This window comes from Schistocerca americana, chromosome 8 (assembly GCF_021461395.2).
Source record: "Schistocerca americana isolate TAMUIC-IGC-003095 chromosome 8, iqSchAmer2.1, whole genome shotgun sequence".
Taxonomy (NCBI): domain Eukaryota; kingdom Metazoa; phylum Arthropoda; class Insecta; order Orthoptera; family Acrididae; genus Schistocerca; species Schistocerca americana.
Window position 1 is genome coordinate 206,631,345 of NC_060126.1, and position 576,716 is coordinate 207,208,060.

At 42.5% G+C, this 576,716-nt stretch overlaps 1 protein-coding gene and 1 non-coding gene across 2 annotated transcripts; one reads left to right on the top strand and one right to left on the bottom strand.

The window, feature by feature from the left end:
* Positions 1–10,671: 10,671 nt before the first annotated feature.
* On the bottom strand, positions 10,672–411,706 carry LOC124544672 (cadherin-23). The gene is made up of 30 exons (XM_047123296.1): positions 411,469–411,706; positions 259,810–259,922; positions 182,544–182,854; positions 171,584–171,858; positions 160,225–160,452; positions 153,177–153,395; positions 140,608–140,775; positions 130,898–131,122; positions 129,605–129,866; positions 128,190–128,383; positions 125,045–125,228; positions 114,022–114,274; positions 108,609–108,829; positions 105,138–105,316; positions 85,773–85,964; positions 81,185–81,379; positions 74,563–74,673; positions 73,461–73,745; positions 71,461–71,644; positions 62,648–62,874; positions 61,003–61,129; positions 59,011–59,186; positions 51,699–51,819; positions 50,995–51,164; positions 50,206–50,290; positions 42,946–43,247; positions 30,377–30,564; positions 29,732–29,855; positions 23,961–24,085; positions 10,672–12,346 (listed from the first exon to the last, which is right to left on the bottom strand). The coding sequence occupies exons 2-30, from the start codon at positions 259,842–259,844 to the stop codon at positions 12,166–12,168; spliced, it is 5,547 nt and encodes a 1,848-aa protein (XP_046979252.1). The 5' UTR covers positions 259,845–259,922; positions 411,469–411,706; the 3' UTR covers positions 10,672–12,165.
* Trnat-agu lies at positions 340,220–340,292 on the top strand. The gene has a single exon. It is a non-coding gene; the product is annotated as a tRNA-Thr (tRNA).
* Positions 411,707–576,716: the final 165,010 nt, after the last annotated feature.

A 576,716-nucleotide genomic window follows, 5' to 3' on the forward strand; every position in this document is an offset into this window, starting at 1 on the left:
ATTGGAACTTGCACTCCAACACATCCTTTCATCCCGTCATCGCCCTGGACTGAACCTACATTAACCAACCTCACTCCCATTTACTCCTCAGTCTTCTCCTCTTCCCCTGTCCTCTTTAGCCATTCACACATCTTTTCATCCTACATAGTTGTGTTTATCTTTATACTATATACCTCTTTACTTCTGTATGCGTCCTCTTTGGTTTGAAGCTGGCACAGTACTTAGAGTACAATATCTTTGGCTTCCCTCTGACACCCATGCCTCCATCTTTGCTACCCTCCCTATTTACCTTTCCCCTGTTGCTTCATAACTTGGGTTGTGAGTAACTGAATCCACTTTCCCTTCTTCCCATTTTTTCCCCTCTCTCCCTAACGAAGGAACAAAGTGCCTTCTAGGATACGTAAATTTTCTGTTCTGTTTTGTGTATCTATCGGCTGTACTGAGCTGAGGTAAGTACTGGCCAGCCCCTCTATCTCTTTGTTAGTATTTGTTTCATGTCCCAATAATGCTTATTAACATTTTGCCTATGAACAATGGATATAGAGCAACAGGCAGATTCCATATTCCTAGATTTCTGAAAATTGTTTGACACAGTGCCCAAAACTATTGAACAAATAGAAGCCAATATACTTTCCTAGATGGCCAGTGTTTGTCAGAGGTAAGGGTATAATCATGAGTGTCCCAGTGAATTGTGGTAGGACTACTCTTGTTCTTTATATACATAAATGATCTGACAGACAGGGTGAGCAGCAAATTGCAACTATTTGCTTATAAGCCTGTAATGTGCATAAAAGTGTCATTGTTGAGTGACTGCAGGAGGATACAGGAAGACTTACATAAAATTCTTATTAGGTGTGATGAATGGCAGCTTGTTCTATATGTATGAAAATGTAACCTCATGCAGATGAATGGGAAAAACAAACTTGTAGTTTTTGAATACAGTATTGGTTATGTGCTACCTGACACAGTGATGTTGATTAGATATCTAGGTGTAATGTGGCAAAGCAATATGAAATGGAATGAGCAAATTAAGCAGGCAGTATGGAAGGTAGTGTCTACTTTAGTTTACTGGGAGAATGCTAGGAAAGTGTTGCTCATCTATCAGAGAAACCGTGTATAGAACACCTGTGCTACCCATCTTTCAGTAATGCTCATATGTTTGCGATCCCCGCCAGGTCATATTAAATGAAGACATCAAAACAGTTCAGAAACATGCTGTTAGATTTCTTACTGGTAGCTTCGAGCAACATGCTAGTGGTACAGAAATGCTCTGTGTATTCAAATGACAATCTCTGAAGGGCATCTTTTTGCAAACCACTATTGAGAAAGTTTAGACAAACAGCATTTGTGACTGATTACAGAATGATTTTAATGCCATCAACATACATTTTGCATGCAGACCTTGAAGACACGATTAGAGAAATTAGGGGCCGTACGGAAGCATGCAGACAGTCATTTTCCCTCACCCAGTTTGCCAATGGAATAGTTCAGGCAGTGACTGGCATTGGTGCAGGCTATTCTCTATCATTTACAGGATATTCAAGAAGTCCCTGTACTGTTGTAACCCTGGTTTAGTAACAAATGTTACTGTGCACGTTGGTAGCTGTGTTACTTTGTATCACTTGTTGACATCAATTGTTGGAATTAATGTTTACATTTTTTGCTGTCACAATCAAGCTGTAATTTGAAACCATGGCAGATGTGAGCAGTCACAGTTATACTATTGAGGAGGGCTTAGTGACAGGTGCATGGGTGCATGAATGACAACACACAGGGCAGACGGTGAGACAGATTAAGGGACCATTCCAGGAAAGATTTAATAACGTTCCACCACGAAAGCCAATGCTTATGGATTGCAAAAGACATAATTTTGCTCTGAGTAGTGTTGAAGACAGGGTCTGTAAGAACAAGTACAGGAAGTATTCTACATGAAGTGTGTGGTGACCACCGAGAATTTGGAACAGGCTTTTATGTTAGTAGCACAGTGCTAAACTTGGTAAAAGAATTCAAATCCATAAATAACAGAATTTCATACATAACAATTGGTGGACAAAGCATAGTTGTGATCTTTCTTAATGCACATGCTCCTTGTGAAGACAAAGATGAACTCATGAAAGAAGAATTCTGTAGTCAACTGAATCTCACATATGACTCACTGCCAAACTATAGTATCAAAATAATACTTGGGGACTTCAATGCTAAGGTAGGAAGAGAGACAACTGACAGGCTTGTCATTGGAAATACCAGTATACATTAAAAAAGTAATGACAATGGTAGCCGTTTGCTTACATTCGCTACAGATCACAACTTATGCATATCTGGTACCATGTTCCCCCATAAAAATATTCATAAGGGGACATGGATATCACCTGATGGCCAAACTGTGAACCAGATAGATCATGTATGTATGCAAAAATGTTTTGCAAATTGCATCAAGGTTGGTTGGTTTTGAGGAAGGAGACCAGACAGCGAGGTCATCGGTCTCATTGGATTGGGGAAGGACGGGGAAGGAAGTCGGCCGTGCCCTTTTAAAGGAACCATCCCGGCATTTGCCTGGAGTGATTTAGGGAAATCACGGAAAACCTAAATCAGGATGGCCGGACGCGGGATTGAACCGTCGTCCTCCCGAATGCGAGTCCAGTGTCTAACCACTGCGCCACCTCGCTCGGTCTTGCATCAAGGACACCAGGTCATACAGAGGAGCAGACTGTGACACTGATAATTTCCTAGTAATAGCTAAAATGACAGCATTAAAAGTCGCAAAGACAACGACCAAAAGGGTAATCTATAATGTAAATATGTTAAAGGAGGCAGAAAGAAAGGAACAGTTTGTGACAGAACTAGCTGGGAAGATAACAAATGTGGAGCAAATCGAGTCTGGTCACAATAACACAAATGAAAACTGGACAAATATCAAAACCACCCTGAATGAAGCAGCCACAAAAGTTTTGGGAAAACAGAAAAACCTAACCGGGTATGGTTCAACAGATATGCAAAAGAAAAACTGAGGAAAGAAGGAGAGCTAGAAAGGAGTGGTTGGAAAACATGAACAATATAAAACTAAAAGAGAACTTTATTCGAACAAGGAAAGAAACATCAACAGTTCTTAGACAGGAAAAAAAGGAAATATTACAATGACATACAACGAGGCGGAAAAGGATCTCACTCACCACAGGACTAGACAAATGTATCAAAACGTGAAGAAATGTACCAAAAAGAATGTAAAGAAAGAACAGTTGATTAAAGATGAAAAGGGAAGAATATTAGTGAATGGGAAAGAGATAGGGCTAAGATGGACAGAATATTTATCCCAGATCCAAAATTGCGAAGATACCACAGAACTTCTTCCTTTTGAATCCCCAAAAATTGTGGACACAGAAGTGACTACTCCCACTAAATATGAAATTACACAAATACTGAAAAAATAAAAAAAATAACAAAGGAGCCGGGAAAGACCAAATTATTGCAGAGCTCATAAAAAATGGAGGACCTGACCCTGTAAGAACCATGACAAGCCTCATATGGAAGGTCTGGGAGCAAGGAAGTCTCCCAGAAGACCGGAAAATGGCCATCATCTGTCCATTACTGAAAACGAATGACCCCCTTGTAGGTGACAATTATAGGGGAATATCTCTGCTAGATGTCAGCCATAAAGTACCATCTCTACTCCTCCTATATAGTATACAACCACTCACTGAAGACTACCAATGTGGGTTTAGACGCAACAGATCAACAGTGGACCACCTATTTATCCTATGTCAAACAACTCAGAAATACTGGGAATATAATACAGATATGCACATGCTCTTCATTTACTTCAAAAATACCTATGACAGTGTGCACAGGGGTACTATAATCAGAGTACTAAAGGAATTTCAGTTTCCATCTAAAACAATACTCTTGGTGGCAATGTGCCGATAACAAACGCTGTAAAGTGCAAACAAGTACTGGTCTATCAGAACAGTTTGAAGTTCAAACCAGCCTCAGACAGAGAGATGGCCTCTCCCCTATATTATTCCACCTTGTGCTAGAAAAAATAGACCAGGAATTTATGAAAACTGACCCCATTGGAATACCCCTAGACAACATGTCAATGACTTGATAGGCATACGTGGCTGATATAATCCTAATCAGTGGTAGTAGAGAAGAGCTCAGAAGAATGGCAGGCTCATACTGTAAGATTGCCAGTAGGGCAGGCCTGCATGTCAGTGAAGATAAGACAGAATACATGGTCCTGAGGAAGTCAGCAAAAGATGGGGACCCACTCACGGCAGACAGTCTCCGATTCAAAAGGTCAAATACTTTCAAATACCTTGGTAGTCTCTGCAGTGATAAGAACCACTATTAAATTGAAATAAATGCCAGAGGCAACAGAGCATACTTTAGCCTTCAGGATGAGCAGAAGAAAAGATCCCTGCCAAGAAGTTTTAAGATCAGGCTGTACCAAAGTATGATTATGCCAGTGGTTATGTACAGTTGTGAACGCCTCACTGTTAGGAGAACAGATGAAGAGAAATGACTTGTTTTTGAACGAAACATCCTCTGAAAAATATATGGTCCTGTGATAGATTCATAACCAGGGGAACGGAGAATTTTAAAAGACCAAGAATTAAAAGAGCTTTATGCACAGCCTGACATCATAAAAAGAATAAGAAGAAGGTTGACCTGGGCTGGACATGTAGCAAGGATGAATGAAGGGAGGATACCCCATGATGTGTTTCTGGGAGCTGTAGCTGGAAGGAGGTACTGGGGACGACTGCAGACAAAATGAAAGGGCAATATTGACAAGGACAAGAACACTGAGGACACGGGATGAGGGGCAGGCGAGTGGTGGCAGGAACCTCAAAACCAGGAACGATGGAGGAGGAATGTGGAGCAGGCATATGGTCACTAAGGCCTAAACCAAGGATAAGTAAGTAAGTGTTAAATACAGGCCATCAAGTGAACAGAAGAAGACACAAGAAGAAACATGTGCAGGAGTCAGAACTCGGTATACCCAGGTAAGGTCAGACCTTTTTAACCAGTGCTCATAAGTGGGTCATTGGATACAGACCCGGAATGAGTGCATTTTAGCATGCTGTGCTTTGTTAACACAATTTCCAAATGCAGTGAATTGTGCCAAGGTAATGTTTTCAAATGAATGTGCCATTTATCACAGCTAATATGCTAAAAATATTGTTATTTGGGCCAAAGAGAATCCTCACTACATAGTCAAGTTAAAAAGGAACCAACCTCATGTAATGATATGGGCAGTGATGACACCACATTTCCGTAGATTATAATTTTTTGAGGGGACTGTAAATGGTGCAAGTTATTTACATGTATTACAAATACAGTTAATAACCAAGCTTGAGTAAAGGGGCCTCACAGAACACATATGGCTGCAGCATGATGGAACACTTGCTCACTACACTCTTGTAGTGCGTGAGTTCCTAAATGAACACTTTCCAGGGTGGTGAGTAGGTCATGGTTCATTAGCAACACTAGCTCCCTTGAAATGGCCACCAAGATGTCCCGACTTCTCCATACCTAACAATTTGTTATGGGGAGTCATTAACGCATACATACCTGCACATCATTATGCTACAAGAGAAGAACTGTACAATGCTGTTGAGGATGCATTTCTCATTGTAACACCTGACATACTCAAAAAATGTCAAGAAGAATATGGATGCATATGGAAACGTGCTGACAAGATGATGGGGAACATACCAATACATTGGAGACATGAGTAAGTACTTGTGCTGAAACAAATCAAATCAATTAATATTGGATACTACCAGGATAAGGCGACTTCTTGTCCACCCAATACTAAGTGGTGGCTTGTGGGGTATGTACATGGATGTAGATGTAGTGGTCACTCTCATCGGCCCTACAACACACAAGACATTTACCAAGCAACTGTAAACAGTATTTCTGATCCCACTGTGTTGGAAAATTATGTTATGGAAAATGAACTGCTATGTTTCGCAGCACTGACAGTTGATCAGCTTATGTTGATTAATACTCATTAAAGAAATTCTGATGAGATTTATTCACATTTTTTTTTTGAAGGATTTTTTTTCTGGAGGTGTGCTATAATAAATCCACTGGGAAAACGTTCAGACCTAAATTATCAGTTAACTCAGTAAAACAACAAAACTTAATGAAAATATTTGCTATTTTGGGACTATGTTTGATCAGTCCATTATCTGCCATTAACGAAAAGTCCCATTTTTTTGCATGTCTCAGTTGTCCACTCAGTCTTGTGACGCCAATTGAGGAGCTACTTGAATGAGAAGTAGCGACTCCAAGGCCTGTGAAGCCAACAGTGACCAGGAGTGCCGTGTGCTGGCACCATGTCTCTCCATACCACATCCAAATGATACCATGAGCTGAGGACAACATGGTGATTGGTTGCTCCCAATGAACCAGTATGAGGTCATAGCAGCAGAGCTTTTGCCTTTTGGTTTTCCTTTGAAAGGGCATGGAAAATTTTATTCCTTCTCCTCCACCAGTCTGAGCTTATACTTTCTCTAATGGCCTTGTAAATGAGGCATTAAACCTAATCTTCCTTCCTTCTTTAATAGTGTATCCATTTTCCTTTTCTGATGATTCTGCTTAAAATTTTACTGTTCAATTTGTTACGCAGTTTAACCCTGTAATCTTTATTGTCTCTTGATCTTTATTATGCAAGTATTCTGATGCTGTTTGTAGCCAAGGATTTAAGGGTGTTTAATATGCTTACACAGTTTAATTTGAAGACAGCCTACATCTATGTTATGGAACATATATTCTTTTTCATTAATGCCAAGTGTACTGTGCACATATTTCATATCTGTACTTTGCATACACATCTTGAAGTCCTCACTTTCCTTTCTATTAGTCCTGTGATTTAAATGAAAACATTTACACAACATTTATGCATTTTCGATGTGCATATAAAGATGTTATCAATAGAAGTGCATCTAGTTTGCAGAACTCTTGTAAATTAAACTGAGGAGGGATAGGTTATATCAAATCGAAAGGACATAAGTATAGCTCTAGAATAGTTATTCTCTAAAGAAAATTTAATTAAATCCTTATTAAATATTAACCTCATTCCATTTAGAAGTTAAAAAATTTAATCAGGCATTGAGTTGTTTCATGAATGACTCAAAATCACAAGCTAATTTCCAGTATATAGTGACTGTTATAGTTAGCTTCTCATGAATTTCTTCTTTCACAGCAAGGATCTCCAAAATTTTTCACTGTAAAATTTAAGAGCATCATCGTTTTCATATTTGTATTCGTTCTTAAAGTTAGAGGCAACTAATATTTCACCTTTACTTTTCACAGTGGTTTGTGCTCCTTGAATAATTACAAATTTTAATGCAAAGTCCACTTGGATATAGTGGACTGATATTTAACTGCTAATAAATGAAGCCTGTAAAATGTCATTCTAAGTCTAGTTATAGGGACTCTTACCGTCTTGTCCTTGCAAAGCTTGTCAAAGCACTTTCATACCATAAGGGGCAATCAAAAAGTTTCTGTTCAAAGGCCGTGCAGTCCAGAATCAATATAAAAAAATGAAGCAAAATTGCCATGGGCATTGAGGCAATCATCCTACCAATGCACCAGGTTGAAGATACGCATTTGGTAAAACACTATGTCCTACTGCACGAAGAAGTCCGTAGCAGCCTGCTGCATATCCTCATCTGACAGGAGTCATTGACCCTTCAGAGCCTTATTTAAGGGAACAAAAGCAAATGCAACTGTAAATCGATTTTTTAAATTTCATATTGTACTGCAATTTATTATTGCAGCTATGGCTGCAATTCATTTATGTTTTCTTCACCAAATGATAATTGTATGGAGAGAGATAAGGAGTACAGGACAGATGCTTGTGTCTCCCACTTGAGTTGTTATAACTTCTGCATCTTGGATCGAAGTGTGACCAGCATGTAAATTGGCACACCATTCCACAAAGATGGTTTTCAACAGACCTGCTGCACATACACATTTTTCATTCTCTGATGGAGGTCTACCAGTGTTTGTCCGTCAGCACCCAAGTAAACAACAACAGCGCACTGGTCCTGTTTGGATGCATTTTGTAATAATGTCACTACAAATGACACACTAGTCCCTTGCCCACATGTTTTTGCTTATATATAAACATTGTAGTCATGCTATGTTGCACAAATGCTGCAGGAACGCCCTCAAATAGGAACTTTTTCATCGCCCGTTATAGTTTTATTTATTTGTTGGAGAATTCACACTTTATGCCCCATCTTTCACAGGTGCAGAAAGTTTCATCAAGAAGTCTTTTTCTGACAACACAGTTTCTAAATTGCATTGTGCATGCTCTCATGTATCAAAACCTATTTACACTGAACAACAATACTGTAGTATTCAATTCCATTTTTAATACTTATTGCTACGTTTCATTTATTACATTCCCTATTCGAAAGAATTATGTCTGTCAGAGCCTTAAGAATGTTAATGAAACTCTCTTTAAGCACACAGATGGCACCATATGTGATAGTCCAATACATTTGGTTTAATGTCTTTAACATTACATTGTAAGTATTAAAGGAACAATGCACAGCACACTGGGGCTGCAACATTTGTAAATGTTCTCATCTGTTTCAAAACATGGGACTATTTCTTGATCGGCCTCTACAGTGCCTTAAAATTACTAAATCTAAACAGCTATTTCATTATTTTTTTCATACCATTGTATACGCCACTCATGATAGATGCTCCATTATAGCTTTGGACATAATTCTTGCTTACGTCTAATTGCTTTCTTTTTATAAATACTTATTAATTTATGTTAAGAGTTCTAAAGCAGCTTGATCTTAAACTTGGATATAGGAGGTAAATGAATCACATATCTTTACCTCTGAAGAATGTCTAGAACAGTGGTCGTCATACTTTCTTGCTCAAGAGCCAATACTGACACTGCTGAGTAGCACCTTGAGCTGCATATTTATTCATCTTTTCTAATTAGTAACCTACAAAAATTAATATTTTATGAGCCCCCAGTACACTCCCTATAGTAACAGTGTGATATGTTTGCCACCAGTCCCAAGTACTGATTGTTGAAAGTCAGCACCTTTCAGAATACTTTCTATTGACTGTTCTCTGTTTTCGACTGCTGTGACCATCAGCAATGACAAAGTTGTGACACTGTAATTGCCTCTTGTTGTGCTGTGTCTGTGAACATATGACTAAGACAAATAACAGTAACTGTACCTATGCCTAAACGCATTATGTAACATGAAATATGATCACAAATGTTTATTAAATGTTATGAATGTCATTTTTTGCTGTGTTAGAACAGGCTTAATTTAAATTCATGTTCCTTGCTGCAAACATGTATAGCATTTGAAGATGATCCATTTTACTTCTGTTCAAAATTGACACCACAGTAGGTGATTGGCATGAGTCACGCACACCCAGCACGCCCTCAAGTTGTCAGTACTGAATGACAAACATTCTGCCTCATATCCTCTAACCCAGAAGTTCTGTATTACTTACCTCTCTGCCCCTGAGGTAAGTAGCAGATTTACTTAGGTTACAGCCAAATTCACCAATGTCAATTAAAATTAAGCACATCTTAAAATTACACTGTCTCTGTAAGTATTTTTGTTTGTTACTGAGCACAAAAACTACATTCTTAAGAAGCTCTTAGCATTGGTTGAAGTTTTTGAATTCAACTGTTAGTTGCTAGGTGCACATTATTATAAAATACAGCTGAGAACTGCAGGCCACACAATCACTTGGTTTGGGCCTCGTGCGTCCCAAAGGCCACAGCTTGACAACCAATGGTATAGAACCATCTTTGATTATTTTGTCACAGAAAAAAGCTTCAGCTGACTAATTGATTTTTATTAATTTTCTGCTTTTCTTTTTCAATTTTATCTTTCCCTTTTTCATTTTTTTCCTTTTGGGTGCCAGGGCCCTAAACTGTACGATGGATGCTCCTGCAGTTTATCAGTGCCTCTGGGTGAGAAGTAACTGTACTTCAATCTCAATCGGGTAATTTTTGAAGAATTCACCAGGTGTAATTTTCAGACACCTGCTGTTCATTTTATAGCACAACTGGACAGGAAAAGTGTGACTATGTCTAGTCGTATAAACTAACTCTTCTTATTAATTTGTAAATAACACAGAATGCTTCCAGAATGAAAGTTTGGAAGCTAGAAGATGAGATACTGGTGGAAGTAAAGCTGTGAGGACGAGTTGTGAATTGTGCTTGGTTGGCTCAGTCGGTAAAGTACTTGCCCATGAAAGGCAAAAATCCCAAGTTCAAGTCTCAGTCCGACATACAGTTTTAATCTTCCAGGAAGTTTCAATACAGAATGTGATGTACAAGATAGGAATTCTAAGAACTGCTTTGTATTAAATATCCATCATTTAATTTCTAATAGTCATGTCTCTGTTCCCATTTGAATGATATACTGTAGTTATTAGTGTATGTTGAATAAAGCCTCAAATTTCTGTGAACTCAAGACTGCAGATTGAGAGAATTGAGACCTTTTAGTGCATACCTGCTTCTGCACTCACCAACAAATTCACTGAAGTACAACTGTCCCTTCTTGTTTAAGTCTCAATTTTTTATTTAGTGCATATAAATTGTCATAAATTTTATAAATATGTAGAATATCATATTTATTCCTAAATGCGCTCTCTTTTCATAACAATATGTTTCTCTTCTGGGAAATAATTTATTTACATAAGGTTTACAAGATGAAGTTAACGTATACATGCATTGAAACAAATATTTACAAAAACACAATTTACAAAACAGTGGTATTAATACATCACAAAAATAGTTTAACATACTAATTTTCATTTATTTTGTATTTCACAACAGTAAACTAGAAGAAAATGGAAGTAATTAGGTTGCTCCAAGCCCCATCTTGTGTTCCAACATAGCACTTTCACACAATGAGTGTACCATGAAATTTTTTTTTCTCTGAATGTTAATCAATTTAGACATATGTTTCTGGGCAGATGAGGGATAAAGACAGATCATGTTGTATTCCCTCACTTGGTCACATTTATATGGCAGAATAAACTTTCCTCAACTAGAAGAAACATTTATGCCATTTTTAACATTGATTATCATATGTATGATATCGGCATCTGAAGTTAGAAACTCAGAGAAATCACATCTGGATGTGCTGTAAAGTGGGATAAATATGATCTTCCAGTGTTTGTGAGAGACTTGTTTCAAAAATGTGAACAAATTTTATTGCTTCTGCTTATTTCATTGATGTGTCTACGTTTGTGATGGGTACCATGGTAGACTAATAAGGACTTACCTAAAATTAAAGTTGGAACTACAACAACTGTTTTACATTCATGAAACAAAAATAGATCATGATTCAAAGATTGAAAGTATTCATAAGGGACACCTCTGACAGTGAACTCATACTAAAAGCAATAAACAGTGACAGAATTTAAACTGATTGGTAACTTACTGACAGCTGCAATGGTCACATATTTCCCCTGCCTTTCTAAACACAGTGATTAATGAATGTCACAGAAAAGCTATATTGTATGCTCCGGCTAAGAATAGCAAAATTCACTGCAGCTTTGGTTGATAGTATGACTAGTAGCTGCAGCAAAATAAACCACAGCAAGAAACATAAATAGTTCTGAAAGATATTTATGAGACCGAACAAGTACTGTTTTGACTGCATCTGTCATTCACTTGATGTAAGATACTCATTTCTTATTTGTATTTATACATATACAGTAGTTTCAACAGCCTTAACTTGCTGAATCACAATATTTAAGTAACGTATATCACAGATAGAAAGTCGGCAGTTGCTGAAAGCTCTCACATATTAATTTCAGAGCAATAAAATGTTGAAGCATGATTTAATTTATTTTTATAATTGTTGTAAAAGTATCAAACAACTTTATATTATTCACTCTTTAGTATACTGCTGAATCCCTATATCATCAGAACAGCTATCACTTTTTCTCTGCTGAATGCACAAGATTCAGCTTGTAAGTAGATATCTGTTGGATATATCATCAGGAAGACATTTCTTATAATATTTGTCATTGCATAGCAATGAATACCATATTAATAAGCTATTTACACATATCAGAAATCTGACATGAGGTAGTATTTCTTGCAGTGTATCTTTCATATGCCATAAAACACGTGAAATATATGATCATAGTTCATCGTGCTGGGATGCTGTGGTACGAGAGGTTGTCATGAGCTCCCCATTCTGCTTGTGGTGGAGGTGGCCCCAGGACAACAGTCGGAGCTCCGCCACTTGCTCCCGATGTAACAAAGCTGCCAGCAGGTACTGACAGTGTGCGTGGAGGTGGCAAGCAGCGCCTCAGTTTCTGCTTGTACCTGATTAACAGACCAATATAAATTATATGTTGCAACCAGAAGAGATAAGCGGCTCAAAAAAATTCATATTCAAGGCTATTGTGAAGACAAGAAAGTAAATCCTGCTTAGTAAAATTGTCTAAACCATTTCTTTTACATTCTATTAAATTTTGAATGAACTGCAGATGCTGACAACTCCGTGGCACAATATTTTAGTGTAGAGTCTTCTGGCCTTTTTCAGCCAGCAGGCCAGAGATTTTCAATATTTCATGTTCCATTCTCTCCAATTTCAATTATCTTAAGTGTCCATGAAAGGCGATTCTGTCGTTTCACAGGATGGTAGTGATCTTTCTAACACCCTGTGAGATTGTGCTGTGTTAAGACACTGGACTTGTATTTCAGGAGTATGTAAAAGAAAGAAAAATTCACTCGTAACCACGTGCAACCAGAGTTGGAGAGTCTACAGTAGGATACAGCTACTGAAAGTATCAATCAGTATGTGGTGTGGCATGAATAGAGAAATCTACAAGTGAGGAAGCAAGTATGGTGAGCTTCAACACATTGCACAATAATTTCTTATAATTGTGGGTTGTACAAAATGATATCAATTTTATTTTATTTTCACACTTACAACATTTACAAGAGTTCCACTTACAAAATTTGAAATCAATACATTCAGTAGTTTTCCTGTAACTAAGCAAAACTTGTAACAAACTTTTAACAGTTTGTTGAGATAAAAGCTTGAAAACTGGCTCTGACATTTAATTCTGAAAACTAAAGTAAAGTAAAGCCTGTGGTGTAAGCTCTTGACTGGGCTATTGGCCTGCCTGTAGTTGTAGCAAGTCTCCACCCTGGCACTAGAAGGGGAGGATGATGGGTCCCTCACTGTGGCTGCCTTTTATCAGCAAGAAAGGTCTCTGGTACTAATTTGATAGCAGGTTTAGTGGGCCTGGAACTGTTCTGGAGGGAACAGAATGAGGAAAAATCTGTGTCCCTTTCCAGGATTGAAACTCCAGCTGGACTCTAGTGCTCTACCCACTAGGTGCATTTATAAATTGATTAATAGAGCTCATCCAAATCAGAAAGACACACATGACTGCAATTCTCTAGCTTAATGTGATAATCCTAATTGGTTACTTAGGCACGAGAAGGGCTGTTCTTCACACCTATCAGTAAAGTGTCCATGTGTGGTTTGATGTAAACAACTGATTGTGAATCTGAAGAGAAGTTATTGCTTCTGTCTGTAGTCAGTTAGGCTAAGTATGGTGAAAAGGATGTCTGTCTAGCTTTAAATGAGTGGCACTTCATCTGCCAATTATTTTAGTCTTTGTGAAAGTGTAAGCAGCCTGTTTGTGTGCAGAGTTCGTTACTAAGTTTCATATTCTGTGGATCATTTGTATGATTAATCATAATGATGTGGAACAACTCATTTTACTTTCATTTTAAACATCTGTATGTGCAAATGGCTACATGCTCATTATCTAATTTTTTTTAGAACTGTTGTGAATTAATGATTCCTACTCATCACTTTTTACATATTATAAAATTAGAAGCACACCTGCACTCTTCAGGCTATATGTTGGGGGTGTGCAGAATGGAAAGAACTGTGTCGTGTTTCACATTGCAACCTTAGACTTTGACATTCATTTACAGAGTTATTCTGTTTGCCAAGAGAATGTGCTGAAAGTTACCTTGTGTCATTCTGTGTCAATTCTGGTGTGGGGAAATTCATTTAGCTGAGTGTGAAAGCACAAATGAACAAAGCTGAACCAAACAGTAAAAACCCTCTGCATCACACATGAAGGTTCAAATCACTATCCGGAAATCCAGGTTTAGCTTTTCCATGGTACCTCTAAAGCACTTAAGGCAAATGCCAGTATTGTTCCTTTGAAAAGGACACAGCCAATTTCCTTCCTTATCCTTCTCCAATCAGAGTTTAGGCTCCATTTCTAATCACCTCATCATCAACAGAACATGATGCTCTAAACTTCCTTCTTTCTTTCCTTAATCTTTCATACTCTCATGCAGTTGCATGATAGACCTGATCTTTCACATTATGGCAATGATCTCCCTCTGGCAGACATAAACTTTATTGAGGCTCAAAATCATTCAGAGAGATTATCTTTGCATTGTCCCAGTTTGCCAACATATGTGCAATGCACTGTGATCTGGAATCACGTCTTAGTAAAATGACAGATAAATTTGATAAAATGGAAAACAGGCTATGTAAAACAGAAGCCAAGTGAGGTGGTGGTGTGGCAAGAGGCTGAACTCATATTTTGGAGAAGAATGATTCAAATTCATTCTAACCATCCATATTCAGGATTTTCACAGTGTCTCTGAATTGCTTACTGCAAGGGGCAGTATGCTTCCCACAGATCACTAGACTGAATCTGTCTTCCTTCTAAATCAGAAGATGAAATAGATCAATCTATGAGAAAAGTTAAGGAATGTGAACAAGAAATTAAGCCAAGGACTGGAAAACTAGAAAAGGGTCAAGTCATAATGATATCAATGTGAAATAATCCATAATTTGGATTACATCACATGATGCTTTTGACATATCTAAATAAAACAGCTGCGGAAACTTTGTCTGATATAAAATTATTCAATTTTCTTTACAGTGAGGAAGTAATGGAATGGTGAATCCAAAGTTGACTACTTTAAGACTGAGAAAACAGCAATAGAACCTGTCATGATTGTTGTGTGTCCTATTACAAAATTCATGCACTAACTGTCAAGAAGGAATTAAAGGCTAGTCTTATTAAGAGCACAAGCAATGAGAATAAAGAGATTTTTTTAAAAAAAGGAAGGGAGACAGACAGAGGTAGGAAAGAGAAAAAAAGACAGTTGGAGAAAGACCGGATAAGAATTAAAACTGAGAAGGGGAGAGTTAGAGCAGTTTTAAGTGTAGAGGTTGAAAATCTTAAACATTGTTGGTGATCACAATGGATTAAAAAGAATGTCAGATGCAGCTCAACCCTGGTATGGAGGTTATTTGTATTGACAAAGAGGCATAATTTAGAACTGGTTACACTTTACAACTTAAGGTGCTTCTGTCTTAGCAATTTTGAAGAACTGGTTTACTGTGAATCTTCAGATTTGTGTGTGTGTGTGTGTGTGTGTGTGTGTGTGTGTGTGCAGCTGAGTTACTATCCAAAGATCACATGGTTTGTTCATTTGAACCAAGGCACCCCACGATAAATATCTCATTGTCTAGAATATACACAGCTACAATAATATACAAGAGAGTTTAATTTATGAGGTAATGGGATTTCTCTCTTAAAATATACCATCACTCAGTGATTTCCACCCAAACTGGCATGCCCACCACAAAATCAATGTTAAATTATGTTGCCTTAAACAGTAATTTATTGCTGAAGTTACAATAGACATTAATAACCAAAGACAGAGAAGCCCTAGTTACTACTAGTACATTTTTTTTGTCACCAATGAAATCCTGTAGTCAGAGACTCTTTATGTAAGATTAGAAATGTTGAAGGTTGACCCATGGTCTAGGGGTAGCGTCTTTGATTCATAATCAAAACGACTTCAGTCCCAGGTTCGATCCCCGCCACTGCCTAAATTTTGATAAATAATCAGCATTGGCGGCCCAAGACTTCCGGCATAAGAAGTTAGCCTCATTCTGCCAACGGCCTTGTCAAAGAGGGCGGAGGAGCGGATAGAGCTCCAGGGCACTCTCTTGTCCTAGGGGTGGGAAATTGCCCCTAAAGGCAGAAGAATCAGCAATGATCAACGACATGAGGATGCAGAAGGCAATGGAAACCACTGCATTAAAGACATGTAACGTGTATCCACAGGACATGTGGCCTGTAATTGGAGAAGTGTTATGATCTCTCCATTGGCAAAAGATTCCGGAATAGTTCCGCATTCGGATCTCCGGGAGGGGACTGCCAAGGGGGAGGTTACCATGAGAAAAAGATTGAATAATCAACAAAAGGATAACGTTCTACGAGTCGGGGCGTGGAATGTCAGAAGCTTGAACGTGGTAGGGAAACTAGAAAATCTGAAAAGGGAAATGCAAAGGCTCAATCTAGATATAGTAGGGGTCAGTGAAGTGAAGTGGAAGGAAGACAAGGATTTCTGGTCAGATGAGTATCGGGTAATATCAACAGCAGCAGAAAATGGTATAACAGGTGTAGGATTCATCATGAATAGGAAGGTAGGGCAGAGGGTGTGTTACTGTGAACAGTTCAGTGACCGGGTTGTTTTAATCAGAATCAACAGCAAACCAACACCGACAACGATAGTTCAGGTATACATGCCGACGTCGCAAGCTGAAGATGAACAGATAGAGAAAGTGTATGAGGATATTGAAAGGGTAATGCAGTATGTAAAGGGGGACGAAAATCTAATAGTCATGGGCGACTGGAATGTAGTTGTAGGGGAAGGAGTAGAAGAAAAGGTTACAGGAGAATATGGGCTTGGGACAAGGAATGAAAGAGGAGAAAGACTAATTCAGTTCTGTAACAAGTTTCAGCTAGTAATAGCCAATACCCTGTTCAAGAATCGCAAGAGGAGGAGGTATACTTGGAAAAGGCCAGGAGATACGGGAAGATTTCAATTAGATTACATCATGGTCAGACAGAGATTCCGAAATCAGATACTGGATTGTAAGGCATACCCAGGAGCAGACATAGACTCAGCTCACAATATAGTAGTGATGAAGAGTAGGCTGAAGTTCAAGACATTGGTCAGGAAGAATCAATACGCAAAGAAGTGGGATACAGAAGTACTAAGGAATGACGAGATATGTTTGAAGTTCTCTAACGCTATAGATACAGCAACAAGGAATAGTGCAGTAGGCAGTACAGTTGAAGAGGAATTGACATCTCTAAAAAGGGCCATCACAGAAGTTGGGAAAGAAAACATAGGTACAAAGAAGGTAGCTGCGAAGAAACCATGGGTAACAGAAGAAATACTTCAGTTGATTGATGAAAGGAGGAAGTACAAACATGTTCCGGGAAAATCAGGAATACAGAAATACAAGTCACTGAGGAATGAAATAAATAGGAAGTGCAGGGAAGCTAAGACGAAATGGCTGCAGGAAAAATGTGAAGACATCAAAAAAGATATGATTGTCGGAAGGACAGACTCAGCATACAGGAAAGTCAAAACAACCTTTGGTGACATTAAAAGCAACAGTGGTAACATTAAGAGTGCAACGGGAATTCCACTGTTAAATGCAGAGGAGAGAGCAGATAGGTGGAAAGATTACATTGAAAGCCTCTATGAGGGTGAAGATTTGTCGATTGTGATAGAAGAAGAAACAGGAGTCGATTTAGAAGAGCTAGGGGATCCAGTATTAGAATCGGAATTTAAAAGAGCTTTGGAGGACTTACTGTCAAATAAGGCAGAAGGGATAGATAACATTCCATCAGAATTTCTAAAATCATTGGGGGAAGTGGCAACAAAACGACTATTCACGTTGGTGTGTAGAATATATGAGTCTGGCGATATACCATCTGACTTTCGGAAAAGCATCATCCACACAATTTCGAAGACGGCAAGAACTGACAAGTGCGAGAATTATCGCACAATCATCTTAACAGCTCATGCATCGAAGCTGCTTACAAGAATAATATACAGAAGAATGGAAAAGAAAATTGAGAATGCACTAGGTGATGATCAGTTTGGCTTTAGGAAAAGTAAAGGGACGAGAGAGGCAATTCTGACGTTCGGCTAATAATAGAAGCAAGGCTAAAGAAAAATCAAGACACTTTCGTAGGATTTGTCGACCTGGAAAAAGCGTTCGACAATATAAAATGGTGCAAGCTGTTCAAGAATCTGAAAAAAGCAGGGGTAAGCTATAGGGAGAGACGGGTCATATACAATATGTACAACAACCAAGAGGGAATAATAAGAGTTGACGATCAAGAACGAAGTGCTCGTATTAAGAAGGGTGTAAGACAAGGCTGTAGCCTTTCGCCCCTACTCTTCGATCTGTACGTCGAGGAAGCAATGATGGAAATAAAAGAAAGGTTCAGGAATGGAATTAAAATACAAGGTGAAAGGATACAATGATACGATTTGCTGATGACATTGCTATCCTGAGTGAAAGTGAAGAAGAATTAAATGATCTGCTGAACGGAATGAACAGTCTAATGAGTACACAGTATGGTTTGACAGTAAATCGGAGAAAGACGAAGGTAATGAGAAGTAGTAGAAATGAGAACAGCGAGAAGCTTAACATCAGGGTTGATGGTCACGAAGTCATTGAAGTTAAGGAATTCTGCTACCTAGACAGTAAAATAACCAATGACGGACGGAGCAAGGAGGACATCAAAAGCAGACTCGCTATGGCAAAAAAGGCATTTCTGGCCAAGAGAAGTCTACTAATATCAAATACCGGCCTTAATTTGAGGAAGAAATTTCTGAGGATGTACGTCTGGAGTACAGCATTGTATGGTAGTGAAACATGGACTGTGGGAAAACCGGAACAGAAGAGAATCGAAGCATTTGAGATGTGGTGCTACAGACGAATGTTGAATATTAGGTGGACTGATAAGGTAAGGAATGAGGAGGTTCTGCGCAGAATTGGAGAGGAAAGGAATATGTGGAAAACACTGATAAGGAGAAGGGACAGGATGATAGGACATCTGCTAAGACATGAGGGAATGACTTCCATGGTACTAGAGGGAGCTGTAGAGGGCAAAAACTGTAGAGGAAGACAGAGATTGTAATACGTCAACCAAATAATAATAATTGAGGACCTAGGTAGCAAGTGCTACTCTGAGATGAAGAGGTTAGCACAGGAAAGGAATTCGTGGCGGGGGGGAAAAAAAAAGAAGAAAAGAAGACTCAGTGGTTATAAAACAAATGTGATGTTTAGAACATGTCACCACTGTTAGACTGCTCTGGTGTTCTTAATGTAGAAGTGTGTAGAACAGATTGCAGGTTATGTGTTATTCGGTTCTTTTTAGTCTCATGGGTCTACAACTCTACTGCAATGAAGGCTAGTTTTAAATTATTAGTTGAGATTGTGGTACATAAACTATGAAAGTTGATGTCAAATATCTTCTAACAGGTCCTTCTTTGTCTTTTATCAATTCTTAGTCTTTTCAAAGTTGGACTATGGATGCATCACATTTTCACCTGCATGACTGTCCATTTTACGTAGCTCTAACATGATTCACCACTGCAGAACCCATTTGGCTACTGGTACATTCCCCAATAATTCATTTACAAGCCTCTATGCAGAAGCTGTTGTACTATCACTGTCATTCTGCCGTGTTGTACTCCTCTGCAAATATGCTTGTGAGTGTTCTCTATGTTGCCAGCCATCTTTTATCATTTCTTCAATAACGCTCTTGACTGGCAATGTGAGGCCACTACTGTTTCTTAGTTGTCTCCCAGAGTTTGTTTTTGTATGCTACTATGAAAGCCTGAGCTCACTTTACCCACTATATTCCTGAGGGGGGGGGGGGCGAGAGTCTTCCCTACCCCCACCCCTCCTCCTATGGCTCCAAGCTCATTTTGGTACCTCTTTGCTTCCAAAGAACATTACTCTGGGTTCAACCATTCGCTCTAAGGATAACTATGAAACCACTCAGTTTCCAATGGACACTACTCCGGCTTTGATTGTTTGCTCAACATTTCTGGATGTTCATATGCAGTTTGAGAATAACACCTTAATTTACACCAGTGGCTGTAAGGTTGACCATGGCACAGGATGCACCTTTCTTGTTGGCAAAGAGGTTTCTACATATCACCTTTTAAAGTAGTTCTAAGTATTTACATCTGAGCTGTTTCTTTTCATTAGGTCATCTTGTACATTGAGCTACACAGAATCTCCTAATCTGTTGTATGCTCTGATTTTTTTAGTGCTCTGCAGAGCCTCTGTGCAATGTACACATACCATCCTTGGAGGTTATTTTGCACTTCTTTGATAGGATCACTGTGGTAGAGATTGTAAGTGAAGGAGTCAGACAGCTGGCAGAAGCCTTCTGTCAGGTAGTCTTTGCAGTTCATCTTGACACTGGTGGAGCCTTTATCTGCAGGGAGGATGATTATGTCATGATTTGTTTTGAGATTCTGACTGGCTGTTATTTCTTCTGTTGAGTGGTTAGTGTTCTTGGGAAGGGTTCCAGTGAAATATAGTGAGGCCATGTAGGAAGTTAGGAATTTCCCGGAACGTGACCAGGGTTGGTCAGGTGGAAGGGGGAGAGAGTCATGGTTGGGTGGTGGTATGAATTGAGAGAAGCTAAGTCAACATTGGGATTAGATTGGCTTTGCTTGGACAGACTGGTAGCAAAAGAGTTTCCATTGTGGGGATGAAGAGAAGGAGAATATGCCTTTGACAAATCCAGCTAGATTAAACTTGGCTGTGGCACTGATGGTGGGGCCTCTAGACAGAAACAAAACTTACATAGGATTGAAATTTTTCTGGTAAGATTAACAACAGCATTCTGCATTTCTTTGGATTCTGGATACTATGGAGAGTCTCTCCCCCTCCTCTCCCCAATAACTCTCCACATACCCACCTTCTCCACGCTCCCCAAAATCCACAAACCCAACCATCATGGATACCACACTGTAGCTAATTATTGTGTTTCTACTGAAAGTTATCTGTTCTTGCTGACTATCTCGAACCAATTGCCCAAAGCTTAGCCTCTCACATCAAAGATCCTAACCACCTCCTTCACTGACTCCCTCATCCCTCCCCCTTTACCACCTGGATCTTTACTAGTCACTGTTGATGCCATCTCTCTATACTGCAACATCTCTCACCCCCATGGCCTTGATACTACTGAATTCTACCTTTCCCAATGTCTTTCAGACTACAAACCCACTACACCATACTAAATATATCCTCACATGCAAGTACTTCTTCTATGAGGGAAGCTATACGAACAAATCTGCAGCACAGCTATGATTACCTGCTTGGCACCCTCCTATATCAACCTTTCTACCGGCCATCTAGAGGAAACCTCCCAAAACCCCAATCACTTTGTCTAATTCACATTCACTGATGATATCTCCCTGACCTGGATTCTGGGCCAAAACAAATCCCCATTCATCCACAGCCGTGACACCTCATCTTCACTTCACCTGGTCCTCATTAACTCAATAGACCAACTTCCAGGACATTGATCTCCATCTTTCTGATGGTTCCATCCACACCATATTAAACTTAGTAGCCTGCATTTTGACAGCTGTCACCTCTTCAACCCCCAAAAAATCCCTACCATAGATCCTGGCTGTCCATGGACAATATACACGCAGTAATGAGAATTCCCTTGCCCAATACGCTGGATGACTTCACAGAAAGGCAGTACCCCAAAAACTAGCCTCAAACATATTTCCATGCCATACCTTCACACACCCCTAATCCTTCCACTATGCCCAATAATCAGCTACAAAGGAGCAGGTCCCTCATCACCTATTATCACCCTGGGCTGGAGCAACTGAACCAAATCCTTCGCCAGGCCTTTATTATGTATCATTGTGCTCATAAATAAGGACATCGTACTCAAGGTCTTTCCCACTCCTCCTAAATTGGTATTTCATCACCCACTCAACCCACACAACATTCTTGTCCATTCCCTATGCCACTCCCACACCCTACTATTAGCCACAGAGATCATATCCTTGTGAAAGACCCAGATGCAAGAGCTGCCCAATCCATCCACCCAGCATTTCCTACTCCAGTCCTGTCACCAGCTTATTCAATTCCATCAGAAGCAGAGCCACCTGTAAAAGCAACCATGTCATATCCCAACTCTGCAGCAATCACTGCCGAGCTTTTTATGTCAGCATGACAACCAATCAGCTGCTCACCACATTGTATGATCACCACCAAACTGTGGATGAGAACGAAGTTGATTGTCCAGTGACACAACATGCTCAGGTTCAATGGCTGGTTTATAACCCATGCCACCTCTATCCTTCCCTCCAGCATCAGTTTGTCTGAACTATGCAGATGGGACTTACCATTGCAACACATGCTTTTACCTGTAACCCTCCTGGTCTCTGTCTCTGCTAATCCAACATCCCCACACACTCTATCCAACAGTTCCCCCTTCCTCAGCCCTGTTACTCCCTCCCTATCTACACTTCCATGTCATCTGCATCATGCGCCACAACTCACTAGCTGTGGTACCCATGAGTCACATGCCTAGCCCATGCAACTGCCACCCCTCCTTCCAGCATTTCTTGCCAGCAAAACTGCTGTCTCCCTCTGGGCCACTAGCTTCATATCCCCAACACTTCATCCTGCTTTTGCACATCCAACTAAAATAATGTAAAGTGCCAGTGTATATATGCATGCATTTGTGTGTGTGTGTGTGTGTGTGTGTGTGTGTGTGTGTGTGTGTGTGTGTGTGTGTATTTGTACTTTAGCTCGTCACAGGATTTATTCCAAAAGCTATCAAGTTTTCTTTCTCTTTGTGCATGCTTGTCGATGGCTCAGTGATTCTTCTGTTATTTGGTGAGGGGTCTCCTTTACTCCTAAATTATTTACATTCTGCAAGAACTTTCCTTATTATATGCACAAATATTGCAACCTGAAACTGACACAAAAAACTTCCATGTTCTGTTGCATTCCTCAAGGTGCAGTTGTTGTTGTACCTGCCAGTGTATACAGCGTGGGACTACTAAGTATTTTAGAGTTTCATAAATTGTAGTTTTTTTGTGATGGACTTCATTTTAGGTCCTGCAGTAGATTTGATTTAAGGAAAGATCATATAGAAAAGACTCAATTGTACAATGTTAATCTGGAAGTGCCCCTATAATTCACTAAATAAGTCAGTTAATGATTTGGGTTCCCAGAGATTTGCTGTATTCATTGGTAGGATAATTAGAGAATGATATTGCACTGATATAAGTGGTGACATGGCTGTTAAGACGGTCTCCATCAGAACAAATCTGTCTTCCACACAGAATAGGGGTATTATATAATGAATCAGTTCAGATAATAAAGATATCAAAACTAATGTAAAAGAAATTTAAAGGCATCTGTAAAGCATGAGCTTACTCGAATTAGAATCTCAGTTTTACCTCTTATTTTACACTGGACTGGAAAACAGATGAGGATCTTGTATAATTAATGTAGTTTTTTAATTTAGATGTTTTTATTCTCCTCTCCAACATTTTTTGTGCATTTTTCCCCTCTTGCAACTTGCACATGCTTCATTATCAAGGAAGCTAATCCTATAGAAAACTGTGATCATCAGTAATTAACCGACATGATCAGTTCTCTCTCATCTTTATTCTTTCTGTGACTGATAGAGAAGCCTTTTTCACTTACCCACACATGCTTGTAATGAATTATTCTTATCTCTTCAGATTATTTATAAAACTCTTAAATTAATTATCTGTTGTTTGTCACACAGCATTGAAAGACACAAGATACACAGATAAAATAAAATGGTGCTCACTGCACTTCCATCACAACTCGAAAAAAAAGGCATACACAACAGATCCTGTAGTTCATTTTATACAGCAGTTGGAAACGCTATTATCATATCAGAGAATAACACATATTTCTGAGCTTTCATGGAAATGGTTTGGTAATCTAAGAGATAATTACATCATCATTTGGTGATGTTGAAACTTCTATTTCTTCATATATAATTAGGTTTGTATTAAATAAAAGAACTGGAATTGCACTTACCCACTATAAAGGCAGCATGTGACAATAACAGCAATTAGAGCTGCTGCACCAACAAAGCCAGCTATTGCCAGCACCCACAGCTGTATCCACGATGCTTCAGCCTTTGCAATAGGTGGAGCACATCTCTGCAATATAAAATAAATTGCTGCTGCAATTGCTCAATCAAATGCTGCCTTCTAGTTATTCAGTTATCTTTGTTATTTGCCACTGCATTTCCATACCAATGGTTCAAATGGCTCTGAGCACTATGGGACTTAACATCTGAGGTCATCAGTCACCTAGAACTTAGAACTACTTAAACCTAACTAACCTAAGGACATCTCACACATCCATGCCCGAGGCAGGATTCGAACCTGCGACAACAGCAGCAGCGCGGTTTCATACTGAAGCGCCTAGAACCATTCGGCCACAGCGGCCGGCTCCATATCAATGCGGCATTTAGTATATACAGGCCTAGGCTGAAGTTGAAGTGTGCACCCTACCAGGGTGAATTTTGTGAAAATAAACTTGCAAGAAAAGCACTCAAAAGCATTTTTTTAATGGAAAGGCTGAGCTGCAGCACTGGCAGCATCAGGGTGTCATTTCTCCTATTTCACTGAGTCAGAGGGTCACTCCTCTGGTTTGATTCAGATACCTGATGGCACCATGTGACTTTGCGGTCATGGATTTGTATCCAATTCCACAGCCGGCGCAGTTGTTGGCAAAGTTGCAGTAGGGAAGGGGGGCGAGGGAGGAGGGGTGGTCAGTATTTTTCCCACATCAACTTCTCAGACTTTACTAGTACTAAATACCCACTGTGGGCTTTACCAGTTTAATCATTTGCCTTTTGGAATCTCATTTGTGCTGGGAATTTATCAACAATGTTTGGAGCAGTTGATTCAGGACATTTCTTGTTCAATGAACTACCTTGGTGACATCTGGATTTCACGTTCTACACAAGAGGAGCATTTATTAAATACACAGACAGTTTTCCAGTGTCTTCTGAAGAATGGCCATTGTTGCAAGCTGATAAAAGTGCAGTTTTAGCTCCCCAGACTGCACACATCTGCCACCCTCTTAAGTGGCTTCATCCGGAGGACATTTAGTTTGTCTGGTCTGTGGATTTTCAACAGGATTTTCAGTCCCTCAAGATGTGTTTGTGCTCTGGTCACTGTTTGGCTTCTTTTATGCTGGCTAAACCTTTAGCCTGGGCCATTGACATGCCCCAATGTGGCACTAGTGTGGTTCTGTCCCACAGAATCCGGATGGGACCAAACAGCTCACTGCTTACATGTCAAAGACACTTTCCATAGTGCTGAGTAATTACTCACAGATGAGAATGAGGTGCTGGCTATTGTTTTTTGGAATTAAAAAGTTTCACATTTTCATGTATGGCGCAAGGTTCTTCCTCGTCACTAACCAAAAACAACTGGTTTCCTTACTTGGACCTCATTCCAAGCTCCTGCCCAATGACTGCAGAGCTGGGTCCTCTTTCTCAGTTTTACTGCTCCACAACTCAGCATAAAAATACTGATGTATTAAATTGGCTGCCAGTGGGGGCCGATGTAGAGTTCACATGTCAGGAGGTTCTTGTGCGCTCAAATCGGACAATACTTTGCAGCAAACCTTTTTGGATTTTCTATTGACAGCATGAGAGGTTGCAACAGCCATGGCCACCATCAATCACAACATCAAATGTCTGGGGTGACGTTGCAGAGCCTGTGCACAGAAGCAGACTGCACTGCCGTGCCAATTTTCTCCTTGGCCAGTCCCAGAGCACCCTTGGGGCAGGGTGCACATCAATTTTATGGGTGCATTTTTGGGTAGCATATAGCTGTTGGCAGTCGATGCCTTGTCTTGTTTCCTGTACATAGCCAAGCTATCATCCACTTCACTGGCTGTCACTGTTCACACATTGTTCATCACTTCTGCTATTGAGAGATTTCTCAGGAACCCTGTGTCTAATAAAGGTTGTTAATTTCTGTCACAGGAGTTTGAAGATTTTTGTGTTCCCAACTGTCATCCCAGCATCTGTTCATTGCCCCATTTCAGCCTGCCTCTAAGTATGTTGAAAACCCAAACAAAGAAATCCACGTCTGCCTCTTCCCATGACAATGCATTGTTCAATTTTCTGACTACATACAGGATGACACCTGTCAAATACGTGCATTCTGGCAGAATGCTTGCTTGAGCACCAGCTGTGAGGTCTCCTGGAGTTTTTGCACCCTGGTTCGCATGTCCTGGACCACCATGGCTTGCTGTGCTTTCCCCCCAGGGCTGCTGTTCATCCCCAGTCTTTAGGCCAGCAACAGTAAGATGTTCAAAAGTATTATTTTGTTCCTTCTTCATGCCTTTTTCACAAAACACAAACAGCATATAGATTCTCTATATGGCTTTCAAAAAAGGCCAAGTAAGAGCACTGCAGTTACACAGTTCTTTTATGAAGTATATTGCTGTTTGACCAGAGGATGCAAACTGAAGGTATATTTTTAGACCTGACCAAAGTATTTGACAAAGTAAGCTATAGCTTACACATCATAAAGGGGATCCACTTACGCATCTTATAGCAACATATTTATTGAATCATTAGCAGTGCACTAAACTGACATACAAATTAGATGAAAGAAGACATCAACATTCAATCCATCAGTGAAGCAGTAGTGCAAGGTATACCCCAGTGCTCAATTCTTGCTCTCTTTCCCTTCCTCATATTATATTAACGACACTGCACAACCTAATAACACACATATTATAAGCTATATAGGTGACACCCCAATCTTATTCTATGGTAGAGAACATAAGGAACTAGAATCTTTTGCTACTAGTGATGTAAAAGAATTAATGAAATACTTGAACACTGAGGCCCGAAGGTGAATATCACCAAATCTTAATTATTGGCATTTAAAACAGGCTGTTCTTACCACACCAGTGTAAATAATGTACATAATATCTTGGCAACAGAAACCGGCACTGTAAAACTCTAAGTGTGTATGCTGATGAAAATTAATTTTGCATGTGGAAAAGTCAACAGTGGCTTGCATCTGGTTAGCCAGCTCACCAATACAGCTCCTAGTCAAACATTAGAAATTCTTTATTGTTAAATAATTTACAGCATCCTTAGTTACAGGTTGAATTATTGTGCTGTGCAGCTGATGCCCACTTAATAAGGATATTGCTGTTACAGAAATGACCAACAAGACTTATACAGGGGACAGGCCATAGAGAAAGATGTCATGAAGTACTTGTGCATCACAAATAGTTAACTGTATGTGCTTTATACACATTTAAATTTCTTACATTTTTTGATTTATTCAACTGAAGTTATCACCTGCAGTATGTACATGAGCCCAACACCAGAACAAATTATTAATACTTTTGGAAAAGAACAAAATTAAAAATGATGGATAGAAACCCTTGCATCAATGGATTGATTTGGTTTACCAAACTACAAAATTATTTAAGAACATGTAAAGGACTGACTTTAACAATGAATTAAAATCTTTTCTAATAGTAAAATTTTTATATTCAATGAATGAATTCCAAGACACTGCTAGTGATATGAGCAGATCAGTCATAAAATAATAAATGTATAAAATAGATGTAAGATGCAACCATCTTTTGTAAATATAATTTGTCATATTTTTATGTCTGACATTCATAAAAAGCCATAATTGTGCTGGTTTCATGCAAAAAAATCTAAATAAATAAATAATAAATAAAAATCCGAGACAATCAGTGTGTAAACTTGGCTCTGACTCATATAACTGTCCATAATTTGAAAGGAGAATCTTCTAATGACTGAATTCCCTGTCAGGCACATTCTGGTGACTTACTCAGTAGCATAAAATGTCAACACATGGTAGTACCACTTTCAGAATGAAATAAAATTTTTATTCACTATAACTTCTCAATGACAGGAAGAAAAATAATTTAAAAACTGTAATGAAAAGTGTCTCCCTCTGGCAGTATTACAATGGAAGTGACTAAAATTGAGTCCTTAACTAAGAAAGATCAGCACTGAAAATCAAAAGTGTGCAAATCCATGTGTTCAGTCTGTCATATATTGTGGCATTATATGCAAAACAGCCTGAAGTTGTAGTTTTAATTTTTTAACTAGACACAACCTGCTTTGCTCTGGTGTGTGCTGTACATCATAAATTAAGGCACAAAAGATAAAGTTTCATAAATATGAGAATGTTTGGATGAAAGTATAATTACTGTGCATAATACAATAATGAAACAAGTAAACCATTGATTGTAAAATTTATACACTCAATGTCAGTACCCTGTCTCATAAATATAATTCGGGGACTATATAAATAGATATTTAGAGATATGTTTTGTATTCAGTGTAATTTATCTTTACTTACGGACTCAATTGTAGTCAAAGCATTAAGATTTTCTTGTAATCCTTTGTATGAAAACAAATACAAAGAACAGGACATTGTCAAGAACTGATGTAATAACCAAATCCCAAATTACATTAAAGGACTTGACAGGAAAACACAACAAACTGTTTTCTATATGGGAGTAATTACTGTTAACAGAAAAACTGGAGAATGGTTATAATGTAATGAATAAATAATATAAAAATATAGAAGTAAAAATAACAACTCACCAAATAGTAGAGGCATCAGGAGGTCAGGATTATGAGAATGAAGGATGTGTTGTGAGGACAACTCCCATCTATGTAGTTCAGAGAAGCCACTGTTGGGAATGAGGGTAGGCAGATCCAGTTGTCATGGGTTCTAAAGTAGCTATTTAGAACCTAGCATGTTGTGGTCAGTAACACATTCTGCCACTGAGTGGTCTGCTCTGTTCTTGGCCACAGTTGGGTAGTGTCCATTCAGTCAGGGGGCAGGTAGTTGGCGGTCATGCTCACATAAAATACTGTGCAAGAACTGCAGCATAACTGGTATATGACACAACTGCTTTCACAAGTGGCCCTGCCTCTGACAGAATAGTATAAGCCTCTGACTGGACAGAAGCAGGATGTGCTGGGTAGGTGTATTCGACAGATTTTGCACCTGGGTGTTCCACAAGGATCGAGCCCATGTGGCAAGAGTTTGGGACTGGGTGTGACATATGATGGACAAGGATATTGCATAGACGGTGGACAGCATAATACCATTTTAGGGAAGTGCTTGGGAAGGAGTGTGGATAGGATGTTCCTTATTTCCAGGCACAATGGTAAAAAGTAAGTGCTGTGTGCTGTGGTAGGTGTAATAAACAGATTTTGCAGATATGGCTCAGTTGTAGCCGCACAGGAGATAGGGAGGGAAGGTGAAAAGAAGGGTGGTATGGAGGGAGGGACCAGGAGTGGGGAAGGGAGGGAGGGGAAGAGGGAGGGGAAGGGGGAGGGAGGGAGGGAGGGGCAGAGAGAGAGAGAGAGAGAGAGAGAGAGAGAGAGAGAGAGAGAGAGAGAGAGAGAGAGAGAGAGGGGGGGGGGGGGGGGGGGGGGAGAGAGAGGCTCAACAAAGGATTTTTCCGAAAGGCAGCAAAATTTTCACTCCTGTTTATGTGCCAATCACAATGACTCAACACTTCCACTATTTGGTTTGTAGCTACCTCTACTTTTAAATTATTCAGTTCTGCCAGAACTTTCAATTGCCATATTACTCTCAAAAATTACAATGTCGAGGTGGTGCTTTGTCTGTCCTGCTATAAATATCTGCTAAACATCGTAATAACTGAAAATGAAAGTTAAGTTTACATTTTAAGTAACATCTATGACAGGTCATCATCTTTTCATGAAAGGAACAATATATCTACAGAGTAGTTGCTCATCTCACCTGTACTGCCTGAACTCCAAAGTCACTGTACACTTTATCAAGGTCAGAATTGCCAGAGTCTCGTAGTAATGACTCCATATCTTTTAGATCATAACTCTCTTTTCCCACTAATTGGAAGCAAGAACTGTAATCAGAAATATGAAATTTAGGAATAGCACTTAAAATATGACTTTTCTTATATCTGTTTCTTTAAGTCACAACAATGAAAAAACCTAGTTGAATAATACTTGATGATGACAATGATAGACTATTCAGCTAATATAACGTAAGATATAAGATTAACAATCACACATACATAAAATGTTAGGTTGCTGGAACCCTGGGTTGGGTAAGATCCCACACATACCATATGCTAATGATAAAAAGAAGTTGTTCATAACTGACTGACATGAAAGAAACGTCACTTACAGAGAACAGAAAAAGAAAGTGAGATAAATAAAACCTGTACCCAACAAAATAATAATGATTCTGGTGTAATCAACAGATGGTAAATTACAATTTATTATTCTGACTGCCAATATTCTACAGATTTCACGCACTATGGTGGATTGAAACTACATACAAGATAAAACCTGTACAGAAATATACAATTGTGAATAACTTTTCATTCTATTAGCAGGATGATTTACAGCCTATAAAATATACCTTGTACTGCCAAAATCCAGGCTTCCATCATCCTTGCTGTAGAACTGTGTATCATACACATTCAGACTGACTGGAAGCAAAAGAGCTTTTTCGACAGCTCGCTGGAACTCAGGTAGTAGTCGACGTATCACTGTAGGTGGCCGAGTGAAGACAAATCTCAGAAGATCGCGATCTCGAACTACAAATATCTGAAAAATAAAGTTTTCTCTTAAACTTTAAATGACAGTGTTGTTTGACTTCATTACTCATGTAATACATTCAGTTTTATACCTTCATTGAAACGCAGTACAACATACAGGAGATTCAAGATGATCATGTGCCTCTTATCTGACAGTGTGCGTGGCCAGTGAGAGTGTTTGTTTGTAAAGGCAATAGTAACTTTGAAATTAATTGAGATGCAGGATGATAAAATGGTATTTTTGTTTCTTGGTGTTTTGATTTCTTGTCAACTGTGGAGGGAGCAAGGGTTATGTTTTCTCTTCCATGCCTCATTTTCTTGGATATGCAAACACAATCTGTTTCCTTCCTAGTGTGCAATGCAATACAGTTGTATCACTATTACACGTCACACACTTTACTTGGTCAGGCTAAACTTAATTTTGTAAATATTATGAAAAATATCAATATTAGCAGTTTTCTGCCTGTTTTATGCCAGTTTTGCCTTGTTATGCTGTCAATTTTAATTTCTCATTGTGCTCAACTTAAAAGTAATCTCAAGAGAGGGTCATAAATAGTTATCTCAGTAGTTTGTGTCCACATACACTGTCAATGACATACAGCACTGAGTGTAGAGGAACTAAGATCAAAGACTAAGGCAATATTGAAAATATTCTTTCATGTCACTGCTTACTTCTATGTAACATAGACTGAAATTTACTGTTTGTAGATAGAAAAATAAGAAAGCTGTCTGCCCACCACAGTGTGGTTTTATGGCATTACTATTCCAAACTATAGTCAAAGTGTTGGTAGGAGACAAAATATAAAATCAAGTCAAGTGTTCATGAGACTAAAGAGCAAACAAATCCCTGTCTCTGGATTGCATTACAGTATGCATTTGTACTGTTTGTAACATAAGCTTAAAAAAGTTTTGAAAATGGAAAGTGGTCAAACTTTGTTATGAGCAAACTGTAGGTGATACTTTTTTTTTAAGATTCATAGACCAGCGTCAAAGGGCAATCTTATTTGGAGTCTGGAAGGACTGGAGCACTAACAGAAATCTGAAAATTTGATTCACCTTACTGAATCTGAAGGGCACTGATCTCGAGAAAATGCAATATACCTGCAAGATATGCTTTGTGCCAATTGTCTACAAACTGTGTTGAACTGTTAAAATATTTTGTGTACCTAAAATTGAAACTGACATATATAGGATCTATTAGATAAACTTTTATACATTTTGGGGGAGATTCTTCACACCAAACTGAGATGATAAGTCCCTAAAAAGACATGTAACAAATCCTTTTGTAATTAGTTCTCTACTCAGAAATCCATAACCAGTATTCAAAATAATTTCCACTGCCATCTGCTCATACATGTGCAGGCACTCTCTGAATTGCATACGATCACAGGAATTGCCAGTCCTTTCTGGTGTTGTAGGAGTCATACCCAAAACCTGTTATGAACTGGATTTATCTCTAATTTGAAAATAAGAAAAGAAGACAACTGTTGTACTCTTTCAAAAACTTTTGGATTGTGTAAAGTGGCTTTGCAGGATAACGTGACATACTTATAAAATACCTCTGTGTTATGAATGTCTACTGAATAAGCCAGTTGTTCTAGGTAGATTCTGAATAAAATCTTGTAATATGAGCTGGGAGAAGATACAGACCTACAAGACTGTCTCTTGCAACTCCTGCACACATATAATACTCATAACCCTCTGGTGGAGCGCATGTGTATAGAAGCAAACTGGTGTGTGTGTGTGTGTGTGTGTGTGTGTGTGTGTGCTACACCTGTGATCTGATCTGTGTTTCTGCAAAAGCAGAACTTACATATGGTCATAGCAATTGCCGATCCTTTCTGGTGTCATGGGAGTCTTGCCCAAACCCAAGTATGTTGTCTCTAATTTGAAAATAAGAAAAGAAAACAACAGGCAACACATGACACTAAGCAAAGACGAGTACACAAAGCATTTAGTGAGGGCTACCACATACTGTTTGCTGAGGTTGGTGTTCTTGTAAATGAGGTAGTTTAGGCCTGACATATATGTATGAATACTGCATTTGATTAGTTAAATTATGTGTGTCAGTCTCAGATCACATGAATGGTATCATTAGCAATTTTGACTCATTACCAAGTCATCATCAGATGATTTGAAAGAGCTACATATAACCTGTCAGGTGAAAAGTTCCCAAGAAGTGCTCACTCACTGAACTAAAGAAGAAATGTATAATTTAAAAAATTCAAAGTGGGGTCATTGTGTTTCCCTGATGCAGAATGCGTGCTCTGCATATGTATAATCTGTTTTTATTTGCAAGTCTAGTCTGTTTTAGTAGCATGTTGACAAATTTTGTATCAGTTGTTTGAAGTAGGAGATAAATGAAAGACAGGATCAGCAATATGGAATGTGTTGAGAGTGGGAAATATGTTTCACAAATATGTACTGACAAATGTTTGTTTGGATCTTTGTTTGTTACTTGTTCCACAGATCAAATTTCTAATAAAGTTATTGATGTTGAATGTTATCAACAAAACATATTTACATAAAGACAAAAAATTATATGGTGGCATGCTGGCTATTTATAGCTTTCATTTCTGTAAAAATGACTATTTCTACACAAGAATTCCTCTGTGGTATAGAAGGAGTTGGTAAGGAGAAACATATTTAATCTATATTTGAAAACACGCTATCTGTCAGACAATCAATTTCTATGACTTGATAGTCACACAGTTTTATAGCTGCATATTTCACCCCTTTATGTGCTAGAGATATATTCATTGTAGGGTAACACAGGTCACTTTTCCTCCTAGTGTTGCACTTGGGACTGCTTCTGTTAATCTCAAATTCAGGAGGGCTGTTGATAACAAATTTCATAACTGAATAATATACTGTGAGGCTGTGGTTAATATTCCCAACTACCTAAAAAGATGCCTGCAAGAGGTGAACTCCACAAACGATTCTAATTACTTCCTTTTGTTCTTTTTGCTTAAGCGAGGAGTTACCCTAGGATATTATCCCATAAAGCAACAATGAATGAAAATTTGTAAAATATTTTGATTTACTGACTTCTGTATCCCAAAAGCTGGCAGCTATTCTTATGGTAAAAGTAGCCAAACCTAAACAGTTTACCAGGTCTACTACATCATTTTTTCCTGTTTAAATGTTCATCTGTTCATCAGTATGCACAGCTAAGAACTTTCTACCTTGTTTATTATTTCTTGTTGGTACACTAGGTTAATAGGATATGGGAAACTTTTCTCCATTTATGCTTTATTGATCATTTTCAAAACAAAGCTTGTATCATCTACAAACAGGACTAATTCTGTTCCCTGATTAAAATAGAATGGCAGATCACTAACACACAGCAAGAACTGCAGTGGGCCAGTGATTGAACCCCACAGACTCCCAATCTAATTTCTTTCTGTGTGGATAATGTGGTATCTTTCTTTGTATTTCACGCCTCTCTTCTCCTCCCTGAAAAATAACCCAACAATCCTGGATTCTCTTTCTTAAATAAGAAAAAAATCAGGCATATGCTGAACTACATATTCCATAAAAACTTATCTCCCTTATTAGAATATTTTGCAGTCAAATGCTTTTCATAAGTCACAGAAGGTCTCAACAGCTGTTTCATAATGTTCTCAGTGAATGTATAAATAGCTGATTCAGCAGAGTGGTCCTTCTGAAACCTAGACTGTGATTAGCTAACCATCCAATTACAACACTTGTAGGTGACAAGCCTTGAAGACATTACCTTCTCAAAAAATTTAGAAAATCATGTAAGGGGTGAGAAATGGCACTAGTTATGGAGTCAATATTCTTGTAGGGAGGCCTAACAATGTCATATTTCAATATGTGAGGGAGAACACCTGAATTAATGATGCATTACATAAATGACGAAGAACATTACATATTACATTCAGCACCACAACTTTTTAGGTACTCATTGGGGATATTATCCACCCCACATGAACTATTGCGGACAGGCACAATTAAATTGCACACACCTTTTGTCAGAAAATGAAAGAGAAACACACATCATTCATTCACACAAGCAAATATACCCCATGCAAACATGATCAACAACTCCAGCAGCTCAGACCAGAATGCAACTTTCACGTGTAATGGAGGCAGCAATACGGAGGGGGCAGGAAAGGGGGATAGATAGCAGTGCACAGGTGGGGGGAGGAGGAACACTGTCTGGCACAGTGTGCAGGAACTAGACTGCCAACAGGCACAGTGTCAGGAGGTCATGGGACAGGGAGGTGGGGAAAATGAGTGAAAAGGAGAGGAGCAAAGGAAGACAGGTGGGTGCATTGGCAGAGGGGAGGAGATGATAGGACAGAAGGGATGGAAACTGTTGTGTAGAGGGTGTGGGAACACGGTAGTGTGATAGGTTGAGGCCAGAGTAACTATCCCCACACCATCCAGCAAACAGTTTCCTCTCCCTCTGTCCTATCGTCTCCTTCGCAATCTTGTCTCCCACCCTCTTTATTTGCAACCCTCTGTCTTTCTCCGCTCCTCTCCTTTTCATCCATTTTCCACCTCCTGCCCCACAACCTTCTGATGCTGTCCCTGTTGGCTGTCTAATCCCTACACACACTGCCAGACAGCACACCTCTCTCCCCCCACACGTACACTGCTATCCCTTTCCCTTCCCTACCCCCTCCAGATTGCTGCTTCCATTACACATGAAAGCTACATTCTGGTCAAAGCTGCCAGAACTGGCACTCATATGTGCTTGAGGTATGCTTGCTTGCGTTTGTTTCTCTTTCTTTTTTTGATGAAAGCTGTAGCTGAAGGCTTATTTGTGCCGTCTGCACCTCAATGTGTCATCACTAAGGTAAGTAGCACACTATCCTTTTGAACCTTGTTAATATTCCAACCTGGAGTTTCCACTGTTTAAATTAACAACTTTTTTGTTTTTAACCTCCTTTATATTCTGATGAAGCAAGTTGGTTTTGCCTCTCTCTATGCTTTTATAAGAGGAACTGGCAGTATCTATCCAGTCATTTTCTTTATACTGTCTGTCTGAGTTTGACCTAAAGTTGGTGGCTCATCTAACTCCAATAACAATGGGGAAAATGGTGCAAGTGTAGAAAGAAACAAATCTCTCCCTGCAATTTCTATACATGAAAGGCAATGTCCTGACTGACTGGTTGACTCACCATCACCCAGTCCAAACCATTCAGGATAGAAACTTGAAATCTGGAGAAGGAATGGATATTATTTTAAGAAGGGATTGTCATTTAAGACCAGACTTATTGAAACTGCAACACTAAGGGAATGAAATGGAGAATGAAAATTTCTTTAAAAAAAGTTTATATTAAGGCAATTTTGAAGCTAGACCTGCAAAAAGTTGGTATTTGCTTTCTCGGTCACAAATAAAGAAACACATGGTATAGCATTTTTGGATATTTAACTCTATTGGGGTGAAAGAGAGGTGAAAGCTTTTTTAGAAAACATATCATTATTAAAGAAAGAACTACTAGAGTAGTTTTAAAGCTACATATACGAACATTGGTATTTGACTTCTCAGTTACAAATAAAAAATATGTGTTTCAGTGTTTTAAGAAACTGAACTTCTAAGGGAGTGAAACAGGGGGATGAGATTTTTTATGAAAATATTTTATTATGAAAGCATTTTCAAAGCTAAATCTATGAACATTTAAATTTTGCTTCTCAGTTAGAAATAAGAAAACATATGTTTAACTGTTTTTGGAAATTCAACCCATATGAGGGTGAAATAGGGGATAAAAGTTTTTATGGAAATATCTCATTGCGCAAGCATTTTTCAAGCTAAATCTATGAAATTTGTATTCTATTAGAAATAAAACATACATGTAACCATTTTTGAAATTCAACTCCTAAGAGGAGGAGGTGAAATTTTTCATTGTGAAAGAATTTTTAAAGCTAAATCTATGAAGACTGGTGTTTGGCTTCTTGGTCAGAGATGAAAAAAATACTTCTATCACTGTTTTTCAAAAGTCAACCACAAAGGGGAAGAAATAGGGCAGACTGATTCACTGACTCTCACACAGCCCAAACCACTGAGGATAGAAACTCGAAGTTAGGCGAGGGGGTGGATCTTATATTGTAGGCATTGTTAAGAAGGAATTGTCCAAAATTCCACTCCTAAGAGGGTGAAATAGGAGATGCAAGGCTTTTTGAAAGTATGTTGCTGTTAAGGTATTTTGCAGCATGAGCTATGAAAGCTGGTATTTGGTTTCTCAGTCAGCAAATAAAAAATAGGTGTTTTAGCTTTTTTTGAAATTCAACCAGTAAGGGCAGTAAAATAATGGGTGAAAGTTTTTTTGAAAATAAGTAATTACTAAAAAACTACTAACGGATTTGTAAGGCTACATCTATGACAACTGGTATTTGACTTCTCAGTTAAAAATAAAAAAATACATGTTTCAGTGTTTCTGGAAATTCAACCTCTAAGAGAGTGCAACAGGGCATGAATATTTCATTACATTAAAAAAATTTTAAAGCTAAATTTATGAAACCTGGTATTTCACTTGTAGGTGGAATATGAAGCAATATTTGTTAGGTGATGAAAGTTGCTATGGAAAATTTCCACAAGAATTTAAAAGACATGATTAACAAAAACTTTGGACCCCAACTACGAGAACTGCTTTTTGGTCAAAAGTACATTCAGAAAAGACCATGCTTATATCTCCTTAATTGGCATGAAATGCTTAGAACGTGCTACAATTTGTGAACAACAGAAAAATTTGGTTAAATGAAACCAAAAAAATCTCTGCAGCCCATACAGTCTACATGAGCAAAGCAGTGGCACTAAGCTAACACCAGACTAAATAATGCATGAACAATTTTTTAGACTTGTTACAAAGGTAGCAGTTTATTTATTATGGTTATACTGTTACCATGAGATTAGAGTGTGAGCAAGTTGTTACACAAAAACATGGATCCATGGTCCACTGATCATTCTCTAGTCTGAACAAGAGCAAAATTTGTGATTTTTCTAAATTATTTGCACTTCTGTTGTGCCTAGTGTGCAGTTCAGTGTTTTCTCATGTAAATACAAAGCAGATACTAGATTACAAATAGCAGCTACTTAGTATAACGGGAGAAGCAGGATCTATTTCCAAGGCTGTACTGCTTCGCTAATTTTTCTGTATTTATTTTAGTATGAGTAAGCACAAACATTATCATCTTTTTCTTCCTGTGTCTCCACAGGGTCATCACTTATGTTGAATTTGGCAGTGTTAGTGGTAATGCATAGCTGGATGCCCTTCCTGACACCATCACATCTCCCCAGGAAGTAATTTGTGTGCCTCATCTGTCTGCATCTAGTGTTATCTTATGTGCAAGTGTAAGAACATTTTCTAATGTTTGCAACTTGTTTAGCTGAGGCAGACTGTGGAAACCACGCTGGTATTTACCCAGTTGGATATAGAAAATTGCCTAAAAACCACATCCAAACTAGCCAGCACAACAGTTTTCATCGTTAATCCACCTGGCAGATTCGATCCAGAACTGGAGCATCTTTCTGGTTCTGGAAGAGGGCACCTTAAATGCCAGGCTATCTGGGCAGGTCCACAAATAGTACGTAGTAAGTTAGTAACAGTTAACTATAACTCTATCTCGAGGAACGGAAGATACAGGAGATCAAAACATCTAAGCACATCCCCTATGGTGAGGCCAAGAAGCTCTTTAAGGCCATGCAGCCTCCTGTGTTTACAACATCTTTCGCTTCCACTCTGCAGAAACCGGTACAGTTGGCCACTGTTGCTACACAAACGGAGGTTGCTAGTGTCAACACTAATACCTGCATTTGCCAGTGCACTTGTGCTGCTGCGGTTGTTTTGCAACCTGCAGCTCTCCCCACAACATCGGACAAGGCCGTGGTTGCTGACATTGGGGTACTTCCTGCCCCTCCCCATATGGCACCTTCTGCCCAGGCGAGTAAAGCTCCAACTGTGGACAAGGTTCTGCATTCTAAGCCCCCCAAGACGAAGACGCCAAAGGTGAAGGTTTTGCCACCTGAGGAGACTAGTCAGGATCAGTCCGATGACGATGCCATCGTACTGTCTGACATCTCCCTTGGGTTGCCATCGGAGCTGATGGACATTGATGTCGACCGGGGGCGATATTCTCGCCCCAGGAATAAATCTCCGGCCAGTATGGGCTCTCCTCCAATGCACAGGGGCAGGGTGAAAATTCAGCCACCCTGATCACTGGCTCCCATATTACAGTGGAACCTGAATGGGTTCAGGAAGCATGTGGTCGAATTACAACTCCTTGTATGAGAGCGCCCCTTGTGCTTATGTCTCCAAGAGACACATTTCCGGGCCACTGATGCTCCTTCTTTACGGGGCTATACCGTGTATCGAAAAGATGATCTGATGGGGGAAAGGGCAAAGGGTGGTGTTGCGGTTTTTGTCCATGACATGCACCACTCATCTGACCTCCCTCTCGTTACGGACTTGCAAGCAGTTGCAGCTGACCTTCTTGTGGGGTGGAGGCTCACAATCTGTTCCGTTTACTTACCGCCTCAGGATGCAATAGACTCTGAGGCTCTCACAGAACTTATTACCCAACTCCCCCGCCCATTTCTCCTTCTGGGGGACTTCAATGCTCATAATGTCTTATCGGGCTCTACGACTACTTGCCCCAGGGGTCGCATTCTGGAAAGCCTCATGGCATCCGAAGAACTGTGCATCCTCAACTCTGGTGCTCCCACTCATTTCTGTACTGCTTCTGGGTCGTCGTCAGCTACTGACCTTTCCTTTTGCTCTCCAGCACTCGCGGATTCTGCTCTGTGGGAGGTTGCCACTGACCTCCATTCTAGTGACCACTTCCCCCTTTGGATTCGCCTCGTGGATGAGACTGTGGCATTACCAGTGCCGCCCAGGTGGCACCTCTGCAGAGCTGACTGGACACTTTTCAGCGATTTAGCTGTTTTGGGACACCGTGCCAGCATCCACGAATGGGTCGACCATGTTACAGCCGTGATCTCCCATGCTGCTGAATTGTCGATCCCACGGTCCTCAAGTCATCTCAAGAGGCGCCCTGTCCCTTGGTGGACCACTGAGTGCCACTCAGCCATTCGAGCACGCCGTGCAGCTCTGCGCCGCTTCAAGTTCCGTCCCTCAGCTGACAATCTTGCGGCCTTTCGGGTGGCAAGGGCCAAGGCGCGGCAAGTGATTAAAGAGAGCAAACGACGGTCATGACAATCGTTCCTGAACACCATCTCCCACTCCACTAGTTCTACGAAAGTATGGGAAGCCATCAGGAGGATTTCCGTGAAACGCAGCCAACTACCTGTCACGGCATTGCTGCATCAGGGTTGTCTACTCACGGCGGCGAGAGACACTGCCCAGACACTGGCCATGTATTTTGCCGAATCTACTGCCACTATTAACTGTGATCCAGATTTCTGCCGCTACCGCACTGCCATCGAGAGGGATCACTTGGACTTCCGGTCTCCAAATCCTGAACCCTATAACTGCCCCTTCACAATGTGGGAACTGGATTCGGCGCTGTCTGTGGCTCATGATACTGCGCCAGGTGATGATCAAATCCTGTACAGCATGCTGCAGCACTTGTTGCTGCCATCCAAGGAAGTTCTCCTGAATTGTTTTAATATGATATGGTCATCCGGCATGTTCCCTGACTCGTGGAGGGAGGCGATTTTGGTTCCCCTCTTCAAACCGGGAAAAGACCAAATGCATCCCAGTAATTATCGGAGTATTGCTTTGACGAGCTATGTCAGGAAGACATTGGAATGCATGGTCAACCGTCGCCTGGTTTGGCTGCTCGAGACCAGGCAGCTCCTTAGCCACTCTCAGTGTGGCTTTCGGAGATGTCGTTCAACTATAGACAACTTGACCCTGCTTGAGGCGGCCATCCAGCAGGCCTTCCTACGTAACCAGCATTGTCTAGGTGTATTCTTTGACATTAATAAGGTGTATGACACTACTTGGTGCCGCCTTATCCTCAGTCAACTCCATCACCGGGGCTTTCGTGGCCATCTCCCCATCTTCATTCGGTCCTTTCTTTCCTGCCGCCTCTTTCGATATCGGGTTGGTAATGTGCTATCTGATTTGTACGTGCAGGAGAATGGTGTTCCTCAGGGAAGCGTTTTAAGTGTCACCCTCTTTGCCGTCGCCATTAACAGTATCACGTCCACTATCCGGAGTCCTGCCCAGTGCTCCTTGTTTGTGGACGATTTTGCTGTTTTCTGTTCTTCCTCCAGTCTTGTCACTGCTAGTCGGCAGCTGCAGCTTATGATAAAGTGATTAGAGGCATGCACTGCAAAGACGGGTTTTTCCTTTTCTGCAGACAAATGTGTGTGTGTTCATTTTAATCGTTCTCGACATCCTTTTACCTCCCCTGAATTGCGTCTGAGGGACACCATTCTTCCTTTTAGAGACACTGTGAGGTTCCTGGGCCTCACTTTTGATTCCAAGTTGTCGTGGTTGCCGCACCTTAAAGACCTCAAGGTGCGGGCCCTGAAGGCGCTGAATATTTTGAAGTGCCTGAGCCATCGGTCCTGGGGAGCAGATCGGGCGCGTCTGCTGCAGTTTTATAGGGCTTTCGTCCGGTCGCGCCTTGACTATGGATGCACTGTGTATGGGTCAGCGAGGCCTTCATATCTGAAGATTCTTGACGCAGTACACCATGAGGGCATCAGGCTGGCTACTGTTGCCTTCCGTACCAGTCCCATCCCCAGCCTGTGTGCTGAGGCAGGGGAACCGCCGCTCGCCATCCAGCGGAAACTCCTCATGGTGTGACGGGTGTGTCAATTCCTTGCCTGTCCTACCTCCCCTGCATACCCTACTGTTGCCCGACCACCTATGGAACATCTCTTTTCCAGTCGTCCAAGGGCAACGAGACCATTTGGGATTCGTGCCAAGCATTTGCTTGAGTCCCTTGGTGTGGAGCGTGTGGCACCCCAACTCCAGGGTTTTACCCGCCTGCCTCCCTGGTTGCTCCAGAGGCCCAGTGTTCCTTTGATGCTGAATTGTTTGCGATCTTGCGGGCATTGGAGCAGATGAGATGTGTTCCCAGTCTTAAGTTTCTCATCTGTTCTGACTCCCTGAGTGCCCTTCAGACCATCCAACACTTGTACCCAGCGGATACGGTCGTCCAGAACATCCATGATGCCCTACTCCACCTGCAACAGCAGGGGAAGGAGGTTTCTTTCTGCTGGGTGCTGGGGCACATGGGTATTAGGGGAAACGAACTGGCAGATGTGGCTGCCAAAGATGCACGTTCCCTCCCTCACGTTGTTGAATGTGCCGTCCCCCTCCATGCTGTTACCTCCCTTTTGCGTTTTCGTGTTATGCGTCAATGGGAAGAGGAGTGGCTGGCAGTCGGTGAAAATAAGCTGCATCTGGTCAAGGCCACCACGCGGCCATGGCGTACGTCCTACCAGTCATGCAGGCGGGATGAGGTTCTTCTCACTCGCCTCCGCATTGGGCACAGTCCCTTAATGCACGGTTTTTTACTCCGGCGGGAGGACCCCCCAATCTGCAGTGCTTGTGGCATCCAGATAACTGTCCGCCACATTTTACTTGACTGTCCTTTATTCTCTGACCAGAGGGCGGTGGTTTCCTTGCCACGGGATTTGCCCTCTATTTTGCAAGACGACACAACGACTGTGGTTAAGGTCTTACGGTTTTGTGTCCTGTCCAATTTGTTGCCTCGGATTTTAGGGAGAGGATTTTAATGTGCTGCTGGGTGACTGGCTCACCCAGGCTTTAGGTAAGAGGTCCGCCAGTCATGATTACCTACTTGTTTTACTTCGACTGCTGTTTTCTTTTCCTTGTGTTTCCTTTCCTTTTTTACTGCATTTCTTCTCCTCTTGTTTTGCCTCTGTATGTGAGGATTTGTAACTGCGTCAGGTCTGTGTCTTTTAGCCGTTCTCCTTGTTCGCTGTCCGTCTTCGTCCCTTCACTGCATGTGTTCCTGTTTCTATGCGTTTGGGCGCTGATGACCATGCTGTTTAGCGCCCGAAAACCTCACACCACACACACACACAACTATAACTATAGCGTACACTATTACTCTCTAACTGTTGCTTTTCTTTTTTAATGATTTATTTCACTCATTCCATGCCTGTTAAATTTCTCCTTCATTATAGGACATATAGAATATGATGCATGAATAAGCAACTGAATGAGTGCCTCAAACTAGGTTGAAACTGTGGTATATTCTTTATTTAAAAGAAATAAAGTCAAATTACATGCCCTACCAACTAAATAGTTTTATTACTGAGAGAAGAAACTTAATTAGCACAATATGTCCCTTTTAAAGAAAGGAATGCACTGCACTAATTCATGAAATTTCTGTTACATGACTGAGCACATAGCTAGAGCTTACAGAATGCCACATCAACACAGAATTATATGGAAAACAGACAATAAGAAATTATTACCTTCACCCTTGCTTCAGCCAACCAGTCCTCTCGAAGGCTATTATTGGCAATAACATGAAGCTCAAAATAGCCATCCACAAAATCCAACATGCTTCCAAATGTTCGAAGTTCTCCTGTCTTCTCATCTAACCGAAATGTTGCATTTCCATCTGTTTGTGTGCTGACAACATCTAGTCTAGATGGTGCAAATGAGAAGAATGTTGTGTTAACCAGCATGTAGCTGAAAGGATCAGCTGTTGCATCAGCATCTGTTGCCTCTAGTGTCAATAAGGAAGTATCAATAGGCACATTCAGCCGTACACCTGAAATATATAGGAAATAATGTCACATTCTCTTCTTGCCATAATCCGGGACCAACAGTGAGAAAAAAATGCTCCGAATACTACACAAAATGGTTTGAATGACTAACAACTAGAGATTAAAGTATATTCAGCATTTTGACAAACATATCTAATTTCACTTCCTTGCAGATTAAAACTGTGTGCCGGACCGAGACTCGAACTCGGGACCTTTGCCTTTCGCAGGCAAGTGCTCTACCATCTGAGCTACCCAAGCACGACTCACGCCCCGTCCTCACAGCTTTACTTCTACCAGTATCTCGTCTCCTACATTCCAAACTTTACAGAAGCTCTCCTGCAAACCTTGTAGAACTAGCACTCCTGAAAGAAAGGATATTGTGGAGACATGGCTTAGCCACAGCCTGGGGGATGTTTCCAGAATGAGATTTTCACTCTGCAGCGGAGTGTGCGCTGATATGAAAACCAGTAAAGACAAGAGACAAGCAAGGCAGTACACATTTCTTTTTTTCTCTATAATCATGCAACAGCTTTACATGGCATGCCTTTCTACAAAAGAATCTATTACCTCATCAAAGTTCATCAAACATTTTGCTACATGAAAAACTGAAATGTCATTGTCTAACACTGAAGAAGCTGTTAATACAAATGTAACCAAGACTGGTATGGTTTCTCGATCTGATTACATCTAATATGTCACTGTTTGCTAGATACAACAAAATAGGCCTTTCTAATATTGCAGAAATTGTAACACAGACCAAATAAGCGAGACTGTTTTGGCACAAATTGTCATTTTTATAACACGACAGAATATAATTCACGAAGTACCAATATGAAATGCCTATTAGGCATACTATATGCAAAAATCTTTAAGTTAGGAAATAGTTTCACATTCCATTCATATGCTCCAGTTTTTCAAGTATGAAATTGAAAAGTAGTAGTACGAAATTTTTATATAAATTTGGAATCGTTATATTCTTCCATAATTTGTGTGATGTCCTCGTTTCATCTCCTCCCTCATTCTAACAAACAATCTTGTCATCACTAATTCAGTAAGCATTCCTGCCATTGTCAGAACTTATTCGCCAGTTAACTTCACTAACCTTGCCAGAATCACCGGTTTAGTAATCCGGCTATTATTCACTGGTTAGGTGTTGTGTCATATTTGTACAACACATTTTCTGTGCTACTTCCAGAATAGAACTTACGTGGCTGCTAGCTGGAGACTGTAAAACTGACACTTACTAGTGTAGTGATCTGGCCAAAAATTTCCTGTCAAAATCTCATTTTCTTGGATACACTGAGAAGATAATACGTAACCTTTCTTATATGTTATTCCTGTTAGTTGTTTATTCCCGCTCTGGTAGTCTGAAGCTATGGATTTTGCTAGTAATTATAACAACGCTGATCATTCACAAAACCCAGTCAACCACATAATCAGACAGCAATTGGCATTTACCCATTCGGCTTTACTTAGCTCAGCTCATATAGCCCCCGTCCCTTTTTGTCTACAGGAAAGTTTATTTCTAGATGCAATGAGGATTCCCCTTACAGAGACATCAAGTACACAATGCATAGATTCAAGCATCAACCTATGATTGATTCAGAAATCAACTTAGAATGTGTTCAAAAATCAACAAGGATGTGTTTAAAAATCATATGAATTAATCTATAGATCAATGTGCACTGAATGCTAGTTGCTTAGTGAAACAAGGTTTTATCCACAAGGATGAGAATTTGCTCCCCCGCCCCCCTCCCCAAAACTGCCACCCAGGTCTGGTACCTCAATTTGCCCCCCCCCCCCCTCTCCCCCCCCTCCTCCTCGATCCGGGCCTGCTGCGCTTGCGTGAATCTGGCAACTTGGGTGTCCCAGCAAAATTTTGCCAGGTAGCCTCTCGCTGCCTCCTGCGCTACTTACACAGTAAACAGCCATGTTTCTGTAGCCAGAAGTGGTAGAAGGTACTCCTCATACACAACTCACTTGTGCAAGTGCATGAGCCCGCTCGTAACTGCTAAAACGAATCTAATGTAAACCGAGGCCTACTAGAAAGACACACCACAGCTCGTACATCATGAAGATAGGCCAAGCTCACCCAACTTAGCAAACAATTTGCATTTCTACACCATTTAACTCGTAACTAGGTGTACATGTACAAATGAGAATTGCATCTTCAAATGGAATCCACTATTATGGAATTTTACCGTTATTAGCCCTACAATAATAGAAAGTCTGTAGGTCTACTAATAATTTGTTGCAGCTCTACTGGGGTACAATAAAATTAAAATTATGCCATTATGACTATCAGTTCCATAAGGTGCCATATCTTCTATGAAATGAGGACTGCTAAAACGCTATAAACAAGGCATTATACCATTTATGTGGAGAGTTGATTTTAAATTTTTCTGGACAGCTAGCAACCAGTAAGAGTTCATAATAGCAGATTACAGTAGAAGATGCAATTCTCATTAGTACATGCACACCCAGTTGTGAGGTAACAGTTTTAGAAACGCATTTTGCCTGCTGAGTAAAGCGAGCAAGTGAGCTCAGGCCTACCCTCATGACACATGCGCCATGGCCTGTCTTTCTTATAGACCTCAATGTAAACAGTTGTGACATCACATTCATTGGAGGAAATTTGTTGTTACGAAGCATTGCATAGTCTTCCTAAAGCCTTTGATACATTTTGCTGTTGACAGATGTTTGTATGAGCACTGTCTTTTGTTGTTGCATATGGCGCATTTCCTTTCCAATTTATGTTTCATTTTCATTTTTTCCTCTTGGACATGTTTTATTGCTGCAGTATTATTCTGCAATAGTGGGATACAGTAAAATCCTTTGTTAGAGTATTGGTTCTTACCAGCCAAAATTACAAAAATTTAATTGAAAACTAAAACAACAAAAAATTCCTGGAATTCTAAAAAATTCTCAGGTCTCTCCCGGATGAAAAAATTCTTTTCCCAGATCTCCCAATTATCCTGGGTTGTGTACACTCTGATAATTTAGTCACTGCTAACAATTGGTTTAAGAATCACAAGAGAAGGCTGTATAAATGGAAGAGACCTAGAGGCACCACAAGGTTTCAGATTGAGATTTCAGAACCAGATTTTAAATTGTACGATATTTTAAAAGGCAGATGTAGACTCTGGCTACAATTACTGGTTGGGAACAGCAGATTAAAACTGAGTAAACTGCAAAAAGGTGGGACATTGGATAACTTGAAAAGATCAGACATTGTTGAGTGTCTCAGATGGAGCAGTAGGCAATGGCTGACCACAACAGGGAAATGACTAACACGAATGAATAGCTTTAAGAGATGAAGTAGTGAAGCAGAGGATCAAATAGGTAAAAAGACAACGTCTAGTAGAAATCCTTGGATAACACAGGAGATAGTAAATTTAATTGATGAAAGAGGAAATATAAAAAAGCAGAAAATGAAGCAGTTGAAAGGGAATACAAATGTCTAAAATTTGAGAGTGACAGAAACTGAAAAATGGCATATTTCACTAGGGGAAAAATAGATACTGCCTACAGGAAATTTAAGGAGATCATTGGTGAAAGGAGGAGCAGCTGCATGAATATCAAGAGCTCAGATAGAAAACCAGTCCTAAGCAAAGAAAAGAAAGTTGAAAGGAGTATATGAAGGGTCTGTATGAGAGAGACAAACTTGACGGCAATATTTTAGAAGTGAAAGAGGATGTAAATGATGATGAGATGAGAGATATGATACAGTGAGAACAATTTGACAGAGCACTTAAAGCTCACAAGTGCTGCTAACTGCAGCAATGTAGCAGCTGCAGCACTGCAGTAGAGTGATGGCCCTTTTGCTTTGTCCTGAGTGTCAACTCAACTGAGAAAAAACATAATGAGTGAAAAAGCCACCCTTGATCTCTTCAACGCAGTTTCAATCTCGTTATTCCTATGTGCAGTTTATACTGTATCTGCTGCAGTTCATCAGCAAGTATACACACCTAAGGTAGCAGCATTGCATGACAGACCAGCAATTCCCCTCTTGCATTCCTATTCCTTATGGTGACCTTCCTCTTCTTCTTCCTCTTCCTACTTTCCCACTGCTTCTAAGATGCTGAAGCTCAGCGTAACATTGACGTATAAACATTGCGCCAATTTTTAAGAGAATTATTTTTTTACATACAAAAGTAATTTTTCAGATAACAAGGCATTGAAAAAAAGAAATTTTTTGACAATATTATGCAAAATTTTGGGCATATTGGCAAGTTATTTTAACACTACATTTTTTCATGTCATCAATCAAATCTTGCTAGAATACAATATCTGTGATAAGACAGTGGCAGTGGTTACAGACAATGCTGCAATTACAAAAAAGCTGCCTAAATCTAAAGGATTCAGCATTACCTTGTTTTGCCCACTGCACAGGGTGTACATAAAGTCTGGGAACACTTTTAATTATTCATTGCACAAGAACTAAACATTGCACAGATGTCATACATATTGTATTGGGAAGAGAAACTTTGAACGTTTTTTTTTTCTTTTTTTTTTCCCCCCTCCCAAACATTTGATATGCAAACTACGAGTGACCTGGCAGATGTCAATACAGTAATCGAATTCTTGCCACACCTGTCCCAGCATGGCATCATCAACTGTGGCAGTCGCCTCCCGTGTTCCCTCCTGGAGCTCTGCTACATTACGTGGTAGAGGCGGTACATAAATCAGATCTTTGATGTGTCCCCACAGAAAAAAGTCACATGGAGTGAGATATGGTGATCAGTGAGACCATTTCATGAAACAGCTGTCCCCTTCTGTAGCACAGCCGATCCACCGATGCTGCAGCTCCGTGTTCGGGTACCCATGATCTTCACGATGAAAATGTGGTGGAGATGCATCCCTCTGAAAGAAGAACGGAGAATCTGATTGCATTTGAGGCATCAGCCATTGCTGCAACATGTCCAAGTAGGAATATCCAGTGACAGTGCTCTCGGCAAAGAAGAATGGCCATTACAGTTTTTGACATGACGAGGCCCAATAACCTTTTACCTTTTGCAAATCACGCTCAAATTCAATGCATTCATGTGGATGCTTTGTACCCCAGATTCAACAATTATGCCTGTTCACTTCCCCATTAGTGTGAAAAGTGGCTTTGTCACTAAAAATTAAGCAATCAACAATGCCATCTCCATCCTCATTCAATTGTTGCAACTGTGAACAAAACTCATAACTCTTGTCTTTGTCGTCATCACTGAGCTTCTGCACTAGCTCCAAGTTGAATGGCTTCATACACAGCTTCTGTCGCAGGACTTTCCTCACTGTGATTGGAGCCATCTTGGGGCACAACACACTGATTTCTTTGGACTCCTTATGAATGTGTCTCGCATGCACTCCACATGCACTTCACTCACGCTGGGACATCCAGTTCCCTTTGCCGGGAACACACAACCCATTGTAATGAATTTGTTGCGCAGTGGTAAATGGCCTTCCTTGTTGGTGGCTTCTTACCGTACTTGGTTCTAAACATGTGTTGAACTCCAACACACAGAAAACTCACTGTTTGCGACTAGCCCTGACTATCAGCAAATTACCAAACTACGCTCTCGTGGTATACATGAAAACAAACTTTCAGGGCTTCTCTTTAAAATGTCATATGTATGATACAATGTTTGGTTCTTGTGCAATAAACAATTCAAAGTGTTCCCAGATTTTATGTACACTCTGTACAAGATTGTTTCAGAGCAAAAACAGTTTTCAAAATTTTACTGAAAACAAAAGTCTATTTTGACTTTCTTTCATAACTCTACACTAGCCAGTGACAAACAGCGCAATGTTCAAAAAAGAGCAAACAAAAAAGAACCGAGAAATACAAGAGATGCCAACTCAATGGAACAACTCATCAGCTCATGCGACATGATTAAAAAAAATTTGGAAGTATGAAGCAAGCTTGAGATTGCAGTCAATGAAAGTTCAAAACACTGCCCACTCTCGCAGCAGGACATTACTTAACTATACAAGAGATAATAGATCTTCTTGAACCTTCTGAAGTAGCAACAACAACAATCTCAGGGGAGTCATACATAACTGCTTACTTAATTATATCTCTTATATGAGGTATGGCTGCCAAGTTTTCAGACTTGTAAAGAACCTTAACAACTAATGAAGGCTGAAGTGTTCTGGATTCCTTGATTAAATCAGTCAATGAAAGAGTGAAATCATTTAAAACATTGGCTGTTAATACGCTTGTGACATTATTGGATCTTAGGATTAAAAAACTTGTTTCAGGACATTTCAAGAGGCAGAGAATGCTGCAAAGTACTTCAGAAAGAGTATTCTGCTATCACTGCATCAGCTACAAGAATAATACCTGAAACAGAAGCAGCCATGAGCAGTGCTAATACGTCTACTGATACGTCTAACAGTTTGAAATTATCTACATTTTTTGATAATTAGCAACAGTGCAATGTCAATGTCATTATACAAGATTCTATAATTGACCTAAATCAATATTTTGAAAAATGTGTAATAGACAAGCATGCTTGTGTATCAGAATATTGTGCAAAATCTAATAGTGTGTTGTGTGTAATGGCCATTAAATTTTTGTCGTGTCCAGTGACTTCAGTTCCTGCAAACAGGGTTTTCCCCAAGGATGGATAAATAATTACTTAAAAATGCAACAGAGTAAAGGAGAAGAATTTAAATACATTACATGTATCTTTTAATGTTGTATTTTAAACAACCGACTAAAGGACGAAAATTTAAATACCTTACTTTTTATTTTAAAAAATCTGTATATCTTGTATTGTTGTATTTTAAGCAATAAAAATTCTTAGAAAGCATTTTTCATTTTAAATATCTGCCCATAACAATCGATAGTTAATCGATACATCAATACTTTCAAAAAATACTATCGATGGGTGTCTCATCTATTTATGTTTAAGTAACACTATGTTCTACTCGTTATAAACATCACTTTTATTGTGAAGAAAGTATGATACATACCAATAGTAATATTGTCTTGGTAAAATACTGGTTTGTTGTCGTCTATGTCATCCACTTTCACTTTCACCTGCATCTCAGATGGATCCTAAATACAAAAGTAACAGAAAAGGATTAGGTGGGCTTATTTAATCTGAGGCTGGAAAACACATTTCTTTCGCATAAGATGGAATATTAATTTTGTACACAGAGTAAAATGCTGATATATGGCTAATCTGAAGAATAGTTAACAACAAGAAATTCTTTTTAGCATAATAAAACATTTATAGTTTGTTAATGAGTCACAAGATTTTTGTTACAAAAAAACACAATATACCAAGGATATGCTACATACTATGCTCCCACCAAAATGACACTGCTTCTGACCAATATTTCAAATGAAGCATATGTATTTCAAGCAAGTAAACAGCCTTTGGAATGGTTATTTTCTACAAAACTTGAAGAACTAAACATTGCACAAACAATTTCTTATTACTTTGTTGTTAGAGAGATATGATAGTGTTCAGAGTTACCTCATACACTGAAATGAAACCCTGGTAACGTGCATATGTAACAGAGGGCACTGTTGTGCACTAGAGTTCTCATACATCACAAAACCTATTACTTCTATGATACTTTGTTATCTCACCATGTGACAACCTAATGTATTTTGAATACACATTACCATGTGGAAAACATTTCCTATTAATTGTAAACATAACCACATTTTCCATTTAACGAAAGCATAAAACTTGTTGACTCATGAGATACAGTTCACAATCAAATATATTTACTATTAAATGGTGACTTTACCTGTCTGTTGTACTGTTTACGTAAGCTTTGAGGCCTCAGAGATCTTTTGAAGCATTTAACAGTAAGGACATGTTCTGCTGACTCTTCTCTGTCAAGCCTTTTAGCAACAGTAATCAAACCTCTGTTATCAGTAGTTCTACTAATATTGAACAGTCCATCTTCATTGCCATCTGTAACAATGTAGTGAATTTAATTTCATTAATGAGTACTATGCAAGCAAGTTACATGAAATAAAAAGACATTAATAACCAACTTTACTTCAATTATCTGGAACATTATAATGTACAGCAGCAAAAGCAATTCAAGTGACTTGTATTGGTAACTCTAGCCCTCCATCTGCCTTCCTTTTCATTTACAAATATTTTTGTTTCAATTTTCACAGATTACTGAATAAATATTTAAAAAATGAAGTCCTTGGCTGAATGGGTGCCATATGAAAAAAGTTTTAAATGTTCTTTAGTTAGAGAAACATTTTTTTTTCCTTTCTCTGCAAATAACTGGCAAAACTGGGGCTGAAGAAAGCCATGTTACCTACATTGCTCAGTGCTAAATTTGATAGAAAATATATTCTAACCATGACTGATTATTAATTCTCACAAAATGCTTATAGAATTGCATATTTTTCAAAAATAATATTTTTACAAACCAGAAAATATGTGCAAAAAGGCGTATCATGAATAAATTACTAAGAATTGCGAACTCACAAGTGATAAGATAATCAATTTCTGCATTTTCATTAATATCTCCATCAAATGCTTCCACATAGCCAACTTCAGTCCCACTTGGCACTTCTTCCTCAACATAAAAAATTTGTGGTTCATCATCCTGAAAGCAAAATACTGTCTTTTATTCAAAGAAAGCAACACCAATAGAAGTGTTTTGTCAGTTTATAAAATAAACAATGTCTAACAATTAAATAAGTGAACGAAATATCAGAACCCTTCCATAAAAAAACTTAACTGAAAGAATAATAGTACAAAATCTTCGAACTGCTTCACTGTTCATAATTCTGTAGTACATATGTCAAACAGAAAGTAAGATCCAGTGTGGTCTTTATATAGTGTTAAATTTAATAATTAAATAGATCACCCTTCAGTTTGCTCAAAATGAGAAAATTCTATCAAATATATAGTAGTAGTTTATTGTTAAAGCAATAAACTGAGTTGAGTTTCTTTGATTTGCATGTCTTTATTCAAGCAAGTGTACCATGGCTGGTTCCACATTCCTGTAAGCTCTCATTCTTGATGGAATCCACAAAACACAATGAATGAATGAAGAACAAACAGCTGAAGGTGATTTCTTACACTTCAACATCATTATGTAACTGATATGTTATCAATATGAAACAGCACTGTGTTCTATCACCACATGAATCCTTTCCATCAGTTCGTCAGACACTTTTGATTATTGTCCACTTGATCTTTCTTCAGGAAGAATCTCTTGTCCTCAACTTAAAATGCACGCCCAATTCTGGGACTCTGATTTATATTTTGGCTTTTCGTAGACTTTGTGGATTTGAAAGTAAATATCATCTGCCGTTATGTTTTACACAAAGAAAAGGGAGAATGGGACAGGGTTGGAGGGTGGGTAAACACTGCTGGCTACAACACCACAATTGTTGGTACTTTTTTCCAATCTTTGTGTGTACTCATCACTACTCAAACAGAGCTTTTCCTACAGTACAATACAGCAACTTTTGTACAGCAGTCACATCATGTTCTTCATTCATCCACACATTGTGTTTAGAAAATCCCATTATGGAAGAGACCTTTCTGAGATGTGTGATGATGCACTGCAAGTTACTTCAGTGAAGTATACTAATGATCAGTTATGAGTAATGTTAATCTGCTCATACTGTTGACTATGGAATTAGTCTTTGGATTACTTTATACATATTAGAATGAACTCAACTACTTTGAACAAAAAATGCCACTGCCACTCAAATTATTTCTGTCTAACTATGCACTGGCTTGACAGGTTTACTCCATGTTATCTTTATACAGAGTCAATGACTTGGGGCATATTTCCTGACACATTTAAATATAATGTAGTAACACCCAGCTACAAAATTTGAGATACGGAAACCACTTTTAATTATAACCCTATATCACTCCTTCCAGTCTTTTCAAAAGTGTTTGAGAATGTAGCCTATAATGGAATACCGGCTCATGTAACAGAACAGAACTTGTTAGCTGCCTCTCCAGTTGGCCTTCATAAAGGATTCTCCACACAAAAAGGAATACATGGTGTCACAAATGAAGTGCTAGCAAAGTAAACAAGGAAAATTATCCTGTTGGATTAATTTGTGACATTGCCAAAGCCTTTGATCACATGGATCATAAAATTATACTAGTGAATTGAAGTGTTATGGCATCAATGGCACCCTTCTTGAATGGATGGAATCTTACCTCCACAACAGAAATAGACTGTACCTCCAGCATGAAAATAGTCTTAGAACGGTGGAAAGTAGTGTGTGACAGGGATCTGTACCATGCCCACTTTTGTTTCTAACCAACATAAATGATCTTCCTATCAATTCAAAATGGCAGCTTAAAAACTGTAATGTTTGTTGATGACACAAGCACACTAGTCAAGGGTCTAAACTCAGTTCAGATGGTAGGTGAACTGGCCTGCGTATGGTTCATAGGTTCAAGTGTTAATCTCAGAAAGACTCATTATTCTTGCTTTCAGAGCAATCCTTTTTTGAACTAGAGTGACACACACACACACACACACACACACACACACACACACACACAGATACACACACAATTCACACAAACACATTCCTTTGCCCTACATATGCTGGCTATAAGAACAGTAAGTAGTGCTGCATTTCAGCAGGTGGACTAGGTTGTGGTTGGCATAGTGTCAGGTTGGGTGTATAGAGGGAGAGAGAGATGTGAGGTGAGGAGAGTGATTGGTGGAGGATGGCTAGCAGCTCAGAAGGTGTCAGCTGCTTTGCTAGCTAGGAATGGGGTGGCAGGTACATGGACTTGGCATGTGATGCACAGTTGTTGCAGCTGGTGGGGAGTGACACACATGATGTGCAGACATCAACTGGGAGGGATGACAGGACAGAGGAAGGGGAAACAGTTGGATGGATGGTGCAGGTACAGTGGTTTATCGGAGGCTGCGGTGAGGATGTTCATGGAAGCAGGAGGATGTGTTGTAACAACATATGTGCTGGTACTGTTTGTCCAGGAGCACAGGTGTGCTTGTGTAAGTGTGTGTGTGTGTGTGTGTGTGTGTGTGTGTGTGATGTTTTACTCTCGCTTGGAAAAAAAAAAAAAAGAGAGAGAGATTATTCTGAATGCACTCAAGTTTCTTTCTTTTGTGCTTGCCTATTGATGACTCAGTGCTTCTGGTTTTTGGTGAGTGGTCTCCTTTAATCCGAAACTATTTACATTGTATTAAAACTCTCCAAAACATAAACAATCATATTACAAAATTTCAAACAAGTAATAATAGCTTTTAGCAACAGAAGTAGGCATTAATGTCCATATACAAATGAAGCACAATGCATAAAGTGCCTTAGGGTCCAGCTAGGTAACAAGTCAAAATCAGCTTAACAGGTCAATTAACTAATTATGAATATCAGTTCAGTGTGTTATGCTTTAGAAGTGTCTCTCACTGTGTTGACCGGAATGCAAGATTGTTGGCTTATTTTGCATATTTACTTTCCCTTCTTTCTTATGGAGTTATCTCCTGGGGCAGTGCACCTAGTTGACAAAATGCTTGTTCAGCAGAAGTTTGCAGTAAGAATGCAGGATGAAGCAGGTAACTGTGCATCTTGCAGAAGCCTTTTTAATGACCTTACAATTCCTGCACTCATTTCACAATACATTTTGTCCTTAATGATTCTTGTTGCTTATAGTAAAAATCACTTCACAGAATCACAAGGCATGACACAAAAATAATTTTCCTTTAGGCTTAGACTCCTTGTCCAGGGTTTAGAGTGGAGTTATGCACTCTGGTGGTAAGAGATTCAGTAAGTTCTCTTCTGACATAAAGCAAGAAAGTGGGAATCCCTACCAATTCAAAAGAAAATTAAAAACGTACCACATTAAAAACTATTTCCAGAAATTATGTGAATATCTAGATTCCAGGACTGAGAAGTTCTGTTAAATGGCAAGTAGTGATGTTAGTTACACTCCTGGAAATGGAAAAAAGAACACATTGACACCGGTGTGTCAGACCCACCATAATTGCTCCGGACACTGCGAGAGGGCTGTACAAGCAATGATCACACGCACGGCACAGCGGACACACCAGGAACCGCGGTGTTGGCCGTCGAATGGCGCTAGCTGCGCAGCATTTGTGCACCGCCGCCGTCAGTGTCAGCCAGTTTGCCGTGTCATACGGAGCTCCATCGCAGTCTTTAACACTGGTAGCATGCCGCGACAGCGTGGACGTGAACCGTATGTGCAGTTGACGGACTTTGAGCGAGGGCGTATAGTGGGCATGCGGGAGGCCAGGTGGACGTACCGCCGAATTGCTCAACACGTGGGGCGTGAGGTCTCCACAGTACATCGATGTTGTCGCCAGTGGTCGGCGGAAGGTGCACGTGCCCGTCGACCTGGGACCGGACCGCAGCGACGCACGGATGCACGCCAAGACCGTAGGATCCTACACAGTGCCGTAGGGGACCGCACCGCCACTTCCCAGCAAATTAGGGACACTATTGCTCCTGGGGTATCGGCGAGGACCATTCCCAACCGTCTCCATGAAGCTGGGCTATGGTCCCGCACACCGTTAGGCCGTCTTCCGCTCACGCCCCAACATTATTTCTGACGAAAGCAGTCTGCAAGATGAACTTTCCCACCTACAAAGAGTGTTTGAAGACAATGGGTACTCTCCACAACAAATACAGAGGGCACTGAAAATGAAAACGAAAGGGGCCACAAAGAAAGCAGAAAAAGATGAATAAACCTTTAAATCGATGGCCTTCCTGCCATATGTGGGTAGCCTCTCATCAAAAATAGGACGGACGGATTCTCGGCAGACACAAAGTAAAAGTGATTTTTTGTCCTCCACCCAAGACAGCTGCACTCGTGGGGTCCGTCAAAGATGATTTGCTGCTCCAAAAATCTGGACTTTACAAAATTCCATGTGAATGTGGCCTTTCTTACCTCGGACAAACAACTCGTACTGTCCAAGAAAGATGTACAGAACACCGGAGGTACACACGACTTTTACAACCTAACAAGTCGGCAGTGGCAGAGCACTGTATTGATAATGGTCACAGTATGTTGTATGACAATGTCGATATTTTGCCAACTACATAATCCTTTTGGGACTCGATAGTGAAAGAGGCAATTGAAATTCGCTTGACGACGAATTTAATTAATAGAGATAGTGGTTTCAATCTTGATAAATCATGGAATCTGGCACTTGCAGTAATAAACTCGCAAAGACGTTGTCACAGTGCAGCTCACAATGATATATCGACATGCCAACACAGATTGACTGCAGAGTCACAGATACAACTCGCGCATTATGCACGTCTCTGCCGCCGACCAACGTCTCTGGTGCATTTGCATCTGTGGCCGCATGCACAGTCACGCGGTACACGAGTATAAAGGGACGAAGCGAGCACTGGAGCGGCAGTCTTGCAACTCACTCTGAAGATGGCTGGACGATATACAGCCGAAATATTAGAAGAAGAAGGAGATTTCTTGCAGCTGCACACCCGAAACTTAATGGAACATTTTGACCTTCATCTGGCAGGTAAATGGAGTGTCAATAAGATAATTCAGTCTAAAATGGGGACTCTTTATTGAGCAAGGATAAATATTTATTTTCTGCACTGAGCAAATTCCCAGTGGCAATTCAAGGGCATACTGCAATAACCATAGTTAATATGTTCTTAGACTCAAGTACCTTCAGTGAGTAAATGCATAAGTGACCATAAAGGTCCAATATTCACAGTAAATCTGTCAAGCACTTAGGTTCAAATCAGAAAAGAAAAATTGTGTACAATATAAACATAATCAATGGCTATCTCAACATATTTACAGAAAGTGTCTAGGTAAAATACTGTGATGATTTGCAGTGTAGATGAAGAAAGTCCTTCTTAAATACAGTACTTCAGCACTTTAAGTCCTGTTTCCCCCCCAATATAAATGAGGCTAAATTTAAAGAGAATAGAAGTAAGGGAGAAATACAATATGGGATTAAAATATCATGTGCCAATTAGATGAACTTCTACCTAACGCATAGTCTAAACACGCAATCAAGAATTAAAATTTCACTGTCATAGGTAGACCTATTGTTAAATTTTATACTTTATTATTAAAAAAGAATATCCACATAATTCAGATAAAAACTAAACAAATTCTAGAATAAATAAAAAACAATGTTCTATAGTGGCAGCAAAATTGTCCCACTAATAAATAACCAAACTGAGATGCATTACATTTACTGCAACAGACATGGTTTAAATTATAAAGCTCATTATATTGCTAAAAAGGCAAATTAGTCACTCAGCAATATCAAACACTTCATTGTAATTGTTCTCAAAGGCATTCTGCTACCCATACTGCCACAAGTAGTTCGATAATGAACAATTTCAAATATAAGAATATGGAGATAAGTCACTGCCAATTAAATAGAAAAGGCACTGAGCAGCACAGACAGACGTGTAGAAAAGATGGAAAGTAAAACAGTTTTCAGGCAAAGTCCTTAATTTTAATTAAGAGACACAAGCACAAAGCCACTGTCACTTCCCACCACCTCTGCCTGACTGGCCTCCTCTCTTTGGTGAGCAGTGACTTATCCTCTTACATATATTTTATTACAAGTTGTTCCACTCCACACAATAGCTACACCATGGAAATAAGTTCAACAATTACCCTCACTACACAGGTCTTCAGTAACAAGAAACAGTTCCTGAAAAGCAGGCATGTAAATATCAAAACTGGGAAATTGTTCATAAAAACATTTTCTGGGGTGTTTTGTTATATAGCTGTGAAACATGAATCCTAATGAAACAGGATACACAATTCCTGGAAGCAGAGGAGAAGGATGCTGAAAATAAGAGAAAAGACAAAAAGTTAAACAAGTGGGTCTTCATGGGAGTAGATGAAACAAAGGAACAGATCACTACCATAGAAAAGCTGTAAACAAAATTCATTGGTCAGATGATATGGCACAATGGATTCTTGACCACCATATTGGAAGAAAAACGTTTTAGAGAAGAAAGGAAGAAGAAGACCACAGAATAATCATCTGGATGCTATGATGAATGGACTTGAATTCAAGCAGTACACTGACTTCAAATGCTTAGCAGAGGAGACACAATTATGACTGCTGTGACAAGGACTAGCCTTTAAAAATAATGATGATGATGATGATGGATATGTTATCACTGTAACTCAGTAGGTGGAACAGCTCACCATCATTTATCTCAGAAAGTAAAACTCCAGTGCTGCTGATAGATACATCAAAAAGTGAAAAGAAGTATCCCTAGCTTTCACAACTCCTAGTTCCTTCTTCAGAAGGGAATGAAGAATAGGTTTGGGAAGGAGGTGCAGACCATACAGACCCCAGATTTGGAGGAATACCCACTTGATGTGAGGAGAAGGCAAGACAAACACAGGAGGGTTTCTCTCAGTCATGGCCTGAACAATTTTCCCCTCCTTCCCAAACATACAACTCAGTCCTTCCAGAAGAACAAAATAAGAGCTGTGAAAGCTAGAGCTTTTTTAATCTATTTTTTACCAGTAGTGGAATTTAACTACCTGAAAGTAAATACCATCATCCACTCCATCTACTTGCAAATTTACAGTCTTCTCAAGTGCAATGTCCTTTTGATACAGTCTTCATGGATAATGCAATATCAATTTCTTCAGATTTTAACTGTGTTCGTCAGGATGTCAAAGATGATATTAATTGTTGCTATAATTCTTACCACTGTGGAAGTTGGGAGAGTCATTGGCTCTGTTGGCATGACTAACATATTTCATTACCCAAGTGATCTCTACTTCACACTGTTTACTATTGTAATATACATACCAGCATTCTCTGAAACAGTGGTGGATGGTCATCAATGTCAGTAACCTTCACTCTCAGTAATCTTGTGGCCTGCTGTGGTGGATCTCCATTGTCTTGCACTACCAATTGTAGTTCATAACTATCTTGGGATTCACGATCAAGTAAAGTGCGTGTTGTGATCAGTCCTGTCAGCCGATCTGTATGCATATATAAGTAAAGTTTTGTAATGTCTCAGAATCATAGAAAACTGTAAATACTATTGTTATTATCAATTTGAATTGTCTAAAAAAATATTGTTTGAAGAAAAAATAATGTTTTAAAATTTCTGACAGCATGGATGAAGAATTGAAGAACCAATATTGAACCATACACAACAAATGACATAGTGGACTTTGCAGGAAATCAGATTACTGTTGCTTATTGGCATTAGCAAAAGGGATAGGCACATATCCCACAAGAAAATAGATATCTGTGCTCTTAACTGTCTTCTTCATCTTTTCTAATTTCTCTGTCTTACAATTTTGTCCCCTGCTGACATATATCATGGCTGATTTTCATCATGCATTGTTATTCTGTGCATTAACACCCATTCTCTACATCAACATTTAAATTTGTATTCAGTGGTCTACCTTATGATGTGTGGGACAGGGTAAACCAATTCAGCCTCCATCCCCCTCCACAATTCCATTTGTGGATGGTGTGAGAGAACACATACTTGTAGTCTCAGTATAGACTTGAATTTCTCTGATCATAAGGCACAAAATATTAATACTGGTGGAACCAAATTTTCAATTATTCTGTACCTCACTTTTTTGTAAGCTTGAACTAAGTTGAAAGTTGGACTGATTATTAAAGGTCAATATAATTTCATGATCTTAACAAGTGTGAACTATAGCTTTGATAACTGAGAAAATGAAAGCTGCTCATTAATGCCTTATATAGAATGCAGCATATTTTCAATTTCCTGTTTTACATTAGGTTACATTGAATAGCTTTTAAAACTGCTCCATTCCACGTCATTCAAATGTACAGCACAAATGAGCCATATTCACTGCAGTTGTATCACATTTGTTCAATCCTGTCCCTTTTTCCTATTTCCAAAATAGTAGAGAATCTCCCTCTACATATAATAATTTATGATTTGTAGTTATACATTGTTACTAGACAAATTTTTGAATGTACGGGATGGTTACAATTAAACTTTTACTGCTTAAGAGGGCCCCCATGATAAACAAGTAATCATAGGGCAATGAATCTCTTGGGGAAACAGCTGTAAACACAAGCCAAAGAGAAATAATGAATAAACTATTGAAAGAAGCACATTTTAATTTCACATGAAGAGGTAACATTTGTTGATTGTGTATAATGTTTTCATTCCAGGTTACAAATGTTGTTCAGTGCAATGACAGCAGGGAACTGCACTAGTGATTGCTCTACTGCAACCTGAAACAACAGTGGACCGTGGAATGTTCAGCTGCCATGACATAGCTCATGCACTGCTTCAGGATCAAATATTGCATCCATCATTCTTAGCCATGGCAACAGTAACTCTTCAACAATTTGTGGCACCATTGGCTATTGGCCTCTCCCACAAGCAATTCCCAAATCGCCAAACTTCTGAATCATGTTCTTTAACCCTAGTGCAGACAGAGGACTTCTCTGTATTCCTTTAATGCATTGATACTTACAAAGAGCAGTGCCACTGATGATGTTTCTATATAACAATTTTATGGATAAAGTCGTTCTCACTTTCTCCAGGCACATGTTCAACGCCTGCAACTGTAATGCACAATGACGCTTGTGTTTCAATCTTATGTCACCATACCAATACCAGCACCTAATGACACTAGCATAACTAACAATGCAAATCCTGCAGCAGACAATCTAACCATCATTCCAGTAACATTGGGTATCCATACGGCAAATAGTTTTCTGGCTACACGGCTCAGATAGTGAAAGTTTAATTACAACCTTCCTGTAAATATGCATACTATATATTAGAATTGTACATACCAATTTTAAAAGCTTGATATTCAGCCCCACTATGAAGGAATTTGTAGAATATCATTCCATTGGGAGAGTTGGGATCATCTGGATCAGTAGCTTGAACATGGAACACAGGAGAACCTATAGTGGAATTCTGCAACAGAGATTTTATTTCAAATTAATGTATGAAGCTTGAATTTCATAGGTTAAATGATAGCTACTGACATCAAATGAAGATAATGAAAGTTTGATAGTTTATCAATAGTCACATTACATCAATATTCAGATATATTTTCATCTTGTATTGTACCGTGAAAAAGACAAGAATAATCTATCACAAAAAATTCAGAAAGTCATAGTACATTAGAATGTAAGACTGGCAGCTACAGAACACACCTCACATGACTGAATTTGAAAGAAACCTATTAGCAATATCAGGCCTGCTCTTTGTTTTCACTTCATCCTACTGGCATAATTTCACAATATTACACACCCACACAAAGAACAAGTAGTGGCTTAAATGTAACACAGTTGGCTTCTGACAGAGAGAAGGTATAGGTAATGCTCTGGATTCATATTCAGCAGGACAGCAGTTCAATTCACATCCAGCCATCCAGATTTAAGTTTACTGCAGTTTCCATAAGTTGTTTACGGCAAATGCCAGGATGGCTCCTTTGAATAAGGCATGACCCATTTCCTTCCCCAGGCTTAGCTAGCAGGGCATTAAAATCTGATCTTTGTTCCCTTTCTATGTTAAAATGTCAATGGTTACTATCTTGACAGTGAGATAATCAATGGTTATCATGTGTCAACATAAAGTGAAAGCAGTGATAAGAAGAAAACAACATGCTTCTCTCTCAAAAAGTGTGCCTACCTGCTGTCAAATAATACTCACATGATAATGACCATGAAATGCAAGAGATGATTGAAAATTTAAGTTAAGATATGTCAGATCTAGCTTACAATCCCAGGCTCATGCCATTCAGTTTTCACCTTTTCAGCCAGTTCATAGAATTTCTATGGAGAATCAATTTCTACCACAAAAAAGCAACACCAAGGATACTTCAACACTGAAAGTTATGTTATTAATTACTAAAAGTTTCTGAAAAACTACGTGGAATAGTAGTGTACGTTTAATTCTTATCCATATTCAGCTATTTGTCTCATTAATTACTGAATATTCCTCAATAATTTTAAAATATTGATAATCCATTTTATTTTCCTCATTCATCCAATCCTGTCTCCCTCCATCCTCAGTGATTCTCTGATTCTCTCAGAGTTTCATGTCTTAACTCCTGTACATATCCTCTAATTACCTTCCACTTTCATTTTGCTTGTGTGTCCTTTCTTATGCATTCTGAGAACATTAATTTAATTTTCCTACTTTTAAGCTACATCTTCTCCTACAGCTTTTATTTTTGTCACTGTGTACTTTTTCCACCTCTTGAGAATACCTTACCTCAGTTTCCTCCACCACATCTTCTTTATGTTCTGCACCCCATAACATGCTAATCAATGTGTCACTAAAATAATTATTGAGTGATCAAGTACCAGGCACTATTCTTTTATCTTCTGATAGAAAAATTCATTATTTTTGTCCTTTTAAATATCAATTACCATTCTTATTTTAAATGATAGAGTGAAGACACAGCTTATTATTTCTATTTCATACCTCTGAGACATATGCAACTTCATCAAGAGTTGGTCGAACAAATATGGGAACACCATCATTGGTAAATACATCGCCTATGAAAATGCTTAATGGAACATCAGAACTCAGAGCAGGACTTCCTTCATCTTGTGCGCGTACTATCAGCTGATATGGGTCTGTGCGACCCTTGCCTGTCAGCTGTCTCTTTGTCCTGATTTCACCTGTTGTTTGGTTGATTTCAAATAGCCCTGCAAGAATTTTTAAAGTGTGTTACATCTCAACAGCAACTTGCCATAAAATGCTGAAATGTACACAAAAAAATTATAGATACCATACAGTGGCTAAATAAAACTATGCAAATGTGTGTGCATGCACACATTACATGTATGTAATGTAGGTACAAACATACATTCTACAGTAATGGTAGTAAATGTGGTTATTAAAGAAAGATTACAATAAATAAAAATGAAGGAAAGCCACCAATCACTAATAACTCACTGGCATGTGGCACATATAACAATACGAAGATTTAACTAACTTCTGAACTACTACTCTTTTTCAAGTGCAAGTACACAGTGTAACACACATTCATTCATGTCTAAATGAATACAACCAAATAGATATCTCAATGCAAACACTTAGTGTAACTGACAGTATCACATTTATTCTCAAGAATTTACAACAGATCTGTACTAGCATCTTAAGACACAGAGACTTGATATTGTGATGTTTATCATCAAAATACTTGTGTATTGAATGTTTTTAAAATTAATATATTTAAAATTCTGCACAGAATGTTATTACTTATATGAGAATAGATTTCTATTCACTGAAGAGAAATGGCAGGGAACTAACAGACACTAAGAACAGGACACTAGGTTGCAATGCAAAAGTGAAGAACGTGTTGCAGTGAGATTTCTCATCTGCAAAACTCAGAAAAGCTGGTGGTACAATATGAAAAACAACCACTGAAGTCAGCCATGCTGTGTTGTGCAGCATGTTCCACAACTATGTAATCTTGATGAAGCATTAGAATTTGTTTGGTAGTGGCAACTGATTGTGTAATAATTAGTTTGCTGAGTGTGTGATAACTGGATTTTTGTCACATATACACATAAAGTACCGTAGAGTGATAAGAACAAGGTTGTTAAGTAATGTTGATTTCATAAGTGACCTGTTTCTTGGATGCAGGAGGGGCAGTACATGAACAGGATGTGTTAAGCAGTTGTTGTGAATGGGCTCACCCAAAGTTCTTGCACAGGGATATGATCCAGATAAATGGGACTCAGAGTACCAGTGGCATATAGATAACGAAGAATGTTGTCATGAGGGGTAGTCACTATGTTTTAATTATCATCTCAAAAAATTAACCTGCATCCATGAAACTTGGTGATGGTATTAGTCCTTCCTTATACATCCATCCTTCATTAAAACCCTTTTTTCCAAAGATAGATAAATTGGAAAAGGTCATGGTCACAGAAATCTGCACTTTGGCACTTGTAGAAATGTTCTCCCTCTAAAATCACTTCACTGTCATTCTTAAAGCGGCTGCCACATCATGGTTTCTTCATCTGAGGAAAGAGGAAAGGCCACTGAGTGCCTTGTCATGTCTGGGAGAGGGCAAATCTTGATAGCTCAAAGAAGCAGCATATGTAACTGTGTCCTACGTATTGTGAGCTGGGAGGTTGCCATGGATCAAAAACGCTCGCTTGGACAGCTTCCTGTCTTGACAGCCTCACATAACCTCTTCAGGAGATTTTGGCAGAAGGTCCTCTCGACAGATTTACCCTTATGTGCGTAATCTGTTAGCATAAAACCATGGCAGTCGCTAAAACATACTGAGCAGCATCTTGCCCAATGATGGTCAGGTATTTGTTGTTTCTGATAATGGTCATAATAAATCAACATCTGATGGAACTTTTGCTCAGTTAACAAATTACGTTTTACCACATAAATTCTAGCCAGATTTGGGCTTGTTTTTATTTATAAAGTATATAATCCATTACTGTGTATGTTTATGAATGTGTCTAACTATTGAGCGTAAATTTTGTCGCAAACATAATGATATGCTCTTGTCCTTGCATCTCTTTCCTTGTCCATAAAAAATTAATTGGCAAGCAATTAATAGCAAAAGATCTAAAAACAAAACTAGATCATTTTTGCTATTTCTATCATTCAACTTTAAGTGGTGCCAAAAATATGTTTCTATTTATACTTCTATTTTTTATGTTATAAACATGCAAGCAACATTGCAACATAACAGGAATTTTCCAATTTTTCTATTCACAAATTTTTTAACCTTTGCTTTCAGCTATTATTACTAAAAATCTTCACATAAATACATATCTTCAGGAGAGTTTCAATAAACTAAATCTGATGTGTAATCTACAAAAAAAAGTTATTTTAGTATTATTTTGGTTTGCGAAATGTTCTGGGAGTTCCAGAATAACACATCTTATATTATGTCTGTTTGGCACCAATTGAATCAGTTCAGGTCAAACAAAGTTCAGATCAGTTTTGACTGCTTTTGATGTGTGTTATTTGCTGAGATGTTCATGTGGAAATATGAAAGCACACGTGAAATTTCATACAGAATGAAAAATATGGCTTGATGCAGGTGTCCATGATACTCTATCTTGTGCAAGCCTCTTGATCTCCAAATAACAACTGCCACATACATACTTATGAATCTGATCACTGCATTCATAGCTTGGTTTCCTCTATGATTTTAGCCCCAACACTTTCTTCCAATTATAAACTGGTGACCCCTTGTTGTCTAAAAATGTGTTGTATCAACCAGCCCATTCTACTAGTCAGGTTGCACCACAAACACTGTTCTCCCCAATTCTATTCAGCACCTGCTCTCTAGTTACATGGCATACCCATATAATCTTCAGCATTGTTCTGTAGCATCACATTTCAAAAGCTTCTATTGTCTTCTTGTCTAAACTGTTTATCATCCATGTTTCATTTCCATACATGGCTAGACCCCATACAAATATCTTCAGAAAACTCTTCCAAACACTTAAGTCTATACTCAAAAAAAAAATGGAAAATCCAGGATGGAATGTAACAACATTATGAGAAAGGTAATTACTCACCATAAAGGAGAGATGCTGAGGTACAGGTAGGCACAACGAAAAGACTGGCACATTATAATCTTTCGGCCATCGAGGCCTTTGTTGAAAATAAATGTCAAACACACACATGAGCACACACGTAAAATACAACTCACAACGCATCACTGCAGCCTCTGGCAGCTTCAGCCGTCATATCTTGCATGTGTGTTTGTTATCTATTTTCAACAAAGGCCTCAATGGTCAAAAGCTTCTATTGTGATAGTCTTTTTGTTGTGCCTATCTATGACTCAGCGTCTCTGCTACGTGGTGAGTAGCAACTCTCCACTTCATTCAACGTTAACAAATTTCTCTTCTTCAGAAATGATTTTCTTGCCCTTCCCAATCTACATTTTATATCCTCTGCACTTTGGCCAATAGTCAGTTATTTTGCTGTCCAAATAATAACAAAACTCATCTACTACATTAAGTGTCTCCTTTCTTAATCTGATTCCCTCAGTGTTGCCTGATTTACATTCACTTTTCCTAGCTTTTCTTTTGCTGATTTTCACCTTATATCCACCTTTAAAGACATTGTCCATTCCATTCAACTGCTTTCCCAAGTCCTTTGCTATTTCTGACAGAATTACAATTTCATATGCAAGTCTCAAAAGTTTTTATTTCTTCTCCATGAATTATGACTTCTGCTCCAAAATTTTCTTTTGTTTGCTTTACTGCTCTTTCAATGTACAGTTCGAATAACATCATGGATAAGCTACAACCCTGTCCCATTCACTTCTCAACCATTGCTTCTCCTTAATGTCCCTTGAATACCATATGGTTTCTGTACAAGTTGTAAACAGAAATTTCTTATTGTTAAAGTAAGAAAAGCATGTCTTATGGTAAACCCATGTTTCCACTTCTTATGTTGGTCCTTTTGTCTTGATGTCATAGCGGTACAACCAGCACTCACCCATTGTGATTAGGCAGCAAAAGAAGTCAACTGGATCAGTCTGAAGTCACAACATTTCTGCTGCTGCTGTTGCTGCAGTTTGGCGAACTTTTTGAAAGGGAGTGAGCAGTCAAGGAAAGCAGATGGTGCCAACATACGTCATGTTCAAAATGTCTTGCAAGAGGTTTAAAATTGATCAATGACTGATTTTCCCTTTCTGCGTTTATTGCCTCAATTCTGGCATGTCAGTCTTGGAGCAATAGTGTCTCCATTTCTCTTTCGATTTCTGACTCCTCACAAAGAGAGGGTCTGCCATTTTGTTCTTTGCCATTCAGACTTGTTTGACCACATTGGAAGTGTCTGCAACACTTATTTACTGTGTCATATGATGATTTGTTGTCACAGTATATTTTCATCAGATTAACATAAATTGTTGCAGCATTTTCCCCATTCAAATGCAGAAAAAGAATTAACACTGGATACTGCACTTTATCAATGGTATGCGATATTTTATTTTGACTTCTCTACTGGCATGCTGCAATGCTGTTGCATGGAGAGTTTGTGTTTGTTCGTTTGTTTGCTGTCCATGTAACAGTCAATTTTTGGACATTGTCATCGGTTTAAGCTCACATATACAAACAACACAGTTAACATACGTAAGTGCATACATTAATATAAATAGTTAAGGTCAGAAATTATCATATTTTTGTTGCAAAAACAAACTTATGCTACTTACACTGTTTTACAAAGACTTTACAACTTGAAATATAAATGCATACATTGATATAGTGTGTGAGGATCTGGAATTATCATTTTTGTGATGCAAAAACAAACTTATGCTCTATACACTCTGTTTTACAAATGGATATTATAACCTGAAATCTTCTAATGAATAATAGCTTTTCTCTTTAGTAATTGCTTAGGTTTATTCTTTAAAGTGTTTAAATAAGCTATCTTAAGATCAGATGGAAGTCTGTTACAAAAGATAGTTCCTACTGCATATGGACTATGGTCTGCACCCTTTGTTTTACTTGCAATTCTGTAAAAGTTTTCCCTTCCCCCTGTATTGTACCTATGTACATTACTGTTCATTATATTGTATTTTGGATTTTGCTTCACAAACATTATTGTCTGCAGGAAAAACCTAGAGTAGATGATCAGTATTTTATATTTTCTGAAGATTTCTGTAAAAGGCTCTCTCCTGCTTACCTCAGCTGCCACTCTTACTGCCTTTTTTTGTAGTCTGAAGAGCATGTCTGTATGGAAAGCCAATGCCCCTTCCCATATCTCAGTACCATACTGGAGATGTGGATGTATCACTCAGAAGTGTATTTGTCTCAAGCTAGCATGGTCCAGGAAGGCTGAGACTCTTTCAGTAGATACGCATTTATACTGATTTTCTTACAAATATGGCCTAGATGTTCTTTCCTTGACATGTGTTCATCAACAATTATACCCAAAAATTTGAGTTTGCTTGTGTAGCTAAGGGCCAATGGGGGTATAAATGTTTATCTTTTGACCATATCTACACATAAATTGCATTGTCACTGTCTTCTCTTTATCTATGTGTAGCTTATTTGCAGTAATATATCTTGACAGAAAACTATAATAGGGGGTGAGTAGTTGTAAAGCTACCCCTCTCATCCCATATGCTTCTAATTTATGCAATAGAATTGTAAGATTCACAATAACAGATAAAAAGCTACTGCTGTTACAGTAGGTCTTCCTTTTCAAAAACCATGTTGTAGATTGTTAAACAGATTATGTTTGATGAAATATGCCTCAAGTTGGCTTAATTTTACTTTCTCTAATAATTTATCAAGCTCTGAAGTTAATGATATTGGCCTAAAGTTTTTTGTGTCAGTTTTTATGCTCTTCTTACAGACCAACAGGATTTCAGTGATTTTCAGATCAGCAAATTCTTCATGGCAGAGGGAGATATTTATTAGATGTGGCAGAGGCTTCACTAATTCTGCTCTGTATTCCTATACCAGCTAAGGTGAAATGTCGCCCCAGCCACACGACATTTTATCTTTAACTTTGAAATGACTGCTAGGATGTCTGTCTCAGTAATGCCTTGGATGAAAAAAAGATTGGCTAATTTTTGTAACACTTAAATTGACCACCCAGTCATGTGTTTCATTTGTGCCAATTGTATTAAATACCTGTATGAATTTCTAGCACACTTCTTTTGGATCATTTGTTATATCATCATTTTATTTTAATGTTATGCTGGTGTGTTCATGAGATTGCTGTTTCCCACATTCTTTACACATTATTTTCCAGGCAGTTTTACTAACATAGGTTGAGTTCCTTATTTGATAAGCATATCTGTGAGCTTTAGATTTAGTCAAGGAACCTCTGTATTTTTTTCTGAGCAGTTTGTATTTTGTTAAACAGTGTTGTAATATAGTATCTCTAAAGTAGATAACAGTCTTTCATGACCTCTCTCAGTTCAATGATTTCTGGGGGGCAATTCTCAGGTTTGTGATTGATAGCTCTGTTTACTTGTTTTACTAAAGGACATGTTTCATTTAAAGTTTTAATGACCAGTTTATAGAAATTTTCCTATTTATCATTTGCATTTGTTGCATTGTAAATGGGTTCCCATTTTTCACTGCTTAATGCTCCCTTAAGTTTATTAGAATTAAATTTTCTTTTATACATACATACAGGTATCACTTTTAGTTACTACACAAATTTTCATACCAAGAGCTCTGTGGTCTGATATTTCATTTTCTATGGTGATTATGTTTATGTTTTCCTTTGTTGCATTTGTGAGAATGTGGTCAATGCTTATCCATCTTTCTACAGAAATTCTTGTAGGTTCTGAGTTTATGTGGTAATAGTTATAACATTGAAGTAAGTCAACATAATGCAAATAATTATTGCTATTATTTAAAGACTCTATGTTGATGTCTCCAACATACACCACGTGTCTCTTGTGCACTGATGTCTTTTCCAGTAGGTTCTCCATACAATTGAAAAGTTCTTCAGTACTGCTTCCAGGTGACCAATACAGAACTGTTACAATCACAATGTTGTTACTTAGTTTTAAATTTATTGCTGCAACCTCAAGTACCATTTCTTTATTAAGATCATCAATCCATTTGACTTTCTCACATGCTATATCATTTCTGCTGTAAATAACTACACATCAGCTTTTATGTTACCTTCTACAGCCCAAGTTTATGGTTTCATTATTTCTTAGCCAGTATCCATATGCCACCTCTTCCTTGCAACCTAATTCACTCACTATGAAGAAATGTGGTTTGATTCATTTAGGTGTACATCAAAATACTCTGTTTTATACATTATATACTGCACATTCTGGTATAAAAGAATTAAACTGCTACATTTTTCTGTAAAAAAGTGTCCCTGTTGCCTTTGTGATTGCTAATTTTGTTAGTCATCTTCCTCTGTGATAATTTTGCTTATTTTTTTCATGTAAAAGCTTCTTGCCTTTGAAATTTAGATGCATCCCATGAATGATTGTAGGCATTTATCCATTATTTTACATTTTCCAAACAAAACACACATTTGTTCGATTTTGATGTTTGTTTTTCATATCTCCTCACTGACACACAAATTGCATATTAGGTCATGCCTGTGAGGCGGCATCATAACTATTGTGTTTCAAGATTTGTTAGGTTCTAAGAACTTTTCCAAGCTTGCTAACCAATTTTGTGCTTCATTTCTTGCAACATTGCTGGCACCAGCTATGCACATGACAATTCATTTTCATCTTTCATTTTTTCCCGCAGGTCAATATTGGTAAAATTTTTAATACTTGCAGATGGTTCTACTATTCCATTGCTTGGAAGTCTTTGTTATTGCCTTGTAAAATACCCACCAGTTTCGGCTGTGGTGGTTGTTAAGAACAGAACACTCTACCTTTCTTGCAACTAATTCTTGGTTCTGTTGTCACTGTGTTTCATTATTGTTTTGTTTGCTCCACTGCTGCATTGTTTATGAACTTCATTGCCATCACACTTCACACTTTCATTTTTATCACTATAGCTTGTTTCAATAGTAATTACAGTCCACTTATTTGGAAGAATTTGACTATCATCCTTAAATGTACATGATTTTTGAAGCAATAACAGTTCACAAGACTTTTTAAACATTAGTTTTTTCATATTCATAAGGGAACAGTTTAGCTATCACACAAATGTATGCATGATTTTCATGACGGCTCACACTTTTCAGATGTATGTTTTCTCATATCACTCATTAGGACAGTAATTGTTAATTGCAAACCACATATACAATCATTTAACTTTCTGATTTGATCACTACAATTTGTACACATGCTGCTTTTACTGGTATAATTTTCACTTTTTTTGCATGAACACAATGTGTGTCTATACAAGTCACCATCTTGTCACATTCTATGAGTACCAGGGCTGTAAGACATATATCTACAAGCATATAGGAAATTAATTATGTATTTTTTAGGGATAATTAAAACTTTATGGCTACCCCTCATAGGTTGGATGGATAATGGAATGGGAAAGATAGGAGAAGTGAAATTGTGGTAGAAGATGTGGCTTGGTTTCTCTAGTTTTTCTTTGCAGTTATATTTTACAACAGTTCTGCATTTTATACATTTGGCTTCCCTTTGTTTATGCTACTGCAGCAAAGTCTCTTAGTAAAATTACTTCTCATTAATAGTAGTTAGTGTACAATAATTAATGTCCTTCATCTATTTTGAAAACTATCTGCATCATGTACAGAATTCATTTAGAAGGGTTGCCAGAAAAAAAAAAAACTTGTTTAAAACTGCTAATATTTACATTAGGCTTTAATATAACATATTAACTCACCAGCTGCTTCTCCTTCATCCAGAATTTCATATGCAATTTCACCACCTGGCCCTTCATCTGGATCTGTTGCAGTGACAGTAATGACATTAGCACCCAGACCAACATTTTCTGGTACCACTGCTGAGTACAGTCGCTTCCCAAATTTTGGAGCATTATCATTAACATCTAAGACCTCAATAACAACCTGTTGTAAATAAGAATAAAAGTGATACATTGGAACAAAAATGATTTATTTGGAATCAACAATAACAGCAAACATTTTTATAGGAAGTGTATCTAAAATATTCCCCTACAGACTATTGTACAGTAATGAACTATGCAGAAGTCAAACTTGTTTCTGTTGTATGATTTTTTTTTAGACACACTTAACATAAGGTGTGCTTCTATCTGCATGGTTACCTTAGTCCTTTGAATTAAGTCCTATAGGTTCTTTCTATGGAGGGACCACAAAAGTAATTCCTCTAGGACAATATGGACATATATGAAACCAACCAGATAATCAATGTAACATTACGACTCTGTACTAAGCTCAACATTTGCACATTTGAACATCATTGTCTGCTGTAGAGACGTCTTCAGCATATGCTGGAATTCTTCACAGTCATGAGCTTGCCAAGCTTTCACTATTGCTTACTAAATTCATCCTGGCAAGAAAACTGTAAACTGCCTCTGTACGTTTGACTGTAGACATGAACAGACATGTTATTCAAAATGAAACTGTGCCCCCTTTGCACTAAAACATATAGACACACAAATTCAATCAATAAACAATTTCAGGACACATTACATTTTTCTTAAAAGGTCTGTGTTTTGAATGTAATTATTCCTCATTACTGCACAGATGCACATTTAATAGATTAGATTAGATTAGATTAGATATAGGTATTGCTCCAATAGATTCATGCTGTGGAGATCCTCAGAACATAGAATATATCATAAAACAGGAATATATAATACATATCTGCAAAAAAGATAGACTTGCTATGTCTTTTACACTGATCCCAAGTGAATTGGTCCTCATGGATATAGAATAAGTGAAAAAAACCTTAAACATATTTTCATTTATGGGGTAATAATAAAACAAAAAAGAGTAAAATAAACAGATGTGTATGTTACAATCCTTTGGCTTTTGTACCTATACATCATAAAAGAGAAAATCCGTATACAAAACTTATTTACATTGTGCACATTACTTCACTGATGATGTGCAGAAGTCAGATTTGACATAACTGCCACATTATTTGATATTATTCATATTATATACACACCAATTGGTTCAACTAAAACATTTGTCATTGGAGTAAGAGGTAGCGACAAATTACTGAAATTTGTTAGTGGTTAAACTTTTCAGGGCTACTTGGCACGTTACTGAAAATCTACGTTTCTGAATAAAGGGCACCTTCCTGGACCAAAGTAAGTGACTTTAAATTTTTATGATGTTTGATCTTATGTTTAATATTGATTGCATGATCTGACCAGTTTGAAAAAGAGATATACTATTTATGATAAATTTCATTTAGGAAGAAATATAATGGGAAACAAAGGGGTTCTGCAGGACGTTCTTGAGTTGACACATCAAGAAATTTATGACACACACTACTGGACTCACAAAAATTTTGCTTGGCTTGATGAGTTATATTAAAACAGGGCCTTGTATGACACTATGGAGTGAAAGTGAGCAAACTATTCTAGTTTTTATATTTCTATATCACTTACATCTGACAGCATCCACATTGCAAATACAGATTCGTTTAGATGCATCAACAGTTTTGTGGTGTGAGTCTTCCAATGGAATTTGTTTATCATATGTAATCCCATGAATTTAACACTGTCCACCTCTTAATAGCTGGAGTTTATATAGTGTGTCTTTCCAAAGCTTAGTTACGAAAAATTGGGTAGGAGTATAAGTTATATTTTCTATCCATATTTTGCTATCATAATACTGTGTTCTCTCTCCTATCAGCTTATGGCTTGTATGAATATATGATATTATTACTTACAGGTGCACTGGCTCTCCTTTGATTAGAACCACCCTGAGGTGTATCTGCAGCAACTACAGTGAACCGCAGTGAAGCTTGGAACTCGCGGTCCAGCTCTGCCCCTTGTGCTATTCTCACAATGCCAATAGTGGGATCAACAGTAAAAAGACTGGCACTCTCACCAGATAAAGAATATGACACCACACCAAATCCTTCTGTGCCATTTATGCTGTCATCATCCGTTGCTTTAATCACTAAAACTTGTTCTGGATGTCTGGCTGACTCTAGTACCTTTGCAGAGTATTCCTATGTGACAAACAGAAATATACCCTTACATTCCAAAGAACCTTTTCGCTTAAAGCAACATACATAAAAATAATACTATCATTTTAATGTATAATAGCATACCATATAGTAACAAACTACCTTTTTGGAAAGTTGTTTAAGGACTGAGTTCTCATTTTATCACGAAAAAAACCTAATTTATCAATATAGCCTGTCATGCATGTATATGAAATTCATATTGCGATGAGTACTGAGAACAAAAATTTAAAACACAAATTTTGGATCTCATTATGCTATTTAAATCTCTACTGGCAAACACTATATCACATTATTTATACAGATACAATTGATTTTCTGTAAAAACACATTGTATCAATTAAGACAATTGATTAAACTCGTCAGTGCCTGATGAAGATAACATAGAATGATATAATAAGGAATGAAACATCCTACAAAAATTCAATTAGAAAAAGCATCTAAGTACAGACATAATGAACTGTGAGATAAAATGGTTGGGTACATATTAAAACATGAGTCATTGATGAAAACTTTACTTGATGTAATGGTGAAAGGACACTATCATACGGGCCAGCATAGATATGAGTATACAAACCAGAGTGCTAGTTATATGGGAGACAGCCATGTCTAATTTCCCTTCATCAATCATTGTGTACTACAATCTCGTGACCAATCATACCTCTAGATATGAACATAACATACTCATTCATTCATACAAAAAGTAAGATGCCTCCTCATTCAAACACAATGCAGCTAAAACCAGTGCATTAACATCATAGTTCTCTTGTCTATGCACTTTCACTGTATTCACATTACTTACCTGCTGACTAAATTTTGGAGTGTGATCATTAATGTCCAGCACTTCCACAACCACAGTAGCATCACTGAATCTTCCCACATCAGCAACTGCTCGAACTTTAAAAGTTAAATTCTGTAATACATATAAAAAAGGCAAACTTTAGAAACAATGAAAAACAATATGCTGCACTAATATTTTGTATTAAGCAATCAAAGAGAAATGTATATGACTGACTGAACAATGTTTATTATATACAAGAATGTGATTAAATTAAAACTCTCCTACACAACATTTTCACTGGTTTAATAAGAATTTTGTCAGCTACCCAACAACATGTAGTTGTGTGTGTGTGTGTGTGTGTGTGTGTGTGTGTGAGAGAGAGAGAGAGAGAGAGAGAGAGAGAGAGAGAGAGAGAAGACAAGTTATGTGTAATTTTCTATATATTTTTTCACACTAGAAACTATATCATCATAATACTGATATTTACAAAAGTCAGATCTGGAATTCCTGTCACCCAAACACAAAGGACAATAGTTTCTAAATTATTTTATTGCTCACCTATATGTGACACATGTATCAGTTCTACCTTGGATAGCTCAACAGATTCATTATGCTTTAAGTTCATTGATTCTATTTTTGATTCAGGTATTCACAACAGTTTAACCCCTTAAGTGCACATGACAGAAATATCTATCTGTGGCTTGCTTGTTCTCAGTGGGTTTGATGGATATGTCTGTCCACAAGATTCTGTGGCCTGCAGTTAATAGGAATGACATGTCACAGGCTGTCCGAAAGGCCAGTTACTGTGCATTCATATAAATGAATTACTTTGATGGGCTAAAATATCCACCACCTTCAGTGCAAATGCAGTCACATTCGACCTCCTGTAGGAATCTCTAAGAGGTGAGCATTGAGTCAATGGATGTAAACTGTGATTAGTTGGTGCTAGGTGGGACTGGGGGTCGGTGGAGGGGTGTACTGAGATTGTCGGTGAAGTAGCAATACACACTGTATCCAGGTGGCACACTAGTCAATGCTACGGCTTAGTAAGCAGGTATATATTTTCATTAGGTGCTGCTGACTCCACATAAAGTCCCGAAGCAGTTGACATCATGAGTTCCTTTCCTTTCCTTTCTCCCCTCTCCATTGTCAATTTACCTAAACATGATATGTTTGCTCTACACCAGAAACATTCTTCTGTGAAGAATAACTACACATTTTTGGAAAATAAAATACACACTTTCCATTACTAGAAGATCGTAACCAAAAATTTAGTGTAAAGAAAACAGACATGTTGATTCTCTCTACACAGTGTACCTCATCAAAAGACGTCAGTTATAATCATCATAAAACTGTGAAAAACATATCAACTTTGTGCAATAATGTCAGTGTCTATCAAGACACATGTGATAATGTGTTTTCAAAAGCATATGCTAAATACACAGAGAAAAAGTTTTCATCAGTGGAAAACTACAACAGAAAAAAGTGAAACTATTTGGCACCAGTAATGCTCAACAAATTACCAAAATTATTCATAAACTATATTAACAACAGTGTTCACATTTCTGGCACTGTACACCTGGGAGCAAATTTCAACAGTGTTACTGTGAGTGTTAATTAAGAATACTCTGACCTGACAAGGAATGATTGTGTTGTTCTCATAGGAGTGCTAATGACTCTACAAAAACATTGATAGACCTATCAAGTACCACAAATAAATTAAAAGCTGAATGGATGTCTGCCAAGACCTGAAGAGGTGCTGATAAAACTACTATTTTAATCCTAAATTAAAAATTGATGGAGAAAGTGTTACAAAGATCTGAAGATTCAACAGGACTTTATAACTCCTTATAAAATAGATTACTTCTCACCCCCTTACACAGATTCCCATGCAATGCAACACACAACTGGAGAATTTTAATTTACTCGTGTTTTTATAGAGCCATACTAATTTCTGAATGAAAACTGCCTCAGAAGGATGACATGCATTTAAACAGATTAGGGTCTGTAACATTCAGCAGAATGTTTCCAGATATTTGCAAAATAATCAGAAGAAAGGGAAACCAATAAGGCCTGATTGGGGGTGAAAAACCAATTGCTTCAGCTGAAAAAGCAAAATAAAATCACCACACAAAGAGGAGGGATTACAGAATGTGTTCTCAGAATGCAGACCACAACATGTAAGTCAACAAAAGAAAAGTTATATAAAAGCATTACATCAGAATATTCAATACACTAGTAACAAGGAACTAGAAGCAGAAGTAGTCCTAAGTGAAATACAACCAGACATACTATGCATGAGCCAACAAGGTCTAACTGAAACCCAGATAGCTAACTTGACAATAAAGGACTATATCTTATCCAGTTACTTTTGTCGATCTAAAGATAAAGGTGGTGGAGTTTCCATATATATTAAAACAGAAAAGCAAAGCACCTAAAGACTGCAAACAGTAAAGATTACCTATATATAGAGAAACATACTTTGAAATTACTGGTGTAGTGACTGATGACTTTAGATTGTTTTGTATGTACAGATCACCAAGTGGCAATATTAGCATCTTTCTGAAGAAATTTGGCCAACTTATGAAGAATGAATATGAAGAAAAATATTATACATGGAGACTTCAATACTGACATGGCAAAAGCATCAAAACCAAGAAAAGATTTTGAAGAATTGTTAATACAATACAATATGGAGACAATAATATCTGCACTAACAACAGTGATTTCTCAATTTCAGACAGTTATTGACAACATCATTACTATTATTAGTAAGTCCAATTATGAGTCACATGTAGTCCAAACAAATATATCTGATCATCATGGACAGTTGATCTGCTTCTGCAGAAGTAAAGATATAATATCTGAGCCAAAACAAGAATTAAAGATGTCAGGAACATCAGTGAACAAAATATTAACATCTTTAGAAAAATATTAAGCAGAGAAGCCAGGAATGAAGCCCTACAGGTGCAAAATGTAAATGAAAAATATGATTCATTTGTTACAACAATTGAACACCATTTTCATGTTGCATTCCCTAAAGTAAAGAGACAAGAAAAGGTGCAGGGTCAGACAAAATGATTACCAGTGAAATAATATAACTGCAAAAGAAGCTGCAGGATCTGAGACGGAGGAGTGAAGCTGAAAATTATAAAATGCTACAAAAGAAGTATAGAAAAATAATAAGAGAGGCAAAATCAAGAGCAATTAATGCTACCATAATGAACTCAAGAAACAAGACAAAGGCAACTTGGAATGCAAATGGTGAAAAACAGGAAAAGGCTGGATCAAACAAAAAAACAGATAGCAAGTCTATGAAAACAAACAAGACAGTGGTTACAGATTGCAAAGATATAGCTAACATACTCAATGATGACTATATAAATTTCATAGAGAACTTAAAATTGGAAAGAAATAGTCCACAAAATAAGGTCACTAAATTATCACAAAAATCAAGCAGAACCATGTTTTTGAAACCAGTCACAGAAGATGAACTGAGGAAAACTATACAGAAAAATGAAGTCCAAGAAATCAACTGGTTATGACAAAATATTGAATCATATAATAAACCAAGTAAGTGAGCAAATAATCTCACCATTGCTGAGCACAGCAAATAGCACTCTCAGAGATGGAATTTTTCCAGAATAACTGAAGATATACCAGTGTACAAGAAAGGGGATAAGGACAACCTGGACAACTATAGGTCAGTTTTACTGATATCAGGTTTCTGAAAAATCCTGGAAATGCTTATGTAGGTCTATAATAGATTAGTTAATTATCTGGACAAATATAACATTCTCATACCATCACAGCATGGTTTAAGATGAGTAGATCTACAGAATCAGCAATTGCCAGTCGAATACATTATACTATCCCTCAGTCCTTAGAGGAAAACAAGTTGTATCTGCAATGTTTCTGGATCTCTCTGAAGCATTTGACATTATTATCATGAAATACTGAAAAGAAAATTGGAAAACTATGGTATTCGAGAGAAAGCAGGGAAGGGGATACAATCATACCTGCACAATAGGAAGCAATATGTATCAAAAGGGGATTAATATCACTCAAAAACCAAACCATCAGATATGGAGTGCTGTAAGGATCGATAACAGGGCCATTGCTGTTTAATCTGTGTGTTAATGACATAGATGTTGAAGAGAAAGAGGCGAAACTATTGGATGCACATGACATGACAATACTGAACAATGGCCAAACTGTGACACAGCTTGAGAGAAGAGCATACATATCTGCAAACACCACAGCTGCTGAGTGGCTCCTGGAAAATGGGTTTGTTATAAACCTACAAAAGACTATGCATGCAGTGTTCACAAATACGGAGAAGGCAGTACACATGGGTTTAGAGGTGGATGAAACAAGACTAGAAGAACTAAAATCCACTAAATTCTTAGGTATTACTGTAGATAACAAGTTGAAATGGAAATAACATATTAATTCTGTCTGTAAGAAACTCAGACCCATCATGTTTATAATGAGGTAGCTAGTACAGTAGGCAGACAAACAGATTGTGCACAGTATACCATGGACTCTTTGAACGACACCTGCAATATGGAATGGTAGTGTGGGGAAACTCAAAAATTCAAGAAATAAAAAGGGTGTTCGCATTACAAAATAAAGCAGTCAGAATCACATTAAGAAGAAAGACTCATGAAACATGCCGAAACTGCTTCAAAAGGCTAGGGATTTTATCTTTTTCCTCCTTGTACGTATATAAAACTATATTATATGTCACAAAAGATAGTGCAGAGTTGACTAAAAATGGCTGTGTACACACTCACAACACATGGAGGAAGAATGACATACTAAGGATACCCCACCAACTGACAATGCTAGAAAAAGGTTCCCATTACTTAGGTATCAAATTACTAAGAAGTCTGCCTAAAATGCTGCTTGACAACATACATGACACTAAATTTTCAAAGAACTTAAAAGACTATCTAGTGGAAAAGGAATTTTATAGTGTTGATGAGTAATGTTCACATTAAATGTGTAAATATTGTTAATTATAATCAATGATGTTACAATAGTTAGGAAGTATGTGATAATGAAGGTTTTTGCATTTTTGGCACATGCTATATTAAATGTATGTTCACTGTACACCATATAATCCTACAGAGTCAAACAAAATTAGTTTAACTCAATTCAGAGGGCCTGGGGGAAGGAGGGCAGAGGGAGAGAGGGGGGGGGGGGGGGGAGGGGTTACTGAATGTGGCTCAGGTGCATGGGCATAAAATATCCACTTAAGTGGTTACATGAGAGGAAGCATGCCATCACAAAACCCTTGTTTTATTTCCATGTGACATCTCTGTCATAGCACATCATCTGCACAAAAAGTACATTTTCAGTAATTCACAAATTTCTTTCACCCCTACCTGCACTCTACCACTGAAGGGCAAATCCCCCTCTCCACACATCCAATAGGTGAGCTCATTTTATGTGTGTTAATGTGGTGTAGTGGTTGTGCTGGTTATCGAGTGACAACACGTCGCCAGCCAACAAGAGCTCACTAGATGGAAATGGGCAATGTTTCCTCAATTATGAATGAGCATGTTCTTTGATACTCAGTGTTTGAATTTAAAAGATTGACAATTGATGTTGTTGCTGAATACAGTACATCAGAAATACATGCAAGAAGATGAGAGTGAGTTATAAACAGCACAAGAAAAGGTGGTGGCTGGGTCCCCGCACTGACTGTCTTGTTTTTCCATTACTGCTGCAACCTAGCAGTATTATAACATAACTGTGTGGTGAAGCAAAATGTTGTAAGTTGTGTTAGTAACACAGATCATAGTCAGCATTTCCTTTCCACACCTTCCTCTCCACAACGGTCTAAAATATTCCCTTAATTCTACCACTGCCATGGTGCAAACCATATGTCTTTTGAGCCACTTATAACATGTTCAGCCACATGAAACAGCAATAGGTAGAAAATGTGACGAAGTCAAGTGAGACATCAAGTAAGACCTTAGAATAGAGGAAAACCTTAATAGGAAGACATGTAAAATTGGGGAATTGTTAGCATTGATCTTACGGGTTTTTCACAGGGGCTACAAATTTTTGGTTTAGAATCACAAAAAAAGTAAATTCAGAGAATATAAAATCTAATTTCCACAGGTAGTTTCATGCAGCTCTCTGTGCTAGTCTATATCATGTAGCCCTTCTTCTCTACATAACTTACGAAATCTACATCTGTTTGAACCTGAATGACAGAAGATATGAGATATGCAATGGTAACATTAATGTACACCTTGGAGAGAAAAAATTGCTACCTACACATTTTTAAGCCATCATTGTCATATAGACTAAGCCTGAGTTTGTACATATAGGTATCTCATAATGCAAGACATTTCGATTATTATGTTACAGCATTCTTTTATTTATGTTAATCTGCATTATCTTTCGAATTAATAAACGAAGAAAATTTTTGATGTCATTCTTCACTCCACATGCATTTCTCTGTTACATGCATGTCTCCTGGCTGTACATGTACATGTACTAAAATTGTAGACTGATCATTTCTATGTTTCACTTACATAAGTTCCAAGGAAATTCTGCTGGGAGAAGAAAGACAATAATTGCAAGCTGTACAAAATTTCAAAGTTACCTTTCTTTGACAGCGCCTTACCTTATTGTCAAGTGTTTCATAATCCAATCTTTTGTTAAGAACAACATTTCCAGACTGCAGACCAATACTGAAAGTTTGTTGTGCAACATCTTGTTTTATTTCTTCAAAACGTGTAACAGGTCGACCAGAAGTTGGGTCCACTGCTGACAGCATAAGAAGAGTTGTTCCAATAGGCTGCTCCTCTGGGACTCTGATCTGTGATAAAAATGTGTGTCAGACAAAAACAATTTAAATGAAGTATTATCTACTTTTACAGCATCAAACTGGTTTAGTGTTAAGCATTATGAGAGTCATCAACAAATATTCCATTCATATGTCTCACAGTTGCATAATTCAGCTCAGTCCCCCCACCCCTGGAGCAGGCAGAAATGCTGCAACACAATCTGGCATGAACTCGACTAATAGCTGAATAAGTAGTGCTGGAAGGAACTGACACCCTGAACCCTGCAGGGCTGTCCATAAATTGGTAAGAGTACAAGGGGGTGGAGATCTCTTCTGAAATGCATGTTGCAAGACATTCCAGATATGCTCAAAAATGTTCATATCTGGGTAGTCTGGTGACCAGCGGAAGTGCTTAAACTCAGAAGAGTGTTCCTGGAGCCACTCTGTAGCAATTTTGCATGTGTGGGGTGTCACATTGTCCTGCTGGAATTGCCCAAATCTGTCAGAATATACAATGGACATGAATGGATGCAGATAATCAGACAGGATGCTTACGTATGGGTCACTTGTCAGAATAGTGTCTAGACGTATCAGGGGTCCCATATCAGTCCAACTGCACACGTGACACACCATTAAAAAGCCTCTACAATCTAGAATAGTCCCCTGCTGACATGCAGGATTGATGGATTCAGGAGGTTGTCTCCATACCAGTATATGTCCATCTGTTCGATGCAATTTGAAATAAGACTTGTCTGACCAGCAACATGTTTCCAGTCATCAACAGTCCAATACTGGTGATTACAGGCCCAGACGAGGCATCAAGTTTTGTATTGTGCAGACATCAAGAGTACACAAGTGGGCCTTCAGCTTCAAAAGCCCATATCGATGATGTTTCATTGAATGGTTTGCACACTGACATTTGTTGGTGGCCCAGTATTGAAATCTGCAGCAATTTGCAGAAGATTTGCACTTCTGTCATGCTTAATGATTCTCTTCAGTTGTCATTGGCCCCATTCTTGTAGGATCTTTTTCCAGTCACAGTGATGCCAGAGATCTGATGTTTTACCAGATTCCTGATATTCACAGTACAATCGTGAAATGGTCGTATGGGAAAATCCCACTTCATCACTACCTCAGAGATGCTGTGTCCCATTGCTCATGCGCTGACTATAACACCACCTTCAAACTTCCTTAAATATTGATAACCTGCTTCTATCTTTTTCATAATATTAGTCATGTATATTAACAGATGCAGATGTTGCAGTTCTCTATTGTGAAGTATTATCTGAAAGAAAAAGTGGCACAAATATCCAGTCAGATCTCGATAAGATTTCATTGTGGGGCAATTGGCAACATGTTTTAACTGTTGAGAAATGTAAAATTGTGCATTTCACAAAATCCAGTAAAGTAGGTTCTTATGACTACACAGTCATTGAGTCACAACTGTAATTAGCCATCTCCTACAAATATCTGGGTGTAAAAACTGGTATGAATATGAAATAAAATGATCACACAGGCACAGTTGCAAGTAAAGCAGGCAACAGATTTTTGCTCATTGGCAGTATGTCGGCCAAATGTGGCCAGTCTACAAAGGAGACAGCATACAAATCTCTTGTATATTTCATATTAGAATACGACTCATGTGTTTCTGACACATTCCAAGCAAGGCTAACAGGCAATTTGAACATATCAGGTTGGTTTGATAAGTCTGATAAATATCCATGAAAGAATGGAACATTTTTGTTGTACCTTCATGGCTGATAATCCAAGGATTGTATAAAGAATCATAATTGTACAGTGCACAGTTCTGGATTGACAGTGTGTTGACTTCGATTGAAAATGGAGAAAACTGAATTTTGTGCTCTTAAGAAACATTTATGTTTAAATGGTTGGATTGCTGTACAAATCAAAACTGAATGGGATGAAGTTAATGCAGACTTTGCACCATCATTGAAGACCTCTTACTTTTGGATGAATGAATTTAAATGTAATCTGGCAAGCACTGAAGATGAAGCACACTCTGGCCATCCAATTAGGGCCACTGCAAAGGAAACCATTGACAAAATCCATGATACAGTGATTTACGAGCATCAAATAAACTTCATGAGATTGCTGAGACTGCAGGCATCTCAACTTGACAAATACATAATACCCTGCGTGGAGTACTGACTATGAAGAAGCTGTGTGTGAGATGGGTGCCATGACTACTCATAGTCGATCATACGTTCACCTGACCCAACATATCAGCACAATGTCTAGAGACATTTAGTCACAATTCACAAGACTTTGTGTACTGATTAGTGACTTATCATTGAAACCTGGCTCCCTCATTCCACACCAGAGTCAAAACGTTTGTCAAAACAATGGACAAAGGCTGGTGACAGTGAACCAAAGAAGGTAAAGACCATTTTGACACATGGTAAGGTGATGGTCACTGTCTTTTTCGATTCCTAAGGAATAATTCATAGACGTCTTGGAAAAAGGCAGAATCATAATTGGACACTATTACGCTTGTTGGTATGAAAAAAAGATGCTCTTCCTCCAGGATAATACATTTTCTGAAACCACAATGATAACAATGGTGAAAATTGCATGGATGTGTGTTTCAGTTGGTTTCTCATCCACCCTATTCACCAGACTTAGCCACAAGTTAGTCCTTCTTGTTCCCTAACTTAAAACTTTGACTTTCTGGGAAGAAATTTGCATCCAATGCAGTCAGTGAGCATTTTGCAGAGTTTCACAGAACCTATTTTTCAAATGGGATGCAAAAGCTGGAGGATCACTGGACTAAATTTATATCCCACTATGTCAAGTTATTTACAAAACAAACACTTTTTCCTTTTTTTTTTCCATCATCATTATCCTCATATTCACAGATGGGGACGATGAATGGTCACATTTGTTTGACACAAAGAGCATCACAGAAATGCTGAAAGACCTGAACTGGCTGTTGCTTGAAGATAAGATGCCAATTACCCCATGAAAGCTTATTTTTGATGTTTCAAGGATGATTGTAATGTAGAGAATCTAGAAATCTATTTCAGCCTCCTAGAAACTACAAAGATATGATTACACTAATTACAGTGTGCACAAAGCCATGCTTCACATGCAATTGTAATTGGAAAAAATCTTAACAAGTGGTACAATTCTAAGTACCCTCAGAACATATATTTAGATGTAAATTCTAGCATATCCTTCCTCAGCTGACTTGTCCGTTGTCCTCTCATTTATGATAACTTCATCTTTTTCTGTCTCTTTTGACAAACAGACACAGGTGGTCTTTGTAACTGATCCTTGAACAGTTCTCTTTTTTCAGTTTTTTCATTTTTTTAACCATTTCAAGGATGCATTTTTTGTAACAACTCAGTGAAGACCATTGTTTTGCTTGTCTATTAGAATTGTGGTCAACTGTCAATAATTATTTTTTGATTATTTTATTTTATTTTATTTTTTATTTTTTTATTTTATTTTATTTATTTATTTATTCATTTTTTTTTCCTAAAGCTATGGTATAGTACATATACTACCAAGGCACCTTTGTGAGTATTAGAATTATGGCATTAAATGGATTTCTCACTTCCCTTTTGTGAGCTGTTATGTGTTACCATTACACGGGAGGGGGGAAACAAATAAGTGTTTTCTGTTTATATTTTATGTTTTCTTTTACTTTATTTAAAAAATAATTGTTACCGATATTAAAGTATACTGCTCACAATGTGAAAACAATCCTACAACCTTTATCAAACCATAACGGTATGAGCTGACACAGATCACAATAATGTATATTGCAGCAGTGAAGCAATGTGTTCCAACAACAGTAGTGATCCCATGACAAACAGAAGCTGATTGTTGTAGCAGTTTCCAGTGAAGTGTACTACCATACAATGTCAGGGATAGGCAGAGGTGATAAGACATATTCCCAAAAGCTTTGGGATACCCTTAAGTTGGTGGTAAGTATACTTCCCAAGGACCACAAATGGCAAATTAATTTTGTGGTACGTACATTTCCCAAGCCACTTCATGAAACTACTTTAGTAGTAAATATACTTTCCAATAAAACACCATCATTTGGTGGGATATATACTTCCCGCAGTTCTGAAGGCTATATTCCACAAAAAACAGAAACTACAGCTGGTGCAGCAGATTTCCACTAGATGCCACAAGCATAAGAAGTGCTAAAACATATTTCCTCAAATGGTTAAAGAAATATGTTAAGTGGGAAGTATATCCACTATGCCCTGCGAAAGGGTTCAGACAGAATTTCTGCTTCTGAAAGATAGTATTTTTGTCCAAATTTGATCCTTGTATATGACTGCATCTACCTGGTAAGTGGTAGTTTATTCTCTCACTATTACAAATCTTCATAAGTAGATGTGGTTAAAAGTAACAATAAGTTAAAGATTTACATGCTGCTTTCTCAACTAACCCTTATAACTGGATTTATATGTGACCATCCAGACATGGTGAAGACAGGGTTGGAATCAGAATGAGCCTGAACGTAGATAGTTACTTCTGCTGTGGCAACTTGCTGCTCAATCATCTCTTCAGCATTCTTGTCTTGAGCTTGCACTGTCAGGATTATGATAGCAGCTGCCTGGTGGTCCAATGGCCGTGCCACCTGTGAATGTACAATCTCTGTGTTCAACAAAAGTAGTACCCTATTCTTTGTGCACATTGACACTATCATTACAAAATAAATATACTATATATAATCAACACAGTTCTACGTTACACATGCACTCGCATGCGCGTGCGTACACACACGCACGCGTACACACATGCACGCGCACGCGCACACACACACACACACACACACACACACACACACACACACACACAAGGTTAATTGTATTGGTATCTTTACTGATCTACTCAATCACTCAGTGAACGGAAGTGTACAACATGATATGTGACACGTCAAACAAATGACATGAGAAGATATGTGTACATAATACACTCCTGGAAATTGAAATAAGAACATCGTGAATTCATTGTCCCAGGAAGGGGAAACTTTATTGACACATTCCTGGGGTCAGATACATCACATGATCACACTGACAGAACCACAGGCACATAGACACAGGCAACAGAGCATGCACAATGTCGGCACTAGTACAGTGTATATCCACCTTTCGCAGCAATGCAGGCTGCTATTCTCCCATGGAGACGATTGTAGAGATGCTGGATGTAGTCCTGTGGAACGGCTTGCCATGCCATTTCCACCTGGCGCCTCAGTTGGACCAGCGTTCGTGCTGGACGTGCAGACCGCGTGAGACGACGCTTCATCCAGTCCCAAACATGCTCAATGGGGGACAGATCCGGAGATATTGCTGGCCAGGGTAGTTGACTTATACCTTCTAGAGCACGTTGGGTGGCACGGGATACATGCGGACGTGCATTGTCCTGTTGGAACAGCAAGTTCCCTTGCCGGTCTAGGAATGGTAGAACGATGGGTTCGCTGACGGTTTGGATGTACCGTGCACTATTCAGTGTCCCCTCGACGATCACCAGTGGTGTACGGCCAGTGTAGGAGATCGCTCCCCACACCATGATGCCGGGTGTTGGCCCTGTGTGCCTCGGTCGTATGCAGTCCTGATTGTGGCGCTCACCTGCACGGCGCCAAACACGCATACGACCATCATTGGCACCAAGGCAGAAGCGACTCTCATCGCTGAAGACGACACGTCTCCATTCGTCCCTCCATTCACGCCTGTCGCGACACCACTGGAGGCGGGCTGCACGATGTTGGAGCGTGAGCGGAAGACGGCCTAACGGTGTGCGGGACCGTAGCCCAGCTTCATGGAGACGGTTGCGAATGGTCCTCGCCGATACCCCAGGAGCAACAGTGTCCCTAATTTGCTGGGAAGTGGCGGTGCGGTCCCCTACGGCACTGCGTAGGATCCTACGGTCTTGGCGTGCATCCGTGCGTCGCTGCGGTCCGGTCCCAGGTCGACGGGCACGTGCACCTTCCGCCGACCACTGGCGACAACATCGATGTACTGTGGAGACCTCACGCCCCACGTGTTGAGCAATTCGGCGGTACGTCCACCCGGCCTCCCGCATGCCCACTATACGCCCTCGCTCAAAGTCCGTCAACTGCACATACGGTTCACGTCCACGCTGTCGCGGCATGCTACCAGTGTTAAAGACTGCGATGGAGCTCCGTATGCCACGGCAAACTGGCTGACACTGACGGCGGCGGTGCACAAATGCTGTGCAGCTAGCGCCATTCGACGGCCAACACCGCGGTTCCTGGTGTGTCCGCTGTGCCGTGCGTGTGATCATTGCTTGTACAGCCCTCTCGCAGTGTCCGGAGCAAGTATGGTGGGTCTGACACACCGGTGTCAATGTGTTCTTTTTTCCGTTTCCAGGAGTGTATTTTTTCTTGTAGTGAACATCACAGGATGTTACTCATTTATGTTAAAAATGATCAACTTACCAGTTTTGCCTCTATTAATTTACTATCTGTTCATTTATTTAGGCTAAGACAATAAGGGTGATATGGTCTATTCATACAGCTATTCAGGCTATCTTTGTAGGTTTCCAAACATAAAATACCTTACACTACTTACTGGTTAAAGTGCATGATAAAAGTATGATCAGTATAAAATCTGATTGCAAGGCCTATAATAATAAGACAATGTGGAAGGGAACAGTGATCATCATTACAACACTAATAATAATGATAGTGACAATACAAACTGCTACAATGCTGTTGCAATTAAAGAAACTATTAAATTAAGACAGAGGAAATCAGGTAAGAAAGGTAATGAGATATAACTGAAAGTGTAAACAATATCTATGGTGATAGTGAACATGAGGGTGGAAGAGAAACATCAGAGATAGGCACATATGGGGGGGGGGGGGGGGGGGGGGTGAGAGAGAGAGAGAGAGAGAGAGACGGAAAGGTCGTAGTCATCCTTTTGTGGATGGACTCTCATTGAATAGTTACCCTGATGAAAGCTGTTTGTGACAACAGCCAAAATGTTGGTGGTACAGAATGAGTTGTCAAGGAGATATGATTTCTATTTATTTTTGAAGCTATTACTGCTGTCTGTTACACATTTTATTTCATCTGGTAATTTGCCAAAAATTTTTATAGTAGCATATTTTACCCCTTTCTGTGCCAAAGATAGGTTGAGTAATTAATAGTTTAAGTCTTTATTTTCTCTGGTATTATAATCATGAATGTCACTGTTGTTTTTAAACTGGCCCATGTTGTTGAGAACAAATTTCATTAGTGAGTAAATGTACCATGAGGCTGTTGTAAGAATTCCCAATCCTTCAAAAAGATGCCTACAAGATGTGCAACTATGAATCCAACACATTAGTCTAACCACTTTCTTTTGATCAGAGAATACTTTTTGTCTAACAAGGGGAGGCCACTATCTTTGGAACGCGGATTTACTGCAAACATCGTACACTCATAGTACTCCATGAGGACAACAGCATGTGTAAGCAGTATCGCGTACTTCTCAAGTGTTATTGAGAAAATCGCAAGATAATTTCGGTCGTCAAATATATACCTGTGCATGCTCATTATTACCATGAAGCGGCATCAGCCGAGGGGTTAGCATTCAAGCCCCGTAATCGCGGGATGATGCGTCGAATCCTGTTCATTGTTTTTTTTTTTTAAACCTCTAACACAGTCATATTCTTTACTATTTATATTACAATTGATATCATGGGAAAAATATGTGTAATCAGATGAACTTTTATTAAATTTACACTGTTATTTGGCAGTCTACAAATTTTTATAATCGCAAATAATATAATATTCATAACTATCGACTAGTAAATGACCAAACACATAAAGTGATACTGAAAATGTATGCTTGTCCATGATTTGAGAAAGCCCTTATACCTCGAAGGAGCCCAAAGCGACTTGTTACCTCCAAGTTTTGACTGGCACATACGGCTTTCGAAAGATGAACAATTAATCATCGCATTCAACCTTACGAGTACAAGTTGTAGGATGATATTTTTCGTAAAAACATGGAAAACGTAACGTAAAATGGCACCAGCTGCATTGAATAAATGCTATATTCCCGCATACGCAAGGTCTTTTGAGATTTTCTGTGGAAAAATAAACCTCTTTAACATTTCAAAAACCTCTCTTTCGGACGATAATTTGGAAGCAGACCATGCATAGCGTTCCGTTAAATATCAGCGCTGATAATTGGTCATGAAGTATCGACTGTATTTTAATAGCATCTTCACGAGAAACAATTTCTCGTTCTCTTTCAATTAAATATGAGCAATTTTGAAGACACAGATAAGCACACATTTTTAGTATCACTTTATGCATTTGGTCATTTAATAGTTATTAATATTATATCATTTGTTATAATAAAAATTTGTAGACTGCCAAATAGCATTGTAAATTTAATAAAAGTTCATCCAATTACATGTATTTTTCCCATTATATCAATTGTAATATAAATAGTAAAGAAAATGACTGCGTTGAAAAAAAAAAAACTGGCAAATGGGACTCGATCTATCGATCCAGCGACTATGGGGCTTGAATTCTAATCACTCCCCCCCCCCCCCCCCCCCCCCCCCCCCCCCGTTCATTGTATCTGGTCGGGGTGGATATCGCAAGACACCCATTTCAGTTCACCGTTGATCCATTAACTCAGTTTTTTTTATTACAGAGGGCAGCTAACCCTCTGACCGAACACACTGAGTTACCGTGACAGCCGACTCAGCTGCCGCCGCTTCATGGTAAAAATGGCCACTCACAGGTATATATTTGACGACCGAAATTATGTTGTAATTTTATCAATAACGCTTGACAAGTATGCGCTACTGCTTACACATTTTGTTGTCCTCAAGGAGTACTACGAGTGTACGAAGTTTTTTTATAGTAAATTCACGTTCCAAACGTCATGGCCTCCCCTTGTAAGTGTTGAGTTACCACAAAATATTACTCCATTGACATCAGAGAGTGAGAGTATGCAAAGTACGTTAGCTTACTAATTTCTATATCCTCAAAATTGGCAATTATTCTGATTGCAAAAATTGCTGAACATAGTCATTTCAAAAGATCCAAAATATGAATTTTTCAATTAAGATTCTCATCTATATGTACACCCAAAAACTTAGTACCTTCTACCCTGTCTACTGACTTCTGTTGGTGTGTTATATTTAGCAAAGGAACTGTAGTTTTTGCAGCAGAAAATTGGATGTACTGTGTTTTTTCAAAGTTTAGAGCAAGCCCATTTGCAGAAAACCAATTAATGACTTCTCCAAAGATCTTATTTGTATTGTTTTAAATTGTAGTTTCTTTTACTAGATTAATAATGGTGCTTGTATCATCAGCAAACAGTGTCAGTTCAGCTTCTTGTTTCAGATAAGAAGGGAGGTCATTCACATATATCAAGAACAGTATGCATGTGTATGATTGAACCCTGTGGAACACCTAACATAATTTCACCTCAGTTAAGTGGCAAACTTATTTAAATCACTTGGCCCATATGAAGAAACTTTTCGTTTCATGTTCTGTAGATATAACTTAAACCACTCATAAGCTATTCCGTTTATACCATAGAATTGTAATTTCTGTAACATAATGTTATGGTTCACATAATCAAATGCTTTGGACAAGTCACAGAAAATTCCTGTTGGTGACGTTTTACTATTTAAAGACTTTATTATGTGGGCAGTGAAACTGTATATTGCTGTCTCAGTGGAACAGCATTTTTGAAATCCGAACTGTGATTTACTAAGTATCCCATCACTGTTGAGATGGCTAACCACTCTTGAGTACATTATTTTCTTGAAGATTTTTGAAAATACTGTAAGCAAGGATTCTGGCCGATATTTATTGACATGTGTGGTGCCCCCTTTTTGTAGAGAGGCCTGACAATGGCATATTTTAACCTGTCTGGGAAAATACCTTGAATTAGTGATGCATTACGTATGTGACTCAGAACATCAGCTGTAATTGCTCCACATTGTTTTAATATCTTATTAAAGATGTCACTGCTTCAACAGAACATTTATTTTTAAAAGATTTCATAATTTTACTTATTTCACAAGAGGTTGTTAGGTGAAACTTAATCTGACTAATATTTTTCAAAACTCTCTCTTCAGTGTACTTCCTGGTTTTTTCTTTTGAACTATTCTCAGCAATTTTTTCTCCTACGCTTAAGAAATGGTTGTTAAATACATTAGCTACTTGTGTACTGTTGGTTAATATGGTCTCATTCTCTTTAATAGCAGTACTGCCTACCCCAGTGGTTACTTTTCCTGTCTCCCATCTAACAACATTCCACATTGATTTGATTTTACTGGCGGAGTTGTTAATTTCTTCTCTAACATACATATTTCTTGATTTCCTTACAACTTTTCTCAGTGTATTACAATAATTTTTATACTGTAAAGCTACTTGTGGATCTTTACTAATTCTTTCTGTCTCCTAATGTTTTCTTTTTCTTTCTGAAGACGCTTTAATACCTGTAGTAATCCAATGTTTCTTTGAAAAATGAGTGGTACTACATTTAGTAATTTTCTTTGGGAAACAATGTTCAAAAGGGATATAAATTTATCAAGAAACATGTTGCATTTGTCATTATATACATCTCCCCAATTAACATTTCTTAAGCTTTCTCTGGAGTGCTCTATAGATACTGGGTTGAGCAACCTCACACTTTTTACTAAATGGTTTCTGAGCTGTACACCCTGTTAGGTTTTGTAAGTTAATCAGTTGTGCATCATGGTCTGACAATCCATTTACCACAGGGAAAGCATGTGTTTGTTTTACATCCTCTTTCTGTACAAATACATTATCTATTAGAGTGCTACTGTCCTGAGATATACATGTAGGGAAATTGACAACTGATTCTAAGTTATATGTTGTTAATAACACTTCTAGTTCACTTTCCCATCAGAATGACTTAGGAAATTTACATTGAAATCACCAAAGATTAACAACAACAGCTGGAGTCAAACTTTTTTCTGAATAGCTCCCAGTCTCCTAATGGGGACCTGTAGACTGTTGCTAATATCAATACTACCTTATCTAAATGAAGTTCACATGCACAAACCTCAAAGTGCTGATCAACACAAAATTTGCTTACTTCTACAGTTTTGTATTTATACCCTTGTTTTATAAGAAAGGCAACTCCTCCTTTATCCATCCTAGACCAACAAGTGTAATATGCTAAATTATACCCATTTATACTAACACTATCCATCCCCACAGTTACATCATGGCATGGTCGCATGTTCAAATAATTTTATTAAATTTCTGTGAAATGTTTTCATTTTGTGCCACTAGTGAGCCTCATTATCTTCCTTGTCAGCTTTTGTATGATACATTCAACCAAATTGTATAACGTGACTCACTGTACAAGGACACAGCAACTCATTTACCATAGCAAAGCTTGGTTCATTGTATGACTACATTTAATTGCTGTCACAAGCTATTTGAGAAGGAACATTTATCGCTGACACATCAAGGGGAGAACAAATTTGTGTCCTACCAACTTTGACAAGTCTCAATATACTAGTTGGAGGGCCCTGAAAGTGACTCATATTCAAGGGCTTCTTTCAGATACTGAGGGCAACTGGTATTTACAACCTATACATTCGACATGACTTTACTTTTTTCCCCCTATTAAATTCATGAAGGGGGAAATTATGTATGATTTAATGTTTATTGATGAGCATTGCTTTTCTTTTCCAATATGCAGAACTTCATTGCAATCTTGCAAAATTATTGACCAACACTCAAAACACTACAAGAACCAAACCATCAAATTAATATCATGAAGATTCATTGCCTTGTGTATAATCAGCTGTTGGCTCCAATATTCCACCCAACGTTACTATATGCATGGTACACTTTAAAACTGACTGTGATATAGGTGGTTTCATAAATGAGAACCAATTCTATATTCCAATGAGTACTTGTCAGGAAATACTGGCATGAAGGAAGGCCCCTACATCCAACGCATCTGCTGCAAGGAATACTTTAGCATTGCACACTACCATGATGGACGCAATCCAACACACTGTGAAAGTCAACCACCACATAAATAAAAAGAGTCTGACAGAAGTAGGAAAAAAAATGTGAGGGAACAATAATATAATAATTCTGGATACTTCTAATATTAACAGTTTTTCAAAATATAATATACACATCAAAAAATGTTTTGTATCACCCCAGCTCCCAGAACTCCTGAAGACAGGCGTTGACTGTGGATATTGTACCACAGACACAGTACCTATAACTGTTCAGACATGTCACTAAACCCACCCAACGATGTAAACAACCATGCATGAGCAGCACCTATTAGATGGCGACGGTCTGACAGCCGATCAGTTCCAGTCATTTCACCAGGAAGGAATACACGGATCATGTTGTCTGTAGTTCAACCATGACTAGAGTCAAAATGATACAGTGACTGAATACAAACAAAAAATAAAGTGTGTAAAGTGTACTTAGTGTGTTTATTAATATATAAAGTTGGTTTGATTTATATTTTAGACAATGCCCAACGATAAAGGAGGAGGGGATCTAGCTAGTTCTGAAACAAAACAGTGAAAACAAAAAGAACAGCAAGAAAAAAAAAAACAGATGAAGCAAAGCAGTGAAAACAAAAATAACAGCAAAAAAACAAAACATATGAAGAGAGGCACAAAGCAGTGAAAACAAAAATAACAGCAAAAAAACAAAACATATGAAGAGAGGCGCTTTTAAGTTTCCAATGAATGAGAATGAGCACCGTAAGAAGCAGAGAAGCTGAAGAACAATGAAATGAATGAACTGAAGAATTATGAACTGTGACACAATCTTATAATAAAGGACCGCAAACTCAAGCCAGCCATAAAAATATCACCCTACAAGAAGCACAGACAAGGACAAGTAAACAGTAAAACCTAACAAATGAAGCTTTAAACTATAATGCAACGAAAGAATATAACAGACACAAAAATATCGTAACTGGAAACATGTGCAACATCTACCGATTTTGCAATGAAAAAAAAATCCAAAAGGAAACACCAAAATTCTGTTGCATGATTGGAAAAATTCAATTACCACCAGTGGAAGCACGTCCACAGGAATTTTTATGTTACATGACTGGGAAACTCCAGAATCAAAACACTTTCTTCATAATATAAAAGTGTAGAATGTCTGCTTCCATATGACTTCTCTTGGTGTCACTTCAATCAACATTAAGAGAACTTAAATTGATTATGTTTTTTCCATCCAAGGACACATCTATGACAACACTGGATCATTACTACCACTATCCAATGAAGACCATAAATTAATGCAAGTATATTTCATCAGAAATGAAGAACCAGAAATTGATCAACGGTGCTTAAATATCAGTGGATCGAGATGAGAAGTAATCCAAGATGTACAGAGGATCTTTCACAAATACAATCAACTGATTTACATATTCAAATCTGCACTGGACAGAATAATTTGTGGTGTCTATGAAGTTATAATTTGAGCTGACAAAAGACAACCTGGAGAATACAAATGCTGATTTAGTGCACCTCAGATAGATGAAGTCACCGTCCTAATTGTGAACAATGAAAACACAAGCTGTGACATAACTGTACAACAGACAAAACAAGGACTAAAACACATTGCAGAGACACGCCATCCCTATAATGCCCCCTAAGATACATTAATACTTCTGCAACAAGGGAACAGTTATCATTTTACTGTGAAACAAATTCAACCCCAAACAGGTGTATAAACAAACAAAAAGTCGCTTCCAAAGAGTTCTATGCTTACTGCTTAGTGATCAGTGACAATGAAACATACAACCACATTCTCAACACTCATCGTCTATTCCAAAAATTCCTGGTAGATAAGTATATAAAAGTAGAAGCAGAATGGATGCTTTACATAAGACTGAATCAGAAGAAACTACTCATGGACGAAAACATCCACCTTTGAGACACAATCATAAATGATGGAAACATTGACAACATCGAAACAATTGTAATCTTACCCTCATCACACATGGGAAGCCCGACACACATGCATGAATACACTCAAGATGCCCTGACTTACATAAGAAAATATGAACGATCTGACCTCTTCATAAAATTCACATTCAGCTCATTATGGCCACAAATCAAAGAACAACTACAATAAGGATAAGTCCCCATGCAGCGACATGCCATAACAATTCAAGTTTTTCAACAAAAACAAATGAGATTTATTGAAGTCATCACAAAATATAACACATCTATGGAACTGTTAGATTTTGGATGTGCATAATTGAATGGCAAAAATGAGGACTGCCTCACACACACGATCTCATATGGCTACATGACAGAATTCATCCCACGGATAACGACAAAATTATCCAAGTTGAGTTTCCCAATCCACAAGAAAATCTGGAACTGTATGACATAGTAATGAAAACCATGATTCACAGACTGTGCCAGCCATTAAACCCCAATTTGCCATGTATGAGTGACGGAAAATGTGCAAAAAAATTACCCAAAAGCATACTTGGATGACTCACAAACTGGAGTTGGAGTTGATGGCTATCCCAAATACTGAAGCATTCACCCAAAAACAGTGCCATCACACACACAAAAAAAAAAAAAATGTGAATACGAGACAGTGACCAACTGGAAATAATCACTGGGTAGTACCATATAACACAATGCTTTAGAAAATGTTCCAAGTGCACATAAACGTGGAACATGGCAATCCAGTGAAATCCATCAAGTGTGTTCATAAGTATGTGAACAAAGGCAGTGACATGGCAGTATTTCAAATAGCCAAAGGGAGCAAACAACAAAACAGAAATAATGAAATTCTTACATACCAAATGGGCAGATGCATCAACAGTAACGAAGCAGTGTATCGGATTTTTTGTATTTTCATACATAAATGCAAATATCTGTGCAACATCTAGCAGTACATATGGAGAGAGGGTTTATTTCACAAAAGACATCACCAGAACAACTGCAAGCCAATCTCCTCAGAAAACAACATTAACAGCTTTTTACCAACTGTGCCAAACGGACCCATTCGCGAAAACATTACTATATATCAAAGACCCTTCCTATCTTACATGGAACAAAACAAGAAAAAACTTTCAATGACAAAAACAAGGAATTACAGTAGAAGATCATCCAGGAATCATGAAAACTGGTGCACTAGGCCAAGTATACACTGTAAATCCCAACAACGCCTAATGTTTCTATCTCCGGATACTGCTACATGAAAAACAGGGACCAACAAGTTTCACAGATCTCAAGACTGTTGACTGTTACTTATGCATGATGTATAGAGAAGCATGCCAATGCTCAGGACTACTGGAAAATGACAACCACTGGGAGTCAACACAACAGGAAGCCTCACTTGCAGCCTAAGCTGAACAAATGAGAGACTTATTTGTCATAATTCCAACAACATGTAATCCATCGAATCCAAAACAGCTACAGGACTCCTTCAATGAGAATATGAGTGATGACATACTGTACCAAATTCAACAAGCTCATCTTGAACTGACCACCAAATTCAATGACAACATCTTCAATAAAACACCTAGTAGATAAATGTTTAGGAATAAACAACCAGACCTTAGTACAACTTGGGATGCAAGTACCACAAAAAGATGCTATCAGTCTGTTAAAGTTCAAATTTACAAAGGAAAAAAGCAACAACATCTACAAACTATTTCAATGCATTGCTCACAACAAACCACTCCTCAGTGACAATCAAAAGGAAATTTACAACATTATCACTGACTGGATCAACAACAACACTGGTGCAATTATTTACTTGGACACACAAAGAGGCACCAGCAAAATGTTTCCAATAAATCTATTGCTGGCAAAAATACATGCAAACAACACAATGCACCTGCACTGGTATCATCTGGCACTGCAGCCACATTCATGGCAGGAGTATGAACTGCCCATTCCACACTGCAACTGATGCTGAATATAGCCAAAGAAAAATTCCCACTACATAAAACCTCAAGAACGTCTGGATGGTGTGAACACCTACAACAAGCTAAAATTATCTCCTGGGTGAATGCACAATGGCACATAAAAAATCACTCGAAGGCATAGACAGAACATTACAAGACTTGCAAGGAAACTCTGCAGTGATGGGAGGATATTTTTTGACAAACACTTCCAGTTATCTCCAAATAAACACCAGCAGACAAGATCAATACAATCACATCTCTGGCCACACATACACATACTGTGTCTCATAAAAAATATGAGAGTTGAACTATCAAAAGATGAAACAACAACAAATTTTGCTCAGCAACTTTTACAAACTGGTGAAGGCACATATTCTACTGACCAGATGACTGGTCTCATTCAAATCAACAGTGATTTCTGCAACAAAGCCATTGCTGAAATGAACTCATCTACCAAATTTATTCACACACTATACCAATCTGGAGTGGTTATTTGAAAGAACAATTTTGGCAACTAAAAGTAATATTGTCGCCAGTATAAACTTTCATATTCAACAGAAAATTCCTGATGAAGAGAGAATAGACAAATCAATCAACATAATAGTAAATGTTGAAGAAAGTGTGAACTTCTCTACAGAATTTATAAACTCTTTGCAAGTACCGTCAATGCCATTACACTGCTTCTGACTGAAAATTGCATCTCCGATCATGCTACTCAGCAATCTCAACTCACCAGAATATCTATGTAAAATGGAAGCTTACCCTCTTAGATTATATGGGCTACCAAAGATACATGAGCCTAATGTTCCATTGAGACTGATTGTGAGTGCTATCGGATCGCCTACTCAAGAGTTGGCTAGACATCTCACCTCCTTGCTACAACCACATATTGGTAAAACTGATCATCACATTAAAAATTCTGTGCACTTTATTGAAGAATTGATGGAGATTAATGTCAGTCCAGGTGATATCCTTGTTAGTTTTGACGTGGCGACCATTTACCATGGTTCCTGTTGGCACAGCTCTTTCTTTCATTGATATGTTTCCCTCTGATATGGTAGCTCTGTTTTGACATTGCCTGTCCACAACATATTTCCAGTATGATAATGAATTTTACAAACAAACTGAAGGAGTGACCATTGGCAGCCCTCTGAGTCCAGCTGTTGCTAATCTATTCATGGAATTTTTTGAACAGCAGGCACTGCAGTCTGCCAGTAAAAGCCGTTTGAAGTGGTATCAGTATGTGGATGACACTTTTGTGGTATGGAATCACAGCAAAGTGGAACTGTATGGTTTCTTGGTGCACCTAAATAGTAATAATCCAAAGATACAATTTACTATGGAGAAAGAGAGCAATGGACAAATAAATTTTTTTGGATGTATCAGCAATTTAATGGGCCGATGTGAGTCTAGGGCATAAAGTATAGAGAAAAGATACACACACCAACCGTTACCTCCACAAGGATTTGAACTACCATCCAAGGCAGAAGAGAGGTGTCATTAAATCATTGGTGGACAGAGCTAATAAGATCTGTGAGCCAGTTTATTTGCAAGATGAACTAAATCATTTGCAAATGGCTTTTAAGAAAAACAGACATGCTGACAACGAAATAGATCGAGCACTTTATGCCAGAAGAAAAATGTCTGACAACATTTGGCAACCATAACTGTCAGCTGGAAAAGTTTTTCTTCCATTTATTCACAATATTATGGACCATATTGGGAAAGTTCTGGCCAAGTTTCAAGTTGAAACAATCTTTAGACCCACCAAGAAGGCTAGTGAGTGTTTAAGATCCGCAAAATATGCACGACGCTCCTTAGCAAATCCTGGAGTGTATAAAATTCCATGTAGCTGTGGGAAGGTTTATACTGGAACAACAAAAAAAGAAGTGTCAATACCTGCTTAACCAAGCACAACAGGAACTGTCAACTAGGATATACTGACAAATCAACTGTAACCAAACATGTTTTTAAAGACGGTGATTATGAAATAAAATTTTGTGAGATGAGTATGCTAGCCAAGTCATCGCATTATTATGCACATATGTATAGGGAAGCTACAGAGAATGGGAAACACCACAATAATTTTAATAGAAAAGAGGAAGGCTTAAAGTTAGACAAGATATGGTGGTCGACTTTGCACCAATGATTTGACAATCAATTACCATCAATTGAGAATAATGACATTAGTCAAAGGTAGACTTACAGTCAGTCCCACATGGCGTATGCTGGTGCCCTCTATGCACTGTATATAAATGGGACATCCGCAGCCTGGCAGTCAGTCTCTGACTCACCTCGGAAGATGTTGCCCGCAATTGGCAATTAAATGTCAGGAAGAGGTAGTTTTACATATCGACCATGGCCTCTCAGCCCAGAAGTTTTAAATAATGTCATCAAAACTATTTAATGGGACAAGGATGATCAACTAACAATCACTGAATATCACTGAAGCAGAACTTATGACTGGAAAGTACAAAGGACACACACTATTTATTCCCGGAATACCACTGAACTTCCATTCCAATTTAAAAGACTCCAATTTTCAATCAAATTAGCCTGTAGTTTTACAAGTAGCACAGTTCAAGGACAAATTTTAAAATAGTGTGGCATCAAACTCAAAGACTCCTGCTTCTCTCATGATCAGCTATATGTGGCTTCCTCTCCAATAGGAAATCTGAAAGATGTGTACATATATACCCCAGATGACAAAATGAAAAAGTTGTTTATAAATAAGTATTGTAAATAATTAGAATAGGTTTGCAAATAATTTTTTTACCTCTTATACTTGAAAGTTTATCCTTTTACTTGAACTACCGCACAACCTCATACCAACTCCCTGAGTGAAGCCGGGTACCCCAGCTAGTATAAATATAAAACACATACAGTAGCAATCAAAACCATGACATCAAAATTCATACACACATGTGATGATCACTTGGTCACCATATCACTAATGACATCGCTATTTTCTATATGCTTAAGCAACGGACCAAAACTAGTGATTTTTTTGGACTGTCTTGTAAGACATCGTGGTCTCCTGACCTTCATTGCTTACATATTCCGCCCTCACAATCATATTCCGTACATCAAACTCGAAAAGATAAAGTCAATGTTGTATGAATTCATGTAAACGATACGCAAATAACTAGTAAATCGCAAGTGCCCACCGAGATTGAAATACTCGAGGCTGGTGTACACACACACATTCAAGACACGACGGTCACAAAAGCTTATAGTTCAGGAGAGGCAAACCGCACGCCAGGAGGCCAGTCCCTTCAGAGGATGAGTCAAACTGTCTACGTCGGCTGGCGACCACCCATAAAGCAGACAGCGTTTGCCCGAGAAAGGGAGAACGACCCAATGTTCGGCTTAAAAGCAAATTCCGCTACATTGTGCGGGAGCGCCCAGCCTACGCATTCTTTACAAACTTAGCACACAGTTTCAGAGGTTTTCACAAGGAGACAGCAAATGCCAAACACCGATGCTACAGATTTCCAGATTGGTCGCCTTAAATGAAACGTCATTCTCCTGTTTTAGAAGAGCAATGCTGATTGGCAGACGATATTCCTGACACCTTGAGCTAAGGGAGTAATGGAAGAGACCAAAAGATATACCCCTTCATGTCTGGCATGGAGAGGAGCCGTTCTGTTGTCGCTCTTGGAGCGAGAACACGTAACGAGAGCGTGTGCGCTCGTACATGTACTCAAAGAGCGAGAAACAAGTCTCTCCTCAGTACTTCACTGGGAAAGCACCTCTGTCAAGAGCAAATCGGAGTGCAAATCTATATTGAGTCCTTGCGATTAAGCATTGTTCACTGTGTTGGCTGCCACACTTATTGTGCGGTGTGAACGGACAGAGTTATAGTTAAACACCTGCGAGCGAATTTTTGAGTGGCATCGCGGTGGACTGGTTATCTGACCAGTGTACCACGCCAATAGTTAGACTAGGGGTGAATAGGAGTCCTTGACTTCATCAAGGCGTAGGGAGAGTTTGATTGGCGAAGGTCAATCCAGATAGAACGAGAGTTATCTTATTTGTCAGCAGCGAGCGGCGCAGACAGCAGTCATCGCAGCTCACGGTATTGTGCACTACAGCTCTTGTGAGCCCCATATTTCCTCCACAACAGTACACTTCACTGCATTTCACACATGACAGCCTTGACCGTACGTAGCAACATTCTAACGGATAATTATTCAAGTTGAGTAGGCGCGGCTCTCAGCCATTCTGCCAAGTCAATTACAATCTTAAACTTTGTATAGAAATTTCATTAGCGAATTCTGTCCTTAAAGAGGTAACTTCACATTCTGAAAAGAACCTGGAAATAACTTCTTCAGTTCATAACTAAAAGTGCCACTGTGATTCCTCAGAATTTTTGCAAAAAAAAATAATAATTTTCGTTAGTTTCATGTTTTTCTTACACTAACTAGCACTACTCCAGTACCCAAGTATCCCACTAGTTACGTAAGATATTTTGTGAATTTTTGTGTCACTTCCTTACAGTGGATGACCCCAGAAGATATTTACTGCTGAAAGTTTTTCAGGCATTTCTCTTTAAAACATTAGGAGCGTCTGTCTGACTTCTGTAGTAGTGTGCGGGTGGAAATTGCATCATGCAGGAGCCACAGGGTAAAGGGTACATCTTAGATTAATCCATTGCACAGAATGACAGACTAGCACCCACACGCTCACAGTATTTCATTTATTTACTGTGTTCTATCAGTCTGAGCAGAGCTGAAAACGATTCTTTGTTATGACATTTAACCCCAATATTTATTTTAAACAGAAGTGTTGTGGCCAAATTCATTGCACAAAATATATTCCTAGAGCCTCCCAACTAGTACACTGAAGCTTGTCAAAATCAATGAGGAGCTATTAGTGTAGCTAGTTCTATTTTCTGTACCTTTAAGTCACTTTTTCTGTCAAAAAAACTGTAAAAAATTGTGACATATCAGAACTCTTTTACACATAACACAGTGTGAGACTATAAATTCATTGTGAAAAGTTTTTGTCTCCCATTGGTGAGGTTTTACCATTATAATAACATGTACTTGTATTATGCACAAAAGATAAGCATTCCCCTCCCTCATATGTTCAAATGTAATAATAACTCTCGGCATCCTGTGTTGGAACAACTGACTATTTTCACCTGCAAGTGCTTTGATACCTTTTTTGATACCAAGATATACCCTACAAAAAGGCCATATTTTGTCACTCATATGAGAAGTAGTGATAAAGTTTTAATCAAAAACTCAAGGAAAATGCAGTTAGATAATTAATTTTTTGTTTGTTTGTAAGTACATGTGCACTATCCCGGAACACATTAAAATCCCCATGCCACAGTGTCATAGCATGCTAATAGAGGAGCGAAAACAAATTAAAACATCCCATTGATAAAGTGAAGTATCACGCTGCAATTCATTTTGGGCAGCTGTGGAAATATTGATGCTATATCAGGCAGTAAAAATGGCATTTTTGGCACCTGTATTGATGGCACGGCTGCAATTAAAACTTTATGAATACTTGTAGAACAGCACGCAGGATTCAAAACTTGCATTTTGGAGGAGTGAGGTTCAAATCCCTGTCTGTTCATCCAGGTATAGGTTTTGTATAGTTTCCTCAAATCAGTTAAGGCTAATGTTGCATTGGTCCTTTTGTAACAGACATGGCCTATTTGTTTCCCCATCCTTACCCCTCCCAAGGATGTTCTTTGTCTTCAACAAACTCATAACTAACAGGACATTACATCATAACCTTCTTTCCTGCTCCCAACAGCAAACTCAATGTTTCATATTGCTGTGAAAGAGCAAGTAACTTGCAGCTCTCTGCAGGTTTGTTTTTCCTGGCCATGAACTTCTGATTCATAGTTAATCATCTTCATGATCATTTACATTAAAAACATTCCCCAGTTGTCTGTTAACCCTATAAATACTGTCACATGGAAAACCCTACCACCACTAAAAACACTATACAACACAAAAATACATAGCCATATCTGAGTTTTATTTCCTCTGTCTCTGATTCTATAACTCCTGGAGGATTCTCTGGGCCATAATCTAACAAAATACTTGTATAGCGTAACCCCATTACTCAACAAATTATAACCTTCATGATTGTGACTCCAACTGTGTTTTATACCAGACAAGCAAATATGTCTCTTGGAGTGCCTTGACTCAAAAGAACAAACCATGTTGTCTTGTCATTGTACTTTAACTTTGCTGCATGCTAAAAAAACTGGAAATCCACAATAACCCAGTTCTTCAAATGTGTCAAGACAGGAATATCTCACAATTACTAAAGAGTCATCACTTTTAAATCATGCCTGTTAGCCAGTGTAAATGAATCTCTGTATCTGACATTACCTGCATCTCACAGCTATTGGCTGCAGATTCTTTTAAATTCACTAATGTTCAGTAAAGGAGATTAGCTGTTTAGCTCCTTCATTGAAAACATGACACTCTCTTTCTCTGTTTCAATTTTTAATCTCTTCTCTCCTCTTATCCTCTGATTAGTATACTTCCTCCAACTGTCTTACTTATTTCACTTACTTCTCTTTGTCTTCCTTTCCTTAAGTTTCTTTATCTTCATTGTTTTTGTTTAGTCCTTAGACACAAATTTCATCACAAGACACTCAACAATCATGAGTGACACTACTGCCATTCTTTCAGTTTTAAAATAGCGACTGATGGAAAATAGCACTGAAATCTTGCTTATAACTTAACTAACATTTTCCACAGTTGTATGGACAGAAAAAGTCACATGCTTGCCACCCAAAGCCCACAAACAGTGTGGGAAACTCCACCTCAATCCAAAATCTCATGCAACAACCAACCACTTTTCTAGTTTATGGAGGCTGAAAGTAAACAATAAAGAAACTCAAAAACCTATTTAAACAGGCAAAATAAGACTTCCCCCTTTCCTCCTTCCACATACACATCAGTGCTGATGGGATTTGACTGACATGCCAGTATATGTAAACAGAAATTTATCTTTTCAGCACTTCCATTCAATATCCCTCTACAGCACTGCATGCTCAGAAATAAACATATATTTGCATATTCTTCTACAACTGACTGTAAACATTTAGTATCAAATAAATGTTTTGTTTTTCACAGAAAGATATGATAAGAGGACATCAACTGTTTCATGTAGGTTTCCAGGGATTTTACAAGAGCAAGGAAAACTTCTCAGATAATGGTAAATCTCTGCTGGAGTAGATACTTTGAAGTGCAACTTCAAACTGGGATAACTGCTAGTGGGAGCAATTATTCAAAGTGTTCAACCTAACCTTCTCACCACCGGTCTCTGTATTTTATATTTACCTTCACCATCAGCGACTCAACAGGATGAAGTATTACTTTGAAGTCACAAGTACAGTTATTAAACAGAATATGCCTTGCTATCTTTATCTCTTGCACTACACTCACACATAAATTACATCAAAGGTATTAATTCTTCCTGTGCTTGTGCTTCTTTCTATGATTTGATCTATTTCTCAAAACGTACCATCTCCAGTGACAGATAGTGCTACCAAAGCAGACATCTTGATCATTGGAACAGTGTGTATGGTTCTGTATATGTGTGAATGTAATCATGCATGCCCACATGTTGAGAAACAGACATGTACCCTATGTCCATAACTTTTCTTGTATATGAAACAAACACAAGCATGTAATGACTAGGTACAAGGCACACAGGTTTACTCAATGAAACAGATTGCTTCATCAACTCTTTCCATGTTCAATGTTTGCATTTTAGTGTTGCATACATATAACTGAATCATTTTATAAGTAGATGGAGTTTGTGTACTCTTATACTGCTGGTGAACACAGTGGGAAATTATTCCAAATTAAGTGAACAACAGGATGACATACTGTGATTTCTCCGGTTGTTGAATTGATAGCAAAGGCAGACTGGAAGTCAAAATCTGCAGTCTGTCCAGGCTGAAGTGAAACTCCAGTGTGGTCAATAGCGCGGACTGGCTTAAGAATAGAATACTGAAGCACAGCATTAGAATCTGGATCATGGGCAGAGATGCGTGTCACTGTTGAACCTTAAGCAGAAAGAATACAAATTTTAACAATAGATATCAAAATAAAATGATGTCAAATAATGTAAATAGCAATAAAGCTACAACTGAGTTATAACAATAGTTTCAGAATCTTCAGCTGAAATTAAATGTATATACAAAACCATAGGACATTAAGAAATGTATGTTTCTTCCTAATTGACATCTAATATGCCAAAGGGAAAGCAGAATTATGCTTTTAGGCTACCAATTCAAAGTATTATGTTCACCACCAGTTTACACAGGCAAATTGCTTCTAGAGGGAGTCTGGGCTGACACAATTTCAAACATTTTGTGATTCAAAGTAGTAAGTTATATCATGTAATACAACATCAAAATTAAATCTTCAGTTCAAATTCTGTTAATTCTGTTAATTTAATTCATTTTCTGCAACTTCTATTCATATACTTACTTCCCATTTCAGCAAATTTACATATTGGTCATTGGATAGCAATGTCTGACACCTTGATCCCATTATTTTAACCTTCAGTATCAATGAGCTAACTGATTAGTTTTACAGTTAAGTCAGTTTGTATGTAATCTTATGCTGTCTCTTAATGCAGTATATCAGAGGAGGAATCACCTTGGCAGTGCAAGTTAACCACAAGCAGTATCAGGTCTGTTCAAAAAATTCTGAAACATTCATAATTTTGCAACAGCAGTGTGTCAGAGCAAAATGCAGTTGGTATCCATGAAAACGCCTGTGTTTAATGTGTAACCACCAAAAGTTTCATTGTTGTATGTCTGTTAGTTATTGTTCAGTGATGTATTGAGCAAAACATTGTGTCACACAGTTTTTCGGATTTAGAGATGGCAGAGTTAGAGGAGCAGCGCGTCTGGAGTAAATTTTGTGACAAACTCTCTGGAAAACCTTTATAGAGACACAGCAAATGATGCAGGAAGCCTATGGTGATGACTGCTTAAGCTGCACTTTGTGTTAAAATGATTCACACAGTTTAAAAATGTCTGGACGAAAGTTAAAGATGACCCTCATTCATGACGCCCTTCGATGTTTTCCAATGACACTCATGTCAGCCATGTCAACAAAACTGTGTGTGCCAACCAAAGAAAGACTGTCCAAGAGACTGCATAAGAATGTAACATTTTAGTTGGATCATGTCATGAAATCCTGACACAGCACCTTGGAATGCATGGTGTTGCCACCAAGTTCATCCTATGGCTAATGAGTCAAGATCAGAAAGATCTTCACCTCACAATCTGTGAAGAGCATTTAGATTGTGCAAATGAGAACAAGATGTCCCTCAAAAGAATCATAACTGGTGATGTTGAGACCAAGGTTAACTCTTCTCAATGGATTGGGAAAGATTCTCCAGACCAAAAAGAGCTCAAGTCAGGTCAAATGTTAAAGCAATTCTGATAGTTTTCTTTGAATTTGATGGTTAAGTTTATCATGAATTCATGCTACAGCAACAAACTGTTAATCGACAGTCCTATCAGAACATTTCACAGCATCTGAAAAAAAATGTGAGAAGGAAATTGTCTGAAATGTGGTGAGACAATTCTTGGCTCTTGCCAATGGCCCTGCCACAGTGGTAACACCAATTCCCATCAAATCACCAAAGTTTAGCACTGTTGGGCTGGTCTAGCACTTGAGTGGGTGACCATCCGGTCTACTGAGTTCTTTTGGTAAGCTGGGTGCACTCAGCCCTTGTGAGACAAACTGAGGAGCTACTTGATTGAGAAGTAGCGGCTCTGGTCTCGTAAACTGAGACACGGCCAGGAGAGCAGTGTGCTGACCACATGCCCCTCCATATCCACACCCATCGACCGACACCTGTGGGCTGAGGATGACACGGCAGTCAGTCGGTACTGTTGGGCCTTCCAAAGCCTGTTTGGATGGAGTTTAGTAGAGTAGTTCTTGGCTCTTGCATCATGATAATGCACCCATACATTCATTCCTGTTGGTGTGTGACTACTGCACAAAAAACAAAATCACTGGGCTGGCTCATCTGCCATACTCTCCAGACCTGGCTGGTATGGATTTTTTATATTTCCAAAGTTGAAAACCCTGTTGACAGGATGAAGATCTGCAGACGAGATAAAAGAAAATTCACAGATGGCACTTCACACAATCCAGTAAGAGGCATATCAAGACTGCTTCTGGAAGTGGACATGGCATTGGTAAAGGTGTATCAATTGTGGAGGAGAGTATTTCGAAGGAGAACATGCACAATAAGTAAAAGGTAAGCAGAGAAAAATTTTGTGGACAAAGTTCTGAAATTTGTTGAACAGACCTCATACATGTTGACTTATTAAATTCAGTGTAACAAGAAAGGGGTGATTATCATGTGTCAGTAGATTCATAGACCCTTTCTTCTGTTTTATTAAATATTGGTCAGAAGATTGCAAGTGATAATGGCAGTGGTCCCAAAAAAATGTGGGAGTGAATATTTCACAACAATGTACTGATAAGCACCTGTGCAATTATTCAATGCCAAATCATTTATGTGATGATTTCTTGTGTATGTCTAACATTTCATTATATGCTCATGACATGATACACCACATGAATGTTTTCACTCACAGTCCTTCCTGTCATGCTTTAATAACGTGCTCTGAATACATACAACAGTTTTTGATATAACAGATGACCTACAAGCCTCCACAATGTCGCACAGTCTGTTGTGGACACTAATAAGGTTGAGTAACTAGCAGAAGATTAGTGTAGAAGAGCTTATGTGATTACAGTCACCTTTAACCAGTCACACAGTACATGTGATACATGAGTTAACTGATCTGCATAGTTATCAACAACAATGAACTCCAATGGCATTACAAGGTATTGCTCACAGTGCAAGAGGAAAGATGAAAATGCCCTACACAATTTATATTCGGAGAAGATTTCTGCCAAAAAATCAGGAGGAATTCTTAATGTAATTGCTGAGAACTACACAGCAGACCTACTTGTCATGGAGTGTAATGCTGATAAGTACTGGGTTTAATATAAATAAATATGTCACTGTGGATTTCAGAATGGTGGTAATAATCATGGACAGGGTCTCTAGGTCATAAAGTAAATGTGCAAGAAGAAGGGAGCAATTTTATTTACTACTTTTTACATTCAATATGATAAAATAGAAATGTTTTAAAAAGTTATCAACTCATTGTCAATTTTTTAAACTGATAATGTTATACACAATGACTAAAAATGGCAACTGAGAATAAATAAATAAAGAATACTAAGAGAAAAGTCTGCACCATGAACAACACTGAGCAACGTGTTTTCCTTTAAAAAGCTGTATCTGCATTCACTCACCAACTGGTGCCCTTTCTGAAATATACTGGATGTAAGATGAATCAGAATCCAGAAATGCAGGAGGCTTATTGTTAACATCGGTTACATTAATGGCAACAGTAGCTGTAGCCGTCTCACGCACTGGACTTCCAGAGTCCACAGCATGAACAACCACATCAAAATGGTCTATTCCTGAATCCAGATCTAGATGAGCTTCTGGGGATACGGTAATCTCTCCAGTTCTGTTGGAAACAGATGAGAAAGAAGCTTAGTTAGACAAATCAGTAATAAAAATGGAACTTAAAATACAAAACTTGAAGAAAGTCACTACCTACATACATATATAACTGAGCACCATCATCAAAATGAAAAACACGCAGCTGGTTTAAAGGCTATTTGTGAGGCAGCTGTTAGACTGAGAAGAATGCATTGATAAGCAAGATTCTAGCAAAGTCACTGAACTTGGTGGCAGGCTTATTTGATAATGGAGGCACCTAACAGTTATATATAGGATGTTTTCATGGAATAATTTGAGTAGGAATGTGTCCCATGAGAAAAATGCATCTGTTAAGACGTGTACGAGATGGAAACCGGTAATACAGCAATCCTAAGCAAAGTCTGCTGCTTGTTAATCATTTGGTCCTGAAGCACTGGTTGTTGTCGGAATCAGCAAGTTCTAAAATTTAAATATAACAGTGGAATGTTTTCAGTTAACTATCATCTACATTCAGAACCTGATATTTTTGGTTGAAATAAGTAACAATGTAACACACTTAAGTACAGAAATAATATTTCATTTTAGACTTAATCGGAACAAGAACAGATTTTCTTAGGTTTATTTTTCAAGTCAATAAATGTGGTATTTGTATTTCTAAAACTAAAAACTCAATGTTTCTTTGAACTGGTTGCAGTGCATGTGTGCACATGTGTGTGTGTGTGTGTGTGTGTGTGTGTGTGTGTGTGTGTGTGTGTGTGTGTGTGTGTGTGTGCATGAGAGAGAGTCAGAAAGCAGTGGGACGGGTGGGGGAGGGTGGGGGGGGTGGGGGGGGGGGGAGGGTGTTGGTAAATAGTGATACGAAGAAGACCTACTTAGACTTCACTATTCCATAACAGAATAGCTTTTTTACATATAGATTTCTCAGTCATCTCCTTAACTACATCAGTGACAAACGTCATTTAAATTACACAACGAAAAACAAAATCAATGAGCATTTCTGCACTAATTATTCTGAGAACTGTGTGCAGATACTTCCATACTGTATTAAAGGCTAACCAACTGACAAGATGCAAAGAGCAGATGCAACATACAAAGCGTATGTATCATAGATGAAGACAACATCCATACTCAATATCTTTTACTAAGCTCACAAATATTACTTCTGACATGAAAATTTAAACATACATAAGTGTCTGTTAAAGAAATAATGGCATGATATTGCTTTGAGTTTGTCCTTGAGAGGTACTGGAATGATACCATCAGAATGATGAAAGACATGTGTCAAGGTAGCGGTCCTGTGGCAGCACACAGTTTTCATTTGCTACAGATGTTCAATGTGGCATATAATCAGTTAAAAAGAAAAGAAATTCATCACAGTTTGCTACATACTGAAGAAACTAAGAGCCTGTGATCTGAGAAGAATATGAAAGGTTGGTACAGAGTTAGAGATGTATTTTGCCAACTACGGCAAGGAATGTTTGTGGTAGAAAGGCATACAGTAATTCAGATAAAAAAAACTAATGAAACAATGGAAAATCCAGGATGAAATGTAACAATATTATGAAAAGGAAAGTTGCTACTCACCATATAGCAGAGATGCTCAGTCGAAGATGGGCACAACAACAACATTGTCACAAATAAGCTTTGTGTCAACAAGGCCTTTGTCAAAAATAGACAACACACACACACACACTTGTACAAATGCAACTCACACAGACATGACTGTACTCTCTGGCAGCTGAAGCCACACTGTGAGCAGCAGTAGTGCATGATGAGAGTGGCAACTGGGTGGGGGTAAGGAGGGGGTTGGGATGGGGAGGTGGAGGGATAGTAGGGTAGGGGTGGGGGAGGGGACAGTGAAGTGCTGCTGGGGAATACGCAGAGATGAGGTGGAGAGAGGGTAAGGCAGCTAGGTGCAGTCAGGAGGATAGACGGAGGGCAGGGGAGAAGAGTAAATGGGCAGTAGAGGAAAAGGAGAGAAGTAAAAAGGTTGAGTGCATCGGTGGAATCAGGGCTGTATAGTGCTTGAATTGGAACAGGGAAGGGGCTGGATGGGTGAGGACAATGACTAATGAAGGTTGAGGCCAGGAGAGTTACAGGAATGCAGGATGTATTGCAGGGAGTGTTCCTGCCTGCACAATTCAGAAGAGCTAGTGTTGGTGGGAAGGATCCATATGGCACAAGCCGTGGAGCAGTGATTGAAATGAATGATGTCATGTTGGGCAGCATGCTCAGTAACAGTATGGTCCACTTGTTTTCTGGCCATTCATGTGGACAGACAACTTGTATCATGACCACAAAGAATGCAGCACAGTGGTTACAGCTTAACTTCTAGATCACATGACTGGTTTCACTAGTAGCCCTGCCTTTGATGGGATAGATGCTGTCTGTGACTGGACTGGAGTAGGTTGTGGTGGCAGGATGTATGGGACAGGTCTTGCATCTAAGTCTATTACAGGGATATGAGCCCTGAGGTAAGGTGTTGGGAGCAGGGGTGTAGGGATGGACGAGTATATTGTGTACGTTCAGTGGACGATGGAATAGCACAGTGGGAAGTGAGGAAAGGACAGTGGACAGGACCTTCCTCATCTCAGGGCACAATGACAGGTAGTTCAAACCCTGGAAAAGAATGTAATTCAGTTGCTCCAGTCCTGGGTGGCACTGAGTTACGGGGGAATGCTCCTCTGTTGCCAGACGTTGAGACTTTGGGAGAAGGTGGGAGACTGGAGAGATAAGGCATGGGGATATTTGTTTTTGTACAAGGCTGGGAGGATAATTATGGTCTGTGAAGGTTTCAGTGAGACCCTTGGTATATTTTGAGTGGGACCGCTCGTCGCTGCTGATGTGATGCCCACGGGTGGCTAGGCTGGCCTTCTACATATGGAACAGGTGGCAGTTGTCGAAGTGGAGGTATTTCTGGTGGTTAGTAGGTCTGATATGAACAAAAGTACTGATATAGCCATCTTTGAGGTTGAGGTCAACATCTAGGAAGGTGGCTTGTTGGGTTGAGCAGGATCAGGTGAAGCAAATGGGGGAGAAGCTGTTGAGGTTCTGCAGGCATGTGGACAGGGTGTCCTCACCCTTGATCCAGATCATAAAGATGTCATTAATGGATCTGAGCCAGGGGAGAGGTTTAGGATTCTAGATGTTTAGGAAGGATTCCTCTAGATGGCCCATGAATACGTTAGCATAGGATGGTGCCATGTGGGTGCCCACATCCGTACCCCGGATTTGTTTGTAGGTAAAGCCTTCAAAGGAGAAGTAATTGTGGGTGAGGATATAGTTGGTCATGGCGATTAGGAGGGAGGATGTTGGTTTGGAATCTGTCAGGTGTTGGGAAAGATAGTATTCAATAGTGGTAAGGCCGTGGGCATTAGGGATGTTAGTGTAAATGGAGGAGGCAGCAATAGTGACAGGCAGGGCACCACACTCTAAAGGGACAGGAACTATGTAGAGTTGGTGGAGGAAGAGGTTGGTATCTTTTATATAGGAGGTAGGTTCCGGGCAATAGGTTCAAGGTGTTGGTCTATGACAGCAGAGATTCTCTGAGTGGAGGCACAGTAACCAGCCACAATGGGGGATTGTGGGTGGTTGGGTTTAGGAAGCATGTAGAAGGCTGGAGTGCAGAGAGGGGTATGGATGAGCAGAAAGATGGACTCTGGGGAGAGGTTCTGGGATGGGCCTAAGGATTTGAGGAGTGACTGGAGATCCTGCTGGATTTCTGGAATGGGGTCACTGTTGCAAGGTTTGTAGGTGGAGGTATCTGACAGCTGGTAGAGTCCTTCTGCCAGGTAATCCCTGTGGTTCAAAACAACAGTGGGGGAGCCTTTGTCTGCAGGTAGGATTATAAGGTCAGGATCAGTTTTTAGATGGTGGACTGTGGTTATTTTTGTGGATGAAATGTTAGTTTGCATGTTGAGAAATTTGGGAAGTCAGGGTGAGGAAAGGTTTGATGTTAAAAGATTCTGGAAAGTTAACAGGGGGTGATTTAGGGTCAGTGGGGTTGGATCACAGTTGGATGGAGGAGTGAATTGAGTCAGGCAGGATTCAACATTGGTCTTTGATTGAGTCTGATTGGTAGGGTTTGTGGCGAAAAAGGGACCAGGAGAAAGAGTGAAGGTCTTTAACAAGTCCTGCATGATTGAATTTGGGAGTGGAGCGAAGCTGAGGCCTTTGGAAAGAATTGATATTTCTGTGGGGCTAAGGCTTCTGAAGGAAAGGTTCATGACAGTGTGCCATATTGTTCCTTCCCATCAACACCAGCTATTTGAAATTGCACAGGTGGGATTTCCCTGCAATTTATCCTACATTCCCATAACCCTCCTGGCCTTAACCTCCGTTAGTCATTGTCTTCACCCATCTGGCGCCTTCTCTGTTCTCATGCCAGCACTACACAGCTCTCATTCCAAACATGCACCCAGTCTTTTTACTTCTCTCCTTTTCTGCTGCCGCTCCCCCCTCCCCCCTACTTCTCCTCTGCCCTCCGTCTAACATCCCGACTGCACCTAGCTGCCCTAGCCTCTCTCCACCTCATCCCTGTGCACCCCCCTGCAGCACTTCACTGTCCCCCACCCCAACCCTAATACCCTCCCCCTCACCACCCCAGGCTCCTCCTTTCCACCATCCAGTTGCCACTCCATCATGCACTGCTGCTGCTGCTCACAGTGTGGCTTCAGTTGCCAGAGACTGCAGCCGTGTGTTTGTGACTTGTGTGTGTGTGTGTGTGTGTGTGTGTGTGTGTGTGTGTCAGTCACCTATTTTTGACAAAGGTCTTGTTGGCTGAAAGCTTATTCGTGACAGTTCTTTTCGTTGTGCCTATCTGTGACTCAGCCTCTCTGCTATATGGTAAGTAGCAACTTTCCTTTTCATAACACAGATAAAAAATACTGCTGCATGAAGGACACAACAATACATACCATAAAAAAGAAGCTAAACACCATTAAAATAATATAAAATTACCTTCAAGCAATCTTAAAAATAATGAGGCATATGGGAGAAGACAGCCTGGGCAGTGCTGATGTAAGGCTCTTTGGATGCAGAGTATGTATGAGTATAACAAATAATAAGTAAAAATATTAGTATAAGGAACAAGAAAGTGGCAATGGATTCCACATATATGCTTTTCTAATTTTAAATTAACAAAGCAATTATTTAATAAACACAGTAGATTATATGAATTACATATCTAACTAATTGTTATCCTCAACTGATACTTACTTGTTATCAATAACAAAGTTGTCTCTAGCACCAGCAGCAATAAAATATCTCAATAAGCTGTCCTGCCCATCAGGATCAGTTGCAGTTACTTTAGAAACCAGAGTGCCTGGCGTAGCATTTTCCTTAACAACTGCTGCATAGCTGGCGGGTGCATTTTCACCAATATTGTGGTGGCCAATGAAAACTGGTCGCTGATTCCCAGGCACTCCCACTCTCACTGCTACGTGAACATCACTATGCTTTGGGGGATCTCCTGTTGAGGGATTGATAACAGTTGTATTAATATAATTTCAGTTCGCAAATAGAAGTGATAAATAAAAGTTTTTTAGACATACATGCCATAGAAAGAAGTAGAAGGAACTTTAGGATTCCTCTGTATCAATGCTATATATCAGGCTGTTCCAACACTGCCGTATGGTACATGAGCACCTGTACCCACTGCTTAGCATGCTCACAGGCAGGGGCTGGTAGTGCAGGCTACCAAACAGATGATCCAATTGCCTGTTCTGCTTGTGTGTAACCTTCTTGCCCAACCCTGGTTGCCTGCATTCGGCCACTGGAGTACGATCACGATTGTCCAGCTGTAAGACTGCCAAGTCGGGTGTTTGCTCACTGCTGCTCACACTTGCCCATACCCCTCCCCCCCTCCTCCCCCACTGTCCCCCCCCCCCCCCCCCCCCCCCCCCGCTGCTCCCATGTGGGCATGTGGCCTGGAACAGCCTATTACACATTAACAGTAATGTCCTACCACCTTCCTCGATACTTCCCATATACCAGACCATCATAAATACTAAGGAATTTTCTAATGCCACTTTTCTTAATTTTAAGCACACTGCAATAAACAGTGACAACATGCTTGTTATTAAGTTCAAAATTAATTATATATGTTCTTAAACATGAATCAGTAGCTAAAATGTAATCTCTATCTTATCTGTAAACATCTTCATACAGCATTGACCTCAGCCCAGAATTAGAAAAAGGATGAGTTCAGCACATGGAATGAAAATTCATTAACAACAAAAATTCAGATCACTGAAAACATATTCTAACTATTTACAATACTTATTTATAAAGAACATTTTTCATTTTGGTATCCGGGGTGTATAAGTACAAAGTTATTCAGTTTCCTATTTGAGAGCACACTATGTACAGTTGACCACGAGAGAAGCAGGAGTCTTTGAGGTCGATTTAGCAATATTCAAAAGTTCATCTTTGCACTTTAATTGTAAAACTGTAGGCAGATTTGACAGGAAATTGCAGTCTTTTAAATTGGAATGGCAGTTCAGTAGAGATCAGTGGTATTCTGGGAATAAATACCATGTGTCCTTTGTACTTTCCAGTGAAAAGTTTGGCTTTGATGATGTTATTCGATAGCTGTTTGATGATAAGCCTTATTCCATTATATAGTTTTAGTGAGTTGAGATTTTTGAGTAGTATAGTCCGAGATACAATTTTAAGTCAAAGGCAGTGTAATGGCATTGCTTGTACTTGCCAAGAGATGCAGTTTTTCATTTGAATGTGCACTGATCTCATCTGCTGGTGTTGACTTGGGAATAGCTGGAAGTGTTTGTCGAAAATCTCCTGATGGTATGAGTAGAGTTCCTCCCATCACTACAGAGTTTCCTCGCAAACCTTATAATGATCCATCCATAGCTTTGAGTGATTTCTTTCATGTACCATTGTGCATTCGTCCAAGGAAATATCCATAAGTGCAGCTGCAATGCTGGATGATGCTACCGCAGGTGTGATCTATTGTTTAGTATGTATTTCCACCAGCAATTGATTTATTAGAATCATTTTCCATTGCCACCTAGTGTGTTGTAATTGATCTGTTCCATGATAAAGTTGTAAATTTGCTTTTGATTGTCACTGAGGAGTGGTTTGTTGTGAGCAATGTATTAGAAGTAGTTAGTTGATGCTGATCTTTTTTCCTTTGTAATTTTGAAGTTAAGTACACTGATAGCATCTTTTTGTGGTGCTTACATCCCAAGTTGTACTAAGGCATGATTGTTTGTTCCTAAACATTTACCTTCTAGGCAAATGAGCATTTCATTGAAGATGTCATCACTGAATTTGATGGTCAGTTCAGGATGAGCTTCTCAGATTTAGAACAGTACGTCAACATTCATACTCTCTTTGAAGGAGTCCCACAACTGCTTCGGCTTCAATGGGTTACATTTTGTTACAATTATGGGGAATAAGTCTCACAAATGTACAGCCGAGGCTGTGAGTGAGGCTTCTTGTAGTGTTAATTCCCAGTGGCTGTCATTTTCCAGTAGTTCTAAACAATGGCATGCTTCTCTGAACATCTTGCACAGGTAATTGCCAACAGCCTTGAGATCTGTGAAACTTCTTGGACCCTGTACTTTGAGTAGCAACATCTGGAGACAGAAACATTCAGAATTGTTAGGATGTACGGTGTATACACAGCCCAGTGCACCACTTTTCATGCTCCCTGGATGATCTTCTACTGGAATTCCTGCTTTTGTTGTTAAAAGATTTTTCTTGTTATGTTTGACATGTAACAGGCAGGGATGTTGATTTATAGTAATGTTTTTGCGAATCGATCCATTTGGCGCAGCTGGTAAAAAGCTGTATGTTGTGTTCTGAGGTGGTTTGCTTGCAATTTTTCTGGTGATCACGAAGTGAACTCTCTGCCCATTCTCCAAATGTACTGCTAGATGTTCCACGGATAGTTTGCATTTTTGTATGGGAAAACTGAAAATCCGGCACACTGCTTCGTTAATCTTTATGTTCCTTTCCAATTGGTACATGAGGATCTCGTTGTTTCTGTTTTCTTGTTCACTGTCTTTGGAAATTTGAAGTACAGCCATGTCACTGCTTTTTTTCACATGCTTATGACCATTGTAAAAGAACTGGTTATAGAGAGATAAATGTATTACCCGATCTTGGATCATATGAAGTGAATGATACAGCAGAGAAGTCAAAAACCAAAAATCTACTACTACTAAGCTATGTGAAAATGTTTAAATGTCAATGTTTGTAAATACTTAATATAATTATGATGATGATTATAGTCTTCTCAAAAAAGATAGACAGTTAATTGTATTTTATTTATAAAATATGTGTGCCAAAGATTATTTTGCATAAATAGATCGATGTATTATAGTAATTTCTTTGCTACATGTTGTTAGAGAAAAATATTTGTTTTCTGTTTCTTTGTGTGTCCCCCCTCCGTCTTTTTTTGAGCAGTTGTTTGTACGAGTTTGAAATGTGAGGATGGAGAATGAGTTATTTGTGTTTTACTGATTTGTATTGTGAAGTAAATGACTGAAAATATGTGTGTAATTCTGCAGAAGGTCCACCAGATTTCATGTTGTTATTGACATAGTAACCCAATCATCCTCTAGACAATTATAGAAAGATGAACCACGGAAAGGAAAAGAACAACAAGGCATCAACATACAACATCAAAGAGCAACAGAAAAGATGATATTTTTATTATTAACATAACTGGTTATCGAAATTCGACTCTCCCTGTCACTAGCTGCAGAGTGTTACTATCTCAGTGTGGCAGGTGCTGTGAAAATGTGACCAGCTGCCCAAATTACTAACTTGCTCCAAACAACACTAAGTTCAACACTGGGCAACAAGAGGGTGGGGATGGTCAGAATATGATTGCATTGTCCAGGATTTTCTGAAACTGAAATGTAAATTCAACAGAATCCTGGTGTTTCTCTACCAAATTTTCTCGCATTTCAAAATGGGCAGATGTTATGCATTTTTCTAATTATGATGTGTTTATGTTTGTTATATTATTTTGTTGGGTCATAGTTTAAAGCTTCATTTATTAAGTTTTACTATGTACTTGTTCTTGTCTGCACTTCTCGTAGGGTGGTATTTTTATGGGTTGCTTGAGTTTGAAGTCTTATTCTAAGATTGTATCACAAAAAATTCTGGAAAGTTGTGGAATGATCTGGAATGTTCTGAAAAATACTTCAATGTTCTGGAATATTCTAGATATTTCTAGAGGGTAAAACTTCCAAGCCCTTATATCTTCAAAAGCACACCTTCAGGTAAAAACGGAAATCTTATTCATGGATGAGGGTTGGAGGACTACCACACAATATTACTCCCTTGATCCTATGGGGCTCATTTCTGAGTTTTAGTGGCAGCACATTGTACAATTACTTTTATAACATATACCAATTAAACTACATAATTAAATGTTTCAATACTCAAATTCACTTGGGAAAACTATATAGTAATGCTACAGAATTTCTGGCCATTACATGACTTCAGGATGCAATATTATTAGTACTGCCATAGACATATAAAAGTACATAAAACTATTCTTGTTTTCAAAACAATTTGTTATATCCTTGGGAAAGGGCGAAGAAAATATTGGTGAAGTCTAAAAACAAAGGATAAATACTTCCGACCCGAGGATGAAGTGCCAAAAGAATTTTTTCCCAAGAAAATTAGACTTAAAATTTTAAGATATTCAACAAGGAACCTAAAAATAGCCCACTTTCATATTTAGATATGCTACATGTGTCACAAAACTCAAATTATATCAAATACAGAAACTATAAAATAGTCTTTTCTTGCATATTTTTTGTAAACAAAACAGAAAAACAAGGGTGATACCTATTAAACTCTTCCCATAAATCATCTGCACTTATTATTTCTTTTCCTTTAAAGGCAAGTTAAGAGATGTGCAAGTATTCTTATTGGGTTTGTCTGTTACAGTTTATCATTTAAATATGGGCAGGAAAGTTTCAGCAGAACGTAAGTAATTTAGTAATAAGGAAGACAACTCAAGGATTAAGAGAAGCACTTAATCCTGACAGGAACATTAAAAAGATAGAAAAGTTTGCTAGGTTTTGGATGAATCATTTAATAGGCTAGAGTACACATACATTTGCATGTGTTGGTGATGTGGAGGGGTGCAGGGCAGAGGAAGGGGGAACTGTTGGGTAGAGGGCACACTGCAGCAGGATAGCACACCCTATACCTAACAGTTTCCTCTTCCTCTGTCCTGCACTCCCCTCAATTCATTCCTCTATTTCATCACCATCGTGCATTACACAAACTGAGCAGCTCCAGGGCCCATGTGTCACATTCCTATCCCTTACACCTGCCGCCCTTCCTCCCTCTCAGTTACCTATCCTGCACCCCTAAGCCATCAGCCACTGTTCCTGAACCCTCTCTCTCTCTTCCACTCCCACTTCTTTCTCTACTCACCTCACAACATACAACCTCTCAACCCAACCTGTCAATCTGCAGTCTCAACATTGTGTATTCAGCCAGCACAATGTAGTTCTGTGTGTGTGTGTGTGTGTGTGTGTGTGTGTGTGTGTGTGTGTGTGTTCTCTAACAGCTTATGAAAGGATTCATCCAAAAGCTAGGAAAGTTATCATTATTTCTTGTGTTCCCATCGATGAGTCAGCACTTCTACTATTCAATCTATTCAATTAGTTGCCTCCTTTATTCCTAAATTGTTTGCTATTTAACATTTCACTGTCATCAAACAGAGCTTTAGATTAGTTATATAAGGCTGTAAAAATAAATTTGCTACAAATCTGGTAATAGAACCGTCACTACTTTCGTGAACTGCCTTGTGTAGCATGCCAAAACAAAGTCAACATGCAAGACCAGTCGGAAGATTAGTCCTTCAAAATACAAGGCCATTACATCTCAACCAGTGGGTCTTGAGCTGAATGCACACACCTAACACATACTTACAGCTTCAAACAAGATCAAAGCTCAATTACTTTTGATGTAATAATTTTTAGCTTTTTATCAATTCATCTGTGGACAATATGCATTACATGAATGTTGTCATACCACTTTTCATAGTAATACATCACAGGGACATTTCATCCTCCCATTTAAGCATCTAATAAAATTTACAGCTGCCTTGCATAAGACATTTTTACCACAATTCATTTCAAAAGAAAAAAATTCACTTATGAAAACTATAAAATTACATTCAAAGGCAGAGGTAAGTACTGCTTATAGATACATTCTAAAATGGAGAAATTAATCCTAACTTTCAGAACTACTGGTTCCTTCAACAGCGAGGAAAGAGGGATAGGTTCAGGAAAGGAGTCCATTTGCTGTGAAGGGGAGGAGACATAAGATGAAAAGGATGGGGTGCAGAAGGAGGAGGGGGGGCGAAGTGTAAGGTATATGGTCAGACAAAGTTGGAGGTCAAAGACAGTATGTTGGTCAGCACTGTGCCAGCTTTAATCCATAGGCTGAAGATGTAATGTCTGGTAGTCATAGGACCAGACAGAAGCCATCAATTGATTCTAAAAAATTCCACTCATATTTATGATGTCACTGTCCATCAGCAACACAGATGTGGTCTCAACTGGATACCAGAGCTTCAGTACCCCTAAATATTGCTGGTGGAACATAATGCCACACCAGCTCACCAGCTCCAGAACCAATTAAATGTCATCCGGAAACACACATTAATTAGCCTATTGCTTTATGCTTTGAAAGGCCATGTATCAATCAATATTACCAACAAATATGTTTGTAGATCTATAAGATTTTTTGTAGTGTTGCCACCATTAACAAACAAAATTTTTGGTCTGGATGCCTTTGCTGATTTTGGATTCCAAATACGAGATTCAATTAACATGCCAATATGTACTGATATATAACATATAATCTGCACATGTAATAAATATTATAAAAAGGAAAGTTGCTACTCACCATATAGTGGAGACACTGAGTCACAGATAGGCACACCGAAAAGACTGTCACAATATAAGCTTTCACCCATCAAGGCCTTTGTCAAAAGTAGACCACAGACAGACAGACAGACACACACACACACACACACACACACACACACACACACACACACACACCAGTGGCCAGTGTGGCTTCAGCTATGAGAGTGAGATATGTTTGGTGGTGGTGGTGGTGGTGGTGGTGGTGGTGGTGGTTAGTGTTTAACGTCCCGTCGACAATGAGGTCATTAGGGACGGGGTGCAAGCTCGGGTTAGGGAAGGATTGGGAAGTAAATCGGCTGTGTCCTTTCAAAGGAACCATCCTGGCATTTGCCTGAAACGATTTAGGGAAATCACGGAAAACCTAAATCAGGATGGCTGGAGACGGGATTGAACCGTCGTCCTCCCGAATGCGAGTCCAGTGTGTAACCACTGCGCCACCTCGCTCGGTGGAGATATGTTTGCATGTGTGGGTGTATGTGTATGTTGTCTATTTTTGACAAAGGCCTTGATGGCTGAGAGCTTATATTGCGGCAGTCTTTTTGTTGTGCCTTTCTGCAACTCAGCATCTCAGCTATATGGTGAGTAGCAACTTGCCTTTTCATAGTATTGAATATTGTTACATAATATAAAAATAGACGTGTGTGTGTGTGTGTGTGTGTGTGTGTGTGTGTGTGTGTGTGTGTGTCTGTCTGTGTGTATGTTAAACATGTCACCTCCTAAACCACTGGACCAATAGGAACCAAATGTGGTATACATATCCCTTACTGACAGGCAACAATCACTGTTGGCGTAACAACCATCTACCTATCATAGTTCAAAAGATATGCTGCCATAAACAATTAGATGCATGAAATACTGCTGCATCATGCATGAAGTTTTAATACTTTTATTCTTTACTACTAAGACACTCCTACAATTGGATCACCTTTAGGCAATCTTTCTGACACCTAGCAAAAACAACAGCCATCTATAGAGCTATGAAGAGGCATTCCTATAGAGACGTTTACAACATTACGCATATTTCTTTTGTATGACTGTTTCATAATTTCAAAGATGTTTTGATGAGTACACAGAAGTGAAATTTTTTCAATATTACACAATGAAGACAGTTCACTTTTTATTTCCGTTTCTAACAGAGAATTTCAAAATCAGTAACTGGTCAATGCTGAGTTTCTCAGCTAGTAGTAATATATAACATGATCTCATATAATGACTTATGCATTTATTTGAATCTAATCTGGGTTGAGCACAAAACTTTGAAGTGCACATATCATTAACACATAATAATTCCCCTCATTTCTGCCAGGCTACACCCTTGCCTTTTGTTGTGAAGGAAGCAGTTAAATTGGAACTCAGTCACATAGTTTAGAGACACCAGATGTTGTGACAATAGTAACATCTGGCCAGTGTAACACAAGTGAAGAGAAGACTTGGCGCCGGCCGCGGTGGTCTAGCGGTTCTAGGCGCGCAGTCCGAAACCGCACGACTGCTACGGTCGCAGGTTCGAATCCTGCCTCGGGCATGGATGTGTGTGATGTCCTTAGGTTAGTTAGGTTTAAGTAGTTCTAAGTTCTAGGGGACTGATGACCACAGTAGTTAAGTCCCATAGTGCTCAGAGCCATTTTTTTAGAAGACTTGGCCAGAGTAGTGACAGACAGGTGGTGGGAAGACTGTAGAAGATACAAAACTTATGTTTCAAGTAGCAGCTCCTGCAGTGGTGGAAAACTGCACACAATAATTTGTAACAGATGTTTAACAGCCTTACAGTTAGTGGGCTCAAATACAATTTAAGTAAGGGTACTTCTTCCTGAGAAAGTATTCAATATCTCATCCATGTACTGAACAGAAATGGTCTCAAACGCATGTCAACACATGTAGAGGAGATTAATAATATCCCTGTGCTAAATGATTTTAAGAAGCTATAGTTGTTCTTGAGCAAGATAGATTACCATAGAAAATTTATATCAAATGGTCTTATTACCATAATTGCTCTCTAGCCCAGGCTCATACATACAGCAGTACCACAGCGTGGCCTGAGCAGACTGTAGACTGTGATACCAGGAGTAGCCAAGAAGTATTCATGGACTGGAATATTAGCACAAAATTAGTAAAACATAAGTATAAAATCTGCACTGACAGTGAAGTTGGGGACTTCATGATTTGGACTGGCTTCTATTCTATGTCTCTACCTCAATTTCCTTCAAAATACAATGATCTTGAGTCAGACCCATTTAGTCCTTCACTAATTAACTGACCAGCTGCTTGGAAAACACACTGCCAGAAAAAAATTTGTACACCCTTTAAGAGGCTTCCAATTAGCCCAAGATTTATTGTTGCAACATTGCATGTGGATTACATGAAATGACTACAATGACAGTGCAATAGCATGAATGATTTTGAGGTACCAGGTATCAGATCAAGCTGAAACACCCACATTAGTAAGTAGTGTAGCCTCCTCGGGTGGCAATGCGGGCACTGATTCTGGCATCTAGTCAATCATACAGATGGTGAATACCAACCTGAGATATGTTATGCCATGCCTGCTTGACCTTTTCAGGTAATTCTGTAAGAGTTGTTGGCTGATGAGCCATACAAGTCACTTCTCATCCCATCAAACCCCACACATGCTCAACTGGAGACAAGTTTGAAGTTTGTGCTGGTCTGGGAAGTTGCTCCACATCTTGCAGAGCATATTGCATTCCATGGGAGGTGTATGGATGAGTATTACCCTGTTGGAACAATACATCACCTTCCTGCTGCAAGAACAACAAAAGAATGGGCCTAAATACATTCGGCATGTACCGAGTGCTAGTTAGCCTTCCCTTGAGAAATGCCAAAGGTGAATGAGATTGTAGTTTATTAGACCCCAGGACTTAAAGCCTGGGGTGGGGGCAATGTGTCTTGGATGAATGCACTTTACCAGACAGCACTCACAAGGTCTGCATTGTGTGTGAAAATGATCATAATTTGCGGGTGGGCAGAATCAGCTTTAATCACTGAAGGCCACAGGGCACCATTCCATCTTCCAAGGGATCCTCCAATGGCTCCAGTCAAGCCATGCACATAGATGCTGTGGTATGACTGGAAGACAGGCTAGAAGTGTGTGTGCTGATAGTCACACTACTCATAACCAGTTCACAACAGTTAGCATTGACACATCTGGGCTCAAAAGCTGTTCTGTTATGGTAGCTGTATGATCTGTCACTGCTGCCCTTGCAATACAATGATCCTGTTGGGCATTTTTGCTGTATGGACAGCCATAATCTCCTCTATAGGTGTGAAAACGTTGATGTGACCACTGATACTAGCAACATTGCACAACTGATGCAGCACATATAACTTGTGTGTCAATTCTCTGGAAGGACCATCTGTCACTCATAAGGGCACAATTTGACCCCTTCAGACTTTCTGTATGGGCTGCAAAAAGCACGAGTGGGTCTGCGGGGCATGATTGCCTGCTAGCTTCACACATTTGCACCACACTGAGCCTTCTGGCTGTGAGCATTTTCTATTAAAAGGTAGGCACAGTTGGCACTATGGTAGCTATGTCATCACACTATCTGTTGGCAGATGACATTGAAATCATTATCAGTACATCTACTGCCTCCCAGATGGCATATGCTGTCGCTGGATCAAAATTGACATCATTTTTCCAGGTGTATTAACTTTTTTTTCGGCAGTGTATTTAACATCCCTGACAAAGGTCATGGGAAAACAAGGCCAAAGTACAACAAAGATTAAAAAACGAAAATGAAGAACACACCCACTCACTTATAGTTGATTCATGTGTGGCACAAAGACACAAAATATAGCCCAGAACCTTAACTAGCTTTCAAGCTACTGTTTTTTCTAATGTAAATTCTCTCCTCTTCACCCACCCCCACCCCACCCCTCCCCCCTGTTACACACAGGCAAACGCAAATGTGCGGGCATGACACACACACAAACTTCACTGCTGCTTTGTGTGTGTGTGTGTGTGTGTGTGTGTGTGTGTGTTTGTTTGTTTGGGGGGGGGGGGGGGGGGGGGAGTGCTTCAGAGAGTAAATAACATCTGTTGCTTTCTTCCTGGGATTTCCAATATTGAAGGTGATACATACATTACTAGTTCATTTCCCTCACAGTCTTTCAGAGTGTTCAAAAAAACTATGATGTTATTTTGAAGCACATATAGCATCTCTATATTTTTCAGCGTATTTTAAAATGTGAGACACTTTATAATGAACATACATTCACTAGAACCTATGCCACTCTTTCAAAAATAATTATAGAAAGTATGAAGCATGTACATTTACAGAGAAACTGTGTCTTACCAGCATCTGTAGCTCGTACAGTGAATTCATATTGACCAAGCTGAGTGTCTGCAGCCCTAGCTGGAGTGTTTAGTTTCACTTCTCCACTCACTGGTTCTACAAAAAGAACACCTTCTGCATTTGGTGATACCAAACTATAAAAAATTTTTCCTCCGCCTTGAGTAGGACCATCCACATCAGTTGCCTGAAAGCAGACACATATCACAATTATTTCAATAGAAAGTCAACTATTGCGTAAGTAATGATATCCCTTATCATCTAAAATACAGCTCTCCAATTTTCCTGTTAGGTAATACTTATACAAATGTTCACTTGTGGCCGCAAAAGATGATGCTCAGTCATTCCATCTGTTCACCATATTAAATACATACTAGCATTGCAAGAAAGTCTTAAGGCATGTGGAACACATTACGAAATGTAACATTGCAGAAGCACAGTTGCAGTAACTACTGTATGCTTGACTTACTAGGTCTCACCAATAAATGCAGTTCTGCTCATACAAGCAAGGACTTAAAAGTAATGATAACCCTTTCCTGTGAGTGAAGGACTGGTAGTGTTGCAGTGTTCCACTACGTGTCTCTGTAACACTTTGTTTGGAATCATTTGATGTACCACCAACTGTGGGGAAATGTCTTGTTGGAGTGTTTGGTTTCATAAACGCTACTTAACATATACAGCAGTATTGGAGCTGATGACATGAGAGAGAAATGAGCTGTCACCAGGTTGTTTGCTGCTTGGAAAATCAGCAGCACAAACTTTATGGTTATGGCCCAGAACAGGTCTCAAACAATAAGTGAGCCAGTGAAAGACTGTTTCATCATGTGTGTGTGAGTTCATCGTCTTGTGGTCTGTACCCTATCTACTGTGTGTCATCTCTCGCCCCCCCCCCCCCCTCCCCCCGTTCACCAATAGTGGCTCATGATACCCATTGTTACCATTAAAAAAATGTATCATTAAGGGTATCATTATCTACATCTCAAAAATAAGTTGACAATATACGTAAAGGAAAACATTACACTGATGAGACAAAACTTTATGACCAGTGCCCACTGTGAGAGTGAATCCTGCTTGGTGGCACTGCAGTTAAGTACATTTGTGGGGTAGAGATGAAGGGGGAATTATTCTAGCAATGATATAGACTGCAAATTGGGAAATCTGCTGACATAAGCTAATTTGACAAAGAACAGGTTGTTATGCCCAGCGTCCGGGAACAAGCACCTCTTAAATAACAAAGTTGGTCAGCTGTTCATGTGCTACTAGGAGAGTGAAACCCTGAATAGATGACAAATGTTGGACTTCCACATCTCATCATACAGAATATGGAGCTCAGGCACTTACTCACTCTGTAAAGCTGGACAGGCGGCAGTCTCTGGCAAATCCGATGACAGAATACAATGCTGGTGCAGCTACAAGTACTTCAGAGTACATCATTCAGCACACATTGCTGAACATGGGGCTCCACAGCAGATGAGCCATGTGCATTACAATGCTAACCCAATGACATAATCAGTTCTGATTGCAGTGGATAAAGCATCATCAAGAGTGCCATGGCTCAATGGAAATATGTCACCTAGCTGCACGAATCACATTTCTTGTTACATTACATTGACGTTCACTCCTGAATGTACCATCATCCAGAGAACAGTTACTCAAAACATTCAGCATGCCACAGATACAACCTGTCTGTGACAGAGTTGTGCTTTGGGGACAATCACCTGGCCTTCCAAGAGACCTGTGGTACCACACTCTAAGACGAAAAAAATACGCACGATGAAGGAATTATTCAAATGGAACAGAAATCGTAGATGTGATGTACGTACAGAAAAACAATTGATTACTATTTAAGAAAAATTGAACGGTTTGTTCTAGAGAAAGAGCCTCATAAATTGAGCAAGCCAATAACGCATTGGTCCACTTCCGGGCTTTATGCAAGTTGTTATTTGGCTTGGAATTCATTGATTGAGTTTTTGGATGTTCTCCTGAGGGATTTCCTGCCAAAGTCTGCCCCTCTGGCATGTTGGATAGTCAAAATCCTGATGAGGTTGGAGGATCCTGCCCATAATTCTCCAAACCTTCTCAATTGGGGAGCGATTCTCTTGCCGTGTATGGGTGGGTGTTATCTTACTGAAATGTGAACCCACAATGGCTTGCCGTGAAGTGCAACAAAACAGGGCATAAAGTATTGTTGATGTACTGCTGTGCTGTAAACCAAAGGGCTTCTGCTATAAAATGAAATGGCACCCCAGACACACTCCATGTTGTTGGGAGTATGCCGGGCAATGATCAGGCTGGAATCCCACCACTGTCTGGTGCACCTTTGGACAAGTCCTTGGTGGTCATTGGGGCTCAGTTCAAATTGGGACTCATCACTGACAACAATTCTACTCCTGTCAATGAGATTCCAGGCAGAAGATATGTTTGGAGCCATCAAGGGCAGTGGTGGAGTACCAAACATTACTGTCACCCACCATACAGCCTGACAGCCATGAGCTATGGTCTGTGATGCCATTTCTTTTCATGATATGTATGACCCCTTTGACTATCATCAGCAGCACCCTTACACCACAGTGGTACATTGATAATAGTCTAAGCCCTGATTTGTTGCCCTTTATGGCAGGCCATCCTGGGTTTACATTTCAGCAAGATAATGCCTGCCTGCACAGCACAGGAGTTTCTACTGCTTGTCCTCATGTTTACCAAACCCTACCATGGTCATAACAATCACCAGATATCTCCCAACTGAGAACATTTGAGAGAAAATCTTGAGATTCTGATGATCTAACATGCCAATTGGACAGAATTTGGTATGATATCCCTCAGATGGGTATCCAACAACTCTTATCATTCATTGCCAAGCTGAATAACTGCACCAAGGCTACAGGTGGACCAGTGCATTATTGACTTGCTTAACTTGTGATGCTCTTTCTCTTGAACAAATCATCCAGTTTTTCTGAAACTGTAATCATTTGTTCATCTGTATATGTTTTTTAAGTGAACTCATGTTGATATCTTGGCAACCAAATTTGCCTCATTTGAATCCAATGGAACACATATAAGCTACTATCAGGTGCCAACTCCACACTCACAAATATATATGTATATGGGGGGCATTTCTGCAGAGTGTTTACACATTGATAGTACTCACGTGAATGAAAAACTGAGGCTCAAAACTGGTTGCTCCTTCCCTTACAGTTCGGCTATATTCCTGCTGTTCAAAAACTGGAGCATTGTCATTTACATCTTCTACATCTACAAACAAGTTCACAGCAGACACACGGCCTCCCCCATCAACTGCTTCCAATGTCAGTGAGTATGATTTTTGTTTTTCAAAATCTAAACCTGAAAAAAGATATTAGTATTTGTAGGATCTGTGCAGGAACTGTTTTTCTTCCAAATTTGAATCAATCAATACATTAAATAACTCTGCCTGTGCTTAAAGATAAAATTATAAAGTCAGCAAAACAAAGACAGAGAGAAAATAAAGAGCCTACAGTTATGGCACATAAACACTTTACAGTGAATGAGCAAAGAAAGCATTTCTAATTTTGATATTAAGATCATGCTATGGCCCCAGTAAATTATTCTTAGTAGTCTTGAAAACTAAAGTCTCATTATGTATTATGTACATCATATCATATCTTGCATGAACTGAAGAAAAACAAGCAGACTGCATCACAGCTGCAAACATAATGAAAATGAATTAAGAGTAAACAGGATACATCTAGGACAGGTTATAGTTTCTTCAGAGAGTAGAAATAGGAAATCATGTTACTGATTTAATTTGTTTTCAAAAGCTTCTTAATTTGTACTGTTTACAAGAGACAGTTCTATTACATTCAATAATAATGAAAGTATCAAAGATGGTAGCCACAATATCCTTTGACATCTTCCCTGCTTAACTCTTGGCATGTTCCATTTTCTCCAAATCTGTCCTATCTCATTTGGAAATTCCAGAAACCTCAAATAAAGTAACAAAAATTTGTGAATGTTGCAGATTTGTGTCCATTTCTCTGTCTGATGCCCTCTGACAAGCAGATTTAATGTTGTGTCACTTTATTTTAATTTAATTTGCAGATTTGTTTCAATCTAGTACATCTTTAGGAGAAAGAAAGTTGTTAAACTTTAAAAACTAAGAAAAAGTGAAATTAAGTTAATGGAATTTCACAAGGACTTCTACTGGAACATTGGACCACACTACAATCCTTCACAAAGTCAAAAACTCTGAATATTCATACAAATTTTAGTGAATTACAGCATGGAGCTGCATTATTTAAGTTATTATTAAAGCTTTCATTTTGAAGTATGGAACATACTACACCACAGATAACAGGTGGTAATTAATTTTTAACTGCTTTAAAGTATGTTTAGTGAGCAGGACAGGCCAGATGCTAATCACTGTAGTGAAAGTTGCGTTGACAATTATGTTGATGGGAATCATGAATTGTGTTAATATTTACAGTGAACTACTGGTACACATTTGCCCAATTTTCATGAACTACACAGTCAGGATTATACTGAAAATTGTAACTTGAACAATACAAGTATTACAAAAAGACTTGCCTTGAGAAGTGTTGGAAAGAAATACACCTCCTCCAACTGGATCTGTGGTAAATGCCTCTGATCCAAAGCCACGAATGGCATACATTATTTTTCCAAACTCTCCACTGTCCTTGTCCACTGCTGTTATATTAGCTATTTTCATTCCAGGCAAAACATCTTCTGGAACTCTTAATCTGTAAGATGATTGTGGAAAGACTGGAGCATTGTCATTGGCATCCACTAGATTCACTGTTACTTGAGAACTTGCTACCTCTTCTTCACTCTGCATGAAAAGATACATATAGTGAAACATAAAATCATAAAGAACAGAGAAAATTTATTGATGCTAAATATGAAATTAAATTTTACTAGTGTTCAACAATGGAAAATCCACAAATTTTTGTTACTTTATTTGGACTGTAACAATATTACGAAAAGAATAGTTGCTACTCACCATATAATGGAGATGCTGAATCGCAGATAGGCGCAACAAGAAACTGTTACAAAATGAGCTTTTGGCCTAGAAGGCCTTCATCAGAGATAGAACATACACACACTCACACACACACTCATGCAACTGTAACTCACACACAAATGACTGCAGTCTCTGGCTGCTGAGGCCACAGCAGCCAGAGACTGTCATCACGTGTGTGTGTGTGTGTGTGTGTGTGTGTGTGTGTGTGTGTGCGTTTTCTATCTTCTACGAAGGCCTTGTTGGCTGAAAGCTCATTTTCTGACAGTCTTTTCCAGTCTCCCCCCCCCCCCCCCCTCTCCCCCCATCTGCAACTCAACCATCTCCAATATAGGGTGTGTGGCAACCATCCTTTCCATTTTACAAATGTTCCACATATTCACATGAAGTGACCTACTGATTCAAAATAGAACATAGTGCTTCGAAGATAGGAAATGAGTCCTAATATAAAATCTGTGTTCATGAACGGTATCAGAGCATTTTATGCAAAAATTATGGTTTGATATGCACTATCATAAGTTACTGCTTTTGGAGTAGTGCCTTTTTGGCATCCTCCACATTGTCACACTTTTGCTAATATTAATACATTTTTTTACTTATTCCATATCAGCAAATATCAATTAATTCTGTAAGTTCATGATTATGTGACCACTGGGTTCCATTAAATCTGATAGCTTCATAACATAATAAAATTAGAATTGTGAACTGTTTTTAACACTGAGTTTATGAAACTCAATGCTTTCACATTTAAAACTTAAGCATACTGTATTCTTAATGAGAATGTTTACACACTTTGTCAATTCAGAGTTTATGTCACATTTCTTTACTTCATAAAGACTTACTCCATTTCTGTTGACAGAGGCCACAACGTCAAACACAAGTGTTCTCTTGCTCTCATCATCCACATCATAGTCAAGCTCTTTTGGGTCTGCAACCCTCACAACTACAGGAGTCCTGCCCTGTGCGGATACTGGATGGACAGTAAACACACCAGGAGGTGCATTCTGTATTCCCCTTAAGCTCAATGTGTAGCGTGCATTTTCCCCAGTGTCAGAATCAACTACCACCTGAAATGAAGAATAAGGAACCCTTATATATATAATAATTGGATATTACATAATAAGTCCAAAATGTGATCTGGAAAAAAGTCTTTAATATTTTTTAAAGGCAGAAGTTGGGAAAGTAATGATTATCTACGAGGGATGTCTGTAAAGTAATGAGACTGGGTCTAGGAAAAAGAATTTACAGATCTTATCAGTACATATTGCTAAAATTCTTCAAAATAGTCTCCTTGAGTGTCAGTACACAGCTGCCAATGCAATTCCCCCACTGAAAAGGCTCCTGGGAAGCAACTGACATAACCTCTTACAGAGACATCATGACAGTCTGTTGGATGGCCAGAACATCGTCAAAATGATGACATTTCGGACTTCTCTTGAACTCTGGGAACAGGAAAAAGTGTTGTGGTCTAAATACTGAGGTTATAAAGTGGCTGCAGCAGTGTAACAACCCTTGACTGGTCTGGGTAGGTAGTCACAAGGAAGGCGGTGTGGGCTGGAGTGTTGTTGTGGTGGAGCTTCCAGCTGTCAGCAATCTTTGGTCATTTCCGCCTGACAGCTCTCAGGATAAGAGCTTCTTTGTGGAAAACAGCATTGACTGTTCATCCCAGAGGTACAAAAAAATTAAAAAAAACTCTCACTTTCTTGGGGTGCAAGGAGTCTGAGTTTCACTGATTGGTTTTGAGGTCATACTGGGACACCTGTGATTTGTCACCTGTTGTTATGTCATCTAAAAAGTCTGATTCACTTTTCTGACTTCTGCAACATCCCACAGGAAATGTTAACTCATTGTTGCTTTTGTTCATTACTCAACACTTATAGCACCAATGTCGCAACACTTATGGCACCAATGTGGCACAAACCTTCTGCATGCTAAATTTTTAATAAATAAATTTGTGACTTATTTTTTTGCACATTTTGAGGTCTTTGGTGATCAGTCTTACACTCAATTGACAGTAAGAGCCCAGGAAACTTTTCACTTTCACCACATTTTTGTTCGAACCGCTTATTGGAGGGTTTCTATATTGCTCCAAGTCTTCAAAAGTCTTCCGCCCATTCTTGAACTCCCTAAACCACTGGAAAACTTAGGCCCTTGACAAGGCACTGCATTTGTACGCCAATTTAACCAAGGAAAGCATATTGGTATAGTTTCTCCCAGGCTAAAGAAAAATTTAATCATGCAGCACTGCCCCAGTAAATGCCCCATTTTTCATGTTTACTGCAATGACAAAAACTCATGCATCATGCATGATCCTCACTGTATAAAAACTTGGACATGACTGCCTCCTAGTGTGTTGCTTAGTTGAGACCCCTCGTCACAAATCCCCCCACTGGGGAGCATGCTGCTGTCAATTGGAGTAATGCTTGGTGACCAGTTTCATTACTTTATGGACAAACTTGTGTGGAACAATTTCTTTAATTTGAACAATTTGTTTCTTATATTTCCACACATTGAAGTGCATCAGGTTATTGTCCTTATTGACCCTACAATTATATAATGATAATCAAATTTGTTATAGAAGTTTACATATTATTCCATCCATGAATTTATACATTAAGATAAAATTTATTATGAAGCTAAGAGAAAGTAACTTTATGGTATGCTAATAGATTTCATTAAGTTTTATGGAGGACTTCAGCCTTAAAATCTATATATAAAAATTAAAATTGTATACTGTGAAAGAAATACATTTTGATTCAAAATTGTTCTGCATGAAGTTACACTAATTATGAATGATAGGGGAATCACTGTTAAAATTTTGTTTTCTGAATAAGTTGGAAATTTCTGATGTAATTAATAAAATACCTCTCAATTGTGATTATTAAAACACATACAGGGTGTCCCATTTATCTTGACCACCCTAAATAACTGTTTGTTCAGATGCAAATCACAAAATGTTTCAAGCAAATGTTCTTTAGCCATCAGTGGGACATCAATCAGAATGATTGCCTTCGTTGTAGCTTTGATTTTTAAAAAGATATGAACAGCGGTATGACTTTTTTAAATGGCACCCTGTATTATATATTGGGCAATTCATTTCCTCTCCTAAAGACCTATTCAAAAATGTATCACAGTGTACCATTCACTGAAACACAATGTTATTAATTACATAACACGACATTGACATTGACGCTCCCAGCGCTTAGTGTAGGTACTTGGGGTAACGGAACATATCCACATGCTGAGGCTGACAGAGGACAAATGTAAACATAAGTAGAATGCACAGCCATCATTCCATCAACCATCACCAGTTGAAGAGTTGTGTTAGTAGAATGTACACCAATGAAGAGAAGTTAGAAATGCTACTTGTCACTGGGGAATGTAAATTAGCAGAGCAGTAATTGGAATACTGCTTTCTTATGTACGAGTACATTTAGTACAGTAGTTTAGTCCTTTTAAATACTGGTGTGTAGAGTAGGCATACGGTAAAGTCTGTCCTTCCTACAAACTGCATCAACACAATGTTTCTTTTATTGTTGTTTTGTTGAAGGTTGGCGAAATGCTACGCAGGCAGCGGAATTGTACACAAAACGATATCTTGACAAGAACCTACCTTCCTGATGAATGTTTTCTCATCTTGTTGCAACGCTTCAGGAAAAAAGTTTCAACCCACAACAACACAATCATCATAGCACTTGCACAGACAAAGCTGCTGAAATTACTGTTCTCGTTTGCATAGCTATGAATCCACATGTGAGCACATGACAGCTTGAAGATGAAACTGGCATTCCTAAAACCAGTGTCATAATATTCTTACACATCACCGGTTCCATCCTTACCATGTACACCTACATCAAGAATTCCATGTGAATGATTTCCAGAATCGTATACAGGCACAGTAGCAAATCCTCGCCAACCCAAACTTCTTCTCCAATGTTATATTTACTGATGAATGTTCCTTCTCAAGCAAAGGACAGGTAAATACAGTTGTTGTTGTTGTGGTCTTCAGTCCAGAGACTGGTTTGATGCAGCTCTCCATGCTACTCTATCCTGTGCAAGCTTCTTCATCTCCCAGTACCTACTGCAACTTACATCCTTCTGAATCTGCTTAGTGTATTCATCTCTTGGTCTCCCTCTATGATTTTTACCCTCCACGCTGCCCTCCAATACTAAATTGGTGATCTCTCGATGTCTCAGAACATGTCCTACCAACCAATCCTTCTTCTAGTCAAGTTGTGCCACAAGCTCCTCTTTTCCCCAATTCTATTCAATACCTCCTCATTAGTTATGTGATCTACCCATCTAATCTTCAGCATTCTTCTGTAGCACCACATTTTGAAACCTTCTATTCTCTTCTTGTCTAAGCTATTTATCGTCCACGTTTCACTTCCATACATGGCTAAATTCCATACAAATACTTTCATAAACGATTTCCTGACATTTAAATCTATACTCGATGTCAACAAATTTTTCTTCTTCAGAAATGCTTTCCTTGCCATTGCCAGTCTACATTTTATATCCTCTCTACTTCAGCCATCATCAGTTATTTTGCTCCCCAAATAGCAAAACTCCTTTACTACTTTAAGTGTCTCATTTCCTAATCTAATTCCCTCAGCATCACCCGACTTAATTAGACTACATTCCATTATCCTAGTTTTGCTTTTGTTGATGTTCATCTTATGCCCTCCTTTCAAGACACTGTCCATTCCATTCAACTGCTCTTCCAAGTCCTTTGCTGTCTCTGACAGAATTACAATGTCATCGGCGAACCTCAAAGTTTTTATTTCTTCTCCGTGGATTTTAATACCTACTCCGAACTTTTCTTTTGTTTCCTTTATTGCTTGCTCAATATACAGATTGAATAACATTGGGGAGAGGCTACAACCCTGTCTCACTCCCTTCCCAACCCCTGCTTCCCTTTCATAACCCTCGACTCTTATAACTGCCATCTGCTTTCTGTACAAATTGTAAATAGCCTTTCACTCTCTGTATTTTACCCCTGCTACCTTCAGAATTTGAAAGAGAGTATTCCAATCAACATTGTCAAAAGCTATCTCTAAGTCTACAAGTGCTAGAAACGTAGGTTTGCCTTTCCTTAATCTTTCTTCTAAGATAAGTCGTAGGGTCAGTATTGCCCCACCTGTTCCAACATTTCTATGGAATCCAAACTGATCTTCCCCGAGGTTGGCTTCTATCAGTTTTTCCATTCGTCTGTAAGGAATTAGCGTTAGTATTTTGCAGCTGTGACTTATTAAACTGATAATTCAGTAATTTTCACATCTGTCAACACCTGCTTTCTTTGGGATTGGGATTATTATATTCTTCTTGAAGTCTGAGGGTATTTTGCCTGTCTCATACATCTTGCTCACCAGATGATAGAGTTTTGTCAGGACTGGCTCTCCCAAGCCTGTCAGTAGTTCTAATGGAATGTTGTCTACTCCAGGGGCCTTGTTTTGACTCAGGTCTTTCAGTGCTCTGTCAAACTCTTCACGCAGTATCATATCTCCCATTTCATCTTCATCTACATCCTCTTCCATTTCCATAATATTGTCCTCAAGTACATCACCCTCGTATAGATCCTCTATATACTCCTTCCACCTTTCTGCTTTCCCTTCTTTGCTTAGAACTGGCTTTCCATCAAAGCTCTTGATATTCATGCAAGTGGTTCTCCTTTCTCCAAAGGTCTCTTTAATTTTCCTGTAGGCAGTATCTATCTTACCCCTAGTGAGATAAACCTCTACATCCTTACATTTATCCTCTAGCCATCCCTGCTTAGCCATTTTACACTTCCTGTCGATATCATTTTTGAGACATTTGTATTCCTTTTTGCCTGCTTCATTTACTGCATTTTTATATTTTCTCCTTTCATCAGTTAAAATCAATATTTCTTCTGTTACCAAACGGTTCCTACTAGCCCTTGTCTTTTTACCTACTTGACCTTCTGCTGCCTTCACTATTTCATCCCTCAAAGCTACCCATTCTTCTTCTACTGTATTTCTTTCCCCCATTCCTGTCAATTGTGCCCTTATGCTTTCCCTGAAACTCTGTACAACCTCTGGTTTAGTCAGTTTATCCAGGTCCCATCTCCTTAAATTCCCACCTTTTTGCACTTTCTTCAGTTTTAATCTACAGTTCATAACCAATAGATTGTGGTCAGAGTCCACATCTGCCCCTGGAAATGTCTTACAATTTAAAACCTGGTTCCTAAATATCTGTCTTACCATTATATAATTTATCTGATACCTTTGAGTATATCCAGAGTTCTTCCATGTATACAACCTTCTTTCATGATTCTTAAACCAAGTGTTAGCTATGATTAAGTAATGCTCTGCACAAAATTCTACCGGGCGGCTTCCTCTTTCATTTCTTAGCCCCAATCCATATTCACCTACTATGTTTCCTTCTCTCCCTTTTCATACACTCTAATTCCAGTCACCCATGACTATTAAATTTTTGTCTCCCTTCACTACCTGAATAATTTCTTTTATCTCATCATGCTGATTGATGTCCCCCTGACTGCTAAAGAACATTTGCTTGAAACATTTTGTAATTTGCATCTGGACAAACAGTTATTTAGGGTGGTCAAGATAAATGGGACACCCTGTATATTGAATTTGTTTGGAGGTAATTGTCCTGTTGTTGGACATAACCAAAATTGCTTTTTATAAAAATAAATGAGTGTACTGTAAATTCAACTTCAAAGTTATAATTAATTAAAAATTATTTGTTAAAACATACAAGTAAGCAAATAGCAAGAAAGTTTGATTTCAAAAATATAATATTATATATGTAGCTCATCGAGAGTTAATATTTCAGTGCGTATTGTTCTCTAAACAAAAATTCTTTTTGAAAATTATGGAAGTCATATAGCCAGGAGACCCACATTTTAAATAATTTGTATACAGATAGTGTCAAAAATTGACCAAAAGAAAACATACAAAACTCTAAACAAGATGATACTGTATTTGTCACACTACAGAAATTTATTAAGTCAGTTTATTAGAACTATAGTAAAACCCAGTTTTTACATTCCTGCATTTTATGTGTTCCCACTTTTTATGTTCATTTTTTCAGTTTCAACAGCTGTTCTAGTCTCTCAATACAGTGCTTTCCTGTCATTAACATTTTTGTGTTACAACATTTCCCACATTTTAAATTTTCTTTGACATTATCGCAACTTTAACATTAATTTTCATACATATTTCTGCAAAAAGTGTATTGTATCCTTGCTCAAGCTCACTTTGGAACAAATCAGAATATGCAGTCTATACACAAAGTACATGTAGCATAGCTTTAGCATGGTAAGCAAGATTTACATTATTGGCATGTTAGACTATTGCTGCTTGTATTGGGAGGGTGGGAAAGTATGCTGAGCCACTGCCTTAGTGATCGTCATGATCTGAAAATAATAACAAACTTCCTCCTGCTCATTACATTTTATTACAATAGCTTTAATTTAATTTTACAGTAATTTACACAAATAAATAGGACTTTTCACATTGGTCATCTTTATGATGGACTTCCACAAATCATTGTTACTTCTGTGTGAAGCACACTAATCTATACTAGGCACATAGTCTTTGGTTGGTACGAGCTGATGTCAGATGTAAACATCCCTCCTCAAAATACTCTGTAGCATGACAATAATTTGTGCTGTCTTTCTGACTCAGGATGTCCTTGAACCAAGCAAGCTGTGCACACATATAAATCAGGACTCAAGTCATTGCCCTTGTGATTATCCCAAATGCTGTAGCTGAGTGCTACCACACACAGACACATTTCCTTTTTGTTCTGATCATGTCCAATGGTGTAAATAAAACATGCAACCAAAATCTTTCACGAAACCGTATTAAAAAAATGCTCAGGTTCTATTATTGATAATCCTTATAAAATTATGATAAATAAAACTTGTAACACAATATTGATTAAAACACTAAAGTTGACAGCCTTCATAAACAGGGGACAACAGGAACGAAACATACAGTTGACAGTCTTCATAAACAGAGGACAACAGAATTTAAATCTACAGTTTGTTGCCAACAAGGACGTCACTCAGTTCAGGGATGTCCTGGGTGAATACAATGATGGAAATTGTTGTCATTTTACAGAGCATCTTGAGGAGGGATGTTTACGTCTGACCTCAGCTTGTATCAACCAAAGACAGCATGCCTAATACACATTAGTGTATTTCACACAGAAATAACAATGATTCATAAAAGCCCCTTGCGGAGAAGGCCATCTTCAAAGGCAGTATTTATTTGTATAAATGACTGAAATTAAATTAAAGCTGTTGTAATGCAACACAGTGAGGAGGATGTAGGTTGCTAATAGAGTCATTAGCATTAGATTGTTTAAATTGCCACAGCTGAAAACAAAATACAGTCAACAGGGGATGTTCGAGATTGTGCCAGCATGTCATAAAAAGAACTAGTCAACAAGTCTTCTTGTCACTAAAAAATAAAAATGATTACACATATTTAATTAAGAATGCTGAAACAAAATGCACAATTAGATTAAACTTCAGTGATAGTAATTGGTAAAATTTATATTCAATGTTTTCCATGTAGTGTCTGCTTCTTTGAATGCAACATGGAAGCTGTAATTATAACGGTGACCCAAAAAGAACAATAATAATAATAATAATAATAATATCAAGCCAGTAATAATAACCAAATGAACACTAGTGTAAAAGCCACATTCTGCATTAACTTGAATCAGTGGCTACAAGTGAAATGATTAGAAAAAATAGGACATGCTTTTCTGTGAAAGAAAAATGTGTACATTTGCATGTTAGATCATAAGTTCATTTAGCAAAGGATCTATGACTTTTCACTTCCATCCTGAGCACAACTGTGAGAAACTGGTGCCCAATATCAAAGCCAGTACAAGACAGTCTCGTTCCATGGCAAAAAAGCATAAATATGTTCCACCATCAGAATATGATCATTTGCATAAACTTGTTTCAGACTGATTTGTTAGCACAAGAGCAAATTCCACTTCATGGCAACATACTAATAGAGAAGGTGCTGCAGTTTTCCACAAAAATGGACATCACTAACTTCAAAGTGTTGAATAGTTGGACCAATCAGTTTAAAACTTATCATAACATTGTTTACAACCAACAGTGTGGTGAATGTGTCAAGTGTTGATAGTGGAGCTGTGGACCAACGGAAAAAAGAACTGCAAAATATCTGCAAAGATTATGATCCAAAAAATATCCTTAATGTTAACAAAACTGGTCTTTTTTATAATGTATTAGCAAGCAAGACTTTGTGTTTTAAAGGTGAGAAACTGAGTAAGTAGAAGATAACTGTTTTACTTATGGTCAATGCTGATGGATCTCAAAAATTACCTCCTTTGGTCATTGGTAAATTTCAGAAATGTGAAAACTCTACCCATTAATTATGATTCCAACAGCACTGCATGGATGTGCTCCATTTTCAAATCCACCATGCATATACTGAATGCTCAAATAGGGACAAAAAACTGGAAAATAATGCTGCTACTTGGCAGATGTCCAGCACACAATAACAAGCTGCAGCTCAGAAATATTAAGTTAGTACTGGTGCCACCTAACTGTATGAGTGAGCTTCAACCATGATATCATGGAATCACCCATTCGTTTAACTGGAAAGATACAAAAATGCTTGTCCAACAAGCTATATTAATGCCACAACAATGGCAAGGACCCAAACTTTATGATAATATCAATTATGAAAGCTATGCATCACCTAACCAAAGCATGGTTGATGTGACCTCTTTAACTATTTTAAAGTGTTTCATGAAATGAGGATTTAAGTTTACGGAAAACACATAGGAAACACTGGAAGAAGATTTGTCTGAACCTATAGATTTTTCTGTGGCAGGCATATCACCTAGGTCTCAAGAATATGTCAGTGTTGATGGTTCAGTCATCGCTTCAGAGGTGCCAAAGTAGGTAGCATCATTCTCAAACATTTTGAAGAAGGAAAGACAGAGGTGACTGGTGAAGAAGAGGATGACCAGGGACCAGGGTGCCAAGCATTAGAGAAGCTATGAAAGCTATTAACATTTTGAGGCAGTACATTGGTAGCGCATCAGGTGATGATAATCCATTTGATGCTTTGTATACTCTGGACAGACAAGTAGGGCTAACTGTGTTAGAAAGAAACAAAAACAACTATATCAGATTTTTTAAAAAGGCAAAATTTAAATTGTTTTAATTTCACATTTTGAGCAATATAAAGAGAATTTCAGTAAGATAATATATTCATTTTTGCTTGTTGTGTTCCCTATGCTTTCCTATATTTTACGCTTTCCTACAGTTTACTCTTTTCTGGGTCAGTCTGCAGAAAAGTGTATGGTATATGACTTGCTATTACATACAGGAAACATACACCAGTGTATTTTCTAAAATGGAATTATATTTTGCAATACAGCATACACATATTGTGCATCATTGCATATATTTGTAAATTGTATTCATCCTTATCTTAGTGACAGCATATTCCATAATTTGATTTGACTTCCTTACTTCATTTACAACTAAATATACTTCGGATACATTACTCACCATTGCAAGTCCTGGCAAAGGTGTATCAGCACCAACATCTTCTGAGACCATGAGCCTAAATGATGGCTCATTAAATTTAGGCAACTGATCATCAACATCAGTAACTATTACTGTGATCTGGGATGTAGCCGTATCACCTGGCAGTTCACCATTTATAAGTTCAGTTGCCTGAAATAATTTTATAGCAGAAAGAAACAAACAATTATTTTGCAGAGGAGAAACAAACACATGACAAAAAATATATGTTTTAACACAATTTTCCATAAGTGTAACAAACAGGCAATGAAAATATGCATATTCGGCAACAAATATAATGGGAAAAATTTCATAAACTACAGTTTGATTCAGATAGGAGACACAGCATATCTTTTATTATTAATATTGGGTCATACTGGAACTTCCATACTGGGAAGGCCTGAATGTGGGTGCATGACACAATATTGCATCAACTGTAGATAAAGAACTTGAAGGAGTGGAGCTTCTGTAAGTATATTTTGAGTCATTTTAAATATGGTAATGGAAAGTCATGACAGAATGTAAAAATTTAGGAGCAAAGTAGAATAGTAGAGAATCTGAGCTGCCAACAAGCATACAAATATGTAGCAAATATTGACCATACAACCATTAATGTTTATTTGTTTGTTTGCTGCCCATATAAGGATCAGTTTTCACACACTGTCATAGATTTTAGTTCATATATAGAGAGGTTTAGTTAACATTCCACATAAGTGCACACATTGATATAAATAGTGAAGGTCAGAAACTATCTTTTTTTTTTTTTTTTTTTTTTTTTTTTTGCGGAAACAAACTTATGCTATGGTTCAAATGGCTCTGAGCACTATGGGACTTAACTTCTAAGGTCATCAGTCCCCTAGAACTTAGAACTACTTAAATCTAACTAACCTACGGACATCACACACATCCATGCCCGAGGCAGGATTCGAACCTGCGACCGTAGCGATCACGCGGTTCTAGACTGTAGCGCCTGAAACCGCTCGGCCACACCGGCTGGCAAACTTATGCTATATACACTGTTTTGCAAACGGATATTACAACTTGAAATCTTCTAATGAATAACAGCTTTTCTCTATTAATAAATGGGTTAAGTTTATTATTTGGAGTGTTTAAATTAGGTTTCTTGAAGTCAAATGGAAGTCTGTTATAAAAGATGGTTCCTACTGTATGTAAGCTATTGTCCACAGTCTTTGTTTTACCTACAATTCTGTGAAAACTGTCCCTTCCCTGTGTATTGTACCTATGTATATTACTGTTGGTTACATTATATTGTGAATTTTGTGTCACAAACCTTATTGCATGCAGGATGTACACAGAGCAGATGCTTAGTATTTTATTTTTTCTGAAGATTTCTGTAAAAGGCTCTCTCCTGTTTACCTTAGCTACCACTCTTACTGCCTTTTTTTGTAGTTTGAAGAGCCTGTCTGTATAGAAGCTGGTGCCTCTCACCATATCTCAATACCATACAGAGGATGTGGATATACCACTCAGAAGTATATTTGTCTTGAGTTATTATGGTCCAGAAAGGGTGAGACCCTTTTCAACAGATACACATTTGTACTGTTTTTCTTACCAACATGGTCTATATGTCCTTTCCATGACAGCTGCTCATCAACAATTATACCCAAAAATTTGTGTTTGTTTATATAGCTAAGAGCCAGTGAGGGTGTAAATAGAGTTCTATTTATGTTTTGACTATAGCTATGCATAAACTGCATTTTCACTGTCTTCTCTTTATTTACGAGTAGTTTATTTGAAGTAAGATAACTTGACAGAAAGTTATAATTGATTTCACTACTGTTTGTAGTAGTTTTCATATGATGGCCAAAGCTGGCTAAAGATTTGTCATCAGCAAAGCTTACAACCTTGCAGTTTTGTATTTCAATTAAGTCATTAACATATACAAGAAACAGAAAGAGCCCCAATATATTTCCTTGGGGCACACGGCATTGAAGTATCTTGTGGGTTGATTTGGTTGTTACCAACAGTTCATTCATTTTATAATTTAGTTTGACACACTGTTTCCTGTCTTTCAAATAGCTGGTCAGTAGTTGTAAGGCTACCCTTCTCATCCCTTATGCTTCTAATTTATGTAACAGAACTGTATGATTCACAATATCAAAAGCTTTACTCATATCCAGAAAGGTGCCTATTACCTCATCTCCTACAACTGGCTTGTTTAATATTTCTTGTATAAAAGTTGCTACTGCTGTTAACAGTAGATCTTCCTTTTATAAAATCACATTGCAGATTGTTAAATAGATTATGTTTGATGAACTATGTCCCAAATTGATTTAATATTACTTCCTCTAATAATTTCCCAAGCTCTAAAGCTAACAATACTGACCTATAGTTTCTCAAGTCATTATTTATTCCCTTCTTATTCACTGGTATGATTTCAGCGATTTTCAAGAGATCAGGGAATTCTCCATGGCAGCAGGACACATTTATTAGCTGTGTCAGAGGCTTCATTGACTCTTCTCTGCATTCTTTTAGCAGCTTAAGTGAAATGTCATCCCAGCCACAAGACATTTTAACTTGAAGTTTGAAATGATTGCTACGAGGTCCCTCAAGTAATGCCTTGGATGAAAGAAGATTGACTAGTTTTTGTAACATGTAAATTGAGTGCCCAGTCCTGTTTCATTTGTGCCAGTTATAATAAACATCTGTATGAATTTCTTGCACACCTCTTTTGGATTATTTGTTATGTCATCATTTTCTTTTAATGTTATGCTGGTGTGTTCTTGAGATTGCTGTTTCCCACATTCTTTACATATTATTTTCCATGCTGTTTTACTAACACAGGTTGAGTTCCTTATCTGATAATCATATTTGTGAGCTTTAGTCAAGGAACCTCTGTATTTTTTTTTTCTGAGCAGTTTTTATTTTGTTAAATAGTGTTGTAATTTAGTAACTATAAAGAGTATTTAACAGTCTTTCATGTCCTCACTCAGTTCAATGATTTCGGGAGAAACATTCTCAGCTTTATCACTGATAGCTTTGTTTACTTGTTTTACTAAAGGACATGTTTCATTTAAAGTTTTAATGAATAGCTTTCCCCAAAAGCTAGCAAGTTTTCAGTCTGCTTTTATGCTTGTTGAAGACTTAATGTCTATACTACTCAGTGAGATGTTACCTTTGCTCCTAACATATTAAAATTTTTGAAAATTGTTCAGTAGTTCATAATGGGTGACTCACTCATCTTAAGTTACTTTTAATGTTCCATTAATACATATCCTATATTTATTTCAGTGCAAACAACTACATGGTGTGGAACTTTCTTTCTGACAACAACTGACAGGTCGCAGTCAGGCCTATCTCTGATGTGCCTTTCTCCTCTGTGTGGTATACAGATGCCTCGTGGTGGTGTTTGAAAAGGTAATACAGAGGTACAGACAAATTCATGAGTGAACTTGAATGAATCACACTGTAGCATACACACAAAAGAAGTTCTAATCTTTCAAGGTTCACTTCTTTGTTGTAGGGAATCATCTCAACAAGATACAACAAAGTGGAATGTACCCTCTCTCACTCTTTCTCTATCCACAAATGTAGTAGCTTTTGACTGCATTCAATTTCACCCATATTATTCACAGATTTCTAATTGAACTATTATTCCACTTATTCTATTATCATGAATAGTTATTCTATGTAAATGAGTATATTATGTAAATATAACTGAGAGTGATAACATAATTGTATAACTTTGGCAAATAGAAGCCATAGGACTACTTATGCAAACCATTTTCATTACACTGTTGACCATTAATTAACTGTAAAACTATTCTTATAGATTCTGGGGTGGGAGGTCACAATATTGAGGAAAAATATAACAAATCTCAGAAATCATCATATGCTGTCCAATGATGACATTTAAGGACTGAAAAGCTGTCTACAGCAAACAAAGTGACAATACTATTGCATGGAAGTCTTGTTTAAAAAGTGCTGGGAGCAAAGAGGCTTTGTCTGAGGTAAGTTGATATGGACAATACTGTCAACAACTTGACAGTGCAGTATGGCCAGTACTGTCAACAACTTGACAGTGCAGTATGGCATCAACAGCTCAGTTCTGCTCCCCATGTCCATTCTGACATGACTGTTTTTCTTGTATGCTGGTTGGGTAGGATCACAACAATAAGTTCTGTAAATAAACAGAAGCTATGGAAGACATGAAATAATGGAGATATTATAACCAAATTCCAGTTTTCAAATGCAAGCTTCACTGAAGGAATCCTGATTATCACAGGGACCTCTTTTAAGCCTTATTCATCATCATGCACATAACTCTCTTTCACAACACTCATAACTCTCTTTCACAACATGAATTGTATTGATTATTCAAATATATTTTCATAAGCACAAACAGCAACTTAATAATTTTGAGCTTTGTCAAACTGAGGATCTCCCAAGATAAATCAGATAGTCTTGTGTTCCCCATTTTTCGAATATCTGCAATGTAGGCTTATTCTGTTTCTCAAGTTCAAACATGATACAAAATTTTAAGCTATGTTGAAGGTGAAAGTTAAATGGAGCACATGGTAAGTGTCACCTATTAGAAAATATTTCATGTATTGCTTGTTTACTACAACTTCTGTAAAATTCCCTTATAGGAAACAGTTCCAACTTCCATTATCAATTCTGCATTGCATTTGCAATTAAATGCTAAATCATTTTTCAAAATATGTGTCATACATTATTATTCTGTATCACATTTACCATTTTATTAATAGCTACGAGCATAAACTGAGGTGACAAAAATCATGGGATACCTCTTAATATCATATTGGATCTCCTTTTCCTGGAATGGTGCAGCAACTCAACAAAACATAGATTCAATAGGTCACTGGAAGTTGCCTGCAAAAATATTGAGCCATGATGCCTCTATAGCCATTCACAACTGCGAAAATGTTGCTAGTGCAGATTGTTGTGGACAAACTGCCCTCTCGATTACGTCTCATAAATGTTCAGGGTGATTTGTGTTGAACAGTCTGGTTGGTCAAATCATTCACTCAAATTGTCCAGAATGTTCTTCAAAACACTTGTGAACAGTGGTGGCCCAGTGACTTGACATCATTGTTTGGGAACATGAACTCCATGAATGGCTGCACATAGTCTCCAAATAGCCAAATAGTCAATGATCTGTCTAGGGTCCAATCGATATGGTCACTACCCCAGGAGTGGTGTTGCAGGTAATGTCCTGTTAGCAAAGACACTCGCGTAGTCATCTGCTACCATAGCCAATTAATGCCTCATTTCACTGCGGTGTCCTAATGGGTACATTCATTGTTCATCCCACACCGATCTCTGTGGTTATTTCATGCAGTGTTGCTTGTCTGTTAAACACTGACAACTATATGCAAATGCCGCTGCCTTTGGTTGTTAAGTGAAGCTGTTGGCCACTGCATTGTCTGTGGTGAGAGGTAATGCCTGAAATTTTATATTCTTGGCACACTCAACACTATGGATCTCAGAACATTGAATTCACTAACAATTTCTGAAATGGAATGTTCCCTGCATCTAGCTCCAATTGCCATTCCACGTTCTAATTCTGGTAATTCCTGTCTTGCAGCCTTAATCACATCAGAAACCTTCTTGCATGAATCACCTGAGCACAAATGACAGCTCCGCCAATGAACTGCCCTTTTACTCCTTGCGTATGCAATACTACTGACATCTGTATATGTGCAGTTCATTACCCCATGACTTTTGTCACCTCAGTGTAATGTCTTAGATGAATTTTTTTTATGTATGTAAATATTAGTATCTATCCCCAAAATTGCATCTATAATAGTAAAAGACGGATAGGTGAGATGGCAGCCTTCTTTTGGAAAGCAATAATTAGCTACAATGTAAAACTGAAGACCTGGGCATTGTGACTCTTCATATTTGAATGATCTTATACAGATATGAACGGGTGAGTTTGGGATTAACTACTGCAGCAGTTTACAACTACCGTATTAGAACTGATCTGTGTGCCAGAAAAATCTGTTATCCAGATATTAATAACAGTTAACATGGTTTTAAATCTGACATCAGCAAAGCTTTGTTCTTTCTTGAGTGCCAGTAAATAAACTACCCAAATTGAAGTCCATCTTGTATGGGCTATCATACTATGAAATCTGATCTCATAAGTTGGCTTGGAATGAGCTACGATGTAGTTTGGGATATTAGCTTATTTTCCATACTTTCACTTTATATTACACTACCTGACAAAAAGAGTAAAGCATCCAGAAGACACGGTCAGCTGCCAATGTAAGTTTCTACACATACATACCCACAGTGGATATGTAAATGGTCAGAACTGCAATTCTCTGGGACAAGTAGAACAGCCACCAGAGTATATTAGTGTTGTTCATGTTTAGTGTTGTTACAAGGCCTGGTAAGTTATATGAGGAACATACGTACAACATCAGATGTTCCACGTTCTCGTACAAAATAGTGTTATCAGCACATGACCAGAATTTGAAATGGGTCTCATTGTGGGTATCCATTTTATCAGATATCCAAATTGTGCAAATTTACATTTGTGGGGCATCAAGATTTGACAGTGTTGGAAGTGAATGTGACAGAAGGCATACTCAATACCAAGGTTCCAGTTGGCCACATGTGACCATGACAAAGGACAATCACTATATTGTGTACAAAACACATTGTAACCCCTTCACATCTGCACTTATCATCCAACAACAAATAATGGATTCCCTATAACATTCCGTATCATCTCACATCACCGGTTGACAAATAGCAGCACCCAGATTGGGGAATTACTGTTCCATGAATCCGCTGCTATTAATGCACCACAACACAAACTTCTACTTTTGGATCAGTGCTGCAATCAGGAAGCATGACGTGCTGATAAATGGCATTCCATAGTGTTCAGCAGTGATTGCCAAATAGTGCTGTCCTAACTCTAAACATTTTTGATAAATTCAGGTTTGAAGATTGAAGAGTGTGTATTCGGTCATTAGTCAGCCACCAATTTCCCTATTTTCAGAGACGTACACACCCCAACTTTATATGCATCTGCCATGTAGGTCACTAAGTTGATATAATGCATAAGAAATAGGATAAATCATTCACATTTTTATGAAAAAAGAACACTTCTTCCATGCTCTGCTTTAAATTTGTGATTTATTGAAACAGCCTAACATTACACAGGGAAAGGGAGAGACCTCTGTTTGTTTACTGCAGCTCTTTAATCCTAGTATTAAGCATAAATAATAACAAAAAGTATTTTGCATTGCAATTAGTATTTGTTACCTTCACCCAAAGACAACTCCATCACAAAAAATGTCAATTGAATTTCACCAAAATCCTGGTTAGGTACATAGACAATTGAATCTCAACTTGATTTTTTGCTGAAATGTGTACATATCTGATAGTATTCTTAGGTGCAAAGAAGAATATCAGAACTAACTTTATTCATCGGCAAAGAATAAAATGAAAATGCCACTTACACAAGCCATTCATATTCAACACTACAGGGAATGTTTAAATAAAAACCATTTTAATTCCTTGAAAAATTATTCCTAAAATATTTGTGGTTGAGCTGTAGGTCAGAACTGTAAACATGCGAGACATGAAAACAGTTATCAGTCATTTTTCTTAATGTTCTATGTGTTTTATTTCCCTGTTAAATGTCTTTTCAGTGTAAAAAATTACAAGAGACAGCCTGCATGCACAAATGAGGTGATAACCCTTATTCTGTTTCTGTAAACTAAGAAGATAACTTCATTGAAATAAAAGAATGGTGTAAGTAATAATGAGACATTAATAACTTTTTAAGTATATACAGGTATACAGTACTTGATTTGTAAAAAAGAAGGTTCCAGTACTGTGAGAATATGGGGAGTGGTGTTTTTGAAATTTAGGCTCCTTAAAATGCTGTTTTAATGCTTTTCTGCACATTTTAAAAGTACAAATACAACATTTTGTACTGGTAAATAGTTCTATCATACCATATCTCACAATCTGTGGTTCTGATTTTTTCTGTCAGAGGTACTGATACAGATTACCAGAGCATACCGTCACATATCAGGCGCTGCCAGTATAAGTAGATATAAATATTCTGCAAAGAATAGGTTCATAATCAAATTCAATTATAAAGAAAGAAACTGTATTTTTGAAACTCTTCCATCTTGCATACGACTTTGCTTTCCTTGACATCTTGATCAAAAAACAAAATGAGTTCATTTAAAAGTCATAGCACTTATTGTCAAATTTGTACAACAGCTAACAGAGACTTTGTAAAGATGGGACATCCACCTTACACATAATATTGGAGACAAAGATCCAAACAGCATCATTCCCCTTGGGCCATGAAAGGAATTGTGATTCAGGAAGGGACATGCAATAAATCTCAACATCTTTAAATTCATGTGATGCATGGGAAGTTTCCATCGTATTGGAAAGCCACATACTGCCTGACTAGCAGCTGCTTCCACAAAGCATTTTAACGAGTTTCCATAGCAAGAGTACTCCTATCTGCATCTGTTGGAAGTCTCCTCATTATAGGAGTGTTACTAGCAGTGACCTGAAATGCATGGTACGACTGTGTTCCTGGAGCTGTACTCTCTGTACTGTACCTGTGTTCTAAGTAACCTTCAAACGATTTGATCCGCAAAGAAACAAAGAACATATTAATGCCCTGTGTTTATGGACTACCCATTTGTACAGTGCAATCATTTTTCTGATGCAGTGGAGCTTCTCACACAGAAATGTAACATTTATCACAGTGAACAGATTCAAGTTCTATCACTTGCTCCATCTTTATGCACTATTGTCAGAGTAACATCTATTGTTGGTGTCACAGAGCACATAGTAAATGAAGTAAGAAAAGTTAAAGAGAGTAGTGGTGTAATTGCTGCTCTAGAACACAAGAGTGGTCAAAGGATGTTACCTGAAATTGTGAAACAAGACATAAACAAAAATGATTTTTTTCAAGACTTCATTCAAGAAAGGGGAGATCATTTCCATCACGGTAAATAAGAAGATGGTTCACATGCAGAAAAGACTTGTTCTAGTTAATCTGAAAGAGCTGCCACGAAACATTCCATGATTTTAGGTCATCAGTCTTCTGACTGGTTTGATGCAGTCCACCACGAATTCCTCTCCTGTGCCAACCTCTTCATCTCAGAGTAGCACTTGCAACATATGTCCTCTATTATTTAGTGGATGTATTCCAATCTCTGTCGCCCTCTACAGTTTTTGCCCTCTACATCTCCCTGTAGTACCATGGAAGTCATTCCCTCGTGTCTTAACAGATGTCCTATAATCCTGTCCCTTCTTATCAGTGTTTTCAACATATTCCTTTCCTCTCTGATTCTGAGCAGAATCTCCTCATTCCTTACCCCGTCAGACCGCCTAATTTTCAACATTCATCTGTAGCACCACATCTCAAATCATTCGATTCTCTTCTGTTCCAGTTTTCCCACAGTCCATGTTTCACTAACATACCTCAGAAATTTCTTCCTCAAATTAAGGCCTATGTCTGATGCTAGTAGACTTCTCCTGGCCAGGAATGCCTTTTTTGCCATTGCTCGTCTGCTTTTGATGTTCTCCTTGCTCTGTCTGTCTTTGGTTATTTTGCTGCCTAGGCAGCAGAAATAGTTAACTTCATCTGCTTCGTGACCATCACTTGAATTCATCTGCTTCATGACTAGCAATCCTGACGTTACTTGAATTCATCTGCTCCATGACTAGCAATCCTGATGTTAAGTTTCTCACTGTTCGCATTTCTGCTGCTTCTCATTACTTTCATCTTTCTTTAATTTACTCTCAATTCATGTTATATACTCACTAGATTGTTCATTCCATTCAGCAGATCATGTAATTCTTCTTCACTTTCACTCAAGATAGCAATGTTATCAGTGAATCGTATCATTGATATCCTTTCACCTTGAATTCTAATTCCATTCCTGAACCTTTCTTTTATTTCCATCATTGCTTCTTCGTCGGCCCTATTAGCTGAGTGGTCAGTGCGACGGACTGTCATACCTCATGGCCCTGGTTCGATTCCTGGCTGTGTCAGAGATTTTCTCCGCTCAGGGGCTGGGTGTTGTGTTATCCTTATCATCATAATTTATCCCCATCGACATGCAAGTCGACGAAGTGGCGTCAACTCGAAAGACTTGCACCAGGTAAACGGCTTACCTGACGGGACGCCATAGCCACACGGCATTTCCATTTCCATTGCTTCTTTGATGAACAGATTGAACAGTAGGGGTGAGAGATTACCTCCCTGTCTTACACACTTTTTAATTTGAGCACTTTGTTCTTGATCATCCACTCTTATTATTCCCTCTTGGCTCTTGTACATTTTGTATATTACCCATCTTTCCCTAGAACTTAGCCCTATTTTTCTCAGAATTTCAAACATCTTGCACCATTTTACACTGTTGAACACTTTTTATGGGTCAACAAATCTTATGAATGTGTCTTGATTTTTCTTTTGTTTTGCTTCCATTATCAACCAAATGTCAGAATTGCCTCTCTGGTACATTCACCTTTTCTAAAGCCAAACTGATCATTATCTAGCACATCCTCAATTTTCGTTTCCATTCTTCTATTTATTGTTCTTCTCAGCCATTTGGATGCATGAGCCGTTAAGCTGATTCAGAGAACATTCTCACAGTTGTAAGCTCTTTTCTGAAAGTCAGATGGTGTGTCACCAGACTCATACATTCTACACACCAATGTGAATAGTCGTTTTGTTGCCACCTCCCCCATTTAGATATTCTGATGGAATGTTATCGATCCCTTCTACCTTATTTGACTGTAAGTCCTACAAAGCTCTTTTAAATTCTGATTTCAATACTGGACCCCCCTATCTCTTCTAAATCAACTCCTGTTTCTTCTTCTATCATATCAGACAAGTCTTCCCCCTCGTAGAGGCTTCCAGTGTATTCTTTCTACCTACCCACTCTCTTCTCTGCATTTAACAGTGGAACTTCCACTGCACTCTTAATGTCACCACCCTTGCTTTTAATGTCACCAAAGAATGTTTTGATTTCCCTGTATGCCATGTCTGTCTTTCCAACAGTCATTTCTTTTTCAATTTCTTTGCAGTTTTCTTGCACCCATTTCATCTTAGCTTCCCTGCATTTCCTATTTATTTCATTCCTCAGTGACTTGTATTCCTGAGTTTCCCAGAACATTTTTGTACTTCCTCCTTTCATCGATGAACTGAAGTATTTCTTCTGTTACCCATGGTTTCTTTACAGTTATCTTCTTTGTACCTATGTTTTTCTTTCCAACTTCTGTGATGGCCCTTTTTAGTGGTGCCCATTCCTCTTCAACTGCACTGTCTACTGAGCTATTCCTTATTGCTGTACCTACAGCCTTAGAGAACTTCAAGCATATCTCATCATTCCTTAGTACTTCTGTGTCCCACTTCTTTGTATACTGATTTATCCTGATTAATCTCTAGTGTTTAATCTGGATGGCATTTGTAAGTGATTTTTGTATTTTATTTTTTGCCAATGAGTAAAGTTAGTTAGGATATTCTTTGTTGCATCTAAGATTGGTATCACATCATTTAAACATCTCAGCAAAAAACCACATTAAGATCCAATTGTCTATGTATCCACTCAGGACTTCGAAGTTCTCGCTCTTTGACGTTTTTTTTAACAATGGAACAGTCCTTAAGTGAAGGAAAGAACTACTAATTGCAATGGCAAATGTTTCTCATTATTATTTATACTTAATATTAGGCTTAAAGAGCTACAGTGCACAAGATGAGGTCTCTGTTGTTTCCCTGAGCAAAGATATGCTTTTCAAAAAATCACAAATTTACAGCACAGCATAGGAAAAGTGTGCTTCTAAACTTCTTCGTATAAAATCTGAATAATGTATCCTATTTTTTATACATTATATCAGCTTAGTGACCTACACACTAGGAAAATAGGAAAACTGGTGCCTGATTAATGACTGGGTACACACCCATATGTTTTCAAACCTGAATTTATCAAAAATGGTTGGAATTCGAACAGTGATATTTGGCAGTTTTACTATTATACTGTCGGTAGGTTTCCATCTACTAAATGTGATTAGATTCTGAAATGGTCACCTCAGAACCCATCAAAGTATCAGTGACTTGACACAGAATGATCCAGTATCATTGTGTGGGGAGCCACTGTGTATGACTTCACGTCATGGCTGGTAGTAATTGAGGGATAACAGTTCATCATGCATTGCTTGCATCCTATAGGTGCTTGCAGTAATATTTTTCCAGCACTGTATGTCTTGCTTGTTACTGTTTGCACTTGGTAAATATCAGAGGGATTACATAAATATTCTGCTACCTGGTTACAATACACAACACCTATGTAACAGACTGATAATTGAGAAGCAACCATTTCTTTCTAAGTACCATTATTAGTGATCTTACAGCAAATTTGAATGTGTTGAATTCTGGACATAGAAGATGCCACTGTGATAGCTCTCATTCAGTAGATCTGGGAATAGGATCGGCCATACCATGACAAACACGCACTGAATCAATTATGGTAAAAAACTCATTATTTGTTCAAGAATGCTACTTTTAGACTACTAACCTTGACAAGGAAAGTATATATGCCTCCACTCTGCAACATATCTGGATGTTCTCTGTCAAGGGGAATGTCAGAAGTAACAAGATCAGCTTCTCCAGACTGTAGCCCACCCACTGGCTCCAGACGGAAATGTTTGAGTTGGTCACCTTGTAGCTCCAACAGTATAGGCCTTGGTGCACCAATGTCTCCATCTCGGGCTCGAATGCGAAGTACTGTTGTACCCTGTTTTAATTACACAACATCTATCATAATTATGAAATATAAAATGTTTAAACAAATGTATAAGTGTTAGTAAGTGCTGGAAGCTAATAAAATTTGAACAATGTACATAACAGATCCAGATCAGTGTGAAAGCATTGATTTATATACAAAAAATACAATTTGTAATATTAATTTACATAAGTGCAATAGTGAAGGATACTGAGTGTAACATAGGCAATGTCTTAAATACTCAGTCAAAGACTTAAATATGTTGATGGCTTGTAGAAAATAAATATAGCTGCTAAATCACAGCAAGACTCAGTTTTGGAAGTCCATAACACACAATTCAACTAAAACTGACATTCTGATTACCCAAAATGGGCACATGACTTGTTAGTCTGAACAATTCCAGCTTCTAGGTGTTCAGATAGGTAGTAAACTGCTTGGAAAGCACTGTTCAGGATTTTATTGAAAAGCTAAATCCTGGTATATTTACCATTAAAACAGTTTCTGTAGTAAGTGAGGTTCCAACATTCACTTATGATGTATGGCAATATATTATTCAGTACCCTTTCTCATTCACAAAGGTATTTTTGGCTCAGAAATGGGAAGCTCACCATCCTTTTGTTGATCCCTGTTCAGATGTCTGGGAATTCTGCCATTGGCCTCTCAATATTTATTTTGTTTTATGTTGTTTGTTATTTAACAATGTTGTTGTTGTTGTTGTGGTCTTCAGTCCTGAGACTGGTTTGATGCACCTCTCCATGCTACTCTATCCTGTGCAAGCTTCTTCATCTCCCAGTACCTACTGCAGCCTACATCCTTCTGAATCTGCTTAGTGTATTCATCTCTTGGTCTCCCTCTACGATTTTTACCCCCCACGCTGCCCTCCAATACTAAATTGGTGATCCCTCAATGTCTCAGAACATGTCCTACCAACCGATCCCTTCTTCTAGTCAAGTTGTGCCACAAGCTCCTCTTCTCCCCAATTCTATTCAATACCTCCTCATTAGTTATGTGATCTACCCATCTAATCTTCAGCATTCTTCTGTAGCACCACATTTCGAAAGCTTCTATTCTCTTCTTGTCTAAACTATTTATCGTCCACGTTTCACTTCCATACATGGCTGCACTCCATACAAATACTTTCAGAAACAACTTCCTGACACTTAAATCTACACTCGATGTTAACAAATTTTTCTTCTTCAGAAACGCTTTCCTTGCCATTGCCAGTCTACATTTTATATCCTCTCTACTTCGACCATCATCAGTTATTTTGCTCCCCAAATAGCAAAACTCCTTTAAGTGTCTCTTTTCCTAATCTAATTCCCTCAGCATCACCCGACTTAATTAGACTACATTCCATTATTCTAGTTTTGCTTTTGTTGATGTTCATCTTATACCCTCCTTTCAAGACACTGTCCATTCCATTCAACTGCTCTTCCAAGTCCTTTGCTGTCTCTGACAGAATTACAATGTCATCGGCAAACCTCAAAGTTTTTATTTCTTCTCCATGGATTTTAATTCATACTCCGAACTTTTGTTTTGTTTTCTTTGCTCCTTGCTCAATACACAGATTGAATAACATTGGGGACAGGCTACAACCCTGTCTCACTCCCTTCCCAAACCCTGCTTCCCTTTCATGCCCCTTGACTCTTATAACAGCCATCTGCTTTCTGTACAAATTGTAAATAGCCTTTAGCTCCCTGTATTTTACCCCTGCCACCTTCAGAATTTGAAAGAATTCCAATCAACATTGTGAAAAGCTTTCTCTAAGTCTACAAAAGCTAGAAATGTAGGTTTGCCTTTTCTTAATCTTTCTTCTAATATAAGTCGTAGGGTCAGTATTGCCTCATATGTTCCAACATTTCTACGGAATCCAAACTGATCTTCCCCGAGGTCGGCTTCTATCAGTTTTTCCATTCATCTGCAAAGAATTCGCGTTAGTATTTTGCAGCTGTGACTTATTAAACTGATAGTTTGGTAATTTTCACATCTGTCAACACCTGCTTTCTTTGGGATTGGAATTATTATATTCTTCTTGAAGTCTGAGTGTATTTTCCCTGTCTCATACATCTTGCTCACCATATGGTAGAGTTTTGTCAGGACTGGCTCTTCCAAGGCTGTCAGTAGTTCTAATGGAATGTTGTCTACTCCGGGGGCCTTGTTTCGACTCAGGTCTTTCAGTGCTCTGTCAAACTCTTCACGCAGTATCGTATCTCCCATTTCATCTTCATCTACATCCTCTTCCATAATATCGTCCTCAAGTACATCGCCCTTGTATAGACCCTCTATATACTCCTTCCACCTTTCTGCTTTCCCTTCTTTGCTTAAAACTGGGTTTCCATCTGAGCTCTTGATATTCATACAAGTCGTTCTCTTGTCTGCAAAGGTCTCTTTAATTTTCCTATACGCAGTATCTATCTTACCCCTAGTGAGATAAGCCTCTACATCCTTACATTTGTCCTCTAGCCATCCCTGCTTAGCCATTTTGCACTTCCTGTTGGTCTCATTTTTGAGACATTTTTATTCCTTTTTACCTGCTTCATTTACTGCATTTTTATATTTTCTCCTTTCATCAATTAAATTCAATATACCTTCTGTTACCCAGGGATTTCTACTAGCCCTCATCTTTTTACCTACTTGTTCCTCTGCTGCCTTCACTACTTCATCCCTCAAAGCTACCCATTCTTCTTCTACTGTATTTCTTTCCCCCATTCCTGTCAATTGTTCCCTTATGCTCGCCTTGAAACTCTGTACAACCTCTGGTTTAGTCAGTTTATCCAGGTCCCATCTCCTTAAATTCCCACCTTTTTGCACTTTCTTCAGTTTTAATCTACAGTTCATAACCAATAGATTGTGGTCAGAGTCCACATCTGCCCCTGGAAATGTCTTACAATTTAAAACCTGGTTCCTAAATCTCTGTCTTACTATTACATAATCTATCTGATACCTTTTAGTATCTCCAGGGTTCTTCCACGATAAATAGTTTGGATAAGAAGAGAATAGAGGCTTTCGAAATGTGGTGCTACAGAAGAATGCTGAAGATTAGATGGGTAGATCACATAACTAATGAGGAAGTATTGAATAGGATTGGGGAGAAGAGAAGTTTGTGGCACAACTTGACCAGAAGAAGGGATCGGTTGGTAGGACATGTTCTGAGGCATCAAGGGATCACCAATTTAGTATTGGAGGGCAGCGTGGAGGGTAAAAATCGTAGAGGGAGACCAAGAGATGAATACACTAAGCAGATTCAGAAGGATGTAGGTTGCAGTAGGTACTGGGAGATGAAAAAGCTTGCACAGGATAGAGTAGCATGGAGAGCTGCATCAAACCAGTCTCAGGACTGAAGACCACAACAACAACAACAACAACAAGGGTTCTTCCACGTATACAACCTTCTTTCATGATGCTCTGCGCAAAATTCTACCAGACAGCTCCCTCTTTCATTTCTTACCCCCAATCCATATTCACCTACTATGTTTCCTTCTCTCCCTTTTCCTACACTCGAATTCCAGTCACCCATGACTATTAAATTTTCATCTCCCTTCACTATTTGAATAATTTCTTTTATCTCATCACACATTTCATCAATTTCTTCATTATCTGCAGAGCTAGTTGGCATATAAACTTGTACTACTGTAGTAGGCACGGGCTTCGTGTCTATCTTGGCCACAATAATGCGTTCACTATGCTGTTTGTAGTAGCTTACCCGTACTCCTATTTTTTTATTCATTATTAAACCTCCTGCATTACCCCTATTTGATTTTGTATTTATAACCCTGTATTCACTTGACCAAAAGTCTTGTTCATCCTGCCACCGAACTTCACTAATTCCCACTATATCTAACTTTAACCTATCCATTTCCCTTTTTAAATTTTCTAACCTACCTACCCGATTAAGGGATCTGACATTCCACGCTCCAATTTGTAGAACGCCAGTTTTCTTTCTCCTGATAACAACGTCCTCCTGAGTAGTCCCCACCAGGAGATCCAAATGGGGGACTATTTTACCTCTGGAATATTTTACCCAAGACGATGCCATCATCATTTAATCATACAGTAAAGCTGCATGCCCTCAGGAAAAATTACAGCTGTAGTTTCCCCTTGCTTTCAGCCGTTCGCAGTACCACAACAGCAAGGCTATTTTGGTTAGTGTTACAAGGCCAGATCAGTCAATCATCCAGACTGTTGCCCCTGCAACTACTGAAAAGGCTGCTGCCCCTCTTCAGGAACCACACGTTTGTCTGGCCTCTCAACAGATACCCCTCCGTTGTGGTTGCACCTACGGTATGGCTATCTGTATCGATGAGGCACGCAAGCCTCCCCACCAACGCCAAGGTCAGTGCTTCATGGGGATGGGGGTATTTAACAATATGAGCTTATTTTCAAGAATTACCAGCTTTTGCTCAGTTAATACTAGGCAGAAATCCAATCTGCATTTGGATCACACATCATTGAGTCTTGTGCAGAATTGCATCTAGTATTCTGTTGCATTCATTTTCAGTAAGCTAACTTAAGAATTAAAAAATCTTAGCAGTAATTCTCGCACATTCAACTAAAATGTTTCCTCATTGATCACTCATGTTCTGGCAGGGACTTCCTGGGGAAAAAATCTAATTTCTAATTCTTGATTATGGTGATATATACTCACAGGTTGTCATCTACATAGGATTCATTTACATTTATCTATATTTCATGCACTGACTTGTTCCACAACCATGGAGATTTTCTCCTCTGTTTGGCCATATGGAAATAGATGTGCATAAAAAATTTTAAAAACAGAAAAAACTTAATAATTTGTCATCTACATCTATACAAAAACTCTGCAAACCACTGTGAAGTGCACTAAATAGGGTCCTTGACATGGTAACAGTACCACATACTAGGGTTTCTCTTGGTTCCAGTCATGAATCGAATATGGAAACAAGCATTCTTTAAATGTCTCTGCACATGCTGTAATTTGTATAACATTGGCTTCCCATTCGCTACGAGAGTTATACTTAGGGTACTAATGTTTGAGGAATATTCTAAGATGGGATGAACAAGTGATTTGTAAGCAGACTCCTTTGGAAGGTGACTCCATATTCCATGTATCTGCCCAATGAATTATCTGCTGCCTGTGCGACCTGCGTTACATACGAATGATCCTCTATGACCACTCCATTTCATATTCACACAAATTCTAATATGAAGAATTATGTAACATTACTGTTATTTGTTATAATATAACTGTGAACTGTAATGATTGTTATGAAACTAAAATAATATGCAGCAGAGGCCACGTCGTACTGTTCAACTGTAAAATGATGACACCTGTCCTTCTGTCAGATGTTTAAATAAACCTTACTGATGATCTGTATGAGTTTAGTAAGTTTTGTTTTTAGGGGTGAGCGGTAAATATGGAATGGGGCAGTTTTGCTAACTTTATTAAAACAAGTGTAACTCACTTAAAATACCTCAGAAAAAGTTCTTTACACTACGAAAACTCTTTAGTAGAAAGTTATGTGTATTAGGAGAGGCAGTTTTAAATTAACAAACTTCGGCTTTAAAAGAAAACCCTGATATTTTTGTCATAAAAGGCAAATGACTCCAGGTTTCATTGTAAGTAACGTCACTTACACATATAACGTCTTGTACAGTTCGCAATGGTTCACCAGTCATGCTTGGAAAGCAAAAAAACTTTCTCTCTTTCAGGTGTTCAAAAGTACAAGACCTTCAACCCTCCATCTCCACAGAACTGACATAGACTTGTCTGAGCCTCTCTTCGAAGCTCCTCATCATTGCTGACTGCAGTAAGGCAGTGGTTTCTTTGAATGGGGGCATTTTTCTTTAGTTGCATTTTGGTTTTTCGGCATTTTGACAAAATGTAAAATATAACAAAAAACACACGATCTGAAACAAGTACGGAAAAAGCTGAGAAAATCACGAAATTGTAGGTTGGCAAAGCTGTCCCGTTTCCATCATGTTTCCTGGTGCAATATTATCAAGTGATATTATGAAACCTAAGTGCAACATAATATACAGTACATCGAACAGCGATTCTGAAAGGAAATTACATGCTTTAGGAACCAAAACAAGTGGTTTGCACTCACATTTGAAAGAATGAGTAGGGCGAGACCCTCGTACGGACTAGTACACAAACCATATCCTCCAAGATAAAGGCAGTAACATCGTTAACTGCCTGTAAACAAGTGACAATGCTAGGAACGCGCAAAAGCGTTATTGTTGGATGCCTTCCGCATGTGATGAAAAAGTGGCGCCTCTGCTGGTTATTTCAGGAACTTGACAGAGCGCCAAGGAAATCGTTTTCAAACGCCTACAACGTACTCAAATTAAAAACTTTCTGGGCTTCCATGATATTTTGGGCGAACTGCCGAAAGAACCGTAACTTGTTGCCAGGATATTTTGCATCAATCGGGTCGGCGGTTTTCAGTTAGGTAATGCATGGAATAGTGATACTGTCCGAGAAAAATTTGGTGCCCTGAGTAGTTGGCATTACTCTGCGATTTTACCGCGCATAAGGAGAGCTCTCACCATGGAGGGAGCTCACAGCAACGCACGGACTTGCAGCAAGAATAGCGCATGTGTAGTGACGACTGGGTTCACCACGCATGCGCCGAAGTGGTCTTACATATGCGAATTCCGTGTACTTTCGCCAAAATACATTGGAAAAAGGCAAGAAGGCCGCCGAAATATCGTGGTAGCAAGTTACTGACGTCGGGCAGTTCGCCCGAAATTTCGCGGAATAGCCATCAACGTTCTCCATCGTGGCAACTTTGTCCAGTTGGCGGTACCTGACTGGAAGATACCGTACGATAGTGTCGTGTAGCGACAAAGTGAGACTCACCGGGGGCGAGTTCTCGGGTACGGCGGCGGAGTAGGGCGCGCCCAGGAAGGCGGGCGGCTGATCCTGCACGTCGATCACTGCGACGGCCACTCTGGCGGTGGCGCTCATCCTCTTGGCGGGGTCGTCTGCGCGGTCCGTTGCGCGCATGCGCACGCTGTAGGCGGAGCGCCGCTCGAAGTCCAGCGGCCGCGCCAGCCGCAGCTGGCCCTCGAAGTGGCCTTCGCCAACCTGTCGGCAAACCCTGCGTCAGTTACCAGCCCTCCACTATACTTGTACTCAATAACGCAGCTCTAAAACACATATAAGCAGAGCACTCTTGGCCAAAAGTGGAGGATCAGATGCAAAGAAAATATACAGGGTGATTCAAAAAGAATACCACAACTTTAAAAATGTGTATTTAATGAAAGAAACATAATATAACCTTCTGTTATACATCATTACAAAGAGTATTTAAAAAGGTTTTTTTTTCACTCAAAAACAAGTTCAGAGATGTTCAATATGGCCCCCTCCAGACACTCGAGCAATATCAACCCGATACTCCAACTCGTTCCACACTCTCTGTAGCATATCAGGCGTAACAGTTTGGATAGCTGCTGTTATTTCTCGTTTCAAATCAGTTCAGAGATGTTCAATATGGCCCCCTCCAGACACTCGAGCAATATCAACCCGATACTCCAACTCGTTCCACACTCTCTGTAGCATATCAGGCGTAACAGTTTGGATAGCTGCTGTTATTTCTCGTTTCAAATCAACAATGGTGGCTGGGAGAGGTGGCCGAAACACCATATCCTTAACATACCCCCACAAGAAAAAATCGCAGGGGGTAAGATCAGGGCTTCTTGGAGGCCAGTGATGAAGTGCTCTGTCACGGGCTGCCAGGCGGCAGCTGCAGACAGTGCTTGAACCAATTTCAGACGATAAGGTTTCATAACTAACCTTTTTCGTAGGACTCTCCATACAGTTGATTGTGGAATTTGCTGCCTTCTGCTAGCTCTGCGAGTCGATTTTCCTGGGCTGCGAACAAATGCTTGATGGATGCGTGCTACATTTTCATCACTCGTTCTCGGCCGTCCAGAACTTTTCCCTTTGCACAAACACCCATTCTCTGTAAACTGTTTATACCAACGTTTAATACACCACCTATCAGGAGGTTTAACACCATACTTCGTTCGAAATGCACGCTGAACAACTGTCGTCGATTCACTTCTGCCGTACTCAATAACACAAAAAGCTTTCTGTTGAGCGGTAGCCATCTTAGCATCAACTGACGCTGACGCCTAGTCAACAGCGCCTCAAGCGAACAAATGTACAACTAAATGAAACTTTATAGCTCCCTTAATTCGCCGACAGATAGTGCTTAGCTCTGCCTTTTGTCGTTGCAGAGTTTTAAATTCCTAAAGTTGTGGTATTCTTTTTGAATCACCCTGTATATATGCGCGCGCGCGCGCGCGCACACACACACACACACACACACACACACACACACACACACACATGAGCGCAAACATAAAGAACATTTGCTAATAGCAAGTTTTTCTGTCTTTGAATCGCAATACAACAGTAGTTCTGCGTGGTAGGCATATGCAGTCGACAGTGCTTGGTAGGTTGCTGGATTATGTGGCACCAAGGATGGGGGAGGGGCTGGTCTGGACCTGGGGGTATGAAGTATTTTTAATATTTTCGAAGACGAATGGCGACTTGAAAGTAACCATAAAAAAAGTTCCAGTTCAGACCCTGTTAACCTACGTAATACCGATGTTTAAGTCATTTTCTTGAAAGAAGAAGTCGTGACTACACTATTTTTTCCTTAAGAGCTAGAGCTGGGACGGGGAAGGGGGGGGGGGGGGGGTGGGGGAGGAGAGACGGCCTCACTTTGCCTCCCGGGTATGGGCACCCTCGTGTGGCACCAAACGTCTACGTTTCCGTAAATTAGGACCACTAGTCTGCCTAGCTGGCGCGGCGCCCAACAGCTTCCCAGAAGTGTCCTACACGGTTCAGATGAGGCCACTTCGGTAGGCAAAGCATCAGCACGAGTTCACTCTCACGCTCCTCAAACCACTGTAGTACGATCTGCTCTTGTGACACGGGCAGTTACGTACATCTACATACATACTCCATGCCGGCCGCGGTGGCCGAGCGGTTCTAGGCGCTCAGTCCGGAACCGCGCGACTGCTACGGTCGCAGGTTCGAATCCTGCCTCGTGCATGGATGTGTGTGATGTCCTTAGGTTAGTTAGGTTTAAGTAGTTCTAAGTTCTAGGGGACTGATGACCTCAGATGTTAAGTCCCATAGTGCTCAGACCCATTTGAACCATTTTTTTACATACTCCATAAGCCACCGTTTAGTGCGTGGCGGTATGTACCCTGTACCACCACTAGTCATTTCCTTTCCCGTTCCACTCGCAAACAGAGCGAGGGAAAAACGACTGTTTGCATGCCTCGGCACGAGCCCTAGTCTCTCTAAGGTTATTTTCGTGGTGCTTACGCGAAATCTACGTTGGCGGCTTCTGCAGGCAGTCTCAAGTGCCGGTTCTCTAAATTTTCTCAGTAGTGCTCCTCGAAAATGACGTCACCTTCTCTCCAGTGATTCCCATTTGAGTTGCCGAAGCATCTCCGTAATACTAGCGTATTATTCGAATCTACCGGTAACAAATCTAGCAGGACGCCTATGAATTGCTTCGACGTCTTCCTTTAATTCGACCTGGGTGCGAATCACAAACACTCGAACAGAACTCAACAATGGGTCGTTGTAGTGTCCTGTATGTGGTCTGTTTTACAGATGAACCACACTTTCCTAAAATTGTCCCAATAAATCGAAGTCGATCATTCATCTTTCCTACTACAATCCTTACATGCTCATTCCTTTTGATATTTCCATGCAACATTACTCCTAGATATTTAATCGACGTAACTGTGACAAGAAGCACATTACTAGCGCTGTACTCAAACATTACGTACTTGTTTTTCTTACTCATCTGCATTACTTTACATTTTTCTCCATTTAGAGCCAGCTGCCACTCATCAAACAAAATAGAAAATTTGTCTATCTTGTGTCCTACTACAGTCACTCAACGTCGACACCTTCACGTTCACTATAGCTTCATCACCAAACAACCGCAGATGATGCTCACCTTGTCAGCCAGGTCATTTATGTATGTTGAAAACAACAGCTGTTCTTCCCTGGGCCACTCCTGACGATAATCTTGTCTCTGACGAACACTCGCTGTCAAGGACAACATACTGGATTCTGTTACTTACGAAGCCCCTGAGCAAATCGCATATCTGGGAACCTGTTCCCTATGCTTGTACCTCCGTTAACAGTTGGCTGTGAGGTACCGCGTCGAACGCTTTACGGGAGTGTAGGAATATGGAATACGCTTGTTGCCCTTCATCCATAGTTCGCAGTGTACCACGTAAGAAAAATGAAAAAATGAGTTTCGCACGAGCGAGGCTTTCTAAAACCGTGTTCATTCGTGGACATCAGCTTTTCAGTCTCAAAAAGATTTATTGTATTCGAAATGAGAATATGTTCAAGGATTCTGCAGCAAATCGATCTGAAGGACTTTAGTCTGTAATTTTGCGAATCCTTTCCTTAACCTTTTTTAGATTTTTAGACACATGAGTCACCTGCGCTTTTTGCCAGTTGCTTGGGACTTCAGGCTGGGCAAGAAATTCGCCGTAAGTACAAGCTACGTAAGGGGCCAATGCTGTAGAGCACTCTTTGTAAAACTTAATTGGGATTCCTTCAGGGCATAGTCCTCCATACGGGAGTCTTGCACGATTCTCCTGCATGAACGATTTGAAATGCAAAATCAAACAATGGAAACTACACTTAGGAATACCAACACTGTACGAAAAGATAGATTGCTACATAGCGTAAAAGTGACATGTTAAGTTGCAGACAGGCAGAATTAAAAGACATTTATACGTAAGCTTTCGGCTACAGCCTTCGTCAAAAAGACAGAAGTATACACCATTCATTCACACAAGCAATCATACCTCACGCACACAGGACCGCTAACTGGCAGGTCCAAAAAATGTTCAAATGTGTGTGAAATCTTATGGGACTTAACTGCTGAAGTCGCCAGTCCCTAAGCTTACACACTACTGAACCTAAATTATCCTAAGGACAAACACACACACCCATGCCCGAGGGAGGGCTCGAACCTCCGCCGGGACCAGCCTTACAGTCCATGACTGCAGCGCACAAGACCGCTCGGCTAATCCCGCGCGGCCTGGCAGGTCCTGCCGGAGCTGGCGGTCACGTCTGGGTGAGGTGTGATTGTGTGAATGACTGGTGTGCGGTTTTCTTTCTTCTTCTAACGAAGGCCGTAGCCGAAAGATGTCATTTAATCGCGCCTGTCTGCAAAGTAATGTGTCATCTTTACGGTAAGTAGCAATCTATCTTTTCCTACATTATTGATTTCTTAAATGCGAAATTTAAAACTTTGCCTTTACTTTTGCAACCTTCACTGCCGCACCAGGCTGCTCAACGAGTGACTGGATAGATGCATTAGACCCACTTAGCGATTTTACGTGGGGCCGGAATTTTATTGGGTTTTCAGCAAGATCTTTTGCTAACGTATAACGGTGGTATTTGTTGTATCCTCCTAGAATATACCATCGTGGGAGACATCAAGCATGAATGATACAGGTGGTACGCACAATATTCACGTAGTCAACAGCTGCCTTTGCGCCTTCGATTACTACCACAGTTCCCATGGGAGCCCGAGTGAATGTCCTCCATACCTTAATACTGCCCCGACCCCCCTCCCCCGCCACCACTTGGCCTGCGTTAGTGATGTATGTTCGACGAGACATTCACCTGGATGAGGGCATATCCGGACAGTACCTTCGACATGAATTAACAAGAAACGTCATTCATCGAGCCAAGCAATACATTGCCACTGTTTAATCTCGATGACCATGTGTCCGAAGTAATTGCAACTGACGATGTCGTTGGATCACCGGGAGAACAGATAGGAGTCGTCTGGTGAGGAGTCTCATGTTCAACAATGTGTGCAGAGCGGTGTTCTCTGAAACACTTGTGGATACGCCAGCACCGTACCCTATCGTCAGAGCTGCCACGTATCGCCGCCTCTTTTTACAGAGCGGATAAGCTTCCGACTGCGACGTTCTGTGACGAGGCATCTTGTCGCCTATTCGTGGCTTCACGTTCTCTCAACCGCTATCCATAGATCGTCACGACAGTAGCAGGCGAACAGCTGACAGCTTGACTTTTTCCGACAAGCTCGGTCCCAAGCGCCGGGGCATAACAATCTGCCCTTCCTCAAAGTCGCCTTATGTTAGTCCACATCCCCATTTACGGTCTGTATCGCCACTACACTGGTCGCCATTCGTCTCTGCTTCACTTATGTAGTATACAGTGGTGTAGAAAACTTGAGGATGAAGGCAACTTTCGCAAAATTTGCCACTGCCAAGTAATTTAGATCACTGAAACTTGGACATACACAGAAAGAACTGCTGCAGTATCGTACAGAATGTAACTGAAAGAAATACGCAATGGGCGGCCGTTGTAGTTGAGTGGTTCTAGGCTCTTCAAATGGTTCAAATGGCTTTGAGCACTATGGGACTTAACATCTCAGGGCATCAGTCCCCTAGAACTTAGAACTACTTAAACCTAACTAACCTAAGGACATCACGCACATCCATACCTGAGACAGGATTCGAACCTGCGACTAAAACCACCCGGCCACCAGCAGCCGGCCTAGGCTCTTCAGTCCGGAACCATGCGGCTGCCATGGTCGCAGGTTCGAATCCTGCCTCGGGCATGGATGTGTGTGATGTCCTTAGGTTAGTTAGGTTTAAGTAGTTCTAAGTTCTAGGGGACTGATGACCTCAGATGTTAAGTCTCATAGTGCTTAGAGCCATTTGAATCATTTGGAATACGCAATGAAACGAAAAGAATAAGACTTTTCTTCAAAGACAATAAAGACACTGAAGTCATCGTGATTCATGATGGTCCCTTGGAAATTAGAAAGCTCGAGCGTGGTTTTTAATAAGATTTATAATCACTAAGGACGGCAATGCATGCTCTCCAATGGGCTCCCATGTTGCCCACAGGGTTGGTAAGTAATTCTTGTGGTAGGGCTTTCCATTATTCTATCAGCGCGGTTGACAGTTGCTGGATGATAGCTGGTACATGTGGACGTGCTGAAATACTCTCCCAAACCATGCCACACGCGCTCGATGGCATTTAAGTCGGGGAACTCTGAAGGCCAGTCCATTCGCCAAATATCCTCTTGTCCTAAGAGCTCCTCCACCACCGCATTTCGATGCGGGCACGCATTACCATTCATAAAAATGAATTCAGTGGTCTGGGGGAATGGAATATCGCTTAACAAAAGGAGAGTTGGGATCCTCCACCGACAAACTGGTAAAATGTGGCATTGCTTAAAGTAGTTTTTGGTAACTGTTTTTGCGTTCAGGGTAAATAGGTGTCTACAGAATGTGTGTGCCTGTTCGAAGTTTTTGTCTGGGGTCTGCAATTTAATTATTCGTTGGCATATTTAGCTTTCTTGATTATTGTAAACGGTACATTAATATACATCCAGTGTATTGATAAATAATAAGACGCCCATTTTAAGTTAAATCATATCTACTGGTTTAGATAATAAGCTATTTGCCACTCTTATTCTTTTGTTAAGACGTGTTTGAAATACATTGCAACCTATACTGCTACATAATTATTAAAAATGATTGAATGTGTTGAAGTAGTATATTCGCTGATTTCGTAAATCATTTTATCCAGTGTAATACGATACTCCATTGAGGGTGGGGGGGGTGGGGGGGTGGGGGGGGGGGGTGGGTGGGGTGGGGGGGGGGGGGGGGAGAGTGCTATGACACCGCCCCTGGTTGCATGGTCGACGAGTACCGCCAATTTGCTGTGGAACGGCATTATAACGTTATGCAGACAAAATTTAGAGATTTGGTTGACAATGAAGCTGTTAGAAATTATAACGATAGACAGGCGGTTTGCAAGTCATCCATATTTTTGTAAATCAAGAAGTATTTTGCGTTAAATATGCAGGCATGGAACACGTGATGGAATTGCTGGTGCGAATAGTTGCACGCATTGTCACATCGTCAGTTGCAACAGTTTTTTATGGAAGTCAACAAAGAGTTTGGAGATGTTAATGCATTACTGCAAAGTAAATGCCTGGAACGAGTTTTAGATTAAAGCCCCGCTATTGCTGAATTTCTGAAGGAAAACAGAAGGCAAGTAGGAAAATTAGAAGATCCAACCGGAATGAATTGCAAACCTTGTATTTTAAATAGAGTTGACTGTAGACTGCCCTCAGTAAGACATTGCAAGATGAGAAGCAGCTTATTTGTGATTTCGTAATGAAAGTCGATGCATTTAAAAAGGAAATTGCATGGTGGAAGGGACAACTTCTGACAAGGAGCACCACACACTTGCCTTTAAAGTTCATTGGCGTTAAAGAAGACGTGAATTTTGAACAATCCATTGGGACGTTAAAAGAATTACAGGAAAGACTTCCTAGGCGTTTGAGGTCACTGCCAATCTTACATCTGCTTTTGAGCTGTTTTTAAGACCGTTTGACATTTCAGTTGAAAGAGTTCGTGTGGGCTTCTGTTCTCAGCGGTATTTTATAATAATATGCTTCTAGCAGCTAACAGCAGAACCAAAAAATATGAAATAACGTCAAGATTTCCTTAAGAGTGTATTTTCTTGCTCAATAACAAACAAAAATACTTACATAAACAGTAATATTTTAGGATGTGCTTAATTTTAATGGACGTTGGAGTTATCGCCCGTGAGTTTGTCGCTTACGTCAGGGGCAGAGTGATATCCAGCGCAGCCACTGCGGGGTAAACGGAAGTGCGATGCGGGATATTTTATTGCTTGTCTTCCAATGCTGTCAACGAGCCTGCGCAACTAGCACTCATCAGCTGTTGTAGTATAAATTTAAAACGGAAGTAACATCGATTCGTGAGTGCGCATTACAGATGACAATCAATTTCCAACATGGTACATGTTTGTAACGAGTAATCTGAAATCAAATTAGGGCTGTTGCAATACAAAGCGACGAGTAAAAGAAAAATGACATTCAAAACATTTAGTAAACATTTGTGTTCGTGTCTGATATTGCAATTATGACTATTAATTAATTCATCACACTAACTTATGTAGGTCAGCCCAGCCGGCTAGCCGCGCGGTCTAGAGCGCTGCTTCCCGAGCGGGAAGGCGTGCCATACCGGTCCCCGGCACGAATCGGCCCGGCGGATTAGTGTCGAGGTCCGTTATGGCAGCCAGCCAGTGGATGGTTTTTGAGGCGGTTTTCCATCTACTTCGACGAATGCGGACTGGTTCCCCTCATTGCGCCTCAGTTACACTGAGTCGGCGACTGCTGCGCAAACACAGTTTGGACATACGCATACACCATAATTATTCTTCCAGGCAAACATTTGGGGTTACACTCGTCTGGTATGAGACGTTCCCGGGGGGATCCACTGGGGGCTGAACCGCTCAGTAACCCTGGGTTCGGTGTGGGGCAGTGGTGGGGTGGGTGGACTGTTGTCGTCCGTTGTGGGGTTGTGAACCACAGAGGGCTACGACGGGACGAAGCTTCTCCGTCGTTTCTAGGTCCCGGTTTAATACATACATATGTAGGTTACGAATTAACAGTGAAATCAGCCGGGGAAGGTGCGGAAAATATACATCGCCGTTGTTGTCAGTGAGATTGAGAGAGAAAACGTGTTTTTTTTTTTTTTTTTGGAAAAACTTTTTTGTTTTTGTCTCCTCTGTGTGGAGAGTAATAACTTTTTAGAATATCAATGTCTAAACAATGTATTTTGCACTACAGTTGTAGTCCTTTGTTATTTACTTCAGTTTGATAATTTCTTGTGTAGACTGCTTATGCAGACCTCGCATCCGATCAGGAAAAGTGGCCACATTACTCGTCGAGAAAAGTGGCCAAGGCCTTGACCCCAGTAAAAGTTAGAAAATGTGCATTATAAAACAGATGAAATTAACTTTTATACAGAACTATCATCCGCCAGTTTATCCCTCTGTCACAATTTTTGAATCAAGTAAGTTAAATTCTGTGAAATCATCTCTGTTCCGTTATATTTGGCCTAACACGAAAGTCCGATTGAAAACAGACTGTTGCAGCCGCTTGATATTGTTTCATATACTAGGCTATGAAGACGAACAGAAAATGTGTTTAGGTTGGGTTGTTTTGGGGAAGGAGACCAGACAGCGAGGTCATCGGTCCCATCGGATTAGGGAAGGACGGGGAAGGAAGTCGGCCGAGCCCTTTGAAAGGAACCATCCCGGCATTGGCCTGGAGCGATTTAGGTAAATCACGGAAGACCTAAATCAGGATGGCCGGATGCGGGATTGAACCGTCGTCCTCCCGAATGCGAGTCCAGTGTTTAACCACTGCGCCACCTCGCTCGGTAAAATGTGTTCAGAAATCAGAGCAAAAACAATTGAACTTGCTGCATTGGCATTGGTCACACTACCCGCTTAGGTACCGAAAACTGGTCACTATGTAAACTTTCAAAAAAATCTGTGTAGTTCCAATATATTAGTTTCTTTTTGACTTACAAATATTTACTACGAAATCTTATATGTACGAGGGCCGTTCAGAAAGTAACCTCCGGTTGATTTAAAAAATTACACCAAGTTAAATAAAAATATTTTAATATATGCATCTTACAACTACATCTTTGCACTATTTTTCTACATAGTCTCCATAGCGATTGAGGCACTTATCGTATCTCTTCACAAGCTTTGAAATTCCTTCTGCATAAAAATCACCCGCTTGTGCCTGGAGCCAGCCTGTGACCGCATCTTTGAGCTCTTCGTCGTCATCAAACCGCTGTGACCCGAGCCATTTCTTCAAATGCATGAAGAGGTGATAATCACTTGGCGCCAGGTCTGGGCTGTAAGGTGGATGGTTGATAACATCCCATTTGAAGGACTCAAGAAGGGCCGTTGTTCTGCGAGCAGAGTGAGGACGGGCGTTATCGTGCAAAAAAACGATACCGGAAGTCAGCATACCACGGCGTTTGTTCTGTATAGCCCGTCGTAACTTTTTTATTGTTTCACAGTACACGTCTTGATTAATGGTCGTACCACGTTCCATGAATTGAACCAACAACACCCCTTTGGCATCCCAAAACACCGTTGCCATCAGTTTTCTGGGAGAAAAATCTTGCGAGGCTTTTCTTGGTTTGGTAGGCGAATTTGAATGTGCCCACATCTTTGATTGTTCTTTTGTCTCAGGGTTCACGTCCTTAATCCAGGTTTCGTCACCGGTCACGATTCTGTTTAACAATGGTTCTCCTTCGTCCTCATAACGTGACAGAAAGTCTAATGCAGAGGCCATTCATTGAGTTTTGTGGTGGTCGGTAAGAATTTTGGGCACCCATCGTGCACAGAACTTACGGTAACCCAATCTTGCTGTCACTATCTCGTACAAGAGAGTCTTAGAAATCTGTGGAAAACCAGTAGACAACTCCGACATTGAGAAACGTCGATTTTCACGAACTTTTGCATCAACTGTCTGAACGAGTTCGTCAGTCACCAATGATGGTCTACCACTCCTCTCTTCATCATGAACGTTATCTCGTCCACTTTTAAATAAACGTACCCATTCACGGACAACTCCTTCACTCATAACTCTTGGTCCGTACACGGCACAAAGCTCACGATGAATAGCTGCTGCAGAATATCCTTTGGCTGTAAAAAACCTTATGACAGCACGCACTTCACATTTGGCGGGGTTTTCTATTGCAGCACACATTTCAAACTGCCACAAAAACTAAACTAGCGCAGGTACGACGTTCACTCGACCACGGCTTGATGCCGACTGACCTGTTGAGTGCGTGAACGCACAGATGGCGTCGCTACTCCCCCCACAACCCGCACTGTGACCAATCGGAGGTTACTTTCTGAACCGCCCTCGTAGATTCGAAACGTGTAAGTGGTGAGCTTCTATCAGTAACAATGCTTTGATGAAAATTGCATTTCTTTTGGAGTGGCCAAATTATTGTCCCTCCCCCCCCCCCTCCCCTTCGTGTGTGGTCCGAGATTCAAATGGTTCAAATGGCTCTAAGCACTATGGGACTTAACATCTGAGGTCATCAGTCCCCTAGACTTAGAACTACTTAAACCTAACTAACCTAAGGACATCACACACATCCATGCCCGAGGCAGGATTCGAACCTGCGACCGTAGCAGCAGCGAGGTTCCGGACTGAAGCGCCCAGAACCGCTCGGTCACAGCGGCCTGCTGTGAGTATTGGCTGTTAAACAAAAAGTTTGACGGCCACTGCTGTAGGGGCTGCCGCAGCAGTGGAGACACAGACCTTGTCGGCGGACACGTGGAAGGTGTCGCAGGCGTCTGCGTCGTCGGTGTCGCCCGCCTCGCGGAGGCACTCCAGCTCGATGTCGGCGTTGCGGCCGAGGTCTGCGTCGGTGAGGCTGATGTTGGCGAAGACGACGGTGCCGACGCGAGTCGTCTCGGGCAGGCTGAGCGCGTACGGCCGGCCGTGGAAGGCGGGCGCGTTGTCGTTCACGTCCAGCACCGCCACCTCGCGCCGCAGCGACACCGTGTTCGGCTCCAGGCCGCCCACGCTCTCGTCTGCGCAAAACGCACCCGGGGTCACACGGCGCACTGCCTGCAATGTGGACTTGGGTCGGCGAAAGAAGATCCCTGACATCGTGCAACGCTGTTGCTAGCTTTCACCTTCGGAGCGCCGACTCGGTGCAGGCGAAAACAATAGACGTCTATAGGGCTGCGACTGCACTGAGCCATTACATGATTGGTTGAGGCAGACGAGTGAAGATGTAAGTAGGCTGTTTAGGTTTTTTTTATTGGTAACGCCACCTCTGTATGAAAATCACTGGCTGTGCTGTGTGCAGTCTGTGGCTGCTTTGCATTGTTGTAATACTCGCCATTGTACTGTTAGGCAGCTGGCTGTGAACAGCGCGTAGCGTTGCGCAGTTGGAGGTGAGCCGCCAGCAGTGGTGGATGTGGGGAGAGAGATGGCGGAGTTTTGAAATTTGTCATGAACTGCTATATTTATATATGATGATATCAAGGTAAATACATTGTTTGTTCTCTATTAATATCTTTCATTTGCTAACTATCCCTATCAGTAGTTAGTGCCTTCCGTAGTTTGAATCTTTTATTTAGCTGGCAGTAGTGGCGCTCGCTGTATTGCAGTAGCTTGAGCAGCGAAGATTTTTGTGAGGTAAGTGATTTGTGAAAGGTATAGTTTAATGTTACTCAGGGCCATTCTTTTGCAGGGATTTTTGAAAGTCAGATTGCGTTGCGCTAAAAACATTGTGTGTCAGTTTAAGCACAGTCTTGTATAAATTGTTCAAAGGGGACGTTTCAAAGAAGCCGCGCGAAGCCCGCTGCACTTGTCAGGGTCCATCTTGGCTGACTTATTATGTACCTCCTGTCTGTACGTGTCTGAATACTGATGTATCTACAGCGTGTTCGGAAACGGAAATTAACGCTACAAATTTCTAGAACTTGTAGAGGGGAGTGAGTTCATAATTTTTTGAGCAGGAACCCATGTCCCGGAACATACCGTTTTCGTTCTACGACGGTTTCAGTTGAGGTATGTAACGCGTCCACGTCTGTTGAGGGAAAGAGAAAAATGTCAAAGTTACTTGTCCTGGTATGCAATAGGGTAGACTGGATGACGTTTAGTACATCAGACGGTCACCTGATGTCATAATTTACGAGACTCCTGTAGGTAGAGAGGAAGATCTGCTGGCACGAGTTTTGGGCGCTGGAAAAAAATGGTTCAAATGGCTCTGAGCACTATGGGACTTAACTTCTGAGGTCATCAGTCCCCTAGAACTTAGAACTAGTTAAACCTAACTAACCTAAGAACATCAGACACATCCATGCCCGAGGCAGGATTCGAACCTGCGACCGTAGCGGTCGCGCGGCTCCAGACTGAAGCGCCTAGAACCACTCGGCCACTTCGGCCGGCCTGGGAGCTGGACTAGCAACTGAAGAGACGGCAGGTGGGATTGATAGTGTGTACCAGAACATACTTCGTAGGTAGAATGTCTGCAACAACGTTGGTGGTCGCCACATCGAGCCGCTCTCATAATATGTCAGTAGCCGCTCTCATAATATGTCAGTACAGTTCTGTACATACAATATGCTGGGTTCTTTATTGTTTTGGAATAATGTAAACACGTAGGAATGTTTAATACAAACAAAAGTTCTTAAGTGATAAATCGATCTTTCGATATGCTTTCTCTCGAACTGTTACCTAATAATTTACTGTGTCATGCCTAATTCGGATACTTAAGTAAAAGTGATGATGATGATGATGATGATGATGTTTGGTTTGTGGGGCGCTCAACTGCGCGGTCATCAGCGCCCGTACAAAGTGCCTGTTTTTTCACAGGCCAATTTTTTTTTCATAGTCCAGTCTAGCCACTGTCACGAATGATGATGATGATGATGATGATGTTTGGTTCGTGGGGCGCTCAACTGCGCGGTCATCAGCGCCCGTACAAATTGCCTGTTTTTTCACAGGCCAATTTTTTTTTCATAGTCCAGTCTAGCCACTGTCACGAATGATGATGATGATGATGATGATGATGATGTTTGGTTCGTGGGGCGCTCAACTGCGCGGTCATCAGCGCCCGTACAAATTGCCTGTTTTTTCACAGGCCAATTTTTTTTTCATAGTCCAGTTTAGCCACTGTCACGAATGATGATGATGATGATGATGATGATGAAATGATGAGGGTAACACAAACATCCAGTCCCCTGGCAGAGAAAATCCCCAAACCGGCCGGGAATCGAACCCGGGACCTCGTGATCCATAGGCAGCAACCAACGCACATGACATCCGTTCAAGATCGTTTGTTGATCATTCCATTCAGTTTTTTATTACAGAGGCCAACCACCTCTCTACCACTAGACCACGAGTTGCAGACTTACGTAGAAGCCGATGAGTTTAACATTTGAATTGAAACCGTCGTAGAGCGGAAACGGTACGTTTCCGGACATAGGTTCTTATTCAAAAAATATTCTGTACTCGCTCCCATCTATAAGTCCTAAAAGTGTGTGACGGAAATTTCCGAACACCCTGTACATGTGTGACTGTAATGCACAACTCTGGATCCTGTTAACTGTTCTCATGTTCTGCCTAGATGGTACTTACAGACTTGGACCCGCAGTTTTTGAAACAATTCTCACAGGACATACAAAGAACATTTTATTGTTAATTTACATATATAGTCATTGATCTTGACTGAATTGGGAATATGCCGAATGTGTACCAACGGCGACTTATCATTTCTTCTTCTGTTATCAGTAGAATTTTTATAGTACACTACTAGTATTTATCCTGTGTTCCATTTTCGCCTTGAATACTCGTTTTAGTATACTCTGATTATAAAACTTGTTTTATGTCGAATCAGTTCTTTGTTAAGCCTATGTTGCATCGTACCTGGGTAATATTCCAAATAATGTCTACCATGAATTGTCAAACACAACTTAAATATAGCATTTCTTGCATTTTTATGGTTGAATGGCACGTTACGAAAGCAAATAAGTAAAAAGGAAAATCTTTGCAGACGCGACTATAGCGCAGACTGTTCACCTCCAGAGCTACTTTGCCACGATGTAAAGGAATGATTTATTACAACTAGCGCACAGTGCCAATTCCACGCACATTTCAGCAATACACGTGAAAAAATGGAGTCATGCTCACTAAAGCCACAGTCCAACACGTATACCAAGGCTGGACGAAAATACGGAAAAACATCGAAAAATTCGTGCGTGAACACAAATGCAGATGCTAGCCAAGCCTTCAGCTTCCACTGTTGTGCTTGACCACGAACGGTACCTGTGAAATGTCCCCAAGATGTCCCAACCGTCAGTCGAGATTCTTTGCTGTTGTTAGCGAATAATATCGAAGCTTAGTGAATTCGAATGAGGGCTAATTGTTGGTACCCGCATGGTATGTGTTTCTGTAAAGAAGGTAGCCGAAGTGTTTGATTCTTAATGAAGCACCGTGTCGAAGATTTATACCACATACACGAAAACCGGAAAACGTCATCGTCTAACTCACAACGGGGACGAAAGTGTGTGTTGAATGATCGTGGCAGATGGTCATTGAAGAGGATTTTGACGAAAAATTCGAGAAGGAAAGCTGCGAAGGTTAGTGTTGAACTGAATGTCACACTCGCGAACTCTGTCAGCACCAAAACACCACGAAGGGAGCTCCATAATCTGGGAATTGCAGGGCGAACTGAAATTCCAAAACCACTCATCAATGATACAAACGTCTGTTACAGGAAGACGTGCTGCCGACGTCATAAGACCTGGACTATATGGTACACTGTTTCCAACTTCTGGCCGAGTTTACGTCCATAGAGTGAAACATGAAGGGGGTCGGTGATGATTTTGGCAACCATATCGTTAGATTCCATGGGACCCATAGCTACTCTGCAAAATCGTGTTACTGCCAAGGGTTATGAGACCATCTTAGCTGATTAGAACCATCCTAGGGAACAATGTTTGTTCCCCAATGGTGATGTTGTGTTCCCCAGTTCACACAGATCACATCAACCATGGCTGGTTCTGTTAGCACGAAGATGCTGTGTATCCAATGGTCAACAATGTTTGCTGCATTGAATTTATTAGTTCACAACTACACTCATTCTCATAAATTAAGGATAATTGCAGAATGTGGTGCCACACAACGTGGCACTACACAATACTGGTGCTAATAGCACAGGCACATAAGGAACACACACGACACAGATCTGCACGCCCACGGTATTGGTGATAAGTTGAGAAAACAGTCCCGAAACACATTTGCTACAAAACGCCACTGTTTCCTGCGCATGTACCCCAACATCAACATGGGATATGATTACCGTGCACACGTACGCAGGCTGCACAGCGGGTTGGCATACTCTGGATCAGGTGGTCGAGCATCTGCAGGGGTGTAGCCTCCCATTCTTGCACCAGTGCCTGTCGGAGCTCCTGAAGTGTCGTAGGGGTTTGAAAACGTGCAGCGCTACGTCAACAGAGAGCATCCAAGACGTGCTCGATGGGGTTTAGGTCTGGAGAACAGGCAGGCCACTCCATTCGCTTGATATCTTCTGTTTCAAGGTATCCCTCCACGATGGCAGCTCGGTCGGGCCGTGCGTTATCATCTATCAGGAGGAAGGTGGGACCCATTGCACCCCTGAAAAGGCGGACGTACTGGTGCAAAATGACGTCCCGATAGATCTGACCTGTCACAGTTCCTCTGTCAAAGACATGCAGGGGTGTACGTGCACCAATCATAATCCCACCCCACACCATCAAACCACGACCTCCATGCAGGTCCTTTTCAAGGACATTAAGGGGTTGGTATCTGGTTTCTGGTTCACGCCAGATGAAAACCCGGCGAGAATCACTGTTCAGACTATACCTGGACTCGTCCGTGAACATAACCTGGGACCACTGTTCCATTGAGCATGTACTGTGTCCTTGACACCAGGCTATACGGGCTCTCCTGTGACCAGGGGTCAGCGGAATGCACCTTTCAGGTCTCCAGGCGAATAAACCATGTCTGATCAGTCGTCTGTAAACTGTGTGTCTGGAGACAGCTGTTCCAGTGGCTGCAGTAAGGTCCCGGGCAAAGCTACCTGCAGTACTCCGTGGCCGTCTGCGGGCTCTGATGGTGAGATACCGCTCTTCTTGTGGTGTTGTACACTGTGGACGTCCCGTACTGTAGCGCCTGGACACGTTTCCTGTCTGCTGGAATCGTTGCCATAATCTTGAGATCATATTTTGTGGCACACGGAGGGCCCGTGTTACGACCTGCTGTGTTTGACCAGCCTTCAGTCGCCCTAGTATTCTACCCCTCATAACGTCATCAGTTTGTGTTCTTTGAGCCATTTTCAACACACAGTCACCATTAGCACGTCTGAAAACGTCTGTGCACTTACTCGCCGCACCGTAATCTGACAAGCACCAGCACCCCTCTGCGTATGTGGACTGCTGCCAGCGCCACCATGCGACGACCGCAGGTCAAATGCACCGCATGGTCATACCCCGAGATGATTTAAACCCGCAAACCGCCCACCAGAGCGTTGTTTCACCATGTATCAGCATTATCCTTAATTTATGTGCATGAGTGTAGTTTCAGCCTCCTAGGCCTTTCTCGGGTAATTTTATGGTTCTGTACAAAAGAGAAAATATTATATTACCTCCATGAATATAAATGTAATGATATGAATGTAAACATATTCTAAATACATTTACCTGCTGTAGAAAATTACTCTTTGCATATTGCAATGGCAGAGTCTTTAAATTTGTGTTTTGTTTTCGTTTTGGTTCACAAATGCCGCCATGTTAGTTTGACAGCTTGATAGCTTGACATTTTCAAAGGTATTATATTGATCACTTGAGAATGGCCAAGAAGATAGATACTATTTTTGGAGAATTAAAGCAAAAGTGGGAAATGCCATCTTCTTTTAATAAATTTGTTACTGTGGTACCCACTACGACGAAAATGTATTTCATTTAAATGGCAATACATAACTTGTCATAACACATGTAAATATTCCGTGTACTGAAGTGCAAATGATAATTCTTAGGTTATACGTAGCCATGCACTGGCAAAGAGAAAAATCATATTACAACACAATACGATGTAGGTGTTATATACTGAGGTGACAAAAGTCGTAGTAGTAGTAGTAGTAGTAGTAGTAGAGGGGTTTTTGGGCGCACGACAGCAAGGTCTTCAGCGCCCGTTCAGTAACATAGTGAGACGGGTGTCAAGAAAAAACTCAGAACAGTAATATAAAACGGAACATAAAACACGGGGAACAATCGTTGAAAAACATTTGCTCACCCACACCGAAGCGTGGGATGAAGCAGGGTGTCAGCAGTAAAACATGGACAACACAGGAAGAAAATGGTAGAGGGAGCTAAAACAATGTAGCAGATGGAAGTGGCTGGCTGACCGCAAAGAAAAAAGGGAGGAGTCAGCCACTCTGCAATACACTAAAACCTCCAGCCTTAAAGTTTAGGCCTGAGTCCAGACACATCACAAAACTTAAAAACCCTAGACACACACGTCTCATCGTTAGCTAAAACACAGGGCAGATCCCCATCAACTTGTACTTCTGCTCTTGCATCACGGTATAAAATGCAGTCTTTTTAAAGTACATATATACTGTTCACGGTAGTAGAGCGCATACAAGGTGTAAAAGAGCAGTGCATTGGCGCCGGTGTCATTTGGACTAAGGTGATTCATATGAAAAGGTTTTCGGACGTCATTATGGCCACACGTGGGAATTAACAGACTTTGAACGCGGACTGGTAGTTGTAGCTAGACACAAAAGAATTCCGTTTCGGAAATCGTTAAGAAATTCAATATTCGGAGATCCACAGTGCCAAGAGTGCGCCGACAATACCAAATTTAAGGCGTTACCCCCTACCACGGACAACGCAGGCCGACGGCCTTCACTTAACGACCGAGAGCAGCAACGTTTGCTTAGCGTTGTTGGTGCTAACAGACGAGGAATATTGCGTAAATCAATGTGGCACGTACGTCGAACGTATCTGTTAGGACAGTGCGGCGAAATTTGGTAGCCAGCCGTTGTGGCCGAGCGGTCCTAGGCGCTTCAGTCCGAAACCGCGCTGCTGCTACGGTCGCAGGTTCGAATCCTGCCTCGGTCCTGGATGTGTGTGATGTCCTTAGGTTAGTCAGGTTTAGTAGTTCTGAGTTCTAGGGGACTGATGACCTGAGATGTTAAGTCCCACAGTGATCAGAGCCATCTGAACCATTTTTTTTGAAATTTGGTGTTAATGGGCTGTGGCAGCGGACCACCGACGCGAGTGCCTTTGCTAACAGCACGACATCGCCTGCAGTGCCTCTCCTGAGCTCGGAACCATACCTGTTGGACCGTAGATTACTGAAAAATCGTGACCTGTTCAGATGAGGGCAGATTTCAGTTGTTAAACACTCATGATAGGGTTCGAGTGTGGCGCAGACGCTACGAAGCAATGGACCCAAGTTGACAAGAAGGCACTGTGCAAGATGGTGGGGGCTCCATAATGCCATGGGCAATGTTTATCTGTAATAGACTGGGTCCTCTGGTCCAACAGACCGGATCATTAACTAGAAATGGTTATGTTCGGTTGCTTGGAGACCATTTCTAGCCATTAATGGACTTCAAGCTCCCAAACAAGCATGGAATCTTTATGGATGACAATGCGCCATCGCACCAGACCACAGTTGTTCAGGACTAATTTGGAGAACATTCTGGAAAATTCGAGCGAATGATTTGGCTACCCAACTCGCTCAACATGAATCCCATCGAATAGTTATGGGACGTAATGGAGTGGTCAGTTCGTGCACAAAATCCTTCACTGGCTACACTTTCGCCATTATAGCTGTAGCTATAGCATGGAACAATATTTCTACAGGGGACTTACAACGGATTCTTGAGTCCGTGTCACGTCAAGCTGCTAAATTAAGCTGGGGAAAAGAAGGTCCGACTCGATATTAGGACGTATCCAATGACATCTGTCACCTCATTGTAGAGGAAGCGTAGAAATAGCTAGCTGTATTTAAAGATTCCCCAGTGCTGTACATTTGAATGAGTGTAGGTAGTTGTGGTGGTCAAATCGAAACAGGCTTCTCTATTTCATGGACCTCTTCAGTGTAGTTAGTCAACCAATTGATAAAATTACCCATTACTGTCAAAAATGCCATTATGCGTATCCGATCACCATCTACTGGACACGATGGCATCCCAGTCCAAATGATGAAGCTTATTGTTGACCAATTACTGTCCACTAAACAGATATCTTCAACCACTCATTAACCACAAGTGTTTCGCCAGATGCCGGGAAATAAGGAGCCTAGAGATCGGAAAATCCTACCAGTTAAAACCAATACCGGTATTTTAGTTCTCAATAACCGGTAATTTTTGGTATTTGATTCGTCTAGTTTACGACAGGTTTTTTTTCCATTCATTACTGGGTCAAAAAACTGGTGTAACAATTTGCCACATTAGCAGGCTGCAATTTTTGGTGTTTAAGTAGAACGTTTTTATGCACAAAAGTTCCATTGCCTTGAACAAAGCCTAGGTTTAGGAACTAGCAACGAACACAGAAATAAGAATCGGTACAGCGTTGTAGAGACAATAATGTCCCTGTTCTCGTGTGGCGCATATGGTTACAACGTCGAAATGTGGAAAAACTGGATTCAGTGTCATATTTAGCCGGACTTCTTACTCTAAAATCCGGAATATCTACTTTAAATAGAAATAGTCAGTTGGTTATTTTCAATCGTTTATTAACAACCAGTTACAATCAATTATTTGCGAAAGCAACTAAAACATATAAACTCGTCGTCTATGAACAAAAGAAAAATGCAGTTACAGTTAATAATAAGTCCAGTCACTCGCAGCGTTGAGATTTGCATGCCATCTCCGAGGCATGCTTGAAACCAAATTTTCCGCGTATTCACACGGAAGAGACCTTTAAATGCATCGAATTTGCCGTGACAGCTGTTTCAAAGTGAATTTTGCTTGCACCTGGCGCAATGTTAAGTATAGGTTTCCCGAAAAAAGATTAATATCATTTTTCTCACTTTTGAAGTCACTTTACCGACTGGGCCACGTGCTTCAAAGTCATTTACATTTTCAACCAATTTATAGCGTGTTACCCACTTTTTTATAAATGAATTTGATTTCCCCATGGGTTTAGACGCCCCAGGATGACTCATTTTCGGACCTTTCAGGAGACTGTAGAGAAACACAGCCTCGAAACGCGACGCGGATGCTACACTCATGTCTCTTCTTGTGTACCTCAGTCAAGAATTCAAATTAAAGTAATGTTTTATGGAAACTGTGTGAAATACAAATGTTCCCTCTTTTGGGCTGTGAAAGAACTAAGGCGATTTTTTTTAACCATCTGTGTGTAATGACGACCACTTAACAGACTGTAAATCGTGAACTTGACTAGGTTCCTGCATTCCCAACTCTACGTATCTAAAAGGTATAATTTCAGCTACGTAATATTGGAATGCAAACTGTACTGTAAAGTTATATATTACTTGTTTGATACTATGTCCAAAAATTGTAAATAATTTCGAATGGTGGTGTACAAGCTAAGAGCTAAGAAGTGATGACATGATCAAGTTGAGGAGGAAGAGTAGTGTGGTCTTTTGTCGGTGTCCTTGGACGGGGTAAGAAGTGAACGGCTAGGAGTCATTGGTATGCTTGTGATGACTTGGTACGCAGTTGGAACTTATTCACTTTTTGCGAAGACATTTTGCAGTTGTGAAGACGTTTTATGTGTCGTAAGTTAGCAGGAACAACTGTGCAGGTCTTTAGATGAAATTCCGTTATTCAACAAACTGTGTGAACTAGATAAATGTGGACAATTAATAGACATCAGTGAGATTAGACTTATGGACCATGACACTGCTTAAGTAGAACATTAGCTGCGTAGGAACTAATTGTCTGCTTGCACTGCTACGCTAAAATCACGTTAATTACATTCGAAGACAAAAAAAGGCGTGATGCACGTTTACAAGCGAACAAATGTTGACAATTTCAGAAAAATTGGATGATTTATTCAAGAGAAAGACCTTCACAAACTGAGCAATTCAATAAATTGCTGGGACACCTCTGGCATTATGAATGCAGTTATTCGAATTGGCATTGATTGATATAGTTGTTAGATGTCCTCCTGACAGATATCGTGCCAAATTCTATCCAACTGGCGTGTTAGATCGTCAAAATTCGGAGCTGGTTGGAGGGTCCTGCCCATAATACTTCAAACGCTCTCCACTGGGGAGAAATCCGGAAGCACTGCTGGCCAAGGTAACGTTTAGCAAGCACGAAGACAAACGGTAGAAACTCTCACAGTGTGCGGGCGCGACTCATCACCACAAGTTTACTGGAGGGTTATTCTGGTACCAGTGTTATCCTTGTCCTCCCCTCCACGCCCCTCTCCTTCCATATTGCATTTACGAATGGAGTGTAGGAAGATTGATATCGATAAGCCTCCGCAGGAGCTATATTTTGTCTGATTTTTCAGTCGTTGCCATTTCGCGAGATATACGTAGGAGAAAGTACTGTTGGGACTTACTCCATCGGAATATCATTAGCAAACCCTTCTATCACGCACAACGCCTCTTGCAGCGCCTGCTACACTACTGTACTTACGGATACAGATTTTATTGGTTGATGCCGTCCTTAAACAACAGAGTTCTTACTGACCGATCAGCCAATAAATGAGGGCAGTTTGCACATACAGGAACGCACCTGTAATACTGATGATGACTTCAATGAGGTCCTGCTTCTCGCGGTCCAGCGGTTTGGCGAGTGTGACGACGCCGCTCTCGCGGTCTACGGTGAAGTGCGTGCCGCTGATGCTGTAGTGGACGGCGGTGCCCTCTGGGTCGCTTCCCCGCAGCTGGTACACCGGCGCGTCGACCAACGTGTCTTCACGTAGCGCGAAGCGCGCCATGTCGCCCCCTGGCACGAACTGCGGGGCGCGGTTCAGCTGTCCCTCCGTAGATGGCAGCACCAGTAATGCCATCAATGCAGCCAGCGGCACGCGCGGTGACATCCTGCTAACAAATGACACGCGACGTTCACAACACCTCCAGACACAAACAGAGCACGTAGGAATTCAGTATGGAAGTCACAGACAACAATGACTGCGTGGGCGGAATTATAATGTTAGGTTTACGACACCAACATGTGCACGTTCATAACAGAATCCATATCACAGCATCTAATAAAATACGGTAGTTGGAAGGACAAAAAACAGTTGCAATGATTTATCTCAATATTAAATGCTTGTTACATTCGTTTAAAATTTCGTTTCCATAGTTTTTTTAGACACAACGACTGTTGTAATTGACTGACAGAATATTAAAGGTGTCTTTTCTTTTCTATAAAATTCGCTTCCATAAGACGGCATAACTTTACAAACGTTCTAAGAGGCAATGTTGGTATATTATCTTTGAAAACTGGACTGAATCGCATCAGTTTGTGTTAGTCGACCACAATATTATTGCACCTGGGTGTGAGGGTGCTTCTGTCGGCTTGCAGTAAGTCTGCGGTTAATCGGAGTTGAATGCATAATTGATCTGAAAGCACTGACTGTGCGATTTGTTTTCCTTAGTCTCCACTATACTTGTTTGCTGTAACGATGCCGAGTGTTTCCGGTAACAGTCAAGCGGAATACCATCGTGGTTGAGTAGCAGTGTGATATTCTCTTAACAGATATTCTGTAAAATTAATGTATCTCTGGTGCGTGACGATAATCCGTTCATCATAAGAATCCTGATGTAAATAAACACAAACGCGATGATTGATCAGAAGCCGTACCCTGGTGTTGTTACGCTCGTGGAAGTAATTCCTAATGTATTAACAGCCATCAATGTTTTGCTTAATCACGCTTTCGCTACGTAGTTTTTATTTCAAAAATCGTGTACAGTCACAGCCTCTGCAGCGTGTGCTGTGATTGTCGCGCTGTTAATGTGCAGTATGAAAACGCTGAGGCTGCTTTCTGTTCCTTAATGAAACTCGCGAATGGGACACGGTTAAAAAGTGCTGAGAAATAGGCTGTTCTTAATGTTTTTCATAAATTTATGGAGATAATCGGCTTTGAAGTTTTGCCAGCATTGTATTTACTGCAGCTAATCAACACACATTTCAATCGATAAATAATTTTATCAGTGGAGGACACGAGTTGTTTGAATATAATTTCCATTGTAATGATTCTATACATATTTCATAGACAGCTGTGTTATATATTATTTGCGTAAAAAATATAGTTCTTTAAATTTACCCTAATATGTTGCATTTATTTAATTTTGTAGGAAAAATAATTAAGTTCAAATGGTTCTGAGCACTATAGGACATAACATCTGAGGTCATCAGTCCCCTAGGACTTAGAACTACTTAAACCTAACTAACGTAAGGACATCACACACATCCATGCCCAAAGCAGGATTCGAACCTGCGACCGTAGCAGTCGCGCGGTTCCAGATTGTAGCGCCTAGAACCGCTCGGCCACTCAGGCCGGAAATAAATAAGTACTTCAGTAATGACGTAAGGTTTAAAGAAATCAGCAACAAGTATAACGTAAGTATCATCAATTAATCTAAAAATTTAAGGTATTACGTGAAAAACACTGTTGTAATAATGTAAAACTATTAAAATGACAATGACGTATACAAAATGTAAGTTAAATAAAAACTAAATATATCCGGGGCTATTTTGCTTCTAAAACGAAAATGACTATAACATACCCCAGAATAAGTATAAACGGATTTTTGTTCTTGGTGCAGAAACCGAGATATCAAAGTTTATTCATGCGTGAGCCGTTCAGAATCGGTTTTCAGAGCGAGTGGCGCGCCGGGTCCCCTCACTCCGCCGTTTGCTCTTCGCGTTTGCACGCTTCACTTTATTACTCAGTTACTAATACTAAGAAAATCAGTGAAACACATCCCAGTATTTTCCCTTGGAAATATAAGTATTCAGTATTAACACCGATCAAACACATTTTTCATTAAAAAAGAAGTATGCTCGGCAGGAACGGCTGTAGACCTCTTTTTTTTTTATTTCGTGAAAATATGTCAGCAATTTTTTCTTTAAAAATTATTTTCATAAAATAGAAATTGAGAGAGTTTGTTTAAAAAATACGCCTAACGAATGTGTAAGTTTCTCGAAATAATTTTTTGATCTTTACTATTAATACGTTCGTAAAAGGCCATTCGCTGAGAAGATCTAGCCAGTTATCGAGAGCGCCTTTTTCTTCTCAAAAATAGTCTACGTGTCTCAAAAAACAATTAGTATTTTTTTAACTTTTTAAACAAGTATTTTTTTGATTTACCGCAGTCTATACCTAAATTAAACAGCAACTATGGGAACGTGAGTGTTAACGTGTTTTAGAGAAACCTATTTTTAAGGGTTTTCTCCATGTGTTTCTAAACCCAAGAAAGAAGTCGATAGTTATAAAAGGCAGTCGACAAATCTTTGTGAGCCAAACAAATTTATCATCTAACGTTTTTCTATCGGAGCTACAATGATTTACTTATTTAAGAAAATCTTTTTTTGCAATTTTTCGATTTTTTCATGACCATGTTCGCCATTTAGATGGAGTTTCAAGAAAAAGAAACTCTATTTAAAAATTAACTTATTATACGCTCATATTTCTTATTTTCAGATAATAATATTTGCAATCACTTGTCCAAAACGCTTGGACTGAGTGGAAACATGGAGGGTCGTTCCACACCAAACCTCCAAAGCCGCCCATACAACTGCCAGAAACGCGCTCGTTTGTTCTTGACTTCCTATAGATGAGACTATGGTGAATTCGTAGCGACACTCAGAAGCCTTGACCACCATACGCAAAGTAACCAGATCGAAATAACTAGGGCTCCTGCATGTGCGGTAATTCTGCTCTGCTGCAAATCACCGTATAGTAAACAGTCATGGAGTTCTTGCAGAGACTCAAATGGGAGGTCCTCAGCCATTCTCTATATACTTCAGACTAGTCTGCCTGCGATTATGCTGTTTTGGTATGATCACTAAAGGGCAACGCATGCTCTGCAGCCTGCTAACACACTGGCTACAAGGTTGGTAAGCATTCTTGTGCTACGCCGTTCAGTTTCTCCAACAGCGCGATTTACGTCCTCGATGGGATACAGTTCGGGGGTGGGGGCGGGGTGGGGGGGGGGGGAGGGGGGGTGTTAACCTTAAAAATAAAGTCAAAGCCGAATGAACCTCTGAAACGTCGCAGATCGGGAAGGAGTACTGTGTCACAATAATGTTGACCGGTGACTGCACCGTGTTCAAAGATTTGAAGGTGAGTAGTCCCACGCATCAGTTAGGCCTCCCTACAGTGTAACACGTGAATCATTAAAACTACCATGTTCGACAATATTTCTGGAAGCATTACGTACTGCTTGCTCTAGCCATATGAGGGTACATGTAGAGTAACCACTTAGACAGAATCTGCTCTTATCGGAGAAGAGCACGCGACACGCGTCCTGTTAAATGTTCTGTTGCACGCGTTGTTTGACGTCGTACTTTTCTTCTCTTTCGCACAATATAGCGGTCGTTTCCTGCTGTAGTTGATTGTGGTCGACCACCTTATCTTTTTCGGGAAACATGCTTTTGGTTCTGAATGCTCCCCATACTCGTGAAACGTTGCTGTGAGCAATACCAAAGTCGTAGGCTACGCCTATGGGTCCCGGGGTCCCGGGTTCGATTCCCGGCTGGGTCGTCGATTTTCTCCTCCCAGGGACTGGGTGTTTGTGTTCTCCTCAAGATTTCATTATCATTCGGGAAGATGGCGAGACTGGACAGTGAAAAGATTGGGAATTTGTATGGGCTCTGACAACGACGCCATTGAGTGCTAGACAAACCAAAACCATCATCGTCATCATCGTGGGCTACACACCTCAAGTTTCGTTCTTCTTGCAGTTTCCCAATGATTCTTCCCCGTGTGAAGTAATCCAGGTATCTCTGGGCCTTGTAATGAAGAAGAGCACAACAGTGCACTGTAACTGTTCGTTGCTTTTAGAGATTGGTCGTTCACAAACTAACGTGTACAAAGGAACGGTTCACCAACATGAACGGAACTAGCAAGGAACAAATTCTATGGAACGGTCCTTCATAGTTCGCTTCGGTCGCGGCTTCCTGCTTATAGTTCCCGGGAGCGGGAAACGGTCTGTCTCGTTCCCGCAACGGCACGTCGGCCGGTCACGTTCCAGCCTCGGTCCCTTTCCCGTCTGTCTCGGCCTCCTTCGGCCAGACTCGTCCTTCTTCGCGTGGCCACTCGTCGCAGTTCCACTGCCGACTGCTCATAGTTAGTTTGGTATCGAGTGGTTCGTTTCGTTCGCCTCGCATGCCCGTTCTACATCTCATTCAAATCTTTTTTGAACTTTAAAATTTTGGTTCTTTTCGTATTCTATTCAGGGTTCACGACTGGTAATTAAAATGTATTTTAGAATTACGTAAATTACATAAAAATTAAGTGGTATGTAATACATACATCTTTTCAGGCAACAGAACGGCGTATCAGCTTACTTCACTATTACGATAAACAGCAGAAGAAATATTTGTAAAAAGGCAAGATTCCTTGTTATTAGACAGGCAAAGGACGTCGGCACGGCACACACGAGTGGCCATTTTCCGTCCTTTTTTGATCCAAGGTAAAAGAACATGTTCATTGTTATTTAAGGCAGACCGACTTACAACCGAATGAAGCCTGTGCTTCGTAATCGAGTGTCTGGTATCACATTTTGTAAAGAGAACATGATAACTCCTACAATTTTATTTCAGTGGTACAGGGCGGCGCACGAAAAATCGACCCCGAGTACTAGACTGCTTATTGTCGCTTACCAATCGTCATCTATTGTTTCGAAGTTGTTTGCATTAGCTTATTTGTTGTTTCTTCACTGCCTAATTATCATACGTTTATTTATTCCGCTCGTAGCGGTCAACAAATCGTGCATAATTGGCGAGCAGTCCGTACAAGGGGCCGGTTTCTCGTGCGCCATCTTATATTATTTCACTGCGATCAGCCACATTACGCTACAGTTGGCTAAACGAGATGTTTTGCAGAATCACAAGTGTGGTGAGAATTCTGTTATGAATAAAAGCTCTGTATTCCAGGGGGGAGGCAAGTGCCCCCTCTTGGCGCCTTCCATCTTTAGTCACCTTTGCTACTAATTTTAATTTTTTCATAAGAACCATATACCAAGCACGATGGACAGTGAACGAGTAAAAATGAACGGTTCCCAAAAAAGAACGATAACCAGTGAACTAGTTCCCAAGGATGAACGACTTTGCCCATCTCTAATCGCTTCAACTGCCTTGTGTTATGGGGTCAACCCCATTTGACGCTATAATCATGATGAGCTCGTGCCATCTGACTTCCTAGTTTCTGTGAACGACTGGGACACCACTGGCAACGTGATCCCGCACTTTCATTCATTTCCACCGATAGTTAGTGTGTTCCGTTACTTCCTTTATGTGGTGCTACAGAAGAATGCTGAAGATTAGATGGGTAGATCACATAACTAATGAGGAAGTATTGAATAGGATTGGGGAGAAGAGAAGTTTGTGGCACAACTTGACCAGAAGAAGGGATCGGTTGGTAGGACATGTTCTGAGGCATCAAGGGATCACCAATTTAGTGTTGGAGGGCAGCGTGGGGGGTAAAAATCGTAGAGGGAGACCAAGAGATGAATACACTAAGCAGATTCAGAAGGATGTAGGTTGCAGTAGGTACTGGGAGATGAAAAAGCTTGCACAGGATAGAGTAGCATGGAGAGCTGCATCAAACCAGTCTCAGGACTGAAGACCACAACAACAACAACAATGAGGTCCTTAAGCTTTATAGAGCAGTGTATTTGTGTAACTCGGATATTCTGTGGCCAACAGGGGTAAACGAGAGCGCACTGCGCTCATCCAGAGCGTGGTGACCGCGGTAATTCATTGCGGACGCTGAATTCGTTCCTCACACCAAGCGGTTGGCCGCGCCGGCTGGCCCTGGAGATGGAACCGTGGCGGCGTGACGCAACGGCTCGCTGCTTTCCCTGGAGCAGCAAGCGAGCTGCTCTGGTCTGCAGTGTGTCAAGGACGACTCGGATCTAGCCTGGCCGGCGGGGCGTTGGCGAACACACGTTCGTATCGCTGTGAGTGCGAAAAACCAGAGGCAGCTAGCTCACTCATACGCTACGAACCGTCCGCCGCCGGAGGGGTGCCTAGAAAATGCCCTGTACGCAAGCGCAGCGCGAATAGCAAAGTCCCAGCGGCATTGTTCAACCGTCTCACTTTTAGTGTAGGAAGTGGCCAAATGTTGATAAAACAGGCCATAGCTTGCATTGCTAGAACTTGAACTGCAAGAACTAATTTTTTAATTTGTGGTAAGTTCGTATGGGACTAAACTGCTTGGGTCATCGGTCCCTAAGTTTACACACTACTTAATCTAACTTACGCTATGGACAACACACACACCCATGCCCGAGGGAGGACTCAAACCTCCTACGGGGGGGGGGGGGGGGGAGGGGGGGGGAAGGAGAGTCGCGCGGACCGTGACAAGGCGCCCCAGACCTCGCGGCTACCCCGCGAGGCTGAACTGCAAGACTTACTAACTGAACGAGACCCGCTTCACTTACTCTTGACTTTCACTGGTTTTCTGAGAACATTCCAAATCACTCGAGAATATCGTGAAAATGAACACTCGAAGAAAATCGTAAAAATGTTAGTATTTCGCGCTCAAACGTCCTCTCGAATGCTCCAAAATATTCTTAAATCCACTTGAGTATTCTACAGAACTCCGACTTGAAGTACTTTGGCAGTTTACTAAAAAGGAGAGCACTTCCTAACGTTCTGCAAAATTATGATTATTAGGTCACGAACCGGCTTTCGGCTTTGCAGGACAGGTGACAAGTGAACGTCGCAGAGGCAGATAAACATTCTATGCGACTTACACGGGTATTATTTGTGTAGAAGATACAAAAATTAGAGCGTGTTGACGTAGGAAAATGCTTATTCTTTCTCACGTATAAATAATTACAGCAATTAAAAACGGGGTAAACCAAGTTTTTATCAGTTGTATTTAAAACCCGATGAGAGATAAGATGAATTTGCAGTTTGAACTTACGACTCGTAAATAAAACTTGATGTAACAAAAGGGAAAACGAAAACTGACTCTGATCATTTAGTACTAGGCTGGCATTCTGTGTAATGTGTTTGTTAATTTCCAGTATTCCTGTAGAGTCGTCTTTCTGCTTTTCTTAACAGCAAACTTCACATTCTGCATTAAATGAATGCTAAAAGGTAATAAGCAAGGATTGAATCTTTCTTCCTTAATATCAGACTTCTCTCACGTGCACCTCTACTAGCGTGATGATCTGTTGGCTGTATCGAAGTGACAGTCTCTACGGGAAGCGTTCAGTACTCCGTTGTTGGGATTCACGGCAACGTTGCTAGGCAGCGGACTCTCCTAGGGCGTCGACGGCTACAGTTGCGATGCAATCCTAAGTCCGGAAATTTGAAATCGTGGCGCCCGCAGCGATGAGGAGGTGCGACAGCGACAGTGGTAAGTTTTATGAGCATTTTCAAAGTGCGATCCTCTATACCGACAAATGATGTCAACACCAATTAATTGCGAACAGTTGTCAAGACTTATGAACTAACTTCTGAGATATATACTAGGCACTTCGTGAAAACCATCTTAGAATTTCGTTGTGTCTGCAAAACAAAATTGTGTGATTACCCTGGACTTGGACCTGTCGTTGTCAAGTAAGTGATTTGTCAAGCATTGTTCCAAGATATTTCACTGACTTGTTCCACTGAAATGTTGGACTTTCTGGAAGGCTGATCTCTGGCGCCTGCTCGCTACCGAGGCCTCACTCTTCATGACATTTTCTCCAGCGCTTGACAGGTGCTTTGAAACGAAGGGAGATTAGAGTATAACATCTCATCGACTGTAGAAACGGAGTACAGGCTCGGATTACGAATGGGAAAGAAAATCAGGGTCACGTGCACGATCCGATTCCAGCCGTCTGCTTTGGCCCATGACAACCAGTATGACATCTTTAGTTTACGTTGCGGAGGATGTAAGTTGCCTTTATTAAATTTTATCTGTGGTTGTATTACTTTCTAGTGTAATTTATGATGTTTCGAAACTACGCTATTTATCTGAAATATGTCGTGATGTACGTGGGTGCGGTTCGGGTGGAACTTTAGAGCATAGCTTAAATTGGTGATAGGAAAACTAGTAGCGCTTTTATTTTGTTTCTTATTAGAAATGTTCGGCTTTTTTTTTTTTTTTTTTTTTTGTATTTTGCATGATTTCCGAGGGTAAGGATAGGCATCAACTTACGAGCACATGTGAAATTACTGCGAGTGAATGTATTAGTAATTATCAAAATGTTCAAATGTGTGTGAAATCTTATGGGACTTAACTGCTGAGGTTATGAGTCCCTAAGCTTACACACTACTTAACCTAAATTATCATAAGGGCAAACACGCACACCCATGCCCGATGGAGGACTCGAACCTCCGCCGGGACCAGCCGAGTAATTATCAATGTCATGTTGTTCCCTGCAGTTATTTGGCTTTTTTTTATGTGTCAAGTTGTCTGAGGATGAGGTTGCTGAAAAGGCCGTGAGTGAAATCAGCAGTAATGTTATTGGCAATTCTGGTTGTTACCCATAATTGGCTGCTTGTTTCGGAAGTGTCTTCGTTGAGGCATTGCGTGCATTGTTCTTTTAGGCGTTGTTCAAAAATGGTTCAAATGGCTCTGAGCACTATGGGAATTAACATCTGAGGTCATCAGTCCCCTAGAACTTAGAACTACTTAAACCTAACTAACGTAAGGACATCACACACATCCATGCCCGAGGCAGGATTCGAACCTGCGACGTAGCGGTCGCGCGGTTCCAGACTGAAGCGCCTAGAACCGCTCGGCCACAATGGCCGGCTTTAGGGGTTGTGTTGTTGTTACTGGTGGCACACTCTTGTGATCGATGTGTTTTTCTGTGATGTGGTTTTTACTAATGACGTAGTTGAATCAGAGTGAGTCGTTTGTAGTGCGATTCCAGTTTTCTTTCCATATATATTTCCTTGCAGTTCACTCCATTGAGATTTCTGGTGTTATTTCGTGTGTGTGTTGTTGTTTTGGGGAGGGGGTCTGGTATCTCCGTCTTTGTTTGATCTGTATAGGTGAAGTGGATTATTCGAGTCCAATTATGTATTTTCTGTATATTTCTGTTCCGCTTATTCTAGACGAATTAAGAGTCCTGTTTTTCGGTTATGCCGTTGCTTTGGAATGATCTCGGCTTTACCAACGTTTTTTAGTTCGTTCCCACCCAAACCCTCCTCACTCCTGCGGTTGTTCCTGAATTTCATGTCATTAGCTGACTGAAATACCATGCGTGTTTTATACCTACGTTTTTCTACATAAAGGTCTGTCTTATATTAGGCTTGTTATTAATGTTACCTTTGGTTGTCTTAGTATCTCAGGTAAGCGATCGCTTTTATTTGAAATATGACGTCATTGGTCAAAGCAGGCGAGTAGAATCGGAACTTACTCTATTTCCGGAAATCGGCAGTTCCTTTTCAGGGGAATCACTCTGGAATTTGCCTGTAGCGATTAAGCGAAATCATAAAAACCTAAATATGAATGGCCCGACATGCATCTTGTAGTGGACATTGAGGTGCTGCGGCCATTTGCTTCTGGTGATGACTGCCATATGATCGATGTAGATGATTCTCAATATACATGGCATCTTCGGTATGTAGGTCCGACTTGCGCACAGAGTGCAGTACCCGACCAAGCATTGGCCTTTGTGGTAAGATGGCCCTTATTGTTTGCTGGGTTGAAGTTGCGTCACGGACGATCACGTAGGATTTCAATAACTTAACGTGTGAAGGGGAAAAGCAGAACACGAAGAGCTTACATAGAAACGCCTTTTGCCAGACGCCGTCAAAGGCAAGCGATACATCTAAGAAGATTTCTCTGCAGAACTCCTTACTTTTGCAGGCCAGTGTTGCTTTTTCAACAACCCAAAACAGTTCACTTATAATGCTCGCAGAGTCAAGTCCAGTGAAGTAGGTTCTACATGTTAGTCATTAAAATGTATAGAAACTGAGGTGACCTTACTCATGTCTTTACTAGAATACTCTCAGAAGGCAGAGTAAGGAGTGATGCAAAGAAAGTTGTGCTCAAGGACGCGAGTGTTCCGTCCCCGTGGCTTGCAATTTCGGCACGCCTATTCTGCTATTCAGCAAACGTCCGCAACGCAGAACAATGTGCGGTGGAGATGCTGAGAAGATAGCGAGTACATAATGATGGTATACATGGATATTGCACGCTGAGTTCCACAACACTAGTGAATGTCTATGACAATCCCGCTCCAAGAAAGAAGCCAGAGGGGATGAAATTTATTAGTAAAGGAAATAAATTACTTACATAGGTCTGTGATCATAATGAACTTTCTTGAATGATGCCGTCTAGATCTTTCAAGTGCGTCGCTAATGCGCAGCCGCTACCACCGTAAGACTTCCACCAAGTTTGTTGTGAACTACCTCCTGATTTGACCTATATAAAATTTATTTGAATTTTTCCAGTTTATTTTGTAATTTCTTGAGCCACTGTATTTGTGGCGTTTTCTTTTTCAATTTTATGACATGACCCATTACCCAAGTTATCTCTGATTTGAAAGACTATGCCGATGCCAACTTTTTGAAGGTTATAGGCACTGCTTTCGGGACGAGGGTCATTGAATGTTAACGCCGCAAAGCTCCTATTTTTCATATATATCCCCAGTCGCGTACCTTCTCTGTACTTGATTTTCTTGTCCATCCTGATAATGCGACTACTGCGTATTCGTTTGCGCTATCTGTTACCTGAAGTTCTTTCGGAATTTTATCCTCATTCAGTGGTAACTTAATGGTTTGAGGGAACCGTACTTACACCTTATGGGATGACAAGTTATTGCATTTATTATCACACTGGTGGTCGTCAGTCTTCTGTGTATATCTAACGAATGCCTCCCATCATTGATAGACGATGTACGCGGTATTATTCGTAAAAATGGAACTTAGCTGTACATTTTCCTCTCTGAAGATTACAAAGGCAAATCAATAATGTCTGATGGTTGTCGTTATCCATTCAAACGTCCAATTCTTGCCTAAATGCGGACGTTATCGCACAGAAACTAAAACTATCGTCGGCAAGAACTGCAGATAGATTTCGGCTATGACAGAATTTCATGAGTTCCCTTTGCAATGCCGCCTGGAATTAGTTTCTCCCAGTACACGTATTACCTTATTTGCACTCATATAGTCGGTTTTCTTGTCTGACAGTCAGTTCTAGGGCCGCATTGTATAGTTTTCACCACTTCCAAAACGTCCGTGACACACCGCATACACGTCGGTTCTTACACAGAGAATATTTCTTCAAAATGTTCGTTAAATGCTCATGATATGAAGGTGGAGTTCATAACACAGAATAACGTCATTCCTAAAGATTCGTGGGAACCAGTTTCTTTCTGTTCCTGTGTTACTATAATCCTTTTTTTTTTTCATGATCAGTACTTGAGATACAAGGACGTGATATGGCCCAGTATTCTTGTACAACCAACACCGCGAGATAGTAGCTGAGCGATTGTCACCTAACGTATATTCGAATCGTCCACTACTTATCTTATTCATTTCCAGACTGCATTTTCTTGAACAGGTCATTCAAGAACAGTGGATTAGAGCTTAAGATACCATCAGGATCGATGTCACTAGGGTCAGAGTGCAAGGCTGGAATGATAGAAGATGGCGAATGTTGTCGGCTGTGACTTTGTCCAGTTAATCATGGGAAAGGAAGCCGCTCTGAACCTGGCTCAAGACGGACCAAGGGTCATTCGAAGCTCACCCCTTCCACATAGAAGTCACATGTCTTAAACATAGCACTATCTCACTCCGTGCGTGATTCAGAGAGCAGTAACAATCACTTTTCATTTACTAGGCGAGAGAACGTATCAGGTTGTCGTCGAATTTCTGGCTATTGACAAGCAAGTTTCCGTCAGCTAGGTATGAGTTAAGAACATTTAAGAAGGGAACAACGCGTGAGCAACAGTTAACGTAAATGAAAAGAAGGCGTGGAATTGTAACTTGATTTTGTTGCGTTATCTGAATGCATGGCTGCGGTCGTGTGTGGATATCGATTCAAGAATAGGTCGCACAGGTATTCTATACGTGGTCTCTTTTCTTGATAAACCAGGCTTTTCTAGAAATCTCCCAACAAACCGAAGTCGACGATTCACTTTCCCTACTACCGAGTTCGTTCCATTTCATATCGCTTTGCAACGTTAGACCTAGACATTCTATCGACAGCACTGTCTCAAGCTGCACACTAATAATGCTGTATCCGAAAACTGAGGGCATTGTGTTTGCTACTAGTCTACATTAACTTACATTTTTCTACATGTAGAGCAAGTTGTCATCCATTATACCAAATAAAAGTTTGTCTTAAGTCATTTTGTATCCTCGCATAGTCACTTTACGACGACACTTTCCCATAAACTAGAACATCAAATGCACATGTGTCCTGTTCTTAACAGGACAGAGAAAATTTATGAAAACAGCGTAGAAAAGGACAAATGCAGATGGTAGTAAATGAAACATTGTGATCTCATTTTTTGTTTAACCGCGCACATTTCCTCACATAAGATGTTCAAAACGTCCACCGTCGGTTGCTACGCATTTTTCAGCTCCTGCAGACAGCTACTGTGTTGCTGATCTGAGCTCATTCGCACGATCCTTTACTTAAGCACACGAATTTCAAATACGAGCGAGAAATTCCTCCTTTGTGTCCACTCTGCGCTTGTCGACTTCGCTCACAAGAAATGACTCCTCGGCGACCGATCCGAGGCGCAGTATGTATTGCGTCACTGGCCGTACGGAATGTGTGGGAAATCCGTCGTGCTGAAAGTACAAACAACGTGTTGCCAATGAAATGTCCTCGAGGTATTCCGGTAAAACATTTTGAAGAAAATCAAGATATCGTACTTCATTAAGAAAGTAATTTAAAACATCCGGACCGATGAGTTGGTCATCAATAAAATCGCACCACACGTTCACCGAGAAACGTTGTTGAAAATTTATTTCGACATTATTGTGCAGATTTTCATCTGCCCACGCGTGAGAATAACGCGTGCCATTGATGCCGCTGCGGACATATGTTGATTCATCAGCGCACAGAATACGTGGAATACAGCATTCATTGGCAATGATCCAGTGAAAGAATTCCTTTCGTTTAGCATCATCTCCTACATGCAGTTGTTGCACACATTGCTGATGATACGCATGCAGACGCTGCTCACGTACTGTGCGCATCACTCGTGTTTATCTAATACCAAGCTGTGCTGCAGTTCTCCCAGAGCTGGTAGCTGGTCTACGTTCTACCATTTTAAGAATGTTGGTAATTTCATTATGACGGCCTTGCCGCAGTGGTAACACCGGTTCCCGTCAGATCACCGAAGTTAAGCGCTGTCGGGCTGGACTAACACTTGGATGGGTGACCATCCGGTCTGCCGAGCGCTGTTGGCAAGCGGGGTGCACTCAGACCTTGTGAGGCAAACTGAGGAGCTACTTGATTGCGAAGTAGCGGCTCCGGTCTTGGAAACTGACATACGGCCGGGAGAGCGGTGTGCTGACCACATGCACCTCCATATCCGCATCCAGTGACGACTGTGGGCTGAGCATGACACGGCGGCCGGTTAGTACCATTGGGTCTTCATGGCCTGTTCGGGAGGAGTTTAGTTTTTAGTTTAGGTAACTTCATTATGATGTCGTTGGACGGGATGTGCAGGTGCAACGTGTACGCTGGGAAGCATTCCGCGCTCACCCAATCTGCTATCCGGAACTCTGAGAAGTCGTCATTCGTATTCGCAAACAGCGGCTCTGGAATTCCCACGCAAAACCCGTAGACAAACATCTTGTCACCACACTCCGCATGTGTGGACACCTTTGGCACTTTCACTTCACCGACGGGTGCTATTTTGAATGTACAGGTAACAACACTGTAGTACACAGGTGCAACCGCTGTAGTAGTGCGGCGTGAGCTAAACAACGTGTACACTTGCAGCACTCGTCGTCCTACGCTGCCCGAGTGAAGCGCGCGTTGAAATGGTCAGTAAAAACAACACTACGTCGTTTAATGTCGCTTTGGTTGTATCCGCGTGTTAGTGCTAGAGGAAAAGAATATGCGACTGACGCCAGTGATGTTCGACCGAATATAGATATGATACTGCGTGAAGAGTTTGACAGAGCACTGAAAGACCTGAGTCGAAACAAGGCCCCCGGAGTAGACAACATTCCATCAGAACTACTGATGGCCTTGGGAGAGCCAGTCATGACAAAACTCTACCATCTGGTGAGCAAGATGTACGAGACAGGCGAAATACCCTCAGACTTCAAGAAGAATATAATAATTCCAATCCCAAAGAAAACAGGTGTTGACAGATGTGAAAATTACCGAACTATCAGTTTAATAAGTCACAGCTGCAAAATACTAACACGAATTCTTTACAGACGAATGGAAAAACTAGTCGAAGCCAACCTTGGGGAAGATCAGTTTGGATTCCGTAGAAACACTGGAACACGTGAGGCAATACTGACCTTACGACTTATCTTAGAAGGAAGATTAAGGAAAGGCAAACCTACGTTTCTAGCATTTGTAGACTTAGAGAAAGCTTTTGACAATGTTGACTGGAATACTCTCTTTCAAATTCTAAAGGTGGCAGGGGTAAAATACAGGGAGCGAAAGGCTATTTACAATTTATACAGAAACCAGATGGCAGTTATAAGAGTCGAGGGACATGAAAGGGAAGCAGTGGTTGGGAAGGGAGTAAGACAGGGCTGTAGCCTCTCCCCGATGTTGTTCAATCTGTATATTGAGCAAGCAGTAAAGGAAACAAAAGAAAAATTCGGAGTAGGTATTAAAATTCATGGAGAAGAAATAAAAACTTTGAGGTTCGCCGATGATATTGTAATTCCGTCAGAGACAGCAAAGGACTTGGAAGAGCAGTTGAAAGGAATGGACAGTGTCTTGAAAGGAGGATATAAGATGAACATCAACAAAAGCAAAACAAGGATAATGGAATGTAGTCTCATTAAGTCGGGTGATGCTGAGGTAATTAGATTAGGAAATGAGACACTTAAAGTAGTAAAGGAGTTTTGCTATTTGGGGAGCAAAATAACTGACGATGGTCGAAGTAGAGAGGATATAAAATGTAGACTGGCAATGGCAAGCAAAGCGTTTCTGAAGAAGAGAAATTTGTTAACATCGAGTATAGATTTAAGTGTCAGGAAGTCGTTTCTGAAAGTATTTGTATGGAGTGTAGCCATGTATGGAAGTGAAACATGGACGATAAATAGTTAGGACAACAAGAGAATAGAAGCTTTTGAAATGTGGTGCTACAGAAGAATGCTGTAGATTAGATGGGTAGATCACATAACTAATGAGGAAGTATTGAATAGGATTGGGGAGAAGAGGAGTTTGTGGCACAACTTGACTAGAAGAAGGGACCGGTTGGTAGGACATGTTCTGAGGCATCAAGGGATCACCACTTTAGTATTGGAGGGCAGCGTGGAGGGTAACAATCGTAGAGGGAGACCAAGAGATGAATACACTAAGCAGATTCAGAAGGATGTAGGTTGCAGTAGGTACTGGGAGATGAAAAAGCTTGCACAGGATAGAGTAGCATGGAGAGCTGCATCAAACCAGTCTCAGGACTGAAGACCACAACAACAACAACATGACTAAGAAAGTGTATATGGTTCAAATGGCTCTGAGCACTATGGGACTTAACAACTGAGGTCATCAGTCCCCTAGAACTTAGAACTACTTGAACCTAACTAACCTAAGGACATCACACACATCCATGCCCGAGGCAGGATTCGAACCTGCGACTGTAGCGGTCGCGCGGTTCCAGACTGAAGCGGCTACAACCGCCCGGCCACAGCGGCCGGCAAAGATATATGTGTTCGTCTGAAGTCTTTTGTTATAAATCGCCAATACTATCACTCCTCACAGGATGTACCTTTCCTCCTGACTAACCCTGTGTAGGGAACAAGAGTGGACTATTACACTTCCCTGTGGCACTCCTGACGATAGCCGTGCCTCTGATGAACGCTCCCTGTAGAGGACAACGTACTGGGCTCTATCACTTAGGAAGTCTTCGAGCCTCACACATCTGTGAAACTTTTCCGTACGCTTACGTCTTCATTAACAGTCTGATACGCTTTCCGGAACTCTAGAAGTGTGCAATACGCTTGTTTGCCGTTCATCCATGGTTCACTGGGTATCGTACGAGAATAGGACCAGCTGAGTTTCGCACGAGCGACGCTTTCTAAACCAGTGTTGATCTGTGAATAGAAGCAGAAAATACTGGTGTTGAAACCAATCTTCAGCCTGATGTTTTTGAAAACGCACTTGTTCCCGATGTGTGCACGTGTACTATTCGTGCTGTGAATAAATGTAGCTCCTGATTACGATTCGCAGCGGGCAGTCCTATGTGGGAAGCTCAGCAGGCTTGCCGGCGTGTCGCAGCTCTCCCGCTACAGAAAGTGAAAGCCGCGGTCAGCCCATTCACTGCGGTCACGACGCCCGCCGAAAGGAAAGCTACAAGGCTGTCTGTCATGGCGGTACCAGGTCCGGCATCCGGACATGACGGGGACTTGCTTCCCTGTACGGAAATAAAAGACGCCGCGGCTACAGTTCTGGTCGACTAAACCAAGTAAATTACTGATAATTTTGCACACAGCATTAATGTTGTTGATAATTCTTCCGGGTTATATGGCCGTGGTCCATGGAATTCTTCTATTCCTAACGTTTCGTCCAATACTACGTTGGACATCTTCAGAGGTATGGCTGGTCCTGGACGAAACGTTAGGAATAGAAGAATTCCATGGACCACGGCCATATAACCCGGAAGAATTATCAACAACAGTACCATCCGGTCGTGAAAGCCTTCATTGTATGACACAGCATTAATAACACTACGGCTTATCCACATTGCGCAACAGCTTTGGAAGATCACTTCTTCACAACCCCCTAATTGTTTCCCACTGCGACTCAGGAGTTCGAAATCTGGTTCAAAGGTGCCTACAATCTTCTTACGTAATGGTGCAAAAGCAGGGCACCTTGTGACGTCACCCTCGGGCTCTGAGATGCTTCAAACAGCAAAGTGGTCAATACGTGCGTAAAAAAGACTACAGCTCGGAAGTTCGTCTAAAGTCTAAGATGGGCTAATACTGTCACCTTGACACCAAACTTCACCATAATTCTGCCCAGCGCCCATCGTGGACAATTCACACCTGGGGGAGAACATTACTCGCCCATTACCCACATTTCACCCCTTCTTTTTACGCCTCTGCGATGGAGGTCAAACGGTGACACGCAGCGTTGGAATCAATCGATTTTATTATGCGTGGCCTGGGAAAAGATTGTAGGCACGCTGCCGCTCAGAATCGACAGGAAAAAGCGTTAGGGAGTGGCGTAAAGTGCATCAGCGAAAGTACCCCTTGCCTTGGGGCGTTGATTCCCGCACATTTCACGGTCGATAACGAGAGTTGTCAGTGCGATGAGCTAGAGGATGACGTTCTTGACAACATTTGATGCTGCAGCCAATTCTTCTCTAAGAACATCGTGGGGCTGCACTCCATTGAACGTTTTCACACCCCTTTGCAATGTAGCACGGCCACAATTTTTGCTTTCGAGAACAGGTCTGAACCACTAAGGAATCATCAGGCCATTGCAGTTAGGCAACCGCTTGTCACCCCTCCCATGCCAGTTGCCTGCCTGCAGGCGTCTAGGACTACTTTGCAGGTTTTCCCTGTAAAGACACATTTTCAAAATCTCAAATGTGGGTGAGTGCCACCGAAGGTATTGCCTAACTGGGGGGTCTTAGAGGGAGTCTTGTCTTGGTATTCACGCGTGTGTCAATATCGCATCCGTCCGTGATACTGCTACAGGAGGGTGGGAAATAGGAGGTCTGAGAAAGCATAAGTATCCTTTACTCCTTCAGATCACGTTCAAATTTCGTCGGACGAGCCGGCCGGAGTGGCCAAGCGGTTCTAGGCGCTACAGTCTGGAACCGCGCGACCGCTATGGTCGCAGGTTGGAATCCTGCCTCGGGCATGGATGTGTGTGGCGTCCTTAGGTTAGTTAGGTTTAAGTAGTTCTAAGTTCTAGGGGACTAATGACCACAGCAGTTAAGTCCCATAGTGCTCAGAGCCATTTGAACCATTTTTTCGTCGGACGATTTTGAACGCTCCCTACTGGTTGCAACCTGCACACGAGCGCAAAAACTACGGTCGCACTGCACTCCATACGAGTGCGATCACATTTAGCGAGGATGCAGCCCTGCAATGTGCTTAGAGAGGAATTGAAACATCCGGGAGTGTCCGCAGCATCAAAGCTTGTCAACTGCTTCCTCCTGTTGCCCATCGCACTGAGAACTCTGGTCTTTGATCGCGAAATGTGTGGGAATCAACGCCCGAAGGAAAGGGGAAGTTTCATTGACGCTCTTTACGCCACCCTCTAAGGCTTTTTCGTGTCGATTCAGAACTAGACAACTGTCAGATATGAGTACACTGTAACAAATTCACGCGAATCCGCTCCTTTTGTTGATGTCTAGTTGAAGAAAATGAGAAGTTCATGGTAACGAAAAGCACATGTTGTGTTTATATGGACAGTATTGTTCTGTTTATAGTTTTGGATACGCAAACGGACTAAGACGTCGACCAGTCTTGGAGATGCAAGTTCGAATTATCCTAAGTCATGGTTTTTTGATTCGAAATAATCTTTGTGTTCAGTTACCACACCAACGAACTCGGTTAGATCCCTTCGATACAGTCACTTTGTGTGACTCGATTGTTTCTCTGTCACAATAACGAACATATATAATTGCAACGGTTTTTATGCAAAAAAATTTCCTACTGTTCTCTTCAGTGGAAGATGTTAAGTGTATAGGTTATACTTGGGAAGTTGAGACAAATTACTTTCAGTAGTGTCAGCTACCTCTCGCCGACAATTGATTTCCGCCTGGCACGCACAGTTTTCTTAAGTACGTGTGGCTCGGGCATTTACGGCATGAAGTAGAGCTGAATGGTGGGTGCGAGCCGCGAGTTCAACGTCCGAGCGCAGGGCAGTCGCTCGCGCTTCGGCCGGCGTTGTGCGGAACCATCTTGATGTGGCAAATGGAACCAGAAGGCTTGCAGCGAGTGCAACCACCTCCCCGCCGGCAAACCACGCGGTCACTTTGACACTAGGTGAGACAGGTGTTCGAGGGCGGCTCACCGTCTTGGTCTCTCCTGGATTCGATGCTCCATATTGATCACATGACTGTCAATATCGCCTAACAATTAGCAACCAGTACATCCCGTGTCTGTGTTCTAAATGCACACACACACACACACACACACACACACACATATATATATATATACCTCTCGCATACCGACTATGTACGTCTCCTTATTTAATTCTTGTAGCCACATGTGAACAATATAGGCAGCGAACGTGGAATCACCAGCATGAACGTCATGTAATTAACTCATCAGTGAGTCTTAGGAATTGATCATGCTGCGAACTATAAGGCTCCTTCGTAATTGTTATTTTGCATTGAGTAACGGCAATGTTCAAAATTCACTTGGCATAAATGTAATGACGATAAGTATGAAATAGCACTATCTGATTCAAAGTATCCGGACACCCGTTAGTGGACATTAATATGGGATGTGTCCACCCTTCGCCTTTATGACTGCTTTTGCTCTGCTGGGGAGACTTTCAATGAGGTGTTTGGATGTCTGTGGAAAAATGGCCAGGTTAACTATTAGTGGACATTACTGCGTGGTGCCTCCAACCTTAACCTTTATGATGACCTGAACTCCGTGGGGACACTTTCAGTGAGGTGTCGCTGCCCATTCTTCCTCAAGAGCCGCTGGGGTCTGGAGCGTTTTCGGCGTTCAACTCATCCCACGGGTGTCCAATTGGGTTCAGGTCGGGACTTTAGCCAAGTCAGTCCATTTCAGGATTATTGTCATCTACAATCCCTTGCCTCACCGATCCTACTTTGTGTCAGGGTGCGCTCTCATGCTGATACAATGAGTCATCATCTCGGAAATGCTCCTCTACTATACGCAGCACCCAACGCTGTAAAATGTATAATATCCTTCCACATGTACCGCTTTCTTACGCGCAGTAAGGTAACGATACCCCAGACACGAAAAACACTCCCATACCATATCACCAGTTACTACGTACAATGATGGCAGGTAACGTTCTCCAATCTTTCGCCAAAATCAAACCTTTCCGTCGGATTTCCACAGGTATAGCGCGATTTGTTACCCCCAGTCACTCGTTTCCAGTCGCTCACTGCCCAGCGGCGTTGCTATTCACACCTTCTCAAGCGTCGCTTAGCACCGACGCCAGAAAAGCGTGGCTTATTAGGAGCTGCTCAATCTTCGTAGACCCATTCTTTTTAACTTCCTACGCAGTCATTGTGCTAACTGGGCTGCTGATAGTACTTTGGAACTCACGATCCTTCTGCTGATTTCATGCCATTTTTTATATCCACCCTGCGCAGTCATGGACGGTCCCCGTATGTCAGAACATGAGCTCCGCCTCGTCTTGGTTTTTAGCTGTGTTGTTCCTCCCGCGTTTCCACTTCTCAGTCACGCCACGAACAGTTGACTTCAGCGACCTTAGAAGGTTTGATGTGTCCCTGAAGGATTTCTTACTCAGGTGATGTACAGCGTCTAGTCCAGTTCGAAGTGACTTAGCTCTCCTATCCTATCGATTCTGCTGTTACCGCTTCCCTATTGAGAACACAATAATTCCCACCTTCTTTTATGCTGTCGGGTCTGCTTCTCATGTCATGTCTTGTTCAATGCCACATTCATTGTGGCTGTCCAGACAGTTTTTATGAAACAATATACATTTCGTCAACTGCAGAAGGGTGAACATCTGAAACATGTCTCGGGAGGAAGTGGTCAGCCAGAATATTGGTTTGATGCAGCTACCCACGCTAGTCTATGCTGTGTAGGTCTCTTCGTGCATATATAAAGAGTGAATCACTTGAATCCGTCTAGAGCAGGTGGCTCCTGGTCTCCGTCTACAATGTGTACCCCTCCCCTACACACACACACACACACACACACACACACACACACACACACAACGAGAGAGAGACAGAGAGAGAGAAAATTCGATCCGTCACCAAGTGAAGTTTTACTTGATGCCTCAGCATAGGTCCTATCTATCAACCTGTCATTTCTGTAGTCACATTGTACCATAAATTTATATTTTCCGCAATTAGATTAGTACCGCTTCGTTTGTTATCCGATCTACCCATCTATACTCAGCATTTACACTTCTCATCGCGTCAAAAGTTTCTACTCTCGTCCTATGTGGACTATTTATCGTCCCCGTTTTACCTTCATACACGACGTATAGGCAGATATTTTCAAAGAAAACTTCCTATCAACTAGATTCGTATTATAAGTTAAAATATTTCCCTTTCTTCACAAACTCTCGTATTACCGAAATGTGAGAAAAATCGTCGAAACAAACGTCGGCAGGAAAGCCCGAGACAGAAGCCATCTATCTTATTTCTGCCTCACAGTGATGCTGATTGTGATGACAGGTAGTAACTATCCTTTGCAAGTTTACAAACGGCTGTTAACAAGATCCAAGGAGCCATAACGACGGACGTAACTCAACACACTAGAAGAAGACAGTCATTACGTGTCGGTGAAGTGGTGCTATTTTTTAAGCAAATGGGCTGCAAACTAACAAACGAAGTGCAGAGTCCCTAGTTAAGTGTGTTTTGTTTTCCCATTTTAGTCTGAAGATGAGGTTCATACCTGGAAACTTGTTGCTTTATTAAATAACTAGCTGTTCTCGGCCATGCGTTACTGTCGGCTGTTTGCTTACATGGAAAAGAAAGAAACGAGAAAGAACACGTTTCTAAGTAGTACAGGAATTGGATATACGCCATAATCTCCTTCTCTCCCCTGTCTCTGTCCATTTCCTAACCCCTCTCTCTTTCGCCATCATCACTTCCTATCCAATCTCTCCATCTTCCTCATTTTTCTGCATCTTCTCCACCCCTTCTCTCTCCCCCTCTCTATCCATGACCTCCTCCCCAATTTCTTTGTCCATCTTCTCCTACCTCTCTTTCCATCTTCTCCTGCTCCTTGTCCATTTCCTCCTTTTCGCTTTTTATTTCCATTTTCTTCCATTCGTTTGTACATCTGCCCTTCTCCCCTCTATAATTATATTGCTTTGAGCCGTGTTTATTATTTTTGCAAAAAATGTTCAAATGTTTGTGAAATCTTATGGGACTTAACTGCTAAGATCATCAGTCCCTAAGCTTACACAATACGTAACCGAAATTATCCCAAGGACAAAAACACACATCCATGCCCGAGGGAGGACTCGAACCTCCGCCGGGACCAGGCGCACAGTCCATGACTGCAGCACCTGAGATATAAGAAATGTACCAAAAGGCAGATTGGTACTTACCGTAAAGGTAATACACGAAGTTGCAGACAGGCACAATTAAAAGACACTGACATTGAAACTTTCGGCCACAGCCTTTGTCTGAAAAAGATAAAAACATACCATTCATTCACACAAGCAACCACACCTAACGCACACATAACCGCCAACTCTGGCACGCTGTGGCTTGAGATGCCAGAATTGGCGGTCATGTATGCGTTAGGTGTGCTTGCTTGTGTGAAAGAATGGTGTGTGTGTGTGTGTTTCTCTTTTTCCGACGAAAGCTGGGGAAGCATATGCGTAAGTGTCTTTTTATTGTGTCTGTCGGCAACTTAGCGTGTTATCTTTGCGGTAAGTATCAATCTACCTTTTCTTACGTTGTTCATAACACTCTGTGTGCGGGGTGCATAGGCGGACCCCTGGCTGCCATTCCAGTCTGTGAAACCCGCATATCAATGGCGCCTTATATTGCCGAAATATCGGCTGTCCAAGTTTTTACTGATTCACCCGGTATAGAAACACTCTTGTATTCGAATAGAACTTTGTTTCAAAATTTCAAAGCAATCGTTGAACTTTCAGAGATTTACAGTTTTGAACGAACAAATTTTTATTTATTTTTTATGTTTATTCCTATAGTTTTAAGTAAATCAACAGAAATTTGTGACTGGTGGCGGGTTCCGAAGAACCTTTTCATAGTAGCTTAGTTTAATGCACAGCCACGGAGCTCGAGTGCCATTGTCGCAGACAAATGACGAGGCCTGCCGGACTGGACAGTGCCGTGTGGCCTTGACCTCTGCCTCAGGCTGAGGGACGGAGCGGGCACAGAACCTCGGCCAGCCGCGCAGCCCGCACGCAACGCTTCGCGCGGTGTGATCAGCGCGCTACGCCACCTCACCTCACCTCACCACGCCTTGGGCGGTCCACGTGTACCGCGGCCCGAGTCACACCAGATCCGGAAGGCGCGCGCCACACAGCTTTCTCCGGCGCGCCTGGGGCGGCACTGCGCTTGCGTAATTTGTGGCGAAGAAAGTTAACCGCAATCGAACATGCTATACTGGCACGGTGCTGCAGTATTACTACTGACTTCAAGCAGTATACTGCGCCAGTATAACGTGAAATTAGTACAAGCCTAGCGATTCGTTTGAGAATAAAATTGCACGCCCACCAGCTACTGAATTAAGGATACGCACATGGTAAGATGGCATGCAGAGTGTAAACATATATGCGGATACCATTTCCTGCCTTTACCGTTCCACATGTCAACGCAACAAATGAGTCTGGCAAAAGGGAACATTATCAGTAAGAGCGTGCAAAAATTTGATGATGATGATGATGATTGATTTGTGGGGCGCTCAACTGCGCGGTCATCAGCGCCCGTACAAAGTCCCAATATTTACACAGCCCAATTTTTAATTCAGTCCAATCTAGCAACTGTAACGAATGATGATGAAGATTATGAAATAATGAGGACAACACAAACACCCCGTCTGTAAAAATATGACGGGACATAGAGGATGCTCCACTGAACAATTTGAGGTAGGGAACCTGGGTCGGAGAAGCAAGCTTAAGGCGATAATAGAAATAAAGACACATTACTGTGTACTTTTTTATTTACATTAGTTAACTGCAAATACCATCATTGACACAATGAACGAATCATTTGTACTACACCTTACAAAATGTGCTGAAACTGACGGCCATCAACCACAGTGCAAGTAAGACATCGGCGAGCAATATTCTGACGTACCCTGACAAATACACTACTGGCCATTAAAATTGCTACACCACGAAGATGACGTGCTGCAGACGCGAAATTTAACCGACAGGAAGAAGATGCTGTGATGTGCAAATGATTAGCTTTTCAGAGCATTCACACAAGGTTGGCGCCGGTGGCGACACCTACAACTTCCTGACAGGAGGAAAGTTTCCAACCGATTTCTCATACACAAACAGCAGATGACCGGCGTTGCCTGGTGAAACGTTTTTGTGATGCCTTGTGTAAGGAGGAGAAATGCGTACCATCACGTTTCCGACTTTGATAAAGGTTGGATTGTATCCTATTGCGATTGCGGTTTACCGTATCGCGACATTGCTGCTCCGATACAATGACTGTTAACATAATATGGAATCGATGGGTTCAGGAGGGCAATACGGAACGCAGTGCTGGATCCCAACGGCCTCGTATCACTAGTAGTCGAGATGACAGGCATCTTATCCGCATGGCTGTAACGGATCGTGCAGCCACGTCTCGATCCCTGAGTCAACAGATGGGGACGTTTGCAAGACAACAACCATCTGCACGAACAGTTCGACGACGTTTGCAGCAGCATGGACTATCAGCTCGGAGACCGTGGCTGCTGTTACCCTTGGCGCTGCACCACAGACAGGAGCGCCTGTGATGGTGTACTCAACGACGAACCTGGGTGCACGAATGACAAATCGTCATTTTTTCGGATGAATCCAGATTCTGTTTACAGCATCATGATGGTCGCATCCGTGTTTGGCGACATCGCGGTGAACGCACATTGGAAGCGTGTATTCGTCATCGCCATACTGGCGTATCACCCGGCGTGGTGGTACGCAATTTGGGTGCATAGATCCCGAGAAATCAGTACCCAGAGCAACTACCTCTGGTTGCTTACACGTCTCGGTCACCTCTTGTTCGCATTGACGGCACTTTGAACAGTGGACGTTACATTTCAGATGTGTTACGACCCGTGGCTCTACCCTTCATCCGATCCCTGCGAAACACTACATTTCAACAGGATAATGCACGACAGCATGTTACAGGTCCTGTATGGGCCTTTCAGGATGCAGGAAATATTCGACTGCTGCCCTGGCCAGCACTTTCTCCAGATCTCTCACCAATTGAAAATGTCTGGTCAAGGGTGGCCGAGCAACTGGCTCGTCACAATACGCCAGTCACTACTCTTGATGAAATGTGGTATCTTGTTGAAGCTGCATGGGCAGCTGTACCTGTACACGCCATCCAAGCTCTGTTTGACTCAATGCCCAGGCGTATCACGGCCGTTATTACGGCCAGAGGTGGTAGTTCTGGGTACGGATTTCTCAGGATCTATGCACCCTAATTGCGTGAAAATATAATCACATGTCAGTTATAGTATAATATATTTGTCCAATGATTATCCGTTTATCATCTGCAATTTTAATGGCCAGTAGTGTACAAACCTAGTAGGGTGCTTGAGAATGAAATTGCGCGCCCACCAGCCACTGAATTACGGATACACACATGGTAAGATGGCATGCAGAATGTAAACGTATATGCAATATCATTTCCTGCCTTTACCGTTCCACATGTCAACGCAACAAATGAGTCTGGCAAAAGGGGATATTATCTGTAACAGCGTACAAAAATTTGATGATGATAATGTTTGGTTTTTGAGGTGCTCGACTGCGCGGTCATCAATGCCCGTACAAAGTTTCAATTTTTACACAGTCCAATTTTTAACTCAGTCCAATCTAGCAACTGCCACGGATGATGGTGGTGAAATGATGAGGACAACACAAACACCCCGTCTGCAAAAATTTGGCTGGACGTAGAGGATGCTCCACTGAACAATGTGAGGTAGGGAACCTGGGTCGGAGAAGCAAGCTTAAGGAGATAATAGGAATAAAGTCACATAACTGTGTACTTTTTTATTTACATTAGTTAACTGCAGATAGCATCATTGACACAATGAACGTACCATTTATACTGTATCTTACATAATGGCCGGTCGTGGTGGCTGAGCGGTTCTAGGCGCTTCAGTCCAGAACCACGCTGCTGCTACGGTCGCAGGTTCGAATCCCGCCTCGGGCATGGTTGTGTGTGATGTCCTTAGGTTAGTTAGGTTTAAGTAGTTCAAGTTCTAGGGGGCTGATGACCTCAGATGTTAAGTCCCATAGTGCTCAGAGCCATTTGAACCATCTTACAAAATGAAACCTGCATCAAGGCCTCCTGATAATCAGGCTCGTCCTCCTTGTTTCCTTGCAGGAAACAAACAATGTACGTCTAAATAAACAGCACAGTACGTGTACATTTGTACGCATGTTAGTTGTAAATAAGCTGGAAAACAGTAATGCGAGACAAAGAGGTAGACAAGTTTACTTCCATATCTCCTTAAGCTGACGTCTTCCACCCCAGGTTCCCTATCTCAAATTGTTCACGGGAGCATTCTCTATGTCCTGTTACATTTTTGCACGCTCTTACGGAAACGCCCTGTAGAGTTCAAATAATGATATTCATAGTAAGCGCTGTACGTCAAAACGGAAATGGTTACAGGGGATATGCAAACCTATGGGAAACATAAATGGCGCCTATAAGGAAATTAAAGAGTCGTTTGGAAAAAATAATGTGAGTATGAATATTAAGAACTGAGATGGCAAGCCAATACTAAGGAAAGATGGGAAAGCTGAAAGATGGAGGGAATATGATGAACGACATATAGACAAGCGTGCATATTTATTTTCTTTTCTTTTTGCCGGACCGATATCGATCCACATATCTATCTTCAGCGAGCATGTACGTTCCTTTCCTATCTTCATAGAATTTTTGTAGATTTTTTTGGGGATTTTACTTTAATTTCTTAGCTGATTTTCAGGACATCCTCGTAGTTTTATGGAAGAAAACACGCATAATATAGTGTGGATGTAGACACCTAATCACACTACAACAAAAACCAATTTACATCACATATCAAAGATACCACCAACACACGTTTGACAATTGGCAATAACATTGCATTATATAAAAAACATCATTATGTAAATGAATGTTTATTTCCTCATGTTGTGCAAATGAAATTACGAATGACAATAAGTAGAACAACAGCTACACTGTCCAGTCACATTAAAAGCAGCCTCTGTGACCACATTTTTCTGCGGGGGCTGCTGCAAGACGTGAAATTCTGGAAGGTAGCGACAGGGATGTGGACCCATGCCGGCTCAAGTGTCTCGCCAGCTGCGCTAGGTTTCTCGATTGAGGATGCAAGGCGAGGTGTATATAAGACGAAGTGTTTTGTTGCCTTACTCTTCTCGGAAAGCACACACGGCGAAATTTATTACTCAGTCTTTCCCTGATGCACAACCTGTCTTCTTTAACGTTTACCTCTGGAGTTCGAGAACCATTTCTGTGCCGCGCTTGCCCTTAGTTCGTGGGTCCGCCTTTCATCTGTAGATGTTCTCTATTAATTTTATGTGGTAGCTATAGCAAGCTGACGAACAATACAAAAATTAAAAATGACGAACGAATGACTTATAAACCATTTCCTTCGTGATCAAATTCCATTTCCTTAGGATTGTTCTTGTGTATGGCAGCCTAGCATCAGCTTCTTCGGCAACTGTTCTTACGTAGTCGTTCGGCTTTATTACGCTGCAGACAGATACTACTATATATCTGAGAATTGTGAGCTCACTTTTGCCAAAATTTATCGCCAGTTGTGTAATCGAACAAATCTACCCATTTATCCGCAGTACACTACATTTAAGCTTAGGGTTAACAATAAGTTCATGCAGCGAGCGTCGATTCTACAGGTATTTTGATCTTTATGTACGAATCGTCACTGAAGTCTCTTAGCGTTTCAGCGTTTCTGTGTATAATATCATCATCCGCAGACCGCAGGTGGTAATTTTTGTGTATAAATAAACAAATGTTTAGCTTATATACGAAAAATACCGTCTGAACTAACGCACACTATACTTTCTAAGAGCAGTACATGTAGTTACAGATCTCTGTTGACTGTAACTAGAATGTCTTTGAGACTGCCTGTGGCTTATTATATATTTCCGTTTTTAACGATGGGTGTAAACTATCTGCTGTGCAAGTGATGTACACGGCCCAGCCACATGAATGCGACCACTGCCTGTGTTCAAAATGGTTCAAATGGCTCTGAGCACTATGCGACTTAACTTCTGAGGTCATCAGTCGCCTAGAACTTAGAACTAATTAAACCTAACTAACCTAAGGACATCACACACATCCATGCCCGAGGCAGGATTCGGACCTGCGACCGAAGCGGTCACGCGGTTCCAGACTGAAACGCCTTGAACCGCACGGCCACAACGGCCGGCCTGCCTGTGTTATACGTGGCCACTGACAGAGGGCAGGTGATATCAATAGTAGTAGACGGTATATGAAGCGTGTCAGGGGGGAAGGGGAAAAACAGTGCTGTCGTTGTTATGCGGAAACGGTGCGGTTTACCTATCTTTCAAAATGGCGTTATCATAAGCTTTTGGGATAAAATTGTAAGCATTTCCGAAACGGCTAAGTACGTAAACTATTCGCTTACCGACGTCCTTAAAAGAATACTCTGCATAACGAAATTGTGCAGTCCAAAATCGGTCTCGAGGCAGCTGTAGTGTACGACGAGCCATAGATGACAGGGGTGAACTACGGCAGGGAAGATGTGTACGGACGAATCGACGTGCAACTGTTGAGTAACTGATCGCCCAGGCGAGCCAAGGGTCTACCAACTGCATCGGACAGATGGATGTTGACGCGTACGTCGTGAAACGTCTGAAAAGTCGCAAGAGGGAGACTTATGATCTGGGGAATATTTCGGTGTCATTCTCTGGGTGATCTAGCCATTCTGCAAGACGCAATGGATCAACACAAGTGTGCACCTATTCTTGGTGACCATGCCCACTCCTACATGCAGTTTGTTTTTCCTCGGCACGATAGCTTCTACCAGGAGGACAACGCAGAGTGCGGTGCGTGGCAAGAAGAGCACCAGGATGATTTTACCGTATTCTGCCAGCCACTAAACTTCCCAGTTTAAAACCAAATCTAGAGTCTACGGGACCACCTCGATCGGACTGTTCGCGCTGTGGATCCCCAACCGAGAAACCCAGAGCAGCCACGGCACATTAGTCAACGTGGGCATATCCCTGTCGGTACCTCCCAGAACCACATCGACTCTCTTCCTGCACAGCTTGCAGCGGACCGACCAGCAAAAGGTGATTGTTCAAGCTTTTGAGAGCTGGTCACATTAATATGACTGGACATAGTGTAACATGTGTAACATTCTAGATAAGAGAACAAGAAAACATCCGTAAGTAAAAGTTAGTTCCAAATTCGTCATTATCAATAAGGAAGATAAATGAGTAACTACAAAACAGCTTATATTTGTATTGCAGTAGAGGCGCCGTAATAATTCGGCAGCTGACACATCGCAAGCATCAAATCAGAAAATGTCATAGCAGACGAAAACTGCATATGATAATAGGAACTCTTTCGCGAAACGCGTCGTTCAGAAAATGATGACTGGCAGCAGCAAATGTTATTGTGGAAAAGAAATCCACTATCTCTTATAAACCAGTAGCCCACCCCTTCCTCCCCTCCACCGACTCTTCAAATCGAATTCTCAATGAATAAAAGAGCTTCAGACATTATTTACAAATGAGTTAGTGTGTTAAATATTTGACGCTCAGTATGTAAAATCTTTATGGTTGAAACGCAGAACGTAATTATGTTGGTTTCATTACTTACGATTATCCGTCCAAAGACTAATGAAAAAATTAAAACTGAAACTCAGTGTTTACCGTGTCATATCTCCAGAACTATGTGTCAATATAAAGCTATAATTTTGCAGGTACATTCAGTGGTATGCGTGGATACTGCCTGCAGAATCTGTTGTGAATAGAGGCGGTAGTAAAGAAATATTAAATTAAAACGCCAGGTCGGAATGCTGAAGTTTTACCGCATGGACAGCGAAAATATAGTAACTCATGAACTTTTTTTCCTTTCATTTCTTTGTGCGGGGGGAGTGGAGGGAAGGGTGTCGACTAGAAAAAGTTACGAAAATATTTGAAATTATGTGTAAGCTTTGTTGGAAGTCGATAAGTGCACTCATTCTCAAATAATGGATTAATATACTTTGGGAAATTTGTGTGCCGTGAGTTACACAATCACAAGACATAATTTCTAACTTTCATATTTCAGTAATTGTGTTAAATTTTTAACATTAGATTATATCTCTTGCTGAGCAGATTATGACAGCGTTCTAAAACTTTAATTTCGGTCGATATTTAATTGAAATACTGAAAATATACACCTATACGACTACTCTGTCTGGCAGACTGCTCATCTAACCATCTTCAAGCTACTTGCCCACCGTCCGACTCTCGAACAACACGTGGGAAAAACGAACACTGGAATACTTCCGTGCGAGCTCTGATTTCATTACGATGGTCATTTCTTCCTATGTAGGTGGGAATCAACAAATTAATTTCGCATTCACAAGAGAAAGCTAATGATTGAAATCAAATTTTTGTTGCCCATGAAAGCCATTAAACAGACTTTTTTTAGCCTTTTGGTAACACTGATCAAATACAAGATACTGAGGAAGTACGGAAAGCATCGTAATGGCTGGACGAAGATTTGACCCGAGAAAAAGTCCGGCACTTAAAATCAGTATGGCGTCCTTCGCCCTTTGCTAAGGCTGTGAAGGCGTGAGTACGCAATGTGTTCCGAAACTCAGCAGTTCAGGCAACACATGTTCCGCGATATCTCCGTCCGTTGAGATGGAATGAATGAATGAATGAATGTGTGGCCCAATCAACCTATCACCGAGAATGACGGCCCACTCATTAATACCAAATCGCTGTTGATGAGCACGAGGTCGAGTACCTCATGGATTCACGTGTGCCCAAACATGCCAACTGCGAGTATTGAAACAGCTTTCACGAGTAAACAAAGCGTCATCGGTGTACAAGACCTCGGCTGGAAATATGTGGTGCAGGGCAGTCTGTTGTGAAAACTATAATGCAAACTGTACGCGTTGGGGAAAATCTTCAGGTGCTGGTGCTGGTACGCGCTGAAGATGGAAAGGATGAAGCTGCTGATCATGTAACACATTCCACACAAGGCTATGGCTGACGCTTACAATGTGTGTAATACGTTGTGCGTTTGTAGATGGAGTGTCTTCAACATGTCGCTGAATCTGGTATTCCATTTCGGGTGTTCGCACTCTTCGATTCCAACCTGTATCATGCATTCTTGCACGGAAAGTGCCTGTTACACGTAGTAGCCGATTAAGACGTCCGAATGTTTGGTGTTGTGGAACCCGTCGGCTGGGAAAACACTGTCGATACTCTCTCACTGCAGCTCGCCCATTTCCACTGACAGATCCGTATACCAGATACATCTCAGCCACTTTTTTAATTTATTGACCTGCAGAACTTATCCATACAGCCAGAATCGTCGTATTGGGATTGGTTTTGACAGTTAATGGGCCAGACATTATTTAAGTCGTGCTCTGGAACGATGTAACATAAGATTCACAAAAGACCTATTCGACATAAAAATGCCAGCCATTTCAGCATACGTAAACCACTCCATGTTTACTGTTGTGGTCACAGGCCGGAAATGATTGCGACTCTATCGGTGTCTTCGCAAGGAGAAGTTACCGTTGTAGTCAGAAGGCGGTGATGGTTGCGAATCAATAGGTGCTGGAGTTGCGCTCTACCAAAACAAGGCTTCGATACTACGTAAATGACGTATTAAATGGTAGCCTTACCGGTAGTATTGGTAGCACTGATAGCGAAAAAAACGAATGTGTGAGAGAGAAACTGCGAGCCGACAACTTCTCTTCATTTTTTGTTTGTTTAACTGTTTTTTGCACTTAATTACAACTGCACATCAGTCACTGGTCGTCCATTGTTTATTTTATATCCTTATGTCATTACAGAATATTAATTGCATTTTATAAGTAGTAAAAGGTAGTTGACTGCTTATCTCCTGCGCTTTTGTGTAACCAAATCAATTACTTTCTATGCAATCCAGTTTAAATGCACAAACGTTACACACACACACACACACACACACACACACACACACATATATATATATATATATATATATATATATATATATATATATATTGTTGTTATAAAGTTCATGTTATATATACAAAACATTTTTCATCATTTTACATCATTTTATTTTCTTTTGAGCACGCAGCATGGTAGATGTCTTGGAACGACATAACAAAAAACGGTAATGTACCGGAATGCTGCTGTAATTGCTAACTGCTAGACGTTTTACATTAGACAAAGACCAATTTCGTCATCATCTCCATGTCCAGGCAAATCATACGGCAGCGATAACGTCACGATGCAGTACGGACAACTGGCACACAGTAAAACAAAATTCTTGCTAGTTATAATGTTACAACTTTCAATAAAGCGTACTTTGTTGCAGATAGTCTGAAGATGGGGATAACGCCGAAATAGGCCTTTTGCTAATGTAAAACGCCTAGCAGTTACCAATTATTGCTACATTCTAGTACATTACCGTTTTTCATTATGTCATTCTTCATCCCGATCTAAGGCAAGAGTTTCCTGTTATCATTGATAAATATGAAAGTTGTTTATGAACAACAGAAACATGTTTTATATAAGTTCGAAGAAGTATTGAAGCGATGTTTGATATATTTTCGTTCTGCATTGTTTTTATTTTACCTTTTTGTCGAGGAAATTGCGTTTTCTAGCGCTATGTGATTAATCTGTATTGTTTCTTTATTTTTACTCCAACCCAACATCCCTCTTTTTCACGTTAAAAATCAACGATATTCGAATAAAATCTGAGTTAATCATTAAAATGTCAATTTGGCTGTATTATATTGTTTACTCTGAAGTAACAGATAGGAGGATAACTATGTAGAACAAAAATGTTTCGTAGGTCACCTGCCCTTTTACACGTCCTTACTTAAATTATAGACGGTTCATTGCTTCCTGCTTTTAGGGGTGTCTACTAAGACAACTGATCGCATATGTAAAGAAAGCGATCGTTATGTGGTAACGCCGATAGTTATGCAACACATCTAACGTAGAAAAAATACTAGTACGACCTCAACTTACCAAAGCGACTAGGAAAATGCCGGGCGCTGTGACCGAGCGGTTATAGACGCTTCAGTCTGGAACCGCGCGACCGCTACCGTAGAAGGTTCGAATCCTGCCTCGGGCGTGGATGTGTGTGATGTCCTTAGGTTAGTTAGGTTCAAGTAGTTCTAAGTCTAGGGAACTGATGACCTCAGATGTTAAGTCCCATAGTGCTCAGAGCCATTTGAATCATTTTTCGACTGGGAAAAGTACCCTGTTTCCAAGCAGACCTCAGAGCCAACCATCCGTACATAGAACAGTATTGAATGCCAGTACACATTCCCCGTCAGCGACAGCGAAACAACTGCTTAAGTCACCTCCAAAAGCAAAATGTTCCCCAAGATTACAGCTTGACTTCAGAAACCATTTTTGTTTTGATGTCCTCTACCTCCTGTGTTCATCAGCACCTATAGTGCTGTACAGCCGTCAGAGAGTGTGTTAAGCAGCCTCTCGCCGGTCTGACAACCGCTGCGCGGCGGGTCTGTGGGTCAGTGTCACGGTCGGCAGCTTCCGGTGAGCGGAAGGCGAGCCCACCATCTCCGCCGCCCGTACCGAGCTGAGCTGAGCTGAGCTGAGCTGAGCGGAGCTGGCCGGCATGCGGCGTGACGCGCGGCCTGGATGCGGCCTTGCGGGCTGAGCCGCCGGTATGCCAGGCACGCGACACTCTCTACCTGCACGGCGCACCCACTCTCCACCACTCACCGCACGCTCTCTGCACCTTCCTGTCCTCCACTGACCCGCTGTCACGCGCAATCAACTCGTCCATTCGTTTCTTTCTCATTTTAAGACGTAATTACAACTTACTACATATTCGTGTAGTACGTAAAGAAATAGGAATGTTTTAGTTGGACCACTTTTTTCGCTTTGTGATAGATGGCGCTGTAATAGTCACAAACGTATAGGTACGCGGTATCACGTAACATTCCTCCAGAGCGGACGGTATTTGCTTCGTGATACATTACCCGTGTTAAAATGGACCGTTTACCAATTGCGGAAAAGGTCGACATCGTGTTGATGTATGCCTATTGTGATCAAAACGCCCAACGGGCGTGTCCTATGTATGCTGGTCGGTATCCTGGACGACATCATCCTAGTGTCCGGACCGTTCGCCGGATAGTTACGTTATTTAAGGAAACAGGAAGTGTTCAGCCACATCTGAAACGTCAACCACGACCTGCAACGAATGATGATGCCCAAGTAGGTGTTTTAGCTGCTGTCGCGGCTAATCCGCACATCAGCAGCAGACAAATTGCGCGAGAATTGGGAATCTCAAAAACGTCGGTGTTGAGAATGCTAATCAACATCGATTGCACCCGTACCATGTTTCTATGCACCACGAATGGCATGGCGACGAGTTTGAACGTCGTGTACAGTTCTGCCACTGGGCACAAGAAAAATTACGGGACGATGACAGATGTTTTGCACGCGTTCTATTTAGAGACGAAGCGTCATTCACCAACAGCGGTAACGTAAACCGGCATAATATGCGCTATTGGGCAACGGAAAATCCACGACGGCTGCGACAAGTGCAACATCAGCGACCCTGGCGGGTTAATGTAATCTGCAGCATTATGGGAGAAAGGATATTTGGCCCCCATTTTATCGATGGCAATGTATGCTGATTTCCTACGTAATGTTCTATCGATGTTACTACAAGATGTTTCACTGCATGACAGAAAGGCGATGTATTTCCAATATGATGGATATCCGACACGTAGCTCGCGTGCGATTGAAGCGGTACTGAATAGCATATTTCATGACAGGTGGTTTGTCGTCGAAGCACCATACCATGGCCCGCACGTTCACCGGATCTGACGTCCCCGGATTTCTTTTTGTGGGGAAAATTGAAGGATATTTGCTATCGTGATTCACTGACAACATGCGTCAGCGTATTGTCAATGCATGTGCGAACATTACGGAAGGCGAACTACTCGCTGTTGAGAGGACTGTCGTTACACGCATTGCCAAATGCATTGAGGTTGACGGACATCATTTTGAGCATTTATTGCATTAATGTGGTATTTACAGGTAATCACGCTGTAACAGCATGCGTTCTCAGGAATGATAAGTTCACAAAGATACATGTATCACATTGGAACAACCGAAATAAAACGTTCAAACGTACCTACGTTCTGTATTTTAATTTAAAAAACCTACCTGTTACGAACTGTTCGTCTAAAACTATGAGCCATATGTTTGTGACTATTCAGCGCCATCTATCACAAAGCGAGAAAAGTGGTCCAACTTAAACATTCATATTTCTTTATGTACTACACGAATATGTAATACAAAATGGGGGGTTCCTATTTAAAAAACGCAGTTGATATCCGTTTGGCCTATGGCAGCACCATCTAGCGGGCCAACCATAGCGCCATCTGGTTTCCCTTTCAAGCTAGACAAGTTTCTTTCTTTGTAGTTTTTTCGTTTGACGTTTATTTCGTGAGATATTTTTCCCGGTCACCATCAATGGACCACCCTGCATTTGTGATTGGCACAGGTGGGTAAACATGACAAAAGCGTAACTCTGAGAATAATTCGCGCATACTGCCAATAATTGGAATCGTGCTTAGTGCATTAAAGAAAAAGCACGGAAAGTATGTGTGAACAGCAATAAGATTGTCAAAGTGCGTATTGCTAGCAACTGGATGGCTGCAAAACGTTGAGATTGTGCATTTAGCTACTGATGGGAGTTAACTAACATCGGGACCTAATAATTCGGTGAGTGCATTGCCAGCCCATTCCTACCATACTCACGCAGCATAAAGGAGGAAATAATCTTTATTGGTGTGAGGCCCTTTCTTTCGCACATGTCTGAATGCACAGACACTATTCGTCATTCTGCCGCCGAATGTACATGACGAAGGAGAATTTACGATATCGGCTGCAATCAGGCATTGCAATAAATTCGATGGCAAAAAGTGAAAATTTGTACTGGACCGGAAATCGAACCCCGATTCCCCACTTATAGCGAGCGGTCGCCTGAACCGCTACGGTTCTCTGGGCACGCTTCCAGTCCACTCCAAACTCCCAAATGTCGCATACTACATACATAGTGCCGTGTCCGTTACCCTCATCACCCGCAACCTCACTTGATTCCCGCAAGAGGTTGAATTAAGTGTGCGTCCGCTCTGAAGGTATCATTATTTGCCGTCAAGGCGCATACATTTATACACTACTGGCCATTAAAATTGCTGCACCACGAAGATGACGTGCTACAGACGCGAAATTTAACCGACAGCAAGAAGATGCTGTGATATGCAAATGATTAGCTTTTCAGAGCATTCACACAAGGGTGGCGCCGGTGGCGACACCTACAACGTGCTGACATGAGGAAAGTTTCCAACCGATTTCTCATACACAAACAGCGATTGCGGTTTATCGTATCGCGACATTGCTGCTCGTGTTGGTAGAGATCCAATGACTGTTAGCAGAATATGGAATCGGTGGGTTCAGGAGGGTAATACGGAACGCCGTGCTGGATCCCAACGGCCTCGTATCACTAGTAGTCGAGATGACAGGCATCTTATCCGCATGACTGTAACGGATCGCGCAGCCACGTCTCGATTCCTGATTCAACAGATGGGGACGTTTGCAAGACAACAACCATCTGCACGAACAGTTCGACGATGTTTGCAGCAGCATGGACTATCAGCTCGGAGACCGTGGCTGCGATTACCCTTGACGCTGCATCACAGACAGGAGCGCCTGTGATGGTTTACTCAACGACGAACCTGGGTGCACGAATGGCAAAACGTCATTTTTTCGGATGAATCCAGGTTCTGTTTACAGCATCATGATGGTCGCACGCGTGTTTGGCGACATCGCGGTGAATGCACATTGGAAGCGTGTATTCGTCATCGCCATACTGGCATATCACCCGGAGTGATGGTATGGGGTGCCATTGGTTACTCGTCTCGGTCACCTCTTGTTCGCTTTGACGGCACTTTGAACAGTGGACGTTACATTTCACATGTGTTACGACCCGTGGCGCTACCCTTGATTCGATCCTTGAGAACACCTGCATTTCAGCAGGATAATGCACGACGGCATGTTGCAGGTCCTGTACGGACCTTTCTGGATACAGGAAATGTTCGACTGCTGCCCTGGCCAGCATATTCTCCAGATCAATGGTTGCCAAGCAACTGGCTCGTCACAATACGCCAGTCACTACTCTTCATGAACTGTGGTATCGTGTTGAAGCTGCATGGGCAGCTGTACCTGTACACGCCATCCAAGCTCTGTTTGACTCAATGCCCAGGCGTATCAAGGCCGTTATTACGGCCAGAGGTGATTGTTCTGGGTACTGATTTCTCAGGATCTATGCACCCAAATTGCGTGAAAATGTCATCACATGTCAATACCCGTTTATCATCTGAATTTCTTCTTCGTGTAGGAATTTTAATGGCCAGTAGGGTGCGATGCCCGTTCTTTTGGATAAGACGCTAGTACGTAGTTGTTCATGGTGTTTTGGCTCATCAGTGGTGCATCGCGACGATCATCACCACCGCTATCGACACCTATTGTAGTGCCTCGAGAATTTCGGGGTAAATTCTAGAGACCCTCACATTTCCGCCGTCTCGAACACACGTTATTTTAGAGATGAGTATGGTAAACTAGAACTGTGTCTACTGCACCAGAATTATGTGTGTGCAGGACGGACGTGTATCGGACGGATGATCGGCGCGGGCAGGTAGTCGCCGTGCCCGCCTAAGAAGTTACACGTCCTGCTCAAGGAATAAAAGCGCCGTACTCCGTGCTGCGTCAAACATTATAGTGTGAACATTGGCCGGCCGGGGTGGCCGAGCGGTTCTAGGCGCTACAGTCTGGCACCGCGCGACCACTACGGTCGCATGTTCGAATCCTGCCTCGGGCATGAATGTGCGTGAAGTCTTTAGGTTAGTTAGGTTTAAGTAGTACTAAGTTGTAGGGGACTGATGACCTCAGAAGTTAAGTCCCATTTTTTTTTCTGTGAACATTGGAATGTTGTTGAAAGAATAGAAGAGACAATTACTTATTCATTCATTCACTTACTTTCGTAAGGTGCGGATAGTTATCTTGTTAAACTTGGAGAGATTTGTAGACTGTATTTGTAGGAAAATAAATGTGATAGTTTCCGAGGGACCGGAAGCTGTCGAGCTTTCAAGAAGTGTTTTAGTTGTATGCAAACTGTTATATGTGATGAAAATACAGTGAGATTGAGTTCAAAATATTCTCGAGTGTACGAAGTTATTTTAAAAGTATAAAAAATTCCTCCAAAGTTGTGCAGGACATCGCAGCCGACTATCATGAAAAGATCGGCGAAGCAACGCCAAGTAACTCCGATAGCCAAAGGGGAAGTGTAAGTCTTGCCCACCACTACCACACTGCCACCCTTAATCACCGGAAACCGCCAGACTATGGTGCCGCCCTGTCTCGGATATTTCCTGGTCACATTATTCGCGCTTAGGAGCCCAGATGGTGCAAATGTTACTCGTGAACATACACAGCGAGAAGAAAGTTCCCCCCAAGAGCGGCGGGAAAAGTCGCGCGTGACGGGACGCCCTCACCAGCGTGACCGGTGTCAGTGACGGAGTGGGTGGAGTGTGCGTGTGTGGCTGCCTCTCGACTTCCGCCGCGGCGCGGCGTCACGCGGGATGGCCAAGGGGCGCAGCAGGCCGCCAGCTGAGCCGAGGCGCGATCGCGGCCCGCTACTCCGTCCTCGGCCCTCAACGGTACTGCGCCAGCCGCCAGCAATCAGCAGCGCCGTAACGGGACGCGGCGCAGCCAGCCCTACTGTGCGCCTGTACCCCCGGCACTGCGTTAGCGGCTCGCTAGGCCATGCAACGGATGGAGGCCAACAGTGGGCTGCACACGGCAGTCGGAGTCTCTTGTAGAGGCCTGCAACTTTACCTCTCCTCTCCTCTCCAAGTCGGCTGCCACCGTCGTCTACGTGCTCTTACCAACGTGTGACGCAGGATCTTTCGCTCCGCGACTTATCTGTGCCTACATATTGCACCCTTTGTTGCCTATCTGGCGTATTTTGAAACTAAAATTTATTCGAACTGGCCATCAACAGTTCCTACACTACTGGCCATTAAAATTGCTACACCACGAAGATGACGTGCTACAGACGCGAAATTTTACCGGCAGGAAGAAGATGCTGCGATATGCAAATGATTAGCTTTTCAGAGCATTCACACAAGGTTGGCGCCGGTGGCGACACCTACAACGTGCTAACCTGAGGAACGTTTCCAACCGATTTCTCATACACAAACAGCAGTTGACCGGCGTTGCCTGGTGAAAGGTTGTTGTGATGCCTCGTGTAAGGAGGAGAAATGCGTACCATCACGTTTCCGACTTTGATAAAGGTCGGATTGTAGCCTATCGCGGTTGTGGTTTATCATATCGCGAAATTGCTGCTCGCGTTGGTCGAGGTCCAATGACTGTTAACAGAATATGGAAGCGGTGTGTTCAGGAGGGTAATACGGAACGCCGTGCTGGATCCCAACGGCCCCGTATCACTAATAGTCGATATGACAGGCATCTTATCCGCATGGCTGTAACGGATCGTGCAGCCACGTCTCGATCCCTGAGTCAACAGATGGGGACTTTTGCAAGACAACAACCGTCTGCACGAACAGTTCGACGACGTTTGCAGCAGAATGGACTATCACCTCGGACACCATGGCTGCGGTTACCCTTGACGCTGCATCACAGACAGTAGCGCCTGCGATGGTGTACTCAACAACGAACCTGGGTGCACGAATGGCAAAATATCGTTTTATCGGCTGATCCAGGTTCTGTTTACAGCATCTTGATGGTCGCATCCGTGTTTGGCGACATCGCGGTGAACGCACATTGGAAGCGTGTATTCGTCATCGCCATACTGGCGTATCACCCGGCGTAATGGTATGGGATGCCATTGGTTACACGTCTCGGTCGCCTCTTGTGCGCATTGATGGCACTTTGAACAGCGGACGTTACATGTCAGATGTGTTACGACCCGTGGCTCTACCCTTCATTAGATCGCTGCGAAAACCTACATTTGAGCAGGATAATGCACGACGGCATGTTGCAGATCCTGTACGGGCCTTTGTGGATACAGAAAATGTTCGACTGCTGCCCTGGCCAGCACATTCTCCAGATCTCTCACCGATTGAAAACGTCTGGTCAATGGTGGCCGAGTAACTGGCTCGTCACAATACGCCAGTCAGTACTCTTGATGAACTGTGGTACCGTGTTGAAGCTGCATGGGCATCCAAGCTCTGTATCAAGGCCGTTATTACGACCAGAGGTGGTTGTTCTGGATACTGAATTCTCAGATCTATGCACCCACATTGCGTGAAAATGTAATCACATGTCAGTTCTAGTAAAATATATTTGTCCAATGAATACCCGTTTATCATCTGCATTTCTTCTCGGTGTAACAGTTTTAATGGCCAGTAGTGTATATTTTACATAAAATCACGAATTTCCGTTTTAAAGCAGAGAAAATTAAATAAAAGAATAACAAGAGCCAATGGAACAGAGTATTATGTGCAAAGTAGCAACAGCCTTTATTCAAAGAGCTTTTCAGGAACGTTGCTTTTGTTTCATTACTACTATATGAAAACAACGCACGTATTCTTAACGTATTCAGCGTTTGCGTGTGTTTGTCGTCAGGAAGTTTTGGCGTTTGACATTTCTAGCATCTGGGAGTCTTTGTGTTCGAGATTTTAGTGTCCGAGCTCTTAGCGTTTGAGTCTCGAGTATTAGCGTCTCCCTAAGTTCATGCGACAGTGCGTCAAATCGTTAATTTCATTGCAAGCCGGACTAATTAAAAGTAAATTTCGGTTCGTTTAATTTCTTGTCAGAAATACGAATACAGAAAGAACTGATATAACGCTAACATCCAGCGAACATCATCTATCGATAATCAATTCCAGTACTTCAGTCGTTGCCGAAGCTGCTATTCAAACAATGCGTCGCAGCTTGACGGTCGATTATAGGCCCTGTTTGGACATTTATTATCAGGCTTAAGTACGGCCATTCATAGTAGTGAATTACACCAAAAAACGATGTTAATAAAAACCGAGTTAAAGATAAACTAGTGTCCTACGATTTCGAACCGGCTATCACGAGTAGTGAACCGTGTATTGGATTATATCTGGACAATAATAATAGTAATAATAATAGTTTGTTCCATATTAATATTCAAGGGAATAATTTTCAACGCATGAAAAACTATGGTATGTCAAATGAACCCTGTATTCTTTGAAGGAAATAATTCGGTGTTCATGTGCCAAGCAAATCAAAGATATCAATTCATTCTGAAACGTGAGTCGGCCGCCTAGTAACTATTAATGAGCATCATTGGCGGCAACCGCTGAACAGCACAGCTTGCCGATGGTAATAATTTTAGTCTAAACTTATTAATCGAAAAAATTGACTACATTAAGATGATAGTTTTGTGTCGTTTCGCTTTCACGTATCTCAACGAGGTGAAGCAAAAGGGGATTAGCCGGACGTTGTGGCCGAGAGGTTCTAGGCGCTTCAGTCTGGAACCGTGCGACCGGTACGGTCGCAGGTTCGAATCCTGCCTCTGGCATGGATGTGTGTGATGTCCTTAGGTTAGTTAGGTTTAAGTAGTTCTAGGGGACTGATCACCTTAGATGTTAGGTCGCATAGTGCTCAGAGCCATTTGAACCATTTGAAAAGGCGATTACACTTTCACTGATCATGGAAGTGCCAGTAGGCAGCAATAGGAAGCGTCGCAAGATGCACCGTGTCCCAATACTTGGGGCCGAAAATCTCCACGATAGCAACCAAGAGAGGTTCCGGAAACAGCGATAGTGTGAAACACAGCTCGCTCTGTTCGTTCATGAGACCCAGAAAGCAGAAGAAACAGGCGCCCAGGTAAATGCCGTGCTCCTTGACTTCCGAAAGACGGTTGATGCAACTCCCCACTGCCATGTAGTGAACAAAATACGAAAATAACGATTTTCAGACCAACTGTGTGATTGGAGTGAAGTGTTTATTGCAAACAGAACACAGCGTATCATTGTGAACGGAGAAAGGTCTTCAGAAGTAAAAGCAACATCGGCCACGTCCCAGGGGAGAGCTGAAGGACCATTACTTTTCACAATATATATAAATGACCTAGTAGGTAACGTCTTGTACACAGGAGAGTCGCCACGCTAGAAAACTGTTGCGAAATACAGGAGGACTTGCAGAGGATTGACGCTAGCTGCAGGGAGTGGCAATTGACCCTCACATAAACAGATGTAACGTACTGCGAATGCACGGAACAATAATTGGAAGAATTACTTCCATAATATGTCTAGGAGTATGCGTATCATAGAATTAATCGCGAGTAAGGCAGATGCCAGCAGAGACTGATTGGAAGAATCCTCAGGAAGTGGAGTCGATCAGCAAAGGAAGTACCATACAAAACACTCGTTCGACTTATACGTGAACATTGCTCAACAGTATAGGATCCATACTAGACAGTACTGGTAGAGGAAATAGAGAAGATCCAAAGCACAACAGCTTGTCTCGTTTCAGGTTCGCTTAGTAAGCGCCAAAGCGTCACGGAGACGCTCAGCCAAGTCCAGTAGCAGACACTGCAAGAGAGGCGTGTCTGCGTCGCGGTGTGGCCTACTGTTATGAGCGCGTGCGTTCTCAGAAGACTCAACCAATATATTGCTCTCTCCCATCTACATTTCGCGATAAGGCCATGAAGATAAAATTAGAGATATTCGATACCACACAGAAATCAGACTTCCCGCGAACCACAAGCGATTGGACCAGGAAAAGGGGGAAGTGACACTGGTACCCAAATTACCCTCCGCCACGCACCCTACGATGGGTTGCGGAGTATAGATACATATGCAGGTATACACTGAAGCGCCAAAGAAACGTAGTGTTATGTCCATTATAATTATCCGTGCTGTTATGCCGTGGTCGGTTGATGAATCCTGTGTCAATTCCCAACGTTTCGTCTTCGACTGCGGGAGACATCTTCAAGGCGGTCCGTAGCTCGATGGAAGGTCCAACACACCCACTGGCTCGCTACAGTAGCGGGCCCCCTTGAAGATGTCTCCCGCAGTCGGAGACGAAACGTTGGGAATTGACACAGGATTCATCAACCGACCAAGGCATAACAGCCCGGATAATTATAATGGACATGATATTTCCGGCCGTGAAAGTCTACATTTTAGTATCAAACGTGTTGTAGCCGGCGCACGAGCGATGGGACACAGCATCTCCGAGGTAGCGATGAAGTGGGATTTTTCCGTACGACCATTCACGCGTGTACCGTGAATGTCAGGAATTGAAAAAAATCAAATCTCCGACATCGCTGTGGCCGGAAAAAGATCGTGCACGAACGGGACCAACAACTGAAGAGAATCGTTCGACGTGACAGAAATGCAACCCTTCCGCAAATTGCTGCAGATTTCAATGCTGGGCCAACAAGTGTCAGCGTGCGAACCATTGAACAAAGCATAATCGATATGGGCTTCCGGAGCCGAAGGTCCGCTTGTATACCCTTGATGACTGCACTACACAAAACTTTACGCCTCGCCTGGACCCTTCAACACCGGCATTGGACTGTTTTTTACTGGAAACATGTTGCCTGGTCGGTCAGGTTTCGTTTCAAATTGTATCGAGCGGATGGAAGTGTACGGGTAAGGAGACAAAGTCTCGAATCACTGGACCCTGAATGTCATGATGGGGCTGTTCAATCTGGTGGAGCCTTTATAGTGGTGCGGGGAGTCTGCAGTTGGACTGATATGAGACCCCTGATACCTCTAGATACGACTCTGACAGGTGACACTTACATAAGCATCCTGTCTGATCACCTGCATCCATTCATGTCCATTGTGCATTCCGACGGAGTTGAGCAATTCTAACAGGACAATGCGACACCCCACACGTCCAGAATTCTTACACAGTGGTCCCAGGAACACTCTTCTGAGTTTAAACACTTCCGCTGGCCACCAGACTCACTAGACATGAACACTATTGAGCATATCTGGGATGCCTTGCAACACGCTGTTCAGAAGAGATCTCCACCCTCTCTTACTCGTACTGATCTATGGACAGTCATGCAGAATTCATGGCGTCAGTTCCCTCCAACAGTATTTCAGACATTAATCGAGTCCATGCCACGTTGTGTCGCGGCACTTCTGTGTACTCGCGGGGGCCCTATACCATATCAGGCAGGTGTGCCAGTTTTTGACTCTTCAGTGTAGTTGTAAAAGGAAAGAACATTCGAACCAAAAAAGTCTAGTAAATATGGCCTGTAAAATGTGTATTTTAACAGCTATGAACACATGTTACACTTCGCTGCTGTGCAACACGCCTCTTGTACTGATCAAGTACTCATATCTCTTAAGGTACGCATTTTAGAGCCCATGCTTACTTGACTTTCTCATTCGAGTGATCGTCCATGTTATGTGGTTGAATATTCACCATGGTGGAGGGCAATCTGTAACACCATTATCAATTTTTTGTCCTATCTCAGTCTCGTACTTAGCGAGGAAAAAATGACTGAACTGTATGCCGCAGTATGCGGCCTTATGCGCCTTATAAACAATGGTAGTAGCATAATGATCGAACAATCTTCTTCGAGTGTTGGATCTGCAAATATACCCAGTACTTTTTAACGAGAACTACTTCGTCTTTCTTCCAAGGACGTCCTTAAAATTACAAACTCCCATAGCATTTATAAGACACAAATCGTGCAACGTGTAGTCTATAAATAATGCGGGCTCTATTTCACACTGATAGTCTTTCCTGAATCCGTGCTGATACTAAGGACAACACACACACCCAAGCCCGAGGGAGGACTCGAACCTCTGACTTGTCGTGTCGCGGGATCCGTGACAAGGCGCCCTAGACCGCGCGGCCACCCCGCCCGGCCATACCGTAGCGGTCGCGTGGTTCCAGACTGTAGCACCTAGAGCCGCTCGGCCACTTCGGCCGGCGACCATACATAGAAACTACTACAGTATAGTGTAGTATATTATAGAATAGTATAGAAAGTAGCTAAAAGAAATGCGCAGTGAGACGAACATAAATGACACTTTTATTTCATGATGGACATTATAAAAGCTGGTACATCGTCTTTAATAGGGTGTATGGTCACCACGGACGGCAATGTATACTCTGCAGCGTGCTTCCACGCTGGCCACGAGGTTGGGAAGGAGATCAAATGGTAGAGCGTTCCATTTCTCCAACAGTTGCTGGATAGTCGCTGGTTCAAGTGGACGTGCTGCAGTATGCCTAGCCAACGCATACCACACGTGCTCGATGGGATTTAAGTCGGCGGGACCGGTAGAATACGCCATTCGCCGAATATCTTCGAGTCCGAGAGCTCCTCCAACTATGCCGTTCGATGCAGTCGCGTCTCCTTATCCAAAAAAATGAAGTCGGGGCCCAATACACCCCTGAGAGGACACACCTGGGAAAGGAGTACAGTGCCACAACAACGTTGATCGGTGATTGTACCGTGTCCAAAGTTTTGGAGATCAGTACGCCCATGCAACGTTTTGCCTCCCCACACAGTGACATCTGGACCCCCAAAACGATCCTGTTCGACAATGCTACGCGTACCCTCAGAAGGCGAGAGGTGGGAACACGTAATGCCCCCAGCAACATTATCGAACACGGTTGTTTTGGCTGTCCACATGTTTTGATGCGGGAAGGCACAATGGTGCATGGGTGTCCAGATTTCCACATCTTCATTAGTCAGCGAAATAGTGTGACACTGTACTCCATTCCCCTGTACGTCTATTCAGGTGTCTATTCGGCCCCAACTTTATTTCTGTGAACGACAATGAGCGATCCGATCGAACATCGGAGGTCGAGGATCTCTTGAAACGAGAGGATTATCGGCTAATGGACCGGCTTGTCCGTTCCCCAGACTTAAATCCCACTCAACGCGTAAGGGACGCGGCATTTAGACGTATTTCAGCATGTCCACATGCACCAAAGATCATCCACCAATCGTCAATAGAGCTGTAGAGCAGTGGAACGGCTTATCCAGAAATCCTTACCAATGTTGTGGCCAGTAGCACGCACTGCCGCCCATGGTGATTGCACACCTTATTGAGAATCAAATGGTTCGAATGGCTCTAAGCACTATGGGACTTAACATCTGAGGTCATCAGTCCCCCCAGACTTAGAACTACCTAAACCTAACTAACCTAAGGACATCACGCACATCCATGCCCGAGGCAGGATTCGGACCTGCGACCGTAGCAGCAGCGCGGTTCCGGACTGAAGCGCCTAGAACCGCTCGGCCACAGCGGCCGGCTAAGAATCATGTTCGATGGTTTTTAGTTAGTGTTCAGAAGGTTGTATTAGTACTACTGTTTTCGTATAGAAGTGTCATTTCCGTTCGTAGCATTGGATGTCCTCTTCATTTACCTTCTGTACTGCACTCTTGGCAGTTCTTTCTATGTACGCTCCATGTTTGATTAAGATAAGTCGCTCGACAGTGAAACATCATGCAAAAGTTACTTTCGTCGTTCAGTTTTCCATACTGGTGTAAAACTACTGCCACTTATTCCATGTTTACTTCCACTAAAATTAAATGAAAGCAACGTCAAGCGTTAAGGGACGACAAAAGGAGTAATTGCTGTTGTTAGGTAACGTTAATTAGATACTGCACTGCCTCTTGCTTGGCTTAGCAGGTGGCATAACGATTCCCACTGACACACATCGGCACCTCCTCTCCCCATTGTCTGCGGCATTAATTACGTTGCGCCGTCCCGACCTCTGGGAGCCAACATCGTCAGCTTCACAGCGGCTACGGCGTACGAGGTGCCAGCTGATGAGAAATTTGTAAAAGACCTTCACGAGGATCCCAGTAATCAGTTGTGTAAAGTTCACATAATGAACTGATCGTTCCCAACGCGTCTGCTTTAGGTATGACTATTTGAGAAAGGCGAAGAGGAGAACAAGCCCCATGGAGGGGACGACATTCCCTCAGGATTCTTGAGATCCTATGGGAGATCCAGCCGTGACAAAACTAGTCCTCATCGTACACAAGATGTATCGCACAGGCGAAGTACCTCAGACTTCAAGAAGCACGTAACCAATCTTACAGGTATATGTATTACCAAATTTTTTTTTGGTCATCAGTCTACTGACTGGTTTGATGCGGCCCGCCACGAATTCCTTTCCTGTGCTAACCTCTTCATCTCAGAGTAGCACTTGCTACCTACGTCCTCAATTATTATTATTTGCTTGACGTATTACAATCTCTGTCTTCCTCTACAGTTTTTGCCCTCTACAGCTCCCTCTAGTACCATGGAAGTCATTCCCTCATGTCTTAGCAGATGTCCTATCATCCTGTCCCTTCTCCTTATCAGTGTTTTCCACATATTCCTTTCCTCTCCGATTCTGCGTAGAACCTCCTCATTCCTTACCTTATCAGTCCACCTAATTTTCAACAATCGTCTATAGTACCACATCTCAAATGCTTCGATTCTCTTCTGTTCCGGTTTTCCCACAGTCCATGTTTCACTACCATACAATGCTGTACTCCAGACGTACATCCTCAGAAATTTCTTCCTCAAATTAAGGCCAGTATTTGATATTAGTAGACTTCTCTTGGCCAGAAATGCCTTTTTTGCCATAGCGAGTCTGCTTTTGATGTCCCCCTTGCTCCGTCCGTCATTGGTTATTTTACTGCCTAGGTAGCAGAATTCCTTAACTTCACTGACTTCGTGGCCATCAATCCTGATGTTAAGTTTCTCGCTGTTCTCATTTCTACTACTTCTCATTACCTTCGTCTTTCTCCGATTTACTCTCAAACCATACTATGTACTCATTAGACTGTTCATTCCGTTCAGCAGATCATTTAATTCTTCTTCACTTTCACTCAGGATAGCAATGTCATCAGCGAATCGTATCATTGATATCCCTTCACCTTGTACTTTAATTCCACTCCTGAACCTTTCTTTTATTTCCATCATTGCTTCCTCGATGTACAGATTGAAGAGTAGGGGCGAGAGGCTACAGCCTTGTCTTACACCCTTCTTAATACGAGCACTTCGTTCTTGATCGTCCACTCTTATTATTCCCTCTTGGTTGTTGTACATATTGTATATGACCCGTCTCTCCCTATAGCTTACCCCTACTTTTTTCAGAATCTCTAACAGCTTGCACCATTTTATATTGTCGAACGCTTTTTCCAGGTCGACAAATCCTATGAAAGTGTCTTGATTTTTCTTTAGCCTTTCTTCCATTATTAGCCGTAACGTCAGAATTGCCTCTCTCGTCCCTTTACTTTTCCTAAAGCGAAACTGATCGTCACCTAGCGCATTCTCAATTTTCTTTTCCATTCTTCTGTATAATATTATTGTAAGCAGCTTCGATGCATGAGCTGTTATGCTGATTGTGGGATAATTCTCGCACTTGTCAGCTCTTGCCGTCTTAGGAATTGTGTGGATGATGCTTTTCCGAAAGTCAGATGGTATATCGCCAGACTCATATATTCTACACACCAACGTGAATAGTCGTTTTGTTGCCACTTCCCCCAATGATTACCGAACTATCCGTTTAATAATTCATGGTTGCAAAATACTGACTCGAATTAGTGACAGAAGAATAAAAAAACTTAGTAGAAACCGCTCTCAGAGAGGATCAGTTCGAGTTTCGAATAAATGTAGGGACATGCGAGGCAATACTTACCCCACAAACGTTCTTATAAAACAGGTTGAACAAGATGAAATCTTCGTTAATAATAAGTGTACATTTAGAGAATGCCTTTGACAATATTGACTGGAACATTCTCATAAAAACTCTAAAGGTAGCAGGGATAAAATGCATGAAGCGAAATATCATCTACAACTTGTATTGGAACCAGTCTGCAATTATAAGACTCGATGGACATAAATGGAATCAGCAGTTGAGAAGGGACTCAGATAGTGATCTATCCTATCTCCGATGATATCTGTACACTGAGTTGCTAGTAGTGTAAACCAGTGGAAGAGCTCGCTGTTACTGTTACTGGAGACAGTTGATGATATCCAGAAGTCAACCTACCCTACACAGCCGCTTTGGGCACTCCGTTACGCCCTAGGACACATTCCGCAGCACAATGGTCTACTGCGATAGCTCTATTCCTGATTACGTAGGGACTCGTCTAAGAATGCAACGTGATATCAGTACCCGCTATGCGACCTGTAACAGTGGACCTGAAGGAGAAAATATCCCAGTAGCATAGAAAACGGGTAAAAACTAAGTGGAGGCGCTTGTTTAATGAACATTGTAGTAGTGTTAAGGATTATGCCGTGGTCAAAGGTCAAACGGATCGAGAACAACAGGTGCCCCTTTGGATAAAACAAAAACCCGGACACAGACAGTTCTTAATAGGGTGGCAGCACACACTCTGTGGCATGCACCCATGCTGGTCACAAGATGTTGTGGTAGGACGTTCTATTCCTCCACCAGCTCCTTGATGGTCATTGGTGCATGTGGACTTCCTGCAAAACGTCTCCCCAATGCATCGCAGACGCAGTAGACGGGAGTTTCGAGGGCTCGCTGAAAAGTAATGAATCCGATTTTTTTATGTGGAAACTCTTAATCTTTTTTTTAAAAATGAAACAAACTTTATTAACATTCTTCATCTTTATTTTTCATGACTACGTATTTATTTCTCAACATAGTAGCCCTGGCGACCAACACATTTATCCCAACGAGAGACCAATTTGCTTATATCGTCACCGTAGAAGTTTTAAATTCGCTGACGGAGCTACAACATCAGTTCTGCTCGCACCACTTCATCACTATCAAAGAGAAGTCCTCGAAGGTGGTTTCTAAGCTTTGGAGACAGATGAAAATCGGAGCAGTTCAAGTGGGAACCGTATGGAAAATCATCGATGAGAGTGAAGGCAAGGCGTCGGATTGTTGCAAATGCCACAGCGTTCTTGTGTGGTCTGGCGTTGTCATGCTGAAGAAGAGGACGAACACTTCGAGTTCGAAACTTGATTACAGCAAACTGTATCTGACGCACCGACATAGTTACACTACACACCGCTATGTTACCCGCTACAATTTGGAGCCCTCTACCGGCAGAGGGCTGAAAATATGTAGAAATGAAGAATAAAGATGTAGAACGTTAATAACGTTCTTTTTATTTAAAAAGCACCAAGAGTTTTCACGTATCCAAAATGGGATAAAAGCACATGTAGACAAGAAAATGGGAACAAGCATGATTCAGGTAAGGTCGCTCTTGTATTGACCAAATAAACATCTTCAGAATAATAGAACATTCGCATCAGTACCAGTCACGATGTGTCACGGGTCTATACAAGGGCGATGTACTAGAGGACAATATTATGGAAATGGAAGAGGATGTAGATGAAGATGAAATGGGAGATACGATACTGCGTGAAGGGTTCGACAGAGCACTGAAAGACCTGAGTCGAAACGAGGCCCCGGAAGTAGACAACATTCCATTAGAACTACTGACGGCCTTGGGAGAGCCAGTTCTGACAAAACTCTACCATCTGGAGAGCAAGATGTATGAGACAGGCGAAATACCCTCAGACGTCAAGAAGAATACAATAATTTCAATCCCAAAGAAAGCAGGTGTTGACAGATATGAAAATTACCGAACTATCAGTTTAATAAGTCACAGCTGCAAAATACTAACACGAATTCTTTACAGACGAATGGAAAAACTGGTAGAAGCCAACATCGGGGAAGATCAGTTTGGATTCCGTAGAAATACTGGAACACGTGAGGCAATACTGACCTTACGACTTATCTTAGAAGAAAGATTAAGGAAAGGCAAACCTATGTTTCTAGCATTTGTAAACTTGGAGAAAGCTTTTGACAATGTTGACTGCAATACTCTCTTTCAAATTCTAAAGGTGGCAGGGATAAAAACAGGGAGCGAAAGGCTATTTACAATTTGTACAGAAACCAGATGGCAGTTATAAGAGTCGAGGGGCATGAAAGGGAAGCAGTGGTTGGGAAGGGAGTGAGACAGGGTTGTAGCCTATCCCCGATGTTATTCAATCTGTATATTGAGCAAGCAATAAAGGAAACAAAAGTAAAATTCGGAGTAGGTATTAAAATCCATGGAGAAGAAATATAAACTTTGAGTTTCGCTGATGACATTGTAATTCTGTCAGAGACAGCAAAGGACTTGGAAGAGCAGCTGAACGGAATGGGCAGCGTCTTGAAACGAGGATATAAGATGAACATCAACAAAAGCAAAACGAGGATAATGGAATGTAGTCGAATTAAGTTGGGTGATGCTGCGGGAATTAGATTAGGAAATGAGACACTTAAAGTAGTAAAGGAGTTTTGCTATTTGGGGAGCAAAATAACTGATGATGGTCGAAGTAGAGAGGATATAAAATGTGGACTGGGAATGGCGAGAAAAGCGTTTCTGAAGATGATAAATTTGTTAACATCGAGTATAGATTTAAGTGTCAGGAGGTTGTTTCTGAAAGTATTTGTATGGAGTGTAGCCATGTATGGAAGTGAAACATGGACGATAAATAGTTTGGACAAGAAGAGAATAGAAGCTTTTGAAATGTGGTGCTACAGAAGAATGTTGAAGATTAGGTGGGTAGATCACATAACTAATGAGGAGGTATTGAATAGAATTGGGGAGAAGAGGAGTTTGTGGCACAACTTGACAAGAAGAAGGGACCGGTTAGTAGGACATGTTCAGAGGCATCAAGGGATCACAAATTTGGCATTGGAGGGCAGCGTGGAGGGTAAAAATCGTAGAGGGAGACCAAGAGATGAATACACTAAACTGATAGAGAAGGATGTAGGTTGCAGTAGGTACTGGGAGATGAAGAAACTTGCACAGGGTAGAGTAGCATGGAGAGGTGCATCAAACCAGTCTCTGGACTGAAGACCACAACAACAACAACCAGTGACCACTTTACATGCTGTTTGTAGACTTTGAAAAGGCATTTGACAGTATAACTAGAACAAAAATTTGGAGTTCATTGCGAACTTTTGGAATCCCCAAGAAAATAATAGCTCTCGTCAAGTGCATGTATGAAAACTACGCATGCCAGATTCAATGTCAATGTCTGCTTTCAGATCCAATAGCAGTGAAAACAGCAAGGCTGCATGCTCTCACCGATACTTTTTAACATAGTACTTGTAATGGCGCAAGCAATAGATAAAGTGAGAGGAATAAAATTGAGCAATGGGACACATCCAGAAGACCTAGATTTTGCAGATGACCTTTGCCTTCTATCCCACAGCCTCAAAGACATTAAAGAGAAGCTAGAAGATCTGAAATCAGCAGCGAAGGAAGTTGGCTTGAAAATTAGCGCCCAAAAAACTAAAGACATGCGGGCAAATGATAACAGCACTGCAGAGCTTAAGCTTCGGAGCCAGATAATTGGAAAGGTGGATAAGTTTTGCTACCTTGGAAGCATGATTACACGAGATGGCGGTGCAACAGAGGACATTAACAGCCGCATCAACAAAGCAAGAGGAGCTTTTACAACTCTACTCTCTATCTGGAGATCGAAGGAAATATCACTGAGGACCAAATTACGGATATTTGAAAGTAATGTAAAATCTGTGCTCCTTTATGGATGTGAAACATGGAAAGTGACAAAACAGTTAATCCTCAAGCTGCAAAAATTCAACAACAGATCCCTGGGGAACATCCTGGGAATACGGTGGCCAAATGTCATCTCTAACGAAACTCTTTGGGAAAGGACAAACCAGAAGCCAATTGAGCTGCAAATCAGAAGCAAGAAGTGGAGATGTTTAGGACATACTCTTATAATATTGCAAGAGAAGCACTTGGCTGGATCCTGAAAGGATGACGCCGAAAATGACATGGAGAGGGTCAGTTGAAGCAGAAGGCCATCAGCAAGGAATAGGATGGGAAGAAATGAAGATACTAGCAGAAGACAGAATTAATAATAAAATAAAATAATGAACACTTCAATACACCCTCGTAAGTCGGAGAACAGGCAGGCCAGTCCATTAGCCTAATGTCCTCTCACTTCAAGAGCTCCTTCACCTAGTCAGTTAAATGCGGTTGCGAATTTTCATCCACAAAAATGCTTGGTGCACTGCCGAATGTTGACCGGTGACTGCATCGCTTTCAAAGATTTGCAGATCCGCAGACCTATGGCAACACCTGGACCAACAAAACGATCATGTTCAACAGTGCTGGAAGTACCCTCATATGCTGAGAGTTGAGAACGCGAAATGCACCAAGGAACATCACCAAACACGACCGTTTTGACGATCCAAGTGTGTGAAATTCACTCCATTACAAGCCGAAATAAGCCACGTGCGCTGTTGGGAGCAGATAGTCACCTACGAGAGTCACAGTCTAACTGACCTGTATACTGTCGTAACAGACGTGGGCAAGTCAGCAAAGGACTGCAGCCGATGTACTGTCTATTGCCCGTGTTTTACTGTCCCTGTTAATACATACGCATGAAACGAAGAGCACAATAGACTAATATGGGACCGCTCTAGCGAATGGACACGTAAAATTTTGCTTAAAAATAATTTTGTTTCTAACGGAAAATAAATCGACTTTTTCCGCTGAAAGTGGGAGTCGTATGAAAGACGTTACGAACGGTATTTGTCTGGACTGACGTCAGCGACGCAATGCAAATAGAAAGTTGCAGATATCTGTCACAACACCACACGACTCCTACGGTGGACACCCAGTATTGCACCAGTTTAATTTATCCTTTGAATTTCGTTTTCTTTGTAAGTGCCAGAAACTTTCCGGACTATTTTTCTTCTTTTACAGAGCTGACTTTTTCACTGTCGAAAGAGTGCTCATTAAAAATTTCTTCATCAGTTGACGTTCTTATTTATACACAATGTTAATTTTTTCCCCGTCCAGGTGTTCTGAAACGTAAATAACTTTTTGTGTTCAGATATTTGGACAGCAATCTTTCCAACGTGTCAGGAAACCAAAGGTAAAAATAAAATACGATTAATATAAACACAAAATCACAGCCGCAGTAACTTTCGTGAGCGGAGCGAGAATTTGTCACAACTTCCGATATTAGCCGATGTCGCCACCGTCGCCTACTTTTATGCGACACGGGCACAATCAAGGGATGAGTGACGTCACTGACCAACTCGCGTGATCCACGTACAGCTCTTTGGAGAAGCGGTAGAGCATAGCCGACTAAGGAAGCCAGTTACCTCAAAGGCTTACTCGCTGCGAAAATCACACGGCAGGAACATGTTCGCGAGGTATGGAAGGTAGAAATGCAACGACTTGGCGCACTGTAACCATTCTACAGAACATGCATCACATCTGTCATGGACTATGCATCCAGGGCCTGGGAAAATGCACCACATTCTCGCCTACACACAGTACAGCGGATGCAAAACATCACATTTCCAGTTCGGTACATGCGTGAAACCGCAGGAGAATTCGAAGCCTTGAAGAGACTTAAACAGTGCGCACAGAAGATGACGAGGGCTATTCGGAAAGTAAGGAATGGTCGATCGCGAAATGTAAATCACGGTTAAAATGAAACTGTTTTATTTGCAAGCATTTAGCTGCGCCTTCCACCTACTTCTCTGCATAGTTCTGCCTCGATTTAGTCATCTGTCGTAGCGTTGTACCATCTTTCAAAAATGGTTCAAATGGCTTCAGCACTATGGGACTTAACAGCTGTGGTCATGAGTCTTCTAGAACTTAGAACTACTTAAATCTAACAAACCTAAGGACATCACACACATCCATGCCCGAAGCAGGATTCGAACCTGCGACCGTAGCGGTCACGCGGTTCCAGACTGGAGCGCCTAGAACCGCTTGGCCACACCGGCCGGCTTTCCGAACAGCCAGCATACATATTGTTGTTGTTGTGGTCTTCAGTACTGAGACTGGGTTGATGCAGCTCTCCATGCTACCCTATCCTGTGCAAGCTGCTTAATCTCCCAGTACTTAGTGGATCGTACATCCTTCTGAATCTGCTTAGTGTATTCATCTCTTGGTCTCCCTCTACGATTTTTACCCTCCACGCTGCCCTCCAATGCTAAATTTGTGATTCCTTGATGCCTCAACACATGTCCTACCAACCGATCCCTTCTTTTAGTCAAGTTGTGCAACAAACTTCTCTTCTCCCCAATCCTATTCAATACTTCCTCATTAGTTATGTAATCTACCCATCTAATCTTCAGCATTCTTCTGTAGCACCACATTTCGAAAGCTTCTATTCTCTTCTTGTCCAAACTATTTATCGTCCATGTTTCACTTCTATACATGGCTACCCTACATACATATACTTTCAGAAACGACTTCCTGACACTTAAAACTATACTCGATGTTAACAAATTTCTCTTCTTCAGAAACGCTTTCCTTGCCATTGCCACTCTACATTTTATATCTTCTCTACTTCGACCATCATCAGTTATTTTGCTCCCCAAATAGCAAAACTCCTTTACTACTTTAAGTGTCTCATTTCCTAATCTAATTCCCTCAGCATCACCCGACTTAATTCGACTACATTCCATTATCCTCGTTTTGCTTTTGTTGATGTTCATCTTATATCCTCCTTTCAAGACGCTGCACATTCCGTACAACTGCTCTTCCAAGTCCTTTGCTATCTCTGGCAGAATTACAATGACATCGGCGAACCTCAAAGTTTTTATTTCTTCTCCATGGATTTTAATACCTACTCCGAATTTTTCTTTTGTTTTCTTCACTGCTTGCTCAATATACAGATTGAATAACATCGGGGGAGGCTATAACCCTGTCTCACTCCCTTCCCAGCCGCTGCTTCCCTTTCATGCCCCTCGACTCTTATAACTGCAGTCAAGAAAGTTTCCTAACCAGCTAACACGCCAACTTGAATGGCAAAATGAGAACAGAGGCAGCTACAGGTGGCTTGTGGGCTTGATAGACATGCAGTAAGGACACATGCAGATCACATAAAAGTAAACGAAAATATGCTCACGAAATAATAAATGAACAGTTCGCACACACTGCATATTGCAGTAGATGCCTTCGGGTAAACATTTCCCAAGTACCTGTACAGAGAGAATGTTGCGGATGCGCGCTCGTTGAGAGTCGCGACTGGATGTGTTGGGGTGTGTCTTGAGTCACGGCCCGTCACAGAGCGGTGCCGCGACCACGGAGACAGAGGCGCAGCGGACAGAGCTGTCCAGCCCCGCCTCGCACGGTGTGCTGGCCGTCCTTGGCCCACGGTGAGTGGGCGTCTTGAGCTGAGCTGCCGCCAGCTGCGGGCGCCACGTCTCCTGCTGCAGCTGCTGCTACCGCTACTGCTTGTACTGTTGCTAAGTGCCGCTGTTGGATGTTGCTACTGGATGTCGCTACTACAGCTGCTATTGATTGTTGCCACTGATACTGCTACTGGACGCTTCTTCTTTTGCTGTCACTAGATGTTGCTGCTGCCGTTACTGGATGTTGCTACTCTATGTTGCTATCGCTACTGCTAGTGCTACTGGATGTTACTGCTGCTATGGGATGTTGGTATTGCTACTCGTACTGGATGTCAACACTACTACTGGATGTTGCTGCTGCTACCGCTATTTCTACATCTTCTGCTACTGGATGCTGCTACTGCGACTGATATAGGATACTGCTCTCTAATGTCTCCTTTACATAGTCACAGCAAACAACCAACCACATATCGACGGTAGCCTCCTCATAATGCAATGCAGTTATTCACCTCTTCTACTCGGTTGGAACTGTGTGAAGTAGTAGCACCACTACACATGGTGATAGACTAGAGGAAACAGCTGTCACGAGTAGGAAACATTTGCCATAACCTGAGGCACTGTTGTATACGTATGGAGCCTTCAACATGTGGCGTTCGTCCTCTACTTGGGCAGCTATGGCCACAACCATTCCCCCCAAACGCTGAAACGTTCTTCCTTGGGATAAAGCAACTTTTTTATACATTTAAATATCGAAAATGTCCCTTTTGCTAGTTAATAAAAAGTATCATGCTACTTTTAAGCAATGTAGGTGTTTGAAAAAGATTTTGATTTCAAAATAAATATATAATTTTACAAGGGTATATTTTTTACATACTTGCATATACTTGTATAACCCTGGGGTAGTTATTGCAATTATGTTGGGGATCGAAATCTACATTTAACTTTCAGAAACTCGAATGCACGGCATTCATCCATCTACGACGACAGCTATACTCCACAAGCCACATTACGGTGTTTGTGCAGGGTATTCCTGATACCACTACCATCTTCTCCCTTCTCTGTATCATCCATGAACGGTGCGTGGGATGAACGACTGTCGATATGCTTCCGTCTCAACTGTAATTGCTCTGATTTTCTCGGTGTGGTGACTTTGCGAGACGTTTGCTGGAGAAGGTAATGTAGTCCCCGACTCTTCCTGGAAAGTACACTGTCAGGATTTCGACAGTAGACCTCTCTGTTAGTCACAACACCTGTCTCATATGATCTAGCACTGGAGTTTCTTCAACATCTCCGTAACGCTCTCGCAATAAACGATCGCATTTCGAGACCTGCCGCCCTTCTTTGAATTTTCTCTTCTGTTAATTCAATTCCATAAGGGTTCAAAACTGATTAAACATTTTGCAAGCCTCTCCTCAAGTGTATGAATCACATTTCCTTTAGATTCTTCCGATAAATTTATGCATAGTATCTGGTTTTCCTACTATTTCTTTTATGTGTCATTCCATTTTAGGTCGCTCCAGGTGGTTACTCCTAGGTATTTTACGACACTTACCGTTTTCCGTGATTAGTCAACAATAATGTAGTTGCACGAGTATGGAATCCTTCACCTACTCGTCCGCAATACATTACACTTGATGGGCTTCTCCAATTTTTTCAAAGAGGGCAAAATTGTAAAATTACCATTTCCTTATGTAACTGATTCGATGTTTTACAAAACGTGTTGTAGCCCAGGAACTAATTTGACAAGAAGTACGCAGAACTCATCGCTTCTGAAACTACTGGTAGTTATCAAATTAGTATTTTGGAGATAGATTAATTTGATACGTTAACGGTGTTGTGTTGGCTGAAGAGCCAACACCGTGTTACTAGAGGAGGCCGAAACGCACACGTTTTACCCTCACGCAGGCTGGCATGAGGAGAGAAGAACTAGTACTGACGTGAGGTCTGGAACATGACAAGGAATGAGAATTCAGAAATCGGACGTAATTAGTTTGATACTTAACTTTAATCCATTAATGATGAACGTCGCTCTTGACGGTTCATGAGTGACAATATTATCTGTTCAGAAGACATAGTAATTGAATATGGCGCCTTGCTAGGTCGTAGCAAATGACGTAGCTGAAGGCTATGCTAAACTATCGTCTCTGCAAATGAGAGCGTATGTAGTCAGTGAACCATCGCTAGCAAAGTCGGCTGTACAACTGGGGCGAGTGCTAGGGAGTCTCTCTAGACTAGACCCGCCGTGTGGCGGCGCTCGGTCTGCAATCACTGATAGTGGCGACACGCGGGTCCGACGTATACTAACGGACCGCGGCCGATTTAAAGGCTACCACCTAGCAAGTGTGGTGTCTGGCGGTGACACCACAAACGGTAAGCATGTTTAGTCGTATATGCAAAGCACATCTTTTATGTTATTAATATGAATGTGGATGCCATCTTTTTGATTCAACGATCGAAAACTTCATCCTCGTATGATAAAATCCAGCATATCCAACGGGTTATGAAATAAAGTTTGAAAGTGTTCATATCGCCATAAACAAGTCAGTCCTCGAAGTGGGGGAACAGGCTGAAACTCTGAAAAAAAGCGTAATTGGATTTGATGTAACGTACAACACTTTCTTTGTTTACAAGACGCGTAGCTGGTCACATTAATGATTTATTTCACCACTTTGATGCTTTCTGTTTTTTTTTTTATATTGACTGCCAAAACTGAAATTGAACAAAAATGTGTTTTGAGAACTACACTTTTTGCTTTGGTGACCCAAAGTGAAACCTAGAGCATGTAACCGATTAGACGAATGTGATAAATCTTCTAAAACCACCCTGAAACCGGCCGGTAGAATCGATTTTTAGCAGCCGAGGACTGAACTAAGGCATCCACGTCTCTGCACGTTGTCAAAATATGTGCACTGATGCCAAATGGGATGCTGAATTCGTAACTGTAGGACTGCATTTGGCGCTGTGGTATACTCTATACAATCAAGACGTTTCCGATTTCTTTTCGACCTTGGAATTTTAAAATATTTCCATTTTCTTCTACCGCATAAAAAGGAGTTTTCTGTTTCAGATGAAGCATTTGTACTTATAGGCAGACAGCTGTGTTCTTCAGCATCTACTGAAATAGCTCTGAATGTAGAATTTGCAAGCCTTCAAGGGTCTCTTTTTGTCTGCACCATAATAACAAACTAATTCTGAAATTCTGTTTTGCAGCAAGCGAAAGCATATAGAGAAAAGATTGGTGACACTATTTCATCAAACAAAAATAAACATACACCATTCGAACAGGTCTTGAAGACCCAGCGATAGCGACCAACCACCGTGTCATCCTTTGCCCTTAGGCGTCACCGGACGCAGATCCGGAGGGGCATGTGGTCAGCACACCGCTCTCCGGTCATAGTCAGTGCCGCTACTTCTCAGTCATGTAGCTCCTCAATTGGTCTCACAAGGGCTGAGTGCGCCCCGCTTGCCAACAGCGCTCACTAGACGAACGATACAGTGCTGGCCAACCTCGACAGCGTTTAACTACGGTGGTCTGACGGGAACCGGTGTTACCAGCGTTGCAAAGCCTTTGGCTGACACTATTTCAGCGCTTTCTGTAAAGTTTTGCATCCATCCAGACTGCAGAATAGCGTTGGAACTGTCATCGCATCAAGTAATCAGTATAATTTTTCGTGAACAGCGTGCATACCAGAAACATCTGAAGAGAGGTACCCATTGTTAAAGTTGCAGTATTTCCCGTCGCTCCAGGCATTGTTAACCTGCAGTTTAGAAGCGTCGTAGACAATCTTTGCTAGAAACAGGAGAGAATTCTGTAACGGATAACCAGCAAAGTTCAGATTCCCCCTTGGAGACCCCTATGTTACTTTATAGTCTAGTTTACACGACAAGCAACTGCGCTACCGGCCACTGCGAATGCGCGCCGGACGTTTGCGCACCTCGTCAGTGAAACTAAACACTTTCGGCGTGTTCCAACTTTGCCGGCACCAGCTGCATGAGTTTTGAGGTTATATGTGTTCGTAGAGTGTAGACAAACTGAAATATGCAGTGAAGGACGGAGAATAATGTTCGCTTTTTGGATATCTATGCTTTGCGTAAGTGTTTGTGGGATTTCAGTGATGCTGATTACAAAAGTAAGCAACATATTGCTGCTCCTAAGATCTTCACGTGCGATCAGGACACAGATAGTTTGACAATATCTGAGCTGCAGCGAAAAATTTATTGAATTAGGAGCACTTATACAACTGAATTAAGAAAAATACAAGCAAATATAATTCTAGCTGTGGAAATGCTCTAGTCTACAAGACCAAAATCCCATCATTGGCCGACTCTTTTTCTTTTTTAGGAATATTGTTGACAGGAGGGAAGGCTACACAAATCATGAAGCTACATTCTTTATTCAATATTCAACTATTTAAAACGTCGCAGCAGTGCTCCCCATTCACATATGTTCGAATTTTGAAATATTGCCACTGTACAGATCTATCTTCAAGAAAGTAGTTTGCAAACCATTCTCTTCTTAATGCAGCCTGCTTCGAATAATTACTGCTGTTAATGTTAATAATTGCTACTGTTCATATAAATAATTATTGGTGTTAATGAAAAAGAGTCATCACCAACTAAAACCGCATCATATAGCATGCCGAATGTCCTCAACTGTAAAGCACGCAATGTGATATGTAATTTCAGTTCTGGCGACAGTGCTTCATGCGTTTACAGTATCTTTATTCCTTATCGCATAATGAACTCTATTTAGAAGAAACGTAAACAGTTCTGGTGACACTCTATTAAAAGAACTTCTTGGGTCTTCCATTACAAATTATTTCAGCTAGGATGCTGAGCAACAGAGCTGACGTCTGTTCTTCATCCAGTCACGATTGGAAACACGTTTCTTTTTTTTTCTTATGCAGCGATTCCACGCAATAAGCTTCAACTCCATCACAAGTCGTGCGACGTGCAACTGCCAAAACTTTCATTTCTGACACGACTCAGGAACCCACAAAACGACAATACTAAAGTGTATACTGGTTTCGCCGTGTCTGCAGTCAAATACACTCCTGGAAATTGAAATAAGAACACCGTGAATTCATTGTCCCAGGAAGGGGAAACTTTATTGACACATTCCTGGGGTCAGATACATCACATGATCACACTGACAGAACCACAGGCACATAGACACAGGCAACAAAGCATGCACAATGTCGGCACTAGTACAGTGTATATCCACCTTTCGCAGCAATGCAGGCTGCTATTCTCCCATGGAGACGATCGTAGAGATGCTGGATGTAGTCCTGTGGAACGGCTTGCCATGCCATTTCCACCTGGCGCCTCAGTTGGACCAGCGTTCGTGCTGGACGTGTAGACCGCGTGAGACGACGCTTCATCCAGTCCCAAACATGCTCAATGGGGGACAGATCCGGAGATCTTGCTGGCCAGGGTAGTTGACTTACACCTTCTAGAGCACGTTGGGTGGCACGGGATACATGCGGACGTGCATTGTCCTGTTGGAACAGCAAGTTCCCTTGCCGGTCTAGGAATGGTAGAACAATGGGTTCTATGACGGTTTGGATGTACCGTGCACTATTCAGTGTCCCCTCGACGATCACCAGTGGTGTACAGCCAGTGTAGGAGATCGCTCCCCACACCATGATGCCGGGTGTTGGCCCTGTGTGCCTCGGTCGTATGCAGTCCTGATTGTGGCGCTCACCTGCACGGCGCCAAACACGCATACGACCATCATTGGCACCAAGGCAGAAGCGACTCTCATCGCTGAAGACGACACGTCTCCATTCGTACCTCCATTCACGCCTGTCGCGACACCACTGGAGGCGGGCTGCACGATGTTGGGGCGTGAGCGGAAGACTGCCTAACGGTGTGCGGGACCGTAGCCCAGCTTCATGGAGACGGTTGCGAATGGTCCTCGCCGATACCCCAGGAGCAACAGTGTTCCTAATTTGCTGGGAAGTGGCGGTGCGGTCCCCTACGGCACTGCGTAGGATCCTACGGTCTTGGCGTGCATCCGTGCGTCGCTGCGGTCCGGTTCCAGGTCGACGGGCACGTGCACCTTCCGCCGACCACTGGCGACAACATCGATGTACTGTGGAGACCTCACGCCCCACGTGTTGAGCAATTCGGCGGTACGTCCACCCGGCCTCCCGCATGCCCACTATACGCCCTCGCTCAAAGTCCGTCAACTGCACATACGGTTCACGTCCACGCTGTCGCGGCATGCTACCAGTGTTAAAGACTGCGATGGAGCTCCGTATGCCACGGCAAACTGGCTGACACTGACGGCGGCGGTGCACAAATGCTGCGCAGCTAGCGCTATTCGACGGCCAACACTGCGGTTCCTGGTGTGTCCGCTGTGCCGTGCGTGTGATCATTGCTTGTACAGCCCTCTCGCAGTGTCCGGAGCAAGTATGGTGAGTCTGACACACCGGTGTCAATGAGTTCTTTTTTCCATTTCCAGGAGTGTATGAAACCATTTGCGTGCAACGGATTCCACGCAACGAGTGGCGCAACCCAATGTCGTCGTGTAAACTAGGCTTATCACGTTCAGGGTTAACTACCAGACGCTGCCCCAATCGTCGCTCGCTCCTGTACACGTCTTCCTGTATTTCGCAACAGTAACCCGTGCGTAGACATTTTTTGCTACATAACTTCAGAAATGAGTCACGTACTTGTGGAATCCATATCAAGCAGAATCGCTGCTGTAATAGATTCGAAATGTGGACCCACACACATCAACGTTTACTGATTTTCCAAACGCGGGTAAAAGCTAAAACTACGAGCTTCAAAATCACCGAGATGGTTAACTAATAAAGAACGTAAGATCGTCGTTTACATCTCTTGGTTGAGGCAAATGTGGATGAAAGAGAAAACACAGGAGGCGCCCCTTCCTTGTTGGAGCTCTTAGACACAGAGGGCGCGGCAGTGCAGTTGCGGTTGGCACGTGCTAGCACAGAGGCGTGCACAGCAATCCCCGGCAAAATGGAACAAGAAGACTCCGACGGGTAGGCGGAAGGAAAGCGCGTGCCCTGCCAGGAACCGGTGCAGCCGCTGCACCCAACAGGAACACTTTTCACTACTGGACAGAGCGGAACTACACTCCTGGCCTTTAAAATAGAAATAGCAGGAAGCACAGAAAATACGGAATTTTACTTACTGTGCACATACAGTATAGGAGACAGAACATATGATCAAATTTGTAAGTAATTTGGGGTTTTGTAAGAGCGTGCTCATTGTGCTGACACCTATGGCAGCAATAATAGCTCAAACCTGGCTCGACATCGAGTCGAAACGAGCTCGGATGATAGACACGGGTACGTCTTTCGACTCTGTTGCAACTCTGTCCCAAAGTGTCTCTCACAGTGGCTGGAGAGTAGTGATGTACTGGTCTCTCAACAACCCATGACCTGCTGCTTTCGGTGGATGAGATGTCTGGAGAACGTGCTGACAGGGGCAGCAGAGCAACACGCTCTTACCGAGCTACGTTATGGTAGCGTATAAAACACGTGTTCTTGCGTTATCTTATCAGTTGTCAATTTATAAACTTTAGTGTAGGCCCATTTGTTTAGTGACGGACCTTTGGATATTAACTGACGTTAATATTATTCTGTATTAACTCATTTTTGTTTAATCGTCATATCATTAATACGGGATGTTCATAAAGTCTCTCCGCAGTGCCGTATGACTGTTCGCTTGCCTGGGATACTTCCCTTCAAGTGGACTCTCCCAACATTCCACTGTTTCGTTTATCTCAGCCAACGTTAGTAGCATCGTTGGTGTGTGTCGTTGCGTGTTGACGTGAACGTTTAAGTTTAGTTCCTTTGTTCGTTTGTTTCGTGTTTGTCGCTGTTGAAATGCTAACTATTGAAGAACGCGTATTTTTAGTCGAACAAGTGTTCAAAGCTGGCGGTAAATACACAGTTTCAATTCGTCAAACATTTAATTCAGTTTTCCCGGAAACAAACACTACCACATCGCGGTTCTGTGCGAGATTTGATTAACAAATTTCGAAGTACGTGTTCAGTGACAGATGCACCGAGAAGTGGTCGTCCTAGCGTTTTGTCTGAGGATAAACTACTCGATATTTCCGATAAAATTTCCATGAGTCCGAACAAGTCAGTAAGAAAACTCGCCCAGGAAATTGATGTTAGTGTCGGGACGGTCCACACAGCTGTAAGGAATAAATTAGAACTTTTCCCATACGAAGTGACAGTATTGCAAGAACTGAAAAATACTGATCATGGCAAGAGACTGCATTATTGTCAACGGTTCAGAAATTTCGTTCAACAAAATGGAAGGGACATTCTTAATGAAACGTTTCTCACTGATGAGGCGTGGTTTCATTTATCCGGTTACATGAACTCACAAAATTCTCGTACATGTAGTACTGCAAATCCATTGTATATTCATGAGAAACCACTTCATTCTGTGAAAATAGCAGTTTGGATTGCGATTTCTACACGTCGGATTGTGGGTCCCATATTTTTCAAGGAAACAATAAACGCACAACGATACTGCAGCGATATTCTGTACCCGTTCATAGGAGAACATGTGTTAAGTGAAATACTGAACGGTTATTTTCATCAAGATGGTGCAACCGCGCATACAGCTTGCGTTTCAATGTCACTGCTTGCTGATGTTTCTTGTGATCGCATAATTTCACAGGGACTTTGGACTCCACGATCGCCTGACCTAACACCACCTCACTTTTTCTTCTGTGGTGCAGCGAAAGCAACTGTCTATAAAAACCGCCCAAAAAACATCGATGAATTGAAAACTGCAATATCGACTTTCACTGCTTCTGTTACAGAAGAAATGTTATAGCTTTTGTTTGGAAACATGATTAAACGAATTGAATTGTGTATTCAGCAACAGGGTATTCAACAACAGGGGGGACACTTTCAACATTTAATGTGAAAATTTTAAAGTAAAAATGAATATTCAATAAATTAATAACTTGTATTTCGCTGATTTTGATTTCGGTATATTCAATGTGGCATACGGCACGCGCGGCTAAAAATCATACGGCACTTCGGAGAGACTTTTTGAACACCTCGTATGTGTATATATTGTCTAGATGCACTGATACATAACATCGCGGCAACTGTATTTTCGCTGTCGTTCTATATATGCTGTATTAAGGTACTAATTAATTTGTTATGACAATAATTTGGCGGTTTTGCAGCTACGATGCCATATGATTAGCCGAAACAGATTGATAGTGAAGTGAAAGAAATAAAATTTGATATTAAACAACAGCGAGACTGGACACTCCTCATAAATATGTCACTTTCTGACTTATATTACACAGCAGGTTCTATGCAACGTAAAGTCATGTTTCGCAGAACGTAGCCAGGCACTGACGGATCGACAACCACACCCACTCTTGCACTTGTTCACGCGTGTCTTTCTTCAGGTCGCCAAGACGCGAAAATCACACAATTAAAGATCCCGGTTTACGGCAGATGCTGCAGTCTTTCCCTTTCAAATCGCTGAAGTGTAGCCATGTCCCAATGACAGTGTTCGGACGGCCGCTATCGTGCAACAGGATCGTCGAGTTCCGCGAGCTTGGAACCAGCGCTATAGAGACACTTTGCAGAAACTTCGACACTCCATGGGGCCAAAACATCGAAAAATGCTGTCGGACGGAACCATCATGTTGCCGTACAACGCACACCTCCACACTGCTCATCAGACGAAGATTATGCCTCAGCATCTTTCACCGAGTGATTTTCCCGTCTGTGGCGACCTGAAGAAAGGCATCCATGAACGCTGGTTTTAGTCGGACAAGGAAGAGCAAGGGTGGGTGCGGTTGTGGATCCATCAGCGGCCGACGGCGGTCTACGAAACAGAAACTGGTCCTCTCGTCTCCCAGCGAGATAAATGTCTTAACGTGTGTGGTGATTACTATTGACTGAAGCCGTTGTACAATCCGGCTGTGGCAGGCGATCGGTTTTCATTTAACTGTCCATCACAGATAGTCCCGAAGATAGGATAAAGCATTTCGCTAGACAACGATGCTGGCAGCCAGTGTATGAGCGAAAGAAGTTTCACTGAGTTTGGCTGGTGGCCAGGACAATAATGCACAACGAACAAGTTTTATGACCACAAAATTCATGACCCAAGCAGACACGGTGATTGCAAATTCCGAGAGATACCCCATAACTAGGCATTATACGTAAATGCTGGTTACAAGAGACACTTTATGGAAGTGCGTGTTGATTTTAACGTGGGGAAAGATGATTTGTTACGAGAGTCACGGAAGTTGCCATCAGATAATTCGATTTGCGAGATGAGAAGAATCTAGGTTGGCCATTCACACTTAAAATCGTACATTGGCCGGTTTAACAGGGCACTACGTTGCATTCCTGCTTTGGGACTCTCTGCTACCCGGTCTTGCATGAGGCACTTCATCTTTTAGACCATCTTCTTCTGTGCGAATGCACAGTGCCCGAACTCTTACGGGAATCGGCGGTAAAGCCGCGAGTAACGAGTATGATGGGCGGAGGCACTATGAATATAATGCGGGACAATAAGTTGCGAATGTGGGTCACACGGGAGGCGTGCCAGAGATAAGTCTCTGCAGTCGCACTGTCCTCTGTGTCCTCGGTGGCTCAGCTGGATAGTGCGTCTGCCATGTAAGCAGGAGATCCCGGGTTCGAGTCCTGGTCGGGGCACACATTTTCAACTGTTCCCATTGACTTATATCAAAGCCTGTATGCAGCTAACGGTATTCATTTCATTGTAACTTCATATTCTGTTGAGATGTTACTGAAGATTGCTTCTCAGTGTAAGGAACAGTTATTACCTAGAACAATTATTGGTGGGAGGAGCTTAACCCTGTTAAACCCTGTCGCTACCGCAACCTTAAAAGCTGCTGTCTCACTCAGATATGAGCTTCTTCTTGTGAGCTGATTGGCCACGCAATGTCTGGGAATGTATTGCTCAACTGCACTTCTGAAAAAATCTACCTGCTAATGTTTCATTTGCCTCAGACTAGTACCTAACACCCAGGAAAGATACGCCAGGTTGGTTGGTTGGTTGGTTTGGGGAAGGAGACCAAACAGCGTGGTCATCGGTCTCATCGGATTAGGGAAAGAATGGGAAGGAAGTCGGCCGTGCCCTTTCAGAGGAACCATCCCGGCATTTGCCTGGAGCGATTTAGGGAAATCACGGAAAACCTAAATCAGGATGGCCGGACGCGGGATTGAACCGTCGTCCTCCCGAATGCGAGTCCAGTGTCTAACCACTGCGCCACCCCGCTCGGTTACGCCAGGATAATTATCAGTACAAAAGACATATTATTGCTTTCTTTTTCGTCTTAGCTTGTGAGGAAAATGTGTTAATTTTCCCAGTACAAGTAACAGAATGCGAGGCGAAGGTCTTTTTTCTGATCCTCATTCATTAGACATTGGACGAACTTGACAGCAACATGATGCATTTCAAGCTGCTGTGTGAGGATTTCATGTCATGATCCAACTAAATGCTACGTTCTTCTGCAGTCTTTCTGGCAGCCAGTCCAGAGTTTCGTTGACGGTCCTGACATTAGCGTCGCCGGTAGACGTCGATGGGCGTCCTGAACGAGAGTCATCTTTAACTTCCGTGCAGCCATTTTTAAAACATGTGAACTATTCGTAACACTGAGTACGGCTCAAGCATTCCTCACCGTAGGTTTCCTGGATCGTTTTGTGTCAGTTAATATTTTCTTGAGTTTCACGTAAAATTTAATTCAGACGCGTTGATCCTCTAACTCCACCATCACGAAATTTGGAAACTGCGCGACACAGCGTTCTACTCAGTACAGCACTGAACAATAACTAACAGACATACAACAATGAAACTTCAGGCAGTTACACATCGATCACAGGGCAGGGGTGCCGAGACACCACTGGCGCGAAATTACAAATGTTTCGGAATTTTTCGAACAGAACTCGTGTATGGGTAGGTATGTGAGGATGTTGTTCATACATTCGTTTCACTAGCTGTAAGCTCCACTGCATCGTGACACGCATTCATGTCGTATTTTTTTTTTGTTTGAAGTAATTGCTTGTCTCGTGTAAAGACTATTATTAGTATCTTACAATATCTATGATAACAGCAATGATCTTTAAAAAATAAACAGTTTCGTGTCAGACACAATCGAACTCTTCAGGTTTCTAGCCCGCAGGGGGTAGTTACCCCAGGTAGCGAACCGCTGGGGTAGGTCATTGGACTCCAGCCCTGGAAGTCCCAGTTTCAATCCCGCACAGAGGCAGGGATTTCCTCCAGGACGGCCCTAGCTTCACTCAGCCTGCTATCAAACGAGTACTGGGGATGTTCCCCGGGCTTGAAGGGCGGCCAAGCAATGGGCCCGCTAATACCCTCCCCCTACTATTGCCGCGGCGAAGAAAGGCTGCCGGCCGGAGTTGCCGAGCGGTTCTAGGCGCTACAGTCTGGAACCGCGCGACCGTACATCCTGCCTCGGGCATGGATGTGTGTGATGTCCTTAGGTTAGTTAGGTTTAAGTAGTTCTAAGTTCTAGGGGACTGATGACCTCGCATAGTGCTCAGAGCCATTTGAACCATTTGAAGAAAGGCTGCGCCCTGCCTGCGATCAAGCCAGCAGGCCAGTGTGAACGCAGGGAACTGCACGCTGCAGACTCATACAGTACGTATTGAAACGCTCTGCCTGGATTGAACATGCAGCTAGCTTTGTGTATGGTCAATGTGGACTCCACTTAACATTTCGATAGAAAGTCTCGTCAACAGAGAACTTGCAAGAGAAGTCACCAACGATAAAAAAAAGACTTTAGACTCCATCAGTCTCGTTTGCTGACAATGAAATCAATCTTTGCAGAAAATGATGCCGATACTTGAGATCTATGTTGCTAGTCTGCAGTAGAATTTCTACAGTCTGAGTAAGTACAGTTTCTGGTAATGAATGAACTTCCGTTTTGTCGTTCAAGGAAGTTCACAGCTACTCTGTTTAGTGGTTCCTGATTTCGCAATTAATTTGTTACTAGTACCATGTCAGAACTGCAGTAAACTTTCTTTTTTATGATGTGCAGAAACGAGTGCCTTACTTTCAACATCGGTAACGATCACCCTATTGCTTCACGCCAATTAACGTGCGTGGTTCTCATCCAGTTTCTCCGACACAACATGACAATAACGGCCCATAAATACGTAAGGAAGAGAACTGTAGCAGGCTGATCTATGACTCCGGTTTGTATTCGGTAGTTTGTATTCACAAGCGGCTTGAATATTCCAATCGCTATGAGCAGTTACAATAAATACTGGATACGGAGAGCTGCTGTTTTGTGACGTTTTAGACTAGGAAAACTCAAACAGTTGTGAAAACTCTACCAGTACAGGATACCCTTCGTTAAATGAGCAAAAAATTTCCAATTTCCTGCTTTGCTACGGATATCTATAAGCATATTCAGCGATAGTAGATGCCAATCTTATGGTGACTCTCATTTCAATATGCGTGTATGTTTATTCAGAAACTGTCATTGATTGATATTTGCGAAATTCTCAGTTATTTTTCAAATTTTCTTCACTGGTTTTCCGTATCTCGTATTTCAAAGCGGTCTCGTACATTTCCCGTTTCGGTTCTTCATTTTTGCGACCAAAATGACACTTTCATATGGAAAACTTTAATTTTAACAGTTCCTTCTTAGCGGCTGTAAAAAATACTTCAGCCTATCGGACTGGAATGCCTGAATTCGACAAAAATTTGACTCTTTTATTCGAAACCTCTCTACAAGTCCTCAGTCTGCGTTTCGCCATGAAATTAGCAGCTTCTAAGCTCTCCTCGCTTCGATAGTATTGTTCGAGCTGTTGAATGATTATTACGATGTTAGAAACAACGTCATAAGCAAAGTTACAAAGTAGTGCTACGTTTGTTCCACTCTCATAGTAAAGCTGGCCATCTTTCATCGCCTATAGCCCTCCTTTTTTTTATCCAAGATTTGTATCAGTTGATATCTTTCTCGGCCAATTGTACAAGTCATTCGTATCCCTAGCTCCTCATGCGTTCAACGAAAGTCAGTCTTCGCTTCAAAGGCAAATAGCTGATGTTAGGAATGAACTTGATGATGACGCACATTAAAAAGTTCGCTATCTGTGATGTTTTAAAGAGTTAGGTTCATAGTTCTGTCAGTGTATCTGTGGCTTTACAATGTTACGGATTTCAAATGTTTCTTAACTGTAGGCACATGCGAAATCTTGATGATCGAATCTCGTGTAGACACAGGCAATTCAAATAAAAAGTATGCTTTTTGCTGTTTGCGGATCCCCTCCTGCGCTATTAGCTGAGGGCTCTTCAAATCGAAGTCGAAAGATTTCCTTGAGGCATACAACTTTTATTCTGCTCTGGAACTTCTTAACAGCTTTCTGTGGATTAAGTAGTGACTAGTTCCGTTGATCCAGCAACCTTCCTATTATGGGCGGAAAACTTTTCCGTAGCCTAGTTGTCTGGTGGACTAGTTCATTACTGATCCTATTATATTGCAGCGTTCAGATAGGGAATAGTGGGCTGAGAAGCAGGACTTGCTGTGGTGTCTCCTAGAAAGCTCCTAGTTACGAGACACTTACGGTCTCGAAATAAAGAACGGGATATATGCCACGTTCAGAAGCAGACGTACCACCGTGCGTGTCTGCAACAGGTGCGCGTAGCGTGCCGAGGCGCTTTGCGTCCTTGCACGGCACTCTCCCCCTCGTTCTACGTCACTACAGGTTGCGGTAGGTCCCTGGTGAGTCACATGTTTGGAGCGATCCGAACCGGATATAGGAAAAACGAGGCTGTAGGCTCCGCCAGCAGGCGTACCAACTGTACTGCGTACGAAGGCTATGTCCTTTTTGCAAGTCGAGTACTCAAACGAAGATAAACATATGTCAAAAGGCATTGGCGGTAAAATGATTTCCTGAATGCCTGACAGCAAGAAACTCAGAGAAGGCGCAAGAAGTTCACATACACGATCTATGGAATATTTCGACCTTCACCTTTAATTATGTTGATCCAGAGTGCAAAGTCTCCCGATATACTTCGTAGAAACAAGCTGCATAGGAGAGGACGCCTCTGGCAATCCTCAGTAAGAGTCTCTCAACGGTTAATTCAACACGCTCCTGAGTATCCTATAGCAATCAAATATCCTCATACAAATCGGTCACACGTTTTGGGGAAATGTCCAGGTAAAGATTTTATACATAAATGTTAGAGCTATGTGGCTCGACTTTATTACCGAAACCTGCCCGACTCTTGCTAAGAAATATAAAATTAAATAGTCCTCTTAAGCCTGATAAGAAGTGTGTAATGTTGGTTCGAAAATGGCACTCGTGTATCTATACAAAAAATCATAACAATTTTGACTGAATGATAAAGAACTTTCGAAAACCGCCATAAATATGATAAATGTTGGCGAAGTTTTGCGGCAAGACTGGGAATTATTCCCTGACACCAAACACACTGCCTTTGACTGCTTGCCGGTCACTGGACATTTTTCTCGCCAAACTCAAAGGCACTGACATACAGGTACACAACGGAGTCTCATATCTCTTTTAGAAGCCATATGGGCCGTCAGAGCAAAATAATTATCAGCGTCTGATTGTCGAGACAGGTTTATAACTGAAACTGATGATGTACAATATGCATTCAGAGCTGGAACACTATCACTTGATGGTACATGACACTTCGGTAAATTATTTAAAGTTATAAACAATGCAGAATTAAAATGCAGACCGTTTTGACTCCACAAGTAACACTGCAACAGAGACTGATGTGTCCTCCACATTATACGGGACGCAACCTACACAGAAGACCACCGAGTTACCTATTACTCAGGCGCAATGGCACAGATAACGAACTGTAGGCCAGGGTAGAGAATTGGCAAAAAGCACTGCCTTCTGTAACGAGGGTACTGGAAAGTTGGTACAACGCTACGACAAACGTCTAAGCCGGATCGGCGACTATGCAGATAAGTAGCTGGAAGTTGTAGCTAACTGTTGCAAATAAAGCTGATTTGATTTTCACTGTGGTTTCCATTTCGCGACCTATCGTTCCTTACTTTCAGAACAGCCCTCGTAGCATACAATACGAACAGTGCGAACTATACAGCGGCTACCTTTCTCGATGTAGAAAAGGCATATGATCGAGTGTGGAAAAATAAGCTGCTCACCAAAATGCGTGATGTCCCCACCATCCCGGACTATTGCAAGAAGACTGTTGATAGTTATCTTCAAGATACGTGATGCTTTGTTGAAATAGATGGTCAGCGGTCCAGGGCTCAACAACTTCCGAAGGGCATTCCTCAAAGCTCTGTTCTCTCCCCGTTTCTATTCGTCTCTTACATGAATACCTCTCATTACATGTCGAACTTGCGCAATTCGCGGACTAAACAGCGACCCTTATCGGCAGCCACAGAGTGGTTGCAGCGGTACGGCGACTCCAACGTCATCTTGCACTTATTGAATTGTGGTCAACAGCAAAGTGCATTACCCTGAATGCGGAGAAGACTCGTGCTATTGTGTATACTCGCAGTCGGCCGGAACTAAAGAGACCGTCTCACGCTGCACAACATCGCATTCCTTTGGACAAATCAAATAAATTACATGGGGGTGACAATGGACCAGAAACTCCTTCTCAAGCACCATGTATAGGGGAAACGCAAAATCACTATACACATGTTTCACTCGTTACACCCACTGCTGTCCAGTCAACAACTGAACTGAACTTGACGACCAAATTACGCCTCTACCGAATAACGATCATGCTGCCAGTCTTATATCTACGCTCCTCCTGGGGAATCACATGTAACAGCAGTCTCAACCACTGCGAACGCTACACAGTCGATGCCTACGGTGGCTAAAGATCAGCGATCTCCAGCAGGAACTACACCTGGAGACCATCAGGGAAATAATCGTATCATACACCCCAAACCTGCTCACGTGGACATAAAAAGACAAATTGCCCCAGTTACTAGTTAGTCCCTACCTTCAACATAGCACATCAGTTGCTTCTCAAGACTAATCTTCACTCCCCGCCAAGAAGAGCCGAACTGGACATTGATGTTAGTCATCGTTCACTGAATCTAGGGCTACACCAAGGCTTAAAGATATACCAGTTCAAGCTGACATTACTGCCACGTCCAGTCTTCATACTTCAGTTATGTGTGGTAGAACTTCTTTCAATAAGTTGTTGAATACTGTTACTAATCTACCTTGCCATTTCATCTATTTTTGCTGTAGCTGCTGCCTAACCCCAAGTGAATTGACGGATACAGCAGACGCAGAAGTCTTGTTCCGTAAACCACGGGACTTGACGTCTGTTGTTCTTCATGTCTAATTTTAATGTACAGGGTATAATGGGTATAAATCCAGGTATTTCTATTGGTGGTTGATGACGGTGTACTGAACAACATTACACAATAATTTACGTCATTTGCAGAATAATAATTATGACTACAACAAGTCGTGTGTTTTTAGGTTGGTTTCCTGCAAGTACATGTGGCAAGAGCAAGCCATTATATTATTTTCCCCTCGACAGCAGGTCATGTGTTGAAGTGTGGATGCATGGACTCAAAACGGCTAGTGCATACCGCCCAGCGTAGTCCAGTTCGTGGAGCAGTTAAATCCATGCAGGAAACATCAGCCCGTAAAGTTTGCGACGTATTTGTGGGAAGACTGTTCAACGCAGAGAAAAAACAACTAACACACTGGTGTGTGTACATATTAAGGTACGACATATAAAAATATCTGCACTTACACCCTTTACGCCCTGTACGTAGAGTAAAGTTAACTAAAATTTGTACAAAGCACTTTTACCTGAAGAAAAATGCAAAGGTTCTGAACTCGAGTACCACTACAGCAAACGGCTTTAATCTGCTAAGAAGCTCGAAATGATGTAACTGTCATTAGACTTGGGCTGTATAACTGTAGTAATTGTCAAGTAAAGAGATTCCATATCCCAAAAACTATCCTCAGTAGCCGCAGAGGAAGGGTTCAGCTCCTTAAAGTGGGAAATGAAGAAGGAATACGTGTTAATTATGCAGTTGCGATACATGTGCTGATGACATTATACTTCTTAATGAAGCCAGGACTCTGCAGCAGAACGTGCGTTGTTGTGAAACATAGTCTTGCACTGAAGATGGTCGCTCTGTGACTGAAATCGATACGCAACAATAACAAACGGTCTCAAATTTATACGACCAATGCTAGAGTTTCCCCTGTTTACGATAGTAACTGTGTAGTCGTGGTGCACAAATCTGCTAACGGAATCCAATCTCAAGAAATACCCTACTGGCCATTAAAATTGCTACACCACGAAGATGACGTGCTACAGACGCGAAATTTAACCGACAGGAAGAAAATGCTGTGATATGCAAATGATTGGCTTTTCAGGGCATTCACACAAGGCTGGCGCCGGTGGCGACACCTACAACGTGGTCTCACGAGGAAAGTTTCCAACCGATTTCTCGTACACAAACAGCAGTTGACCGGCGTTGCCTGGTGAAACGTTGTTGTGATACCTTGTGTAAGGACGAGAAATGCGTACCATCCCGTTTCCGACTTTGATAAAGGTCGGATTGTAGCCTATCGCGATTGCGGTTTATCGTATCGCGACATTGGTGCTCGCGTTGGTCGAGATCCAAGGACTGTTAGCAGAATATGGAATCGGTGGGTTCAGGAGTGTAATACGGAACGCCGTGCTGGATCCCAACGGCCTCGTATCACTAGCAGTTGAGATGACAGGCATCTTATCCTCATGGCTGTAACGGATCGTGCAGCCACGTCTCGATCCATGAGTCAACAGATAGGGACGTTTGCAAGACAACAACCATCTGCACGAACAGTTCGACGACGTTTGCAGCAGCATGGACTATCAGCTCGGAGATCATGGCTGCGGTTACCCTTGACGCTGCATCATATACAGGAGCGTCTCCGATGGTGTACTCAACGACGAACCTGGCTGCACGAATGGCAAAACGTCATTTTTTCGGATGAATCCAGGTTCTGTTTACAGCATCATGATGGTCACAGCCGTGTTTGGCGACATCGCGGTGAAGACACATTGGAATCGTGTATTCGTCATCGCCATACTGGCGTATCACACGGCGTGATGGTATGGGGTGCCATTGGTTACACGTCTCGGTCACCTCTTGCTCGCATTGACGGCACTTTGAAGAGTGGACGTTACATTTCAGATGTATTACGACCCGTGCCTCTACCCTTCATTCGATCCCAGCGTAACCCTATTTTCAGCAGGATAATGCACGACCGCATGTTGCAGGTCCTGTACGGGCCTTTGTGGATACAGAAAATGTTCTTCTGCTGCCCTGGTCAGCACATTCTCCAGATCTCTCACTAATTGAAAACGTCTGGTCAATGGTGGCCGAGCAACTGGCTCGTCAGAATACACCAGTTAGTACTCTTGATGAACTGTGGCATCGTGTTGAAGCTGCATGGGCAGCTGAACCTGTACACGCCATCCAAGCTCTGTTTGACTCAATACCCAGGCGTATCAAGGCCGTTATAACGCCAGAGGTGGTTGTTCTGGGTACTGATTTCTCAGGATCTATGCACCCAAATTGAGTGAAAATGTAATCACGTGTCAGTTATAGTATAATATATTTGTCGAATGAATACCCGTTTATTATCTGCATTTCTTCTTGGTGTAGCAATTTTAATGGCCAGTAGTGTATGAGTATTTCTCTGTTCTTCTCTCCGCTACGTTGTTCTCTTCCCCTTTCTTAGTCACCTACAATTTTCCTCTTTGTGTTCCTTACTTGCGTACTTGCATTGCACCACATTAGAATTTCTCTCCTTCTCCATGTGCCCTCTCAGGCTCACTACTGTCTGTATCTAGCGGCCTGTATTTTGTCACTGCCTTCCTATTTTTCACAAGCAAATATAAACTATGTTTTTCTGATGGATCCAGTACGGTTTTCATTATTTTTATCTTGGCAATTTGGATTCCATAGTCCGTGCAAGACCTCTTATAAGTTGTGTGTCGTAGTCAATGTAATACAAAATAAGAAAAAAATACCTTGCTGGACGTAAGAGAGAGCTTTGTGGCTTTTCTTTCGCCAATAAAAGATATGAAAATATCAGGGAAAGGAAAATCTAAACTGCGATGTCGCCAGACGGCCTACCTCGGGAAGCTTCAAAAGCGTACTGCCCTAAGAATTTATCGCTACTAACGATGTCTATCAGACCTTCTCTACAACACTGCCACAGACACTTTGAGATTTAAATAGTAGCTTTGGCGTGGAACGTGAAGCTACTAAATTTGAACGTTGCCGGGAGTCCTCCAACTGCGCCCAAAATCCTGTTTTGGAAGTTCGTTGACTATCGGGACTCGAATCGCATTCCTCTGAATAATTCTCCGCAGCTGTCTGGCGCTCCGTGCACGGAAAAGGTGGTAACAAAGGACCGAGAATCAATTCGTCTGCAATGAGGACCCACAATAGTGCGAGTCGGTTAGTCGCTATCAATGACCTACCTGGCACGAACAGACGGACTGTTCCTCTTCTTCATGGCAGCACGGGTTCGCAGAGCCGCCACGCACGCAGCAGCTGTGCGACGCACACGTCTCTCAGGCTATGGAACTGAAGTCTGCAAAGAAAACACGTTTGTCATCAACTGTGCACATCGGCAGCGTACATACAAAAAGACACTACACTCCAAAATGTTTTACGATACGTCTTCTGAAGCGAGTATGTCATCCACTGTATCTATATTGTCTAAAAGGCATTTTCGGAAAAACTAACATGGATATCGGTTTGTGGATGGTTGACGCAGTGACGCAATATAGACAGTTACCGACTTTTCTTCCTTTCTTGTTATTTTAAGTCAGTAGTCAGTTTGATGCGTCCTTCCACAAATTCCTGTCCTGTGCCAACCTCTTCATAACAGAATTCTCATAGTAGCGTTTACAACCTACGTCCTCAACTGTTACCGACTATGGAGGCAAAATACCACCTGTCATCCACACTTGCAAGGCTCTCATCCGTCCCATCCTCACCTATGTGAATGTTTCATGGGCCTCTATCCCCATCCTAAGTTTTACCGGTCCCTTCAGATCCTACAACAACATGTATTCTGCGACACTCTCGACAATGTCTGACAAAAAAAAAGCACCAAGAAGGGGAGGAGGACACGAAATGACACTTCACGGGTTGAGAGGGTCTGCGATGTTATTTCAGTGATTACAAAAACGAGTCAAAATTAAAAATAGCTTGGCAGTGTGATACCACTTATCGGTATGATGTTGAACCTCCTCTCGTCTCAAAGCTTACACTGATTCGGCTCGGAAGGGTGTCGTAAAGCCGCTGTATCCTCTCTAGAGGCAAACTGGCCCATGACTGTCCTAACTGGTCCTTGATGTCCTGGATAGCAGCACTGCAGACCAAACTGCTGAGGTCATTGGTCCCTAAGCTTACACACTACTTAATCTAACTTAAACTAACGTACGCTAAGGACAACACAGACACCCATGTCCAAGGGAGGACTCGAACCTCAGACGGAGGCAGCCGCGCGAACCGTAGCAAGAGGCCTCAGACCGCGCGGGTACCCGACGCGGGAGGGGACGGAGTTAACTTCTGAGCTGGTCCTACACATACATTCTATCAAGGACAGATCTGGGTATCTAGTTGGCAACGCGATTACCTCAACATCACGCAGACAGTTCATTGAGACAGTCGCTATGTCTGAGAATTCATATGTCGTAAAATGGCACCACGAAACTGTCGCATGAGCAGGTTGTTCGCCACATACCGCTGTACCGCCAGAGTTCCCTCAGTCACTACCGCCGTGACCGGAAGTCTTACTCCATTGCTTGATTTGACCAGCCGACGGAATACAGACTCAGAATGAGGCCCCTTTCAAACTCTATGACGTGCTGGTAAAGCTGTCTCACACGAGTACGCGGAATCTCCTGTGTCCTTTACAGTGATCACTCAACATCTGATTCTGTTCACTTGCCTTATATACTGAAGTGACAAACGACATGAGGTAGCGATACGCACATATACAGATGGCGGTAGTATCACGTACACAACGTATAAATTGTCATTGGCGAAGTTGTCGCTTGTACTCAGTTGATTCGTGTGAAAAGCTTTCCGATGTGATTATGGTCGCACGGCGGGAATCATCACACTTTCAACGCGGAATGGTAGCTACACGCAAGAGACATTCCATTTTGGAATTCGTTAGGGAAATCAATATTCCGAGATCCACAGTGTCACGAGTGCCCAGAATACCAAATTTCAGGAATTACCTCTCACCACAGACAACGCAGTGTCCGACGGCCTCTCTTTAATGATGGAGTGTAGGGACATTTGCGTGGAGTTGTCAGTCCTAACACAGAAGCTACAATACATGCGACAGCCGCAGAAATCAATGTGGGACGTACGACCAACGTTTCCGTAAGGGCAGAGGGGCGAAATTTCGCGTTAATGGGCCATGGCAGCAGACCACCGACGCGAGTGTCTCTGCTAATAGCACAACATCGCCTGCAGCATCTCTTCTACGCTCGTAATCATACCGGTTGGGCTCTAGACGACTAGAAACCGTGGCCTGGTCAGATGAGTCCCGATTTCAATCGGTAAGAGCTGATGGTAGTGTTCGAGTGTGGTGCAGACGCCACGAACCCACGGACTCAATTTCCCAACAAGGCACTGTGCAAACTGGTAATGGCTGTACAATGGTGTAGGCTGTGTATACATGGAATAGGCTGGGTCACTGAGTGGAAACGGTTACATTCGGCTACTTGGGGACCGTTTGCCTCCATTCGTGGAATTCATGTTCCCAAGCAACGATGGGAATCTTTTGGATGTCAATGCGCCCTGTCACCGGGCCACAGTTGTTCCCGATTGATTTGAAGAACATTCTTGACTGTCTCAGAATGATTTGGCCACCCAGATCGCCCGATTTGAAACCCATCGAACACCTTGAGACATAATCGAGAGGCAGCTTGTGCACAAAATCATGCGTCGGGAACGCTTTCTCAGCTATAGACGGCTATAGAGGCAGCATGGATCAATATTTCTGCAGGGGATTTCAACGATTTGTTGAGTCCATGCCACGTCGACTTGCTGTAAAACGCCGAGCAAATAAAGTCCGTCATGATATTAGGAAGTATCCCACGTCCTTTGTCAGCTCAGTGTGTACCCTACCACGCCTGGTAGCAACACTAAACACGAATGTATTCTGGCGGCCGTTCTGACTGTCACAGAGACCTGCAACTCTAATCATTTACAAGCCGGTCGCTGTGTCCGAGCGGTTATAGGCACTTCAGTCTGGATCCGCGCGACAGCTACGGTCGCAGGTTCGAATCCTGCCTCGGGCATGGATGTGTATGATGTCCTTAGCTTAGTTAGGTTTAAGTAGTTAAAAGTTCCAGGGGACTGATGACCGCTGATTTTAAGTCCCACAGTTCTCAGAGCCATTTGAATCATTTAATCATTTACATAGGCGGCGATCGTGCCTACGTGCACTAAGTTACATTGACATCTGACCATGGTTTCTGGGTGCTAGGTTGTGTATGCGACCACCTTCTCCAATCCGTTTCCTGCACCAGCTTATAAACTTCCCACAACGCTTCAAACACGCGGAACACTTTTTTTAGTCCTACGTTTGCCTCAGATTGGAGACCAAACAACGTATTACATCTTCCATTCTGCTGCAGCCCCACTGTCAACATGTCCCACATTCCATTCACCTCCAAACAGGGCACGTCCTTTTCCAGACCAGCTTCTGTTGCTCCCCTTCCAGACCAATATCCATATCTGTCATTCGCACCTGCCATAACCGGCAGTCCTACAATGAAAGCCCCAGTTCACCTTCCCCTGCCTAGCTACAACGCTACATGCTAACCCAATATCTACACCTAGTCCATTAGTTCTTTCCTATATACAATCCAACACATTCTCTATTATGGAATTCCCAATCCTCCACTCTTACCTAACCCATCCCACCTAGTATATATCGAAAGCCTCACACCCTGACTCCACCGTCTTCATCCCTGTCGAAAAAAAATAACTTATGTTCCCTTCAGTTCCCATCATTCTGTAAATATTACATGGTGCGATGCGATTTGTCTCGAATGCAGGAACGTTAGGCGGCGTTGACAGCTAGTTTATTGAAGTCAGAACACTAGCTGAGGCGATGAACTGGAGTGGAGATGAGTGAAGGAGACGTGTGGCTGGCTTTAATGTCTTTAATCATGGAGAAGCTAAACCTGGAAGGCAGGTCGGAATTTAAACCTCGCTCCTCATAAACACACGTTATCCCCACCTCTGCCGCTGCACATTCTGTCTCGGTGCTATTTACAGTGAATTTACGTACTGCGTACCGCCATAGAGTAGTGGTTCCCAAATGTTTTTCATTTCCGGCGTCCCAAGTCAAAACAGCGGTGCATCTAACAAAGCTGTTAGGTTAGTTTGAAAAATTCTAATACGGAAATTCATATTTGAGATTCACAGATAATTCACTGCGCAGATTTTTTACTCACGTCAATAATAAGTGGATGGCCTTGTTTCTCAGTTCGCAATTTCTCAAATCTCACAATCAATATTGCGTATAAGAGTCCAATTATCCTGTTCAGTATTAATTTTAAGATGTTATTAACTCTTAATCTCAATCACAGAAAATACAACTTCTTACAAACAGGATTTTGCTTAGGAGTTAATATTATCAGTTAATATTACTAGTTAAAATTATTATGTGCGTTGAGCAATGGCTATTAATCTTTTAGTGTTATCCAAAAAACATGGAGTTCCGTGTTGGCAATGCTTGTTGACAAAGCGTGTTTACAATCTGCTGCCACAAGAGCTTCTGAGCACTATGTGACTTAACATCTGAGGTTATCAGTCCCCTAGAACTTAGAACTACTTAAACCTAACTAACCTAAGGACATCACACATATCCATGCCCGAGGCAGGATTCGAACCTGCGACCGTAGTGGCCGCGCGGTTCCAGCCTGACGCGCCTAGAGCCGCTCAGCCACACAGGCCGGCGCTGCCACAAGACAATTCTTCAGAATATCTCTTGACTTCACTGATGGTGCAAGAAGAAACATAATGATTACAAGGAAAACAATTTTTTGCCACTATTTCTCTGATTACTATTTATTATTTTTGCGCGCAGCAACTTAGATTTCGGGTAACCACTGTCTTTCGGAAGACGGTACACAATGTAAAAATAATCCGAAACCTGACGTATATTAAAAAATAATAAATGATAATCAGTGAAACTGTGAAACAAGCGTTTTTATCTATAAGATTCTCGAAAAAAAGAAAAACAAAGAAACTGAGATCCAACTTTGGCTCTAAATGGTTTTGGAATTCATGGAGATTGCTCAGTGTTATCTATCTCAGAGCAATTTGATAAGCTGTGACAGGTGACATTCAGAAACAGATTTTATATTAAAAAAAAAAAAAAAAAAAACAATTTCATTGCAAATCACATACGGCTGCAACAATGGAAAACAATCATCGATTACACACACATTAATTCTTACTTTCCACGGTTCTAACATTCTCTGAAACATTTTGTGTTCATTTTAAAATGTGAGTTTATGTACAGAGAGAATCAACTTTTGAAGGGTTCGGATAGGTATTTTACTTTGACCAAAAATTCATTTTTCAGAAGGACTGAAAGATTCGTATTTTCCTTGTTCAGAATAAGTGTACATTTCTTGCAATAATTGGAAAGTAAGAGGCAATACGTTGGCACAATAGAACCATCGTGAGTGGCAGCAGCACAAGAAATACATGTATTGTACTCCCATTTGCTAATGCAGTGTCTTGAAAAACCTTGATTTCTCTGACCGAGATTTTATATACTCGAGTCACTATAGCCGGCCTTTGTGGCCGAGCGGTTCTAGGCGATTCAGTCCGGAACCACGCTGCTGCTACGGTCGCAGGCTCGAATTCTGCCTCGGGCGTGGATGTGTGTGATATCTTTAGGTTAGTTATGTTTAAGTAGTTCTAAGTTCTAGGGGATTGATGACCTCAGATGTTAAGTCCCATACTGTTTAGAGCCATTTCGTGTCACTATATATTCTGAGACCAATATCACTCCAAGAGTCAAATACTTCGATGCGAGGGCTTCTCTGTGGATGATTCAGTGGGACTGTGCTGTTGGAGGAAGAATTTACCACTGGAATATTTTCAAGGCACGCAGTTTGGTATGCAGTATTTTAGAGTACTTTTCTTGTTACTCGAAGGAAACAATGAACAGACTAGTTCTACACCGATACTGAACCACCCGGAAAAACTGCAACCTATTGTAGATTCCTGAAAGTTCACACGTTTAGGAAACCAAAAGGTGTTACTACTTTCTTGTGTTCATTCATTATGGAAAGAAATATTACAATCTGGTCTTTAGACGTTAAAAGCAGTAATACTCTCTTCACGAATTCCTTTTAAATTGCATATTAATGTCAAAATCGTCCTAAATGTATGTAAAAATCAGCAAAATGGCTGACTGTGGCTGTGTTGCCATTGCACAAAGAAGATGTTTCGGTAACCACTGCGGGTTACTGGTACATATTTTCGTCTACCTCCCATACAGGAACAGTATCTCTCTCGTACCTGCCGAAGACACGCTAGTGCAAATATGTTCATATTCTGGAGCTGTACATATAAACCACCGAATACTTGTGTACTCGGAGTCTGGAAGTAATAAGACGTTTGCACTGTGCAGTGCGATTCTATTTTTAGAAATCTTACATGACTTGAATATTACTGATTTTGTACATGGTAGCTATTCCCTGTCTCCATCGCAGTCTGTAACTGAACTCCTCAAATACGTTTTGAGGTTGCACGCTGTGGTTTGTGACCAAAGAAAGTTATTTCTTTATAGCCAGTTAACAAGATGCCGGCAGTACGATTGACAGAGGCCGCAGAGACTTCCCAGTAAACGTAAGGAGTATTTGAGGTTGGTGGAAAGCACGTTCCAGCCGCGGCATGTCATTCACCCGCGAAAAGCAGCCGGGAAGGGCCGCACCTGCTCGCCCGCATGCCGTCATCGCCAGCAACCGCCGCCTCACCCTTGGCACTTCACTGCTAGCTAAAATTCAGCATGAGAACCGTTCAAAAAGAGAACACGAGAACTGTCGGCAGAGTATTCATTCCAGAAGGACCGCTGTTTTTTTTTGTATCATATGTTTCGACTCGCTTTACCTGGTCCATTAACTTTTTTCTATCTGGTGCTACTGCTATCGCTACTACAACTAATATCTCATATTTCTCGGTCTGTCCCTAACACACTCTAAAGAACAAAAAAGGAAAAAAAAACGTCGCATCACAAAGGAATTATCCGAACGGTAGGGAAATCGGCAGATATGGTGTACACGTACAGATAAACAAATGATTACAATTTCACAAAAAGTGGATGATTTATCCAAGAGAAAGAGGTTCGCAAACTGAACAAGTCGATAAAGCGTTGGCCCACACAATTGACTGATAGAGTTGTTGGATATCCTTCTGAGGTATTCTATCGCTTGAGTCTTGTCCCACAGTTATGCAGGGTCAGCCATCGTTAATCGTATTTGGCATGTTAATGTTTAAGGGGTGGCCGGATGCCCTTCCTGCCGCCACCCCGTACCCCCCAGGACGGAAGGAGTGTACCCCAACTGTCGGCGTCGAGTGTAGTCCATGGAATAGTGCGAAAGTGTTCAGATGTCTGCGAGCCGTGTAACTGAGGCGGAACATGGGGGCCAGCCCGGTGTTCACCTAGCGAGATGTGGAAAACCACCTAAAAACCACATCCAGGCTGGCCAGCACATCGGCCCTCGTCGTTAATCCGCTGGGCGGATTCGATCCGGGGCCGGCGCGCCTACCCGAGTCCAGGAAGTAGCGCGTTAGCGCTCTCGGCTACCCTGGCGGGGGGATGTTCTCCTGAGGTATATCGTACTAAATCGCGTCCAATTGGTCCGTTAGATCGTCAAAACTGCGTGCTGGTCGGAGGGCCTTGTCCATAATGCTCCAAATATTCTCAGTTAGGCAGAGATCCGGCATCCTTGCTGGCCAAGGTAGGGTTCGCCAGCCACGAAGACAAGCAGTAGGGTGGGTGTTATCTTGCTGAAGTGTGCGCCCAGGATAGCTTGCCATGAAGGGCAACAAAACGGGGCGTAGAATATCGTTGACGTACCGTTCTACTGTAAGGATGCCTCGGATGACAACCAAAGGGGTCTTGGTACGAAATGGAATAGCACCCAAGGCCACCACTCCTGGTTGTTGGGATACATGGAGCACGACAGCTAGGATGGTATCCAACCGCTGTCTGGGGCATCTCCAGACACGTCTTTGCTACTAATCGGGGCTTAGTTCGAAGTGGGACTCATCACTTAAGACAATTATATACCGGTGAACGAGATTCCAGACCGACTGCTCGTCTGGAGACACGCCGGATAGCGGTGGGGTACCAACCTGCCTGTCGCCCGCCATACGGGTCAACAACCAGGAGTGATGGTCCGCGATACCATCTCTTTTCATAGCGGGACCTCATTTGTTGTCATTCGCGGCACCCTTCAGCACAGCGGTACGTGGCGATATTCCACGCCACGTTTTGTTGCCCTTCGTGGTAAGCCATCCTAGGCTTACACTCCAGAAAGATAATGCCTGACAGCACACGGCGCCCGCATCTCATGGTTGTGCGGTAGCGTTCTCGCTTCCCACGCCCGGCTTCCCGGGTTCGATTCCCGGCGGGGTCGGGGATTTTCTCTGCCTTGTGATGGCTGGGTGTTGTGTGCTGTCCTTAGGTTAGTTGGGTTTAAGTAGTTCTAAGTTCTAGGGGACTTATGACCGCAGCAGTTGAGTCCCACAGTGCTCCGAGCCATTTGAACCATTTGGCAGCACACGGCGAGAATTTTTGTTACTTGTCTTCGTGCTTGCCAAACGCTACCTTGGCCAGCATCTCTCCCCAATTGAGAACATTTGAAGCATTATGGGCAAGGCCCCCCAAGCATCTCGGGATTTAGACGATCTAACGCGCCATTTGGACAGAATTTGACACGAAATCCCTCAGGAGATAATCCAACAGCTCTGTCAATCAATGCCAAGACGAATAAATGTTTGGATAAGGGCCTGAGGTCGACCAGCACAATATTTACTTGCTTAATTTGTGAAGCTCTTTCTCTCTAATAAATCATCCAATCTTCCTGAAATTGTAAATTATTTGTCTGTAGATGTACATCGCATCTACCGATTTCCGTCCTATTCGGATAATTCCTTCGTGGTGCGCCTTTTTTGTCTTAGAGTGTATTTCTTACTGCTGCTGCTCCTTCCAGCGTCAGGTCAACTATTCCTGCGTGCCTCAGCTGTTCTCCCATTAACTCTTTCGGGACTGAGCTCGTTTCCCCAAAGCGGAGCAATTCGGCGGCGCTGTGCGAGTTCCATATTCATTAGGTTTCTTTCGTCGCTTATAAAATCTACAGTTTTTGACTTATCGGAGTAATTTTTTTTGTAAATGAAGCTTGAAACACGCTCTTCACTGGCATACTATTTCCATTATTCCATATCGCGCACTTTTTGACTTGGCGGCGGTGTTCATACAGAAAAAAATGAAAAATTTGATTTTTTTTACTTTCTTTAAGTTGAGAGGTGATGCATTGAATTAGACATATTAAAATTAGTTGCATCTTATTCTTTAAAGTTTTAGCTTTAAAACGACATATAAAATACAATTTCATCTCTTATGGGACGTCCGTGGGAAGAAAAATAAAAAGACCATTTTGAGGGATGAAAAATTTGATTTATGTCAATAACCTACAAAAATTCATAAAATTTGCTTAAAACAAATTTTACAACTTTGGCACATCGATTTTTCGATAGGCAACCATATATTACACGTCCTTTCGGCACTTTGCTACTGTTGAAGCACTCAGGCACATGAAGAGAAGGGTTGGACGGACAAGTTTCGATAAAGGAAGGGGGACCAATTTCGCACTCCTGGTTTGGAGCGATCACTGCAAACGACAAAGTCACCCTGTTTTCCGAAGTCTATTCTTGCGATAGCATGGTACAGCCCGTCCATCCTGTGTAGGTCACCATGCTCAGAGCGTGGCCTCTTCCTCGATGGGGTTGGTTGAGCCCTGACGTCGCCCACAAGCTCTGTGACGAGACTCTTCCGAAACTGCAAATGACTCTTTGGTGTCTCTCCTCCTTTCTTGGCTATGATGAAATGTAGCAAGTAAGCGTTGACGATCCACAAGTGAAATTAGCCAGAAGAATTACCCTTTTGTAAAAGCAAAAATTTACTAAGAATCATCGAATAACCAGAAGAAAATTTTCCTCTACCATTTGAGGAATTTTCTGGCAAAATGGTACGACGCGCAGTAGTGATCGGCTCTGCCTACGACTCCCGTATTTGCCGTGTAGTCACGAATCATTGATGGCTTCTGACGCGACAATCAAGCCACGTATACGGGCCTCGCACCTCATAGCAAGTGCGTCGGGCCACGTATAAGGGCCTCCTGTCCCGAAAGGGTTAAGCTGTCGTCTGTTCTGATTTCGGTACTCCATAGTCTTCTTTTCGCTCTTATTCTTTTTAACACTCCTTCTTTCTGTACATTATTTTTTTACTTATTTTTTACTTTTTTTGATCGTACCATATTTCCATATACGTCCACATTCTTCTTCTTTGGATTTTCAGTCGATCACGTTCCAATAACATACAGCTCTCCAGCTCATGCATCCAAGTCGATAAGAAGAATAACACACCAAAGGATGGAAAAGGAAATTGAGGATCTTTAGATGACGATCAGATTGGCTTTAGGAAAGGCCAAAGCAGCAGAGGGGCAATTCAGAAGTTGCGCTTGACGATGGAAGAAAAAATCTACAAAAATAGTATCATGTTCATAGGGATTGTCGACCTAGAAAAAGTTTTCGACAAAAGAAAATGATGCATGATGCTGGGATTTCCAATAAAACAGATGTACGTATAGAAAAATTGGGTAATCTATATCTGTACTAATGATAAAATTTTAAAACTGTCATGCTTAAACAACGAAAATATTTGACAAAAACTGATCGCAGTTCATGTATGGAGTAAAATGAGACTGTTTTAAAAACTTCATCTGTCTGTTCGACTGTCTGTGTCTGAATACTCTGATTTCAAAAACTGCTAGACGAATTTCCATGGCGTTGTCACAGGTAACATGATCGTAGCTTGGGACAACATGTAAGAAACGTTTGATCAAAATCGGATCACGAAAGGGAAAGATATCTTATTTTAAACTTCTATGACCCTGCTTTGCTTAGTAATTCGGATGTGTATCTCAATGATACGATCATGACGTCGAAGTACACTTGTTGTATGAGATTTGAGTCGGGGGGGAAAGGACAAGCCAGTCCATTCGCCGAATGTCCTCTCGCTCCATGAGCTGCTCCACCTGTGTAGCTCGATGCGATAGCGCATTTTCATTCACAAAAATCAAGTCAGGGGCCAGAAAGACGCTCGTGGGGTAGGAACACACTATGACCAGTGAGTACACAGTATTGAAATATTTGGAGTTCAGTACGCCCATGCAACATTACATCCACCCACACCATAACGCCTGAGTTACTAAGGTCGACAGTGTTCTTAGATACATTATGTACCCACATATGGTGAAAGGCGGGAGCATGCACTGCCCCCTGGGGTGATCACACACGTATTCCAGAACCATGTCCTGTTGTCTGCAAAGTCCAGGGGACCAAAGTGAGTCGTGGTGGCTTCAGTGTAAGTATTGTCTTTGAATGAAAGTGTCATTTATATTCGTCTCATTACGTATATCTTTGAGCTGCCTTCTGTAGAAGTTATTTCTACAATACTGGCCATTAAAATTGCTACGTCACGAAGATGACGTGCAACAGACGCGAAATTTAACCGACAGGAAGAAGATGCTGTGATATGCAAATGATTAGCTTTTCAGAGCATTCACACAAGGTTGGCACCGGTGACGACACCTAAAAAGTGCTGACATCAGGAACGTTTCCAACCGATTTCTCATACACAAACAGCAGTTGACCGGCGTTGCCTGGTGAAACGTTGTTGTGATGCCTAGGGTAAGGAGGAGCAATGCGTACCATCACGTTTCCGTCTTTGATTAAGATCGGATTGCAGCCTATCGCGATTGGGGTTTATCGTATCGCGACATTGCTGCTCTCGATGGTCTAGATCCAATGACTGTTATCAGAATATGGAATCGGTGGGTTCAGGAGGGTAATACGGAACACCGTGCTGGATTCCAACGGCGTCGTATCACTAGCAGTCGAGAGGACAGGCATCTTATCCGCATGGCTGTAACGAATCGTGCACCCACGTCTCGATCCCTGAGACAACAGATGGGGGGACGTTTGCAAGACAACAACCATCTGCACGAACATTTCGACGACGTTTGCAGCAGCATGGACTATCAGCTCGGAGGCCATGGCTGCGGTTACCCTTGACGCTCCATCACAGACAGGAGCGCTTGTGATTGTGTACTCAACGACGAACCTGGGTGCACGAATGGCAAAACGTCATTTTTTCGGATGAATCCAGGTTGTCTGTTTACAGCATTATGATGGTCGCATCCGTGTTTGGCGACATCGCGGTGAACGCACATTGGAAGCGTGTATTCGTTATCGCCATACTGGCGTATCACCTGACGTGATGGTATGGGGTGCTATTGGTTACACGTCTCGGTCACCTCTTGTTCGCACTGACGGCATTTTGAACAGTGGACGCTACATTTCAGATGTAACGACCCTTGGCTCTACCCTTCATTCGATCCCTGCGAAACCCTACATTTCAGCAGGATAATGCACGACCGCATGTTGCAGGTCCTCTACGGGCCTTTCTGGATACAGAAAATGTTCGACTGTTGCCCTGGCCAGTACATTCTCCAGATCCCTCACCAATTGAAAACGTCTGGTCAATGGTGGCCGAGCAACTGGCTCGTCACAATACGCCAGTCACTACTCCTGATGAACTGTGGTGTCGTGTTGATGCTGCTTGGGTAGCTGAACCTGTACACGCCATCCAAGCTCTGTTTGACTCACTGCCCAGGCGTATCAAGGGCGTTATTACGGCCAGAGGTGGTTGTTCTGGGTACTGATTTCTCAGGATCTATGCACCCAAATTGCGTGAAAATGTAATCGCATGCTAGTTGTAGGATAATATATTTGTCCAATGAATACCCGTTAATTATCTGCATTTCTTCTTGGTGTAGCAATTTTAATGGCCATTAGAGTATATACTGGTCCAAGTATTGTCGATCTATGTTAGGCTAATTGGCACATCACACGAAAGTTTCTACAATTTTGCACATCACTGTACTTGCTAGTGCATGTCTCTCTCTATAGTAAATTTAATTCTGTTTCTTTCATTGTGAGCAACAGTTATTCAGTCGATTGTTTTGTTCCTGAAGTGACTTATTGATAAAATGATCCACAAACCTAGTCGCATAAATATGTATGGTTGATGCCTCAGTAAAGATAACTCAGCAGATTTACGCTGTTTTGCACATCACATTCGACGTGGAGCGAGCATAGAGCAGCCAGTTTGTTGCCTGGGATGGCTGTTTGCACGCCGCGTGATGGAGAGGCGCTCGGGTCGGGAGGTCGAGGCGGACGAGCAGCCAGCCTCTCGCCGCAGGCGCCGTGGAGTGCCAAGGTCTGCGAGGAGGCAGGGCTGCGCACGATTCATAACCACAGAGAATAAACTTATGTCCAGAGCAGCAACAGCCTGTCGGCAGGAGTGAAGCGACAGTGGGAAACCCGGTATGGGGTGCTCTCTACAGGCAGTGCGGAAAGAACGAAAAAAAGAAGGAAAAAAAGAAGAAAAACCATACCGGGACAGGAGCAGAGTGGAAATGTTTCCAGTGTGAGGTACTGCTGGATAAACTGACATGTTTTGGTATTCGAGAACTTCGTGAAAAAACGCCTTTTGGACATAAAATTAATAGTAAAAAAAAGCACTCCGTCTTCAGGCCACGAGTGGCCTACCGGGATCATCCGACCGCCGTGTCATCCGCAGTGGAGGATGCGGCGTGGGGTCAGCACACCGCTCTCCCGGTCGTTATGATGGTATTCTTGACCGAAGCCGCTAATATTCGGTCAAGTAGCTCCTCAATTGGCATCACGAGGCTGAGTGCACCCAGAAAAATGGATACAGCGCATGGCGGATAAAATTAATAGTGCGAGGACCAAATAAGTAACGCAAAACTTTACTCCAACTACATTATATAAGTTGTCGTAATAGTGCGTCGATGGTTAGCACTATTGCAATCGACAGCTGCTGTGTCAAAGATATAGTGATGTCAGCTGACCTGCTTTACACGTTATCTGAGCAGGTGAAGGACAAGCAGCGAACGGAGAAGAAAGTTCCGACTGAAGAGACAGTTATGTGTTTACGAGTCGCTTAGACGAAAACGGCTCCAAGAGCAGGCTTTTAGGTCTTGGGGGGGAATGGAAAATGGTATCTGTACCCTCGCACAGGGCTGCGTTTTAGTGATGTCAGAGTGCTTCCCGGGCGGGAGCAGGTCATTCAGAATACATATCACGGCGTTCGACTGAGTCTGCCCGTGCGTGTGTTTCACAATAAAGTAATAACCGCATTCGATAAGCAGGGCGGCGCTAGAGACGCTCTCATATGATATTTGTCGGGTCATATTTGATATAAAGATGGGACCCGGCTTTGAGGGTTGTTTTACGGTACTTTGTGATTACGCATCAATGACCGGTTACTGTGTTTGCTCTTGGTTGTGCATCTTAGTCTAAAGATTAATGCTGCCGTTACGCTGAATAGTAATTATTTGTGCTTACTTACAAATAAGCATTACGGTGGTTCGTCTGAGTTGGTGTTGCAAATATTTCTGTGTCTTGTTCAGTATTACCGAATTTCTTTATCTTCTATTTGTGACACCAACTAAAATTGTGGTCTTTGATTTGTTCTGTCAGTGGCTAATGTAAAGCGTTCTAAGTGAACATAAGACTTGCATTAAGGCTGAGGTTTCACTATAGACATTTTTGAGGCGGGATTAGAAGTGTTGCATGTCTCGCTGAACAATATTATGATTTGTTTGAACTATAGCGCATCACCTTAAAAGGCCAATGTTGCCACGTTTCTGAGTTATTGTTGCTAGGAAGACCTACTGTTAGTTCTTGCTTGTGTATGATATACCGTTAGCCTGTGTCTAAACTGTGCATCTTTCAGGAAACGAACTGTATTATGTTTAAAAGTATGTTCTGAAGTTGATTCATGTTGTAATGAGCCGGCCGTTGTGGCCGAGCGGTTCTAGGCGCTTCGGTCTGGAACCGCGCGACCGCTACGGTCTCAGGTTCGAATCCTGCCTCGAGCATGGATGTGTGTGCTGTCCCTAGGTTAGTTAGGTTTAAGTAGTTCTAAGATCTAGGGGACTGATGACCTGAGATGTTAAGTCCCATAGTCCTCAGAGCCGTTTGAACCATTCATGTTGTAATGAAAGCGGTCATCAGTAGCCGCATTGGTCGTTAAGAGATGTTCAACATATGTGGAGTGTATGACGTAATAGGACGCCACGTCTTTGACGGATCAAATTAACTTCCAGCCAGTCTGTCGTTTTTCGTAAACTTATTATTGTTCTAGTGAGCGGGTTTGTGTCTTTTTATTAACAGGACTGAACAGGCTTTGCCTAATGTTTTTACATTTTTACGTAATATTTATGCTTCTTCTTTTAAAAACTTCTGTTGGCTGTCTGCTGTAATTACGTTTGGAGAAATTGTTTTAAAGTAAGGGAGACAGTGTTGCGAATTTCTTTGGTAAGATATGCGTTGTTATAAATTTTGGCCAGTATCTGTGAACTGCACTGTTACACTGATGTTAAAAGCTTCTTACCTTGACATTTTGTGAGGAACGATTTTCTAGTTCCAAGATAGATGTATGTTGATTTGGAGGGGTATTTGCTTTTTTAAATGAATAACCCATGCTATATTCATGTGCTATTAGTAAACCTTTGGCTGTACCCCTGTCCCAACGTCCCAATCAGCTTTTGAACGTTGTTTGTGAGAGAAATATGTTAGGCCCCGTGTAAGCAGGAGAAACGCCTACCAACACGCATTGGAATCCAACAGCGGCAGTGTGGTGGACTATGGAAGCTGCAGTCTGCCGTTCCACGACACTGCTTGTTAGGTTTTCACTGCTGCCACGCCTACATGGATTCCACGGTTTCTGGAGGATCGCACTCGACGCCGTGCAGGATCCCTACAGCCCCACAGCCAGACTAGCGCTCGAAGTGACAGGCGTACTGTTCATTCGGCCGTACGTGACCGTACAGATACGATGTTTGCTTTGAGTCAGTAAATCTGCTTGTTTTCAGTGAGACAAGTGTCCACATGGATAGTTGATTGGTTGGTTGGTTCAATTGGAGGATGGGACCAAACAGCGAGGTCATCGGTTTCATAGGGTTCGGGAAGAATGGGGAAGGAAGTCGACTGTGCCCTTTCAATTGAACCGTCCCAGCATTTGCCTGAAGCGATTGAAGGAAATCACGGAAAACCTAAATCAGTCTGGCCAGACGTGGGTTTGAGCCGCCGTCCTCCGGAATGCGAGTCCAGTGTGCTAACTACTGCGCCACCCCGCTCGGTGCACGGACAGTGTGACGGCCCCATGGTGTGCCGGGAGTTGCCAGTGAGGCGGCCAATGTTGCGGCTTCCCTTGACGTGACATCAGAGAGTATCGCGCCAGCAGTGGGGACCCAGTCACAACTCTGGATACGGGAATCTCACCACATTGTCTTTACGAAAGGGTGTCTGTTCTGCACACAGCATCACGATTCATGTATCCCTGCGTGGATGCTCCGACAAGAACGAATGTTGCCACCTTCGTCGACTTCGTATGGCACCAGCACTTAGCCTGATCACTTGGGATTCATCTGGGTATGCAGCAGGATCACATGCATAGCCATACCATGGAGTCTTACCATATTTTCTCGAAGGGTTTTGGTTCTACATACCGTATCATGATGCATGTATCTCTGTGTGGATGCTCCGACAGGAAATGGGGTTCCTTTGGGTGTGCAGCACGATCATTCGCTTAGCCAGGCATGGGAGTTTCACCATATTGTCTTCCTGAAGGGTGTCGATTCTGCATACAGCATCATGCTGTGTGGATGCTGAACAGGAATGAATGTTGCCGTCTTCATCGACTTCATATGGACCCAGCACTTGGTCTGATCACATGGTATCCACTGAATATGCAACCCAGTCATTCGCATAGTCGGTGATTTGGACAGCAGGTGAGCCATTTGCGGTGTGTTAAAGCCAGTGTCTGTGCTCCATGTTCAAAGTCCCTGATATGTTATGTTTAACAACATAGCGCTAGAGCTCTTCTTGACGGTGCTGTCCTTGATCCTCTCCATAGAGAGGGTGTCTGACTGTTTCTCTCGCCAGTAGATTCTACAGATCTGCCAGCCAGAGTTGCCCAGAGATTGGGGCACCGCCTCTCACCAAGCATTATGGTTGATAAAGTGTGGCATAGAGTTGAAGCAGCATGGAAGGAAGTACCCTTATCTGCCATCCAGGCTCAGTTAGAAACGATGCCCAGCTGGGTTACAGCTGTAGTTGCTACAACAAGTGGCAGTCCTGAGTACTAAATTTCACGCAAGAAAAACTTAACTCCGTCCGAATAGGTCTCGGATGGCTCAAGGGTACCGACCGACTGCCGTGTCATCCTCAGCCGATAGGCGATACTGAATGTTGATATGGGGGGCATGTAGTCAGCACACCCCTCTCTCGGCCGTTGGCATTTTTAGTCACTGCATTTTTCGTGACTGCTTCTCAATCAAGTAGTTCCTCAATTGGCCTCACAATGGCTTTGTGCACACTATTTGCCTACTGCCCTCGGCAGACCTAGACGGTCACCTACCCATGCGCTAGGCAAGCCCAACAACGCTTAAATTTGGTGAACGGACGAGAATAAAATTTCGCATACTGTGTTCCCCCAAATTACCTACAAATTCATGCATGTATTCTTCGTACTACACCGCAAAGTCTATTTTCTTGCGCCATGTTCACTTGAAACTCGCAAAGCAAATAAAAGCAATGTTACTGCTACGTAATTACTATTACATATAACGTAAAGAACAAGGTTCGTTGCCAAAACATTGGGATTAATCCATATCAGTTTAACTAAGAAAAACCAAGGACTTACCAGCATCCCCACGTATTCCCTGAATATGCCCTCAAGATGGATGCACCCAATCACCCGCCAGGTTAGCCGAGGGCGCTAATGCGCTGCTTCCTGGACTCGGGTAGGTGCACCGGCCCCGGATCGAATCCGCCCGGCGGATTACCGACGTCGGTCGGTGTGCCGGCCAGCCTGGATGCGGTTTTTAGGTGGTTTTCCACATCCTGCTAGGTGAATACTGGGCTGGTCCCACATTCCGCCTCAGTTACACAGTTGGCAGACATCTGAACACGTTCGCACTATTCCCTGAATTACACTCGACGCAGACAGCGGGGGTACACTAATTCCGACCCGGGGGGTACAGGGTAGCGGCAGGAAGGGCATCCAGCCACCCCTTTCCACTAACCTTGTCAAATCCGCTCCTGACAATGCCGATCCTGCGTCAGCGCGGGACATGGCACCAGTGGAAGAAGAAGAATAAAGAAGATGCATGTACCCAGTCAGCTCGAACTGTTTGGTGCTGATTTATACGAGAGGGAAAGCCCATTGAAGAAGATGCGTTTCAATAAGTTCTTCATCAGCCTCGTCTTCAGTCCGACCGCTGTCCTCTTATCTCGCAGTACTGTTTTTAGGTTCCTCTACCATCTGTGCAATGTTGACCATACTGGTTTGGGGACATTCTGTACACCATATTCTGCCCACAACATTCGATGATATCATCCTCCCACAGGCAGCAGCAAAACGGGTCGTAGTTAGTACTTGGTCTAACCTCTGTCTACGAATTCATAACAGCAAACACTATATTTACAACTTCAAACAAAGGGAATATGTAGAACATTTGGTTATAATAGGACGCTCTGTTCATGTGTTTCCAGTGACTAATGTTCTATGTAGAGTTGTAAAAAATGAAATCTGGAACGGAAATATAACTTTTCCCGATCATGTCCATCGAAAAACATTTTCTTCTTCTATGTGCAAGAAATGTGCCCTTATCACACTGTGTATACAGTCGTCTGTCAACATTTCTTGCTTTGCAGTACACTAGTATACATTGTTAATTGTGTAACCTTCGTTTTTCAGATAGAATTATTATGTCAGTCTTATGTGTTGATCACATGAGACAGATAAAATATCCATCGTGGCCAGAATACTCCGTCGGTCTGAGACATTTCTAGACCGGATTAATAAAAAACAGAGAAACGTTAAGGTGGTGGTTATAATGCTGCATGTGTTCTGCATAGTCTTCTTTCCACCTGAGTACAACGTACAGAACGTTCATGTTCCATGTGAAACTGTCAGAAAAGTTCTTCTTTGGACTATTATTGCACTCACGCAGCGCATTTGCTTGACTGTCGATTATATCGTCAGAGCTTGAACTTTCATGTGAATTTCAGCACTTTTTGTCGTGTCGATAACATCAAGTCTCGTCACCGGTGATGATTTCTTCCAAAAAAGCGGCGTCCGTGCTTTGCTTTTCAGTCAGGTTTCGGTAGGCGTAGCCGGCGGTCGTTTTTGTTCGAGGATCAAGGTGTGCGGGACAAACTTTACACAAATTTTTGTCTTATCCTGGAGAATGTCTGTAACATTTTACTTGAGCTATTACTCAAATGGTTCAAATGGCTCTGAGCACTATGGGACTTAACATCTACGGTCATCAGTCCCCTAGAACTTAGAACTACTTAAACCTAACTCACCTAAGGACATGACACAACACCCAGCCATCACGAGGCAGAGAAAATCCCTGACCCCGCCGGGAATCGAACCCGGGAACCCGGGCGTGGGAAGCGAGAACGCTACCGCACGACCACGAGCTGCGGGCTGAGCTATTACTCCATTTCGATCTATGACACTGCCTGCTTACAACTGATTGGTCGAATGCAAATGTATTGTTTGCATTTGTTAGTTCAAGCTGCCGCCATAGTTACTGAGCTGACGTCATTTACACGCCAGAAACAAAATCAGTCTCGGAAGTTTTTCGACGGACGGCGTAAAACAAGTCGGGAAACAGCTCACCGAACACTAGTGCAACGACTGTTCAACATGCCAATGAGGACTTTCTAAAGTGTAACGACGTATGTTCTATGATACTACACGCAAGTGGATGTTGGAACACACCATATCTCAAGAACTGAGGATTCAAATGTTCCGATAAGGAACTACCGGCAGATCCAAACATCCTTAAATTATTCCGAAACCTGTATCTCATGCACAGGAGAAATTTGTAAGAATAGAGGAGTAGGTCCTTTTGATAATGTTCTGACATGACGATCTTTTGATTCCCACTTATAGAACTAACCGACGTTGCCATTTTATCGTGGTTTTCTGCAAGCTATCTTTCAAATGAGTAATGTTTTCCGGATATCGACCTCATTTCGAAAAGTTTGGTAGTTGTTTAGATGGCGTTTTAAATAAATGTTAAAAACACTTGCAGCGCCAGTTACGTTTTGGTCACCCTGTGTATGCAAGCCGGAGAAAACACCAGGTCCAATATGCTACTCCAGGCGGGTGTAAAAATAAATGTGCGCTACGGAAAATAATAAACGCTAAAATGAAGATTTGACCCTGTCTGACTACCCCCTGAAGCAAATCTTAGGATCTCTTAATGGATTTTAACCTAAACATAAGTCAATGATTAAGGCAACTAATACTACTAAACGATAAACGTTGTTCCTGCTTATATATTTATTGTAGATTAAGGAAACCTTTATATTACAAAGTTTACATTTCCTAAGTAAAATTACTAATCAATTGCCCAACTCTGCTCCTTATGACTGCGCGATCTAATATCAATAACGCTAAATGACTAACATCATCCACGTACCAAACACTAGAAGGCATTACTTTCAAAGATGATTTACGGTGGTGTGGAACCTCAGTGGAAAGAAGCTAACGTGATCACAGCTGTTTAGCTTTTATAGCCCTAATAATCCGAAGCAATTTGCGATATCACCGTATGTGCTGCGTCCGGTGGGTCGAAGTGATGGTTCTCGTACTCGTCTGCGACGATGGAAGAACTCCAGCCATAAATAAACTCTTTCAAACACTAGGATGGCAGAAGGTTTCCTCTGACTAATATACTCTAATACTGTCTTCTCCTCTATGTGTTCTACAGACGAGAAACGCGAACTCCCAACCACTAGGACTGAGTTTAGATAATCTCTCAACATAAGTATAGACAGTGGAAGTGCTCTCAATTACTGAACGCTACGTACTCAACGACGACTTCCAACCCGGAGGTGAAGTCCAGAATCGTATAGGTTCGCAACAGTACAGTGCCTAACTGTTCTAACTATAAACTCTCCTGAGAGCAAAGACAGCAAGTCCGTCTGTACCAACAAAGCTAATACCGGGCGACCGTCACACACGGGCGCTCACAACGGAAGACCTCGTCTCTCCACCGCTGTCTTCCCAGCAAGGCTCGCCTCCAAACCATCGTAATTCCGAAAACGAATCATGCCCCCGAAACCACGGAATATTCTCCCTCACTACAGATTCTTCAGAACTTCGACCAGCCATATTTTAGTCTTTTGTCGTCCAGCGCGGGAAGTTTGCGAGGAAAAACCTATACTCGTCCAATGGTACGCTTCTGGGTAAAAATCCACCCAGGGCTTGAGTTCCGCCTGCCGTTTCATTTCCATTGTCGTTCCAACCTCTACTAGTATAGGCAATCATTCATTACACCGTTCTGATAATAAAGACACTCCGCCATCTTTCATGCAATAAGGGTTAACAATTATTTACAAGGCGCACGTGACAACGTCAGTCTCCTTTATATATTCATAAATACGATGTACAACCTATCACATGATACCTAATTGTGTGTTGCTGAGTTAGGAAGTATTATCCGGTTATCCTTTCGGCCCTACTACAATAGCGGCCGGTCGCCCCTGTATTGTGTCTTCACCCTCAGGTGTCCAGACGTCCGTCTTGGCACTTCCTGTGTGGAGCTGAACCACCACACCTGTGTGGGCCTTCCACCCAGGGCTTGAGTTCCGCCTGCCGTTTCATTTCCATTGTCGTTCCAACCTCTACTAGTATAGGCAATCATTCATTACACCGTTCTGATAATAAAGACACTCCGCCATCTTTCACGCAATAAGGGTTAACAGTTATTTACAAGGCGCACGTGACAACGTCAGTCTCCTTTATATATTCATAAATACGATGTACAACCTAACACATGATACCTAATTGTGTTTGTAGATCACGGCAAAGTATGTGGATGGGTGCTTGTAAGGTGCGAAATTATAGCCACCTTACAAATGTTTTAAGTGGTTTTAACAAAGAACTGACTGAGTTGAGCTGGTGGCTAGGACCTGGCACGTCGACACGAAAACGTGACCACTGCAATGGAGCCTCGACGCGTACGCTGCGGCTCGTGTCCTGGAGCGCAGGCAGGGCCAGCAGCGGTAAGCGATGACGTGTGCGCCGCCTCTTTTCTCTCGGCCAGTGTCACGGGAAATGCCGGCATAGTCAGCGGCAGCCAGAAAGCATGTAGAGAAAGGCGGACTTAGCAGCGTAAGGGTGGCCCAGCAGGCCAGCCGGAGAACACACACACACACACACACACACACACACAGGCGCGCGCGCGCGACATGACAAAAAGAGTGACGCGTCCAGAAGCTATAGTCGGATGTGATTGTTACTTCCTACACGCACACACCTTCGGCGGGTGTGAGTATGACTTAGGTCCCGATTCTCCGAGACAGGTGGAATGGTCACCAGAGTGCATCGCTGTTGTACGTGTGTACTGTTATTACGAGGCCTGGTAGGGTATAGATGTGGAGTGAACAGCGTTAGATGCTCAGTGATCACCGTGGAGGACACAGAGATGCCAGTTACTCGTGGGAGACAGCGTCATCACCGCATGAAAGCCGGCCGCTGTGGCCGAGCGGTTCTAGGCGCTTCAGTCTGGAACCGCGAGACCGCTACGGTCGCAGGTTCAAATCCTGCCTCGGGCAGGGATGTGTATGATGTCGTTAGGTTAGTTAGGTTTAAGTAGTTCTAAGTTGTAGGGGACAGAAAACCTCAGATGTTAAGTCCCAAAGTGCTCAGAGCCATTTGAACGATTTTGAACGGCATGAAAGAGCTTGAGTGGACCTCATTGTCGGTTTCCATTAGGGCGGCTGGAAGAATGGTGCAATAAGCATATTCGTGGGCCATTCGCATGTCGCAGTGGCCCGGTATTGGACTGCATCAGGCAACCTGAGGGCAGGCATACTCATTGTCAAGATTCCGGTCGACCACTTCTGACCACCACGAGGGAGCATCGCTGTATCGAGCGAGCATCAAGCACCTCATAACCCGTCCACATCGGTGCCTGCCATCCAGAACCACTGGTCGGAGGCTAGCAGGAGCCGAACTAACAAGGGAACCTCCCCATCGCACCCCCCTCAGATTTCGTTATAAGCTGGCACAGTGGATAGGCCTTGAAAAACTGAACACAGATCGATCGAGAAAACAGGAAGAAATTGTGTGGAACTACGAAATAATAGGCAAAATATACAAACTGAGTAGTCCATGGGCAAGATATGCAACATCAAAGACAATCTGAGATCAAGAACGCCGTGGTCCCGTGGTTAGCGTGAGCAGCTGCGGAATGAGAAGTCATTGGTTCTAGTCTTTCTTCGAGTGAAAATTTTACTTTCTTTACTTTCGCAAAGTTATGATCTGTACGTTCGTTCTTTGACGTCTCTGTTCACTGTAATAAGTTTAGTGTCTGTGTTTTGCGACCGCACCGCAAAACCGTACGATTAGTAGACGAAAGGACGCGCCTCTCCAATGGGAACCGAAAACATTTGATCGCAAGGAAAACACGTCTGATATATTCTGTACGACACTGGTGACGGCATGTGCGTCACATGATAGGAATATGTTGTCGACCCACCTAACTTGTACACTTGGCGAATGGGTAAAAAGATTCTTCTACCTTGCCCGATTTAGGTTCTCTTGTGGATGTGATAATCACTCCCAAAAAAGTGATAAAAACATAAGAGTTTGACACATAAACTGAAAATATAAAATTAAACTTTTTACACGAGGGAAGACTTGAACCAAGGACCTCTCGTTCAGCAATTGCTTACGCTAACTACGGGACCACGGCGCTCCTGACCGCAAAGGCTCCTTGATGTTGCCTATGTTGCGCATCAACTACTCAGTTTGTATATTTTGCTTATTTTTTCATAGTTCCATACAACTTCTTCCTGTTTTCTCGATTGATCTGTGTTCAGTTTTTCAAGGCCTATCCACTGTGCCAACTTATAACTAAATCTGAGGGGGGTGCGATGGGGAGGTTCCCTTGTAAGAAATGACCCTCCTGTGTGATGGCTTCTATGGGGGTTGGAACGTAAATAGTGGCAACCATTTATTCACAACCGATACAAAAGAGTTACATGCTTGTACCTGCTACTGTCCTTCAAAGTAGTCACCAGCGTTGTGTAGAGCCCGTCGCCAGCGATGTGGAAGGCGTAGTATACCGCTAGCAGAACCTGTTCTGTTGATGGTGCGAATGGAACGGTCTAAAGTTATGGTGATTCTCGAGTACGATTGTGATGGTATTATCCTAACGCATTACGTTCCTCCACGGCAGACCGTCAGTGCACAGTATTACTGTTAGTTTTTGGAGCATCACCTGTGAACAGCTTTGGGAAAGAAGCGGTGTCGCTTTCTGTGCAACCCACCCATCATTTTGCACGACAATGCGCGCACGCATACAGCGCAAGCTGTGGCTGCTCTGTTCGGTCGATGGGACTGGGAAGTACTGTACCACCCACCATGCTCCCCGGACATAAGTCCTTATGACTTTGATTTGATTCAGAAAATGAAGGAACCATTTCGTGGCTTTCGCTTCAAAACTGCTCCAGACATTCGACAGGCAGCAGACCGCTCCATTCGCACCATCAACAGAACAGATTCTGCTAGCGGTATACTACGCCTTCCACATCGCTAGCAACGGGTTCTACAGAACGCTGGTGACTACTATGAAGGACAGTAACAGGTGCAAACATGTAACTCTTTTCTATCGGTTGTGAATAAATAGTTGCCACTATTTAAGTTCCAACCCTCGTATTAACAACATAACACAAGCGGCTGTGTTTGGAGTGGTACCACTACCAGGAAGCATGCACTGCTGACGAATGGCGTCGCATTGTGTGAATCCCAGTTCTATACTACCCGTATCACCATCGTCGGCAAGTATGGCCGCTATCTGGTTAGAGGTTCCATTCTCCCAATGATGGTCTTTGTTTTAATGACTGCCACCCGAACGATACACTCTCTCCAATACATCGTGATAATACAAAACGAGCGCCCCTTTGAACTTTTGCGATGCCCGCAGTTAGTCCTATCTGGAAAGTCATCCAAAACGCGCATTAATTCTTCAGAAGAGAATCTACCGTACGCAGTTTCTTTGTTAGATTTGTTGCATCGCATTGTGTACTACCAATAAAATGCAGTCTTTGGTTCGCCTTCCGCATAACAATTTCAAAGTGATAGTACGAATTTAAGTTGTTCGTAATTAATCGACATGCTGACGACTTTTTGTAATTGTCATGTACAGGAGCTCGCACCTTCAATTGTTGAGGATCGATCGCCACTTCCACACCATAGTGATATCTTGTGCAAATCATTTTGTAATTCTTCTGACGACTTTATATGGACGGTAGACAACCATATTATCTTCAGACAGTCTAAGGGGGCTGCTCACATCGTCTTCTAAATCGTTTATATAAAATAAGAACTGCCGATAATACTTCCTTAGGGAATTCCAGATATAACTTGGGTTTCACTACAACTCCTGCGAAATGTGACCTTTCTCCTAGGAGTCGCACAGCTGGGGCAATACTGCACAGGCTAGCAGTTTTTTTATAGGGGCGATCGAAAAGTTTGCGTGTCAGGCCGTTGCTGCAACATGTATGCAACGTAGCGCGACTTTGATGCGGGAATATAAGCACCGACACGTAGGCATGGAATTAGTGTGGTATTCATGTCTTTCCGACGAGAGTGCGGTAGATATGGAAGAGTGAACTACGGTGACGTTATTACCAAATGCGCCCAAACAGGACCAACGCCCGTTATTTTTTTGTTGCCTGCCGAAGACAAAAACCCGTAAACATCCATCGGAGAATGAAGAATGAGACGCTGGTGCAATCCATCGTTTCTTCGTCCCAAGGAGTTCAAGAGCCAGCCATATACTAGAAAGGTGATGATCGTCCTTTTCTTTGATTACTGGGGTCCACTGCTTATTTATTTCAAGCAACCTGGTGTCCCCATCACTGGAGGACAGTACTCATGAGATTATCATGCCTTCGGTCCCGTAAAAACTTCTCTGAGCGGTCGACGATTCCTGTCGGACAACGATGTGCAGCAGGCTGTGCCGGACTCCGTCGCGCAGCAGGACACAGTGTTTTACCAAATGGATCTCTTCCATCTGGTGCGTCGGTGGGGTGATTGCCTCAGTGCTTACGGCAGTTGTTCCTGATTGGTATATCGATTCTGGACCGTACAGCCTTCGAACAGGAACTTCTTGATCACCCCTTATAGAAGCCACTGAGGATATACGCTGTTGTAGGATAGCACCCGTCGGCTTTGACGAGTGACATAGTCGCGCTGTGCAGTGATGTGTTGCGTGATGTTATCGAGCTGCAGTGTGTTTCTTTTGGAGTAGATGTGAAACAGTATTGTAGAGGGCGCGGCGTATAAAGAACTGGAGTGCTATAAAGGTTTGATTATGTGGTGACGATGTGTTTGTAAGGTATGTTATTGTGTCACTTAGTGTGGTGCAGTCGTCATGATGTGGAGTATATGAAATTATGTGGTGGCACAAGCGAATATGTTGTGCAGAATGTTGTCATATAAACATCTATATCTACATCTACCTGATACTCTGCTGTTCACAATAAAGTGCCTGGCAGAGGGTTCAATGAACCACTTTCATACTTTCTCTCTACCGTTCCACTCTCAAACGGCACGCGGGAAAAACGAGAACTTAAATATTTCTGTGCGAGCCCTGATTACTCTTATTTTGTCGTGATGATGATTTTTCCGTATGTAGGTTGGTACCAACAGAATGTTTTCGCAATCGGAGGAGGAAACTGGTGATTGAAATTTCATGAGAAGATCCCGTCGCAACGATTTTCGCCTTTGTTTTAATGATTGGCACTCCAATTCACGTATCATGTCTGTGACAGTATCTGCCCTATTTCGCGATAATAAAAAACGAGCTGCCCTTCTTTGTACTTTTTAGATGACATCCGTTAGTCCCACCTGATGCGGATCCCACTCCGCACAGCAATACTCCAGAATAGGGCGGACAAGTGTAGTATAAGCAGTCTCTTTGATAGACCTGTTGCACCTTGTAAGTGTTCTGCCAATCAATCGCAGTCTTTGGTTTGCTCTACCCACAATATTATTTATGTGATCGTTCCAGTTTAGGTTATTTGTAATTGTAATCCCTAAGTATTTAGTTGAATTTACAGCCTTCATATTAGTGTGACTTATCGCGTAATCGAAATTTAGCTGATTTCTTTTAGTACTCATGTGAATAACTTCACACTTTTCTTTATTCAGGGTCAATTGCCACTTTTCGCACCATACAGATATCTTATCTAAATGATTTTGCAAGTCGTTTTGATCATCTGATGACTTTACAAGACGGTAAATGACAGCATCACATGCAAAAAAAGAATATGTCGTAAATTTTGAACTCTACTCTTACGTACCACCGTAACCACTGAGTAAATGGATCAATGTTTTTAATTAAATCATGGTAGGTGGATCAGTGTTTTTTAATATACCGAACGTGCGACTCTGCTGCTAATGAACATTGATTCACATAACTTATCCTACGATTTCATTTAAAAAAAGAAAATACTGATTCGTTTACCTTCCCTCATGATTAATCAAAATACGTGGATCCACTTACAACGTTTATTGAAAACTATTTTCTCGTGGGTTCCACCGTCTTGTTCTATTCGACTTATCATTCGTTATGTTCATTTCCCATCATTCACGGCGCAACAGAAAAAAGCGTCCATCATAATTCCAGTTTTACTTTACGGGGGGTGAGCCTTAGAGGTGAACTGGAGATTGGAATACAGACTTCTGTCATTGGAGGAGGGGGGGATTATTGGTATTCTGATCTAGTGCTGAGCCCAGTAGGTGAACTGGAGATCGGGATACCGCCTTTTGTGATTGTGGGGAGGGGGATTAAGCTATATAGTTGACTCGAGATTGCGATACCGGCTTTTGTAGTTGTGGGGCCGGGGGGAGCTATTGGTACCCTGGTCTAAGGCTGAGTCTCATAGGTTAGCTAGAGATTGTAATCCCGTAACCTTGTGGTGTGTTTTGTATGCTTTTGTTGGGTTTTATTTTTTGGCAGTTTCGAGTGTTTTTTTTTTTTCAGTGTATTCCGTCGTAAACGGTACTGTCGTTTTTGTTACTGAATTTCTTGTTAGTCCTAGCCGGAAACCACCTTTTTCCTGCGGTTGTCCCACTAATTTTATTGGATTTAGTCAGCGTGTTGATTTGCGTGGTATTTGTATGTTTGAAGGTGTTGTGATTGATGATTTGGCCGCCGTATTGGATACGCACGACATAGGGTGTTTTCAGCATGGTGATGACGTCATTTCGAAGCATACGCCCGTGGTATCGCAGTCTGCAGTAATCCCGGCGCTGGTGCTGGCTGAGAGTGTGCCGTCAGCTGTGGCGCCTCGTTGTGAACCCTGCCCTGCACCTGCGTGCCGCTTCCCGACACCCGGACCCTCGGCTGCGGCTGCCGCCAGCGCACGGCAGGTATGCGGCAGAGCCGGCGACGTTGCGTCACGTGGCCCTGGCATTTCCAGCCGCGGCGCTGGGGGCGCACGAGGACTTCGCGCCGTGCCGTGCCGTTATGGCTCCGTCCCGCCTGGCCTGCGTATTCCTTTCCTACGTACAGCTTCTGACTCCTATCTGCTGGGCATTCCTGTGGTAAACGTGATTCAAGAAGAAAAAATAGATTTCAATTGTTTGTTACAGACAAAATAATGACAGACAGAAACACATTACGTATTTCACTGGAAAGAGGGAGGTTCAAAGACTTATATTCGCACAGACTCTATAGCATACACTCAACATGAGCACCATGCGTCGCTTGAGAAATATCGAAATGGTAGTCCATTTCATTCCACTCGCGAATCAACAAGCTCCTGATTATTAACCCGACAGCTTTAACTATTCGATTTCTCAGTTCTTGAAGAGTAGCTCCCGTAAGTGCGACAAAGACTCTGTCTTTTATTTACCTCCACAGAAAACAATCGCAAAATGTGAGGTCTGGGGACTTGGGAGAACAAAATCAATTAATAATATCTTGTTGTCCATCTCTTCCAATCTAGCGTTGTGGAATAATGTTGTTAAGATAACGCAGCACCTCAAGGTGAAAGCGAGGCGGGGCACCGTCATGCATAAAAAGGGAATCATTGGAAGTTGAGGAAACAACCAATGTTGCTTCTTGCTGAATCAACGGCGGAATGCACGTTGCGCTGGAATAATGTGTTGACTTCGTCCAGGTTCCAGCACAAAAAATGATGAAACTTCCTGGCAGATTAAAACTGTGTGCCGGACCGAGACTAGAAACGGAGACCATTGCCTTTCGCGGGCAATTGCTCTACCAGCTGAGCTGCCCAAGCACGATTCACGACCCTTCCTCACAACTTTATATCCATCAGTAGCTCGTCTCCTATCTTACAAACTTCGCAGAAGCTCTCTTGCAGACATTGCAGGACTAGCACTCCTGGAAGAAAGGATATTGCACATTGGAAGGTAGGAAATGTGTCCGCAGTATCCTTTCTTCCAGGAATGCTAGCCCTGCAAGGTCTGCAGGAGAGCTTCTGCGAAGTTTGGAAGGTAGGAAACAAGGTACTGGCGGGATTAAAGCTGTGGTGCTTGCGTTGCTCGAATGACAGAGCACCTGCCCGCGAAAGGTAAAGGTCCCCATTTCAAGTCTGGGACTGGCACACAATTTTCATCTTCCAGGAAGTTTCATATATGCCTACACTCCCCTCCACAGTGAAAATTCTATTCTGGCCACAAAACGATTTCTCTTGTGGTGCAGTTGCCATGCTGCTACAAACAACAGCTTAGATGTGTCGAAACTCTGACACTTCCTCTATCCAGTGACACGCACAGTGTGTTTTTATCTTTTATGGTTCTTCTGTAATAAAAAATTAAATCTTTTTTTCTTTCTGAATCACCCCATATTCAGAGTAATGGGAGCTGGGGTATGTTGGTCCCCATTTTCGTCTTCACCTTGTGTTTTAAACGATTCCATTAAAATTTTTATGTGGAAACATTGGTATAATGCTTCAGCACGTTTACAATTAAGAAAATAAGGCTCTTTGTTTCCATAACCATAAAAAAGTAGTACAGTATAACCACCCGTGCCAACCCACGTTACGGATGGGGCAAGTTAGCTCAGCAGTGGGGACAGGTGGGAGGTTGGTGGGTCACGTTGTCCTACATGATTTTATTATTTAACTGAAAATATAACGACTTCAATACTCACAATTTATTTTAATACGAATTCCTATAGCTTCATAAGATAATCTATATTCGTCGGTACTCGTCTTAAGGCATGATAAGATCTTCACACTCCAAACATTCATAAAAGAGTTCATTCGCGTCATTTTTAACACATGCCAAATCTATCTCCGTTTGCAAATAGTACAATGAATCAATTCGTCACATGGATTGCTGTGAGTAAATCGTTTAAGACGACTAAGACAGAACGCATCCTCATCCTTTTCTTCTTTATCTTGTACAGCATCCTTAGCAACGCCTACTTTCTTTCTGCACTTTATGTGAAGTATTTCGCCGTGTGATTTAACTTGACCAGGGCCACTGTCTTTTAGAAAATACGTCTTCACCCGAAACATGCAGTTTCAGAAGGTTCTAAATCTTTGAATTTGTTGCAGTTCCTTTCTACAGTTTTTGTAGTAATTTGAAAACTTTACCTCATTTCCCTAACTGATCTTTCATCTTATTTTACTTATGTCACTGATAATCTCATAGCTTCTTCATAAACACTGCCTCTTTGAAATTTCTGTTTATAATTCCAAATCATTCTAGAAGCAGAATGGCAGAACGACGAACGACTAACTACATTCCAAGATAAAAGTAAATTTGATATATATTCCAGTCTCCCGTAAGAAACAACTTGAAATTTATATTACATTCGTTTTAGTTGAATATCTGAAACTAATTAATTAGAGTATTTACTTACAAAAAGATAGCAGGGAAGTTTGACCACGTGGGTCGAACTTCACCCAATTAAGTGGCCACTCTGTTTCACGCTATGTTTCAATTATTTTACTTCGTTTACGATTCCCCTTTAAATATTATTGCCTGACACACTTTAATGAAACAATACGAATTGGCCATCGTGGACCCTTTGTTATTGAGCCCCAGTTTCCCCTAAACTGTTTTTATCACTATACTCAACAGTTACAGTAGATAAAATGTTGCTAAACTCAGACGTTTGAGGAGGTACGTAAATTGTGATTTCTAGTTCAATTTATGAGCAATACACATACCCTGAAAATCTGAACAACTAGTTTCACACATTTCCTTGCCCCCGTGTTTGTTGTTGGTGTTGATATTACATGACATTGTATAAAACTAAATGGACCCTATTTTTCCAAGTTAAGTATAATTTACTTGGTACCAATCAATAGTACTTTTCAATGTTTCACTTATTCCTCGTTCTGCCGTTGGGCTTGATTATAGTGCTTATGTCACAGGCAAACAACACTATTTCTGCATTACAAGTACAAAATGGACGATCAATTATACCGGCTGTTTCTCCTTTAGGTCCTCAGGCGCATTCTGTCTGGTATTGCGGGAGATATACGCAATTTTGTTCTTGCAACGTGTAGCTGGTGTCAGCCTAAACAAATCCTGCTCATCACACCTTTCACACGGCGCCCAGCATCGACAGAATGCGTCAGTTTGTTTCCCGTTTCAAACAAAATTATTTTTAAATAGAAATTTCACGTGTCCATTCGATAGAGCCCTACCAGATTACTCTAGTGCGATATTCGTTTTAGCGGTACGTATTAGCGGAAATAGTAAAAGACGAAGAATAATAGCTAGTACTCCTACAGCGACTGAGCACCGCGCTTCTACATGGCGATACCAGTCAGCGCGGGCCAGTGCACTGCTACTGCTGCTGAATTACTCGTTATTTCTCATGTTTTACTGTCCCTGTTAATACATACCGTTAAAAATAGTATCGCACTAGACTAATCTGATAGCCCCCTATCGAATTTTGTTTGAAACAAACGCATTTCGTCGATGCTGGATGTGATGAGCAGGATCTCTTTTGGGCTGTCTCCAGATACACTTCTCAAAAACAAAATTCCTAATATCTGCCGCAGCACAAGAGAAAATGCGCCTGACAACTCTTAGGAGACACCCCCTGTGTATAGCAAGAAGAGGAGCGGTGCCAGAATTGAACCCTATGGAGCACCAGTAATAATTTGTCCCCTTTCAGAGTAATGACCATAACTTTAACAACTATTTCTCCCCCTCGTACCATTCGTGAATGGAACAGGAATGTTTTTTGGGTGACGCTGGGCACGTGTGAACACTCCACCACATACCGCTATGTGGCTTGCGAACTACAACGTAGCTTGGGCACGGGCAAACGTCAGTATTCTTGGCGCCTGACTGAGAGACGGGGGCCGTGGCAGGCCCAACCTACGTGGCACTGCGTCCAGCCGAGGTCAGCCAGAGAGCTACAGCGCTCGCCAGTCCTAGCGGACGCTGAGCGACGTTGGATTCTGTTACCACACGAAACTCCTGCCTGCGTGCTTCCTACACTGGCTGCGGTGCGGAGGGCAGAAACGGCGATGCAGAGCGGTTCCAACTAGCTTGAAAGGCCTGTCCCACACTGAGAAACGTTACAAGCTTCTGCAGTGGAGAGAGAGGATTCAAACTCCCCACGTCAGTCTTGAATAGATATTATCATTATCCTTCCTCCGATTTCCTATCATGCTGGCTCACTCGCTTTCGGGAGGGTATTGGAGCATATCCAACCTTAAGTGACATCGCAGACGGTAGCATTTCTAGTTCAGTTTGTAAAGCATCATGTGAGCTCGCTCACATTTTCATGTCTGTGGCACAGTCATAAGTGAGTATTTAAACCAAAACCAGATCGTGCGTCTAACATAAATACACTACTGGCCATTAAAATTGCTACACCAAGAAGAAATGCAGATGATAAACGGGTATTCATTGGACAAATATATTATGCTAGAACTGACATGTGATTTTCATTTTCAGGCAATTTGGGTGCATAGACCCAGAACAACAACCTCCGGCCGTAATAACGGCCTTCATACGCCTGGACATTGAGTCAAACAGAACTTGGATGGCGCGTACAGGTACAGCTGCCCTTGCAGCTTCAACACTGTACCACAGTTCACCAACAGTAGTGACTGGCGTATTGTGACGAGCCAGTTGCTCGCCACCACTGACTTTTTTTTTTTTTTTTTTTGGTCATCAGTCTACTGACTGGTTTGATGCGACCCGCCACGAATTCCTTTCCTGTGCTAACCTCTTCATATCAGAGTAGCACTTGCAACCTACGTCCTCAATTATTTGCTTGACGTATTCCAATCTCTGTCTTCCTCTACAGTTTTTGCCCCTCTAGTACATGGAAGTCATTCCCTCATGTCTTAGCAGATGTCCTATCATCCTGTCCCTTCTCCTTATCAGTGTTTTCCACATATTCCTTTCCTCTCCGATTCTGCGTAGAACCTCCTCATTCCTTACCTTATCAGTCCACCTAATTTTCAACATTCGTCTATAGCGCCACATCTCAAATACTTCGATTCTCTTCTGTTCCGGTTTTCCCACAGTCCATGTTTCACTACCATACAATGCTGTACTCCAGACGTACATCCTCAGAAATTTCTTCCTCAAATTAAGGCCGGTATTTGATATTAGCAGACTTCTCTTGGCCAGAAATGCCTTCTTTGCTATAGCGAGTCTGCTTTTGATGTCCTCCTTGCTCCGTCCGTCATTGGTTATTTTACTGCCTCGGTAGCAGAATTCCTTAACTTCATTGACTTCGTGACCATCATTCCTGATGTTAAGTTTCTCGCTGATCTCATTTCTACTACTTCTCATTACCTTCGTCTTTCTCCGATTTACTCTCAAACCATACTGTGTACTCATTAGACTGGTCATTCCGTTCAGCAGATCATTTAATTCTTCTTCACTTTCATTCAGGATAGCAATGTCATCAGCGAATCGTATCATTGATATCCTTTCACCTTGTATTTTAATTCCACTCCTGAACCTTTCTTTTATTTCCATCATTGCTTCCTCGACGTACAGATCGAAGAGTAGGGGCGAAAGGCTACAGCGTTGTCTTACACCCTTCTTAATACGAGCACTTCGTTCTTGATCGTCCACTCTTATTATTCCCTCTTGGTTGTTGTACATATTGTATATGACCCGTCTCTCCCTATAGCTTACCCCTACTTTTTCCAGAATCTCGAACAGCTTGCACCATTTTATATTGTCGAACGCTTTTTCCAGGTCGACAAATCCTATGAAAGTGTCTTGATTTTTCTTTAGCCTTGCTTCCATTATTAGCCGTAACGTCAGAATTGCCTCTCTCGTCCCTTTACTTTTCCTAAAGCCAAACTGATCGTCACCTAGCGCATTCTCAATTTTCTTTTCCATTCTTCTGTATATTATTCTTGTAAGCAGCTTCGATGCATGAGCTGTTAAGCTGATTGTGCGATAATTCTCGCACTTGTCAACTCTTGCCGTCTTCGGAATTGTGTGGATGATGCTTTTCCGAAAGTCAGATGGTATATGGCCAGACTCATATATTCTACACACCAACGTGAATAGTCGTTTTGTTGCCACTTCCCCCAATGATTTTAGAAATTCTGATGGAATGTCATCTATCCCTTCTGCCTTATTTGACCGTAAGTCCTCCAGAGCTCTTTTAAATTCCGATTCTAATACTGGATTCCCTATCTCTTCTAAATCGACTCCTGTTTCTTCTTCTATCACATCAGACAAATCTTCACCCTCATAGAGGCTTTCAATGTATTCTTTCCACCTATCTGCTCTCTCCTCTGCATTTACCAGTGGAATTCCCGTCGCACTCTTAATGTTACCACCGTTGCTTTTAATGTCACCAAAGGTTGATTTGACTTTCCTATATGCTGAGTCTGTCCTTCCGACAATCATATCATTTTCGATGTCTTCACATTTTTCCTGCAGCCATTTCGTCTTAGCTTCCCTGCACTTCCTATTTATTTCATTCCTCAGCGATTTGTATTTCTGTATTCCTGATTTTCCCGGAACATGTTTGTACTTCCTCCTTTCATCAATCAGCTGAAGTATTTCTTCTGTTACCCATGGCTTCTTTGCAGCTACCTTTTTTGTACCTATGTTTTCCTTCCCAACTTCTGTGATGGCCCTTTTTAGAGATGTCCATTCCTCTTCAACTGTACTGCCTACTGCGCTATTCCTTATTGCTGTATCTATAGCATTAGAGAACTTCAAACGTATTTCGTCATTCCTTAGTACTTCCGTATCCCACTTCTTTGCGTATTGATTCTTCCTGACTAATGTCTTGAACTTCAGCCTACTCTTCATCACTACTATATTGTGATCTGAGTCTATATCTGCTCCTGGGTACGCCTTACAAGCCAGTATCTGATTTCGAAATGTCTGTCTGACCATGATGTAATCTAATTGAAATCTTCCCGTATCTCCCGGCCTTTTCCAAGTATACCTCCTCCTCTTGTGATTCTTGAACAGGGTATTCGCTAATAGTAGCTGAAACTTGTAACGGAACTCAATTAGTCTTTCTCCTCTTTCATTCCTTGTCCCAAGCCCATATTCTCCTGCAACCTGTCTTTCTACTCCTTCCCCTACAACTGCATTCCAGTCGCCCATGACTATTAGATTTTCGTCCCCCTTTACATACTGCATTACCCTTTCAATATCCTCATACACTTTCTCTATCTGTTCATCTTCAGCTTGCGACGTCGGCATGTATACCTGAACTATCGTTGTCGGTGTTGGTCTGCTGTCGATTCTGATTAGAACAACCCGGTCACTGAACTGTTCACAGTAACACACCCTCTGCCCTACCTTCCTATTCATAACGAATCCTACACCTGTTATACCATTTTCTGCTGCTGTTGATATTACCCGATACTCATCTGACCAGAAATCCTTGTCTTCCTTCCATTTCACTTCACTGACCCCTACTATATCTAGATAGAGCCTTTGCATTTCCCTTTTCAGATTTTCTAGTTTCCCTACCACGTTCAAGCTTCTGACATTCCACGCCCCGACTCGTAGAACGTTATCCTTTCGTTGATTATGCAATCTTTTTCTCATGGTAACCTCCCCCTTGGCAGTCCCCTCCCGGAGATCCGAATGGGGGACTATTCCGGAATCTTTTGCCAATGGAGAGATCTTCATGACACTTCTTCAAATACAGGCCACATGTCCTGCGGATACACGTTACGTGTCTTTAATGCAGTTGTTTCCATTGCCTTCTGCATCCTCATGTCGTTGATCATTGCTGATTCTTCCCCCTTTAGGGGCAATTTCCCACCCCTAGGACAAGAGAGTGCCCTGAACCTCTACCCGCTCCTCCGCCCTCTTTGACAAGGCCGTTGGCAGAATGAGGCTGACTTCTTATGCCGGAAGTCTTCGGCCGCCAATGCTGATTATTTATCAAAATTTAGGCAGTGGCGGGGATCGAACCCGGGTTGGAAGACGTTTTGATTATAAATACCCCTAGACCACGGGCTACACCACTGACTAGACGTTTTCAATTGGTGAGAGATCCGGAGAATGTACTGGCCAGAGCAGCAGTCGACAATTTCTGTATCCAGAAAGGCCCGTGCAGGACCTGCAACATGCGGTCGTGCATTATCCTGCTGAAATGTAGGATTTAGCAGGGATCGAATGAAGGGTAGTGCCACGGGTCGTAACACATCTGAAATGTAACGTCCACTGTTCAAAGTGCCGTCAATGCGAACAATAGGTGACCGAGACGTGTAACCAATGGCACCCCATACCAACACGCCGGGTGATACGCCAGTATGGCGATGACGAATACACCCTTCCAATGTGCGTTCACCGCGATGTCGCCAAACACGGATGCGACCATCATGTTGCTGTAAACAGAACCTGGATTCATCCGAAAAAACGACGTTTTGCCATTCGTGCACCCAGGTTCGACGTTGAGTACACCATTGCAGGCGCTCCTCTCTGTGATGCAGCGTCAAGGGTAATCGCAGCCATGGTCCCCGAGCTGATAGTCCATGCTGCTGCAAACGTCGTCGAACTGTTCGTGCAGGTGGTTGTTGTCTTGCAAACGTCCCCATCTGTTGACCCAGGGATCGAGACGTGGTTGCACGATCCGTTATAGCCATGCGGATAAGATGCCTTTCGTCTCGACTGCTAATGATACGAGGCCGTTGGGATCCAGCACGGCGATCCGTATTACCCTCCTGAACTCACCGATTCCATATTCTGCTAACAGTCATTGGATCTCGACCAACGCGAGCAGCAATGTCGCAATACGATAAACCGCAATCGCGATTCGATACAATCCGACCTTTATCGAAGCCGGAAACGTGATGGTACGCATTTCTCCTCCTTGCACGATGCATCACAACAACGTTTCACCAGGCAACGCCGGTCAAGTGCTGTTTGTGTATGAGAAATCGGTTGGAAACTTCCCTCATGTCAGCGCGTTGTAGGTGTCGCCACCGGCGCCAACTTTGTGTGAATGCTCTGAAAAGCAAATCATTTGCATATCACAGCATCTATTTTCTGTCGGTTAAATTTCACGTCTGTAGCACGTCATCTTCGTGGTGTAGCAATTTTAATGGCCAGTAGTGTATTACAGCCGGAGTGAAAAATATACCTTCATTCAAGGTAGGTAGACGTTCAGGTGTTGCTGATATGAATAAGTATCGATACTTTTGTTTTTACCGATGGTATCGACCTCAATTCGATGTATTCGATAATTTCATAGTCTCGTAAGAAATCGTCGTCGACTTCGCATTAGGGTGAAATCTGCCATCCTTTCTTCCTTGAGGCGACTGATGAGGCGTGCCTCTGTAGCGCAGCACAAAAACTGTTGGTCCTGTAAGGTAATTCGCTTGCCCACAGTTTCAGTTCAGCAGTAGGTCTGGAAATGTTCGTATATGACGGAAACATATTTCAGGTAACTACTGCACTTATGGCTCTAAAAGGGAGCAAGTTCTACAACCACAGTCCAGTAATAAATCGCGTGGTCGCTCACACTCTCTTAGACACTCAATGTAAAATTATTATAAAACTCTCCAGATTTGCCTACTTCATCCTAGAATCCTATGTGTCTAAAATGCAAAGAAAAGGTTTGATGCGAATGACGATGTATATCGGAAACTAAGCTGGTAGCTGTGTCGAGCTTCAACTGTACTTCGCAACTATGATCCAAATGCTAAAACTTAAATATTGTGATTAAAGGCTACTATGTTTACAGGATTAGTTTAAGAAAATTTGTCCCTGTGTCGATTCATTTGTATGGCTTTCCAATGACAGCCGAAAGTCCTTTTCTTATTCCTACTCCCAGTTCAGAAAAAAACCATAAGCTCCATGTTTGAGAAGTCTGTTGACACTTAAAAAATTGCGTTAAAATAAAAAGTAATGGGAACATTTTCGCTGTTATATTGTGAATGTTAAATAGTAATTATCAGTGGAAAAAGATTTTTTGTTAGAGACATGCAATGAGATGACTCTAGTTTTAGGGACAGGTTATTGTCTCAACCGTGCGTTTAAGTCACCAGTTGCACACTCTGCAATACTTACTTCCTAACTCGACTTTAGAAGCATGCGAGGTAAGCGATGTGGTCTTCTCAGATAAAGTTAAGTTGCAGTCCTGTCCAACCCATATCTGCCTGCGATATTTCACATTTCTGTAAGACAAATATTGCTATGAAACGAAAAAGACTTTTGAATATTTTTATTGCGTTACAGAGTTCCATGCTACAGTTTGGAATTTCACATCACGTCATGTATTATATAGTTTCATGCAACACGAAAATAGTGTAAAATAATCCCCAAGCTAATACTTTCACAATAGGTAACTGAATTTGTGTTGTCACTGTGCAGTTTTAGGAACGTTCTTAATACGTATAAAACACGAAGAACGCGAAAGATGTGTTCAGGTATGATGTTGTTAGATACATTAAGACGTGCCTGTTATTCCAGCGTTAAAATTTCATAACTTTTGCTGGTATTTTATTTTATTTAGATGTAGAAAATAAAGAATTTCGTCATCTGAATTTGTATTAAAGAAGTGGGCTAGAAACTGCTAAGCATTGTTGTCACCCGATAACGTGACAGTTCCGTAGTTATGAATGTTGAACATTATTTACCCTAGCCTATCCAATCGACGTAAGACAATTATTGATATTGAAAGGCGAATGACTGGATAACAAGTTACCTGTAACAAGATACCTATACAAAAGACAGTGAGCAGTGACTTGGTAATTCAAGACAGAAATTGAATATTTCATTCGTTTTCTGAAATCAAATCATAACTGCCTGACGCCCAATTTCGGTAACGTCATCACCTCTAGCTAAAATATAACAGTGTTGACTATGAGACACCGTAAGCCCTGGCAAAATAATTCAGATACCAAGAACAGTAGTAGATGCTTACGGAGGCCGTTCATGCAGTACACTAAAAAAACGGATAATTGGTAAACTGAATCGAACTGCCATCTATAAAACGTAGTATCTCACGAACTATGGGTCATACAATAACATAATTATGCAGGTAAATTCAGTGGTACAGTACATGTGATACTGTCTGCAAATTGTGTTGAGAGTGGATTTAGTAGTAAACAAGTAATAAATTAAAAGCCCATACCCGATGCTGAAGTCGTAGTGCACGAAGAACGAAAATGCAATGAACGACGGACTTATTTCCATCAATTTTTTTGGGATGTCAGGAGAAAAACTTTCGAAAAAGATTGAAATTACATGTAAAGTTTGTTGCTCCCATCCTCAAATACTAAATGAAAATATTCTGAGTAATTTGTGCGCCGTGAGCTACAGTACTTGAAGACTTATACACAGTTTTCAATTGTAGTGGTTGAATAATTAAACTTTTGACGTAAGATTATACCTGTTAACAAGCAGATTATGACAGCCTTCAAATTCTGAAATTCGGCCAGTAATAATACGAAATATTGAAAAAAGGTTTTTGTTGTCCCGTAAGCTTTTATATGGGCAATCCGCAACTAGGACCGCACACAGAGTGTTTTAGCCATTTAGTTGTATAGATTAATTGTTCTATACATAAATGAAGCGGGTTAAACGTCAAGTATTTGTCATTATTTTTATAGGCATATTTTAATGGGACTACTTTTCCTAACACTGCTATCTCCCGTAAGAATACGAAACGCTTTATTTGTAAACATGCTGTAAGACCACGCCACCTGGCCTCCGTGTAATGTGAGGCACTATGAAAGCATCCACCCTTCCGCATGTCCACAGAAGCCGTACAAAGGCTCTGCAAGAAACTCCCTGCCCATACGCCGGATACGCTCATCGTTTGAGCCGGGGAACATATGCAACTATTTCTGCAAATAGAAAAGAAAACACCATTTACATGTTTATGCAGAAGTTATAGCTATTCGTTTCGAGGCCTAAACATAAACCTTTCCTCACTATACATGAATTTTAGAGAGAGTTTTTGTTCACTCCAGTTTTTAAGGCAGTTTTTTTTACATTTTTCTCGTTACTGACTGCTTCTTATCTAATCTTAATTTGCCAGAAATAGCTTCGTTTATTAGTACTGAAAACATTCGTAAATACGTGTATGAGTTACTAATCGCTTCTCTCCCTCTCTCTCTCTCTCTCTCTCTCTCTCTCTCTCTCTTTTCCGGAACCAGCATGTACTGTAAACGACCACATTACCACTATCATTCGAAATTTTGATGAAGAGTGAACACGAAGGTGTTATGGAGCATCGTTACGTCGTAGCTTTGTAACTCCGAATGTACATAACCTGAATTAGATACTCGGTCGATAACCGAGGTGACTCGTAAGTCAAATGTCCGTCCGTCTGTGAAGATTTTCGTTTCCATGGTTTCTCTAAAACGTCTGAAATAATAATAATTCCTGATGACAAATTTTTATTAAAAATTAAGAATCATATGTCGGTGGTAACCAGTCTCGATCATGTCAATATTATCATCAGCTCCTGTCCCTGGACTGCAAATAATAATAACAATAATAATAAGGATAATAATAATAATAAAAAAATCTTTATAGGGTAACAGATACGAAAATTATTCCCTCCATATACACAATGGAATGCGAATACACGATCATAATAAAATAGAAAGACTTTTATACCATTAGGTCGTGACCAAAGACGACAGGTGGAACACAGCCAAGTGTTGAAGACAACTCTGGCAGCTGCAAAGTAGCGTCAAAACACTATGCGTCATACACTGAGGAGACAAAAGTCATGGGACACCTCCTAATGTCGTGTCGGACCTTCTTTTCCCCTGCGTAGTGCAGCAGCTCGACGTAGCGTGGACACAGTAAGGTGTTCGATGTTCCCTGCAGGAATACTGGACCAAGAGTCGCCGGTGTAGGATTCTGTGAGCGAACTGACCTCTCGACTATGTCCCGTAGATTTTCGCTGGAATTCATGTCGGGCGATCTACCGAGCGGGGCAGCGCAGTGGCTAACACAGTGGACTCGTATTCGGGAGGACCACAGTTCAAACACGCGCGGGGCTGTCCTTATTTAGGTTTTCCATGATTTCCCTAAATTGGTAAAGGCAAAATTTCGAAATGGTTCCTTCGGAAGAGCACGGCTGCTTTCCTTCTCAATCCTTCCCTAAATCTTAGTTTGTTCAAAAATGGTTCAAATGGCTCTCTGAGAACTATGGGACTTAACATCTGAGGTCATCAGTCCTCTAGAACTTAGAACTACTGAAACCTAACCAACCTAAGGACATCACACGCCTCCATGCCCGAGGCAGGATTCGAACCTGCGACCGTAGAGGTCGCGCGGTTCCAGACTGTAGCGTCTAGCCGGCCGCGGTGGCCGTGCGGTTCTAGGCGCTCCAGTCCGGACCCGCGCTGCTGCTCCGGTCGCAGGTTCGAATCCTGCGTCGGGCATGGATGTGTGTGATGTCCTTAGGTTAGTTAGGTTTAAGTAGTTCTAAGTTCTAGGGGACTGATGACCACAGCAGTTGAGTCCCATAGTGCTCAGAGCCATTTGAACCATTTTTTTTTTGTAGCGTCTAGAACCGCTCGGCCACACCGGCCGGCAATAGGGCTTAACATACGATGATAACGTATCTGAGAACTTAAAACATCGATTGAGACATAAATAAAATACGACTCGAAAAATTACGTGAATGTAAGCTGGCCGTAACAATAGGCCGGATATGTCTTCCGACAGTTATCAGTGCTCCGCTCGTCATCTCGGCTCACAATCTAATGGTACAAGAACCTTTATATTTAATCATGACCATGTATCTTCATGGTGTAGATGTTCTTTATAGTATCTGTTATCCTCTAACTAAAATAATTTTTTGCAGTCCAGAGACATGATATGATAATCTAGATATTATCGAAACCGGTTACCACTGGAATGTGATTTTTAATTTTTAACAAAACTTTGCGATCAAGAGTGATTATTATTTTAAATTATCTAATCAGATCTCTGCTTGTTCCAATAATGTGTTCAAAAATTATTGTCTAAATCGGATAGATAAACGCATAGATCATTCCTTTTAATATGACACGGTGTAGCCCCTTCTCCATTCATGTCTTAATGGAACTTTGCACGGTCTATGCTTACTTCGTCATTTACGGGATGTTAAACGTCAGTCTGCCGTTTTCCGTCAAGGCTGCCACTTTTTTGTCTTTTAAAATAGATCCGGCAATAATTTACGCCACGATATATGTTGCACATGGTACGGATCCCACGTACGACTAACTGTCTAGATGTGTGTCGATTTACACGTCGGATGAAGATTTTTTGAGGGTTCGGACTATTGCTTTGTTCGTTATTTTTAGTGCTGTGACTGTGCTATGGTATAGAAGCGTTCACAGTCCTTGTCAAAATAAGAATGAATAAGCTAGGAGAACCTCCTACCCCAGATGACAAAATCTCCATATTAGGAGAGGAAGGGACACGTCAACAGACAGCTGTCACAACCGTTATATTTACACATATCAACAAAAGTTGTATCATCTCGGTATGTTGTATTTTCATGTGACCGTTTATGTGTCGAACGGAAGCTCATCCCTAATGTTCTTTGTAAACATACACACAGCTACTTGGCCGCTACATAATGGTAGAATGCCCTTTCTCTGATGGACTGCAGCATTTCAATTGAAAGTAAAGCACCAGTGGGGACACATTACAGATGTGTGTTGAACAGTAGAGTTAATGTTCATCAAGCCACGAAGGACTATTAGGACCAGTGATAGGGTCCGTATCATCAAGTTACACGAAGCAGAGATGTTTCTCGATGCGTGGATCGCAGGCAAAGTGATGTGGTGTGGTCATGGAATCGATTTTTACTGACAGGAGCACGACTTTTTAGTCAATCGAAACGTGGCCTGAGTGCTCCAGAACTAAACTGGGCGTTCGGAGACGGTACAGAACATCAGGTGTCACATCAAACTATTAGGAGACGATTGCATAATGCGAATTTCCATTCCCGATTACCATGGCCGGCACCACGTCGTAAACCATAACACCATGGACTCCATTTCAGATGGACAAGAAATCATGCGGAATGGGCCCCTCAGGATTGCCCTAGAGTGTTGTTCACAAAATAAATTCGTATCTGTTTGTATAAATAGCAGACAACGTATCTGGTAATAATGAACGCTTCCAACACTGTGTCACACATGTGCAACAAGGTGTTGGTGTGGTAATTTTGTGGGATGACATTACATGGGGCGATCGTACACCTGTCGTAGTTGATGAGGTCAATCTCGCTGCTGTGCGGCACAGGGACGAGATTCAGATACCAATAGTGGGACCGCATAGCCAACACTTTAGTAACAACTTCATCTTAATAGATGATAGCCTATATGTTCATCGTGTTGCCCTCGTGAACACTTTGGTTCAACAGGCTAAGGTCATCAGAATGAAGTGGCTTCTCTGCTCCTCGGACATCCATCCAATCAAACATTCGTGGGATCGATTGGAACGAACTGTTTTCGGAAGTCGACAATGGCCACGTACTCTGCGCGACTTCCGCAGAATCGCCGTTGAAGAGTAACTTGGTGATGTCATCGATGCTATGCCAGGAGAGATTCGGTTCAAATGGCTCTGAGCACTATGGGACTTAACATCTGAGGTCATCAGTCTCATAGACTTAAAACTACTTAAACCTAACTAACCTAAGGACATCACACACATCCATGCCCGAGGCAGAATTCGAACCTGCGACCGTAGCAGCTGCGCGGTTCCGGACTGAAGCGCCTAGAAACGCTACACCACAGCGGCCGACGATAGATTCGGGCTTGCATTCGAGTAAGGGAACGTTCCATTACGTACTGACGTTGATCAGGATTGCTGTGAAAAACGCCCCATGGGAAACAGACGATTCTGTAGTTACACAGTTCTTTTCTTTTTCTTTATTTTGTGTTGTGGACACATTGCAAATGAATGTATCCGCATACTTCAGAGCCAGTTTTGGTTTTATGTGGAACTAATTTTGAAATCAAGGGGTCATTACAAAAATTTTGTTGATGTGTGTAGCTCAATACCAAATCCCAAACGGAATAGAATTTTTGGCTCTTTTCTCTGTTTCAGGCGACTGTCCTTTCCTCACTCAACAAAAGCAAGCTACAATGGAGTGAGGAATATTGGCTCTGAGCACTATGCGACTCAACTGCTGAGGCCATCAGTCGCCTAGAACTTAGAACTAATTAAACCTAACTAACCTAAGGACAGCACACAACACCCAGCCATCACGAGGCAGAGAAAATCCCTGACCCCGCCGGGAATCGAACCCGGGAACCCGGGCGTGGGAAGCGAGAACGCTACCGCACGACCACGAGATGCGGGCAGGAGTGAGGAATATTATTGTACTTTCTGTGCGCCATACAGGAAAAGGTGTTTTTCGCAGGCAAAGCTCTTATCGTCTGGCCCTTCCAGTAACGCACCTGACATTCCCTCACATTTCCAGTTCTGGCAGTATCTCTCTTTCAACGTTTCCAAGTTCCATAGCTCATCTGTTGCATAACACGCCGATGTAGTATTGCCTTAGCAACCTTAGAAACTAGTACTCCTGCTTCTCTCTCTCACACACACACACACACACATATATATATATATATATATATATATATATATATGACACTGTCCAACCGTGCCAATCCTATTTCAACGTTAACTTCAATATGTGTGTCGGTATTGTGTAAGTCGTGCTGGCGTTTTTTCAGCGTACTAAATGGAGAATTCAATACGACTTACGACTTCCTGATCGAAACCCCGACGCTCTTCTGTTCCTTTTATATTGGCTCTTTTCCCACGTAACTGTTCCCATCGTTATGCCTAATTCTCATTGTTGAGACAACTAAGGACCATATCGGTTCAGTGATCCTAGTGGACGAGTTCCCAGAGCAATTGCGACTGCCGGGGCTGCTGGCACCCACATGGCCGTCGCTTTTATCTGACAAGAGCTGCGACACTTACTGGCTCGGTTACTACTGCACGGTTGTTACATTTGCAGCAGAACTACTTAAACCTAACTAACCTAAGGACATCACACACATCCAGGATTCTAACCTGCTACGCTAGCAGTCACGCGGTTCCGGACTGAAGCGCCTAGAACCGCTCGGCCACCGCGGCCAGCTTGGCGTTAATGGCCTATGGTAGCAGACGACCGACGCGTGTGTCTTTGCTAACAGCACGACATCGCCGGCAGCGCTTCTTCTGGCCTCGAGACTATGTCGGTTGGGCCCCTGACGAATGGAAAACCGTGACCTGGTCAGATGAGTCCAGATTTCAGTTGATGAGAGCTGATGGTAGGGTTCGAGTGTGGCGCAGACCCCAAAAAGCCACGGACCCAAGTTGTCAACAAGGGACTGTGCCAGTTAGTGGTGGCTCCATAATTGTGTGGGCTGTGTTTACATCAAATGGACGCGGTCCTCTCGTCCAACTGAACCGATCATTGGCTGGAAATGTTTATGTTCGGCTACTTGGAGATAATTTGCAAGTACTCATGGGTTTCATGTTCCCCAAGAATGCCGGGAATTTTATGGGTGACAATGCGCCACTTCACCGAGTCAAAGCTGCTCGCCATTGATTTGAAGTACAGGCTGGACAATGCGAGCGAATGATTTGGCCACCGATGTCGCCCGACATGAGCCCCATCGAACTTTTAGGAGACATAATAAAGTGATCAGTTCCTGTACAAAATCGTTCACCGGCAACTCTTTTGCAATTATGGACGGCTGCAGAGTCAGCGTGGCTCAATATTTTTATGGAGGACTGCCAACGACTTGTTGACTTCATGCCCCGTCGAGCTGCTGCAGTAAGCCGGGCAAAATGAGGTCCGACACGATATTGGGAGGTGTCCTCTAACTTTTGTCACCTCAGTGTATACAACTATTACAGAGCGTTTTTAAGTTAAAGCATCCATTTTTTTTTCTCTACAGTAGGTACACCAGCCGCCATAGTGCGTTAGTATTGTTGGTGATCTGGTGTTCTTACGAGGCCTGATAAGTATACGAGCGGGTACCAAAAAATCGGAATTATTTTTTAAAAGCTATGTATTTTCGGATTGTTGAAAAAACAACTTTATCGCCTTCAAAATACTCTCCATTACAACTAATACATTTGTCCCAACGGTGTTTCCTCTGTTAGAAACATTTTTTGTAGTCATCATTAGAAATGGCTGACAGCTCCTTCGTCGTTCCTTTCTCGACTTCTTCAATGTTATCAAACCGGTGTCATTTCATGCCCATTTTCACGCGTGGAAATAAGAAGAGGTCGCACGGAACCAGGGTAGGAGGGAAAGGTGCGTGGGGCAGCGGAACCACGCCATTTTTAGTCAAAAACTGTCTAATAGAGATGGCTGTGTGTGCAGGTGCGTTGTCGTGGTGGAAGGACCAGTCTTTCTACCACAAATCGGATCTTTTGTTGACTGAATCGAGCTGCAAATTAACCCATTAATCTCTGACAGTTCATCAATTGTCTGTAGGCGGTCTGGGAGCACTCTCGTCCACTGTGTGTGGTAACGTGTATACTTCGAGATCTGCAGCTGAACCGGAAGAATAATGTGCAGCTTGCTGATATGAGAACTGAAATATTTCAATATTTTTCACAGCCTAACTACGCAAAAGTTTTTAATGATTATTTTAGTACTGCTGCCAACATTTTTCTTTAATATAATTCTTGATTTTGTTTGAACTGCTGAAGCACAATTATAATTTATAGCTGTAATTTTCATTCTCTTGTGGTAATATAAAAGTGTAATTTCCATCGATACTGAGTGTAGTACTTTTGTCACGAGATAAATAACCAAATCAGCAGATAAATAATTATTTTGAGAACTTTCAGTGACACACTGTGTCGTAACTATTACGTATCTTCCAGACGAACCATTGGAGAATTGCATATATCGAACGGTATGTCGGAACTACCGTTGGTGCTTCCCTACCACGTCGTCTTCCTGCGCTGTTTTCCCTATTGTCTTCTCTGCAAAGGCACCAGGGCGAACACAATCGCCGCTGTTGAAGCCGCTGCGTGCTGGAGTGCAGATGAGGTCGCACTTTCCCCGCTTAGCCGCTGCCTGCCGCACGTCTCGAGAGCAGCCTTCAGCCGCCGCTACGACAGTGGCAGGCGACACGCCCAGCTGTGGAGCGACTTAACGTCGCCTGGCAAGGAGCCGTACGAGGTTCCTGGACGCAGTCATTCTTGGACGCCCACGGAACGGCGCAACAGCCGGCGGCAGGCACCACTGTGCCAGGGCTGCCGCCATTGTGTGCTAAACCGAGCTTCATTAGTCCTGCCACAGCGAAACGAAAAGCGTAATTTTACTCGACAGCGTAGAAAGCGCCGGTGGGATCAGGTTCATACTCCGGGTGCGAACTCACATAGAGGAAGAAGAATTCATGCAAAGCCATCCATTACACTTAAGGCACTGAAGCTCAGCGAACAATAGTAGTATGGGTTTGATAAACTTACACAGACGCATATACTTATTGTCGTTGTTTGCATCCAACGGTACAGCAAGATATATGATAAACTTACATAGAAATGTATATACACGGTGACAATTACTGAACTTGTTGTTGTGGTCTTCAGTCCTGACACTGGTTTGATGCAGCTTACCATGCTACTCTATCCTGTGCAAGCTTCTTCATCTCCCAGTACCTACTGCAACCTACAGCCTTCTGAATCTGCTTAGTGTATTCATCTCTTAGTCTCCCTCTACGATTTTTACCCTCCACGCTGCCCTCCAATACTAAATTGGTGATCCCTTGATGCTTCAGAACATATCCTACCAACCGAGCCCTTTTTTTAGTCAAGTTGTGCCATAAATTCTCTGTCTTCCCAATTCAGTACCTCCTCATTAGTTATGTGATCTACCCATCTAATCTTCAGCATTCTTCTGTAGTACCACATTTCGAAAGCTTTTATTCTCTTCTTGTCCAAACTATTTATCGTCCATTTTTCACTTCCATACATGGCTACACTCCATACAAATACTTTCAGAAACGACTTCCTGACACTTACATCTATACTCGATGTTAACAAATTAGTCTTCTTCAGAAACGCTTTCCTTGTCATTGCCACTCTACATTTTATATCCTCTCTACTTCGACCATCATCAGTTATTTTGCTCCCCAAATAGCAAAACTCCTTTACTACTTTAAGTGTCTCATTTCCTAATCTAATCCCCTCAGCATCACCAGACTTTATTCGACTACATTCCATTATCCTCGTTTTGCTTTTGTTGATGTTCATCTTATATCCTCCTTTCAAGACACTGTCCATTCCTTTCAACTGCTCTTCCAAGTCCTTTGCTGTCTCTGACGGAATTACAATATCATCGGCGAACCTCAAAGTTTTTATTTCTTCTCCATGAATTTTAATACCTACTCCGAATTTTTCTTTTGTTTCCTTTACTGCTTGCTCAATATACAGATTGAACAACATCGGGGAGAGGCTACAGCCCTGTCTTACTCCCTTCCCAACCACTGCTTCCCTTTCATGTCCCTCGACTCTTATAACTGCCATCTGGTTTCTGTATTTTATCACTGATATCTTTTGAAGTTGAAAGAGAGTATTCCAGTCAACATTGTCAAAACCTTTCTCTAAGTCTACAAATGCTAGGAACGTAGGTTTGCCTTCCCTTAATCTTTCATCTAAGGTGAGTTGTAAAGTCAGTATTGCCTCACGTGTTCCAACATTTCTACGGAATCCAAACTGATCTTCCCCGAGGTCCGCTTCTACCAGTTTTTCCGTTCGTCTGTAAAGAATTCGCGTTAGTATTTTGCAGCTGGAACTCATTAAACTGAACTACATGAAATAAAATCGTCATAACTTCTGAACGTTTTGTGTTACGACGTTCGAATTGCCGCCGAGCATGATGGGGATTAGTATGCCCATACGCGACGAAGCCATCTTTCATTTGGACCAGTTCGTCAATAAGCAATACTGGCGCATTTGGATGGACTGAAAATCCGCATTTTGCGATCGAGAAGTCTCTTCATGCTCAACGGGTGACTGTGTGGTGTGCAATGACCAGTCACGGAATAATCGGTGCGTATTCGTTGATGATTCAGTGACTACCGAACTGTACATGAAGGTTCTGGAAGATCATTTCATCCCCATTACCTAAAGTGACCTGATTTCGACAGACGTGGTTCGTGCAAGACGGAGCTCGACCCCATCGAAGCAGGAGAGTGTATGAGGTCCTAGAACAGCACTCCGGCGACCGCACTCTGCCTCTGTGGTACCCAGAGGCCATTGGCATGGACCTCGGTTGGCCGCCATATTCTCCGGATCTGGTCACATGTGACTCGTTTTTGTGGCGTTGTATTAAAGAAAAGTTGTACAGCAATAACCCTAAAACCATTGCTGAGCTGAAAACAGCCATTCAGGAGGTCATCGACAGCAGTGATGTCCGACACTTCAGCGGGCCCTCCAGAATTTCGCTATTCATCTGCGCCACATCATCGCCAGAGATGGCAGGCATATCAAACATGTCATAACCTAAATCCGAATATCTGTAGTGACGTTTACATGTTGAATAAAGTGTGTGCACGCCGTATTTTGTAACTAATTTATGTTTTTTAAATATAGTTCAATAACTGTCACCCTGCATTTATTGTAGTTGTTAGAAGCCTACGATACAGTAACATCTGGTCTACTATACAAGTTCGTCAACAATTCCAACATCCCTGTGCTGCTAATCAAATGCTCCTCCTGGTACTTAGCATGCCAGGGGGCAACAAAGCTCAGATAACCGACCGCATCCCCGTATGCTACTCTGCAGAATATGGAACGCTAAGCGTCACTCGGTACTTCCGATGAGTAAGTGTTTGAATGCTGGTGTATCTATATGTACGGCTGTAACACAAACTCTGGTTCTTGTGAAGTTCTCCTGCTATCTCTGATGGTACTTACAGACTTGCTGAAATATTTAATTCTCTTTCCCCAGCTTTTGAAACTGTTCTCACAAGATATTAAAAGAGAATTTTATTGTTAATTCAGATACAGAGTCATTAATCTACACTACTGAGCATTAAAATTGCTGCACCACGAAGATGACGTGCTACAGACGCGAAATTTAACCGACGGGAAGAAGATGCTGTGATATGCAAATGCTTAGCTTTTCAGAGAATTCACACAAGGTTGGCGCCGGTGGCGACACCTACAACGTGCTGACATAAGGAAAGTTTCCAACCGATTTCTCATACACAAGCGGCAGTTGACCGGCGTTGCCTGGTGAAACGTTGTTGTGATGCCTCGCTTACGGAGGAGAAATGCGTACCATCACGTTTCCGACTTTGATAAAGGTCGGATTGTAGCCTATCGCGATTGCGGTTTATCGTATCGCGACATTGCTGCTCGCGTAGGGCGAGATCCAATGACTGTTAACAGAATATGGAGTCGGTGGGTTCAGGAGGGTAATACGGAATGCCGTGCTGGATCCCAACGGCCTCGTATCACTAACAGTCGAGATGACAGGCATCTTATCCGCATGGTTGTAACGGATCGTGCAGCCACGTCTCGATCCCTGAGTCAACAGATGGGGACGTTTGCAGGACAACAACCATCTGCACCAACAGTTCGACGATGTTTGCAGCAGCATGGACAATCAGCTCGGAGACCGTGGCTGCGGTTACCCTTGACGCTGCATCACAGACAGGAGCGCCTGGGTGCACGAATGGCAAAACGTAATTTTTTCGAATGAATCCAGGTTCCGTTTACAACATCATGATGGTCGCATCCGTGTTTGGCTACATCGCGGTGAACGCACATGAAGCGTGTATTCGTCATCGCCATATTGGCGTATCACCCGGCCTGATGGTATGAGGTGCCATTGATTACACGTGTCGGTCACTTCTTGTTCGCATTGACGGCACTTTGAACAGTGGACGTTACATTTCAGATGTGTTACGACCCGTGGCTCTACCCTTCATTCGTTCCCTGCGAAACCCTACATTTCAGCAGGATAATGAACGACCGCATGTTGCAGGTCCTGTACGGGCCTTTCTGGATACAGAAATTATTCGACTGCTGCCCTGGCCAGCACATTCTCCAGATCTCTCAGCAATTGAAAACGTCTGGTCAATGGTGGTCGAGCAACTGGCTCGTCACAATACATCAGTCACTACTCTTGATGAACTGTGGTATCGTGCTGAAGCTGCATGGACAGCTGTACCTGTACACGCCATCCAAGCTCTGTTTGACTCAATGCCCAGGCGTATCAAGGCCGTTATTACGGCCAGAGGTGGTTGTTCTGGGTAGTGATTTCTCAGGATCTACGCACCCAAATTGCGTGTAAATGTAATCACATGTCAGGTCTAGTATAATATATTTGTCCAATGAATAGCAGTTTATCATCTGCATTTCTCCTTGGTGCAGCAATTTTAATGTCCAGTAGTGTAGACTGCATTGGCAACATCCCAAATGTATACCAACGACAATTTATTGTCTCTTATTGTGATACCAGTAGGATTTTTATAGAATATACTGTGTTCCATTTTCATCTTGTTTATTCGTTTTTGTTTACTCTGACTGTAAATCTTGTTTTATGTTGAATCAGTTCTTTGTTAATTCTATGTTACATCGTACCAACGTATGGCTTAAAATAATGTCTACCATGAATTGTCCAAACCAGTAGTAATTATATATATATATATATATATATATATATATATATATATATATATATATATATTTATTTAAAAAAATACTACTTATTGTCGTGAACACAATATTCAGGACACGGGAAAGTAAATGGCAGAAACTTAGGATTTTCTGGCTTTTATGCTCTCGAGCTCATAGACTCGACGAGGCAAAGGATATGATACGATAGAGCAGGAGTGCAGGATTTTTCCTCTGATGGAACACTTTGAGAATCCTGGTAGTGTGATGGAACACTTTGTATATTTTAAAGATTAATAAAATTTTTAAGAAATGAAAAAGACTTGTTGTATTCACTAATTACTTCAATTTTAAATCATAACTGATAACATAGAATTCATAGTAAACTTAACAAAAAAATTAATATCGTCATTATGTCGGGAAAAACGTCATGTTATTAATATTTTCTCGGGAACACTTATTTACTCCCCACGAAACACCAGTGTTCCACCGAAAGAAGAATACCTAAGACGCGACAATGAAAGACGCTTCTACAAAAAATAAAATGTTTAATGGTGAAGGGAAAAGAAATCTGCCCAAAAATTCTACAGTAGATCATAATGAGAATCTTCTTAGGTCGAACTAGCTTCATTAGCTACACAGCGCCGCGCGGGGTAGACGCGCCGTCTCGGGCGCCTTGTCGCCGTTCGCGCAGCTCCCCTCGTCAGAGGTTCGAGTTCTCCCTCGGACATGGGTGTGTGCGTTGTCCTCAGCGTAAGTTAGTTTAAGTAGTGTGTAAGTCTAGGGACCGATGACCTCACCAGTTTGGCCTCTTAGGAATTCACGCTCACATTTTTAGTTATACGGACGACCGTACTGCGAAAGCATATTTCCAGAGAAGAGGGATACGGATTAATCATTGTGAAAAGGTTCACTATTGCTGCGTCTTCTGAAATTTGTGCGCGTTTAGAGAGCACCAGAAATCAGATGTACTATTCAGTAATCTCGCCTAGATGTAGAACACAATTATAGGATATCCAGGAGGAGGCCGTGCAACAGTCTAAAAGATAGGTGAAATTGCTCGTGTGACAAGAAAGTTGTGGCAAGATTCAGTTGAATAGTGAGAGAGTTTTGTCGTACTCGATAAAGACTGTGTGAAAAGTCGAACACTGACTGGGACGTGTAGATTGAGCAAGGCACAATAAAACGTGGAGACGGCAGTATATAGGGAATGCGTGTAGTACAGCAGGCAGAGACGAGACGAACTGTTACATTAGAAAGCTTTCAAAAACAAGGACAGCCTTGTCAATGTTTTGACGTCTTCGTGGTACTTCATACACTCACTGAAAAAAATTCCACATAGGCCAGATGCCCTTTTTAAGAAATGTCACAAGTTCCGAAGCATTAATCTACAATCTCCAGGCAGCTATCAAACAGAGTTGCGGTACAGCCATAAATTATCTGAAAGCAGTTAACATTCAAATTAATATTAGGAACAAATTAACTAGGAACAAATTAATACTAGGAACATGTTTCTTGAAAGTACAATTCTCGTTATCGTGGACAACTGCAGTTGCATGGCGAAGAATAACCGACATGCCCAATTTTATTACAATCAAGTCACCCGACAAGCACAATTAACTACACCGCTTAAACCTTCAGTCTCATGATCTTACCAATTCAGCGCACTATATGGTAACAATTAACTACGAATCACTACTTCCTAAGTTTCCACGTGTCAAAAGTATCGCTGTTTTTTTTAAATAAATCAGGACAAATAATGCTTCGTTTAGCACAAAATCAATTATAGCGCTTCAGTGGAGAAGTGTTAGAGATACTTCACTCAGGAAGCCAGGTTAGATGTTAACGTCCTGTTGACATATAAGTGATTAGAGACGGAATACTAGTTTGGATTGGACAAACTGGAGAAGGAAATCGGACTTGTTCCAGATACGAACGAAGTCTCTTAACCAATATGCCACCTATCTCGATTTACTATTCTCAAAACCCTACACTGAATGCAATACATGCTGTATTTTTCCACCTTGGCGGAATTGTCGCCTCATAGGTTCACCACGGGCTGCGGCGATCCTGCGGTCAGACAGCTGCCGTGAATGTCCTTGTCCTTTTTTTCTTCTTCTCTTTCTGTGGGCGCAAGAAACGTGGGCGAGGCAGCCTCACTAGCAGACACATTCTGTTTTATTTGCATCTCCGCGACAGGCCAGCTTCTATCTCCAAGAAAATCCAGTATGCAGATTACTTCGCATTAACACATGAAAGCAAATATATCAAGCATTGTGAGTATACACTGTCAAATAACCTTACCATATTGACTAAGTACTTTTGCTAATGGAAACTCAAGCCAAACACAGGAAAACACAAGCCACAGCATACCATCCCCCTAATAAAGGAGCGCACAGGAACGTGCCTATTTGATGAGGTTGATGTTTCCCGAAACTACTTTCCAGACATCTAGCTGTCATCCTACAGTGAACACTGTCATTCAAGCAGTACAGCACGAACCTCTCGATGAAGCTCCGCTCCAGAGTAAATCTACTCCGCAAAATAGACGGAAAGAAATGGGGAGCAAATGCAGATATTCTACGTAGTGTATTTCAATGTATTCAGCTGTTGAATACTGTGCTACTGCATGAAATCGCAGCCCACATACAACTAAGATAGATATACGTCTGGCCATGAGAACCATTACTGACACCTTCAGTGGTTGCCTGTTCTATCCAACCACGCTCCCCCTGACCACAGAAGAAAAGCTGCCAAGGCACAAATTCCTTACAAGTCAGCTCTTTAAGAACTCACTTCTAAATAGCTATATACCTGAAGCCATACAAGCCGTCTAGGGCTTACCTATCGGTCACAGAAGTTTTCGTTGCCAGTGAGATGAACATCTACCCCAGAACATACACTCAGTTCAAGATCCAATGAATAAGACTGCAGGGTTTGATCTTCCCCATCGGTCAAGACTAAACCACATCCAAACCTACAGGGAAGATGTGGCCACATCTTGAAGAAGTCGAGTTACTGTAACAGTGCTGCGTGCATCTGTGGTGGAGGAAAAAGTAAGATATACAGTGAAGAGCCAAAGAAACTGGTACACCTGCCTAATATCGTGTACGGCCCCTGCAAGCACTCAGAAGTGCCGCAACACGACGTCCCATGGACTCGACTAATGTCTGAAATAGTGCTGGAGGGAACTGACACGATGAATCCTGCACTGCTGTCCATAAATCCGTAAGAGTGCGAAGGGGTGGAGATCTCTTCTGAACAGCACGTTGCAAGGCGTCTCAGATATGCTCAATAATGTTCATATTTGGGGAGTTTGGTGGGCAGCGGAAGCTTTTAAACCCAGAAGAGTATTCCTGGAGCGATTCTGTAGCAATTCTGGGCATGTGGGGCGTCGCATTGTCCATCCTGCAGCAATTGCCCAAGTTCGTCGGAATGCACAATGGGCATGAATGGATGCAGGTGATCAGACAGGATGCTTACGTATGTGTCATCTGTTAGAGTCGTATCTAGACGTATCAGCGGTCACATACCACTCCAGATACACATGCCTCATACCATTACAGGGCCTCCACCAGCTTCAACAGTCCCCTGCTGACATGCAGGTTCCATAGATTCATAAGGTTGTCTCCATATCCGACACGTCGATCCGCTCGATACAATTCGAAACGAGACCCGTCCGACTAGGCAACGTGTTTCCAGACTTCAACAGTCAAATATCGGTGTTGACGGACCCAGGCGAGGCTTAAAGCCTGGTGGTGTGCACTCATCAAGGATACACGATTTCGACTCCGAAAGCCCATATCGATTATGTTTCGTTGAATGGTTCGGACACTGACACTTGTTGATGGTCCAACATTGAAATCTGCAGCAGTTTGCGGAAGGTTGCATTTCTGTGACGGTGAACGATTCTCTCAGTCGTCGTTGGTCCCATTCTTGCAGGATCTTTTTTCAGCCGCAGCAATGTCAGAGATTTGATGTTTTACCGGATTCACTCCGTGAAATGGTCGTACGGGAAAATCCCCAGTTCATCGCTACCTGGGAGATCCAGTGTCCGCCGGCAGGTGTGGCCGTGCGGTTCTAGGCGCTTCAGTTTGGAACCCCGTGACCGTTATGGTCGCAGATTCGAATCCTGCCTCGGGCATGGATGTGTGTGATGTCCCTAGGTTAGTTAGGTTTAAGTAGTTCTAAGTTCTAGGGGACTGATGTTGAGTCCCATAGTGCTCAGAGCCATTTTGAACCTGTGTCCATCGCTCGTGCTCAGACTATAACACCACGTTCAAACTCACTTAAATCTTGATAAGCTGTCATTATAGCAGCAGTAACTGATCAAACAACTGTGCCAGACACTTGTTGTCTTATATAGGTTTGCTGACCGCAGCGCCGTATTCTGTTTGTTTACATATCTCTTTATTTGCATACGCATGCCCAAACCAGTTTCTTTGGCGCTTCAGTGTATTATGAAGAGCCCACTCTATGCTTTTAGAGAAGACGTGAACTTGCGAAACTATTGTGTATGCGCTGTAATGCCTTCCGACAATAATAACTAACAGTATCATCGCTGCATCGACCGCTCCAGAACGGGTACATTCATCTACTCGTTCCAGTTACAAGGCAAGAGGGCGAAAATGGCGTATGGCTGTTACAGAAAAAAAACATTAGTAGGAGATACGTCAAAAGTCTATTGTATCGTACCAAGAAATACAGTGTTTTCACATGCACTGTTCTTAGAAAATAGAATGCGTAAGGACAAGTATATATACTTATCTTACGTTGAATTTGGAAAAAAATGACAGCTTCAGACACATTTATTTTTTAATATTTATTAGCATGGTGCGTTCTGGCAGCATGCCGCCTAACTGTTAGTTATACATCAGTTATTACTTGCAGATTAAGGCGAAGTAAGGAGAAGATCTTTGGATGAGTGTCATCGAGGTTATGTTGGGAATACTATTACCAATGGTCTGGGAATATATCCTTATTTACCACAAGGAGCACTGGATCGAACGAAACACCATCACTTCGTAGTTTCTAATCCAGCTGTTGGCTTGTAAGCAACTGGATTAGAAACTATAAGGTCATGGTATTTCGTTCGATCCAGTGCTCCGTGTGCCAGATGAGGATATATTTGCACAAGAGGGACAATAACATTTGAAATATAACTTCACTGGTGCACCAAGAAAAAAATCATCTCGTCAGTTTACATGAATCTGTAATGAATAATTCATGTATAAATACAACACGCTGGCAAAACGCATCTTGCTAATAAACATTGGAAAATAAACGTGACTGAAGCTGAGACAGTGTTAGTTTATAAATTTCGTAATGCAGTCGCAGATCTCAGCAAATTCCATGCAACATGAACAAATTGAAGTTTATGAAATCTGTGTTCCCTGAGTATGCCAGTCACTCATGGAATCCTGTTACTCAGAGTTGGCTCTCTTGTATGATCACGTCTATTTAAGAAGAGGTACAGTGTGCATTGCGGTTTGGAAAAGTAACATCTGTTGTTTCAGTGCAGCTTCAGTTTAGGTATATATTGCCCGCAGCAGCACTGAAGTATAGTAAGGTGGTAAACGAGGTAAATTTGCTGACACTCTTCTACATCTACACCTTATGGCGTGTGGCGGAGGGCACTTCGCGTAACACTGTCCCTCCTCTTCTTCCTTTTCTGTTTCGTAAATGCATGATTTCCGGTGAGGAAAGGAGTAGCGCTGAGTAGAATGAATCCAATGGCCACCTTAAAGCAAAGAGAGCGCCGTGAAAACTCGACAGATACGTGTTTAAAGACGAATAAGATGCACTGCCCTCTACTATAGCTTACTATGCCAAAATGTTATAGAACCTTTCTCCCGTTCGGAGGTCATTTCACTGCTTTGTTCATTGTGAGAACAAATAAATTTAAGATGAAAAATTACAAATACTCATCTAAGAAAACGTGAGGTTGCAGATTTGAGCCGCTACTGTTGGTGTCCTAATTTTTTCATTGCTAATAGCGGATCAACACATCTCATACTTGCGTTCAGAACGCTGCTTTAGAAGCACTGGGAGAAGGGCAGGGACTTAACACTTGTGTTTTTAGAACTTGAAAAAGTATTTGATAGTGTCCCGAGGAAAACCATATGGGAAAGCCTAAGAAAGAAAAATGTACCCCCAAGGGTAATTCAGAAAATTGGTTCAAATGGCTCTGAGCACTATGGGACTTAACTTCTGAGGTCATCAGTCCCCTAGAACTTAGAACTACTTAAACCTAACTAACCTAAGGACATATCACACATCCATGTCCGAGGCAGGATTCGAGGCTGCGACCATAGCGGTCGCGCGGCTCCAGACTGTAGCGCCTAGAACCGCTCGGCCACTCTAACGGCGGTAATTCAGAAAGTTAAAATTCTTTACTTCTAATAGAAAAGAATAATTCTGTTTGGTTCCAGTCAGCTAAGCAACTGCCCTTTCCCAGTTACTTTTTATCAATGTAGTGGATGAAGTTGCGAAAGGAATGAAGCAGAACAGTAAAAAGGACATCACTGGATTTGCAGATGATGAAGTAATTTTGGGAAACTCAGAGAAAAGTCCAGGAGAGGACAGCCAAATGGAGTGACCATCTAAAAGCACACACAATAACAATAAATCAATCATAAATGGTTCCAGTCTAAATAAAAAGGCTGAAAAGAAACCGTCATGTTCGAAGTCTATTCTGGAACTGACAAGTCTCTTCAATAACACTATCTGACAATAGAAATATATTAGGTCTCTTTAAAATCAAAACACACTTTCGTTTCATCACGCTTTATCGCCGACGATGACATATGGCTAGAAACCTGCACAATAATCAGACAGCTCGGCAGCAAACTCAAAGCTGCAGAAATGAAATTCTTACTCTCTACGGTCTCGACAAGCAGGAAGCATAGAGGGAGAAACGGAAAAATAAAAATGACAAGAAGAAATTTGACCACGTCAGACGGATGGACGAACGGCTACACACATGAGTCTGGTAAAGGACCTGTAGGAAGACCAAGAAAGATATGGCTGGGCCAAGTGTAGTAGGATATAGGAACAAGGGGAATCAGTTGGAATACAGTGCTGAGGGAAGACAGTAAAACCGGCCACTGTGGCCGAGCTGTTCTAGGCGCTTCAGTTGGAACCGCGCAACCGCTACGGTCGCAGGTTTGAATCCTGCCTCGGTCATGGACGTGTATGATGTCTTTAGGTTAGTTAGGTTTAAGTGGTTCTAAGTTCTAGGGGACTGATGACCTCAGATGTTAAGTTCCATAGTGCTCATAGCCATTTTGAACCATTTTTTTGTAGACTGTAAACCACATCTGGGAAACTGGAGTGGAAAACGGATGATGATGAAGAGCGGCCCAGAGATAACTGAGGAAAACATTGTTTACGGAGACCACCTAAAAAGAAGTTGAGGTACCCGGCAGTCGCTGTCAGCTTAATGCAGTGAGCGTGCAGCTGCAGCGGTCCGTGCACAGCGCCGTGTGGAGCATGGCCAACACGCGCCAGCCGGCACGCAGCGGGCCAGCAGAGCTACATCGTGACGCATGACTCGTGTCGCTCGCGGCCACGTGACGGGCTTCCACAACGAGGCGTGCCGCAGACTGCGAGCGAGGTCCGTCTGACCGTCAGTGCCGCTACTAACGCGGAAGTCGACGTACCTAACGCTCTAAATGCCTCATCCCAAATTTACCTTGAGCAGAAAATCAGAAAACCAAGTCGTGAAAGTAACATACTAAATCTTCCGACCAGCAACAGGCCCTAACTTTACCAGTCAGTCGGAGTAGAACAGGGAATAAGTGAACATACGGCCGTTACAGCATCATTCAATACGGCTGTGAATAAGAATGCAAAGGAAAGCATTTCTGTTTAGGAAGAGCGATAAGAAACTGATTTCAAACTGAGCGGTCAACATGAACGTTTCATCTCCAGCACCGACAATACTGAGTATCAATGGACAAAGTTCAAGGTTACTGTACAATTCGCCTCAGGCAGCTATGTGCCGAGTGAAGTTGTGAGGGAAGAGGTCAGACCCGGTGCAGTTCGACAGCTGTCTTAGAAAGATGCTACGGAAGCAAAGAGAGATTAACTGCAAATTTGAACGCAGGCATAGCCTCACAGACAAACAAAAACTACAATGAAATGAACACCCTTAGCTGCTTACAGGCGTTGACATACGTCAACTGGGACAGATGAAAATGTGTGCCCCGACCGGGACTCGAACCCGGGATCTCCTGCTTACATGGCAGACGCTCTATCCATCTTTTTTTTATTTTTTCTTACGCTCTATCCATCTTTTTTGTTTTTTCTTTTTTTTCAATTTTTTTATTTTTATTTTATTTTATTTATTTTTTTTAGAAAGGGAAAATAAACATTTGCTCCGATTTGTAATGAGAATAGAATGAACATAGTATATATCATTTCTAGGCTGCCGTTGCGCAATATAAGAAATGAAATGTCTTCTTCAGTCTTTTTTTTTTTTTTGCCAAGTAGTAAACAGAAAATTTTATGGTGCACAAAAGGTTGAAGGACAGTTGCTTCGCTGCTCTGCGAGAGAAGGAAAATGTTAAGACGAAAATGGGAAAGAAAAAATGCCTTGGCGAGCATCTGAATAGTATCTTAAAATTCCGACAAGAACTAAAGTCCCAGGAAGCAAATAGGATTCATACATACAGGTAACTAACTGGCAACCTCTGCTATCCAAAATATTGTATTTGAAGCATTTAACCGTTAATTATGATTTTCAGCATATTTCCAAATATCCTCCTGTAGTCACAATGTTGGCTTATTTTAAAGTGTTCAATTTCTATGTAAGAATAATAGTCTAGGAAAGTAGCATGCCTATTCTGCATAATAAACGATGCTGTGTGGCCCATGATCCACGTTGCAGCGTTGTTTTTTTGCTCGTGGATATCTCAGTTTTTGTGGCTGAATGATCTCTAAAAGGTCTACGCCACTGGGCGTCGTACGGTCTATCACTGACAATCGTTGACGAAGAAATGTTGTAATTTCTTCTGCATGTCCGCACGTGAACCTATAAATAAGCGTATCGACTCTTCCGCATGCGTCACAGTTGGGCCCTGGATGAAGGCCTGCTTTATGTAGCTTTTCATTCGTTGCTACTTTATCGTTGACTGTGAGATACCAGTCGGCTATGACGCGTGATGGTAACATGTCGCTGTGCACATTCTGCCATACTATACTCCAATGTGTATGTGGATGTTTTTCTTCGAGACGATTCCTGTGGTTTGTTGTCATGAGAAGGTCATAAAGCTTCCTGTTCGTCAGGCTTCCGTTATCGACGATGTTGTGTCGAATGTAGCTCGTTTCCATGTAGTACAGTCGCACATGTCGGTAAGAAAGTGGAATGCCAGCGATATTAACGGGTGGGTCAAAGCTATGAGGCTTCCACCGCTGAATGAGGTTTCTGATGATACTGGTCCTCCGGGTACGAAACTCCTTCCTGATGCGATTTAGGAGCAGGGTGACACATTTTTTGTGTACTTTAATGAGGTTAAGGCCACCTTTGGACGAAGGTAAGGTTAAGATATCGAACTGAACTTTGAAAATATGCCCCCTAAAAAGAAACCAACATAACGCTTGTTGTATACTCTTGGCTAGATGGTCGGAGATTGGAAGAATTTGCGCCAAATAATTCATCTTGCTCGTAATGGCGATCTCGATGGTCTTAACTTTCTGTAGTATGTTCGTGTCACGGTCGGAGTGAAGTATCAAAGCAGCACATAATTTATTAAGCATGTGTGACCAGTTCTTCGTCAGGAATTTGTCTGGTTTGGCCTCAAAGGTAACACCGAGGGTTGTGTGATAATCCTTGACCTTGCACCAGGTAACATGGGATATGTCTCCGATACCGCCACCGATCGGCAAAGCTGTGGTTTTAGTTCTATTTAGTATTGCTCCTGAAAGAAACGTGAATGTTTGTAGAAGAGTTTCCGCTGACAGAAGTTGTTGCGATGATGACACAGTTACGCAGATATCGTCAGCATACGCAATGCATGGGATAGTGAAACACTCGACGCTAAGCCCGATCTCGCTATGCGCTAAGTTGTTCAGCAGCGGCTCTGCTGCAATGGCGTACAAAATCATTGACAGAGGACATCCTTGGCGGATGGATTGCTCAATGGAAACTTCTTTTGTAAAATGGCCATTAATGAGAATCCGTGAAGAGGCGTTTGTAGTAAGTTTGCGAATTAATTCTAAGAGATGAGGTCCAAAACCTAGTTTCTTCATCCTTTTAAAGAGGAAATCATGACGTACACGGTCATAAGCCTTCTCAAAATCTAGGAAGATCAGAGCGCCCTGTCCTTTGGTTTCAGCATATGAACAGATGATGTCCCTCAAATCGCAGGCAGCTGAGATTACTCTTCGGCCTTGCACTGCACTGTACTGGTAACTGCCTAAAACCTTGTACATAACGGTTTGCATCCTTAGCTTAATCGATCTGGTGATGATTTTGAAATTGGCATTCAGGAGCGTGATGGGTCGCATGTTTTCGACCTTCCTGCTGTTACCTTTTTTCGGTAAGGGCAGGATGATACCTTCCGTAAATGCCTTGGGTATGACTTCCAGGTGCCAGAGTTCATTCGCTATCTCGAGGAGTGTCGTACCGAGGAGGTTCCAGGTAAAACTCAGCGCTGAGACCATCGGGTCCTGGTGATTTCCCTTTCTTTGCGCTGTAGACCGCCAGTCGGATTTCGTCCTCTGTGAAAACAGATTCCAGCTTTGCATTATCATGTTGTGACAAGCGACAGCTCAAGGTCCTAAGAAAATCGTCGCACGAGTTTTCATCAACGGGTTGCTTCTTGTAAAGTTGACTATAATAGTCGTAGACGTGCGAGATGATGTCACGTTGCTTCGTGATGGCTTCTCAGCGTCATCAACGACGGCTTCAATCAACATGGCTTTACACCGTTTCGTCGTTCTCAGGATGTGGTACAGAGAGGCGCGTTCTTCAGCGGCAACGTCCTTGGGGTGGGCTCGCACGATGATGCCTTGCATTCGTTGGCGTTGTATCGCCGTGATTTTCGCTTTATATCGTTTGATCTTTACGTCGATATCGCGTGAAGGATTGTTAGTGCGACTATACAGTGCTCTCAAACAGCGATAATAAAATTCAATAGTCTGTTTCTGCCAAAAGCTTTTTTGTCGGGCGTAGCTCATGAGGGTGAGGCGTAATTTAGGCTTAGCACACTGAATCCACCACTGTAGAACGCTAGCGTAACGACGTCGGTGCCGCTGGAGCTGTTGCCACGCTATGTTCACCTCCTCTTCAAGTTGGGCATCCTGCAGAAGGCTGACATTCAATTTCCAGTAGCCATTCCCGCGGTAAATTTGCTGGCGTTGTAGGTTAAGGTAACACTGATGCGCACAATGGTCGGAAATGTTGACAGGAGCTATGTCACAGTTCACAGTGTGTCGCTGGAGGGCATCGGACTCATATATCCTATCCAGCCGTCTGGCAGAATGACTGGTTACGAAGGTGTACGCTACCCGCTCACCGTGCAGATACATGTGCGTGAAGACGCATGCCACGAATTAAATGTTCAAGTTCGATACATCTGTTCGTGTTAGGAGTTTGGTCTCTGTCGTTAAGCACACAATTGAAGTCACCACCAAGGATTAGATGTGCACAATAAGCGCTAAGAAGAATGGGAACCTCGTTTTTATAAAATTTTGAACGATCTCTCTTATGAGTGCTACCTGAGGGGGCGTACACGTTAACAATCTGCACACCATTCACTCGAAGAGAAATGCCACGACCACTGGGCAGCCGCTGCACATCCGTAAAGGGTATACCGTCGCGCAGAAGTATGGCAGTGCCTATAGCATCCTGGAGATTTATGTTATCAATAAGAACGTAACCGGGCACTTCTAAGACTGTGACTACCTCCTGTATGAGGGCTATGTCAACGTTGGTACCATACAAGAAATCAGTTAGCGAACGGAGTTTCACTGCACTTTGAATTCTATTGACGTTAAGTGTGGTAACGTTGAAGGTTTGGCTATCGCACATGATGGTTCAGAGGACAATGAGCTCTGAGTTTTGGATCGTCTTTCTCGCCGGTTTTGAACCAAACTCGTTGGTAGCGTTTGGAGTACGAAACGAAATGTCGAAACCAATAAAGGGGCAGGGAGGGGAAGGTCGCAGCGCGATGGTCATGCGCGAGAGCAGCTACTGCTGCATCTCCTCGTTCTGCTGCCACCACGGCTCATTGCTGTCGGGGTGCTGCGCGGTGCGCGCGCCGCCCTGCCCGTCACCGCCGGCTGAGTCTGTCAGCGTGGTCGCATCCGCCTGGCCACCACGCGGGGCTGCGACTGACGTCATCGAGTTCCTGCGGGAGCGCTGCTGCAGCTGCTCGCTGCTCTGCTCGCTCTTCCTCTTAGCCGTTACGGTGCTCTGTTCCTTCTCAGCGCTCAGTAGTGTCTTCAGGTGTTTGGTTTGTTCACGAATGCGTTCTTGCCTCGCGGTGTCCTCGCAGCGCACGGAGCAAGAAGATTGAGTTTCAGTCTCGCTGCCACTTTCTGACATGTGTACGGGTCTCAAATCATCCGACTTTTCCTCTTTGCTACTATTCCCTTTGCTTCTCCTTCGGCGGCCTTTCTTCGTGTCTGCTGCAGTCTCTACCGATAGGGGTGGTTCAGGCAAACTGATCTGCACCCGCTCCCGTATCTCACACGGCTTAGTTTCAGAGGTGGCTGGCGCATCGTTGGTGTCCAGCGGTAACTGCCCCGGTGAGGATGACGGTGCCGAATCGACGTGCGTCCTACCGCGAATATCTTGGGCACTGCATTCCACCTGAACTGGCATCTTCGCCTCGCTAACATGTTCCGGCTGCCGGGATGGTGGTACAGTCCCCGCGACTACCTCACTCAGTAGTGGAACAAGCTTTTCACTACCGTCTGCATGACGTTCTCGTGGAAGTTGAAATGGACGTCGACGTGTACAGTTCATCCGTAGATGTTCTGTTGAATGGCTGATCGAACAGGTAGGGGGTTGTCCGATGTAAGTTACCTGTGCACGACAGCCGCCAATGGTAACATACGAAGTATATGCTTTTTTAAGTCTACACGTACACGTCGCACCCCGCTGTTAACTTGGTAGCGATATGCACTCGACCATTTTTCATTGGTAACTGACAAAACAACGCCGTACAGTGACAGAGAACGTGCAATCAGATCATTAGGGCACTCAGGTGGCACATTAAATACCCTGACGGTTCTCACTCCGTATCCCGAAGGCACGATTTGGACATTGCTAATACTGCCATCATTATGACGGAATGGTCTCACACCAACATGCTCCTCAACGAATTTCTCATAAGTGTCACTCGAAATAAATTTGATAAATAACGAGTACTGCACAAAGTCCAACTGGAACGTGTCGACTATATCTTCAGGCAATTTCAAATCCTCAAAGATCCACTCATGAATTTCAAACGCCGTCGGTCGCAAGGCAGCGCGATCGAAAACACACTGAACGCTGTTCGCTCTGTTAATAGGCGACATATTACTTACAACAGTTATACAGAAACAAACGTTAACAGCGCTCGCACACGCTGCTCAGTTCTCCACCTCAGCACTGCTCGCGACGTAACACACTGGCCCGCGCTACCGCCCGTCACCGCGCGATGTGTACTGGCCGAGTGCCGGAACACGACTGAAGCCATCCGAGCCACCGAGGACACACAGGATACCGCGACTGCAGGGATTTATCTCTGGCACGCCTCCCGCGAAACCCACATTCTCAACGTATTGTCCCGTACTACATTCGTAGTGCCCCCGCCCATTATACTCATTACTCGCGGCGCGTTGCCGATTCCCGTAAGAGTTCGGGCACTGTTTGTGCTTTCGCACAGAAGAAGAAGATATATTTACTAAGATGGTATCTGTTCTTTCGGGCATGTCCGAAAGAGCAGATACCATCGGTGACCAAGCATCGGTGCGAAAGCACAAACAGTGCCCGAACTCTTACGGGAATCGGCAACGCGCCGCGAGTAATGAGTTTAACGGGCGGGGGCACTACGAATGTAGTGCGGGACAATACGTTGAGAATGTAGGTTTCGCGGGAGGCGTGCCAGAGATAAATCCCTGCAGTCGCGCTATCCTGTGTGTCCTCGGTGGCTCAAAAGGGCAGTCCGCCTTTAGCCGCGGAGCAGCTCGGACTTGTTTACGTCCCGGCTGCGAACGTTCGCGGAAGAAGCGGTGTTTACACCGTCGTCACTCGCGTGTGTTACTGTTTGAATCGAACGCAATGGCACACAATTTCCGAAAAACCACGATACAGTTCACGTTCTGTAACGAGTATGCACGACCGAAGGCATTCGAGGTCGAACGTTTCTTGAGGGACGAAGTGCAACTTAATTACACTGAGGTTATTGGAATTCATTTATCGATCGTGAGCAGCACTCTTTACGTAAAGATGATTGACGACGCAGCATGCGATAAGATCATTGAAGCCGCCAAACGAGGATTCCAGTTCCGACACTCCGATGGTCATATTGGCGAAGTGTTAGTCGCTCATTCGGGCCTGGGCGTGCGTACGATTCGAGTCTTTCAGCTGCCTTTCGAGTTACCAGAATCCTTGGTCACTGAATCGCTCCAGCCATATGGCAGAGTTATCAGTCATACGGCCGAACGTTGGGCAAGTTTTAGCACGTATCCAGTGCTCAATGGTGTCCGACAGGTGCGGATTGCACTTACGAAACATGTGCCATTGTACATCAACATCGGCGGCTGTCGAGCTATTGTCATCTATGATGGACAGCCCCGGACATGCTCCGGGTGTGGTGGTGAAGGACATCTTCGATCTGCGTGTATGCAGAGGAGACTCGTGCAACTCCCCAGCGGAGACCTCCATAATCCGACTACACCAACGTCACTGCCGATGACTTACGTGGCGGCGCTTCGCGGGGAGGTGACGCCGAGATCGGAGCGCACTATCGAACCGACGCCGCAGTTGATTGAGGCGCCTTCGGACCCCACTGAAGAAGGAACAGCTCCCACCAACCCTCAGTGCCAGACATTACAGGTGGTGCAGAAAGAGGATGAGAGCATCACAACAGGCATGGAAGCTGAAGTGGAACGGCCCCAGGGCGTTGTAGCGGCGGCGAGAGCGCAGGTGATGCAAGATTCGCCAACACCAGAGGCCGAGGTTAGGGCCCGCAAACAACGCTCGCCAAAGCGCCGCAAGAAGCGCCGACTAAACTCTGCGGAGACGCTCCCTTCTCTTCTTGGAAGCCCAGATGAGTCTAACACTATGGAACTGTCTGACTTGGAACCACAAGCTTCGGATGTCGCAGACCATATGAATTCGGACAGTGAAAAGATGTCATGTCGCTCGGAAGACGCATCCGCTCAGGGGCCTGCTACGCCTTCTGCGGTGGAGTCTAATGCTGCGAAAGAACAACAGATGTCACACATCAATGCCGCACAGGAAAATTTGGAGCACCCCAATAATATCAGCTGGTATGAACAGGACGACGAAATCACCGATGCGGACCATTCTACTGGTGGGGACTCGCATCCGTCCGCATCTCAAGAAGCCTAATGCCGCAGGGACACGTCCGTCGGGCGACCCTCTGCGGATGTGCAAAGGGACTATCGATACGGTGAAACTTTGTCATTTTAACATCATGTGGAGATGACAGCTACTCGACCCCAGGCATACAGAATAGGGACAGTGAATGTAAATACCATTAGATCGCCCGTGAAACAGCAGTTGTTTAGGGACATGATATACGCGTCGGATGTGGATATACTTATGGTGCAGGAAATTTACATTCCTGAGTTCCAGGAAGTCCATGGATACATCTCCTACACCTCGCCGCACTCGAACAACGACAGTGGAACGGCGATATTGGTCCGGGACGGGATTCCGGTCCGAGACCTGGCTTATCTACCTTCGGCACGAGGACTGGCGATAACTGTTAATGGAATTCGCATTCTCAATGTTTATGCCCCTTCCGGCACAGACAACAGACGGGCGCGTGCTAGATATTATTCGGAAGAGATTGTGCCCTTATTTACCGGCAGATTCGATCATTTCATTATAGGTGGTGACTTCAATTGTGTTTTAGCGCAAAAAGACCAGACTCCACATTACAATACCTGTCGTGAATTGCATGTGCTATGCCGGGATCTGGAGTTAAGCGACACCTGGGACATGATTCATAGGAACCGTGAGGGATATACTTTTTATACCAGTCACTCGGCGAGCAGACTCGATCGAATATATGTTTCGGTTGGCCTACAGGATAAGGTGGTCGACGCGGAACGATGGCCTGCGGCATTTACTGATCATCTGGCTTACATTTGTACCATATCACTCCCTAGGCAAAGTGTGTGGAGAAGCCGCGGGACATGGAAGCTCAATTCGTCACTTTTGGCGGACCCCGAATGTCGTCAGAGTCGAGGAGGTATGGGTCACATGTCAACGCCGTCTACCAACATATACCTCCGTGCTTCAATGGTGGCTCGAGTGTACTAAGCCGGCAATAAGAAGAGCTCTCATACAGTATGGTCGGGATAAGACGAGATGGCAACGAGACACTCTTGATTATTATTACACCATGCTTCGTGAGCTGTCCTTCCAGGTGCCGTCTGCAGAACATCATGCGGAAGTTCATCGTGTCAAGGCACAAATCCTATCGATCACGCGACGACGACTGGGTGGCATCCCAATACGGGCAAGATGTCTCGATACCATCACTGGGGAACGTACCTCGATGCACCATGTGTCGCGGGAACATAAACGTTACCGCCGGGCATTGGTAACAGTGCTCCACGGTTTAGATGGCCGTCAACTGACAACACAACAGGACATTGCAAACGAATTTTTAGAGCATTTCCGCCACCTCTATGCCGGTACACCGACGGACCGTCTGGTGGGGGAAGAGATACTGCAACATCTGCAAACGACACTGACAGAGACGGATAAGGCAGCGCTTATGGAGCCACTCACAGAAGACGATATAAAGGTGGCACTCACAAAAGGAGCGGCCCATAAATCACCAGGACCAGATGGGATTACGCTAGAGTTTTATCGAGAATTCGTGGACATGATGATGCCACAGTTGGTGTCGATGTACAATGAGGCGATGCGTCCGGACATGCGCCTACCGTCGGATTTTATGACGGGCTTTCTTCTTCCTATCCCGAAGATGGCGGGGAGTCGTAGTGTTAATCAATATCGGCCTCTCACTATGCTAAACACCGACTATAAAATCTTTGCACGACTACTAGCGTCTCGTCTCAAGCTGGCGATTTCCAGGACAATATCCCCTGATCAGGCTTGCCTAGGGGTGCGAAGCAACATCTCCTCGGCGTTAAGTGAATACCGTGACGTTATCGCCCTTGCGGAAACGTGTAAAATGCGAGCAGCGATGATTTCTGTGGACTTCGATCGTGCGTTCGACAGGATAAACCATGACTTCTTGGTGTCAGTCATGAGTCGAATGGCGATTCCTCCGGTTTTCATCTCCATCGCTATGAGGCTAATACGAGGGGCTACATCGAAGATGATTGTAAACGGTCGGGAAGCGGGCTCGATTCCTATTAACAGCTCAGTCCGACAAGGGTGCCCACTCTCCATGATGCTGTTTGCGATAGCGCTTGAGCCGCTGATGTGTGTTATGAGGCGCTCACTTACTGGGATAGCGCTTAATGAGAACTCTTTCATTTGTCGCGCATATGCGGACGACCTGATCCTTCTTGTCAGATCAGGACATGAAGTTCGTCAGGCTGTTGAACATCTAGACTCTTACGGGACGGCGGCAGGCAGTGTCGTTAACATGACGAAATCCAAAATTATGCACATTGGACGGGGTCTGGTAGACGTACCGGGACCGTTCCAGACGGTGGAATCGCTGAAATGTCTGGGGATTACATTTACCCGTTCACTACGGCGGTCAGCGGCGTCGAGTTCTCGGCGGCTTCTGCAGAATGTTCGTCTGACGATACGCAACAACTCACTGAGAGCCTTTGACATGATCCAACGTGTGGCATACACCAACGTTCACATAGCGTCACGAATGCCCCATTTAGCGCAGATCCTACCAATACCGAAGGGTATCGCCGACCGCCTCATGGCTGCCTTTGGTTACTATCTTAGTACTGGGATGTTATTTAAGATCAAATATGATACGTTAACGCTACAGTTCCGGAACGGTGGCCTCAACCTCACAAACGTGCGAAACAAAGCTCTGGCGCTTTACATGCGAGCAATGATACGAAATTGGCAACAAAGAAAGCATACCATAACGTCAGCTCTGATAGAAGCACTTGTTCCGCCTTCGTACGAACCCCCTATTGCGGTGGGCAATATTTCGCCTTCTCTTGCACACATTGCCTCATTTCTTGTTGATTACAGTTATGTTCGTCTGAAAGTACCTTCGACGAGAATACCCACGACTCGGGAGATCTATAGATGCTTGATGGATCACCATGGCCGCAAGATAATGGGATTCAAATACCCGTCGAGAACGTGGAACCACATTTGGTGTGCAGTGCATACTCCATTACTGTCAACAGCAGCGAGATCGATGTGGTATATTCTTATAAACCGTAAACTTGTGACCAGGAGTCGATTACATACAATTCATATGGTCGATTCTCCTCTTTGCACCAACTGTGGACTGTTAGCCACGGAAGAACATGGTTTAGTGTGTGGCGCAGCGAGGGACGTCTGGATGCTGACGCGTCGAATATTGGCCTTCCTTCGGCGCACTAACTACACAGAAATCACATCGGATGTACTTTTTCTACCGGACAAGACCTTTTTTCCGAAACAAAAGACGTATGCGGTCAATTGGATCCCTGGACATGCGGCGAAATATTTGTATTCGTACGATATTAAGTCCGTGATGGATTATTGGTTGTATTTACAAGAACAACACGAGCTCATACGGAGTCATACGAAATACAGGACCTACTTTTCCAATTTTTTAGGAAGTGTTTTTCACAATCCGCCCGACAGCTGGGGTGTCCCAGAACTGGGAAGACTCCTGCAGCAGAACGACTAGAAACAGTACTGCGCGGTTCGATTATATTGGCCTATAGCACACTGAGAAGAAAACTGGCCCCTACCTGTTGGCGCCAGTTATGACTGCATTATGTTAACGTGAAAAAAAAAAAAAAAAAAAGAAAAAAACATCCACACACACAAGATGGTAAACACCGAAACCGCCTCAGATAAGGGTGCTTCGAATGGTCGACGCAGGAGAAATAAATACCGCCCACACTGGCAGAAATGGTCAAGATTATATGGCTTTCTGCCAGGCTTATGATGCGACACCGCGTGCTGCAGGGATTGTGATGCAGATGATAACTTCATTTTCACTCCCGCCCGTGACTAGGATTGTCATTTACTTTATTCCTGTTACAAAAACAAAAAAAAAAAAAGAAAAGAAAAGAGGGCGGCCTTTGCGTTGATTTTATGGTTTCCAAATTGTTTTTGCTGTCTCGATACTTTTCTTATCCCTAGGACAGCACAATTGTGCGAATAAAGATTCTTTGTTTACCCTGCCTTCCTGTTCCCCAAAAAAAAAAAAAAAAAAAAAAAAAAAAAAAAAAAAAAAAAAAAAAAAAAAAAAGGTAGAGCGTCTGCCATGTAAACAGGAGATCCTGGGTTCGAGTCCCGGTCGGGGCATACATTTTTCATCTGTCCCCGTTGACGTATGTCAACGCCTGTAAGCAACTAAGGGTGTTCATTTCATTGTAATTTCATTCTAACGAGCTGCTTGGTCATCTTAGTAAATATATAAACAAAAACTAAACGGAGCCTAAGGACAGCCACGCTTGTGCTAAGCGTTGAGTCAGTTCGAAAGTAAAATTCTGTCTACCGGCTTGACAGAAACTTCGAAGACATTCTGTGACCAAAATGGCATCGAATCATAGGAAGACAGAAGGCCGAAATGCTAAACGCCTTTTTCCAAAATTCTTTCACTGAGTAAGTCCGCATTGTAGTACCTCCTTTAAATCGTCGCACGAACAGCGTGAAGGCCACTCGTTCTGATAACATACCAGTAAGATACTAGTTACAGTCTTCTAGCAGCAGTGTACCGTAGGTCTCTAGAGGAGCGAAGCATTCCTAATGATTGGAAAGAGCACAGATCATTCCCGTTTTCAAGAACGGTAATCGAAAAGACACACGAAAGGTATACGCCTGTATCTCTGACGTCGGTCTGTTGTAGAATTTTGGAACATGTTTTATGCTCCCGTGTTTCTGAAGACCGATAGTCTCTGTAGCAATCAACGTCAGTTCTGGAAAAACGATCTTGCGAAACCCAGCTTGCTCTGTTCGTCCACGAGACCTAGAAGGCGGCAGAGACAGGCGCCCACGCAAATGCCGTATCCCTTGACTTCCGGAAGGGATTCGGTACATTCCTGCACTACCGGCCGCTGGAAAACAGGCGAGCGTAGGGAAAATCAGATAGACTGTGTGACTCCACTAAAGTGTTTCCAGCAAACAGAACAGAGCGTGTCATTCTAAACGGAGAGAAATCTTCATACGTGTAAAAGTAACGTCAGTCGTACCTAAGTGTCAGCGTTAATGGACCATTACTGTTAACAGTATAGACACTGAAGCACCAAAGAAATTGGTATAGACATGCGTACGCAAATACAAGCCGGCCTGAGTGGCCGAGCGGTTCTAGGCGCTTCAGTCTGGAATCGCGCGACCGTTACGGTCGCAGGTTCGAATCCTGCCCCGGGCATGGATGTGTGTGATGTCCTTAGGTTAGTTAGGTTTAAGTAGTTCTAAGTTCTAGGGGGCTGATGACCACAGTAGTTAAGTCCCATAGTGCTCAGAGCCATTTGAACCATTGCAAATACAAAGATATGTAAACAGGCAGAATACGGCGCTTCCGCCAGCAGTTCCTGTATAAGATCGCTTACTGTTGCAACAATGGTAGGTTATCAAGATTTAAGTCAGTTTGAACGTGGTGTTACAGTCGGCGCACGAGCGATGGGGCACAGCATCTCCGAGGTAGCGCTGAAGTGGCGATTTTCCCGTACGACCACTTCACGAGTCTACCACGAAAGCCAGGAATCTGCTAAAACATCAAATCTCCGACATCGCTGCGGCCGGAAAAAGATCCTGCAAGAACGGGACAAATGACGACTGAAGAGAATCGTTCAACGCGACAGAAGTGCAACCCTTCCGGAAATTGTTGCAGATTTCGGTGCAGAGACGTCAGCAAGTGTCAACGTGCGAAACATTCAACTACACTTCATCGATGTGGGATTTCGGAGCCGAAGGCCTACTCGTGTACCCTTAATGACTGTACGACACATTGCGTGACACAAAGCATTACCCTCGCCTGGGCCCGTCAACACCGATATTGAACTGTTGATGACTGGAAACATGTAGCCTAGTCGGATGAGTCTCGTTTCAAATTGTATCGAGAGGATGCACGTGTACGGGTATGGAGACAACCTAATGTATCCATGGACCCTGCTTGTCAGCATGGGATTGTTCAAACTGGTGGAGGCTCTGTAATGATGTGGGACGTGTGCAGTTGGAGTGACATTTGACCCCTGATACGTTTAGATACGACTCGACAGCAGACACGTACATAAGCATTCCGTCTGATCACCTGCATCCATTCAAGTCCATTGTGCATTCCCACGGACTTGGGCAATTCCAGCAGGACAGTTGGACACCCCGCACGTCCATAATTGCTACAGAGTGGCTCCAGGAACACTATTCTGGCCACCAAACTCTCAAGACATGAACACTGTTGAGGATATCTGGGATGCCTTGCAACGTGCGATTCAGAGGAATCTCCACCTTCTCACACTCTTATGAATTTATGGACATCTCTGCAGGATTCATGTAGGACGTAGAGTTGTTGAAAGGATACTGCGTAATAACAGTGGCGTACAAGACGTTAATGTGACAATTCTCGAGTATTGCTCCAGATATTGTATAGTTTATGAAGTAGGCATGACAATAGTCATGGACCGAAAGGCGATTTGTTCCCGCGAACCACTGATCAGCCAGAACATTATCACCACCGACCTACTATCGATATACGTCCGTCCAGGCGATGGCTGTGTCACCTGCGGAGGCATGACTGCTGTCAGACACACGCAGAGTGCATGTAGTATCAGTGATTGTGCTGTCCGTGTGTAGAATGGGGAACGTGCGCGAGGACTGCTGTGGTGAGTGTCTTCAACACGTAGCGAAACCAAGGTGAAACCACGTCCAGACGTCGTGGGTTGGGGGGCCACTCTTCATTTACAGAAGTCGGACGCCGTAAGCTGCGCAGTCTGGTAAAACAGGATGGGCTGCTAAATGTAGCGGAACTAAACATCAGACTTTAATGCTGGCCAGAGTACAAGTGTGTCTGAACACGCATTTGCGACGAACAGTCCTAATGATGGGCTTCCGCAGCCGACGACCCATGACCGTGCCAATGTTAACACCACGGCATCGACAATTACTACTGAAATGGACACGTGACCATCGGCACTGGGCGTTGGCGCATTGGCAGAGCGTTGCATGGTCTGATGAATAGCGATGCCTTCTTCATCATGTCGATGGCATGGCGCGAATGCATCGTCTTCCTGCGTAACAGTTCCTTGACACCTCTACTGCGGGACGCGGACAAGCTGGTGGCAGCTCCATTTATGCTCTGGGAAATATTCACGTGGGCATCCATGGGTCCAGTCGGGATAGTGCAAGGCTCCATGATGATGGCCAAGAAGAATCGTACACAGGTGGCGGTCCACGAAGATCCCTTCATGATGATCATGTTTCCCAACAGTAGCGGCATTTTTCAGCAAGACAGTGTGCCTTGTAACAAGGTCAGGAGTATGATGGAGTGGTTCGAGGAACACAGTAGCGATTTCCAGTTGATGTGCTGGCCCCCCACCCGCAAGATCTGAAACCCTATCGAACACATTTGGGATATGATTGAAACGTGGCGTCAAAGTTCATCGTCCCCCTGCCCGGAATTTACGCGATTCAGGTGACTGGTGTGTGCAAATGTGGTGACAACTCCTTCCAGCGGCCGACCGAGGCCTCATTGCTCCCATGCCACGACGCGTCGCCGCTGTTACCCGCTGCTAAGGTGGACATACCGGCTATTAGGCAGGCGGTAATAATGTTCTGGCTAATCAGCGTACATCGCTCAGGGATCGGCAACATGAGATAATGGAGATTAGGGCGCTAGCACAGCCATATAAGCAGTCATTTTTCCCTCGTTCAATACGTGAATGGAACAGGACCGAAAATCGTTAATAGCGGTACGAAATGACTTCCGTCAGGCATTTTTAACGGGCTCAGGGTATTTTTAAAGAAAGCGTCACATATTCCTATAGGACGTAGTATTAACCAAAACTAGAAGAAAAGTTTCTATAACGATATGTTCCGAAACCAATACCTGTAGAGATTTGGGCGGATCTGTTCTCTCATTCTCATCTGTCCGTTCCGTAGAAGTAGACACTATAAGCAGTGCTGCATGTGGTTACCGAGCACCATAACGCATCCGTCAGGCATTCTTCGTAATGAATCTTTTAAGTACATCTATATCTATTCCGATGCGTCAGTGCATTTGGTCACACCCTCCTGTAACGTCTGCTTATTGTCGATGTGTTTGGGCATACAACTAGGACAGTACCCACGTCCCATTTAAGATACACGCTACTCAAATATTTAGAAAACGTTCTCGCATTTGAAGGTAAATTTACTCTAAACGCTGACATACGGGATGCACAAAATTCCGTCCCGGTGGGAGTGGTGCAGTCAGAAAGGCTTCTGGCCATCAGCTGGCACTAACATTGCCTCAACCTATATAACAACGCTATCAGACCTCCCCGACCAATCCGGCGCTCATGAAAAGTTGTTGTGAGGTGCCGTGGCAATATCAATAGGCAACTGGGTGATGTCCAGCTGCGCATAAACCACAGTTGTCTTTCTCCAGTGCTAACGTTTTGCAGTACCGCTGGTAACCCGCCTCGCAGAAATAGGTGATACACAGCACCTGGTAATCTGTTTGGTAAAATGTATCGCCCTACGAGAGTGTCACCAACAGTTCCTACATTGATACTAAAGCGATCCTGCAGCCTCTCCTCCATGATTACTCGAGGTTTTGCATGTACCCACAGATGTATAATGTGACAATTTTCTATCCCAACTCTTGTGAGTCTTGTCTACACCACCCAATACTACACAATTCTCGTTTCAAATAATACGGTTCATATCTTAATAGGTATCCGTTTCTGGAATAATAAAAGGAACTTTTCTTTTAAAATATTAAACACGTTTTAAAAGGCTATTAGAATCTTCTAAAAAAGATTTTGCACGGCGCATGAGCTGTTAGCAGTTCCTTTGCTACGAGGTCACAAACAGCCAGTTCCGCGGTGATTTAATCACATCTTCAGGTGTATAAGTCTACAAAAAAATATAATATGAATTATAAGGTACAATAATGGTAAAAATACGGCAATTAATCCGAAAGGCAGGCGAACAAATACTCACATAATTATTTTAACACTGGTTCGTTAAAATACAACGTCTCTCAACGTTCGGATGGCGTTAAATTTGTCAGAAACGCCTAAATCGGACGGTTACCAGACGAAACATAAAAAATTCCCATGAGTAGCAGGCGCTGGAATTGCACATGAGCACTGAGAGTCGCGGGTATGGACATGAAGCAGGAATTGAAAGAAGATCTCGGAGGGAAAACTATACGGAATAAACCCGTGTCCCGTCTTTGGATGTATATAATTTCAACAACATTGCGTGGTACTCAGGTATTGCGAGGATGAAAGTTCCAACGTGGTTCATTTAGTAGTGCTAGTGAGGAAAGGGTCGCCGTTTCGAGACTCGGCTATAACACTGTACACTTTAGGGCAGACATTAGTCCGTATACACTTGGTATATTTTATATTTTTGTTAGATTTTGGCTGCTGCTTTGCCATAAAGGGACGCAGCTGTGTCCGCGTGTAATGGGATCTGCAAAAGTTCGAATCCATTACCAATATGATTTATATCTTGAGTGACGGAGAGTCCTACAGATTTTTTGTCCCCTTCACTTACGCCTCAAAACTATTGTTTTTGGCACTTTTAGCGCACACATTGTGCAAATCGTCAAAACGCTCTTCAAACAATTGCAGTGAATGCTTTCTTCAGTAATAATATTACCAAGCAAACGCCGTTAACAAGCAAGGAATTATTTTGCACCTGACAGTAACGACAGATGTTTCGCCCCTAAATTTCATCTAATCAATAGTGAAAATCTGGGTAGTTGGTCACATGTTACGTAGAAGCTAAGTATTGTACTTCTGCGTATGCACTTATTACGCCTCTAGCAACAGAGTTAAATGCAGTTTTTATTATTTTTGTTTTATAATATCACTTTATATTTCCTGTACTTACAATATCATACATTTACTACTTTTTTATTTTAATAAATTCCCTAGTACCGTCAGTAAGACATAAAAATTGCGTGACATTGTTTCGACCTCCGTTACTATTCATAATATTGCATATGAGTGATGCTCCTGAAACCATTGTTTGTTATGAAGACATGTAGTATAGTATGTTAAAAATGCCTTTCTTTTTTCACGTACAGTGTCATGCGTTTTACACCCTTTTCAGTTTACTAATTGTATAATCTGTTGTTTTTATCTATTACCGTCACAATGACGGAAAAATTGTCATTAATTTGACCTCAGTTGTGGCCCATAGTGTAGCGTGTTGCCGCTCCTTATAATTTCGTTCGTTGTGTAGAGATGTATTAAAAATAAAAATATTTTGAGACATTAGCTAAGGCTGGCAATTCATGGTGAAGTATCAATACGATAAAGTGTTACATAAAATTATATCGCTTGGTTTATTAACTTCAGAACATTGCTATCGTGCTAGTTACTATCGTTGAAATCTTGTTGGTTTATCTACAGCAAGTTGTATTGATTCAACAATTTAATATAGAATACATCTTATCTCGTTCCTTAAAATGTTATTAGAACATGTTATATAGCCAGTTGCTAAAGGTGCCTAGCGGTCTTCGCCTCAAGCAATGTGTTAACACCTAGTGGTCATCAGTCTCCATTTCTTCAACAGTACCGACCACACATACGTGTACTACTGAATTTCTTGAACGTTGTAATGGGCATCAGCTGCCGTAATATTCACATATACCACGTTACCGCAGCATATGTATATGATAATCTTTGTTACAAAATGATGTAAATACTCATTGTGCCAGTTAGTAAGTTGTAACGGCGTTAACAGCTTTGGTAAGACGATATTTTTAACATTTACTCGTTTTAGTGGATAGTTCCTTACGTAAATATTGTTCTGTTATTTTGACTGCTTCTTGTCTATATTAATGCATATTTTAAGTTTTATCACCATTGTTCAACTACACCGGCAACCTATGATGGAAAACTGATTTTTAACTATTTCATATATAGAAGTTGTAATTTTAAGAATGATTTTAACAACATGTGAATCTGTAACGGTATCAACACTAATCAATATATTTATGAACTGTGCGCAATATTATGTGCAGTTTTTTAAGCTCCTTTATGTTGCTAAAATGAGAAAAAATCTGTTTCCTGTCTTGGGTCTGAAGATGGCTAAATTGTCAGCCGAAACTAGTAATCCATCCAAATGCGGATTTCATGTGTGATTTTGACTTCATGGGTTTTCAGACAGTAACACAAATAAAAAATAAAATAAAATTTCTATCGTGGACACATCAAAACTAAAAAGACAGGCAGAAAGAGACAGGGAAGAGAAAGTGCAGGTTCAGCCACCTTGTCGTTTCCCCTTCGTTATATGCAGCGGAACTTGAAAATTACGTGGAGGTTGGTACGACTGCTAGAGTCCCCTAAGAGCTGTGCTCCGTAGAAGCCACGACCCCAAGCCTGTGTTACATGGAGCTAACCGACAGTTGAAGGCGCTCCTTTAAGATCAGGTAGGACCTGTTTGGAAAACATCACTCGCTATCAACAGTTCTAAAACAATTACTGTTCTTATTTTTAAGTCGGCGCCGTCTCAGAATCATTTAACTAAAGAGCCTAAAATGTACCGGAGTATATCAATGGGTGCGGCCCAACGTGACAAAAAATAGACATGTAAATACTCTATCTCCCCGGCAATCACCACTGAACAGACACAAGTCGTCAACCGTAGCTTTGCGTTATAGGGCCTTCATCTAGTTCTGCTATGTTTCTTTCCTGTTGTTACAGAAGACAGGGTGTCTTATGCGGCTCTGTTGGTTTTTCGTTGCCGGACCACGTTTGTAGAAGCGGTCACTCCTGACTCCAGCAGTTAAGACTTAACGAGAAATTCCTGAAAGGGCTAGTTCGTATGCTTTGCCACTAAGATTGTGATATAGAATGGTGCAACTTGAAAGTTGTTCAATTTATTGTTTCTAGTTTTCTCCAGTTATATTCTTCGGCATTGTTGTTGGTAGAGTTTGACTGTTCCAGAGTAGCACTACAGGATGTCTCAAACATTTTAGGTGAAACTGAAACCGATTATATTGAGATAAGGAACCAATGGTCGGAAATGCATATCTTTCGTGTGTTATGGACATACACAGAATACACCACATAACAACAACGTAGCTCATAGTAATTGTTCGAAGCGACAACCGCCAGTCTCAGATCCCTGATGTCTGTTGTAGACCCTAGCAAGCAGGTCCCCATCCTTTTCTACGGGGGTCTCGTACACCACAATCTTGACGTAACCACAGAGGGAGGTCGGAGGTCCGGCGATCGCACTTGCCATGGGACGGACCTCCCCTTCCAATCCAATGATAACGGCACGTGTTATTCAGGTGCTCACGGATAATAACATCGAAGTGGACTGGTGCACCACGCGTGATGAAACCACACATTTTCGTGGACAACAAGGGTACAAAGAACTGTTGCAGCACATCGTGCAGGAACACTAGATAACATGGAACAGCCAATAATAAGGTCGTATTAGGTGATCTTGGGCAACGCCCACCCAAACGTTGACAGAGAATCGTTACTGTTGGCGATCGATGTGGGTGGCGAGGCGATTTTACTCAATCCAGACACGGCTGTTGGGGCTGTGAAAACAGCATCACGTTTGAATGAGGCTTCGTCCGTTAATAAAACAAAATGCACGAATAGATCTTAAATTAAATTTTCCCTCAGACATTTGAGTCTCTAATTTATCAACGATAACGTTGGAAGCTGAAGAAGTGAATTAAAATTTGTGCTTCGGCCGGGACTCGAACCCGGGTCTTCTTAACCCGGTTCTTCTTGCTTACTAGGCACATATGCTCACCATTACAATGGAGTTTGTGTTGGGGAGGGTAATTGACTTGGGTAGTTCGTGCAGTTAGGTTGACCATAATGCTGCAGTGGTGCAACGGTCAGCATATTTGCCCAGTAAGCAAGAAGACCCGGGTTCCAGTCCCGGCCGCAGCACGAATTTTAATTCACTTCTTCAGCTTCCAACGTAATAGCAAAATGCACGAGGTTCGGCACTACAGCACTGCAGTGGGCAATCCACTGACAGAAGTGAATACGGGGCTCAAATTCCGTTGGTCCCAGTGCTTACACACGTTTTTCGTGATAGCTGTGTAATACCTGTTCTACGAGTACACACCACACCGTGGCCTTCAAAGTTTGCGTTTGATGGGTATACAGACGCGCGGTTATTGGTGGGTGGTCGTCCCCACGAACCAACACCAGCTCCTCAATGTCTGGTGTAAGACATGTACACTCCTGGAAATGGAAAAAAGAACACATTGACACCGGTGTGTCACACCCACCATACTTGCTCCGGACACTGCGAGAGGGCTGTACAAGCAATGATCACACGCACAGCACAGCGGACACACCAGGAACCGCGGTGTTGGCCGTCGAATGGCGCTAGCTGCGCAGCATTTGTGCACCGCCGCCGTCAGTGTCAGCCAGTTTGCCGTGGCATACGGAGCTCCATCGCAGTCTTTAACACTGGTAGCATGCCGCGACAGCGTGGACGTGAACCGTATGTGCAGTTGACGGACTTGAGCGAGGGCGTATAGTGGGCATGCGGGAGGCCGGGTGGACGTACCGCCGAATTGCTCAACACGTGGGGCGTGAGGTCTCCACAGTACATCGATGTTGTCGCCAGTGGTCGGCGGAAGGTGCACGTGCCCGTCGACCTGGGACCGGACCGCAGCGACGCACGGATGCACGCCAAGACCGTAGGATCCTACGCAGTGCCGTAGGGGACCGCACCGCCACTTCCCAGCAAATTAGGGACACTGTTGCTCCTGGGGTATCGGCGAGGACCATTCACAACCGTCTCCATGAAGCTGGGCTACGGTCCCGCACACCGTTAGGCCGTCTTCCGCTCACGCCCCAACATCGTGCAGCCCGCGACAGGCGTGAATGGAGGGACGAATGGAGACGTGTCGTCTTCAGCGATGAGAGTCGCTTCTGCCTTGGTGCCAATGATGGTCGTATGCGTGTTTGGCGCCGTGCAGGTGAGCGCCACAATCAGGACTGCATACGACCGAGGCACACAGGGCCAACACCCGGCATCATGGTGTGGGGAGCGATCTCCTACACTGGCCGTACACCACTGGTGATCGTCGAGGGGACACTGAATAGTGCACGGTACATCCAAACCGTCATCGAACCCATCGTTCTACCATTCCTAGACCGGCAAGGGAACTTGCTGTTCCAACAGGACAATGCACGTCCGCATGTATCCCGTGCCACCCAACGTGCTCTAGAAGGTGTAAGTCAACTACCCTGGCCAGCAAGATCTCCGGATCTGTCCCCCATTGAGCATGTTTGGGACTGGATGAAGCGTCGTCTCACGCGGTCTGCACGTCCAGCACGAACGCTGGTCCAACTGAGGCGCCAGGTGGAAATGGCATGGCAAGCCGTTCCACAGGACTACATCCAGCATCTCTACGATCGTCTCCATGGGAGAATAGCAGCCTGCATTGCTGCGAAAGGTGGATATACACTGTACTAGTGCCGACATTGTGCATGCTCTGTTGCCTGTGTCTATGTGCCTGTGGTTCTGTCAGTGTGATCATGTGATGTATCTGACCCCAGGAATGTGTCAATAAAGTTTCCCCTTCCTGGGACAATGAATTCACGGTGTTCTTATTTCAATTTCCAGAAGTGTATTTGTCGGAAACCTCGGTCAGCTCTCTGTGGAGTGAAGTACTGACTGGTCTCTCGTAAGTTCGTGTCTACGGAGATAAACATCTTCTAGTTAGGATGACGCCTGCTGGGAAACTGCTATCTGTACATTCGTGCTGCTTCACGGGCACTGCATCCTGCCGCACAATACGCTAAAGGCATGTCTACGAATTCTCGTGACGAGTAACGTTGCATCTTTGGCTACGCATCATGCGCAGTACACACACAGTAACACACTTACACACTTTACCATGCACACATCACCAGCTGTCTGATACAATGAAGAACTGACAAGAGGGACAGTGGCGTTCTTGCGGCACAGATTAATGCGCCTGTGCGATGCATGCGGTCGACATATGACACACGTGCTGCTAGTTAAGTGGGGTATAGTACGTTTGTTTGATGGTCAGGGGTGTACGTTGTTTATCACCGGCTGCCGTCTCCATTATACAACAACCAGGATCTTCGAGAGAGTGAAGCAGAACTGCGTGAGCCGTTGCTATTCATGCACTGAGACTGACGGTCATCGCTTTGAAGAATTTCTATGGCCTACATTGTTGTTATGCGCTGTACGCTATGTATCTCCATAATACAATAAACATGCATTTCAGACCATTGGTTCCCTTTCTCAATGTAATCGGTTGTGTACCCACTATCACCTGTTTTCAACCTTACCCAAAAGATTTGTGAGACTCTGTGCTCGTTTACCATTTTTGCGATGTGTTTCCACTATAACACATATTTGCTCCAGTTATGCATATATGAATGTATGCTGTGGTTTTGTGTGTATGTGTGTGTGAGCGCGCGCGCGCGCGCGTTAGAAAAGAATGAAAGACTGACTACCGAAGAATGTGAGCAAAATCACGCAGTAATGGTAATTTCACTTGAATTAGACAAGTCTTTGTGTCGATTCTCGCTTCGATCGTTCTGATTCGCAATGCATGTCTCCCAAAATAATGCTCTGTCACAGTCTAGTTACATTTCTGCTGCATCACTGGGATTGCTGTTTTTTGTAGTTCTTAATCATTCTCCGCCACCAACAAAACCTCGATTGAGCAGACGTTTAATTGGATGAATGTTAGAAGGAGATGGGTGTTGCTTTTGCCGGTCAGGCAACTGCTGTAGAGCTAACGGTTCCCTCCGCACGGACAGTGCTACCAGTCACCTAGCCTCAAGGAGAGCCATGCCCGATTCGGCCTTCTGTCTGCTACTTGTCTGTCGCTGAAGACTGAGGAAAGTCTGGAGAGAACTGAGAACATTCTTAACTCACACAAATGCGCTGCAAATGTTCTTGTTCTATTTATCGCCATTTCCCACAGCCAAGTGAAATTCATGGTGTTTACAAGAGGTTACGTGCTCTTCGCATTGTAGAAGGTCCATCTGTAAAGATTTACTCTAAATTCATCGAACTCAGATTGGAATGGCTTTGCTTACAAGGGAGGAAATCGATATGAAAATGGACCACCACATAAATCCATATCTCTGCGGCATTTTATTTGCCACATGATACAACGGGTGTCACTGAAGTGTGCGGAGTGCTGCAATAAAGAAGTCGACGAGGTCCCTTCGGAAAGTAAGGTCCGATAGGTCGCGAAACGGAAACCACAGTGAAAAACCGATGACGTTTTGCACAGATGTGTCAGGCAGTGTCTCTACTATCCCTGTCGAGGGCGTCACGTTGATCTTTTTGTTCTGAGCACGGAAAGAGGCCTAGAAATATAGTGACTCCCGCCAAATACGGGCGCCCGCTGCGAGTTTCGCCTGATTTCATGCAGCCCCACCTAACGTACCTGTCATGCATTTCCTCCTTCATGACAGATCCCGAGCAAATACTGCAGGGGCAATGAGGATACCAATGCAGCGTTTTCGATAAGAAGCGTTTGATCATCCACCACACAGCCCGGACTTGGCTCCCTCTGATATTCATCTCTGCTCACATGAACCGCTGGCTATCAAGACATTTTGGCACAAACAACGAACTGTAGACCAGTGTAGAGAAGTGGCGGGAAGCAGAGGCGGATGCCTTCTATGACGAGTGTATTGGAAAGTTGATATAACACCACGATGAATGTCTGAGTCGGAGTGGCGACTATGTACAGAAGTATCTGGAACGTGTAGAAAACTATTGCATATAACACATTTATGATTTTCACTGTGGTTTCCATTTAGCAACCGATCGTACATTATTTTCCGAATAGCCCTCGCATTTGTGCGAGACCACATGTTATTTCCGGTTCCGTCAATCAGGTTTAACTTTCGCATGTTTATCCTGAATTACTTCAATCAAATAGTGGTGGTGCTTACAAAATTGTCACATTTCGGAATCAAGTTCCTCGCGACTATATCACTTCCGTTGCATTATCTGAAAAGTAGACACACTTATGTAATACCTGCAGAAATACTGCACTCTGGGCACAGTGGGCAGAAACTATCTGTACTTCAAATACTGCAAGAAAAATCGTGAACAGCTCTGAATGAACTATCTCTTGATACTACCAAACCCAACTGGCTACCCAAGCCAATTTTAGTTGACAGATTTGCCAGTTTCTTTTTTTTTTTTTTTTAATTTTAGTGTTCTATGATCGTGAATATATTTTTTACACTAAGTAACAGCAGTTAATTTATTTGATAACCGTAAATTCTTTGCTGATTGTGTTTCGCTGTTACACTGAACAAAAAATTTGTCAGTTATGGTAAATTGTGGGCTAATAAACCCGAAACCTAGGTCACGAAAACATACTAATTAGTAAAACAAGTGGTAAAAATGTGTCTTTCTTTTAACTTTAAATTTTTAGAACTGATTATTGTGTAAGGTGGCGGAGCAGGCAACTTGACGTACTCTGATATCAGTCAGTGCCTATTACGTCTGCTTCTTTTTGCCTTGTAATTACAAATAATTTATTGGTTTCAGTGCTAAGTATTATATTAATGATAATTCTGTATTGCAGAGCAATACGATCAGTAGTCTCACTGAAAACATAATTTGTTCTTTCCACATGCGGTGCATTCTGAGTTGGCTTAATATGGTAATAGTTGAAACCGAAGTATAACTTGTAAAAAATTTCTGAAACTGAATTCACTGATGGTCTGATGCATTCGTATTTTTGAGATTGTTAAGTTCCTATATATGATATCTATTGAACTGCAAAAATATAGGTGAAAAATTTAAAACGGAGATTGAATTTATTGTAGTAGATATTCACTGAGCCCCGTAATCCTAAAACACTTTGAGGGAGTTGAACACCTGGAAATGTAAATTATTTGTTCGAAATATTTTCAGTGTGGTGACTTTCTTTCAACAAAAGATTACCCTGAAATTCCAAGGTTTCTCCAGTATGAAATTCCAAGTCCGTTTGAATCAGTGTCCCTACATCTACATCTGCGTGATTACTCTGCTATTCACAATAAAGTGCCTGGCAGAGGGTTCAATGAAACCTCTACAAGCTCTGTTTTCTTACGGAGAACACCAGTGTTCGTTCTATTGCGGAGCAAGTACTGTTTTGGTGATTTTTTATAGCCGCAAATGATTTTTTTTTATTTTCCTCAACAAAGAGTAGTGATTATGCAAAGTTCGCTTAAGATTTACAGCTCTATCAGCAGTTTTCCAAGTTACAAGGTCATACTGCGCTGGAAACTCCTTCGTCAGCGTCGTCCGTCACCAAAGCGTGCCATGCTCTGTCACTGTATGATAACACAGACAAGTTGTATGCGAAATTCTTGCAGTAAGACGCCGAACTATAGTGTAATTTGGAATATCAATGGACTCTGGCAACATCGTCGCATTATGTTTCAAACCGGACACTGCTCAAAGTATGATCATGGTTGACTTGAAACAGGACACTGCCAAAAATACAGCCAGGTACTACACTGCTGCGATTTTATTATAAAGGAGCCGTTGTCTGAACATTATTCAAATATAGATCCGTATTTACATTCTTCCAAATTTAAAAATACCCTTGCGTTTTGGTTCGGAAGTCGAATTTACACTTCGTAGCACTCACAACCGTGCAATGGGAAACGTACCTGGAACCAAACAAGCCACGGAAAATAACGAAGGTTCCCGAATACGGAGACCGCGTCGGAGGTAGCCGCTATCGAGCAACAAACATTACAACAGTCTACACTGATGAGCCAGAACATCATGAGCACGTGACTAATAGCCGGTTTGTCCATCTTTGGCACGGGTAACAGGGGCAACGCGCCGTAACATGGAAGCAATGAGGTCTTGGTATGTCGCCGGAAGGAGTTGGCACCACATCTGCACACTCTAGTCACCTAATTTCCCGTACATTCCCTGGAAGAGGGGGGGAGGGGGGCGGAGGGGAGGCACGAGCTCTGACGCCACGTTCAGTCACATCCCAGATGTGTTCGATCGGGTTCAGGTCTGGCAAGTTGGGAGGCCAGCGCATAAATTGGAACTTGCCACTATGTTCCTCGAAACACTTGACGCACACCTGGCATTATCTTGTTGAAAAATGCCATTACTGTCGGGAAACATGATCATCATAAAAGGGTGTACGTGGTCTGCAACCAGCATACAACACACTTTATCGGTCATGGTGCCTTGCACGAGCTCCACTGGACCCATAGACGCCCACGTGAATGTTCCCCAGAGCATAATGGAGCGGCTGCCAACTTGTCTCAGTCCCGCAGTGCAGGTGACAGAGAGCTGTTGCTCTGTAAGACGATGGAATCGTGCCCTGCCATCGGCATGATGAAAAAGGAATCGGAATTCATCAGGCGGTGCAAAGCTCTGCCTCTGCGCCAACGTCCAGTGCCTATGGTCACGTTCCCATTTCAGTCGTAGTTGCAGATGTCATGGAGTTAACAATGTCACAAGCATGGATCGTCGGCTGTGGAGGCCCATCGTTAGGGGTTTTCGGTACACTGTACATTCAGACTCACTTGTACTCTGCCCAGCATTAAAGTTTGAAGTTAGTTCCGCCACAGTTCGCCGCCTGTCCTGTATTACCAGTCTGCCCATCCTACGACGTCCGATATCTGTAATGAGGAGTGCCCGCCCAGCCCAACTAGTGTGGATATGGTTTCACACTGGTTTCGCCACGTGTTGAAGACACTCTCCAGAGCACTCTTCGAACACCCTACAAGTCGCGCAATTTCCGAAATGCTCGTACCGAGCCTCTGAGCCATCACAATCTGCCCTCGATCAAACTCTGATAGCGCGCGTGCCCCATTCGACACACTGCACGCTCTGTGATAGTACTACATGCACCGTGCGTGTGTCTGACTAACAGTCATTCCTCGCCAGGTCACGGTGCTATCGCCTGGCTGGGTTTATATCGATAGTAAGTCGGTGATAATAATGTTCTGGCTGATCACTGTATATCCGGTGCACTTCTTCACCCTTCCTTACACGACTCCGTAACGCTTCTTTCGTAAAAGGATCTCTGAGTGGTTTCTAACAAAATGATAGAACACTTCTTTCCTTTAATGAACAGTTCAACTCCCTAAAAAGTTCTCAGAATTCCTTGCGTTTTTCAGAATTCCCTGGAGTTCTAGGTAAACTCAATTTTCTTGACAATTCAACATTTACACAGGTTTTCCAACCAAGCCACCAGCAACTTACTGTAGGAGTTCAGAAGTCGTGTTGCACTATGTTAGCCTTCAGGTTTTGTTTACGTGCTGCGCTGGTACCACTTCGCAATTTCCGGTACACCCGTGCAACCTGACACGCTTTGTAGCAACGGAGCGTTGCCCGCCAGTGGCTCTTCTCACCGCAGGGGCCTCCCTGGCGCGGTGAGGAAGCTGTACTTTGTTGCCAGCCTGAACGGGTTCTGCAGCGGCCTTCACCGCGGCCTATACACTCAGCCTGCACGCTGCGCCGTACAAGGACGGCTTCCGCAAAGTACCCACAGCACACTTTGTGGCCGACAGCATAGAAACACCTCATGCATTTTGTGATATAACTGCGGAGATAGTAACGGAACCGGCCCTGCATCAGGAAAAAATCGGTCTTGGAATCCTATAAAAGAGGAAGAAGAACAGAGAGGCACGCGGATGAAGATTATTTTTGAGGAGTAACGGGTTGACATTTGTCTAATCCCAAAATATGTTTCACCACAGTTGTGGCATATTCAGTATGACTTTTTTAAATTGGTTCCGAAACATGATATAGAAGTTACACTCAGGTGACAGAAGTCAAGTGTAGTATCGCGTACATAGGTTATAAAAGGAGAGTGCATTGGCGGAGCTGTCATTTTTACACTTATGTGAAGAGATTTCCGACGTGATTATGGTCACACGACAGGAGTTAACAGACTTTGAACGTGGTATGGTAGTTGCAGGTAGACGCATGGGACACCCCGTTTCGGAAACCGTTGGGGAATTCAGTATTGCGACATCCACAGTGTCAAGATTGTCCATAGAATACCAAACTCCAGACACAGCTCTCACCACGGACAACGCAGTGGTCGACGGCCTTCCTTAACGACCGAGAGCATAGGCGTTTGCGACGAACGTATCCGTTACGACAGTGCGACGAAGTTTGGCGTTAATGGGCTATGGCAACAGACGAGCGACTAGAGTGCCTTGGTTAACAGAACGGCATCGCCTGTTACGCAACTGCTGAGATACGGTATCGGTTGGATCCTAGACGACTAGGCAACTGTGGCCTGGTCAAATGAATCCCGATTTTAGTTGGCAAGAGCTGATGGTAGGATTCGAGTATGGCGCAGATCCGACGAAGTCATGTACTCGAGTTGTCTAAGCTGGTGGCGACGCCATAGTCTTATGAGCCGTGTTTATGGGGGATGGACTGGGTCCTCTGGCACGAGTGAACCGATTTTTAACTGTAAATTGTTATATTCGGCTACTTGGACCGTTTGCAGCCATTTGCGATTGAATGTTTTTGGATGCGAATGCGTAATGTACCGGGACACAACTGTTCGCGATTGGTTTGAAGAACATTCCGCACAATTTGAACGAATAGTTTGGCTACCCAGATCGCCCGAGATGAATCCCATTGAACATTTATGACATAATCAAGATCGTTTACAAAATCCTGCATCGGCAACACTTACGCAATTATGGGCGCCAATGGAGGCAGGATGGCTCAGTACTTCTTCAGGGGATTTCCAACGACTTGATCAGTCCGTACCACGTCGAACTGCGCCACTATTCCAGGCAAAAGAAGGTCCGTCACGGTATTAGGAGGTATCCCATGACTTTTGTCTCCTCAATACATAAGATATAAGATATTTTGTTGTTCAGATTACAAATGTGCTATACCTTTTTTTACACTATGTGTGTCCTATGACTGCCAGATCTTAAACCACAGTTATCGTCTATACCACTCATTAACGAAAGAAGAAAATTACCACATCGAAAAAGGTATCATCGAGGGCAAAAAAGTCATCAATGAGCCAACAGAAAATGTGCCTGATGACTCGTAGGAGAGGTATGTGGTGTTCAGGCACGCATAAAAAAATATGAAAACAGGGCTGAATCAATTCAAAATTACCGGCCTCCAATCGAAAACAAAGCAGTAAAACGAACACGCTGTAATAGGTCCACAACAATATACGAATAGCAAAACATGCCAAAGAGTTAATACAAATCATTGCGAAATTTTGCCTATGCCCACAGGTAACTTTGAACATAAAAATAACAATAAAAAAACATTCAACCGGGAAATAACAAAATACAGGTTAGGGTAAGCCAAGTAACGCAGTGGTAAGTGTCCAAGAAGGTGGGGTAAGAAGAAATGCCACTATTTTACCGAAATTGTAATGAACGAAAATTCAATACAGGCGTTGCCCTATCATTCCTGTGTTGAAAATGACATGCATTAGTAGAAACTTATGGCTGATTCCTGTTATCAGCCACGGGATATACATAATGTAAAAAAAGGTAAACACATACTCAATCTAAACAACAAAAAATCTGATGGCGATAAAATCTTCTGCAGGGCCTCGTGCATTTAATTACAATCTTCTGGTATTGAAGCCTCCCTGCAGATAACAGCATGGTCCGTGAATAGCCGCACACAGCTTCCAACTTTACCTAATAGGTAAAACTATAACAGTGGCCTTGCAGTACTCCCTTGGAGTACTCCAGAAATTACTTTTAGATCCGTCGATTCTGTTCCGTTATCAGCAACGCGTTGAGTTGTGTGTGCAAAGTAGTCCTGGACCCAGTCACAAATCTGGTCCGATACGTTAGAGGGAACAGGGATGCAGGTGAACGTGCAGCGGCTTTACATCGGCCGCGCATTGGGGAGAAGGTACCTTCGGTCTGGGACCAGACGCTGCGTTGCCTGCCCTGCACCGCTTGTGGTGGTCGGAGACCGACCAGGCGACTGCGTCGGACGGGCGCGGCGGCGGCGGCAGGCCTGGTGACAAAACACGGTGAAAGGTTGCCGGAGACCTGGCGACCCAATCCACTTGCAGTTCCGCGAACCCAGCCGCTGCGTCCGAGGGGAGCGCCTGCCCGTCTGTCTTCTGTGTGCACCGGCAAGCTCTCGCTACCTTGTTCCTTCCGTGGCACTGGCTGCTGAGGACTTCAGCTGCGGATTATTTTGTTTCTGAGCACAAAGTCACGCTCACACTAATTTTTCACGCAGCTATGTTTGTTGCCTGCTTTATTTGCAGTCAATTTTGAAGTTATTAATGACTTCTCCTTAAGGCACCTACGTATCAGTACAAAGTAAGCTATAGCTATCAACATAACCACTGAGGTGTTAGCCTTTCTTTATTTATTTTGTTTGTTTGTTTTGTTTAGGAGTCATCAGGCTTATACCAGGTTCGATACGGCGCTCCAAGAATTCCTCTCTTAGTATCAACCTCTTCATTTCAAACCAACATTTGCACACTACGTCCTCAATAATTTGTTGGACATATATTCAATCTCCTTACAGTTTTTACTGTCCAAAATTCGCTCCAGTACCATGGAAGTTACTCCCTGACATCTTAACACATGTCCTATCACTATGTCTCTTCTTATTGTCAGTGTTTTCGATATCTTCCTTTCTTCGCCTATTCGGCGGAGAATCCCGTCACTCTTTGTCTTATCGGTCCACTTAATTTTTCAGGCATCCTCCTACAGCACATCATCTTAAACGCTTCGATTCTCTTCTGTTGCGGTTTTCTCGCAGTCCACGGTTCACTACCATACAACACTGTGCTCCGTACGTACGAAATTTATTCCTCAGATTAAGGCAGATTAAGGCTGTTCCTCATTATTTTCGTCTCTCTTCGGAATTGGAAATTCGTGGTAAGGTCTTATGGGACCAAACTGCAGAGGTCATCGGTCACTGAACTTACGCACTACTTAATCTAACTTTAACTTATGCTAAGGATAACACACACCCGAACCTCCGACGACGTGCGGAGGGGGTGTATCCTGCGGCTCTCTCTTCGGTTTACGCCCAGACCGTATTCTGTATTCATGAGACTATGTGAGTGTTCATTCCATTCAGCATGTTACAAAACTGCCCTTCACTTTTAATTATGATACCAATGTCATCAGCGAATCTTATCATTGGTATCCTTCCAGCCTGAATTTTAATCTCAATCTTGAAACTTTCTTTTATTTCCGTCATTGCTTCTTCGATGTACAGATTCAAGAGAAGGACCACTTCGTTCTTTGTCTTCGATTTTTATCGTTCCCTCTTCGCATTTTTACATACTGTATGTTACCCATATTTGTGACATTTCTGGCTCTGGGAGCTATAATATTCACTTCCAACCCTCACTTCGAAGTTGACGAAGAAAGTGTTAGCTGATATTCGACGCAAGAGGTGGAGTCAGGTGACCACATCTTTTCATCTAATATTATTTCTTTAATAAACACTTAACATTATGCTAACAATCATTGTAAGCTATAGGCCTAGTTAGACAATTTCACAACCACTTTTCTTCAAGAACTTCAGTGTTAAGAAACGCAGATGCAACACTTCGCCCACCTTCGGCTCGCGCCAACAACGCGCAACCAGAAAAATGTTTCGCGCTGACCAGTTGAGTGGGAAAGTCTGAACTGAGCGGCTCGACGGTAAGGAGGCCTCACGTTTAACATCTTGGTTGGTTGCCGTGTATGTAATTATTCTAATGAATCGCGACTCTGTGAGCAATGCAGAAAGGAGCAGTGTATATAGGAAGTTTCTTTTGATATCTCACTGTATTGTATGCACAGAATTTTATGAACAAGTATTACAGCTGTTGTGTACCTGAACTAAGTTGCGTCTGACATGGTAGATGTTCGTTGTTATAAGTCGTCAGGAGTTAAGGCTTCGTGTAATACGTGTTACGTCAAATAAAAGCCATTAGCACTCCTTTTGAAGTCTGATTGCTCATTTAGTAGCACAAGAGCCTTAGCCCAGTCGCTATAAAGTTTCTTACAGTCGTACATCAAGAAGCACGAATTAAAGACCTGAGTGCTACTTCTGTGTGGACACAAGGACTACCTTCACACATTTTACATTTGCAGTAGAAATGTGGACAGTAAGTGCAATCTGTGCTGACACTGAGAGGGAATACAAAGGATGCAATTTGCACTGGATAGACTGACATCACATTTAATTGCAATTCCCCCCCTCCCTCCAAGATCGTTTCCTGTAGTAATTTATCGTCATATCTTTCACTACAGCTTACAAATATTTTTCCCCCTGCTGGAGTTGTGTGTAGCAGCTGGAGAATGCTGGTATCTTCCAGGCTAAGTGGGTGTTATTTCACGTATGTTACTTGGGGAGATGTTAGCGGATGTTACTGCAGAGGTACTGGACCTTGTTCTAACATCATTTTTCTGCAGGTTGCTGGAACAACACAAGATGCCACGTGTATGGGAAAGAGGTGCAGGTCGTTTCAATCTGTAAGAGAAGATGTAAGACCGACGCGCAGGACTATACAGGAGGGAAGAACAGACAATAAGGTCGCAGCAGGGCAGAGAAAAATTTTCGAGACAAACGTAGATTTGTCTTATATACGTGAATACTCCTATATTATTGCATTTCTCTTCTAGACAATTTTCACCTTTGGTCAACCTTATTTTTGACACGCTTTTTCCTCTTTTTTCTGCTTCATTTTCTGCACCTCTATTTTTATTGGGCTTTGTGTTTCTGCCCAGTTGTTCTATTGCTACGTTAACTATTTCAACTTTCAAAGTTAACCATTCGTTACCCATTGAATTTCTTTCACTTCTTTCAGTCAGTCATTGGATAGCATATTTACGAAATGAAAAAGTGCGATTCGTACTAGTATTCTTGTAGACAGTAGTAATCAGGGTAGAGAGTTAGTTGTGGGTATGGCGTTACCTCAGTATTTGCAGAGCCTGAGGAACAAGTCTGGGGATCCTGGTTTGTGCAGTTGCTGTCATCAGTATTCTACCACTCCACTCTTTCTAGTAGTAGGTGTTTTATTTTCACATGTACCTGTAACAGAAAAGTATAATTTCAATAAACGAAAACCCGATGACTCATTAAGTGTAACCTATTAATATAATTCACAAAGATACGTAATAACACAATATTTCCTTGAATAATATTAGATAAAAAATGGTTCAAATGGCTCTGATACGTATGGGACTTAATTTCTGTGGTCATCAGTCCCCTAGAAGTTAGAACTCCTTAAACCTAACTAACCTAAGGACATCACACACATCCATGCCCGAGGCAGGATTCGAACCGGCGACCGTAGCAGTCGCGCGGTTCCAGACTGAGGCGCCTAGAACCGCTCGGCCATCACGGCCGGCAATATTTGACAGATCAACAATGTAGGGTCTGTAATATTCGGTCACAAGATAATTTTTCTTGTACAGAAGGAAGAACTTTGGGACTCCCGCGGGATATCCATTCTGTTTGGTAAATGCTTTAAACGCCCTGCATGGTACTAGCGAAATTTGCACTGTACTGAAGCCTAATTAGTTCCCATCCTTCCATAGATTCTCCCTCAGATCATCCTTCGAGTAGATGTCGCGGGATCAGGTGGTGACTACGCGACCGCACACTACATTAACATTGCGCAGTAGTTACAGTTCCAATCTGGACCCCAGGAGGCGCTGTGCTCGCTCCACAGTCTCTGTCACTCGTAGCAGGCCAACGGGTGCAGATACAGGTTGCCGCCGAAGAGCGCGCCACCAAAGGGGAAACTGTGTCCTTCTGCGGCTCTTAATAAGCTGGCGCACGCAGACATCCGATTAGAGGACACTACGTAGATGTCACAACGGACCTTGGAGTAATACCATCGACGTCTGCACCACAATCATCAGTGACGAGAAACTACTAGGCAGCTAACGAAGGCCGGTATTCAGTCAGAGGGACAATTGTAAATTTAACAGAGCAAGCTAAGTACTTGGAATTATTACTTTTGCCAGCTTGACTATGTGTATATATTGTAAATAAAAGTGAGTGAATTTAATCCATGCGACTGTATGTCTCTGTAGTATAAAGTTCTAAATAGTGCCCGTATACACAAATGACTGTATTTCTCCTGGCCGTTTAAAGCGTTTCATTCCATACATTCTCTGTGGGGTCCGGGTGCTGTTAGAATAACTTTGGGCTACTTCTAAAGAGTTATTCCTTTACGATTTATGACATGGTTTTGTGTCACTATCTTGAAAACATCCGAATGTAGATGTAATCCCCAACTTTTCTGCACATATGTGCAATTTTTTCTTCAGTGTGCTGAGATATTCTTCCTTGTTTAAAATCCCGTCATTCGAAGTAATCTCTCCCACACAAGATGAGGAAATATAGCCAACCACCAAAGCACTAAGCACTCGCTCCACTCCATCGCTGTGTTGTTTCAAGCCGTGTTTTATCGTGGAGCTCGTCATTTGACTTTCAACACGCCACAGTTGTTCTGCTTCTGGAAAATACGTTAAACATACTTTCATCAGCGTATGTATCATTCCATCACATTAACCCTACGTTAACCTTGTCTCTTGCGAACTACAGCCTTTGCCTCGGTACAGTTCGTCGATGTATGCCAGTCACCTTGTCGCTCTTCCGGTGTAACGTCCTTCACCGCTAACCATTGTGGCAGTACATTCATTATCTGTTCACCACATTCTGCCAGCAACTGGATTGCAATTTTATATGCACTTCAGCAAGAATTAGGCTTAATCTTATTTATGATCAAACGCTTTTCTTTTTGATTTACCTTCCTTGATTGTCCTGTATCAGAGGACAGATTCTATGTGATCCTCCTCCTGAAATTGTCTTATTATATCCCCAACCATACTTCTGAATTTTTCCATCAGACTCACAACATCTCTACAATTCCGACCTTTTGCATAATGGAAGACGACAACAAGTTGTCACTGCTCGAAAGTGGCGTTAGTCGCCTTACGTTTTATTGCTACGGTGGAGAATATACGGTAGGACGGAACAGTAATAGAGACAGAGGGAAACGGACTACCGTATCATTTAACGCAATACGCACATTTATATGTGATTTGTAATATGCACCGCCCAGTCACATTAATGTGAGCGTTAAGTTTGTTAACTTATCTCGTGCTGCCGTGGTTAAAGTATAGCCTGCATGGAAAACTCGCGCCGGCCGGTGTGGCCGTGCGGTTAAAGGCGCTTCAGTCTGGAACCGCGTGACTGCTACGGTCGCAGGTTCGAATCCTGCCTCGGGCATGAATGTGTGTGATGTCCTTAGGTTTAATTAGTTCTAAGTTCTAGGCATAGTGCTCAGAGCCATTTGAACCATTTTGAAAACTGGCACTATCCAAATTCGGCGCCGAGTCACTTGTGGTGCTGCCACTACTTTCTAGCCAACATTCGTATATTTATTAATATTTTTCAGTGATTCAAAGATGCCTGGAAATTTATCAGCCACATCTTTACAGACCTGTAGCACTATGTTGGTCATGATGTAAAAAATACAGCTATGTACTTTTTTTTATACATAACCAATGAATTAACAAGGAAAAGTATTAAAAACAGTGCCTGACCGAATGTTAAAGACAGCCTCCGATTTGTACTGTTATATGCTGTACACTGCCGCGGCACTGTTCACGAGACGGCAGAGCTCGGCCACTGTCGCCAACGCACGCCCTTTCTGGCAGCCGCGCCAGCTAACGGGCTGCACAGCCCACGCCGCCGTATCGCAAGCAAGACAAAGCAGCACAGCACAGCACCGGCAGCTGCAGTGCTCTCGATGTGGACCACAGCGAACCGCAACCGCACGTAAATGCCAGGCTCTGCTCACAGACTTTCAGGTTGTCTCTGTGCAACGATGTTCAGCTTACACACCTCTGTCTGGTACTGCAGCGGCGCGGTCGTATTGTAGGTGCCACCACGTCGGAGGGGACAGATCAGGTTAACATACAGATCCAGCACATAGTCCAGCAACCTTTTCACTGATTGCAGGGGCACCGGTATGAACGAGTGACTGACCTGGCCTTGTAACATTAGCCAACGTGATCTTGCTATGTCGGTCATGATGTAAAAAATACTAGCTTACCGAATATGGAACCAAATTTGTCACTGATTCAAGAGTTCATTGCAGACAAAACTATACACGTTCCTCTTATTGAAAAAAAAAATCTGCAGAGATGAAGTTAATTTTCGAAATATACCAAAAAAACGTGATTGGACTATTACTGTACACAATGTGTATAAGAGATATAATTAGACAGGTATATGTTTCAGAACTACTGATGCCAGAACTACTGACGGCCTTGGGAGAGCCAGTCCTGACAAAACTCTACCATCTGGTGAGCAAGATGTATGAGACAGGCGAAATACCCTCAGACTTCAAGAAGAATATAATAATTCCAATCCCAAAGAAACCAGGTGTTGACAGATGTGAAAATTACTGAACTATCAGTTTAATAAGTTACAGCTGCAAGATACTAACGCGAATTCTTTACAGACGAATGGAAAAACTGGTAGAAGCCGACCTCGGGGAAGATCTGTTTGGATTCCGTAGAAATGTTGGAACACGTGAGGCAATACTGACCTTACGACTTATCTTAGAAGCTAGATTAAGAAAAGGCAAACCTACGTTTCTAGCATTTGTAGACTTAGAGAAAGCTTTTGACAATGTGGCAGGGGTAAAATACAGGGAGCGAAAGGCTATTTACAATTTCTACAGAAACCAGATGGCAGTTATAAGAGTCGAGGGACACGAAAGGGAAGCAGTGGTTGGGAAGGGAGTGAAACAGGGTTGTAGCTCTCCCCGATGTTATTCAATCTGTATATTGAGCAAGCAGTAAAGGTAACAAAAGAAAAATTCGGAGTAGGTATTAAAAGCCATGGAGAAGAAATAAAAACTTTGAAGTTCGCCGATGACATTGTAATTCTGTCAGAGACAGCAAAGGACTTGGAAGAGCAGTTGAACGGAATGGACAGTGTCTTGAAAGGAGGATATAAGATGAACATCAACAAAATCAAAACGAGGATAATGGAATGTAGTCGAATTAAGTAGGATGATGCTGAGGGAATTAGACTAGGAAATGGGAAGAGAAATTTGTTGACATCGAGTATAGATTTAAGTGTCAGGAAGTCGTTTCTGAAAGTATTAGTTTGGAGTGTAGCCATGTATGGAAGTGAAACATGGACGATAAATAGTTTTGACAAGAAGAGAATAGAAGCTTTCGAAATGTGGTGCTACAGAAGAATGCTGAAGATTAGATGGGTAGATCACATAACTAATGAGAAGGTATTGAATAGAATTGGGGAGAAGAGGAGTTTGTGGCACAACTTGACAAGAAAAAGGCACCGGTTGGTAGGACATGTTCTGAGGCATCAAGGGATCACAAATTTAACATTGGAGGGCAGCGTGGAGGGTAAAAATCGTAGAGGGAGATCAAGAGACGAACACACTAAGCAGATTCAGAAGGATGTAGGTTGCAGTAGGTACTGGGAGATGAATGAGCTTGCACAGGATAGAGTAGCATGGAGAGCTGCATGAAACCAGTCTCAGGACTGAAGACCACAACAACAACAACAACATGTTTCAGAGATCATTTGAACGATTCTTTTATCGTAATGATGTGGAACGATTAGGTTTACAGTATATGTATACGTGATTAATGTTAATATCAATGCATTAATGCACACATTATTATTATTAATTGTATTCATACAGCTATACTATTTTTCATGGTTTTATTGCACGACACTGTGATATTACCAAAGGGTCGGCAGCTTCATTTTGACCGACTAGACAGGGCTAAACGTACGCAACATAGAAGTCAATCACTTATAGCCATGTAGCTATCTACAGTAACTACTTTCAGAAAAGATTCTGAGGCCCGATCACCGGACTAGAATACGTACACCGCTAACAGCTCAGTACACCACCTGCAACTGACTGTTAAGAACTGCCGTTGACGGTTGCAATAAGAAGAAAATAGAAACACAGTTCAAACTGTACGTGGTAAATGTCGCTCAATAACACCACGCTCAAACGTGACGGAAACAAATGAAATTTGTTGGCATCATTTAATTGTAGCCGAGTCCATGTCTTTCATACAACAGTACCTCCAGCTAACGGACGGCTCCACTCTCTGTTCTGAGGCCTCATTTGACCGAAAAAGTCCACGGACGCCAATAAATATGACTTGCTGATAAAAAAAGGAAAGTATCTAAGTAGAATGTGACAACTGTGAAATCGAACGCATTTTCGAATGCTCTCGTTCATGACGGATTGTCACAAACTCCAGATTTACACTTAAAAATACAAACTCCGTCCGAGAGGGGCAATTATAGCGCTTCTGTTAGGTGCTGTCTTCTGGCAGCATCTTAAGAACTTTTTCTGCATCGGATGTTGGGAAACACCTGCCGTTATAAGGAAATTACTCGCCATTAAAAACAGCCTAGTCGCTCCAACCGCCATCCGTAGACGAGAACTGGGGAAGTCTGGCTTATCTTCTTCAGCTGAACACAAAAACCTCCTGCCCTCTGCGTGGGGAAACTGGCCGTGGCCACTAAAGCAGCGAAACAGCGTGCCCACGAAATTATCTGTTACAACTGGTGTGTCCGAGGTCACCTGTTAGAGCTGTGGAGAAATATACAGGGCGCGATTCAGCTGCCCCTGCCAACACGATCTTTGCAAAACGTAACGCCTTCAAAAAACACGCATGGAAGTTTTATATTTGCTCAATCGCTTCACGCAAACTATTAATCCCACAAAAAATGATCAGGACGTTTTTGTAGGAAATTTAATTCTGTTCTGCGATACGTTTTCGCCGGAGAACACAGTTTTCGAGTTATTCAAGATAAACGCGTTTGAACGTCAGCGTTGCATATTTTCCTTGAATAATTCGAAGTATAAAATTTAACTACATTGAATTTCCTATATCAAGGTCTTTTTAATTTTTGCTGTAGGACTCGTAGAGCTGAGCGAATATGATAATCTCGCGAGTGGTATTTGGAGGCTTTGTGGGTTGGATAAGATCCATAGGCAGGGGGAGCTGAATTACCTTGTGTAAATGGTGTCCCAGGAGGAATGATCAGTATTCAGGGATACAAGAGGAACGATCATTCAGAGCAGAAAAGCCCAGTAAACATGGGCTGTAAATTGCATATCTTAAGAGCTATGAACACTTGTTCAGTAGAAAAGATGTGCACCAGAGCAACGGAGATGAACAAGCGCCCATAGCGCTTTAGAGCCTACGTTTACTGGACACTTTTTCCTTATTTTGGTCCGTACTACCATCTCTCAGGATATGGAAAGCAAAAAGCTTGCAGTAGAAGCGATTTCATATACAGTATCGAAGATGAAGAAGTTCTCATAGCCCCTAATGTTGTGCCGTACAGAAATACACTCGCCATGGGTTCTTTGGTTGGCCTGGGAGGAGACTGAGCGGAACTTAAACATATAAAATATTAATTCACTTTATTACAGTACTGATAGAGAGATTTACGTAACTTCGTACAATCCATTTCCGCAGGAATTTCTGAGTACTTACAACTGTCTTTGAAGATTAAAGTGTAACTTGATAGCGACAAATTTACAGGAGTCGTAATTTCTGCGTAGACATTTAATACACACATCAAAAAAAGTTCCGGGATATGTACAGAAAATTGGAATAGAGATCAACATAAATATCATTTCCGCCCTTTTTATTGCTCATGAAAACCACACATTGCTTATTGTACCACCATACAGCGAGACCTTCAGAGGTGGTGGGCCAGATTGGTGTACACACCGGTACCTCTAATACCCAGTAGCACGTCCTCTCGTATTGATGCATGCCTGTATTCGTCTTGGCATATTATCCTCAAGTTCAGCAAGGCACTGTCGGTCCAGATTGTACCACTCCTCAACGGCGATTCGGCGTAAATCCCTCAGAGTGGTTGTTGGGTCACGTTGCCCATAAACATCCTTTTTCAATATATCCCGGGCTTGTTCGATAGGGTTCATGTCTGGGGAACATGCTGGTCACTCTAATGGAGCGGTGTAATTATCCTGAAGGAAGTCATTCACAAGATGTGCACAATGGGAACGCGAATTGTCGTCCATGAAGACGAATGTCTCGCCAATATGCTGCCGATATGATTGCACTATCGGTCGGAGGATGGCATTCACGTATCGTACAGCCGTTACAACGCCTTCCGTGATCACCAGCGGCTTACGTCGGCCCCACATAATGCCACTCCAAAACAGCAGGGAACCTCCACCGTGCTGCACTCGCTGGACGGTGTGTTTGAGTCGTTCAGCCTGATCGGGTTGCCTCCAAACACGTCTCCGACGAATCTCTGGTTGAACGCATATGCGACACTCATCGGTGAAGAGAGCGTGATCCTGAGTGGTCCATTCGGCATGATGTTGGGCCCATCTGTACCGCACTGCATGGTGACGTTGGTGCAAAGATGGACCTCGCCAGCCTATTGTGCATAGTTTGAGTCGTAACACGACGTCCTGTGGCTGCACGAAAAGCATTATTCAACATGGTGGCATTGCTGTCAGGGTTCCCTCGAGCCATAATCCGTAGGTAGCCGTCATCCATTGCAATAGTAGCCCTTGGGCGGCCTGAGCGAGGCATGTCATCGACAGTTCCTGTCTCTCTGTATCTCCTCCATGTCCGAACAACATCGCTTTGGTTCACTCAGAGACGCCTGGACACTTCCCTTGTTGAGAGTCTTTCCTGGTACAACATAAATATCATTTCCGCCCACAAAGTAACAATACGGACGCGAACGACCCGCGGTATTGACCGTCTAGGGAAGGTTGAAGTACAGACAACACGAGCCGTGTACCTCCTACCTGGTGGAATGATTGGCTGTGATCAGCTGTCGGACCCCCTCCGTCTAATAGGCGCTGCTCGTGCATGGTTGTTTACATCTTCTGGCGGGTTTAGTGACATCTCTGAACAGTCAAAGGGACTGTGTCTGTGATACAATGTCCACAGCCAACGTCTATCTTCAGGAGTTCTGGGAATCGGGGTGATGCAAAACTGTTTTGGATGTGTGTACAGTCGATATTGCAGTGTCTGTGTTATTCTGAATTACGGAGCAAAGCTCGTTTGCATATGTCCAAAGGAGATTTGTATCGTAATTCAGAATAACAGTCCCTTCCCCCACTCCTTAAACCAACCAATCAATCACAATAACACAGGCATTGCAATATCGTATTTATCCGCCGACACTGGACAAGCGACTTTCAAGAAAAATGTCTCACTTGTACGGCAATATACATAATGAATGTACGAGTACAGGTTATAGACGCATGGCTGCCGACACGGAATTTTAGGTCTGACCGTGAGTCGAGCACGGATAGGTAAATGGTAAGGCGATAAGCGGGAAATCTGTGTTGCACTCCCTGTCCAGCACAAGTTTTCATCGTCGTCAACCCATTCTACAGCTAATGGTTCTCCATATCCGAAATGGCGAATACGTTTATTGTATTTAATACATTGGCCTATCTAAGACGATGTTGTCGTCTTGGTCGTTGATTGCGAACTGGGTGAGCGGTCCTCCGCTCAGTCGCTAGTAGGCGAGCCGTTGCGTGAGGAACTCTGGGAGGCAAGGCAGCGTCGGCGCTGCAGATCCGTCGGTGCGGCATGCGGCGACTGCCGGTGTACTCTTCTGTGGTTTTGTTGCGAGGTGCCAACTTTGCTTTGCCACCAAGTCTTCGGACGGCATCACATTAAAGGTGTGCACTTTAGAGCCCATTTTTTATGGACTTTTTGCTTCGAAAAGTCGTTCCTGACATATCCCTTACTGTTGACCATTTTTCTGGGATGCCCTGTTTTCCTCAGTCAAACAATGTTGTGGCAGCTAGGCTATCAGAACGTAAAAGCAACTGGAAACAACGAAAGACATCTTCAACTTTTGTTTTAACAGAAAACAATTAGTATAATGTACATTCTGACATTCACACTCTGTTTTAAGAAGATAGAAAACAATAAAAAATAAGACCATTTTTTAAATGAACTAAAGGAATAGGCTTTTTACCTCTTCTAAATCAGGTTTCAGTTATGCTTATGTAAGAAAATCGGGTTGGTATAGTAAAATTAACTTCATTATTCATTTTAAAATCTAGGGATTCCCTTTACGATCACTTGCAAATTGTAATGATTTCCTTTCTAAGTAATTTCTATCAATAATATGTCTTAACTGACACGTCATTTTATCTGCGGCTGAGACACTGATTTGTCATTTGATGATGGTCTAATAGGCTTAAAACCGGTTCTTGTGCAATAATAGCTGCAGACCTTCAGGGAACTCTTTCCCTTTTTATTGTTATTTGTCATGTTCTGCCGAGCACCAGCCGAAATGTCAGAAAATATGCAACCAGAGCGTCTTGAAACGCCTAATGTGGACCTCGAAGATATTTTCGTTTCTTTGGAGAATAAACTACTATAAAACAACGAGTGACGATGTAAAAATACAATATTTCATTAACAGTGCATACAGACCTTACAAGTATTGCTGAAATCTGTCAGATCCGAAAAAGCACAAGACAGCTAATATTACTGCTAGAAGACGCCTTAATCGTCTACTGTTGTAACCTGAAAGCTAAAATCATCAAGTTTTGTTAATGACTAGAGATGGGGGCGATTCATGATTTTTCGTCTGAGTGTGTTCAGGGGCGGTACTCTTTGTTATACATATTCCCTTATCTGTCGGTGTAACGACGTAATGCTGAGACAGGAATTGATGTATTCATAAAAATAAAGTAATTCGATATTCACGTCTTGGAGAAGAAGACAATACTGGTTTTGTTTTGTTATCCTTCCGCCTAAAGGTACCTTCCCAGCGTGGCCTTGCGACGAAGTCGTTCTGACTAGATAGCCACACGCTGCCAGTAAAAGCGAACCTGAGATGCGGCAGCAGTGGCCGTTTAGCTATTGAGGTGCAGACAACTGCAGCCATTAAACGAGGTGGGGCGTGCAGCACAGATACGGCGGCTATTCGCGGTGCGTTGCATCACGAGATATGGATGGCAGTGCGGTTACGATGCCTTCGCCAGATGAGTGCAAGTAGAGTATACTGCTGGCCATCAAAATTGCTACACTACGAAGATGACGTGCTACAGACGCTAAATTTAACAGACAGGAAGAAGATGCTGTGATATGCAAGTGATTAGCTTTTCAGAGCATTCACACAAGGTTGGCGCCGGTGGCGACACCTACAACGTGCTGACATGAGGAAACTTTCCAACCGATTTCTCATACACAAACAGCAGTTGACCGGCGTTGCCTGGTGAAACGTTGTTGTGATGCCTCGTGTAAGGAGGAGAAATGCGTGCCATCACGCTTCCGACTTTGGTAAAGGTCGGATTGTAGCCTATCGCGATTGCGGTTTATCGTATCGCGACATTGCTGCTCGCATTGGTCGAGATCCAAGGACTGTTAGCAGAATATGGAATCGGTAGGTTCGGGAGGGTAATACGGAACGCCGTGCTGGGTCCCAACGCCCTCGTATCACTAGCAGTCGAGATGACAGGCATCTTATCCGCATGGCTGTAACGGATCGTGCAGCCACGTCTCGATCCCTGAGTCAACAGATGGGAACGTTTGCAAGACAACAACCATCTGCACGAACAGTTCCACGACGTTTGCAGCAGCATGGACTATCAGGTCGGAGACCATGGCTGCGGTTGCCCTCGACGGTGCCTCACAGACAGGAGCGCCTGCAATGGTATACTCAACGACGAACCGGGTGCACGAATGGCAAAACGTCATTTTTTCGGACGAATCCAGGTTCTGTTTACAGCATCATGATGGTCGCAACCGTGTTTGGCGACATCGCGGTGAGCGCTTATTGGAAGCGTGTATTCGTCATCGCCATACTGGCGTATCACTCGGCATGATGGTATGAGGTGCCATTGGTTACACGTCTCGGTCACCTATTGTTCGCATTGACGGCGCTTTGAACGGTGGACGTTACATTTCAGATGTGTTACGACCCGTGGCTCTAGCCTTCATTCGATCCCTGCTAAACCCTACATTTCAGCAAGATAAAGCACGACCGCTTGTTGCAGGTCCTGTACGGGCCTTTGTGGATACAGAAAATGTTCGACTGCTGCCCTGGCCAGCACATTCTCCAGATCTTCCACCAACTGAAAACGTCTGGTCAATGGTGGCCGAGCAACAGGCTCGTCACAATACGCCAGTCACTACTCTTGATGAACTGTGTTATCGTGTTGAAGCTGCATGGGCAGCTGTACCTGTACACGCCATCCGAGCTCTGACTCAATGCCCAGGCGTATCAAGGCCGTTATTACGGCCAGAGGTGGTCGTTCTGGGTACTGATTTCTCAGGATCTATGCACCCAAATTGCTTGAAAATGTAATTACATGTCAGTTCTAGTATAACATATTTGTCCAATGAATACCCGTTTATCATCTGCATTTCTTCTTGGTGTAGCAATTTTAATGGCCAGTAGTGTATTACGGAGCTGCCCGGTCTGCAGCGCCCGTGTCGTCAGAGGGTGGCACCGCGAGGACACTGAAATGTCCGACGCATTTGCCTACGTAACAGCTACGATGGCGTCTAGAAGCAAGCAACCGTTTGTACATTTTGGTCGCCGAACATCGACGTGAGGCTCAGCGTTGAAGTAAAGACTGTAGATTTTAGGGCGTGACTTCCATGAGCACTGCCATTTTAATGAAATACATCTAAGTATTAACTGTGTGCAGGGTGGTCAGAGACAGTGAAAAACTTGTAAGGGTGTTGCAGGGGAGGGTCTGCTGAGAAGTAAATGTCAACAACAAACTTCGATACGTTACGCCGTTTCCGAGTAGTTTAGCACTGAAGTTAGCCAATCGCGTCGTTGCGCCTCAAATTCAATCACTTACACGAGCTAAAGTGCGGCAATGTACAGACATCTGTAGTTCTGTCAGTTACCACTTGTTCAAACGCTCACTACCAGTCAAAATGTGCGGTTTTCGGAAGTGATAAATTTAGCTAGCAAAAACTACGTTTGAGGAAACAAACGAAGAACACGTCTGGCAACACTGTCTCTGACAAGCTGCTTGAATTTTCGTACGCGACGACCTGACTGACTAAGTTCAATAACTCGGAAGCGGCGGAACGTATCGAATTTTTTTCTTAACAATTATTTCTCAGCAGAACCTCCCGTGCGACATCCTGACAAGCTATTCACACTGTTTCTGACCACCAAATGTGTAATACTGGAAGTGACTGGGGAATCTTTCAGCAAAGTGTGCAGTATATATCCTTGTGGGAAAATGACGCGAACGAGTTCTGCAGCGGATAAAAGCTGTAAAGGAATTCAAACACAAGAAAACACCGCTCGAGCGAAGGAAACTCTGGAACAAAGTCCGACGAAATCTCCAAGACGTTTATCTGTGCAAGTGGAAATTAAGAGATCGTCGTGTCGAAACATTATCAAAAAGGACCTGCACGTGTATCCTTACAAATATAATGTTGTGCTTGATTGTCAGAGTCCAGACGAACTTTCACGTATTGAGTTCTTCCGGTGGTTGCGGTGTGAAGTGGATTGAGGACGTTTGAATTTCAAGTTTTGCATTTCTTCAGATGAAGCCTGGTTCCGCCTCCATCGTAAGTGAACTCTCAGAAAATGCGCCACTCGGAGTCAGGAAATACTCAACAGCCGTTGCGTAACCGATGCGTAACCTCAAGAACGGTAATTGGTGCGCAATGCTTGGAGTCCGCATTGGTCCGCAGCTCGAGGTCGTGCGGTAGCGTTCTCGCTTCCCACGCCCGGGTTACCGGGTTCGATTCCCGGCAGGGTCAGGGATTTTCTCTGCCCCGTGATGACTGGGTGTTGTGTGCTGTCCTTAGGTTAGTTAGGTTTAAGTAGTTCTAAGTTTTAGGGGACTGATGCTCATAGATGTTAAGTCCCATAGTACTCAGAGCCATTTGAACCATTTTTCAGTCCGCATTGCAACACGATTCTTTCACCAAACTGTTAACGCTAATCGGTATGTCCACAACTTGTTCAGTCCGTAGTGGGTCAGCTCACAGAAGACAAAGGACTATATGGATATTTCCAGCAAGACAGAGCAACAGCATGCATCTCCTTGGCAAACCTGTCACGAGTGCGTGAGGCGTTGGGTGTGGGCAGGACCATTAACAGAGGCAGTGCAACAGAATGGCTACCTCGATCTCCTGATCTCTCTGCCTGTGATTTTTAGCTGTCAGGCAAATTTAAGGGTCCAGTGCACTCAAATAGTCCGCAGACACTGGACCAGCTACAGCAGAACACTGAAAACTATGTTGCTGCTATCCGTCTGGCAGACCTGTTCCGTGTGTCTCACAGTTCAATAAATAGAGCGCAGTGTCGTATCTACGTCAACGGTGGCCACTTCCAGTAAATTTGTGACGTTCGTTAATACGGTCAGTCCTGTCAGAGCTAGCATAAATAAGAAAAAGAAACCACGATGAAATTGTGCCAACGGGACGGCCATAAGTAGATGAGATGTACATGTACAGACAAATAAATGGTTGCAGTTTCAGAAAAATTGGATGATTTATTCAAGGCAAAGAGTTTCACAAAGCGGGCAAGTCAATAACGGATTGGTCCACTTGTGGCGCTTGTTCAAGCAGTTATTCGCTGGGAATTGTTTGGTACACCTGTTGGATATTTTCTTGACGATATCGTGCCAGTTTATGTCCAACTGGACTGACAAAAACCCAAGCTGGCCTGTGGACTCTGCCCATAATGTTGAGACGTTCTCAATTGGAGAGAGATCTGGGGCCCTTTCTGGCCAAGTTAGGGTGTGGCAAGCACGAAGACAAGCAATAGAAACTGTCATCGTGTCTGGGCGGACATTATCTTGCTGAAATATACGACCAGAACGCCTTGCCATGAAGGACAACAAGGCGGAGCTTAGAATATCTTCGACATACCGCTCTGCTGTAAGAGTGCAGTGGATGACAACCAAATGCTTCCTGCTATCGAATGAAATGGGACCCCATACCAGCACTGGTGGTCGTCGTGCTGTAAGGCGGGCTACAGTCTAGGTATCCCATCGTCGTCCGGGGCTTCTCCAGACATGTCTTCGCTGATCATTATGCTTCATTTCGATGCGGGACTGACTGCTGAAGGTACTTCTTCTAGTCAGAGTACATTCCGAAAGTGCCCGACACCAGTGCAGACGGCCTTGTTGGTATACAGAGGTCAATGGTACACGGCGCAAAGGGCCCCCTTTCTGTGAGCCGCTTATTAACACCAGAAGTACCGGACTTCACCGTTCACCTAGTAGTAATATGTGGGGTCATTTTTGACCCACACTAGAAAACCACCATTTCATTCGTATTTGGGTGGTGTTTCGAGTGTCTTCATCTTAACAATATGTGTCTAAAATGAATAGTATACTATCAAACGTAAATGTTCAGAAGTAAACTTTTTTATTTTAAATTTTACAGAAGGAATTCCACAATCTTTCATCAATCGTCGTTAAAACAAATAACTAAAACAATGTTATAATGTTTTTTTTTATAAAAAGATTGAAACAGAATCAAAACATATTGTCTACGTAAGTATTAGTAGTATTTTTACTTTTATAGTAAAATAAGGTAAGTACCAAATATTCTAAAATGGAACAAGTGACTAAAATGACCCGGTTGTTTTCTTCCTTATTGCAATCATGAACTAAAACTTAAGAACAAATAACTTCAGCCTATAATTATAAATATTTGGAAATATTATGAACAAGGACTTAAAGAATTGCCTAAACTGCGATTCAGACATTCGACAAGAGTTTTTGCTTGGCAGCTTTTGCACACATACTGGTTGCACTTTAAGCATGCGCTTCGTGTTTTATTTACCTCTGCTGTTTTGTTGTCTGCAGGAAACCTGAATTTGACAAGACCTTCTACTTCCACATTGGAGTGCCTGAAAGGGGAGATTGACTTCTCTCTCAGTTTGTAAGAGGCAGCAAGCTCATCTGCGACTCTGAGGATAGAGTCCTGAAATTGACAATGTCTTTTCCATATTGGCCAGTGCTTGTATCGTGTGCCTGCTATGGGGCACATGCTCCTGTCTGTAGTTTATAGAGGGCAGCAAGCTCATCTGCTACCTGTGGATTGAGTCCCGAAGTCAAATCTTCTTAGAGGTAAGTAACTTAGGAATTGTGTGAACGTTTATCATGGCAAGGTCAAGAATATTGTAAAAAGACACGCTCAGGCCATCGGTGAGTGCCAGCTCGGACACTGTAGTGTCTAGCCATTTCGTCAATTATATCGACTCCATCCTTAGTTTCATTATAAAACTTCACAGTTTCTGGAAATTTCTTCTCAGTATTCTCATTCATCTGACATCCAGCATGCATGTTACTCAGGATATGGATATTTTTTTCTTTTTCCCTTGGTAGGCTGTGAGAAGATTATCTCCTGACTTATGTGTTGCTTGCAATGTGTCGTCTCCACATCGCGCTGCACGAAGGACCTCTTGGGTGATCTCCGAAGAGCGCCAACTAAACTTGTTCCTTTTCGTTTCAGCTCATCTGCCAGTTTCACGGAGGTGAAGAAGTTGTCAGTCGTGACGTCCCTCTGTATAAAGTATCATCTGACCTCCGAATACTTCGTATTTCACGTTCTTCTTGGCGCAAAGTATCATAATATACTCTAACATCTCATGAATAACGTCGTGGCGAATCCAGAAACTATTTAGTGTCTGAAAATCGGTGCTACTGATATCAGATTGCGTTAAAATGCGTGTGGATCAAAAATGACCCACGTGGTACTACTGCTGAACAGGTATATTTTTCATACTTCTAGGTGAGCTAGGGGGGTGAGTTGTACAATCATGAAAAGTCATGGGAGCGTTTGGTCGTGCAATGATTATGGAGGGCGTTACTGCCCTCGAAAAACCATCGTGGGTCAAAAATGACCCTCATGGCACTTCTAGTGTTAATGCTCCTTGTGGTCACTGACTCACTGGTTACAGGTCCGATAGATTATAGTAATTAATCCGAGGCTATGAGTGCCTCTATGACGATTGCTCAGTTCTCACGTTCTGTCGTCTATCGACCGCTTCCTTCTTGACGCTGTGTTCGGTCATAGTTCACCCTATCTGCCAACATCGTTCAATGGCGCCATCGCTCCTATTCAAATGTCGAGCGATTCGCCGATTACTCCAGCCGGTTTCTCTGGGTCTAGCTACACCTTCTGTCTCAACTGCTGACATCCGTGTACATTGTTCACGCGGCTCTCTGCGAGGTATATTTACTGTCAAACTGTGCACATGGCATGAAATTCGCAAAGACATTGTATCCTATGTCCCCTGGATACTACCCTTGCCAGCAACGCGGTGAAATTGTGCTGCAGCGTCACATATTGATCCACTGGCCGCCAAAGCCTTTTTTTTTTGGTCTTTTTATGTGTCAGAGAGAGAGAGGGGGGGGGGGGGACTGAAGAAGAATGCGAATCTCTAATAATGAGAATTGGTTGACATGTGTTGGAAGCGATAAAGGAATATACCTTTCCGGAAAGAAGAATCGGAAAGGGCGGTAGAACCCGGAAAGAAAATGTGAGCTGAATACAACAGGTGAAGATTACATTTAATTTAAGAAAGAACACCCGGCGGGGTCAGGGATTTTCTCTGCCTCGTGATGACTGGGTGTTGTGTGATGTCCTTAGGTTAGTTAGGTTTAAGTAGTTCTAAGTTCTAGGGGACTGATGACCATAGATGTTAAGTCCCACAGTGCTCAGAGCCATTTGAACCATTTTTAAGAAAGAACATACTCACAAACAAGAACGTCAATCTGGAAATATGGAAACAAGAATTTGTTTGGAGTGTGCCTTTATACGGACGTGAAATTTGAACACCAGGACGGCGACCTGGAAATTTGATGCTACAGAGGGATGATAAATATTAGTTAGAGGTGCTGAGAAGAGTACAGGAAACTGACCTCTCTGGAGGCACAGCCGAAGTGGAAGGGAACAGCTCGTAGGAGACGTTTCAAGACGCAAACATCACTGAAAGACTCGCAGAAGAGTCTATTGACGGAAAGAATCGTGGGGGACGAGCAAGGATGTCACTCATGTAGCAGATTGTGAGTGATATGGGATACGGAATTAAAGAGAAAGGCAAACATTAGAGTGGAATGGTGCAGAGCTGCTTATCAGCCTCAGGGCTGAACGCTAAAGAAGAAGAAGAAGAAGAAGAAGAAGGAAGGAAGGAAGGAAGGAAGGGAGAGAGAGAGGTATAATATCAGTGTTTGAATGAAATCGCAGCAACGACAACAATACGAGTGGTTTTTTTGTGTCAGTGATGTTTTTATGTTTCACATACCACTCAGCATCATTTTTGAGGATAAGCTTCTATTTTGAAAGATATGTTGTCAGCAAATGTCAGTATTTACTAGCTGATATTTTTCCATTATCGATGTCACTAAGCAGTTTCATGTAAAATGACTCAAATGTGAACAAAAGGCGAGTTTATTCCCTTGCTTACGGCGTTACGGTCGCACCTATCTCATTACAGATTACGTCTGCAGCACGTATTTGAGTCCCTTCGTGGAACTGAACTTATCCGCTGGTTCTGCACCATTGCGCAGCAATTCCTGTGAGGGGAGTCCGTTCTGATTCCGGAATCCTCGTGGCAACAGAGCAGAAACGTGACTAGCTCCCGTGGAATTGCAATGTTGACGGAGTCAGCGCTCCAAATGAGGCATCAGATAGCGCATGTGAGCCGCAGCGCGTGGGACACGCGGCAGGCAGCCGGTGTGAGGTAACGTGGCGGCCGCAGCAGCCGGCTCAGTTCCCAGTGTGGGACGCAACGGGCCGAGCTGCGCCACGCAGCGCCGTGGACTGTGGGACCGCCGTATCCCACCCAGGCCTCGCTCGGCTCTTTAGCAGGTAGCGGCTAACAGCTAACGGGGCCCCGCCCCCAGGCCGCAGCGCGCTCACTTTCCCTACGGCTGGCCGGCCCAACGAGAGCGCAGCCCAGCCTTCTGCCCAAAGCTGACGGGCACCGCACCACCGTTCACTCGCTACGTTTACTCGCGACTCGTGTGGTGGAAGAAGAAAACCATTTTAGGGAACACATTTCCCTTACCTTGTTTACATATAAGCCATGATCGGTTTTGCTAGACTGCTCAAAGATGGATTTTCCGAGCCTGAGTCTTTTACGAATGCAAGAATGGTGCGTCGGCATCAGCTGTTCCGAGTTCGTCAACATAGTGAAGTAAAGTTATTGGCAACTGTGTGAAGTTATCGATAAAGAGAGAGTGGTTTCGAGATCTCGTACCCAGGAGGAGCAGATTGTTGAAGATGAGATGTTTACCGAGTTTATCTACGCCACGTGATGGGTATGAACGCGCGGATAGCCGAGAGCGCTAACGGGCCAGTTTCCGGGACACGGGGAGACGGGCCAGGCCTAGAGCGAATTCACTAGCAGATCAACACTCAGGAGCTCGGGGTCGATTCCCGGCCGGGTCCGAGATTTTCTCCGCTCGGCGACTGGGTGTTGTCATTACTGACAAGGAAATAGCCTCAAACACGATGTCTCATCGACTAGTGAAGTAGAGAGATAGATAGAAAGACGGTTCAAATGGCTCTGAGCACTATGGGACTTAACATCTGAGGTCATCAGTCCCCTAGAACTTAGAACTTGTAAGTAGGCTGTTTAGGTTTTTTATTGGTAACGCCACCTCTGTATGAAAATCACTGGCTGTGCTGTGTGCAGTCTGTGGCTGCTTTGCATTGTTGTAATACTCACCATTGTAGTGTTGGGCAGCTGGGCTGTAAACAGCGCGTAGCGTTGTGCAGTTGGAGGTGAGCCGCCAGCAGTGGTGGATGTGGGGAGAGAGATGGCGGAGTTTTGAAATTTGTTATGAACAGCTATATATATTATGACTATTGAGGTAAATACATTGGTTGTTCTCTATCAAAATCTTTCATTTGCTAACTATGCCTATCAGTAGTTAGTGCCTTCAGTACTTTGAATCTTTTATTTAGCTGGCAGTAGTGGTGCTCGCTGTATTGCAGTAGCTTGAGCAGCGAAGATTTTTGTGAGGTAAGTGATTTGTGAAACTTACAGGTTAATGTTAGTCAGGGCCATTCTTTTGTAGGGATTTTTGAAAGTCAGATTGCGTTGCGCTAAAAAAATATTGTGTATCAGTTTAAGGACAGTCGTGTATAATTGTTATAAGGGGACATTTCATATGACGACCCTGCCAGGATACCTCACTGGAATCTTCTGATTTTTTTTCTCTTGTAGTTTGTGTAATTAGTGTAGCTATTGTTTATTGCTAGCGCGTAATTGTTGAGAGAATTTCCTTTGTAGTTGTAGTTTTTCATTGTTGTACACAGTTGTGGCATGCATTTAGATTTGCACCAAGTATTTCGCAGCTGCGCTTGCAATTAACTAGATATTATTTTCAGTGCTATGTTAATGTGTTCTCTTATTTTCGCTCTTCAAATTGTGCTTTTCTGTGTTATCGTGTGAAATATTGTGACAATAATGGCGTGTGAAAAACGTAACACTAGGCTCCAAAGTAAACTGAGAAATAATAGTGATGACGAGCGTAGCTTGCCAGCACCACTGTGTAATGAATTAACAGACGTTCAAAGTAGTAATTTGGTAACTGTGCATAGGGAAATTGAGCGGGCTGCAAACAATGCAGTAGACAGTGAAACAGGTAGTGAACAGGGAAGCATTATCGATCGATCGCTCGGCAACAGCTCGCCTCAGGAATCCGAAATGACAGGACACAATTTTGCAAATACTGTAGATTCAGGTTTTGCGTCCTCACCGATTTTTCAAATGAGTCAAGACACATTTTCTGCTTGTCAAAATGTGAATGTTGCCGGTGAAAATGCACTGCCAAAAAGCATAGAGAAACAGATTCCAGACACTAATACATTATTATTGCAATTAATGCAACAAATGGAACAAAATCAGAGACAAATGGGACAAAATCTTCAAAAGTTAGACACAGTGGAACAAAATCTTAAAAAGTTAGACAGAGTGGAACAAAATCTTAAAAAGTTAGACACAATGGAACAAAATCAGAGACAAAGACAGCAAAACCTTCAAAAGTTAGACTCATTGGAACAAACTCTTGAACAAACACGTGAAGATTTAACTACTGAGTTACATAACATTGAATCGAAATGTCAAAAAGTTTGTAATGACGTAAAAACACAAATTTGTGAGCATTTTCAATCTATTTTTTCGCGGCATGAAAATGCATTACAGAATCACGAAGCAGCCATAAAAGAACTGCAAACTATTGTTCATTAAAATCATGAGACCTTGAAAGCTAAATCTGACTCAGTTGCATCTACCGATTCGGTTACGCAACTTGCAAAAACTCAGGAAAACTTAAAGGACACAGTAGATTCGATTTCAACACAAATGGACACTCTGAAACTTGGTTCAGAAAAACACATTGAGGAAATGTGTTCACTATCGGAGAAAGTAGCCGAACTTTCGGATCAGTTCACTAACTTATCTACGAAGGTAGATGATAATCTGAACGACACAAAACCGGTAGTCTTTAATGACACAGAAGAGTGCGAACAAATTAGGAAATTCAAACAAAATCAGAATCAAATTAATACGCAACACCAAAGAGAAATCCAGGAAGTACAAGATCAGCTGACTCGGGTAATACAAGAATTACGTATTTCAGAGGCCACTCGTGCTCCAATACGGGAAGAGGGACTTAGAAATACGGAACAACCACAAAATAATAACACAGGACACATCGGAAATTATGAAAGAAATTGGCAATGTGCACCGAATTTTGAGATTGAACCGCCGACACGACGTAACAATGACCGACATGCGACTCGCCGACACGATGATTTTGACTATAAGCTGTTCATTACTACACGTAAATTCAAAACGTTTAAGAATTCTGGCAACGACATTCATCCACAAGCATGGCTCCATCAATTCTCTCATTGTTTTCCTCCCAACTGGTCATTAGAACACAGATTAGAATTTATGTGTGGCTACTTGGAGAATGAACCAGCTGTAAGAATGCGATCGGTCATTCACGATTGTCACAGTGAAGGAGAATTTTATCATGCCTTCCTCTCAGCATATTGGTCTCAAGCCACACAAGACCGAGTAAAACATAGCATCATAATGATGAAATGTTTCGAACAATCTGAATTTTCCAGTCTTATGAAATATTTTGAAGACATGTTGCACAAGAATCAGTACCTGTCAAACCCATACAGCCCCTCAGAACTTATCCGCATTTGCTTAATCAAATTGCCTGAACATTTACGACCCATTATTTTGGCAGGACGTTGCAAAGACGACATTGAAGCTTCTCAGGGACTGTTACAAGAATTGGAAATAGACACTGACAATCGCGGAATGCGGAAACAGGAACACAACAATTACAGGTCACATCCGTCACGATAATAAATGGACGCGACAAGGCTGTTCTCACAACACAAATCGTGACCAAAACAGACACCACCCGTATGACAACCGTTGGCAGAGTAGTAATAATTACAGGGAAAGATCACATCTCCGCAGTAATGACTATCACAGAGACAATCAGAGAAACAGACAATATGGGAACCAAAACAATTATTATCAAAGGAGACAGAATAATTGCAGGCGCAACAGTTCAGCGCGCAGTTACGATTCAGGGAGAAATTCTCCACCACGTGACCGACAAGAAAGAAACTGTGGAATCTACCGACATGACGACAGACGAGATAATCATAACGACAGACCTGAATTTCATCGGAACTGGCGGGATTCAAACAGAGCAGGGCACTTTCGACAACGTGAATTTGTAGAAGTTAGGTCTCCTAATCCCAATAACAACGCGCGCCAACAAAGAGACAGACAATGACTCGCGCTGCAGGCACTCACGTGCGCCGGCTGGCTCAGAGAAAAATAACATAGAAGCTAACCTTGAGAAAAATTCCAGTATTCTTTACCGACGTATACTGCATGATAATTGCGTTCAAGCTGTAACTCTGAGTACTTTGAAGAGTAAAAGATTGTACCACATTTTAAATGTAAAACCGTTTATTGAAAGATAATCTGCTTTTTAACTTTGTCTTTGCCATATAACTTTTCACTTTACATTACTAGTATGCTTAGAATCTGTTAACATGCAACAATGTTTGAAGTTAAATATCCAGTCAAGAACCAAGAGAACTTATTTAAACAGAAATTACGAATGCATTGTTTTAGTGAACAGACGACACAGTGTTGTTATTTGTACATTCTTGCTTGTTAGTTGCACGATTACGTAACAACTATCAGGCATACATACATAGAACATGTACTGGTACTGCTAATGAGATTTTAGTGCAACAATTTGGTTTACTTGAAAATACATTATGGATTCAAGGTGCTTTCTGAGAGATACCAGATGACACAGTGGTTAGTTTATTTGACAGCTACACGACTATATCATGACGCTACTAATGTGTGACACAATTTACCTTGTTGCTTTTGCGGTGTATCTGTTTTATATCTGCACAGTTTTCTGAATTCTTCTGGAAAGAAAAACATGTTTTAGTAGTAATTTTTGTGGTATAGCAACAATGAGACAGCCTTTTTCGTGGCACAACAATACGTTACTGTACAGTACTTTCTTCATCACGCCAATAAGCATAATAACTACGATATCTATACGCAAAGTATTTCACTTTTGTTTATCATGAGGTAAGTACATTGACTTCTGCAGAACTTGGCTTTCGGAGGACGATAACTACGACACTTCCACAGAGACTATGTTACAAGACGCACAGTTTAGCGCTACAGTACACGTATTTGAGTGATTAATTTTATACTTAAAACATTTATTTTTAAATATTTTTGAATTACAAAGAAAGTTTTCCGTGATATATTTCATTCCATTGGTGTAATCTGTAACACCTGAGGGTATAATTACATTAATCCTCAGGGGGGTACACGCCTACTTTGTGTACCATGTGTTTGGCAAGCACAAGGAGCCCTAGCTAATATGGTATTTGCTTATACAACTTTACACATCGGTACCATATTTCAGTAACACACAAATTACACAGCTATCTGATCATTTAACTGAGAGATAAACTTTTTTTACTACGTCAGTGACAGATGTTTACGTAATTACATCGTTGTATAACTTCACACTTACGAAATTGTATTTTGTCTGTACTTTGTAAACTGTTCATATTTTTTTGGAACCATTGTGATACTATGAGAGCTTTGAATGATGTATTTGGTATGGGATCATGATTTTTAAAGTACGTTTGAGGCAGATGACACTATTTACATGAGCAGAGAATTTTTTTAGGTTTTGAAATTATTGGAGGGAGCTACGACGATTTTGAGAGTTGACTGAGGTGCTATGATGTTATTATTACGATGAATATGTGTATTATGCTGTTGTGGTATGTTTGTGATCAGTAAGCTGATGCTATATGAGTTATTTGAGTATGCTATGTATCTGTTATCATGAAATATTGAAGAAGTGTCGACGAATAAGGTAAGGAATAATGAGTAGTGATTAGGGACTCTGATTTGTGAAAAAGGTTGTTGGAAACCAAGAATCGTACTTTAAGAGTTATGAAATGTGTGTATATGCGTGAATGTATCACAATGCTGGCGAAAATTTTTTGGACGCTGTTATATTTATAGGATTTTGTTTCTACACATTTGTAACGCAAATTTTCGACCTGTGAAATTTTTATATGAGACTGTCACTGTAGCGAAAACTGCTGTCGTAAATATTTCGGTAAGAAAGGTAAGTGACCGTGACGTAATTCGTTGTGAGCGGCCAGGTGTGCCAGACGCCTTGAGAAAAAGCCATTAGGTGGTAGAAAAAAAAGGGGGAGGCCATTATCCTCGCTATCGACATTCCTTTGTAGAAAGCATCGTAAATACAACACCCTCAAACTTGAAAACATGATTACACTGTAGAGTTCTTAATTTATGATATTTACTAAATTGCCTAATGAAATGACGAGAAATATTTTTATGTCTATACACCTGATTATGACTACTGTCTCTCTAGTTGAGAGATTTTTCTACTAACTTATGAAATGCCTAATGACTGCTGACTGATGTTCTTATGCTTTACTTTGTACATAGTTGCTTATTTCATTTGATATCTAGTTTCTAGCTGCACTGCAGCATTGGTTAAAATAAAATTTTATAGATGTACTGATATAAATATTTTCTGTCTACAGACCCAGTAAAGAATACGTTTATGATATACTTTCTTAGAAAAGAGAGCACAAATAGACATTTCCTTTCACAGGAATTGCATAAATAATTTTTTTATTGACTTGGTAACTTTCTTGCAGAGTAAGTTTTTGTGATGCATCACTCTAGTGTTAAGATGTGACATAGGTATTAAGCATGGCCATTTTTAGTGTAATATTTTTCTGCTTGAGCTATGTCATGTTTAGATATATGTTTTTTTTTATTTGCTGCTGCTGTTTGCCAGGCATAATGTTACTGAATTTGACTTTGTATTACGCTGTTAAGCCAGTTTACTACGCATTTATTTTTCTTCTTTGCTGCACAGTGCCTTACATTAGTTGTAATATTGCAATTGCTTTGCCTATTTAAATTTTTTGTCATTGATGTTTGTGTTACTTGTTTTGTGCTGCTGCATTGCCTTGTCCCTTAGTTTAGCATCTGAGCTCAGTAGATTTAAGTTAGCTTAAGAGGGGGTAGACTATATAAGAGAATGAGTTGCGATGAATTGGAAGAAACGCATTGAGAAGATATAAGAAACAGATTTGGCAAAAATGAGTATTGTGCACTGAGAAATAATTATTTTGAAAGAAATATGAATAGAATACAGAAAGCAGGTATAGATAGGACTTTTTGGGAATAATGACGAATGAAGGGAGATCTCCGAGAAGTAAAGAAAGTTTTGTTTGCAAAATACTGCAGTACAACAAACCCTGTCCTTTCCTTTTGTATTATTCCGCTATATGTTTATGTACCCTTGTGTATTTGTCTTTTTCCTGTCTTTATGTGTTTAGCTAATAAGATTTATGTTGTAGAATTTTTCAAATACTATGTTATTTTCTTCATAAAGGTGTTTAGACATTATTTATTCTGTTTTGTTTTAATGGTTCAAATGGCTCTGAGCACTATGGGACTTAACATCTATGGTCATCAGTCCCCTAGAACTTAGAACTACTTAAACCTAACTAACCTAAGGACATCACACAACACCCAGCCATCACGAGGCAGAGAAAATCCCTGACCCCGCCGGGTTTGTTTTAATGCTCATGTGTAAAGTTGATGTTCCAAAAGTTATTCTGATATTTTATGTATCTACTTATCTCATAATTCCTGTAACATTGATGTATATGTTTATTTCTATTCTTTTGTAAAGCCCCTATTATCTACAAATGTTATCTGTATTATTATGTTTTAATGATGTTTTCTGTATCTTTGTAATTGTATTCTCATGTTATAAAATTGTACTTGACACCAGTTCATCAAATTAAGCAACTTGTGAGTTACATTTCACTGCACACGTTTCTGTTGGTCATAGTATATGGACAATATGTGAGAAGTAGGGACTGATAGTGTTTGCACATGTGTTAAAAATTCAGCAAGGGACTGGATAACAGCATTGCTGGTTCTAAGGACATTTCAAAAAAAAATTTTTTTGTGAGTGCACGAGTGGTGGTTTATGGACTTGCTATCTTCTCTGGAAGACTCTTCGATGGTGATTGTGCACCTGCACAGTCGCAATAGATGGCTGCTGGCCGTCTATACAAGGACTATAATGGGTCTGCATCTTTGATGGCCCACCAATACCACAATCTCTACCAGGACTACAGTGGGTCTGCTCTATGATGACCTACCTACCAATATTCTTCAAAACTTCGAATGACTCTGTTGTGGGTTTGCTCTGTTGTGATCCATTACCTGTCTGCATGTCGAGAGTCAGCGCTGTCTTTCCGTTGGAAGGACAACACTACTTCTTTAAGACTGCATGGAAATCCACTACTTCTGCGTACAATTTCTTTTACTAATGAGACTTTGCGAAAAAAAACTGTAATTACTATTATGATGAATGATCAGGACTGTCTTTATGGACTGTGACAAAATTTTAGCTTTTGACCAACATTGTATCAATAAGTGTGTGCATTTGATTTCTTTGTTATTGTAATTATGAAAAATTTTTTCAAATCTGTATTGGCCACTGCCCAAACCAATTTGTAAAATTTTTTGTGGGGAGCATGGGGGCTATGTAAGTAGGCTGTTTAGGTTTTTTATTCGTAACGCCACCTCTGTATGAAAATCACTGGCTGTGCTGTGTGCAGTCTGTGGCTGCTTTGCATTGTTGTAATACTCGCCATTGTAGTGTTGGGCAGCTGGGCTGTAAACAGCGCGTAGCGTTGTGCAGTTGGAGGTGAGCCGCCAGCAGTGGTGGATGTGAGGAGAGAGATGGCGGAGTTTTGAAATTTGTCATGAACAGCTATATATATTATGACTATTGAGGTAAATACATTGGTTGTTCTCTATCAAAATCTTTCATTTGCTAACTATGCCTATCAGTAGTTAGTGCCTTCAGTACTTTGAATCTTTTATTTAGCTGGCAGTAGTGGCGCTCGCTGTATTGCAGTAGCTTGAGTAGCGAAGATTTTTGTGAGGTAAGTGATTTGTGAAACTTACAGGTTAATGTTAGTCAGGGCCATTCTTTTGTAGGGATTTTTGAAAGTCGGATTGCGTTGCGCTGAAAAAGTATTGTGTATCAGTTTAAGGACAGTCGTGTATAATTGTTATAAGGGGACGTTTCAAACTACTTAAACCTAACTAACCTAAGGACATCACACACATCCATGCCCGAGGCAGGATTCAAACCTGCGACCATGGCAGCAGCGCGGTTCCGGACCGAAGCGCCTAGATCCTCTTGGCTACAGTGGCGGACATAGACAGATAGATAGACCCGAAAGCCAGTACACTGAAAAAAAAGCGACACTGAGCTGGCTATTGTATCTGCGGTTTTTAGGCGATTTAAACGATTTTCCACACCCAGCTAAGTGAATACCGTGCTGGTATCCACATCCCACTTAAAATACAACGAAGCTCCAAACAGACCTCAGGAGTCCGTAACGCTACTGCGACTCCCGTGTCGTCCTCAGCCTTTAGGTGTTACTGGATGTGGGTATTTTGGACTTTCAAATAAGAGAATGAAATGATGTGGTGTGTGAGGTGGCCTTTAACTACGTACCCACTGACTCAGAGTTGAAATATTAAAAGTTTTGGCTGGTTTCGTTGTCTAGGGGCTGAGATACTTAGTTCCCACATTACAGGCCAAATACTGCTGAGTCTACAGTATGCAGTACGAATATACACATGAATCGAATGGTCGAAGGTTCCTATCACTAGGAAATTCCGAATGTAACGTAGAAATTTATAAATGAAAGATTTCAATAAAATAAAATCTGCAGGTACTATCTTAACGACTTTAAATGATGAGTACGATAACAGAAGTACTTTAGAGGATAGTGTCGATGGTCCAGCAATTAAATAAAATATAAGTTGAATAACAAGGGAACAATAGATTCCTACTTCACATAATTAGTTATGAACAACAACATAGCTCGCGAGATATTCACTTCTAAGCGCGTACTACATCCTCACTGTAGAAGCCACGGAAATCTCACAATTACACAAGTCGGCACTACGAAATGTTTGTATCTCTCGCTATCACGAGCAAACTGCTCCACTCCAAGTCTCTCCCGCGACCGTACGTCGCACCTTCAACTCCAGCATTCCCCGTGTCCTATGCCGTCTCTCCAGAACTCCCACTTCCATCCAGTCTCCCCATTCACGAGCGCTATGATTGGCTAGAGCGCTCCCACCATGTGTTCAAATATGTGTGTGAAATCTTATGGGACCTAACTGCTAAGGTCATCAGTCCCTAAGCTGACACACTACTTAATCTAAATTATCCTAAGGACAAACACACACACCCATGCCCGAGGGAGGACGCGAACCTCCGCCGGTACCAGCCGCACAGTCCATGACTGCAGCGCCTTAGACCGCTCGGCCCATGTGTTCAAGCCAACACACATTCACAAACATAATGAAACACATTCGAAATACTGGATTTACATTTAAATAACTTGAAATTAAATAAATATTCCTACGGCTGGACCATAAACATGCTCTAATACACATTATTAAATGCATAAACAAATTAAATAAACATACATCAAAGGAATAGCAAGCAAAAGTAGGCCAGAAGCCTAATGTCTCTGTGTTTTCTAAAACACAGTAAATATTTGACCAATTTCTTCATGAATAGTATATATCTGATATAAACAAAGGCATAGATGAGTAAATATATTTATAAGCATGCTGGTACCGTTTTTTCGTGTAACTCTGGAGTACTTATGGCCTGGCGCGATCAATAGTAATCGGCCACTTTGACCTCCAATAACTCATGTACTATCTAAGATACATGGCTGTAATTTACACCAATTTAAGTTTACATTAATAGCTTTCTAAAGACATGTCGATTGACGCAATCGGGTGAACCGTTTAGATTTTTGAAATTGGTTGCTGGGTGTTACTTGTATAATTTGCAGTCAGATACTAAACTTTAAAATAATAAAGATATTGAAAATCTGATTACACCATCAGAATCGTCGTACAAATAATGGTAATGAACATGTTTCTTTTTGAGGTATCATGATTCATCTGGCTACTATTAATTTCTATATGAACTATGAAATGTCTGCCATTAAGGTTTCACAAAGTCCGCCATCTTTGGTACTCCTGGCGTGTCTCGTTCATCGACACAGCGTCACCATGGAATGCCCAGCCACGCAGCTGGACCGCGAGCTGGGGCCACCCCTCATGCTCAGCTAACGTTCGACACGACGTGACTGCCGCCGGGCCGCGGCCCGTCGAGAGGCCCCAGCGCGGCCACGCCAACGCCGATCTTAGAATATTTCCAGGGCGCCACAACTCGCCAGTTACCTCACAATATACAGGTGCATGTGGTCAGTACACTGTTCGCCTAGCTGTTGTCAGTTTTCGTGACCTGAGCCGCTGCTTCTCGATCAGGTAGCTCCTCAATTTGCGTCACAACGGCTGAGTGCACCTCACTTGCGAACAGCACTCTGCAGACCTGATGGAGACCCATCCGAGTCCTAGTGAATCCCGCCAGAGCTTAACCTCGATGTTCTGACGGGAACCGCATCAAGACTGTTGGCCCTAATTAAGATATACACTACGCAAACACTTGGAAAAGGTTATAAAAAGAAGAAGTTCGTGGATGCGAAACTGTTTTAAACTCCCACCTAGAACAAGTCTGTTCTGTAAATTGATAACTGGTGGAACATTATCATATTCCAACATTTTGGACACTTGGAATGATTAAAAAAAATCAGATGTGTAAAGGCACAGCAATGCGGGGTAGCCGTGCGGTCTAAGGCACCTTGCCACTGTTCGCGGGGCTCCCTCAGTCCAAGTTTCGAATCCTCCCTTGGGCATGGGTGTGTGTGTTGTCAAAAAATGGCTCTGAGCACTATGGGACTCAACTGCTGAGGTCATTAGTCCCCTAGAACTTAGAACTAGTTAAACCTAACTAACCTAAGGACATCACAAACATCCATGCCCGAGGCAGGATTCGAACCTGCGACCGTAGCGGTCTCGCGGTTCCAGACTGCAGCGCCTTTAACCGCACGGCCACTTCGGCCGGCTGTGTGTTGTCCAAAGCGTAAGTTAGTTTAAGTTAGATTAAGTAGTGTGTAAACCTAGAGACCGATGACCTTAGCAGTTTGGTCCCATAGAACTTATCACAAATTTCCATTTTGTAAAAGCACATTCCTATTCGTTCAAATGGCTCTGAGCACTATGGGACTTAACATCTATGGTCATCAGTGCCCTAGAACTTAGAACTACTTAAACCTAACCAACCTAAGGACATCACACACATCCATGCCCGAGGCAGGATTCGAACCTGCGACCGTAGCGGTCACGCGGTTCCAGACTGAAGCACCTAGAATCGCACGGCCTCGCCGGCCGGCACAATCCTATTCGTGCACACATAAATGGCGAATATGTTGTCTGCGGACACTGACTGTACACAAGAACGCTTTACACGAAAAGAGAGAGTCAGTTAAGAGTTTCAGAAATTAACCAGCTTTGAGCAATATAGCATTGCTGCCAGTCAGTTCGATTTTTCTAATTCAACAACTACAACATCATCATTTACTTATCTCGTTCCATGCAATAAATACAGGTATGTTTCCCTTCAACTAAGGGCTTCTTTTGATTGACTCCATACAAAATCATTTCGTCCATATTAACCAACGTCTTAAGAGGCAAGTGGCAATATAACAACCCCTTCACCTCTCTAATACGACAGAGCGTGTACATGGAACCGAAAACCGATTGTGGAAGCTGGAATCTGGCAGCCAGTCCGCATTTCAGGAATCTATATTGGCCTGTTTACACGATCAACCAGAATCGGTATTAAGCAATCGGTTTAAGGAGAATTGGATTTTGGTGGCCATTGTAGACGTAATGATAGTAACTCTTCCATCGCTTACGATTGCCACCTCAACACGTTCGATACTTAGGAGTGTAATTCCAGCGAAGACGCACAACGTGGTTTACAGCGCGTACATCTTCTACCGACCAAAGAATGGCAGGGCGCAGAAAAGACATCGTGAGGCGAGTTTCCTACAATGTGCCCCGCTCACAATTATGTCCGACTACGTGAGCTACCATCAGCTCCTACTATTTGAAATCTGCAGCAACAATCAGGCCACAGCGGCACAACATTGTTACTATCGGAATTGGCGTGTTTAACATAATTGATGGCCGGATGCCCTTCCCGCCGCCACTCCGCCACCTAAGATGTCTACATGCAGGGTTAATATGTGCAAGTCGGCGAAAGTTTCTTAAATTTTTTCGAAGCGTTTAGGTGCGGCTGGAATTGGGGACCAGCCCGCTGTTCACCACGTGAGATGTGGGAAAGCACATACAAACCACACCCGGGCTGGTTGGCACGGCGATCCTCATGGATACTCCGCCGGCCGTATTCGATTCGGGGCCCGAATACCGAAAGCGGCGTCTTAACGCGATCGACTATCCGGGCGATTCATAGACATTGCGCAACAGTTTAATGATATTCATTGTCATTTTCAGATCATATTTTCTAATGAAGATCTCTATTTATGTCAGTGATAGCGTTATCAACAGACGTTTTACATTTGTGAAGATTCTGTCTTGAGCAAAAAAAAAAAAAAAAAAAAAAAAAAGAAGCTCTAGGCAGTATCATAAAAACTTATTTGCAAGTTGAAGAAAAATGCGCTATGTATCGCCTGTTTCTGACATAGAAAGTCTGTTTTCGTAACAATCACTGGTTACTGGGAACAGTAATCATATTTACAGAATAACTGTCTCACTTTCATCGGAATGGTCGCTGATTTGAATCTTCCTGATAGAGTAAAACTGTGCGTCGGAACGCGACTCGAATTCGGAACCTTGCGTTCCGCGGGCAAAGCTGAGTGTGTAGTGATTTGTAACTTCCAACATGTGACAGTATATGCTTAAAAATCGAGTCATTAAGTCACCAAATAATTTAAAGAAATTGTATCTTTTATTTTGTCTGGTCACGTCAACATTTTCTGAAATAGAAATATCGGTGATGGCGACAAACCAGTGGAAATGGAGCTTCAATAAATTTAAATAAAAGAGTAATGTTCATTTGCTCGAACATAAATTTATAATGTACATGTTACTAACCTTTTAAAACCAACCAAAATCTCTTATTTAATGCCAGAAGTACGAAAAAATTGTATTCAAGTAGGTTAAAAAATAAATGTTGAAAATACTTCGCTTTTAGAAAATTTTTTATTCTTTTATCTTTAAAAAATTGGGTAACCCTAGTCATGGTTCACGTACAAGAGAAAAGGCTGAAAAAGAGTGTAAGTGAAATCAGAAATCACTCAAACCCGGAGACTGAGTGAACGCATTCATATAACAGAAGTAACTGTCAGAGACTTGCGTCAGTTGGTTATCTCTCGCATTAAGTGAAACCAGTCAGACCCCGAGAGTGAGTGAGAACACTCATATGGCTGAAATGGCCTCGGAGACCAGCTTCATTTGGTGGTTTCATTCGACTGAAAAAAAAACTGACTGAACGAAAAAACAACTAGCCAACGAGTTGTTAAAACCAGTCAATGGTCCCATCACTATAGCATCACTCATCTTCTTAAAACGTCGGTCCAGACAGGACAACATGGCCAGACTCAAACTTTAAAAACACTGTTCACTGCTCTTGTTCCTTTCCTCGACTTGAAAATAGTGAATACAACATTAATGGTGTGCTTTTGGACAGAGTCACGTCGAATACATACTAAGTGTAACGTTGCAGAGCGACATGTAATGGAACGAGCACTCAACAGTAAGAAATGAAATTTATACCTGCCCAAGGAACGTTACGGAAACTACGGCGAAACCGAACACTATAGCTTAATATTCGTTATTTACGAAGCGCTTCGAAAACTTTTCTCCATCATCATCATCATCATCATCATCATCCGATGTGCTACATATACATACATACTCCGCATGCCGCTATACGGAGAGTACCTTGCACCGCCACCTGTTCCACTCGCAGAGGGATAGAGGGAAAAACGACTATGTGCTTCCGTGCAAGCCCCAATTTCTCTCATATAGTTTCTGCTTCCCTTACGCGAGATATACGTTGGTAGCAGTAGAATCGTATTACAGTTCATCGCAAATGCCAGTCCTATAAACATTCGCAATACTCAAAATGGTTCAAATGGCTCTAAGCACTATGGGACTTAACTGTTGAGGTCATCAGTCCCCTAGACTTAGAACTACTTAAACCTAACTGACCTAAGGACATCACACACATCCATGCCCGAGGCAGGATTCGAACCTGCCAGCCTAGCAACAGCGCGGTTCGGAACTGAAGCGCCTAGAACTGCTCGGCCACAGCGGCTGCCGGCATCGCAATACTGTTTCGCGAGAATAACGCGGTCTTCCCTCCAGGAATCCCTCTTTGAGTCCATGGAGCATTACGTGATAACCGCGCGTTGATCGAGCTTACCACTAACAAATCTACCAGCACGCCTCTGAATTGGTTTGACGTCTCCCTTTAATGGTAATCCAAAACACTCGAGTAGTACTCAAGAATGGGTCGCGTAAGTGTCCCGTAAGTTTTGTGCTTTATGGATTTCCTAGAATTCTCCCAGCAAACCGAAGTCTACAATTCGCCTTCTCTGCCACTGACATTAGTGCTCGTTCCATTATATGCCGCTCTGCAACATTACGCCTAGATATGTATTCGACGTGACTGTGTCAAAAAGCACATCATTAATGTTGTATTCGCACGTTATAGGTTTTTTCCCCTACTGATATGCATTATTTTACATTTAACCACATTAAGAGCAAGCTGCTATTCATCACATCAAATAGAAATTGTGTCGACATCATCCTGTTTCCTCCTACAGTCACTTAAAGACGTCATTCTCCCATACAGTACAGAGTCACCAGCAAAAAGTTTCGTAGTACATCTCATATGCTTCGCTTATCGTAAAAGAAAAATGAAAAAGAACGTAAAATCTGGTGACTCGTTCTGCCGGGTTCAGCCAACCAAAAGAGTTACTACAAAATGTGAAGTTTAGTACTGTTTAATTCTCGCAGCAAATGCTACTTTCGTGCCCAGAATGGGTGGTAAACCTTTCCCTCTAACTGAGATTTTCTCGCTGATAGGAATCCCACGTTCCGCAACTGCCTTGCGGAAAGCTGTAATGCGAACTAGGATGTGGTACAGTAGTATCAAACGGAGATCTGCCTTGTTTGTCCTGTTATAGCAACGGACCGTCTGCAACGCTAAATTCAATGCCTCAATACCTAGGTCCTCAGGTGTTCCCAGACATTTAATGTGACGGAATACTTTGACACTCCTTGTACTTTGATGAAACACCTTGCTTATTTTGAAGATTAAGGAAATTAATATAGCAGTTAAGAAACGTGACAAAATTTTGTTTCATTGTGATTAGTTTAACTTTAAATCAATATAAGATTTTAAAAAATAAGGGAAAACATAGAAAAAAGACACCTTGTTATCAAAAATATGGCTCTAAGCGCTATGGGACTTAACTGCTGAGGTCATCAGCCCCCTAGAACTTAGAACTACTTAAACCTAACTAACCTAAGGACACCACACACATCCATGCCCGAGGCAGGATTCGAACCTGCGACCGTAGCGGTCGCGCAGTTCCAGACTGAAGCACCTAGAACCGACCTTGCTATCAACAGTTTCTCGCTGAGCCGTTATGAACACCAGTGTTCCGCAGAACATGGTTCAGGGAACCGCGCTCTAGAGGTTCTTAGTGCAGCATACAGACACGGGGGTCTCGTGTTCTGCTCCCGCGAGCAACACACATTTTTCTGTTGTACAAAAGTCTTGATCAGAATCCATTCACCATCGTGACTGCAGATGATTAGCTGCTTGCGTAAATAAGACACGAAAGCGACATAGAAATCATCGAAGTGATGTTAAATAAAATTTTAAAAAAACTGCACAACATTAATTTCAAACTATTGCTAATGGACAGGATTGTACTATCTCTGTTCACATATGGAACTCGTGAATAAACACGCTGTTGTTAATGGACAAGATGATTCTATATCTGTTCACATGGAGAACTCGCTAATCAACGCGCTATATGATACGAGCTCCTGTTCTGTAAAGCGTTCTTAGCCTGTGGTTAGTGCGCAGGAATTGTCGTCTATTCCATTTTAATCGGAAGGAGGATGATGTATCTGGACTGCAGTGCTGGAGACCATGTGGTCTAGTTTGCCACCTAGCAACAGCGGATCACAGAAACCGCCAACAGTCAGCTGCGCTCTCTCTTCAAAACATGTGACGTCACGCCTCTGCCTGGGAGCACGCGGAAACGAACATTTACTGCAGTCGTAAAGAGCCAAGGTATGCATTGGTTATTCATACAACGTACAATTGTCTTTGAAAATGTCCTCCGGAATTGTGACTGAAACGTTAGGCTTCTACTAGAAATTTGTTCAACCATGACATAGTTGTGCGGAACATTTTAACGGTTGTGACATTTTCGGCTGTGAAACGTTATATTTTACTTACAAGGGAATCTATGGTTCAAATGGCTCTGAGCACTATGGGACTTAACTTCTAAGGTCATCAGTCCCCTAGAACTTAGAACTACTTAAACCTAACTAACCTAAGGACATCACACACATCCATGACCGAGGCAGGATTCGAACCTGCGACCGTAGCAGTCACGCGGTTCCAGACTGTAGCGCCTTTAACCGCTTGGCCACCCTGGCCGGCGGGAATCTTTGGAAGAAAGATAGTGTAGTCCCCTCGAAACGCTGTTGGACAGATTATCTTCAGTCCGAAGACTGGTCTGACACAGCACTCCACGCTACCCTATTCTGTACATTCCGAATAATTTCTGCAACATACATCCATTTAAATCTACATACTGCATTCACCCCTTGGTGCCTGTCTACCATTTCTACCCCTTCCCCTCCTCGCTCCCTGTCACATACTTTCCTCTAATTCTAGGCTGATGATTCTTTGACGTCTGAGAATGTCCCCTGCCAACCGATCCCTTTTTGAGTCAAATTGTATCGTAAATTTATGTCTCCCAAATTTCTGTCCAGTACTTCCTCGTTAGTTACGCGATCTATCCTTCTGATCTAAAGATTGTCCGCCCCAGTAGCTGAGTGGTCAGCGTGACGGATTGCCGTCCTCTGGGCCCGGGTTCGATTCCCGGCTGGGTCGGAGATTTTCTCCGCTCAGGGACTGGGTGTTGTGTTGTGTTCATCATCATTTCATCCCCATCCGGCGTGCAGGTCGCCCAATGTGGCGCCGAATGTAATAAGACCTGCGCTATGGCGGCCGGACCTGCCCCGCGAGGGGCCTCCCGGCCAATGACGCCAAACGCTCATTTCCATCTAAAGATTTCTTCTGTAGCACCACATTCCAAAAACTTTGTTCTTTTCTTGTGTAGACTATGTGTTGTCCACGTTTCACTTCGGTACAAGCCTACCCTCCAGGCAAATACCTTCAGAAAAGAGTTCTTAGTTCTTAAGATTTAAACTGATAGTAGATGTTAACAAATTCCTCTTTTCTAGAAATTCTTTCCTTGTTACAGCCGGTATGTATTTTATATCCTGTCTACTTCGGCCATCGCCAGCCGCTGTGGCCGAGCGGTTCTAGGCGCTTCAGTCCGGAACTGTGCTGCTGCTACGGTCGCAGGTTCGAATCCTGCCTCGGGCATGGATGTGTGTGATCTCCTTAGGTTCTTTAAGTAGTTCTAAGTCTAGTGGACTGATTATCTCAGATGTTAAGTCCCATAGTGCTTAGAGCCATTTGAACCATTTGAACTTCGGCCATCATCAGTTATTTTGCTCCCGAATTAGGAAACATCTTCTCCTGCTTTTAATGTCTTATTTGCTAACCTATTTTCCCCAGCATCGCCTGATATAATTCGACGACATTCCGTTACCCTTGTTTTGCCTGTGTTGATGTTCATCTATATCGCCCTTTCAAGACACTGCCCATTCCGTGCAAACTCTCTTCCTTTGCTGTCTCTGTCAGCATTACTATTTTCTGAATGTGCAGACAGGGTGACATCACGGATAGGCTACAACTCTGTCTCAGTCCTTTCTGGATTACTGCCCGCATCTCGTGGTCGTGCGGTAGCGTTCTCGCTTCCCACGCCCTTGTTCCCCGGTTCGATTCCCGGCGGGGTCAGGGATTTTCTCTGCCTCGTGATGGCTGGGTGTTGTGTGATGTCCTTAGGTTAGTTAGGTTTAAGTAGTTCTAAGTTCTAGGGGACTGATGACCATAGATGTTAAGTCCCATAGTGCTCAGAGCCATTTTCTGGATTACTGCTTACCTTTCTTGCCGATCGACTCTTACACCTGCTGACCGGATTCTGTACAACTTGTAAGTCATTTGTCATCACTTGTATTTTAAACCTGCTGCCTTCTCAGTTTCACAGAGCGTAATCTAGTCAACATCGTCAAAAGCTTTCTCTAATGGTACAAACGTAGGTTTGTCTTCCTTCAGTTTATCTTCTAACATGTCCATAGGGCCAGTATTGTCTCGCGTGTTCCTACATTTATCCGGTAACCGAACCGGTCTTCCCCACCGTCAGCTTCTACTACTTTTTTTCCATTTTTCTCTAAACAATTCATATCAGTATTTTGCAACCATGACTTATTAAACTGATATTTCGGTAATAATATTCATACCTATCGATACCACCGTTCTTTGGAACTCGAGGTTATCATGTTATCTTTGACGTCTGAGGGCGTTTCGTCTGTCTCGTGTATCTTGCACACTAGGTGGAATAGTCTTGTCATACCTGACTCTCCCAAGGGTTCGTTAGTTGCAAGGGAATGTCGTTCACTCATTGGGTGTTGTTCGGCTGATGTCTTTGTTTGCTTTGTTAAATTCTTCGCGCAGTACATCTCCTATTTCACCTTCTGGTTCGTCTTCTTCCCACTCGAGAATATTGTCTTCAATTTCCTGCCCCTTGGGTAGTCACTCTGTATATTCCCTCCACCTTTAAGCTTTCTTTTCTTTGTTCAGTGACGGTTTTCCGTCTAAGCCCTTGATAATCGTACAGCTGCCGCTCTTTTCTCTGAAGGTCTGTTTACTTTTCTATCGACAGTATCTATCTCCGAGTTATACATGCTTCTATGGGCTTGGATTTGTACTCTACTTGTTCCCGCTTAGCCGTTTTGCACCTTCCATCAGTCTTAGCATTCGCTTTCACCAGCTTAATTTGCTGAATTTTTATCCAAGGGTGGACAAAATTATGGAAAAACTGTGCATGCTTGAAAATACACGGAGATGCTAGCAAAGCCTGCAAGTTACGGTGTTGTAGTTGACCACGAATGGCACCCGTGCAATTTCCTCAATGCGTCGCCAAGTATCAGCTGTGTCAGAACACTGTTCTATGTAGTTGTGCGAACGTTATGTCAGAGCTAAGTGACTTCAAACGTGGGCAGACTATTATTGGTGCTCGTATGGTGGGTCTTCCGTAACCAAGGTGGCCGAAGTGTTTGTTGTTTCAAGAGGCACCGCATCGAAGATATATGCCGCGTACAGGAAAAACGGAAAAACGGAAAAACATGATCTGCTAACTCACAGCCGGCCGGGGTGGCCGAGCGGTTCTATGCGCTACAATCTGGAATCGCGCGACCGCTACGGTCGCAGATTCGAATCCTGCCTCGGGCGTGGATGTGCTTGATGTCCTTAGGTTAGTTAGGTTTAAGTAGTTCTAAGTTCTATGGGACTGATAACCTCAGTGGTTAAGTCCCATAGTGCTCAGAGCCATTTGAACCATTTTTTTGCATACTCACAACGTGGACAAAAGCCTGTGCTGACCATGACAGGCGGCCACTGAAGAGGATTGTGGCGAAAAGTAAGACGACGACAGCTGCAAAAGTCACTGCAGAACTGAATGTCGTACTTGTGAACACTGTCAGCACCAAAACAACGCTAAGGCAGCTCCGTTAGCAGAGAACTGCAGCGCGAGCTGGAATTTCAAAACCACTCAGCAGTGGTGCAAATACCCGTAACAGGAAAACGTGGAACCGAAGCCATAAAACCTGGACTGTGAAGAAATGAGGGAAAGTCATTTGGTCGGATGAGTATTGTTTCACACTGTTCCCGACCTCTGGCCTAATATACTCTCCTGGAAATGGAAAAAAGAACACATTGACACCGGTGTGTCAGACCCACCATACTTGCTCCGGACACTGCGAGAGGGCTGTACAAGCAATGATCACACGCACGGCACAGCGGACACACCAGGAACCGCGGTGTTGGCCGTCGAATGGCGCTAGCTGCGCAGCATTTGTGCACCGCCGCCGTCAGTGTCAGCCAGTTTGCCGTGGCATACGGAGCTCCATCGCAGTCTTTAACACTGGTAGCATGCCGCGACAGTGTGGACGTGAACCGTATGTGCAGTTGACGGACTTTGAGCGAGGGCGTATAGTGGGCATGCGGGAGGCCGGGTGGACGTACCGCCGAATTGCTCAACACGTGGGGCGTGAGGTCTCCACAGTACATCGATGTTGTCGCCAGTGGTCGGCGGAAGGTGCACGTGCCCGTCGACCTGGGACCGGACCGCAGCGACGCACGGATGCACGCCAAGACCGTAGGATCCTACGCAGTGCCGTAGGGGACCGCACCGCCACTTCCCAGCAAATTAGGGACACTGTTGCTCCTGGGGTATCGGCGAGGACCATTCGCAACCGTCTCCATGAAGCTGGGCTACGGTCCTGCACACCGTTAGGCCGTCTTCCGCTCACGCCCCAACATCGTGCAGCCCGCCTCCAGTGGTGTCGCGACAGGCGTGAATGGAGGGACGAATGGAGACGTGTCGTCTTCAGCGATGAGAGTCGCTTCTGCCTTGGTGCCAATGATGGTCGTATGCGTGTTTGGCGCCGTGCAGGTGAGCGCCACAATCAGGACTGCATACGACCGAGGCACACAGGGCCAACACCCGGCATCATGGTGTGGGGAGCGATCTCCTACACTGGCCGTACACCACTGGTGATCGTCGAGGGGACACTGAATAGTGCACGGTACATCCAAACCGTCATCGAACCCATCGTTCTACCATTCCTAGACCGGCAAGGGAACTTGCTGTTCCAACAGGACAATGCACGTCCGCATGTATCCCGTGCCACCCAACGTGCTCTAGAAGGTGTAAGTCAACTACCCTGGCCAGCAAGATCTCCGGATCTGTCCCCCATTGAGCATGTTTGGGACTGGATGAAGCGTCGTCTCACGCGGTCTGCACGTCCAGCACGAACGCTGGTCCAACTGAGGCGCCAGGTGGAAATGGCATGGCAAACCGTTCCACAGGACTACATCCAGCATCTCTACGATCGTCTCCATGGGAGAATAGCAGCCTGCATTGCTGCGAAAGGTGGATATACACTGTACTAGTGCCGACATTGTGCATGCTCTGTTGCCTGTGTCTATGTGCCTGTGGTTCTGTCAGTGTGATCATGTGATGTATCTGACCCCAGGAATGTGTCAATAAAGTTTCCCCTTCCTGGGACAATGAATTCACGGTGTTCTTATTTCAATTTCCAGGAGTGTACATCCCAAGAATTAAACATGAAAGAGGGTCGGTGATGGTTTGGGCAGTCAGATCGTGGTATTCCATGGGCTCTTTCGTTGCTCTGTAACTTCACATTACTGCCAAGGATTAAGTCACAGTTTTGATTGCTCATGTCCATCCCACAGTACAACGTTTTATGTAAGTCTGCAGGCTTTCGTGGCCGTTGCCACTGAAGTTAAAATCTTCTGGGTTATTAGGCAGCGTCATGTTTCTTCTAAAATGTTCGACGTTTCGACCCCTCTGCTGGGATCTTCCTCAGGATCGTTTGGTGTCCACTACTGCTAGAACATTGCAGCTAGCAGTAGTGGATACCAAAAGATCCTGAGGAAGATCCCAGCAGAGAGGTCGAAACGTCGAACATTTTAGAAGAAACATGACGCGGCCTAATAACCCAGAAGATTTTAACTTCAGTACAACGTTTGTTCCACATGGGGACGCTATGTTCCAAGATGACACGGCTCCTGTTCACACACCTCGCATTGTCCAGGGCTGGTGAGCCCGGTGATGGTCTTTATCATTTCCACTGCCCACCACAGTCACCATACCACATTATTATTGAAACTTTGTGGTCTTATTTGGAGAGAGTGGTGCGCGACCGCTATCCAGATCCATTATCGTTATCTGAACTTGCACTATTTTGCATTTTTGGATGAAGAATTATATAAGAGTCACTTTGAAAAGTATATAGAATTTGTATTTGTCCATTCCGAGAAAACTGGTTACCTTTTTCAGCACATTTTTGTACACCCTGTGTAGATCGGTTGGTTTTTATGCTTTCGGTATATGTACCTGCGCAGGGGGAGAGCAGATTTTTGAGTCCTACATGACTGCGTCCTCCTCCGATACCGAAAGACGGGAGGTAATCATCCTGGTCCACAAGTTTCGCGAGGTGCTGCTTAGTGCCCCTGCCGTGTGCCGGCAGGCAGCTCCGCTGTGGAGGGCCGTGGTTCACCCGTAGAAAGCTGGCAGCGTGGCCACCTCCTCTCGTCTGTTCTCTCCTCCATTCTGCCTTACCCCGCCCGACACGGAGCGGGTCGCCCACGCCTGACCTTTGGCGAAACGCGCCGCTTCGGCATCGCCACAAGCCTGGCCAATTCCGCAGACCGGGCAGTGAACGATTTCACGACCGGTTGTCTTAGTTGCTGATGAATCCTCCGGGTCATCTGGTCACGACCCATCAGTTGTTTTCATTCCTGACGTTTCGTCCAAAGCTGCGTCGGGCATCTTCAGAGATGCTCCCGCTACTGGTAATAGCGCGAGTGATAGAATTTTACACGTGATCTCCAGTGATAAACCTTACTTTTTTATTTGGCTTCTGTCATAATACTACACACCTCAACAAAATCCTGGATTATCGTAGAGTTTACTACACTCATCAAGATTTGTACAATACCTCGTTAACAAAATAAACATAATTCCTTTTGCAAACAAGAACGATTTTGGTTAGTTAGAAAAATTCATTAAAAAACAAAGCAGGCTCTGTAATAAGGGTACATCTTAAAAACAAAAACAGTGAGTTCTTCCACTCTGCGAGGCATGCTCCGGGCGAGAGCATCAAGTTTATGTCGTTATAAGAGGCCCCACTGCTCGACGGCAGCTGCAGTGAAGTCCTGAAGATTATCAGCTGGATACGGACGCTGCGCAGTGGCCACCTTCAGCAGGTCCCATGCATGCTCAGTTGCATTTATGCCTGGGGATATGCTGGCCAGTGCATTCGGTTGAAGTTGAACCTTCGAAGATACCGATACACTGCTAGAGTACGGTGCAGGCTTGCATTGTTATCGACTAGGATGAACTTGGTCAGTGACTTCGTTTGTAGGGCCTCTTGGGGATATCGTGGACCTGTCAAATTTCCGTAGGTGGGAATTAGAATGGTCCGCCGCCCAACCATTATTGCTCCCCAGAACATAACACTTACACCTGCAAACGGATGTTCAGTCCGGAACCTCGCTGCTGCTACGGTCGCAGGTTCGAATCCTGTCCCGGGCATGGATGTGTGTGATATCCTTAGGTTAGTTAGGTTTAAGTAGTTCTAAGTGTAGGGGACTGATGACCTCAGATGTTAAGTCCCATAGTGCTCAGAGCCATTTTTGCCAACGGATGGATTTCCCGAACGTATCTGCGTTCCTGCTGTCGTCTAGCACGTCTCAAAACCCTAAAACTTCTATCGTCCGGTTGCAAACCTGCTGCCGTTAGCAAACATGACATTATTCCAGTCTGCTGTGGTGCAATGCAATGCAATGTAGTTCGATTCGTCAGTTCCATTGGTTCAGTGCAAAAATTGGCCTTCTGTGATGAAGAGCACCCTGACATGCCACACCCGACCTGTTAAATACGCTCCTTTACTACGCATAATGCACTTTGAACTTATTTCGTGTATTTTTATGTATTTCTTGTTTTCTTGTTTTTTGTTTTTTCTTCATTTTTAATGTACACCACTAATTGAGATTGTGAACGGCTGGGCTAGGCGCCCTGCGTTCTTCTCTCCTGGTACACGTCCACCACACCGCGCCTCGTACACGTCCACCGTGGCGCTCGGGGACCACAGTACAGTGTAAGTGTCCTGGTATTATTTGTACATTTCCCTACCCAGGCAGTCGTCCGTAGTACTGTCTGGTGTCACTTTCGCATTGACATAGATTTCACAGCACCTAGCCCGACCGGCGGTTTCGTAATGTCTTTTTTCTTCAATTTTTCTTATGAATTTTTGTTTTTTGTTTTTTATATGTGTAGCGGCGTGTGAAAACTATCTCCCGCCTCTTGCTATTTCCACTGCGACACCTGAGGATGGGCTTATGAGAGCCCGAAAGAATTTTACAAATGAAGTGATACTTTTAACTTCTGGGATAAAGAAAGAAGTAAGTACGCTATCTGATCATAAGTATCCGGACACGTAACAGTGGCCATTTACGTGGGCTTTGTGTCCAGCTTTCGCCTGTTTGAAGGCTTGAACTCTGCTGAGGACTCTTTCAAGAAGGTGTCTGAACTTCTGTGGAGGAATAACAGCCCAAAATACCTCAATAACCGAAACCAATTAAGGTAATGATGATGGACACTGGTGTCTGGGTCGAAGTCTCCTGACAGATCCGAGAGGTGTTCCATTGGATTCAGGTCGCGACCCTGGGCGGGCCAGTTTATTACAGGAATGTCAACAAACCGTTCCCCACAGATACTGCTTTATGATAAGGTGCACCGTCATGCTGATACAGTCAGTTATCGTCTCGGAAATGTTCCTCTACTGTACGCAGTAACAACGATGTGAAATGCGTTCATATCCTTCCGCATGTAGCGTTTTCTAAAGTGCAATAAGGGGACCAGAGTGTAAGCACGAAAGTCACCCCCTTACCACAGCACCACCCCGTCTGCACTTTTCTGTTGGCACTACACATGGTGGGTGATTTGTCACTTCAGATCACTCGTTTGCAGTCATTCACTGTCTAGTGCGTCGCTCTTTACATAACCTCAACGAGCGCTTAGCTGGCAACAGAAATGTGTGGCTTATGAGAAGCCGCTCGACCATGTTACCCCATTGTTTTAAAACGCCAAGCACTGTCACTGTAATAGCTGGACTGTCGGTAGCACTTTGAAACTCACGAGTGATTCCTTTCGTCCATTTCGTGCGATTTACTGCAGCCGCCCACCACAAGGCTTGACGCTTCCTGTCCGCCGGTACGTGAGGTCTCCCTGGTCCTGGTTTAGCTGTAGTCATACCTTCGCTTCTCCTCTTCACAATCACATCACCAGCAGTCTACTTGGGCAGCTTTACAAGGGTTGATAAGCCACTGATGGATTTCTTAGGATACGTCCAACGACAAGTCGGCGTTAGAAGTCGCTGATCTCTCCTGACCGCTTTGTTCTGCTCACTCAATTTCTAGACGGTTCACCGCTTCCGGTTTTTAGGAGAATCTAGTAGTATATGTAAAGGAAGCGCATTAGGAGTTGCCGGCCAACAGTAATGCAACACACAGGTAACGCGGGTACGATCTTAACTGATCAAAGCTACTAGGAAAACTGCCCTAGCCTACGCTTACGTAAGGTAGTTCAAATGGCTCTGAGCACTATGGGACTTAACATCTATGGTCATCAGTCCCCTAGAACTTAGAACTACTTAAACCTAACTAACCGAAGGACAGCACACAACACCCAGCCATCACGAGGCAGAGAAAATCCCTGACCCCGCCGGGAATCGAACCCGGGAACCCGGGCGTGGGAAGCGAGAACGCTACCGCACGACCACGAGATGCGGGCACGTAAGGTAGTCTACAACTCTGTGCATGATGGACAGGATTCGGGAGCAGCTTTGAAATGCAGCTTGTTCTTTGTCAAAACGTGCTTGAGACACAGGCGGACGTCCACTTCGAGAAAGGTTTCTTCACATTGCTGTCTCTCTACAGTTTTTGGACCACCAGGCTATGCCTCTTTTTCCAGGCGGTGCCCGCCCGTACTGATGTCGATAATTCCGCACTATCGTTGTCATAAATTTGGATTGTGCATAGCAGAAGACACATTTCGCCTTCCTTGGCCCGTCGCCATTTCGCCGCGCGGGATTAGCCGAGCGGTCTGAGGCGCTGCAGTCATGGACTGTGCAGCTGGTCCCTGCGGAGGTTCGAGTCCTCCCTCGGGCATGGGTGTGTGTGTTTGTCCTTAGGATAATTTAGGTTAAGTAGTGTGTAAGCTTAAGGACTGATGACCGTAGCAGTTAAGTCCCATAAGATTTCACACACATTTTGGTGCAACCCGTGTCAAATCTGCAACGAAGGACAAAAATCTTTTACATGTACTAAACGTTTTATGACAAATCACGATCCTCATTTGCCTGAACGAGCGTAGGACAACCATACTCGGGCTTGTCGGCGCACCAGCCACGGTCGCCAATCCTCCGCGCAGATTAGGTCCAGTTCTGGTTCATTTTCCTCTTCCACAAGGCAGCGCGCTGCGCGTTACGCTACACAAGGCGGTCTTTACGCTCCGTTTACTACACTGATCGCACGAGAAATGAAAGTGCACTATGAGATAATGGACAATAGGAATGCAACACACCCAATGTACAGGTAACTGGGTTGTGTCTTAATTGACCAAAGATAGTAGGAAAATATATATTCAACCTATTTTCCCGGATAAAGAAGGGGATATATATATATATCTTCTTTATCCCTTTATACCCTTCTTTATCCGTATAGAACGCGGCGGTGCAGCACTTCCGGCACACTACTCGTGTTTGAGACGGGGAGGGTTCAAGTAACCATGCAACAGCCGAGACTTAGGATTTCCGTGCGTACGCTAAGCACGACAGGGATTGTGGGGACGTACTCCGATGCAGGCTACAGCCAATTTCTTACCCCAGTCCCATTCAGAATCGGCGTAGCGTTCCATATACAGGGTGTAAATTTTAAGTTCGCAAACCAGAATAACTCGGAAAATAAGCTTCACACGAAAAAATGTGTAGAATCCAAAATTGATTATTTTCGAAAGAGACGTCTACTGGTGTTACAATTAGTCCACCACACCAGCCCCCGGTGGGTGGGGCGGGAGGCAGCTTTAAAATTTCAAATGGGAACCCCCATTTTCTTAAATGCAGAATCAGATTCTACATGAAAAACTACGTAGGTTTTGTCTCAAATATTTGTTTTGATTCTTGGTATTTGGCGCTGTAATTTAAAAAAAAAGTCCATGTTCTCAGTTTAACGTGGAAAATGGTTACCGATAAATAAAAAATACTTATTCACATCGTAAATTTCTATTCGCTAAAACTAAAACTCTCCCTCTCTCCCCACAGGGTGGGATTTGAGAGAGAGGAATTAGAGTTTTACAAATGTTGACCCAAATATCAATATTTTCCGCAGATCCGGATAAGTTTTGTTTGTTTCGTGGCCATGAGGCCACACACCTTTGTATTATCAAACAAATCATCTGACTAGCTAACTAACTCACACTTGCGAAGTAAATAAGTATTTTTTATTTATCCGTAACCATTTTTCACGCAAAAATGAGAACATGAATTTTCTTGAATTACGGCGCCAACTACCAAGAATCGAAAGAAATGTTTGAGACAAAATGTAAGCAGTTTCTCACGTAGAATCTGATTCGGCAATAAAAAATGGGGGTTGCTATTTGAAATTTTAAAGTTGGCTCCCGCCCCACCCCCAGGGGGCTGGGGTTGGGGGCTAATTTTACCACCAGCAGGTGTTCCCCTCGAAAATAATCAACTTTGGATTCTACACATTTCTTCGTGTGAAACTTATTTTTCGGGTTATTCTGATTTGTTAACTTAAAATTTACACCTTCTATAATGACTTGGTTATCGACAGTAGGTTAAACGGCAGTCTTCGTTTACTCTTATGTAGTCGTACTCCTTATTGTGTATTTTTTCTGTGGAAATGGTTTTCAGTAGCGTTTTACAGAATACTGAAGCCATGCGGCGTAGTACATGGACGGAAGTGTGAAACCGGTATTCGCGATGGCCTAGTTTAGCGCTGCCGTGCGCTATGAGCTGAGGAGGCTGTGCTCTAAGGGTACCGGTACTCGGCTCGTGCAAAACAAACTCTGCCGCTGAAGGATGCCGCCTTACGGGGCTCCAAAGTCATGAAGGCACTGGACGTCTCCCCACTGCTCGCTTCACTCGACAACACTTATCTTTGGTACTAGTGTTTGTTCCTCTAATTCACCGACTTTGTGACACACTTTCACTCTCTGAAGGAACATAATTGAGATACTGCTGACATGGAGCAAGGGAAAGAAGGGTATTATGTCCCATCGACGATACGATCATTGCAGGCGGAATGCTGTTGGACAAGTATGGCACAGGAAGTTGTCCCTGCCCTTTTCAAAAAATGGTTCTAATGGCTCTGAGCACTATGGGACTTAACATCTGAGGTCATCAGTCCCCTAGACTTATAAACTACTTAAACCTAACTAACCTCCATCCCCGGGGGGGATTCGAACCTGCGACCGTAGCAGCAGCGCAGTTTCGGACTGAAGCCCCTAGAACCGCTCGACCACAGCGGCCGGCCTGCCCTTTTCAAAGTAACCACTTACGCATTCGACTTAAGCAATTTCGGGAAATGACGGAAAACTAAATATGGACGGCCGGACGCGGTAATTCCAACTGCGAGTGGTGCGGCTTGACGATAGAATCACCTCGCTCAAGGCTATGATGACAATTCCGAAGCACCGGAAACGTTTATCGGAAGCCAGTACGTGGTCGGGCAGGACCAACCACTCCATAAGCGAACACATATATATCAGTAGCGCAGGAACGACATCCTCCAGCCCCAGAAAGCTACTGCATCAATAATTTTTATTGATAACTACTTCCAAAACTACTTCCAATCGACGCCGCTTGAACTCAGAGCGAAAATTCATCAGTAGTACCAGCGTAGCTGCCGACTGATGGTGTGCAGCACATGCCATCTGACCAAAAGTATATGGACACCCCAATGTTGTGCGGAATTGACTGCTAGGAAGGAGGAGTGCAGTATTGTGTTGTCAGTAGAGCAGCAGTAGCAGCAGCAACAGAACGAATTGGCCAGGATAGATCAGCGACTTGGAACGTCGACTTGTCGACACCTAAGAAGTCCATCAGGGGCGTTTCAAAGGGTTCTGCAACCTACAGAATATGTTTGTTCTACATAGCTATCCTCCTGTCTGTTACCATAGAATAAACAGTATTTGTGGCCAAACTGAAACGGTCAATGTTCAGTCCAGGTTTTATTCCAGAACTGTTGATCCGTAACGTGAAACAGAAGGAAGTTATAGTAAAACTAAAGAAAACTACACAGATTTAGAATTTCCTCAACAAAAAGGTAAAATAAACGTAAATTGCAAAACAAAAACATACCAAACATTGTCAATACTTTGATAAGGTTCTATGAAATATGTTTCTGTTTCTCACAAAAAACTTTCACATTTATCAATAATGGTAGGAAACTCCTGCCTACGTTCATGATGAACAATGTTCTATTAAGTAGGCGTAGGTTCGAGTCCTCCCTCGGGAATGGGTGTGTGTTTTTGTTCTTAGGATAATTTAGGTTAAGTAGTGTGTAAGCTTAGGGACTGATGACCTTGGCAGTTGAGTCCCATAAGATTTCACACACATTTGAACACTTTTTTCTATTGAGTACAAAATAACAATAATTCAGTACCTTGTATGGATCGGAAATAACAGCCAACCAGTTGCTACTGGTTGAAATAACAGACAACCATTCCACTGAAGTCCGCCCCCGGTAGCTGCATGGTCTAATAAAAAAACTGAGTTAATGGATCACCGACGAACTGAAACAGGTGTCTTATAACGTCCGCCCCGAGCAGATGCAACGAACTAAAAAAAAAAGTCTCCCTGACTAATTGTCAATCCTCTGGGCCCTGGTTCGATTCCCGGCTGGGTCGCGGAATTTTCTCAGCCCAGGGACTGGGTGTTGTACTCTCCTCAGCATCATCCTATAATCCTAATCGACTGCAAGTCGCCAAAGTGGCGTCAAGTTGAAAAATCGGCACCCGGCGACCGGTCTGCCCGACGGGGGAGCCCTAGCCATACGATTAAATAAATTCCATTGAAGCTCTTGCATTTACAGTTACTGAAACGCAACCGTGTTTAAAATCTTTTATATATCATGTTTGAACATGTAAACTATACCTGCATCAAAAGTAATTCCTTTGGTTACATAAAAGCACAGAAGTTATGCGATGAAATAATTTTTATTACTTATAAAACGCAATTAACATTCTACAAGGATATAAAATACGCAATGGACTAACACGAATGATGTGCGGTTCTAATTATGTGCAAAACAAACGAACAAATAAAAAAACCAAAAGGAGTTGTCGGCTCCCAGTTTCTCTCTTCACATTCGTTTATGTTTCTTTCCCTGCCAATTCTACCAATACTAGTGGTAATTCTGCCATTTCATACATTTATGTAGTGTACACAAACTATCGAACCGTAGTTTTGGTAGAGCGCAAATCTAGTCGTGCATCGCGAATGGGGGAAGATCAGCTCTTAAGTGTTAGGTAAGCAGTACGCCTTTTTGGGTACAAAGTGCAAATGGTCCAAGCATAGCAGCCAAACGGTCATCCTCTGCGATATGCATTGGCGTGTTTCGTGCTGGATGCCATAGATGTCGTCAGTGACTACCTGACAAAGTTCCTGTTTACAGATGAAACAACGTTTCCACATTTCTAGACATATGAATCGCCACCACATTATGATTTCAAGCTCCAGTAACCCACACAATACACGTCAACACATCCGTGATAGCCCGAAGCTTAGTGTTTGGTGTAACCTAATGCTCGATAGGATGATAGCCACATTTTTCTTCCCAGAGGAAACTGTAACGAGAAATGATTACCTGGTCATATTAAAACAATTCCTGCGGCGACAGGAAAGGCATCCGACCGCAAGGTTGAATAAATTAAATTTACCAAATCTTGAGTGCAGCGGATCCCATGCCAGACGGGATGAATGCTTGTAAGAAGACTTCTGGATGTTTAAAGCTGGCGGTGTTCCCAACATTTAGGGTCAACCCATATACAGGGTGGAGGAAAAAAAAAAAAACCTGACAGAAGATTGTCGAGTCGATTAAAATTTTCCAGGTAACCACAGGTGGGATTAGCACTGTTACGGAGCTACGTGGATAAAACGACCGCCATTCACCGATGACCGCGCAATAGGATGTGCATTTAAAGTAAGTTGCGCCAGCTAATACCTGTTATGCTAAAGAGCGGAGATGCTAACTAAGCTAGCTGAAGGTAATGATTTGAACTGAACAGTCAAAGTTAGGAAGCTTTAAACTCCTACTCGTAGCTAATTACGTTAGACGCGAATTTTTCCAGACCATTGCAAGGTAAAGCTTGCCTATTTAATCAACTTCGCTAGAAGTACTGGAACGCCATAAACATAGCAATACCGTAGTCGGGCAAGATCGTACTCATAGACACACCCAGACACGCTCACTTACTGGATAAATTTCAAAGCTACCTCAGTGACTGGCTAAGTTTTACTGCCGTAGATTCTTTTCTGACTTACGGTTGTTTGGTCGATTCAACCTCTCTCAAAAAGGAAGTTGTGTGTAGCTTGTATTTTCGCAGTTTATACAGTAAAACTTCGGTATCAGGCATGACGTTTTAATTTATTAATTCTTTACTATTAATTCTATTCGCAACTAATTTTTCCGACAGTGTCCACATGTAGGACTGAGTGCAACTGCAAAATTATATCACTGCACGAAATATAGTTCAGCCGATATCACGTCATAAACTTTGAGATGGGTGAAAAACTAGCTTTCCTTAAAACAATACGCAAATTACCTAGGCTATACTCACCTATTGGACATTCCACGACTCGGTAAACCAACATAATTAGAGTTTTGCATATTCAGTTGTAAAGGTTTTAGTTGATGAACGTCAAATATGAAACACATTAACTCATTTGCAAAATAATGAGAGTTCGATTCTTTAAAAAATCTGGGGGTGGTGGAGAGGAGCGGAGAGGGTGAGCTGGTCGTTTATATTGTCAATTTTCCTTTTCATACAGGAGACAACTAAAAAGAACGCAAAGTCTGAATGACGTCATTAACATTGAGGTAAAAACTAAAAAAAGTATCGCAGTGGAGGTGCAAGGATGGTGTTATTCAATAGCCGGCCGAAGTGGCCGTGCGGTTCTAGACGCTTCAGTCTGGAACCGCGAGACCGCTACGGTCGCAGGTTCGAATCCTGCCTCGGGCATGGATGTGTGTGATGTCCTTAGATTAGTTAGGTTTAACTAGTTCTAAGTTCTAGGGGACTAATGACCTCAGAAGTTGAGTCCCATAGTGCTCAGAGCCATTCGAACCATTTGTTATTCAATAAATAAAATACATGATTCTCCAGTTTTCACCCTACTAAACAATAATTGAATAAGGACCAGTCAAATGAAAACCAGAAAGCTGGAAGAAAGTATGTAAATTGTTTATTATTTCTAAAACATTTATCCCAGTGTGAGACAAAAGAGCCATGGAAAAATGTTTGTGAGCAGGGAAAATGTTTGTGGTTGCCCACGCAACCGTGATTGTACCCAAGCATGCCATCCTTCGGCGGGGATTTAAAAATTGTTTCGAGTACGCTGCATATGTTTCTCTAGAAAGCCTTTATACGTCCTCCACATAGACCCAATCTATGCTGAAGAAGTTTCCGTATTTTTGGAGTGCCGAATAAAGAAATTCGTGGTCGTCGAATTGTTTCGGACGAAACGGTGCACGGCTGGGTACAGTTATGGTTCCGTAAGCAACCACAAATATTATTCCATGAAGACACTGATCGTCTTGTCCCACAGTAGGGGATACTCGTATTAACAGTTATGACAATTATTTTTGAAACAATAAACAGTTTACTAACTTCTTTCATCTATCTCGTTTTCATTTGACTGCCCCTTGTAAATTCAACATCATTAACAACAAATGCAAAACGTAATTCTAGGTTTTCGAAAGAAAATCTACTATGCTTTTCCATTTTGCAAAATGTAAAAACAAAGTCTGAGATGTCATACATCCTCATATGCCCATAAATCCAATAAATGAATCCACTTAGACCCCATGTACCGGGTGAGTCATTAATTTTTTTCCTTTCAGCATCCAGTCTCGTAAAGTTCACACATTAGCTGCGGTGATATAGACTCACCAATAAATTCAAACAAATCAAGGCTTTTGGGCCATTGCCGTTAGTCCCGAGACAAACGTGAACCCCGTTCTCAAAAATATTCAAGAAGAAATCGCCTATTGTATTCAATGCTATGCTGCTGGCTGGATGTTGTTGAGATGCATGTGCACATAATGTATTGATATCTCTGCTCAGGTGAATACCACAAGAATAATTTCCTCCAGCCGTGCTGAGCAAAGGGTTCTGCACTGAAGCGCCAAAGAAACAGGTATGGGCAAACATATTCAAATACAGAGATATGTGGCAGGGAAAAGATCCTGCAAGAACGGGACCAACGACAATTGAAGACAACCGTTCAAAGTGACAGAAGCGCAACGCTTCCGCAAAGTGCTGCGGATTTCAGTGCTGGGGCATCAACATGTATCAGCGCGCAAACCATTCAACAGAACATCATCGATATGGGCTTTCGGAGTCGAAGGCCTGCGCGTATACCCTTGATGACTGTACGACACAAAGCTGTACGGCTCGCCTGGACCCTTCGACACCGACATTGGACTGTTGATGACTGGAAACATGTTGCCTGGTCCGACGAGTCTCATTTCGAATTGTATCGAGCGGATGGACATGTACCGTATGGAGACAGCGTCATAAATCCATGGGCCTTTCTTGTCAGCAGGGAACTGTTCAAGCTGGTGGAGGCTCTGTAATTGTGTGGGGCGTGTGCAGTTGGAGTGATATGGGACCCCTGATACGTCTTGATACGCCTCTGACAGGTGACACGTACGTAAGCATCCTGCCTAAGCACCTGCATCCATTCATGGCCATTGTGCATTCCGACAGAGTTAGGCAATTCCACCAGGACAATGTGACATCCCACACATCCAGAATTGCTGTAGAGTGGCTCCAGGAACACCTGAGTTTAAACACTCCCCAGACATGAATATTGTTGAGCATATCTGGGATGTCTTGCTACGTCCTGTTCAGAAAAGATCTACACCCCCTCGTGCTCTTACAGACTTATGGACAGTATTGCAGAATTCATGGTGTCAGGTCCCTCTAGCACTACTTCAGACATTACTCGTGGCATTAGACGTGATAAGTCCTGTTGCGGAACTTCTACACGCTGCGATATCAAGCTTGTATACCAGTTTCTTTCCCTCTTCAGTGTATAATAACCTTAACGTCAATCTTAATGATGTTATCATAAGCAGTTAATATTTAGTTTTTTTTTTTAATTGTTGTCTCTGGTCTTAGCCTTACTGTACAGTTGTAGGCACAAAGACATAGTACTAACATATTAAATCAATATTGCTAGCCTCAAAAGACTAGTCCACACATTTTAATAGTTTATCGCGCTTAACTGTTTATACACACAGTATAACGATTTATGTTGCTTAGGGTTCTTTTCTCTTTTTTTTTTCAAATAATGTTTAAGTTACTTTCATTGTTATGCTAATTGTGTGCAGCTAACTCCACCATCATCCAGTGTAACTGGAAATACGTGAATGTGCTCCATCAAACTGTTGTGACATAATGAAAATCATCTTTCCTGTTCATTGAAGGCGTTATCCAAAGCGAACACGGCAGTCACTCCCTTCTATTTCGCTCCATAGGTTAAATGGTCCGGGCAGAGTGTTGTAGAGCAATGTATTTTTTAGTGACAGACCATAGAACGCTATTGAATAGGAAGCATAAGTAGCCACCGCGGGGCGGATCGTCGATGCCGACGTCATTAGGGACGAAACGATTGCTATGTTGCCAGGGACGGAGGTGATGTGATAGGACGTGACAGTGTTGATGGAACCATCCCAGCATATACCAGGAAACATAAATCAAGATGGCATTACAGTAATTCGCATTATCCTACCGTGTACGAGTTCAGTGTTTTACGACAGCGACGCAAGGCTCGGCTTCCGTTTTATAGCGACGACACTGCTAGGTAAACCTCCTGATAGCTTTGTTTAGGACTTGGAAACTTTTTAATTTACCCATATGGATCCTTTTAGCTACACCCCAAGATAGTGATTATTTGCGAGGTCATTCCCAGTTCCAGTATTTTTCTTATTAGCAAAGGAAACCTTCTAAAAAACGTTGTCGAAATTGAGTTGGATTGGAGCTCTTTACATTTGTTGCTCGGGCACTATTTTCTAAGCAAAAATTTGGAGGGTTAGTCACGAAAATTTCAGTTTGGCTATTCTTAACATAACATAGTCGGCATCTCGTCTGCGGTTGCATTTATTTACTTCTTCAGACAATCTTGACAGCAGAGAATCAAGGCAAGCAATTAGTAAATCTTAAAATACTGTACTTTTCAGCAACTTACACCGCTTCCGAAAGGTACGGAAGGATTTTAAAGGAAACTTTCTCTGTTGTGCTAAAACAGCTGACTCTTTCAGAGCCAGGTGTTCAGAGTGAAAGACTGCAGAAAGCAGATAATGAATAAAAAAGGGATTGACTCTCCCAACGGGTAACGACAAAGGTGCAGTTTTCACTCTGCCACCATGCCTTCTCTTACACTTTTTTCCCCTTCTCTGTCGGTTCTGGACGTTGCACACCGTCTCCTGGAATGAGCTGCACTGCGAGTGATGGCAGTAAAGTGTTAAAACAGATTTAGACGCTACAGGAGTCAGCATGTTTGAGATGTAGTACCGAAAGAAAGCAGAGCCCTTGTAATTGGAAATTTGAAGGAACGGTTAAGGAAGTATTTAAGACTTACTTGTTTTCTAAAGGATGTCAAAAATTGAAAAGGAGATTTGGAAATTTGTGGTAAGCCCTTATGGGACCAAACTGCTGAGGTCATCGATCCCTAAGCTTACCCACTACTTAATCTAACTTTAACTTACGCGAAGGACAACACACACTCCCACGCCCGAGGGAGGACTCGAAACTCCGACGGAGGGGAGCCGCGCGGCCCGTGACAAGGCGCGGCTATCCCTCGGGGCTTAAAAATTGATTAACAAATGAAGTGCGTAACGAAAGTACTAGATCAGGCAACAGAGAATACGATGGCGAACTCTTACTGCCGATGTAATATTTGCTAAGGGGTTTGGCAACAGAGGCAGCAGTAAAAAAAAAAAAAAAAGTCAATTATGTATCAGAGACTACAGTGTTGGATGGGTCATAACAAATATACATAGCATATCAGGGTTACGTCAATCCAGACGAAAACTCCGATGTGATCCAAAATTTCTTACATTAAATTTGGGATACGAATGTGGAACAAGATATTTAGTTTCAAATTAGGTAACCAGTGTAGTGATCAAAGAGCAGCGAACTTGTGTGTCACAGCTTGATGAACTGTACTGAAGGCGTTGTTGTTGTCAGATATGGCCATTTAAGACAGAAGAAGACTCGAAGCACCAACAGAAAAAAAAAAATGGTTCAAATGGCTCTGAGCACTATGGGACTTAACATCTGAGGTCATCAGTCCCCTAGAACTTAGAACTACTTAAACCTAACTAACCTAAGGACATCACACACATCCATGCCCAAGGCAGGATTCGAACCTGCGACCGTAGCAGTCCCGCGGTTCCGGACTGAGCGCCTAGAACACCAACAGAAAAGGCGTGACATTTTACTGCCGTGGGTAGTATATGAGATAATTAGGAAGTCATTTCACATCTCATATTTAAGTAAGCACCTGCTTAGTACGACTTCTGAACAGTAGATAACTCCCGATATTCTCACCTCGAAAAATATTTTGCCTCAACATCTCTAGGAAGCAGACTGATTTTGTAATATATCAACAAAGTCATTTGGAAGCCAGTGTGTCAGAAAACATTCACTAAGAGATCACCTTTCAAGAGATGGAATAATAATATTTTCTTTCACGTCTGATGGCAGCTTTCTTACAACGATAAAGCGCAAATTTTCTTAAAATAATTGCGATTGCATCCATTTCAGTAAGAACTTGTTTTTCCGGTTTTGGACTTTTTCCAAATGCGTTATTTGTTTTACTCTGAATGTGTTTATGATTTTATTTAAGGCTGATAAGAGGTAGATCTACAGGCCTTTCTTCTATCTAACCAGGCATTTACCATTACCTTCTGTCCAGTGTGTGTAAAAGGTTTCATTGTTTGTGAAAATCTACGTATTTCCTTTTTGCTACATCGGACATGATTTTATATCGAAGACAATGAATGCTCCAAGAGAAGTGCAATAGGCGTTGTTTCACGAGTGTTTAAATATTTACTTGTCTAATCAGAAATCGAATCGATGAAGAAGAGTCATCAAAACTTAGATGGGAATAAGTCCTAGTTCAAAATAAAAACAATGGAAGCTCGTGTTAATCTCGAGAATAGTGTTAGGATGATGTCAAGAATACTAAAGGAACATACACATAGTTTTGACCGACCTATGGATGGAAAAGTCTAACAATTTATAGCGCTATAAGGCCATAAGGATGAAAGAGCGGGACAAACGTTATAAACTTGTTCGTGAATAAATGAACAACCAGCGAAATCACTGAATCAGGAAACGAAAACAAAGCTACATGAGAAGATGAATGCGCACTATAGTAATGCAATTAATTTATTGTTAAATGGAATAAAAATCTTTACATAGAAATAATCGAAAGGAAAAATAAATGTCAGCGCAACACACTGTCTCTTGTTTATTGACGACGTAGCAGTAGCTGCTGACAATAAAAATAAATTTAAGTAAACAGAGAGTAATTTGACATTCGTTTTGTTAGATTATTGATAATCGCAAAACTTAAACTAGTTTATTATTAAAATGGTGACAAGATCAAAACAAGGAGTAAGAATAATTATAATAGTGAAAAAGAAAAGTAAACAAGTGAATAAATCCTTTATTTTGACAACGATTTTAGAGGTACGTAGAACGACCACTCAGGACAAAAGAACACATACGGGGAAAGAAATAGTCTGTAGGGAACAATACATAATCACAGAAAGAATTATTTCTTAAGATATTCGACTGGGCTTTGTTACTAGTTAGTTTTCAGAAATAGGGGTCCGAATTTCCAGAAACAATAGAAATACTGCTAAGACGGAAAATGGGATAAATGAAGTAATATGGTATATGTGACATCTCTGGAGAAAGCTGCTCCAAAGAATCTAATTAAGAAAATCATCTTCGTGTACGTAAAAATTACTTGGAATACATTTGGCGTGGAAGAACTCTCGGAAAGAAAGAAAGGGAAATCCGAGACCACGATCAGGGAGAACCGGTGGAGGACATGGGATACAGACATTACGAAAAACTTTCGTAAGTAGTACTATGTCGTCAGTGAATATGATACTGATTGTTGTGCTTCTATTTAGTTTACTTTCCGTGTTCTTGATTTAAAGATTATTAATCCAATTTATGGCGCAATAAATTAAATTTTATAAGACACATTTCTGCCTTACCTCTCCTCTTGTTTACTTTTCTGCCCGACTTATTAATTTCGACGATTGTTCTTTCGGTGATGGACAAGTTATCCTGTTCTTCCATATGAAACACGTGCTCAGCCGCTAGAAGAGTTGTTTCACACTGGTCAATGGAAGCTGTGTGTGTGTGTTTTTATGCCAAGGGATTGACATCTTTATAGTGCAAAAATAACTGAAACGCTATAGCGACAACGTGTAATTGTTAGTAAGTGTTTAACATTATTACAAAATCTTACGAAACACGTTCCTTCATACAGCGATTACTTATTCTAGAGAAGTGGATTTCAGTTAGGCCAAAAATGTAAATGCTGCTGAGGCTGTCAGTGTGCTGCGTCTTCGGTACAAATATTTTAGAAACTGGGTTCTGATTGTTTATTCAAATCACAAAATTTCATTACATTAATTTTCCTGTTAAAACATGTCTCGGCGCATTTGTGACATAGTCAGTGCTATCTGCCATTATTGAATATTTATTTTCAGTTGGTTAGACTTCGCAGGGCCACCATTGGCTGATCAGGTATCTTACAGTGATCATAGTTGCTCTTGTCATTATGCTCATCTTCTGGTCTTGCAGATGGCGTGGAAAAAACGCAGCAGATATTATTTTTGGTAACTTCAAAACACAATTGTGCGTGGTGACAAAGACAACTTGCAAGCTATGACATGGCGTCTAACCATTTACTGAATTTCCCACGGACTCTAACCAGCTAGAAATTGAAACCAGCTGACGATGGTACAAATGTGTCGAAACATGTTTGGGCAAGAAAAGTAATCACAGAAGATTTTGTGGTTTGCTTTAACAGGTGGAACCAACCCATTGCCTATAATTTATTCTGCAAACACGGCAGTTCTTCGAACACAAAAAACTAGCCACTGATAACTTGTGTTTGTTATTGCACCTTGGATTAATATAAATTGAAAAGCTTGGTAATGTAGTTCCGAAGATGGAACATTACCTTTGCGAAGGGCCTGCCAGCTCGCGCGACGCCGACTCGGAACGGTGGAGGCGGCAGACCTCTTCGTCACGGTGTGCTGAGACGAATTCGCGGTTTGTCCGGGGTCCTTGCCCAGTGGAATGGCCGGCGCGTGAAGAATCGGCGCGGAAGCAGCGCTCGCACGCAGAGCACCGCTGCGACACTTGTCTACACACGCACTCAGTGTGGCGATGCTGCGAGGACTGGCTGTGCGTCGCTCCGCCTTGCCTCAGCTCCGCGCGCGGCCCACTACAACGGTAAGTCCGACCGCATTCCGAAGCCGGGTGAGCGGGGGGCGGTAGAGCAGGCAGCTGCGCTCGGGGAGGCCTCTGGCGGCAACCGGCGGAACCACGCTTACTGTGCCTCCCGTCCGGCCCTGAACCTTTCTCGCAGCCATCCTACCAGAACGGACTTGACACTGCACGCTTCGGATTTTAGCATTAAACACGGACTCGTTCTAAGCCATCAGTTTTAGGACTGGCATCGCGTTGCACTCCTCCTCTTACTATCTTGTGCTGGCATTTTCAACTTTGCACACTGTCCACTGGACTCGCATTACGAAAACTACATTGATGAGCCAATACATAACGACCATCTATTTAATAGAGTGTTAGTCCAACTTTAGAATGCACTACACCTACGATTCTGCTGCGTGCTGTTAGCTAAACTATACCGCTGCGGCATGAAGTATCTACATTGAAGAGCCAAACAAATTGGTACACCTGTCTAATATTGTGTAGGGTTCCCGCGACCACGCAGAAGTCCACAACATGATGAGGCATGATCTCGACTAAGTCTGAAGTAGTGCTGGAGGGAACTGACACCATGAATCCTGCAGGGCTCTCCATAAATCCGTAAGAGTGCGACGCGGTGGAGATCTCTTATGAACAGCACGTTACAAGGCATCCCAGATATGCTCAATAACGTTCAAATCTGGGGAGTTTGATTGCCAGCGGAAGAGTTTAAACTCAGAAGAATGTTGCTGGAGCCACTCTGTAGCAAATCTGGACGAGTGGGGTGTCGCATTGTCCTGTTGGAACTCCCCAAGTGTGTCTGAATGCCCAATGGACGTGAATGGATGTAGGTGATGCTTATGTATGTGTCACCTGTCAGTCATATCTAGACGTATCAGGGATCCCGTATCACTCCAGCTGCACACGCCACACACCGTTAGAGAGCCTCCACCAACTTGAACAGTCCCCTGCTGACAAGCAGGGCCCATGGATTCATGAGGTTGTCTCCATACCCACTACACATCCATCCGCTCAATACGATCTGAAACGCGAATCGGCCAACCAGCAGCCGGTGTGGCCGAGTGGTTCTGGACGCTTCAGTCTGGAACCGCACGACCGCTACGGTCGCAGGTTCGCGACCTACCTCCGGCATGGATGTGTATGCTGTCCTTAGGTTAGTTAGGTTTAAATTGTTCTGTTCTAGGGGACTGGTGACCGCAGATGTTGTTCCGTACTGCTCAGAGCCATTTGATCCATTTCGTCCAACCAGGCAACATGTTTCCAGTCAACAGACCAATGTCGGTGTTGACGGGCCCAGGCGAGGCGTAAAGCTTTTTGCCGTGCAGTCATCAAGGGTAGACGAGTGGGCCTCCGGCTCCAAAAGCCGATATCGATTGTGTTTCTTTGGCTGGTTCGCACGTTGACGGCCCAGCATTGAAATCCGCAGCAATTTGAGGAAGAGCTGCACTTCCGAAAGATCTTTTTCAGGCCGCAGCGATGCCGGAGATTTGAAATTTTACCGGATTATTGATATTCACGGTACACTTATGAAATGGTCGTACGGGAAAATCCGTACTTCATCGCTACCTCGGAGATGCTAAGCCCCATCGCTCGTGCGCCGACTATAATACCACGTTCAAACTCACTTAAATCTTATTAACCTGCCATTGTAGGACCGATAACCGATCTAACAACTGCGCCAGACGCTTGTCTTATATAGACGTTGCCGACCGCAGCGCCGTAGTCTGCCGTTTGCGTATCTCTGTATTTGAATACGCTTCTTCGGTGTTCCGTACTTTCCCTTTTACCTAGGATAAATATTATAACTAAGATGATTTCCTTTGGTGTCTGAAATCTTTTATGTGTGTTACCTGCAGTGAAGCTTGTCTGAATTGTGCATGTGAGGCGGATGATTCTTTTTTGTGGAAGAATTGTAGTGGAGGGGGTCCATCGTCATGAAAAAAATACAAATCCTGCAATCAGGCTCTGAATACCAGGCGACAGTCGACCGACCGCCGTATCATCCTCATAATTCATCATCGGATGCTGTATGGAGGACGATGGGGTCTGGACACCGCATTTCCGGACGCTGTCGACGTTCCGACCTTGAAGCCGCTACCTCTCAATCAGGTAGTTCTTCAACGGGCATACGTAAGCAGCATGGACCCCGGTCGAGTCCTCCCACCAACAAAAAATCTCTGGTAGTACCAGGAATCGAACCCACGTTCCCCGCTTGAGGGTTTGTCGTGTTGACAACTCGGCTATGGGGGCTGAAGGTCCAGCGTCGTACGCTAGTAAATTGTTTTCGTTGTTCGCTATGGTGTGTTAATTTCAGGGGGGAGGAGGGGGAGAGAAATTGGGTCCCTCGTCCAAAAATACTCCCAACAAATTCATTATTTGGTTTCGGGTGTATTGTTTGAGCTGAGAAAAGTAAAGGAATGAAAAATCCACTGTTTCTGGTTACTTCAGTAAATTCGCTGTGTCACTGTAACTTCCGATTTATCAAAATATAAACGTAGATGTATTAGGCTACAATATGGGTGTTTTAACTTGTTCTGCTGGTCTAGCAGCCCTTGTCGATGACACTAAGGATCTAATTTTGCTTTCAGGACAAGCTACTTTTCTTCTTCATTTTCTGCTCTGTACAGGTGGCATCTACAAGACTTTTTGTACTTTGGGAGTACAGGGACTTAGACCCTCTTCTTGCCATTCAGATTTAGTCTTTGAGTGCTTTTCCTAAATAGCTTAACACAAATGACGGCATTATTCCTTTTATAACGACACAGCCAATTTTCTTCCTCAAGTTTTCTCATTTCCATCATGTGCCCATTTTTAATTATCTCGTAACCTATGAAGATTAATCCAAATATTTCTTACTTCCTCATTAATTTAAAAAGATGAATGACAGTGATACGCATCCATGATTTATGAGACTGCACCCTTTGCCGATCGTTAATCAGTCTTTATGAAATGGTTTGTTTTATCTATAATTACTGTTTATTCACTGGAATCTTGTGTACGACTCATAAATTAACTCCTACTCTTTTTTTTTTTTTTTTCACCGGCACGCTCATCATTCAAGGCAGTCGAATATACCGTTAAGAAATGCATAATTTTATGCTGTCAGGTTTCTTAAAAATGTAAATAATGCTGCCAAAGTTACAGAGAACTGAATCTGCTGTGGCGGCCTTGCTAGAGGTCTTTGGTCGCTGGCGCGGTGTTCGGCTCCCTTGCGAGCATTGAAGTCTCCCGCGAGCGCTGCAGTATTGGCCTTCATTGCCGTCGCTGTAGGAAACACTGTGAGGTTATAATATCGAGCTATGAATAATGGAAAGATTCTGTGTACAGTACAGTTGTAGATGTCAGTGATAATGAGGTTTCTCTACAGACAGTAGATACATTTTCAGCCCACAATCAAAGTCTATTGGCCGCACACTCACTGACAAAGTTGAAAGAATGTTTACCTTCCTGAATTACTGTTCAAACTGAGTATTCATTTCCACGTTTTATAACAGACACATGACATTGCACAAGTAAAACAAATTTATCTATACATTATTAGTTTCACAACGTTGTATGATCTTAGATCTGTAATGGTCACAATAAGGCAGCTAAAGTGACTTATGGCGCCAAAATGTATCAGCCGTTATACAGGCTTGATGTAGCCGTGTAAGAAACTCCGAGGTAATCGAAGAAGTTTGGCTGTACAGAATATCGTACTAGGGGCTTTCAATTAGTAATGCAACAATTTTTTTCTGAAAGCAGATTGGTTTTACTCAGGGATCTAATACGCCGTATTATTCCCCACTCTTTTGGCTACAAAAACATTATTTTCAGCATAATCTTAGTTCAGTGCGAAAGCCTCGCGTCACTTAACTGGAAGGGCTTGTTTGCACACATGGTACCATCTTAGCGGTCGACGTCGGAGCCAACGTCTTCCTGTATCAACAACCTCCTCATCCACGCATTGATTCCTGCGGAGCGCATCCTTCCTTGGGGCAAACAGATGGAAGTCGGAAGGTGCGAGATCCGAGCTGTAGGCTGGAACCCAGCAGGTTCACACCTTTGACTACCCACCTGGTGGACGCTTGGTTGTTTGATTTGGGGGAAGGGACAAAACAGCGACATCGTCGGTCCATCAGGTTAGGGGAGAATGGGAAAGCAATTCGTCCCTGCCTATTCAAAGGAACCATCCCGGCATTTGCCTGAAGTGATTTACGGAAATTACGGAAAACCTTAATCAGGATGGCTGGACACGGGTTTGAACTGTCGTCCTCCCGAATGCGAGTCCAGTGTGTTAACCACTGCACCACCTCTCTCAGTCTGGTGGACGTGTGTGTCATAACTACCAACAGAGACGTCCAGTTGAGCTGCGAGGGTTTTGCTTTTGATCCGTTTATCACCTCGGATAAGTGTGTCTGTACGTTCAAACATTTTTTTTCTTTGTTGTTATTTGAACACCTTATACAAAAAGTGGGCCAGCAGTGGCAATATTACGCCGCTCTTCGGCCACAGATAGTACAAAAAGACACAACGAAGACACAGAAAAACAAAACATAATGGTGGACAAAAAACAGTAGACACTTGAGTAAAATCATGGAGCCGTTCACAGGTGTAGTAAAATAAAAAATAACGCTCAGCACTTGTACACGGACACCGATAATTGAAACGACGCACGTAAACGATCGAGCGTGGGCGGTGAAAACATAAAGCACTAACACGACGGCACACAAAGAACAGATGGCGATGATCTCCGGCGCGCGAATGTTCACTTGACGTGTACGAGTCCAGGAACCTGCCAAAAGGGGAGAAGGTGGGAGAGGAGGGAGAAGGGAGGGTGTAGATGCCAGTGGCAGAGGAGATGGGTGGAGGAGGAAAGAAGGTACGGGGGAATAGGGGAAGCCCAAGGGGGAGGAGGGAGGGAGGAAGGGAGGAGGGAGAGAAGGGAGAGTAGATGCCCTAAGGAAAAAACACAGGGTGTGCCAAGGGGAGGATCAAAGTTGATATGAGGGGTAGATGGAGGGAATGAGGGCATCATCAGGGAGGGGGAGTTCGTGGAAGTCACCTTGGGCGAGGGAATGGAGAGTGGAGAGATGGAGAGCAGGTGGGACATGGGAATACAGGGGCGGCAGCGGATGGGGCTGGGAGAGAAAGGGAGAGACAAGCGAGTGAGGGGGATCAAGTTCGCAGGAGGTGTAGAGGATCTGTATCTGTTCGAGGAAAAGGAGGATGTACGGGAACGGAATAAGATCATATAGGATCTGCATGGGGGAGGGTAGATGGATGCAATTGGCGAGGCAGAACCCATGGTGTTCCAGGATTTGAAGGGATTTGTAAAAGGTAGGAGGGGCAGAGATTCTTGCAGGGTGGGCATAGCAGAGGATGGGGCGGATGAAGGATTTATAGGTGTGGAGGATGGTGGAGGGGTTCAGACCCCATGTATGGCCAGAAAGGAGCTTGAGGAGGCGGAGGCAGGAGCGTGCTTTGGCTTGGACTGACCGGAGATGGGGGGTCCAGGAGAGGCGACGGTCAAGGGTGACACCAAGGTACTTGAGGGTGGGGGTGAGGGTGATAGGATGGCCATAAATGGTGATATAGAAGTTGAGGAGACGGAAGGAAGGGGTGGTTTTGCCTACAATGATCGCCTGGGTCTTGGAAGGATTGACCTTGAGCAACCACTGGTTGCACCAAGTGGTGAATCAGTCAAGATGGGATTGGAGAAGGTGTTGGGAGCATTGCAGGGTGGGGGTGAGGGCAAGGAAGGCGGTGTCATCAGCGTACTGGAGAAGGTGGATGGGGGAGGGGGGTGAAGGCAGTGGCATGTCCACCTTATATGGAAGGTAGAGAGGACAGAACCTTGGGGTACACCGGCAGAGGGGTAGACGGTGTAGGAATCCGTGTTGTGGATGGTGACATAGGAAGGACGTTGGGAAACAAAGGACCTGATCAGACAGATGTAGTTAATACGAAGGGCGAAGGTTTGGAACTTAAAGAGTAGACCGGAATGCCATACACGGTCGTAAGCACGCTCAAGGTCGAGGGAGAGGAAGATGGCAGACCAACGGGAGTTGAGCTGTTCAGAGACGAAATGAGTGAGGTGAAGGAGAAGGTCATCAGCAGAGAAGGACAGTCGAAAGCCACACTGGGTAGCGGCAAGGAGGCGATGCTGGCGGAGATGCTGGTGGGTGTGTTGGGTAAAGATGGATTCCACGACCTTGCTGAAGACCGAGGTAAGGCTGATGAGATGATAGGAGGAGACAGCGGATGGCGGTTTGTCGGGTTTGAGGAACATCAGGATATGGGAGGTTTCCCACAGGTTGGGGTAGTAGCCGGTGGACAAGACCACATTATATAGCCTGCCCAGGATGGAGAGAAAGGAGGTGGGAGCTTCATGGAGGTGGCAATAGGTAACAAGATCATAACTGGGAGTGTAAGTATGATATCCAGAGTGGTGATAGGGGCATTGAGTTCATTGTGTGTAATGTTGTCCAAGTACTGGAAGCCAGGAGTGAGTGCGGGGACAGAGGTGTCAGTCCAATCGTGGACATCCAGGAAGTGGGAGTAATCGAACTGGGGATCGCCAGGGAGGGTAAAGATATCGGAAAGGTAGGAGGCAAAGTGATTGGCCTTACTAAGATTGTCAGGGAAGGAGAGGGTACTGGGGGGGGAGGGGTGTTAGATCTGGTAAGGCGGCAGAAGGCAGACCAGACAGGTGCATGTCTGTCGCCAGTTCAAAAAATGGCTCTGAGCACTATGGGACTCAACTGCTGAGGTCATTAGTCCCCTAGAACTTAGAACTAGTTAAACCTAACTAACCTAAGGCCATCACAAACATCCATGCCCGAGGCAGGATTCGAACCTGCGACCGTAGCGGTCTTGCGGTTCCAGACTGCAGCGCCTTTAACCGCATGGCCACTTCGGCCGGCTCTGTCGCCAGTCCCGGCGTTTCTTAGCCGCGAACAAGTTTCTGACACGTCGTTGTAGTTGCCGGTGATGTCATAGTGTGTCTGGGTCACGCGTGTGAAGGGAGGCATGGTAGAGACTGCGGGATTCACAGAGGAGGAGGATGGCCTGTGGGGGTAAAGTGGTACAGTGCGGGTGGATGGCGATGGTAGGGACGTGGGCCTACACGGCCTCAGACAAGGTCTGCTGGAGAAAGGAGGCAGCATGGGTAACATCATCAGGGTGGTGGTAGGTGAGGGGGAGGCTATCGACCTGGCTAGAGAGGGTATCCCGGTAGGCAATCCAGTCAACACGGGAATAATCACACCGAGCGAGGTGGCGCAGTGGTTAGCACACTGGACTCGCATTCGGGAGGACGACGGTTCAATCCCACGTCCGGCCATCCTGATTTAGGTTTTCCGTGATTTCCCTACATCACTTCAAGCAAGTGCCGGGATGGTTCCTTTGAAAGAGCATGGCCGATTTCCTTCCATAATCCGAGCTTGTGCTCCGTCTCTAATGACCTCATTGTCGACGGGACGTTAAACACTAATTTCCTCCTCCTCCTCTGGGAATAATGATGGACGTATTTCGGGGCAGGGTCGATGCGAGGATAGGGACGGGGGCGACGACCGTCTGAAATGGTGAGGAGGACAGGGAGATGATCACTACCAATAGGGTCAAATATATTCACTGCTATGCGGCCAAGGAGGTTAGGGGAGGAGAGGATGACATCTAGAGTGGTATTGGATTCAGGGCGGGTGTGCTGGGGAATGGGAATGAGGTCGCCTTAGAGGGAGGAGAGGAACCAATGTCACCACTGTAACTGGCGGAGGAACGACTATGGATGTGAGGTCGGTGGCAATCACATAGGAGGAGAAGGTGCGGTTGATGTGGGAAAGGAAGTCAAAAGTAATAGGGGCGTTAGGGCGGACATATATGGTGGCACAGGTAACGGTAAGGCCGGGGGTCAGGAAGGAGGGGTTGGAGCCGAACAGGGATCTGGCAGTGGTGGCCGATGGCTACTCCACTAAGCGCTATCGGGAGGGGATTATTGGAGTGGTGGAGAAGGTAGGACTATGTGTGTACGGTATGCTGGGGCTGAAGAAAGGTTGTGAGGGTGTGGAGGAGGAGGTTCTTGTTTGTGGGAAGGGAGTGGATGTTATTGCGCAAGATATGGTGCTGTCATGCCATTACAGGAATTTAAACAAGTGTGTCAAGACGGGAGAAGGTGAAGTGGGCTTGGTTATGGGAATAGGTGGCATAGGTGTTAAGGTGGAAGACAGACTGGGCAGCAAGGGATATTTGCTGGAGGGTGTGGGGGCGCTGGAATGGGTGGACGTTCTGGAGGACGATGGTGACAAACCTGATGATGTCCTCAGCAGTGGGGGGGGGGGGGGGGTGGAACGAATGGAGTTGCCAGGAGGAGTGGGGGCATCCAGAGGGTGGACAGGGATGGTGAGTTCAGGAGTGGTGGCGGAGGGTCGGGCCTTGCACTTCTGGGAGTATGTAGGGTGCTGGAAGTTGCAGGTGTTGCAGGAACGAGGGGACTGGAGGCTCGGACACTGCCGGAGGAAGTGCATCTATTTGCAGTGTGGACAAACGGGGACCTCGTGGCACTCAAATGTTGGGTGTGCATTATAATGCAGGCACCTCTGGCAGCGGAGGGACTGAGGAAGGTAACAGGAGAGATCGATTTTGTACCGTCGATGGAATAGGAGGGCATGCTCCTTCAGGAGCAGGTCGATGGAAGGGGCATGTAAGGAGAACACCCGAATAAGACGGGTGGAGTTGGCTGGGTTGAAAATCCGGCGTACCGCCTGTATTTCTAGGTAGATCCGCCAACACCTCCTCCTCCACGATCGTCAGAAAAAGCCAAGTGATCATGGCGGTGTGGGTCGGCGGACGACACAGGGGTTGGGGTTGGTGGGAGGGGGACGGGGAAGGAGCAGGGTGAGGGAGGCACTGGGGCCAAAACATCTAATGGGGTTTCTGGAGAGGATGTTGGAGTGAAGGGTGGGGCTAGGGGAGGTGATAAGAAAGGAGCCACAGCAGGGGCTTTGTGGGCGCCGGTGCGGGTGTTGGCCCTCTGGGCCACCGCCCTGGTGGGTCCCCCAAGGACAGTGGCAACAGGGTGAGGGAAGGGATCAGAGGAGGAGGCTATGGGGGATGGAGCCATGGATGGGGCGAGTGATAAGTGTGGGGATGGAATGAGGGGAGGGGGGTGACTGGGTGCACTACGTAATTGTGACAGACACCTCACTCAGTGACTCATTTGTTCACTGGCAGGTCCCCGTTAGCATTCTGCAAACGCCTAGAAATATTTGTGATGCTCTGGTTTTCCTCCAAACGAAACTCAGTGACAGATCTCTCCTTCCAGTGCACCTCCGATGCCGATACAATTTTGAAGGCTACTTAGAGCGCCACCACCCATTGGAACATCATGAAATTACAGGGGCTGAAGTGGGACTATTCCACGATGTCCCACAACCTCAACAATCTCCACATTTTTTCAAATAAAATTGGCTGAGAAAAAAATTTGTTTCATTACTTATTGAATGCCCCACGTATTTTCCTTTTGTGAATCGTTCTCCGGTTTATTAGATGAACAATTATTTTTCAAAACCACAATTAATGTAATCGTTTGATTTACAACAAAAAATAAAGCGGTTTCTTCGTGCCGTAGAAAGGTAAAATAAATATTCATTCAATATAAATAACTTTAAAATGAAAATTGGTTCAGATGATCGATACAAGAATCCGCGGAAATGCTAGTAAAATTGAAGTGTACACGAGGGCGAGCAATAACGTGTTGCGATTTTTTAAATGCTAGTTGTTTAGTGGCTGTCCGACACAGAGAGCGTCAGGAGCAAACTTAATACTTCTCAATAGTTTGGACAGAGGCTGGGACGTGAAACAAAAGTTTACAGAAAGAATTGTCAAAGTTGTGTTTCCCAAAATGCGAACATCCCATCCCAACGTAGAGTTGTCGAACTGGTATTGCCTAAATGAATGACCGTATTATTACCAGTGCCCTAGACTGGCTGGCGGCTATGGTTATTTGCTAAATCTAGTTACTGGCAACTGGCAATCCATCACTTGCTTAAATGCATGGGACTTTTGTTCCAGAATATGACCGTGGCTGCAATAATTACACAACAGAAAATAAGAGAACACCAGATCAGTGTGTTCAACACACCAACGTAACAAATAAACCAGACGTGTGGAAAACAATATGGTTGTGTTTCTCAAACGACGAGATTTATGCAGAAAGAGGAGATTTGCGGAGAGATTTATACAGAAAGGAAATGACTGAAAAAATACAGTATTGTTCACTGTACAGAACAGGTACTGCATCATAACCATTCATGCAAGTCTTCAACAGAAATTTTAATCAATAGTTTAAAATATAATCTGGCTCTATCATAAGCAAGGTTGTGAAGACAATGGTCATTGCTTCAGACCCTAGCTTACCACTGACGAAAATAACACACTTCAACACACTATGAGGCTAATACCGAAGGTCGAAGTATTCATAAATGGTTGGAAAGAGCAAGGGAGATGTATAAAGGATGAATATTCGGAACTCCTGACATAAAGTTCCTTACCTGGCTTGGCTATGAGATCTCGAGGGCGTTGATGCAGCTGCAGTGACGATGAATTGCTTATAACATCGCGACGCTGTTGGTGAAATTAATATTCCGTAGAGCATGAATTAATGTGCAGAGCACTGCTTGACTTACTTGGCTCGTCAACAGTTTCTAAACATGTGCATCATTCGGTACCGGAAAACAGACAAAGATGGACACCCTAGGCTACCAGCTGTTGTACTAACGGTCCATATTCTTTGTCCTACGACTCGTATCCGTCAAGATGTGACCCGAACGAAGCGCAAGCACAGTGTGAGAGTGGTGCGCTCGCAGTGTTATTAGGTCGGTTTCCGAAAAACAAGAGCCGGCCGAAGTGGCCGTGCGGTTAAAGGCGCTGCAGTCTGGAACCGCAAGACCGCTACGGTCGCAGGTTCGAATCCTGCCTCGGGCATGGATGTTTGTGATGTCCTTAGGTTAGTTAGGTTTAACTAGTTCTAAGTTCTAGGGGACTAATGACCACACATGTTAAGTCCCATAGTGCTCAGAGCCATTTGAACCATTTGAACCGAAAAACAAGAGATTGCTTAAATCTGCTTATTAGTAACACTATAAGGACGATGGCGCTAGCCGCCTGTAGCTCCCCGTTGGAGCTGGAGAAGCCTGTTGGAACGGCAACTATGCGTGGTGGAGGACTGATTTTAATGAAGTCGGCGCGTTCGAACTGCGTAATGGCTGCTTCTCGTTAGCCAACACCTTGTGGGTTTAATTAAACAGTTAACTACTAATTCTATCAAACTGAAATCTAGTGTACATGTGGAGCTTATTGGTAGCTCTCTTTGCTCAGTTAAGCGGAATAAAACCTATAAAATTCGACTGAAAAAGCTTTAACGAATCTAAACCATTTAGATCGGAGGTACACAACTCTTCATCAACTGCCCATTTTTGTATCTCTGTTAGCAGTGAAATTTTCTAACCGTCCAGCAGTCCGACAGTAATGGTGATTTATAAGCTAATGAAGTAAATTTACTGTGTAAAATTTAGAAAGTAGAATTATAGCAAGTTAAAATATTAATAATGATAATTACATACGAAATACTATATACCAAATTTTTATGAAACTGTTTTAAATCCCCCTACCGTCTACAATGGAAGTTGGAACGTCCGCTAGTTGGAGGCAGGGACCGGGTTGACTACCACTCATTTAGATATTAAAAATTAAATTAGTTGACTACTTACCTCTACTTATCATCGATTAAATGTTATTAATGCTTAACGTCTTTTACGGTATCTGATGTGCTACAGAGTGTCCCTCATTAGAAGCAGGATGTATTCCACCATAACGTAGCGTAGTGTTGCGTAGTAATGTTCTTGCGTTACTAAGTAGTCTTGCACACTACGGTTGGAGAACGTACCCATTAGCCAAAGGATAGTCTAATCTAGAGGCGACTTGCGAACGTTTTGGGTCGCCTCAGTTACAGGAACGTGTGATCACTCTATAACCGGGTATTTGACAATTCAAACGACAACGTCTGACGGGACACACAACCCACCCTGCGGTTCCTGTGACAAGTGAATCCCATGGCACGTTCCGCGTGGTGAAGGGAACACTGTGCTCGACCATACTTGTAAGCATGGATCAAGAGATGCAATGTTACAATGATTCATGTAAGTTGTAACCTTATTTGTCCATCGCTGACACAGAGGTCGTAAACTTTTTTTCCCTCCCGCCTGGGCAAGCTGTGCTTACTGGGACAGGTTAAATGCTAGCTACAATGAAGTCGATAATTCGATTGTAATACTGACATTTAATTTTGATATTTCCCATAATTGAACAAAAATTCCAAAAAATGTGAATTTTTGACCAATGAAAATGGCACATTGACTATACAGCAATTACGCGCCCCAATTACTGGCAGCTACGTTGATGAATACTCGTCACCTCCCAAGGATATGGCTCTGAGCACTATGGGACTTAACATGTGTGGTCATTAGTCCCCTAGAACTTAGAACTAGTTAAACCTAACTAATCTAAGGACATCACACACATCCATGCCCGAGGCACGATTCGAACCTGCGACCGTAGTGGTCACGCGGTTCCAGACTGAAACGCCTAGACCGCACGGCCACACCGGCCGGCTCCTCCCAAGGATAACTACAAGATCAAGAATACTAGATAAGTTGATGGAAGTGGTTAAGCATTGGTGAAAATCTCGCTTCTGAGTACACAAAGAGCTCTAAGAGCAGAACTCTGCATGGAACGCACGTTGGTGCGATGCTGCAATGCAGACCGTTTATCTCCCGCGGTGAACCTCGTCGTGTAGACCTAAAAAAATGCGCAATCCTACACCTATAGCGAAGGTAATCACTCAAACTGGGCCTATGTTGAAGATACCGACAATTCGGATGGCTCTGCCGTCACCGAATCACAGCACTCCTAGTCTGAGGTAATCTCAATTGAAAGTTGCTTCTCAAACTTCCGCCGCACAGGACCGCACAAATCCTGCAAGTTAGAAATCAGATGCCAACTTTCTTTTGACAAAACCCGTAACTCAAATACGAGAAAAATCCCTCTCTGCACAGAAGAACAACTCGCGTCTTAGATCTCGCGGGATGCGTCCTAACTCCCCGACGTCCAAGTCGAAGTCCGCTCCCTTCGAAGACGATGACCAAGACGCCGTCTCCAAGTCTGTACCGCTTGATGGCTGAAGGCGAAGTCCACTCTCTCCACATTTCTCCCGTCTTCCACACGTACGAAAACGCGGCGGGAGAATGCTCAGCTTCGGACAATGTCGAACTCTCTAACATCGCCGAAACCCCTCCAGCGCCATTTATGAGATTCTACCCAATGATCGTGTCGGTCACATCGCCCCTAGGCAAACGAAATTGCTGTCTTCGCCACGTGATGCCCAGCACAGGTGGCTCCTGAGGCCGGGCGTACCCTAAAGGCGCCGTATTATCCCGCGTTTCTATTATCCCGCGTTTTCGGTGACCGCTACCTGCCGGCCACGCGACCCGGCTAGCTACAACCAGCTGTAGATTTTATTTTCTGCAGTTCTCAGCTTCGACACTTTTCACCAAAGCTTTAAGTTAGTAACTTAATTATGCAGGGAATAGTACCCGAGAGTGTCTCACATTCATCATAAGACAATGAAGTCATGACCTGATGCCCTTGCCAGTCCCTTCGTTATTAATACTAATGATGACAGGCTAACGTGTACGTGCCCAAATCCTGGCATCTTACAAAGTTAGGCACTGCGATGTGTATAAAAACTACTGCATTGTATTAAGAAAAGCTATTAAAACGTCCGGAGGTGTGTGCATTATGTCTGGGATTAGCACCTCTGATAATAAAATTAAAACAATTTCGAATATTGTGAATAGGAAAACAGGCCAACCTAGAGCTCGGGGAGACTGTATTCCTACCAAACACAATGAAAAATTTGTTAACAAAATGTCAAAAGTAGAAAATATTTTTAATTATCATTTTTTCAGTGTTGTAGAGAATATAGGATCCAGCTGTTCATTAGAAAATGCGAGGCTGTATATGGAAGAGTCAATACCTATGCAATTTGATAAGATTGAAGTTCAATCCACCTCTCCCACTGAAGTAGGAAAATAATAAATTCACTTAAAAGTGAAAGCTCGCATGGAGTTAATGGAATTTGCAACAGACTACAGATAAGTAGGACTCTTGGCCACGTGTGTTGCAGCTCACTGAAACATATCATTTTTCCGGATATATGTTATTGTTAAACTATTGCTTAAAAATGGGGCTAGGTCTGATGCTAAGAACAGCCACCGATTCTCAGCTCTGACAGCTTTATCCAAAATGCTTGAAAAAGTAATGCATTCAAAACTAGCTTCACTTATTTGTAAAAGTGAACTACTAGCAAAATGCCAGTTTGGTTTTCAGAAAGGCTTCGCGACAGATAATGCTGTATAATATGTATAATGTGAATTACCGAACATCACCTAATGGGATTTTTTTGTGCTCTGTCAAAGACTTTTGGCTATGTGAATCATGAAATTCTTTGAGATAAGCTTAAGTATTATGGTATGAGTGGGAGAGTGCACAAATGGTTTAACTCGTATTTAACTGAAAGAATGCAGAAGGCTGAAATTAACAGTAAACATAGTCTGCAAAAATCAGTCGAGTCCTCTAAATGGGGAGCTATCAAGAATGGTGTCGCACAGGGTTCAGTCTTGGGTACCTTACTGCTCTTAATATATACTAATGACTTGCCATTCTGTATCCATGAAGATGGAAAGCTGATAAGTATGCTAATTACACCCAGCAAACAAGAATTAGCTGAGGAAATGGTAAATAATACCTTTCAGAAAATTATAAAGTGGTTCTTTGCAAATGATCTCTTACGAAAAACAGTTTATACACATACTATATGCAGTTCTGCAGAGTAAATGGCATAACACCGTTGATAAATGTAGAGTTTGAACAGAAGTCTCTGTTGTTAAGGCAAGATATTCCAAATTTCTGGGTGTGTGCACTGATGAGAAACTCAATTACAGGAAACACAAGATCACCTTGCAGACATTTATTTCGGAAATTCGGGATATTCACAGTACCTTTGCAATACATATATTCACTTATGAAATTTGTTATTAATAACCCATTCCAATTCAAAAGTAATAGCAAACTGCATACTTACAACATTAAAAGTAGTAATGATCTTCACTATTCTGGGTTAAATCTGACTTTGGCACAGCAAGGAGTGAATTATGCTGCCACAAAAATTTTTGGTCATTTACCGAGTAGCAATAAAAGTCTGACAGATAGCTAACCAGCATTTAAAACAAAAGAATTTCTGAATGACTACTCCTTCTACTCAGTAGATGAATTTTTAGACATGAAGCAAAAATTATATCGAGTAAGAGAATTTACGTGAAACTGACACGTTCCACATCATAACAAAATGTCGTATTCATAATCTATGGAACAAGTATTAATGTAATGTAGACAGGTAGGGCCCCGCCACAATCACAACACTGCAAAGAGCCCGTATTTGACTTGACAGTTGGAATACGAGGGCGTGCTGTAAAGTAATGCGTCCGATTTTTTTTCTGTTCTCAATAACGATTGAGCTATTACACATCATGTATATTACTCGGTCGACTTTCTCGCTTCGATGACGCAATTTGCAATCATTTGACTCTAGGAGGCTCCGGATGTAACGTGGCGGTATGTAGCTTAATTATGTTGATGCATGATGAACAGCTCAGAAAATTAAAAGTACGAAGTCGAAGAGCTCGTCCACACATGGAGCACCGTCTCCTTCAGCAGGACAAAGCCAGACCACACGCGAGCGCTATGACACCTGCAACAGCCCGTTATCGATCATCCTCCGTACAGTCCTGACTTCGCCACAGCCGATTCTCTTCTGTTCCCAAAACTTAAAGAAGACTAGACATCTACTCTGTAGGAATCAGCATGGGTTTCGAAAAAAGACGATCGTGTGAAACCCAGCTCGCGCTATTCGTCCACGAGACTCAGAGGGCCATAGACACGGGTTCCCAGGTAGATGCCGTGTTTCTTGACTTCCGAAAGGTATTCGATACAGTTCCCCACAGTCGTTTAATGAACAAAGTAAGAGCATATGGACTATCAGACCAACTGTGTGATTGGATTGAAGAGTTCCTAGATAACAGAACGCAGCATGTCATTCTCAATGGGGAGAAGTCTTCCGAAGTAAGAGTGATTTCAGGTGTGCCGCAGGGGAGTGTCGTAGGACCGTTGCTATTCGCAATATACATAAATGACCTTCTGGATAACATCGGAAGTTCACTGAGGCTTTTTTCGGATGATGCTGTGGTATATCGAGAGGTTGTAACAATGGAAACTTGTACTGAAATGCAGGAGGATTTGCAACGAATTGACGCATAGTGCAGGGAATGGCAATTGAATCTCAATGTAGACAAGTGTAATGTGCTGCGAATACATACACTCCTGGAAATGGAAAAAGAACACATTGACACCGGTGTGTCAGACCCACCATACTTGCTCCGGACACTGCGAGAGGGCTGTACAAGCAATGATCACACGCACGGCACAGCGGACACACCAGGAACCGCGGTGTTGGCCGTCGAATGGCGCTAGCTGCGCAGCATTTGTGCACCGCCGCCGTCAGTGTCAGCCAGTTTGCCGTGGCATACGGAGCTCCATCGCAGTCTTTAACACTGGTGGTAGCATGCCGCGACAGCGTGGACGTGAATCGTATGTGCAGTTGACGGACTTTGAGCGAGGGCGTATAATGGGCATGCGGGAGGCCGGGTGGACGTACCGCCGAATTGCTCAACACGTGGGGCGTGAGGTCTCCACAGTACATCGATGTTGTCGCCAATGGTCGGCGGAAGGTGCACGTGCCCGTCGACCTGGGACCGGACCGCAGCGACGCACGGATGCACGCCAAGACCGTGGGATCCTACGCAGTGCCGTAGGGGACCGCACCGCCACTTCCCAGCAAATTAGGGACACTGTTGCTCCTGGGGTATCGGCGAGGACCATTCGCAACCGTCTCCATGAAGCTGGGCTACGGTCCCGCACACCGTTAGGCCGTCTTCCGCTCACGCCCCAACATCGTGCAGCCCGCCTCCAGTGGTGTCGCGACAGGCGTGAATGGAGGGACGAATGGAGACGTGTCGTCTTCAGCGATGAGAGTCGCTTCTGCCTTGGTGCCAATGATGGTCGTATGCGTGTTTGGCGCCGTGCAGGTGAACGCCACAATCAGGACTGCATACGACCGAGGCACACAGGGCCAACACCCGGCATCATGGTGTGGGGAGCGATCTCCTACACTGGCCGTACACCACTGGTGATCGTCGAGGGGACACTGAATAGTGCACGGTACATCCAAACCGTCATCGAACCCATCGTTCTACCATTCCTAGACCGGCAAGGGAACTTGCTGTTCCAACAGGACAATGCACGTCCGCATGTATCCCGTGCCACCCAACGTGCTCTAGAAGGTGTAGGTCAACTACCCTGGCCAGCAAGATCTCCGGATCTGTCCTCCATTGAGCATGTTTGGGACTGGATGAAGCGACGTCTCACGTGGTCTGCACGTCCAGCACGAACGCTGGTCCAACTGAGGCGCCAGGTGGAAATGGCATGGCAATCCGTTCCACAGGACTACATCCAGCATCTCTACGATCGTCTCCATGGGAGAATAGCAGCCTGCATTGCTGCGAAAGGTGGATATACACTGTACTAGTGCCGACATTGTGCATGCTCTGTTGCCTGTGTCTATGTGCCTGTGGGTCTGTCAGTGTGATCATGTGATGTATCTGACCCCAGGAATGTGTCAATAAAGTTTCCCCTTCCTGGGACAATGAATTCACGGTGTTCTTATTTCAATTTCCAGGAGTGTAGAAAGAAAGATCCTTTATCATTTAGCTACAATATAGCAGGTCAGCAACTGGAAGCAGTTAATTCCATAAATTATCTGGGAGTAGGCGTTAGGAGTGATTTAAAATGGAATGATCATATAAAGTTGATCGTCTGTAAAGCAGATGCCAGACTGAGATTCATTGGAAGAATCCTAGGGAAAAGCAATCCGAAAACAAAGGAAGTAGGTTACAGTACACTTGTTCGCCCATTGCGTGATTATTGCTTACCGTTGTGGGATGCGTACCAGATAGGGTTGATAGAAGAGATAGAGAAGATCCAACGGAGAGCAGCGCGCTTCGTTACAGCATCATTTAGTAATAGCGAAAGCGTTACGGAGATGATAGATAAACTCCAGTGGAAGACTCCGCAGGAGAGACGCTTAGTAGCTCGGTACGGGCTTTTATTGAAGTTTCGAGAACATACTTTCACAGACGAGTCAAGCAGTATATTGCTCCCTCCTACGTATATCTCGTGAAGAGAACATGAGGAAAAAATCAGAGAAATTAGATCCCACACAGAGGCATACCGACAATCTTTCTTTCCACGAACAACACGTCACTGGAATAGAAGGGAGAATCGATAGAGGTACTCAAAGTACCCTCCGCCATACACCGTCAGGTGGCTTGCAGAGTATGGATGTAGATGTAGATGTAGAAAATCTTCGAGGACTTTCCTCTGATAGTGATAGTGCGGTGTAAGGAAAGGTGAGTTTCCTTCTGCCTCTGCATCAGTAATGTGATATCGTGACATTAACTGCTGAGATTGTTGAGCAGCAGCTCACTCAAGAGCGCTGAAGACGGCAATTTATAGCTGAAATCTGGATATTGAAGAATAATAAAAAGACAATGGTATTGCAATTGATTGCCGTGTTCCTATCCTTCCTTAACTAATCTACTGTCACTGTTCACATTGGTTCCTTATGGAATCAAAGATGGTAAACGTTTGTTTGATTTAAAAAGCTGTAAGAGTTTTCACATAAGGAATTCGGAGACATTACTTTCGGCACGTTCTCGTATTTAGTACACCAAAAGTGTAATGGAGAGAAGACGACGTTTTTTTCGCGAGGCGCTGATGGGGAAGTTTAGGGAACCGGTATTTGAGCCGGCAACGTATATTTTGCGTGAGTGCCACGAAGATAATATGAGAGAAATTAGATCTCGTATGGAAGCTCATAGATTTGTGGATTCCCGGACGAAAAAATGGTTCAAATGGCTCTGAGCACTATGGGACTCAACTGCTGTGGTCATAAGTCCCCTAGAACTTAGAACTACTTAAACCTAACTAACCTAAGGATATCACACACATCCATGCCCGAGGCAGGATTCGAACCTGCGAGCGTAGCGGTCGTGCGGTTCCAGACTGTAGCGCCTTTAACCGCTCGGCCACTCCGGCCGGCTATTCTCGGACGTATGAAACAGCAGATTTCTACGCACAAGTGATGCAGTTTCCTTAAGTCTCGGGTCGGTGGTTTGTGTTAGCGGATCCAGCGCCTGACGGTATCTCAGATCTGTTCCATCGAATTCAGACCGCGCGAATTTGGCGGCCAGTACATCAATGTGTTGATTGGAACACTCTCTTTCAAATTCTGAAGGTGGCAGGGGTAAAATACAGGGAGCGAAAGGCTATTTATAATTTGTACAGAAACCAGGGGAAAGTTATAAGAGTCCAGGGACATGAAAGGGAAGCTGTGGTTGGGAAGGGAGTGAGACAGGGTTGTAGCCTCTCCCCGATGTTATTCAATCTGTATATTGCGCAAGCAATAAAGAAAACAAAAGAAAAATTCGGAGTATGTATTAAAATTCATGGAGAAGAAATAAAAACTTTGAAGTTCGCCGATGACATTGTAATTCTGTCAGAGATAGCAAAGGACTGGGAAGAGCAGTTGAACGGAATGGAGAGTGTCTTGAAAGGAGGATATAAGATGAAAATCAACAAAAGCAAAACGAGGATAATGGAATACAGTAGAATTAAGTCGGGTGATGCTGAGGGAATTAGATTAGGGAATGAGAAATTTAAAGTAGTAAGACACTTAAGTAGTGAGACACTTAAAGTAGTGAAGGAGGTTTGTCATTTGGGGAGCAAAATAACTGATGATGGTCGAAGTAGAGAGGATATAAAATGTAGACTGGCAATGGCAAGGAAAGCGTTTCTGAAGAAGAGAAATTTGTTAACATCGAGTATAGATTTAAGTGTCAGGAAGTCGTTTCTGAGAGTATTTGTATGGAGTGTAGGCATGTATGGAAGTGAAACATGGACGATAAATAGTTCGGACAAGAAGAGAATAGAAGCTTTCGAAATGTGGTGCTACAGAAGAATGCTGAAGATTATATGGGTAGATCACATAACTAATGAGGAGGTATTGATTAGAATTGGGGAGAAGAGGAGTTTGTGGCACAACTTGACTAGAAGAACGGACCGGTTGGTAGGACCTGTTCTGAGGCATCAATTTAGTTCGAATGGCTCTGAGCACTATGGGACTTAACATCTTAGGTCATCAGTCCCATAGAACTGAGAACTACGTAAACCTAACTAACCTAAGGACATCACACACATCCATGCCCGAGGCAGTATCCCAACCTGCGACCTTAGCAGCAGCGCGGCTCCAGACTGAAGCGCCTAGAACCGCTCGGCCACACCGGCCGTCGGGAATAAAACAAGCATGAAGAGCTGCAGATGGTACGCGATAACGTTAACGTAGTTCACAGCTGTAATGGTGCCTTCAGTTACTAACAGAGGTGCCACGGAAGCCCAACTGAATGTTCCCCAGAGCAGAACACTGGCCCAGCGACCTACGTCATTGACGGAGTACATATTTCGAACAGCCATTCGCCTGGATGACGGTGTATCTGGACGTAAACATCGACCAGGTGTAAGAAGAAACGTGATTCATATGACGTGGCCACTGGTTTCCATAGATGGTCCGATGTCCGCTGCAATCATAATTTACGATGTCGTTGTGCCAACATGGTAACACACGTAGGGAATGTTTGCTGTCTAACTCCTTATGGAACAGTATGCGCTGGACGGCGAGCGCCGAAACACTTTGTGCCTGCACCAGAATTGTCAGGTCTGCCACAACTTGCTGCGTATCCTACTTCGGAGAGCGGACAAACCTCCGACCTCCATATTCTTTGATGACGTGTAGATGTCCAACACTTTTCCGCCTCTTGTGGTTCAGCGTCCTTAAACCACTCTCCATGTATGCTCATGACAGGAGCATGCAAGCAGCCGACCAGCTAGTGCCATTTCCCAGATTCTCGTTCCCAAGCGCTGGGCGTAACGACCTAACCTTTGTCAACATCGCTTACGTCAGAGGATTCCCCCATTTTCGGCCCGTATCGTGGCTAGAATGATTTTTGATCCTTTCTGTTCCACTTATACACTTTCCCTTTGCTCCTCTAACTGTGTGAGTTCTCTGTAGAAGAATTTTGCCAGCATGGTATGTGGTAACCACTGACCACACCATGACCACTGGCTGCGTCAGAAGAGTTGAACGGAAATAATAGTGATACTATTTTATTTACTCGTGTCACAAGCCTACCTTTACATTACATACATTTATTCACAGCACATACATATTTACAAAACGAAAAAAAGAACAGACGGAAATACACAGTGTGTCCCAGTTCCATTAGGACTGCAGCTATGAAAAATAAAATTCATGAATTATGTTCACAAAATCACAACTTGTCCAAAATAGTCTCTCCCTGCATAAATATACAGGTAAAATCATTCTAAAAGTGTTTTGATACAACGACTGTAGTGCTTTCTTGGAATTGCAGTTAGCATTGAGTTACCACATAGAATGAACTGTGTTATATCGGTATCTCTTCACTGTATCTTCAGTCGTCAACAACCGGAAGTCGTCTGAGGCAAAATCCGGCGAGTACGGCAGGTGATCCGTTTGCTGGACAAAAACTTGCGAACGATCTTCCCTTTGAGGGCTCTGACATTGTTGTGGAGGAAAGACCAGGACCCTTCCTCTCGGTATTTGGGTCGAACTGACGATATCTTGCCCACAAACACAAAACTTAAAACAAAGCTTAATGTTGCCTTGCTGTACCACAGCCACATTTGTGGTCAGGACTCCTCCCGCAGCGATGCTAGCGCGTTTGCCTTCTACATGCCTGTTGTCCAAGCTTCAAGGATCGTGACGCCACAGATCGCCCCGAGATAGCATTACAGTTTGGAATTTCACACAAGCAGTCCTAACGGAATTGGCACACAACGTTTATTATCGACCAGATTTCCATATCGGGAAACATTTGTCCAAAATGGAGCCATACCAAGGGCACTAACATTTCCAAGCATTAGGTCCTGCGTTGAACACGTACATGAACAAAAAGGGTACTGGGTCAGGCGTTCCACAGTTTGCTCTTCCTCACACTCCCACTTCCTATTCTCTAATGTGAAACTGTATAGCTGAAGAGAGAACTTCGCCCTACCGACAAGAGTTCTTACATGGTTAAGAGATCTTCAAATACCTCTCTCCTTGTTGTGGTTCCTTTCAATCTTGTTGAAAAAAGCTTGCCTTGTCTAGAGAAACTTTCGAAGTTTCAGCTGTTCGAAGGATACGTATTCTTCATTTTAGCTTTAGGTGAGGCACTTTATGGTGAAACAGTGTGTGAGCTTGAATGTTATCAGCCTTGAGTCGTTGATGATGGGCCGACACCCTTCGTCGAATAGTTGGACATACAATAGCGGCAAGAGTAAATCTTCTGAACAGGGGTGGGTTTTAAGAACCCGATAATCAGTCTGCAAGTTACTTTCAGATTAGATTCCATAGTTTTGGAATGGCATGATCTACACAACCAGGGGAGACGTAGTCTGCTGCACATTAACACAGGCTCAAACCAGTGATTCTAAGAACTTGTGGCTTAGCTTCCCATTTTGAGTCTCTTCACTTTGTCAAGATGTTATTCCGATGCTGGTTTTCTGTCTGGCGATGGAGCACTGTTGTCTGAAGCTAAGGAAGTGGTCCAGTGTTACTCCTAGGTACTCTGGACGAAAACAATGATCCAAGGAGTTGCTGTTCAAAGACACATTAAATTTTATGAGATGATTATATGAGTGTGTGGTGTCTGTTCTTTCGGACATGTCCGAAAGAACAGACACCACGTCTTCATATAATTGATTCGTCTAGATGGGCAACGGATCCACCTCCTTCAGTGCAGATGCACAAATACGTCCGACTTCATGCGAGAATCTCAGAGTAGTGAGCATGGAGGGAATGGACTGGCACTGCGGATATTTGGTGCATGGTGGGAGTGTGTGTCGGCTGTCTGGCGTGCCGAGATAGACTGCGCAATTCCGATATCACTGCGTCCCGGACGGCGCCGTGGTTACCACACCTGCCTCATAAGCAGGACACCCTGGATTCGAATCCCAGCACCCGTTTACACTCGTCGCCTCTGATTCCGAGTAATGTCCCGGGCCTTTCCTTTTTCGTCCTTCAACTTCAATTGTCATATAACGTTAAATTTTCTTGGGGACTCCCTGTTCCTAATACGGAAAGCACAGAACAGAGTTTTGTGAGAGGTTGGGTTTCGGGTAGTCAGCCTTGTAGTATATGTCTAGTTCTTTCAGAACACCATCAAGAGTGAGTACAATCTCCTCAAATGTTTCACCTTGGGAGGCCAGGGCATGGATGAAAGTTCTTGTGTTGTAAGGAAGTTCATGATCATTTATGTAAATATTAGACAGTAACGGAGTTAGCATGCTTCCTTCAAGCGGACGATTTATTTGCATGCTATGCTTATCTTGTTACCCTTCAAAATGAACACGAAATCAGCTTTCTGCAACAGTGGTAATATCAGCGTGCTGAGTTTTGGGTCCTTGGTGAGAACAAATACTTTTTGTAAGAGAATTCGATAGTTAACCGTAACATATGCAGCGCTAAGGTCATTGAAGTTTATTGCTGTCTTGCGTTTGTTTTCAAAAACATCTTCAGAGTGTTGAATTAGGCTGAGCATTTGTGCAACAGCATCCTTGCTTAGTCTCAATCCTGCTTGTTGTGGGGTGAGCTGTCAGTCAACAGCCTGAATGCATTGGCTTGGTTACGTTCTTTCGAATATCTTTTATAACTGACACAGGAGAGATATCCGCTTTACTTGATGACTCTCTGTCAGTTATTACCAACTGTGGCCTTTCTGACAGGAAATCATGAATCCAGTCGTACAAATGAAGCGATACTCTGTAACACCCCACCCGTCACTTATCTGTTTTTGGTGTGTGTTCACCCCAGGTAATTGACTAACAGATCAACAGAGAGTGCAAAACTGCCGCAATGTCAGATAATGCAAAGAAAGTAATAATGCCCTGTGACTCCTGATTGAACTGCAGTGGCAGTGTTGACATTAATTGATTCAGAATTGATCCCTTTTAATTAAAAAGGGGTGCACATTGATGATATATTCAGCTATTGAGCACCAGATGCAAATGTTGAACATAAAATTAATTAAGAAAGTGACTTGGGATTTCAATTAATTGGTTGAAAACAGATGCAGTTGATTAGCACAGATTTATTTTAACTCACAACCTTCAATCATCACATTACATGACTCTCCTAACAGGCAGTGGTAATAAATTGCGTTTGCGTGGAGTAAAGAGCGAAAAATCAAAATTAATTCCTATCGACTGACCCAGGCGTAATGCGAAGTGTGAGAATAATTCTACAATACACGGCCCATGAAACCCTCATGGAAACTTTGCCGACATGATCCAACAAATTAATCAGTGGCCGGAGCGGGCGCAATATCACCGAATTCAGCGTGGCGGCGCGGCCTCATTAGGCGGACATCGACCGACCTCTTGGTGCTGCAAGGCTGCACTCGTTTGTTCATTTCTAGCTATCTTGCTCAGTACACAGCTGAACGAAAACTTTCTATCTCCAAGCTCAATCGTTCCGTTTGCTAAGTCCTAAACTGCAGAGATGCTCACTCTCTCTCAGGCAGGCTGAGTAAAGAACGCCACATCCGCACTCTAGGGAAGCTGGGAGCGGAAGACCACTACAGGGATTTCTCCCAGTCCGCTCTTCGCCTCGGTTTCCCCTCCAGCAAAATCACTAACGCCCATTGCAGCGCAAGTCGCGTTAATTATGCATGACTTCCCAGCGCCGACCAATTCCTGCTCTGGGAAGTGAACGAATTCCCACAAAATTTCCCTTCCTCTCAACTTCTGCTATTTAGCTCCTCCCAGGCCACCCATCAAGGTTAGCGTCTGCACAAAACACCAATTTTTCCAGAATTCTGACTCCCAGGAGAGTACTTCAAATTCCTTGGTCCTATGTTCCCATCAGAGGCCAGCGTATTTATTCTGTCGCTCTTCGCCTGATTTACTTCAGACTCTGGGGACCGTGAATTCAGCGTGAAGTTGCTATAGTCACGAACACGCATATTTTGGCCTCTGTTGACCACTCCACCGTAGCTTTGCGCGACTTACTCGCATGTTTCACTGAAAACGGGATGACGGACATTTATCAACAGGCGTACAAGTTCTCCGTTTGCTTCCCGGTACACCAGCATGGGGTCAACCACCCACTCACTGTCACTCACCTTAAGGCAGCTGGAGACCGCGCCCTGTTACAGCTTTCCCAGAGCTTGAGCTGCCCTAAGCTGCCAATTGTCGCTTCCCATCGGCGCTCCCCAGCTGGCCACGGTCAACTCGAATACTGGGATAAACTAGCCTCCAGTAAATCGACGCATTTCCACAAAGTTTAAAACCATCACCCGACATTAATTATTCAATACGTCCATACTATACCCTCTACAAGATGCATTGTGCCTTGTCAGTCATTTTTGTTCAGCCCTACTGATCGCTAAAGGTGAGTTAGGTGATCTTTAATGACTTCATATATGGGGCATAGTTCTTGCCATCTTACAACTCCACAGGCACACAATTTGATTAGAAGTCGCTAGCGAGGAACAGTATCCAGTGCCTTATGGAAACCTAGAAATATGGGAGCAATTTGGATTCCCCTGTCGATAGCGCTCATTACTTCATGAAAGTAAAGGAGTGCTTGTGTTTCACAAGAATGATTCTACTAATTGCGTACTGACTGTGTGTCAGTCGATCATTTATTTGGAGGAAATTCATAATGTGCGGCCACAGGATAATTATATTTCAGAATCCTGCTGCAAATCGCCGTCTGGGACATGGGTCTACAATTCAGTGGATTACTCCTATTTCCTCTATTGAGTATTGCTGTGACATGTGTAACTTTCCCGTTTTTTGGTATGTATATTTCATCGAGCGAACAGCTGTATATGATCGGTAAATATAGAGCTATTATCTCAGTATATTCTAAAAGGAACCTAGATGGTATAGAAACTGGGCCGGAATACTTGCCTTTATTAACAGATTTGAGTTGTTTTGCTGTACCCAGGTTATCTACTTCTAAGTAACTTACGTTGGTTGAAGTTATTCATTCGAATCCAGGAGTATTTACTTCGAGTTCTTTCGTAAAGGAATTTCGGAAAACCGGATTTAATAATTTCCCTTTAGTGGCGCTGTAATCTCGAACATTGCCGTGCTTATTCTGTCCTAATATGAAAAATCTTTATGTATTGTTACCATAGAAAAATTTTGTACTTTTGTTTCGTAAGTTATGATTTATGTATGTTAGGATGTTAGGTAACTAGTGATGAATACTCTGTCCTTTTAAAACGTACCTTACTTAGTTTACAGTTTTCTGATGATCATGCATCTTACACTTGCAGCAACAATAATGATATGCAGAGTTTCCCAGGAGTATTGCTCCTACATAATTACTGCACACTGCAAAGATAACTTATATATATATTAGTGTCAGTGGTGTTGAGAAACAGATGAAACCGCTAAATCTGAACACAGCTTCAGCACCAGGTGGTATCCTTATCTGATTGTATACCAGATTTCCGTCTGAGTTAGCCTCCATTTAACCACAATACGAGTATATTATATATCCGTTGCACAAATAACGGTGTGCAGCGGTTGGAAGAAATTCAAGAAGCGAATCAGAAGTGAACCATAAAACTATCGACCAATATCCTTGAGATCCATTTGTTATAGAACCTTAGAACATATTTTAAACTTAAACGTAAGCAATAACTCCTCCATACCATACAGCTTGGATTCCGAAAACATCGAACATGTGAAACACAACTCGCACCTTTTTAACGTTATCTCCTGAAATCTATGGATTGTAAATAATTATATATATATATATATATATATATATATATATATATATATATATATATATATATATATATAATTTTAAGTTTTGTTGAATTGAATTGAGATGGGTGGAAATATTAAAAAAATCAGTGAATCAACCATGATAAGGTGGCATCAGACGTATACTTTGAGAATTTCGTCGCCGTAAGAAGGAGGTTCGTGGGCCACGTTATTTCTGAGCTAAAAATGAAATAAATACTGAAAATACAGTTTACATATAATGTTGAAATTTTAGGACCATGGATTAAACAAATAATGTAATCACAATTAATCATAAGTATAATTACTGAAGTGCACTATGCTACTTACATTGGGAATACAATATTAATCGCTAGTGATATGTTGATTATCCGCACGTCGCTATCTCGTCCGTGCGCAGTGGAAATTTCCTTATATAATTACTAGTATGCGCCCTGCAGTACGCAGTGACTTTTTATAAAATTAAAGAGTTTAAATTAGAGCGGCCAGTCTAACACGCGAGGCTCTCTCTCGACTCCCTTCCAGAACAGATAACAGAAGAAGTAATTAACAAAAGACTAGACATCCCTTCTGTGTCTCACCAGCGAGCACATGCGTCCGTGCACAAGATAACTTGCATTGGCTTTCACGCTTTACTAAACAGGGTTGGTTCTCTGATTTAAAAAATAGATTTACATGCTATGGCTAAAAATGTGCCTTTAAAGGGTCGAGGAAGTGAGGTAGATGCAGTACTTCTCGATTTCCGAAAAGCATTTGTCGCTGTACCACAACGATGCTTACTATACAAAATACGAACGCATGGAATTTGGAGCAAAGTTTGCGAGTGGTTTTTGGATTTTTTGGTAATGAGGACCCGGCAAGTTATCTTGGTTGGAGAGTCATTAACCGATGTAGAAGTAACTTCGAACGTGCACCAGGGAAGTGTGTTGGAACCCCCGTTGTTGATGTTGTGTAGAAATGACCTTGTGGACAAAATTTCAGTAAGCTCAGACATTTCACAGATGATGTACTTATCTATAATGTGGTGCCACCTTAAAAAAAGCTACACAACTATTCAGTTATATCTTGATAAGACTTCAGAGTGGTGAAAAGACTGATAACTTGCTTGAAATGGACAGAAAACGAAAACAGCTTGGTTTACTATGACTACAGTATCAACGAATCATAATTGGAAACTCATACGATTTAGAGTCGGTCGGCTCAAACGAATACACGGGTGTAACACTTCGCATGGACATGAATTGGCACGATCACACACACTCAGTAGGAGTTCATTGGTAGGATACTAGGAAAATGCAGTCAGTATACAAAGGAGACTGCAAGCAAAACTCCTGCGTGTCGCATCTTCGAATATTGCTCAAATGTGTGGGACGCGTACCAGATATACCCAACAGGGAATATTCACCGACAAAGAGAAAGGCAGAGCTGGTGGTCACAGGTTTGTTTGCAAAGTAGGAGAGTGTCACGGATACTTATGAAACTGAACTGGCAGACACTTGAAGACGGAGGCAAACTATCCAAAGAAAACGTAGTATGTTTCAAGAATGAAATGTAAATAATCGACCTAGCAACATACACAACCCTCAACGCTTAAGTCCCGTAGCGATCGCGAGGACAGTTTAGAATAACTACAACACCCACTAAGTCGTTTAACCAATGATTCTTTGCGCGCTCCGTGCGTGAATGGTATGTCAAGAAACCTTAATAAGTGAGAAGAACCATCTGCCACGGACTTGACAGTGGTCTGCACAGTATGGACGTAGATGTAGAATTATTGTTCTAAATAAAATTTTTTCGTGCTTTACATCATTCAGACGACAAGCACACGTATCGCTAGGAGTGGCGGAAGGTGGCGGAAGAAGCTACATATAGCTCTCATCACCTCGACAGAGTTAATCAGGACTCCACCAAAACACTGCAGGATTGTTTCTAATTTGGTATAAGGAAGCGTGATCTTCGGTGGCTCGTTGAACAGTAATAACGTAATTATGACGTAATACGCTTTGTTTCGAGGATTGTCTTTATTTCTGTGACAATATTTTCACAACAGTGACAAAGGCTGTAATAGTCAATTATCAAAACGTAAAAACACGAAAGGATCAGGCTATTCGTGGGCGCCAATGTACACGCGCAAAACTGCTGTTATGGTGTTGCCATCGTTGCGGGGACAGCTGGACATATAATAATCGTGCACTGTTTCCATTGAATTCGGTGAACCCAAAGACGAGTTGCGTATCAGCCGATTTTTTATTAGAAAACATGTGCATTCTGTTGTTTATCACTGTTAATGTACGACTAACATTAGCGGAAAAACCAACTGGAGACTGGACGAGCAGTACTGAATGCAAGCTCTGAGCACCAAGAGTAAAGTAGGCCTTACTGGTACGTCGATTGAATGGAACAAGTTTGTTTCCAGTCAAGACACGGCGCATACCGTCAACATTTTCAGTGATGTGCATGTTTTCAATACGATACGGATACAAGGGGGTAAGAAATGAAAGAAAATTTAATTACTCTGCAATGAACTACTCGATACCACGTTACCGTTATATCAAAATTCTCCGAAAATAACCCTGGACAGCGGGCCGCTGTGGCCGAGCGCTTCTAGGTGCTTCAGTCTGGAACCGCGCTGCTGCTACGGTCGCAGGTTCGAATCCTGCCTCGGGCATGGATGTGTGTGATGTCCTTAGGTTAGTTAGGTTTAAGTAGTTCTAAGTCTAGGGGACTGATGACCTCAGACGTTAAGTCCCATAGTTCTTAGAGCCATTTGAACCATTTTATCCCTGGACAACCTTCGAAATTTTGTCGGTGAACTTCACCCAGTATACACACAAAATGGCCTTTTCGTTAGAATAACACCTCTTACGATCACTGCATGTACTATATGCTGATCCATGGATGTAGGGCATGTTTTATTTTAAATTATGTCTTTTAGAGAAGAACAGATATGATTTATAAAAATCCGTGTTTGTAATTCGGTTTTAACGTTTTCCATCGCATTTTGTGAAGACATGGTAGTAAGCAAAAAACAAAAAAAATAAAAAATTATTGGGCTGAAAAGTAGATAAAAAAATGATCACTTGTAACAGTAAAAATTTAGGCATTATAGTTCTTGCTGGAGCACCTCCAGTCCTCCGACAGTGTGTGGACACCAGTGACTGCTTGAAGGACCCTGTAAGGACGGGCCGGGGCAGGGTCTCTGCTATTCTACCTGCTGGCAAGTCGCGGAGTTGGGACGGAGCGGGGGAGGGGGGATTAGTGAACTCTTCGTCGACCTTTTCTGGTGCAAAGTTCACTGGGTGCAGTTCACAGGACATCCTTTAGAATGGCTAATAGTTTTGGTATACTGGATCTCCTCCTTAAGCAGTTATTAAAAGTTGCATCAGCTGTGCCTTAGTGGCCATGCGGAAGATCTTCATTTTTCGGCTCTGATATCATCCAAACCAGCAACTTTCCCTGAATTGCACTGTTTTGTTGCATTTTTCAGTTAAGTTCAGATGTTTCTACTTTCCTCTCTGGAGGTAAGCTTCCAAGTAGTTGTCTTAGCTTTATTTTGGTGTTTTGTTTTACCATTCGTGAGAAGTTGGTGGGCAGTTTGATTAGCTGTTACATCAGAATGGTTTATGATTGAACCTCTGTTCAAATACCAATTATGACAGCAAGGAAAATAGCAAAATTAGTGCTTCTCAGTGCCTGCCTTTACAGTCATGTCCCTTAATACTGATGAGAAATCATCCTGCAAAGAGTGACAGCTGTCTGTCCTAGATAAATATTCCATTCCATAAAGGGAACGGTGTACTATTATCTATTGCTATACCTCATCAGACGTTTCTACAAAATGCAACTTCACTCTTACTGGTGTGTTCTGTGGGAACACGAGTAGTCTATTAGCTTGCCGTTATCTGGCTGGTCCTAACCACGAACCAACTCACAGCAAATGTGTCCTTGCACTGATGCCCCTCTCCTTTATGCAAAGCAATCTTAACTAATAATCATAAATTAAGAGACGTGACATGAAGATTAATAGCATCCCAAAATTCTTCTGTAACTGACTGATGATGTCACCCCACTTTCTTTCGTTTTGGAAACTAACAGAAAATCGATTTTCAAAAATTAACACTTATTAATTAACAGCTTAATTGCCGTAAAAACGTCACACTTCATTTCAATTAACGGTGACTGTACGTTGGCCATCGAATTGCATTTAAATCTCCACTCCTTTTAGGTGTTACAGTACAATTGCAAAATCCACATGCGAGGTAGGAGCATTCCATCAGCGTTATGAGTATGGCACGTCGTGTCACAGCAAATATTAGGTACATATGAAGAGTTCTTAACAGCAAAAATTGAAATTTGTGATAAGGTCTTATTCGACAAAACTACAGAGGTCATCGGTCCCTAAACTTACACACTTCTTAATCTAACTTAAACTAACATACGCTACGGACAACACAAATGCCATGCCCGAGGGAGGACTCGAACCTCCGACGGGAAAAGCCGCGCGGACCGTGACAAGGCGCCCCTGACCGCGCGGCTACCCCGCGTGGCCGAAAATCAAGAGTTATTTCAGATCTTCAGTTGCAGATATACGAGTAGCTGCCCATTTGAAACTTTCAAAGTAACTTAGCCAACTAGTAGATTAACTTTGTTTGAAGTTCATGGTATCTTTGTATATTACTTATTTTTGTAAGATGATCAGAGAAGTATCTGTATTTGTGCTTTATCTGAATAAATTAATGTGCACATTCAAATCTCGTTTCTGCTATCATCTTAAACATTTTCATTTTTGAAATCAGCAAATATTCTCATCAGAATCGACAGCAAAATAACACCGATAACAATAGTTCAGATACACATGCGGATATCGCAAGCAAAAGACGAACAGATAAACTATACGAGGATATTAAACAGTATGCAAACACAGATGAAAATATTAAACACTAATGAAAGAAGACATTACGATGCAAGTTTAGCTTAAGAGGCAGATCAGATGAAGAGGATTGGGCAATCTAAAAAAGGTAATCACAAAAGTTGTAAGGAAAAGGTAGGTGCAAGGAAGGTAACTGCGAAGAAACCATGGGTAACAGAAGGTATACTTCAGTCAATCGGAGAAAGAAGGAAGCATAAAAATATTTATGAAAATTCAGTAATACAGAACTACAAGTAAGTTAGGAAGGAAAGAAATAAGAAGTGTAGGAAAGCTAACGCGAAACAACTACATGAAAAAATGAAGAAATGGAAAAGGAAATGATTGTCGGAAGGACTGCCTCAACACAGAGAAAAGTCAAAACAGCCTTCTGTGAAATTAAAAGCAAGGGCGGTAACATGAAGAGTGGAACGGGAAATTACAGGGGAGAAAGCAGATAGGTGGAAACAATACACTGAAGGCCTCTATGAGGGGCAGAACATGTCTGAAGGCGTGACAGGAGGGGAAACAGGAGTCGACAGGGAAGAGAGAGAGGATTCAGTATTAGAGTCAGAATTTAAAAGAGCTTTGGGCCACTTAAGATCAAATAAGATGCAACGGAAAGACAACATTCCAACAGAATTTTAAAATCAGTGGGAGAGAGCCAACAAAACGACTACTCACTTTGGTGTGTATAATGTATTATACTGGCGATATACCATCAAACAGTTTCGAAGGTAACAAGAGCCAACAAGTCAGAGAATTACCTCACAATCAGATTAGCTGTTCATGCATCCAAGTTGCTGGAAAGAATAGTAAACAGAAGAAAGGTAAAGGAAGTGGAGGACCGGTTAGATGACGATCAGTTTGTCTGTAGAAAAGATAAAGGCACCATGGAGTCAATTCTGACGTTTCAGTTGATAATTCAAGCAAGACCGAAGGAAAATGAAGAACCGTTCTTAGGATCTTTCATCTGAAAAAAGCATTAGCCAAGATAAAATGTTGCAATGTACTCGGAATTCTGAGAAAAAAGATGGGTAAGCTACAGGGTAATATGATATACAAGTCAATATGTACAAGAAGCAAATGGGAATAATAAGATTTGAAAGCCAAGAACAAAATGCTCGAATTAAAAAGGGTGAAGACAGGAATGTAGTCTTTCACCCCTACCTTTCAGTCTATACACCAAAGAAGCTATAACGCAAATAGAAGAGAGGTTCAAGAGTTGAATCAAAAATTCTTGGCGAAAGGATATCAATAACAAGATACGCTGACGACATTGCTAGCCTAAGTGACAGTGTAGAAGGATTACAGGACCTGTTGAATGGAATGAATAGTCTAATGAGTACAGAGTATGCATTGAGAATAAAAGGAAGAAACCAGAAATGAGAACAGCGAGAAACATAAGATCAGAATTGCAGATTACGAAGGAGACAAAGTTAAGGAATTCTGTTACCTTGGCATCGAAATAACCCATGACCGATGGAGCAACGAGGACATAAAAAACGGACTAGCACTAGCAAAATTGGCATTCCTGGCCAAGAAAAGTCTACCAGAGTCAAACATAGGCCTTAATTTGAGGAAGAAATGGACTGTGGGAGAAACCGGACAGAAGAGAATCAAAGCATTTGTGACATTTGAGTTGTATTACAGAAAATGTAGAAAATTAGGTAGGCTGGGAAGGTAAGAAATTAGAAGGTTCTCTGCAGAAGCAGCGAGGAAAGAAATGTATAGAAAACACTGAGAATAAGAAGAGACAGAACGATAGAAAAATCTGTTAAAATGTCGGTGAATAACTTTCATTGTACTAGGGGGAACTGTAGAGGGTAAAAACCGTAGAGGAAGACGTGATGGGTATGCATCCAACAAATAATTGAGGTGTAAAGGTGTAAAGATTGTCTCAGGAGAGGAATTCATAGTAGGCCGCATGAAACCAGTCGGGAGACTAAAGTCTAAAAAAAAAAAAAAAGTTCTGAACTCAAGATCAGATCCCATACATCTATTTAGTCTGCCAGGAAGTTTCAAAAACAGTACAAATTTTTATACAAAAACACGCACGCACACACACACACACACACACACACACACACACACACACACGTAACCATTTTTGCATGTGGAGTAACTTTGTGTTACGAAAATAATGAAAAAACATTAAATGTATCACTTCATAATGATCCCATTAATTGATATTAACTTCATCTTGTAGTTCCGAATGCAGTCATCTTCTCCTATCACACAGTAGAAAATATGTGACACTTCGATGGAACAACAATCTGAACATCAGTAATGCACATTCATACATATAAGAAACGATGATTACTATGCTTTCAGTGTTTCCCAAACAATGTAGGACTCTATGGCAGATGTCAGCATGTCTCAACATAAGAACAGTATTATCAGCAATTGATACCAAATGTATTGCACTAGAAGCTAGCATGGGATCACTATAGTGTAAAAAAGATATGAATCAAGGTTGACTGTACTGTTTAAAAGTGAATAAATTCATAATAAATAATGTGTCTTTTTTCATCAAAACGGCAAATACGCATTTCTTTTAAATTTAGAAAAAAACATTATACAGTTTCCAGTGATTTTCATGCAAGGTTTGTTAGTTACACTACGAGGTGATTTTTTTATACCTCGAAGAACTGGTTTTTTGTTTTCCTTTATTTTTAAAAAATTGTTGCACATTAATCATCCCGTTCCGGCCCGTTCCCAAATATGTGTTCGTGCAGTTTATGGTTTTTTATGCAAGAATAAGAAGAAGATTTCCGGAACACTCTGGTAAAAAAAAAATAAATGAACAAATAAAAGTTGGGTCTATTGGTAGTAACATCCTTATTACTTACATTCTGATGCTGAAGCTAACGCAAAATCTCTCGATGAGAAACTCTCAGGCGACGGCAGCATCGAATGACTAACTTTTACTTTTGCCTATTGCCCTTTATTAACAGTCATTTCGCTTAGTCATCGAATCAGTGCTTTAGTAGTCTCTAAGCATGTCATGTATCACCGACATGGCGAATCAGGATAAGTTGAGGCTTGCGAAGTGTGTAGTCAACAACTTCCTCATGTCTGCTACCTGCCAAAAAGAATCGGCATGTGTCTCACATTAGCCCAAGCCAAGAGTCAAATGCATTGGCGGAAAATGCAAAAATGGAGTGATTTATAGAGACATAAGATACTATAATGTCAATCATCTACGTCCATAGCATGATTATTGACAATGATAAATAATGCACTGTTAATAAGATGTCCAACAAATCTTCCACTAAAATTTTGAACATAACACGGAATTAAAGCCGTATGGATACTTTTGAACATGACACGATATTCAAATACTTCCGAACATCACAGGTTCCCTTACTGTTGCAGAGCAGCAGCGGCAGTCAGCGTATCTCGCAGCATGCCATCTCTCTCTGTCTTTCTCTCTCACTCACTCACTCACACTCCACTCACACACGCACGCACGCACACACACACACACACACACACACACACACACACACAAAGACACACCACACATCAGCTGTGTATCTGTCAGCTCAGTCGTTTAAAAGACGCCGCGCTCTCGGCGCTTTCGCTTTATGCAGGTTTCCTGAGAGTTGTAAATTTTTCCTCTAGAGCATATTACTGCGTCTGCAAATCCATCATGTCGTATCATTCTGACATTCGAACAATATCTTCTGCATTTGCGCCTTACAACGCATGTAGCATTAGCTGCTACATACACAGATTTCAGAATTTCGCAGCAAATTTTGCTCGTTGACGTTTACGAGAGCTTACGGAGGAAAAAATTCAACACACAAGGGAACTAAAAATACTTAAAATCAAACATCCTACACTGTCTCTCGAAAATTGCCGAGAATTTGTCGAATCCACAGCATGGGTCCATAACGAGTCCACTTGCATTGCGTTCGCGGCACCAACAATGAATAATTGACTGCTATTCGTGAAGACTGTTGGTATATACGAAAGTTGTTTCAATGTTTTCATCTCATATTCTTATTTTATTAATGAAACACCTGAAAACTTTCGGATTTTGTGACACGATGAAACATATAAGTTTCATTTTTGCTATGACCCTCATGTGAGCGACATGCAAGAAAATGAAAAGGTGTGGTGTATTGTATGCTAGATTGGACGATAGCTCCTATTCAGACAGTAAGCAAATTATGCAACGTCTGTAAAAATTGAATTGTATTTGTGTACATGATTTGTATTGCCATGCTAAGAAAATGGAAGGTCCACAATACGTTTTCAGGTAAATCAAGTGCAACACACCAATGAAAGTTTAACAAAATTTACTCTTTGTTTGTATAAGTGGCAATGTCGTCGACCTATAAGCAAGCCTATATTTTAAATAGTGGAACTTCTGACGTGTGCAGATATAGATAGTCAGCGACACAGAACTTGGCAAATTAGAGCACAACCAGAGTGTACGAGATTATCGAACATGGAATTGCAGCAAATCAACGTCATGATGATATTTATTCCAGTAGTCTGCAAGTAGGTACTTATTCAATAATTCGTAAGGTATTAATAGATCCATTTGCTTGCTACTTACCGTTGCAAATTTCACCCAGCAGTGGAGAGTTTCTCAATACGTCTTCACGTCCGTAAATGTAGATTTATGTTGTAGTTTCATGAGGCATCAGAGTATGTGATTCGCTTGTGTGTTTTGATAACATGACAAGATTTGTTCTCACAGCGTCCTCAACCAGTGCTTGATCCATTGAAGTCGAATGATTTCAGGCAAAGAGTCTTCTGTGAACGTCTGATTTGGGATTATGTGATGCTGATGATCTTACGATCAGGTTAAAGATGGTCACCGTGTCAGCTGACCCTCACAATCACATCTTCCGCTAGTATACACCAAACATTCGGGGTTATGATATCACCACGACTGGGGTAATATTGATCATCCTGTGTACTGAGCATCGTTAACGATGATGAGCGCAACCTTGTAGCCTTTTAAACTTAAGAGGCATGCTGTGGACCATCTAGGCAGTTTTTGTTTGGACGTTGAATGACACAAGCTGTACCATAACACAGATAGCAACTAATTGGCTGTTTTACTGCTTCTGCTGTCATACTAATGTTTACACAACATCGAGAGGACCCTCACTCTTATACCACATAACTGTTTATTAAGGATTTTTGGTATATTATTTTTTTAAATGTGGAAGAAATAATGCATTTGAGTTTATGGTAGTTACCATGATCGAGGGTTACCGACAATCACCCCACACCCCATAAAATGAACAATGAACATCATTGCCTCAGTAATATATATAAAAGATGGATGGAAGATATATAAGGCAGGCAGACAAAGATAAGTGGACTGCAGAAAATACGAAAAATGCGAAACAAGTTGTTACTGAGAGATCATCAAGTAGAAAGACTGCTGAAAATATTCATATATTTTTGAGCACACTGCAAGCCAAATGAAAGAGTGGAAATGAAACTGATCTGAGCTTAGGAAGAAAGCGTGCACACGGTGCTAAGTCACCTACTCTGTGTTTGAAGAGTGACTGAAGAAACATGCTCTCCAACTTCCCATGAGACCCATTTCCAAACTCAGTCAGTCAGTATGTAAAATAACAATATTTATGTAGTCTCTCGCCATTATTTAATAAAAATATTAATGGAGATGTTATGTAATTGTTAATTTCAGACCCTAATCCAGCTGTGCCTAATGTTGGGCACAAAAATATCTTATCAGATTTTCATGAGATATTGACGATACATCCACACGACACAGTTATTATCTTGCTGCAAAAAAGAGGCAATTTAAGCTCAGCCTGTTCTGTAAAAAGCCTTTGAATCCATTTTTCACTGTACAAATACTGGGAGAGTTATCCTGAAAGAAGAAGAGAGACAAAAATAAATATTAAAACCAATGAGAGCGACGTATTTATGAAACAGATTGTGGTGTTATTGAAGGAGAAGACAAGTAGGAAGATTATGACGAGGTATACGATATAGATGATGATGATTATGACGATAAAGCAGAGAATGTATACGCCAGGAAAAATGTTCATGACTGGAAGACTGTCCAACAAATCATCAACACATGTCGGCTATGTCTTCTGGGAGGACCCAAATGAATTGGTAAAGTGATTAGTTTTTTGCTAACTTCAAAGCGACAGGCAGTAATTCACGTGATATTGAAACAATATCTACGAAAAGGAACTTCGGCAAGCATCGACTTTTGCCTGAAGTCTACGATGTCTGCCAAATATAATACACTCCTGGAAATTGAAATAAGAACACCGTGAATTCACTGTCCCAGGAAGGGGAAACTTTATTGACACATTCCTGGGGTCAGATACATCACATGATCACACTGACAGAACCACAGGCACATAGACACAGGCAACAGAGCATGCACAATGTCGGCACCAGTACAGTGTATATCCACCTTTCGCAGCAATGCAGGCTGCTATTCTCCCATGGAGACGATCGTAGAGATGCTGGATGTAGTCCTGTGGAACGGCTTGCCATGCCATTTCCATCTGGCGCCTCAGTTGGACCAGCGTTCGTGCTGGACGTGCAGACCGCGTGAGACGTCGCTTCATCCCGTCCCAAACATGCTCAATGGGGGACAGATCCGGAGATCTTGCTGGCCAGGGTAGTTGACTTACACTTTCTAGAGCACGTTGGGTGGCACGGGATACATGCGGACGTGCATTGTCCTGTTGGAACAGCAAGTTCCCTTACCGGTCTAGGAATGGTAGAACGATGGGTTCGATGACGGTTTGGATGTACCGTGCACTATTCAGTGTCCCCTCGACGATCACCAGTGGTGTACGGCCAGTGTAGGAGATCGCTCCCCACACCATGATGCCGGGTGTTGGCCCTGTGTGCCTCGGTCGTATGCAGTCCTGATTGTGGCGCTCACCTGCACGGCGCCAAACACGCATACGACCATCATTGGCACCAAGGCAGAAGCGACTCTCATCTCTGAAGACGACACGTCTCCATTCGTCCCTCCATTCACGCCTGTCGCGACACCACTGGAGGCGGGCTGCACGATGTTGGGGCGTGAGCGGAAGACGGCCTAACGGTGTGCGGGACCGTAGCCCAGCTTCATGGAGACGGTTGCGAATGGTCCTCGCCGATACCCCAGGAGCAACAGTGTCCCTAATTTGCTGGGAAGTGGCGGTGCGGTCCCCTACGGCACTGCGTAGGATCCTACGGTCTTGGCGTGCATCCGTGCGTCGCTGCGGTCCGGTCCCAGGTCGACGGGCACGTGCACCTTCCGCCGACCACTGGCGACAACATCGATGTACTGTGGAGACCTCACGCCCCGTGTTGAGCAATTCGGCGGTACGTCCACCCGGCCTCCCGCATGCCCACTATACGCCCTCGCTCAAAGTCCGTCAACTGCACATACGGTTCACGTCCACGCTGTCGCGGCATGCTACCAGTGTTAAAGACTGCGATGGAGCTCCGTATGCCACGGCAAACTGGCTGACACTGACGGCGGCGGTGCACAAATGCTGCGCAGCTAGCGCCATTCGACGACCAACACCGCGGTTCCTGGTGTGTCCGCTGTGCCGTGCGTGTGATCATTGCTTGTACAGCCCTCTCGCAGTGTCCGGAGCAAGTATGGTGGGTCTGACACACCGGTGTCAATGTGTTCTTTTTTCCATTTCCAGGAGTGTAATATGAAAGACTCGATTACAGAATGGAATATTGCATATGAGAACATTCTGTCAGTTGAAAGATGCATTTTGCAAATCTGAAAGATTTTCAATTTTTTTCAACTGTAGGTTTTTTGTATGAGCTGTGGATGAATGCAAACGATATTAAACCTCTATCTGTGTTTGTCGGGCAACTGTTGTGTCTGTTCAGTATTAACTTAAATGGAAAATGTGCTATTACACTTGGAATGTATACCGCAGAGACAGGCTGGACAGTGAAGGGAGAGGCGTGTTTATAGCGATAAGAAGTGCAATAGTATCGAAGGAAATTGACGGAGATCCGAAATGTGAAATGATTTGGGTGGAGGTCACGGTTAAAGCAGGCTTAGACATGGTAATTGGATGTCTCTATAGGCCCCCTGGCTCAGCAGCTGTTGTGGCTGAGCACCTGAAGGATAATTTGGAAAATATTTCGAGTAGATTTCCCCACCATGTTATAGTTCTGGGTGGAGATTTTAATTTGCCGGATATAGACTGGGAGACTCAAACGTTCATAACGGGTGGGAGGGACAAAGAATCCAGTGAATTTTTTTTTAAGTGCTTTATCTGAAAAATACCTTGAGCAGTTAAACAGAGAACCGACTCGTGGCGATAACATATTAGACCTTCTGGTGACAAACAGACCCGAACTATTTGAAACAGTTAACGCAGAACAGGGAATCAGCGATCATAAAGCGGTTACAGCATCGATGATTTCAGCCGTAAACAGAAATACTAAAAAATGTAGGAAGATTTTTCTGTTTAGCAAAAGTGACAAAAAGCAGATTACAGAGTACCTGATGGCTCAACACAAAAGTTTTGTCTCAAGTACAGATAGTTTTGAGGATCAGTGGACAAAGTTCAAAACCATCGTACAATATGCGTTAGATGAGTATGTGCCAAGCAGGATCGTAAGAGATGGAAAAGAGCCACCGTGGTACGACAACCGAGTTAGAAAACTGCTGCGGAAGCAAAGGGAACTTTACAGCAAACATAAACATAGCCAAAGCCTTGCAGACAAACAAAATTACGCGAAGCGAAATGTAGTGTGAGGAGGGCTATGCGACAGGCGTTCAATGAATTCGAATGTAAAGTTCTATGTACTGACTTGGCAGAAAATCCTAAGAAATTTTGGTCTTATGTCAAAACAGTAGGTGGATCAAAACAAAGTGTCCATACACTCTGTGACCAAAATGGTACTGAAACAGAGGATGACAGACTAAAGGCCGAAATACTAAATGTCTTTTTCCAAAGCTGTTTCACAGAGGAAGGCTGCACTGTAGTTCCTTCTCTAGATTGTCGTACAGATGACAAAATGGTAGATATCGAAATGGACGACAGAAGGATAGAGAAACAATTAAAATCACTCAAAAGAGGAAAGGCCGCTGGATCTGATCGGATACCAGTTAGATTTTACACAGAGTACGCGAAGGAACTTGCCCCCCTTCTTGCAACGGTGTACCGTAGGTCTCTAGAAGAGCGTAGCGTTCCAAAGGATTGGAAAAGGGCACAGGTCATCCCCGTTTTCAAGAAAGGATCTCGAACAGATGTGCAGAACTATAGATCTATATCTCTAACGTCGATCAGTTGTAGAATTTTGGAACACGTATTATGTTCGAGTATAATGACTTTTCTGGAGTCTAGACATCTACTCTGTAGGAATCAGCATGGGTTTCGAAAAAGACGGTCGTGTGAAACCCAGCTCGCGCTATTCGTCCACGAGACTCAGAGGGCCATAGACACGGGTTCACAGGTAGATGCCGTGTTTCTTGACTTCCGCAAGGCGTTCGATACAGTTCCCCACAGTCGTTTAATGAACAAAGTAAGAGCATATGGACTATCAGACCAATTGTGTGATTGGATTGAAGAGTTCCTAGATAACAGAACGCAGCATGTCATTCTCAATGGAGAGAAGTCTTCCAAGGTAAGAGTGATTTTAGGTGTGCCGCAGGGGAGTGTCATAGGACCGTTGCTATTCACAATATACATAAATGACCTTGTGGATGACATCGGAAGTTCACTGAGGCTCTTTGAAGATGATGCTGTGGTGTATCGAGAGGTTGTAACAATGGAAAATTGTACTGAAATGCAGGAGGATCTGCAGTGAATTGACGCATGGTGCAGGGAATGGCAATTGAATCTCAATGTAGACAAGTGTAATGTGGTGCGAATAGATAGAAAGATAGATCCCTTATCATTTAGCTACAAAATAGCGGGTCAGCAACTGCAAGCAGTTAATTCCATAAATTATCTGGGAGTCGGCATTAGAAGTGATTTATAATGGAATGATCATATAAAGTTGATCGTCGGTAAAGCAGATGCCAGACTGAGATTCATTGGAAGAATCCTAAGGAAATGCAATCCGAAATCAAAGGAAGTAGGTTACAGTACACTTGTTCGCCCACTGCTTGAATACTGCTCAGCAGTGTGGGATCCGTACCAGATAGGGTTGATAGAAGAGATAGAGAAGACCCAACGGAGAGCAGCGCGCTTAGTTACAGCATCATTTAGTAATAGCGAAAGCGTTACGGAGATGATAGATAAACTCCAGTGGAAGACTCTGCAGGAGAGACGCTTAGTAGCTCGGTACGGGCTTTTGTTGAAGTTTCGAGAACATACTTTCACAGACGAGTTAGCAGTATATTGCTCTCTCCTACGTATATCTCGCGAAGAGACCATGAGGATAAAATCAGAGAGATTAGATCCCACACAGAAGCATACCGACAATCCTTCTTTCCACGAACAATACCAAACTGGAATAGAAGGGAGAACCGATAGAGGTACTCAGGGTACCCTCCGCTACACACCGTCAGGTGGCTTGCGGAGTATGGATGTAGATGCAGAAGTAGATTACTTTTAGTGCTCTGCAAAGATCAGTATACCCTTCGTATTTCTCAATTTCAGTAATGACAAAATTTTATTGCCAGTATTTGCTGGTGTGTGGCTCACTTGGCGTTGAGAATGTCAACTCCCTAAAATAACCATAAATTTTTTTAAAGAACTTTGCGAGTCCTGCAGGGTGATAGAGCCCATAAATAGATTTCACCCTACTTACTGAGTGATTTACACCATTTATTCTGTACTAAATAGACAGTTTCAAGGAATGTTGAAGCTGTAGACGCATACCAAGCGGCAAAATTTTATTTCATATTTACTCGTTGAGGCGAAGATATTATAAAAGTGCCGGCCGCGGTGGTCTAGCGGTTCTAGGTGCGCAGTCCGGAACCGCGTGACTGCTACGGCCGCAGGTTCGAATCCTGCCTCGGGCATGGATGTGTGTGATGTCCTTAGGTTAATTAGGTTTAATTAGTTCTAAGTTCTAGGGGACTGATGACCACAGATGTTAAGTCCCATAGTGCTCAGAGCCATTTGAACCATTTTTTATTATAAAAGTGTCACATTAGTTCGTAATGAGGTTCCCTGGTGACGTTTCTCCTCTGGTTTCAGACCACTTGTATTGATAAGTACTTCATATACAGTATGAATATCAAAATTGTCTGATGTACAAGACTTAGCAGATCACTAAAACATAGCTCACCGACAATGAGATAGCCTGCCGTAGGCAGAGCCATTATGGTATCTCTAGCGCTACCTGTGATTGTTGCAAAAGCAGAACATTTCGAAAATAAAAAGAAATAAAAACTGGTTATGGTCAACAGTGACTTAGAAATGCTTGTCTGGTTTGATAATACTTTCAACACAAACTGAAAGGGCACACAGCATTGCGTTTTCTAAAATAATGTATTGTTTTTGCACATGAAAAAGCTAAGAAAAATGATTTACACAAAACAAAAATTTTGCGCACTAAGCACATTTCACTAGGAGTTCACATTTTACACTGGATTTTCTTATTTGTGTAGGCTACTTCTTTCTGATTAACGTTTATTTTATGTCTTGCAGAGGTGTACTAGATATTATTTCAGCTTTTGTTATACTGTTGTCTGTTGTAGTTAAGTGAATTTATTGTTTTTATTCTAAAAATATATAGGTTTTATTGATAATTAAATATAGGTTAAAAACAGTTTGCTTTTGTATTTTATTAAAATCTGCTTTGGGAAGCGTGTAGTATTTTATATGTTTAATAATAAAGCCATAAATATTTGTTTCAGCTATTGGTATAATCGAGTAAATATTTTGAAGGTAGTTGCGCTAAGTTATTAGAAATAAATTACTGTTTCTTATTAGGTTTTCCTTATTCTATTTTTGACTGAAGTAGGAATAGAGCAAGCAGGATGTTGGTGCAGTGTAGAGATGAGGGGTGCTGCCGGGCAAGAGAGATGTTCTGATGAATTGGGAATGAGGGCAAGAGTGGAGGAGAGGGCCAACCTCCGGCACTTGCCCCACAAACGCAAACGCTGTAATGTGGGCCAAATATTGAGAAAACTTGAAGTGGAAACAAAAAAAGTTATTTAAAAATCGAGTCTATCTCAAGAATACAGAATACAAGACATGAAATTTTTTAGGTAAAGTTTTTTCTATGTACACAATTACGCAATTAAAAAACCTTAGTTTTACGTCATACAGATTCTAACAAATCGCACCCAATTTGGAATTTTAACTGCAGACTGCACAGAACCTATGATCTGCCAGCTATTTCATTTCATTTTGATTATTCTGACAGCATAACTGAATAAACTTCGACTACGTACTATTTCATTGTCTGAAAGTTCAAACAACAAAACTGCTATTTGTTTCTAAGGCAGTACACTTTGTTTACATTTATTATGAAACGTGACCCGGGTCAGCACTCTACCCATGACATCACAAGACACGCCCCTTTTTCAAAAGGCCGGCCGGTGTGGCCATGCGGTTAAAAACGCTTCAGTCTGGAACCGCGTGACCGCTACGGTCGCAGGTTCGAATCCTGCCTCGGGCATGGATGTGTGTGATGTCCTTAGGTTAGTTAGGTTTAATTAGTTCTAAGTTCTAGGCGACTGATGACCTCAGACGTTGAGTCGCATAGTGCTCAGAGCCATTTGAACCATTTTGAACCTTTTTCAATGACGTCATCAAGGTTGCAGATGACAGGAAATTTAAAAATTAAAGATAGCAGATGATGAAATATTAAAAAAATAATGTTGGCGGGAAACAGTTTTTCAACCAGTCACGCTGCAAGAAGGTGCTGGTGGGGATATTTCAACAGCCAGTCACAGCGCAGTAGGTATTTTTTGACTTAGCGTGACATGTGCAATAGCATAAAATTGTAAACACATACATGCAACAATTATTTTTTTCATTTTTGCAACATGTTAAAAAGTGTACACTGCATCTCCACTTCCTTCAGGCGCCATATTCAAAAGTATTTGATTTTGTTAGCACGTGCGCGTGCACACACACACACACACACACACACACACACATACAGCAAAAAATGACTATTTTCACAGCTTCATTATTTACGAACAATACATAAACATCTAAAATTCAGATTCATCAGTAAATTTTTCTCTGCCGTCTGATTTGTACTCCAGTAATTAATGTTGAAGACAAATATTTTACTGTCTCATCTACATCTACATCTACATGGATACTCTGTAAATGAACCACTTTCACAATTTTCCATTATTTCAATCTCGTATACCGCGCGGAAAGAACGAACACATATATATTTCCGTTCGAGCTCTGATTTCCCTTATTTTATCGTGGTGACGGCGTCTCCCTATGTAGGTCGGTGTCAAAATAGTATTCTCGCATTAGGAGGAGAAATTTGATGATTAGAATTTCGTGTCCGTCGCAACGAAAAACGCTTTTCTTTTAAAGATGTCCAGCCCAAACTTGTAGCCGACCGAGGTGGCCGAGCGGTTCTAGGCGCTACAGTCTGGAACCGCGTGGCCGCTACGGTCGCAAGGTCGTATCCTGCCTAGGGCATGAATGTGTGTGATGTCCTTAGGTTAGTTAGGTTTAAGTAGTTCTAAGTTCTAGGGGACTGATGACATCAGAAGTTAAGTCCCATAGTGCTCAGAGCCATTTAAACCCAAATATTGTGTCATTTCACTGACACTCTCTCCCATATTTCGCGATAATACAAAACGTACTGTCCTTCTATGAACTTATTCGGTATACTCCGTCAGTCCTATCTGGTAAGGATCCCACACCACGCAGCATTATTCTAAAAGGGGACGGTCAAACGTAGTATAAGCAGTCTCCTTAGTAGATTTGTTACATTTTCTAAGTGTCCTGCCAATAAAACGCAGTCTTTGGTTAGCCTTCCCCACAACATTTTCTATGTGTTCCTTCCAACTTAAGTTGTTCGTAATTATAATTCCTAGGTATTTAGTAAAATTTGGCTGATTTATCGTGTAACCGAAGTTTAACGAATTTCTTTTAGCACTAATGTAGATGACCTCACACTTCTCGTTATTTAGGGTCAACTGCCAATTTTCGCACCATTCAGATATCTTTTCTGAATCATTCTGAAATTTGTTTTGATCTTCTGATGACTTTATTAGTCGATAAACGGCAGCGGAATCTGCATACAACCTAAGACGGCTGCTCAGATTGTCTCGCAAATCGTTTAGATACTTTTTTTTGTCATCAATCTTTTGACTGGTTTGATGCGGCCCGCCATGAATTCCTCTCGGAACCACAGAGAATCTCTTCTGATACAGAGTGACACAAATCATTGTTACCGACGCGAGCAACCACCTGCAGTTAGCTGTACCTCGTGCACTTCAGTAAGTTTAGATATAATAGGGTTAGCCGAGCGGTTCTAGGCGCTTCCATCTGGAACCGCGCTACCGCTATGGTCGCAGGTTCGAATCCTGCCTCGGGCATGGATGTGTGTGCTGTCCTGAGGTTAGTTAGGTTTAAGCAGTTCTAAGTTCTAGGGATGACCTCAGATATTAAGTCTCATAGTGCTCAGAGCCATTTGAACCATTTTGAGATATAATACCTCATTAAAAGCTGCAATGGTTCCTTGAATGAGTCAGCAATATTGTATTACAGAGGGATGGGAAGGAAAACTAACTCTAAGATAAATACTCAAGATACAAATTTTGCCTACATTTTCACACAATAGCTCCGACTTTCACACATACACTAAAATCACAATTACCCCTCAGCAAAAATTTTCAGTTGAAGCGCATATAAATTTTTATTACAAAAATTTCATTTTTTTCACTGTTCAAGAACAAAATGCATTATAGTCACTGACTTCATCTGAAAAACCTCACAAGTGACAATCACGCCACCATTATTCCTACTTCACTTTCAACTCCTCGGTCACTGGTTTGTATTTGTCTACACACGTTTTGAAATGGAGCGCACGAAGTGAGGGGCAACCGTTGTCTTAAGTGTTTACCACGTCGTATTGTGGCAACAAGTCTTTAACCCACTTCACATTCTCCAAACTCTTCACGAAGACATGAAACGTTTGTGGAATAACGGAGCCTACACAATTCAGTGCCGTCTAGAATGAAACACCAGCTGAGCCAATACTGTGACAGTGATTATTTATCATGAACCATTTTGCTGCGGTTTGTCGAACTCTCAACTGCGAATCATTCATTCTACAATGAAACCATCGGAAGCAACTACACGACTTCAAGTACCGCCCAGAATCCGAAAGACATGTTCCATTAGAATAAATCTATTATCTGTGGTGGGGGATTCTTGGCAGTCAAACAGAACTTCATACATTGTTCTGGAAAAAAAGTAATAATCAGCAATCTCGCACTACAAAAAAGCAGATGTTATCTTGAATTACAAATGAGTGATAAAATAAATACAAATTTTATTAGTAGTCGTGATAACTAGTGATATGATCCGTACCCAAGGACTGGAAAGTTGCACAGGTCACACCAACATTCATAAAAGGTAGTAGGAGTAATCCACTAAATTACAGGCCCATCTCGTTAACGTCGATATGCAGCAGAATTTTGGAACATATATTGTGTTCGAACATTATGAATTACCTCGAAGAGAACAGACTATTGACACACAGGCAACATGGGTTTAGAAAACTTCGTTCCTGTGAAACACTAGCTCTTTATTCGCATGAAGTGTTGAGCGCTATTGACAAGGGATTTCAGATCGATTTCGTATTCCTGGATTTCCGAAGGCTTTTGACCTGTACCACGCAAGCGGCTCGTAGTGAGATTGCGTGCTTATGAAATATTGTCTCAGATATGTGACTGGATTGGTGACTTCTTGTCAGAGAGGTCACAATTTGTAGTAACTGACGGAAAGTCAGCGAGTAAAACAGAAGTGATTTCTGGCATTCCCCAAGGTAGCTTTACAGGCCCTTTGCTGTTCCTTATCTGTATAATCGATTTGGGAGACAATCTGAGCAGCCGTCTTAGGTTGTTTGCAGATACCGCTGTCGTTTATCGACTAATAAAATCGCCAGAAGATCGAAACAAACTGCAAAATGATTTAGAAAAACTTTCTGAATGGTGCGAAAATCGGCAGTTGACCCTAAATAACGAAAAGTGTGAGGTCATCCACATGAGTGCTAAAAGAAATTCGTTAAACTTCGGTTACACGATAAATCAGCCAAATCTAAAGGCTGTAAATTCTACTAAATACCTAGGAATTAGATTTATGAACAACTTGAATTGGAAGGAACACATAGAAAATGTTATGGGGAAGGCTAACCAAAGACTGCGTTTTATTGGCAGGACACTTAGAAAATGTAACAAATCTACTAAGGAGACTGCCTATACTACTCTTGTCCGTCCTCTTTTAGAATACTGCTACGTGGTGTGGGATCCTTACCAGACAGGACTGACTGAGTATATCGAAAAAGTTCAAAGAAGGGCAGCACGTTTTGTATTAACACGAAATATGGGAGAGAGTGTCACTGGAATGATGCAGGATTTGGGCTGGACATTATTATAAGAAAGGCGTTTTTCGTTGCGACGAAATTCCAATCACCAATTTTCTCCTCCGAATGCTAAAATATTTTGTTGACACCAACCTATATAGGGAGGAAGTAACACCTCGATAAAATAAGGGAAATCGGAGCTCGTACGGAAAGATGTGTGTTCGTTTTTTCCGTGCGATATACGAGGTTGGAACAATAGAGAATTCTGAAGGTGGTTCGATGAACCCTCTGCCAGGCACTTAAATGTGATTTGCAGAATATCCATGTAGATGTAGATGTGATGACGCACGCACTGAGGACAGCCACAACAGCGGCAGAAATAGCAGTAACAAAAGCACCAATGATACATCTACGTGTAGTTGCCTCGTAATTATACTTCATTTTTTACAGAGCCAGCATTTACTGAGATGTTTCGACAAGCAAACGTGCTTATTCAACAAGCCAATACGTTCTGAAACGTCATATTTCATTTACCCGACAAGTCAGAACAAGCTGAGGCTTGCACATAGCAACCGCTTGGACTCTGTTTCATTCTGCGTTTTCTGGTGTCCACGCTTCACTTCCATGCAATGCTATGGTCCAAACAGACAATCTTAGACTGTATCACCCAAATTACACCTTATATTCATTTTAATAGGTTTCTTTTGGCGAGGAATGTCAAATTGTCATGAAGTTCACGGCATTCTTGAATATGTAAATGATTAACCAGACGTCCTCTGTTTAAGGAAAGACCAATTTCAACGGCCTCACTAACTAGCGCCAGAGAAGATGGACATCTTTTTTAATGGCGTGTGCGGGGTTGTATAAAACGTCACCTGTTTTGAGTGAGGAAACGAACCTGTTTTCGGCAGGACAAGTATCCACATGGAAAGAGCGACGACGTTTGGAGCACTACAGCTCAGCGACCACTATTGCAGGTTCATCGTCACACAGGCCTAGAACATACTACGAAGGTATGGAGTACCACTGGGTAGATAACAAGATGATTTCTGATTCCCATAGCAGTCCTGGCGCGTTAAGATCAGTGGCTATTCCTTGTATTCGAGATCTCCGTAACGCATTGCAACAAAGTAACGCTAGAACGCAATCGTCGGTGCTGTTCTCACTATGTCATTACAGACGGTGATCGTCTGACACCCCAACCAGTACGTTTCCCAGATGTCTAACGCACTGAGAACACATGGTTATGGATTGCCGAAAGACTAGCAAGCCGTCGCTTGCCAACCAATCACTACCATCGATGAACTGTGGAATACAATTGAAGCAGCATAGAATGACGTAATTGTAATCGTCACTAAAGCTCAGTTCGACTCGGTGTCTGCCCCCGCTAGCTCAGTGGTCAGAGCGACAAAATCTCAATCCTCAGGCCCGGGTTCGATTCCCGGCTGGGTCTGAGATTTTCTCAGCTCAGGGACTGAGTGTTGTGTTGTCCTAATCATCATCATTTCATCCCCATTGAAGCGCAAGTCGCCGAAGTGGCGTCAAATCAAGAGACTTGCACCCGGCGAACGGTCTGCCCAACTGGAGGCCCTAGCCACACGAAACTTACATTTTATAGTTCGACTCGGTGTTCAGCTAGAGATGGTGGTTATCGCTGAAACAACCGGTTGTCAGTTGTAATGTTTTTTTAATCTCCAGGCCGGCCGGAGTGGCCGAGCGGTTAAAGGCGCTACAGTCTGGAACCGCACGACCGCTACGGTCGCAGGTTCGAATCCTACCTCGGGCATGGATGTGTGTGATGTCCTTAGGTTAGTTAGGTTTAAGTAGTTCTAAGTTCTAGGGGACTTATGACCACAGCAGTTGAGTCCCATAGTGCTCAGAGCCATTTTTGCATCTCCAGAGTATAAAATCGCTCAAGATAACCGGTATCTGAAATAGCCGAATTTCGGTTTTTTGTTGCTATTATTTCAACTATAAACTAAGACATCGAACAAAGATTGAAAAATTCTAAGATGTCCTCACACTTTAGGATTACTCGTTTAAAGATCTATAGACTCAAGACATCAAATGAAACAGGTAAATAAAAAACTTAGTTTGTTCACCTTTCACTACTTCAGTCCAAAGCTAGTGAGGTGTTGAACACTACAAATGAATTCACCATTATTCTCCTTCTGACTAATTTTTAAGTCTCTGCTCGAACCCCAAACAAAAGTTCTATAAGGTGAAAATTTAGGTTACAAAACTCTATTTTGCTTATTAAGGTGTGTATTTACAAGAACTACAAGGAGATAAAGGCATATTCTGTAGACATAGGCTGCAGATCAGCTCCTTTCCACTTTTATTGCGAACTATGAATGAATTGTTAAGTTTTCAGTTTATTGCTGTTGCCATAACTTCATTTCTCTTTTATTACTTCATAGAAATGACAGACAGATAAAAAGCTTTTATGTAAAATTTGTAGCTTCTTTTTCTTTAAATATTTGAAACGAAAAACCCGACTTTTAGTCAAATACGCGTCTTTATCTTTTAGCGTGTATTTGAATACAACTGATTTTTTACTGACAAAACAAAAAAATGCTCTTTCAAAAAATTCAAATGAACAAGTTAAATAATAGGCAAAACACAAGACTCAGCAGAAAGAATTGCATGACAAATTAAAATTAAATTTCAGTTATTAACGCAATGGCTGATATTAATTTATTGCCCAATTTGTTTTTAAATACTCCTTCAGTAATGTGTTGATCTGTAAGGTGACTCCCTTAATCAGAACAATATTATTCAAAGACGATACGAATCTTTCAGAAGCAACAGAACTTCCTACCAGATTCATCACAGAAAAGTGTTATTTTAGAGCTAAAAATTTTGGGACCAATGGCATCGTAAATTGATACATCAGTTTTTAATCTGTTATTAGTGAAAAATAAAAATACTTGTTATAACAGAAACCAAATAAATACCAAAAACAGTGGTATCGGTTTAACTTGTCGGTCTTCCCCATCCCTTTGTTCTACGGAATAAGCATTGTTTTAGGTGCCAGAACAGCCCGTCTAGTAAATTTCGGACACTGCGGAGCCCTTGATCACCGGCATATTAAGTAATGTGTTGCTCCTACCATATTGTATAACCTCAATGAAACAAAATTTTGTCATTTGCCGTCCTTATTGGTATTGCAGTTTCAGTGACCAGCGGTGCAGCAGTAGCTGCCGGACAAACGAGGGGAGGTCACGACCTTGGGAGCACGGATTTACTTCAAACTTTGCACATCTTTAGTTGGCTATCGAAACAACATAATCTGAAAGTAGTAACGTGCACTCCTCTGGAAATTCCGAGAAAAATCAGAAGAGAAGTTTTACGCGTCTATTATGTAACTGATGTAACTGTGCACAGGTAGCGAGCGTTAGAATTCATTGCGGTCTAGTGGTTAGCGTTCGAGGTTCATGAGACGGAAGTGTGTGAGGCGACGCTTCGACTCCCGCTCAAGCCTTCAATTTAGTAGTATAAGCGTAAATTCTATGACATTCAGGAAATTTAAACCCACACTATTCGTTCTTATTACTTTAGCTACGTCTCGGCGATACGAAGGTTAAATGCGAAATGACGCCTGCCTCGGGGTTTGCACCTCGAAGCGTTGTGGTGAAAAGTAGTTCTGGCTACCTTACCAGACTGCAAATCACCACAGGCATATATTTTCAGAAAAACTCTATGCGTTTCTTCATTTACTTGTCGATAGCTATAAAAATGTTTGTTCTAATAATTAAATTTAGTTCAGAATAGTAAGTAGTCAAATAACATGAAATTCACTAAAATTTCATGCAAACACATGTAGTTATTTTAATTATATTACCTCTCAAATTTCATGTAAATTATTATGACCAGTGATGAAATAAATACAGATTAAAAATGAAGTCCGATCTGGAGGTGAACTGTCGCCCCAGACACGTTAGTCTTACGTAGCGCTGCCGCTTTCTTTGCATTTTGCTGGTTATTGTTCCTTGTATTGGGTCCTAGCGGACTTCACATTGCATCATTTGAAGTTCCTTGTTGATCACTTTACTCAGTTTTTTTTTATTACAGAGATCAGCCAGCTCTTTTTTTTATTTTAACTCATTTTGTTCGTTTTTGTTCGTTCTATTTATTCAGAGCGGACGTCCCATGACGCTTGTTCAAGTTCATCGTTGATAAATTAACTCAGTTTTTTATTACAGAGGACAGCTAATCCTATGACCGAATCCGCTGAGCTACCGTGCCGGCTATCTGAACGAACACGGACCACCATGAATTCTGACGTCCCTCACCTACGGAGAGATATATCCATTAAATAATAGACGCTGTAGTGTAACGACGTAAGTTTGTGTAAATGATTTTCTTTTGACATATGACCATGTGCAGACTTCGTCACCTACGTCAGTTACAACACACTTCAAAATTATTTAAATTCTTTTTAAAACTGTCTCTGAATGGTTCTTGAACGAAACTGTAATTAAAACATCATCATTTGAGTCGTATGCACAGAATTACGTCACTCAGTCCAATTGGTTTGCGCTAGCTTTTTTCAATTTAGATGTCGTTTGTTTCTTCTCAGAAATTATATTAATGCAAGTTATCTGCTTTAATAAATATTAGAACCACATTGAATAAACTTTCAAGACTCAAACTCGCGATGAACGTTGCCAAAATTAATAATCTTGTCAAATAAATTTAATTCATTAACATAATTCTTCATAAATAAATTCTCGGAACACGTATTTAAACTTTAGTAACATCCACTAGTTTATTATCTTCCTACATATAGACGTGAACCTGAGCCTTGACAAGATAGGACTGAACATTTACAACATGATTAACTTTCTATGACGTCATTGTTGTACAAACATTACAAATTCTTATTTTTTCAGTTTTTAGAAGCATGACGAAACAACTTGGTTTCAGGATCTTCTGTTGCTCTTTGGCTGTCGACCCGCGACGTATAGTGGCCAGCAATTTTCTCTCTGGTCCCGGCAGTGAAGATGCTGTCTCCGTTCGTTGCGCCGCCCTCTCCGTACATGAAACATAAAAATAAATACAAAACTTTAGATACTTCACAACCATTACAAATATTACAAAATACATAAACAAAACACTAAATTAAACTTATATTCACCTGCAAACTGGGCTGACACTGGTGGATGGGTGACGCTTCAATTTCGCGTCCCACTACATACCCCACCCACAAGCTCAGTTTGTCAGGTTTTAACCGAAAATAAAACTTCTTCTATATACAATATTTAACTGTTAATATTATACATTTTTCTCACATTTTCCGTAATCTAAAGTCCTTGCTCTTAGATAGATTCAATCCTTTTATGACAATATTGTTGTGACTATTTGTCATTTACTTTTAATTGTATTATTATGGTAATTCACAACCGAATATATGGAGATTACTCCTTTTCATTTAATAGTTGCCAGTAAATAATAATTTAGTACGTTCTTTAACGTTGTTACATTAGGACAGAGCGTTCAAATTGTGATAGGTTAGTTTCAGTTTTATTCATTTACTAGAGTTATTCTTTCCAAAATGTATATTACTAATAAGTTTCTCACAATAACTAATAGTACTATTTACTTTACGTCGTTCTTTTCCCTAATGCTTTATTTATGCCTGAGGTCAACAAGAAATCCAGCAAAACTTTCTTTAGAATCTCGGCACGGCTTTCTTTACCTTCGGACACTTTGTTGGGTAATGGCAATTTATTTAGGAGAAACAAGCGAGAGAGCCCGCTTGGTGTGTCCTATATTAACACTATTACAAATCTCTATTAAAGGCACTCTGCTATGTTCTCGTGAGCCATATAGCTCTGGACGCCCATGGTCCCTAAAATTATTAACCATCCCCTTTGGTTCCTACTATCCGAGTAAATATAAAATATACAAAATTCCTTATGACCTAATAACAAAACTATCTTCCATATAAATCCCCTTTTAGTTATCTTTCCCTTTTTGAAGTACCGGTAGATTATTGTAGAGCACTTGCTTAAACTTCCTGTCATTTCTTTAAAATAACAAGTAACTATCACGAAAAACTTCACATGAATAAACTATGAACGCTCGTCCATATGTAACATATACTAAATATTAACTTATTTGGGAATGAATGGTTTAATTTGATCGACACTATATAATCCTTTAATTACACCTGATGAAGGTTCCATAAGAAGTAACGCTTTGGGATGTACAATATTACGTACAACATATGGACCTACAAAGATAATGAAGAATTTTCTACATTCCTTATTGATCTTCGAACTTTTAGGATGAGATCGTACTAATACGAGATCTCCCACCTGAAATGAGGGTTCTATAGCATGTTGATTATAACTTTTACTTCTCCGTTCAGCATTTTTAACAATCTGTTCGCGAATTTTTTCGTTTGGAATGCATTGTTGGATCTCATTTACTGGTGGCCAAGGTAGAGCAGCTAGTAAAGGCTCACCTATAATTCGTTTGCCTAAAATTTCTATAGGTGATAATCCCGTCGTTAGATGAGGCAATTCATTTAATATCTTTTCGAATTCAGGCATTAGTTTGGCCCACCGAGTATGTTTATATGCACAATAAGTTCTACATAATCGTCCTAATTCTTTCATGACTCTTTCTACTAAATTACTTTGAGGGTGATATTTCGAAATTAAGATATGTTTGATACCATATTGTTTTATCATATCTTGAAACTTTTGACTAATAAAGGCACTACCGTTGTCAGACATAAGTCGTTTAGGAATGCCCCAGTTAACAAAGTAATTTCGGGTAAGACAGCGTATAACGCTTGCTGTATTCGCTCGTTTCAAAGTATATAGCTTCACATGTTTGGACCAACATTCCACTACAACAAACACATAAGTAAATCCTCCTGAACTACGAGGCAGAGGACCGAAAAAATCTAATGACAGTAGGTCCCACAGACCTCGAGGAATTACAGCATATAATTTATAACGCTTAGATTTGTTATTAACTTTAACTTTTTGACAGGTTTCACAAGTCCTAATAATACTTCTCACAATACGGGCATATTTTTGAAATAATAATACTTCATTAGATGTTTAATACATTTATGAATTCCAAACTGCCCGTAACCTTCATGAATATAAGTAATTAATTCGTACACAACAGTTTTCGGAATGCAGATTTTCCATCTCTGGTGTTCCCTCTGTGCTTTCCAATACAACAAGTCGTTAAAATATAACCACACACCCCGGGTGTTAACCGTTTCTTCCCCATTATTAAGGTTTTGTATAAGTTCCCTATATTGATCGTCATTTCTTTGATTGCATCTAATACCAGTTACTATCCGTTTAACCTTACGTTCGTTCTTCTGAGTTAAAAGGAAATAAACATGGTAATTTGTTCCTGGTTCTTCTGCAATGTTAATATTCTCCATTCCTACTGGAAGTCTCGACAAAGCATCAGAAACTAAATTTTGAGATCCTTTTATATACCTAATTTCGTACTGAAATTCTTGCAAGCATAATACCCAACGTAATAATCTACGGTGAAGTAACCGACAATTGTTCAAAAAGGTTAAAGCCTGATGATCAGTATATACAACTGTTTTTCTTCCAATTAATAATCCTCTAAATCTTTGAAAACCCCATACCACTGCGAGATCTTCCTTCTCGGTTACAAAATAATTTCTTTCATGTTTATTTAAAGTTCTACTAGCGAATCCAATAGGCTGATATAATCCCTTTTCATTGGTCAGATCACCTTGGAATATTACGCAAGACACAGCATAATCAGAGGCATCAGTACACATACAAAAGTCCTGATTGAAATCTGGATGGTATAACATTTTGGCTTCTGTTAACGCTCCTTTTATCTTATTAAAAACTTCCTCTTCCTCTTTTCCCCGGAGCCATACTGGTTTCTCTTTTAATAAATCCAGTAATTTAGGATTAACAATATCCTGTCCTGGAAGAAATCTTCTCAGAAATCCTACCATTCCTAAGAATGATTTCAGTTGTTTCCGATTTCTAGGACTCGGGCATCGAGCAATAGCTTCAATACGTGCTGGGTCTGGCCTAATACCTTTACTGTCCACTATATGCCCCAAAAATCTCACTTCCTCCTTTCAGAAGTAAGACTTAGATAATTTTAAAGTAATTCCTCTGCCAATTAAACGGTCAAACAATTCCCGTAATATCGTTACGAGTTCTTCCCACGTTTTAGTGGCTATCAAAATATCATCTACATATAAAATAATCTTTTGTAATAATTGCTGACCCAAAGCAGAATCTAATGCCCTAATGAAAGTTGACACTGATATATTAAGTCCAAAAGGTAAAACTTGGAACTGATATGCTCTGCCTTCAAAAAGAAAAGCCGTATATTGCCGTGAATCCGGGTGTAATATTACTTGATGGTAGCCAGCAGTTAAATCCATTGTACTCATATAACGAGAACCAGCAATCTTAAGAAGTACGTCCTCCATAGGAATAGGTCTGTCTCTTTCTATCTCTGTAATTTTGTTTAATTCACGAGCATCCAGAACCAGTCGTACCCCACTAGTAGCTTTCTTAACTACCCACAAAGGACTGTTAAAAGCACTACATCATCGTTCGATAATATTTTGTTCTAGCATCTTACTTATTTCTCTACTAGCCGGTTCTTTGAATTGTGCTGGAATAGGATAGGGTTTCTTAAAGAATGGTTTTTGCTCTTTAATCTTAAGTTTACAAACGTAATCTTCGATTCCCCCCCGGGTCATCTGAGAAGACGGCTCTAAATTCTAACAATAAAGATTCCAACTCTTCCTTTTCTTGTTCGGATAGACAATTCGTAGAATAACATTTTTCTCTCACTTCGGTTTCGATACTATTACTAGCCTCACATTGGTATACTTCATATTTAAGATCACTAGAATCTGTTAATAGGTTCATGGTCTGTGTGTACTTAATCTGTAAGGATTCGTAGCAATTTTCAGGTACTTGATTATTAGAAAACCTCACCTTAAAAGCACATGCCTCCTTATGGATGGTTAAGGAAGAGTCTTTAAAATCTAATATAGCTTTATATTTACACAGCCAATCTATGCCTAAAATTATGGCCACATTTAAGTTGGCTACGACAAGTACAGAGTGAGCAATTAATTGTTTAGACATCTCAAAAGTTAAATAAACTTCGTCAGTAATATTTTGACTTCTTTTACCAGTAACTCCTATAATTTTCACCCCAGTTACAGGTAAGATTGGGAAATTCCAATATTTTCTTTTAAGTTGAAATAATTCTTTAGATAAAATACTTACTTCGCTATCCGAATCGATTATAATATTTACTTCGGCATCTTTAATATAACCTTTAACAACGGGTTTATAAGTTACATTCTCCCTTATCTGATTGTCTTCCTGAAGTAAATCTTCTTGCCAATCACCTTCCTTTTGGCAGCTTAATGATAAATTGCAATTGGGTCTTGTATAATTTTGACTAACAGTTCCCATTAGTCGACCCGTACTAAAGGACTTTACTAGTTTTCCGAACTTTCTATGATAACGTCACTTACAACTTGACCTTCATTAATTACTTGAGGATGCTTTATCTCGTTATCGTTATTGTGTAATTTCCGCATTTTAGAGTTATTACCACGATTGTGTTGGCTCTCTTTATCTATAGATTGACGTTTTATGTAACAAAACCGGCTATGATTGTTGTTGTTAAATTTTCGTGGTTCTGAATTATTATTATTTCGAGGATTGTCATTTCTACCAAATCTAAATTTCTCGTCTTCCCGTTCTCTATTAAGTATATCTAACTGTTCTAAATATCCTAATAATTCGCAAGGTTGTGACCATTCTCTTTCTATCATTCTTTCCTTTACATAATACGGTAACCTACTAATTAGGACTCGTATTAGATGACTTTCAATAATTGGGTCTTCAATTAATTTAGCATGGTTTAAATGCCATTCGAAATAATTCCTATAACCTCCCCACCGTTTAGAATATGGAGGAGGGTCTAACAACTCTAAAGTTAAGTGTTGTTGTTTTCCTCTTGACCAATAATTTTATTTAAACTGCTTAACAAAATCATCCCAGTCCCTAAATTCAGTTCTATGCAGTACTGCCCATCCCGCAGCTTCTGCTTCTAAATGTCCTATTACAAATTGAATACGTTTTTCATTACTCCATTTAGGAGATAATGAAGTTTCAAAAGCTTTTATAAAGATTATAGGGTGAAGTTCGCTTCCTGGTTTGAATACAGGAAATCGACTTGCTACATTTGAATTTGTCGTTATATCATCCCAATATTCTGCGAGAGACATAGTTGGATTTTGTTTAGATTGCAGAGACGGAGTTGCGTCGGATTTGCTTGCCGTGATTTCTTTATTTGTGTTGTTGTCGTCCGAGCTAGCAAACACGATGCGACTGTTGTCTCTGATTACGTTATTACTTCTACTACTTGAAATGTTTTCATTATTATCTAATTCCGATAACCGTTTAGTAATTTCCTGTATTCGCATTTCTGTATTGGATACGCTGTTAGCTAATATCGATTCTTCACTGTGTTCACGATGTGAACGCTCTGTACCTTCATCAATGTTATTATCTTTGGAAGTCTCAAGGTTACTGCATATTTCGGTAATTAAAAAATGTTTTCTATTTCAGTATGATCTTTTTCTACTCGATGAGTTAATGTCTCTAATTCTACATTATCTATTGAAGAAATCTCTACATGTTTGGTAGAAACCTCTTTAAAAGATTCTAATAATTCTCTACGAACCGTTTCTGTTTGCATAGAAAATTCATCTCGTAACTTATCGTTATTTTTCTCTATTTCATTTACAACTAAGACATTGACATCATCTAGTCTCTTGGTTAATTCAGTAATATCATTTCGCATGCGAGCTTTTTCCTCACGCGATTCCTGTATATCTTCTTCTAACCTTTTACAATTATCAGCAATCTTATTAAGTCCTACTAGTTTTTCCTGCATTTCAACTTTAGAAGCCTCTATTTGGTCACTTAATTCTCGACTGGTTTCATTAAGATCTTCCTGTAACCTGTCTGTAGATTTTGTTAACTCATCTTTTAATCTAGCAGTAGATTCTTCGTTAGACTGTTTTAATTCCTGTTTTAATCGAGCCGTAGATTCTTCGTTAGACTGTTTTAATTCCTCTTTTAATCTAGCAGTAGATTCTTCGTTAGATTGTTTTAATTTAGCGATCGCCCTAAAAAGGGATCTCATGCTCCTATCGGACACAGATTGCTCTCCGTCTGACATTTCACTTCCCGACATTATTGTAAGATATTAACTAGTTACACATGCAGACGTTTAATCAACAATCCTATTAAAAGCACACTCCCTATGTACAACACTCCACTTCCAACTTGAAACAGACTCACCGGACACTAATATTGTAGTTTGTAGTTCTCGGTGATCAGTGTGCTGCTATGGGCTGCAGAAGTAACAGCCGTCGATACAGCCGCTGAGATGCTGCGACCCCGCTTCCGCAACCGGCAGGACGCTGAGTCGAACACCGGAGACGTCACTGGCCGCAACCACACCCGGCCCCACCGTAGACAGGCGAAGCCCTCAGCAACACCTCTAATACCAGCCGGGGGAACGCCCCCCAGCTGACGTACTGGGCCTGTTAGTTTAGGGAGGAAAAGGTTGTCGGGGTTTGCAGCGTTCAGCTGCTGCCCAACAGATGCGCCTTCTCGTGGAATAACTGCGTGATCGTACTGCTTGGCTGCGCTCCGTCAGATGCCCACACCCGCGAAGTCGCCGCTGGCTGGTGAAGGCTCCACGAAAACTCGCGTTGACTTCCGAAAGACTCTTGATGTTTTGTTTCGTACCTGTGTGTCTTCATTGCACACAAGTCCTGTTTATAAGGTCGCCACGGTGTAGTGTAACGACGTAAGTTTGTGTAAATGATTTTCTTTTGACATACGACCATGTGCAGACTTCGTCACCTACGTCAGTTACAACACACTTCAAAATTATTTAAATTCTTTTTAAAACTGTCTCTGAATGGTTCTTGAACGAAACTGTAATTAAAACATCATCATTTGAGTCGTATGCACAGAATTACGTCACTCAGTCCAATTGGTTTGCGCTAGCTTTTTTCAATTTAGATGTCGTTTGTTTCTTCTCAGAAATTATATTAATGCAAGTTATCTGCTTTAATAAATATTAGAACCACATTGAATAAACTTTCAAGACTCAAACTCGCGATGAACGTTGCCAAAATTAATAATCTTGTCAAATAAATTTAATTCATTAACATAATTCTTCATAAATAAATTCTCGGAACACGTATTTAAACTTTAGTAACATCCACTAGTTTATTATCTTCCTACATATAGACGTGAACCTGAGCCTTGACAAGATAGGACTGAACATTTACAACATGATTAACTTTCTATGACGTCATTGTTGTACAAACATTACAAATTCTTATTTTTTCAGTTTTTAGAAGCATGACGAAACAACTTGGTTTCAGGATCTTCTGTTGCTCTTTGGCTGTCGACCCGCGACGTATAGTGGCCAGCAATTTTCTCTCTGGTCCCGGCAGTGAAGATGCTGTCTCCGTTCGTTGCGCCGCCCTCTCCGTACATGAAACATAAAAATAAATACAAAACTTTAGATACTTCACAACCATTACAAATATTACAAAATACATAAACAAAACACTAAATTAAACTTATATTCACCTGCAAACTGGGCTGACACTGGTGGATGGGTGACGCTTCAATTTCGCGTCCCACTACATACCCCACCCACAAGCTCAGTTTGTCAGGTTTTAACCGAAAATAAAACTTCTTCTATATACAATATTTAACTGTTAATATTATACATTTTTCTCACATTTTCCGTAATCTAAAGTCCTTGCTCTTAGATAGATTCAATCCTTTTATGACAATATTGTTGTGACTATTTGTCATTTACTTTTAATTGTGTTATTATGGTAATTCACAACCGAATATATGGAGATTACTCCTTTTCATTTAATAGTTGCCAGTAAATAATAATTTAGTACGTTCTTTAACGTTGTTACATTAGGACAGAGCGTTCAAATTGTGATAGGTTAGTTTCAGTTTTATTCATTTACTAGAGTTATTCTTTCCAAAATGTATATTACTAATAAGTTTCTCACAATAACTAATAGTACTATTTACTTTACGTCGTTCTTTTCCCTAATGCTTTATTTATGCCTGAGGTCAACAAGAAATCCAGCAAAACTTTCTTTAGAATCTCGGCACGGCTTTCTTTACCTTCGGACACTTTGTTGGGTAATGGCAATTTATTTAGGAGAAACAAGCGAGAGAGCCCGCTTGGTGTGTCCTATATTAACACTATTACAAATCTCTATTAAAGGCACTCTGCTATGTTCTCGTGAGCCATATAGCTCTGGACGCCCATGGTCCCTAAAATTATTAACCATCCCCTTTGGTTCCTACTATCCGAGTAAATATAAAATATACAAAATTCCTTATGACCTAATAACAAAACTATCTTCCATATAAATCCCCTTTTAGTTATCTTTCCCTTTTTGAAGTACCGGTAGATTATTGTAGAGCACTTGCTTAAACTTCCTGTCATTTCTTTAAAATAACAAGTAACTATCACGAAAAACTTCACATGAATAAACTATGAACGCTCGTCCATATGTAACATATACTAAATATTAACTTATTTGGGAATGAATGGTTTAATTTGATCGACACTATATAATCCTTTAATTACACCTGATGAAGGTTCCATAAGAAGTAACGCTTTGGGATGTACAATATTACGTACAACATATGGACCTACAAAGATAATGAAGAATTTTCTACATTCCTTATTGATCTTCGAACTTTTAGGATGAGATCGTACTAATACGAGATCTCCCACCTGAAATGAGGGTTCTATAGCATGTTGATTATAACTTTTACTTCTCCGTTCAGCATTTTTAACAATCTGTTCGCGAATTTTTTCGTTTGGAATGCATTGTTGGATCTCATTTACTGGTGGCCAAGGTAGAGCAGCTAGTAAAGGCTCACCTATAATTCGTTTGCCTAAAATTTCTATAGGTGATAATCCCGTCGTTAGATGAGGCAATTCATTTAATATCTTTTCGAATTCAGGCATTAGTTTGGCCCACCGAGTATGTTTATATGCACAATAAGTTCTACATAATCGTCCTAATTCTTTCATGACTCTTTCTACTAAATTACTTTGAGGGTGATATTTCGAAATTAAGATATGTTTGATACCATATTGTTTTATCATATCTTGAAACTTTTGACTAATAAAGGCACTACCGTTGTCAGACATAAGTCGTTTAGGAATGCCCCAGTTAACAAAGTAATTTCGGGTAAGACAGCGTATAACGCTTGCTGTATTCGCTCGTTTCAAAGTATATAGCTTCACATGTTTGGACCAACATTCCACTACAACAAACACATAAGTAAATCCTCCTGAACTACGAGGCAGAGGACCGAAAAAATCTAATGACAGTAGGTCCCACAGACCTCGAGGAATTACAGCATATAATTTATAACGCTTAGATTTGTTATTAACTTTAACTTTTTGACAGGTTTCACAAGTCCTAATAATACTTCTCACAATACGGGCATATTTTTGAAATAATAATACTTCATTAGATGTTTAATACATTTATGAATTCCAAACTGCCCGTAACCTTCATGAATATAAGTAATTAATTCGTACACAACAGTTTTCGGAATGCAGATTTTCCATCTCTGGTGTTCCCTCTGTGCTTTCCAATACAACAAGTCGTTAAAATATAACCACACACCCCGGGTGTTAACCGTTTCTTCCCCATTATTAAGGTTTTGTATAAGTTCCCTATATTGATCGTCATTTCTTTGATTGCATCTAATACCAGTTACTATCCGTTTAACCTTACGTTCGTTCTTCTGAGTTAAAAGGAAATAAACATGGTAATTTGTTCCTGGTTCTTCTGCAATGTTAATATTCTCCATTCCTACTGGAAGTCTCGACAAAGCATCAGAAACTAAATTTTGAGATCCTTTTATATACCTAATTTCGTACTGAAATTCTTGCAAGCATAATACCCAACGTAATAATCTACGGTGAAGTAACCGACAATTGTTCAAAAAGGTTAAAGCCTGATGATCAGTATATACAACTGTTTTTCTTCCAATTAATAATCCTCTAAATCTTTGAAAACCCCATACCACTGCGAGATCTTCCTTCTCGGTTACAAAATAATTTCTTTCATGTTTATTTAAAGTTCTACTAGCGAATCCAATAGGCTGATATAATCCCTTTTCATTGGTCAGATCACCTTGGAATATTACGCAAGACACAGCATAATCAGAGGCATCAGTACACATACAAAAGTCCTGATTGAAATCTGGATGGTATAACATTTTGGCTTCTGTTAACGCTCCTTTTATCTTATTAAAAACTTCCTCTTCCTCTTTTCCCCGGAGCCATACTGGTTTCTCTTTTAATAAATCCAGTAATTTAGGATTAACAATATCCTGTCCTGGAAGAAATCTTCTCAGAAATCCTACCATTCCTAAGAATGATTTCAGTTGCTTCCGATTTCTAGGACTCGGGCATCGAGCAATAGCTTCAATACGTGCTGGGTCTGGCCTAATACCTTTACTGTCCACTATATGCCCCAAAAATCTCACTTCCTCCTTTCAGAAGTAAGACTTAGATAATTTTAAAGTAATTCCTCTGCCAATTAAACGGTCAAACAATTCCCGTAATATCGTTACGAGTTCTTCCCACGTTTTAGTGGCTATCAAAATATCATCTACATATAAAATAATCTTTTGTAATAATTGCTGACCCAAAGCAGAATCTAATGCCCTAATGAAAGTTGACACTGATATATTAAGTCCAAAAGGTAAAACTTGGAACTGATATGCTCTGCCTTCAAAAAGAAAAGCCGTATATTGCCGTGAATCCGGGTGTAATATTACTTGATGGTAGCCAGCAGTTAAATCCATTGTACTCATATAACGAGAACCAGCAATCTTAAGAAGTACGTCCTCCATAGGAATAGGTCTGTCTCTTTCTATCTCTGTAATTTTGTTTAATTCACGAGCATCCAGAACCAGTCGTACCCCACTAGTAGCTTTCTTAACTACCCACAAAGGACTGTTAAAAGCACTACATCATCGTTCGATAATATTTTGTTCTAGCATCTTACTTATTTCTCTACTAGCCGGTTCTTTGAATTGTACTGGAATAGGATAGGGTTTCTTAAAGAATGGTTTTTGCTCTTTAATCTTAAGTTTACAAACGTAATCTTCGATTCCCCCCCGGGTCATCTGAGAAGACGGCTCTAAATTCTAACAATAAAGATTCCAACTCTTCCTTTTCTTGTTCGGATAGACAATTCGTAGAATAACATTTTTCTCTCACTTCGGTTTCGATACTATTACTAGCCTCACATTGGTATACTTCATATTTAAGATCACTAGAATCTGTTAATAGGTTCATGGTCTGTGTGTACTTAATCTGTAAGGATTCGTAGCAATTTTCAGGTACTTGATTATTAGAAAACCTCACCTTAAAAGCACATGCCTCCTTATGGATGGTTAAGGAAGAGTCTTTAAAATCTAATATAGCTTTATATTTACACAGCCAATCTATGCCTAAAATTATGGCCACATTTAAGTTGGCTACGACAAGTACAGAGTGAGCAATTAATTGTTTAGACATCTCAAAAGTTAAATAAACTTCGTCAGTAATATTTTGACTTCTTTTACCAGTAACTCCTATAATTTTCACCCCAGTTACAGGTAAGATTGGGAAATTCCAATATTTTCTTTTAAGTTGAAATAATTCTTTAGATAAAATACTTACTTCGCTATCCGAATCGATTATAATATTTACTTCGGCATCTTTAATATAACCTTTAACAACGGGTTTATAAGTTACATTCTCCCTTATCTGATTGTCTTCCTGAAGTAAATCTTCTTGCCAATCACCTTCCTTTTGGCAGCTTAATGATAAATTGCAATTGGGTCTTGTATAATTTTGACTAACAGTTCCCATTAGTCGACCCGTACTAAAGGACTTTACTAGTTTTCCGGACTTTCTATGATAACGTCACTTACAACTTGACCTTCATTAATTACTTGAGGATGCTTTATCTCGTTATCGTTATTGTGTAATTTCCGCATTTTAGAGTTATTACCACGATTGTGTTGGCTCTCTTTATCTATAGATTGACGTTTTATGTAACAAAACCGGCTATGATTGTTGTTGTTAAATTTTCGTGGTTCTGAATTATTATTATTTCGAGGATTGTCATTTCTACCAAATCTAAATTTCTCGTCTTCCCGTTCTCTATTAAGTATATCTAACTGTTCTAAATATCCTAATAATTCGCAAGGTTGTGACCATTCTCTTTCTATCATTCTTTCCTTTACATAATACGGTAACCTACTAATTAGGACTCGTATTAGATGACTTTCAATAATTGGGTCTTCAATTAATTTAGCATGGTTTAAATGCCATTCGAAATAATTCCTATAACCTCCCCACCGTTTAGAATATGGAGGAGGGTCTAACAACTCTAAAGTTAAGTGTTGTTGTTTTCCTCTTGACCAATAATTTTATTTAAACTGCTTAACAAAATCATCCCAGTCCCTAAATTCAGTTCTATGCAGTACTGCCCATCCCGCAGCTTCTGCTTCTAAATGTCCTATTACAAATTGAATACGTTTTTCATTACTCCATTTAGGAGATAATGAAGTTTCAAAAGCTTTTATAAAGATTATAGGGTGAAGTTCGCTTCCTGGTTTGAATACAGGAAATCGACTTGCTACATTTGAATTTGTCGTTATATCATCCCAATATTCTGCGAGAGACATAGTTGGATTTTGTTTAGATTGCAGAGACGGAGTTGCGTCGGATTTGCTTGCCGTGATTTCTTTATTTGTGTTGTTGTCGTCCGAGCTAGCAAACACGATGCGACTGTTGTCTCTGATTACGTTATTACTTCTACTACTTGAAATGTTTTCATTATTATCTAATTCCGATAACCGTTTAGTAATTTCCTGTATTCGCATTTCTGTATTGGATACGCTGTTAGCTAATATCGAATCTTCACTGTGTTCACGATGTGAACGCTCTGTACCTTCATCAATGTTATTATCTTTGGAAGTCTCAAGGTTACTGCATATTTCGGTAATTAAAAAATGTTTTCTATTTCAGTATGATCTTTTTCTACTCGATGAGTTAATGTCTCTAATTCTACATTATCTATTGAAGAAATCTCTACATGTTTGGTAGAAACCTCTTTAAAAGATTCTAATAATTCTCTACGAACCGTTTCTGTTTGCATAGAAAATTCATCTCGTAACTTATCGTTATTTTTCTCTATTTCATTTACAACTAAGACATTGACATCATCTAGTCTCTTGGTTAATTCAGTAATATCATTTCGCATGCGAGCTTTTTCCTCACGCGATTCCTGTATATCTTCTTCTAACCTTTTACAATTATCAGCAATCTTATTAAGTCCTACTAGTTTTTCCTGCATTTCAACTTTAGAAGCCTCTATTTGGTCACTTAATTCTCGACTGGTTTCATTAAGATCTTCCTGTAACCTGTCTGTAGATTTTGTTAACTCATCTTTTAATCTAGCAGTAGATTCTTCGTTAGACTGTTTTAATTCCTGTTTTAATCGAGCCGTAGATTCTTCGTTAGACTGTTTTAATTCCTCTTTTAATCTAGCAGTAGATTCTTCGTTAGATTGTTTTAATTTAGCGATCGCCCTAAAAAGGGATCTCATGCTCCTATCGGACACAGATTGCTCTCCGTCTGACATTTCACTTCCCGACATTATTGTAAGATATTAACTAGTTACACATGCAGACGTTTAATCAACAATCCTATTAAAAGCACACTCCCTATGTACAACACTCCACTTCCAACTTGAAACAGACTCACCGGACACTAATATTGTAGTTTGTAGTTCTCGGTGATCAGTGTGCTGCTATGGGCTGCAGAAGTAACAGCCGTCGATACAGCCGCTGAGATGCTGCGACCCCGCTTCCGCAACCGGCAGGACGCTGAGTCGAACACCGGAGACGTCACTGGCCGCAACCACACCCGGCCCCACCGTAGACAGGCGAAGCCCTCAGCAACACCTCTAATACCAGCCGGGGGAACGCCCCCCAACTGACGTACTGGGCCTGTTAGTTTAGGGAGGAAAAGGTTGTCGGGGTTTGCAGCGTTCAGCTGCTGCCCAACAGATGCGCCTTCTCGTGGAATAACTGCGTGATCGTACTGCTTGGCTGCGCTCCGTCAGATGCCCACACCCGCGAAGTCGCCGCTGGCTGGTGAAGGCTCCACGAAAACTCGCGTTGACTTCCGAAAGACTCTTGATGTTTTGTTTCGTACCTGTGTGTCTTAGTTGCACACAAGTCCTGTTTATAAGGTCGCCACGGTGTAGTGTAACGACGTAAGTTTGTGTAAATGATTTTCTTTTGACATACGACCATGTGCAGACTTCGTCACCTAAGTCAGTTACAACACACTTCAAAATTATTTAAATTCTTTTTAAAAATGTCTCTGAATGGTTCTTGAACGAAACTGTAATTAAAACATCATCATTTGAGTCGTATGCGCAGAATTACGTCACTCAGTCCAATTGGTTTGCGCAAACTTTTTTCAATTTAGATGTCGTTTGTTTCTTCTCAGAAATTATATTAATGCAAGTTATCTGCTTTAATAAATATTAGAACCACATTGAATAAACTTTCAAGACTCAAACTCGCGATGAACGTTGCCAAAATTAATAATCTTGTCAAATAAATTTAATTCATTAACATAATTCTTCATAAATAAATTCTCGGAACACGTATTTAAACTTTAGTAGCATCCACTAGTTTATTATCTTCCTACATATAGACGTGAACCTGAGCCTTGACAAGATAGGACTGAACATTTACAACATGATTAACTTTCTATGACGTCATTGTTGTACAAACATTACAAATTCTTATTTTTTCAGTTTTTAGAAGCACGACGCAACAACTCGGTTTCAGGATCTTCTGTTCTCTTTGGCTGTCGACCCGCGACGTATAGTGGCCAGCAATTTTCTCTCTGGTCCCGGCAGTGAAGATGCTGTCTCCGTTCGTTGCGCCGCCCTCTCCGTACATGAAACATAAAAATAAATACAAAACTTTACAACCATTACAAATATTACAAAATACATAAACAAAACACTAAATTAAACTTATATTCACCTGCAAACTGGGCTGACACTGGTGGATGGGTGACGCTTCAATGTCGCGTCCCACTACAACGCGTGAAACGTCTCTTGCGATTTTCTCCGAATTGACAGTGTAGTGCACCTTACTATTTGCACATTATGTTGTTTTAATGACCTACTAAAGGTGTACAAAGTTTGAAGTAAATCTGTGATCCCAACATCGTGGCTTCCCCTTATAAGTAACTGTCGCTTAGTTGATTGGACTGAATATGTACCCTGAGCTAACAAAAGTCATGGGATACCTCCTGATATCGTGTCGGACCTCCTCTTGCCCGCCATAGTGCAGCAGTTTGACGTGGTATGGACTTAATAAATCATTGGAAGTCCCCTACGGCAAAATCGAGCCATGCTGCCGTCCGTAATTGCTAAAGTGTTGCCGTTTGGGAGTTTTTCACGAACTGACATCTCGATTATGCCCAAAAATGTTCGATGGGATTCATGCCGGGTGATCTGAGTGGCCAAATCATTCTCTAGAACTGTGCCGAATGTCCTGCGATCAATTGTGATCTGGTTACATCCATAATAATTTCATTATTGTTTGAGAATACGAAGTCCGTGAATGGCTGGAAATGGTATCCAAGAAGCCGAACATAACCATTTTCAGTCAATGATCGATTTAGTTGGACCAGAGGACCCAGTTCATTCCATGTAAATACTGCCCACACCATTATTCATCGTTCGGCTGGTGTGGCCGGGCGGTTCTAGGCGCTTCAGTCTGCTACGGTCGCAGGTTCGAATCATGCCTCTGGCATGGATGTGTGTGATGTCCTTAGGTTAATGAGGTTTAAGTAGTTCTAAGTTCTAGGGGACTTATGACCTCAGATGTTAGGTTACATAGTGCTCAGAGCCATTTGAGCCATTATGCATCCACCACCATTTTGACAATGTCTTGCTGACAACTTGGGTCAATGGTTTCCCGGGGTCTGCGCCATACTCGAACTGTACAGTCAGCTCTTACCAACTGAAATCGGGACTCATCTGACCAGGCAACAGTTTTGCAGTCGTTTAGGGCCCAGCCGACTTGGTCAGCCCAGAGGAGTTACAGGAGAGTGTTGCAGGCCATGTCGTGCTGCTAGCAGAGGTATTCGCGTCGATTGTCTGCTATCATAGCCCATTAAATCCAAATTTCACCGCACTGTCCTAAGGGATACGTTGATCGTACGACTCACATCGATTTCTGTGGTCATTTCACGCAGTGTTGCTAATCTGACAACTCTACGCAAATGCTGCTAGTCTCGGTCGTTAAGTGGAGACCATCGGGTACTGCGTTGTCCGTGATGAGAGGTAATTCCTTAAATTGGCATTCTCGGCACTGGCTTGACACTGTGCAACTCGGAATATAGAATTCCCTAACGATTTCCGAAATGGAATGTTCCCATGCGTCTGGGTCCAACTACCATTCCACGTTCAGTCTGGTAATTCCTGTCGTGCAGCCATTATCAAGTCGGAAACCTTTTCACATGTATCACCTGACTGCAAATGACAGCTCCGCTAAAGCACTGCCCTTTTATACCTAGTGAACGCGATACTACAGTCATCTGTATATGTGCATATTGCTATCCCATGACGTATCTCTCATCAATGTAAATACTATGTTCCTCCTAGCGTACTCTCTGTAGTTCGTGGTCTCGCGGTCGCATTCTCGCTTCCCAAGCACGGGGTCCCAGGTTCGATTCCCGACGGGGTCAGGAATTTCACCTGCCTCGAGATGGCTGGGTGTTTGTTTTGTCCTCCTCATTTCATCATCATTCATGAAAGTGGCGAGATTGGACTGAGCAAAGGTTGGGAATTTGTACGGGCGCTGGTAACCGCGCAGTTGAGCCCCCCACAAACCAAACATCATCCTAGCGTACTTTATACGCTCAACAAATTAACTTCCGTTATTTGCTTTCTTTACTGGTGTTGCAGTTTCACAAGCCAGCAGTGCAGTAGTAGCTGTCTGACTAAGTCAGGTGTCAGTCCCTAAGCTTACACACTACTTAACCTAAATTATCCTAAGGACAAACACACACACCCATGCCCCAGGGATGACTCTAACCTCCGCCGGGACCAGCTGCACAGTCCATGACTGCAGCACCCTAGACCGCTCGGCTAATCCCGCGCGGCGTCTGTGGATCACTCCATCTTATATGGAGGTCATAATTGCTTAAAATTTACCATAATGTTTTAACATTAACAAGTGGCCTTCCCCACTTGTAATTCAGGCCTTCAGTTGTTGAGTATTCTGAAAATTGCTTATGTACTTCAGTCCCCAATAATTTTGAACGCTTTCTTAATCAGGCCTACAGCCGTTAATTGCTTGTAACATTGCTTGTGGCCTTCAGGCACTCTGTCTTCAGGCCACAAGTGGCCCATCGGGACCATCCGACCGCCGTGTCATCCTCAGGTGAGGATGCGGATAGGAGGGGCGTGCTGTCAGCACACCACTCTCCCGGTCGTTTGATACTTTTCTTTGACAGGAACCACTACTATTCGGTCGAGTAGCTCCTCCATTGCCATCACGAGTCTGAGTGCACCCCGAAAAATGGCAACAGCTCATGGCGGCCTGGATGGTCACCCATGCAAGTGCCGGCCACGCCCAACAGCGCTTAATTTCTGAAACCGGTGTATCCACTGCGGCAAGGCCGTTGCCTTTGTGGCCTTCAGGCGACAAATAATTTTCAATTCTGTTTTATTGAGGCCTTCAGCGGTCACTATAACTTGTTAGAAGTTATTAAGATTATTTGAAAGGGTTTTATTATTTTAAAGTGTAATTGTCCACCTTATTTGTAATTCAGGTCTTCAGCCCTTGTGCATTCTGAAATTGCTTGTGGCATCCATTTTCAACCTTCTTAATCAGGCCTTCAGCCGTTGATTGTGTGTAACATTGCTTGTAGCCTTCAGCCGACAATGGTTCAAATGGCTCTGAGCACTATGGGACACTTCTGAGGTCATCAGTCCCCTAGAGCTTAGAATTACTTAAACCTAAGTAACCTAAGGACAGCATACACATCCATGCCCGAGGCAGGATTCGAACCTGCGACCGTAGCGGTCGCGCGGTTCCAGACTGTAGCGCCTCGAACCTCTCGGCCACCTCGGCCGGCTCAGCCGGCAAAAACTTGCAATTCTTCTAATAAGGCTTTCAGCCCCCAGTGCAGTAAAACCTTTTAAAAATAATTATTGAAATTTCTGGAAGTGTATGTGTTTTCTGTACAAACAACGGTAGTTGATTAGGCCCCATCCACACCTTTCCTGCTTTCCCTAAGTACCACGTTTCAACATACATTTTGGAATTGAACTGGACTGTTTGCTGTAACTTTTGATCGGTTCTGTTTGTGCGTAACTGAGTAGAAGGGTAAACTCTTAAACGTGGTGCAGCACGATCACTGGCTCACTGGCCAGAGTATTTTCCGGATGAATGACGAACACCTTCGCGGGTGTTACCCGTACTGAAAGGCTTAGCCCCGCTAGCGTCCGGTCCCCCGTCCCTGTCGCTTTAGCTGCCGCCATCCAGCGACCGTCGCCGTGTCGCGACGGCAAATCGCATCAGCTGGCTGTGTGATCGCTGCGTTACAGCCGATGAGCTGTGAAGTCGGTACCGCATCCTGTGTGACGCACGCTGGGGACGGCCGTATGAATTTAGAGCAGCCAGCCCTTCCTAGCCCTACGCCGCCTGTTTTCTTTTTTTTCCTGTCCCTTTCACGGCGGCGCGCCCTCCACGGGTGGGCGCGCAGCCACAGCCGCGGGCTGCTACGGCAACCCTTTCAGCGCCGCGAGCCAACTTCAACAAGTTTCGCAGCGACTGCGGAACAAACCGGCGCGGCGGCCCGCTCCTTTGTTACGTTCTCCGCTGGTCGCCCCCGCCGCAGCGGCAGCTGCCGACGCCGCCACCGCCCGCGGATATTGGCAGGCGCCGATTTACGACCTGTCCGACCACCTCCTCCTGTAACGAGATACTCGCCATCTTTTTTCCACGGAAATTTTCGTTTACTCTGTGTGCTCCTTTCAGCGCCGCCAAAGGGTGAAACAGTTGCAGCAGCCGTGAAAATGTTCAACAAACGTTCTTTCGAAAACTGCGGAACGCGGGTATAGCAGCAAGGGTTCAGTACTTCACGCTGCCTTAAGCTCACTCACTACTGCTATAACTTGAATGAATCATACGCCTCTTAATTTTTTTATTTATATATGTTTTTTTTAGGCAAGGCGAAAAGGGTTGCAGCATCTGTCACGTAGCTTGGAGCAAGAAAGAATTTTTTTTATCTTGCTCATTTGGAGAACGCTGTCGAAACTCTCTTAACAAGTTTATGAAATAATTTTTACTGCTTCATCCACTCTTTACTAATATTTGCCAGCACTAAGCGTTTGGGTGGCGTGCTGCCATCATAGGGTGTATTACATTTACTTATACATCAATCCGAAGTGCGGTGAGAAATCATTGCTGGGTGTGCCACATATACTTGCTTCACACAGTCAAAGAGAAAGAGATGACGTGGTGAAATCTCAAATAGTAGTAAAACTCCTTAACACAGTGAAAGTAAAATTATGTTCTACTAAAATTTCAAAAGAACAACTTCAAATATGTACCGAAAATTGTGAAAAAAATTAATGTAAAATAAATCGGTGCTCGATATTGCCATTCTGATATCGAAGAAATAGGGGAAAAATATCGCCGATGTATATAGATATTTTTTGGAAATATCGATCTTTTATCAACAGCCCTAGCCGTGGCGCTTCTCGCGCTAACAGCAGGAGCTGTGGATGCAAGCCGTTCGGGGACTCGAGAGGCCGTCACATGATTTGCTGTCAACCTCGGAATGCGTTCTGCCTGATGTAGAATCAGTAGTGTACGCCGCCGTGGATTCAAAATCCAGTTCATGTGTGCTGAGTTATTAAATAACAATCACAGTATCTAAAGACTCACGAAGTTTGGTTTTCATAAATTGGTTCTCCTTACCAGTACTGTCTCAGAAAAAAAATTATTTAGATTTCTTTTATGTTCGTTTGTCTCAAAGCACCATGTTTAAAAGGTTTTATGTGAAGAATGCGCACAAAATAACTCGCTCAATACGTTCGCGGATGGCGTGGTAATAGAGAGAACAACGGTAGCGGTGGGAGTCCCTTGTGAACGGTCAATGCACAATAGAGTGGTGGTGGTGGTTAGTGTTTAACGTCCCGTCGACAACGAGGTCATTAGAGACGGAGCGCAAGCTCGGATTAGGGAAGGATTGGGAAGGAAATCGGCCGTGCCCTTTCAAAGGAACCATCCCGGCATTTGCCTGAAACGATTTAGGGAAATCACGGAAAACCTAAATCAGGATGGCTGGAGACGGGGTTGAACCGTCGTCCTCCCGAATGCGAATCCAGTGTGCTAACCACTGCGCCACCTCGCTCGGTAATGCACAGTAGAGTAGGGCAGTTCGACATCTGCAGCCTTCGCACAAAAGCGTATCTCACAGAAATTCTAAGCTAGTGACTCTGTAAACGATCGTATTAAAAGATTATGTCCATACCACCAATAATTCGACAAATATAAAAGTTTAAAAATCAGTGGTCTATGACGATGAAAAATCTTCGTATAAACGCAAGATCATTCAAAGCAAAAATAAAAGTCCGAACCTCCACGGCGAGAAGGAAATCCCACAAAACTAGAAAGAGGAAAATGCATACGTGATACTGACAATATAAGGCAAAGAATACTTACGGCATTAATTACTGACCATTCATTTACTCGCCTTCTTGAGAAACAAAGGATCTGATCACATTGTCATTATCAGAGTTCTTAGACTAACTAACATGAAGATAAATAACCAATTTTGTCCTTTTATTTTTCATGCTCAGTACATTTTTTTCCACACGTCTAAAACTTTTGGCCATCCTAGCTCAGTGACGGAGGCAAATTTTTCCTCTGTTGTTTCAACACGTGCTTGAAGCTAAAGGCAAGACTCTTGTAAGCCACCCAGTTCCCTATCCACGCCCATCCATTTATACTGAGTTTAATTCTAGCCGATAAGGTGACACCTAGAGAGCAGTACGTCCATAATGTGCTAGAAGTTTGTTTACAGTAAATGCATTAAAAGAATTGTTTATTTTTCTTAAAGTGTATAACTCAATTACGTTAACCATGGAATATGATGAGAATCTGAGCAATTTGTCGTATCTCATTTCTTGATGGCCATTGTGGGTGGTGGTTTTTCTTCTAGCACGTTGTAATAAAGCTCGTTGTCAAACACAAAAAAGAGGTTCTAGGAAAGTTGCGTATTAACTTCCGTTCCAGACACCTTATACAGTCGAACTGTAGTATTACTTTATAGGGACATAATGAAGTACATGCAACGGCTGAGATAATTACCTTGAAAAATTGACGGCATTTATGAAAATCTCTCATTTTACTCCCAGAGTTGAATATTGAAAACACGTTTGGAATGAAACCACATTTTCCTCGTCTAGGGGAAAACATCTGCTCATTTTCAAGAGACGAATAGGTTTCTCAATTATCCTTTCACCTGATATACGTTTTCTTTTTTCTTTTTTTATCTGCGTGCACCCTAATCAAATATTCTCCTTTTAAAAGATCCGCTATTATTTCTTTCCCTGATCCGTCTGAGTACTCGTTGAGTCTCGTGGGAGAACTAGGAATACACGTTTCATCGAGACATGTTACTGATATGCCCTCTTTACGGTAATTTGTCACATTATTCGAAAAAAGTTTGATTACTTCGTATATGTAAACGTTCAGGTAACTCCTTCCTTTTATCTGATGACCTTCTCCATGTCCTTCTCTTAAACAATGTGTAAAATTTCTGGTTAGCCGGACGAAGTGGCCGAGCGGTTATAGGCACTACAGACTGGAACCGCGCGACCGCTACGCTTGCAGGTTCGAATCCTGCCTCGGGCATGGGTGTGTGTAACGTCCTTAGGTTGGCTAGGTTTAAGTAGTTCTAAGTTCTAGGGGACTGATGACCTCGTAAGTTAAGTCCCATAGTGCTGAGAGCCATTTTTTTCTGGTTTAAAATGTTTGTTGTGAAATGAACCTGGACTAATTTCCTGTCTTATACTTAATGTGTCTGTGTTGTCGTCCTGAACAACGCAAATGGTGTAATTACGAAAAACTATTTGATGAAGATGAGCAGCCGAACTGTATGAAGGTATATAACTATATTTTAGTTAACTTCTACCAAAACGTTAAACTGTAGAATAAAAAGGCTGTCTACTGAAATTCTGTGTTGTGATGTACAGTGATCAGTGCTACAACGTGTGACGTCACACTACGTGACTTGCAATTTAAACGCACAAGACTAACAGAATAAAAATGCTACATTAACGGCAAAACGAATTTTGAAGGAAGAAATAACATTTTTCTGTGAAAATGTCCTGTAGTTTTGCGAACGCAAACTGAGGAACAAATTTCCAAACACTGCATGATACACACGCAGATATAACATTGCGTCTTGAGAATAATACTGTCTGCATGAGAAATGAGATCTGAAATGAACTTTACCTAGTCTGAACCTGACATTAACTTTGAAATGCAGCATATAACTATGAATGATCTTATCTTGACTGCGATGTAAGTGGCCTCAACGAACTTTTATGGCTTAACCTGTGGCAACGAAAACTCAGGAATATTCGAAGTGATGCACTGCAGCAAACTAGTTAAAAGAAAGAAAGAAAGCCTTGCGTAGGGCAATGAAAGGACAAGCAATTATGTTTAACAGATCGTGTTTCAGTCTTATCCACTATTATCCGCTCAGTGCAGTGCGGCGACACAATCAGAAAATGAACTTTCATGAGGACACGGTGGGAGTGTTTCATTGAAAAGAAAATAACCTTTAAAAACTAAATTACGAATTTCGAAAACTCATTCTTTGACAATTACAATGATCTTTACAAAAAGTTTTTATGACAGACATTTCGCCGATGTAAAATCAATTATTGAAGTGATAAAGAAGTGATAATTCCATAACTTCTGAGTACCAGCCATGTGAACTGATAACTAACCCACGCCAACCAAACACATCATAAATTACGTTAAAGCAAGCAGTTCTGCAACGATACTACTTGGAACTCTTTATTTCTCAGATTAATCTTCATCAAATCATATTTCCAAACTTCTAAATCCTCACTACTTTTAGCCCTGTGCTCTGCAAACTGTTTCCAGACGGCTCAGTTGTGCGACCAACACCCGAGTCACTCACTAGCTTCTCTTAGATCGATACAGCAACGACAGTGGTACTAGCAACTACAGATCGCATTGCTCGTACTCATAACCTCTGTGGCGTAACATACCAACTACTGAAAACCTCTGTTTCAAAAACATCCACTATACACCTGTGATTTATGGCACATGCAATGGAAATAGAGCTTATGTCACTTTTCTCTAACACCAGAAATAAGCTAGAAACCTTACACATGTGAATTATATGAACACTGAAACGTATAAAGAAGATAGTAATAAAAACAAACTGATGTTTGTGAAGCCTCAATTGTACAACAGGGATCGTACTGACTACTTTAAATGACGTATTTTCTCTGGTCAACGAAACTGGTGACATTAATGTTGGGCGCTATTTGTGTGGCTCAAGGAAATTATGTATCAACCTCTTGTCAATCTGTTCATTAAAATTATTCAAATGTAAAATTTTCTTCTCCTTCTTTATTGTCTTTGTTGTGGAATGGGAATCACGAGTGGCCGCTGCCACCCTCTCTAGCACACTTTTAAATGGGATTTTTAGTCCTCTATTTGTCTCTTTCGACATAACTATTATGACATTGTGCAAGGTCTCGCATTCCAGACCATGACGAACTTTCGCTGCACCGACAGTGCGTGTAGACAATGATGCCAGGCCATGCAGAACAGAGATAGCAACGGCATAAAGAGAATGTAGATCGGAAGGCGACAGACAGTTGACAACTGAGGCAGCCACCCATAAGAGATGAAGCCCTCAGGTCAGCAAGCGACACGCATCTGAGGCGACCACCCCTTCAGAACAAGGGAGCCGACTCGCCAGTGGTGAGGACAAGAAGGCGTAAATGCGCCAGGGCCCCCGTTATTTTGCACGAGCTCTTCTTGGGAGAAGTCGTATCCCTCAGTCGTGGTTGAGTCATTAGTAACTGTCAGCCACATTTTGTGTTATGAGCAACAATATCCGCAATGGTCAGTCAATGCACTACCATTACTTTGTTAAGTTCCAGTTTCATGTTGTGTGCAGCTCTGTGAGCAGATGTCACTAACACACCAGTCTGAAGAAGTAACTGTAGAGATGCTTTAGCCACGCATCTTTCCTATGTTCCTTCATCTACATGACTGGTCTACGGTTTACACTGAGGTGTCTGGCAGAGGATTCATCGAACCACTTTCACACTATTTCTCTACAGTTCCACTCTCCAACTAGACCCAGAAAAAACGAAATTTAAATCTTTCTGTGCTAGCTGTGACTTCTGCTTTATTACAACGAACATTCCCTGTTCAGGTGGTCATCAATACAATATTCTTGCATTCGGATGAGATCATTGGAGACTGAAATTTTGAGAAATGATCTCGCAGCAACAAGAATTGCCTTTGTTTTAATGACTGAGAATGTAACTCGCATATCATGTCTGTGATACTTCCCATTTAGTGATAATACAAAACGAGCTGACCTTTAAACTTTTTCACAGTCCTCCGTCAATCCCATCTGATGGGGATGGCATAGCATGCAGCAGTATTGCTAAAAATCTAAGTTGGCTGTTCAGAATATCTATTAAATCATTTATATAGTGTACAGCAGTGGGTCTATAACACTGCCTTTGTGAACGGCATGTATCACTTCCGTTTTAGTCGTTGACTTTCCGTCAGTAAGTACGAACTATGACATTTCTGGTAGGGAATAACAAATCCAATTTCACAACTCATATGATATTCTGCGGGAACGCAAGGTGATTATTTTTGGAAATTTGTGATAAGTTCCTAGGGGTCCAAACTGCTGAGATCATCGGTCCTTAGGCTTACACACTACTCTATCCAACTTAAACTAACTTACGCTAAGGACAACACACACATCTGTGCTCAAGGGAGGACTCGAACCTCTGACGGGGGGAGCCGCGCGAACCGTGGCGAGGCACCTTAAACCTCGCGGCTACCCCGCGCGGCAAGTTGATTAGAAGCAGCTTGTGTCGAACAGTGTCAAAAGCCTTCACAAAATCCCAAAATAGGGAATGAATTTGAGATCCCCTGTTGATAACACTCTTTAATTCGTGAGAATAAAGAGCTAATTTTGTTTCACAGGAAATATATTTTCTGAATGCCTACAGGCTTTGTATCAAAATATCATTTTCTTCGAGGTAATTCATCATGTTCGAACATAATTCATCTCTCAGTAGCAGAGCCAAAAGGCACTCAGTAACCAAATGTAGTGTTACGGAAGTATAATTTCCAAATTCGGAGTTTTCTGTTTTCATAGTTAAGGCAGTATTTTTTTCTGGGAAAGAAGAAATGATCAATAAGCTTGCTGATAAGTCGGTGAGGCCAATATTTTTGGTGATGTTACGCAGAAACTGCAATCATCTACTAAGTTACGATTTAAAAAATGATCAATACATTAAACACTGATGAGCCAAAACACGATGACCACTGCCCACAGCGACGCTGAATGCCGCCTGGTGGCGCTGTGGGCACGCTTCGCGGCAATGAAGTATGTATGCTGAGCAGACACGGACGGGGGATCACCCTAGCGAAGATATGGGTTGCAAATGTGGGAATCCAATTAGATAAGCGTCTTCTTCAAAGGGCATATCACGGAGAACCTATGAACGAATATCTAGAAAATGGCGAAGCTGGTCGAATGTCCACGTGCTACTATCGTGAGCACCTACGGAATGTGGTAGGACAGTAAAACTACCACTAGACGCTAAACGGTTGTACGACCACTACTCTTCGCAGAACATGGGGTTCAGAGACTTTCCTGCTCTGTAAAGTAGGATAGATGGTGATCTGTTGCATGTGTGCCGAAAGAACACAGTATTGATGCACCTACAGCTTGTGGCATCGATAGCAACGATGCCACGGCGTAGGTGCAATTTCATAAGTTGGCACTACGAGACACCGACGACAGCGCCCTCTAGCCGGCACTGTGGACCTCTACGAGCGTCGCTCCGGATTCAGCTCATTTGAATCCGAGGAGACGAACTAGCAACTTTGTAATTGTTTCTATTTCACAGTGGGCGAACCACTAATTGTATGTAAAGTTAAGTAAAGGTGATTTTAGTTCACACTGCAGTGCCGAGAGTTCTACCTCGCCTCCTCCTCCTAGCTTCCTACCTTCGGCCTACCTTTCAGTTTTCAGGAGCAGACCCAGGCACCGCCTTCCAGGCGGGATAAAAAGAGATGCCTTGGAGCACACCGTTCCTCGTACACACCTGAACAAGGACCTCCGCAGCAGACCACCTTTACGTTTTCCCATGTTGACCCAACGACATAGTCAACTGTGATTGACGTAGGAACAGGACCATAGAGATTCGACCGTCGATCAGTGGAAAAGTGTCGGCTCTTTGGGTGAATCACGTTTTTGCTACAATAGGTCAATAGTCGTTTCCCGAAACTCCGTCATCGAAGACACACTGACAGCTGCGAACCACCTGCATCCCTTCATGATTGGTGTCTTCCCGACGGCTCAAATGGTGCAAATGGAACTTAACATCTGAGGTCATCATCAGTCCCCTAGACTTAGAACTACTTAAACCTAACCAACCCAAGGACATCACACACATCCATGCCCGAGGCAGGATTCAAACCTGCGACTGTAGCAGCAGCGCGGTTCCGAAATGAAGCGGCTAAAACCGCTAGGCCACACGGGCCGGCCTCCCCGACGGCGATGTTATCTTCCAGTAGTATAATTATCCGTGTCTCGGAGTCAGAGCCGTGCTACAGTGGTTTGAGGAGCGTTATTGTGAACTCATTGATTTCTCGGCTACCAAATTCACCGAATGTAAGTGTTGTGTCTAGACAAGACAGCCTAGACACAATGAGAGGAAGCCGAAAGGCACGCGCTAAGTTAAAGCAGAATGGCGTGAGGTCTGAAACAGGATACGTAATGAATGCTATAAACAAAAGTACGTAGCTTCTGGAATACTTAACTTTAATCCATCCTTTTGGTACATCTGGAGATTGTGGCAATACAAGTGAGACTCTTTAGATACATGCAATGTTACTAATGGCGCCTTGCTAGGTCGTAGCCATTGACTTAGCTGAAGGCTATTCTAACTATTGTCTCGGCTAATGAGCAATGCTTCGTCCATGTAGTCGCTAGCAAAGTCGTCCGTACAAGTGGGGCGAGTGCTAGTCCGTATCTCGAGACCTGCCTTGTGGTGGCGCTCGGTCTGCGATCACACAGTGGCGACACGCGGGTCCGACATGTACTAATGGACCGCGGCCGATTGAAAGCTACCACCTAGCAAGTGTGGTGTCTGGCGGTGACACCACAGAAAGTCTTGTGCAACCCATCTGGGTCTGTATCGGGCGCTATCGCCATCACAAATCACAGACACGTTATTTACGCGAATCACATGATCTTTGCGTAGACATCTAATACCACATACCTCCACAAACCTACAAACAAACTGTCGGATCCCTGATATGCAGAATCAGTCACGTATTTCGTTCCAGATACAAACAAGCTATTAAGCTGGTGGTCATAAGATTTTGGCTCATCCTTGTTGGTTAACTCGACGAACACGTAAGCGGTAAATTCTCGACCAACCCGCTCTGTTAGAATATTTGATCCATTTCAACAGTGCTTGTTCGACCACTTTTAAATGCTGTCCAGCTCTTACTGGAGGGTGCAAAGAGTATTAATTTGTTTTAAAAGTTTGCTGTAGCAGGGTAGTGTAGTTGGCTGTACAATGGACATCGTGTCCACACTTCCGTCATCCCCTACCCGTGCCCAATCTCCCCATCGGTGACTGGCAGTTGCAGAGCAAGAGGATTTAGCAAATCGCACGAGTCCGCCCCCATGAATACGTGATTGTCAGTGGAGACGCAGTAAGCATTGTCAGCGCCAAATCCGCTGTTACATTGTGGCAGGTTGCAGGACGGAGCTCCTGCCGCCTGTTGTCGCTGAACGCTAGTTGCGAGCGGTCCACTTAGCAGAGAGAGGGATAGAGGGGGGGGGGGGGGGCAGAAAGAGAGGGAGAGGGAGAGAGAGAGAGAGAGAAAACGTCCACCTGCCTCCTTCCACCGGCAAACGGCTGCAACAAATCGAGCAGGCCGCGCACGTTTTGTGCGCCGGCGGAAGACAAACACTGAATAGCGACGAGCGAGGGTTGCGTCTCGCTCGTGACGGGGGCGCGACCGGACCACGTGCGGGCAGCGTGGGGAGGCAGGGAGGGCTTCCTGGGGGACGCAAACGAGGCTGCGCGCAGCCTGCTGGCGCGTGGCCAGCGCCCACAGCTCTGCACAGATGCGGCTGCATCCGCCGATGTCTGAGTTGTAAATTAACTAGCGATAAAACTGGTTGATCTGGTTCGTGAAACGCCCTGCTAAGCCGCAGGGCAGGACAGGTAGTTGGAATTGTGGAAAGGGCCAAAATGAGCGGCTGTCAGTTACACTCGAACACATGTAACTTTGTATATATGGTTCTCGGGCGAGACGTCGGATGTCATAGTGAAAACTCCACAATATTTCGTCAGCGCAACTGGCCGACATCTTCAGGTGCGACGAACACTTTGCTAAGGCAGGACCAGGGCTCCCCATTTATGCCAGTTTTAGGCAGGAAGTGCGCATGCGTGGAGGCGCCAAATTCGATGGCCAATAGCGACGATATCAACTGATAGCTGGAAGAACAATAAGGCCACCTACAGGATGAAGAACCAAATACTTCGGCGCACGCGCGGAGGTTGCCGCCGCTGCTCTGCGCTGCCATCGGCAGCCCCAGCGACCTCTGTCGGAAGCCGCAAGCAGTACTGCGCGTCCACGTAGGCGCCTTGATTATCCTCCCGTTGTCAACAGAATATTTATGTTGCTGGCGAATCGTCGTCCGTCTTATGACCAAAAGTATTCCTCTCTGCTCGAAGCGACTTCAATATGGCCAGTGCTGGATCCCATGCTGAACTAAGCTGAAAGCCCGTGTCTCTGTTTACAAGATTCGTCGAGCTACGTATTTCCACTGCTTCCTTAATAACACTGTCCCAGTACGAACTCGTCGATGCGAGAATTTTTGTATGTAGGTAATTCATAGAATGACCTGTACTGAGACAATGCTCGGCCACTGCAGACTTTTCTGGTTGCTCCAGACGAGTGTAGCGTCGGTGTTCAGTGCATCTCTCTTCTACAGTGCGACAAGTTTGTCCGATGTACGACATGCCGCAGCTACAAGGAATCTCGTAAACACCGGGTCTTCTTAGGCCAAGGCTGTCCTTAGATGAGCCCAAGAGAGCTCTGAGTTTTGCCGGCGGACGAAAAACACATTTAACTTTATGCCTCTTCAATAGTCTTCCTATTTTTGAAGAGACACCGCCGATGTATGGCAAGATGACCATTCCCCTTTGTTCTTCGCCTTCTTCCACTTCCTCACGTTGGGTAACCCGCTTTGGTTGTAAGGTACGGCGAATCTCCCGTTCGGAGTATCCATTTTGTTGGAAAATGGTACGCAGATGGAGTAGCTCATTGGATAAGCTGTCTGAGTCTGATACGGCTCGTGCTCTGTGGACCAACGTCCTCAGTACGCCACTTCGTTACGAAGGATGGTGACAGCTGGTGGCCTGTAAGTATAAGTCCGTATGTGTTGGTTTACGGTACACTGAGTGACCTAACGTGCCATCTTCTTTTCTCCGTACCAACACGTCCAGGAATGGAAGTTCGCCGTTTTTCTCCATCTCCATCGTAAACTTGATGTTGGGATGAAGCGAGTTAAGATGCCCAAGAAAAACATTCAGCGATGCAATGCCGTGAGGCCAGATAACAAAGGTGTCGTCCACATATCGCCAAAAACACGTAGGTTTCAAATCCGACGTCTGGAGCGCTCTCTCCTCGAAGTCTTCCATGAAAAGATTAGCCACAATGGGAGACAGGGGACTACCCATTGCGACGCCGTCAGTCTGTTCAAAGTATTGTCCATTAAATAAAAAGTATGTCGAGATGAGCACAAATTGGAATAACTCTAAAAGTTCCCCATCCAGCTTCTCGCTAATGAGCAACAACGATTCCTGCAATGGTATTCGAGTAAAAAGTGTGACTACGTCAAAACTCACGAGTATTTCTGATAGTGCGAGTCGTAAGTTCTTGAGCCGACGAATAAAGTCTTGTGAATTACGGATATGATGCTCACACTTTCCTACTAAAGGGCTCAATTGCGCTGCTAGATGTTTCGCGAGATTATACGTTGGTGCCCCGATATTACTCACAATAGGTCGCAGTGGCACATTATCCTTGTGAATTTTGAGCAATCCGTACAGCCTGGGAGGTACGGGCGCCTGTGTACGTAGTCTCTTAGTAACCACATCGGAGATCGTGCTGTTTTTGAGGAGCTCCAAAGTTTTCCGCTGAATTTTTGCTGTGGGATCCTTATTTAGAGTGCGGATATGCAGAGTCATCCAGAAGCTGGTGCATCTTGCTCAGATACATCGACGTGGAGAGGATAACAGTCGCATTTCCCTTGTCTCCCATTGTGGCTAATCTTTTCATGGAAGACTTCGAGGAGAGAGCGCTCCAGACGTCGGATTTGAAACCTACGTGTTTTTGGCGATATGTGGACGACACCTTTGTTATCTGGCCTCACGGCATTGCACCGCTGAATGTTTTTCTTGGGCATCTTAACTCGCTTCATCCCAACATCAAGTTTACGATGGAGATGGAGAAAAACGGCGAACTTCCATTCCTGGACGTGTTGGTACGGAGAAAAGAAGATGGCACGTTAGGTCACTCAGTGTACCGTAAACCAACACATACGGACTTATACTTACAGGCCACCAGCTGTCACCATCCTTCGTAACGAAGTGGCGTACTGAGGACGTTGGTCCACAGAGCACGAGCCATATCAGACTCAGACAGCTTATCCAATGAGCTACTCCATCTGCGTACCATTTTCCAACAAAATGGATACTCCGAACGGGAAATTCGCCGTGCCTTACAACCAAAGCGGGTTACCCAACGTGAGGAAGTGGAAGAAGGCGAAGAACAAAGGGGAATGGTCATCTTGCCATACATCGGCGGTGTCTTTTCAAAAATAGGAAGACTATTGAAGAGGCATAAAGTTAAATGTGTTTTTCGTCCGCCGGCAAAACTCAGAGCTCTCTTGGGCTCATCTAAGGACAGCCTTGGCCTAAGGAGACCCGGTGTTTACGAGATTCCTTGTAGCTGCGGCATGTCGTACATCGGACAAACTTGTCGCACTGTAGAAGAGAGATGCACTGAACACCGACGCTACACTCGTCTGGAACAACCAGAAAGGTCTGCAGTGGCCGAGCATTGTCTCAGTACAGGCCATTCTATGAATTACCTACATACAAAAATTCTCGCATCGACGAGTTCGTACTGGGACAGTGTTATTAAGGAAGCAGTGGAAATACGTAGCTCGACGAATCTTGTAAACAGAGACACGGGCTTTCAGCTTAGTTCAGCATGGGATCCAGCACTGGCCATATTGAAGTCGCTTCGAGCAGAGAGGAATACTTTTGGTCATAAGACGGACGATGATTCGCCAGCAACATAAATATTCTGTTGACAACGGGAGGATAATCAAGGCGCCTACGTGGACGCGCAGTACTGCTTGCGGCTTCCGACAGAGGTCGCTGGGGCTGCCGATGGCAGCGCAGAGCAGCGGCGGCAACCTCCGCGCGTGCGCCGAAGTATTTGGTTCTTCATCCTGTAGGTGGCCTTACTGTTCTTCCAGCTATCAGTTGATATCGTCGCTATTGGCCATCGAATTTGGCGCCTCCACGCATGCGCACTTCCTGCCTAAAACTGGCATAAATGGGGAGCCCTGGTCCTGCCTTAGCAAAGTGTTCGTCGCACCTGAAGATGTCGGCCAGTTGCGCTGACGAAATATTGTGGAGTTTTCACTATGACATCCGACGTCTCGCCCGAGAACCATATATACAACATGTCCGTCGGGAAAGCCTCAAGTAACACACATGTAACTTTATTTGACCGAACATTACAGTACAAATTCTTGAACTTAGTTATCGGCTCAATACGCCACACTATCTTATGCCTTAAGGGCCCAACCACTTTAATTTTAAAAAAGACAAAAACTCATTAACTCAAAATCCAGAAGCCAAAAAGAATATTTAGAACGCAGAAGGCCTCACGTCAAGTAAGTTTTATAATTTGGCTGGAGGCCCAAAAATCTAACACTTGAAAAGCAACAACCTTAATTTAAAGACGGCTGAAGGCCGATGATTTAAGATTCAAGGTAAAATTAAATTAAAAAACGCAAGGTAAAAGGCCTCGTCTTCAATTAGGCTGAAGGCCCAAACAATCTAACACCTGACTTTTAATTTTAAAGCGGCTGAAGGCCCATCACTTATAACAGGAAACAATTCAACTTTAATTCAAATCATCGGCTATGGGTCATACAAATACACACAACAGAAAATAAGAAAAGGTACTGCAGCTAACGACGCTCAGAATTTTCGGGGGTCGGCCAGCACTTGAAATACTAACGTTCACTTAGGTGAGACAGGCAGTCGGGCTAACCATTCTTGATCGGACGACAAATGGTTCAAATGGCTCTGAGCACTATGGGACTTAATATCTGAGGTCATCAGTCCCCTAGAACTTAGAACTATTTAAACCTAACTAACCTAAGGACAGCACACACATCCATGCCCGAGGCAGGATTCGAACCTGCGACCGTAGCAGCAGCACTGTTCCGGACTGATGCGCCTGGAACCGCTCGGCCACAACGGCCGGCGATCGGACCACAGCCAAGCCAACAGACAGTCAACGGACCCATCGACAAGGTAACTAGCGCCCCACTCGACCAGCACACAACCGGGAGTTCAATGCAAACGTAAAAGACATGGACGCCCACAGCCAAGCATACATTAAGCTGTCAAACTACACATCGTGCTGGACAGTGACAACACGGTGAAGAAGGGACACCGCCTAAATTTACGTCAACAACCAGGGCAGGTAACCAGATCGTTAACGGCCACAAGGCAGAAAATTCCGCTGGTGCACTTCAATTGCAAATAACCAAATACAGTTAGACTCCACTGGACAGTGGCTAAACATTCGCCAACTCCAACACACACGCTGTTCAAATGGCTCTGAGCACTATGGGACTTAACTTCTGAGGTCATCAGTTCCCTAGAACTTAGAACTACTTAAACACAACTAACCTAAGGACATCACACATATCCATGCCCGAGGCAGGATTCGAACCTCTGACCGTAGCGGTCGCGCGGTTCCAGACTGTAGCGCCTAGAACTGCTCGGCCACTCCGGCCGGCACACACGTTGTTGCTCGTGGGAATGTCCCAACAGCCAACAACGAGAACCAAACGGCACAATGTGAACAGCCTTGAGTTGCTGGTAAATTAAATCCAAACTTAACTTTCGTGTCCAGGATCAGTGAGCCACGGACCTCGTAGCAATGGAAACAGACCCACACTTCGACACTGCGTAGAGACCACCAGCGGGCCCAGAAAACGACGCCCCACGGAGATTTCCTCGCTGCTCTACGCCAACCGGCCGACTGCCACACATCAGCACGGAGAGAGCACCAAAATAACTGAGCAGTCGACATCACAAGCTACATACACTTTCGCGAACACTTGCACGAAGGACTAGACAATACTAATGGCAGCAACTGTGCAATCACGAGGACGAATCACGTGTCGGCACACGTAGGCAACCCATAAGCGATCGACGGCCAACATACACGTCGTCCAACAAGAAGACCGACCGAAGACCAACCAAGGTGGTCCGCACTCAAGTGATAAGCATCGAAAACAGTCGGGCGAGTCATGGCTGCAGCCACGCCCCGATTGAACTTCTGCCGCGTCCTAAGTTAAACACTGCCAGGTCCAAACTGCACTGCTAGCGCCTCCCAATTCACTGGCAGATCCGAGCTAACTCCGAACGCACGACAACCAGGAAGTAATAGCAGTCAGCTTAGAAATGGTTCAAATGGATCTCAGCACTATGCGACTTAACTTCTGAGGTCATCAGTCGCCTAGAAATTAGAACCAATTAAACCTAACTAACCTAAGGACATCACACACATCCATGCCCGAGGCAGGATTCGAACCTGCGACCGTAGCGGTCACGCGGTTCCAGACTGAAGCGCCTAGAACCGCACGGCCACACCGGCCGGCTAATACGCTTAGACTAATGTCGATAAACGCCGCTGCTGCCGCTCACGGGCAGGCACGGCGGCAACTCAGTGACACCAGTAATTGAAATTAACATAAGGAGGTGGTAGTACAGTAAAAGCAGGATGTCAAATGAGACATGGCACGAACACGAGCCACGCACGGGTCAGTTCAGAAGGCTTTTGACATTATTGCACACAAGGGGCTTCTAATCAAATTGCGGGTCCACGCATTATCGTCTGGGTTGTGAGACTGGATTCGTTATTCCCTGTAAGAAAGGTCAGACGTTGTATTACATGAAGGAAAGTTAACGAGTAAAACGGAAGTGATATGTGCCCTCCACCAAGGAGGTATTACAGGCCCTCTGCTGTTTCTTAACCTATATAAATTATTTAATAGACATTCTGCACAGCCCTCTTAGATTGTTTGCAGATGGTGCTCATATTTACCATCTTTTAAAGTCATCAGAAGATCAATGCAAAATGATTTAGACACGATATCTGTACAGGAACTGGCAGTTGTCTCTGAATAAGGAAAAGCGTGAGGTCATTCACATTTGTACGAAAAGAGATCGGCTAAATTTACGTTACACGATAGTCACACAGATTCAAAGGCTGTGAATTCAACTAAATACCTAAACTAAACTTAACCCGGCCGAACGGTACCGACCGGATGCCGTGTCATCCTCAGTCCACAGGCGTCACTGGCTGCAGATATGGAGGGGCATGTGGTCAGCACACCGCTCTCCTGGCCTTATGTCAGTTTACAAGATCAGAGCCGCTACTTCTCAATCAAGGAGCACCTCAGTTTGCCTCGCATGCACTGATCGTACCCCGCTTGCTAACAGCGCTCGGCAGACCGGACGGTCACCCACTCAAGTCCTAGCCCAGCACGACAGCGCTTAACTTCGGTGATCTAACGGAAACCGATGTTACACTGATGCAAGGCCGCTGGCAGAGTAAACACCTAGGAATTAACAATTGCGAGCAACTTCAGCTGGTCTGATGCAACTCTTCATGTCACGCTATCCTGTGCAAACTTACTCATCTCCGAATGACTATTGCAACTTACATGCTTCTTAATCTGCTTACTGTATTTATCCCTCGGCCTCCCTCTACGATATTTACCCCTCACAGTGCCCTCCAATACTAAATTTGCGCCACAAAGTTTTTTTCCCTACTCCTGTTTACTGCCTCTTCACTAGCTACGCGATTATTGTCTAAATTGTTTATCATCCAGGTTTCCCTTTCAGACATGGCTACACTCCACACAAACACTTTCAAAAAAGACTTCCTAACACTTAAATCAACAACTTCTCTTCTTCAGAAACGCTTTTTTTGCCATTTCCAGCCTTCATTTTATATCCGCTCTACTTCGGTCACCAACTCAGTGTACGCACGAACCTAATATAATCTCAGCCTCATCATTTATTTTGCTGCCCAAACAACAAAACTCATCTATTACTTTAAATGTCTCATTTCCTAATCTAATTCTCTCAGTATCACCTGATTTAATTCCACTACATTCCAGTATCCTGATTTTGCTTATGTTGATGTTCATCTCGTACCTCCTTTCAAGACATTATCCGTTACGTTCAAGTGCTCTTCCAAGTCCTTTACTGTCTCTGACAGAATTACAGTCTCATCGGCAAAGCTCAAAGTTTTTATTTCATCTCCCTGAACTGCAATTCCTACTCAAAATTTTTCTTTGGTGTGTTCTATCGCTTATTCAACGTACAAACTGAACATTGGAAATAGACTGCAACCCTGTCTCACTCCGTTCTCAACCATTGCTTCCGTTTCATGCCACTCGACTCTTATAACTGGCGTCTGGTTTTTGTACAAGTTGTAAATAGCCTTTGGCTCCGTGTATTTTATCTCTTCTGTCTTCAGAATTTCGAAGAGGGTACCCCAGTCAACATTGTCAAAAGCTTCCTCTAAGCCTACCAGTGCTATAATCGTAGGTTTGACATTCCTTAGTCTATCTTTTAAGATAAGTCATAGGGTCAGTACCGCCTCGCATGTTCCTACATTTCACCGGAATCAAGACTTGTCTTCCCCGAGGTTGCTTTCTACCAGTTCTTCCATTCTTCTGTAAAGAATCTGTGCTAGTATTTAGCAGTCGTGACTTTTTAAAGTGACAGTTCGGTAATATTCACACCCGATAGCACATGCTTTCTTTGGAATTGAAATTATTGTATTCTTCTTGAGGTGTCAGGTTATTTCGTGTGTGTCGAACATTTTGAAGTAACGTTTCAGTGCTCACAGAGCATGTCTTTAAATAATACCAATGAGGGAAACTGACATTGAAGAGCAAATGGAAAAGACGTACAAAATAGAAAAAAGCGGGCGACTCGAATTTTTCGGTGAACTGGAGATATACGTTGCAAAATGAAAGGAGCCAGACTGGCTGCTTACTAAGCAAAATGAATACAGCTGCTAGTCCCTACGTTAATATTTATGACGATATGCTGGGCTGGCCAGGTGCTGCGGTTTACCTCTGCCGGAGTTGGCTGGTGCCCGCTGTGAGGTAGTCCTATCCGAGCCGCGTCGAAGCCGCCATGTAACTGACGAGCAACATGCTGCCGGGAGAAGAGCCCACCAGTCATCAACGTAACGTTCCACGATGTGCCCCCTTACGTAAGCATGTTACACTGGTTCTAGTTTTTTTTTTAAAGTTTAAATCTTGCTTTTGCTTCTGTACCGATTAAACACTGTAAAATCCTGTGGTGTGGCGCTAAGGGCGGAGAGAATAAAGAAAAAGATCCAGAAATAGAAGTAAAAGGTCTAGATGACACAACAGCAAAAGAACTACAGCAGCTTCGAAAACCACAAAAATCGTAAAGCAACATGATTTGATGGAATTAATGCTGAGTTGATTAAACATCGAGGATTGTAACTTCACGTTACATTGTTACACCTGTTTAATGCGTGCTTGTAGCAAAAACATGTACTACGAAATTGGAAGAAAGCAAAAGTAATATCTGCGTATAAGAAAGGAGAAAAAGTATATGCAGAAAAAACAGAAAGAGAAACCTACTTGACACAGCATATTAACACTATGAAAGAAGTTTAAACACATGGGTAAAGTCGACAGCAGAATGTTTGCTAGTGGAGGAAGAGGTCGGATTTGGAAAGGGAGGATTAATGACTGAGTCAATTTATATTTTATGGCAGTTTATTGAGAAGCAGAGTGAGTTTAACAAAGAGATATCTATTACTTTTATAGATGCTGGGGAAGCTTTAGGTAATGTTGTTAGAAAATAAGTTATGGAGAATAATTAACCGAGTGGTCAGCCTTTGCAGCTTATATCAGCCTTCAAAAGTCTATACAAAGAAACACCAGTATACTTAGATGTAGAAGGCGTATGTCCAGAGCCGACACAAATAAATAAAGGAGTGTAGTCTATGGCCTTTGCTGATGAGTATTTACACTGACGACGCAGTGAGGTGAGCACTGAGGTAGAACTAAACAATGCGGTAAACCTAAAAGCACTCTTCTAAGATGATGACCTTACACTGATTTTTTAAAGAGAATACGGTTAACAAAAAAGGAATTTATGATCTAAATAAAATATGTACAGCGTATAATATGAAAATATCTTCTAGTAAATTTAAGTCAATGGCGTTTAGTGCGAAATATTCAATGAAAACTAAGATCGTTTATGAAAAACCAATAGAACAGGTAAAATATTTTAAGTATCTTGAATGTAAACTATCACATGAACTCGAAAAAGATGTGCAGATGAAGTTGATTAGATTTGGAAATATCTGTGGAGCAGTTAACAGAACTTTAAAAGGATCACAAAAAGAAACACAGTTAAAATTTTATGAAACAGTCTCATTGCCAGTCCTATTACATCGAAGTAAATTGTGGGTACTGAATAAAGACAAGGAAACAAACACATGAGAAAGGTAGGTATTCGGAAGAAGTTGGAAATTATGAGCAAAAAGGAAAACAAGATGAAAACAAAAGGAAATGGAATGAACATCTACAAAGAATGGATGCAGAGAGACTACCATGCCAGGGAAACAACTTTAACCACAAGAAAAAAAGAGATCCTACAGACCGAGAAAAAGGTGGGAACTGTAACAGCCACAATTGATCTAATACTGAAAGTGAAGGAGAAGAAGAAGGTGATGATGATGATTATGATGGGATGATGATGATGATAATGCATACTCTGTTCTAATATGCGAAATCATGTTATGGATTGTCACATCAAAATATTTTTGTTTGTTATTACGAAAATCACTTTGTGATGCGAACTCTGTTCACGTAACAGTTCTGGGCTCGTCTGCCTTACGGGCAAGTCGCAGAGTTCGGACAAGGGGATTAGTGCACCTCTCCTCGACCTTTTGTGGGTCCAAATTTCACTGGTTGTGGTTTACGGCGGGACATCACCCAGAACGCCACCACGTGGTGTTCGGGCTGGCACTGGTCATAGTGTTTCGTCTCGTAATCGTGCACGACAGAAGAAAACGTGCGCCCTGAATATCTTGGTGTGTGATTTCCCTTGTTGTCAAACAAATAATTTCATTATGGTTTTTTTGTTTCTGGTTACTTTGCAGACACATGGGGGTTCTGTATTAGCTCTGAATCTCAATTTTCAAATACTTCAGTGATGGACAGAAATTTACTCTTCTTTGAGTCCGTGATATTAATACTTTTTCCAAGAAACGAGAGAGAACAGTTGGTAGTGCAGTAAGTTCTAATGCCGTTCATTAACACGGAAATCAAATTTTTGATGCGGAAAGTCAATACCTAGGTGGTTGCCTGGAAGTTAGGCAGCCCACGATACTGTCACGCCTCTCTTGTGAACTGATATCCAGGCTAATGAGCGTATAGAAAAGAAACAAACTAAGGAAAGTGAGAAATTACTATGGCCAGTAGCATTCTGTCATTGAATTATTTGGTGTTCGTATCAGGTGGCGCTGAGACTGATTATTCGTTAGCACTGCGATGGTTTGTTTGCACAGCAGATAGTGCCTTAATATGCATGTCATGAACCGAAGCTACAAAAATTGATACACATCATAGGTATGGCGAAGTGTAATCTGTAAACAGTACATCGTTGATGTAGGTTTGTAGTTTCTTGTAACCATGTACTCTTACATTACTAGAAGTAAGGTAAGTGTAACGTTGATATTGGAATCCTAATTAGTTTGTTGTCCATCTCATACGACCATGATTCGTTGAAATATTTAATAGCTGCATTTGGGTTAAAATGTAAACCAGGCTGTTGGTTGTTTATGTCCACAGCATACTGGGCGTCCAGATGTTCGTTCTCCTCAGGCATGGTTACGCTTGACAAGCTAGTACTGCCGCATGACAGACATATGTTACGTCTTGACCCGTTACCTAAGCTGTGAAATGGCGCTTTAATGCAACTCCAGCGTTAATAAAGTACAATGTGTCTCTGACGTTTCATAGGACATCCAGGGATTTTACTTTACATGATAAACTTCATCGAGAAAAATCAAGATACCTTGAGCTCGCCATGAATATTTGTTTAGGATTCATGCGTAACATTTTTTGGTTTGACCACAGTTAGGATAGATATGACCAGAGAAGCGCCGTCTGACATCCTTACGTTCTTAATCGCTGGAGTCCACAATAGTTTTTTCCAATTATCGAACACCTGTCATTTCCGTACATGAAAAACAAGATTTGGTAAGTATTCGTAGGTTTTCGCGGCGCGTATTTTGCTTCAAAGTCTCTCGAGCGTGCAGCTGAACTCACTAGTCGTCGCAGAACGTATTCTGACGGCATAACGTGCCATCATTGTCGGGTTAGTCCAGGTCACTGACGTTCTGAGCGGGATGGTGTGCTAAGCGTACAGTTATCGATAAAGTTCCTAAACATCGAATTATGGCCTAATCGCCTTCACGGGACCGGAACCCACAGGTGCCCTGCGGTGCCTGCCCACTTGACGTGAGGCAGTTAGTCGGAGGAAATCTGCAGGATGACTCGCAGACGAGTGCGGTGAACACAATCAGGCATCGCAACGTGAAAAGCAGGCTTGAACATTAATGACTGTCAATTCACGTAACTTCTACATAAAATGAGACAACATACAGGGTGAGGAAAATTTCTTCGACTTCGCAGCGCGATTCGTGACGTACAGGCAGCACCAAAATGTCCCTCACAAAATCTCGTCCTGCGCATATTTCGGGCAGTAAATGGTTCGCTAAAGATAGGAAATCTGGCAACACTGTCATCAGGTGTACAGTAACTACATGTGTCAAGATGCTGTGCAGTTGGTGGAATGGATAACGTTTTGGAGTAGCATGCAGGAGGTCGAAGAATCGATTCTGGATAGAGGCCTGTTTTATTTGCTAAAAGTAGTCTGCGTGGTACGGTATGTGGCGTCTTAATCGTCATACAGCGATTTCAGCGGGTCTCCTACAAAACATTTGCAGTTACGTACTACGAATACAAAAATGGAAATACAATCGTTTTTATTGGTCAGCTTTTAAAGAAACCTTTTGCATGTCGTTGAGACAGATTGCGTCTCACCACTACATCTATTATCTATTAGATTCAGGGTGTATACGCTCCGGGACAACAGGAAAATGGGGGATTTTTCATTCGGGAGAAAACCGGGAAAAACCCGGGAAGTGTTAAGAATTTCAGGAATTTTTCAGCGTTTTAGATTTCGGCTTAATTTTAGTAGTTTTGACTGGTAAGAACTGATACTCTAACAAAGAATTTTACTTTAGTCCCGTTACTGCAATATAATACAGTAGCAATAAAACGTGAACGAGGAAAAAATAATAAAGGAAATGCGCCATTTACAGCAACAAAACACAGCGCACACACAAGCACCTGTCAACAGCAAAATGTGTCGAAGACTTTAGGACGAAGACTGCTATAATTCATAACAACTAACTGCTTCCGATGGGCGGGCTTGTGCGCATGTGCACCTGAGTATTTGCTCACGCTTCTGGCTACTTGGAGTGCGTCTGCTAGCTGTATCCAAGCTGTATCAGCAGTAGAAACAAGCAGCCCAGATGCTGTCCGGATACACTTTTCTGGTGCACCGAAGCTGCCAGATTCGCGCATGCGCAGACCACTCTGAGTTGTAGTACGGTGAGGAGTAGTCTTCACGTGAACCGTGTTCACGTTTTTAGTTTGCTGTTTCTTCTTGGTTCCAAGTTCTCAGAAACAAAACGGATTTCTGTTGCCGGGAGCTATAAAGTGAATTAAAATATTAACATAATTATGGAAGGCTAAAATATACACTCCTGGAAATGGAAAAAAGAACACATTGACACCGGTGTGTCAGACCCACCATACTTGCTCCGGACACTGCGAGAGGGCTGTACAAGCAATGATCACACGCACGGCACAGCGGACACACCAGGAACCGCGGTGTTGGCCGTCGAATGGCGCTAGCTGCGCAGCATTTGTGCACCGCCGCCGTCAGTGTCAGCCAGTTTGCCGTGGCATACGGAGCTCCATCGCAGTCTTTAACACTGGTAGCATGCCGCGACAGCGTGGACGTGAACCGTATGTGCTGTTGACGGACTTTGAGCGAGGGCGTATAGTGGGCATGCGGGAGCCCGGGTGGACGTACCGCCGAATTGCTCAACACGTGGGGCGTGAGGTCTCCACAGTACATCGATGTTGTCACCAGTGGTCGGCGGAAGGTGCACGTGCCCGTCGACCTGGGACCGGACCGCAGCGACGCACGGATGCACGCCAAGACCGTAGGATCCTACACAGTGCCGTAGGGGACCGCACCGCCACTTCCCAGCAAATTAATGACACTGTTGCTCCTGGGGTATCGGCGAGGACCATTCGCAACCGTCTCCATGAAGCTGGGCTACGGTCCCGCACACCGTTAGGCCGTCTTCCGCTCACGCCCCAACATCGTGCAGCCCGCCTCCAGTGGTGTCGCGACAGGCGTGAATGGAGGGACGAATGGAGACGTGTCGTCTTCAGCGATGAGAGTCGCTTCTGCCTTGGTGCCAATGATGGTCGTATGCGTGTTTGGCGCCGTGCAGGTGAGCGCCACAATCAGGACTGCATACGACCGAGGCACACAGGGCCAACACCCGGCATCATGGTGTGGGGAGCGATCTCCTACATTGGCCGTACACCACTGGTGATCGTCGAGGGGACACTGAATAGTGCACGGTACATGCAAACCGTCATCGAACCCATCGTTCTACCATTCCTAGACCGGCAAGGGAACTTGCTGTTCCAACAGGACAATGCACGTCCGCATGTATCCCGTGCCACCCACCGTGCTCTAGAAGGTGTAAGTCAACTACCCTGGCCAGCAAGATCTCCGGATCTGTCCCCCATTGAGCATGTTTGGGACTGGATGAAGCGTCGTCTCACGCGGTCTGCACGTCCAGCACGAACGCTGGTCCAACTGAGGCGCCAGGTGGAAATGGCATGGCAAGCCGTTCCACAGGACTACATCCAGCATCTCTACGATCGTCTCCATGGGAGAATAGCAGCCTGCATTGCTGCGAAAGGTGGATATACACTGTACTAGTGGCGACATTGTGCATGCTCTGTTGCCTGTGTCTATGTGCCTGTGGTTCTGTTAGTGTGATCATGTGATGTATCTGACCCCAGGAATGTGTCAATAAAGTTCCCCCTTCCTGGGACAATGAATTCACGGTGTTCTTATTTCAATTTCCAGGAGTGTATTATTAGTCTTAGTTTTTTATTTTATTTTATTTCCAGGTTTTTGGCAGTCGGGTATTAATTGCCGTGCAGAACAATGAAGCTTTTTTGGTGATTCCCTAAAAAAAAATGTCTTTAATTAATATTTTCCACTCAGGCTGTCAATTTGAAACACCATTGGCTAATGTCAACTGTTTGCGGAATTTCAAGTGCACATTGTTATCTTTTGCGACGTATGGCACTATGCCATAGAACTAAACAAGAGATAATACAGTACTAGTACTTAAAGAAAATTTGCATTCAGAAAACCACATTGAAAAGTTTAATATCAGCTTCTTTGTGAATCTGGACGTATGAATGTGCTCTTTAAGCAGAATTACGGATTTTAGTGTGGTTTACGAAATTCCGATGTCCTGTTTAGTTTATGACGGGTACGGGTTACCTACGTCATCGTGGCTTCGAGGAAACAGTAACGCCGTTTCCTGGCGCTCTCTGACAACTGCTGAAACAAATTCTAACAGGTCGCGGGAAAATATTGCAGTTGGTCGTTTGAAAAGCGTCACTTCTAAAGAACATTTAACTCTAAACAATATGAGTTATGTTCTTGTGCGAAAGTGCTTTGATTTTCATTTAGAGCTTAACACTTTGATGGCCAGCCACTTGAAGAATTTCGAGCCCAGAAGACCAGAAATTTACGTCATAACTTAAAATTTTCCTGGCACATGTATGTGATATACCGAAGTGAACACCCGCAAAAAAGACAGATATTACATGTGAAACCTTAGCTTTTCTTGTAGCTACTCTTTGTACATTAATCTAAACCATTAACTTTTCCCCGGCGGGGTCAGGGATTTTCTCTGCCTCGTGATGACTGGGTGTTGTGTGATGTCCTTAGGTTACTTAGGTTTAAGTAGTTCTAAGTTCTAGGGGACTGATGACCATAGATGTTAAGTCCCATAGTGCTCAGAGTCATTTGAACCATTAACTTTTCCTGTTTGTGTGTTAGTGCCATTTAACAGTGATGTTGCTACGGGCTGACTGCATCACGTGTTCCATGCCCTGAATCATTACTTTTGCATGTGACACATCTTCCGAAAGAGAAAACCGAATTTCGATAACCGTTTATCGCTGTCGTGTTTGCATGTTAAGGTCTTAAGCGAATTTGCTATCCCAGTTAACTGCGGCGTTTGGAAAACAGCAGATGTAGTTTATGAATTAGTCAGCAAAAGTGCTACTTCTCCTCAGTTAGACGAGATGCAAACAGCTTCAGTCTAATATCTCTAGCTATCCTTCTCTCTACAGAAAGCCACTCCGTCAATAGTAGCCGAAATTTTTAAAAACAAGACGAAGCATGACAGCCGAAGAACGTTTCAATACCAGCTGCGTTTACATCGTAGCGAAAATCGATTGCGGAACTGGAAAACAGGCAAACAGAAGCGGATTTCCAGAATCGATTTTGAAGTGTTTATGTGACCACGCAGGAGAGGAACTGGGAGAACGATTTACGAAATCCGGTTTTGGGAGCCCCATGTAAACGTGATGAATATCTGCTATCATCGGCTGGCGAGATCAGGTGACCTTGAGCTATGATTGGCTTACAAAAGCACATGGTGATCTCCATTAAATGCTACGGAAACTAAAGTTCTGTGTTTCGTAGAGTTCGACTATATACTTTCGTAATACGAAAATATGCAGCGTACATTTTTCTACAAATCAAAGATATTTCCAAAACGTATTTTTTTCTGGGTTTTGTTTCCTAAAGTGGCGGAAGCCTCTACGCCGGTGTACAAAACCTTAACCATTCAAAGCATTGGTATGTTTTACGATCCTGAGGGAAAGTATACTGTCATTTAACACGGAAAAAGCGTGTTTTCACCCGGGAGAGAGTTTATTTTTTAACCGGTAAAAACCAGGGAATTTTTTTTCTTGTCTGGGTATACACACTGAGATTCCAAACTTGTTTTGTGCGTACCCTCCCCCAATGGTCCCATAGATTAATAGCAGTTCAAGTCCATTATATTTTGTTAGGGTCTTACGTCGGCAGTAGGACTGGTAACGTGCTTTGCAAATAATTTCGATGGGACCATTGGGTGAGGAAAACAGGAAACTGCTTTGGAATCCAGTAGATGCAGTGGAGAGAAACAATTCGTATCCAAGATGTGCAAAAAGTTTCTTTAAAATCAGACCAATGAAAACTTTTCTACCTCCATTTCTGTGTTCATCGTACGTAACTACAAATGTTTTGCAGAAGACCCACTGTAATCGCCGTATGACGATTGTGCCAGATGCCGTACCACGCAGACTACTTTTAGAAAATAATCCTCAACCCAGAATCGAACATTTGACCCCTGGCATGCTAACCCAAAAAGCTATCCACCGACCAACTGCACAGAACTGCTCACTCTACTGACAGAGTTAGTTACCGTGCATCTGATTACAGTGTTGCCAGATTGCCAGTCTTTAACGTCCATTTAATGCCCGATATAGAGGACGAAATTTTGTGAGCGATATTTTTGTATTGACAGTATGTGAGGAATCGCACTGAGAAGTCCGAGCGCGCGAATTGTTCCTCTCCCTGTATAATATTACAGCGCAACCGGAGTGACTCAGAAAAACAACAGCTGACTCGAGCGGAGTTATGATTCGTGTGAATAATAATGTGCTGTGAATGTTTAGACGTCGCAGTGACGTTTTCTATAAACCTAACAGAGATAGTGCAGTACCCAGGAGAGGAGGAATCGAAATGAAACCTCATGGGTTATTATTGATTACGAAAGCGAATCAGATTTACAAAAATCTTGTCCGTGTGAGGCCACTTACGAGTATGACTTTGGACCACCTCTGGCCTTGATGCACGCACTGGTTCATTGAGAATGGTGTCATAATGCTGTAGCATAGTGTCCTGGGGCGAGATAGCGCGCTAATGTTGTAATTGATCCTTGATATCCCGGGTACTGACGCTGGTCCCACACATATATGTTCTATAGCAAACAGGTGGATCTTGCTGGCCACGGGAATATATCAAACATCAGGGAGATAGTTCATAGAGACAAGTGCTCTGTGCAGAAGACCATTGTCCTGTTGAAAAATGGCACATGATACAAACGCATGAGAGGTAATACGTGAGGACGCAAGCTGTCTGTCACATACCGTTGCTGTGTCACAATTCCCTCAGTCACTACCGCGGTGTCGTCGGATATCGAGAGCGGCTCAGGAAGTATCGACCACCGCAGAGATACTGCACAGCAAAGCGGTATGAAAAGGCGCCAATGAGATGCTTCGAAGAAGCAGTGTCTCCCGTAGTTCCTAGTCGCCACCGCCACGCCTCTGCCATGAAATAGAGTCGCCAGAGGCCAGGAGAGCAGTTGTGTTCGACGTCGTATCCTCCCCACTTCCAGGAAGTTCCTGTCGGAGTAACGTCGCTGGCCCTCCTACTTGCCGTGACACAACCCGTGTCAACCGTCGGGAAATGAAGAGACTACCATCTCCTGTGAACTGTGCCTACGCGCCAACGTTATCAGAACTGTGTCATCAAGTGCCTATGAGCTTGTGTTTCCTAGTGACTGTAGTGAAGCAACAGAACGGCTGGCGGGTTGAGATGGACACTAGCGGTTGCTATGTCATTTGACAGGATGACGATGTCGCCACTAAAATATAAACGATCTATCGCGATCCCTCCATATATCTTTCGCAATCTCAGTGTGATACAGTCACTTTTCGTTTGCTCCTTTCGTCATGTTAGGATGATCTTTCCGTCAATGCTGTTAAATAGAAAGAGAGACAGACCATCATCTTGTATTGACCTCAAAGAACGACAGAGTGACAGAGTGATGCTCTTATTTACGACCTGCTGTATTTGGTCGACAGTGAATTCGTTAAGGATGTTTAATCTACATCTACATCTACATTTATACTCCGCAAGCCACGGTGTGTGGCGGAGGGCACTTTACGTGCCACTGTCATTACCTCCCTTTCCTGTTCCAGTCGCGTATGGTTCGCGGGAAGAACGACTGTCTGAAAGCCTCCGTGCGCGCTCTAATCTCTCTAATTTTACATTCGTGATCTCCTCGGGAGGTATAAGTAGGGGGAAGCAATATATTCGATACCTCATCCAGAAACGCACCCTCTCGAGACCTGGCGAGCAAGCTACACCGCGATGCAGAGCGCCTCTCTTGCAGAGTCTGCCACTTGAGTTTATTAAACATCTCCGTAACGCTATCACGGTTACCAAATAACCCTGTGACGAAACGCGCCGCTCTTCTTTGGATCTTCTCTATCTCCTCCGTCAAACCGATCTGGTACGGATCCCACACTGATGAGCAATACTCAAGTATAGGTCGAACGAGTGTTTTGTAAGCCACCTCCTTTGTTGATGGACTACATTTTCTAAGCACTCTCCCAATGAATCTCAACCTGGTACCCGCCTTACCAACAATTAATTTTATATGATCATTCCACTTCAAATCGTTCCGCACACATACTCCCAGATATTTTACAGAAGTAACTGCTACCAGTGTTTGTTCCGCTATCATATAATCATACAATAAGACTTTAAGCCACGTGTAGTCATACACTTTAAGAAAGTCTACAAAGAAAGACTGATTGTTTGGGCTTGAACGTACAGTAGCTGATAATTATTTTGTGGTTTACGATAGGTTCACCTGTCGAGTTAGTTTTTCTGAAGCTTCCTCAGCATTCTGCGGTTTGCTGTTTCTAACCATTGCAGGATGGCAAGTGATAGAATTTTATAGGTCACTGGTAGCAGGAAGATTCTTCTGTAATTATTGACTTTTCTCACGTTGCTTTCTTCTTTAATGGGTGTATCAGGGCTATTTTCTCCTATTTTCTTTTGCAGGGATGTATTTCCAAAGTTATTCAATTACTGAGTCTTCTCCTAGTGTCTTGTCCTCCAGAAGCTAAGTACCGCATCGTTTGATTTCTTATTTACCTGTCGGCATGAGTTCTGAGAACCTTACTGTGGGATCCTTAGTCTCCATGAAATTTCTTTTATTTTCACAGTTTAGCGGATTCTTGAAATATTGTTCGTAATGTTTTTTCTGTTTGAGATCACCAACGCATCGTTCCGTCCTGTCCTTGAGAACATAGTAGGTCGGTACCAACAAAATATTTTCGCAATCGGAGGAGAAAGTTGGCGATTGGAATTTCGTGAGAAGATTCCGTCGCGACGAAAGACGCCTTCCCTTTAATGACGTCCAGCCCAAATCCTGCATCGTTTCAGTGACACTCTCTCCCATATTTCGCGATGACACAAAACGTGCTGCCCTTTTTTGAACTTTTTCGACGTTCTCCGTCAGTCCTATCTGGTAAGAATCCCACACCGTGCCGCAGTATTCTAAAAGAGGACTCATAAGCGTAGTGTAAGCAGTCTCCTTAGAAAATCGGTTACGTTTTCTAAGTGTCCTGCCAATAAAACGCAGTCTTTGGTTACCCTTCTCCACAACATTTTCTGTGTGTTCCTTCCAATTTAAGTTGTTCGTAATTGTAATTCCTAGGTATTTAGTTGAATTTACGGCCATTCGATCTGACTGATTTATCGTGTAACCAAAGTTTAGTGGATTCTTTTTAGCACTCATGTCGATGACCTCACACTTTTCGATATTTAGGGTCAATTACCAATTTTTTACCATATAGAGATGTTTTCTAAATCGCTTTTACAAATTGTTTTGATCTTATGATGACTCTTTTCGTCGATAAACAACAGCGTCGTCTGCAAACAACCTAATACAGGTGCTCATATTGTCTCCTAAATCGTTTATATTGATAAGGAACAGCAGAGGACCAGTAACACTACCTTGGAGAACGCCAGAAATCGCTTCTGTTTTACTCGATAACTTTCCGTCAGTTACTACGAACTGTGACTTCTCTGGCAGGAAATCACGAATCCAGTCACATAACTGAGACGTTATTCCATAAGCACGCAATTTCATTACAAGACGCCTGTGTGGTACAGTGTCAGAAATCCAGAAATACGGAACCAATCTGAAATCCCTTGTCACTAGCACTCAGCACTTCATGCGAGTGAAGAGCTAGTTGTGTTTCACAGGAACGATGTTTTTTAAATCCGTGTTGGTTGTGTGTCAATGTTTTCTTCTAGGTAATTCATAATGTTCGAACACAATATATGTTCCAAAACCCTTGCTGCGTATCGACGTTAATGATTTGGGCCTGTAATTTAGTGGATTACTCCTACTACCTTTCTTGAAAATTGGTGTGACCTGTGCAACGTTCCAGTCTTTGAGTACGGATCTTTCGTCGAGCGAACGGTTGTATATGATTGTTAAGTATGGAGCTAATGCATCAGCATACTCTGAAAGGAACCTAATTGGTATACAGTCTGGACCAGAAGACGTGCATTTACTATGTGATTAAAGTAGCTTTATTACTCCGAGAATATTTACTTCTACGTTACTGATGTTGGCAGCTGTTCTTCATATTTGCTTCGTCTTCTTTTGTGAAGGCATTTCGGCTGTGCTTAGTAAGTCTGCTTTGGCAGCGCTGTCTTCGATAGTATTTCCACTGCTATCGCGCAGAGAAGGCATTGACTGTTTCTTGCTGCTAGCATACTTTACACACGACCAGAATCTCTTTGGATTTTCGGCCAGATTTCGATACAAAGTTTCGTTGTGGAAACTATTATAAGCATCTCGCGTTGAAGTCCGCGCTAAATTTACAGCTTCTGTAAAAGATTGCCAATTTTGGGCATTTTTTATCTGTTTAAATTTGGCATGTTTGTTTCGTTATTTCTGCAACAATGTTCTGACCCGTTTCGTGTACCAAGGAGGATCAACTCCGTCGTTTGTTAATTTATTTGGTATCAATCCCTCGGTTGTTGCCGATACTATTTCTTTGAATTCAAGCCACATCTGTTCTCCAGTTACATTGTTAATTTGGAAGGAGTGGAGGTTGTCTCTCAGGAAGGCGTCAAGTGAATTTTTATCTGCCTTTCTGACAGGTATATTTTTCGTTTATTTTTGGAGGATTTTGTAGTTACAATATTCAGGCTCCGTACGACAACCATGCGTTGACTAATCCCTGTATCCGATTTGATGCTCGTTATTAAAGCAATATTATTTGTTGCTAAGAGGTCAAGTGTGTTTTCACAACGATTTACTATTCGGGTGGGCTCATGAACTAACTGCTTGAAACAATTTTCAGAGAATGCGTTTAGCACAATTTCGTTCAAAATGGCTCTGAGCAATATGGGAGGTCATCTGTCCCCTAAAACTTAGAACTACTTAAACCTAACTAACCTAAGGACATCAGACACATCCATGCCCGAGGCAGGATTCGAATCTGCGACCGTAGCGGTCGCGCGGTTCCAAACTGTAGTGCCTAGAACCGCTCGGCCACCCGGCCGGCCACAATTTCGTATGATGTTTTATGTGTACCTCCAGAATGAAACATGTATTTTCGCAAACATATCGAGGGTAAATTGAAGTCACCACCAACGATAGTCGTATGAGTCGGGACGTGTTTGAAATCGAACTCAAGTGTTCTTTGAACCTCTCAGCAACTGTATCATCTGAATTGGGAGGTCGATAAAAGAAGGATACGACCATTATTTTATTCCGGTTGCCAACAATGAACTCTGCCCATACTAACTCACAGGAAGCATCTACTTCAATTTCGCTACAAGATAAACTACTTCTAACACCAGCAAACATGCTACCTCCAACCGTGTTTAGCCTATCCTTTCGGAACACCGGTAGGTTCTTCGCTAAAATTTCGTCTTAGCTTAGGTCCAGCTTTCGCCGGCTTTTAGTGCCTATAACGATTTGAGCATCAGTGCTATCTATTAACGCCTGCAGCTCTGGTACTTCCCCAACACAGCTACGACAATTTAGAACTGTTATACCGATGGTTCCTGTATCAACATTCTTCCTGTGTTCGGCTTGCACACTTTCCGACTGAAGCCCTTTTTGTGGTTTTTCCGAGATCCTCTATCGTATAAAACCGCCTAGTCCACGCCACACAGCCCGTGCTGCCCGTGCAGCCGCCTCCTGCTTGTAATGGACTCTTGACCTATTTAGCGGAATCCGAAACGCGACCATTCTTTGGCGCAAGTCAAGGAATGAGCAGCCTACGCCGTCGCAGAACGGTCTGAGCTTCTGATGCAAACCCTCCACTCGGCACTGCACCAGAGGTACGGAATTGGTCTTGTCGACTATGCTGCAAATGGTCAGCTGTGCTTTCATCTTGCAAGCAAGGCCGGCAGCCTGTACCACTTCTGTTAGCCGGTCGAAACCATAGGGAGTCTCTTCTGATCCAAAGTGACACACATCATTGGTACCGACGGCAGCCACCATCTGCTCTTGGCTGCACACTGTGCTCCTCATGGCATCTGGGAGCACCCGTAGCACGTCTGGAATGACTCCACCCGGTATGCACACGGAGTGCACATTGGCTTTCTTTCCCTTCTTGGCAGGTATGTCTCTAAGGGGCCCACAACACGCGTAAAGTTGGAGCTCCCAACCTTCAATAATTCCACCCACTGTGATTGCCTGGATCTTTCAGGCTGAGAGGTTTCCTCTGAAACAGAACAGGTAACGGCATGTGGCTCAGCGACAGTGTCAGCCACAGACAGCACCTGGAACCTGTTTGTCAGACTAAAAGGCGAGGCCTTGCGTGCGGCCCCCTGGGAAGTCTTTCGCCCCCTGTTACGCCCTGGGGCTACCTCCCATTAGACCACAGGTGAGGGGTCAACCTCAGTGCGAGCAGTAACTGGGCTGGTCACCGGTGAGGACTGATTGGAGGACTCGCACGTGCTGGACGTATGTTGGATCCCCACAGCTGTTCCACATAAGTGGTGCCCATCCATTCTATCCTCAAGCTGTGTAACCAGTCATCAGAGCCTGGAGTTGAGAGCGAAATGTCAGAACTCCGTTCGTATCCGCCGAAGATTATTAGCAGCAAAAAACAATAAAGCAGCTTCTTAGGGTGGGTAGATTGAACTCCTGCTATAGTGTCCTGTGTCGTTCAGGGCAAACGCTTCTTCACACGGGCAAGCGAACGGCAGTGAACACTGGCGAACTGTCTGCGAATCCTCGTTTACACATGTTCGCTTCCATTCGCTGGAAAGTAAATGAGACTTTAGAGGGCTCCCAAAGGCATGTCAGCAATCATCGTTTCCACGCATATATCCGAATGGAATGGGAAGAAATCCTGATATGTAGCACAACCCGAAATACCCACGGCGGTGCATTTCACAATGGTTGGAAGATAAATGAAGACTGGCAGTGGGAAATGTGGCAATAGAAAACGGAAAGTGCCATTTTTTCAATAAACGAGTTTTAAGTGCTATTGTGTTCTCGGTCTATGTGGCATGTTTCTAGACTGGATCCAGGTGCCAAACCATGGAGAAAGTCTTTCAAACGTGAGTTAAAATGGAACATGATCTGTGTGCCAAGCTGTGTTTCCCACTGGAGTTCCAAAACTTCCAAGTATGGGATATTGCTTTGTTGACTGCAGTTCTACTAGCTTTAAAAAACCTAATGCTCCTGGCACACATAATATCACTCGTAAAAGGTGTTACATTAATGTGAGTGGTACAAACACTTTCTTTCTGCTTCTTTAAATGAAAATTGACATTTGTGAGACAGTGGCTGTGTACGAAACACAAGATAATTTTTGGAAAGAAGAAAACAACCGTAAGACACTGTTAATAATCCTATTTATTTGTACTAACAGCGCCGTTACCGGTTTCGAACCGACAGGTTCGTCTTCAGACGGCTGTCGATGTTTATATTCTGTTTCTTGTCGTTTGCATTTATTCTTGAAAAACCAGCCATCAACTCATGTAGACAACTATAAATGTAATATATACTGAACAGCTGCTGAAGATGAACCTGTCGGTTGAAAACCAGTAACGATGCTATTTGTCTAAGTAAGTAGCATTATTAACTTGTTTATATGTCACCTTGTGAAAACTTTCTTATTGGCACGTACTAGTCATTTTCCTAGTGTGGCACTTAGTATGTTCTTGATGAAGTATTTCTTTTCTTGTTTCTGTTATTTTTGCAACGAGCACCATAATTCCATGGTATCAGAATACCATCTCAATTTTTCGGATACAAATCAGTTATGTGGAAAGAGGCATACGTCGCCTTTTCATTCTCCTGATAAATGTCAGATTTGTCACTTACAACGTTTTCCCTTTCCACTCTACAAATGTTGAGTCTACTCCTTGAAACAGTCGGTGTCATTTTCAGAAGCTACATTAATTTTCCTTCCCCCTTACTACTTTTCCATTAGCACTCTAGATATAACACGGCCGTAACGCCCCGCTAGGCAGTGAATTGCATACTCCCCCACAAACACAGAGGCGGGGTACCTCGGCCGACTGCGTTTCCGTGACGCGGCCTCTGCACGCACGGCGGAGTCAGCAGGTGCGGCGGCGGCGGAGGCGGTGATTTCGACGAGTCCGGAAACGGCGGGTCGAGGTGACGGGGATTTCGCGCTCTGCTGGCCGGGTGTCCGCCGGCTGCGGCGATGGGTGGCGGCAGGTGGAGGCGGCAGGGGCGGCGCCGCCCCACGGCCGGCTGGCGACACGCACCGCCGCCCATGCGAGACGCGGGGGTGCGCCGTGTTCCTCCTGCAATCACTGCCTGCGCCATCCCCAGGGCGCGCAGTCACCAGGCGCCGGGGCCCACATGTGCCCTTACCTCCCATCACGCGGGAGGACCGGGAGCAGTCATAAATCTTTAGTTGTTGCTGTTGTTGTTTTTGCTGTTGTGGATTCAATCCGAAGACGTAGTGGAGCTTTCGACAGTGGTCTCTCCTGCGCAGGTTCCTTCAATAATGCAGCTTACACTGATGTGACAACATTCATAGGTTAGCGATATGTACATATACAGATGATGGTGGTAGTGTCGCGTACACAAGGTTTGAAAGGGAAACGCCTTGGCAAAGCTGTCTTTAGTACTCAGGTGATTCAGGTTGAAACTTCTTTATTTAAATGGGTGTGTCCGTACTTAAATGACTGAGAAGATGAAACTTCTACCTTATTTAAACTCAGTAAACCTGAACGTACTTTCTCTTTACTTATTCTTACGCTACTGGCCATTACAATTGCTACATCAATAAGAAATGCAGATGATAAACGGGTATTCACTGGACAAATATATTATACTAGAACTGACATGTGATTACATTTTCACGCAATTTGGGTGCATAGATCCTGAGAAATCAGTATCCAGAACAACCATCTCTGGCCGTAATAACGGCCTTGATACGCCTGGGCATTGAGTCAAACAGAGCTTGGATGGCGTGTACAGGTACAACTGCCCATGCAGCTGCAGCACCATACCACAGTTCATCAAGTGTAGTGACTGGCGTATTATGACGAGCCAGTTGCTCGGCCAGACGTTTTCAATTGGTGAGATATCTGGAGAATGTGCTAGCCAGGGCAGCAGTCGAACATTTTCTGTATCCAGAAATACCCGTACAGGACCTGCAACATACGGTCGTGCATTATCCTGCTGAAATGTAGGGTTTCGCAGGGATCGAATGAAGGGTAGAGCGACGGGTCGTAACACATCTGAAATGTAGCGTCTACTGTTCAAAGTGCCGTCAATGCGAACAAGAGGTGACCGAGACGAGTAACCAATGGCACGCCATACCATTACGCCGGGTGATACGCCAGTATGGCGATGACGAATACACGCTTCCAATGTCCGTTCACCGCGATGTCGCCAAAAAAGGAACCTGGATTCATCCGAAAAAATGACGTTTTGCCGTTCGTGCACCCAGGTTCGTCGTTGAGTACACCATCGCAGGCACCCCTGTCTGTGACACAGCGTCAAGGGTAACCGCAGCCATGGTCTCCGAGCTGATAGTCCATGTTGATGCAAACGTCGTCGAACTGTTCGTGCAGATGGTTGTTGTCTTGCAAACGTCCCCATCTGTTGTCTCAGGGATCGAGACGTGGCTGCACGATCCGTTGCAGCCACGCGGATAAGATACCTGTCATCTCGGCTGCTAGTGATACGAGGCCGCTGGGATCCAGCATGGCGTTCCGTATTACCCTCCTGATCCCACCGATACCATATTCTGCTAAAAGTCATTAGATCTCGACCAACGCGAGCAACAATGTCGCGATACGATAAACCGCAGTCGCGATAGGCTACAATCCGACCTTACACGAGGCATCAGAACAACGTTTCACCAGGCAACGCCGGTCAACTGCTGTTTGTGTATGAGAAATCGGTTGGAAACTTTCGTCATGTCAGCACGTTGTAGGCGTCGCCACCGGCGCCTACCTTGTGTGAACACTCTGATAAGCTAATCATTTGCATATCACAGCATCTTCTTCCTGTCGGTTAAATTTCGCGTCTGTAGCACATCATCTTCGTGGCGTAGCAATTTTAATGGCCAGTAGTGTATCATGTCAACACTGACCCACAATATTCTAGCGCAACCCAATATGACTGCTCAAAAAAGTTACAACTTGATTTCAAACAATTAATTCAAAACAATGGCCCTGAGTAAAAAGAAACCCTAACAATAACCTATTCATTTCATTAAGCACTTACCTCACAAAAATCTTCATTACACGAACTACTGCAATACAGCGAACGCCAATACTGCCAGCTAAATATAAGATTCTAATTACTGAAGGCACGAACTTCTAATAGGGATATGGTTAGCAAAGGAAAGATTTTGCTGCGGAGCAGACAATATATTTATTTTAATAATGTGGCAACCAGTTCAAAAATCAAATAATATATAAATGTCCATGACATCCAGTTCCAAAAGATTATATAACCGTCGACAGATTACATTTCCATGACGGACACACGCCCAGATCGTCCGCTCGTGCTAACACTTCAAACCTCTAACCTCCGTCAGCTGTGGTTAGTCTCTCCCCACATCCATCACTGCTGGCTGTTCACCTCCAAGTGCCCAACAGTACTTCACTCACTGCTGGTGACTAACTTCCAACTGCCCAACACTACAGGCGATTAACTCCCAACAACGAGTCCAACCAGCCACAGAGTCTCTTACAAAGAAAGCGCAGTCAGAGATCCAATGCAAAGCGCTGCACAGCGGTGCCAACACAGAAACAGCCCACTTACAATGTGATTCATGTGGAAAGTTTCCCGATGTGATTAACGCCACACGGCGTAAACTGACAGGCAAGGATCGCGGAATGGTAGGTGGAGCTAGATGTGTGAGACATTCCATTTCGCGTACAGTTAGAGAATCCAATATACCGAGATACGCAGGGTCAAGAGTGTGCCGAGAATACCACATTTAAGGCAATACAGTTGCCGGCGGCCTTCACTTAAAGATCGAGAGCAGCGACGTTTGCGCAGTCAGTGCTAACAGACAAGCAACACTAAGTGAAATAACCACAGAAATATGGAACGTACGATGAATGTATCTGTTGTGATAGTGCGGCGAAATTTGGCAGCAGACGACCGACGCGAGTGCCTTTGCTAACAGCACGAGGTCGACTGCAGCGCCTCTCCTGGACTCGTGACCATATCGATTGGACCTTCAACTGGAAAACCGTGGCCTGGTCAGATGAGTCCCCATTTCAGTTGATAAGAGCTGATGGTAGAATTCGAATGCGGCGCAGGTCCTTTAGTCATGGATGCAAGTTGTCAACAAGGCATTGTACAAGCTGATAGTAGCTCCATAGTGGTGTTGGCTGTGTTTACGTGGAATGCACTGGATCCTCTGTCAAAATATACCGATCGCTGACCATTTGCAGCCATGTTTGGACTTCACGTTCCCAAACAACGATGGAAATTTTATGGTTGACAATGTGCCATGTCACCGGGCATCAATTGTTTGCAGTTTGAAGAACATTCTGGACAATTGGAGCGAATAATTTGGCCACCCAAATCACCCGAGATGAATCCCATCGAACGTTTATGGGACATAACAGAGATTAGTTAGTGTACAAAATCCTGCACCTGCAACACTTACGCAATTATGGACGGCTATACAGGCAGCACGGCTCAATATTTCTGCAGGGGACTTCCAACGACTTGTTGAGTCCACGCCACGTCAAGTTGCTGCGCTACATTGGGCAAAAGGAGGTGCGAAACGTTATTAGGGGGTATCCCTTGACTTTTGTCACCTCAGTTTGTATCCAATTGAACCTCTTTATTCTAGTCAAGCCTCGATCTCTCCCTACAATTTTTACCTCTCACACTTTCTTCACTGCCAAACTGACGATTTCTTAAAGCCCAGGAATGTGTCCACTAAGTCGATTCCTTCTTTTAATCAAGCTGTTTCATGAATTTCTATTTTTTTCCATTTCGATTCAGTACCTACTCATCAATTATTACGTTCGTCTGCAGCATCACATTTCAAAAGCATCTTTATTAAAGGACATCTCTCGTGCACCATGAACTGCGCTAGAAGTACTTATTTGCCAAAAACGGTTTTTGGATTAATAAGCCATCATTCATATATTATGTACTTCTATACCAGTCATATGCGTGTTAATTAACATGGTATGATATGAGATCTGTCCTATAATACAGTATGTCATGTATGCTGCTGCTCTCAAATCTTAGGCAGCCATAGCTTTTGATAACGTTTCACATAACTGTCATATAGTGTAAACATACTATATGACAGTAAGCATGGTGCTCCATTTTTACACTATATGATAGTGGCATATTATGCACCCCTATAGCAGTGCCAGCTAATAGATGGCTTTGAAATCTGTCCTATAACATAATATACAGGCTGTCACAGAGTTCCATCTTTACACTATACAACAGTTACGTCAAAATTTATCAAGAACTGTCACTGCCGAAAATTTGACAGCAGTAACATACATGACAACCTGTATACTTTGTTACTGGAAAGATTTCAGATCCTATCGTATTAACTGACACGCATGTGACTGCAATAGACGAACATCATATGTCACGGATGATGGGATATTAACCCGAAAACCGGTTTTGGCAAATATTTATAGTGCAGCTCACAGCGTACGGAAGACGTCCTTTAATAAATATCTGAAAGCTACGGAACACCAAGCATTCAACATTTTTACTTCAAAAGTATTCTCCTCCTGTCTAATTGCTTATCTTCCCTGTTACACTAACGTATAAGGTTATGATCCATGCAAATATCTTCAGAATAGACGTTCTCAAACCAGCGTCCGGCCATCCTGATTCATGTTTTCCGTGATTTCCCTAAATCGCTTCAGGCAAGTGTCGGGATGCTTTCTTTGGAAGGCCACGGGCGACTTCCTTCCACATCCTTCCCTAATCCGCTGGAACCGATGACTTCGCCGTTTGGTCCCCTCCATCGAATCAACCAACCGACCAATAGACGTTGTGACACCTAAATTTATATTCTGTTGTAACAAATTGCTCTGTTTCAGGAACGCTTTTTCTGTTGTTGTTACCAGTCTATATTTTGTAGTCTCTCCAATACGACCAACGCCAGTTATTTTGCTGCCTAAATAGCAAAACTGGCATACTTGTAGGTGTTGATTTTGCATCTATCTTGGCATCACAATGTATTCAATGTACTGACCATAGTTACCACATTCATGTTTTTTTATTCGCTATTAGAACCACTCCTACATCATACCTTTTTGATTTTGTGTTGAGAACCATTGTAGTGAACTTAACAGAGATCCTGTTCTTTCTGCCATAGCACTTCCCCAATTGCCACTATATCTAAATTCAGCCTACCCATTTGCCGTCTTAAATTTTATAACCTAGCTGCGCAATTAAGGGATCGTACATTCCAAACTCTGATACTTAGAAATTATTTATTTCCCAACTGTAATTTCGACCTTTGGACCAATTTCAAGTCGTTCTGCGAAAGATTTTGCTTCAGCACATGTCACTCTTTAAAATCCTCCGAAATGTGCACACGTCGTCATCAAAAATAGGTCTTTTCACTGTAGAAATACAATCAAGTGACAAGATTCATGGAATATATCGCGTTGGACGTCCTTTTGCTATGCATAGTGCAGCAATGTGACGTGGCATGGCCTCCACAAGTCATTGGAATCCCCTGTAGAAATTCTGAGGCATGCTGCCTGTGTAGATATCTATAATTACGGAAGTATTGCTGATGTAGGACTTTGTGCACGAACTGATCTCTCGATTATGTTCCCTGTCGGCCTATCTGGGTGGTCAAATCAATCTCTCAAATTGTCCAAAACGTTCTTTGAACCAATTGCGAACAATTGTGGCCTGGTAACATGGTGGATATCCATCCATAAAAATTCCATCGTTGTCTGGGAATATGAAGCCTATGAATGGCTGCAAATGGTCTCCAGCTGGCCGAACACAACCACTTCTTGTCAATGACTGGTTCAGCTAGACCACAGAACCCAGTACATTCCATGTCAACACAGTCCCCACCGTTATGGGGCGTCAACCAACTTGCACAGTGCCTTATTGACAACTTGGGCCCATGGCTTCGCGTGGGCTGGGTCACACTCGATCTCTGCTTTCAACTCTTACACAACCGAAACCCGAACTCTTCTGACGAGGCCACCGTTTTCCAGTCGTCGAGAGTCCAACCGACGTGGCCACGAGGACAGGAGAGGCGCTGCAGGCACTGCCGTGCTGTTAGCAAAGCCATTCGCCTTAGACGTCTGCTGCCGTTAACGTCAAATGTTGCCGCGCTGTCCTAACGTATACGTTCGTGATACGTCCCACATAGATTTCTGCGGTTATGTGATGCAGTGTTGCTTGTCTGTTAGCACTGACAACTCTACGCAAACGCCGCTGCTCTCCGTAGTTTAGGCCGTCGGTGACTGCGTTGTCCGTGGTGAGAGGCAACGCTTGAAATCTGGTACTCTCGGAACATTCTAGATACCGTGGATCTCCAAATATTGAGTTCCCTAACGATTTACGAAACGGAATGTCCCATGTACCCCTCCACATTCAGAATCTGTTAATTCCCGTCGTGCGGCTATAATCATGTAGGAAACATTTCCACCAAATTCACCTGAGTACAAATGACAGCTCCTGCAATGCACTATCTTTTTATACGTTGTGTATTCGATACTGCCGCAGTCTGTATACGTACATATCGTTATTCCATGACTTTCACCACCTCAGTGTGTAGGTGAAGTAAAGCATGGGCATGAAAACTACAGATTATTTGTGCGTCCAATGATATTGATTGTAGTTAGGAGATGGAAGCCTCGCATGTCGTGCCGGAAGGAGTCCCCCCCTCTCAGCTGATCTCATTACTGCCGTTGCTGAGTCACCGTGGCTCACTGCGTGCAGCCACCCGTCCGCCACTCCAGCGGGCAGGTTCCGGGCCGTTACAGTCGGAGGGACGCACGTCCACCAGTTAGAGTGGTCCAGAGCGCGCCAAGTCATCCGCGCCTGTAAGTCCCGCTAGATCCAGGAAAGACGAGAACGCTCTGGCGTGCGGCTGCAGTCCTCGCTTTACCCGGAATGCGTTGTTTCTTACTATCTTGAATTCGCTCTCAGAGGCGTTGGTGAAGATGAACAGAACAGGAAAGTACGTAGCAAGTGAGATTCAAGTACGCATGTACTTGTGCGGGCCAGAATCGTAACGGTAGCAGACATACGCAATCAGTTTGTGTGGTTTACAGGAATAAAGCGTTGAACATAATTAGTCGTTCGTAGGTCGGCGCAAATGTTCAGTTCAGGAATTTGTTTGTGTATAATGTACGGATAATTTGTTATTCTTGTCGTGGTCTGACATGAAACTGCTCCACACTATAGAGTAACCTCCGCAACCATCTTCTTCCCTGCAGAGCTACTCCTCCAACATCAGTTTGAACCGGCTTACTGTTGTCAATCCTTCCTTCCCCTCTACAATTTTCATTTCCCGCACTTCCCTCCATGACCAGACTGATGCTTTAGGTTGTGTCCTATCATAAGATCCCATCTTGTGCCGTACATTTCTTTTCTCCTCAATTCGATTCAGTCTGTAATCGTTCAATCTGTCCATGTACATATCAAATAATTCTCTTCTTACTTGTTTTGTAAATAAAACTGCCTTTTCCTGCTGCTGTTTACTTTATTTATCCCATACATGTTTCGCCTTCTCCTGTTCTAAGGCATCATCAGTGGGCTCTATAATGATAGTTTTGTTAGTTATAGATTATCAGACAGTTCACTTCGCTATTTTTTGTAAAAAAAGTAATTACTTACGATATGCTGTGTAAATAATGAATTGCTTGGCATGTGTACTTGGTCATTCAACAGGATTTTCCCCTCTGCTTTGGTTTTATGTATGTGGTAATTTTCTTGCATGGCCCAAGTACACATGCCAAACCATTCATTATTTACAATAATAGATAAAATAATAGAATAACGTTCGCAAAAAGGATTAATATAATAACACTGTCCACTGTAATAATAATAGAACCCATCATTTTTACTCATCCATGAACCCCTCCACAGAAGATTGAAACGAAAAGTCAAAACAGCAGTCACCAAAGTTGTCAGGCACTCGCTAACAGTTAGTACACCCCCCCCCCCCCACACACACACACACAAAAAAAAAGATAAAAAATTAAAAATAACAAAAAAATAAAAAACTGTCGCTCTATCCCCCTCTCTCTCACTCATACACACATGCACGGTATAAACATCATAAATAGAAGTTAATATCGAACGTATACTTCGGTAGGTTGGCAACAAATAGGTAAACATACCAAAGAAGATGAAACGCGAAATGGAGTCGCATTATTTTTGCTGTGAAAAGCAGTTGAAAGGTCTCTGTTGGGTTCCTTTCGTGTTTGATTTCTTAAATGTTGTCATTTACGGCATAAATTCCTCTTCTAAATTTACTGTGGCGTTTCTGACTATCTGGGAGAAGACTGAGTAGTGGAACGTGTTACTTTTACACATAAACAAGAACGATCTGTCACACTACTACACTTTAAAACACAGTTTATATGTAATTCATGTCACACAGTCTCATACGGAACCTACATCCGCTTTCTTTTATATACTGTATATGATAAGATACTGTCATCCCCCTTCCCTTCTGTGTGAGAGGATGAATGAGCAAATGTATTTCTAGTTGCATGCTTGAGGGTAGCAGACAAGCCTGTCTGCTAGAGAACAGTAGGACCAACGTCGGAACAGGTAGCTACGCTTTCTAAAAGCAAAGAGGTTTCTCTCCTTAGTATGGTCCTGTCCGTCCATTGTCATGTTGGTATAGGAAGCTGCCCCTCTGGCCACTTCCGTTTGTATTTGTGAGCCACCCCTCAGGAAGGGACCAGGCAGTCTGTCCGTGGCGGGCGTCTGAAGTGGTAAGGTATCCGGCTAAGCGCGTCTCTGTCCGTAGGACAATGGATTTCTTAAGTTCAGCCTAACTGAAAATTTAATCACCTTTATTTCAGGTTTAGCTCTAAAATATCTAATGTTATCTTAAATTGCAGCGCAGTGTAATTCTCGTGTGAAGTTCAGAATATATTCCGGTAGTTGCTTTGTCACTACTTTGTGAGTAAAGTGGAACCACGTGTTGATCAGTGACTCTAACTAAGTTCATCAACCTTAAATGCGAATGTGCGTGAGATTATAACGTCTCGTCTTGACAATAATTTTCAATATAGCAACTTTTCTTTATGTTCAACCCACGTGGGGTGTACTTTGTGAAACCAGTGCCACGTGCTTATACAATTGTTTGACCCATCAGGTTAATAGTAAGACGATAGTAACCAGTTCGAGGCTTTTCTTTTGTAAATTGCTTTTCGATCTAATTTATTTTAATTGTCAAAATTATTGTGGAGTTACACTCTTTGTGTAAACGAAGTTGACCACGTGAAGCATGTGGTGTAATCATCAAAGTAGCCCTCAGCTATTCTTTTCGGGAAGATTTCACAAAGAGTTAATATGAATTTAGTATACCAGTGTGTGGTAATTGCATGACGGACAGGATTGTGCTACGAACGTAACTTCTTTGGGTGAAAATTGAATCGGTTGGTAGTGGTTAATTTTCTGTTGCATATGTTTCAACGTTCTTTGTGTGCTGTTTTATGAGTGCAGTGTTGTATGCAGTCTCCCAATCTTGGCTCTATATTTGACGTGTTCCGTAAGATTACAATCTCGCATTTTCACAATCCTAAATAAGGCACCAGTTTAGTTAGGAATCAAGTTTAATATGCTGAAATTCCAATGATCAATGTTAAAATAAATTTCCAAGTGTAAACTGATTTATTTCTTTTTATTTAAATTCTCTTTTATATATATATATATATATATCACCGGTTGTCGTATGACTATTAAAAGATTATAATTAATGTTAGTCTGGTTGGGAATTTGGTAAGCTAGATCGGATACCTGGTGAAACAGTTGCTCAATAATGTAAGGTTAACTTCCCCAGACAGCTCACTGCTTTTAAACCGCTTTTATTGTCCAGCAGCACCGCTTTCAAAGAAAATTAAAGCAACAACGTTATACAGTGTACGACGAAATAGTTGAATCGAGTGACAAAAGAACACTAGTCCACCACAAAAAAGAGTGAGAAACATGGTAAACAGTGTGTGGAGGGCGAGAACACAAATATGTGATTATATGGCAGTGATAAAAGTGGTAGTGCGACCTCCAGACCAGATATGAGGAAACGCAGATCAGCAAACCGTAAGTAATTACTTTTTTTTTTACAAAAAATCGCGAAGTGAACTGTTTGATAATCTATAACTAACAAAACTGTATCGTTATAGATCTCACTGATGATGCCTTAGAACAGGAGAAGGCGAAACGCGTATGGGATAAATAAAGTAACCAGCAGCAGGAAAAGGCAGTTTTATGCTTGCTGCAGAGGATGGCCACACAAATAAACTAGTAATTCTCTTCTTATATGAACTGTTTAATGTACACGTTTCATTTCCGTACATGGCTTCCATACACAGAAATACTTTGACAGAAGAAAATGGTTCAAATATCTCTGAGCACTATTGGACTTTCAACTTCGGAGGTCATCAGTCCCCTAGAACTTATAACTACTTAAACCTAACTAACCTAAGAACATCACGCACATCCATGCCCGAGGAAGGATTCGAACCTGCGACCGTAGTGGTCGCGCGGTTCCAGACTGTAGCGCCTAGAACCGCTCGGCCACTCCGGCCGGCTTGACAGAAGACGCCCTAAGACTTTTAGTCTATCTCAGCAAATTTCACGTTTTCAGAAACATTGTTCTTGCTATTGCCAATGTTCAGATTAAATCCTTTCTACTTCGGCAATCATCACTTAATTTGCGGCCCAAATAACAAGAGACATCAATGACTTTTAGTGTCTCATATCCTAATCGACTTCGCTCAGACTCGCCTAATTTAATTATATTACATTCCACTATATTTATTTTGCTTACGTTAATATACGTCTCATGACCTCATGCACACTGTTCAACTGATCTTCCAAGCCCAGTGGAGTTTCTGACAGAGTTACAGTGTCATCGACAAACCACAAAGATCTTATCTCTTCTGCCTGAACACCAATTCGTTTTTAAAATGTCGTTTGCTTTCATTTACTGTTTCACAATGTACAGACTGAATAACATAGGTTATAGACTACTATGCTGTCTCATTGCCTTGTCGGCAACTGCTTCTCTGCCATGTCCTTTGACTATTGTCACTGCAGTTCGATTCCGAACAATTGGTAAACAATCTTTCACTGCGTGTATCTTGCCCATGGTAATTTCGGAATGTCGAAGAGTGTATTTCAGGCAATATTATCAAAAGATTTAGGTAATTCTATATATCATACAAATTACACGCAGTGACACATAAGATTAAACGTCTTCAGTTGACTAAGCAACACAGCAACTCCACAGTAAGTAACTGGAGGCGTGTGATGTGGCCTGATTATTTAAAATTTTGCATATTTTCAAATGATGCGAAACACTGAGTACATCTACAGCCTAACGATGTTTCTAATCCGTATTATATCCGATGGACAGAAACAGTCTGAAAAGCTTTAAGGGTTTTGAAGGAGACTTGTGCTGGGAAATAACTGTTAAGAAAAAATTCGATACGTTCACCGTTTCCGAGTTATTTAACATTGAAGTTAGCCTATTAGATAGTCGTGCGTGTAGATTCAAGCAGACTGCCAGAGACAATGTACAAAGCACCACGGTGTAGAATTTTCTTTAACGCTCCAAAACTAGTTGTGGGCAAGACACCTCCTTAATAACTAATCTCTAAATTCGTTGTGTGTAATGTTAAATGGGTAATGCGAAAATTACGGTCCTAGGCATGGTTTTTGAAATGGAGAATTTGCACAAAATTTCGCTCTAACGCTGACTGGAGTACTATGTTGGTTATGATTTTTGACATGACTACTAATACCTCTTAAGAATTTACTCTCTGAACAGCGCAATAGGATATAAGACATGCGATCGTTCTGGATTCCACAAGTGTGAAATCAAACTGAACTAGTCTACCGGTGCTGCGATTAATGCCCGCCATGAGTATGATCGTGCTGCGCCGACCGGCGAGCTGCTGACTGATATGCTGGCTGCTTTGCGAAGACGGAGTCGTCACCACTTCTGCGGCGCTCCAAGACGTGGCAGCCTCCAACTCGCTGCTACGCCAAGACGATCGCGACACCAGGGCGTCCTGACGCAAATCCGATGAAGACTCGTCTCCTACTGATATTGATGTGGATACGCTCGCGTCCTACAGGACTGTGCGTCCCTTGCTGTGGTCACTTACGCCCTGACCATACATTTCCACCAAAAAAGTGCCAGTCGCCATTCGCAAAATTACGAATCACTGCGGTCCCACTACAAGGGTTCCTTCTAATAGAGATTCCTGCCAAAAACAGTGCGTCTTTTTCAGCTCCTAGTGACAACATAAAACTCTCCTCTATTACAAAAAAAAATCATTTCAGTGGTCTGACGCACATCTTTACGCCAGCCGCACGTTCTCTCTACAATGCCCATAGTATCGCAACTGGGTTCGAGAAATTCAGAAATTCAGAGAGGACCATTAGCAGCCTAGAGTTTGTCTCCTGGGGCCCGTGTTTTCTACGAGCGGATGAGGCTTATCTTCAAAAGAAGTCAGAAAACATGGAAAGATCCCCCCCCCAATTGTCAGACATGCCATCGTACTGACTTCTGGGTGGACGTTGGCCCCAAGCAGTCGTGTTGGAGGACAATGCCTGCCACCCGCTGTGGGTTCCAGGCAAAGCTCACTACCAAGAATCTTAAGACATCCAGGCCAAGGCCGGTCACCGACCTGCTTCGCCAAAGCTTTTCCTGTTGTTCTGTCTCAAGCCCAATGCGCTGGACATTCATATGCACCCTTGAATCATTCATAATTCATTAAAAACCGTCACTGAGTTAATAAATAGGGACATGTAAATTACACAGGGGGCCTACAGCCACTGGTTTATAGTATCAATAACACGTTCACACCGATTTTCCATGTTGTCAAACTCAGGATGGTAAATTTCTCTAATTTTTGATGAAACGAAAGTCTTGCCACGGTTCAAGTGTCATCGAACTTCTTCTTTATTTGGTTTCCTCATACCGAACACGGCTAATTAAGATTAAATTTATCAGTCCCGAAAAAGGCGCATTTTAACTTGTAATGAGCATTTCATCAAGTGGTAACCCACGAATCCACAGATGTCTGTGCGTTTTTTTGGGCGTGCGCAAGTGCTTAAACTTAGGCACGCAATGCCTTGATTCGCTGACTTCAATGCTAAATAACTCTGAAACGGTGCGCCGTATCTAATTTTTTTCTTAACAGTTATTCCTCGGCACAGTCGCAGCAGGATTGAAATGGCCGTGATCGATTTGTTACTCGGATGACATCCAACGATTTGTCTTCGTTTGAAGGCTGAGCTCCCCTGGCCGACCCATTCTGCTGTTACTGCTTCTATAATGATGACAGTCCTTCCCGCTTCCTCTTGTACTACACTCCTGGAAATGGAAAAAAGAACACATTGACACCGGTGTGTCAGACCCACCATACTTGCTCCGGACACTGCGAGAGGGCTGTACAAGCAATGATCACACGCACGGCACAGCGGACACACCAGGAACCGCGGTGTTGGCCGTCGAATGGCGCTAGCTGCGCAGCATTTGTGCACCGCCGCCGTCAGTGTCAGCCAGTTTGCCGTGGCATACGGAGCTCCATCGCAGTCTTTAACACTGGTAGCATGCCGCGACAGCGTGGACGTGAACCGTATGTGCAGTTGACGGACTTTGAGCGAGGGCGTATAGTGGGCATGCGGGAGGCCGGGTGGACGTACCGCCGAATTGCTCAACACGTGGGGCGTGAGGTCTCCACAGTACATCGATGTTGTCGCCAGTGGTCGGCGGAAGGTGCACGTGCCCGGCGACCTGGGACCGGACAGCAGCGACGCACGGATGCACGCCAAGACCGTAGGATCCTACGCAGTGCCGTAGGGGACCGCACCGCCACTTCCCAGCAAATTAGGGACACTGTTGCTCCTGGGGTATCGGCGAGGACCATTCGCAACCGTCTCCATGAAGCTGGGCTACGGTCCCGCACACCGTTAGGCCGTCTTTCGCTCACGCCCCAACATCGTGCAGCCGGCCTCCAGTGGTGTCGCGACAGGCGTGAATGGAGGGACGAATGGAGACGTGTTGTCTTCAGCGATGAGAGCTGCCTTGGTGCCAATGATGGTCGTATGCGTGTTTGGCGCCGTGCAGGTGAGCGCCACAATCAGGACCGCATACGACCGAGGCACACAGGGCCAACACCCGGCGTCATGGTGTGGGGAGCGATCTCCTACACTGGCCGTACACCACTGGTGATCGTCGAGGGGACACTGAATAGTGCACGGTACATCCAAACCGTCATCGAACCCATCGTTCTACCATTCCTAGACCGGCAAGGGAACTTGCTGTTCCAACAGGACAATGCACGTCCGCATGTATCCCGTGCCACCCAACGTGCTCTAGAAGGTGTAAGTCAACTACCCTGGCCAGCAAGATCTCCGGATCTGTCCCCCATTGAGCATGTTTGGGACTGGATGAAGCGTCGTGTCACGCGGTCTGCACGTCCAGCACGAACGCTGGTCCAACTGAGGCGCCAGGTGGAAATGGCATGGCAAGCCGTTCCACAGGACTACATCCAGCATCTCTACGATCGTCTCCATGGAAGAATAGCAGCCTGCATTGCTGCGAAAGGTGGATATACACTGTACTTGTGCCGACATTGTGCATGCTCTGTTGCCTGTGTCTATGTGCCTGTGGTTCTGTCAGTGTGATCATGTGATGTATCTGACCCCAGGAATGTGTCAATAAAGTTTCCCCTTCCTGGGACAATGAATTCACGGTGTTCTTATTTCAATTTCCGGGAGTGTAGATACTCCCACCTCGTGACATCTAGTGGTCAATTTTGTATTACACAGGGCCATCAACACACTTTCTAACTGATGCTTGATAGTGTTTGGGGAGGAGATAGTGTGGTCGAGTAGCCGGCCGGAGTGGCCGAGCGGTTCTAGGCGCTACAGTCGGGAACCGCGGGACCGCTACGGTCGCAAGTTCGAATCCTGCCTCGGGCATGGATGTGTGTGATGTCCTTAGGTTAGTTAGGTTTAAGTAGTTCTAAGTTCTAGCGGACTGATGACCCCAGTAGTCAAGTCCCATAGTGCTCAGAGCCAATCCCGTCCTGAACCCAATGGAACGCCTTTGGGATGAACTGAAATATTTGTTCATGTAGAAAACCAGTTTCGACTGACATCTCTGTCATCTTCAGGTCTGCAACATAGTGCGTATAACTTGGAATATATCTTATATTTTGAGTTATGCCGTGATATTTCAGGTAAAAAATGTTTGGTTAGCACTGCAAGAAACCGAGATGGAATTGTACATTTACATGCCTTCAACCTCTTTTTAATAAAAGATGTTAATGTTCAGTTAGAACCTCACTCCAAGTCCTCATCTTTGTATAATGTGCTACATTTTATCCACTAAAATGGCAACTTGGTCCGAGGATCCAACTCAAAATAAACACGTTTTACAACAGAAATATTTGAACGTATACAAAAGTACAGTTCCATTTCCTTTTCTTGTAATACCAAACAAAAAACTTTTATCTCAAATATTACCCATAACTCATGATACAGGATATATTCCATGTATATTCATTATGTTACGGGCCTTAATGTGACGGAAAACTCTGTCGAAACAAAATGGTTCAAATGGCTCTGAGCACTATGGGACTTAATATCTGAGGTCATCAGTCCGCTATAACTTAGAACTGCTTCAAACTAACCTAAGGGCATCACACACATCCATGCCCGAGGCAGGATTCGAACCTGCGACCGTAGCAGTAGCGTGGTTCCGGAATGAAGCTCCTAGAACCGCTCGGCCACGGCGGCCGGCTTAAAACTGCAGCACCATGACACCATGAAGGCAGCGTGCAACAAACGGGTGAAATTAGCATGCTTGGATGTGCGAGTGATATCATTTCAACATAACCGCACAAAGAAGATACGAGTGACGTTATGTACATTTCGGATATGAAGAAAGGTTATGCAGAAGGTCTGTCATTCAGAAATCGTAGCTTGTTTGTGAGAAGGTCGAGTTGTGAATCGTATAACTAGGATAAACGTCTACCACCACACGTCGCAACCGCACAGCTGCAGAGCCACTGCTTATCGAGATTGTGGGTTACCATTCCGCGATATCACTGCTCGCGATCTCGCGACAGGTTTCCCCATGTGGAATCTATGGGTACAGGAGGGCCATACGCAACGCTATGTAATATATCGACGGTCGCACGTGACTAGGGCCCGAGAGGACAGAGTTCGCTGGGCTGTGCAAGATCGTACAGCTACGTCACCTACATAAGACCCTCTATACGGACTTGTTTGCAGCAACAGGTGTATCCATATGGTTAATGCGGCTACTTTCGCTACTACCACGGATTTTGAGCCCTGTAGAGGCTTCCCATACCTCAGCAGCGGAAAGGGGCTCGGCCATTGACAACACTTAACAGTCAATTGCACCATGCTGGCTTTTTAGGCGAAAGCTGGACCCATTCACAGTATCAAATTGGACGCTTCCGTGTGTCGAGGCTCTGAGAAGCACTGGCGTTGCCAGACTGAATTCGTCATCGTCGTAGAGTTCTAACGCATGTCGTGATGGGTACGAGGTGTCGCTGAGTACGCTGCACAGTCACTTGTTCGTTTAGCTGGTAATCTGAACAGCTGCCGTTACCGGTCTGATGTTTTAAGACACAGTCTTTCAGCTCATGCGTCCACATTGCTGACAAGAATAACATACAGAAGAATGGAAAATAAAACTGAGGATCTGTCAAACGACAATCATTTTGGTTTTAGGGACGTTAAACGCACAAATGAGGCTGTTCTGACGCTGCGGTTGATAATGGAAGCAAAACTGAAGAAAAGTCAAGACACATTCGTAGCATCTGCCGACGCGAAGAAAGTGTTGGACAATGTAATATGGTGCAAGATGTTCGAAATCCTGAGAAAAATTGCGGTAAGCTATAGGGTAAGACGGGTAATATATGTAATTAATAGAAGGTATTTCCAAATTTGGCACGGATAACATCGGCGAGGAGTCGTCGCACGGAAGCGATGACGCCTTGGTAGGTGGCTGAATTTGGCACCACATCTGCACACAGAAATCACCCATTTCCCGCAAATTCCGTGGAAGAGTGCGATGAGCTCTGACGCCACGTGCAATCACATCCCAGATGTGTTCGATCGGGTTCAGATCTCGCGAATTGATGGGGCCACCACATCAACTGGAACTCGTCAGTGTGTTTCTCGAAGCACTCCATCACACTCCTGGCTTTGTGACATGATGCATCATCTTGTTGCAAAATGTCACTGCGGTCGGGAAACATGATCGTCATGAAGGGGTGTACGTGGTCTTCAACCAGTGTACGACACTCATTGGCCGCCATGAGGCCTTGCAAGTGCTCCACTGGACCCATGGGAGCCCATGTGAATGTCCCCCCAGAGCATAGTTGAACCGCCACAAGCTCCATCCTGCCGTACAGATGTCAAGAAGCTGTTCTCCTGAAAGACGACAGATTCGCACCATCCCATCGACATGCTAAAGGTACCGGGATTCAGTCAGACCATGCAACGCTCTGCCACTCCGCCAACGTCCAATGCCTATGGTCACGTTCCCATTTCAGTCGTAGCTGACGAGGTCATTGTGATAACATTGACACATGCATGGGTCGTTGGTTATGGAGGACCATCGTTAGGAGTATTCTGTGCACTGTGTGTTCAGACACACGTGTACTCTGCCCAGAATGACAGTCTTATGTTAGTTCCGCCACAGTTTGCCACCTGTCCAGTGTTACCAGTCTGACCAGCCTACGATGTCTGACATTTGCAATGAGGGGTGACGCTGGTATCACTAGACGCGTTCATATCGATAGTAGGTCGGTGGTAATAATGTTCTGGCTGATCAGTGTATAACACATACAAGAACCAAGAGAGAACAGTGACAATGGAAGACTAAGAACGAAGAACACGGATCAAGAAGGGTGTAAGACAGACGTAGTCCTTCGCCCGTGGCGTTCAGTCTGTACCTCGAAGAAGCAAGGACGGAAATGAAAGAAATTGTGGGAATAAAATTCAAGGTGAAAGGATATCAATATTAAGATTCGCTCATGACATTGTTATCCTCGGTGAAAGTGAAGAAGAATTGCAGGATGTGTTGAATGGAATGAGCAGTCTAATAAGTATAGAATATGGATTGAGAGTAAATCGAAGAAAGACGATAGTGGTGAAAAGTAACAGAAATGACAACAGCGATAAACTTGGTGATCACGGAGTAGATGAATTTAAGGAGTTCTGCTGCCTAGGCAAGAAAACAACCAATGACGGACGGAGCAAGGACGACATGAAAACCGAACTAGCACTGGCGAAAAGGTCATTTCTAGCCAGGTGAAATTTACTAGTATCAAACCTAGGAAGAATTTTCTGAGACTGTGCGTATGCAGCATAGCATTGTATGGCAGTGAGACACGAACTGTGGAGAAACCGGAAGAGAATCGAAGTATTTGTAAATTAGGTGGACTTATAAGATAAGGAATGAGGAGATTCTTCGCAGAACAGGTGAGGAAAGGAATATGTGGAAAACACTGACAAGAAGAAGGAACATGATAAGACATCTGTTAAGACGTCAGGGAACAACTTCCATGGTACGAGAAGGAGCTGTAAAGGGTAAGAACTATAGCGGAAGAAATAGACTGGGATATGTCCATGAAAAAATTGATGACGCAGTACGTAGTTGCTACTCTGAGATGAAAAGGTTGGCACAGTAAAGGAATTCGTGGGAGGCCACATAAAATCAGTCTGAAGACCGATGACTCAAAAACACAAAAAAAACTTTCAGGTCTCTATGGTGTTATGTTTCAACGAGACAACGCGAAGATTGGTGTCCTGACCCACATCGACATGCCCTTGCCAACACGTTCTCCGTATCTCTCACCCGCTGAAAACATTTGGACATGTGCGCACCACCACTCACCAGCCTTTGTGGCTGACGAACTCTGCCGCAGTCCTGAAGCTATATGGAGTAACGTACCTGTGTCTATCATCCAAATCCAGCTCGAATCGATGCGCAGTCGGATTATAACAGTTGTTGCTGTCAGAGGAGTCGGCTCTATGTTTTAAATTTGGCCCCTTGTATACCGCCAACTCACCTGAAAATTTAAGCATGTATTCTCTCTACTGTAATCCATACGTGCTGTAAATAACGTTTTGATATTTGTTATTCTTCCCGGGGTTGCAGTTTGAACGACCAGCGGTGTACTTTCACATGGAATGAAACCTCTGGGCGGACGGCTTCAACGCCAAAAAGATAGTGACATAGCGTTCGTATCCTTGACACGCTATGATCGTTCTCTCGCATTCTCTTCCGTTCCCTGCACTGCCTTCGCTCGTTCACAGCTACAGTCGGCGTAAGTGGTTCGGCCACTGCCGGTGCTGTACTGCGTGGAAGAGATCGATGCGCGGCCTCTGGGGACAGCTGGTGATCCGACCCCGGCAGCTGGCGCCACCTCGCGACCATGCGCACCAGTATCACCACACTATTCTCCACAGCCACCTCTGTGAGACTTCAGTAGCTAACCGCGTTCTGCTGTGCTGTACCACCGAGCTAGGCGGTCTGATGCTACCCTGCGCCTGTCAGCGAACAGTAAACACTTGAGGAATAATTAAAGCTGCTCACACATGTTTTACTCCCCTCTCGCGACTTTCTTAGTTTTTGTTATGATCAATACTCTTTTCGTGACCGGCAGTCGCTACATTCAGCCACATCTCTAATGGAAGTACGAAAGGTAGTTGGTACGGCCTAACAACGACGTCAGTGAGAGGACACAATCGCTAAGTCCTATTGCAACGACTGGGTATCAAGCTGAACATCGTTTGTTTCTGTTAAATAATATCTTGACAAAAAGTATTACCGTAATAGAGTTCACCAGTATTTTAAAAACATTCGTAAGTTCCTTTCTTTTGACAATAAACCATTTACCAGCTGCAACAATTAATTTATTTCTATTAAAACAGTGCAACATCAGGAAAAGTTCATTTACACTGAGAATTCAAATTTTGCATTATGTTACAAAAGGACTGCAAAAGCGGTTAGTAGCTTGAGGCATTAATTCTTTTCTTATTAAAACTTATATTATCTACGATTCAAAAATTTCGGGCAAAAAAATTTAGTCAGAGAGGTTCCTTAGTCCACAATCAAACCAAGCGGAACCAGTCCGGTGTGAGATCAGGCTGCGAGCCCGCAGTCGGCACATTGCACCCCGAGGTAGACATCTAGTACACGATCAGCGGCGACAAGACGTGATTGAGCCGTGTTCGACTCGTCCTACACCTTGTGTTTACATTATATTGGTTTTCCTTTTCTTCCCCTGACATGTTTGATATGTTGCCTGTCATTAAGTGGCTGCTTGAATTTCTTTTCCCTCTGCTATCGATATCTGCGTTTTTGCTTCCGGGAAACTGCTATGGAGGAAGTGAGATCTTTGACCGTTATATCTGTTATGTTCTAATGATATTCCAGGACACTTTTGTTTAAATTTTTTTTTAATTTCTCCAAGTATGTAAATTCCTTTTATTGTCATTAATCGCGTGTTTGCTGAGACCTGTTTAATTTTTTTTAATGGCGGTGTTGGTAGCTTCACTACCTCACCGTACCTTATTAACAAAGTTCTGTATTTACTTTAGTAGCCTGTTTACTAATGTTCTTTAAATTCTCTTAAAATTATTGTATTGCTATAAATTACTTGATTTCCGTTAGCGGCGTGTTTAAAAGGCTGTTTATTAGCGTACTGCTAGTTTCTGTAAGATACGAATAAAACATTTGTGAAAATCTCAACTCGACAGTAAACTACTAGAAATTAGGCCCCGTTTCCCAACTTGTGGTGTGGCTTGTAGTAACCGTAACCACTGTGTGTGTCAGTGATGTTAACATGGGTGCAAGCACAACAGACGTAAAACCTCTCTTCAATAAAGCAGGGATAAAACAACAGTTAAATGGCATATCGCAAAAGACACTCAAGGCTAGAGCAGAAATGAGCGCGAGAATTTAACAGCATCAAACCACAAACAATAATCTCATAAAAAATTAATGTGACAGTTTATCAAGCGTGCCAAAAAAATTAAAGTATCTTTTCAAGGTGCAAAGCGCTGTCTATCTGTTACCTGCATCGTGAACAAATTCTGGGTTAGAAAATTTAAGTTAAACGCGCCAACAAGTAACAAGCTCTTCAGTACGTCTCTGCCATAGCCCTTCTTACAAGAGTGCTAGTCCTGCAAGGTATGCAGGACAACTTCTGTGAAGTTCAGAAGGTTACATAGGAACTCATATCCGAGAACAGTTCGTTTCCATATCACAAGGAAAATAAGATGCACAGATCTGACTTCTACTTACTGTGATATTACAACAGCTGTTCGATACGACGACCACCAAGTTCGGTGCAAACAGTGTATCTGCGCAGTAAATTCGCGTAATCCCTGACCAACAAGGTTACGGTCAATCGCTTCTGCCACAGCCATGATCCGTTCAACCGGATCTTCCTCCGTCTGGACAGCTCTCTCTTACACAAGACTAATCACGCGGCCCCACAAGAAAAACTCCGGAGTGGTTAAAGCTGGGGAGCTTGCTGGCTAAGCATGTGGTCCACTTCCACCGATCCATTTGCCCCCGCAGAAGACGTTTAGGACGCGACCTGCAAACTGTACTGCCCCGTCAGCATTCTGGGACCACTATCCGTGCTGAATGTCCAATAGCACGTCTTCAAAAACTCCGTCAGCACTTGCTGCAGGAATATCAAGTTCCTGGCACTAGTTATGTGAGAAGGAAGGATGTACGGCCAGACAGCTGCCCAGAAATTGATGAAAAGGTGTGCTGAAATCTTCCTGTGCATAGGGGTTTTCTTGATCCCAAATCTGGCTATTTCGGGCGTTCGAAATATCTTCCCGGTTGAAATGCGCGCGGTCGGTGAACAAAACTCCGCACAACGGAGTAAAAATTAAGTACAGGAATTGACACGATGCGGCGGGAAGGGACGCTCTCTCACTATCCTTTAAACAATCAGTACACCTGCCTGTATGGTTTTCAGGATGTCTGCCCCTTCACTCTGCGATGGTAGATACTGCTGGGAGCGAGGTGGGCGCGAGGTGAGATCATCCGTGAATTGGCGCTTGCATGTATCCTGTTTCAGGTCCAGACGGGATGCAGCAGCTGTCAGAGGGTGTCATCACGACACAGCGGGACGACCCCATGGAGACGGAGCCTTCGTCTCCTCTCGGCGTACCGACGGAGCTGGACCCGCCCACACAGCAGCAGCCGATGCCTTTCACTGATTATTGGCCTCCGGAGGTGGACGCGTACCCTTCTGGTCCTTTCCGGGGGACGTTTCTGCCAGATCGAAGGCCGGATGGCGGAGTACGACCGGAAGCTTGACGTCCCGATCAGCCACAGCTTCCTGTCCAGCGCAGCGTCCACCCTCCAACCTCCCCCGCCGTTGTCGCGCACCCTACACGACGACGGTCCGCCGCTTTGCTGGAGAGGGGCTATCCAAGAATGCAGCTTCCTAGGCAACCTGTATTACACGAGTGGACATAATCCCACAGCCTGTATAAGACAACTAAGACAACAAGTGTCTGGCGAAGTTGTTCGTTCGGTTACTGCTGTTAAAATGTCAGAGTATCAAGGTTTAAGTGATATTATAGTCAGCGTACAAGCAATGGGACACAGCACCTGCGAGCTAGCGATGAAGTTGTGATTTTCCCGTACGACCATTTCACAAGTGTACCGTGCATATCAGTAATCCGGTAAAACATCAAATCTCCGACTTCGCTGCGGCCGGAAAAAGATCCTGGAAGAACGGGGTAAACGACGACTGAGGAGACAGATGTGCAGCCCTTCCGCTTCCGCAAATAGATTTGAATGCTGGGCCATCAACATGTGTCAGCGTGCGAACCATTGAATGAAATATCATCGCTCTGAGCTTTCGGAGTCGAAGACCCACTCGGTACTCTTTCTGATTGCGCGACACAAAGCTTTACGCCTCGCCTGGGCCTGTGGACACCGACATTGGACTGGAAACATGTTGCCTGGGCGGACGACTCTCCTTTCAAATTGTATCGAGTGGATGGACGATTACCGGTCGTGAATCCATGGACCCTGCATGTCAGCAGAGTATGGTTCAAGCTGGTGAACGATCTCTAATGGTGTGGGGCGCGTGCAGTTGATGTGGGATCCCTGATACGTCTTGATTCGACTCTCACAGGTGATACATATGTAAGCATCCTGTCTGATCACCTGCATCCATTCATGTATACTGTGCATTCTGACGGAATTGGGCAATTCCAGCAGAAGAATGCGACACATCACACGCCCAGAATTGCTACAGAGTGGCTCCAAGTACTTTTTTTTTAGTTTAAACACTTTTTCTGGTCATGATACACCTCAGACATGAACATTGTTGAGCATATTTGGAATGTCTTGCAACGTACTGTTCAGAAGAGATCCACCCCCTTGTACTCTTACGGATTTATGGACAACCCTGTAGGATCCATGGTGTCAATTCCTTCCATCGCCATCGATACTGCATTCATTAGTCGAGTCCATACCACGTCGTGTTGCAGCAGTTCTGCGTGCTCGCGGGAGCCCTACACGATATTAGGCAGGTGTACCAGTTTCTTTTGCTCTGCAGTGAACACCGTCACTGGAGTGCTGAGTGGCAACATTTAATCTTTTCGGATGAGTCCCAGTTCAACTTGTCCTACAGTGATGGCCACATATGTGTCCGGCAGTACCGTGGTGAGCGCAACCTGGAGGGCTGCATTGTGGAGCGGCATAGTGGACAAACACCAGGTGTGATGATTTGGAGCGCCATTGGTTACAACAACCGATTTCACCTCGTACGTATTGCGGGCACTTTGAACAGCAACCGGTACTTAGCAGAGGTTGACGAGCCTGAGGTACTCCCCCCCCCCCCCCCCTCCTTCAGCTACCTCTAAAAGCGACATTTCAACTGGACAATGCCCGACCACATATTGCGAGGAATGTATAGGCCTTCTTCAAAGAGCGATGGGTACCATTGCTTCCCTGGTCTGCACGTTCGCCAGACGTGTCGCCCCGTGGCACCTGGTGCGTCATGGTCCTCCAGTAACTGGTGTCAGATTAATGGGCTCGTACAAACTGTGTGGAGGGAAATCCCTCAGGAACGTATTCAGAACCTTATTGATTCAATGCCACGGCATATAGCATCTCTAATTGCAGCGCCTGGTGACCATATGACATACTGAATAGTAGAACTCAAAGGACATGTACAGATTTGAAAAGGTAATCATTTGATACTTGTCATGTACCTAACCTGTGGTATTAATTGAATTCATGTGTTTCCTTCTTGGTGTTGCAATTTCCACAAACAGTAGTGTGTGTATATACAAACTCTGCGTATGTGTGTGAGTGCCCAAGATCTCCTCCAAAACCCCTGAATAGATTCAGCCAAATTTTGCACAGAAAAATCAGGCCTCATAGTACCAGTACTGTGGGGTTTATAACCTCCCGCCTTCAGTAGGAGCAGAGATATAGGAACGGCCAAAATTGTATATTTTTCAGCCTCTGGTGTGTAGGCTGCCCTAAACAACATGCATGTCGCCCTGCCAAATCAACCTCAAAGACAAGGAACAGTTTTCTAGATTCTGACATGTAGGCTGCCCTCCATGACAAGCATGTTGTGGTGTAGTATCAGCCTGATTTGTCAACCATCTGTGAATGGCAGCCTGTACACCAGCGGCAAATAATTGATTTTTAAATTCCTGATGGTTAGCCTGCCCTGCGTGACAGGCATGTTGTGGGAGCAGTATTGGCCTGCTTTTATGAGCTGTATTGCTGGGCAAACATCTGTAACGCTGTGGACAGGTTGAATGGTCAGAGTGACGGGGAGGAGAAAATAGACAGAGAGAGGCGAGTGGGGGAGATGGGTGAGGCAGATGGAATGTGTAGATGAGTGGTGGGCAGGTGAAAAAGAAAGAGGGGAGTTGGAGTTTGAAAGAGAAATGGGGAGGAGGATGTGGTCAGAGGGAAGGGACAGAAAGATGTGGTCAGAGAGAGAGGCTGGAGGAAATGAACAGAAGAGACAGAGAGAGTGGGGAGGAGACTGATAAGTGGAAGTGAGAGGATGCGGTGGACAGAGGGGGGAGGGGGGGGGGGGAAGGCAGGTACAGAAAGGGAGAGGTGGAGGTGTAGTCAGTATGTAGTTGTACAACATAGTAACAGCATTACCATTCCATTCACAGAAAGGATGTAGGATTGATGACTGCTTGTGGTTCTCCATGTGAGTTGTTACTTGCCTAATTTTATTTGTATGGTGTGTAAGGTGTAAGACAGAGAGGGGTAATGAATGAGGTGGAAAATATTAATCGTTTATGCAAGTTCTTAAAGGCGCCTCTTGGAGTTCACAAAAGAAGTTCTGAAAGCATCCATACCTTCTGCTATTCTGTCAAAAGCTTTAACATAGGACTGACACTATTCAGCCGCACTTTTTCGGATGTTTGAATACATATACGTGTATATATACACGTTATTTACTAAACTGTTTCCATGTGGAATGCTCTGGCACAGCTGCAATAATTCTGCTGCTGCCTCGTTTCGGAGGGCTTTTGAAAGACTGGGGCCAGGCAGCAACCTTTGCCAGGCCCAGAATTTTATGCCTGTATCTTGCGGTTCTCGGTTCTTCACGAAGAAATGGTATGCCTCTTCATCAATGGTCGTCAAACGTTTTTGTTCAAGAGCCAGTACTGACATTGTGGGATGGTACCTCGGTTCGCATACGTTCTAGTTGTTATTAATTGGTAGTCTACATATTTTAGCGTGTTATGAGCACCCCATTCTAGCTACAGTAAGGCCGCCAGGACCCAAGTACCGATCGTTGAAAGTCAGCACCATTCGGAACAGTTCGTGCTGACTTCTCTGTTTCAGAATACTGTCGCCCTCAGCGTCTCCAAAGCTGAGGCTCTGTAATTCGCTGACGAAGTATTGTTGTATGTGAACGGATGATTAATTGATTAACATTTTGACTGGCGGTCACGTTAACCTTGCAGCTTTTACCTTTTTTTAAAAAAAATTAAGAACACTAGGCAACATTTAACTGTGATACTAAGCATTTACGAAAGCCTGAAACTACTTTTTCTGGAGGACGTACGTAAATTGTTACACTTTTCTGTCACATAGTATAATTTTTTGTGTGAAACGCTTTGAAACAAGGCTTCCTGTACTTTTCCGAAATCAAAGCGAGAAGTACTCCAAGTGTGGCACAATTCTTCGTGCACAAAATGAGGATTATCATCTGAATCGTCGATATTGTCGTCTTCACTGTCGTTGTCAACAAAATCTTGCTACAATTTACGCAAAATTTCAGCCTCTGTAAGACAACGTGCAGCCATGTCCACCGTTCCTTTACGTACTGAACGACAAGCTGCCGCATTCCAGCAGCTTTGTTTCAGACAGCAAATGGCTGTTTCAGAAACTATTATGTCCCTCGAAACACTGAAGCTCATTCGAGCTCGCCAATATACGTGGTTTGCAGTTCAAAAGTGGGAGAAATTCTGCGCCGTCACATATCGGAATCAGCAATCTACGGAAATTTTCGCATCCTGTCTGTTGACGGACTGACGGCTACAGTGTTAGTAACAGTAACTCTACTTTCATTCAAAAGCATTGTGCAATATGAGATACGATCAAAAGTGTTTACTAAATTTTTGAATGTCTCTTTTCTTCTACTCGTTGTGCTGTAGTGCAACAGCGTTAATTTAATTTCATATAGCTTTCTAAAAATATGTCCCGTTTTTGAAGAAAACCGTCTCTGCAATACGCATTCACGACTCTGTCTTACTTCCGTTTGAAATTTATGCCATAGCAGTTGATTGGTACGAGGCAGATATGCCAATGTGTTATCAACACTGGAGGACAAACAGGAAAACATTCCACCTCACGCTGTCTCTTACCCTGCAGTGGCCGTACGACATACCTCTTTGACCATTAGGTAAACGGCTACATTAACGTACAAGTAGCTCACGACCGAATTCACGCAAGTCAATAAAAGTTAAGATCATCGTAAAACGTTAGTTACTCTATATGCATTTTTGTTTGTTACTGAGCAGGAAAAGTAAATTCATCAGCGGCTCTTACCATTAATTGACTTTTTGGATTCGGTTATTAGTTGCTAGACGCCTGTTATCACATAATACAGCCGAGAGCCGCGGGCCGCACGAACACGTCATTATGGTCGCATGAGGCCCGCGGGAAACAGTTTGACGACCACTGCACAACATTCTTCTTTATGCACACTTGTTTGAACAGACCGAAAGCGAATGCGCCGTTGAATCACTGTGACACATGATGGTGCATTGTTGCCGTACACCAGTCTACAGTACGCAAGCAACCTGACAGTGCTTGACGGGGGGTATTTCTGGTACCACTATCTAATCTTCGCATCCCTTTTCCATTCACCAATGGCACGTGTTAAGAATCGTTGTTGGTAAACGTCAGTATTAGCTACAGTTTTTCGAATTTTCCTGTTATTGCCATTTTGTGAGACGCATGTGGGAGTAAGTAATATGTTGTCCGACTCTCCTACTCATTGTGTCATACTACAACACCCTTAATTTAATTTAATATTCGTTATTAACGATATGTCCCGTATTTGCGGTGCGCATTCACGAATCTGTCTGAAATGCGTAACGCTTCTCTTGTAAAATCTGACACTGGAGTTTGTTGAGCACCTCCGTAACTTTCTTGCACCGAATAAAAGATCCCTCGTATTATTTTCATTAAACGACAGTGCGGGACGGTATCGGATGCCTTCCTGAAATCTAGGAACATGGCACCAATCGAAGCGTCGATGTCTACTGCGCTTTGATCTCGTGGAGGAACAAAGCGAGCTGCATTTCGCAAAAGCTCTATTTGCGGAATCCGATTTTTATAGAAAAGATTTTCGCTCTCGAAAAGACTTCACAATTCTTGAGCATAAAACATATCCCATAATTGTAGAACATATTGACGTCAATGATGAAGGCCTATAATTGTATGTATCTGCTGTACATCTCTTCCTGAAGACTGGAATGACCTGCCCTTTCTTCCACTCTCTAGGCACCCTTCGTTGCTCCAGCGACCTAAGATAAACTGCTTCTCGCACGGAAGCAAGTTATTTCACATAACTCCGTAGAATCTTACAGGTATCTCTCGTAGCCCCAGTGCCATTCCATTACTAAACAATAGCAGTTGCTTTTCTGTTCTGCGATCACTTATCTCAATATCCGCCATTTCGGTGTTCGTGCGATGACTGAAAGGAGGAACCGTATTACTATCTTCCGCAGTGAAACAAATTTAAAAGACTGGATTCTGTATTATAGTATTCTCTCTGTCGTCTTCTGTTTCTGTGCCAGTGTGGTCTCTGAGTGACTGAATAAACGATTTCAATCCACTTTTATGTAAGACGAAAGCTTCGTAAGATTTTACTTTCATATTTACTGAATGCTTCTCTCAGTGCTCATTTTCGCTTCTTTCAACTTTTGTTTGTCTGTTACTTTTTGACTTCTCTTAAATGTGTAATGAAGCTCTCTGGTTTCGCAGCAACGTTCTGGCACGGCTATTAATCCCCAGTTCGTCTTTCCCATCTCTTAAACTTTGATTGGTACATATTAGTGTAACGTTCATTGAACCATGCTTTTGAATGTTATCCATTTGAGCTCACTTCTTTGTCCTCAGCGCTGAATATTCGATGGTGACTACTCAGATACTCTGAAATTTGCATCCTATCACTCTGACCAATCAAAAACATTTTTCTGTCTTCCTAACAGTCTTTTAACACCCCTACTCATAGCTGCTATAATAGCTGTATGATCACTGATGCACTCCTATATTTTAACTGATTCGAAAAGATCAGATTTGTTTGTTGCTAGGAGAACTAAAAGTACCTTCGCACCAAAAACCAACTCCAACAAACTCGGTTGACATCTGTTTTCCAACTCACAACAGTTGCTTGAAATTGCAGTTTGCAAAACTATTTGAGGGAAGTTTTGTCTCGAGTTCAGTGAGCAAAAACACCGCGGCGTTGGGTGACTTGGGCATACGTACTGCCGTGTCATCTGCTTTGTTTCTTTTTCGTGTTTATAGAATGGCGACTCCTGAGTGGTCCATAGAAGTAACTACTCAGTTTTTGTTAGAAACTGAAGTTAGGAAACCTATGTGGATACTTCGGATTCGGCCTATAAGGACCGATACAAACGCAAAGATTAGTTGAAAGAAGTTTCAGAATAACTGGTGTCCCATTTGCTGAATGCGAAAGAAAATGGGCAAACATGAAAACACAGTACAGGTATGGGGATTCTAAAATGCTCAAAACGAAAATTGGATCGGGCACAGATATATCTACGTTCCAAAATGGATGCTTCTCGAACACATGAAGCTTTTAAAAAGGGTGAACAAGGCATAGAGAAAAATATTTACAATCGTAAGTAAAATGTCATCCACTTAGAGTAATTAAAGCTCTAAGGTTTGTGGTCGGAAGTCTGTAATGACATGTGTCTTTTCACTGAATATTTATTTATTTCTCTTGCTACGAGGGTTGTCCAGAAAGTAAGTTCCGATCAGTCGCGAATTGGAAACTACAGTGAAAACCAGAAACGTTTTATTTGCAACAGTTAGGTATACCTTCCACTTACTTCTCTACATAGTCGCCGCTCGAACTTCGAGTGTTGTCGTAGTGTTGTATCAACGCTCCAATATCCTCATCATACGAGTAGAAAGCAGCCGCATGTGCTTTCAGCCAGTTATCTGCACTGGTCTGCAGCTCGTTGTCTGTGGAAAAATTTTGTCTTCATAGCCAGCGGTTCTTGTGAGCGGAGATGAGAATCAGGGGGAGCCAATTACGGACTGTACTGTGGGTGATCAAACACTTATCATCGCCCTGCAGCGTGCGGCCGAGAATTGGCATGAAGAAGGAACTGCTCGAGTGTTGTGTTATGTGGGCTGCATGACACAGGCGAAATCTCTAACCAGGCCCTCATACTTGGCGGGAGACGCTATTCCCTACGCATCTTTACGTGCTAACTGTTCACTCAAAACTGAAAAGAGCGACGCGACACGATCGACGGGCATACTAGAGACACTTCCCAACACATCTGTGCAAAGCTTTACCGGATTTTCCCAGTGGTTTCCATTTCGCGACCGATCGGAACTTACTTTCTGGACAACCATCATATTTCGCTTCAATTACGTCTTATACAATGTAGGTTGTAAATTCATGCCTTATATTCTTAATAACTAAAGCTGTAAGGGTTTTGCTCGAAAATTTTTAATTAAATCAGCACATTCATTCGATATTTATTTATGTATATTGTCCTACTAGTTCACTTTACCAATATCCGATAGAAAGTAGGTTACAACTTCATGCCTCATATTCATTGTGGTTCTTCCTGCATTGCATTTATTTTGTGGACACGTCCCCCAGCTACCATGAGCAACCCTACCTGTCTTCAACATCCAAACTGTCATGTGGTGAATAAACTGTGGTATTTTCTTTATTTTTCTTAAGAAAATTCTGCAAAGACACAGCTGGAGAAGTCGCTAATGTGCGTTTTTCAGGCCTTAAGTGCACAGTTGTTAGAAATAGAAAAGAAAAACATCGGATGTTTGTGTCCACGAGTTTGAAAGTGTTGTCATCAATTTTCAACAGTTGACAACAGTTGCAAGTTTTCTAAATACACAACACTTGCCAAACTTACAACAGTTGTGCGTTTTTCTTCGTTGGCTTTTAATGTGAAGCTGGTTCTCTAACTATATGCTCAAAGTGATTTTCGGACAAGACATTTAGAATAATGTCACACGCATTCCTCTTCATGGCACCAGTTTTAAGCGCATGATTCTCCGATGCACAGGCTGAAAATTGATTTTTTCCCCTATTACAATAGCGTGATCAGGAAAATTACCCACGACATTCTGCAAGTTCTCTCTGAAGCGCTCTGTGAATACAGCCACTACAGGCGGTCTACAAAGGTGTCCAGTTACCATGTTTGACCAATCTTTATTAATTTCGCCTAGGTGATTTGTGGTTCGGAATCCATAATAACCTCACTAGATTTCATAGAATTATTTGCTGATGTAAATTCAGAATGATTTGTTGCTGCGTTTTTCTTAGGCAGAGAACAAATTACGGCATGGTACTTGTCATTATAGGCGGGCTGTGTTATCTGTTTTGGCTCCCCTAAAGGCGTCCTATGGGGCTGTGGCGAGGGAATTTCAGTGTGTTCCATGCCTACACGTATGTACCTGCTGGACTCGCCTTCTTATCTGAGCTGTTGCAGCAGTACGATCTGCCACAGTTGCCCTTACAATACCACTATCCTGGCGGGCGTCTGTGCTGTGTGAACGCCCACACCTCGTCTACAGGTGTGAGAATGTTCACGTGACCACTGATACCAGCATCGCTGTACAACTGGCGCTGCAAGTCCAACTTCTCGGAAAGGACAATCCCGCCACTCGGAAGGTCACCATTTGACCCTTTCAAATTCGCTCAGTTGGCCGTACGAAGCACGAGTGCGTCTCTGTGGCATGGTTGCCGCTTACTTCACCCGTTTGCACCACGCTGAACCTTCTAGAAATTGGAAATTTGTGGTAAGGTCTTAAGGGATCAAACTGCTGAGGTCATCGGTCCCTAAGCTTCCGCCCTACTTAATCTAACTTAGACTAACTTACACTGAGGACCACACACACACACACACACACACACACACACACACACACACACCCATGCCCGAGGGAGGACTCGAACCTCCAACGAGGGGTGTCGCGCAGACTGTGACAAGACGTGGCTACACCATGCTGCCAAACCTTCTGGCTGTGAGAATTCCATATAAAAGAATAGACACAGACGGCGTTCTGGTAGCTATGCCACTATGATATATGTTGGCATATGACACAGAAACCATAATCAGTACATCTACTATCTGCGAGGTGGCATATTCTGTCACCGGATCAAAATTTTAATTTTTTTCAAGGTGTACTTTTTTAGGCAGCGTATTTTTCAAAAGTGGTGTATAAAAGCAACACTAAGACATATATTTAACAAATTGATGTCAGTGATATGGGTCTACGAGGTGTGACAATAAAGTAATGAGGCTCATTTTCGTTGCAAGATGTGGCAACCCTGCAGGCTTGCTTAGGCGGAATATCTTTGACCTTGGTCTATAAGCTGCTTCTAGTCCAAGCGGCACATCGATGCAACTGCTCAGTCGTGAGTTGTGCTGTAATAAGTTAACACGTGTTTGTGTCTCTCGTCACCGAAATGGAACAGCATAATACTGCGCAACGGCATGCCATTTCTTTTTACGTTAAATTGGATGAAAACGCGACGACAACTTACGGTAAGCTTCAGAAGGCTTTATGAGAGAAGGTTATGCCAAGAGCTCAAGACCATCAACCTCATGGGCGGATGTCAACTCGGCCAGGGTGCGTGAACTCATACGATCTGATCGAAGATTATCCATGGAAATGATTGCAGAAGAACTGGAGATCAATCGAGAAACGGTTCGTCTTATAATAACTGAAGATCTTGGTATGAGATAGATTTGTGCAAAAATTGTCCCCAAAAATCTCACACCACAACAGCGAGAAACACGGAAAATGTGGCAGCCGATCTGTTAGAGCAAACGGAAATCAATCCAGAATTGTTGAGCCATGTTATCACTGGTGATGAAAGTTGTTTTTTTCAGTACGATCCAGAGACAAAACGCCAAAGTTCGCAATGGTGCTCAAAGGGATCACCCAGACCAAAGAAAGCTCGTATGTCAAACTCAAAAGTGAAATGCATGCTTGTGTGCTTCTTTGATTCCAAGGCAATTGTTCATCAAGAGTGAGTGCCTCCTGGACAAACAGTTAACCAATATCACTACAAAGAAATTTTAGAAAGACTTCGTAAAAGAGTTCTTCGTGTCCGTGCCAACACTGCTGATAATTGGATTCTGCATCACGATAATGCGTCATCCCATACTGCTCTGTCAGTACAGCAATTTTCAACCTCAAAACAAATTTCAGTACTACCATAGCCACCTTATTCACCAGATATCGCTCCGTGCGACTTTTTTCTATTTCCAAGAGTCAAAAAGGTAGTCATTTTCAAACAACACAACAAGATGTCCAAAAAGCTGTGACGAGGGTCTTGGAGGATATTACAGAAGTTGAGTTCCAGAAACGTTACCATCAATGACAGAAGTGCTGGAAGAAGTGTGTGCAATCAGAAGGGAACTACTTTGATGGAGACAACACTAAACTTGACTGAAACGGTAAGCAACATTTTTTTTCACATCTGTCTCATTACATTATTGTCGCACCTCGTATATCTCAAAGCATCCGCCGTCTTTGACTCGGTGGCAATTTCACATTTGGCTTCGCGTGCAAGGGCAGTAACAGAGCGCAGAGCGCGAGTGGATGCAGGGACCGGGAGAGGCCAGATGCCGGCCGGTGCCACCTGCCCAGATGGTATCGCCCGCTTAGGGGAACCCCCGCCGTTAATTGCCGTCGGATTGGTCGACGGTCGCGGCCGCCGAGCATTTGCTACAATAGGCGCGATGCTATCGGCCCCTTGCGGCCGCGAGGGGAGACACGCGACTGCCACGTGCCGGTCACGTGACCGGGCCGCAGACACTTGCTGCGCTTAAGGCGAGCATCCAGGCCACCCGGAGGTCACCGAAGCTGCGCTCACTCTCCCCGCAAATGGCTGGCGTCATCTAGATTTGCACTTCGGAACAGTGATACATTTATCCAGTGTTGGCAGTTTTACCAGTGAGAGGCACCCACTTGCCTTGCTCATACTGTGGCATCAAGCAGTCAGGCCTGCAAGATGAGTGGTTTGCCAAGCGAGTGGATTCTTCCTTAATTTATCGAGTAACATGAATTCTCGTATCTTACTATTTAGTTACAAATTACTCTCCTGTATGAAAAATACGCAACGGAAACACGCATCTGACTATCAGTGATTTATAGAACTCTGACTGTACACTACGCACTGGCAATACCACATTTACTTTTTGTCTTTTATTTAACGGCTTTTATTAACACGTGGCCACCCCACTGAATACGAATGGCACACACATTATAAATTCGGGACATTATGACAACATACAATTCAATGAAAAAGGCCACCAATCTCTTTCTTTTCATTATCTGATTTATTCCTAAACACACAAATTCTACAACCTACAACAATATCACATGAGAAATTCCGCCCAGTGGGCATGGCTTTACAATGGTGAATCTCTATATTATGGTCTCGTAATTTATTTAAGGCTACAGTGCACTTTCTGGATAGGATGGTGGATCTTTTATTATACCTCACACTTCGCCTCTCACAATCATCATCACGAAACTTTCCTCCAGATCGAGCGATACAGAAGGAACAAGCATAACCCACAAATCTTTTGAAACTACCTTGCTACTCCCCCATGCAAACCACACATACCCAAATTACATGACATACCCCACACAACAATATGAAATACTACACAAAGAATGGTTACAACATTATCACTTTCAGCTTTCCCACTTCAATCAATATTTATCCCAGTTTCACATGACACTGCCCCACTTTGTAATTCTACTTTCCTACTGTGAACTCTGGAGAAAAATGCACGTCTTCCTGTGCAATGCAAGCCAAGTGGCGTTGCTGGATAGACGGCCGACTCACCTTGAATCTCTCTCAGAGTTTAAATCTAGCGTCACACGGAATCATATCATGCAGTTTAATATTAAGCACACACGCGAGTCCTCAACTGATACCATGGACGAGTACTTCTCTTTATCTTTTGTCTCATACACAGTTTGAGACTCACACAGTACTCACCACGTGGAAGTACTCGTCTCTAATTTCAAGTCCTGCACACGCCATTTCTTAAATATTTCAACTTATGGTACACACGCTATTTCTTAAATATTTCAACTTATTGTACACACGCTGGTAATTCAGCTTAACTTAAGCACACGGAAGTATTTCAACTTATTGCTACACGTGGTTTCATTGTGACCGTTGGTCACTTCCGAAGATTCCTACAATCCCATTAATATTACCTGCCTGACATTTAATTCTCCCCACAAAAGTTCCTGAAATAGAGAAATTATTATTTCAAACTACTCTTAAATATTCCACATGCATACCATGTCTCCACTCTTTCATCATTACGAAGCACAATTAAAAGAAGTCTTAACAGCACAAGATCCAGCGGCAGAGTGGCGAAACATGGCCGTTCTCTAGGTCCTCTCGCACCTGTGTCGAGGTGGGGGAAGCACCTTGCTATCGTATTGGTCAGCCACATTTCAGGCGCTCAAAGCTCTGGTAAATTTCATGTCTTTGGTCCCACCAAAGGTGGCCAAAGGATCGACTCAAAGATGATCATATATTCACATTCACTATCTGCGGTTAGCAGACGACCATACATTCATTCATTTCAAAGATCTCACCAAACTGGATGTAGGGATTTACTTTGTGGGAGTGCACATGTGATCAATTAAATAAATAAATTGTCATTCTTTCCCACACTGGTATCCGGCTTCGCTGTATTAATTGAAATTGAGTTATTTTACAAAAAAAATGTGTTCTTCTGACAAAAATAATGAAGTATGTTGTACCTATTTTCAATGTCGGGTGGTACTGTACCCTTTCACCAGAAACAACTGCAATCAGAACTGGCAAGCCAAAACATTATTCACCCCTTTAACACTTTGAGAACCACGTGGTTTCTGCCTCAAACCGACATTAAATTGTATTTTTTAAAGTACCAGTGCCTTTAGCATGAAACCACCGACACTTTTGTAACACAGACATCTACTGGCACGGTGAGGTACCTCTCGGAATGCAGTGCATTGTTGCAGTCACTTCAAATTAACAGCCGAAGGAGAGATCGTGCTTCGTGATTGTATGAGATTGCGACACGTGGCTTAATACTTGTAGGTTGGAACTTAAATAGTGACAACGCTGCTGTGGAGACACTATGCAATGGAATCTACTGTTGTCGCTGATAGCACGCGTTGTTGACATACCTACCTTACCTCCGAGCAAATGGACTCGCCCGTCCACGTCACAAGCGCGCGCATAATCGAGGGAAACACAGTCACTTGTGAGCGAGCGGTCTAACGTGACGGTGTCACTACGTTTTCGGGAACAAAGGAGTTGGATCAAGATTGAATGTACCAGAGGTCGTACAGCACGACAGTGTCATCAGGGTCTTCAAGAGGCGTGCAGCGAATCGGCATTGCCGTACAGCACAGTGGCACGTTGGGTAAAATCCTTCAACGAAGGTCAGCAAACTGTCGCAGGCATATATCAGGCAGGTTCTCCTAGCGTCTCTGAAGAAGAACTGCATGCTGTTGCCGCGTTAGTGGACTGATCGACGCCATACGATTCGTGAGCTGGCCCACGAAACCAGATTAGCGCATACTATTGTGCTTCGCCCGCATCTCGTGGTCGTGCGGTAGCGTTCTCGCTTCCCACGCCCGGGTTCCCGGGTTCGATTCCCGGCGGGGTCAGGGATTTTCTCTACCTCGTGATGGCTGGGTGTTGTGTGCTGTCCTTAGGTTAGTTAGGTTTAAGTAGTTCTAAGTTCTAGGGGACTTATGACCACAGCAGTTGAGTCCCATAGTGCTCAGAGCCAACTATTGTGCTTCGCATCCTGAAGGAACGCCTGGGCATGTGAAAAATTGCCTCACGATGGGTTCCGCATGACATGACGGAAATGCAGAAATGGATGCGTTACGACGCTGCTCAGACGCACTTGGAGCGCTATAAGTGCGAAGGAGAGGCTTTCTTACGCCGTATCGTAACACTGGATGAGATATGGGCCACGTCGTACGAGCCAAAACTGAAACGTCAATCCAACGAATGGCGTCGTTATGGGTCGCCGCGAAAGTCGAAAGTGCGTCAGAGCCCCAGTATGGTGAAAGTTTTGGTGATTCTCGTGTACGACTGTGATGGTGTTATCCTAACGCATGACGTTCCTCCACGGCAGACCGTCGAAGCACAGTATTACTGTTCATTTTTGGAGCATCACCTGCCACCAGCTTTGCGAAAGAAGCGGCGACACTTCCTGCGCAACCCACCCATCATTTTGCACGACAATAAGCGGGCGCATACAGCGCAAGCTGTGGCTGCTCTGTTCGGTCGATGGGACTGGAAAGTACTGTACCATCCACCATACTCCCCGGACTTAAGTCCTTCTGACTTTGATTTGATTTCGAAGATGATGAAACCACTTCGTGGCATTCGCTTCAGAACTGTTCCAGAGATTCGACGGGCAGTAGACCGCTCCATTCGCACCATCAACAGAACAGGCTCTGCTAACGGTATACTACGCCTTCCACATCGCTAGCAACGGGTTCTACACAACGTTGGTGACTGCTTTGAAGGACAGTAACAGGGGCAAACATGTAACTCTTTTGTATCGCTTGTGAATAAGTAGTTGACATTATTTAAGCCCTAGTATTTACATAGTGACCAAATCATTGGCAGTGATAGTAAGTACACTTGAAGCTATTGTAAGTTAAGTTGTACTACTGCTTTTATGAGTAGGTTGGATATAGAGCCACTGGGGAAATATGTAGATTTGAAATCAAATTTATTAAATTGAGGACCTTTTTGCTTCTTATTTAGAACCATAATTTGTTTTAGTCGTTATGGTTCAAATGACTCTGAGCACTATGGGACTCAACATCTGTGGTCATCAGTCTCCTAGAACTTAGAACTACTTAAACCTAACTAACCTAAGGACATCACACACATCCATGCCCGAGGCAGGATTCGAACCTGCGACCGTAGCGGTCACGCGGTTCCAGACTGAAGCGCCTAGAACCGCTCGGTCACAACGGCCGGCTTAGTCGTTATGAATTCATGCTAGTTTCTGAATGTGGGGTTATGTCTAGGAAAAACGCGAATTAATTTTCAAATGTATCACATGCAACGAAGGGTGGTTGAAAACAATGTATGCTGGTGGCCCCAAAGTGAAACCACTACCTTAAAACCTTTGTTTAATTTTTACCTCTTCCTTCTTGTATTCATCGCTTGCTACGATAATACAGGTTAAAGTTGTTAAAAATTTTAAAATTAGATTGCCAAGTGATACCACGTCCTTAAAAGAAGTTTGTGTTTACTTTTTGCCAATTTTTTCGTCTATTCATTGCTCATGACGATAATAAAAGTTAATTTCGTGAGCAATGTTACAATCATATTTTTTCATATTATTTGGACACTAAGAGTTGAAATAGCAGGGACTGATTTGGAGCGCTGGAGATGGTGCAGTACTGGCACCAGATAGTCATGTGACCCTCCAAACATGAAGTCATTCCAGTGGAGCGGTTAGTATGTTCCAGTCGGCTGTTTAGAAACAACGAGAAGGATGTAAGGAAGTGACAGAATGGCTGATAGATCCATCACATTTCACCATGCCCATGACCACACTGGGAATGAAGTTGCCCAGTTTCTTGGTATCAAGCCGCACTGTCCAACATGTTTTTGAAGAATGGTGCACCACTGACAGCCGTGTAACACGACCTAAGAACTGTGGTCGTAAACAGATGCTAACCGATATGGACTAGAGACTCGTGTCAGTTAATGGCAGTCGCTTTCAAACCTGATGGGAAAAGCTGCTGGCAGTGAGTGCAGGTCCATCTCAAACAGTTTCCGAATGAATACTGCGAAGGGGACTGCAAGCAACGGACAAATGGAGTTGGGTATCTTGTAAAAGGTCACTGCTCAAAGTAGCACACGAAGCTGCACGTCTTCAATATGCTAAACAACACAGAATCTGTCTATCTGTAGGCGTGTAGTGTGGTCCAATGTGTCACAGTTTTGCCTCCTTTCAAATGATGCAAGGCATCGAGTATATCAACGATCAAGGGCCAGAAGTAAAGCTGTGAGGACGGGTCGTGAGTCGTGCTTGGGTAGCTCAGATGGTAGAGCACTTGTCCGCGAAAGGCAAAGGTCCCGAGTTTGAGTCTCGATCCGGCACACAGTTTTAATCTGCCAGGAAGTTTCAGATCAAGTCAAGGGTTTGATCCGCTTAGTGGGGAGATTACAGTTTCGGCAAGTGGTGGCTGTGTTGCGTTTTAGGGATGCCTTACGTACTATGATATGGGCCCACTTTCTCAGGTTACTGTGCAGTCGTTTAGTTCAACACTCTTGGTGACGATATATTGCCGTTTCCTCTACATATTTAAGATGAGTAAGATGTGTTTTCTTCAGTGTTCTGTGGTAACAACTGCCATTTTCACAGGGCAGCACATGTTTAATAGCACTGACGCTCCATACCGCATCTCTACTGTCCCCCTGAACTGAATTACCCACTTTGAATCCCATACGTAAGATTTGGAATTGTTTGGAACAGCAGGTGAGTAGGAAAGGTACGCTGATTGTGGTGTACTTCGGACTTAAATGTGTTAGTGAAGTATGCAGTGCCACTGACATCACAATCCAAGTTAGTGGTACCTCGACTCTGAAAGTTACCAGAGATAGTGCTGGCTGCCTGCATTGCAGGGATAATGACGTCTTCAGTGACCCTGACCATATGATGCCATCAGAATCGCACTGACACAAAATATAAAAATACAAGATGCTAGGAAATTCAAAAAATTAAAGACAATTAAAACACATTCAAGATGGTGGAACTAATCCAGTTGCGCTTTTTCATCTCCACCATCTCCCCTCCCCTTTTCTCCTTCTCTCCTTTAATCACAGACTAGTATTTTCTTGGCAGTTAAATGGCGATCAAAATGAAACAGCCAATGACAATGTACCTCCGCATCATACTTCTTGGCCTTGCTCAAAAGTATCCAAACTATCTGAAACTTTTTTCATCATGTTCAAAAATATTTATATAAAATATTACATGAAGCATGTGACTTGGAATATTTCCACATCTAACATTCTTTAGCGCGTACACACAGACACACACACACACACACACACACACACACAAATTGCAAAAAACTATCATAAATGCAAGGTGGAAAAAGTATATGTTTGCTCACCCTCACCCCTACAATCGCAGTCTAGTACGTTACAGATCATTAAAACGATACACCCAGTCACAATGTAGCCACCTAGGTCTTGCTCGGAAGTATCTGAACGCTCTGAATTTCTTGTGAACCATATTAAAAAGTACTTATCCAAAAAATTACGTAAGGGCTATAGCTTGCAGTATTTTTGTATACGAGGGATGGAACTTTAATAGTGGCAACTATTTATTCACAAAATAGATAGGTGTTTCAAAGTTTTACTGACCTTCAAAGTAGTCACCAGCATTGTGTATAACCCGTTGCCAGCGATGTGGAAATCGTAAGATGCTCGTAGCAGTGCCAGTTGTGTTGACAGTTCGAGCGGCGCGATCTATTGTCCGACAAATTTGTAGCAGTTCTGAAGCGAATGCTGTGAAGTGTTTCCATCAGTTTAAAAATCGAGTTGAACTTACGAGAGCTTAAGTCAGGGGAGTGCAGTAGGTGGTATAGAACTTAGCAGTCCCATCAGTCAAACAAATCAGTAACAGCTTGCACTGTACGCGCTCGAGCATTGTCCTGCAAAATGATGGCCATGTCCTGGAGAAAATGTCATCACTTCTGTCTCTATGTTGTTCATTTTTGGTACACAACCTATGACCGGCGCATCATTCGAGAGTGGAACGGTAGAGAGACAGCTTGAAGGTGGTTCAAATCAAATGACTCTAAGCACTATGGGACTTAACATCTGAGGTCATCAGTGCCCTAGACTTAGAACTACTTAAACCTAACTAACCTAAGAGCACCACACACATCCATGCCCGAGGCAGGATTCAAGCCTTCGACCGTAGCAACAGCTCGGTTCCGGTCTGAAGCGCCTAGAACCGCTTGGCCACAGCGACCGGCGAAGGTGGTTCATTGAACCCTTTGCCAGGCACTTTATTGTGAATAGGAGAGTAATCACGTGGATGTAGATGTAGTTCGCGCTGTCAACATGTTGCGCAATGTGGTCACGCAACATACGCTGAAGTATGCATTAATCGACGGACCCATATTTACTGCCTGCGAGTTCTGTATGCGTGGTATAATTTTGTTAAATGTCCCCAGAGGTCACTTGCACTCGTGTGATGAAAACTGCAAGGATCTCGGCCCACACATGAAATACCTGTAGTAGCCTAATGCAGTACATTCCTTTGCTAGGATACACAACAAGTTTTTCAATAATATCTTTTTTTCTTTTTTCTTTCACATATTGGAGTTTTAAGTGTTCAGGGTGTACACATTTTGAAAAATGAGGTCATCCAGTACCTGCTGAAAAATGGTATGAGTCTACAGGAGATACATAATGACATGAGGAAAACATTGGCGGAGGTTTCCCCTTGCTATTCCACTGTCAAAAAATGGGTGGCGGAATTCAATCGGGGCAACATGTCTGTCCAAGGTGCACCAGCAGTGGCGGCGAGTGCGAAGGAAAACGCAACTGCAATCCAGGATATCGTCGTGGCAGACCAGCGTATGACATTGCTGTGAGACTGGGAATATCGTAGGAACTTGACATGCACAAGGTGTTCCAAGAATGTTTCCAGCAGATAACAAAAGCCAAAAACTCGCCATGTTCGCCGAAAACTTGACCTTTTTGAGGCAGATCCTATGACATTTCTCAAATGATTTGCAGCTATGGATGAGGGATTGATTCACTAATTTCAATCAGAATCCAAGGTTCAATCGAAACAATGGAAACACCCCTCCTCACGCCACCCCCCAAGAAATTGATGTCAGTTTGGGCAATCCGTGCGCATTCGCACAGACGAAGGTCAATAGCTGGGTAGCCTTTAACTATATATACGAAGACAGTAACTTGTTCTCGAAAGAACAGTTACTGTTGATGACCATGCAGCTTTTCCCTGGAATAAATGATGATTAACTGAAAACCTCAGCTGCAAACTCTTACGGGAATCGCCAAAGCGTGCGCGAGTAATGAGTGGTTGGGCAAATGTCTATAAGGTACAATACATATGTAGAATTGTGGACAGTTGGGAATGTGAGTCTCACGGGAAGCGTGCAAGGGATAACTTCCATGCAGTCGCGCTATTCATCTGTGTCTCGGTGGCTCAGATGTATAGAGTGTCTGCCATGTAAGCAGGAGATCCCGGGTTCGAGCCCCGGTCGGGGCACATATTTTCAGCTGTCCACATCGAGGTATATCAACAACACCTGTCAGCAGCTGAGGTTTTCAGTTAGTCATCATTCGGACTTCTGACAAACGATATAGGGTGGAACTAGTATATTTTACACATCTCGTAGATAGTCACAAATCATACACTAGTTATTTGTGTGCTCCACACATCATTTATGTGGAACGAGTCAATATACTGGCTGTATATAGGTGATTTGTGTGTAGCTTACCTTTTACCGATACTAAGTGACAATTGGGTTAGAAAGGGCATTAATATATTACTCGTAGCTACTACTTACGTTAGAAGTGAAACACCAGTTGAACAGCATCATCATCATCATCATCATCATCATTTAAGACTGATTATGCCTTTCAGCGTTCAGTCTCGAGCATAGCCCCCCTTATACAGTTCCTCCATGATCCCCTATTCAGTGCTGACATTGGTGCCTCTTCTGATGTTAAACCTATTACTTCAAAATCATTCTTAACCGAATCCAGGTACCTTCTCCTCGGTCTGCCCCGACTCCTCCTACCCTCTACTGCTGAATCCATGAGTCTCTTGGGTAACCTTGCTTCTCCCATGCGTGTAACATGACCCTACCATCTAAGCCTGTTCGCCCTGACTGCTACATCTATAGAGTTCATTCCCAGTTTTTCTTTGATTTCCTCATTGTGGACACCCTCCTGCCATTGTTCCCATCTACTAGTACCTGCAATCATCCTAGCTACTTTCATATCCGTAACCTCAACCTTGTTGATAAGGTAACCTGAATCCACCCAGCTTTCGCTCCCATACAACAAAGTTGGTCGAAAGATTGAACGGTGCACAGATAACTTAGTCTTGGTACTGACTTCCCTCTTGCAGAAGAGAGTAGATCGTAGCTGAGCGCTCACTGCATTAGCTTTGCTACACCTCGCTTCCAGTTCTTTCACTATGTTGCCATCCTGTGAGAATATGCATCCTAAATACTTGAAACCGTCCACCTGTTCTAACTTTGTTCCTCCTATTTGGCACTCAATCCGTTTATATTTCTTTCCCACTGACATTACTTTCGTTTTGGAGATGCTAATCTTCATACCATAGCCCTTACATTTCTGATCTAGCACTGAAATATTACTTTGGAAACTTTCAATCGAATCTGCCATCACAACTAAGTCATCCGCATATGCAAGACTGCTTATTTTGTGTTCACATATCTTAATCTCACCCAGCCAGTCTATTGTTTTCAACATATGATCCATAAATAATATGAACAAGAGTGGAGACAGGTTGCAGCCTTGTCTTACCCCTGAAACTACTCTGAACCATGAACTCAATTTACCGTCAACTCTAACTGCTGCCTGACTATCCATGTAAAGACCTTTAATTGCTTGCAAAAGTTTGCCTCCTATTCCATAATCTTGAAGAACAGACAATAACTTCCTCCTAGGAACCCGGTCATATGCCTTTTCTAGATCTATAAAGCATAGATACAATTCCCTGTTCCACTCATAACACTTCTCCATTATTTGCCGTAAGCTAAAGATCTGGTCCTGACAACCTCTAAGAGACCTAAACCCACACTGATTTTCATCCAATTGGTCCTCAACTAATACTCGCACTTTCCTTTCAACAATACCTGAGAAGATTTTACCCACAACACTGATTAAAGAGATACATCTGTAGTTGTTACAATCTTTTCTGTTTCCATGTTTAAAGATTGGTGTGATTACTGCTTTTGTCCAGTCTGATGGAACCTGTCCCGACTCCCAGGCCATTTCAATTGTCCTGTGTAGCCATTTAAGACCTGACATTCCACTGTATTTGATGAGTTCCGACTTAATTTCATCCACCCCAGCCGCTTTATTGCACTGCAATCTATTGACCATTTTTTCCACTTCCTCAAATGTGATCCTATTTCCATCATCATTCCTATCCCATTCTACCTCGAAATCTGAAACATAACTGATCGCATTTTCACCTACATTGAGCAACTCTTCAAAATATTCCCTGCATCTGCCCAAGGCATCCACAGGATTCACCAGCAGTTTTCCTGACCTGTCCAAAATACTTGTCATTTCCTTCTCACCTCCCTTTCGAAGACTGCTAATTACACTCCAGAATGGTTTTCCAGCAGCTTGACCCATAGTCTCCAACCTGTTTCCAAAGTCTTCCCACGATTTCTTCTTGGATGCTGCAATTATCTGTTTGGCTTTGTTTCTTTCTTCAACATAACTTTCTCTGCCTACCTGGGTTCTGGTATGTAGCCATTTTTGATACGCCTTCTTTTTCCTTTTACAGGCTGTCTTGACTGTATCATTCCACCAAGCTGTCTGCTTCATCCTTCTTTTACACACTACTGTTCCAAGACATTCTTTAGTCACTTCTAGTACTGTGTCCCTGTACCTTGTCCATTCCTTTTCCAATGACTGTAATTGACTACATTCAACTAAGTGGTACCTTTCTGAGATCGCTGTTATGTACTTGTGCCTGATTTCCTTATCCTGAAGTTTCTCCACTCTTATCCTCCTACATATGGACCTGACCTGCTGCACTTTCGGCCTCACAATCCCAATTTCACTGCAGATTAAATAATGATCAGTGTCATCAAAGAATCCCCTGAATACGTGTGTCCCTCACAGCCTTCCTGAATTCCTGATCTGTTATTATATAGTCAATGACAGATCTGGTTCCCTTGCCTTCCCAAGTGTACCGGTGAATGTTCTTATGTTTAAAAAAGGAGTTTGTGATTACTAAGCCCATACTGGCACAGAAATCCAAGAGTTGTTTCCCGTTCCTGTTGGCCTCCATATCCTCTCCAAATTTACCCATAACCTTTTCATACCCTTCTGTTCGATTTCCAATCCTGGCGTTAAAATCACCCATGAGCAGAACACTGTCCTTGTCCTTTACTCTAACAACCACATCACTGAGTGCCTCATAAAAACTATCCATCTTATCTTGATCTGTCCCTTCACAATGCGAATATACTGACACAATCCTAATTTTCTTGCTAGACACTGTCAAATCTATCCACATCAGTCGTTCGTTTACATACTTTATTGCAACTACGCTGGGTTCCATTTCTTTCCTGATGTAAAGCCCTACACCCCATTGTGCTATTCCTGCTTTGACTCCTGACAGGTAGACCTTGTATTCTCCCACTATCTCTTCTTTCTTACCCCTTACCCGAATGTCACTAACAGCTAAAACGTCCAGCCCCATCTTACTTGCAGCCTCTGCCAGTTCTACCTTCTTCTCAGAGTAGCCCCCATTGATATTAATAGCTCCTCATCTCATTACCATTTGTTTGCCAAGTCGTATCTTAGGAGTCCCTGGTTTGTCAGTTAGAGGTGGGACTCCGTCACCTCCAAAGGTCCGAGGCATTTTGCTCTGATTGTTGCCCACATCATATTTAAAGTACCAGGGAAGCAGGTTGCTAGTCTTACTTGCCCCGAGTCCCATTGGGTTTTACCCCTAACGGCTGAGGGACTAACCGGTGGATTTGGTAGTCTTTGCCGTATGAGCACAAAGGTGACCACGACTCAGAATATGTCCGAGATGCCTAGCCTTATTCCAAAGTAACTGGTATCCCGACTGTCGGGACCACTTACTTGGCCACTCATACGTTGCCCGTGCTTCATGAACTAGGACATGACTACAGGAACCCACGCCATGAGCCACTGTTGAACAGCAAGGGAAACATATTATCTACTGTACTACACACGCTTCCAGTGTGTCATCCAGAAGAAGTGGTTTTACATTAAATTTAAAATTGGCGTTATTGGAGAAGTTGTCAAAGATGTCCGGGGCCCCATTTTGGACTATTTCTGAGTCAGTAACAGCTTTATTGAGATTAATATTTTTGTTACCAGTCTCAGGACTGAAGACCACAACACACACAATATTTTTGTCACTGACCGCTTTTGCGCAGTCAGTAATTTGTTCGCAAATGATGACGCGGCCCAGAAAATTAGACCGTAAAACATTAAGGAGCAGAAATATGAAAAATTCTGAGATTGGTAACTCATTTGTGACCAGATTGGCCATTTTAAAAGTACAGACCAAAACTCAAGGCAGATTCGTTACAAGAGCTCAACACTTCACTTCCATTTTCTGTCTAATTGATAGAAATGTACTTATACTGTCGGCTTAGTCAGTTCCGCAACATTGATTTGAGTTTTTCGACCAATGGCAAGTACTTGATCTTTCTCACTCCTTTCTTTGTAATAATTGCAACTGAATATACTCTAAGAAAAAACAATAAAACGACGCAGCACGAAGGAATTAGCCGAATGGGATGGAAATCGGTAAATGTGATGTACTTGTACAGGCAAACAAATAATTATAATTTCTGTAAAGTTAGTTGATTTGTTCAAGAGAAGGAGATCACAGAATGAGCAAATCAGTAACGGGTTGGTCCACCTGTGGACCTCAAGTAAGCTGTTATTCGCCTTGGCATTGACTGACGGAATTGTTGGATGCCCTCCTAAGGGATGTCGTGCCAAATTCTGCCCAAATGATGCGTTAGATCGTCTAAGACCCGAGCTGGTTTTGCCTATAATGCTCCAAATGTCAGGGGGAGAGATCTGGGACCTTGCTGGCCAACGTAGAGTTTGGCAAACACGTAGACCTACAAGAGAACCTCTCTCCGTGCACGGGTGGGCATTATCTTGCTGAAATATAAGCCCAGGATGGGTTACTGTGAAGGATAATAAAACGACATCTCGCTGTGCTGCAAAGTTGCAGGGGGTCCCGCTATGGAATGAAATGCTACCCCAGGCCATCATTCCTGATTGTCGGGCCGTATGGCCGGCGACAGATTGGTATCCCATCGCTGTATGGGGCTTCTCCAGACGTCTTCGGGGATCATTTCGAAGCAGGACTCATCACTGAAGACAACTGTACTCCAGTCTGTGATATTCAAGCCCGAATGTGCCTGACGCCAATGCAAACGAGCTTGTTGGTGTACAGAGGTTAATGGTAGTCAGCGGAAAGGGTGCCGTGAGCTCAGCCCCTTTTATGTGAGCCGTTTATTAAGGGTCCTTGTGCTCAGCGAAGCACCAGTTGCGCGTCGGATCAGTCATAATGATGACTTCGGGGCTCCCAGTGCCTCTCTGACAATTGCTCGGTCCTCACGTTTTGTCGGCTGTCTAGGTCGACCGCTTACTTCTTGACCCTGTGCTCGCCATCGTTCACCCAATCCTACCAACATCGTCGAATGATTCACCGATTACATGAAATGGCTTCTTTGACTATTTCACATGCTGACGTCTGCGTAAATTGTTCAAGGGCCTGTCCACGAGACATAGTTACTGTCGAGCTGAGCACACGGAACGAATTTCGCAAAGACTTAATGCCCTGGTACCGAAGTATCGCCTGCTCACTTTCCTCACCAGTTTCGCGATAAAACTGCGCTGCAACGTTACACATTTGCCCATCGGCTGTCAAAGTTAACAATATTGTGTTTTTCCGTCGATACCTGTTTGGCACAAGTCTTTCGTAGTGCGTTGGTTTTTTTTTTCTTTTTTCTTAGAGTGCATATCAAATTTTGATCCAAGCGGAATTTAGCAAGTTACACATCTTGCAACTATCGGAGATCAGTTTTAAACTCGCCTATGGACCTGCGGCATTGCTGGTACATACGCAACACTTGTGCATGTCAATTATTATATATATCGACACTAAAACTGATCAGTTAGCAGCGAATATTTTTCTCTCTATTCGTATATTTACTATAGGTGTAGAGACCATCCGCGTTCGATCATTCTCATTTAGGTTTCTCGTGATTTACCTAAATCGCTCCCGTCAGGTGCACGGATGTTCCTTTGAATGGGCATGACCAATTTCTTTCCCCATCCTTGAAGAAAATCCGAGCTTATATTCCGTCTCTAATACCCTCGATGTCGACAGGTCGTTAAACCCTGATCTTTCTTCGTTCTTGCTTTCTTTATGTACATACATACTCGGATTTAAATGTACAAACAGACATACATACATACAGATACATAAACACACATACAAATATATATACGTATGTGACTTCTCTGCAGTTAACAACTAAGCGCTTGGTATATACAAGGTGTATCGTAATTAACGGCGTGAAGGCATACAGTTGAAAGTACAGGATACTATAAACAAAAATCTCAGTAAACATAGGGTCGAAAATGCGTACCTTAAGAGCTACGCGCAATTTTTCATCTTCGATACTGTGAAACAAATGTCTTCTTCTGCAAGCTCTTTGCTTTCCATATTCTGAGAAGCGACAGTATGGACTAAAACAAGAAAAAAATGGCCAGTAAACATGTGCTCTAAAGTGCATACCTTAAAAGTTATGAGCATTTGCTCATTAGAAGAAGTATGTTTCAAAGTAGCGAATATGAAAAAGTGCTCATAGCTCTTAAAGTCTTCATTTTAGAGCACATGTTTACTGGTCATTTTGTTTTTTTGTTTCGGTTTATACTGGCACTTCCCAAAATATAGAAAGCAAAGAGCTGGCAGTGGAAGAGATTTGTTTCACACTGTAGAATATGAAAAATTGTTCGTAGCTCTTAAGGTATGCATTTTCGCCCCTATGTTTACTGAGACATTTTTGCTTCTAGTATCGTGTACTTTCAACTGTATGCATTTACGCCATTAAGATACACCCTTTATATAGGGTGTAATTAAATTCCCTTTACAAATGGTTCAAATGGCTCTAAGCACTATGGGACTCAACATCTGAGGTCATCAGTCCTCTAGCCATATAATTACTTAAACCTAACTAACCTAAGGACATTATACACATCCATGCCCAAGGCAGGATTCGAACCTGCGACCGTAGCAGCCTCCCTTTACAGACTTTGAGGATTTGAAATGGAATCCGAGGTTGTTAAGTTCAGTATGGAAACTCATGTCCGGAAATGTGCCGTTTCCCCGCTACACGCAAAATACTACAACACACGTTGCTCTCCGACTGCTGCTGCTTGTCGTCTTGGTCCACTCACAAGCAGGGCTCGATGTGGCGATTATCGACGACAGCACAGATGCAGTACCTCAATACCAAGCTCTGGTACACAGAATAAGAAATCCCTCGTCTTCCACCACCCGCTGCAGCCATAACCAGCTCCAGTAGGACTTCCTCGGATGCCACAAGGGTACTCGAAACAAGGATTTCATGTTATCCCACAGGCAGTAGTTCAGTGGAGAACATGCAGCTCAAGTAATCGAGCCACCATGCCCTATCCCCATAGCTACTGTAGTCCATACGCTGGAAACGCGTGTTTTGACATTGCCACATCCTCCAAGAGCCCAAGGAATACGCCGTCAAGGAATCGTAAATACACGGTACCCGGGAGATGTCCTGAAAAAGGTAAGAGCCAAACACACGCCCATCCAGGAATTCTATCCAAACTTTCAGACCGAAGCCCGTGGAGGTGCACAGCAGACGTTTTTTTTATCATCCCACACATGACTGTTGTTGGAATTGAGAACATTTTCCCTGGTGAACCTGGCTTCACCTGTGAAAATGATCCGCCTTGGGAAGTCAGGCTCGTCCACGCAACGTGGGCTCTTGAGGCAGAATCCTGTGGCTACATTGCCTGTACCTTGTATGGATGGTACCGGTGTAGCCGCCGCTCACGCAGAACGCACCAGACACTTTTGTGATACACATCCTGTCTGTCTGCTACGTTTCTTGTACTCGTCGCCGCGTCGCGTCGTGGCGTCGCGTCGGTCGCGTGCACCGGGACAAAGAGGGACTGCGAAGTTGCCTGACGGCGTGGAAAACGATCCGCACACAACTGGAGAGCAACCCCTCCCACCTCCCATTGCTCCGAGCTCTACTGTACAATAACATGACGTTGGCGTATTCCGCAAACGGCTAGTTCACCATGGTCAACAGCAACACACTAAAAATAAAATGTACGTACAGCTTGCATTCTGTACTCTCGTGAATAATTACTACTCTACGGTAGTACGGTAGCAATAGAGACCACAAGCACAACATCAGGCACAAACCTGCCTGTGAAGATCACAAACTCAACTGAATGGCATGTAAACAAACCTGTAGCGGGATGGGACAACAAGTGATAGGTGAATGACGTACGTTATACCCTAATCAGAGGCGCCAAAAATGCAGATTTTAACGTGCGGTGTGGTATTTTGCGTGTAGCGGGAAAACGGCACATTTCCGGGCATGAGTTCCTGTTCTAAACTTATATCTTTGTGCCCACTACAAGTCCTCAACGTTTGGAAAGAGAATTTATTTACAGTCTATATAGTGAGTTAACTTTTTCTAAGACTGCTTTAAATTTGTTTTAATAATTGATCACCACTCAGAGAATACATTTCGGCCTTGTATACAGTTCTCTGTCTCGTAACGTGTCCAAAGAGTGTATGTCAATGTAATTGATAAACACTGTCTGAATAAAGATGAAATATTAAAATTAAAATAAATTTTCAGCTGTCTTTGAAAAAGTTTTATGCACATATATAAACACACACACACACACACATTATGTGTGTGTGTGTTTTTTTGTTTTCTATGTGTATATTGTATGTAGGGGCCTATATTTGTTTCTTTGTAGACATATATACATCTCTATCTATGTGCGAAGAATGATAATTACACCAAATCGTCTGTTATTAATAACGGATGCCACAACTGTATAAATTTTGTAAAATGTTTGTTGTAACAGTGTGACTTGCAATTATTCGTTGATAACTTGTTTCCATTGCCCTAATGATCATCTTCAGATCTTACTTATTACGAAGCGCGAGAAGTCAGATTTTTTTAAAAAAAGAACAGTCATAAGCTGAAAAGTAAAAGAAACACCACAATACTTCGATTGTGCCCAGAGTCAGTTTACGGTCGAAGTGACACGAACGGCCGCTTCGGAGCCAAGCTGAGAGGGGCTTCAGAGGCGCCCCTAGTTTAAAAGCTTGTCCATGGTGTGTATCATAATTAAAAGGACAAACAACCGATTTCCAAGGTTTAAATTTCTTTTTAAAAATCTTACCAAGAATCCAAAAATGGTAACTAATGCATATTCCTTTCATTTTATATCTTATAATTTTGTTCTTTTTCAAAAGAATATTCACCTTTCACATTCGTGATTAATTATATCCAAAGATGATCACTAACTATGATCAAAACTAGTTATAAAGTATGACTAATTGCAACTGCCATAATAATTTTTTTTATTCTGTATTTTTCACAAAAATCAAACCGAATAGTTCAGTTTAACTTGTTTCTGAAAAACTTTATCAATGGATGGATCTTCCAGATTCCCAACTTATGCTTTCCTTCTCATCTAGCATGCTAAATTTACAAGGGGCGTTCAATAAGTAATGCAATGCATTTTTTTTCTTGGCCAATTTCGGTTGAAAGAAATGCGGAAATTCTTGTGGGACATCGTGGAACATTCCTGCTTCAGGCCCCAGTGTTCCACGAAGTTCCGATACGTAGCGGCGCTATACGTAGTCTTCAAAATGGCGTCTCTGGCGGAGGCCCATCCAAGGAGAGAGCTGTCATTGTGTTTGATTTAGCGGAAAATCAGAGCATCGCAGGTATTCATAGGCCCTTGCAGAATTTCTGCAGAGACCTGGCAGTGAACGAAAGCACGATGAGTCTTTGGACGAGGCGCTTTTTATCATCGCAATAAGGTCGTGCAAACCTGACCGATCTCTCCCATGCTGGACGGCCTCTCACAGCTGTGATTTCTGCCATGCTGGAACGCACGGACACTCTCAATCGAGGTGCTTGACGGATCATCGTGCATCGGTGCATCGGTCAACTGTCAAGTGTACTGTGCTACCCGCAGGGAAGTCAAGAAACGATTTCAGCGTGTTCGTCACCACAAAGATGCCAACGAATTTCTCCTTCTCCATGACAACACATGGCATCACACAAGTCTGCACACCTGAGATGAGCCCACAAAACTTCAATGGGCTCGTCTTCCTCCACCACCCTACAGCATGGATATCACAGCTTCCGACTTCCGTCTGTTTGGCCCAATGGAGGACGCAATCCGCGGGAAGCAGCACGTGGATTACGAGGAGGTTCCTGACGTAGCGAGACGTTGGCTCCGACGGCGAACTATAGAGTGGTTCCATGCGGTCGTACAGGCCATCCCAGCAAGGCCACGCAAGGCTGTCGCATTCGAAGGACGCTACGTTGAAAAATAGGGTTTTGTAGCCAGAAGAATGGGGAATAATATGGTGTATTGTAATCTTCAATAAAAGCAACCCACTTTCAAAGGAAATGTGTTGTCTTAGTTATTCAATGACCCTATTAAGCCAGTAAAATTAATTTTCGTGAAGAAAATAAAGTCACAAAAATCTTTCATTTCCGAAGGGACATTTCAATGCTGTGTGTGTTTTGAATATCTGACAACAAATTACGAAGTAGAATATTGCATTTAAGACGGAAGTTTTCTGTTCCTGCATTCAGTAGGTTGATGTACAAAGTTACAGTAGATTCATCTGTCAGTGGTGAAATAATTCACCAAGATGCTGTTTGATCAGTTTGTGTATAGCAGCCGGCTGCCGTGGCCGAGTGGTTCTAGGCGCTTCAGTCCGGAACCGAGCTGCTGTTACGGTCGCAGGTTCGAATCCTGCCTCGGGCATGGATGTGTGTGATGTCCTTGGGTTAGCTAGGTTTAAGCAGTTCTAAGTCTAGGGGACTGATGACCTCAGATATTTAGTCCCATAGTGCTTAGAGCCATTTGAACTTTTTTTTGTGTATAGCACCTCGGCGGGTTTGAAAGAAGTACAGGTGGCATCAATGATTATATAGATTACATTTATTTCTTTCTTTAGCGTAATAAGAAACTTTGCTATGCTCATGGTTAGGGGGAAAAAGAGATTGAGGCCCATCCTGCCCCTGGATAGGTTAGCGAGTAGGGGTCGGTGCTATTAAACAAATAGATTCTCAGTGTTTCAAAAAAAAATTAAGAAAAAACCAGAACAAATGCACATTTGTTCGTATTAGCAGGTTGAGCAGGTAATGGAGAGCAAGTATTGGAGAGAGATGTTATAATAACAGGTCTGGCTAGCTGTAGGGTACACAGGCGAGGTGCTGACAGGTTATTACATCGTACTCCAGCGGCAGGGGATGTGTTTATTAAAGGGGTGCGGTTTATCAGGATGAGGATCTGCGGCCGCTCGCCCCACCCCTGTGCTGATGAGGCGCTCCCGCTCTGCACAGGTGAGGCTGGGGTTGGATGCGCACCCCCGCTGTCACAGTCAGAGCACAAGGGGCTGCCACCCTTTCTACTCTAGGAGTGGAAGCAATACCTGCTGGCAACAATATTAGCGTCTCATTTGTGGTACGCTGCGTTTAGCTCAGTTAGAAAGGCTCCTTCACCCGATCCTCGGCGATGCCGTGATATAACGCTCACAGCCGTCGCTGCTGCCTGTATCCTGGCGAGCGAGAAGCAGTGTACGACGTATTGCCGCCGAACTTCAGCCACGTAATGCTAATTGTCCACATCACTGGTCCCGGCGGAGGTTCGAGCCCTCCCTCGGACATGGGTGTGAGTGTTTGTCCTTAGGATAATTTAGGTTAAGTAGTGTGTAAGCTTAGGGACTGATGACCTTCGCAGCTAAGTCCCATAAGATTTCACACACATTTGAACATTTTTTGTCCGCATCAGTTGTATGCCGTGCTACGCTCACAGAATAGTCTCAGGTAGAGTCACCATCCTCGATCAATTTTAAATGTATCCTGAAAAACTATTCTTTACGCCTATACTGGGGTATATCGTACCTCATGTGATGAATGTCCAATGAGATTTATCGGCCAGACGTGTAAAAGTTTTGAAGTAAGATTCAAAGAGCACTTTAACCTGCGAAATTCGAAATAGGCCTTAAATTCACACATGACAGAACACAGTCATATTGACACTAGCCTGTCCGAAAATCTTCAGGTATTGCATAGGGAAAATACACTCAGTTGACAAATGTCACGGGATAGCGATATACACATAGACATGTGGCGCAAGTATCACGTACACAAGGAAAAAAAGGATAGTGCACTGACGGAGCTGTAATTTGTACTCAGATGATTCATGTGAAAAGGTTCCCGAAGTGATTATGACCGCAATACGGGAATTAAGACTTTGAACGCGTAATTATAGTTGGCGCTAGACGCATAGGACATTCCATTTCAGAAATCACTAGTGAGTTCGATATTTCGAGATCCACAGTGCCAAGAGTGTGACGTGAATACCGCAGTTCAAGCATTAACTCTTATCTCGGATGTCGCAGTGGCCAACGGCCTTCACTTGATAACGGAAATCAGCGGAGATTGCGTATAGTTGTCAGTGTTAATAGACAAGTAACACTACGTGAAATATCCGCAAAAAAAAAACAATGTGGGACGTACGACGACCGTACCATTAGGGCAGTGAGGCGAAATATAGCGTTAATGGGCCATGACAACAGACGCGATTGTCTTTGCTAACAGCACGACATCGCCTGCAGCGCCTCTCCTAGGCTTGTGACCACACCAGTTGTACCCTATACAGGTTGTTACAAAAAGGTACCGCCAAACTTTCAGGAAACATTCCTCACACACAAAGAAAGAAAATATGTTATGTGGACATGTGTCCGGAAACGCTTATTTCCATGTTACAGCTCATTTTATTACTTCTCTTCACATTAATCATCGAATGGAAACACACAGCAACAGAACGTATCAGCGTGACTTCAAACACATTGTTACAGGAAATGTTCAAATTGTCCTCCGTTAGCGAGGATACATGCATCCACCCACGGCCGAATGGAATTCCTGATGCGCTGATGAAGCCCTGGAGAATGGCGTATTGTATCACAGCCATCCACAATACGTGCACGAAGAGTCTCTACATTTGGTACCGAGCTTGCGTAGACAAGAGCTTTCAAATGCCCCCATAAATGAAAGTCATGAGGATTGAGGTCAGGAGAGCGTGGAGGCCATGGAATTGGTCCGCCTCTACCAATCCATCGGTCACCGAATCTGTTGTTGAGAAGCGTACGAACACTTCGACTGAAATGTGCAGGAGCTCCATCGTGCATGAACCACATGTTGTACTTGTAAAGGCACATGTTCTAGCAGCACAGGTAGAGTATCCCGTATGAAATCATGGCGGTGAAACGAGGAAGTGCAGTACATACTGACGAAACTAAAATGAGCTCTAACATGGAAATTAAGCGTTTCCGGACACATGTCCACATAACATCTTTTCTTTATTTGTGTGTGAGGAATGTTTCCTGAAAGTTTGGCCGTACCCTTTTGTAACACCCTGTATAACTGGAAAACCGTAGCTAGGTCAGATGAATCCCGCTTTCAGTCGGTGAGAGTGGAAAGTAGGATTCGAGTGTGGCGCCACGAAGCCATGCACCCAAGTTGTCAACAAGGCACTGTCCAAACTGGTGGTGGTTTCATAATGGTGTGGGCTGTATTTACATGGAATGAACTGTGTCCTGCCGGCCGCTGGTGGCCAAGCGGGTCTAGGCGCTTCAGTCTGGAACCGCGCGTTCGCTACGGTCGCAGGTTCGAATCCTGCGTAGGGCATGGATCTGTGTGATGTCCTTAGGTTAGTTAGGTTTAAGTAGTTCTAAGTTCTAGGGGACTGATGACCTCAGATGTTAAGTCCCATAGTGCTCAGAGCCATTTGAACCATTTTTGAACTGTGTCCTCTGGTGCAACTGAACGGATCATCGACTGGAAATAGTTATATTCGGTTTCTTGGAGATCATTTGCAATCGTTCATCGGCTTCATGTTCCTAAACAACTATAGAATTTTTATTAACGACAACGCGCCATGTTACCGGCCCACAATTGTTCACGATTCGTTTGAAGAATATTCTGGACAATTGAAGCGAATGATTTGGCCACCCTGATCGCCCGACGTGACTCCCATCGAACATTTATAGAGCATAATCGAGAGGTCAATTCGTGCAGAAAATCCTGCACTGGCAACACTTTCGCAATTACAGGTGGCAATAGACGCAGCATAGCCCAATATTTCTGCAAGGGACTGCCAAGGACTTGTTGAGTCCATGTCATGACGAGGTGCTTCATTCAACCGGGCGAAAGAAGGTCCGACATGATGTTAGGAGATATCCCATGAACTTTATCACGTCAGTGTAAGGGCAACATTTTCAGTAGTCTTGAGGAAGTGTAGATTATGCGACCCCTGAAAAAGTTCCCTGTATGTACGCTCAATAGCCAAGTTCAGTTCAGGCGTCGTGGTTTATTAGATATTTTCGATTGCATCAACTTTTAGTGACTGCTGAGTAGGGTCCTGCGTTTTCATGATTTATTACTTTTTTATTACCTTGTTTTGGCGATGCTGTACTTTACGGGCTAAAACTTGTTTATTCACTTTCATCCAACCCCCTCTATGGCCTTGATTCAGTCAGTCTGTGTTAAGTAGCCAGTTTATCCCAGCTTGTCTTCTTAATTATGGTCACGCGTTTTACTGAAATTTAAATCAAGCAGGATCCGTGCAAGGCGCATGACGTTAGTCTACATCCCGGATTTTATTAGTTCTTTTTATAGATCGTGGTCTATGTCATGGTTTATAACCTGTAAATAGTTAATATCTTGAATTCAACCATGAACGCAGTGGTTTTCCGTGGTCTACTTTTTACAAAACCGGTACTAATAATACTTCTTACGAATTTACGTTTTTACACATATAGTAAGGGACTGCCCAACCTTCCTTTCAGGTCATCTATCATTGCGGATCCTTCATATCTGTCTCTCTCTAGAATACATATTCTGTGATACTAAGTTTCTAATATGCAAATTGGTGTATTCCACAAGTGAATCAATCATATCTGCACTAACAGTCTTATTGAATGCCGTCACGTCTTGTGTAATAGTAGACCTCTTCCGAACAGGTAGAATTTTTATTACATTTTTTTAGGTCGTTTTCGCCATTTTGGGTCTTACACTTTCATTAGACCACTTAGTTTTGCCACCTTTACCAACAAAACACCGACACATAAAATCAAAATTATAGTCACCATCTTCTTCATCTTCATGACGTTGCATTTCATCTCCAATGTGTGTATGTCCTCCTCTCTCTAACGGAACTACTATTTCTGATTCACTGTTGTGATCACTAACTACAATTTGTTCTCCTTCCCTGTCAGACCAGTCAAATTCAGAACATTTGCTGTCGTCCGAATCTTCGTTTAGAAACCTTTCAATCTCCTCCTCTGAGTACCCTTTTTTGAAAAAGGCCCTTAAAGTATAAATAAAAGTAAAACATAGTTGCTAGGCAAAGAATCTAACCCAAAACAAAGACGGTATTCACAATTACCATAAAAAAATGCTTACATCACAGGTCGCATGGTTGATTCTGTACACCAAACAGAACACGGACTAAACAAGCTGCAATTATTATCAGTGTGCGAGCCCTACAAACGCAGCAACAATACATGTGACTGACAGAGGTCCAACTTTAAGATAGGTGGAACCGCCAGCACTGTAGCAATGCGTATTTTGAATTCAGAGCGAAAAGACGAACTCAGGTGGACTCAGTCAAACAATGCGACCGCTCGAACAGTTTTATTCTGGATACGCGTGGGGAGGGGGCATTAACTACAATTTCAGATTGAACAGTTGGGTCTTTACCATTGTTGGCAAGTTGGTGACCGTGATAATTTTACATTTTTTTCCGTAGATGATCGTAAGCAGTGTTACTTTGCTCACCATTTTGGCATGTAGGGTCTCCGCCAGCCCACACACTT

What these genes read in the sequence shown, in the direction of transcription:
- LOC124544672 (XM_047123296.1), bottom strand. Translation starts at nt 259,844, where the DNA reads ATGAAGAAGAGGAACAGTCCGTCTGTTCGTGCCAG. An exon ending in TACCCGAGAACTCGCCCCCG is followed by an intron (nt 153,396 to 160,224) that starts GTGAGTCTCACT and finishes TAATTAAAACAG; the next exon opens with GGTACAACAGTACTTCGCAT. An exon ending in GTAAACAGTACAACAGACAG is followed by an intron (nt 50,291 to 50,994) that starts GTAAAGTCACCA and finishes TTTTGTATTTAG; the next exon opens with GATCCATCTGAGATGCAGGT.